The sequence below is a fragment of the Oryctolagus cuniculus genome, chromosome 8 (assembly GCF_051225735.1).
Source record: "Oryctolagus cuniculus isolate XC-2025 breed Fujian yellow rabbit chromosome 8, ASM5122573v1, whole genome shotgun sequence".
Classification (NCBI taxonomy): domain Eukaryota; kingdom Metazoa; phylum Chordata; class Mammalia; order Lagomorpha; family Leporidae; genus Oryctolagus; species Oryctolagus cuniculus.
In genome coordinates this window covers 44,365,599-44,942,314 of record NC_142874.1, presented here as the reverse complement: position 1 = coordinate 44,942,314, position 576,716 = coordinate 44,365,599, and the positions used below count along the sequence as shown (strand labels likewise).

At 37.8% G+C, this 576,716-nt stretch overlaps 1 protein-coding gene and 1 non-coding gene across 2 annotated transcripts; one reads left to right on the top strand and one right to left on the bottom strand.

The window, feature by feature from the left end:
• Positions 1–114,199: 114,199 nt before the first annotated feature.
• Positions 114,200–573,581, bottom strand: IQCM (IQ motif containing M). The gene is made up of 12 exons (XM_089301770.1): positions 573,503–573,581; positions 543,938–544,017; positions 538,893–539,154; positions 499,207–499,294; positions 486,221–486,309; positions 440,105–440,220; positions 416,213–416,271; positions 384,776–384,974; positions 359,619–359,763; positions 351,169–351,303; positions 230,622–230,783; positions 114,200–115,077 (listed from the first exon to the last, which is right to left on the bottom strand). The coding sequence occupies exons 1-12, from the start codon at positions 573,579–573,581 to the stop codon at positions 114,974–114,976; spliced, it is 1,518 nt and encodes a 505-aa protein (XP_089157896.1). The 3' UTR covers positions 114,200–114,973.
• Positions 285,794–285,930, top strand: LOC127483378 (U4 spliceosomal RNA). Its single transcript, XR_011378574.2, has one exon. It is a non-coding gene; the product is annotated as a U4 spliceosomal RNA (small nuclear RNA).
• Positions 573,582–576,716: the final 3,135 nt, after the last annotated feature.

Here is a 576,716-nt window from a genome sequence, read left to right as displayed (position 1 = left end):
TTTGCTTTTGCTCTCTTTTGTTTCCTTTACATTTATAATTTAATCATTTTGTATTTTTTTTTCTTTAGTCTCTAGAAGAAATTGATACTTCTAAGGCACTACTATATGGGCAGCATTCTAATGTAGCATGTCCATTCTGTGCAATGAAATCCTAAGATTTTAACCACATCCCTGATATATGTACTTATTAATAAAAAATAATTTTAAAAGCTTTAGTAAATCTTTATCGAACCTTGTATCAATGGCTGTGGAATAAGGTCTCCATACACTTAGGTTTAATTATAAGTGAAATATGTTTCTCATGTTAACATCCAAGCCAACTTTCCTTAAATTGATATATTCTTAGGTAAATTTGGCTAAAGAGATTAACTTTGGCCATTTTAAATGTGTATCATCTTGTTGCATTTTTCTCTAGCATTGTCTTTTATTTCTTTCTTTTTTTCTTATTTGTATGTATCTCATAAATACAGCATTAGAAATATGATAATTCTTCCCATCATACCAGCCCTCCCACCCACTCTCCCACCCCTTTTCCTCCTCTCTCTCCTGTTTAGTCCAAGAAAGAGTGCTACTTAAAGTGATTGTCCTCCTATGAATCTGCTGTATGGACTAACATTGTTTTGCTTCATTGCTAAAAGATAAGCTTCATAAGACAAGTCTTCCATCTATTCTGTTTACTAATTTCTCGTGTCTACGTGGTGCTAACTCTATTACTATGTTTACTGTTTTGGTAGCTTATATGATGGTATTAACTCAGGATTTTCTGTGGGATTCTCATGACTTTGCTTCCATGTGGCCTACAAATCTACACACACACACACACACAAACACACACACAGATATACACACATGTATATTTACATCTGTATAGAGAGATCTGTATACACATTTATATACACATACTTTAATATATACAAGGGTACTTCGAAATATTCATAGAAAAATGGAACTAAAAGTTAAATATATTTTGGCACAAGAAATTCTAAAATACTTGGAGTTTTTTTCATTATTCACACCTACCCTTTTTTTTTTCTATTAAGAACAATTGTACCTATTTCTGGGGTACCTAACTTTGTATACTGATCAAAACAGCAGAATAATTTTCCCCTTTGATTACTTTATAATTGAAGGCTTGGAGCTTCTTTCTTCTATTCGTTCATATGATCTATACTAGGTTATTGTGAACTAGTCTACTCACTATGCTTTGTTATACTAAGAACTGACTTCTTCGATCAAACTCTGATTTCATTTGGTAACTGTTATCCAAACTTCCTCTATCCAACCACTCCCATCCTTCCTAGCTTCAAGTATCACCATTCTGTGATTACTGAAGACTGAATTTGTGTGTGTTTGTTTGTTTATCTTCACCTATGAGGGAGAGCATGTGGTATCTGTCTTTATGTGTCTTACTTCAGCCAACTTGATGTCCTCTAGTTCCAACCGTTTTGCTGCAAATGGCAAGGATATCATTCTTTCCTATGACTCAATAGTAGTCCATTATGAATATATATCACAATTCTCCATCCATTCATCTGATGGTGAGCACCTTGGTTGATTCTATATCTTAGCTTTTGTGAACAATGCTACAATAAACATGGTGGAACAGTATCTCTTTGATACAAAAACTTCATGTCTTTGGGATAAATACCCAGTAGTGGGTCATATGGCAAATCTATTTCTAGCTTTTAAATAAATCTTCACTGTGTTTTTCTTTTTCTTTTTTAGATTTGTTTATTTTACTTGAAAGTCAGAATTATACACACATGGGGTGGGGGCGGAGCAGGAGAGAGAGAAAATCTTCCATATTCTTTTTCACTCCACAATTGGCCACAACAGCCAGAGCTGGGCCAGGGAGAAGCCAGAATCCAGGAGCTTCTTCCAAGTTCCCAACATGGGCAGCAGGGAGCCATCTTCTCCTGTTTTTCCCAGACCATTGGCAGGGAGCTCAATTGGAAGTGGAGCAGCCAGACTTGAGTTGGCACCTATGTGGAATACTGGCATTGTAGGCAGCAGCCTTACCTGCTATGCCACAATGCAAGCTTGTTGTGTTTTTCATAATAGCTAGACTATTTTACATTTCCACCAACAGTGTATAGGAATTCCTCTTTCTTTACATATCTCCCGGAACCCAATCACCTGAGCCGTTATTTCTGCCTCCCAGTGTCTATATTAGCAGGAAGCTGGAGTCAGGCACCAGAATCTGGAATTGAACCCAGGTACTCCAATGGGATGAGGACATCTTAACCTCTAGGTTTAGCCTCTAAACTGATCTTCCATGAACATTTTGAAGTACTCATGTATACATACACACGCACACACACACACACACATATAAACCTATACATATGTAAACCATGGTACATTGTCTTTTTTTTTTGAAAGACAGAGTTAGACAGTGAGAGAAAGAGACAGAGAGAAAAGTCTTCCGGCCGAAGCTGCGGCTCACTTGGCTAATCCTCCATCTGCGGTGCCTGCACCCCGGGTTCTAGTCCTGGTTGGGGCGCTGGATTCTGTCCCAGTTGCTCCTCTTCCAGTCCAGCTCTCTGCTGTGGCCCGGAAAGGCAGTGGAGGATGGTCCAAGTGCTTGGGCCCTGCACCCGGATAGGAGACCAGGAGGAAGCACCTGGCTCCTGGATTTGGATCAGCACAGCGTGCCGGCTGTAGTGCCCATTTGGGGGGTGAACCAATGGAAAAAGGAAGACCTTTGTGTCTGTCTCTCTCTCTCTCTCACTGTCTAACTCTGCCTGTCCAAAAAAAAAAAAAAAAGAGAGAGAGAGAGAGAGGTCTTCCTTTTGTTGGTTCACCCACCAAATGGCCACTATGGCCGGCGCGCTGTGCTGATCCAAGCCAGGAACCAGGTGCTTCCTCCTGGTCTCCCATGCAGGTGCCCAAGCACTTGGGCCATCCTCCACTGCACTCCCGGGCCACAGCAGAAAGCTGGACTGGAAGAGGAGCAAACGGGACAGAATCCGGTGCCCCAACGGGGACTAGAACCTGAGGTGCCAACGCCGCAGGCAGAGGATTAGCCTAGTGAGCTGCGGCTTCGGCCAGCACCTTATCTCTTCTCTCTCTTTTTTCTTTCTCTCTCTCTCTTTCTTTCTTTTCTTCTCTCTTTCTACTAATATGTCACTACTGTACTTATTCTAAGAAAGAATTTATCTTTTTTTAACTTTTATTTAGTAAATATAAATTTCCAAAGTACAGTTTATGGATTACAATGGCTTTTTCCCCCTCATAACTTCCCTCCCACATGCACCCCTCCCATCTCCCGCTCCCTCTCCCATTCCATTCACATCAAGATTCATTTTCAATTATCTTTATATAAAGAAGATCAATTTAGTACATATTAAGTAAATATTTCATCAGTTTGCACCCACATAGAACATAAAGTGTAAAATAATGTTTCAGCATTATTTCACATTGGACAACACATTAAGGACGGAGATCCTACATGAGGAATACATACACAGTGACTCCTGTTGTTGACTTAACAAATTGACACTCTTGTTTATGGCGTCAGTAATCTCCCTAGGCTCTTGTCATGAGTTGCCAAGGCTATGGAAGCCTTTTGAGTTCGCCAACTCCAATCTTATTTAGACAAGGCCATAGTCAAAGTGGAAGTTCTCTCCTCCCTTCAGAGAAAGGTACCTCCTTCTTTGATGGCCCATTCTTTCTACTGGGATCTCACTCACAGAGATCTTTCATTTAGTTTTATTTATTGTTTTTCTTTTTTTGTCAGAATGTCTTGAATTCCCATGACTAAAATACTCCATGGGCTCTTCAGCCAGATCTGAATGCCTTAAGGGCTGATTCTGAGGCCAGAGTGCTGTTTAGGACATCTGCCATTCTATGGGTCTGCTGTGTATCCTGCTTCCCATGTTGGATCGTTCTCTCCCTTTTTTTTCTATCAGTTAGTATTAGCAGACACTAGTCTTGTTTATGTGATCCCTTTGACTCTTAGACCTATCAGTGTGATCAATTGTGTACTGAAATTGATCACTTGGACTAGTGAGATGGCATTGGTACATGCCACCTTGATGAGATTGTACTGGAATCCCCTGGCACATTTCTAACTCCACCATTTGGGGCAAGTCCGATTGAGCATGTCCCAAATTGAACATCTCCTCCCTCTCTTATTCCCACTCTTATATTTAACAGGGATCACTTTTCAGTTAAATTTCAACACCTAAGAATAATTGTGTGTTAATTACAGAGTTCAACCAATAGTATTAACTAGAACAAATAAAATACTAAAAGGGATAAAGTATTACATTGTACATCAACAATCAGGACAAGGGCTGATCAAGTCACTGTTTCTCTTAGTGTCCCTTTCACTTCAACAGGTTCCCTCTTTTGTGCTAGGTTAGTTATCACCCATCAGGGAGAACATATGATATTTGTCCCTTTGGGACTGGCTTAACTCACTCAGCATGATGTATTCCAGATTCCTCCACTTTGTTGCAAATGACCGGATTTCATTTTTCTTGATTGTTGTATAGTATTCTATAGAGTACATGTCCCATAATTTCTTTATCCAATCTACTGTTGATGGGCATTTGGGTTGATTCCAGGTCTTAGCTCTTGTGAACTGAGCTGCAATAAACATTAAGGTGCAGACAGCTGTTTTGTTTGCCAATTTAACTTCCTTTGGGTAAATTCCAAGGAGTGGGATGGCTGAGTTGAATGGTAGGGTTATATTCAGGTTTATGAGAAATCTCCAGACTGACTTCCATAGTGGCTTTACCAGTTTGCATTCTTGATGTAGAAAGGGAGGTTATTTTTTTTTTTACATAAAATTATTTCTTCAACTTAGAAATTGGTAGTATATAACAAAGTTATTAACCTCTTAGAGACTTTTCATCTGTAATTTTATAATGACTATCTCCCAGTTTGTTGTGAGATTTAAACACAATTATATACATGAAGTGTTTAGAATTTTAGAATAGCTTCTGACACAGAGTAAATGCTCAGTAAACAGTATCACCAGGGTGGAGGTGGGCTTACTCTCTTTGAGATGTGTGGGACACGATAATTACAAGATTATGAAATCCTTTGCTGGCATATGGAGAATGCCTGGCCAGAGCTGCGGACTATAAGATCTTGTATGGATGACAAGGCCAAATCAGCTTATTTTGGCTTTAACAATAAATGCTGCACAATTGTTACCATCAAGCTATTAAAAATGAATAGTGTTGCTGTTAGTGAAAGAATATTATGCAAGCTTTGTCTTTATTGTTTAAAATGTAGTATTTTGAGTTGCTGCAAATTCTAAATTAACATTCCTTCTGCAATACCCAAAACTGAATGGTTACTTATAAATTATCTGTGTAAAGTTAGTTTAAAAATTATTTGTAAGGCACTCCCAGCATGCCAGCATTGTATATGGTGTTGTTTCATGTCCTGGAAGCTCCACTTCTAATCCAGCTCTCTGCTCATGGCCTGCAAAAGCAGAAGAAGATGGCTCAAGTCCTTGGGCCCCTGCACCCACATGGGAGACCTGGAAGACGCTCCTAGCTCCTGGTTTCCACTGGGCTCAATCTTAGCCATTGAGGCCATCTGGAGAGTGGACCAATGGGTGGGATGTCTCTCTCCCTCTTTCTCTGTGACTGATTTTCAAATAAATAAATAAATGAATAAATATTTTTTAAAAATATTCATATTGAAATAAGCATTGTATCTATGCAATATTGCCACTATATTAGCCTCATTGAATCCTAGATTTTTAAACAGTATTGAAATGCCAATTATTTTTAAATTACTTTCTCAGACATACAGGACCACATAGATACATGGAAAACAGTCTTAGAATTATCTTTGTATATTTACTTTGAATGCCCCATACAACTGATTCAGTTTCAAAAAGATGCTGATATCAAATCTAGAATCCTTGGAAAATTCAGTGAAACAAAGATTTAGAAAATTTCAGCTCCTCGCCTAATATGTTACCAAGTAGTGCCCACACCTGAACTAGGTTGTAGGGAGGTTCTACAGAGAATACTGGGATTTGGCAAATTCGAGACCACTTCTCCAGAACTGCTTCATGCTGAGCCCCCCTTCTACAATGTGGGTTATCTTCTTTGTCCAGGAGATATTAGAACTTGGCATTCTGTTTTGTTTCCAGAGAGAAGAACAAAGTTACATGACACGTAAGAGGAAAGCAATCTCTTAAAAATGAGATTCCACAGAGCTAATTCTATGAGAGAGAAGGAAAAAATCGTCACAACAAACTGGGTGACACCTTAGAGAAGCAACTGTATGGGAGAGAGAGGGTTCAGTCCACAGGGCGAGACTGAGGGTGGCTCTAGGGGAAGCTGCAGTGCTAGCAATAGCCCTGGTTCCATAGACTGTTTCCTACCATGTTACTGCTAAATAAAGCATGCCTTGATGATTTTTGAGGAAGGAATTTAGAAACTAAGGAATTCTAATATTTTATTTTCTTCCACCATTGCATATGTCTAGCCCATCATTACGTCTTATTTCTAGAATTAGCTTCTAAAATGTGACTATCAATTTTTTTATTAGTTATATTTAACACATATTTATATAGCACTTATTGCATGCTGAGCACTACTCTAAGAATTTTTAAAATGTTAAAGCAGTGGTTCTGAACCACAGGTGATGTCTGGGGATAATTTTGCATGTTACAGTTTGAGAATGGATGCTGCTGTTCCATCTAGCAGGTGGATACCAGAGATGTTGCCAATGTGTAATGGACAAGTCTGCCCACCTCGCCCTCAACAGCGGTTAACTGGCCAAAAATTCAAATCGCACAAATTTTGAGATTCTCAGCATGGATTCATTTATCTTCTTAACACAGCCCTACTAATTAGGCATGATCCTCATTGATTGGGTATGTATTATTCTCATTTTACAGACAATGAAAATAAGATATAGAAAGGTTAGCTAACCGTCTCAAATTCCCGCAGTTGATAAGTACCAAAGCTAGTATTCAAAACGGTCTTAGTTAATTTTATGTTGCTGTAGCAAAGCATCTGAGACCAGGTAATTTATAAAGAGTGGAAATTTGGCTCCTAATTCTAGAGGCAGTGGAGACTAAGAGCTTGGTGCCAGCATCTGGGGCAGGTCTTCTCCCTGCAGCATCATGTGGCAAAGGGCATGATATGGCGTGGTAGAGCTAGCCGCCTGCTGGAGTCTCTCCTCCTCTGACAAGGCCACTTACAACACCATTGGGACCCCACTCTCATAATCTCATCCCCTCCTAGCCACCCCCAAAAAGGTCCTTCAACCATCAAACATCATTGATGTGCAAATTTGAGAGTAAATTTCCAGTAGATCAACTTTTGGGGGGTCAGATCCAATCCATAGCAAAGATCAGGCAACCTGTCTACATAATTCATACCCTACCTCCACACACAGCACACTTACTGCAGAGACCACACACTTTCCCTCTGTCCCGTAGGTACCTTCAAGTTATCTTCACTGCTTTAAACAGACCATGCTTCCTCTAATCCCTTCTCCCCACCTCCAAGCTACAGTGCCCAGACAAAGCTGGCTTAGATCCGGGCTGCTCACCCCTTCCAAAGATTCCTTGTTATTCCCCGGCAGTGTCTGCCTTACACGGGAAAGTTACTCATCCCCAAACTGGGCTCAGATCGCAGTGCATCCTTCATCCTGCTCTGCAGTTATTCAATCTCTTCATCCTCTTCTTGAACATTTCTAGCCTTTTGGATATGTTTTAAGCTAATTCATTTATGCTTCAGAAGGTAGGTAATGGAATTGATAGTGAAATTCAGATGAATTGGGGCCAGCACTGTGGAGCCGCGGGTTAACACCCTGGTTTGAAGCACCGGCATCCCATATGCACATGGCTTCGAGACCCGGCTGCTCCACTTCTGATCCAGCTCTCTGCTGTGGCCTGGGAAAGCAGTGGAAGATGGCCCAAGTTCTTGGGCCCCTGCACCCGCGTGGGAGACCTGGAAGAAGCTCCTGACTCCCGGCTTCAGATAGGCGCAGCTCTGGCCATGTGGCCAATTGTAGAGTGAACCATCTGATGGAAGATATCTCTCTCTCTCTCTCTGTGCCTCTCCTCTCTCTGTGTAACTCTGAATTGCAAATAAATAAATAAATCTTTTAAAAAAAGAAATTCAGATGAATCTGTGACAAGTTAGCATCCCTGAGAAGTGTGTGAATACACAGCTTGAAAAATTATGAAAAAAGAATTAAAATTAGCCTATTATCTGAGCATTCCTTATGAAAAGACTTTGTAGGTTCTTACATATCATTTGATAACTCTAAGTATAAAAATATTATTTGACAGTTGCAAAAAGTGATGTGAAATTATACAATATATCCACTTTTACCCAGCAAAACACAGGTAGAACTGGGTATTGATGCTATCTCCCTATGGCACTGTGTGTACGTTCACTAGGAAAACACAGAATTTGCAAGCAGTATATGAATTCTGTCACATAAAAGATCTGATGGAAAATATTTGAAAGTATAAGTTGCAAAAAGTGACTCTAAAGTTAGCAAAACACTTTCTGTCCATCAAACAAAGTGTGGGTGGACAGCCTTGCTCTCAGTAAATAAGAAGCAGCAAGTAGTAATTGGGCTTCTTTTTCCTTTCCTCCACAATATGGGGTTGCATGATGCTTTAACCATAACTACCCAGATATGCAATGCCTTATTGCAGGGAGCCTGAACTCCGGAATTCCTCAAAGCGACAGCTTTGACTGAATACAGCTTCCTCCTCTTTGCAGCTCTCATTTCCATGCATGCATCCTCACTGACCACGGGACTGTGCATGGATGCTGAAAGGAGGGAACAGAGAGGACAGGAAGGGGAAGGAAGCCAATGAAGGGGAATGGACCAAGGCTTGAGTCCTCCAGCACTTAGAAATGAGAGGGGGAACTGAAAAAGAAGAAAAAGAGAAAGTAGGTTAGAAGAAAACCTAGGAGAGTGTTTTTTTTTCTGAAGGACAAGGGAAGAACTATGTCACAGTAGATAAAGTAAATAACTTCAGCAAACATTGTGTAGTAGTGCCAGGCATTTGATGCAGCAGGTGAGTCCCTGATTAAGGGTCTCATATCCTGTATCAAAGTGCCTGAGACGGAGCTCTGACTCCCCTCTCCACTCCAGTTTTCTGTCCATGAGACCCTAGGAGGGAGCAAGCACCGGCTCAAGTACTTGGATCACTGTCATCCATGTGGAAGATCCAGATTAAGTCCCAGGCTCCTGGCTCCTGGCTTTGACTTGACCTTATCCCAGCCACTGTGGGCATTTGGAGAGTAAGCAAGTGGATGGAAGTTCTCGCTCTGTCTGCCTGACTCTCAGAAAATCAAACAAGCATCGTACGATGGTTGGAGTAAAAAAAATATGATAATTGATCACTGGATTTGGCAGCATGGAAGTCATTGAAATCACTCAAGAGAGGGCCTTGTGATCATTTTGGCTGTATAGAGGAAATACTAGAACAGGGGAGTTGGGAACAGACATGGGGATTCCTGGGCAGGAAAGGCCTTGTTTGCTCACTTGCTATCCTGCCTCTTATGTCAACCTTCTGCTCCTGGCGACAGAGGTGATGACAACTTAATAAGAGCTGCTTCAGTGGAGTCTTAGGGACAAGCTCTGGGTTACAGTAATGAGAGTAGGTAATGGATGTAAACACCTCTTTCGAGGATTTTTGCTACGAAGGAGCAAATGAAGGGCACTGTAGGGGCACGTGAGGTCCTGTAGTTTGTATGTTGTGTTTTATGGTTCAGATCGGAAATAAGGCAGGTTGTTTGTACATGCATAAGATTTACATAGGGAATATGAAAGATGAGGGAGAGAGAAAGAGAGAGAGAGAGAGAGAGAGAGAGAGAGAGAGAGGTGATAAAGGCAGGGAAAAGCAGAAGCCTCAAGAAGATGAAACGGGATGAGATTCAGTGCAGCTCGGAGCAGAAGACTTAGGTACAACCAGGGACATGGAAGAGCTCACCACTGTCACCACAGGTGGGTGTGTGGGGACAGGTCCACCACACAGGCACTGCTCACGGGCTTTCAAACCTGGCTCCCAGTCACAGAGTTAGGTCTTCACATCAATTGCTTTGCTGCTGGCTACCTCAGCCAACAACTTCCCTGCTCCGTTTGGGATCCTGGAATCACTTCTCTCCTAGAAGCTGACATCAGATGCAGGAAACACAACATGGAAGAGAACTAGGCCTTTCCTGCCCTAGAGTCCCAGATTCGGGTCCTGAGATCCTCTCTCTGTGTCTACATTCTAGAAACGGTCCCCAGCCATGATGACACCAGGGTTTTCCTACTGATTTAAGCTGACAAGTCGGGAAAGTAAATTTTGCTTTTGCCTACCTTTGAGAAGTGGGACTTTGTAGCCAGACACTGTTGGTTCCTGTTCACATTTCGCTGTGGAGGAAGGAATAGAATTTTTTGGATGTGGCCCTTGCATTTCAAACATTGAAAAGTGCCACATATAGACACAATATTTCAGCTGAGTTAGACATATTAGAAATGGTAGAATCACTAATTCTATACCAACAGGGAATTTAAGACACAATTGTAATTTTCTTTTGTGTTAATGCATCTCATGCAGAGGCTCCAAGGACTTCCCTCATTTAAGTAAACAAGATGCCAGAATGCTAGGCTGTTGGTCCATCCCCTTATTGGTTAGTTGGAGAAAAATAATTAGAGTTTTATTAATTTATTTGGAAGTCAGAGTGACAGAGGGAAAAGGAGAGACTGAAAGAGAGAGAGAGAGAGAGAGAGAGAGATCTTCTATCCACTGGTTCACTTCCCAAATGGTCATAACGACCAGGGCCAGGCCATGCTAAAACTAGGAGCTTCATCTAGGTCTCCCACATGGGTTCAGGGGCCCAAGGACTTGGACTTTCTTCCAATCCCTTTCCAGACACATTATCAGAGAGCTCGGTTGGAAGTGGAACATCTGGGACTTGAACCAGTGCCCAAATGGGATGCCAGCACTGCAGACAGTGGCTTTACCTACTATGCCACAGTACTGGCCTGGCTAGAGAAAATTTGTCCTATCAAAACTTTCCTTCCAATATAGTTATGTACCTTGCATCACTTGAACCTGAATATCTCAGGCATTAAGTAGAAGCAGCATAAAAGATTCCACTGTATAACCTGCAAATACGGGGGCTGACCATTCCTGCCTCTTGGGACTGTTTTGAGGGTTAAATGTATTCATTCTTACAAATGGTTAGAACAGCTCTTGGCAAACAGCAAGTGTTGGGTATCATCGTTGGCTCTCTACTAGAAAGGGAGAATGATGAGGAATAAGATAGATGTAGTCTTTATTCCTATGGAATTTGTTGTAGAGTTGCCATAAACACAGGAAAATCCATATATTTATTTTAAGACTCAGGCAACATAATAAATAGGAGAAAAAGCTTTGTAAGTTAAGTTCTTTACAAATACAAGGCATTATTATTATTTCAATTCTCCATACCCCCAAGGAAGAAAAATGACTTTAATGATGTGCATTAAACTAAATAATGCAGAATTTAATTAGTTTAAACTGTGGGATTCTGTATGAAGGGCTTTTTAGGTGGGCGGCTGCATTGCTTTTAGGAAATAATGAGTCTGTTTTAGGATATGAAATAAGTTCCTAATGCCTTAAAGAAAGAATGTGCCCCCTGAAGAGTCCTCCCTAGGACCAGCTGGGCAGCAGGGCAGAGAGCACGCCTCAGTATCCAGCAGCCCTTGGTCCTTGCAATAAACCAATGCCTGGGCTGTGTAGGAGTGGCCTGGCATTAGACAAACTCTTTTTATTTGTTTTTAGTTTCCATTCTATATTTTAATAGGCTTAACCCTTTCAATTTTTATTCTCTTTGAAGAGTTTGAGTATTTTCTAGTACCATTACAAGAAACTGCTTTTTTTTAAATAAATTTGATTCAAACATTGGCAGAGTATATGCCAATTATTATACTGACAGTTAAACTCTCAAGTCTCTTGGCAATTTAAATATTAATGTAGACTCTCCATAGCATCTTAAGTGTTAGGTGCAATACAGTCAAGGACAATGATGCCTTCCAAATACCTGGCATCTGATCGTGTGCACTTTTCTCACATGCCCAGCACAGACATTCCCAGGGAAGAGGGCATCTGCAGTGTCCGACATAACATCTGTTCAGCCATGAGGCTTCTTCTCCACTTCTTCAAAAGGTGAGTCTACACCTGAGGAAGGTCCAATGCCTTTCTCTGTCTCTACATGTAGACAGGTTTTAGATTCATGGGTAGGGTGGAATAAACCAACAATTTTTCTTTGAAGAACAATCTCTACTACTTAAGAATCACTCACTCTCAGAGTCTAAGTTCCCTCCTGTAACTATGAAAGATAATCTTTGAAAGGGAGGTGCTAAACAGATACATAAGAAAATGCTCAGGATCACTAGCCATCAGGGAAATGCAAATTAGAACCACAATGAGGTTTCACCTCACTCCAGTTAGAATGGCTCTCATGCAGAAATCAACATATAATAAATGCTGTTGAGAATGTAGGGAAAAAGGTACCCTAATCCACTGTTGGTGGGAATGTAAACTGGTGCAGCCACTGTGGAAGACAGTATGGAGATAACTCAAAAATCTCAATTTAGACCTACCATATGACTCAGCCATCCCCCTCCTGGGAATTTACCCAAAGGAAATCAAATTAGCATATGAAGGAGTTATATGTACCTCTATGTTTATTACAGCTCAATTCATATTAAGATATTATATACAGTCAAGCCAGATGTCTCTCAACTGAAGACTGGATAAAGAAATTATAGTATATATACACTGTAGAGTACTATTCAGCTGTAAAAATTAAATGAAATCCTATCTTTCGCAACAATATGGATGCAACTGGAAACTGTTATACTTAGTCAAATAAGCCAGTCTCAAAAAAGACAAACAGCATATGTTCTCCCTAATCTGTAATAACTAGTAGGGTATCTAAAAGGCAATCTATAGAAGTAAAATTGACACACTGAGATGTGATGATTTGGAACATTCCTTGTCTCAATTGTTGAGGAATAGTTTATATATATATATATATATATATATATATACATACTATCTATTAAAATCTTTACTTAGTGTAGGGTTAATCTTAAGTGTATAAAGTTAATTGAAAATAGATGTTAGTAAAAAATAAGAACGGGGATGGCATATGGAGGCGGAAGAAGGGTGGGAGTGTGGACAGGTGGGAGGGTAGAGTGGGAAGAATCATTTTGTTCCTAAATTTGTATATACAAAATTCAAGAAGTTTGTATACCTTAAAAAAAAGGTTTCTAGGTTAAAAAGAGGCAAAACCTTTCCCTGTACCCTTAGTTAAAAAAAGAAGAAAAGAAAAGAAAGGGAGGCATTAAATAAATAATATGATTTTAATATATTTCAAATGTCCAGGTACTCTTAAAAATAAAATTTATTAGGAAACACAAACAAGTTAATTGTTCAAACTTAATAATGTCAAGCATCTGGCAACATTTTATATTCTATATTCTTTAATGAGTGATAGCTAATAAAGGAATAATTCTCAAGCATTTGCAGATATGATTACATTGACAAGATATAATATAGGAATAATTATAAAGAATACATTCAGCATAGAAGAACCAATAATTATCTAGTAATACCAAGTCTGTCATGGCTCATCTTTCTACAGAATGGTCAATTAAGAACTTGTTTCTAAAGAAAATTTTAAGAATTAATTTGCAATGTCATGCTGTGGAGTCAGTTGAAACCAAGATTGAATCCTCTTTCTCTTACTTATTAGTGTCTGATGATGGACAAATGATTTAATTAAGTTTCTATACTTTTCTCTGGAGACATTGTATAATAATATCTACCTCTCAGAGCTGAAAGGAAAGAATATGATAATGTGATTCATGAAAAGTACTTGGTTCATCATAAATACATGTAGTGTACAAAAAGTATGCAAAAAGTTCATGCAAAGTGTGCATGAAAAAACCATGCATGTATTTCCAAAAAGTATTTGTCTCAAAATAAATTTATTATTTCATTCAATTTTTTTTTCCGGGAACTGTCTGAAGTACTCTCATATATGGGTCAACATAGTTTTTTGCTCCAATGTGTACAGAAATTGATGGCTTGACTCAGGAAATTACTTCGCCACGTAGACATAGCTCTTCCATAGCAAAAATTCTCAGTTAATGTGGTCTTCATAAAAGCTAGTAGATCTGTAATTTTTTTCTGCCAATTATCAGTTTGCTTAAATTGATTGTTCCTGTACCTGGTTGAATACTACAATGAAAACAACAAAAGCAAAAGTATGCATTTGTATCCAAGTGAAATGAATCACAAGCTAGCACAGTAGAAGGAGAGGAGGTCTTCTAGATGTTAAAACTGGAAGAAAAGCAATTAACTTGGAAAGTAGGTTAATTGTAAGTACAGACACCTGTACTTTATTTATTTAGAATTGTTGAATGGGAGAGAAATGTCTGTTTCATCCACAATGTAAACTAAACCTCACACTACAGACCAGTGCATAAGCATATCCACAACTTTGACCTGTCACCACAGGCTTTATTTTCCTTTAACCCATCTTTTGTTTCAGCTTACATGTTTTGCTAGGTAGTAATAGTGATCATTAATACTGATAATTTCTGAAAACCTTCCCAGCTTTACTTAAAGTACCATTTCCTGCTAAACAGCAATAATCTGCCGGCGCCGCGGCTCACTAGGCTAATCCTCCGCCTAGCGGCACCGGCACACCGGGTTCTAGTCCCGGTCGGGGCGCCGGATTCTGTCCCGGTTGCCCTCTTCCAGGCCAGCTCTCTGCTGTGGCCAGGGAGTGCAGTGGAGGATGGCCCAAGTGCTTGGGCCCTGCACCCCATGGGAGACCAGGAAAAGCACCTGGTTCCTGCCATCGGATCAGCGCGGTGCACCGGCCGCGCAGCGCGCCAGCCGCGGCGGCCATTGGAGGGTGAACCAACGGCAAAGGAAGACCTTTCTCTCTGTCTCTCTCTCTCACTGTCCACTCTGCCTGTCAAAAATAAATAAATAAATAAAAATTCATAAACAGCAATAATCTTATAATCTATAGCAGTGCACATGAAGTTTCACCAAGAGTAATAGCTACACAACACTCTTTCGTGTAGTCAATGTGCAGGATACATATAATTATAAAACACAATGTTTTAGTTCAAGATGTTTACAATACAGTTTTGGAAAATGTCATCTAGGATTTTATTAATTTCTGAGTCCCAGAAAACTCAAAAAATAGTGACTTACACAAGTCTATTTGTTTCCTAATGCTGCTATATGAAATCATCAGAAACTTGGTGACTTTTAAATTATTAATAATTTGAGAGGTAGAGAGAGAGAGAGAGAGAGAGAGAGCTGGAAAGACCATGCAGAAAGAGAGAGATCTCTGTCCACCCCCTCAAAATCTAAGTCTCCCACAGCAGTAGCAGAAAGCCAACTACCTAAGACATCCCCACTGCCTCCTACGGACTCATTAGCAGGAAGCTAGAGTTATGAGCCAGAAGCAGATATCACACCTAAATACTTACACATAACACTTGGGCATCTTAACTGTCAGGCTAAATACTCACCTCAACTTGGCAACATAACAACAGAAATTCATCCTCCTGGATTCTGGAAGTCAAAGTCCACACTCCAGGTGCTGGCAGGGCTGTGTTCCCTCGATAGCCTCTGCTAGAGATTGCTTGCACACCTCTTCCAATTTCTGGAGGCTTCTAGCATTCCTCGGAACTGCATCTCTCCAATGTACCTCCCTGTTCACATCCCCTTCTCTTCTGTGTGTCTCTCCTCTGTGTGCATCCCGTAAGAGTATTTGTCATTACTTAAGGTCCAGCTGGAAAATCAGGATGCATCATCTTGAGATCTTTCGTTACATTCACTGAGACCTTTTTCAGGGATTAGGATGCAAACACACCTCTTTTCAGACCACAGTTCAACCCGTTACAACAAGGTAGGAGTTTATTTCTCTCTTATCCAATGTAGACAGATGCATTTTTCCACACTACATCAGCAACCTGGCCTTCTACTATTTGCTCTCTCCAGCCATCACATCTGATTTGAGCCAGCAGAAGGAGAGATAGAGTCAAAGAAGAGTAATAACTGAGGTGGGCATTTAGCCTAGACACCTGTTAAGATGTGTCCCATATCGGAGGGCCTGGGTTTGGGTACCAGCTGCAGCTCTCGACTCCAGCTTCCTGGTAATGCAGACCCTGGAACACAGTGATGGTAGCTCAAGTACTTGTGTTCTTGCCACCCATTTGGGAGACCCAGATTAAATTCACAGCTCCCAGTTTGGGCTTGGCTCAGTCTCAGATGTTGCAGGCATTTACAGATTGAGCCAGTGGATGGGATCTCTCTCTCTCCCCCTCTCTTTTCTCCTTCTCACATAAATAGTTACAAAGAAATAGAAAAGAAATATAATATTCAAAGCTTAAGTTAAAAAGTGTTGCTTTTCCTGAAGTAGTATACCTAAATTTATATCTCTTTATAAGAATAATCAAATGGCTACATTGAGCTACAAGAGAATTTGGGCAATGCTCATATGCTTGGAATTCATGTGCTTAGCTGAAATCCAAGGTTTTTATAAGACATTGCAAGTCAGTTGGCAGACTCTTGTGCAGAGAATCTGGCAGAGACTGTTGGCTCCCTGACTTTAGCCTTCCCTAGCCTCTGGTTCTTGCCCACTTGGTAATAATGACTCTAGAGCCTCATCTTGCTATCCTAGCCACCTTTGCTGCTCAGGGTATCCATATGATCCACTTTGGGCTGATAGAACTTGAAACTGTTCAGGTCTTCTGGGATAAACAAGCATTCCTGATGAAAGAGCAGACTCGGCTTCTGGCTTCTGGTTGGAGCTAATACAGCTGTCTTCTTATCATGAGAGAGTTTTGCAGACAGAGTGCAGAGCTGTAGACCCTGCAAGACTCATTATTGTATAGAAAGCTCCATATTTTCAGCATTGACAGATTAAATCAGCTAGTCTGTTATTTGCAGTAAATGTGTTCTCATGTAATACCAGGTCAGGAGATACACCCACACATTAAAGACTATTAAGCTATATCATCAGAGACAGTGAGAGTTTGGTAGAGGGGAGATCTCTGTGTTCTACATGGTTCAGAAAGAGCTAGCTACTGATCATGACAAGGCTTGGTAAGATTTGGCAATGGAAGAAAAATGGGCTTCTGCACAGCTTGAAGGTTTAAACTGACCTTTCTTGATTATAAATCTAATAACTTGGATTATTGTAATTACTTCATTACCTGCAACCCCTTAGATTGCCCCTTTGGGATTTAAGAAAAAAAAAAACACATCTTAAAGCAAAGTCTATGTTGTACCCCTAATCGCTCAGGTTTTGTGGTGCTGATGGAATTTGGCTAGGAAAGGGCAAAAAGGAACCTTGAGATTGGTCTGAGAGCAAGGCTCTCCCTGAAGAAGAAAAAATAGGTGTGGAAGGCTGGAGAAGTGAGGGGTCACAGTTATGATGGAAACAGGAAAGAATTTGGGGTGACTGCTGTGGTTGAAAAAACACTCCCACCCCATGCTGTCCTCCATTCACTGCCATTTCAAGAGAACTCAGAACAAATTTACAAAAGCATTGAGGGCTTCGGAGTAACATCTGGCTTTCTTGTTAATGCAATACAATGTAGAGAGAAAGTCTTAAGGCTCAGGCTGATTTAGGCAAGGCACATGGGGTAGTATTTGTACCTGGAAGGTTAAAACAACAGCAACAGCAAAACTCAACAAACTCTCCTAAGTACCAATGCCAGTTCTGCTCACTCAAGGTGACCTTGAGGGCACACAGCTACGTTTCCGTTTCCTCAGGGTGGAGGTGCCTGAAGAGGGGAGTTAACCACTCCCTGAAAGTAACCGGGTAACAGCAAGACCCAGAAGATACATCAATATGGCATTAGATACCGGCTGTTTGCATGCTAGTTTCAGTAAAATCCTACCTTTTTTAAAAAAATAAAAGCACAATATGCATATTGCCATCATGAGTGAGTATTTTTCCATAAATTATTTTTCCTCCTGCTGAAAGGAACCTGGGAGATTGCCTACCTGAAGAACCAGCCCTTGGTGTTTACTTGCTACACACTGCCATCTGGTGGCAGGTGCTGATAATTTCAGACACAGAGTCCCTGGGTTCCGGACTCCCAAGGCGGATATAACTGTAGGTGTCAACCCAATTTAAAATAATTAAAACCACTGATGATGAAGTTGTTTGTTAATGATGTGTAGTCAATATATTCCCAACAAAAACCAACTGTTTATTAATAAATTGGTTCTTAATGTAACAATTCTCATTTTGCATGATACTGCAGTTTTCAAAGGCCTATTCACATTCACATATGCAGAAGATAGTGCCTTCCTCACAAACAGAAACTGAGGCTCAGGTGGATTAAAGAAATCTAAGTGACTTGTGCTGAAGTGCAATTAAAGACTTTCCATCCCTGTGTTGTTTTCTTCTAGGGATCCTGTTTCCCTCTGCATAGAACAGGATGAAGCAGTTGCACCTGAAGATCGAGCGCAGTTTCACCTGTAGCTGGAGAGTCTTGTGAGCTGGAGTAAAGCAGCAGCCCCAGGCTCCCGTGTGAAGTCAGCAGCCAGACAGCCAGCCTTGGAACCAACGGTGTGCCTTCTAGAAGTTTGGTTGGTATATGAACTTTTTCTGGCTTTCTCTGCACATTTTGAGTTTCCATATACTCTAATCACCTCTTTGTCTCTGAGTTTTGCTCAACTGCCCTGCCTTGGGATTTATGCTTTACAACCTGCTTTGCATCAGAGGTACCACCTACTTTTCAAGGGACCTTCAGGTGGCCTCTCCCTCCCTCCCAGTAGATGTATTTCTTTCAGAGTTAATCACAGGATGATATTTAAGGTGGCATCTCTGATTGGGCATGTAGATGACTAATGCCATTCACAGCAATGAGACCTTTTCAACCCTAATATCTATTCTGGTGATCTATGGAGTACAGCCTTGAAACTTCATTATGGTGATGTTTCCGAGGTTGATGGACAGCTTTAAGCGCGCTGCTTTAATATCATTAGACAGTCTCAGGTTTCAGCGCGATGGAAGATTAAAGACCAGTCTGCTGCCAGTCTTACCTTCATTACCGTCTATAGGGAGAAGCTGGACTCCTCAGCCCCTGTCAGAAGGTTTCATATCTTGTAGTTGTGATATTTCACCTTGTATGGAACTGTTGCAATTAAGAGCTATTTTTAAAAGACACCAAATTAAGCCAGTGGATATTGTCCTAATGCTATAAGTATTTTGGTCATTACTACATAGTTGCTTCCATTCTTCAACTTGGGCTGTGAGTCCTGAAACCAATTCCAGGACCCATACCGGGAGTTATTCATGTCGGATTCATCTATCTAAAATAATCTTCCAGGAAAACATGGCAAATACGTATTCTATAATGTTCACTCTTTATTGGTGCATGAGAACCATTTAAAAATATGTATTTCAAACCTCATTTTGAAATACAGAACACTTTCTTTCCTGCAGTTACCAGACTGCTGCAAACCCCAAATTTCCTTTTTTTTTTCTTTATTCCGTTTATCTGCAGCAGCAATAAAGATTTTGGAATTAGAACTTGGGTAGCAATTTGGGAATGATGTATTAGCCCTTCTGCAGCAATGTGTGTTGTAGGGAGCTGATTAATATAAATGTCAGTGTATTTGTAAACAAGGAATATGTAACACAGAGAAGAACTGATACTGCCATTTCCAGTCTCCTTTCAAACCCTAAATGAACTCTGGTTGGGTAATGGCCACAGCTGATAAACACTGGGAGTAATACTGCCTAAAGTGACAGCAAATACAGTGACATCAATCTCCTTTCAAGGTTAAGAAGTTGCTTATTCTGTTTCAGGAGCTCAGCATATAAATACAGCTTACAAGGTATTTTAAACTTATCACAAAACCTGTGTATATTTGGCTGTTAAATCAAAAGGAATCCTGTGGTGTTGATCAAGCCCCATAATCACTCTTGAACATCACCGGGGAGGCAGCAGCATGATGAAAAGGATAAGGAAGGTATAAATCAACCCAAGAAATTCTGAGGCAAAGACCTTCATTTTTTAAAGGCAGAGATTAAAATCACCAAGCTAATAAGATCTGCTCAGGGACCTAGAAATGTCAGCCAAAAATGCAGAAAATGTATCCCCCAAGAGTAAGCTTTGCTCAGGTTGGCTTATAAATAACAGTTATCTGCTAAAAACAGAGTATTAAGCTTTCTACTTAGCTTAAAGATATTATTTACTTAGAATTTCTGTATCCAGATGTCTAATTCACATATTAATGTTCACATCAACTAGATAAAGGCATAAAACTTACAAACTGATTTTGTATTTTTTAAGCTTTTTCTTAGCTCTTCTGGCATTCACCTCTATGCTCCTAGCTCCCTATCACACAACTGTGCAGAACCCCTCCCACCCCCCCCACCCCCCCAGATCTAAGACCCTGAAAAGATCCTCTTGGCAATGAAGACAGCCACTCTCGCTGCTTCAATCAAGATATTGTTAAAATTTACTGATTTAGCACCTATTCCCAATAGATTTGAGCTTCCTTAAAAAGCAAAATAATGTCTTAGCCATTTCATAACTCCAGGGTCTAGCAGAGGGCAAGTGCTCCATACAACACTGCTGATCTGTAATTGTCTTACTACATCTCAACATATGGGTATCTCCAACCTAACCAGTGAGCCTACTGATGCCTCAGACACCGGAAACTCCCATCACTCTGCCTTGGATTAGCTCATCTGTTCTTCTAGGATGTTTGACTCCTCTTTCCTTCTAAAACCTTCCCTTGCTTATTAGATACAGTCTTGAAATAGTTTTCCAGAAGATTTCTATTAACTGTTTCCCCCACTTCTCCCAGCTAGCTCTTAGTCCATCCTATCTCAAGTCATTACTTATCTTTTAAATTCACAACCTAAAAACCTAAATGAGGCCAAGTGTCTTCAAGGATTTCATTACATAGCAGTTATGTGAGCTGCCGCATAACACACTCAGATGCTCCATAAATCTGTGTTTCAAGGATGCTGGTTCAATGATGGTCTAATGATAAGATAGAGGAATCAGTATGAGGTCTACTGCCTGGCAACACACATATGAACTATGGGCAGTACCATAAAAGTTCAGGTTGAAAACATGTAACGCATCGTGATTTGATGGCAGTCACTTTTAATAGTTTCTGGAATCAGTACAGTGAAAAAGTTGTGCAGAAAATCCTGCTCATTACTCAAGGTGTGGGGAAAAAATGCTTTCTCTTTGAAGATCTCCCTTTTCTATTCGTTTCCCCTCACCAACAAAATAGAGCCAATGGTATCATAAGCTAAATAACCAAAATATAGTAAGTATTTCTCAAGCACGTTTTCCTCTCAGACATACTTGAGGTACTTACCATCATCTCCTGAGAATACACTTACTCGGATATAATATTATTTGTCCTCTTCTAAGACACAGGGTATTTGTGGGAAGCGATCAAGTTGAATTTATTTTTTAACCACTCCCAACACTTAAAGCATGGTTTACCAATAGAAGGAATAATTTTTAAATAGTTCCAACACTTATGATGTACAATAGAAGGCACTCAATATACACACACACATGCATATGTGAATTAATACAGACATATCATTATTATGATACATACTTATTATTAATATAGGTGCTTTAAAGAAAAATTTTCTGTGTCTGAAGAATAAAACAAATTGCTTTTCCTACATCTCACATTTGATGTTACATGTAATATTGTTAGTATATATAATGACACATCATATTCTTCAGCTTTTCATTATTTTAGTGAAATACAGACAAGCTACTTAGGAACTAATGGGCTAATTTTGGCTGTAGTTCACAATCCAAGATCAGGTAGGTTCCATTGGTTCAGCTTCTTATGACAATGTTCTTGTTGATAGGGTCCAGATCGAAAGGCCAGCATGTATCTATCTTTTTCTCTCTTTCAAAACCCATCACCCTAACAATCTAATCAAAGCTAATCACTTCCCAAAGGCCCCACCTCTAAACACCAAAATTGGATTAAGTTTCCATTTTCTTCTAAACATTCATGCAAGACCTTGTAGGGCAAGCATTTAATACATGAGTGTCTGGGGGGCACCCACACTAATATCGCAACCATAGCCCACATCTTACAAAAAAATGGCATCTTTAATTAGAGAAACTAGAAGGTATTTGCAATATAATTGGAATATGTTTTCAAACTTTAAGGCCCAGGATCAGATGTCGCGTTTACATGAGAACTCTCTATATTTCCTGTGTTTGCCCTATGCATTTCATTATTTGAGGAAAGTAGTAAATTTTACCTATTCCTAGAACACATAGAGTTCAGAAGTAGAGGTTTCTGAAGAATATCAAGCAGCTGTCTTCAAAGGAGCTGGCCACCACCTGCTCACTGATCTTCCTGCATTTGTTTATTGTTAAGAGTGAATTCCTTGTCTCTACTATTGAGGAACAGTGCTTTTATCCTCATACTATGTGTTGAATTCTTTATTTACTGTAGGGTTCATCTTATGAGTATAAAGTAAACCGAAAAATAGATCTCTGTCAAAATTAAAGTGGGAATATTAGAGGGAGGAGGAAGAAGAGTAGAGCATAGGCTTGAAGGGGGGCATGATAAGAGCAATCAGTATGTTCCTAAGTCTGTACATATGAAGTGCATGAAATTTTTATATCTAAAATATATTTTAAAACACAGTGAATATGTTAACTTCTCATGCCTGTGTTTATTTTCACCATCATTCATGGCCATTTTAAAATAAAGTTGCAATTCCTCTCTGTCTTATTCATGCTTTCCTGAACCTTCTCATTCATGATAAAGCCTAGTTACTTTAGATATGTAAAATCTTGGGTCTATAGCTTAACAGTAGTGGCCAGTTTGCAAATTATATCCTTGGCTTTAAAAACAACATGGAAAATAAGCCTGCACCACATAGTGCACCTAGAGTTCTACTTCTAGAAACACATTCTCAGGCAGAGATGTGCTGACAGCATTATGTGGACCTGACCTTAATCACAAAGGACAGCAGGCTAAGCCACCCATTTTGTAGGGCAGGAAATACACAAAGATGAAGAATCATCTCTGATCTCCTGCCACCAACTTTAGGATCATCCATAAAATACGTAAAAGTGAACAGAAAAGAGATTGTATACTGCATTGTTTTTGGATAATGGCCAAGACGATTCCTTAAGTATACATATTCAGGAAGTCTCTGTTAAGAAAAAAAATATTATTTCTTAGGAGTATATCTATCAAAAATGCAGTTGCTTGTTTCCCCTTTTTCATTACACAGCAATATAACTGCTACATGCGTATGCACCTATATCTGGGTGGGAACGAGTAGGCAAATGATAAAACTATGTGTAAAATCAAATCGCATTTTAAAGTGTGCTCATTGCTAAGAGGCTGTCACTATCTTTGTGCATTTAAACAGTTAACTTTTTCCAGTGTGATTTTATTTTACATCCCAAAGAATCAGATTATTCCCAGAAAAAAATTCCATTTAAATGGGAAAAATAAAAAGAGGCAAGAAAAGGATTGAGAAAAAAGCAGGCTTGAATGCATAATGAATACTTTGCCACTCATTGATAGGCAACCCTTAAAACAAAGCATTGTTGTGTGAAATGTTCCAGAGAAAAGAACTCAAGAGTTTATCAAATGAGTTATTGGAAAAGAATTTTTTAAAAATCTGCCAGAAACGTAGCAGGCCATTATTGCATCTTATAAATTATTTATTATTCTTCGATATGTCATAAAGTCCAACACAAATAAAGAGAAAATGCTGACAAGACAGAAACATCATTGTGAATATAGAGATAGCTTCCTGAAGCCTTGAGACAAGTTCCAAGAATCTTTGCACTCTGCCCCCTCATTTTCACTGCTTACACATTTTACTTCTTTGTATTGAAGGTGTCAGCACTTTCCCTTTCCAACAAGACCACCCATTCCCACTTTTCTTCACAAAACAAAGCCAGCAACACAGAAGCCCTGTGTTTGTGTGTATGGGTAGGAATGGAGTAATCATAAAAAATTTGGGTAAAATATAATAGAGAAATCCAATTTTGAAAACGTCTGTTATTATCACTCTGCCTGGCTCCTATATATTCCTGCCAGATTCTGCCATTGCTGGTTGCAGCCTTAGCTATTGTGGAGCCTGACTTGATAACACAATCAAGTCTCTCTAGGCTTCTATCCTTATGCAGCAGGCTAATGAAATACCATTAAGTAGTTTCATTTTTAAACTGGGAAGACATTACATAGCTGACTATAAAATATTTTCTCCTTTATTCACTTTTAAAGGCCTTATGAGAATGAGTATGGTTTTTTTTATAGAAAAGTTTTATTTAATAAATATAAATTTCAAAAGTACAACTTTTGGGTCAGCGGCCACGGCCCACTAGGCTAATCCTCCGCCTGTGGCGCCGGCACCCCAGGTTCTAGTCCCGGTCGGGGCGCCGGATTCTGTCCTGGTTGCTCGTCTTCCAGTCCAGCTCTCTGTTGTGGCCCAGGAAGGCAGTGGAGGATGGCTCAAGTGTTTGGGCCCTGCACCTGCATGGGAGACCAGGAGGAATCACCTGGCTCCTGGTTTCGGATTGGCGCAGCACACCGGCTGTAGCAGCCATTTGAGGGGTGAACCAACGGAAGAAAGACTTCTCTCTCTCTCTCTCTCTCAATGTCTAACTCTGCCTGCCCCCCCCCAAAAAAAGTACAACTTTTGGATTATAGCGGTTCTTCCCCCCATAACCACCCTCCCACCGGCAAACCATCCCATCTCCTACTCCCTCTCCCATCCCATTCTTCATTAAGATTCATTTTTAATTATCTTTATATACACAAGGATCAACTCTATACTAAGTAAAGATTTCAACAGTTTGCACCTACACAGACAAAGTATAAAGTACTGTTTGAAGACAAGTTTTACAATTAATTCTCATAGTACAACACATTAAGGACAGAGGTCCTACATGGGGAACAAGTGCACAGTGACTCCTGTTGTACTATTGTTGATTTAACAATTGAAAGGAGAAACTACCACATTGCATATTCACATGAAGACACACTCTCATCTCTTGCTTTATTCTTTGCCCATTCTGAACACACGTTTTTCTCTTTCAGCCTTGCGAGTGAAGAGATAAACTAGACCCCAAATTCCTTAGGACAGACATTCTGCTTTGTATATTTAAGAATTCTGCACAGTATACCACCAAATGATTGGCAGGTCACACACATCTCACAAATATTCTTGGGTTTTGATTAGTACGTGTGTGGAACAAGATGGGAGAATCTTTTGCCTTTTCCTAGGGGATACTTAGAAAACCCCAGGGCACTGAATATTACACTACTTTATCTAAACTTCCTTTTTCTATCTGATATATGGAAGGTCACAGTTCTGTTCTTTCACACCTTCGAAATGATGCAATGGAACAATTCCCCCACTGAATTCTTTTTTTTTTTTTTTTTTTTGACAGGCAGAGTGGACAGTGAGAGAGAGAGACAGAGAGAAAGGTCTTCCCTTGCCGTTGGTTCACCCTCCAATGGCCGCCGCGGCTGGTGCACCGCGGCCGGCGCACTGCGGCTGGCGCACCGCGCTGATCCGATGGCAGGAGCCAGGAGCCAGGTACTTTTCCTGGTCTCCCATGGGGTGCAGGGTCCAAGCACCTGGGCCATCCTCCACTGCACTCCCTGGCCACAGCAGAGAGCTGGCCTAGAAGAGGGGCAACCGGGACAGAATCCGGCGCCCCAACCGGGACTAGAACCGGTGTGCTGGCGCCGCTAGGCAGAGGATTAGCCTATTGAGCCACGGCGCCGGCCCCCCACTGAATTCTTATTCATAAGCTCAACATACTGAAAAAGACAAACTGCCTATTGTCAACGTCTGCACAGGGCTAAATTTTCCTGCTTTCATCTTCTTGAAGTTATTTGTAAATAAATGCACTTTTGATGTGCATTTTCCCCCATAAACATTTCTATCAGTTGTGATAAACCATGAAAGAAACCTGAGACATTGTAGCATGGATTGAGATACAGTGAGGATCAATAAAGAGGGCTAAATCAGCCTGAGAAAGATGTGCAAAGTGGGCAGTTCTTTCAATTGTATGCTCTTCACTTCACCATACTCTGGATCCTGGAAAGACTTGGACACAAATCTGGATGGGAAGGCAGTGGAAAGAGCACTGGGCTGGTGGTGAGGAGGCCTCACTACTCGGAGCCTGGTGGGCTCTGGCTATTTCCCCTCTTGGATGCAGCCTCTCCTATTACAAAGGACACTGGACTGGGTAGTTTGATTTTTCATCAGCTTTGTGTTCTATGGAGTCCATCTTTGATGCCTCCTTTCTCCCAGGCCCATGTTCTCAATCATCCCACAGGGACTCCTGATTTTTCAAGACAAGGCAAACAGCAACACCAGTAACATAGACTTCTGAGTGGAACGTCTGTATAGGCAAACATGCTACGAGTATGTAAAAATGTACAGTGTGGGATTCTGTGGCCAAATACAATCTAGGAAAGGTATTTTCTCAGGACTTCATGACAGAAGTGGTGAGAGTGAAACCACATTGAGAAGGCTCCTCAGAGGCATATTGCAACTCATTTCCCTGTGAGACAATGGTGGTCTCATGAGAACCAAGTAGAAGAGATAATAGAAAAGATGGCATCTAATTTGGAGAGCAAAGCATTGGAAGTGAACATGAGCTGCAGGTCAGAAGGAGGCATTTCTGGACTGAAGATCTCTTAGGGAAACCAAGAGGACATGTCCACCATCATGGGTGTTTGCACATAGCAGAAAACTTGTGGTGCCTAGCTGTTCCTGCAAGCATCAGGCCCATTGTTGAAAAGGCAGTGAGTAAGAATTGAAGAGTCCCTCCCAGGCCACCCAAGTCCCATCAGCCACCAGAAAGATAGTGCTGGGATCGGACTCCTCTTTTGTAATTGCTTAGAAAGGAAACACAAAGTAAAAGGCCACTGGATCAGCATATAAACTTAACTCTAGCTTGCTCCAAACACTAAAATAATGGACTTCAATAACTAGGAAGTCATAATAGAACTGGCTAAAAATGTACATTGAATCCACTTTATACAAGTTCTAATAACAATTTTACACATGGCCAATATTAATTTTTGAAAAATAAAGCATGGCATAATGTGAGAACTTTGAAAACCAGACCTATAATCTTAGATTATATGAAAATAAAACCAGGATTTGAATGTGACAGTGAGATGAGGTATTGTTGTCATATTGTATCATAGGGAGCCAAGGGATACCATTTTGTTCTTGATATTGATGAATCTTTTTAAAATTAAATATTCTAAATAATAAACTATGGGTTTTAAACTATATCAAACCTGAACTTACCAAATGTATAGTGAATAATTATGATAATACTACATATTAAAATGTATGGATGGAGTGGGAATACAGCCTAGAGATTAGATGTAGAACCTGGGTTTGATTCCCAGCTCTGGCTCATTATATTTGAGCTTTCAAATATCATTATATTTGAGCATTCCATTAATGCAGACTCTAGGAGGCAGCAGGTCATGGCATAAGTAATTGGGTGCCTGAATTGAGTTTCTGGCTTCCAGCTTCCTTCTGGCCCAGCCCTGAGTGTTGTCAGCATTTGGGGAGTGAACCAGTAGATGAGAGAGCTCCATGTCCAACAGCCACAAAAAAATATTCAAGTAACCTGGCTAAAGGCTAAAGGTGAAACTTCAAGTAAATGTACACCTTTATATGAGCAGTATTTCATAGACTATGAGAGAGGACACCTATGTCACCAGTATTAACATGTAATATGAAGAGAAAGGAATGGTCTTTCAATGTAAGTATAAACTATAAAACCATAAGCACAGCATCAAAAGTTCTGAGGGGTCTGAGATTTTATCAGCTTTCATTTTTAATATATTTTTATTTATTAACATAAAAAGAGTGGATTTCATGGGGCCGGTGCCATGGCTCACTTGGTTAATCCTCTGCCTGCGGCGCCAGCATCCCATATGGGCACCTGGTTCTAGTCCTGGTTGCTCCTCTTCCAATCCAGCTCTCTGCTGTGGCCCGGGAAGGCAGTGGAAGATGACCCAAGTATTTGGGCCCTGCCCCTGCAAGGGAGACCAGGAGGAAGCACCTGGCTCCTGGCTTCTGATCGGCACAACACGCTGGCTGGAGCGGCCATTTGGGGGTGAACCAATGGAAAAAGGAAGACCTTTTTCTCTGTCTCTATCTCTCACTGTCTAACTCTGCCTGTCAAAAAAAAAAAAAGATTCACTATTGGTGACACAAAAAATGAAATTAGAAATAATAACCAAAATATAAAAGATGATCTAGGTAGGGGTAGGCATTTGACCCAGCAGTTTAGGTATCATTTGGGATTTCCTCATCCCGCATTGGAGTTCTGGGGTTGGATTCCCAGCAGTGGTTCCTGAGTCCAGCATCCAGCTAATGCAGGAAGGTGGCAGGTGTTGGCTCAACTAATTGTGATCTGGTCACTCATATGTGCAACCTAGATTGTGTTCCCAGCTCCTTGCTCAAATCCTGCCCACTGTGGGCATTTAGGGAGTGAACCAGTAGATGAGAGCTCTCTGTCTCTTTCTCTATGACTTTCTACTTTGCAAATTAGAAAAAAAAGTTACTTAATGATATGAGCTCATATTTTATATATTTATAGTGCAAAATCCCAAGCTAAACACACATACAGAAATGTCAGGTTTGTCAGTTTAACTCTTCTGTTCATTGTCTGCCATTTAACTCTGTTTTTTCCTCCCATTTTGAATAATGTTATGCTGGCCATCTTTGTATATAATTCTTTCCATTTATTGTAGACTATTTTCTTTTGCTTGTTAGAACTGGGATTATTGGTCAAAGGGTAGGAACATCTCTCAGATCCTTAATAGAAGTTGGGGGTTGCTTTCCACAAAGACTCATCCTTCTTCCGCCCTGCAAGGGGCTATTCCATCCTCTGAGGCCTCGGCGCCTCGCATTGCCTCCTTTGCTGCAGCTCAAAGGCCCGACCACTTTGGGCTATTTCCACAACCGGCCAACCATACTGAAACTCTGACGGAGCTGTGGACTTGGCTGTCTCCATTTTTGGTTTCTGTTGTACACTTTTCTACCACAGGTTTATAGACTGATGAAACTGAGAGCTTTTTTTAAAAAAATCATCTGGTAGCAGCAGGAGGAAACACAAAAGGTCCTGCTGGCTTTGGTAGCTCTTGTACTGCTGTGCAACTCCATGGGCAGGATGCTGAAAGACCGTGAAGTAAAGCAAAGTGGTTTCAGGAGAACTTCTTGCTCCATAGACTGCTCTCCCTGCTTGCCACAGTGCTAGAATCACATAGCAACTATCACACAAGTCAGGTTGAGGCTTTACTAAATTAAAATTTGATCAACAGGAGATTTAAAAACATTTGGAAAAGAATAGGAATAAAATAGCTCTCTTATTTTGCTGTCACATTCTATCAGAAAAAGACTCAGCTTCCTGCCTTATGTTCATGAGAATGGCCTCCGTGTGCAGCTAACCACGTTCATACTCTTAGACCACATCTCACGGACTCCAGAATACTCTGTTAGCCCTTTTGTTTCCCTGTCCGTGTTACTAAGAATTTCCACCCAACTGCTCAGCTCCTTGATCCAAGTCTATGACTCAGGACAGGCAGGTACACAAGACCAACAATGACACAGATGTGGTTTTTTGGTCACAAGAACATGGGCCAAGAAGCCACATTCAATACCCTTGGACTTCCTGCAGGTGGTGACCTGGCCTCATGTGACAGTGAAATCTGCAGCCAGAATTTATAGCATGAGAGGCAAACTGACTCACAGAAGAAATATCATTGGATCGTCTGTCATTTCAAATCCTAGAGAGGCAGATATGTTCTTTGGGCTTTGTCATTTGTGCCTTTTATTTTTAACTGGAAAAAAAAAAAACATTGTCCATTTTAGGGATTGACTCAGAGACTCGTTTTATGATCTTTCTGTCAGGTAATGAGATTATATTTATAGTTACCAGTTTTGAAATTCAACTACCGGCTACCAAATAACAACCAGTAGGATGTTCATCCCTTCTTTAACAACTGTGATATTGAAAATAATGATACAGATATATTTAAAAAAAATTAAATGACTCCTGATAGCAGAAACAAAATGAAACCGTCTTAGGTGTTTTTTCCACTTTGTTCCCTTGACACCTAATCAGGTCAGGTTTTCTTGGCACCTGCTGTCCCCAGGCTGTGGTGGCTGCAGCCTGGCTATGAAGTAATAGCACCGATGAGATTTCTGCACCCCCAGCTATTATGTGCTTCCATGTCTTGTCCTCAGGGCCGTGGTGTGATTCTGGTCGACCCAATTGGTTGTAGTGCAAGTTCTCTGGGCCTGAATTATGAATGACGTGCCTTGCCCATCCATCATCTGGACTCGGCAAGCCACCTACACCTGGCGGAGGTAGGCAGGTTGCTATTAATGAATGGCCGTAGAAAATAACAGAACATTCAAGAAAAGAATGGTTGCCTCTGCATAAATTCTTTTTAGTCCCCCAGTTTCAAGCCTTCCATTTGCCTTCATCTTGTCAATACAACTTTTCTGTCGATGTAGCCTTAGACGAAGTTATGTAGTTGGACATCTTATGACAGACTTCAAAGGCAATGAGTGAAAGAGTCAGAAGTCTTGAGTCTGAGTTCTACTTGAGGATGTGAGCACATTTATGCAATCTGGCCTTGCATATTCATACAATGAATTCAGTGTGGAAATTTGGCTCCCGTAGCTACTTCCTAAAAGAGGTGGAGTTGCCAACAGGATAGCAGCTGAGAGGGGAGGGACAGAAGGCTGGAGAGTGGGCGAGACTAATTGGCCTTGTCACATAACACAGATTAGATTATGTCTGCCTCAGACTAGGAGGAGGAAGGGATAATTCATCACCGTTTATACCAAAAGGATGTGAAGCAAAGTATCCTTGCAGAACCAGATGCAGGGATTGAAGCACAAGCTTCTAGATGAGAAGAAGGAAAGACTAAGGGTAGGACAATGTACAGGAGGAAGCCATGACATTGTGCTCTTCAGCTAAGAGAATTCTGAACCAGAACAACAAAGGATAATCTGCTGACTGATGATAATGTTCAATAATTCACTAAGGCTACACTCGAATTTTTACATGCTAAACTCTAAGTTGAGGGGACTATTCTAATTATAATGAAAGATCAATTTTTCAAGAAATTAGGAGGACACGTTTTAATATCATTAAGTGATGTATTGAACTGTAAATTATTATCTGCCAATTAAGGAAGTTATCAGGATCTCTAATATAAAATTACTATTATAATTCAAATTATAGCATGTCCTATTCTATAAAGCTATCTTTTTAAAGATAATATTCTATGAATCAAACTCACAGAATTCAACTTTCCCTCATTTGCCCTTAAATATTTAAGGGACTCTTGCATGTGGATAAATGAACAAAGTTTTTAAAAGAAGAAAATTGATGTATTTGTTTTCTACTCTTTTCTCTTTTTGTTCTCCAGCCTTATTCCTTTCTTTGAGTCTTTTATGTCTTTTCTTCCTTTACTGAGATAGGTAGTCCCTTCCTAGAAAGTTTTAGTTGTTTTAATAAGAAAACATAGGAAAGAAATTGAAAGTGTTTCATGTAGGTTCTATAACACAAGCTTTTCCCAGACTCTGGAATTGGAATGAATCAAGTATTTCCTGCCGGTCATTTTATCTGTTGTCTCTGGCCATGAACCATTATCAAATAAATCTCCCTGAGTTTGTATTCCACACCACATTGAATAGCCTAAACACCTTTAATTTATTAAACTCAGCTGTGAGTTGACTAATAGTACCACAATAGATATTTCTCTTCTTTTTCTCTGTTGGGAAAACATATACTAGAGTCATAGCTTCCTTAAATCACTGAGCTGTTTCTGCAGCATTAGTAAATAATCTCAAGGCTTTGTAATGGGAAATTTTTATTTAATTGCAGGACCTGGTTTGTTATAATGCATTATGTCAAAAACCTTAAGGCTCCCCCACTCCTTTTCTTAACGTTTCAGAGAGTCTTCTTTCCTCAATAAATCATTCCAATCTTTTCTTTCTTTTCTACTTTCAGCTGCTGGATAGTCATTTTCTGTGAAATTGCAATCAGTGATATTCCTAAAAAGAATAACAGTGGGCTTTATATTGCACCTTTCACACTCAAGTTCTCCCCAGATGTTTTTAGCAAGGTAAATGCTAAGGTAATATAATTACTGCAAAGGTAAAATGCATCAGCTACTGGATGTTCAGAAATGGCTCACCTATGAGTTCAAAGTAGGACATTTCTTTCTGTAAGAAAATATATTAGCCAGGAAACTCTAGCAAGGAAGATTATTAGTTTTGCTTTTAGAAATATCAGAGGATAGCTCTTGCTGCTAACTGTCCATACACAATGATCAGAGACATCTTGAAGGTGGAGATGAGAGGAAGCCTGCCTGAGGAGACAAGTGCAGAGAAAGGGAGCAGTGGGAAGGGGCAGCACATTTGAGATGATCAGACAATCATGGTGAAGTGAGACAGATGGAAGGGCCAGATAATATTGGAATCCAAATGTGAGCTTGACTTTCCTGTTCATTATAGAAAAATTCTGGGCACATCACAATGAAAAATATTTCGAGCAGACCCACTGCTCATCCCCATCCCATTCTGAGCCAATGTGATTTTATTTATTTGCTCACTTGGATAGCCGCAACTTGGATCTCACTTTCTGCAGGACGTTAACTGCATTAACTGTGTATGAATGATGCGTCTTGTGCATTGTATCGTTTTTTCCTCCATATAAATGCTCTGGTTTTGTATTTTTATATTTTACTCCAAGCACTCACTCCTGCACTGTGTTTAGGTTCACAAGCCATCTCAGGGATAAGTGGGAAGCAGCTCCAGGTTTGCACAGCAGGAAGCTTTTATTGTTTTTATCTCCATAGAAAGCAACTATTTGGAGTTCACAACCTACTGGACTGCCTCAGTTTCTAATTCCAGCTGGTTTTTTATCTTTTCTTCTTCTTCTTTTTTTTACATATTGTCCTCTTGAAACCCCCTCATCCTTGAAAATGTTTCATGGTAGACAAGGTGTTAATTGGGTAGCCCCATGACTTGATTTCCTCCTCCTGGAAGAGTGAACACTAGTCTAAGACAAGGTGGTGCAGAAAAGTTAAGCGTCAGAACCATGTGATAGACACAGAGAAGCAATTGTGGTTAGGATCACCTGATGCTAGGACACAGGTCTTTTTTACTTCACATAACAAATCCATCTGTTACCAGATCAAGCCAGACCCACTATATGCAACAGTGAGTGTGTGTGTGTGAAAAATGTGAGCTGATAAGGTTGAGTCTGGGACCAATACCCCTACATCCTTCCTGCACTGTCCATGGACAGAAACAAGAAGCAAGGACTAAAACCCTTACCCTTTCCAAATTCTTGGCTTTCAGGGAGACCCACAAGTGAGGGCCTCTGTGGTGCCCAGAGCCAGTGTCCCCTGTGACAGTAGTGATTACTAGTGTCATGGAAATGAAGGTGAAAAAGGGTTTCTGTTTCCATGCCTAGAAACCGTGGAAAACCTACTTTACTGTTGTTGAAAGGGGACAAATGGAATAGAATGCAATGAGTGGTGTGTGTCTGGTCCTGGGTTCCTTCTCCCCCAGGTGCTGCCCCCTCTAGGGATTTTATTTGTCTGGGTTTTGAATCTCTGAGTTGGTGATTGACAGGTGGCCTAGTTTGTATGAATATAATGTGTTGGTCTTTCTCCATTTTGGAGGGCGGTTATTGTTTACAAGCTTCTTTTTGTATTGAGGGAAAAACTGATAAAGCATCTGACAACAAGTTTTGCACCCAGCAAAAGAACCTGAAACACAAGTTTGGGGCCCTCTTCTTAAAGTGGGGATCTGAAACCATCTTTTCTTTTGTGCTCCCGTTCCCCTATCTTATTGTGTCTACTTAAAACTCAACTCCTGCCAAACCCTTTCTCCATTCTCCCATCCACAAAAGGAAATCTACACACCCAAACATAAATGTTTCATTCTTTCTTTGGCTGTCTCCACAACTCTAAAGCAGTCATGCAAACATCTTGAAGAAAATAGGAAACCTCCATCCCTGTTCCCAGCTTCCTGAATCAAGACCGTTCTTGATGTGATTGATGCCAAAAATATAGACATGGATGTATTTGGATGGATCACACCTACTTAATTTTTATCCCAAAGAAGAGAAGCTACTGGGGAACTTCTGTGTAGAAAGTGGGATTTGCTGAGTATCTCACTTCCCATGTTGGATCACTCTCCCCTTTATTTATTCCATCGGTTAGTGTTAGCAGGTACTAGACTTGTTTATGTGCTCCCTTTGACTCTTAGTCCTTTCATTATGATCAATTGTGAACTGAAATTGATCACTTGGAATAGTGAGATGGCATTGGTACATGCCACCTTGATGGGATTGAATTGGAATCCCCTGGTGGCAGATGTCCTAAATAGCACTCTGGCCTCAGAATCAGCCCTAAAGGCATTCGGATCTGGCTGAAAAGCCCATGAGAGTATTTCAGGCATGGAAAGCCAAGACACTCTGGCAAAAGATCTCTGCGAGTGAGATCCCAGTGGAAAGAACAGGTCTTCAAAGAAGGAGGTACCTTTCTCTGAAGGGAGGAGAGAACCTCCACTTTGACTATGACCTTGTCTAAACAAGATAAGAATCGGAGAACTCAGAGGGCTTCCATAGCCTTGGAAACTCATGACTGGAGCATAGGGAGACTACTGATGCCATAGACAGGAGTGTCAATTGGTAAAGTCAACAACAGGAGTCACTGTGCACTTACTCCTCATGTAGGATCTCTGTCCTTAATGTGCTGTGCATTGAGATTTAATGCTATAACGAGTACTCAAACAATATATTTCACTTTGTGTTTCTATGGGGGTACAAACTGTTGAAATCTTTACTTAATGTATACTAAATTGATCCTCTGTAAAAAAAAAAAAAAAGAAATTATCAACTCCCAACTTGACTCTCACTGGGATTAAACATGACAATAGGTCTGATCTGATTTCATCATCATTTTAAAAAAATCATCTATTATTTTTCACTTTATGTTTCTGTGTGGGAGCAAACTGTTGAAATCCTTACTTAATGTATACTAAGCTGATCTTCTGTATATTAAGATAATCGAAAATGAATCTTGATGTGAATGGAAGGGGAGAGGGAGTGGGAAAGGGGAGGGTTGTGGGTGGGAGGGACGGTATGTGGGGGAAGCCATTGTAATCCATAAATCGTACTTTGGAAATTTATATTCATTAAATAAAAGTTAAAAAAAAAAAAAGAAAGTGGGATTTGGCGACCAGGAAGGGGGCTATGAATGTATATCCAAGTACTTAGGAACATTTATGCTGCTGCAGGAAGCTAATGTCAGAGTGGCCACCAAGATTGATAGGAGACAGATGAATGTAATTCCATGTCTTCTAGTAGATACCAAAGCTTTGTGTGAAATGTTGAATTTATGTGGATAGAGTAAGGGAAGGAAAAAGTTTGTATTCGTTCTTCCATAGATCCTTTCCATTCATTCCTGAACTGCAAGAGACAAAGCTCCCATGGGCTTTGGAGACCCCATCACTGGGGTGTGTTTATTGGACTGGAACTAGTTTTTCCTGGCACAATGGCCAAACACTTTTTGATTTTAGAAGCCCCAGAGTTTTCTCAGAGATTTGAGTTCAAGAGACATAACCTGTGTTCCTCATGGCCTTGTCCACCGAATTAGAAAGCAATCTTTTAATCAGTTGCTTCAACAGTACCAGCTGAGTACAGCATGAACAACCCTGGTCAGTGTGTGACCTCACAGTGTCTCAATCTTGAGAACTCACCTTTGGTCACCCCAGTCATAAATCATGTGAAATGCTGGATTTCATGTTTCTCTTCTACTTTGTACCCAAAATGAAATTTTATAGTCCTTAAAACAAACAAAACAAAACAAAAGGGGCTAGATCTTTCAATATTTGCTGCTAATATGATTGACCACTTATAATTTTGATGCTTATTTATGTGTATTGTAATTTAATTTTCATAAATTCATGAAGGTAAAACATCTCTATTTTCCAGTGAGAAAACCATGCTCAAAAGTTAACAAATTCCCAGAGTCAGAAGACAACAAAGAGGCAGAACCAAGATTTGTTTCCTTATCATTTTCACTTCAAAGTCCATACAACTACTTGGACACTTTGCATTTTAATTGATTTCATGTTATTGCATTATAATTAATATAATTAGTAGAAGAGATACCAATAGGGTCATAGCATTTTGCTTTGGTACTTTCTGTTTGCTGTAGCATTTGTGTTATTTTCAGAAAAATTTTATAAGTGCTGTGAGCTCATCCATCACTGCTGTATTTTGTAATAGTAAGTTCCTGTTTTTATTTGTCTCTGAAGAGAGAATTCTAGACTTGGCAAAACTCAAGTGAGTACCTAGGAATATTTCTCAGAGTAATAAAGCAGGCCTCTAAGACACCATCATGTGATAACACTTCACTGTAGGTTTTTCAACATTGAATTTGGCTAAACTCTTGTCTTTAAAAAATGACTTATGGTAACTTACAGGAAAGATACAACAACAAGTATAATAATAGGAGTAGAGGGGAAGAAAACCAGGAAATAAGATATAAGGAAAAGGGAAGAATGTGAATAATCTAAATAGCATAACTCAATTGTACAATTAAACTTTGAAGTTTGCCTCTGAGCTTTCTGGACACCAGAACTCAAAGGAGACCTGATTCATTCTGTTGTACTCATCTCTGCATTGTGTGTTGGCTCTACTATGAGCCCTACTTTATTTTACATTTGTACTATGCCAATTCTCCCATGTTAATTTTTATAATTTGGGGGGATTATTGGAAGATTTCATGTGCTCCCCACTTTTATAATCCCATATATTTTTAGAATTTACATGACCAGTAAGGTTGCTATATACTGAATATAACTGTAAAAATACATAAGTTAGTGAATTTAAGGTATAAAGCTGCATGTTTCCAATTTGTTCCCTAGGCTCAGCAATAATGAAATAATAATAATAATAATAAAAAAGTGGCTGAAGAATATGAAATAGAGTCATTTGTAAGATGGTGCAGGTGAGCTGATGAGTAAAATTGGACAAACTGAAAAGCAGAAGCAACCTGTATTCTTTTCATGTCTCAAAATCTGGCAATGACAAGCTGTCTCTGAACACCTAAGGTTCAAATAGAATATGTAATGGTGCTGAAAATTCATGGGAAAGTCATAAGATGAAAACATTGAGGAAACTGTACAACAATTGTCTCGTCTTTAATGACCCAATTTTTGTTTCCTCTCGGAGCGACAGACTACAAAATCAAACTTCATAGCTTTAAAAAATTATTTATAGTCCTGAAAGATTTCTCCATCTAGAACCATATACCTCAGCTGCTACAACAAGCAACATGAAATGTATTTACAGGGAGCGCCTTTCAGCTGTTTCCTACAGCTCCTGTTTCATCATAATTTTAGTTGACATTGAGTTTTTTCCAATCCAGATTCCAGTTGGCATTTTTGTAACCCTTGAACTATTAAATGAATCACAGTCTCACTAAATCTAGTATCCAACACTCCACAAAAATGATTTCTAAACTAATAAAAATGCTGAAAAATGGTTTTTTAATATTTAACATTGTAAAACCTACAAAATTCACAGCAATCTTCCATTTATGTCACTCTATAATGCTTCTGAAATTAAATGTATGTTAACTCATTGCCAATTCAAATTACGGATATTTTCCACAGTGAAAATGCTATCATCTTATGATGGCAAAGGAACTTATAGACAAGAGAAGTCTGTGAAAAATCCAGAAACTGTATTCACTAGAATTCATGGTGTTAGATGAAATTAACTCAATTATTTTCTTGCCTCTTAATTTTGGAATAGATATTTTTGGTTTTATTTTATACTTATTTGAAAGGCAGAAAGAGAGATAGAGAGGGAGATATAAATAGAGAGAGAGAGTGAGAAAGAGAGAGAGACAGAGACAGACAAACTTCTGGGTTGCTGGTCCAATCCCTAAATGCCCGCAACAGCCAGGGATGGACCAGGCAGAAGAAACATGGAACTCCATCTGGGTCTCCTTTGTGTGTGGCAGGGACCCAAGTACTTAAACCACCATTTGCTGCCCCTCAGGGGGTGCATTAGGGTGAAGCAGGATTGGAAGAGGGGATGGGACTCCAACCAGGTACTCTAATACAGGATACAGGTGTCCCAAATGGTGGATTAAACCACTGTGTTGTTGTTGTTGTTGTTGCTATTATTTTATCTTGGCTGCCCTCAAAATAAACATATTTTAAATTGTTGTGCAGTTCTATCTCATGTCCACTCTTTTTAAGAATTGCTATTAGACTCATTCCCTATAAAGTAATCAAAATGCAATATTTATGTAGGAAATGGCCCTCAAATTCTAAAACAACAAGAATTTTTCATTCTTTATCACAACTAATGCTCTAGGTATGCTCTGAGAAAACATACTAATGGATAAGATGTACTTTCTGGCCAACATTTGCAGATTATGCCAAAGTGATATAGGAAGCATGCCTAAATCTGACTTGACTTGCAGTGTTAGCATCATTTATTGATCTCAAATGAAAACGGAGATATTTAGCTGAAAGAGACATGATTCTAAGGAACTATGAAAGTTTCACATCAGACATGCTCATGTAGGAAGATGTTATATTTGGGCCGGCGCCGCGGCTAACTAGGCTAATCCTCCGCCTTGCGGCGCCGGCACACCGGGTTCTAATCCCGGTCGGGGTACCAGATTCTGTCCCGGTTGCCCCTCTTCCAGGCCAGCTCTCTGCTGTGGCCAGGGAGTGCAGTGGAGGATAGCCCAAGTCCTGGGCTATCTCCCCATGGGAGACCAGGCTAAGTACCTGGTTCCTGCCATCAGATCAGCACGGTGTGCTGGCCGCAGTGCACCAGCCGCGGCGGCCATTGGAGGGTGAACCAACAGCAAAGGAAGACCTTTCTCTCTGTCTCTCTCTCACTGTCCACTCTGCCTGTCAAAAAAAAAAAAATAAAAATAAAAAAATAAGATGTTATATTTGGCTCGTGCTGCCCAAGGTCATAGAGGTAGGATCAATAAATGGCTGTTAGTGATTGCTTTCAACTATCTACAAAAAAAAAAAAAAAAAAAAAAATTAAAGCTAAACCTCCTTGGTGGCAGGAATGACCTCTGTGTTTTTTCACTGTAACTTAGGCATCCAGCTGAGTGCCTAGAGATATAATGGCCATCCTATTGGTAATAGTAAAAGCAATGGAACTGGGAATTTCAGAGGGAGGAAAATAATTCTTACTACTCCAGAGGACTTGCTCAGAAGATATGGTCCCATTCACAGTTGAGAGGTTAGACACAAGTTTAGCAGGTGACTTGTCAGGAAGCCCAAGGTTAACAGTAATGCTCTATACCTTGGAGTTTAAGTCACTTAATTCAGTAGTTGAGGCTTTCTTGAAAAGGCCAGTTAGTAAATATATTAGGCACTGAAGGCCAGTTTCTCTCAGACCTATTCACTTTTGCTGTTAAAGTACAAAAGCAGCCATGGACAATAAGTAAATGAATTGGTATGACTAGATTTGGCTCACGGCTACGTCATAGTTTGCCAACTCATGATCTGGTTCCATATTACTTTCATCTATTTCTTTCTTTCTTTTCCCATAAAATCTTAAACACAATTTTATTTAAACATTCTAATTAGATCTCAAGGGTACTCTAAGAAATCGAGGGAAGAATACAATTCTGAGTAAGGTTAGGGCAGTTCCATCTGGACCAGTGCAATGATATTGGCAATGATACAAAGAAAAGTCCACAAATGTAGTCAGAAGTCACAGGAGTACCTTGGTGCATAAGGTCTAATCAATGCATTTTCCTACTACCATTGCTAGAGAACTTCTCGGACATTTGCAGCAATTATCTTGTGTGATCACAAACAAAAAGTTCAGTAGCGTCTGGTTCCAGGTGAGATGGAGTATGAAACATTATGCCCTATCTTCTCCAATGAGTGAAGCTATAAGATATGTACAGAGCACATAATCAGGTATTTGAACTCTGAAAAGTGAACAGTGGCAGGCAGATTTGGGAAGAACATAACTATGAATGCCACTAAATCATCAGTGATTTCATCATTGCTTTCTCTGGTATTAACAGACCTTGGTTCAATGCAAGTTGAAACTCAGAAGCAGGCTTCCTTAAAATTAGAGAGCCCCAGAAGAAGCCTTGATTTTTGGCTTGCATAATAGGAAAGAGATCTTCTAAAGCTCAGAAAGTGGGACAAATCTCTCTTGATTGTATTCCCCACCCCCCTTTTTCTTTTGTTTCTGCTAACTCTCCTTCCATACTCCTATCCTCAAGTAATCCAAGGCTGTTGGTGATGGGAGTGGCAATAGCAACAACGATAACAAAGGAGCAAAAATAAGTCCAATAGAGTGAGGAAGGAGAATTTTCCTTTCAAATCAGAGGATCTTAGATGCCAAAGGGTGGAGTAAGCCCTGGTTGTTTTTCCCCTTCTTGCTGCATTAGGCTTAAAAATGATCACAGTAGCAGGAAGTGTGTGATGGAGTTGCGAAAATAAAGTCCCATTTTTCTTTCTGAACTTAAGAGAGGAGCTCAGGCAAGCAAATAAATTTGTAGGGAGATCACAGAGAGCAAGGATTTGGGAGAGCGACCCAAAAAAGAAGTTGTGAATTCCTCAGAAAAATCCAAGATGCCCATGTAGAGCTTTGGGATTCACAGCATTCTGTTAACATTCAGTACTAAACTATAAGAGGGACCTCCACCTAGAACTCAGAATGGCTACAGGATGGCACATGCACAGGACAGATCCAAATAATATTGCAAACTCACTAACAAAGAACGTGACAGTGAGACCACAACTCCCATGAGGCTTGTCAGAAACCACAACCTGAAACCAACCAGGGCAATTGCCTGCTGAAACAAAAATATCATCATTTTCCAGAAAATTTACATAAGTCCCGGAGAATCAGCATAATATTCAAAATGTCCAGGATACATTCAAAATTGCACGGCCTATGAAGGACCAGGAAAATGTCAATGGGTGTGGAAGACAGATACCAACACAGAACTTCACATGGTGGGGATTATCTGGCAAAGACCTCATGGTAAAAATCCTCCAAGAAGTAAGGTCAAACACTTTTAATGTGAATGAAAGATAGACGTCTCGTGAAAGAAATAAAAGATGTAGAAGAAATAGAGAATTTTAAAACTTAAAAACTGAGTATCACCAAATTTTGAAACTCACTAGATGGGTTTAACAGAGCAATAGAAATGATACACAGAGTTGGTGAATATAAAGATAGTTTTTTTAAAAATATGAAATCTGAAGTATTTTAAAAAATGAGACTAGAGACTCAAGGACTTGAAATACAATGCCAAAAGCTGTAACACATATATCTGTGGAGATACAACAGGAGAGGGACAAAAAGCACTTTATAGGAAAGTTTTTTGAAGAAATAACAGCTGAAAATTCCTCAAATTTACCAAAACCTGCAGAACCTACAGTTCAGCAAACCCTAAACAGAATAAACTCAAAGAAACTGCTACAAAGACATGCCGTATTCAAATTTGAAAACTAAAGTCAAAGAAAAAATATTGAAAGAAATCAGAGAAAAATACTGCCTTTCTTATACTAATGATTTCTTTTTTAAAGATTTACTTATTTATTTGAAAGTCAGAGTTACACAGAGAGAGGAGAGGCAGAGAGAGAGAAAGGTCTTCCATCCCCTGGTTCACTCCCCACTTGGCAGCAATGGCCAGAGCTGTGACGATCTGAAGCCAGGAGCCAGAAGCTTATTCTGGGTCTCCCACACAGGTGCAGAGGCCCAAGGACTTGGGTCATCTTCTACTGCCTTCCCAGGCCATAGCAGAGAGCTGGAATGGAAGTGGAGCAGCCAGGACTCAAACCGGCACCCATACGGGATGCCGGTGCTTCAGGCCAGGACGTTAATCTGCTGCACCATAATGCCGGCCCCTAGTAATGATTTCAATCACTGTATTTCTCCCAAGCAAAAGAGAGGAGGCTAGCAGGATGTAGAATAACATTTTTAAAGTGCTGGGAGGGAAAAAGAACATTCAGATTCTGCAGCAGGCAAAAACATCCCTCAGAAATTAAAGCGATGGAGTGGTGCTGTGGCATAGTAGGTTAAGCTATGCCTGTGACACTAGCATCCCGTGTGGATGCAGATCCGTGTTCTGGCCGCTCCACTTCCCATCCAGCTCTCTGTTAATGGTCTGAGAAAAACAGATAAGGATGGCTCAAGTGCTTGGGACCCTGCCACTCACATGGGAGATCTGGATGAAGCTCCTGGCTCCTGGCTTCTGCTTAGCCCAGCCCCAGCCTTTGCAGCCATCTGGGAGTGAAATAGTAATGGAAGTTCTCTCTCTTTCTCTGTGTAACTTTGGTTTTCAAATAAATACATAGATGTTATTTAAAAAAAGAAAAAATGAAAGTAAAACAGGGACATTAACAAATGAAGGAAAACTGAGAGACTTCAATGTTGATAGGCCAGAGTGGAAGGGATTGCTGATGTAAGTCAAAGAGAGGGCAGTGTTACAAGAGGGAAACTTGGATGTTAAGGATTAAAGAACAGCAACAGAATGGTGAATAATGGGGTAAATATACCAGACTCTTCTTCTCCTGAGTTCTTTTTAAATATGATTAGTATCTGAAAGCAAAAATAACACTTTCTGAGATACTTTTCAATATATGTATATGTAAAACATAGAACTGCCATATCATGGTAGGGGAAATGGGTGCCCAAATTGTGCTTAAGGTTTCTATATTCCACTTCAAGTAGAAAACTATTGCTTTTAAGTTGACTGAGAAGTTTTATATATATATATATAATATATATATACACATACACATATACATATAAATATATACACACAAATATATATAATGATCTCTACAATAACCACTAAAATCCAAAAAAAAGTAAAAAAAAAAATACACCATAGAGCAGACATACAGCTCAGCAGTTAAGGTGCCAGCATCCCACAGTGGGGTACCTTGATTAGATTTCCAGGTCTGGCTCCTGACTCCCTGACTCTAGCTTCCAGGTAAGGCTGGTCCTGGGAGGCAGCAGTGATCACTCAGATCTCTCTGCCACTTACATAGGAGACCTGGACGAAGTCCATGCTCCTGGCTGCAGCCCCAGTGCAATCCCAGTTGTTGCAGGCATTTGAAGAAGAAATCCGTGGAAATGCACTCTCTGCCTCTTTGCCTCTCTCCCTCCCTCTCTCTCTCTCTCATATCCTGACTAAAATTTTAAAAATACACTAAAGTAAAACATAATGTTAAAAATTGGTTACATGCAAGAGATGGCCTAAAGAAGAAAGAGAGGAACAAGGCCAGTGTTGTGGAGTAGTGGATAAAGCCCCAGGCTGCAATGCTGGCATCACATACGGGCACTTGTTCAAGTCCCGGGTGCTCCAATTCTGATCCAGCTCCCTACTAATGCACCTGAGAAAGCAGTGAAAGATGGCCCAAGTGCTGGGGCCCGTGCCCTCCATGTGGGAGATCGGGAAGAAGCTACTGGCTTCAACCTGGCCCATCCCCGACGATAGCAGCCATGCAGCCATTTGGGGAGTGAACCAGCAGATGGAAGACCTGGGTGTGTGTTTGTGCATGTGTGTGTGTGTCTGTCCATCCACCTCTCTCTCTGTAACTCTTTCAAATAAAATAAATAAACCTGTTTTTTTAAGAGATTGATTTTATTTATTTGAAAGTCAGAGTTACAGAGAGAGGTAGAGACACAGAGAGAGGTTTCCATCTGATGGTTCACTCTCCAGATAGCTGCAATGGCTGGAGCTGAGCTGATCTGAAGCCAGGAGCCAGGAGCCAGGAGCTTCTTTCAGGTCTCCCGCATGGGTGCAGGGGCCCAAGGACTTGGGCGATCTTTTACTGTTTTCCCAGGCCACAACAGAGAGCTGGATCAGAGGAGGAGCAGCAGGGACTTGAACCAGCGCCCATATGGGATGCCGGTGCTTCAGGCCAGGGCTTTAATCCACTGTGCCACAGTGCCAGCCCCTAACTCTGTTTTGCTTTTTTTTTTTTTTTTTAAGACAGGAATAAATAAGAGAGGGAACAAATGCAAATCATAAAGTGCCAGAACCAAGTTCAAACATATCAAGAATTACATTCAACAAAAATGGTCAAAACAAGCTAGCTCAAAGATATTTCCAGAATATTAAAAAGAAGAAAAAAGGAAGAAAAATGTCTATGTTACCTACAAAAACTTACTTCAAGTAAAATTGTATAGGTAGGTTAAATGAAAGAATTGGAAAAGCTATACTATATAGATACCAGTGTAACAAAAAAGTTAGAATATTGGTACTAGAGAAAATAAACTCTAGACAAACCAAATTACCTCCAACAAAAAGGAACAATAAATTATGATAAAAAGATAAATTTACCAAGAACATATAACAATCCTAAAATTTATGAAGCCAGCCACAGAGTGTCAAAATATAAAACAAAAACAACAAAATTGAAGAATTATACAAATTCAAAATTGTGGCTGGAGATTCCAACACTTTTATCTCAGGAATCAATAAAACTAACAGAAAATTATCAAGGATATAGAAAAAATGGAAAACATCATCAAGTAACAGGATCTATGTAACATTTTAAATATCCACAGCCTGGGTGGGCCAGCATTGTGGTGTAGTGGGTAAAGCCACCACTTGCAATGCCAGCATCCCATATGGGTACCAGTTCATGTCCCTGTTGCTTCACTTCCAATCCAGCTCCCTGCTAATGGCCTTTGAAAAGCAGTGGAAGACTGCCAAAGTGCTTCGGCCTCTGCTACCCACATAGGTGATTTGGAAGAAGTTCCTGGCTCCTGGCTTTGGCCCTGCCGAATCCTGGCCATTGTGGCAGTTGGAGAATGAACCAGCAGATGGAAGATGTCCCTCTGTATCTCTCCCTCTGTCTCTGTAACTGTTTCAAATAAATAAATAAATCTATTTTTTCAAAACTCATGGACAATAACAACACAATACACATTTGTTTTAAATGTACATGGAACATTGGCCAAGATAGACCATATGGCGATGATAAACCCTACCTTAACAGATCATAACAAATAACATAAAGTTAACAGGAAGACCTTAAAATCCTTGGGTGGTATTTAAGACACTTCTAAATAATGCATGTGTCAAAGGTGAAGTCTTAAAAGAAAATATTTTGACCATATCAAAATTTGTAAGAGGCAATTAAAATAATGCTTCCCAGTACCTTTATACTATTCAGTGCTTCCAATGGGGGGGGGCAATCAAGTGAATTATAATAAGATCCTATATTAGGACAAAAATCAAGATTAATATTTAGCAAGCAAAAAGAATGAAAAAAGTACAAATGTATAAAATGGAAAGAAAAAAGGAAAAAACAACTAGGTAATTTCTTTAAAAAAATCAATAAAGTTGATACATGTCTAGTAGGACTGAAAAGAAAGAGCAAAGACCCATGTTACCAATTAAGGAATGAGAAAGGCTGCATTATTACAGACTGCAAAGACATTAAGAGAATAGCAAAAGAATACTAAACCAAATCTATGCACATCACTTCAAGAACTTAAATAAAATTATACAATCCCTTGAAAACTGCTAACTCCCAAAACTTACTCAAGTGGAAATAAATAAACTGAATGGCTGTGTAAGTATTAAGAAGCAGAATTCATATTTTAAAGGAAATCTCCAGACCTTGATGGTTTCTATGGAGAATTCTACTAAATATTTAAAGAAAAAACAAATTTTGCATACTTCTTAATAGGAAAGAGGGTAGAACATTTTTCAATGTATTTTTTGAAGCCAGTATTTCCCTGATAAAATTAAATGAAGACAATAAAAGAAAAGAAATTGCACACCAATATTTTTCGTTAATATAGATATATAAATCCTCAAAAAAATATAGGCAAATCGGGGTCAGCACTGTGGCATAGTGGGTAAAGCCACCGCCTGCAGTGACGGCATCCCATATGGGCAACGGTTCAAGTCCCAGCTGCTCCACTTCCAATCCAGCTCTCTGCTATGGCCTAGGAAAGCAATACAAGATAGCCCAAGCCCTTGGGCCCCTGCATCCACGTAGGCGACCTGGAGGAAGCTCCCGGTTCCTGATTTTGCTTGGGCTCAGCTCTGGCCATTGCAGTCATTTGGGGAGTGAACCAGCGGATGGAAGACGTCTCTCTACCTCTCTCTGTAACTCTGTATTTCAAATAAATTAAATCTTTAAAAAAATATAGTCAAATCAAAGCAAATGACATACAAAATGAATAATGCACTAAAATCTGGTGAAATTTATCCTAGGTAAGGAAAACTGTCTCTATGTTAAAACAGCAATAGGTTATGATCCACTATATTACTCTCTTAAGAAGAAAAATATCATTAACCATTAATTGATGAAGAAAAAAGAATTTGACAAATTCCAAATTCTTTCACAACAAGAATTCTCAGTAAACTAGGAATAAAAGGTAACTTTTATAATTTGATAAAGATAATGGACAAAAAGTTGACAAGTACATCATATTTAATGGTGAAATATTGAATCTTTTCCCATGAAAGGTTGAGAACAAAGGATTCCTACTCTCAGTAGTCATGTTGAAATGTTAAACTAGAAACCTGAGTGAGTGCAATGATGTAAGAAAAAAAACTTTAAAGCCACGTAGATTTAAAAGTAAGGAATAAAACTGCCTCTACACTCTGACAACATGATTATATATAGAAAATACATTGCAGAAATTATTTGAGGGAAATCGCACTACTTGATTTTAGTTACCATAAAGGCGCAGTAATCGAGACAATGTTTTATCAGTGAAAGGACAGGCCTAATATCCACAGAACAGAATGGAAATTATTAGAAATAAACCTGCAAAATCATGACTGATGGCAAAGGCAATTCAATGAGGAAACAATAGTCTTTTCAACAATTGCATTGGAGGAATCAGGTATCAAATCAAAGACAAATGAACTTGAACCTAAATTTTATATCTTATACAAAAATTAACATTATTATGTCTACGATCCATAAACATACATGTCAATCATAAAACTAATTTTTGGAAGAAAATATAGAAGAAAAACATCTGATTTGGGGTTAACCAAGAGTTCTATTCTTTTTTTTAAAGATTTATTTATTTATTTGAAAGTCAGAGTTACATAGAGATAGAAGGAGAGGTGGGGGGGGGTGGTCTTCCATCTGCTGGTTCACTCCCCAATTGGCTGAAAGGGCCAGAGCTGTGCCAATCCAAAGCCAGGAGCCAGGAGCTTTTCTGGGTCTCTCACATGGGTGCAGGGGCCCAAGCACTTGGACCATCTTCTACTGCTTTCCCAGGCTACAGCAGAGAGGTGGATCGAAAGTGGAGCAGCTGGGACTTGAACCAGTGCCCATATGGGATGTCGGCAGTGCAGGTGGCAGCTTTACCCGCTATACCACAGCACCGGCCAACTGAGAGTTCTTAAACATGAAACCAAAAGCATGATTCATTGAAAAAAAATGAATATGACTTTACCAAAACTAAAAACTTGTATACTGTGAGAGATACTACTGAAAGGATAAAAATTAGCTACAACTGCAGAAGATATTCACAAATCATGTATTTTGAATATGACTTGCATTCATAATATGTAAAATATTTTTGGGCTTAATAGTAAACACATAGCCCATTTTAGAGTGAGCAAAATACCTAAAGCAACTCTTCACCCAAGGGATTGTACAGACAGAAAAGAAGCATTAAAATGATGTTTAACATCCTAGACATCTGCAATGAAAGCTATGTCAAGATTCCACTTCATCCTTACAACAGCTCAAATACAAAGTATTGATAATACCCACAGCTGATGGGAACACAGAGCACTGGGATTTTATAAGTTGCTGACGAGGATTCAAACGTGTATAGCCATTCTGAACAACAGCTTGGCAATTTCTTATAAGATTACCATATGACCCAGAAATCTCCATTTGGGACATTTATCATGAAGAACTGAAACTTATGTACATCCTAACACCTATGAACACATGTTTACAGCCCTTATGTTCATAACAGGCCTAAACTGGAAACATCCAAGATGTAGTTCAACAGCGAATGGGTAAACAAATAGCAGAACAGTTATACAACCGAAGACTACTCCCAATAAAGAAGAAAAAGCTTTTAATACACACACTTAAGCCTATATCAAAGGCATTAATTATGGTGTGTAGAAGTAGCCACTTTCATATTGTGTGATTCCATTTACTTGACATTCTCAAAAAGAAAAAAAAAATATGCACAACTTACAGGAGTTTGACTACGGGAGGATAGCACGGAAAATCTTTTTGTGGTAGGGGAGGGTGATGGACCTATTCTGTATCCTGACTGTTTGTGGTAGTGGTTATCTGAATCCACACAGTCATGTGTTGAATGATGACATTTCATTCAACCCCAGACCATATATAGAATGATGATCCCATAAGGGTCCATCGTTTTGTGACATCACAGCCATTTCAATTTGTGTAAGTACACTCTGTGATGATCATGCAATCATGAAATTTCATACTGATGTATTTCTCAGTACATGCCCCAATCATTAGCAATGCAGGAGTGTACTTGTTTTAAAATTTGGGGAGCTATCCACTTAGATGTATATTTTATTGTATTTTAATTTGAGCAATAAATGTTTTATACAAAATGCATTTAGCAAATTTAAAAGGGGAGGGCATTGTGCCACAATTGGTTAAGATGCCACTTGGGAAACAGGCATCCCTTAGCCAACTGCCTTGAGATTGAGTCCCAGCTCCACTTAGGATTCAGCTTCCTGTTAATATACAACCTGGGACTTAATATACTCAAGTACTTAGGTGGCAGATCCAGATTGAGTTCCTGGCTCCTGGATTCAGCCTGGCCCAACCCTGGCTATTGCAAGAATTTGGAGAGTGAACCAGCAGATGGAAAATTTTCTCCCTCCCTCCATCACCCTGCCTTCCAAATAAATGAGAACAAACTTTTGAAACTGTGAAAGGAACTTCGAGTTGAATTTTCTGCTTTCTAGATCACCTCTAACAAGTCACCTTCACCAAGTGAATTTATTTTTCAATTACTACATTTCCCAACCTACAAAATGGGTATAATAATACCTGACTCAACTTTCTCTAAAGCAATGGTTCCTAATGGTTTTGGTCTCAGTATCCATTCATGTACTTAAATGTTATTATTGATACAAAATAATTTTGCTTGTATTTGTAGTATTAGATATTAAAAATATGAAGGGGAGGGAGGCAAGTGTGGTCATCTTCTTGGAACTGAACCTATGGAATGCATAAAATCTGTTCTGTTTATGTTAAAAAAATAAAAAACTGACAAGTTAACTGTTTAACTCATTTTATATGACAATAATAAAGTTATTACAAATTAACCTTTTCAATAAATATTATGTTCAGAAAGCAACAGTAAGTACACCGGAATAATTTTAAATACTTTCCAGTCTCTTCTGTGTTTCCTTCTGGTCTCAGAGTCTGCTGAGATGTGTAGACCATCCTGTGAGCACTACTGCCATATTGAGTAGAAGAAACGGAGAGAGAAGTAACATGCAGGAAACTGCTTCTATCAATAACTCTTTACACATAAATCATGAATACTCGTGTTTCAAAATGGTATGTTATAGCTTTAAAAAAGTTAAAAGATACGCATTTCTATATGCTAAAGCACATGAAAATTTTTGTCTGCCATAGCTACAGTCCACTTCTCTAGACCCTAAACCCTGCATTCTCTCACCACACTGTGTTGCCACCCAATTGTGTTGCTGGGAACATTACAGATTCTTTTTTTTTTTTTTTTTTATCCTTTGAACTACATTGGAAGGTATGTTAAATAGTTCTGGAATTATTTAATAGTTTTATTGTCCCAAAATGCTATTCTGATTTATTTTGCTTTTTTCCCCATTTCTCTTCTTAAGTTTTTTTTTTTTCTGAATAATCTCTTCCCAAATATTATCTGAATTTTTCTGAATAACAGCAGCTGTTCATTCCCAGGTTGGCTATGACCCCAAAGTAGCCATGGCACCAAGCCAATGTTCTCTCCTTGACAGCATCAAGAAAATTAACATTTTCTGGATTCTGTTCACTGCTAGATCCTCTTCATGTCTGAACCCACAGGAGATGCTACAAAGAGTGAAGTGAAAATAGTATACCTTCTGGACTTCTGGCTTTGGCATATTTAAGAATGTTGTTGTGTTTCAAATGTCACTAATGAATAATATATCTGGGTATTAGTATAGTATAAATTTTAAAAGTTTGAAATGCCCTCAAGAGACTACTGAATTCCACATCCTTTATCCAGTAACACACTGATGCAATAATTGCATCAGACTGCTGCAAATTTGTCATAGACAAATTTGACAGAGAGATTTCACAAACTTCTCAAGTAGTTCATTGTAATATTTAGCTTTTGGTGCATAATGGGCAATCCTAAAATGTATTTAGCTAGCTTCCAGTTCTATGGGTCAGCAACTTGAACAAAGCTCACCTGGCTAGCTCTTCTGGGCTCAGCACGTTAAACCATCTACTGTCAGTTAGGATGGTTTATTTCAGAACATAAAGCCTTATTTTCCATCAGGCTAGCCCACGTGTTGGCCTCTCAGAATTCTGAAACAGAGCTGATAATCAAGAACTTGGAACTTATGAACAGCTGCTTCTACCAATGGGGCCTGAGCAAGTCAAAAGGCCATCCTAGTTTCTATGAGTAGGGATGTAGAATCCATCTTTTGATGGGAAGGCCTGCCAAGGAATGTGGTAAAAGTTTCATTTTGGTTTGGTTTTGGAAGGAGATTAATACAGCCAGTTTTTCAAGCAATCTATCACTCTCATTTTATAATGAAACACAGGAAACCACTCCAAGTCAGTATTTAGCACAAAAGAGAGGTCATAAAGATGTGAAAGTAAAAAATTGAAAAATACATAGTGTGCACAAAAATATATAAGGAGGGACACTTGTGTGAGTAGTATCAGGGAGAGGTGGAAGAACTGAGTACTAAGGAAAATAAGAGTACTTCAAACTGTTGTGTGGTTAGTTAGAGTATAAAAAAGGGTAATGGAGAGTGAAATTGAGAAAAAGAATATTTGGGCAGAATTCCATGAAAGTTCTATAAGCAAAAACTGTTCTATAAAATAATCTTGCATACAAAGCACTGTATTATGCATTGCATAAGCATTTGAAGAAAACCTGTAAAAACACACTTTTCATTCCATAAAGAAGAAACTTGCCCGATGCATTACAAGGCTGGATGGTTTATTTAATTTATTTCTTCTTACCATACTTATCTGCTGATGTCATTAATTTCCAGTGCACTGGATACTTCAAAAAAGGCCCTGAGAATTGAAACCAAATAAGTTTATCATTGTATGAACTTTGAAATTCATAGTTTCCCCAAAATGTCTGTTTCCCATGAACATACTGCAGACTCCATTTTCACCATCATTGGACTTGCTCTGATTGGATCATGCCTCGGGTTTTGTTAATGTCCCCTGTTGGCCATCGTGTTCAGACATTTATCTTTCCTACATAATACTAAGAATTGAATTCCAAAAGACTCTTTTTAAAATTATACCCTCCTTAAAAATTTAGTGTTACCTAGACTATCGTTATTAGTCAATAAACATTTATTTAGCTCCTGTAATATGCTAGGAGCTGGGTACAAATCAATTCTGTTATTTCAGACATTATCACTTGCCAACTGCAGAGCTTCTTTATAACATTTTGAAGAAATTTCTCTTTTATTATTTCATTGCGTCTCTGTGAATTGACTAAGCAGATATTGCTTTTTTCCTTTCTACATTCTACGTGTGTAGAAGTTAAGGCAGTGTGAAATGTGTAGGAAAGATTACGATCACATAGGGAGTTATTCTACTAGCCAGATCTCCAAATTTAAAAACTCGGAGACTACAAGGGTTAAGAAAGAAATGGTGTGGCTGGCATTGTGGCATAGTGGGTTAAGCTGCTGCCTGGGATAACAGCCTCATATCTGAGTGCTGGTTCAAGTCCCAGCCGCTCTACTTCTGATCCAGCTCTCTGCTAATGCACCTGGCAAATCAGTGGAAGATGGCACAAGTTCTTGGGCTCTTGCCACCCATGTGGGAGACCTGGATGGAGTTCCAGGCTCCTGGCTTCTGCACAGCATAGCTCTGGTTCTTGTGGCAAACTAGACAGTGAACCAGCAGATGGAAGCGTTCTCTCTCTCTCTCTCTCTCTCTCTCTCTCTAACTCTGCCTTTCAGATAAATAAATCTGGAAGGAAGGAAGGAAGGAAGGAAGGAAGGAAGGAAGGAAGGAAGGAAGGAAGGAAGGAGAGAGAAAAAGAAAGAGAGGGAGGGAGGGAGGGAGGAAGAGAAAGAAAGAAAGAAAGAAAGAAAGAAAGAAAGAAAGAAAGAAAGAAAGAAAGAAAGAAAGAAAGAAAGAAAGAAAGAAAGAAAGAAAGAAAGAAAGAAAGAAAGAAAGAAAGAAAGAAAGAAAAGGGTGCACCTTCCACCAGTGGAGCTGTTCATCCCAAATATTCTGATCTTTTAGATTGTCTCTCACTCACAAAGCACTTGTTCTGTGAACACATACCACCATCCCATGGGAGATGCTCTTTTTGCCAGCTCTCTCCTTGCCTCTTCAAAATGACCCTTAACATCCACCTTCTCCATGGAATTTCCTCAGAGAATCTCTGTCAATAATATATATATATATATATTCCATATTTATTGCATTTTAGTAAACCCCATCGATTCTGTTCATTGTTACATGTTTAGTAGCCATTTTTAAGATTTATTTATTTATTTGAAAGGCAAGTTATAGAGAGGCAGAGGCAGAGAGAGAGAGAGAGAGAGAGAGAGAGAGAGAGAGAAAGGTCTTCCACCAAGCCAGAGCTGGGCTGATTAGAAGCCAGGAGCCAGGAGCTTCTTCCGGTTCTCCCACATGGGTGCAGGGGCCCAAGGACCCTTACTTTCCTAGGCCATAGCAGCGAGCTAGATCAGAAGAGGAGCAGCTGGGACCCAAACCAGTGCCCATATGGGATGCCAGCCAGCACTGAACTGGTGGCTTTGTCCATTATGCCACAGTGTTGGCCTCAGTAGCCATTTTTATACTCCTTTATTAAATGATCTAAAATGACGCCAGGAGGCTAAAACGTTCGTCACGTTCACAGCTGGTAGAAGCACCAGTATCACTGCTGAAGAATCCAGGAAGTTCCTTCTTCAGTGCCTGGGAATGTTGCTGCGTTTCACTGAATATTCCTTCCACTTAAATGCCCTTTCATTGAAGTGTGTTGTCCGCATAATAAAAGCGGAATTGTGACCCCCTCTCCTAAATTCATGTATGGAGTTTCAACCCCCAATACTACAGAATGTAACTGATTTGGAGACAATGTCTTTAAAAAGGTAATTCAATGAAAATAAAAGTTGTTGCAATGGGACTGTGATTAACAGGACTGGTGCTCTGAAAAGAAGAGCAAGATACATCAAGGATGTGCGTGCCTAGAGAAAAGTTGTGTGAAGGTACAAGGAGAAGACAACCATCTGCAAGCCAGACAGATCTCTTAGGAAAGCAAACCTGAAACAACTTGATCTTAGATTTCCAACCTTAGAACTATCAGAATAAAAAAAAAAGTTCTGTTGCTTACATCACCCTTTAAATGGTGCTTTGTCATGGCAGCCCTAAAAAATTAGTACACCTTGCAATGATCCAAATGTCCCCTCCAAAGCCCACGTGAAAACTTAATCCCCAAAGCCACATGTTGATGGTATTTGGGGGCATGGCTTTCGGTTGGTCATTGAGATGAGGTAGAGTCATCAGAGTAAGGCTGCCACGATGGGACTGGAGACCTTACAAGAAGAGGAAGAGGGACTTGAGCTGACACACACTTGCTCTGTCTCACCACCTGATACCCTGCACCATGCTATGATGCAGCAAGCCAGCCCTCAGCAGATGATGGTCACAGGCTTCCTGGAGTCCAGAACCATGTATGGCTAAGTGAGTCACTACTCTGTAGAAATTCCCTGGGCCCAGGTTTCTGTCACATCAACAGAAAATGAACTAAGAGTCACCCACTTGGACCTGATGTACTCCTGCTTCCTACACCTTCAATATTATGATGTTTTTTGCGCTGTATTAAGACTTCTCTGATTTCCTTGTAGTTTATGTGTGTCAACATAACAGTGGTCACACTTTGATGGCTTTCTGGGAGCTTCAGAAATCAGAATGAAAATAATACAAGTCTTAGCCACATTATTTTTTCTTCTATGTATATCCATCAACTGATATCTATATTAAGACAACTGTTAGGGGTTTTCAGGTGAGGAAATGAGGAGGGAAACGAAAAAAAAAATGATCAGGAGTGTGTTATTTCATATCATTTTCCCTGTGGCTTAGTGTACAAATCTAAAACCAGGCAGAATATACATGGAGTCACCAAAGGTAAAATCTAAAGAGTCCTTGCAATATTTAAATACTTTCTGGGAGCTGGATAGGTATTGATGGAGAACACTACACCTGCTGTGTGATCACAATGGCACCAGGGGTGGCTGGAAAATCACTTATCCCTTCCTGTCATCCTGGAAGAACATAATTCTAGCTGCAGGTTAGTGTACAAATCTAAAACCAGGCAGGATATACATGACAAATGCTCAACAATCTTGATGAAGTTTCTTTGGTTCTCCTATTTTCTACCAGTGCCTTTATTGTTTCGTGATCACTTTGGCAGAGCAGTGCTGACATCTTTCTTCAGCCTTGGGAAAACTTGGTCATTCTCCAAGAAGAACTTTTTTTTTAATACAGGGAAAAGATGAATCATGACATAATGGTTCTTACTGTATTGGAACTCTGGCAAGAGATGTGGAGGGAAAATATCTCAAATCAATGTCACTTGCATCTGCCAGATTTTTGGTCAAGTGATATAACAAGTAGTTGAGAGAATGGTGATGAATGAACAATGGGAACATTTAGAAAACATTAAATAATGTTTATTCTGAGATCTTCTCAGCACATACACAACATGTAACTTGATGGATAAGACCCACAGTTTAGAAAATAGAGCATACATAGTCTATCATATACTAGTAGCACATTATCAGCAATACAGTGGCTAGAAGAGCAGGTATTCCTTCTAAGGAAACTGTGAGATTCTCAGCCTGGCCTGAGTTGCATTTTCAGTCTCCTGTGTTGTTCAGTTGTGAGTCTCAGCTAGTCAGGAAAACAACAGGAAAGAAAAATGTAGCTTCCCAGGGCTGATCCACTGGAGTGCTCTTTGGCACCAACTCTATGAGAACTGGCCAAAATAAATACTGTATTCTCTCCTTGCAACAAACAGACTTCTCAGGTTGCACTAGAATTAAAAAAGACTTCTAGACCCAGTAGGGGCTGGGAACAGGGATGGTCCTCTTAAGGATCCGGAACGAAATTCCAGATCTGCCCAAGGACCAAACCCTACTTTACGATTGGGAGGTAGAAGTGGGGTATGGAGGGAAAGAGTATCCTTCAACCTAGGCCAATGCAGGGGAAAACCTTTGCTCAACAAGCCTTCCTACAGGATCTATAAAAATTTCCTTTCCTATGCTAGGTTGCTGTTAAGTCTCAGAATGACTGAACCATTTGTCAGCTGAACTCACTTCATTCACCCTTCTGGTTAACATGTGGATGATAACAGATAAGAGGGCACAGCACACCCTGCTCCTGGCATCTAATATTCTTTCTGCTCTGTGGACCTCATTAATATGGAGAGGGCCACGGTGTCAGAGAGAGGATTAGGATCTGAAGGGGAAGGAAAATATGGTGCTGCCTTCACTGCCTTAAAGCTTCAAAGTACATATAAATAATTCAAAATGTAGATTATTAACTTGTTCACAAAGGTAACTTTTACTAGAAATACGCTATGCCAGTATAAATGAAAAAACTTTTTCTCAAAGAGAATCAGAGAGCATAGTGTTCTGTTTTCAGATTTATTTTTAGGAAAGAACTTTTAAATCTTTGTAGGCATTTTTATTATAAAAATAATACATGTTCTCTATATTAAAAATTGAGATATTACTGAAGGGTGTAAAATAGAACATATAATATTGCCTTCTCTCTGTCCTGAATGCATTTCTCTAGGATAAGAACCTCTAACAATCTATAGCAATAGACAAATGTCTCTGAATTTACAAATACAAATATCATAATCAATTAAATTACAATAATTATACAGTAGAGAATATCATATTTCCACTTGCTTAACAATTTCTCATGGACATTTTCCAATCTACCTCATTAATTTTAGACTACATAATGTTCTAGAATATAGATTGTAGCACTATTTTTAATCAACCCTTAAAAATTAAAATGTAAGTTTCTCTAAATTTTTTCACTTAAAAGAATATAAATACTGTAGCTACAATAACTATAATCCATATATACATCTTACACTGTTTTCTCTCATATAGTCTCTCATATAGACTCTCATAAATTCTCTCATATATTCAAAAGTAGAATTTGTAGAAGAAAGAGTAGTGGCAATTAAAATTGATGTATGTTAATAAATAATTAAATTTGACGTATGTTAATAAATAATTAAAATTGATGTGTGTTAATAAAATCGATGTATGTTAACAAAAAGACTGTATTGAGCTCATCTACAATCTATGCAGTACAATATATGAAAGGCATTTCCTTCACCCAAGATGGGTAGTACTGTTGTGTCTTTTACCAACAAAAAAGTGAAAAATCACATCCCTTGGTCATTTAGCTTTGATTTGCTTAATGAAATTGAATGTATTTTATTTGATATTGAGTATTAGCATCATCTGTTTCATGAGTTGTCTGTTCATAGCCATTATCCATTTAGAAACTTGTTCCTTTTTTATTTTTAACTTATTGTCATGTAAAATCTCCTTTTGTTTGAAAAATATTAAATTAGTTCATGTGAAATATATTGTGAATATATTTGTTGTTACATTTTGGTGGCTTCCTTGTTCACATAGAAATTTTAAATTAGTATGTTGGATTACTATGTAGTATCAACCTAGCTCTCCATAAATGGGTAAAGAGGTAAAGAGAAGAGAATGTGGTTTTCAATATATAAAAAATGGAATATCATTCAGCCCTAGGAAAGAAAATCTTGTCATCTGCAATATGGAGGGCATCATGTTAAGTGAAATGTACCAGGCACAGTGGGGCAAATGCTCCTAATCTCATTTATATGTGAAATCTTAAGAAAGTGAACTCCTAGTAGAACTCACAGAGTGGAATGCTGGTTACTAGGGGTTGGGGTGAGAAGGGTGGGAAGATGTTATTCAAAGGATACAAAAGTTCATTTTAACAGGCAGTCAATTCAAGAGCTCTAATATACCATATGGTGATGAAAATTAATAACAATGTATTAAATAGCTAAAAATCCCTGAGAGTTAAGATTTTACTCACAACCAGAAACCAATTTGGGGAGGATAATGCATATATTAACTAGCTTGATTTAGCCATATTACAATATATACACATTTTAAAACATTATATCATACATCACAAATATACTTAAAACTTTCATCAATTTAAAAATTTGATAAATTGTAAGATTGCATCATTTGCTTTCTTTATATCTAGATTTTGTTTCAGGTTTGGGAAAGTCTTCTCCAATCCAATATTTTCTTATTAGTTGCATTTTATACCAATATTTCTGACTGCCATTTAGAAAGCAAACCGTTAATTAATCTAGAATATATTCTGATGTTAAGTTTGAGGTAGGTATCCAATTCTTATTTAATTTGAAAAGGAATATGTCACTGTTCAAAAGACCATTGATTGAATAATTCTTTCTCCAATGTTTTGAAATGCCATCTTTATAACATAATGGATTCCAGTAAATGATTTATTGATTACTCTGCACCACTCAATGTCTAATCTTTTATAGGTGCCACATTATTTTAATTAGTGTAGACTTATAAAAGCAGTTTAAAAATACGATATGAATTTTCCTTTATTATTATTGACAAACAGAGTTAGACAGTGAGAGAGAGAGAAAGAGAGAAAGGTGAGACAAAGGTCTTCCTTCCATTGGTTCACCCTTCAAATGGCTGCTACGGCCGGTGCTGCACTGATCTGAAGCCAGGAGCCAGGTGCTTCCTCCTGGTCTCCCATGCGGATGCAGGGCCCAAAGACCTGGGCCATCCTCCACTGCCTTCCCGGGCCACAGAAGAGAGCTGAACTGGAAGAGGAGCAACCGGGACAGAACCAGCACCCCAACCAGGACTAGAACCCTGGGTGTCGACGCCACAGGCGGAGGATTAGCCTAATGAGCCGTGGTGCTGGCCAATATTTCCTTTATTATTATTCTTTTCCAGAATCATCATGTAAGTCTCAGATATTTATAGATCTGCATAAAATATGTGAGGATTTGTAAATGCTATGTTGTTATTTACATAGGGCTTTCATTTACTATATAGATCAATGTGAGAATTTACATCACTGTGGAATTGAGTCTTCCTATACGATGAGTTGTTTTCCCATTTTATTATTTCTCACAGTTGTGTTTTATCACCTTCTTAAAAGATATATATTTTTAGGGGTTTAAAGTTGTTTGACAAATATTCAGTCCTCTTTGCTAACTGATTATCAGCATCTGCATGGTAATTTTTAACAACTGCTCAAGTAAGTTTAAAACATGCCATGAATACTCTGTTGTGTTTCTTTTCCTCTAGGTATACAGCCATAATATAATCTGCAAATAATCCGCCCCAGGAGAACGTGAACTTCTTGAGTGCAGCAAGGTCATCTTTGCAAAGCTGTAAGTTATAAAAGCCCTTAAGATACAGCTGGTATTTAACAGGCCTTCAATCAGCGTTTATGCAGTAATGGGTGAAATAATGATATTTCCCACTTGTACCAACATTTCACACATTTCTTTATTAGATTTAAGCATTTTCAATAATTGTGGCCATCAACATTATATTTCTGACTTTAATGTTAATGTGTCAAATGTCTCATTCTTCACCATGATACTTTTATTTGGCATAATGTTTTTTCATGTGAATGAAATTTCTATCTTTATTTCACCAAGAATTTATCTTATTAAATCAGGAATGGGTAGCAAAAATTTTCAAATGTCATATCAGCATATGTTGAAGATATCATTTATTTTTTTCTTCACTTATTAATACACTGAATATTATTAATGCACTTAAAATGTTGAATTAGTTTTAGATTTCTAGACTGAATTCCACTTGGCCATGGTGGATTATTCTTTTAATGTACTGCTGGATTCTATTTGCTAATATTTTACTTGGGATATTTATCAACATTTCTTTTTTTTATTGACAGAGAGAGAGTTATAGACAGTGAGAGAGAGAGAGAGAGAGACAGAGAGAAAGGTCTATCCTTTTCCGTTGGTTCACCCCCACAAATGGCCGCCATGGCCGGCGTACTGCAGCCGGCATGCTGTTACTATTCAAAGCCAGGAGCCAGGTGATTCCTCCTGGTCTCCCACGCAGGTGCAGGGCCCAAGCACTTGGGCCATCCTCCACTGCCTTCCCGGGCCACAGTAGAGAGCTGGACTGGAAGAGGAGCAACCAGGACAGAATCCAGTGCCCTGACCAGGACTAGAACCTGGGGTGCTGGCTCCGCAGGTGGAGGATTAGCCTAGTGAGCCGCAGTGCCGGCCAAATCAACATTTCTAAATGAGATTAGTCTTTAGTTTTCTTTTTCATAACTTTCTTTGGGTTTCATTATTATGGACTTCAAGTAAAGAGGTTTACTTTCTTTCTTTGTGTGCTAGAACATTGTAAACAGCAGTCCGTCATTTCTATGGTGGCGCTCTCCTCTCTACAGTTTTGGTGGTATGAAGGAGCCTATTAGAAATCTTCCTATCCCAGGTTCAAGCTGTAACTCTGGATCTGACCTTTTCAGGTTAAGCAGGTTTTTGTATCCTCTGTGTCCTTGAACAAGAAGACTTTTAAAACTACGGTGTGTCTGTGTGTGTATCCTCTGTGTGATGTCCTTGAATATTTGAGAAACTTTTCATTTCTCATTCATAACAAATTTGAATTCCATTATGTGATTCTCCTCTCTGTGTACCACGTGTTTATTTTTATAACTCCTATTGGATAAACATATGTTGTGTATTAACGATCTTGTTCAAAAATGCTTTTGCTCTTGAAGAAGATTGTTTATCATCCAATTTCAGTGCATTTATTGTAATACTTTAAAACATTTATTGGAATGGCAGAGCCAGAGAGAGAAGAGAATGAGAGACCTTCACCTTCTGGTTCACTCCCCAAGTGGTCACAATAGACAGGGCTGTGCTGGACTGAAGACGGGAGATAGGAACTCCATCAAAGTCTCCAATATGGGTGTCGGGGACCCAAGCACTTACATGATCTGCTGCTGCCTTCCCAGATGCATTAACAGGAAGCTGGAACAAAAGCAGAGCCACTGAGTTGACTCCAAACTGCACTCTAAGAGATGCTGGCCTCACAAGTGGCAGTTTAATCTGTGTCACAAAGCCAGCCCCTGTTGTAGTACTTTTAAAACACAATTGTTGGCCAGCACCACGGCTCACTAGGCTAATCCTCTACCTGCGGCGCCGGCACCACGGGGTTCTAGTCCCAGTTGGGGCGCCAGATTCTGTCCCGGTTGCTCCTCTTCCAGTCCAGCTCTCTACTGTGGCCCAGGAGGGCAGTGGAGGATGGCCCAAGTGCTTGGGCCCTGCACCTGCATGGGAGACCAGGAGAAGCACCTGACTCCTGGCTTCGGATCAGTGCAGTGCCGCCGTAACGGCCATTTGAAGGGTGAACCAACAGAAGGAAGACCTTTCTCTCTGTCTCTCTCTCTCTCACTGTCTAACTCTGCCTGTCAAACAAACAAACAAACAAACAAACAAAACAATTGTTATTTGTAAGAGGGATGCAAAATAAATCCAGAATAGGGTACTGCAGCTGTGGTGCAGCAGGTTAAAGCCCTAGCTTGCAGTGCCTGCATCCCATATGAAAACAGGTTAAAGTCCTGGCTGTTCCACTTCTGATCCAGCTCACTGCTAATGTGCCTGGGAAAGCAGCAGAGGACCACCCATGCCCTTAGGCCCCTGCACACATGTAGGAGACCTACAGGAAGCTCCTAGCTCCTGGCTTTGGACAGGCTCGGATCTGGCATCTGCTGCCATTTGGGGAGTGAACCAGCAGATGGAAGACCTCTCCATCTCTTTATGTCTTTACCTCTCTCTGTAACTCTGTCTTTCAAATAAATAAAATAAATCTGTTTTTAAAAAAGGCATTGGGACAATGTTTCAAAAATTCTGACACTGGGCAAATAACTAGGTGAACAATAATATTTCACGCAACAGCACAGATGTGGAATTTGATTTAATTGCGAATAGTTACTTTAATTGAACACCAGATACTGGTGCATAACTTGAATGGCCTTTTTATTATTAATTTACCCTTTAGAAGGTTTCAAAAACTCCTTTAGTACACACAGAGTCAGGAAAAGTGGTTTCAGAGATGAGTTGTGTAGAGGCATAACAACTTCTAATGTTCTATTGTACATATGATAACTAACTATGGTTGACGATAATTCATTGTGTATTTAAAATAGCAAGAAATAATAAATGAATGTAGCAACGGATATTGAAATTACCCTGATCTTATAAATAAACATTGGATACATGGACAGAGACGGCACCCTGTACAATTACGATGGGTTAACTTTTTAAACACACACAAACACATAGATATAAAAAGTCTTCAAAAACTTCATGAAACAAAGCATTATGAAAGATTAGGCGTGGGTGTCATTTTTTTGCACTAAAATAAACTTATTTTTAATTCATTTTCCATTAATGTTTTGAAGTATCTGCAAAAGACCAAGCTGTTTAAATGTATGATTTGAAGTAAACCTTTTCCTGTGCAAGAACTACAGGTATGGCAATACTGAGTCTGGAGTATTCCATTACTCCAGAAAACTGAGGTATTACTAAATATCAAAGTGACATTCTTTGCAATATCATCCATTTTTATTATTTTTAAAAATCTGAAATCTGAATACTTTCTGTCTCAAAATGTCTCTAGAGAATTATAGGCTACCTTAGAATCTCAACTGGAACAAAGTGCCCTCATGCCTTAAAGCCCTCCCACTGTATCTTACCATTTTTATTTCAAGCACTTGAGCTACCAGCAAGCTTGAGCAAGTTATATTTCTAGTTTTTTTTTGTTTTGTCTCAGAGCCAGTTTGGACTTCTTCCACATTTGAAGGGTCCCAATGGGCTTTCGGTAAAATGGGAGACACCCTTGAGGGAGGACGGGGAGGCCAGGAATGCCCTGAGTGACAAGGACAGCAGAAGCACTCTTCTTTCCAGTAAGACATCTTACAAGGGCACCCCAGCCACAGGGGCACAGATCCTGCACTTCAGACACTTCCAGACCCCACCCTGTGTGTGCTCCTCCAGCAGTTCATCTATACACATAAATGTCTTCACAAGTTGTGTGTGCTGTGGTACTAAGTTATTGAAGCTGAGGCAGGTGTTACAGGAGCCCCATTTATGTCCAGTCAGCAGTACATGTGGCCCAAGACTTACAACTGGCATCTGGCATTGGGAGAATGGAGCCCTTGCACTGTGCTGTTAGTGTCAGAACTGAATTGAATTGTTGGATACCTTGTGGACCTTGGGAGTTGGAAAACTAGTGCTGTAAAGCAACGTATACTTGGTGCCAGGAGGAAAAGATATCTCTCATATACTCATTTACTATTGGCCTAAGCAACAGAAAACAAGGTGAAATTAAGTACAAAATCAATTACATGGAGGTGAGCTCTATGGTTCCTGCTATATTGAAATTCAATGATATACTCTCTATTCCAGAGTCAAATAGCATGGAATTCCAAAAGTCATAAGCAGCGTGAAACCTGATTTCTTACGTGTTTGGCACTTTTTAAGAAAATGCAATCTTCCTTTCTCTGCATCATGCACAGAGTTTGGCCTTGTTCTCAAGATTAGAATATAATTATTTTATTAAGCTTGTAAATCTCAAGATCACTCTGAGGTCAAGGTTGTTAGCATGCTTATACTGTAATGGATCGCATTTCCGGACAGTGCTGCAATCTTCTAAAATGTTACATGAGGAAAGATGTTCATGATGCACAACAAGCCTACAAGCTTCAAGTGAAATAAATGTGTCACTGAATTTTATTGCAATTAAGGTGTAGACTTCAGCTGATCAGCAAGGGTAGATACTTGAGACCTTGAACATTTTTCTGAGATAAAATTTCAAGGGAGGTGTAGCACCCTGAGAGTCAGAAAGTATGACAGTATAGAAATTGCAGTTCTTTCTCTCACAGACTTCCTCTTTGTAGACTGTATTATAGATTTCCATTGAAGGACAAACATATGCTGTAGAAGTAGGTAAGCATCTCATCTTTGTTCTTTGTCAATACAAATAGATATTCTGAAGCAAATATTATTCTCAGATACTTTATATTAGAGAATCTATGAAATATGCATAGGTTCTTCTATCTTCCTTGTATGAAAGTTTAGTCTACAATGTTGATGTGAGATAACATTTTCCTCAATAACTCTTCTATAGGGTAAGTTTGGAATAAAGAGAAAAGTTTCAAATGCAGCCTCTTCCAATTGACAATAAATTATTAAACACAACATGTAAATGCCGATGTGAACTTGAATTTAATAGGTGAACATACCAAATATTTAAAAAATTAAAATTAAAACTATTGTAGTCATATCCAATCAATGTTCTGACAAAAGGTTTTCATAAGGCAAATTAATGATTTATTTAAAGAAAGAAATCTTTAGTGTGCAGTGCTTTAAATTATCTTGAATGTTTTTATTCATGTTATTATTTAAGAACATGTACTGAATTATCTAAGCTTAGTTCAGAATTATTAAATGTGTCAGAATAAAAAAATGCTCATTAGCAGTAGTAGTTTCACTTTAAAGAAAGAGCTTAAGTGATGGTAACAACTTTTGTAATAAATTATATAATTCCTTTCCAATCCCTGTCACCTATTTCTCCTCCCTGTTCTTTACTGAATTTCAATCTGTGGCATATGCACTTTACATGAAATGCCAGGGATTTGTGAATATGTGAGCAGGTGTTCCTGTTAAAATTAGAAAAAGAAAATTAAAAAACAGAAAAGCCTTATCACATTTTAATTCATATTAGCATAAAACACAATGAAATATATATTTTTGAGGTGGGGGGTTCATATGGAAACTTGACCCATGACTGAATTGATCATATCTATAAAAACAATGGAATTGAAAACTTAAATGTCTTTAAGTGGACAATTATCAATTTCACTATGTAAAAACACTATGTACTGATATGTTGAGAGGCATGAACTTAAAAAAAAAAGAAGAGCAAAATAGCAAAAATGAAAGCACTGCTTAAAACAATAATTATATTTTATTTGCAATTTCTATTACATTATACCAAGAGGGGAATTAAACTCTGAAAATACTAAATAACAAAATTCAAGGTAACTCACAGACTATTGAATTTATGCCCAGGTGCTTTTGCAAGGCTATAGACCTTTGAATACATGAAAGAGCAATCTAATCATTGTAACAGAAAGTTCTTCAAGTTATAAAAAGTTAAAATCAAATGGAAATTTGAATCACCTTAGAGATTTCTTTAAAACATCACAACATGATATCTATTTTTGCCAGAATATTGAAACTTAAAAATTATAAATTATATATAAACTTTATATATATAAATATATAAAAAGATAGGGAGAGCTTTATTTTTATTTCTATAAAGGAGAAAGATTTCATATATTTCATATATACAGTTTTAAAGTCATAATGACACTCCCCACCCTCCCTCTTCCTTCATCTTATTTTTCTTTTAATTTTTGTGATGATGTACTTTCAATTTACTTTATAATAACAAGCTTAATCATCCACTAAATAAGGAATTCAACAAATAGTAACTAGCTAGACCACTGTTATTTAGGAATATAGACAAGGGCCACAAACAATAATCAAATCTCAAGATGTCAATTTCACTCATATACATTACATTTTTTGTACCCTCTACGTAAGTTTCCACAAGGCAGAGAAAACACATGATACTTGTCTTTTGGGACTGCATTATTTCACTAAGCATAACGATCTCCAATTGCATACTTTTTTTGCAAAATACAAGATTTCATTCTTTGTATGCCTGACTGGATTTCCATCATGTATATACGCCACATTTTCTTTATCCAGTCATCAACTGAAGGATATCCGGGTTGATCACATATTTTAGCTATTGTGAATTAATCTGCTATAAACAAAGGGATACACATAAATCTTTCATATACTGATTTCATTTTCTTTGGGTAAATTCCTGAGTAGGGTGGTTTGGCCATATAGTACATCTATTTTCACATTTCTGAGTAATCTCCATACTATCTTCCATAATGTTTGTACTAGTTAACATTCCCATCAACAGTATATTAGGGTACATTTCCTCCCACATCCTCACCAGCATTTGCTATTTTTTGATTTTTGGATGACAGCCATTCTAACAGGTGTGAGGTGAAACTTTGTGGTGGTTTGATTTGCATTTCCCTGATGGTTAGTGATCCTGGTCATCTTTTGATGTGTCTACAGGCATTTGTATTTCAGAGTTCAAAAAATGCCTGTTCATATCCTTTGCCCATTTTTAACAAGCTAGACTGTTTTTTTGTTGTTGTTGAGTTTCTTGAGATCATTAGATATTCTGTATTTTAATCCTTTCTTGCATTTATAGCTTGCAAATATTTTCTCTCATTCTGTCATTTGCTTCTACACGTTATTGAGAGTTTCTTTTGTTCTGCAGAAGCTTCGTAACTTGATGTAATCCCATTTGTCCATTTTTGTTTTTATTTCCTGTGTTTTTGGGGTCTTGCCCAAGAAGTTTTTGCCCAGGTCACTGTCTTGCAGCATTTCTCCTATGTCTTCCTCTAGTAATTTGATAGTTTCAGGTTTTAGGTTTATATATCTGATCCATCGCGAGTTGATTTTTATAAATGGGATCTTATTTTATTTATTTTGTATAAATATACATTCACATATTCATTTATATAAAAGGCAGAGCAACAGAGAGGGAGACACAAAGAGAGACATCAGCATCTGTTAGATTGCCAGGCTGAAATCAGGAGCCAGAAACTCCATCCTGGTCTCCCACATTGGTAGCCAGGACATAAGTATTTGGGCCATCTTCCACTACCTTTTCAGGTTCATTGATTGGAAGCTGGATCAGAAAGACAGAGTAGGTATTAGAAATGGCACTCAGATATAGTGATGCCAGCAGAGGATGTCAGCATCAGAAGCGGTGGCTTAACCTGCTGCATCACAAGGCCTTCTCCTGGAGAGCTTATTTAAAAATGTCTTAGAAACACTAGGGACATTGTATCCATTTCACTAGTTTTTATGAAGAAAACCAATATAGTCATTTCAACATACAGAAGATGCCATTTTGGTTTTCTCAGAGCATCTGATGCAATTGGACAAAATGTCAATGTATTGGGGATGATCCTATCTCAATGGAGGATAGCTTTTTTAAAAAAAAAAAAAACTTTAATGTACAGTACTTCAATTGATACCATATCTGGCAGCTTTACAGAAATGCATGCATGGAAAACTCAACAAGTGTGAATCAAGTTTTATGCAGATCTCCATTGAGCTTGGACCATCTCCAGATTTCAATAGGGTGCCAATGAAAGAACTGTACTGTATCTGACTGCAGATACTGTTGCTCAGTGAACCTTCTTGAATTTCTGCCTTATGCAAAATGGCAAAACATATCTTCACTGAATGCCCACATCAATAAATGACTAGTTCATGAGCACTGACTCCCTTCATCCAATTTCCAAGACTTAGGATTTCATTGACCATACTGAGATGTTTTTGTTCAGTACTATTTTAGAATTCATCCAAAGAGACGTTTGTTTTCTTCTGAAGAGAAAAATAGTGGGGTGATTATGGCATGGGAAGGACAAAACAAACTTGAATTGCCATTTTACTTTTCTCTCATTACATTTCATGAGTATTTCCATGATAAGACACTGCATAACTGATACTTTCAAAAAGTGGCATTTCCCAGTAGATAACCCCAATTTAAAACAGGATATCCTGGTCTCTCGATTGCCTGACAGGAATTCTTTTTTGGATGAGACAGACCACATGTTTTCCAGCATGAAGGCAAAGACATGAAAGATTTGGTGGGAAGTGATTAGACATTATTCACAAGGATGATGGAAAACGCAAAAACATCTTTGAGCCACACTCTGAGGAGTGTGTCATAACAGAATTAGGAAATGATGATCCAAGCCACAGAGAAATATTTAGCTAGTGGAAAAGAATATATTTTCTAACCATGAAGCTATTTAACATTTAGTTCCATGGAGTGAAAAGTGTATAGGAGAAATTCTTTGGCTTCCCTGCTAAGATAATTCCCTCAGGACGCCTCTTCAACCCTTATCTTAAAATACACCACTGAATCTTGGAATGGTAATAATTTTCATTGCTTTTAAGGGGATTTGTCAATTTTTTTTGTAAGTTTGACTATGTGAATTATTTATTTCCCCAAAATAACTAGGGAAATTTTCACAGATATTATTTAACAAGTATTCCTTCATTCTAAATTCAGTTAGAAATAATGTTTGTTTGGTGCATTATTACTACATTGCGTATGTACAGAGATGATATTAATACACTGAAAATGACTTATGTATCTTGAGCACAAATGTGACCATACCCACTATTCTCATTAGGTATTTTAATCTAGTATTGGCAATGTGAGGTGTGGTTGCTATCATTATTAATCAGATTACAAGATCTTCATTTCTCAACTCAACTAACATTTATCAAGTGCCTTTTACATACTAAACATTGCACTAGGCACTGAAGAGACTGGGTTATTTAAAGCAAAAACTCTGTACAATACAGTATATTGTAACTACTGACTTTTCTAATAAACTAAAGAAAAAAAAATTATATATAGACATATTTGCCAAGTGCCTATTGTGAGAGGTCTAAAAAACTTTATGAAAAATGCATATTATGATGAAACTAGGCAAGGATTTCAAAATTTTGGTACCAAAATAAACTTATCTTTAAATTCCCTTTTCCACAAACTTTTTGAAATTCTCTTGCATGTCCTAGAAACTATGGTTGGATGCTGAAAATTTAAAAGCAAAAAATAAACAATATGTGATTGCTGTACCCCAGATCATATACTATTATGTAACAAGAAGTTAGTGAAAAGTAATTGTAGTAAATATGATCAATTCTAGTGGGGAAATAAAAATTGCTAATAGGAAAATATAAATTGCCAATGAAACCATCATTGTAACCAAGGAATAAAGGTTTTTAGGAGAAAATGTTTAAGTGGGGACTTAAAGAATTATTGGCATTTACAACATCAAGGCAGTGGAAAGGGAGTATTACAGGCAGAGAAAGCAACATGAGTGAGGTTCTGGAAGAATCTTTAAGCATGTAAGGGACAGAAACTGAGGATAAAGAGAGAAGCACTGACCAGACCAATAAGGACCTTGAACACTACATTAATAGTATTGGCCTTTATTTTAAGATCAATCAGGGATCATGTCAGATTTTAAGTACAAGAACGATCTATCTGACTTACCCTTGAAAATATTACAGTGGCTGCCCTGTGGATAATGGAGTGAATAGAAAGCCTAGAACAGTAGGGTTTCTGTAATGGTCTACGTTAGAGCAGAGCATCTTATGAGATGCAATGGTTGTTCTGAGTACCTGATAAATGCAGAATGAGGGACTGAGGGGTAAAGACTGCAATAACCCTGGATTTCTGATTTAGGCTATTAAGTGTGTGGAGATGCAAAACATATATTCAGGGAATCTAGAAGGAAAAGCCATTTTAGAAAGAGGGGAAGAGTTGATGGGTTCAGTCTTGCATATGCTGAATTTAAAATTCTCTTGAGCTCTCTAAGTAACAACATCTTGTAGCCAAATCATCTGGGGAACACAAAAAAGACTGGAAGAATAAACTTGAAAGTCAAGAGTCTCTCAGATCAGTAAAGTGCATTATCATGTAAGCCAAAAGAGAATGATTGAATACTAGTAATTCATAAAGACCTACCTTTCTCTACCTGAGGAGTTCTTTATTTTTTTCCTGGCTATGAGCATTAGCTGGTCCTACACGCAGGGTAACTTTGAAGTGTCATAGATGTAACATCCACCAGAAATCTCCACTATCAAACATAAGACAGGAAACTAGTGGATCATTGCCTCAACTCTCGTGTGCCTTTCATGAGTATATCTGCCCTGTCTCCTAGGGTTTCCAGTGGAAATAAGCCTAAGTTGTCCACGATGATAGCATACTTGATAATTTGCCTTTTATTACTTTCTTCTCTTACTTCCTTCCCTCACTTGTTTTTTTTTCCTAAGATCACCTGCAAAAATTAACTACTTGCACTGAAATTCTTTTTTTTTAACTTTTATTTAATGAATATAAATTTCCAAAGTATGGCTTATGGATTACAATGGCTTCTCCCCCATAACATCCCTCCCACCCGCAACCCTCCCCTTTCCCACTCCCTCTCCCCTTCCATTCACATCAAGATTCATTTTCGATTCTCTTTATATAGAGATCAGTTTAGCATACATTAAGTAAAGATTTCAACAGTTTGCTCCCACACAGAAACACAAAGTGAAAAATACTGTTTGAGTACTAGTTATAGCATTAAATCTCAATGTACAGCACACTAAGGCCAAAGATCCTACATGAGGAGTAAGTGCACAGTGACTCCTGTTGTTGACTTAACAAATTGACACTCTTGTTTATGGCATCAGTAATCACCCTAGGCTCTTGTCATGAGCTGCCAATGCTATGGAAGCCCCCTGAGTTCACTGACTCTGATCATATTTAGACAAGGCCATGGTCAAAGTGGAAGTTCTCTCCTCCCTTCAGAGAAAGGTACCTCCTTCTTTGATGGCCCATTCTTTCCACTGGGATCTCACTCGCGGAGATCTTTCATTTACGTTTTTTTTTTTTCCCCAGAGTGTCTTGGCTTTCTATGCCTGAAATGCTCTCATGGGCTTTTCAGCAGGATCCGCATGCCTTAAGGGCTGATTCTGAGGCCAGAGTGCTGTTTAGGACATCTGCCATTCTATGGGTCTGCTGTGTATCTCACTTCCCATGTTGGATCATTCTCTCCCTTTTTTATTCTATCAGCTAGTATTTGCAGACACTATTAGTGATTGCTGTTAAATATAAGAGTAGGAATAAGAGAGGGAAGAGATGTGCAATTCGGGATATGCTCAAGCTGACTTACCTCAATCGGTAGAGTTAGAAACATACCAGGGGATTCCAATTAAATCCCATCAAGGTGGCATGTGCCAATGCCATATCACTAGTCCCAGTGATCAATTTCTGCACTGAAATTCTTGTCGCAGGATCTGCTTCTGAAGGAACTGAAATTAAAAGAGTTCGTACAAGGGTTTGTCTTAGGGAGCAATCTCTCAGCATAACATTCTGAAATTCAATTATATGTCATTCAGATGGAAATTAAGGGCACCATTTCTGGTTGTAATTGAAGTGATTACAACTTCTTGATGTGTTGTCACACCTTAATTACAAAGGCTCTCATGTGTAGTGAATTGGGATGGATACAGATAGAAGGGAATATCCTGACTTATGCAGTATCTCTTGCCTAAAAGGATATGAAGGGGCCAGCGCTGTGCATGGCAGGTAAAGCCGCTGCCCACAGTGCTGGCATCCTATATGGGGGCCGGCTCGAGTTCCGACTGCTCCACTTCCAATCCAGCTCTCTGCTATGGCCTGGGAAAGCAGTGGAAGATGGCTCAAGTCCTTGGGCCCCTGCACCAGCATGGGAAACCTGGATAAAGCTTGTGGCTCCAGGCTTCGGATCAGCACAACTCCAGCAGTTGCGGCCAATCGGGGAGTGAACCAGAGGATGGATGACTTCTCTCTCTCTCTCCTCTGCCTCTCTTTCTTTCTCTGTGTAACTCTGACTTTCAAATAAATAAACAAATCTTTTAAAAAAAGGATATAACGTCTATGGTATAGAAGTAGTATGAAGAAGGTTGATTGTTGCTAACTGCAATAGATTGAAACCCCAATCTCTATGAGTTTCCCCATGCTTAAAGTTAGGGTCCTAATTAAGATCTTGAAATCAGAGCATCTGGGGGAAAATGCTGGAGAAGCATCAACCTGCAACTTCTCCTGATACCATTAGGCTCGCAGAAGAGAACCTTTCCCTCTTTCCTAAAGAAGGCCAATATCCTTTTATTGGAGAGTATATAAATGTCTCACCTGATGCACATGCCTCACAACACAATTTTTCTTCTGAATATCTGATTGATCCACCTCTACCCTGAGTGCAGGTGGATCAATAACTAGATCAATAGATCTGGATCAATAACTGGAATTAAGGCTCAGCATAACCAGTTTCTTTGTGTGTGGGGGTGGTTGTTGTTTCTAACAGAAGGAAAAGATTATCACCAAAAGAGCTTTAGTATCTGGCCAAAAAATACTGAAAAGGAGCATGGGATCCTTCCTGGGAATGCATGTTGAGTGGTGGCCCAAAGGGTGCAGGGCAGAAGGCTGAATATAGGAATATCAACCGAGGTAGGGTCACAGTCTCATGACTCAAGATTTAATATCATAGAAAGCTCACCTACAAAGTCTTTTAAAAACTATTGGTTTATTCTTTCAGACACAGAAGCATATGATAATTGAGGTTAGGACACAAGAAATACCCTTTAATTAAACCATTTTGCTGTAATGTAAATTTAAAATATGCCATCTTAAAAACAAAAAGAAACAAATGGAGATGGAAGGAGGGAGGGAGGGAGAAGGGGAGGAAGAGAATATTATTATGTTTAAGAATTGTAGCCACAAATTGAATTGAATCTGTTAGAAACTAATTAAAAATTAAAGTAAGTAAGTAAATAATAAAAATAAATTCCCTTCCAGAATATTAAGAAGCAGAAAAATGGCCCAAGATTGGATGTATCATCTAAGACAGAGATGATTGTTTCTACAGGTAGGCCAAAAGAATACTCTGTGATGTTCAGCTTTAAGTATGAATGCCACAGGTCTAAAGGGAACCTGGATAACTGGTACAACATTATTTCTGGTGTATCTGTGAGGATGTTTCTGGGAGAAATTAGCACTTGACACAATAGAATAAGTAAAGTGGATCCACTCTTATCAATGCAAGTGGACATCACCCAATCCATTGAGAGCCTGAATTCAACGAAACAAAAAAAAACAAAAATAGTGGAGAAATGGTGAATTTGTGCTCCATTTGAGTTTGGAAAGTTATCTTCTCCTGCTCTCCACACTCTTCATCTCAGGCCTTGGGGCTGGGACTTCTACCATTAGCTACCTGACTCAGGCCTTCAGATGTGGACTGAATGAGACCACGGGCTAATTCTGCCAACTGGTTTCATTTCTTTATGAATCCTAATATTCTTCATTTACTAAAATGTTAAGAAATGAATTAGCAATGGTAAAATTGGTATTAATGAGAAATCCAATGACAGTTATCCTTTGTAGGCAATGTAGGTCATACTGTTAAGTGGTTACCATAATATCAGTGAGGATGAGACAATTTTCCCATAGAGGAGGCCAAGTAATATCATCTAGTTATCAGGGGCAAAGAGGATATAATTACCATAACCAGAAGGGAAAAAATCCAGAAAATAAATATGAGACATAAACCAGGAGATATGTCTAGTCATGGCAAACAGACCGTGATGCTTTGAGGTGAGATAGACCTCTAGCAAGGCTATTTCTTGACTTACATGCCTTAAAATATTTTAAAAATAGATGAATAAATATGATGTCAGCCAACAGAATGGAAAAGTATAATTATTTTACGAGTGAAGGGATATGCCTCAGTTCTCAGATCCAACATTGACCAAGGGGGAGGCTTGGTTCTTTTGAGCAAGCATGATATAATGCCAGCATAAACATATGCAGTATTCATTCTCCAATCCTCTCACAAAGGACATACCATTTACCAGAGGTACTGTACCCAGACATTTTAAGGGTGTTTTGATGGAGTATGAGCCGACACTGATAGACAGAGGACTGAAAATGCTCTCAAGACTCTGTATTTGACTATTGGGAGGCCTGGTGATGAATAGAATCCATATACTGCTCAGTGTTACTTGCCCAGTCTCTGAAGGCACAATCAGAATAGATATAATCAACAGCCTACAGAATCCTCACTGTGCTCCTCCAATTTGTAAATTAAGTCATAGAGGTATGTGGGGGAAAAGGCAAACCCCTGAAAAAGCCCCAGATCCAGTCACAATCTTAGAGCAAAAGCACATCCTCAGTGAAATACCAGAGATTTTAGAGAATACAGACAGCAATGACCCCCACCCTATTTCCATGAGATTTATCAGTCTGATACCTTGAAACCCCAGACGAATCTGGCAGACAATAGCCAATTGTTACAAACTTAATCATAACCCCAAATGTAGTTGCTGTGCAGGATGCAATACATTCACTAGAACAAATCAACATAGCCTCTGGAGATATGTGGCCATCAACCTGGTAAATGCATTTTTAAGATCTCTTTTATGAAGGAGGCTCTGAAAAAATCTGCAGTCACTTGGATGGATAGCAGTACACATTCTTGGTTTTGCCTCAGGGCTAAGCTAATTCTGCTTTCTGTCACAGAGAACAAGTTGTTGCACCATGTATTACCCACAACTAAGAAAGAGGCATAGTGCTTACTCATTTACTTTGGATTTCCAAAACAACATACATATTTGGTAATATTGCCCTGATCTATTTATAAAATAATCTGTGCCAGCACCACGGCTTAATAGGCTTATCCTCCGCCTTGCGGCGCTGGCACACCGGGTTCTAGTCCCAGTCGGGGTGCCGGATTCTGTCCCGGTTGCCCCTCTTCCAGGCCAACTCTCTGCTGTGGCCCAGGAGTGCAGTGGAGGATGGGCCCTGCACCCGCATGGGAGACCATGAGAAGCACCTGTCTCCTGGCTTCAGATCAGCGCGATGTGCCGGCCATAGCGCGCCGGCCTCGGCAGCCATTGGAGGGTGAACCAATGGCAAAAGGAAGACCTTTCTCTCTGTCTCTCTCTCTCTCTCTCTCTCACTGTCCACTCTGCCTGTCAAAAAATTAATTTGGAAGCTTGTTCTTTTATACAGTGGTGTACAGAGCAAAAGAAGATTTTGTGATAAAACAGAGTGACATCAACCCTGACATGGATGGAAGATTCTTTATTATTAGAGGGGGTATCCATGTTGGATCAGGATGCCAGTGTATTTGCTAGCAATCACTGGTAGTAAAATCACAATGCATTTTTCTAGAAGTGAGGGCACATCATCTATGTTCACAAAGTGATCTTAACATGGTAATGTGCCTCAGCGGAATGACTATGCAATGGGAGTTTCCCATCATGTGTTAAGTATCACACAATCCATCATCACAGGGATGATGGGCACAGCAGTCACCTATAACATTATGGAAATGGCATATCTGAAATGAGGCCAGGAAGGACAAGCTAAGTTTTGTGAAGAGGTGGCCCATGCCACCATATCACCTACTCTGCTTTACCTAACCCTTTCTCCATAATTGCCTACTTATGGCTTTGTTGAATTTTTCCTACCACCAGTGATAGAGAGGAAGGAATAAAGCCTAACTTGTTTCACAATTGCATTGACTTGATACATCTCTGAGAAATCCAACTGAGTGGCAAATGTTCTCTAGCAGTATAGCCTCTGACTCAGGGGTGGTCCTAAATAGTAGCTGTAAGAAACAGTACTCCAGAGTTTCAAGCAGTCTACTTGGTCCTCAATCTTGTGATGTACGGATACACCTTCACTGTAGTGAATGGCTTGGATGTTTGAAGGGTTTCAGGGACTATAAGGAGAATGGAAAATCAGTGACAATGAAGTCTAAGAAGCCTGTGATTGGACCTACGGGAATGCACCCTGACTTCGCAGTGCTATGTTTCACAACTATGCCTGCCACACATAATCCTCTAAAGAGAGAGCACTGAGTAGCCAGATGGGCAGGATAGCATTTCCTGTTAGCTAATCCCTGCTATTGGTCATTTCAGCATTTTCATAATAGTTCCATGAACAGAGTAATCCAGATATCAGAATTGGAGGCAATGAATAGGTCCACCAGCATCCATTGTCCTTAGTCAGTGCTAACCTAGCTACTGAGCAACTTAATAGCTACTGAGCAGCTGAATAGCAACTGAGGTCAATATTGAGTCCTACATGTGGTGTACAACTCAGGGAGATCAAGGAATCACTTGGTGGAGAGTTGACTGTGTAGAACCACTGCTTTCTATAAGAGTTAGGGATTTAGAGTGAATAGACTCAACACAGTTTCTGAGTATGAGTTTGTCTTTTTTACCTTAATCATTCTAGCAAGATCTACCACATGAGAGTTGGCACAGTATATGATTTATTACCAAGGAATCCCACGCAACATTACCTTGGACAAACTTTGTAGGGTGAAAGGTGTGATAGTAGGCACATGGCTGTAGGATTCTCTGTTCCTACTCTGACCACATTACCCTGAAACAAAATGAAAAAAAAAAAAGACATTAAGAGTTTTATAGGCACAGCCATGGCCCCAGCTTAAAGATGATGGCTGCAAGATTGGGAACTTTCCTTTCAGATGTCGTCTGCATTTTGAAGCAGCCAATGTACTGAGCACCCTGTCCTTGAAAGGTAGAATATATGTCTGGGATTCAAAGGGTATTAAAGAGTGACCCCAGTGATCATCACTCTGCATGACTCACTTGAAGAAATTGGGTCCAGTTCCCAGAAGGGGGATACTTCCACAGGAAACACATTAAAGGTTTTAATATATCATTTGGTGCTCCTCCTGTCAATGGACTAGCAAGTGAAGAAAGGAATTACCAGACTGTTAGTGGCATTGATTCTGATTCATGGAGAATGGGGTTGTTACTCTATAATGTCGCCAAAAGGAGTATATCTAGAAGATATATCAAGAATTTGACTGTTGCTGGCATTTGAGGACTGAACCGGTGGCTGAAATATTCTCTCTCTCTCTCTCTCTGCCTTTCGAATAGATTGAAAATGAATAAACAGGAATTAAATAAATAGGTCAGCATAAAAGTTAGCTGATGATGAGAAACAATAAGATGGATGGTAAAAGATAAAATATGAAAGACCAACTATAGCCTCAGTTAACTGCAATAGGATAAGATATAATGTATCCAATAGAAGGCTTTTTATTGGAAATTGTGACCAGTCACCACCTGGAAGAATCAATGGCAACATTGAGTGGCCTCAATTTTGGACATAAATAGATTTGAAGGATGAACATCAGATGCAGCCAATGTCCGTCTCCTATTCTGTTGGCACACATTGGTGCATACTGAAACTGTTTATTGCAAAGACCTGACCTCTGCCTGAGGACTTTCATTACAGCCAGCCATGCGAACATTCTCTGTACTGTAAATCAGAAATACTGGGGAACCATGACCTCAGAGCAGCAGACTTCAACGAAGGTGCTAGGATGGCCAGGGTGAATGCCCCTGGTGAAGATACCTCAGGGCTCTGCTTTACCTTGTCACTCCGATCTCCCCAGTGGTTTTGAGGGCCATTTCCCCTCACCAGAAGCTTACTTGAACATATATACTTTATTGGTTTTCCTCCTTTCCCTGACTCACTTTATCATTCTCATAGCAGTGTTGCTTGAAATCACTTCTGAGTAAATTACTTGCACTCAAATCCTTATCTTGGGGTTTGCTTATACTCCATGGTGTCTCAGGATCAAGGAATTATTGCATGACTCATTCTTGTGGGGGAAGTTCTTGTTCAAAAAGTCAGTAAGCAAAAAGAATCTGAAAACCAGAAGACTGCAAAGTATGGGCAGGTATGAACTTCAGAGACATTAGCTACACTGGGGCAGGTGCTGGCTAGGAAAAATCAATTGAAGTGTTCTACTGGTAACTTATATGACTTTCTTTTTAATTTTTTCCTGCTTTTATTTGAAAGGCAGCGAGATAGAGACAGAGAGAAAAAAAGAGATCTTCCACCAGCTAGTTTACTCTTCAAAGGCCCACAAAAGGTAGCGGTGGGCCAGACTAAAACCGTGAGTCCAGAACTCGATCTGGATATGCCACATGGGTGACAGGACCTGAGTACTTGAGCCATTATCTGCTGCACAAGTACATGAGCCATCATCCGCTGCCTCACCAGGTGTGCATAGTAGGACGCTGGATGAGAAGCAAAGGAGCTGGGACTTGAACCAGGCACTCTGATATGGGATGCAGGTGTCCCAAATGGTGCCCCAAGTATGACAGTTGTGAAAAAATTAACTTGCCGATGATTTACTAATGTTCATGATCAATCATAGAAATATTTTTAAGCAAGAGTACATGGAAATATACGTATGAACTCTAAGCCAGACCTTCTCTAAAGTAAATGAATATTCCTAAAGTCAGTCATCCCAGAAAGAAAGAGAGACAATTCACCAAGAAATTCTGTTAAGACTATCGATGAACAACTTGAACAGGCAAAATTCCAGCAGAGGTAAGTGGAGATTTAATGTCATCATATTTATTTGTATAAATTCAACTATTATGGAGTCACATACGTTTGAGACTAGGACCATTAAGCTTGTTTCCCCTCTTGAATCTTCATGCTGTCACCCTGTGCTTTCCACTCACCTTTTTTCTTAAATGTAAATGGGATTCTAGGGAGTTGGTTGATTGTGTGTCTCTAATTTCCTCTCTCCACCTCTTTGATGCCACCATCAGCTGCCTTTCTTGAACAGAGCCGTCTCTGTAGATCTAGCTCTTTGCTCCTGTTGGAATACGGTGGGGAGGGCTTGTCTATGATCCTCTTCTTCTAATCCAGATGAAGGCCTATAGACCAGAACTTCATGAGGCAGAGTCTCGATCTCAGAGGTCATGGACTTAGAAGAAAAGTTGCACATTCCACATGCAGGATTACCAGCTGTGTTACTGCATGGTAGGCACAGTTCTACATCATCCCTTGAATTTCTGTCAGCAAAGAAAGTAGGAGGAAGATTGTCCTCCCATGGTCTGGCAACTTGCTGTTCAATAGGTATTAGTCCAGAGAAGCCAAGATAACTTGCTTCTAGTGCTCATGAATTTATTGCTGTTCAAAGTATCCCAAAGTTTGACGTGTGCAAAGGGAGAATGAGTAGACAAAGAAAAGTGGTCCAAGGAAACCCGTAGAAAAATAGCAGTGAGAGAGTCAAAGAACACTCAGAAATGTTTGATGAAAAGCAAGTGCTGGTAGGAATGGGGGCATCTCTAATTTTGGAAAAACAAACTGAGAAAATTCAATTCATAAAAAATTCTCTACAATGTGAATAAACTATAAGAAGCTAAAAAAACAGATTTAGGAGCCCACTTTTACTAAATACTAGAGGTAATTTCACTAGTTTGAAAAGGGCTTCCACTGTATTGGTTTTAGGCAGCTTTGGGGGTGAGCAGGGGAGAGATAGGCAGATATTTCATTCAAATATTTGTGAAAATGATAAGTACTGTTTTAGTGGCTCCAGAGGAAAAAATGTTAGCCACACCCTCATTGAGTGGGAAGGGATTGTAAATGAATGTCTCAGCGAGTAATAAGCAATAGAGAACAAAATGAAGCAGAGTAGTGATAGGTCAATTTGGGACAAGGGAGAGACAAGATTCACTGTTCTGTGTGGGATATCAGAGACAGTAAGTTTGAAGGAGGTGAGGGAGCTAGCCATGTCAATATCTGGGGAGAAAGTTCTCCAAAAACAGAAGTTTAAATACCCTGAGGCAGGATCATACACTCCTGTTTGGAGGACTGATAATATAGGTGCTAGGGAGCAAGAACCCCGGAAGGTGAGACTACAGAACCAGCAGGAACAAGATTGTAGGATCTCAGAGACTAGTAAAGCGTCTGGCTTGAATGATACACATAGGGAAGTGACAACCTGAGATCTGGGAGAGTCACTGTTGAATAGATAGCGAGGATAGACGCCAGGGTTTTTAGATATTGCAATAATTGGGACAGGAAATTATGGGCTTGTTCCAGGGTGGTGGTGATGGAGGAATGACAAATTAACTAGATTCTGGAAATAACTTTGTAGATTTGGAATGTTTTGTGAAATAGAGTCAATAAAGAAAGTGTTTTCCCTGAGTAATGGAAAGGGTGGAGTTTCTGCCTCCTGTGGTGGGAAAGAGTGTAAGGATCAGGTCTGAGGATGGGGAATGGGAGCAGCAAGAGGGGATCTGTTAGTTTTAGATTGTTGAGTTTGAGATGCTTATTACACTTGAGCAGCTGATACTCAAACTTGAACTTCAGGATTAAAGAGAATCACACTTCTGTACTTTAGAGCAAGATAGCAACCAAGACTCTTTCCTAGTAAGATCATCTTGAGCATATGAAAGGATCCAAATAATAAACTCATTAGGAAACGCTTAGGTGAGGGTAAAACCCCCAAATTAAAACGACGATGAATTAGTCACAACAAAGACCTGCTTTTTATGAGAGTGCTGAGAAAGTAATCTTGTAGAAAAGACACACTATGCTATTTTCACATTAAAAACATTTATACTAGGTAGCTCAGCCAAGCCTCAAAGTGAAGACTGGTGGTGGTGAGGGGGAGTGGTAAATGAGTCAAGATATTCTAAATTCCTAATTTCCCATTCCTGGTGAAAACTGATGTTTGCTTTGTGGAAGATAAACAACATATATTCACTGAACTAATCAGAAGTTCTATGTTTTTAACAAACAGCTTTGTAAAACCCACAGAAGCACTTTGGAATAGTGTTTAAAATGTGTTGAGGTTTTGGAGATTTTTAAGTAGGTGAGGAAATTATTCCCAAGTTGTTAAATGGTGGAGATTTGAGAGTTTTGATAGGTAATATACTTATGTTTTTAGCTGCAAAAGAACAAAATAAAATATTTCCAGAATGCTCTCTCCATAGTGCAGTATTTTTCTGGAAGTAATTATTCACAGACTTTTGGTCATATGATTTCATAATATTTAACCTCATAGTTTGGCAGAGAGCAAATTTAGGGTTAGGAGAAAGGTCAGCACTGCCAGTTTCTTGTTCCACCTACTTGGGTTTTTGCTTTTACCTTTGTGCGCGGGTGCTTGTTCCACCTTGCTGTTTTGTGAAACATCTGAGCTGTTGTCACACTGTGCTTGGGAGAGGGCGTGAGGACTGCATCGTCAGGCCTTGTTCTTGCCTCTGCACCTTGTATACAGATCAAATGAAGGCATCTGAATCAATCCATACGTTTACTATTAATAAAGTTTAATTTAAATACAAAAAATGGAAAGAAAGCTTATAGAATATGAGAGTTACAATGAGAAGGGTCCAGCACTGTGGCACAGTAGGTTAATCCTCTGCCTGAGTGCCAGTATCCTACATGGGTGCTGATTCTAGTTCAAGTTGCTCGTCTTCTGATCCAGCTCTCTGCCTAAGCCTGGGAAAGCAGTTGATGATGGTCCAAGTGCTTGGGCCCCTGCATCCACGTAGGAGACCCATAAGAAGCTTCTGGCTCCTGGTTTCAGATTGGCCCAACTCCAGCTATTGCAGCCATTTGGACAGTGAACCAGTAGAGGGGAGACATTTCTCTCTGTCTCTCCCTCTCTCTGCCTATAACACTACATCTCAAATAAATAAGTTTTTTAAATGAGAAAAAATATTAAAATTTCATAGAAAAAAATTTAAAAGATTTATTTATTTTGAAAGTCGGAGTTATAGATAAAGAGGGAGAGACAGATCTTCCATCTGCTGATTCATTTCCCAGATGGCCACAACAGACAATGCCAGAACCAAGCAGAATCTAGGAGCCAGGAGCTTTATCCGAGTCTCCCATGTGGGTTACAGGGGTCCCAGCACTTGAGCCATCCTCTGCTGCCTTTCCATGCATATTAGCATGGGGTTGGATTGGAACTGGAGCAGCTGGGACACGAACTGGCACCTATATGCAGTGCCAGTATTGCAAGCAATGACTTTTCCTGCTATGCCAAAACACAGTCCCCAGAGAGTACTTCAAAATTATGTTTATTTTTTATTTCTAATGAGCACATAATAATTATATATACTTATTAGATGCTATAGGTTGACACATGCCCACAGGTAACACACACAGTCACCTTACTGTGCTGTAGAACTCAAGGACTCTTCCTTCCTAATAGGGTTTCACATCTTCACTGTGGTGCTTTTTCTAGTTATACTATGACTCTAGATTAAGTGGACTGTTTTTGATGGAGCCTTAGAGGCTTGAGATATCCCTCTATTCTTCCCCCCCCCCCCCACACACACACTTCCTTACCTCCAGCAACCACCATTTTACTTTCTACTTCTGAGAAATTGAATGTTTTTATCTTCCACAAGTGAATGAGGATATACAGCATTTGACTTTTTGTGATTGGATCATTTTAACATAATATCCTTCATTCCTATCCATGTTACCACAAATGACAGGTTTTCGTTATTTTTTATGGTTGAATAATATTCCATTGTTTACCTATAACACACCTTCTTTATCCATCTTCCACTGACAGACATCTAGGCTGAGTTCATATCTTAGCTATGGTAAATAAGGGTACAATTCGACATGAGAATAGGTAATCTGTTTGAAACACTGGTTTTATTGCATTTGAATATATATCCAGCAGTAGAATCATTGGGTCATATGGTAGTTCTATTTCTAGTTTTTCAAGAAATCTCCATAGTGATTTTCATAATAGTTGCAGTAACTTACATTCCCATCTGCAGCACTCGCTCCCTCTTTGTCAGCATTTGTTACTATTGTCTTTTTGATTATAGCCATTCTGAGGGGAGATGATATCTCATTGTGGTTTTGATTGCATTTCTCTGATGATTAGTGATTTTGAACAACTTTTTACATATTGGCCATTTATAGTTATATCTTCAAGAAATACCTATTTAGTTAATTTTTCCATTTTAAAATGTGATTTTTTAAAAGATTTATTTATTTATTTGAAAGGCAGAGTTACAGAGGGGCAGAGGCAGAGAGAGAGAGAGAAAGAGAGGTCTTCCTTCCACTGGTTCACTCCGCAGATGGCTGCAACTGCCAGAGTTGTGCCAATCGGAAGGCAGGGGTCAGAAGCTTCTTCCGGGTCTCCCACACCAGTGCAGGGGCCCAAGGGCTTGAGTCATCTTCTATTGCTTTCTCAGGCCATCGCAGGGATTAGAAGTTGAGCAGCTGGGACTCAAACTGGCACCCTTATGGGATGCTGCCACTGCAGGCAGTGGCTTTACCCACTTCACCATGGTGCCAGCCCCTAAAATGTGATTGTTTTTACTGCTGTTGGGTTCTTTGAGTTTCTTATATAGTTTGCATGTGGATTTCATATTTGATAATTTTTTCCCCTTCTGCAGTTTATCTCTTCACTCTATTGTTTCTGTTGTCATGTGAAGCTTCTTAGTTTGATATAATTTCATTTGTCTGTTTTTGTTGTTGTTACCTGTGCTTTTGGGGGTTTTATCAAAAAATCATTAACAATGCTAACAACTTGAAGTATTTTTCCTGTTTCTACTAGTTTCATAATTTGGGGTCTAAATTTATATCTTTGATCCATTTTGACTTGATTTTTTTCAAGATTGCTGTGATTAGGTAATAACACAAGAATATAACATGTTGTTAAACACTGGTTTACAAGTCATAGGTACAGATGAGTTCACTTTGATTAGGAAAATTAGAAAGTGTGAGCATGCATACAAAAACTGGAAAGTTATATAGCAAAATATCAACAGTATTTACTCCTACTCAGTGGTTAAATATCCTTCCCTTTTTTGTATGTTTTTGAGACAAGATTGCTTCTTTTCTTATTTATCTGAGAAGCAGAGTTACAGACAGAGAGAGGGAGGAAAAAGAGAGAGAGGTCCTCCATTTGCAACAGCTGTAGCTGGGCCAATCTGAAGCCAGGAGCAGGAGTTTCCTCTGGGTCTCCCATGTGAGTGCAGGGGCTAAAGCATTTAGGCCATCTTCCACTGCTTTCCCAGGCCATTAGCAGAGAACAGAATTGGAGCAGCAGCAGGGACTAGAACTGGCACTCACATGGGATGCTGGCACCGCAGGCAGAGGTGTAACCTACTATGCCACAGAGCCAGCCCCAAGATTACTTCTGAAACAAACAAACAAAAATATGACTCTGGAAAAATAAATATTAAATGCCAAGAATTAGGGATTCAAGCAGCCAAACCAGGAACCCAGCAGTCAAGGTCAGAAGCTGAGGACAGGTACAACCATGGCAATCAAAGTCAAGCCTAGAAGTGGAATACAATTTTCTTTTCCTATTGGAATTCTACTTATCAGACTGTTTCCTCTCTATTTAAGGTTTTCATTGTGCTTATATTTAGTTGGGCCCTATGATAACCGGGATTTAAGGGCTAACAACAAAAATGATGCTAGCAACTCTGGCTCTAAATTGCTTCGAATTGTAAGCAGTTTTGTAGTTATATACTACACACAGTACATGAGAAGTCAAGTGCTCCTACAGTATCATCAACGACAAACCCACGTGATGAAATCACTGATTATTGTTTAGTTTCTTTGTGCACAAAATTGTTTCTTCCATATGCATGAAAAAAAATAAAAATAGATTTTTGATGAAAACTGATATTGAGTTGATTTTTGTGTATGGTGAAAGATAAGCATCTATTTTCATTCTTCCGTGTGTGGATGTCCACTTTTTGCAGCACTGTTTATTGAAGACACTGTTCTTTATCCAGTGCGTGTTTCTGTGATGTTGTTGAAGATCAGTTGGCTGTAGACACTTGGATTCATTTCTTTCTTTTTTTTTATTTTTTTATTTTTGACAGGCAGAGTGGACAGTGAGAGAGAGAGACAGAGAGAAAGGTCTTCCTTTGCCATTGGTTCACCCTCCAGTGGCCGCCGCGGCCGGTGCACTGCGCTGATCCGATGGCAGGAGCCAGGTGCTTCTCCTGGTCTCCCATGGGGTACAGGGCCCAAGCACTTGGGCCATCCTCCACTGCACTCCCTGGCCACAGCAGAGAGCTGGCCTGGAAGAGGGGCAACTGGGACAGAATCCGGCGCTCCGACTGGGACTAGAACCCGGTGTGCTGGCGCCGCAAGGTGGAGGATTAGCCTAGTGAGCCGCGGCGCCCTCCTACTTGGATTCATTTCTGAGTTCTCTGTTCTACCCCACTGGTTTATGAGTTGGTTTTGTTCCAGTATAATTCTGTTTTGGTTACTATAGTTTTGTAGCGTATTTTAGGTATTTTGATTTTTGATTTGGTATCACAATGAGGTTAGACATTACAATACCTTCAATTTTACACTTTCTGTTCAACAAATGCTTTGGATTTGGGTGGTCTTTAGTGATTCCATATGAATTTTACGATGGTTGTTTCTATTTGTTTGAAGAATTTCACTGGGATTTTGATGGGGGAATTACATTCAGTCTGGAAAAAGGGAAGAGTAATACGGAATTTTTTATAATATTAATCCTTACAATCCACAAACATGGGATGATTTTACTTTTTTGTTTCCTCATTAATTACTTTAATCAATGTTTTATAATTTTCATTATACAGATTATTCACTCCCTTGGTTAAATTTGTTCCTAGATATTTTATTTATTATTTATTTATTTATTTATTGCAAACTAAGCTTTTGATTTTTTTCAGGAAATTTATTATTGGCATACAAAAGTGATACCGATTTTTGAATGTTGATTTTGTATCCTGCAACTTTACTGAACGGATTTATCAGTTCTAACAGTTTTTGTTTTTGTTTTTGTTTTTTTTGCAAAGTCTGAAGGTTTTTCTATATATAGAATAAAGGGATAATTTAACTTCCTCCTTTTCTATTTGCATGTCATTTTTTTAATTGTTCTGGTCAAAACTTCTAGTAATATGTTGGATAAAAGTTTTGAAGTGGATACCCTTGTCTTGTTCCAGATCTTAGAGGAAACGCTTTAGCCTTTTCCAGTTCAGCATAATGTTGGCTGTGAGTTTGCCATATGCACAACCTTTATTGTGCTGAAGTATGTTCCTTCTATATCTAATTTGCTGATAGTTTCCATCATGAAGTATGTTGAATATTATCAAATTTTGTTTCTACATCTATTGAGATGATCATATGATTTTTGCCTTTTACTTTGTGTTTCATTGTATTGATTTGTGTATGTTGAACCATCCTTGTACTCCTGGGATAAATACCACTTGATTAAATGTAAAACGATGTACATGCTGTCAGATTTGGTTTGTTAGTTTTTTTTTTTTTTTAATTGAGAATTGTTGCAGCAATGAGCATGTTTAACTGGGATACTGATTTGTGGTTTATTTATTACATGTCCTTGTCTGGTGATAGTTAGGGTAATGCGCCGTTCAATGAATTTGAATGAGTTCCCTACTTTTCAGGTTTTTGGGATACTTTGAGAATTGGTGTTAGTCTTCATTGAAAAGTCTAGAAAAATTCAGCAGTGAAACCACTTGTTTGTTGGTTTTTCTTTGTTTATACACACGAGCACACATATATATGTTTATATCAATTCTATTCAAGATAAAAACAACTCAATAATTTTTTCTACACAATTTCAATGTGATGGTGGAACTTAAAAACTGTGACTAGGGGCCAGCATTGTGTTGCAGCAGTTTAAGTTACCACCTGCAATGTTGATGTCCCATATGGGCACCAGTTCAAGTCCCTACTGCTCTACGTCTGATCCAGCTCCCTGTTAATACACCTGATAAAGCAGCGGAGGATGGCCCAGGTACTTGGGCCCCTGCCACCCACGTGGGAGATCTGGATGGAGCTCCTGGCTCCTGGCTTCAGTTCAGCTCAGCCCCAGTCACTGAGATCATTTAGGAAGTGAACCAGAGGATGGAAGATCTCTCTCTCTCTCTCTCTCTGTGTGTGTGTGTATGCAACTCTGTCTTTCAAATAAAAATAAATAAATCTTAAAAACATATTGTGGGGCCGGCACCATGGCTCAATAGGCTAATCCTCTGCCTGTGGCGCCGGCACCCGGGGTTCTAGTCCCGGTCAGGGCGCCGGATTCTTTCCCAGTTGCTCCTCTTCCAGTCCAGCTCTCTGCTGTGGCCTGGGAGTGCAGTGGAGGATGGCCCAAGTCCTTGGGCCCTGCACCCGCATGGGAGACCAGAAGAAGCACCTGGCTCCTGGCTTAGGATCAGAGTGGTGGGCCAGCCGCAGAGCGCTGGCCGCAGTGGCCATAGAGGGGTGAACTAATGGAAAAAGGAAGACCTTTCTCTCTGTCTCTCTCTCCCTCTCTCTCTCTCTCTCTCTCTCTCCCTCTCTCCACTCTGTCTGTCAAAAAATAAAAATAAGAAATAAAAATAAATTAAAAAAACACACACTGTGACTAGAATGTACTGCATTAGGTCACTGGTTAGGCTCAACAATTTTCTTTCATAGTGAGGATGACTCTAAACATCAAGACCACAAATGCCAATTTCAAACATTACAATTTTTCTAATATATGCATTAGAAAAATTATCAACATTAGAAACATCCTTCCTAAGAATCAAAGCTGGATTATTTAGTATACTACAATATGTAAGGATTTTCTACAAGTAATGGTTTAGTCAAAATAAATACAATGGCAACATGCATAGGAATCTATTTTGGGAAATAGGATGTACAAAGAGATTCTGTACATCTCACGAAGTTGAAAGAATCTGAGTTTTTTTTTTTTTTTAATTTTGTATGCTACAGGACTACAGAATGTCTACTTATGAGAAGAAAACAAAACCCCTGAAAAATAGTCGGACGCTTTGTATTAATAGAAATGGAACTGAAAGATGAATATGGTTACACAGGGAACAAGTAAGCTTGGTCTATTATCGCTATAACATAAGTATTTTTACCAGTTGTTATATGCTTTATTTCATATAGGATACTTGGAAAAAGTAATATCACATTGTTACACAGTTATATTGTAACACTAAACACTACATATTGTATGTTAAATCTAGAGGTAATAAATATTCATATTTGCCAAAGATAAGCTATGAAAACAATTTTAAATTATGCGATTTTTAGGCAATGCATCAATTTATTTTTTCAAGAAACCAGTTAATACATATTTAAAAATTCTTTTTATTAATTTGAAAGGCAGAATGACACAAGGAGAGAGACACTGAGAGGAAAAGATCTTCCATCTGTGGGTACTTCCCAGATGAGCACATTGGCTGGGACCTGGGCTGAAGTCAGGAACCTGGAGCTCCATTCTGGTCTCGTTGGATTTCAGAGGTCTCAGGTCTCAGGCCACTTCTGTTGCCTTCCCAGGCACATTAGCAGAGAGCTGTTAACAGGAACAGAGTATTCAGGACTTGAACAGGCACTCCAATATGGGATGCCACAGTTGCAAGGAGTGGCTTAACCTGATGAGCCATAATGCCGCCCCAAAATTTAATACATTCTGAGATCAACACACTTTAATCAAATTTTAATGAAGCTTTCATAATTTCAGCATGTATACAAAATCATATCTGAAATCTGAGGGTGCATAATTCTTAGGTACCTAACAAAATGAATTACATTGACATCCCACAACATATTGGAAAAAATATTAAAACTCTCATATCACTCAAAACGTTATGTTTGTATAACCCTATAATTATTGCAGCCTGAAGAGTTGGTAAAAATTAAGTAGGTGGATCTTCTTTCTGCATGAAAAAGTCTCCAGTAAGTAGCCTTGATCTTGAAACTTCCATTACTCTTTAGATTTTAATAAAAAATATAATCTCCATGCATTACCCATAGGCTATAATCAATAAATATCTGTTGTATGAATTAATTTAGATCATGCACTATGGAACATTTAATATAGCAAGAATCTTAGAGATCAATTGATCTAAAGCCAATATTTTACATGGAGAGGAAATGAGGTCTGGAGGGATAATTTCAATTACCCTAAATCACTCAGCTGGTTAACAACAGAGTTAGGATTAAAATTCAATGGACATTAAATGTTTGTTCATTTAACTCCCCACCCAACACATGTACATCCCCTGCAAAACTAATGTCATTTCATGTTTTATGATTAGTTATATTGTATTTCAAAAATCATTTCATGTGTGCACTATTTTGTTTTCACAAAAGTATAGCCTCCTGCTAAACTGTCCCTCAGTTAATGAGCTGATTAATGCTCATTAATCAGCCTGTTCAGAATCTGATGTCTTTTGACTACTCTATGCTACTACTGTAACCTTGCATCTGGTTACTACGTCTGCCCTCACATCCATATAGAACCCACAGTGATCTTCTGAACATGTAGATCAGATCATTTTGGTCTCCTGCTCCATATCCTGGAATAGCTCCCTTCCACTAGCAATAAAGTAAGGGTCCAGTTCTCGTGACTGCCCCTCCATGATTCTGCCCCTACCCCAACACACACACACGTCTGTCCCCACCACCTGTAACTTTCCCCTCCTTCATGCCACTCCAGCACTGTAGGTCTCCTTAGTGTACCCACATATGCCAGCATGCTTCAACTCTCTGCCCCATCTACACAGAATGCTGTCACCCCAGAAGTCTGCAGAAATGTCTTCATTTTTCAAGTCAGCTTCAATGCCACCTTTTAAATGAGAGCTACCTGGCTCCCAAGTGAGTATTCCCACCATAAGCTATCTTAAGGACTACACTTTAATTTTGGTCTATAGCATGTATTACTTTGTACTTTATAAATTTCACTTTAGTTGTGTTTTTCAATTGCCCGTCTCTCTTACTCGAATGTGAACTCCACAACAGTGGTGAGCATGAGCTTTTGCTCACTCAAGTGTCCCAAGTGCCCAGAACTGTGGATTGCACAGATTGGGGGCTTACTGAATACTTGTTAAATTGAAGTTTAGTGACCACACGTTCCAGTAAAACATGGTTTGCTTTAATTATATAACATAATGCTTTAAAAATCTCTCAAATAATGATACTGATATTGATTATTACAATACAGACATAGTCAGAATTTCAGACTGGTCAAAATACCTACAAAAATAGAGAACCCAGGTAGACTATATATATTATGTTTTGTGTAAGTCTAATACTTGTTTTCAGCATTTAGCTATTTTAATAGTTTGAGATGATTAATGTAATATTTAAAGCACTGAATACAAAGAGTAGCTTACAAAACAGTTAAAGAACAGCCTTAACTTATTATGATTGTACCCTACAAGTCATACAAAAAATTTTTCTTTTTTTATATCTATTTTTATTGTGCCCTGATAATATAAATATCTCATTCATAAGATTCACTTTGTCACGTAAGTTCAAGTAGAAACATATTTGACCAAATATAAATGCAAACAGAAACATAATTATGGCAATAATAACATAATTTCAGTTCACTTGTATTTTCCTTAGCCCCATTGTTAATTCTTTTTTTTTTCTTTTCTTTTTTCTACTATATTGCCTTCTGGTAATTAAGCTCTTCCCATAGGAAAATCAGATCATCAAAAAATCTTTATTGAGTAAAAATCGCTGCTTAGGACAGTCTACAAATAGCTTTGAGTTCCCCTAGCAAGAGTTTAACTCTAAGATGAAAATTTTCAAACATTTTACTTCTTATAAATATAAATTTGCTAATTGAAGCTGAGCATATTTGAGCATTTGTTATCCCCAGTAGAGAAGCTGAAAATGCATGAGTTAATACACTGTGACTGTGGAGCTTAGATACTAATAACAAGGGGAAATGAGCATGATTCTAGGCTACCAGCTATTTTTAGTACTGTATTTCTAGTTACTATTTTCCCTATTGAAAAGGTGCATTAGGAGCTGATGTGCTTGGCATGGTGTACAGAATGTTAATACTTTCTAATGTAGACTGTTTCCTGAAAATTGAATAAATGTTGAAAACAAATGTGCAACAGACCTGCACCTGCGTGTTGGCACTATTAATTCACTATTGCTGAGTAGCCAGGGGGTCACTTGAAGCTCTCTCTCCATGTGAAGACTTTATCTTGGTTTTGATTTCCTTTTCAGCATATTCCTGAATGGACTTTCTGAATTATTTTTCTCTCAAATTTCTTCAGACTCAGGTTAGAGCCCAATTGAAAGCAAAGTATTAGCATTTTAGACCCATTCTCCTGCAGTGTAGAACTCTTAATGTATATTTATAGGAGCAAAATTAGAAAGTAAAATCATGTTATATAAACCTGTGAATAGGAAAATTATTACGATAGGGAGGCATGGTGCAGAGTAGAAAAGGCAGCAGTTTTGGGGCCAGCCCAATCAATAACTCACTCACACCCTGCTCTAGGTTCTTTAAGTCAAGCCATAATCAATTCATTTTGTGGGATGCGATAATGATTATCTAACTCATGGAATTTTTTGGTGACCAGTAATGAGATACCATAAAGCTTTCAGTATAGTCTTTGCATTTGGTAAACCTTCAATAAATAGCAGTAATTATGTGAATTCTGTTAAGCTTGCTGACATTTTTATATTAGATCATCCAACAATTAATAATGTAGTAGGATAAGAACATTAAATATTACATAAAGTGAATTTATTATGGTATTGATAAGGGCCTTTTTGGTTAAATAAAAAAAGGCTAAGATTCCTATTAAAATTTTAATTCCAGATGAGGCTTTGCAGTATGTTGCAAGTACCATATGGCTGGATCAGGAAAATAATTCTGAAATCAAGGTAAAGCTGGCACTGCCAAAGGAAAAGGGAAGCAGATTGTCTAGTGAGAGCCTCCTGGGGTGACTGCTATCGCCCAGCGATTTCTCCAAGGGGCAAATGATGACCACCCAACTTCCAACTTGATTTTGGTTAACAAATTTTAAGAGTTACATTATTGATCTGTAATTATGGCAGGAAGCTTTTATTTTCTTGAAAAGTTGTTTGCACACAGTTGCAGAACAAGTAGAACTAACTCTCATGCTCAATAATTTATGTAGCTCAATTACTCGTGTCCCATTGCTAGTATAGGACAGAAATAACACTCTGGGACAGAATTACTTCAACCATTCCATGAAAGAAATTAGGATTCCCATTTGTAAATCTGCAATGAAAAAAAAAAATACAACATTCTTGCTTGTAGATGTACATGCAAGTCAAGTGCATAGTAGGTGTTTTCTTTGTAAGCAGAAATCAGAACATGAATACCACAGGAATCCATCCAATAATTGAAACTATCCTTTGGGATTCTATCTCCCTGGCTCTTTCCATCCTCCATACAAACTCCAAGTTTCTGTAACTGCTGTTGCTGGTTGCTTTCTCTCTATCCTTCCATTGTTTCTTGAATCCACTCAATTAGGTGTCCATGTTGGCAAATGCAGCGGCCAACTCTCCCTCCACAATACCTGGAACTTTCTGTGGACTTTTACACTGCTGCTGGCACCATCCTCCTGGAAACATCCCTTCTCATGTTTTCCAGGCACCTTGTTCCTGTGCACCATCCTTTAGTGTCTGAATACTTCACCGGTAACCTAGGGGTGTTTAAACTTTCACTTTCAAATAATTTTATCATTAGAGAAAGTTGCCGGGGACAGAACAAAGAATGTCCAACTACTCTTCCCTCAGAATCATCACCCCACTCTTTATCTTTTTCTTTCTCTTTCTCATTCATTTTCCCCTGGAAGCATTTGTGAGTAAATCAGAGACCTCAGGTTCCTTTGCTCTTTAATTCTCTGTGTATTTCCTCAGATCCAGGAAATTCTTCGATTTTTCAACAGAGTCACAGTACCATAATCAAAATCAGGAAATGTAATGTTGGTGCAGTACTTGACACAGTACTATTATCTATTAAAATTTTACCAATTCCAATAATATTGTCCATATTTTTTTCTGATGTGTGATCTAACCAAAGATCATGGCTGTGTTTCCTTGTTATGCCTCCTTTGATCTGGAACGGTTCCTAAGTCTGTATTTGTCTTCCATAACACTGAATTTTGGAAGAATAAAGGCATTTTTATAGTGATTTTTTTCTCATGATTGGGCTGAGTTTTGCATGTTTGGTTGGAATACACGAACAACACTGTGTTCTCTTCAAGGCAGCCTGTTGGGAGGCACATAGCATCGGCTGTTGCTTTTACGGATGGCATTACCTCTGATCATTTGGTTAAAGTAATGTCCTGTAAATTTCTCCCTGTAAGGTTACTCTTTTCCACTTTGCAATTAATAATTGATGATAATATACTTTGCAAATATGCCTGTACTCTACTTCTCATTAAACTTTCAACTTCTAGTCTTAGCATCCATGGATGATTCTTGCCATAATCAGTTATTACTACCATAGCTGCAAAATGGTGACTTTCTCACTCCAAGCACATTCGTTCATTGGCATCCTGTTTGCTGCAAGACCAAGCCTCCCCATTTCCCCGATTCTCATTAATCCTTTTTATATCAGCATAGAGTTGGAGACTCATATTTTGTTTAGTAGGATCACTCAGCGGCTTTATTCAATCCATTGTTTTCATAATTTGTTGATACCCAAATTTTTTTCTTTTGTGTGCATTTTGGCCAGATCTTCTCTTTCATTTTTGTTAATTTGCTGACTTGTGAATATTGAAATAGTCTAAGGCTGCTCCAGAGTTCTGATGCCTTTCCTGAATAACCTAGCTGGTGATTATCCATCTGACTTCCTCTTCAGCTCTACCACTTTCCAATTTGCTCAGAGTATTTCATTCACTCCTGTCTCCTGTGTTCCTCCAACCTTTCAAGCTTGCTCATGCCCCAGGACCTTTGTACATACTGTTCTGATGACACATTATACTCTTCCTAAGACATTTGGCTAATTTACTATTTCTTATCTTTTAGGTCACAACATACCCCCTTAAAGAGTATTTTGTTTATTATGTATAAAAATAGCACTCTTGCATCTATTTATATTATTTTACATCATACAGCACATTTCACCAACTGGATACATTTATTTTCCAAATTTTAGGGATTTAAACTCACAAACAGATTTATTTGTGTTGTTCAATGTTATATTTTCATGTGGATCAAAGAACATCTGATATATAGTAAGAGCTCAATAAATATTTAATGAATCAATTAATGAAATAATGATAGAATTATGCTAAGGTAACATATATGCAGCCCTTCCTAAAGACAGCTTTGGTAATAAGGCCAAAATTCCTGCTGTTGGCTAGTGTCGGAACTTCTCTCCCAGGGCTTGGTCAGCCCTACCAATATAATTCTCCTTTTGTGTTCTCCATGGCTTAAAATTCCCACCCTAGGGGCCACTCTTGTGGTGTACTGGGTAAAGCCACCATCTATGATGCCAGCATCCCTCATGGGCATTGATTTATATCCCACCTGCTCCACTTCTAATCCAGCTCCCTACGAAAGGCCTGTGCAAAGCAACAGAAGATGACTCAAATATTTGGGGCCCTGGTATTCATGTGGTAGACGGGCTCCTCGTCTGGCCTGGCCCAGTGCTGGCTACTTGCAGCCATATGAGGGAGTAAACTAGGGGATGAAAGATCTCTCTCACGTGCACACTCTAACTCTCTCTTTCTTTCTCTGTAACTCTGTCAAAATAAATAAATGTCTTTTTAAAGATTCCTACCCTATTTCCTAAAGGTGCAGCACATAATTTCTCTAGACTTGCCAGTACATTTAAGTATATTAGCACCCACTTTTGTCTTGCTGACCTGGGAGTCATTTGATCTATAAAACAAGTTTTATCATCTATGCTTTAATCCTTTATAATCTTACACTTTAACTCTCATAAGCCAAACTTGATGCTTCTTCCCAAAGTTCTTGGTGACATCCTATTATTACCTCTTGTTCTCAAAATCACACATGTCTTTTGCGAACTCTATTAGCAGGATCATTTGTCAATTTGAAGAAATTGGCCAGGTTTCCCTGTATACACAGAAGTTCTGATTCTGAATTTTGTTAGCTTTTGTTACATACCATCTGATGAGAATATCAGCCTTCATCTTTGTGGTTGTAATATTGTTGTATAATATGTTATATATTATACATATATAATATATAAGCATATATATTCTTGTATAAAAGTCGTTATACATTATATATATATTCTTGCATAGAAATCATTTGTTATAATGTAGCAGGGATATTTGATTACATATTATTTAGGTACTGCTTATGCCAATTTCTGTACTCTGTTTCAAATATACTGATGTTCACATGTAAATGAATATGAAGAGTACAAATGAACATGAAAGAGTACAATTTTCCATATTTATTTACAAAGAAATGAGAATATGGTAAGTATAAATATTTTTGCCAATATCACTAAAGGAAGACAATAAATAACAGACCAACATATGTTCAAGTGCAGGTTCATGAAACCCCAAAGCCTGTTCTTGTCTTGCTATGTCTTATTCTTTCTCCTCCCAAACTGAGTATAGAGCCCTGAAGGCTTTTTTTGTGATATGACCTCTCCAATCATCCTAGCAAATAATTTCCATGCATTTCAAGTTTACTTCCTTGTGAGGGGCTGTAGCAGGTGCAGGTTGATTCTTGCAAAAAGGTCATTGATACACACTTTACATTCTGCCAAATGGAGTGTATGATATTCACAAGTCTTGAACCTACCCATAAATCTAGGCAGATCTTTTTCCTAATTCTGTTCCTTTTTGCAGTGGGTTAACACGGGCAGTAGTTTTCAACTGAGTATGATTTTACCCTTTAGGTAATATCTGGTAATGTTTGGAGATATTTCTGGTTGTCCCAACTGTGGAAGTACTACCATTAATAGTAGCACAAATGTCTGAATATAAGATAAAGACAACAGTAAACATCCTACAATGCACAGAACAATCCTCCAACATAAAAAATTATCTGACCAAAAACATCACTAGTACTGAAATTAGAAACCTCAATTGTTCACAACAGACAGGACTTGAAGTTCAGACTGTCATTTGCTAGTTTTCCTAAATGTCAATAACATATCCACAAAATGGGGATAACAAAACACACCTCACACAGAATCTTTTGAAGATTAATTGAGTTAATGTTATATAAACAACCAAGACCACTTCCTGACTTGGAAAGCACTAAGCACATATTTGTAATTGCTATTATTATTATTATTATTACCTTACATGGATTCCAGAAAGTGAGCATATTTCCATTTTTACTTAAGGAATACAACTTTGCCTCCCCAAATGAACTGCTCCCTGAATCCAGGGAAACTGGAATTATGGCGTTTAATAAGAGTACTCTTTCTTCTTTCATACCACACCATGTCTGCTCTGAAAACTGAGCATCTGTGATCACTTTACACTTCTTCTGATCCTTTCTGGGAACTAGCAGATTGATTTTCAAGCTTATCCTGTTGACATTTTCAGTTCCTGGGAAGTAAGACATTTGTTTTGCTCTCAGCTTTGTCCCTGTGGATAACTCTACCCCAATGGCACCCATCTTTTAGGGATTTCAACAAGCCCCCAAATAAACCCAAGTCCATCTGTTAAAGGACCTAAAAAGAGTCAGAAATATGATTAAAGGAAATTAAGTCTTTTGGTCTCAACATTTCCTCTGGATTTTGTCTTTGTTAAGAATTTTTTTAAACAGTCAGAATTTACATAGGAACATACATTTTTTCCTGCGGGCCAATTCAGCAATATGAAAAGGGAGGGAGTATTGGCTAAAGGAAGAATGACCAGAGAATGCAGGAGGGTAAACTACAATGAAGGAGAAAAATATATTTCAACCTAATGGATTTTAAATATGTTTTCCACTATTAGGCTTTAATGTGTGAGGAATCACATTTTCTTCAATTCAATAGAGAAAGATAGTTGGTTCATATTTAGGAACTACTAAATTTCTCTGGTGGTTCATTCCTAGACTAACCTCAGTGTCTGAGCCTCAATTAGTTCCTGGTTCAGCCATATCATTAAAAATAATATATTCATGGGATAATTTTGAGAATTAGGACAACATACTTGCAAGGACTTAATGCATAGAAAGTACTCCACATGTGTGACTATGATTTTGCTTTTCCTCAACCTCATTTACATCTCACTATTTCTAAATCTCTCTCTGTGAAGAGGAATGTTTGCTAAGCTCTAAAACACAGTTTTCTTTAAGTTGTATTTTTAATCAAACTTTCAGTTTATAGATAATTACATATTCACTTACAGTTTTAAGAAATAACATAATGAAATCTCATTTACTCTTTAACCAGTTTCTCTCAGTGGTAACACTGTTTAGTCCAGCAGTTAAGATGCCCTCTTGCCATATCAGAGAATCTGGGTTTGATCCCCAGTCCTCGCTCCTGGCTCTAGCTTTGGCTAATGAAAGCCCTATGAGACAGCAGTGAAGGCCCAGGTAATTGTGTTCCTGCCACTCACATGGGAGACCTGAACTGAGTTCCTGGCTCACATCTTTGGCCCAGCTCAGTCCTGGCCATCGAGGGTATTTAGGGGGTGATCCAGCAGATGGGAGCTCTCAATGTGTCTGTTTATCTGTCCTGTCTCACAAATAAAAATTTAAATAGAACGATTATAGCACAATGTCACACTTAGAATGGTAACACTGCTGCCCTCAAGATAGGGAGATGTCTGTTACTGAAGGCTCTCTCACGTTGCCCTTTATGGTCACTGCTACATCTTTCCCATGCTAATCCTTAAGGAGAGGTCTGTGGACACCAAACTTTCTCTATCTCTCTTCCATCTCCATTTCACAACCTGATAAATGGAATTATGCACTGTGCATAATTTATCCAGTTGTTAAGCACATCAATATTTTGTTCTTTTTCATTGCTGGGTAGTATCCCATGATCCAGATATACTGCAGTTTTTTTAACCATTCATTGTTTATTTTTTTACAGTTGGGGCCACTACAAATACAACTACTATAAACATTCTTGAACAGGTTTGTGTGTGAACATATGTCTTCATTTCTGTGGGATAAATGCTCAGAAGTGCAATTGCTGGGTCATGGGGTAGTTGCATGTTTAGAATTATAGGAAAATGCCAACTTATTTCCCTGAGTAGATATACCATTGTACATTCCCCAGACCATGTTGAATGGCTCAGTTTTTCCAAAGCCTCAGCACTATATGGAATTGTCACAATTTCTTGCTTTACTGAGGTATAATTGACAAATAACATTTCTAATATAGACAAGGCATACAACATGATACTAGTTCTGTGTTTGTATTGTAAAATGATTACCATAATTAAGCTAATTAATATATCCAGAATGTGGCATAATTATCATCGTGTGTGTGTGTGTATGTGTGTATGTGGTGAAAATTCTTAAGATCTACTGTTTGAACAAATTTGAAGTATATTATACACTATTATTAATGAAAGTCACCACACTATAGATTTTCACAGTTTACTCATAACTAAAATTTTATTCCCTTTAACCTGCATTTCCCTATTTCCCCAGCCCTAACCTCCAATAAACATACTCTACATTCTGTCTCTATGAATTCAATATTTTACATTGTACTTGTAAGTATGTTCAAGCAGTATTTATATTTCTGTGTATATGGCTTGTTTCACATAGCATAATGTCCTCCTGATTCTTCACTGCTCTTTGAAATGATAGAATTTCTCACTTTTTATGGCTGAATAATATTCCATTTTATACACACACACAAACACATGGGGGCTTCAACAAATTCCTAGAAAATGGAATTTATAGACAATGCTCATTTTCCATGAATTTTTTGATGCCTTCATGTGTGTGTGTCTCTGTGTGTATATGATAATTTCACAATTTCTTTTTCTATCTATATATCTATTGATGACACGCAAGTTTCAAACCTTGGCTATTGTGAATAATGCTGCAATGAACATGCAATGTAGACCTCTCTTAGAGATGCTGACCTCATTTCCTTTGGGAAAATACTCAGAAATGGGATTGCTGGACAACATAGTGGTTCTATTTTTAATGTTTTCAAGAATCTCACTAGTGTTTTTCATAATGACTATATAAATATACATGCCTATCAACGGTGTACAACTGCTGTTTTCTGTGTCTTCATCAGCACTTTGTATACTTTGACATTTTTGTTAATGTTTTTTGATTAGATTGTTATGTTTTATTGAAATCTTATATGAACAAGAATTTGGAAATGCAATCACATCAAGGGGACACATTGTCACAGTTTTGATAATTGCCATCCTACCAGGTGTGAAATGAAACCATCTTTACAACACACAGAATTTATAAAAAAGTTCTAGCTTAAAATTGATTTAGTAAGTTCTTTTCTAAAACCTGCTGATTTTTCTTTTTTTCTTCATAGTTCTATGACATAAAGAAGATAAAAGAATTTCAGTTGCTACTTTTTAAGCTACTTCATCTTATATGCAAATATTTTAGAAAAAAATGTTCTAGCATATTCATTAATGCTCTACACATTAGAAAGAAATGTTATGCATGCATTAAGCATACACTGTGTGTTGGAGTCTAAATAGCTATGCATGTTCATAGTACAAAATCCTGTAATTGAAGTACATGCAAACAATATATATTTGTGAATATATATGTGCACATATATACACATATGCAATAATTTGTAAGACTGAGTGGTTCAATCTTGGCTACTCTGTTTTGTATACAGATTCCTGATTATACACAACCTGGGAAGCAGCAAGTGATGGCGAGGTACTTGGGCCTCTGATAATACACATGGTAGAACTGGATTGAGTTCTGGACTCTGCTTTGGCCTGGCCCAGCCCTGGCTGTTTCAGGTATTTGGTGAGTTAAGCAGTGGATAGAAGGAAGATCTCTCTTTCACTCTTTACCCATCCCGCTTCTTTCCCTGTCTCTCAGTCTCTCTCTGCATCTAAAATAAAATCAAAATAAATCAATAAAAAATTTATAAAGATGTTTTATATAAGCCCAATTATTTTAAAAACAGATTGGCTACAGAAGCCATTATGGAAAAAGTATGGATATTTCTTGGAAAACTGAAAATAGATCTACCATATAATCCAACTATCCCATTCTGGGGAATATATCAAAAGGAAATGAAATCAGCATATCAAAGAGATACCTGATATCCCATGTGTATAGCACCTCAATTAACAATACTGAAGACATGAAACCAACATAGATATTTATTAACTGATGACCTAATAAAAATGTGGTATGTATTCACGGTGGATTATGAATGAAATCTGACATATGAAACAAAAATGAATAGAACTGGAGATATTTATGCTAATTGGGATAAGCCAGCCCCAGAAAGTCAAATATCCCATTTTCTTTTTTGTGGAAATTAATATATAGAGAAAAACAAAATAGATTTTGATTATAACAGGAGAAAATTACAATGTATCTAGGAACAATTGTATTAAAAATATGTAAAGAGTAGATATTTTGCACATATTAAGCCACCACTTGCCTAGTCAGCATCCAGTATCTGAATGCATGGGATGGACTCCTGGCTCTTCCCCTTCCCATCCATTTTCTTGCTAATGCCACACAGATGATGGCTCAAGTACTTTGGTTCCTGTCACACATGTGGGAAACCTGGATGGAGTTTCAGGCTCTTGGCTTTGGCCTGAACCACCCCTGTTTGTGATGAACATTTAGAGAATGAACCAGAAACAGAAGCTATCTTCCTCTTTTCTGCTGCTCTGCCTTTCAAATCAGTAATTGTTTCCGTAGGGCTGCCTTAACAAAGTAGCATAAGCACTGTGGCTTAGAACAACAGAAATCTCTTGTCTCAGCAGTCTGGAGATGAGAAGCCTGAAACCAGGATGCATCAGGGACACTCCCGGTCAGATCCTCTGGAGGAGGGCTACTCTTCTTTTCTCCAGTTTCTAGTAGCTCTGGGGTTTGCTGTCTTCTAAGTGCCTCTAGTTGAATCTCTCCAGCCTCTGCCTCTTTCTTCACATAGTGTTTTACCCCTGTGTCTTCATATTCTGCTCCTAGCATCACCCATCATATTAAACTAGGGGCCCAATTAGTAGGACTAGTTACAGCTGTAATAGCCCAATTTGCATCAGATCAAGTTCTGAAGTATTGGGGTTTAGGACTTCAACCTATCTTTTGGGAGATCCAATAGAACCCTCAGAAATCCCCACATGTAAAGCATTACTTAAGGTCATAGTAGGCTCATGTCACTCTCCAAAGCCAAGGATCATTAAGAATAAATGTGCTTGAAAAAATGGTCAGGATTCTTAGCCATCAGGGAAATGCTAACCAAAACCACAGTGAAGTTTCACCTCTCTGTAGCTAGAATGGCTCTTATACAGAAATCAACAAACAACAGTTGCTGGCAAGGATGTAAAAGAAAAGGTACCCTATTCCACTGTTGGTAGGAATGTAAACTGGTGCGGCTACTGTGGAAGACAGTATGGAGATACCTCAGAAATTTGAAAATAGACCTACCATATGACCCAGCCATCCTACTCCTGGGAATTTACTCAAATGTAAAGAAATCAGCATATGAAAGAGTAATCTGTGCACCCACATTTATTGCAGCTCAATTCATAACAGCCAGGATATGGAATCAACCTAGTTGTCCATCAACTGAAGACTGGATAAAGAAATTATGGTACATACATACTATATAATACTACACAGTGGTAAAAAATGTTATTTGCAACAAAATAGATGCAACTGAAACCATTATACTTAGTGAAATAAGCTAGTCCCCTAAAGACATATACTATATATACTCTTTGATCTGTGGTAACTAATAGAATATCTAAAATGGTAATCTATAGAAGTGAAATTGATATTTTGAGATGTGATGATTTTGAATAGCCTTTTTGTCATTGTTGAGGAACAATGTTTTGTTTTGTTTTCTTCATACTATTTGTTGTTTTTTTTTTTTTTTGGTAACATTTTTGCCTTTCCCCCATTCAGTTATTCATTGAATAATTTTTATATTATTTAGACTCATAGAGTCCAGCCCTCTCTTCGTGTTATAAGTCTAACACCTTATTAGAGTTAATTCTCGCATTCCTATTTTACTTATTTGCAACTTCTCAGAGGATGAAAAACACAGTTCTCATTATCTCTAATTTATTTACTTCTTTGATCAAGCTAAATATACATGTAAAGTAGATTCAGAGTTGTTAACTCATATCCTGTTTGGAAACATTTTAATTTTGCAATAGACACTTTTTACCAATCATGAATTTAAGAAATGACATCTACATTCAATTAAAAATTAATCACTGGGTTTGCGTCTCAAAAAATTGAAAATAAATTATTCTAGTAGTTATTTTAGGACTGTACCCAAAGACAATAACCTAAAATATACAGATTCACAGATGATTTGAGTATCCCTGTGAAGTTTGACTTTCATTTAGATCAATTTACTGAAAGGATTTTTGATTATTTTCAATTCCAACTTTTCTGTTACATGTTGTCCAAGTTAAGCAATTGCAATTGATGTGTTAACTCTATTAGCAGAAAAAGACATTATACAAACTGCTATTATGTTAACATTAGATCTTATAAAGAAAAATACTATTTAATATAATGTCAATAATGCTGTGATGTTTTTCACATATTTTATAGATTAAAGTAAAGCTTTGGGGAATTTCATTCTCTCAAGCATGAAATATTTGACATTTTAATGAATGCTTTTGTAAATGTAGTTAAACAGTTTAACATTGAAAATACTTTTTTTTTTGCTTTTGCAGGGATTATATCAATACAATTTTTTGAATAAAGAGGTTATGGCAAAAACAATGAAATTTATTGCAAAATGAAGAAATCTTTAGGGTAGAAACAATTCTTGGAGTTGGTTGTAGTACACACATAGTCATAACTGCATTCAACAAGCTGCAGTGTTACACCAACTGCAGTAGATGCTACAGTTGCTAAATTTCTAACATACATGGACATATTTCTAACCAGATTTACAATAACTACACCACAAAGATGGAGGAATGAAAATGAAATTGGAAAAAAAAAATAAGCCATCTTGGCAGCGACACTTTCTCTTTGTTGCCCAACACCATTCAGATTTCATAAAGGTTTGTCTTTAAAGAAACGGCACTGCAAATCAACTTGAGAGCCCTACAATGGTTTTGAAACTGTTGTTAATCCTCTATATTTTGCATTTATTTGATTTCTATTTAAGACATATTTGTATATTTGAAAGGTAAAGTGACAGAGAAAGAGGTGAAATTGGAGAAGACCCCCCTAAAATTTACACTGAAATGTGGCCCCTTAAAGTTCCATAGAAATGCTATCCGGGTGCCACATGTACTACCAGAATTTGGGGTGCCTTACGATTTCACCACGGGCTTATTACTAGATCCCTGATATTAATAAGCCCAGTGGGTTCTTCCCAAATATTTAGAGAAGAATTCTAAATACCGGCACAGATAAATGAGGCAGCATGGTACGTTTTAAGCTTTTATTTAGTGAGAAAGATGCATAGGAGAGTGACAGCTTTATTTAAGAGAGATGTAAATAGGGGTTCATACCGAGCACCAGGAACCAGCCACATGGAAGAGCATCTAGGCCTGTATCTGGGCCAGGAAGCCTAGAGCACATGGCCTGAAGGCCATGCACCTTAGAGGCACGGGGCTACAGCAAGCCCCCTCCTGACAAGAGGCCAGGGAAGAAGAGCGGGCGGGCCACACAGTGCCCAGGCTTTTAACCAACTTCCAAATGGGAGTGGTTAATTAACCTGATTGCTGGTGGGCACCCAGGTGTGGCCAGGTAGGGGAATGAGGCCACACAGGAGCGCGGCAAAGGCATCAGGTAGGGGCATGAGGTCACACAAGGGTGTGGCAAAGGCGTGGTCTTCCAGTTCACAAATCTAACAATTTTAGCCTGTATGTCTGCCTACTTCAGAGGGAGAGACAGAGATTGATCTTCTATCTGGCGATTCAATTCCCAAATTCCCACAGTAGCAAGGGCTAGGCCAGACCAAAGCCAGGAGCCAAAAACTACACCTGAACTCCCACGTTGGTGGCAGGAACCCAAGCACTTAGGACATCATGCCCTGCATTTCAAGGCACATTAGCAGGAAGCTGGATCCAAGGCAGAGCAAGTGGGAGATAAAACCATGCTCCAACATGAGATACTGACATTGTAAAGGGGGCTTTACCTGCTGCTCCAGAACGCTGGTTCCTAGATGGGACATTTTTTGATCAGCTTGCTTATGATCTTATACAGTCTATATATTTGCCAGCATTTGCTGTACGGTCAAAAACTGAAGCTTCCTGTTCCCAATAATTTTAAGTTTTATTTATTTATTTGAAAGAAAGAGTGAGAAGAAGTTGAGAGTTTTCATCCATTAGCTCACTCCCCAGATACCCACATCAGGGGCTATGTAAGGGCCAGGCTGAAGCCAGAAGCTGGGAACCTCATTTGGGTCCCCAACATGGGTGGCAGATGCCCAAGTACAGCTTCTCAGGCACGGTAGCTGGGAACTATAACAGCAGAGGTGGAACTGGAACCCATGCCCTGTGATAAAGTGTGAAGGCTTTGCAAGCAGTGATTATCTCCCTGCAACAAAACACTTGCTCTTCTTTTCACTTAATAAAGCTCTTGCCAACTTACTCTGTTAGTTTCTAGTTTAAATATGCTCAACTCAAAGAGCATTTCAAAAAAATTTGCACTAGGTTTCAGCACTGGATCTTTGCTCTCAGGAATATATTTTTTTTCTATTGCTAGAGAGTTAAAGTTATGCACATGAAGCAAATAGTGAAGTCAATGCAAAACACATCTTCTTGAATAAAAATAAATGTTGCAGACAAATTCATAGTGGTGGATAGGAAATAAAGCATTGATTGTCAGTTAGGAAAGATTTTAAGGAATCTTTGGGAATGATTGAAGCCAGCATATTAGTCTATAGTCTGTAGACAGAAAGAAATGGGAGAGGTGTGTGGATGCCATGGATAATGAAAAAATTAGAGACATGTTAAAAAGCATTAACCAGAAGTGAAAATAACCTGGGGTATTGTAATAATTGCAACCTTGAAAATATAAGGAAAATCCAAAAATCATTTTAAATAAAGTATTGGAAAGAATCTATCTTTCTTAAGACACATGAGCAACTCCAATTTGACTTACAGCTGATTTCCTATCAGAAACCCTACAGGCTGAGGGAGAATGGAGAGACATAGTTCAAGCCATAAGAAAATAAAGTCAAACCAGAATACTATACCCTGCAAAGCTCTTATTAATGAATGAAGGTGAAGAAAAGACATTCCACAAAACAAATAAAAATTGAAAGAATTTGACATCTCTTATCCACCCTTAAAAATGATGCTTAATGATGTGTTACAACAGAAACACAAAAAGATAATCATCATTAGGAAATCATGTGAAGGCAGAAAATCTCCCAGTAGCAATCCAAAAGAAATCAAAGCAAACAATAATATTTAAGAAAAAATGGAGGGCCAATTAGTTACTTATCAATAATAACCTTGTATGTAAATGACCTAAATACTACAATTAAAATATACAAACTGGTTGAATGGATTAGAAAACAAAATGAACTATTTGTTGCCCACAATAATCACACCTCACCAACAAAGATACATATAGACTGAAAGTGAAAGGATGCAAAAGATGTTCTATGCTAATAGAAAGCAAAAATGAGCAGGTGTAGCCATCCAAATATCAGACAAAATAGATTTTAACACAAAACTGTTACAAGAGACAAAGAAGGGCATTATGTAATGGTTAAGGGATCAACTCAACAGGAAGATGTGAATATAATAAAAGTATAGGCACTCAATGCCAGGGCACCCAGCTATTTAAAACAAATGTTAATGGATATAAAGAGAAACATAAACTCCATATATAGTCATGGGGGACTTCAACACCCAAACTCTATCAATGGACAGATCAGATCATCTAGACAGAAAATCAACAACAACAACAACAACAAAAAACAGAGCTAACTGAAACTATGGACCTAATTGACATAATTGATGTCTACAGAACTTTTTCACCACACAGTTGCATAATACAAACTCTTCACTCATGCATCAGACCTTCTCAAGAATAGACTATCTGCTAGGCCATATAGCAAGTCTCAGCAAATTAAAAAAAATTGAAATCATTCTATGCATCTTCTCTGATCACAAGGGAATGAAGCTGGAAATCAACTGCTCAAGAATCTCTAGAACATATGCAAACACATGAAGACTAAACAACATGCTCCTAAATGAACAGTGGGTCATTAGAGAAATAAAAAAAAAATTCTGGAAAAAAAATGAAGATGAGAATATCAAAACTTATGGTATACAGCAAAAAGCTATGAGGGAAGTTTATAGCAATTGGTGCCTACAAGAAGAAACTGGAAAGGTACCATATAATGATCTATCAATTCATCTCAATGACCTAGGAAAACAACAATAACAAACCAAATCCAGAATTAGTAGGAGGAAATAAGTAATTAAAATTGCAGAAGAAATAAACAACATTGAAACAGAAAAAATACAAGACATCAGTGAAATGAAGAGCTCTTTTTATTGAAAAAATAAAGAACATTGACACACCAATTGCCCAACTAGCCAAAAGAGAGGAAGAAGACCCAAATCAAGAAAATCAGAGATGAAAAAGGAAATGTAACAATAGGTACGACAGAATAAAAAGAACCATCTGGAGTTACTACACTACAAAGAGCTGAATGCCAACAAATTGGGAAACAAAGAGGAAATGGATACATACAATGTTCCTGAAATTGAGTCATGAAGACACAGAAAACCTAAACAAACCAATAACCAAGACAGATATTGAGTCAGTAATAAAGTCCCTCTCAAAAAGAAAAGCCCAAGACTGTATGGCTTCATTGCTAATTCTAAAAGACATTTAAAGAAGAACTAATTCCAATTTTTATTAAGCTATTTAAAACAATTAAAAGGGAGAGAATCATCCCAAGCTCTTTCTATGAAGCCAGCTTCACCTCAATTCCTAAATCAGAAAAACACACAATAGAGAAAGAGAACTATAAATCAATATCCTTGAAGAGCATAGATGGAAAAATTCTCAACAAAATACTAGATAATCAAATCCAAAAACATATCAGAAACATCATTCACCTGGACCAAGTGGGATTTATCCCTGGTAGGCTGGGATGCTTCAGCATCATAAATCAATCCATGTGGTACATCACATTCACAAACTGTAGAAGAAAAAAAAAACATATGATTATCTCAATAGATGAAGACAAACCATTTGATAAAAACACCATCCTTTTACATAGAAAACCTTAAGCAAGTTGGGTATAGATGGAGCATCCCTCAGTAAAATCAAGGCAAGCTACCACAGCCATCATATTAATGAATGAGGAAAAGTTGGAATCATTTCCTCTAAAATCTGCAACGAGGCAAGGATAACAACTCTCACCATTGCTATTCAATATAGAACTTGAGGTTTTAGCTAAAGCTATTAGGCAAGGAAAAGAATTCAAAGGGATACAAAAGGAAGGAGGAAGTCAAACTATCCACATTTGCAGTTGACATGATCCTATGTAAAGGAATCCAAAAGACTCCATTAAGAGACTACTGCGACTCATAAAAGAGTTTGGTAAAGTGGCAGGATATAAAATTAACACCCAAATAGCAATAGCCTTTTTTATACAGAGACAATGCATGGCTAAGTAAGAACTTCTAAAATCAATTACAATCACAATAGGTACAAAAAAACTTAAACATCTTTGAATAAATTTAACCAAGGATGCTTAAGATTTCTATGATAAAAATTACAAAACATTAAAGAAAGAGATGACAGAAGACAATGAAAAATTCTTCCATGTGCATGGATTGGAAGAATATCATCAAAATTTCCATACTATCCAAAGCAATATACAGAATCAATATAATCAAAATACTGATGACATTTTTCTCAAATCTAGAAAAAACAATGCTAAAATTTATATGGAAACACAAGAGACACTGAATAGCTAAAGCAATCTTATACAACAAATCAAAGCTGGAGGCATTACAATACCAAATTTCTAGACATAATTTAGGGCAGTTATAATCAAAATAGAATGGTACTGGCACAAAAACAGATGTGTAGATAAGGGACAGAATATAAGCTCCAGATATCAGTCCACACACATAAACCCAACTTATCTTTGACAAAGGAGCTATAATCAATCCCTGGAGCAAGGACAGTCTCTTCAACAAATGGTTCTGAGAAAACTGGTCTCAACATGCAGAACCATGAAATAAGACCACTTACCTTACACCTTACTCAAAAAACCATTCATAATGGATTAATGATATAAATCAAGACCTGGGTGTCTGGTGGTGTGGCGTAGCAGGTAAATCTGCCACCTGCAGTGCTGACATCCTATATGGGCATTAGTTCGAGTACAAGCTACTTATGACTTCAACTTCCAATCCAGCTCTTTCTATGGCCTGGGAAATCAGTGGAAGATGGCCCAAGTCCTTGGGCCCCTGTACCCACTTGGGAAACATGGAAGAATATCTAAGCTCCTGGCTTCAGATCAGCCCAGCTTTTCCCATTGCAGCTATTTGGGTCTGAACTGGCAGATGGAATGTATGTCTCTCTCTCTCTCACTCTCTCTCTCTCTCTCTCTCTCTCTCCTTGCCTCTCTGCATCTCTGCCTCTCTGCCTCTGCCTCTCTCTAACTCTGCCTTTCAAATAAAATAAATAAATCATAAAAAATCAAGCCCTGATACCATCAAATTACTGGATAATATTAGGGAAACTCTGAAAGATACTGGGATAGGCAAAGACTTCATTGGAAACACCCTAGAAGCAGAGTCAGTAAAAGACAAAAATGTCAAGTATGATTATATTACACTGAGAAGCTGCTACCCTGCAAAAGAAACACTTGCAAAGTGAGGAGACAACAGACAGAATGAGAGAAAATATTTGCAAAGTATGTAAATAATAAAGGATTACTATCCAGAATCTATAAAGAGCTCAGGAAATTCAAAAACAACAACCATTGCAATTAAAAATGGGCAAAGACTTGAATAGGCATTTTTCAAAAGAAGAAATTCAAATGGCCAAGAGACTCATGAAAAAATGCTCAGGATCACTAGCCAACAGGGAAATGTAAATCAAAACCACCATGTTTCACCTCATGCCAGTTACAATGGCTCTCATACAGAACTCAACAAACAACAGTTGCTGGCAAGGATGTGAAAGAAAAGGTACCCTAATCCACTGTTGGTGGGAATGTAAACTGGTGCAGCCTCTGTGGAGGACAGTATGGAGATACCTCAGAAATCTGAATATAGACCTACCATATGACCCAGCCATGCCACTCCTGGGAATTTACTCAAATGTAAAGAAATCAGCATATGAAAGAGTAATCTGTACACCCACATTTATTGCAGCTCAATTCATAATAGCCAGGATATGGAATCAATCTAGATGTCCATCAACTGAAGACTGGAAAAAGAAATTGTGGTATATATACACTATGAGATACTACACAGTAGTAAAAAAAAAAAAAGAAATCCTGTCATTTGCAGCAAAATGGATGCATTATATTTAGTGAAATAAACCAGTCCCCAAAAGACAAATACTGTATGTGTTCTCTAACCTGTGCTAACAGAGTAACTAAAATGTAACATATAGAAGTGAAATTGACATTTTGATATTTGATGATTGTTACAGCTCTTATCTCGAGTATTGTGGAAATGTGTTTTTTTCCTTTATCCTATATGTTGAACTCTACTTAGTGTAGGTTTAATATATGAGTATAAAGTTAACTGAATATTGATCCTTGTAAAAAATAACAATGTGAATAGGAGAGAGAGAGGAGGAAGAAGGGTGGGAGTGTGTTGGGGGGGGAGGGTAATGTGGGAAGTATCACTTTTTTTCTGAATCTGTATATATGGAATATATGATATTTGTATACCTTAAATATTTTAAAAAATTCAATTAAAAATAATAAGAAAATAAAGTTACTACATAATTTATAATTTGCAATCTCTAAAATAATTAATAAATACCACAACTACTAAGAAAAAACTATTTGCTATCAGCTGGGCAATAACACTGGTTTTATAATTAATTCAAAAAAATTTTTTTTAATTTTTTGATAGGCAGAGTGGTCAGTGAGAGAGAGACAGAGAGAAAGGTCTTCCTTTTACTGTTGGTTCACCCTCCAATAGCCACTGTGGCCAGCGCGCTGCAGCAGGCGCATTGCGCTGATCCCAAGCCAGGAGCCAGGTGCTTCTCCTGGTGTCCCATGCGGGTACAGGGCCCAGGAACTTGGGCCATCCTCCACTGCCTTCCCGCCATAGCAGAGAGCTGGCCTGGAAGAGGGGCAACCGGGACAGAAACCGGCTCCCCAACAGGGACTAGAACCTGGTGTGCCGGCGCCACAAGGCGGAGGATTAGCCTATTGAGCTGCGGCATCAGCCTAATTCAAAAATTTTTAATGAGCACTACTGACTGCTAGACACTGATCCTAACCGAGATAGATATGCCTTCTCTACACATGAAATTTGGAATAAGTTCTGTAATGGTCTGCCATCATATGTATATGCTACCTTTTCTCTCCTATTCAAGAATGCTGTGTTAGAATGCAAACAAGTGAATAGTAGCAACAAAATAATCATTGTATTCTTGGAGTTGTATCTATGAACTACATGGGATTTCTTCTCTTTGTATTAATATAGAACATTTAAAAAGAATAAAAATATAAGAAAATATGAGATTTTTTAAAATGTAATGTTTTGTGATTGTTTAACTCAAGGATTTTCCATCAACTAGACTAGGATCCAAGTTTCCAACTTTAAATATGCATTTTTCTGAATAAAACTTCAAATAATACACAGTACTGATATAATCGTATAGTCACAGGATCTCTACTAGGGACCTCCCTTTATTAAAGTCATGATCAATACAACATAATCCCTAGACACGCATGCTTTCATGTTTCTGTGAAATTAACTGCTGATTCGTGTAACATAAAAATTCCAGGTGTCCCTCAACAGAGTTTCACAGTGTCGAACTAAAACTCCCAGGTTCAGTCACTGAAATGATTTGACAGGCCTTGTTACAATGTAAACAAGGCAAGATCTGAAGCCATTAGGATCTATTAGCACCTTGAAAGTAATAGACTGATTAAATTAGCCAACCTATTCTACGGCCCCAAGGAAAGGAAGATGCAAAGGGGTCTGTAGATAGATCTTTGCAGCAGCGACAGGAGATTATCAGAGAAGTCAGAAAGCTTCTGTCCAATGGGTGTGTGTGGTTTGTGACAGAGAGTCTTTGGGCCTGCATTATGTCTTTCTCCCTTATAAATGATTCGCATCCACTTACTCTGTCTTCCATGAAGGTGATAGGATAGGATAAAGAAGACTGGACCTGGGAATCAGAATATCCAGTGCCAATCACAGCCCAGGCACTAGGATTTTGCAGGTCTCATTTTTCTTTCACGGCTCAGACAAGTAAGGCTGGCTCCAGCTATTCAATTCTGTAAAAGAGTTACATTTGATTTTCCCAAGAGGTTTTGTTATTTTTGCTATTATTTTTCTTCTAATATAAGAAAGACAGTATTATAAACAAACACACTTTAATCAAGAAAATCACCTATTTGAGATTCTGAAGAACCAATATTTCAGAGATCTATGGTTTCAAACTCATACAGATTAGCCAAGGATGTTGATTTATGATGAAAATCTATTGAACCTACATATGTATAAGGTGATATCAGTTTTCCTTATTATCATATTTCACTCAAGTCCCAATATTTGTTCCATTTGTCAGTTAACTATATCAGAGATTTCACTTCTAGACTAACCATTATATTATCATTACAAGTGTATGAAATTATAGATATTGTAGTCTTTAATAAACACATTGTCAAAATGCAGAGATATTAAATCAATAAATCTCATCTATTATATCCTTTAATTTTTGCAGTCTATAAGCAACTGTCAAGTCTCTAGAATTTCACAAAAATTATCATCCTGCTATTAAAAGTAAAGTTACTTCTATAGAGAATTATTTGTAGGAATATATTTAGCATATCAAATGGGCTTTAACCAAACCAAAGCTGCAAGTTGTGTGCAGGGAAAATGTGAAACTAGGATTGTCTGGGCTTATGTGACATGCCAGGTGATATGATACTGGTAGAGCTGTTATTGATTAGCATTGCTTAGTAAACAATGAGGACAGAATAAAGTGAAGGAAGGGAGGAAAGAGGGGAGGAAGAAGAAGTGGAGGGGGATAGAGAAGTGAGGGAAGTTGCAGAAAACAGGGACATACTAGCTACACTAATGAGAAAGAGATTTATTAAGGCATAAAGATAGTGCAAAAATTGTTGGTATTTCAGAAGAAACAGATTTCCAGAAGATTTTCATGAATCACCCTTGAATCAGCAAAGCTGGTTTCCCCAAATCAGGAAACTGAATTAAAAGCTACATCACAACCACTGACCTAAGAATTACCAGGCCAGGCCACTGCCTTGAGACATCCTTTTAAAACAAAGACTCTGTACTCACCCCTTATCACTACATAACCAATTTCCAAAGAAGAGTTTTATTTTTGGGGCAAGGGAGGCTGAATAGTTTTTGACTTATTAATATTATTACTATATTAAATTGGATATCTACATTTTATAATATGGAAAAACAGCAAATAGCAAAATGTACAGACTACTCAAAAATTGGAAGAAAAACAAATAAAAGATATCCATTGTGGAATTATTTGTAACAGTTCCAAAACTTGAAAGTTCAGGGATTTATTCCAGAAAAAGATAACAGTTAAAACAGCAGACTTTAGCAAATATATTTGTTCAAAATTTTCAGCAAACCTATTTAGAATCTTGGTTGTCTGAGACTTCACTCTTTGTTTTCAATAAGTTTAAAAATGTGTGTGTCTTTTGTGTGTGAGAGAGAGAGTGAGAGAAAGACAGAGAGATATTTAATTCCACGTTGTTTCACTCACTGCAATATAATGAAGAGCTACTTCCGAGATGGTAAGTCTTGCCTTAGCACCAATATCAGACTTCCTTTTCTTGATTATTTATACTGATTTGAAAAGTTCGAAGATGGTTCAATTCGCTTTGCCCTCCATTGTTCTGTATGAAGTAGTTTCTGAGAGCCTATTTATCCACGTGGGAAATGGGTGGTCTTTTATATAAGAATGGTTATCAAACTACTACTGAATATTATTTACTTGACAAAAATGAAACACAAATAAAGACAAAACTCGCAGTTCTTCAATTATCAGAATGAAAATTACATATGTAAGAAATGAAAAAGAAAAACGAGTTTCCTTTGAATCCATGCTAGGTGTTTTTCTTTCTTTTGATGAATTTCTCAAGATAATTAGCATTAAAATAGTGTGAAACAAGAAAACCCTGGATTGTTTGGGTAATTTTTTGATAAAACTTCGAAGTTGAATGATGGCTATCCAATTGAAGCCATTTGCAATATTTCTTGTTCCTCCAAAGAATGGGGAATGCTATTTACTTCCTATGGCAGAAATTTGCACATTGTCTTCCTTACTGCAAAGGTAGATTACATTTCCTGGTGCCTGTGAGGGTAGATAGAACCAAGTTAACCAGTTCTCTCCAATAGAATGTTAATGGATAGTTATGTTCCAAGTTTAAATTGAAGTCCTTAAGAAGTTGGTATGTTTCCTCCATGCGTTTTCTTTCTAGGCCTCCCAAATGGTTGCAAAGATGGCAACAGTGGCCCCAGTGAATGGTAAAGCTATCAGGAAAGAAAAATCCTGATTTCCTGAAAGACTAAATGGAACAGAGTCCCTGATAACTCTCACTGGATTGTGAAGTGGGGAAGATGAAATTATTACCTTAAACACTATGATTTTTAGGATTGGTTTTTAACGCTGTTAGCCTACTCTGACTTACAAACTTCTGAGTGTCTAAGGAGAAAGTAGTTAACAAAAAAATTTGTTCCATCTATAGTTTATATTTGTGTGAGAATCCTAAAGCAATTTACAAATGTATTGTTGGTATTAGCAACATTAAGAAAATATTAATAGTTACACAGTGTTGCATATTGTGTTAATTGTATCTGTGCTTTGGAATGAGAGTTAAGAAAGTAATAGATAGATGAGAAAAAATTTTCTTAATTTAAAATTATCAGAGTTTCCTTAATTTAATTTTTTGAGAAGTAATTTATGTTGCTAGTTCATGTGAGTTTGGCTTTCAACTCCTCTAATAGCCACATTTATTAAGAACAATACAGATTTATAAGAAAATGTAAAACCGAAGACATAAACAATTTAAAAGATGTAACAAACTTGAATCTTGACCTTGCATTATGTCTGATTTTTCCCCTTAATGCACTTTTATTTAATTTGGCTTAGATACTTTAAAGATTGTATTAGTCTAGTCAGAAGCAGTGTTTTAGAATTCAGCTGGGTCATAAGAACTTTCTCACCACTCCATTCTAATTTGCAGTTTTGCTATAATAAAAGCCCTAAATATATTGCTACTGTCTAGACGTTTTATCTGAAACAAGTGTCCTTTGTAGTCTCAGAGGACTTTTCTATTTTATTTCCAGTAAATCAAAGTCTGTGAAGAGCTTCAGTTCCTATTAAGACATACCCTTCACAGTCCAGTGATTGCCAACTGTGGCAAGCCATTGACAGTTCATTTACATATAAGTGATGACTTCCATCAGGTAGTTGGCTCAAAAACACAATGGACATTTAGAGCATGTCCAATATTTCTTGTTCTTTGATGAGCATCAAGTGCCAATTTTTATTCAGAGACCAACTATTGAAAAGTGAAGGCTTCTTTCCATGACCTTACACTGTCTTCTACAGATCTACAGTGACATGTTACCACTGAACTTCATGTAGGATTACACCTTTAAAGGACATGAGTAGCCCTACTTCAGTTCTCTAAAAATCAAGGACACATGAGTAAAAACCAATAATATTCTAGTAAAGGAAAAAATGAAATACTTTTGTCTATTGCCTCAAATTGTCATATTAGCTTAACTTTATAAAGTAATTTTGATAATTTTCATGTTAATTTTTCCTTATATATACTTACCACTTGAAATAATAATTCTAGAATGCTAAGAAATCCTGTATTTAGGTTTTAAGTGCTTTCATTACAACTTAATGGTTTTGTTTTTGGAACTGAGGTAGATAATCTGGCCAATTTTTTATCCTAACAATGCTATTACAAGGAGCAGGCTAATGATCTGTTACAATAATGATATCCAAATCATGTGTGATTTTTTTCTTTTAATTGTGCATTCGTTTAGCTTTTTTTCATGTCCTTTAAATAATCAGGTTACTAAACTCAGAAATACTGTATTTAACTCTCACATTTTCATTTTATACTGAGCAATGTATAAAATAATAATAATAAAATATAAAAATAATGCCATGACTACACTAAAACAAGTTCAAATAATTTTTAAAAGTTTATTGTCATCTACTTCAGAACCAGAATAATATACACACACAGAGAAAGAGTGAGAGAGAGAGAGGGAGAGAGAGAGAGATCTTCCACCCACTGGTTCAAATGCCATTACAACCAGGGCTGGGTAAGATCTAAGCTAGAAGTAGGAACTCTGTATGGGCTCCACCATTTCTGGCAGGGACACAAGCACTTCAGCCATTATCTGCTGCCTCCCAGGATGCATGAACAAAAAGCTGGCCCAGAAGTGGAGATACTAGTTTTCCAACCAGCACTCCAGTATGGGAAATGGGCATCCCAAGTGGCGGCTTACCCCACTGCACCACAGCACTTGCTCCACAAAACATATTTTGTGAAAACATTTCCAAAATATTTAAGTGATGAAATATATTCTGAAAAATAAATTCCTTGACATATGATTTCAGCAAAATATCACACAATTTTCACTTCTTAAAGAAGAAAAAAGATGAAATCAACAATACTTTATACAAGAACTATGAATTTTAGAAATAAGAATTCCGATGTTTCTTAGTGGAATTTATTGATAATGGAAGAAAACAAATTTTAATTCAATGAAAGAAATACTTGACACTACATGGGTTCACATCAGTATGATAAAACAGATTTTTTTGATGATGATGATGATTCAATCAATGGTTTTGTCTTTTTTCTTGTTGATTGAGAATGAAATCGTGGCCATTGTTTTCCTGTGTCTTTGGATAGATAGGTTCAACTATTAAAGGTTAACAGCATTGTGTTACAACTTCTCATGATTTATAGTGTAGTTTCGTTTTCCTTTCTCTTATGGATGCTGCCACCAACTTCCCAACAACTCGGATGTTGGCTCTCTTGAGTACCGGATGTCCACTCACTATAATGAAAAACATATAGTTACATTAATAGTTTTTCAATTAATATGATAGAAATGTGTCATGAACTCCAGAACACTACATATAATTAATTATGGTTGTCATAAACCATGCAAAAATTTTGACTTGGACACATTTCCTTCCAATATATCACATTACTTTATATATCCAAGGGATTCAGGAGAAATCACTGTTGTACAAATACATTAGGAGAGGGGTGTGAGAAATTGGATCCTTCTGACATACAGGATGCTTGAAACAAATTAGATGTAACATATTTTGTCACAAAACAATTATATTGAAATTTTTATATTACAGTACAATCAACTCTGATATCTGAATAGATATAACCCAATATTTTATACATTTCTTGTACTTACTCTATCTTTATGTATAAAATGACTTTCCACATAGGAAATGAAAGCCATAGATTTATTGTGGCCACCATTATATACAGCAATCATTCATAGATAAGGTGGTATATCTTTGCTGTTTTGTTCCTAGAGTTGTTATTAAACAAAAATATACCAAACTAAATAAACTAAGGAAATGAGACCAATTCATATTGCTAAAAGAAAATGAGTGACTTGATGTGGTAAGAAATGGTACTGTGACTACTTTTATGCACATTAATACTGCTAATAGACACATAGTAAAGCCTCATAATAACAAAATTAAATGAAGCCATATTAAAAAAGGACCTGAATAGGCATTTCTCCAAAGAGGACATAAAAATGGCCCAAAAGGTATACTTAAAAGTGCTCAAAACCAACCGAGGGGGAGGGAGGGAAGAAGGAAAGAAGGGACTATTAATCTGTTCTTAGACTTATATCTGCAAATGGGGCCGGCACTGTCACACATAGGGTTAAAGCCCCAGCCTGCAGTGCCAGTATCCCAAATGGGTGCCGGTTCAAGTCCCCACTGCTCCATTTCTAATCCAGCTCTCTGCTATGGCCTGGGAAAGCAGTGGAAGATGGCCCAAGTTCTTTGGCCCCTGCACCCATGTGGGAAACATGGAAGAAAATCCTGGCTCCTGGCTTCTGATCAGCTAAGCTCTGGTCATTGCAGTCATTTGGGGAGTGAAACAGCAGATGGAAGACCTCTCTCTCTCTCTGGTTCTACCTCTCTCTGTAACTCTGTCTTTCAAATAAGTAAAACAAATCTTAAAAAAAAGAATTGTAGCTGCAAAGCACATTGAATTTGTAAAAAAAACTAACACAATTGATCATAATGAAAGGACTAAGAGTCAAAGGGAGCACATAAACAAGTCTAGTACCTGCTAACACTAACCGATGGAATAAATAAAGGGGAGAGTGATCCAACATGGGAAGTGAGATACTCAGCAGACTCATAGAATGGCAGATGTCCTAAATAGCACTCTGGCCTCAGAATAAGCCCTAAAGGCATTCGGATCTGGCTGAAAAGCCCATGAGAGTATTTCAGGCATGGAAAGCCAAGACACTCTGGCAAAAGATCTCTGCGAGTGAGATCCCAGTGGAAAGAACAGGTCTTCAAAGAAGGAGGTACCTTTCTCTGAAGGGAGGAGAGAACCTCCACTTTGACTATGACCTTGTCTAAACAAGATAAGAATCGGAGAACTCAGAGGGCTTCCATAGCCTTGGAAACTCATGACCGGAGCATAGGGAGACTAGTGATGCCATAGACAGGAGTGTCAATTGGTAAAGTCAACAACAGGAGTCACTGTGCACTTACTCCTCATGTAGGATCTCTGTCCTTAATGTGCTGTGTATTGAGATTTAATGCTATAACGAGTACTCAAACAATATATTTCACTTTGTGTTTTTATGGGGGTGCAAACTGTTGAAATCTTTACTTAATGCATACTAAACTGATCCTCTGTAAAAAAAAAAAAAAAAAAAAAAAAGAAATTGTCAACTCCCAACTTGACTCTCACTGGGATTAAACATGACAATAGGTCTGATCTGATTTCATCATCATTTTAAAAAAATCATCTATTATTTTTCACTTTATGTTTTTGTGTGAGAGCAAACTGTTGAAATCCTTACTTAATGTATACTAAGCTGATCTTCTGTATATTAAGATAATCGAAAATGAATCTTGATGTGAATGGAAGGGGAGAGGGAGTGGGAAAGGGGAGGGTAGTGGGTGGGAGGGACGGTATGTGGGGGAAGCCATTGTAATCCATAAATCGTACTTTGGAAATTTATATTCATTAAATAAAAGTTAAAAAAAAATTAAAAAGTGTTCAACATCATTAAACATCAATGAAATGCAAATTAAAAATGACATATCATGTCAAAACCATAAGAATGTGTAGTATCAAAATGTTTAAAGATAACAGACATTGGTGAGGGTGTAGAGAAAAGGAAATCCTTGGGCACTGCTCATGGGAATGTAGATTGATGCACTAATGGAGAAAGGTATGAAGGTTCCTAAAGGTATTAAACATAAACCTATCATAGGACCCAGCAACCCCTTTTATGGGAATCCACCCAAAGGAGTTAATATTGTCATCTTATAAAGATAACTGAATCCTATTTTCATTGCAACACTATTCATATCCAGGATATGAAAACAGCCTAAATGTCCATGATTAGATGCATGGAAAAACAAAATATGCTGTATACAATGGATATTACTGCCATTTGCCATAACATGGATGAAATTGGATGACAGTATGCTATGTAAAATAAGCCAGATACATCAGAGAAAATATTGACTTCTCTCACTTGTATGTGGAATCTAAACTTTCAAATATTCATAGATAGAGAATGAAACAGAAGTTACAGGGGCCACCTGGGAAACTGGGGTCTGTAGGTCATTGGTTAAAAAGTAGCAGCAACGTAGGATGATCTAAAACACAACATGAGGACTAAAAACATAAAATTATTCAGCATTTGTCATTCCTGCTAGATGAACAGATCTTCACTGCTCTTGACACAAAACAAACCAAAAATAGGTATTATATAAGCTGATGGATTTATTAATTTGCTTCACTAAAGTAACCATTTTACTATCAACATGTATCCCATCTTGTGCATCTAAATATACACAATAAAATTTATCATAAAATAAATAAATTAGGTGATATTAATGGTGATTAGTACTGCTAATTATCAGAAACAGATGGATAGACCAATGGAACAGAATAGAAACACCAGAAATCAATCCAAACATCTACAGCCAACTTATATTTGATCAAGGATCTAAAACCAATTCCTGGAGCAAAGACAGTCTATTCAATAAATGGTGCTGGGTAAATTGGATTTCCACATGCAGAAGCATGAAGCAAGACCCCTACCTTACACTTTACACAAAAATCCACTCACCATGGATTAAAGACCTAAATCTATGACCCGACACCATCAAGTTATTAGAGAACACTAGAGAAACCCTGCAAGATATTGGCACCAGCAAAGACGTCCTGGAAAAGACCCTAGGGGCGCAGGCAGTCAAAGCCAAAATTAACTATTGGGACTGCATCAAATTGAGAAGTTTCTGTACTGCAAAAGAAACAGTCAGGAGAGTGAAGAGGCAACCGACAGAATGGAAAAAATATTTGCAAACTATGCAACAGATAAAGGATTAATAACCAGAATCTACAAAGAAATCAAAAAACTCCACAAAAACAAAACAAACTTCCCACTTAAAAGATGGGCCAAGGACCTCAATAGATATTTTTCAAAAGAGGAAATCCAAATGGCCAACAGACACATGAAAAAATGTTCAAGATCACTAGCAATCAGGGAAATGCAAATCAAAACCACAATCAGGTTTCACCTCACCCCAGTGAAAATAGCTCACACTCAGAAATCTACCAACAACAGATGCTGGCAAGGATGTAGGGAAAAAGGGACACTAATCCACTGTTGGTGGGAATGTAAACTGGTTAAGCCACCATGGAAGTCAGTCTGGAGATTCCTCAGAAACCTGAATATAACCCTATCATTCAACCCATCCATCCCACTCCTTGGATTTTACGCAAAGGAAATTAAATTGACAAACAAAAAAGCGGTCTGCACTTTAATGTTTATTGCAGCTCAATTCACAAGAGCTAAGACCAGGAATCAACCTAAATGCCCATCAACAGTAGACTGGATAAAGAAATTATGGGATATGTACTCTACAGAATACTATACAGCAATCAAAAACAATGAAATCCGGTCATTTGCAAAAAAATGGAGGAATCTGGAAAACATTATGCTGAGTGAAATAAGCCAGTCCCACAGGGACAAATATCATATGTTCTCCCTGATTGGTGACAACTAACCGAGCAACAAAAAGGAAACCTGTTGAAGTGAAATGGACACTATGAGAAACGGTGACTTGATCAGCCCTTGCCCTAACTGTTGATGAACAACTTAATACTTTATCCCTCCTAGTATTTTTTTTTGTTTGTTATACTTTATACTATCAGTTGAATTCTGTAATTAATACAGTTATTCTTAAGTGTTGAAACTTAACTGAAAAGTGATCCCTGTTAAATATAAGAGTGGGAATAAGAGAGAGAGGAGATGTAGAGTTTGGCCCATGCTCAATCGGACTTGCCCCAAATGATAGATATAGAAACGTGCGTGGGGATTCCCATTCAATCCCATCAATGTGGCATGTACCAATGCCATCTCACTAGTCCAAGTGATCAATTTCTGTTCACAATTGATCATAAGGAAAAGACTAAGAGCCAAAGGGATCACATAAACAAGACTAGTGTCCGCTAATACTAACTGATAGAATTAAAAAGGAGAGAACGATCTAACATGGGAAGCGGAATACACAGCAGACTCATAGAATGGCAGATGTCCTAAACAGCACTCTGGCCTCAGAATCAGCCCTTAAGGCATTCGGATCTGGCTGAAAAGCCCATGAGAGTATTTCAGGCATGGAAAGACAAGACACTCTGTCAAAAAAAAATGACCTAAATGAAAGATCTCCACGAGTGAGATCCCAGTGGAAAGAACAGGCCATCAAAGAAGGAGGTACCTTTCTCTGAAGGGAGGAGAGAACTTCCACTTTGACCATGGCCTTTTCTAAATATGATCAGAGTCGGTGAACTCAGGGGGCTTCCATAGCCTTGGCAACTCATGACAAGAGCCTAGGGTGATTACTGACGCCATAAACAAGAATGTCAATTTGTTAAGTCAACAACAGGAGTCACTGTGCACTTACTCCTCATGTAGGATGTGCTGTACGTTGTGATTTAATGCTATAACTAGTACTCAAACAGTATTTTTCATTTTGTGTTTCTATGTGGGTGCAAACTGTTGAAATATTTACTTAATAGATACTAAACTGTTCTTCTGTACATAAAGAGAATTGGAAATATATCTTGATGTGAATGGAAGGGGAGAGGGAGTAGGAAAGGGGAGAGTTGCGGGTAGGAGGGAAGTTATGGGGGGGGGGGAAGCCATTGTAATCCATAAGCTGTACTTTGGAAATTTATATTCATTAAATAAAAGTTAAAAAAATAAAATAAAGACCTTCCAACAGAAAAAAAAAAAAGTATTGCTAATTATAGTTCCTGTTGTGATTATAAGTTAAAGCAATCATCCATTGGTATCCTCATACATTTATTCAAGGTAAGTATAGAGTGAGTTAAGTTTGTTCTTGAGGTGGGATCCTAGTACGAAGAACTTTCCTTATATGAATTTTTCTACAGAATGAAATACCAATTATACATTTCATCAGGCAGAAGGTAGCTGGAAAATAGGAGTACTCAAAGTGGACAAAATAGAAAGAGACTATCATGGTCCAAGTACTTGTTCATATACATTTGAGAACAAATCTAGGTTTAACACTCATTCTGAGTTTCCTTTTTTGTTTTTTTTTTTTTTTGACAGAGTGGACAGTGAGAGAGACAGAGAGAAAGGCTGTTAATTTAAAAGATTATATATCTGATACGTTTATAAGTATTCAAAATATGGTAGCAGTATTATCTACACTATATTATCATATAGGCTAACTAAATTTCACTAACAAAGTTTTAATCTCTTATTTCGTAAACATTTACATTAAATAATCATTTCATAAAATATATTAACATGCTATATTCTTAATCCTCAAAGCAGATATTCTCAACCTTCATTTTTGTCATCTTATGATGGAACAGATTCAGAGAACAATTCTTTTGATTAAAACATGACAAATCCTGAACAGAATATTAAATATATTTTGACTGCACTGCTAAGCTGGCAGAGAGAGAGAGCAAAATGTAGGGGCCAAAAACAAAGTAGAATCAGTAAACTTAGTAGGTATTTGTGAGCTGAAGCCAGCTGTATTGGTCTGAAGATTTCTGTTCAACCCTGTATATCTGAATTTCACACTCCTGAGAAGAGTAGGGACAGGACATAACAGACAGAGTCCACCCCAAATGGAGACTATAGTGTGAGGTCACCATGGAAGGCTTGGCCCTAGAAGACAGAACATCTCAGTGGGTAGAGATAAGGAAGGGAAGGAAGGAATACAGGAGGAAGAGAAATAAGAAAGAAAGGGGAGGGAGAAAGGGGAGAAGGAAGGAAGTGAGGCATGATTGAAAATAAGGAGGGGAGGGGATTGTGGAAGAGTAGAAGGAAAAGAAGGAAAGAAGGGAAAAAGGGAAGGAAGAAATACAGAAAACAAAACTTCAAAAAGGAGAGCAGTAAGGAAATATTGCTGTTTCCACGAGGCTGTGCAGATAGATAATACCAGAGCTAGCCCTTGGTTTGATGTTCCAGTTACTCTCACTTGTGTGATACAAAAATATCTCAAATGTGAAGTTTGTTGGACACAAAAACAAGTAAAAAACCATTCTGGAGGAAAGAAATTTCAATAAAGTACTTTAAAACCTGTCATAGAAGCATATTTTATTAAACCTCAATGTGTTGCAGTGTATTTTTAAGTGTAAATCAGGTTAAGAAGTAGTATCTACAGTATTATTACAATTTCTAAGTTGTACACTTAGCAAAATATATAAAGTATTAAATATCAAAATATAAATAGTTATTAGAATTATAATTTAGCCTTAGGTTTTTTATCCATATTTTCAATGGAAAATATTATTTATTTGATAATAATTGTAGAGATTTCCAAGGTTCCAATTCATAATATGTGATAGAAAGTTATTTTTATTATAGATACTTAATAATCAGCAATTAGATATTTCTACTATGAAAATTAATTTTATTGACTTTTTTAAAGAGGAGGAAAGAGAGAGAGAGCTCTCATCCACTGGTTCACTCCACAAATACTTGCAATGGTCCAGGGCTGGGCTAAGGCCATTGCCAAAGGCCAGAGCCAAGAGCTGGAAGTGCAATTCAGTTCTGTGCCAGATGGTTGTCAGGAGCCCCGTACTTAAGCCATCACTGCTGCTACCCAGAGTCTGCACTGGCAGGACGCTGGGGTCAGGAGCCGGAGCCAGGAAATGCATGCAGGTATTTTATTATGGGATGCAGGAATATTAACTGCTAGATCAAACACCCACCTCTTATTTCAATAATTGAAAGAAATGGCTTCAAATTGTGCACAATTAAAATAAAATATATTATATCAGAACACATTTTATCAATTATATTTTCAGAAATAAAACAGTATTTTTTCTCACAGGTCCAAAATATGCCTTCCCCTATATTTTGTCTTAAATTTGAGGTATATTTTATTATAAAACCATGTAAATTGAGAACCCAACATGGCTAAATAGGGAAAAGATTTGCTGATTTTGACCATGGATTGATAGCAGATGAAAAGGGAGAAGAACTGTGTCATCAGGGGGCAGTTAGAAAGAAGTCTGCAACAGAAAAACTACAGAAAGAAGAGAGGTCATGGAGCAGTGAGACAGTACAACCACCAGCAGCAAGCAGGATGATTCCAGCAACCCCCGCAGTCAGTGGCTGGTAGGAATACCATCATCTCAGAGTGAGCAGAGACAAAACTGTGGCAGCCTCTGCCACTAGTGATATTGCCTGGGGATGAACCCTGTGGTTCCTACTGACTTTAAGTCCAGCCTGAAGTACTAGCAAGAGGAATGTGAAGGCAGAACACATTTCTTTCCTTCTCTCCACCAATCAACAAGCTTGTCTGGCAACAAGCAAGAGGGAATTGCCATTTTAACAAGGTGAAGAGAGCCTGCTGCAGCCCATGTGCAAATAGGGGATTTTCTCAGAGGTTAAGCCCACAGTCACCACTCACTTTGAGTCTAGCCTGGAAGGCTGGGGGTGGAACATGGACTTAAGTCCACGAGACAACTCCCTATCCTACCAATATCAACACAGTGCACTCAACTTGCCAAGGCAGAGCAGCAACGGACCTCTTTCTTGCAGACAGCTGGCTCTGGAAATACCACTGTTCTCTCCATGAACAGGGAGGCTCGGGAGACTGAGAATGGGTACCTTCCCTGTGACTGTGGGAATGCTGTGGCTGTGGCTGTGATAGGGCACAGGATGTGGCTGGCCCATTGGGCAATCACTGAGTCTGACGTCGGAGGCTCAGAGTTCCCTGAATGCTGAGGTGGGTCATTGTGGATGGCTTCACGTTCACACTCAGGAGCACACAAATTCTTTGTGCAGTACATGTACCTGAGTGGGAGGGGAATGCAGGCACTGTAAGCTCATCTTGAACAGTTGGTTTCCCTTTGCAGAGAGGGGCTGAGGCTGTGAAAACACCAGCTGAATTGATCATATCTTCTGCCTGCTGACAACAGAGGTGATTGCCATAACCAAACTGTGTGTCACTCTGGACTATTGTGCCATGCTCAAGCAATGGCAGAGTTCCCTGGCCTCACATAGCACACACATCTGGATACCCAGTGAAGGAGAACAAAATCCACTAAGCCATAGAGGCATATATCAAAGAAAAAAGTCCCAAGAGGAAAAAATCAACAAGCGTTTCCACAGATGCCTAAAAATAAATATAAAATTCAAGAAACACGAACAAGGAAGACAACATGACTCCCCCAAAAGAAACATAACAACACTTTAATATTAGACTCTGAAAATGAAGAGATGAAATTGATGAAATGATGAACTGATGAAATGCCCAAAAAGGAATTCAAAAGAATGATCAGAAGATTACTGAAAAACACCGAGAAGCAAATACATGAGTTAAAGAAATCTTTACAAAACACGGATGAGAAATTCTGCTGGGAGATAGAGATACTGAAGAAAAATCAAGCTGAAATATTAGAAATGAAGAATTCAATATATCAAATACAAAATAGAGTGGGAAACCACCCAAACGAATTCAGTGAGGTAGAAAAAGGCTATTTGAACTAGAGAATAGATCTTTAGAAATATACCATTTAGACAAAAACGGGGAAGAATAAATCATAAAGACCAAAAGTAGTGTTTGAGATTTATGGGATACCATCACCCAATCAAACATACATGTCTTAGGAGTTCCTGAAGGCATTGAAAAAGAGAATGAATTATAACACCTATTCAGTGAAATAATACCAGAAAACTTCCCAAATTTCTAGTAAGATCTGGACATACAAGTACAAGAAGTACATAGAACTCCTAATAGGCATGATCAGAAAAGAACTTCAATGTGACATACTATACTCAAACTTCCACACTTAAAGCACAAAGAAAAGATCCTAAAATGTGCACAGGAGACATGCCAGATTACCTTCACTGCATCTACAGTTATTTGACAGTTGATTTCTCATCAGAAACCATGCATGCTAGGAGAGAATAAAGATAGTTCAAGTCCTAAAAGTAAAAACAAACAAACAAAAAACCTGTCAACCGAGAATTCTGCACCCACAAAAGTTCTCATTTAGAAATGAAGGTGACATAAAGACATTCTATAACAAACAGAAATTGAAAGAATTTGTCACCATTCATCCAACCTTACAATTGATACTTACAGAAGTGCTACACACAAAATCAGAGACAGACAGAATCATGAAAGAATGTGAAGGCAGTAAAAGTAGAAAGGAAATCCAAAACAAAATGGCAGGACCAAGCCATTACTTATTAGTAACACTTTGAATGTAAATGGCCTAAGCTCTCCAATCAAAAGATACAGACTGGCTGAGTAGATTAAAAACCAAGACGCGGCGGAGCCAAGATGGCGGAATAGTGAGGGCGCGCACCGATAGTCCGGGAAAATTTAGTTTAATAAAAGGGGAGTTACAGTAGCCGCAGAAAAAAGAACCAGGAAAAAATTGCAGGGGAAACCCTTCTGGATGGAGCAGCCGTGAATTGGAGGACCTACTGGGAGAACAAGGTCGCCCACTGCGCGGAAGCCAAGTCGCAGGACCGAGCCGCAGAAGCCCCAGGGTCTGCGTGCCAGTGCTCCAAGGGGAGTGCATGCCACACAGACAACAGCGGGGAGACTTGGGACGCTCAGGGCTCCGAGTCCACACATCGGCGCTGGAAGGGGAGGTGAGCTCAATAACCCGAGACATTGGTGGGGAAACGGGGGTCAGAATCTAGAGGGGGGCTGGAAAGTGCAGCAAACTCACTACCGGAAAGAAGGAAAAAAAAAAGCTTCGGGGTTTCTCTTCCCCCTAACCTTGCAAAGGTTACAAGGCTGCAAGGCTTGAAGAATTCCCAAGAGACAAAGAGCAGGCCTCCTCTCTGGATTTACATATCAATGGGGGAGAGCTAAGGAACTGAGTCACTACAATTCAGTAGCCTAGGCAACCCAGTGGGAGTCCAGGGGAGCCAAAGACTGGAAGCTAAATACCATCAATTCTGCACAGCCCTGCCCTGCGGTGTTACTTACCCCCTGAAAAATAAAATAAATAAATAAATAAAAAGAGAGAGATTTACCACGCATAACCTGAGGGTGTCACCTTTGCACACCCTTAACCAGGAAGAACCAGGCAGAGCTCTCAGGCCGCACCCATCTCAAGCCTCCAAGGCTCCTCCAACAGCAGGCAGTCCACTTAACACGGACACAGTATAAAAAAAAAAAAAAAGAAAAGAAAAAAAAAACGCACAGTGACGCAAGAAGAATTAACTATGCCGAGTAACAAACACAGAAATAGAGGGAGCAAGATCAACGATGACACTATGATGCCTCCAAATAAGCAAAACACCCCAAGCCAAGAGTATGAAGATGAAGAGATAGAAGAAATGCAAGATACGGATTTCAAAAAATTTATGATAAGAACATTTAGAAGTTTTCAAAAGCAAATCCTTGAACTACAGAAATCCTTAATGGACAAGATTGAAAATCTCTCTCGTGAAAATGAAATTTTAAGGAAGAGTCAAAATGAAACTCAGAAACTAGTAGAATAGGAAAGTGTAATAGTGAAGAGAAATCAAAATGAAATGAAGAGCTCAATAGATCAAATGACAAACACATTAGAAAGCCTTAAAAACAGAATGGGTGAAGCAGAAGAGAGAATATCGGACTTAGAAGATAGAGCACAGGAAAACATACAGTCAAACCAAAGAAAAGAAGAGGAAATTAGAAACCTAAAAAATATTGTTGGGAATCTACAGGATACTATTAAAAAAACCAACATTCGAGTTCTAGGAGTTCCTGAAGGCATGGAGAGAGAGAAATGATTGGAAGGCCTTTTTAGTGAGATACTAGCAGAGAACTTTCCAGGTTTGGAGAAGGACAGAGATATCCTAGTACAGGAAGCTCATAGAACCCCCAATAAACATGACCAAAAGAGATCCTCACCACGACACGTGGTAATTAAACTTACCACAGTGAAACATAAAGAAAAGATCCTAAAATGTGCAAGAGAGAAACGTCAGATTACTCTCAGAGGATCTCCAATCAGACTCACAGCTGACTTCTCATCAGAAACCCTACAAGCTAGGAGGGAATGGTGAGACATAGCACAGGTGCTAAGAGAGAAAAATTGCCAGCCCAGAATATTATATCCTGCCAAGCTCTCATTTGTGAATGAAGGTGAAATAAAGACCTTTCATAGCAAACAGAAATTGAAAGAATTTGTGGCCACTCGTCCGGCCCTGCAAAAGATACTTAAAGATGTGCTACACTCAGAAACACAGAAACACGGCCATCAATATGAAAGAAGGGAAAGGAAGAACACCTACCAGTAAAAGAGCATGGGAAGCTCAAAGCATATACTAGAAAATATTTCCGGAAAATGGCAGGGCAAAGTCACTACGTATCAATAGTCACATTGAACATTAATGGTCTGAATTCTTCAGTTAAAAGACACCATTTGGCTGACTGGCTCACAGAACACAACCCAACTATTTGTTGCCTACAAGAAACACATCTCTCTAACAAAGAGGCATGCAGACTGAAAGTGAAAGGTTGGAAAAAGATATTCCATGCCAACAGAAACCAAAAAAAAGCAGGTGTAGCCATATTAATATCAGACAAAATAAACTTTAAGACAAAAACTGTTAAGAGAGACAAAGAGGGACACTATATAATGATTAAGGGTTCAATTCAACAGGAAGATGTAACTATTATAAATGTATATGCTCCTAATTACAGGGCACCGGTCTATTTAAAAGATATGTTAAGGGACTTAAAGGGAGATTTAGATTCCAGTACAATAGTACTGGGGGACTTCAATACTCCACTCTCAGAAATAGACAGATCATCCGGACAGAAGATCAACAAGGAAACAGCAGATTTAATTGACACTATTGCCCAAATGGATCTAACAGATATCTACAGAACTTTCAACCCTACATCTACAGACTTCACATTCTTCTCAGCAGCGCATGGAACCTTCTCTAGGATTGATCACATACTAGGCCATAAAGCAAGTCTCAGCAAATTTAAAGGAATTAGAATCATACCATGCAGCTTCTCAGACCACAGCGGGATGAAGCTGGAAATTAGCAACTCAGGAAACCCCAGAAAGTATGCAAACACATGGAGACTGAACAACATGCTCCTGAATGAACACTGGGTCATTCAAGAAATCAAAAGAGAAATCAAAAACTTTCTGGAAGTAAATGAAGACAACAACACAACATATCAAAACTTATGGGATACAGCAAAAGCAGTATTGAGAGGCAAATTTATAGCAATAGGTGCCTATATCAAGAAATTGGAAAGGTACCAAATAAATGAGCTTTCAGCGCACCTCAAGGACCTAGAAAAACTGCAGCAAACCAAACCCAAATCTAGTAGGAGAAGAGAAATAATTAAAACCAGAGAAGAAATTAACAGGATTGAATCCAAAAAAACATTACAAAAAATCAGCCAAGCGAGAAGCTGGTTTTTTGAAAAAATAAACAAAATTGACACCCCATTGGCCCAACTAACTAAAAAAGAAGAGAAAAGACCCAAATCAATAAAATCAGAGATGAAAAAGGAAACGTAACAACAGACACCACAGAAATAAAAAGAATCATCAGAAATTACTACAAGGACCTGTATGCCAGCAAACAGGAAAACCTATCAGAAATGGATAGATTCCTGGACACATGCAATCTACCAAAATTGAACCATGAAGACATCGAAAACCTAAATAGACCCATAACTGAAACAGAAATTGAAACAGTAATAAAGGCCCTCCCAACAAAGAAAAGCCCAGGACCAGATGGATTCACTGCTGAATTCTACCAGACATTTAAAGAAGAACTAATCCCATTTCTTCTCAAACTATTCAGAACAATCGAAAAAGAGGGAATCCTCCCAAATTCTTTCTATGAAGCCAGCATCACCTTAATCCCTAAGCCAGAGAAAGATGCAGCACTGAAAGAAAATTACAGACCAATATCCCTGATGAACATAGATGCAAAAATCCTCAATAAAATTCTGGCCAATAGAATACAACAACACATCAGGAAAATCATCCACCCAGACCAAGTGGGATTCATCCCTGGTATGCAGGGATGGTTCAACATTCGCAAATCAATCAATGTGATTCACCACATTAACAGACTGCAGAAGAAAAACCATATGGTTATCTCAACTGATGCAGAGAAAGCATTTGATAAAATTCAACACCCTTTCATGATGAAAACTCTAAGCAAATTGGGTATAGAAGGAACATTCCTCAATATAATCAAAGCAATTTATAAAAAAACCCACAGCCAGCATCCTATTGAATGGGGAAAAGTTGGAAGCATTTCCACTGAAATCTGGCACCAGGCAGGGATGCCCACTCTCACCACTGCTATTTAACATAGTTCTGGAAGTTTTAGCCAGAGCCATCAGACAAGAAAAAGAAATCAAAGGAATACAAATCAAGAAGGAAGAAGTCAAACTATCCCTCTTTGCAGACGATATGATTCTGTACTTAGAGGATCCAAAGAACTCTACTAAGAGACTATTGGAACTCATAGAGGAGTTTGGCAAAGTGGCAGGATATAAAATCAATGCACAAAAATCAACAGCCTTTGTATACACAGGCAATGCCATGACTGAGAAAGAACTGCTAAGATCAATCCCATTCACAATAGCTACAAAAACAATCAAATACCTTGGAATAAACTTAACCAAGGATGTTAAAGATCTCTACGATGAAAATTACAAAACCTTAAAGAAAGAAATAGAAGAGGATACCAAAAAATGGAAAAATCTTCCATGCTCATGGATTGGAAGAATCAACATCATCAAAATGTCCATTCTCCCAAAAGCAATTTATAGATTCAATGCAATCCCAATCAAGATACCAAAGACATTCTTCGCAGATCTAGAAAAAATGATGCTGAAATTCATATGGAGGCACAAGAGACCTCGAATAGCTAAAGCAATCTTGTACAACAAAAACAAAGCCGGAGGCATCACAATACCAGACTTCAGGACATACTACAGGGAAGTTGTAATCAAAACAGCATGATACTGGTACAGAAACAGATGGATAGACCAATGGAACAGAATTGAAACACCAGAAATCAATCCAAACATCTACAGCCAACTTATATTTGATCAAGGATCTAAAACTAATTCCTGGAGCAAGGACAGTCTATTCAATAAATGGTGCTGGGAAAACTGGATTTCCACGTGCAGAAGCATGAAGCAAGACCCCTACCTTACACCTTACACAAAAATGCACTCAACGTGGATTAAAGACCTAAATCTACGTCCTGACACCATTAAGTTATTAGAGAACATTGGAGAAACCCTTCAAGATATTGGCACAGGCAAAGAATTTCTGGAAAAGACCCGGGAGGCACAGACAGTCAAAGCCAAAATCAACTATTGGGATTGCATCAAATTGAGAAGTTTCTGTACTGCAAAAGAAACAGTCAGGAGAGTGAAGAGGCAACCGACAGAATGGAAAAAATATTTGCAAACTATGCAACAGATAAAGGATTAATAACCAGAATCTACAAAGAAATCAAAAAACTCCACAAAAACAAAACCAACAACCCACTTAAGAGATGGGCCAAGGACTTCAATAGACATTTTTCAAAAGAGGAAATCCAAATGGCCAACAGGCACATGAAAAAATGTTCAAGGTCACTAGCAATCAGGGAAATGCAAATCAAAACCACAATGAGGTTTCACCTCACCCCGGTAAGAATGGCTAAAACAGAAATCTACCAACAACAGATGCTGGCGAGGATGTGGGGAAAAAGGGACACTAACCCACTGTTGGTGGGAATGCAAACTGGTCAAGCCACTATGGAAATCAGTCTGGAGATTCTTCAGAAACCTGAATATAACCCTACCATTCGACCCAGCCATCCCACTCCTTGGAATTTACCCAAAGGAGTTTAAATTGATAAACAAAAAAGCGGTCTGCACCCTAATGTTTATTGCAGCACAATTCACAATAGCCAAGACCTGGAACCAACCTAAATGCCCATCAATGGTAGACTGGATAAAGAAATTATGGGATATGTATTCTTTAGAATACTATACCGCAGTAAGAAACAACGAAATCCAGTCATTTGCAACAAAATGGAGGAATCTGGAACACATCATGCTGAGTGAAGTAAGCCAGTCCCAAAGGGACAAATACCATATGTTCTCCCTGATCGGTGACAACTGACTGAACACCAAAAAGGAAACCTCCTGAAGTGAAATGGACACTATGAGAAATGGTGACTTGATCAGCATAGCCCTGACTGCTAATGGACAACTTAATACATTATCCCTCATAGTATTTTTTTTTGTCTGTTCTACTTAATATGACTGGTTTAATTCTGTAATTATCACACAGTTATTCTTAAGTGTTGAAAATTAACTGAAATGTGACCCCTGTTAAACATAAGAGTGGGAATAAGAGAGGGAAGAGATGTATAATTTGGGGCATGCTCGGGCTGACTTGCCCCAATTGGTAGAGTTGGAAACATACCAGGGGATTCCAATTCAATCCCATCAAGGTGGCATGTGCCAATGCCATCTCACTATTCCAAGTGATCAATTTCAGTTCACAATTGATCATAATGAAAGGACTAAGAGTCAAAGGGAGCACATAAACAAGTCTAGTATCTGCTAACACTAACCGATAGAATAAATAAAGGGGAGAGTGATCCAACATGGGAAGTGAGATACTCAGCAGACTCATAGAATGGCGGATGTCCTAAACAGCACTCTGGCCTCAGAATCAGCCCTTAAGGCATTCGGATCTGGCTGAAAAGCCCATGAGAGTATTTCAGGCATGGAAAGACAAGACACTCTGGCAAAAAGATCTCTGTGAGTGAGATCCCAGTGTAAAGAACAGGTCTTCAAAGAGGGAGGTGCCTTTCTCTGAAGGGAGGAGAGAACCTCCACTTTGACTATGACCGTGTCTAAACAAGATAAGAATCGGAGAACTCAAGGGGCTTCCATAGCCTTGGAAACTCATGACTGGTGCATAGGGAGATTACTGATGCCATAATCAGGAGTGTCAATTTGTAAAGTCAACAACAGGAGTCACGGTGCACTTACTCCTCATGTAGGATCTCTGTCCTTAATGTGCTGTACACTGAGGCTTAATGCTATAACAAGTACTCAAACAGTATATTTCACTTTGTGTTGCTATGGGGGTGCAAACGATTGAAATCTTTACTTAATGTACACTAAACTGATCTTCTGTAAAAAAAAAAAAAAAAGAAAAAAAAAAAAGAAATTATCAATTCCCAACTTGACTCTCACTGGGATTAAACATGACAATAGGTCTGATCTGATTTCATCATCATTTAAAAAAATCATCTATTATTTTTCACTTTATGTTTCTGTGTGGGAGCAAACTGTTGAAATCCTTACTTAAGGTATACTAAGCTGATCTTCTGTTTATTAAGATAATCGAAAATGAATCTTGATGTGAATGGAAGGGGAGAGGGAGTGGGAAAGGGGAGGGTTGTGGGTGGGAGGGACGGTATGGGGGGGGAAGCCATTGTAACCCATGAGTCGTACTTTGGAAATTTATATTCATTAAATAAAAGATAAAAAAAAAAAGAATCACACACCTTCCTGAGAAAATACAGCAGATGCTTATTTCTTCCCTTGAATCACCAATTTTCAGAACACGGGTGTGACAGCCAACTACACTGGTTACAAGCCAGATTTCTTTTTTCTTTCTGAGTATCATTATGAGCTCAATTTTTACTTATCCAACATTTTTCAGTAAATTATAATAATCACATGTTAAAAATATTTTATAGCTTTGGTGTCTTATAAACTTTGGTTGATAACAACAAATAGAATACCCAAGAGCAAAGTGTTTAAAGATTTTCATCGACAAAGGAGTAAAAAAGTATAAAGAAGTGATGATATAGAAAATAAAATGAAATTATAAAAAAAAAAACAAGACGCATCTGTTTGCTACATAAAAGAGACACACGTCACCAACAGATAAACAAAGACTGAATAATATTGACCAAACTGATCTAATTGCTATGTATAGGACATTTCATCACCCAGCTGCAGGTTATACATTCTTTTCATCAGTGCATGCAGCATTCCCTAGGAGAGACCATATGCTAGACCATAAAACAACGCTTAAGAAATTTAAAAAACTGAAACTGTACCATGTATCTTTTGTGACCACAATGGAATGAAGTTGGAAAGTAACAACTTAAGAAACTCTAGAAAATATGAGAACAGATGGAGACTGAACAACATGCTCCTGAATGAACTGTGGGTCATAGATGAAATAAAAAGGGAAATAAAAAATTTCCATAAATTAATTAAAGTGACATTCCATAGCCTTGGAAGCTTATGACAAGAGCCTAGGGTGGGCCGGCGTCACGGCTCACTAGGCTAATCCGCCACCTTGCGGCGCCGGCACACCTGGTTCTAGTCCCAGTCAGGGCGCCGGATTCTGTCCCAGTTGCCCCTCTTCCAGGCCAGCTCTCTGCTATGGCCAGGGAGTGCAGTGGAGGATGGCCCAGGTACTTGGGCCCTGCACCCCATGGGAGACCAGGAGAAGCACCTGGCTCCTGCCTTTGGATCAGCGCGATGCGCCAGCCGCAGCGCACCAGCTGTGGCAGCCATTGGAGGGTGAACCAACGGCAAAAGTAAGACCTTTCCTTCTGTCTCTCTCTCTCTCACTGTCCACTCTGCCTGTCAAAAAATAAAAAATAAATAAATAAATAAATAAATAAATAAAAAAAAAAGAGCCTAGGGTGATTACTGATGCCATAAACAAGAGTGTCAATTTGTTAAGTCAACAACAGGAGTCACTGTGCACTTACTCCTCATGTAGGATCTCTGTCCTTAGTGTGCTGTACATTGAGATTTAATGCTATAACTAGTACTCAAACAGTATTTTTCACTTTATGTTTCTGTGTGGGAGCAAACTGTTGAAATCTTTCTTAATGTATGCTAAACTGATCTTCTGTATATAAAGAGAATCGAAAATGAATCTTGATGTGAATGGAAGGGGAGAGGGAGTGGGAAAGGGGAGTGCTGCAGGTGGGAGGGACGTTATAGGGGGGAAGCCATTGTAATCCATAAGCTGTACTTTGGAAATTTATATTCATTAAATAAAAGTTTAAAAAAGTGACATTATAATATATCAAAATCTTTGGGAAACAGCAAAAGCAATGTTAAATGGAAAACTTATGTAAACTGGTGCCTACATCAAGAAAAGAGAAAGTCATCAAGTAAATTAGAAATCAATGCATCTCAAGGACCTAAAAAAACAACAACAAAAAAACAAATCCCACATTAGTAGGAGGAAATAAATAATAAAAATTCTAAATGATATAAGCAAAATTGAAACAGAAAATGATACAAAAGATAAATGAAATGAAAAGCTGCTTTTCTGGAAAAAATAAACAAAATTTATGCATCATTGATCCAAATAACCAAAAAAATAGAGAATACTCAAATTATTAAAACAGAGATAAATTTACAATGGATACAACAGACATAAATAAATCATCAGGAATTACTACAAACAGCTATATGAAAACTAATTGGAAAATCTGAAAAAAAAAGAAATAGATTTCTGGACACATACATTTTATCAAAATTGAGTCATGAACACATAGAAAATATAAATAGAATAATAACCAAGATGGAGACAGAGTCAGTAATAAACATCTTCCCAACAAAGAGAAGCCCAGAACTGGATTGCCTCAGTGCTGAACTCTATCAAACTTTTAAAGAAAAACTAATACAAATTCTTCTTAAAATATTCAAAAATTCTTCTATTAGGCCAGCATTACCTTAATTGCAAAATCAGAAAAAGATAAAAGAAAGAAAGACAACTGCATTCCAAATGAACATAGATGTAAAAACCCTCAATTAAAACAATAGCTAATTGAATCCAACAACACATCAAAAAGATCATTCACTTGGACCAAGTGGGATTTATACCTGGTATGTATGGATGATTCAACATACACAAATTAATACACATGATACATCACATTAACAAACTGAAGAATATCCCAATAGATACACAGAAGGATTTGATAAAATACAACATCATTTCATGATGGAAACCTTAAGCAAGATTGATAAAGTAGGAATGAATATTACTCAGCACAACCAAGGCAATACATAACAAACCCAGAGACAGCATCATCATATTGGATAGGGTAAAGCTGGAAGCATTACCAGTAGATATGGAGCAAGACAAGGTTGCCCACTCTCACAATTGCTATTCAATATAGTTCTGTAAGTTTTATCTAAAACCATTAGACAATAAGAAGAAATGAAAGGTATCTAAATGAGAAAGGAGAAAGCCAAATTATCCCTGTTTGTGGGTGATATACCCCATACACCTGGGAACCAGAAGACACTACTAAGATATTATTGTAACTCAGAATTTGAAAAATCTCCATGATACAAAATAATCACACAAAAATCAATAGCATTGTATTTAAAGCAATGCCACTGCTGAGAAAGAACTTATAAGATCAGTCCCCTTCACAATAGCTATAAAAATAATTTAAACAAGGATAGGAAATATCTAATATCTCTATAATGAAAATTAAAAACATTAAGGAAAGAAATAGGATAAGACACAAAAACATGGAAATATCTTCCATGTTCATGAATTGCAACAATCAATATAATCAAAATATCCATAACACCAAAAGGAATTTGCAGAGTCAACATGATCAAATCAAAATACCAAGGACATTCTTTTCAGATCTAGAACAAATAATGCTAAAATTCATATGGAAACACATGTGACCCTGAATAGCTAAAGCAATCCTAAAGAATAAAAAAAGTTGGAGGCATAACAATAACAGGTTTCAAGACACATTATAGGACAGTTATAATCAAAAAATCCTAATACTGGAGCAAGAATAGAGACATATTGACCAATAAGACAGATTAGAGATCCCTGAAATTAATCCACATAATTACAACCAAAAAATCTTTGACAAATGAGCTAAAATCACTCCATTGAGAAAAGGCAGTCTCTTCAACAAATGGCATTGGGAAAATTGAATCTACATATGCAAAAACATGAAACCTCATTCCTACCTTATACCTTATACAATAATAAACTCACAGTGGATCAAGGATCTAGATCTATGAGATGATACCATCAAGTTAGTAGAGGAAAACCTAGGGGAAACACTACAACTCATTTACAGAGGCAAAGACTTTTTGGATAAGATCCCAAGAGCACATATAATAAAGGCAAAATAGACAAATGGGATTACATCAAGCAAAGAAGCTTCTTCAAAGCAAAGGAAACACTCAGCAGAATAAAGAGGAAATGACAGAATGGGAGAAAATATTTGTGAACTATACATCCAATAAAAGGTTAAAATCCAGTATAAATAAGGAGTTCAAGAAATTCAATAACAAAATAAACAATCCAGTTAATATGTGGGCTCAGGATATGAACAGGCATTTTTCAAAGTATGAAATACAAAAAACCAACAGACACAAGATAAATAAATGCTTAGGATCATTAGCCATCATGGAAATGGAAAAAAAACATAACAACCACCACAATTAGGTTTCTGCTCACCCCAGTTACAATGACTATCATAGAAAAATAAAAGTAAATACAATGCTGATGAGGATGTGCAGGGGGAATCATACCCTAATATACTGTTGGTAGGGATGTGAACTAGTACAATCATTATGGAAGACAGTATGGAGATTGCTCAGAAATCAGAAAATAGATTTATCATATGACCCAGCCATCCCATTCCTGGTAATTTACACAAATGAAATGAAACCAGTATATGAGAGAGTTATTTGTATCCAATATTTATAGAAACTCAATTCAGAATAGTTAAGATATAGAATCCACCCAGATATCAACCAACTAATGATTGGATAAAGAAATTGTGATGTATGTGAAGGAATAGTACTCAGCCATGAAAGATAATGAAATCTGTCTTTTGCAACAGAAGGGATATAACTGGAAACCATTATGTTTAGTGGAATGCACTCCCACAAAGAAAACATAAATATGATAATTTTTACCTGATTTTTGTAAATAATATATAGAGAACAAAAAATGTAGTCTATATGAGTGAAACTGACATTTTTAGATTTTGTCTTTTTTATAGCCCTTGTCTAGACCCCTGAGGAACAGCAGTTTTTCTATTTCAGGCTTGGTGAATTTTTATTTAGTGCAGGATTAAGTTTGTGATTGTAAAGTAAAATAAATGTAAGTCATTGTAAAAATTAGAAGAGTTCATGTTGTTGTGTAACAGCTTAATCCTCTACCTGTAGAGCTGGCATCCCATATGGGTGCCAGTTCAAGATCCAGCTGCTCCACTTCTGATCCCGTTCCCTACTAAGACACTTGGGAAAGCAGTGGAATATAGACAAGTCCTTAGGCCCCTGCACCCACGTGGGAGACCCAGAGCAAGGTTAGGCTCCTGGCTTTGGGCTGGCCCAGCCCTGGCCATAGTGGTCTTTTGGGGAGTGAACCAGTGGATGGGAGATCTCTCTCACTATCTTGCTTTTTCTGTCTCTCTTCCTTTCTCTCCAACTCTGCCTTTCAAGTAAATAAAAATAATCTTAAAAAGAATAAAAGAAAAATGAAGAAGGAAGGAGGGAGAGTTGCAGTAAGGGAAGGAGGGAGGGTATGGTAGGAAATATCAATATGCTCTTAGAATAGCATATATGAAATACATGAAACTTGTTCCCTTTATCGAGATTTTTTTAAATCAGTATTACAGAGCTTTAAAAATACTAACATGGAAATGTACTTCTAAAATATGTGAAAAATTAGGTTACAAACAGTATAGCCATATGATCTCATTTTTTTTTTTTTTTTTTTGAGTTCCTGTTACATGTTCCTGAAGGACTAGGTCTACAGTATCATTTATCCAAGCACCACTCTTTTAGCTTTTGGAGATAGAAGGTTCTGCATACCACAGTTTTTATCAGGGAAAGAGCCTTCCCAAAATGTGATGTAGTCAATATGCATATTTTTCCAGGATCCCTCTGACTTCAAAGGGCCTCAGTTATCAGCCCTAAGGAGATCCTTATATTTCCTGCAATTACATGACCATCTCGTCCAAAGAGTTTAACCAAGTGCTTTACTGATTTCTAGACTTCTGAGTCAAAAAATATTATACAGAAATACAAACACCAGGCAAAGACCCTAGACAGTTTGGTGACAAACAGGTTTTACATAAATAATTTAAATAAAAGCAGGTTTGACAACAATATAGATTAATGTTAGTAATCATTTACAGGAAGAGTCTTTGGAATTTGGCATTTTATTCCTTGTATATTTTGATTAATTTTCACTCCTACTTTTAAGAATTGGGCAAGTGTAGGTTGGGGAACCATTTTTTGCATTTTAAATTTTAGCTGACTTTCAAACAATCATCCCAACTTTGAACTGTTAAATAATGGAAAGCAGAATGTCCAAAGAGCCAGACTGTATAAATGTAATACATATTTTTTTTTTCATTTTCGATTCTCTTTATATACAGAAGATCAGTTTAGCATACATTAAGTAAAGATTTCAACAGTTTGCTCCCACACAGAAACATAAAGTGAAAAATAATAGATGATTTTTTAAATGATGATGAAATCAGATCAGCCTATTGTCATGTTTAATCCCAGTGAGAGTCAAGTTGGGAATTGATATTTTTTTTTACAGAAGATCAGTTTAGTATACATTAAGTAAATATTTCAACAGTTTGCACCCCCATAGAAACACAAAGTGAAATATACTGTTTGAGTACTCGTTATAGCATTAAGCATAAAAATGATCTCATTTTTATAAAAATATATAAATGCACAGAAATATTTGGAAATATAGACATCAAAATATTAATTTAAGGATGTTAGAATATGGGATCATGACTCACATTGACTTTGCCTTATCCGATTTGCTTTTCTGAATTTTTAAAATCATTTAACAATGAACAATATTTGTATAATTAAAAATAAGTATATCACACAAATTCCCTGTGCTACTTGAGGTTATATGTTATTGTATGCTAATGGTTACTTTCTGTGAACACTTCAAAATGAATCTTTATAGATCAACTTGGTTTGAAAACAAACACATGATTATATTACAAAATAAAATACATATTTTATGTCATCAACTATTTAGTGAGTCCTATTCGTTTAGATTCATGGTAAGTACTATGAGGTGATACAAATGGCACTAGTTGAGACCTTTCTGGTCCTCCACTTTCTAATCCAGAAACAAAGAAAAAAAAGCTGATATTACAATGTCACTTATATTTAATGATTTCTAGTCCAAAAAATGGCAGGCATTGTAGTACAATTGGTCAGGCCACTGCTTGGGACCCATGCATTCCATATCAGAGTACTTGGGATAAAGTCCTCCCTTTAGCTTCCTGCAATGCACCCAGAATGCAGCAGATGATGGTCCAAGTATTTGAGTTCCTGCCACTAGCATAGGAGATGCTGAGGGAGTTCCTAGATTCTGGATTCCACCTGGCTAAGTTCTGCCTTCAGCCAGTATCTTAGAAGTGAACCAGCAGATACAAGATTCACTCATTCTCATTCATTCTATCTATTTCTCTCTCCCCCATGCCACCTTTCAACCAATCTCCCCCATGCCATCTTTCAACTCAATCCTCTAAAAAAGAATGAAAGCACTAACATGGCACCATGATCCTGTCCCTTAGATGATCATAGACAGTATACAGACAAATAGAATTATAAAGGAGAAACAAAGATGTATTTAAGTAATTAACATTTGATGCTAATGTACTGCAGAGATTCAAATCTGAACTTAACTTAGGTGCACTTTAGGATTTCCAAAAGTGCTATGTTCAGAACACTGGCAGAACAAATTGTATAAGGGCCTCGTTGCAAAGAAAGACCAATCAAGCTTCTTGCAGAAAAACACTAAAAAAAAACAAAAAACAAACAAACAAAAAAAACAGAAGAGTGGAAATAGGAGAGAGGAGGGTGTTTGATTTAGTGTTAAGAATCCAGTTGGGATCGAGTATCCCATGCTGGAGTGCCTAGGTTCACATCTGGGCTCTGACTATTGACTCCAACTTCCTACCAATCCCCACTCTGAGAGGCAGTGGTAATGGTTCAGTAGTGGGTTTCCCACCACCCACAAGAAAACTTGTATGCAGTTCCCAGCTGCTGTTGCAGATAGCATTTAGGGACTGAACCAGCAGATGGGCGATATCTCCCTCTTCCACCATCTGCCCCTCCATCTCTCCCTCTCACAGTGCCAGTTGGCAAAGTGAAATGATTTTGTGTTCTTTGAGCAGAGTCTTTATATTTTGTTCCTCCTCTCCATGCTCCTATTCCATACCTTCACAACCAAATAAGGAAATAAAGAAATCTGATTTTTGGTCTTAACTTTGTAAAGGAAGGTCTCAGTGAGAAAATGGGAATAGCTGAAAAGCTCCCTCCTCCCCAAGGTCCTGGGATGCTGAGCACACAGGGTGATCCATATAACCATGGTAAAAAGGCCAGGAATGGGACCTTTCCCTTCCTCAAGTTGATTTAGACCCAAGTGACCACAGTGTGATCTAGACAGGTGCAGGTGGCATTAGCAGAAGCAAGATCTGGGCTACAGCATGACAGTAGCAGGTGTTGCTGTAAGAGGTCAGTGGAGGTGTAGGGTGTGGGATATGGAATTCTATGATGCAGTCTAAAGGGATGAATTTTTGAACACATTTGGGATATCCAAGGGAAATTCCTAGAAATGATGGCAGTTATGTGTGTGTAGTTGCCTATTGTTTCAGAAGGCTAAAACATTTTGTTTCTGAGTCCCCACTGCTTCCAGCTCCTGATATTGCCACATGCAACAGCAACACTGTGATTAGGGGAACTGAAAATAAATCACCTCATTTTGAAACAAGGAAAAACTTATCAAAAGCTAATAAGTATTCTATCCTTGAGTTTCTAAATAATTAGTTCCCATTTTTACAATGTGCAAAAAATGGAAAACATATAGCTATTTAATAACCATAGCTATTTAAAATGAGGTGAATAATTTTACAACATTCTATGTATGCATTGCCCTTGAGCATAAAAATCCAGAAACAAAGAAGACAAGTACATTTCAGGAAGCAGGTTTAAAAACACAAAGCAAATTCTTATGGGAGTTCTTCAAAAAGTAAATGGCAAGTAAAATTATAAGGTAGGTTTATTTCAGTGCAAAAAGTTTTGAAATTCATGCACATTAGTGATATTCAAAAAGTTCTGGGAAATATCAATTATGAAAAAACTATGCATGAATTTCAGGGTTTTTTTGCATCAAAATAAACTTATCCTTAATTCTGTTTTTCCAAAAGCCTTTTAAAGTACTGAAATACTTTCAAAAGTCAGGTTTCTGGGAGTGGGCATTTGGCACACTGTTTGCTTTACTACTTGGGACAATTTTATCCCAAATCAGAGAGCCTTCTTTGAGTTCTGGCCCCTTTGCCTAATACCCAGCTTACTGCTAATGTACACTCTTGAGGTAGCTGATGACGGCTCAAGTATTTGGGTCTCCGTCACCCCTAAGGAAGACCCAGACTGAGTTCCTAGCTCCAGGATTCGGCCTGGTCCAGCCCTGACACTTACAGCATTTGGTGATTGAACCAGCAGGTGAAACATTTCTGTATCTCTCCCTCTTTGCAGATAAAATGAAAATAAATCAATACACATTAACAGAACAAAAGTAAGGCTTCTACTTGGAAGAGTATAGCATTGTTCAGAATGAATGGCATTTTTGGAATCCAAGAGACCAGAATCTGAGGAACATAGCACAGGGAGCCATATGGTCAGGAAGTTCGTGTGATCATACAAGAACCCTTCCCCACTGAACGGAAGGAAGAATTGGACTAGCAGACTGGCAGAAAAACAAAAGAGACTTTTCTGCTCTCGAGAAAGGGCCAGGAACCCCATCCCCCTGTACCTTGCCTTCAGGGAATAGAAAAAGGAAAGCCACAATGATAAAACACACAGGATTTGTTGGAAAATTGGAAGCACAGAAGTTTTGTTGAAGGGGGCTGAAAACCTCCTAGAAAATGCTATGTGGTCACAACAATGCTCCAGGTTTAGTTGTGGGCAGTTGCTAGGTGATGGTTCTGCAGTCTTACAGAACAAAGCTGTGTGAGCCGGTTTTTCATTATTACAATGAAATATCTTAGGCAACCAACTTCATAAAGAGAAACTGACAGCTTTGGAGCTCAAACCCAAGATCAGATGCCTCAATGGTTTGGCCTCTGATGAGGGCAGTGATAGTAATGCCAGGGCATGTGTGGAGAAAGGATCACATGATGAGCCAGGATACAGAAGGAGCAGCGGGGCTTTTGTAATCAACATTCTCTGACCATTACCTTCCAAGGGTATGTTCCCAATGATGGAAGTCTCCCCAAGTAGGCTCCATCTCCTAGTGGGTCCACGGCCTCCCAACACCTCCATGTTAGGGACCAAGCTTTTAACACATGGGTCTTTGGGAGACACACAATCAGATATTCCAACCACAGCAAAACTATAACCCAATGTGGTGATCTATTGATATTACTGAATTTCCCAGGGGAGTGTGAGAATTCTGAGAAGTCCAGCTGATTGGAAGAGGTCTAAGATTTGAGTAAGGGGAGAATAGTGGATATGCATTCAACTACTGGGCTTATAGCAGATTTTAAAAATGGATGGCAATGAATGGCTCCCAAGGTCTAGGTGGCATAATTTACAGCACAGAGGAAGCAAGCAAGGAGAGATTATACTCAGGATGTGTTTCACTGGATGAAAGGAAAGAGAGCAGGCCTATTATAAAGGGGTACTCAAACACAGAGTAAGAATGGAGAATGACATTAGAAGGTATAAAGAAATAAGAGCAGCACAGAAACACAGGAGTTAGAAGTGTAGCCTATGTGATATTAAATGAAAGCAATCGGTCTGATTACTACCAGGGAAACATTTTACATATGATGGACTTGAGTATGAAACTCTACATACACGAAAATGTAAGTTAGTGATAGTAACACAATCATAGGATGGGGGATAAAGGAGTGGTCTAAGTAACTTGGGAAAGTGGGATTTGATTGGAAACTGGAGACCAAAGAACAGTGAATATGGCTAGATACAGAAATAATGACAGATATGTTAACAAAGATAGGTTAGTGCTAATTTATATCCCCTAAATCTGCCCTCTGAGATATCCTGGAAACAGCAACTTCCCAGTAGCAATGAGTTCATCCAATACCCAGATTTTGTTTTCGAAATATTATTTTCCATTACAAAGAACTAAGACTCCCTCAAGAAATGTCTGATTCTTAGGCTACAACAGGGATAATACAAGATGACCATGCAGAATTGTGTAGAATCATAAAGTAAAGGAATTCACAAAAGATACAAAGAGAGGGACATGTCAAAGGGACACACAGAAACTTGAAAATTTCTAGTGTATAAAGCTGGGATTTTAGTGATAACAGCAATAAAATAATGCCATACTAGATTATAACTCAAAATATAAAAGAGATAGACATGAATGTATACTCATATAGATAAATAAGTACAGGAGAATATCTTCATTACATAAGAATTCTTAGCAATTAATGAAGGTATTTCCACCTCTATAAGGATGGCTAATTTCTGGCTCCCATCCTAGTGCTTGAGTATGGGCTGGACTTAGGTGCTTTCAAAAAAGAGATCATGGAAAGGGAGCTGGTACCTTTATAGTGGACGAATCTGACAAACACTACTTGGGCTAGGTGATCAGGGTTAAAATGTACAGTGATGGTCATGCTGACAGCATATTCCTGCTGATACGATGTGACTGGAAGAGCACTTCACACCTGCGATAGTCTTTCAAAAATGCATTAGCCCTAATCTAACCAGACAAGCCCAAACTGAAGGACATTTTACAAAATACCTGAACAATAATCCTCAAAACTGTCAAGGTCATGAATAAACAAGGAAATACTGAGAAGCTGTCAAAATCAAGAAGAGTTTAAGAAGACATGAAAAATAAACCCACTGTGGTATTCAGGACTGGGCCCCAGAACAGAAAAAATTATATCGTTGGAAAAATTAGTAAAATCTATGTGAAGTCCAATTTAGTTAATTAGAATGTATCCACATTTACCCCTCAGTTTTTACAACTGTACCATGGTTATATAAATTAATAGGAGCACTGGCTGAGAGAACTGTAATATCTTTGCAACTCTTCTATAAATATAAATTGTTCCAAACTGAAAATTTGACTACAAAATTTGGGGACTAGGAGAGATGATCCAAACATTTAAGCAAAATAATAGACACATTAAAGAAAATATCATAACTCTGATGATCCAACATCAAGGCTGGATGCTACAAACCTTTTTATAGACCTGCTCATGCAAACCTGGGATATAGTTTTCAACAAGTTTTTGAAAGATAATAGTAAAATATCTTATTTACAGTTTTTAGAAGGAGCTAATCCTTCTTCCCAGCTCACTCAACCTATTCGGCCATTATCCTCCTGTTACAACTTCACTCAGGTATCTCTTTGCCTTGAATGCCTCCGTCCTGCCCTCCCCAATAGTGATTTCTTGTCCATCCTTCAATAGGAGGCTCAAGTTAATGTCGGCTTGATAAATTCTCAGGCATTGGCAATTGCTTTGTCTTCTAAATTCTCTAGTAATTTTACTCTGTGACAGTGTTACACTTCAACTTTTTTTAAATTTATTTTCATTTTACTTGAAAGACAGAGAGACCAGGGCAGGGTGGGATGGGAGACAGACAGTCAGAGACAGACCCAGAGACAGAAGGATTTTCCATTGACAGGTTTACTCCCCCAGGTTCCCTCGATAGCCAAGGCTTGGCCAAACTGAATCCAGGAGATGGGAAATCCATTGGCTTCTGCTGCAAGGGTGGCAGGAACCCAGGTATTTGAGTCATCATCTGTTGCCTTCCTACAGTGCGTAAGAGTGATCAGATGCAGAGCCAGGACTCCAGTCAGGTATCCTGATATGGGATGTAGGCATCCCAAAGAACATCTTAACTAATGTTCCAAATGCCTAACCCTTAACCTTTTTTAAAAAAAATTATTTAGTTATTTGAAAGTAGAGTTACAGAGAGAGAATTTTCCATCTGCTGGTTCACTCCCCAGATGGCCACAATGGCCAGTGCTGGGCCACTCTGAAGCCAGGATCCAGGATCCAGGACCCAGGATCCAGGAGCTTTTTCTGGGTCTTCTTCATGGGTGTAGGGACCAAGGGACTTGGGCCATCTCTGATTGATTTCCCAGGCACATTAGCAGGGGGCTGGAAGGGAAGTGGAGCAGCTGGGACTTGAACTGGTGCCCATAAGGGATGCCAGCACTGCAGATGGTGGCTTAACCCAATATGCCACGGTGCCAGCCCTCATCCCCTTACCCTTTTTACATCACATTTTCCGCAATCATTTGCAAGAGGGTAGAAAGTCTGTTTCCTGAGAAAATACATAAGAGCAAGAAAACTCAAGTAAAAGAAAGAAAGAATTTCAAGATTTAGGGGATGTAATGGCATGTCAAAAGCATTCTGAAATGTATTTTGAGAAGAAAATAGTATGATAGATGGAGAATGGAATGAATGTGTCCCTTAGGAGTTCATTCATTTTTCTGTGCGCTTTAAAATTTTCATGATAAAATGTTGGGGTAATAAAAGATATGATTTCAAAATATTTGGAATGATTGCATATTCTGTCAATTACAAAATAGGATTTAAGAAACAGTGAGTCTAACAATAACAACTGCAGTTTAATGTACTTTATTCTGTACCAGGTCTATGGTGAGTGTTGTTCTTACTTTAGTTTTTCTTTCTAACAATATTGGAGGTATCATAACTGTTACAAGAAACTAAGACCCATAAGAGTGACATGTTTCACTTTACTAGGGGCAAATTGTAATCCACACATGGATTTCAGAAACTTTCATAATGTCTCATTGAAACCATAGCACTATTTATATCACTCATTTTTAAGGTCTAATGCTGCATTATATTGTTTGCTTTTTGGGGGGGGGATCTTTTTTTTTAATTTATTTGACAGATAGATTTAGACAGTGAGAGAGAGAGAGACAGAGAGATATTGTTTGCTTTTTAAGATGTATTTCTTGTGTCTTTCAGACATAACTCATTCACTTATTTTCTTGCTACACTAATCTCTAGGAAAAGGCATTACAGTTAAGTGAGCATTCAATAAATAATTTTTATGATGCCTATTTTTGCCTTACAAAACTGACATTCATAATTTTCATTCTTCACCTCAAGAACTGATGTAAATTCAATCAAGTGAACTAGGAGAGCCCTACTTCATTATATTAAATGGGATATATTATTATGTGATATTAACGGACTATAATACTCCTCTACTAACATTTACTTTATTCACCAGTTTTTGTAACTAAAAATAATACTAATATAGACATGCTTGTTCATTTAGTAGTGCCTTTATTTCATATAATATTTCCCAAGATGGAGCAAAGAGTCAAAACTACATGCATCTCTATTTCTCTTTCTTTCCACCCCTGCCTCTCAAATACATTTTTAAAACATTAAGTCACATCCACTTGTAATTTTGACAGATATTGCCAAGTTGCTTTTTAAAACTACGAAACTCATATTTTTAACAATAATGTGTGGCAGTATTTCTTTGCTCAGATCCCAGCCAGCAAAAGCAGTAACTGAATCATTTTGCTCTGTTTTCCTTTGAGCCTTTGTAAAAGCTGCTAATTTTACACTATGTTTTTCTTATTTACTAGTGAGTTTGAGAATCTGTGCATATATTTGATAGCTGTCAACTTTATGTTTTGTGAATTATTTCTCTACATCATTTTCCTCTATTTTGGTATTAGATTGTCTCCTTGTTCTCAATTTTAAATATTTCAGGGCCAGGTATTTGGAGAAGTGATTAAGATGCCATTTGGGATGCTCGTGTCCCACACCAGAGTACTTGGGTTTGAGTCCTGCTCTGCTTCTGATTCCAAATTTTTGCTAATAGGCACCTTGGTAGGCAGCCAGTGATGGCTTAAGTATTTGTGTTCAGGCCACCCAAGTGGGAGAACTGGATTGAATTCCTGGATCTTGGCTTCAGCTTGGCCCGCCCCTGGTTGTTGCAGGCATCTAGGAAGTGAAACATTGTTGGAAGGCATCTCTCTCTCTCTCTCTCTCTCTCTCTCTCTCTTCTCCCCCTCTAACTTTCTCCCTTTCTCCCCTCTCTGACTTTCAAATAAAATAAATAAAATTTAAATATCTCAATGTGCTAACCTCTATCTTCTAAAATGCAATTCCCCAAGAAATCAATCTTTTGTAATTTATTTATGGTATTTTTCTATAGGAAAGTTTTGAAATTTTTATTAAGGCTCAATTCATTTATATTTTATTTATGTTCTTTATTTAATAGTGTCTTTCCTTGCTCCTACATTGAATATGTAATTATCTAGATTGTCTTTTTTTTTAAAAAAAAGTATTTATTTGAAAAGCAGAGTTTTGGAAAGGCAGAGGTAGGGAGAGAGAGAAGTCTTCCACCTGCTGGTTCACTCCTAGACTGTCTTTCAGGATTATTTATGTTGTATGTATTTGCCTGCTTGTTGACTTTTATCAATTGCTTGTTTCAGTATTTATTGGTCATATATGATTGTTCTTAAAAGCGTTGATGAAGGCCGGCACTGCGGCTCAATAGGCTAATCCTCCGCATGCGGCCCCGGCACACTGGGTTCTAGTCCCGGTGGGGGTGCTGGATTCTGTCCCAGTTGCTCCTCTTCCAGACCAGCTCTCTGCTGTAGCCCGGGAGTGCAGTGGAGGATGGTCCAAGTGCTTGGGCCCTGCACCCGCGTGGGAGACCAGGAGAAGCACCTGCCTTCTGGCTTCGGATCAGAGCGGTGCTGATTGGGGTGTGAACCAAAGGAAAAGGAAGACCTTTCTCTCTCTCTCTCTCTCACTGTCCACTCTGCCTGTCAAAAAAAAAAAAAAAAAGTGTTGATGTAGGGATCAGCGCTGTGGCTTAGTGGGCTAAACCTCCACCTGCAGTGCCAGTATCACATATGGTTGCTGGTTCTAATCCCGGACGCTCCTCTTCCAATTCAGATCTTTGTTATGGCCTCAGAAAGCAGTAGAAGGTGGCCCAAGTGCTTGGGCCCCTGCACTCATGTGGGAGACCCAGAAGAACTCCTGGATCCTGGTTTTAGATTAGCTCAGCTCTGGCCATTGTGGCCATTTGTGGAGTGAACCAGTGGATGGAAGACCTCTCTCTCTGTAATTCTACCTCTCAAATGAATGAATATTTTTTTAAAGTGTCAATTTAATAAACTACAAGAACAGAATTCTAAATATAGTATCATCCCTATATTCCTCGAATAGAATGTGTCTGGCTTCATTGTATGCTTTAACAGATCGTTGGACAACTTGATTTTCTTCCAAATTCTTGGTACCCATGACTATCAAGGTAAAGAATGCCCAGTCATTTCCACCTTGTTAGAAACTTTATTTCTATTCTTCAGGCCCAATTATAAGAAATCCACTTTTAGTCAAAGCTCTTCAGCCAGGTTTATACAAAAGTGGTTGAGGCAGTTTCCATTACCTGGATCTCATTCACTGCCCAGTGGCTAAGAAGTGAGCTTTGAAGAAAGGACATGATAGATGAAACTACAAGAGCTATTTTAGGGTTTTCAGTTTGAAGTTCTTTATAATATTTCTTCTTTAAAGGCTTTTAAGAGGATAATAGGAAAATACAGGTTAATAAAATCTGATGAATTTAGGGTCTAGGTAAAAGGCACCATTAAATTTCTCTGAGCTGTTGTAAATCCTAACATTCCAAACAAACTTATGAGTTTAACAAAATGAGGAAGTCCACCCAAAACACACATATCTATTTGTTATTACTGAACTGATAAATTCATTTAACTAAAATGGTCACAATGATTTATCCAATAATATTTGCTGTGTTCTGTTGAGAAAAAGGATATTTTACATATTTCACAAATAATAACTGTATAATGTATAATGTGATGTTTTGATAATGTATACATGCTTGAAAGATCAAATCCAGGTATTTGTCATAGCCAACACTTAAATAATTATTATTTCTTTACAGTTAGAACATTCAAAATCTTCTACTCTGATGATTTTAAACATTGTTGACCATTATTGTCCTACCATGCATTATGAAACCAGAACTTGTCCTCCTATCTAACAGTAACATTGCATCCATTAATCAATTTTTCCTCATTCCACCTCCTCTCTCTCCTCTCTAGCCTTTGGTAACCATTATTTAATTCTAAACTTCTAAGAGATCAACTTTTGCAGATTGAATATATGAGTGAAAATATCAGTAGGTGTCTTTCTGTGTCTTATTTCACTTAACATAATGTTCTCCAGGTTTATCAATATCATCAAAAAAACAAGATTTTATTCTTAGTGTGGGTGAACAATATACTTTCGTATCTTAACACTGCATTGTCTTTAATAATTCATCCATTGATGGACATTTAGGTTGACCCAATTCTTGGCTATTTTGAGTAGTGCTACAAAAAATATGGGTATGCAAATGTTTCTTTACAAGACTGATTTCATTTCCTTTTTATCTTTACATTACTTTTATATTTTTTACCTAGAAACCATTTATGTAGAATATAAACACTTCATGAATTTAGTATATACAAATTTAGGAACACACTCTGCCCTCTCTTCCACTCGCACTCCCACCATTCTTCCTCCTCCCTCTCCTATTCCCATTCTTATTTTTAACTAAGATCTATTTTCAATTAACTTTTTTGGAGGCATTTGGCAATGTTATTTTTCCCCCATAAACCTTTTATTCAAGGTATATAAACTTCAAGAATTTCATAAATACAAATTTATTAACATAGTGATTCTTCCCAGACCACCTCCCTCCCAACCCCACTTCCAAATTACTTCCTTCTCCCTCTGCTATTCCCATTCTTATTTGTTACTAAGATCTAGTTTTAATTAACTTTATACACATAAGATTAACCTTATGCTAAGTAAACAGTTCAATAAACAGTGTGAAAAATAAAAAGTGTCCCTCAACAGTAGAGACAAGGGCTGTTCAAAGTCATCACATGTCAAAGTGTCAATTTGACTTCAGTAGACTATCTTTTAGGTATTCTATTAGTTACCACAGATCAAGAAGAAAATATGGTTTTTGTCCTCTTGGCACTGGCTTATTTCACTAAGAAACATTTTTTCCAGTCGCATCTATTTTGTTGCAAATAACAGGATTCATTTTTTTTTACTGCTGCATAGTATTCCCAGGTACACTTATCCCATAATTTCTTTATTTAGTCTTCAATTGAAAGACATTTGGGTTGAAATACACCCTGCAAAGGAGTTGCTGTATTATATAATGATTCTATTTTTTAAAAGAAATCGTCATACTCTTTTCCATGATAGCTGTACTAGCTTGCATTCTCACCAACAGTGTGAAAGGGTTCTATTTACTCTATATCCTTATCAATACTTGTCATCTTCCATCTTTCTTTTTACAATGGCCATTCTAATTGGAGTGAGATGGTATTTCATTGCAGTTTTGATTTACATTTTACTCATTATTAGTGATTACTGAGCATTTTCCCATATTTTTGGCCATCTGTGTTTGTTCTTTTGAGATATGTCTATTTAGGTTATTTGCCCAGTTTTTAAATTATTTTGTTTGTTCTTCATCTTTTTTGTTATATAGATCTTAGCTCCTTTTCAGACACACAGTTTTTAAATAAAGTCTCCATTTTGTAGATCATCTCTTCATTTTCTTGATTGTTTCCTTTGCTGTACAAAAGATTTTTTAGGTTAATGTAGACTGGGAAAACACATTTTAAATTTCATTCTCCCAAAATATATGTAAAAATTTTTCTTACCCCAGATAATCTAAATATCTTGGTATAATTCTTGATTTTAATTGTTTTATATCTTGTCATAAAATGAAAGTTATGGTATTATGATAACCTACTAGGAAATAGTCAAACTAGCAACTGATTATTAATTTTACCTAGCTATGTTAGGACAACATCAGTGGGGAGATTCAAATTGCTGAATTACCTCTGAGAAGAAATAATCAAGAGAATTAAATAAGTGTTCTAAAATATACACACAATGGAAAACAGCAAAGAAGGTTCAAATGACTTGTGCTTATAATCTTTTGGGTTCTATTTGAAATCCTATTGATATTAATGGCATTTCGATAAAATACATAATGAAGAAACTTTTCAAAGCAGTGTGGTCACAATCTTATTAGGAAGCAATAATAATTCTTTTAATGATCTCAGCAGAGAGTGTAAGGGTATGAAGAACGTTGGAACAGAAAGCCAAAGTTTCAAAAAGGGCATTTCTACTCAGAAAGATTATCTTGCATTTCCTCATCGATAAAGTTGAAAAATAACTATGTATTACAAAGGATTAATATAGGAAAAGAAAGCAAATTAAATTTTCAATAAATTTTATCTTTATTATTCTTTCTTCTTTGTATCTCATTTTACTCAGTAGATCAATAGTAGTTTATCACCATCTTTCCTAGTGTGTATGTATTTATCTGTTGGGTTTTGTAAAAAGGGCACACTTTCTATTGAACGCAACTTCCAAACAAGCTAGCAATCCTAGTCCAATGGTCCACTGGATTGTTTCCTCAATCCTCTCCTATAAATTAATTTTGTATCTACCCTTGATGTGACTACATTCTGATGCATACACCACTGAAATATTATTTTTCCACTTTTATAGGTTTTCAACACACAACACAACCTCTTCAACTAACCCCCCTCCACAGCCCAATTTCAGTGTTTACTTTGTCAGCCAACACACAACTCAATCTTCCTGCTTTCCCATTCTTCCCGTCTGCTATGGGCATGATCATCAAATACTGTAAGGCTCGGTCTGGCTGAGTTCCTCAAATTCCTTTCTCTTGGATCTTGAAGTTAAGTGATGACAACTTCTGAATAAGCCAATTTGTTAAGGTGATGATATAATCCCTTTCCATGCAGGATCCAGCTCTGTGGAAAGACTTGGAGCAGGATAAAGTCACAGGGTAAATATGCCCACAGTTTTAAATCACCAGATGTCCCACATTGTCATACCTCAGCAAAGGTATGGCCACTTTCTACTACCAAAATGCTTTGCAGTCTAAGAACTTGTCCCATACCAGAGAAATACCTGACAGTAACGTTAACCTATGATCCAGTGCCACACTGGAAACAGAAGATATATATCAATATCTGCATTAAGGGCAAGGCTGGTTCTGAATGTCCTCTGATCACTTATGAGATGTGAGAACACACATTCATCTTCATGAATGAGCACTCCATTTAATAGTTGCCCACTTCTAAAGAACTGAATCATACTCGTAGTGTTTCTATTCTATCAGAATAACAAGCTTTCCACTGTCTATCATGCCAGCAGGCTAATGGAATTGCTTATTCCCTTAGATTGTATTGGTGTCACTAACAAGAACTCACAGAGATCTCTCATACTGGGATGAAAATGAATGTTCCCCAATACATCCTTACCATATAGAGCTCACAAAAATAATCCAATACTTGATTCTCCAAGACTCAATTTATCACTGGTACTATATCATGAAAGCTAATTTTTCAGGCTGAAAACCCAGCATTTTCCTCTGTCCCAAAGTTACATTGACATTGAACAGATATAAAGTCCAGCAACAATTTCTTATTGAATAATTCTGAGAAACATTTTTGTGGAACTGGTTCATTAAATCCCCACTTCTAAATGTTCATATTTCCTTGTTTCCAAATATGGCCATCCCTAGAGATTTAGTAGCATGCTCCAGCCATGATCACCTTTTTTTTCTTCATTTGATGCTTCTTGTGAACTTCTCAAGGTTTTCAAAAATGCTTGTGATTAGTCTGAACTACTTATAAACAACAGTAACAACAAAAAAAAAATTGAATCACTTCATTACAAGTTTTATAGTCATAGATACATTCTTACAATCTAAGAGGTCCAAGTTCATGAGACACGGATATTATCTGAACAGAAGAATTTGAAATACTTTAGACATGAGATCTCCATTGAAACTTGGTTAAAACTTAATCTCAGTTGGAAATTTAATGAAGTAGTTATTCAGATTTTCCCAATTTAGTAAAATTACATAGTGCTAAACAGATTCGATTCTCTTTCTGGAATATCCTGTGTTGAGTGGGAAATTTTGATCAAAATTTTAATTTTGACTTCAAAATTATTTGCACCCCACTTTTTTGGCACTACAATATTGTCCCAGGAATCATTAGTTCAGTTTTGTTGTTGCTTCTCTTCATTGCACCATTCTTTGACCAGAAAAAAAAAAATGGTGAATGCACTCTTGGTTTAATGACAGAATAATTTAATGAAGAGTATATCAAGTTAGATTTTAAATTCTGGGTTATATTTCCTTTCAGGTAGCACAAATATAAGTTATAAATCTATCCAATCCCATTGTTGGCATAGTATAAGCTAATTATAAGTTTACAATTTTGTACAAATTCTAAGTCATCATAAAATATTTAATTCTAACACATAGAAATGTCAAAAGTATGGCCTCTTAAAAATATTTTAATATAAGCTTTAGAAATATTTTAACAGTTAATATTTTTACATCTCCACACGATGCACGATGCTCCCTTTACAACTATGCTTCCCAACTTACTGACACTCCCCAATATTAATTCCATGAATCCTTTCTGTCACTATACCTCAAAATTAATCACTCTTGGAAGCTGCTAAAATTTATATTTTTCTTTCATGCAAACATTAATAAGTGTTCCAATCATCAGGATATTTCTCTAGTCTTTTTCCTTCTGTTCCCATGTTATTAATATGTGTGCACTCCTGAAACACTGTCCTCACCCTTCACAACCCTTGGAAAGACATTTTCCTGTCTACTTTGATTTACTTTTAGTGAGAATCAGTCTGTTACCATCTCTTTGAATTCTGAAGAACAAAAATATCCAACTTTATAACTAGTAATATTGTAGTAATTAGGCTTGAAAAACCTGGGTAACTATATCCAATTAAGTGGGAGACTAGATAAAAATGAGTGTGGGCCATACTACCCAGGTTTGAATCTTCACTGTACTGCTTAGCAACTTTGTTACTGCCAAACAACTGATCTCTCCATGATTCAGTAACTATATATGTTAAATGGGAATAATGGTCGGCTCACTATACATAGAGTTGCTGTAATGACTGAAAGAGTTAATGCTATACACATAGTAAATACTACTATTCATCATTATTCACTATACTATATTGTCTTTCAAATTCAAAATAATTTTAAAACTAAATGCAATTATATTAGTCAAAAGACATAGATGACTTGTCTCACATGTTATAAATAAGGTGATAACTTGGTATTTTTAACAAAGGAATAATTCACTGACTGGACTATACAGATTGCATACTTCATTAGCAGAATCTTCAATCATGAGTTTGAAATATGTAGAAGCTGTTTAATGATCATGACAATGATGACAGGAATATCAGCTAATAAGGAAAAGTCTTATTGTGTACCAGGTACTTATTTGATTCTTCCAACCACTTTGTGTTAAATACTTTAATCATCCCTATTCCAAATGAGGAAATTGAAGCTAATAGGTTAACTAACTTGTTCAAGATCCAGAAGCTACTAAATTATGAAACTAGGTCTCAGCCCTCTGGAGTGATTACAATGTAGATAGCTGGCCAAAGACCAAAGTTGAATATTACATAAATTTTAAGAGACATATGTTTCAATTATTTGTAAGTTTAGTTGGATTTCTTCAGTTTTTTTTATATTGAACTTATACTTTGTTTTATGCTCTAAACTTGTGCCATTTATAGGTTCACAGAATCTGCTACTAATAAAAAGCTTTATGTATAAAAATAATTGGTAAAAATATCATTAAGTGTTAAAGTGAGCATATAGACAGGATTAAGTGTCTGGTAATAATAATAGAATTAAAAAGGAGTGAATGCTCCAACATGGGAAGCAGTCTAGACAGCAGACTCAGAATGAGAACAGCTTTAAGTAGCACTCTGACCTCAGAATCAGCCCTTAAGGCATTCTGGTGTGGCTGAAAAGCCCTTGAGAGCATTTAAGGATTGAAAAGCCAAGAGACTGTGGCAAAACATGTCCTACATGAAGGACCTTGGTGGGTAAGACCCTAGTGGAAAGAAGTGGTCATCAAAGAAGGAGGTACTTTTCTCTGAAAGAGGAGAGAACTTTCACTTTGCTTATGGCCTTGTTTAAATACTGGAGAAGTTTGTGGATTCAAAAGCCTTCCATAGCTTGGAAGCTCATGTCAAGAGCATTGGGGGGATTACTGATGTCATACATAAGTGTTAATTGTACATAGGAGTCACTATGCACTAATGTCCCATACAGGACCTGTGTCCTAAAAGAGTTCTATTATAATTATGTCTAAGTGCTCCAATTATCATGAATCATTCTAAGTGTATCATTCTTGGGTGCTTCCTTTTTAAACTTTTATTTAATAAATATAAATTTCCAAAGTACAGCTTTTGGATTACAGTGGCATTCCATCCCCCATAACTTCCCTCCCACCTGCAACCATCCATCTCCCACTCTCTCTCCCATCCCATTCACATCAAGGTTCATTTTCAATTATCTTTATACATAAGATCAATTTAGTATATATTAAGATTTCAACAGTTTACACCCACACAGAAATACAAAGTGTAAGTACTGTTTGATTACTAGTTATACCATTGATTCACATAGTACAACACATTAAGGACAGAGATCCTACATGGGGAGTAAGTGCACAGTGACTACTGTTGTTGACTTAACAAACTGACACTCTTGTTTATGGCGTCAGTAATCTACCTAGGCTCTTGTCATGAGTTGCCAAGGCTATGGAAGCCTTTTGAGTTCACCAACTCTGATCATATTTAGACAAGGTCATAGTCAAAGTGGAAGTTCTCTCCTCCCTTCAGAGAAAGGTACCTCCTTCTTTGATGGCCTGTTCTTTCCACTGGGATCTCACTCGTGGAGATCTTTCATTTAGGTTTTTTTTTTTGTTTTTTCCCCAGAGTGTCTTGGCTTTCCATGCCTGAAATACTCTCATGGGCTTTTCAGCTGGATCCGAATGCCTTAAGGGCTGATTCTGAGGCCAGAGTGCTGTTTAGGACATCTGCCATTCTATGAGTCTGCTGTGTATCCTGCTTCTCAAGTTAGATCATTCTCTCCTTTTTAATTCTATCAGTTAGTATTAGCGGACACTAGTCTTGGTTATGTGATCCTTTTGACTCTTAATCCTATCATTATGATCAATTGTGAATTGAAATTGATCACTTGGACTAGTGAGATGGCATTGGTACATGCCACCTTGATGGGATTGAATGGGAATCCCCAAGCACGTTTCTATATCTATCATTTGGGGCAAGTCCGATTGAGCATGTGCCAAACTCTACATCTCCTCCCTCTCTTATTCCCACTCTTATATTTAACAGGTATCACTTTTCAGTTAAATTTAAACATCTAAGAATAATGTGTGTTAATTAAAGAGTTCAACCAATAGTACAAAGTAGAACAACAACAACAAAATACTAAATGGGATAAAATATTAAGTTGTTCCTTAACAGTCAGGACAAGGACTGATCAAGTCATTGTTTCTCATAGTGTCCATTTCACTTCAACAGGATTCCTTTGTCGGTTAGTTTTAATCGATCAGGGAGAACATATGATATTTGTCCCTTTGGGACTGGCTTATTTCACTCTGCATGATGTTTTCCAGATTCCTCCATTTTGTTGCAAATGACCAGATTTCATTGTTTTTGACTGCTGTATAGTATTCTATAGAGTACATATCCCATAATTTCTTTATCCAGTCTACTATTGATGGACTACATTGATTCCAGGTTTTAGCTCTTATGAATTGAGCTGCAATAAACATTAAGGTGCAGACGGCTCTTTTATATGCCAATTTAATTTCCTTTGGGTAAATTCCAAGGAGTGGGATGGCTGGGTCGAACGGTAGGGTTATATTCAGGTTTCTGAGGAATCTCCAGACTGACTTCCATAGTGGCTTGACCACTTTGCATTCCCACCAACAGTGGGTTAGTGTCCCTTTTTCCCCACATTCGCGCCAGCATCCGTTGTTCATAGATTTCTGTTTTAGCCATTCTAACCCGGGTGAGGTGAAACCTGATTGTGGTTTTGATTTACATTTCCCTGAGTGCTAGTGATCCTGAACATTTTTTCATGTGTCTGTTGGCCATTTGGATTTCCTCTTTTGGAAAATATCTATTGAGGTCCTTGGCCCATCTCTTAAGTGGGATGTTTGTTTTGTTGTTGTGGAGTTGCTTGATCTCTTTGTAGATTCTGGTTATGAATCCTTTATCTGTTGCATAGTTTGTGAATATTTTTTCCCATTCTGTTGGTTGCCTCTTTACTTTCCTGGTTTTTTTTTTTGTTTGTTTGTTTTTTTTTTTTTTTGTAGTACATAAACTTCTAAATTTGATGCAATCCTAATAGTTAATTTTGGCTTTGACTGCCTGTGCCTTTGGGGTTTTTTCCAAGAAGTCTTTGCCTGTGCCTATGTGTTGCAGGGTTTCTCCAATGTTCTCTAATAATTTGATGGTTTTGGGTTGTAAATTTAGATCTTTAACCGATGTTGAGTGGATTTTTGTGTAAGGTGTAAGGTAGGATCCTGATCATGCTTCTGCACATGGAAATCCAATTTACCCAGCACCATTTATTGAATAGACTGTCTTTTCTCCAGGAATTGGTTTTAGATCCTTGATTAAATATAAGTTGGCTGTACATGTTTGGATTGATTTCTGGTGTTTCAATTCTGTTCCATTGGTCTATCCATCTGTTTCTGTACCAGTACCATGCTGTTTTGATTGCAACTGCCCTGTAGTATACCCTGATGTAGTATTGTGATGCCTCTAACTTTGTTTTTGTGGTACAAGATTGCTTAACTATTCGAGGTCTCCTGTGTCTCCATATGAATTTCAGCATCATTTTTTCCAGATCTGAAAGAATGGCTGTTGATTTTTGTGCATTGATTTTATATCCTGCTACTTTGCCAAAGTCTTCTAGGAGTTCCAATAGTCTCTTAGTAGAGTTCTTTGGATCCCGTAAATAAAGAATCATATCATCTACAAATAGGGATAGTTTGACTCTTCCTTCCCCATTTGTATCCCTTTAATTTCTTTTCTTGCCTAATACCTCTGGCTAGAACTTCTGGAACTATATTGAATAGCAGTGGTGAGAGTGGGCATCCCTGTCTGCTACCAGACCTCCATGGAAATGCTTCCAACTTTTCCCCATTCAATAGGATGCTGGCCGTGGGTTTTTCATAAATTGCTTTGATTGTATTGAGGAATGTTCCTTCCATACCCAATTTTCTTAGAGTTTTCATCATGAAAGGGTGTTGTATTTTATCAAATGCTTTCTCTGCATCTATTGAGATTATCATATGGTTTTTCTTCTGCAATTTGTTAAGGTGGTGTATCACATTGATTGTTCTGCGCACATTAAACCATCCCTGCATACCAGGGATAAATCCCACTTGGTCTGGGTGGATGATCTATCTGATATGTTGTTGCATTCTATTGGCCAGAATTTTATTGAGGGTTTTTGTGCCTATGTCCATCAGAGATATTGGTCTGTAATTTTCTTTCAATACTGCATCATTTTCATGATTATGGATTAAGGTGATGCTGGCTTCATAGAAAGAATTTGGAAGATTCCCTCTTTTTCGATTGTTCTGAATAGTTTGAGAAGAATTGGATTTAGTTCTTCTTTAAATGTCTGGTAAAATTCAGCAGTGAATCTATGCAGTCCTGGACTTTTCTTGGTTAGGAGAGACTTTATTACTGATTCAATTTCTTTCTCAGTTATGGGTCTGTTTAGGTTTTCTATGTCTTCATGGTTCAATTTAGGTAGGTTGCATGTGTCCAGGAATCTATCCATTTCTGACAGATTTCCCTGTTTGCTGGCATACAACTCTTTGTAGTAATTTCTGATGATTCTTTTTATTTCTGTGCTGCCTGTTGTTACGTTACCTTTTTCATTTCTTATTTTATTGGTTTGGGTCTTTTCTTTTTTAATTAGTTGGGCCAATGGGGTGTCAATTTTGTTTACTTTTTCAAAAAGCAAGCTCTTCATTTGGCTGATCTTTTGTAATATTTTTTTGGATTCAATCCTTTGATTTCTTCTGATTTTAATTATTTCTCTTCTTCTACTAGATTTGGGTCTGGTTTGCTGCGGTTTTTCTAGATCCTTGAGATGCACTGAAACGTCATTTATTTGGTGCCTTTCCAATTTCGTGATGTAGGCACTTATTGATATAAACTTTCCTCTCAACACTGCTTTTGCTGTATCCCATAAGTTTTGGAATGTTGTGTTGTTATCTTCATTTAATTCCAGAAAGTTTTTGATTTCTCTCTTGATTTCTTCTACGACCCATTGTTCATTCAGGAGCATGTTGTTCAGTCTCCATGTGTTTGCATATGCCCTAGGGATTCCTGACTTGCTATTTTCCATCTTCATTCCACTGTGGTATGAAAAGCTGCATGGTAAGATTTCAGATATCTACAGAACTTTTCATCCTACACATAAAGAATTTACATTCTCAGCAGTACATGGAACCTACTCTAGGATTGACCACATACTAGTCCATAAAGCAAGTCTCTGCAAATTCAAAAGAATTGGGTGCTTCTTTAAAGTTAATTAAGTTTCTAAAAAAAAGTGAAATGAATTCACGATGCAATGACTTTGAAAAGCCTTTTCTCGACTGTTAAGGAAATTTATTTTTTTTCTTTGTTTTTTTTCCTCTGTGCAAGTTGTTAAACTCTACTTAGTATAGAGTTGGTCTCTGTGTATAAAGTTAATCAAAAATAGATCTTAGTGGAGAATGGGACTGGGAATTGGGGAGGGAGCAAAAGGAGGGGGATGGGAGTGTGCGTGAGAGGTATGGTGGGAAGAATCACTATATTCCTAAAATTGTACTTATGAAATGCATGAAGTTTGCATTCTTTAAATAAAAGATGTCTTTGGGAAAATACTAAAAATAACTGTTTAATATAAAATGTTTCCTGAATCTTAGAAAGAAGCAACTCAGAAAACGTGCCTGCTAAACCTACAGGCATGCAGCTATATGTAAACTTCCAGCAATCTTCCTGGGGGCTCTGTAGTAGAATATAAAACACTATAGCACAGAAAGCTTGATGACAAATTAAGGCCACCCAGACAGGAGGTGACAGAATGGGGATTTGGATATAGGTCAGTTTTTCAGATATAAACAAATTTCCACAATACTGAGAAGTTTCTAAAGTGGACATGTTTCTTAAATTCCCATCACAACTTTATTTTTTTCTCATACACAACTACTTTTAATAAAATCTGGGGGATGAACATTGTGGCACATTGGTTAAGCCAAAGCTTGGAGTGCCACCATGAAGGTGCCACATTCCATATCAGAACACCAGGTTCAAGTCTCAGCTACTCTACTTCGTATAATGGATACCCTGGGAGGCAGAAGCAGTGGTTAAAGTACTTTGGTTCCCATCACATGACATCTGTCTATTCTCTTCCTTTTATTTCCACAGTATTCAATTGTGTACACTCCTGCAATGCTCTCCTCACCCTTTATCTCTGTCTCTTGCAACTCTGTGGAAAGTCTTTTTCCTTCTACTAAGATTGATTTTTAAGTGAGAATCAGTCTACTACCACCTCTTTGAATTCTGAAGAATAAAATTCTCCATATTGGAAAACCCAGATTGAGTTGTGAGTGAGCTCCTGGCTTTGGCTTGGCCCGGCCCTGGATATTGAAGGTATTTATCTCTCTTGTGCACTTACTCCTCATATAGGATCTCTGTCCTTAATGTGCTGTACATTGAGATTTAATGCTATAACGAGTACTCAAACAGTATATTTCACTTTGTGTTTCTATGTGGGTGCAAACTGTTGAAATCTTTACTTAATGTATACTAAACTGATCTTCTGTATATATAGAAAATTGAAAATGAATCTTGATATGAATGGAAGGGGAGAGAGAGCGGGAAAGGGGAGGGTTGCGGGTGGGAGGGAAGTCACTGGGGGTGGGGGGAGCCAATGTAATCCATAAGCTGCACTTTGAAAATCTATATTCATTAAATAAAAGTTAAAAAAAAGAACAGGTGTTAACAGCTTGCACAAGAGGATATAATAAAAAGAACGATCAGGGTTTGACCCTAGTAAGTCAATGGACTGTTCTTTTGTCTATTATCTGTGTAAATATTTAATTCAGATGTATATATACACTTTATACAACATTTTACTTAAATTATGATCTTGGTCCAAAATTAAAATATAAGAGTAGTTATACAAACATTTATAAATATATTCTATTCTTGAATGTTGACTCTGTACTGGATATTGTGGAATGGCTACTTCTTTGTCCTTTCCTTCTAAATGTAGAACAATATAAAACAAAGAAATAGAAACCCAACTATGTTTCTGGGTTGCCCTTGCAAATAAGCAATTAAGATTCTCATACAAGATTTGGAAGGCAGAAGAAAGCATAGACCTTTTTTTTACCCTCACTAGTTTTTTTTTTTTTTTTTTTTTCCAGTTCTTTCTGTTAGTAGGCATGATCAAGTAAAGGTGAGTCTATTATGCTACAGGATCCCAATGATTGTTATCTGAATTCCTGGGTCTCCAGAGCATTTGCAGCAGCAGCAGCAACAACAACAATAATATTTCTTTGATTTCACAATCTGAATTCTTTTTTTTCAATTTTTATTTAATAAATATAAATTTCCAAAGTACAACTTTTGAATTATAGTGGCTTTTCGCCCCATAACCTCTCTCCCACCCACAATCATCCCATCTCCCACAACTCCCATCCCACTTTTTATCTGATCAGCTGCTAGGGTATATTCTAGAATTCACAGCCCTAAACGCAGGCATTGGTGGTGCCCTTGGTGGGTCAGCCTTTCATTCTTAGAAGACCATACCAGAAAAGAAAATCACCCCGTTAGCCCTCCAACAATATTTTTATTATTTATTTATTTATTTGAAAGGCAGTGTTACAGAGAGGCAGGAGGCAGAGACAGAGAGAGAGAGAGAGAGAGAGAGAGAGATCTTTCAGCCACTGGTTCACTCTCCAGATGGCCACAATGGCCAGAGCTGAGCTGATCTGAAGACAGGATCCAGGAGCTTCCTCCAAATCTCCCACACAGGCGCAGGGGCCCAAGCTCTTAGCCCATTCCCCGCTGCTTTCCCAGGCCATAGCAGAGAGTTGGATCGGAAGTGGAGCAGCCAGGTCTCCAACCAGCGCTTTTTGCTAAGCCACAGCACCGGCCCCCAACAATATTTTTAAAGCACATATTGTATCATACCCATCTCTTCTTAACATTCCTACTTAGACTTCATTTTCTCAGCTGAGCCTTGACTGCTGGTAAAAGTTTCAACTCCATTTATTGCTGACTGACAGAAGTTCTTGCAGTTGCTGTTTTTCAGGGACTGTGATGCTACTGAATTTCATAGTCTAGCCTCTTCCTGCACTCGTTTTCCTTCTTCACTCTATGCCCTATCCTTCACCCACCCTCCTTTCTTTAGGAACTAAACTTACTCATTCACTACTCCTTTTCAAAACCATTCTCACAACCACACAACCAAACCTAGACTGCCCTTTGTTTTCTGTTTAGGAATGGTAATATGGTTTTGAAAGAATAAGGAAATTCCTGAAATAGAATATTCAGCTTTTGATTTCAGACATTTAAAGCAATGTTATTTGAAATGAAAACTGCTTCTTTTTCTGGTTGTGTGTGTGTGCGAGTGTGTGTGTGTTTGGTGTACTTAAACTGCAGCTGTGTCCTGATACAAAGCCTCCAATTCATGCCAGTCTTCCACTTTCCTTTCATTTCTTACCTTTGGTGGGACACTCGGTGATGCCATCGCTGCTGCTGCTGCTGCTGATGATGATGATTGACTTTGGCCTCAAACACTTCGTTTCACAAAGAAGTGAAGGTACTATTGCTTGATATTTGACTTTTGTCACAATATACAAATGTATTTCAAAATATGTATAAAATCCAAAGGTCGATATGTTAAGAACCTTATCTCTGCCATAATTTCTCATATAGCCTTAGTATTGAGAACCTCGTCTTTTTTCATTTTTTTAAATGTTATATTTATTTATTTGAGAGGTAGAGTTACAGACAGTGAGAGGCAGAGAGAGAGAGAGAGAGAGAGGTCTTCCATCCACTGGTTCACTACTCAGATGGCTGCAACAGCCAGAGCTGCACTCAGGAGCCAGGTGCCTCCTCCCAGTCTCCCACGTGGGTGCAGGGGCCCAAGCACTTGGGCCATCCTCCACTGCTTTCCCAGGCCACAGCAGAGAGCTGGACCAGAAGAAGGGCAACCGGGACCAGCATTGGCGCCCGTACGGGATGCCAGTGCTGCAGGCGGAGGACCAACCCACTGTGCCAAGGTGTCGGCCCCATTTTTCCTCTTTCTTTCCTTCCCTCCAGTCTTTCTTTCATATTCTTTATTAGCAAAATTTAGCCTAGGAGTAGCCACTGAGATAGTTCCAAACCCATTTGGCTAAAAAGCTTCGTATCAAAGAATAAATACTGGTTCTAGAGTACCTTGCTTAATTTGTACTCAGCTGCACACTAAAATAAATACCATACATATTTATACATGATGGTTGTTGGGAAGAATATTGGAAGGATAAACAACATTTGGGAAAACCAAAAGCCATTTGTTTCTTTGTACCTGACCAAAAATACATTCAGCTGGTATTTGTGCTACTACAGAGATGGGCGCCTACAGGCCATCTGACACTTCTGCTCTCAGCCTGCAGAAGCAAAGAAAGAGGCAGAGAGACCCAAACTATCAGGTCCAAGTCTCCAAACATCATGGCCAAACCAAAGGAGCATAATAACGAATATCTAGCAACACCAGGAGCTGGGGCCACCCCTACCTTTGGGTTTCTAGATGGCAACTTGGAGAGGTTTTGCAATCAATCAATCAATAAGTATGAGGGGGTCTTCAAAACATACGTAGAAGTGCATATTATGAAAAAAATTATCCAGGAATTTCAAAAATTTTGCACCATAATAAACTTACTGTTTAATTTTACTTTCCATGAATTTTCTGAAGTTCTCTCAAGAAAGTAAATGCTTTCCATTCTCCAATCATTTTAGACAGGGTTAGGGATAGCGCCGTGGCATAACAGGTAAAGCTGCTGCCTGAGATGCCAGTATCCAGTATGGGTGCCAGTTTTACTCCCAATGCTCTACTTCTGATCTAGTTTCCTGCAGATGACCTGGGAAAAGCAGTGGAAGAAGGTCCAACTAGAGACCCAGCCTGGCTCCTTGCTTCTTCGTGGCCAAATCTAGGCCCTTGCGGCCAAATGGGGAGTGAACCAGTGGATTGAAGATCTTCCTCCCTTTCTCTCCCTCTCTCTTTCTCCCTCTCCCTCTATAACATCTGGCTTTCAAATAGAGAAATAAATCTTTAAAAAAAAATTTTGTAAACAGAATTTGAAAGTTAATAAAGTTAATGCACTTCAAGTTAATGCACAGAAAAAGAATAGGCACTTCCTGCACTCCCCATCCCCACCAGAACATTTAGAAAAATGTCATTAAATTCCTATTGCTATTTTTGCTATCCCATTGTGGTTTTCCTAAAAAGTATAACTTCAGTGATTCTTACAGTTAACATTTCTTCAAAGTCAGATTGGAACATAAAATTTCACGTACAATTTGATGCTGCTAAACCATTTTGATGTAAGTTCATAAATAATCATTTGATGACACAAAGTCTGCCCCATTTTCACTGTGGAAATAGCCGGGGAATATTTGAGTATTTCATCTCCAATGGTTTATTAGGAAAAATTTCAAACAATTTTAAAATGTTGAAATAATTAGACAATAAAAACTACCTAGATTCTATAATTAACATTTCGCTGTATTTAGCATGTTTCCCTTCATTTATTTGTCCTGCTTGGCGACTTTGTAATCACTTTGTAAGATGAGTCACCAGAAAAACATTAGAAAGGGTGTGACTCCAATGTTAAAGATATTACCGTACATTTTTGGCTTTGTTTTTTCCTATGTAAAAATTACCATAAAAATCTGGAAAGTGTTTGATGTGGGATTATGACTCACATTTCAATACTTTTTCCAAACTTTCTCATGTTTTTCAATAAAGTAAGGTTTGTTGAGTAGCAGGGCAGAAAGGGTTATCAATGAGTATCAGACTAATATATAAAGCTTCTTACATGCCATCACTCTGCCCTCAATTTTTAAATAATGGGATTTTATAAAAAGACTGAATAAAGGATTCAAAAGCGATAAACTACAGAGAGATACAAGATGCTATTGCCAAAAAACAGATAGCATTCAATTAGTTTTAAAAGGAATTCTTATCACATCTCCTCCTAATATTAGCTTTCTCAATAAACAATAGCTGCTGCAATATTGCCAGGGCTGCCCAGCTGACATGACAATGTGCACTGACAGATGATTGGATTGTCCAAAACTGTGATGTGACTTAAAAATGGCACTCACTAGCCCTTCAGTTAAGATTTTTCTATGACTCTAACATGTAATCAGATTAATAGTTATGGGGTAAAAGAGATAAGAAATGCATTCGTCTGTAATAAAGAACAAATTTTTCTGGGTTCATTTTCTGTTGCTATTATCTAATAGAGTTAGAGTTTATGAAAAGCAACAAACACAAATCACTCTGATTTTAAAAGGGCTTTAAATCCTTTATGTCTGTTCAGGAACTCAATTTAGGCTTTCAGATTGTATTTGCTTTAAATGAAGGGAAAACAGGTAGGAAAAAGCATCTCTACAATTTAATTTAATAATGCCACACTTCATAGCAGGTTATGTCAGTCTCTGTTTTTCAAACATATTCATTATTTGGTCATAATAAACTACTGGGTCAAATTAATATCTATAATAGTATCTTATAACATTTTCTTTTTCTTATTACAGAACATTTTCAATTTAAAAATAAATAATTATTTTACTTCAATAACCCAAAAATACTTTTTAGCATATTTTGTAATTAATCTGATAAAATTGAATCAATGAATCAATTAATATTCTAAAAAAATTTATTGGATCCTAAAACTAAACATACTGAAATATTTGTATCATAATAATATTTACGACTCAAGTTGTAAATTAAGTACTAGCTAATGATAAACAGAAAAATTCCTGAAAACTACCTTTGAGGCCCTGCAACATCTGGCCCTTTCCTTTCTTTCCGATCTCATCTGGAATCATGTTTTCAGAGTTCCCAACCAGGCTGATTCTCCAGCCACTTCCTGTGATCTGCTGCTGCTTGGTTTGTTTGTTTGTTTTTAAGAATCCTCCCTTCTCTCTGACCTGTGATCCTATTATGAGCCTTAAACTCTTCTCTGTCTTCATCGCCCCACCTTGCTGTCTTCATCCAATCTGTCTTTAAATATCACACATTTGTTACTATCTATCAAATATATATTTCCAGTCACAATATTCCCCTAAGCTTCAGGTTTGTAGAGAAAGCAGACTTTGTGAGTAATGTGCTATATGGAGAGAGCAGATTTTATGTGTCTCTTCCCCATTTGTCACTCAGAGATAGTAGTTAGTTGCTTGAAACTGGCCATATTTGGTGTGTTCAGTCCATGAAAATCAGCAAATGCTACACATTTCCTCCTATCCCTACAAAGTCAGTTTAAGAATGCACAACTGCCTATAACATCCTGAAGAGGTCCAAGAAAACCAGGGCTGAGATCCTGGGTAATTCAAGTACTCTTCTTTGCATATATTGGAAAATGATTGCTTTAGTTATTCCTTTAAGGTAATTTTTAAAATCCATTGCTTCAGTTCATTTCAGCTAATTCTATAGACACAAAATTTTAAATCCCAATCAACACACAGATTTTGTGGCCTTGAGATATTTAACTTAGACATTCAGACAGAAATACAAAGTTATGGTAGTATGAAAAGATACAGGAAACAAATATAATTATTTTAAGGAAAATTTGCAAATAATCATTACCTAGATTAAAGATCCTCAGATCCTGATGTCTCTAACCCTTCTTTAATCCATACACTTAGCTTAGGGAAGAGGCTTAACACAAACTGATCAATCAGATTCTCTGTTTTGGAAGAAGAGGTCCATCAGCTGGTGGTAACCAAGAAACCATGTTTACACAGTCTGTCTGACACTGCTGCTATAAAGGGCCACGTGCTGTAGGACAGAGAAATCAGGTGGCTGCAAAAAGCAAAAGAGCTAAGACACCATATAGTCTGGGGAAGAGAGGGAGAGAGACCCAAATACCATTCCCTTACCCATGATTCTGTGTATGATGGCTGCACTTCCAGCACTTTCATTCCTCATGTATCTATTGTGCTCTTGAATATATTTTACTTAGAAGTTGTTATTTATTAATAATGCAATTTAATATTTAGTTAAGAAAATGTTTATTAATATCCAGACTTGTGATCTAATTGACTTCTTGCAGTATCCACTTAGATGTGTAATAGTTATTTCAAGGTTCACATGTCTGAAACTGAACTCCCAAACTGCCTGCAAAGCGCATCCCCTCTCAGGCCAACTTATTCATCTCAATAAATCTCTCCATCTTTTAATTAGGCTGATAGTCTTCGATCTTTTTTTTTACTGACACATAAAATTGTACATATTTATGAGATATTGTGTCAGATATTGTGTCATTTAAACCTGTAACTCCATTCAGCTATTGCAAACGGCAAAATTACATACTTTTTATGGCTAACTAGTATTCCACTGATCAAATATATAGACTGATTCTTTTTCTCACATATATGCAATACCAAATCATGTCCTGCTGCTCTGTTCTTTCTTCTGAACAATTCATATTATTTTCATGGTCACCACCTTCGGAGCTATTATTGTCTCCTACCTGGATTATTCAATAGCTTGTAATAGTTCCTGTTTCTACCTTCTCCTCTACACTCCGTCTATTTTCTACACATCAGCCAGAGGAAATTGCATCACTCTTCTGATGAACACACTATTAAACTTCCTATTTTCCCAGGCTACAAGCCAAAATCCTTGTACAGACTCCTACTGTTCAGCTGTCTGACCTCTCTCCTTCAATTATTTATGTTCTTATTTCTTCCTCTCAGAATATTTGGCTAGCCTACTGTTCCAGAACTACCCCACACAATCTTGCCTTAGACCCTGGCCTTTGTTATTCACCCTACCTGTCCAAATTCTCCCTTGTTATTCACTCCACTCAACCCCTCACCTCTTTCTGGTCTTTGTTCAAATGTCACCTTCTGAGTGTAATTGTGAACTCCTCCATACCACAGCATTTAGAAGCAAATAAGGTAGCGTGCATTTTATTTGTCTGTCTATTTTTTTCCTCTCCACTAAAATATAAACTATTTGCTGGCAGGGAGTTTTGGCTATTTATTTCACAGCTATTCCCATATTTCTAGAATAGATCCTGGCATGTTGTAGTTGCTCAACAAACCCCTGAATAAATGAATGAGTGAATTATTATAATAAAAATACTTGTGAAGATGCAGTTGGGGAAATGGATGAATTACATACACTATTTGTCTCCACTGTCCTAATTCAGTGGAATATTGCCAACGCTTTACTCTGCTTTGTTCTATTGAGATTCTGCATCTGTGTAGATTTCTCTTCCAAAATGTGGGGATGTATAGTAATTTAGTCAGCAAAAGAGCTGTTTCCATGGTTGCCTGGTAAACTGATTATAATGAAATTGGCACTTGGTCTTAGTTTCAATATGACACCATGGCATACTATAATTCTAATTTTCACCGCAAAGTTCTCCTGCTTTCCTAGGTCATTTTTTTCCTACAGCACTTAGATAAAAAGCTCATGCTGTATTTGGCATCCAATCACTCACAGCAATCTTCTCAGATAAAAACACAATGTCAATGGAAAGAAAGGAAAAACCTCCTGCAGAATAGTAGAAAATAATCCCTTGCAAAACTGTAGCTGGATGCTAATGAACCAACAATAAAGGCTCCATTATGTGATTGTTTTGAGTGATATTGTTCAGATTAAGTTTTAGGGAGACAAAAGGCAAAATCGCCCTGAGGCTTTGATGCATCAGTTAGAATAATGACACAGATTTAAGCTCATCAATTTTGTTAATGGTTGGCATATATAGTTTAGATCAGCAATATAGAAATGGAAACTTAGGTTTTATTCTTATTCTTATTTTGACATTTTATCATATTCTTTAACAGAAAAAAGAAAGAAAAATTATATTGACACATCAATACCTTGAAACACACCAAACAACCTGAAGACACAGCATTAACAGTAACAGTAGTACTGTTTATCTTGAATTCCCTATGTCCTCATATTTATTTATTTATTTGGGAGGCCGAGTTACAGACAGTGAGAGGGAGAGACAGAGAGAAAGAGGTCTTCCTTCCACTGGTTCACTCCCCAAATGGCCCTAAAAGCTGGAGCTACAGCCATCTGAAGCCAGGAGCCAAGAGCTTTCTCTGGGTCTCCCCCATGGGTGCAGGGGCCCAAGGACTTGGGCCATCTTCCTCTTCTTTCCCAGGCCATAGCAGAGAGCTGGATTGGAAGAGGTGCAGCTGGGACCAGAACCAGCGCCCATATGGATGCTGGCACCACAGGCAGAAGATTAACCTACTGCACCACAGTTCCAGCCCCTCTCATATTCTAGGAATCTGAAATCTGTTTAGATTGGTAACTGCTTACATTGCCATATGATGAAATTTTAAATAATGATGTTGATGGTGCAAACTCTTACAAACGCATAGTCAATATGTTTTGACTTGTTCATAAATCTAAGAAACTTTTGGAATTTCTAGCATTAAATAAGGTTTGAAATAATATATGAATAACATATACCTCAATGGCTTTCTAGGATAATACAGATTCCTGTAGGCACTAGACCTTCATACCACATAAATGTGACCAGATGGACAACATTTGGCATATTCAATAAATAAACCATGTTTCACACAATTCTGTTTTTCAATGTATAACTAAAATTCTATCACAAACTGAGTAGCCAGTTTCAGAAATGTTTATATCTTCATTACAAAATTGGAATATTAAGTTTGAAATGACATGTGTTTCTGTAAGCTATCTACTGAAGAGAGACAGTCTAATTTCCTTAATAATTCATCCTCACACTCTCTTTAGAAAATTGAAAAAAAAAGAAAGAAGGAAGGAGGGAGAGAAATTGAGGGAGGGAGACTGGGAGGGAAGAAAATATGGTTAACTTCTCAAAATGGTACCTATGAAATACATGTAATCTGGTTCTTTTTATATTAATAAAAACCTTAAAAAGAAAATTCTTAAGTCCTGTATTGGAAATTCTTATAAAATTATAATATCTGTGAATTGTGAAAATTATTGCAGGACAAATGATGAAAGGTATGTCTTCTAATGCAATTTGAGACCTGAAAAGAATACTGCATAATGTCTTAGTCCAATTTTTTCATTTTACAGACAAGAAATTAAGATTCAGTAAAGCCAAGTGCTGTGGATCCATATTAATTGCTATAATTGCATTACGTGATTACATACGCTACCTCAAAATGTATCACTTTGGCAAAAGACTTATTTTGAGCTGAAAGCAACTGAGAAGCAGCAGATACTGGAGCAATTCTCTGCTCTTCTTTGTGCCTAAAAGTGAGCATCAGTTTCCTTTTAGGAAGGTATCCTCCTTTCCTTTGCCACATCAGAAAGCTCCTGTCACTGGAAGCCATACAGATTTAAGTCTGCATGACAAACTGAATAAACAATCCTTATCTTTCCATTCTTCTCCCTACATATTGACCTTGCTACAATTTACTACCCCAGAAGCCCAAACCCCTTTTCCATTGTCTAATCACTTTTCCAAATTTTTTTTTAAAAGATTTTATTTATTTTATTTGAGAGAGTTACAGACAGTGAGATGGAGAGACAGAGAGAAAGGTCTTCCATCCATTGCTTCACTCCCCAAATGGCCACAATGGCTGGAGCTGCACCAATCCTAAGCCAGGAGCCAGGTGCTTTTTTCTGGTCTCCCAAGCAGGTACAGGGGCCCAAGCACTCGGGTCATCTTCTACTGCTTTCCTAGGCCATAGCAGAGAGCTGGACTGGAAGAAGGGCAGCCGGCACTAGAACTGGCGCCCATTTGGGATGCTGGTGCCACAGGCAGAGGATTAACCTACTATGCCATGGCGCCAGCCCTGTTATCTCTTTTTTTTTTAACATGACTTATAAGCTCCTGAATCCAATTGTTTCTTCAAGGCATTTTCTGTTAATTCCTCCTCTATCATGTCTGTAAAAATACTAAAATCAATAAAACATGTATGCCTTTTCTCCTGCCAATGTGTCCTGTCAGTTCAATTCACAGGCCCCAGCTAAAGAACCTCAGAGGGAAATTTTTTTTTCCTTCTGTATGTCACACACTTGATTATTTGTCACTTGGAAAAACAGCAAAAACTAATAATTCCCTTCACACTGCAGTGTATGTTTGTGATCCAGTTATTGGAGATATAACTTCATCACTTGAAAAATATATACGTTCTTAAAATTTTCTATATCATCCCATTCAGATATCAATTTAATGTATGTGTAGAGTAGTGGGGTGGGAAGAGATTAGTCTTTAGCCTGCTGATGCCATTCACCCTAAAATATACTCACACGAGCCTATTTTTTAGTGGTGTAGCACCAGTCATATTCCAGAGTTTAATTATTAAATAGTGGCCGGCGCCGCGGCTCACTAGGCTAATCCTCTGCCTTGCGGCGCCGGCACACCAGGTTCTAGTCCTGGTTGGGGCGCCGGATTCTGTCCCGGTTGCCCCTCTTCCAGGCCAGCTCTCTGCTATGGCCAGGGAGTGCAGTGGAGGATGGCCCAAGTGCTTGGGCCCTGCACCCCATGGGAGACCAGGAGAAGTACCTGGCTCCTGCCATCGGATCAGCGCGGTGTGCCGGCCACAGCACGCTGGCCACGGCGGCCATTGGAGGGTGAACCAATGGCAAAGGAAGACCTTTCTCTCTGTCTCTCTCTCTCACTGTCCACTCTGCCTGTCAAAAAAAAAATAAATAAATAAAAAATAAATAAAAATAAATAAATATTAAATAGTCTTTATCTTTCTTCTGATCTACACATTTAAGTGTCTGCAAAGTGTCAAAAGACAAGTCATGATACCTATCTTCCAAGACCTTACAATCAAATATGAGGAAGCAGCTGAGAAATAAGCAAGTATAATGAGAAGATTATGGGAACCATGGTAGCAGCTGGTATCAGAATAACTAGGGGCAAAGGCAGGAATAGACAATTATAATCCAAGATGATGTGATAAAAATTAATAGAGAAGGGGGCCTTTGAGCTAATGTAAAGTTACTTGTTATAAAGAAACAGATAAGATGTGTTGTTTTTATATTGCTAGATGAATCAAAAATTTATCTGCAAGACTCAAAGTAAACAAGACTTCTCCCCCTAAGATACAGATTCATATATCCATCTCACTGACTTGACAACTCAAACAAGCTTAACAGGTTCAATGTACAATTTACAATCTCTCCTTATAAACCTGATACTCACTGTAGATATTCCACTGTGTGTCTCAAATCAGAAATACAAGTCAAACTTGACTCCTTCATTACTAAACCATTGCCAAGTTCTTTTGTGTTAATTTTACCCTCAAAATGTCTTTTGAATACATCCAATTCTTTCAATTTTCTCCATGAATACTATAATTCACATTATGTAGTATTACATTATTCAGCCCTTAGAAGCATGCTTAGCACACACTGAATGTTCAACAGATGTTTTAATGAATAAATTACTGAACTAGATTCCTAGGATCCCCTTTGCTTACCTTCTAATTCAATTTTCAGGGGGCAATCAGAGTGATCTTTACAGATTCTAATATGATAATACCACTCTCCTAATGCAATCTCTCCATTGTTTTCCATAATTAGTAAGAATTGGAAGGTCCCACATGAATGAATCGGTTGATATCATATCTTGTACAAAACAAGATGAGAAATGTGAGTCAATGGATTTGTAATTCATTATTACTGTGATTGACCTCTGTATTAAATAATTGGGAACTCAGAATATGCCATACATCAGTGAACACTAGAGGAGAAAGAAGAGTTGGAGAAAGGTGGTGAACCCAAAAGGCACATTTTTAAATAAATTTTTATTGTAAATATTTACAAACAAAAAACAGTTTATATAAAAACTCCACGTACTTATCACATAGATTTAACAATGATCAATATGTGTGTTTTATTTTCTTTTAGTGGAAGTACATTAGGGGCAACCTTAAACCTCCTGTCAACTATTTTCAGCACATTTTAATGTGCCTTTTCAATATATTTTAGATTCCCTTAAAAATACAATTATTATCATACCTAATAAAATATTAATAATTCCTTGGCTATATATCATAACAAAGCCATAATAAATTTTTTTCAATTGTCTTAAAAATATCTTTTTTACATATAGGTTTTTAGAATCAGGATCCAAATAAGATTCATACATTGGTATGGTTATGTCTTCTAATTCTTTTAATCTGAAGCAGTGCTTCTCCCCATCTTATAAAATTTCCATTTCATTGATTTGAAGAAAGTAGGAGAGTTGTCCTGTAAGATACTGCTATAGTATAGATTTTTTTTATTCCATTGTGGTCTCATTTAACTTGATTCACCAGCAGCATAAATAAATTGGCAGCCGAAAATATTTGAATAGATTTATGTTTAATGTCTTTTTGTATCTCTTCTAACCAAGAACTTCACAAGTGAAACTGTATATTTCATATAACCCTACAAAGAAGTGATATATTATCTGGTTGTCTACTTACTGTTGATGCTAAAAGAGACACGGGATCAGGATTTTAGTCCATGAAGAACGCTATACCAAGGGGTCAGCATTGTAGCGTAGCAGGTAAAGCCACACTATGAAACTGGCATCCCATATGTGTACCTATTCCTGTCCTGGCTGCTCCACTTCTGAGCCAGATCCCTACTAAAATGGCCTGGAAAAAGCAGTGGAAGATGGCCCAAAGGTTTAGGTCCCTACCACTCACATGGGAGACCGAGATTAAACTGGCTCCTGGCTTTGCCCTGGCCCAGCGCTGGCCCTGTGGCCATCTGGGGAGTGAACCTGTTGATGGAAAATCTCTGTCTCTCTGTCTCTCCCTTTCTCTATATAACTCTGAATTTCAAAATAAATCTTAAATAATGCTATAACAAAATATGTTAATCTGGATGGCTTACAAACACCACAATTTACATCTCACAATTCTGGAGATTGGAAAGTCTAAGAGCAAAGTACTAGTAGGCTCAATGTCTTCTGCTGAGAATATGGTCTCTGGTTCATCGAATACAGCTTTCAGCTGCATTCTGATATGGTGGAAGAGGCAAACAGGTTCCAATGTCACTAACTCTATTCCCAGGGTGGCAGGGGCGGGGGCAGTGATGGTGGTTACACTTATGAACTACTCACCTCCCACAGGCCTCTGCATCTGAATATCGGTGTCTTATGGTTAGGATGTTGTGAAATGGATTTTGAGGGAACACAAACACTCAGAGTACAGAAGTGATGACAGATGGATCTCCCACTGTAAGTTACCTATCAGTCTTTCACCCAGTAGTTTCATCCACTGATTCTCTTTGTCTGGATTCATGTCTTAAGGGTCACAGAATGGTATTTTTTTGTTATTTCTACCAATTCTCCATATTTTTGGCTGAAATTTCTAAGAAAAATTTTCCTTAATCATCAAAGACTTTGTTTAACTTAAAATATCATCCATAGGGCTGGCACTGTGACTTAGTGGGTAAAGCTACCACCTGCAATGCCGGCATCCCATATGGGTGCTGGTTCGAGACCCGGCTGCTCCACTTCCAATTCAGTTCTCTGCTATGGCCTGGGAAAGCAGTGGAGGATGGCCCAAGTTCTTGGGCCCCTGCACTCACATGGGAGACCTGAAAGAAGCTACTGGCTCCTGGCTTCGGATCAGCGCAACTCCAGCTGTTGCGGCCATCTGGGGAGTGAACCAGCAGATGGAAAAACTCTTTCTTTCTCTTTCCCTCTCTCTCTCTCTCTCTCTCTCTCTCTCTCTCTCTGCCTCTGCCTCTCTGTAACTCTGCCTTTCAAATAAATAAATAAATCTTTAAAAATACAATTCCCATAGAAAACTGAATGTGTAAGCATTTTTCCTCTAATTGATAATAGGATACGGTCTAAAGTTAATTTCTTTTTCTTTTTTTCTTCTTTTTTTATGTTCTTTCCTCTTAACCTTTGGATATTCTAATATTTCAGTTGTACCTTTTAGTTTATTTGCCAAATTTCCTTATATTTTGTTTCCATTTCTCATTTGTTCTATATTTGTTACATACTTCATCCTTTTCTTTTGAATAGAGTTCTCTATTTCACAAAAGAATATTTTTATTTTTCATGCTTATTGCATCATTGATTTCATTTTTTTTATTTTTTTATTTTTCACAGCCAGAGTGGACAGTGAGAGAGAGAGAGAGAGAGAGAGAGAAAGGTCTTCCTTTGCCGTTGGTTCACCCTCCAATGGCCGCCGCAGCTGGCGCATTGCGGCCAGCGCACCGCGCTGATCCGATGGCAGGAGCCAGGTGCTTCTCCTGGTCTCCCATGGGGTGCAGGGCCCAAGCACTTGTATCATCCTCCACTGTACTCCCGGGCCACCACAGAGAGCTGGCCTGGAAGAGGGGCAACCGGGACAGAATCTGGCGCCCCGACTGGGACTAGAACCCGGGGTGCCAGTGCCAAAGGCGGAGGATTAGCCTAGTGAGCCGCAGCGCCGGCCTGCATCATTGATTTCTAAGATTTCTAAGCAATGTTTTGGTTCTTTGTGGAACTGGACCTAACTTATTAGCTCTTAACGTTTTCTCAGTCAGATGGGCCTCTAAGATTTTGATTTTGACTTTTTATTCCATAGAGAGTCTTGACAGGTTACCTCACTTTCCCTTCTAGCACAACAGGATACTCTGATTTCACTTGGGGTAGTTGCCAGTCTCTATGGCCTCCAAAGTAGCTGCCAGTGTGCCAGTCTCTACAAGTAGATGCCCATGACCCACTTAACCAAATTTTATCTCACTACTTGAAAACTGACATGAAAGTGGTAGGATCTGATTTCCACAGCAGAAATACATTACACATTCCAAAAAGTTAATCTGAAAGATTTTCTATAAATGATTCTGTACATATAATCACATCATGACAAAGGATTAATTTGAATCTTTTTATGTCAGAGAAAAATGTTTTTAGAAAATTTGTTTAATTATACAATGCATTGCCTTAGGTCCAAATCACTAATTCCAGACCAGTTTATTTTGCTTTTATTGACACAGAAAATATCTTAGAAGGAAATCCCAGTAACAAAATCTATCTAATGGAATAGGAAGGGTACAATTCATAAATAGGTATCCAAAGCCGCTCTACTGATATCTAAGAATTTAAAAGAGGCCAATTCAAATGGGAAAGATGTCACAAAGTAAAACATATAAACACATCTATAGCTAACATTTGTTTTGATCGCACATTCCTCTAGGAAACACATGGCAACCAGAAAGAAAATTATATTTTCATTGCCAGCAGTAAAAGGGCTAACCTGCCTTGGAATCCAAAGTATTAGGGGTGTTGTGTGTGTTTTAAAACTGAGCAAGTGCCACTTTACACAAATGGTAGAGATTCACTTTTGCAGTAGTGATAACTGTTTCTATTACAGAAATATCATTTGCTAAATATGGCTTTCAGGCAAAAAACTAGTAAGTGAATTAATAAACTTCAGGTCTAATTAACTGCTGCTCTTTTGAGAATGGTTTATATATGGGTGCCATGGATTTAATGCTTTATTTAAAGCACAGTTTGTTTTCTATAACAAAGAATGGATAATATAAAAGCATAAATGGGATGGGATCCCAGGGAGTTATACTTCTGCTAAACCACTGGAGAATTGTACAACCCACCTGTCAGGAGGTTGTCTGTTTTCACCAAAGAAAGAGAGTGAATCTTAAATTATTCTAAGTAGCTATCAGAAGACAGAAAAGTATTTTGGGAACAATAAAGTGCTATGCAAATGCCAGTTGTTATAATTAGTATTAAGACCTGTTCTCCATTCCCAGAAGGGGAAAATGACTAGACATTTTGCATGTTATAAAAATCCTTGTAACTCAGAAAACACTTCTTCAGCTTTCTCTGAAATGAAACTCAAATTTCTCTGGAAATGAAACTCAAATTTTACTTTTTCCTAATTAGCTTTACTTCTCAGTCTTATTTTATTCTCTTAGCTGGACAATTGCCAAATTTACTATGACATTAATTCTTTCTTTTTTTTAACTTTTATTTAATGAATATAAATTTCCAAAGTACAGCTTATGGATTACAATGGCTTCCCCCTCCCCCACATAACTTCCCTCCCACCTGCAACCCTCCCCTTTCCCTCTCCCTCCCCCCTTCCATTCACATCAAGATTCATTTTCAATTCTCTTTATATACAGAAGATCAGTTTAGCATATATTAAGTAAAGATTTCAACAGTTTGCACCCACATAGAAACACAAAGTGAAAAATACTGTTTGAGTACTAGTTATAGCATTAAATCACAATGTACAGCACATTAAGGACAGAGATCCCCATGAGGAGTAAGTGCACAGTGACTCCTGTTGTTGACTTAACAAATTGACACTCTTGTTTATGGCATCAGTAATCACCCTAGGCTCTTGTCATGAGCTGCCAAGGCTATGGAAGCCTTTTGAGTTCACCAACTCTGATCATATTTAGACAGGGTCGTAGTCAAAGTGGAAGTTCTCTCCTCCCTTCAAAGAAAGGTACCTCCTTCTTTGATGGCCTGTTCTTTTCACTGGGATCTCCCTCACGGAGATTTATTTATTTTTATTTATTTATTTATTTATTTTTTGCCAGAGTGTTTTGGCTTTCCATGCCTGTAATACTCTCATGGGCTTTTCAGCGGATTCTGGCCAAGATGGCAGAATAGTAAGGGCGCGCACCGATAGTCCGGGAAAAGATAGTTTAATAAAAGTGGAATTACGGTAGCCTCAGGAAAAGAATCAGGGAAAAATTGCGGAGGAAACTCTTCTGGATCTAGTGACTGTGACTCGGAGGACCTACAGGGACAGCAAGGTCACCCACTGCGTGGAAGCCGAGCCGCGGGAGCCACGGGAGCTGCATCGTCTGCGCGCCAGCGCTGGAAGGGGAGGTGAGACAAAAAACCTCTTGGTAACCCGAGACATTGGCGGGGAAAGGCAGAAAGAGCCTGCAGAGAACGAGGCCTGAAACCCCACTGGGGAAAGTTCACCAGGCTGGCTGGAGGAGAGAAAAACATCAAATAAATAAGGGGAACCGGCATGGACATTTAGCCTCTCTCTCCACTCACCTTACAAAGCCGAGCAAGACAAAGGGCAGGCGCCATTTTCCGTAAGTAAAGTGGTGCCCGCCATTTTGCATATGTAAAGCGGGTGCCCCTCATTAGCCAAGCAGAAAAACCTGACTCTGGTAAGCAAACGAATACCCACAGGGGCCAGATTTCATACATCAACTACTCTCAATTCCACTCAGCTGTGTGGAATTACTTCCCAACTGAGTCAAAATAAAAAAAAATAAAAAAGAGAGAGAGAGAGAGAGAGAGCGCGAGAGAGCAAGAGAACAATCAGGAATCAGGGTGAATCACCTTTGGCACACCCTTAACCCTGTAGAAGCAGAGCTCTCTGGCCACACCCATAACAAGCCTCTAAGGATCCATCTAAAGCAGACAGTCCTCTTAATCTAGAGACACAGTATAACGAGAAAAAACCAAAGAATATCTCCAATATGCCAAACACAAAAGCCGAGGTAACAAGAACAAGGAAGACACTATGATGCCCCCAAATGAAATAGACACCCCAATTCAAGACATTAATTCTAAAAAGTAAGCAAATAACAAAATATTGAGTGATTTTTGTTAAATTTTTAACACAGATTAACATCTCATTGAAGTCAATGATGCCTAATATTTACATTTTAATTTTTATAACTTTTAATTATGAATATGTTAACATAGAAAATTGAAATAATACTACAAGGAATACCTGCATCAATTTGATTCAATAATTACTAGCTTAATGGAATTACTATAGTTGTTTCCCAAATGTCTTAAAAATCCATAGTTGCTTATTTTAATAAATTTCTAGTTTTCTTCTCATTTTTAATTAAATAAGTACAAACGTAAGAGTCATCGAAAAGTTCATGCATATTATGAAAATATTATGCATGTATTTCATTTTTAGCACCAACTTAAACTCATAGCAACTTGGTGTTATATGTCTGGGCAGGATGTAGTTTGAGGCATTAAGGGTGAAACATTGGTATGAAAAGAACCCTATCAGACCAACACGAATTCTACTAAAACTGATTCAAGAACAAATATCAAATTGCTAGTGAAGCTTAGTTGGAAGAATGCTGAAATAATCTGTGTTTCAACCAAAGTTTATGGGGCCAACGCCCTAAAGATATAAACACTTCATAAATGAACAACTAGCTTTAAGAAGGGGTGACATGATGCTGAGGATGAAGCCTGTTGCAGCAGAGCATCCATGTCAATTTGAGAGGAAAAATTAATTTTGGTTATATCCTAATTGAAGAGGTTGCCAATTAACAGTAGAAATGACCAACACCACAGAAACCTCAATGGGCTCAGTTCACACAATTCTGATTAGAAAATTAAAGTGGAGAAAACTTTCTGTTCAAGGGTGCCAAAACTGTTGCTCCCAATCAGGGGTAGATAAGACTGCACTTTCAGTGGAAATTCTGGGCAAGTGCGATCAAGATCCTAAACATTCTTCTAAAGAATTCTAACAGCAGACAAAACATGGCTTTACTAGTACCATCCTGAATTAAAAAAAAAAAAAAAAAAAAAAAAGCCAAGCAATGGCTACCAAGAAGCGGAAGTGGTACAGTCAAACTAAAAGTGGGCTGGTCAGATGGTCAACAGCACAGGTAATGGTAGCAGGTGTTGGGGATGCTCAATTCCTTTTGCTTGTTGACTGTCTGCTTATTCACAGTGATGTGTGAGAGCTAGTGAAAGTAACAGGGAAAATCTCAGGAAAGCTTCACTGGAGAGGCCTTCGCCACAACAGGGCTCCTACTCATTCGTCTCAGTAAACAAGGGCAACTTTGTGGAAATTCCAGTGGGAAGTCACTAGGCATTTACCTTACAGTCCTGACTTGGATATTTATTACTTCTTTCTGTTTCCTCATCTTAAAACGTCTTTAAAAGGCATCGATTTTTCTTCAGCTAATAATGTAAATAAGACTGCATTGACGGGATAAATTCTCAAAACCCTCAGTTCTTTAGGCATGGACTCAACATCACTTAGGAAAGTGTCTTAGTCTTTATAGAACCTATGATCAGAAATAAATGTGTATTTTTTTATTTTTTAGCCTCATCTCATATGAACTTTTTGACATCCCTTCATATGTTGGGTGTTTATTTCTGAGCAATCTGTTCTGTACATTGGTCTATGCATATGCCTTTTTAACCTTAACACAGTTTTAAACACTATTCCTGTGTAACTATTTTGATATCAAAGATGTCTAGAGCTTTGTTTTCTTTCTCAAGGCTTATTGAAAATTTGTTGTCTTTTGTAATTGCACATGAATTTTAGAATCACTTTTTCTATTCCTGTAAAAAAGGTCATTGGAATTTTGATAGGGATTGCATTGTTGTTTAGATTGCTTTAGGTAGTGTGGACATGTTAACTAAATGTTGTCATCCAATATCTGAACACAGGATACTCTTCCATTTTTTTCTATCTTGTTTAATGCCTTTCATCAGTCTTTTGTAATTTTCAGTATATAAGTCTTACACTTCTTTGCTTACGTTCTTTATAGGTATTTTACTATTTTTGCTTCTGTTATTAATGAGATTATTCTCATAATTTCCTTTTTAAAGATATGTATTTATTCATTTATTTGAAAGGCAGAGAGATATAGAGAGAAAGAAACAGAGAGAGAGAGAGAGAGATGGTTCACTCCCTAAATGGCCACAACAGCGGGAGTTGGGCCAGGCTGAAGCCAGGAGTCTAGGACTCCATCTTGGTTTCCCACATTGGTACAGAGGCCAAGTCAGCCCTCAGGCCATCTTCTGCTGCCTTCCAAGGCATATTAGCAGGGAACTGGATGAGAAGTGGTGCAGCAAGGATTCAAACCAGTACTCGCGTAGGATGCCAGCATCATAGGTAGTGGTTTAACCCCTTGTGTCAGAACGCTGGCCCCTCTAATATCCTTTTTACAATAACTCATTGTTAGATATCTTATTTTTGGCACAAATTACTCTATTATGTACATGTACTATGTTTTGTTCTTTATGGACATTTGATTTGTTTTTAATATTTTGATGTTAGAAAAAAAGATAATGGCAAAGTAAATTATCTTGTGTACATGCTGTTTCATGTTGAGGAATCTATAACATTCATAACAGTTTCTATACTCTCTCTGCTCTGAGATAGTCACCTAGTACTTTCTTCCATCTCCTTACCTCAAAAGTCTTCTTTGTAGGGCCTTCCTGAACCACTCTATTTAGAACAACCACCTCCCAGAATTTTTACTCCCCATTAGAATTAACAACCATGAAAGATTTAAATAATATTTTCATAAATATGTACAAATTAGAAAGAGAGAAGAAAGAGGAGCAGGGAGAAGTAGATACACAGGATGGGAAGGATAGAGGGTAGAAAAAAGAGATGAAAGTAAATGATGAAAAAAAGAGATGAAAGTGAAGGAATATTAACGTCAACAACATTTGAAAAATATAATAGAATCACATGAGCAATAAGGCATAACCTAATGATGGTGAAGAAAAGAAGTAATTTTTCAAAAGTCATCACTTTGAAAAAAATGAGGTTTGTCCACAAATCTCATTTAAACCTGTATATCATCATTCTTATAACATATTGCCTCCAGAGAGAAACCAGTATGGCCTCTTCTGTGTTTTTGTTGCATTCTTTGCTCTAGCAAATCCATGTTAATTTCAGGGTGTTGACTGAAACCAAGCCATAAAAGGGGCCCCACAGTACAATATGCATATCTCTTTAGGTGTTTGGAGTGTGATAAATTTATATGAAAATATAAGCCTGCTCTCACAAACCTTAAAATCAATAGAGGGAATATCATAATTTAATATTCCAAAAATAATATAAATAAATAAATATTATAGATGATTTCAGGTATGCAAACAAGGTATTCTTTGAATTCACGGTATTCATGTGAAATCAAGGAAGGCAGAAAGAAACATTTATGTTTTTGTCAAATAAGTAATTTAAACTCACGTATGTCATTAAGAATAACTTTTTGTCTTAGTGGGAGGCACACCTTGAAAATTCAATCCCTATGAATTCTCACATATCCATAGTCAAAGTTAAACACACAGTTTATGGAGATTGAAGCTTCCTCTGAAGCTTGGCCATGAACACTTAGGTAAGGGCCAGATATGTGACCCCTATATTTATAGCCATGCTTTTATCAATATTTTTGGTAAACAATTTATCTATTTCCATAGATAGACTAATATCCTGTCAAAACATATTCGTATTTTGCTAATATATCTATCTATAATAATGCTGTTACACAGTACTATGAGTTACAATTAACATGTTTTAGAATGCAGGCATCAAACATTACATTCCAATAGTTAGGTAAGAGATTTTGCTTTCAAAACAGGTTAATAAAGTATGATAGTTTTAGGGGAAGGAAACTGTTTTTAAAGGATTACTTTTTTGCCACTGCCAATGAAAATAACAGCTGTTCTCAAAAAAACTTCATAAGAACTTACCACACTATGAAGGTTACTTTTACAAAAGTTGATAGTTTCCAAGATATTGGGAGCATTTTCTTCATGAAACTTTGGATGAATGTTAATTATATGATAATGCAAAACTACAATTGTTTGGGTGTTATGGAAATGGACTTATCAAAATATTCTTGTAAGGAAGATATTAATGCATTGACATAAGTTATGATTATTCATAACTTAATGGAAAATTTGGACTGAAGGATGATCTGTTGTTGTTACTGCTGTTGACAGAGATACATATCCAGGTAAAGAAAAAAAGTGAATATGTTTGTATTCTTAAAATACACTCTCTTGATGAATGTGATTAAGTCATAAACCAAAATTAAGGTATGGAGTTCTTCTTTCTCCAACAATTTTCATTTTCCCCTACCCCTTGTAATAGTAAAAAAGTTCCTGTTGTGAAGTTTGGTAAAAACAGTTATGCCTTATGATTTTCTACCCATACCTTGGTAGAAATTCAAGCCAGAACAAGCAGTAAAGATTAACTAAGATCACAAAATATGTGAGAGAATTTGTGTGCAAGTTTGTTCAGACAAATAAAAAAGCAAATATTAAAATTTGTATTTGCAAGTAAAAAATAATTTTGGTGGACAGATATTAGTCCTGAATATGGTTTGTTTTTTTCAAATATATGTCTAGTATTAATTGTAAGCCACCAGCAATTCCTTCAGTTCATGACAGTGAAGGGAGAGAGGGGCATGGCTTACAGAAGGACTCACAAGACAGGATGGGAACCACAGATTCAGTAACATTTATTGAAGGTCAGTAAGTAATATTCTTTTTAATGAACTAATCATATGAGGATCAGTACACCACGAGCCAAAGTTAGAAATCATTGACAATTTTTTACTCAACATATGGAAGTTTGTAGTTGTAATACTGATTGCTTCTTTATGATCTGATAACTCTACTATTGAGTTTGCACATGATGCCTCAAACTCAAAATGTCTTATATTTTCCATACTTTTCCTGAAAGCTCCCCTGTTCTTAAGCTTTAACAATAAGTTTGATCACATTTTTTTTATGCCCTGCTTTTTAAAGACGTGGTTGGACATGTGGTAGAAGGGACTCAACCCAGAAGTGCAAACTGCATGTGCAGAAGGAAAATCTTACTGGGGGTACCAAAGAAACTAGAGTATCCCCAAATCTTTTATGTAAGAGGTCCGTTGAACAAGTAAATCTGGAATTATAAAATCATAAATTGATTTTACCATGCTGGCCTGTTTCTAAGACCCTCCAAACAGAATCTACACACAGCATTTCTCTATACCTAAAACCTATACCAGCTTTCTCCTACCTAACTAAACCTTACAACTTTTCCCATAGCTCCACAGTAGATATGGGTCTCAGTCACATTGTGCTTCCTACTGGCCAGTAAAAAAGATAATCCCTTCTCAAAAGGCTGGCATAACAGATTGTTTGGGGTGAAATGCGTTGCACAACTACCTCATCAGATAACAATAACATATTTCTCAGATACTTAATTAGGAAATTTTCTATTTGAAGAGATAATCCTAGGCCACATAATTATTTTCAATAAAATATGGCTTTAATTGTACGATGTGTCTCAATTTACAAAGCATTTTCATGAAAGTGTTTTTACTTAAGCCTCATAAATTTAAGTTCACTCCAGTTTAAAAATGAGGAAACCTTGGATTTTCACTGACATGTGCCTTGTAAATGGTCAAGCCAGGAAGGTAATCAAAGCCTTTTAACTATCTCAAGTTATTTCCAGTTTAACACAATACTTGCATTTCACGACACTAAAAACATACTGGTTTTTATATTGCTCACTTATGAAATAATTTATCATAATCCTCAGACGTGATACTTGTTTGAAAACTCATCAAAAATATATCCAGTATAAGCATTTTTAAGTGAATAAAATATTTTGATTGCCTTAAGCATTTTATTTCTTGAGACTGAGTTTAGTTGGTGTTTAATTCTCCTTAAGAGAGATATTTATAGATTAAAACTACCTTTCCAGACTGCTGGTCTCTTTCCAAACAAAATTTCTTTTTACTTCCCCCCCCCCCCCACTCTGGCACAAGTTTCTGCCTGTAACAGCAGGAATACAAATTATGTCCAAAGCACTTACGTCGTTGGCAGAAGTATTTTCTCTTTTGCTATAAATTTATCAAACACTTTTCAAAACAGTAAATCCCTGAAAACAAGGGCTGAATTCCAAATTGGATCATCATAGTTATGCCATTTACAATGCTTCAGTTACAAGAATCTTCAATTATCCATTGTAAAGATCCTAAGTTTGAGAGCAAGAACAATTTTCTATGGGTCTGAACTGGCAGACTAATTTTCAGCCTCAGCAACTCTATTTTTTCCTTTAAATTTTAGGTTGATTTTTCACTATGGGAATTACACTGTTAATTAGTGATCAGTTCCTCCATGAGTCTTTTCACTCAACATAGGAATCTGCATTACAATTGCTAGTAGTGGCATCATCAAATCAGGAGCAGATGAAAGAGAAAGGAACAGCCTTGAAGAGCAAGAAGACAGAATTGAGTGCATAAGACATCATTTATAATATCCTTATGTGTGCAAATTCAATTAGAGGTAAAATATTGATTAGGTAGTTGATGTCACAGATAATATATTCTGGAAAAGCAATTAAACATTTCCAATTTTTCATTTTTTAAATATTCACAACCCTAGAGAAGAATTAAAGATGAGTTAGTTAGGAAGTAAATGGTGCTGATGAAGGAGAAAAATGAGTCAAGCATGGAAAAACAGCCACAAGGGTATTTGTTTAAATTATCAAGTACTTATCAAGCATTTATTAAGTTCTACATATTTGCTAAGCACTCTGTCAAGCAACATGGGTTCAAAGATGGACACAGAAAATGAGACATAATTCCTTCCTTTACAGAATCCATTCCCTTACACCTCTGACAACTGTGAACAGAAGCTTGTTCTTATAAACACCTTACACCACAGCTCTCAAGTTCACACAGGCATCTATTTGGAGTTATGGGAATATAACTGAACACAAGGATGTCACTTATCTATATGACCCAATCAACAAATAGAACTTAAGAACATAGTAGCACAAATGGCCACCAACAAAGCAGGGATTTCCTGAGAATTCCCGTCTCTGAATATTTGACCCCTGACTTCAATATCTAAACTGTATTAAGAAATATTAACCAGATGAAAACTCAGAGAAAGACTTCTGGGCATCTGACTGTTCATCAAATAGGAAGATACCCAGAGAATTCAAACATAACTTTGAATAATTTTAATAAAAAAATTGAAATACACAGGAGGAAGAGATGTTATGGAAAGTTCCAATGCATTAATATATAAGTAGAAGGGACTATAAGCAATGCACATAGGTATGACAGTATTTATTTCTTGGAGTACAAAATAAAGAAGTCTAGCAGCTGGAGACAGCTCAAGGAAAGAATTAAGTCAGATTTGGAACAAAAAGTAGTATATAGTTAGCAACCAAAGATAAAAGGTGTCTGGATTATATAAGAGAATAACTCTAAGTGTAAAGAAAATAGAAAATATGTGTACAAATATAGGTCTTTTCATAGCAAGCTTTTTAAAAAACACATGAATTAATCAGCTAATAACAAAATGTTCTTCTTTGGGAGAGAGTAGAAACATATTTAAAAGAGGGATACAGACATCAGCATATATTGTTATGTATAACAAGTTATTCAAGAATAGCTTGGATAATCTAACAAACTGAAATTATTTGCTCAAGTTTCTCATGATGAAGAAGCAAGAACTCAGGAAATATACAGTAGTGTTCCACCTTGAAACAGAAAGTGTATTTTGGAATAAAATATCATTCATTGAGGGGGGTCTTCCGTCCCGCAAATCTGCACATTCAGAAGAGAAAGGAAATTATGTCACAGAAGAAAAAAAAAGGCCTTTCGAATGCCAAAAGAAATTTCCTAAAGTCATAGTACAGGCAACACACCGTTCCTGGTACAGTGCCTCATGCACCTGTTGCTTACTGAGTTAGTCAAGAAGGAAATTCCCAGGACTCCCTTCTGTGGGCATTTAGCCTTTACTTTAAATACCCGCCTGTCTTGGCCATGTGCTTTTTTTGGTTCACTAAAGATTAGAGAGGGCGAAAAATCCTATGAGAAGAAATGGGAATAGCTGTTTTAAAGACTGAAGGAAGGGCAAGAAAATAAAATTTGAAGAAGCCTAAAGAAAACTCAACATCTTTTAATGTTGGAATCTGCCCTTGAAATGACTCTGCAGAAAATGGTCTGCAGGACAGAAAGAAGTCACAACCTTGTTCAGTCGTCCATTCTCTCCAAGCACATCTATGGATTCTTCTCTTCAAACTTTCTTAGTCCTGTTTTGCTTTCATTTCCTCAGTAACTTCTAATATTATATATTCTATGCATTTTCTGTGCTGTGGCTCCTTAGAGAGTCTCAAATCATTGTTAATAGCTTAGATTTCTCTACCCTCTCAGGAACCAAGTTGTTTTCACCTTGAAGGGACTATCATACTCACTGAAAATGCATACTTTCTCCTAAGCCCAGCATCTTCCCAGCTTTTGAGGTATTTAATGGTAAGAAAAACAAAATATATGCCTCATGGAACTCACTGCCTAGAGAGAGAGAGAATTAATATAGACTTTTACAGTAACAAATGCAAGGGTATAATACTGATATACAGTATATAATACAGATAGAATCACCAGGGAGGCTAGGGAAAGGCTTCCTTGAGAAAGCGACAGGTGAAGAAAAGATCTGCAGGATAAATAGGATTATGTAGTAAAAAGGGAAAGAAGAGAACCCAATGTACAAAGACCATAATTTCCAAAAGTCCTGTGGCAAGAAGGAACATGGTAAGACCCAGACACTTTTGAAGACCTGTATAGATAGTGCAACAAGAATAACAGTGACGTTGATGTGCAGTCAGAGTAGAGAAGGAGACAAAGGGTCATATTAAGGAGTTTTCTCTGTATTTTAAGACAAAGATGAAAAATTAAATGGCTTTAAGCAGAAGTAGAGTCTGTAACATGATCAGGATAACAATAATCACACACACAGAAATTCTGTTTAAACTTCTATTTATGAATGCCTATAATTATGACAGTTGTAAAATTTTCAGTGTTTTTCATTACAATGGTTATTTGAAAACAACAATGCTTTTGGAACAGATTTTAGTTATCTGGAAAATCAAATTGTAACAATTCTCAACAATGCAAGGAAAAGTGGGTGTTTTTCTACATCAAATTTAAATTAACTTATTTTAACATTTAATAATAAAGAAAATGAATAATGAATATATTTGATGATGACTATAACTGGAATATGACAAGAAAACTGGTTATACAATAACTGATGAAGAAGAAATGCTGAGAAACGGCATAAGAAAACCATCCTGAAAGCTCCGAGAGCTTCTCCTGAAGTGACGCACTTTCCTATCCACACTTACGGAGCAACAGGACTACCGTGTTATGTACTTCTTTTACTCTGAATCTCGTCTTTCCCCTATCACACAAGAATTCCCATTATAACCCAGGCAGTTGTAAGAAATGACTCTAGCAGTTGTTCAATTCCTACTGCTTGGTATTATAACAACAGGAGGTGCACTTTAAAGAACTCAGGAATTTGTTTAAATTTAAGGTTCCATTAAGTTCCAAACGTGTTTCAAATTAGTATTCTTGGTATGCTTGCTTGTGCATGCGTGTGAGTGTGTGCACATAGCATTAACTATTAGGCTATAAAACATAAAAACAAATATAAAAGGAAGCATCCTGTGAGGCTTTTATTTAGTTTTACTTATGCAGATAACACCATTGTACAGAAGCACAGCCGTTGTACTTCATGCACACACTGTTTCTTCATTCATGCTCCCAGGCTATCCAGGCAGAATATAACATAAAAGAAAAGGCATGAGGTCTAGAAGTCTGTTTTTATACCATTCAAGAAAAACCTCACTTTTCCAACTTAGCTGTTCAACACTGCGCATACACAACACACCTTTGACAAAATTATTTCCTGCAGTTACTTTTATTTTCCAAATGAGGTACAGTTACAGAAAAATATCAACAACTTTCCATAACCCTCCTGAAGATGGCAAAAATACTGCTCTATGTCATTCTGGAAAACAAAGATGAGCATCTGTACCCACAGAGGCCCAGAACCAACTCCAGCATCTTTGGAAACTATCCAGTGGGTGTGTTGCCAGATCTGAAAACATTTACTAATAAGATTCACAAAAGGTCAGCCAAAATGGGGCCTTAGAGGACGTTACTAGTGACTCTACGATGGGTCCAAGGAAACCCATGAGAACTGAAGGGCTGAAAGCCTGGCAGGGGTCAGACTGTGGTCCGTGCCAATCATCCCTGAGCCCAGGAATCCATGGCCCCTTCCAGAATGGTCTCCACTCAGACATTCTGGCACTCTCTCCGGCTACACACTGAGTCATAGGATGTGGCAAATAGTCCAGCAATTATCATCCTGGCATTTCACAGAGTGGAAATCATGAGGTTGCTTTTGTTCTATTTTATGAGTGCCAAACTGGCAAGGAACAGGGCAAAAGATGACAGGAAACTTTTTATATGTTTATTCACTAACGCCCTTTTTGAAGTCAATTAGAAATTTGTGTGGTGGCATAGAATGCAACTGTTTTCATAAATAAAAGAAAAAGGGTAGTGTGGAAGGGCCTGGGCACAGCTGAGTCCTGGAATGATCTGAGATGCTGAAGACGTCCCTGTGCTTCTCAGAGTTTCTTTCTTCTCTAACAGAAGTACACTCCACAAGTAGTGCAGTGATAACACAGCGAAGGGAAGTAGGCAGCAGCAATAGACTATTTCTGCCCTATACCTGCCTGTCACCTGGTGGGATTCACACTGCATGCTGTAGCATTCCAGGTACTACGCCAAAAGAACCAGTTTTCAGAACTACACCAAACTGCTCCCATTTGTACCACAGAACTCCTGTAAATCATAATTTTAACTATTATAGCTTATAGCATCTATTTATATAGCAAAAAAAAGGAGCTTAAATGGTTAAAGCTTTCCCTTTTGAGTGAGGTTGTTCTAAAAAAACATATATATATATATGGATGTATACACACATGTACTCATTATTTATAATAATATGATATGTATAATAATACATGTAAGTAAAATTAACTCAAGCAATATTTCCATTTTCTCAGCTAAAAACCACTGGTTTATCATGTAACTCAAGACCAAGAGATTAATAGTAGCAGCAGACTTTTTTTTTTTTTTTTTTTTGACAGGCAGAGTGGACAGTGAGAGAGAGAGACAGAGAGAAAGGTCTTCCTTTGCCGTTGGTTCACCCTCCAATGGCCGCCACGGCTGGCGCACCGCGCCAATCCGAAAGCAGGAGCCAGGTGCTTATCCTGGTCTCCCATGCGGGTGCAGGGCCCAAGGACCTGGGCCATCCTCCACTGCACTCCCTGGCCACAGCAGAGAGCTGGCCTGGAAGAGGGGCAACCGGGACAGAATCCGGCGCCCTGATCGGGACTAGAACCCGGTGTGCTGGCGCCGCAAGGCGGAGGATTAGCCTAGTGAGCCGCGGCGCTGGCCCAGCAGCAGACTTTTTGATAAGCAGGCAAATTTCTCGTATATCTTCACCTTAAGAGGAACTATTTTCAATGCCATTTAGGCTAAAATTAGCAAAGTGTCAGGCTTCTATATCAAACTAATAACATCTGAGAAAGACAAAAATATATATATTTATTTTTAAGATTTATTTATCCATTTGAAAGTCAGAGTTACACAGAGAGAGGAGAGGCACAGAAAGAGAGAGGTCTTCCATTTGATGGGTCACTCCCCAGTTGACTGCAAAGGGGGAGCTGAGCCGATCCAAAGCCAGGAACCATGAGACTCCTCCGGGTCTCCCATGCGGGTGCAGGGGCCCAAGGACTTGGGCCATCTTCTACTGCTATCCCAGGTCATACCAGAGAGCTGGATCAGAAGTAGAGCAGCCAAGTCTTGAACCTGCACCCATATGGGATGCTGGCACTTCAGGCCAGGGCATTAACCCACTGTGCCACAGCGCCGGCCCCATTAAATATATTTAATATATGTGAAGGAGTTTTGCATCTAGGGCAAGAGCAGGACTCTTCTGTAAGAGGGAATCTGTGCTATGGCCTGGGAAGCAGTGGAAGATGGCTCAAGTGCTTGGGCCCCTGTACTTGTGTGGGAGACCAGGAAGAAGCACCTGGCTCCTGGTTTCAGATTGGCACAGCTCCTGCCATTGCAGCCATCTGGGGAGTGAAGCAACGGAAGGAAGATCTTTGTCTCTCCCTCTCACTGTCTGTAACTATGTCTCAAATAAAATAAAAATACAGTCTTTCTTTTTTTTTTTTTAAAAAAAAAAGGGACCATCTCAATTAGAAGTGAAGCAAATGAATTCAATGAGGAAACCAGTTGTCAGAGAGATAGGGTGTCCAGTCTATACGGAGGAATCTGGGTTAAATCTGCAGCAGAGAGCAGAGGCTGTAGCTGATGAGAGGGCAGGAGATGGGGGAGCAGGGTGGATGCCAGGGTCACTCTGAGGTTCTATCTATCTGCCATGCCTCTAATGAGCCATACACACACAGTTCCTCAGGGACCTCTTTTATATGCTCTGTATCAAGTTCTTGTGAAGGGAAGATAAATAAATGAAACAGAGAAAAATAAATTTAAAATTAAAGTAGGGGCTGGTACTGTGGTATAGTAGGCTAAGCCTCTGTCTGTGGTGCCAGCATCCCATATGGGTGCCAGTTTATTTCCCACTGCTCCTTTTCTGATTCAGCTCTCTGTGGATGGCCTGGGAAGGTAGTGGAAGATTGCCCAAGTGCTTGGGCCCCTGCACCATATGGGAGACTGGAAGAAGCTCCTGGCTCCTGGCTTCTGCTTGGCGCAGCCCCAGCCATTGCGACCTTTTGGGGAGTGAACCAGCAGATGGAAGACCTTTCTCTCTGTCTCTCCCTCTCTTTATAACTCTACCTCCCAAATGAATACACAAAATCTTTAAAAAATAAATAAAAGCATATAAATAAAATTTTAAGTTTTATTGTTCATAATGAATAGGTGTTTGATATATTAGTATCTATATTTCTTTTTTGGAAATATTTAACAATAAAAGTATAGATTATTACTGGCATGCTTATATTTTTAAAATTAATGTTATTAACTAATGGAAAATTCTGATACTCATGATTATTAAACCTTAGATTCTCCTTTGAGAAATGAAATCATTTTGATAAATTCAGGGAAATGTTGACATGTGAGAATTTCTTATGTTCAAATGACTAAACATTTCATACATCTGCAGATAGGTGCAAAATTGCTATCAAGTCCCCTTTTCTGTTAAAAAATTAATGAGTGTTCAGTGAAGCCATAACAAAGAATTTTCCTCTAGGCATGTTATAAAAACACTTCTAGCTCTGGTATGAATGCAAAGTCTTGCTTGAGAGCCAGGGAATTAAAATATGCACATCTTTGAAGAGGATGAATGCTACACAAAAGAATTCTTTTGATTTTCTTCACATTTACAAGCCTGCCCGACCTTATGAGCTACGATTTTATAATGAAATGTCTTCCTAAGGGAGGATTCAGGAATAATTAATGATTAAAATCAGAGCATTCTCCTCATCTCCTCTGAATCCTTAAGCATAAGGAGCTCCAATACTTTCTGAACATCACCCAACTATGCCATCAATCCTACGGTATCCCTCATAAAGGATGATTTTTGTCCCCAGCTGATACTTCACATTTCCTCAGGAGTAAGGGATCTGCTAGCACTCTGCCAGCTTTTCTATTACAGAATAATGCTAGGGTCTGAATCTGCATCTGTGATTCACGGCACATTCATTTCAGCCTCATTACAAGGGAAAATCAGTTTTGGAAATGTGAGATGTGAGCCTGTTGAAAGAGCATATTCATAAGTCTGTAAAATAAATAATCACTAACACACCCAGAATTTGTCCTTTATGCTTATGATAAAAATGTCACACTTTCATTTTATCTTTTCCTCTTCTCCACTTAAGAACCCCCTTGGGAATTTTATAGATACTTTTCAATTACATAATATTTATGCCATTAATGACTATAAATAAAATAAAAATCCCAAAATATTAAAAAAATCTGAAGACCTCTCCTTGTACACCAACACTTCTTTTTAAGAATTTTATTCCCACAATTTCAGATTACAAGTACAATTTTCAAATGTAAAATTCAATCAATTAAAAGTGCTAATTGATTATTACATAACAATAAGAAACCTAGGAAAATATTTCAAATACAAGAATTATTGAAACAAGAAAAAACTGTGGAACAGGCTTGTGGACTAGTGGGTTAGGGAACAACTTGGGATGCACACATTCCATATCAGAGTTCCTAGTTCAAGTCCTGGCTCCTTTGTTTCCTATACAGTTTCCCATGAATGTGCCTGGGAAGGGAATGAATGATGACCCCTGTAATCTAGTCCCTGACACCCATGTGGAAAGCTGAGATGGCATTCCTAGCTCCAGGCTTCAGCCTGACCTAGCCCTAGATATTGTGAGCATTTGAGAACTGAACCAGTGGATAAAAGCCTTCTGCCTTTCAAATAAGTGAATCTTTTAAAAAAGAAAAAAAAAAAAAAACTCTGCTTTACAGATTTATGGAGGGAAATCATTTTCATCAAATCTAAAATATCTAATATGTATTATAACATAAACTCAATTATATGTATGTTTCTTTTTATAAGCCTTATTACTTTTATTTTCCCAGGTATTTGCATCTACTTGAAAATAAACTTCCTTTAAATGACTTTTAAAGTGTCAATTATTCTGGGAAAGAAATGGACACTTCAATTAAAATGCCACTGTGTCACAGTTTCATCCTACTTAAAAATGCATGCAGATGAGGACATCCTTGAACAGCTGAAGTTTTGAGGTTACCTAGAAAAATTATATTGCAGTCGCTGGCTTGTGAAGAAAGCTCAATCACCATTTCTTTATCATCATTCTTCATAATTGATTACAGAGAGTCTACCATAAACTGACTGTGGGATCTTGGGCAATAAAAAATTTTTTAAAGCTCAGTTTTCTACATTGTAAAATGAAATTATAAAAAATTATCAATGCACCTACCTATTAGTCAAACCTGTCTATCACCTATCTCAATATTATTGAAAAAATTCAGTGGTCAGTATTTTTTTTAATTCTTTGTGTGAATCACATAGGCAGGGTACTTTCTAAATTTTCCAAACTAACAATAATGTTCACTGTTACAATAAATTTTTAGAAACGTTGGTGCCCAGTCTCTATGAATTAAAGGTCTTCATTCATTTGTTTAAAAGAACAGTTACTGGGCACCTTCTACACTCCAGGCATTTTCATCTTACTTCATTAAGCAATGATTCTCAGTCTTTAGTATACAAAACACCCCCTGGGAAGTCTGAATGAAGATTCCATGCCAGGATTCTATCCCAGATCACAGTAGTCAGTACTGTCCATGTGATTCTTACATGCAGCCAGGGCAAAGAACCACTTCACTAGAGGCGGAAGATAGAGCTGTGAGCACCAGACAAGATTCCAGCTACCTGGAGCCATTGTTCTTCAGGTGCAAGTTAGTACACGACTAGAGAAATAGCATAATTTTAGATAGTGAACAAAGCCGTAATGGAAATTAAGCATTTTGTAGCAACAGAGAGAATGGGGAGAATGGGGTAGAACACTTTTGCTGGTGGTCAAGAAGACTTCATAGAAAAGATGACATCTGAACAAAGACCTATTCAAATATCAGGAAGACCCGCACCTGGAAAGATCTGGCTGAGTGTCATAGGAGGACACAGATAGTATAAAGGCCTTGAGCTGATATTATCTTCATGAAGTTGAACAAAAGAAAGGGGGCCAATCAACCACATGCTTAACCTTGTGAGAGGAAAAGAGAAAGCCCATGGCAGATCAGAAAGGCCTCATAGGCCATGGTAAATGTCCCAAAAGTGGGTGTTAGACAGAGGGGTGTAAAGATTTGACTTACATAGTTATAAACTGTTCTAATTGGTTTGGAAGACAAGATGAAGAGGAAGATTATTAGGAGAATTTAAGCAGCACAAATTAGAGATAATGTGACTTGAACAAGAATGGAAGTGGGGAGAGGAAGTCATGGTTTGAACACTGGAAAATTCTGATAAATGTTGAAGCGAGGTGATGAGGTTCATGATGCTGAGACAACTGAGGAATAGCTATCGGCTTTTGAGAGAAAGATTTCGACCCAAGAAATTCATATGCTCTCTAGTTTTATAAAGGCAACAGTGAGACCGTCAAAGTGATGTGAAGACTTAATATTTGGGCTAGTGCCGCGGCTCAATAGGCTAATCCTCCGCCTTGTGGTGCCGGCACAAGGGGTTCTAGTACCGGTCAGGGCGCTGGATTCTGTCCCAGTTGCCCCTCTTCCAGGCCAGCTCTCTGCTGTGGCCAGGGAGTGCAGTGGAGGATGGCCCAAGTGCTTGGGCCCTGCACCCCATGGGAGACCAGGATAAGTACCTGGCTCCTGCCATTGGATCAGCGTGGTGCGCCAGCTGCAGCGCACCAGCCGCGGCGGCCATTGGAGGGTGAACCAACGGCAAAGGAACACCTTTCTCTCTCTCTCTCTCTCTCACTGTCCACTCTGCCTGTCAAAAAAAAAAAAAAGATAATATTTTTTAAATTTTAGACATATGTTAGCATATAGAATAGAAAATAAAGAATAGAAAGGCTGCACACCCTAGGTTTTTTTCTTTCTTTTCTAACTCAGTTCAGAGCCTAAAATCAAGGAACCCATTGGATTATATTGTCAGAAGATTTCATTTAGGCAGTTTGATTTGATATTGTTCTGTATTCTTTCCTTTAGCAATGTTTTGCTTTTGCTCTTTTCCTAGTATCAGGAAGTATGTTTCTCAGACAACATTTTAACTCACAATTTAGATGGAATTTCCTGACAGTGTGATGATTGCTAAGATCTTTTATGATTCTTACAAATACCAGTTCCAGTTTCATTGGAACAAATCCTACTTTAATATATTCCTGGGTGGTACTCCAATCTGTTAACTTAATTCCACTTGAATTTAATAGAGCAATCTTCTCTTGTGCCAAAATTAGAAACACAATTATACATTAGAGTGGACACATTTCATGGATGTGTCACATTGGTACATAAAGCATGACAATCTCAAAGTATACAATCTTGATTTGCTGGCTTAAAGTAAAATACCTCACCAACAAAGATACATGCAGACTGAAAATGAAATGATGGAAAAATATAGTCCGCGTTAAAGGAAAGCAAAAACTATCAGGTGTAGCCATCCTAAAATGAGACAAAATAGACTTTAACACTAAAACTGCTAAAAGAGACAGAGAAGGGCATTATGTAATGAATAAGGGATCAATTGAACAGGAAGACATGACGATAGTAAACGTAAATGCATCCAGGCCGGTGCTGTGGCTCACTTGGCTAATCCTCCGCCTGCAGCACTGGCACCCCGGGTTCTAGTCCCAGTTGGGGTGCCTGGTACTAGTTCCGGTTGCTCCTCTTCCAGTCCAGCTCTCTGTTGTGGCCCAGGAGGGCAGTGGAGGATGGCCCAAGTGCTTGGGTCCCTGCACCCGCATGGGAGACCAGGAGGAAGCACCCAGCTCCTGGCTTCAGATCAGCGCAGTGCCGGCTGTAGTGGTCATTAGGGGAGTGAAGACCTTTCTCTCTGTCTCTCTCTCACTATCTATAACTCTCTCTCTAGTCTCTGTTTCTCTCTCTCACTGTCTAACTCTGCAAAAAAAAAAAAAAAGTATATGCATCCAATTCCAGGGTATCTGTCTGTATAATACAAATTTTAATGGATTTAAGTAGAGGCATAAATATATTAGAACATAAATATATTAGAACATTAGAAATGGGGGACTTCACCCTACTTTCATCAGTGGGCAGATCAACTATACAGAAAAACAGCAAAGAAACACAAAACTAATCTACACTATGGAACAAATGGACATAACTGATATTACAGAACATTTCATCTGACAGTTAAGAATACATTCTTTTCATCTGTGCATGGAACTTTCTCTAGGATAGAACATATCCTAGGCCATAGAGCAACTCCAGCAAATTCTAAAAAATGGAAATAATATCATGATTCTTTTCTGACCACAATGAAATGAGCTATAAATCAACAATTTAAACATCTCTACAAAATATGAAAACACATGGGTGCCTGACACACATGCTCCTGAATGAACACTGCACCCTAGAAAAAATCAAATTGGAATCAAAACATTCCTGGAATGAATTAAGATGACAATATAACACATTAAAAGTTATGTGATAAAGAAAAAACAGTATTAGGAGTGAAGTTTATAGTAATTTGTGCCTATATCAAGAAATTGGGAAGCATCAAATAAAGGAGCTATAATACATCTCAAGAACCTAGAAGAACACAACAAACCAAACCCCAAATTAGTAAGAAGAATTAATTAAAATTGGAGAGTAAGTAAACAGAATTGAAACCAAAAAGTAGAAAAGATCATTCAAAGAAGAGCTGTTTTTTTTTTCTTTGAAAAAAAAATGAAACTGGCATATAATTGGCCCAACTAACCGAGAGAGAGAGAGAGAGAGAGAGAGAGAAATAGAGAGAGAGGACCCAAATTAATAAAATCAGAAATGAAAACGGATGGAAACCACAGAAATTAAAAGAATCATCAAGAATTACTACAGCTATATGTCAATAAATCAGAAATCCAAGAAGATATGGAGAAATTCCTGGACACATACAATCTACCAAAATTGAGTCATGAAGACACAGAAAACCTAAACAGACCAATAAACAAGATGGAGATTGAATCAGTAATAAAGATCTCAAAAAAGAAAAGCCCAGGTCCAGATGGCTTATTACTGAATTCTACCAGACATTTAAAGAAGAACTAATTCTAATTCTTCTGAATCTATTCAAAACAATTGAAAGGGACAGAATCCTCCAAAACACTTTTTATGAGGCCAGCATCATCTTAATTCCTAACCAGAAAAAGATGTAATAGAGAAAGAGAATTGTAGACCAGTATCCACGATGAACACAGATGTAAAAATCCTCATCAAAATACTACCTCACTGAATCCCAAAACATATCCGAAAGATCATTCACCGGGATCAAGTGGGATTTATCCCAGGTATACAGGTATGCATCAACATCACAAATCAATAAATGTGAAATATCACATAAATGAATTGAAGCTCAAAAACCATATGATTATCTCAGTTGATGCAGAGGAAGCATTTGATAAAATACAACATCCTTCATGATGGAAACTTTAAGCAAATTGGGCATAGAAGAAATATTCTTCACCACAGTCAAGGTAATTTATGACAAATCTTCAGGCAGCATTTTGATCAATGAGGAAAGTTGGAAGTATTCCCAGTAATATCCAGAAACAGACAAGGATGGCTGCTTTCACCACTATTATTAAATATAGACCTGTAAGATTCACCCAGTGCCATTAGACAAGAAAAAAAGTCAAAGGAATATAAAAAGAAAATAAGGAAGTAAAAATATCCTTAATTGCAGATGACAGGATTCTATATAGAGGATCCAAAAGACCCTGCTGAGAGACTATTGGAACTCATAAAAGAGTTTGTAAAGTGGCAGCAATTAAAACTAATACACACAATTCAATAGCCTTTGTATACACAGACAATATCATGGCTGAAAAAGAATTTTTAAGAAGAATCCCACTCACAATAACTAAAAAAAGTCAATGCCTTAGAATAAATTTTCCAAGGATGTCAAAGATCACCATGACGAAAATTACACTGAAGAAAGAAATAGAAGAAGACACAAAAATAGAAAAATCTTCAATGTTCTTGGATTGGAAGAATCAATATCATCAAAATGTTGATACTATCAAAAGCAATTTATAGATACAAAATGATCCCAATCAAAATATCAAGCAGATTCTTCTCAGATCTAGGAAAATGATGCTAAAATTCAAATGGAAACATAAGACCCCTAATAGCTAAAGCAATCTTACACAGTAAAACAAAGCAGAGACATCACAATAGCAGATTTCACCATATACTGCCATTCTGTTATAATCAAAACAGCCTTGTACAAGCTCAAAAATAGATGTATATACCAATGGAACAGAATAGAAACTCAGGAATTAATTCACACATCTACAATAATCCTATTTTTGATAAAGGGGCTAAAATTAATCTCTGGAGCAAGGACAGTCTCTTCAAAGAATGGTGCTGGGAAAACTGAATCTCCATGTGCAGAGTATGTAACTAGACCCCCTACTTTACACCTTACACAAAAATCCACTGGAAATGGATCAAAGACCATATCTAAGACTATCAAATTACTTGAGAACATTGGGGAAACTCTGCAAGATATGGCATATGCAAAGACTTCTTGGAACAGACTCCAGAAGCACAGGCAGTAAAAACTGAAAAATGTTATTTCATCATGTTGAGAAGCTTCTGCACTGTAAAGGAAATACTCAGCAAGTGAAGAGGCAACAGTAATAATGGGGTAAATATTTGCTCCTATGCAACTGATAAATGATCAATATCCAGAATGTATAAAGAGCTCAAGAAACTCAACAACAACAAAACAAACAATGCAGTTAAGAAATGGGCAAAGGATCCAACAGGCATTTTTCAAAAAAGAAAATTCAAATGGCCAACAGACACACAAGAAAATGCTCAGGATCACTGGCCATCATGGGAATGGAAATTAAAACCACAATGAGGTTTCACTTCATTCCAGTTAGAATGGCTCTCATACAGAAATCAACAAACAACACATGCTGGCGAGGATGTGAGGAAAAAGGTAGCCTAATCCACTGTTGGTGGGAATGTAAACTGGTACAGCTATTGTGGAATACAGTAGAAGGATACCTCATAAATTTGAATATAGACCTACAATAACCCAGCCATCACACTCCTGGTAATTTACCCAAACTAAAATAAATCAGCATATGAAATAGTTATCTGTACCCCCATGTTCACTATGGGTCAATTCAAAACAGTTAAGATATGGAATTAACCCAGATGTCCACCAACTGATGACAGAAATATTTTATATATAAATAAATTATGGTCTGTATATATACACTATGGAGTACTACTCAGTTATATAAAAATTGAATTGTGTCTTTTACAACAAAACAGATGCAATTGGAAACAATTATACTTAGTGAAAAAAGCCAGTCCCCAAAAGGCAGTTATTTTATGTTCTCCGTGATCTGGGGTAACTAATAGATTACCTAAAATGTAATGTTTTGGAGTGAAATGAACATTTTGAGATTCAATGATTGTTAACAGTTCTTGGCTCTTTTGTTTCAGGAACAGTACTCTGTTTTGTTTTTCTTCATACTATTTGTTGAAATCTTTACTTAGTGTAGGGTTAAACTTATGAGTAATAAGTAAAGTGAAAACAGATCTTTGTAAAAATTTAGGAGGGACGATAGGGTGGGAAGTACCCCTATGTTCCTAAGTCTATGTGTGTGTGTGTGTATAATTGAAACTTGTTTAACTTAAATAAAACTTAAAAAAGTGTAGAGTCTTCTACATTTAACTTGGCATGCAAACACCTGTGAACTGGGGTTATTTAATAAACCCATTGATAGATGCTTCTAGAAAACACTTAAAATTTTATTTTAAAAATTATGCCTGTATCATGTTGTAAATAAAAGAGGTCCTCCAATAACTTTAACCATATTTCCTTTATTTATGGGTGGGAATGACTCAACATATGTAAGTATGGGGAGTCCTCAGAAATTTGAAAAAAGATCTACCATATGACCCAGCCACACAATTCCTAGGAATTTAACCAAAAGCAATGAAATCTGCATATTGAAGAGTTATTTGTTACCTCCATGTTCATTGTAGCTCAATACACAATGGCTAAGATATGAAATCAACCTAGATGCTTATGAACTCATATTTGGATAAAGAAAATGTAGTATACAGGCACTATGAAATACTATTCAGGTATAAAAAAGAACAAAACCATGTATTTCACAACAAATGGGATGTAACTAGAAGGCATTATAATTAGTGGAATAACCAGTAACAATAAGACAAATATCACATTTTCCCTTATCTGTGGTAACTAACAGAGTACAAAAAATGTAATGTGTATGAGCAACATTGATATTTTGAGATCTTATTATTGTTTATAGCCCTTGTCTTTACTGTTGAGGAACAGTGTCTGTTTCCTTTTACTATTTGTTGAGTTCTTTACTTAATGGAGGGTTAAGCTTATGACAATAAAATAAAATCAAAGTATATCTTTGTAAAAATTAAAGGAAAGAAAAAGAAAGGAAAGAGGAGGGAGGTTAGGTAGGGAAGTGTCTCCTTGCTCCTAAATCTGTATACATAAAATACATAAAATTAGGTCATCTTATGTAAATAAAAAATTGAAAATAAAATATAAAATTAAATAAATTTTAAAAGTATACAATCACATATTTAAAGCTGTACAGTCTAGTCATCCCCTCTCTGCTACACAGAGAAAAATATATTTTAGTGCCTCCTTTCTAGGGATCTGGCTTTATGACACACAGTTCCAAGTTAGTACACTTATGGTCAAATGTCAAATGCTAAGTAAGCATTCCCTACTTCCTTTTTTCTACTTCATTTGTCATGGAAGCAACTTGAAGATTGTAGGAATTTTTCAGTAGCAATTTTCATTTGTGGGATGAGCAAGCACCTTACTTATACACAGTCAATCCTTGGAAATGCAGTGATTGGTTAGATTGTCTTCCGCAACTTCTTTAAAAGACTACACTATTTATATAGTTAGATATTCTGCTGGAAGTACTAACAAAATTCTTCTCCTTGAATAAAAGGAGAGAAGCACAGAGAAACAGATTGGCCATTGTCCTTACTGACGTTATTCTACATCAGTTAGATTCTTGTCGAAAGACCCAAATCACTCACCTTCTCACAGCTAACAGTATCTGTACACTGTTTTAATTATCATCTCCTTCCAGACATATGAATATCCCTGGATCATGATAAAAATCATTAAAATAGATGTGTCTAAATTTACTAGTTAACAGTTAGTAAAATGCCTGGTAATCATATAACTGATGAAATATACATCAAAATATATAGATTATTTTTGGTAAATTGATATTCTCAGTTATTTTTTAGAAAATAAATTTTTATCTTAAGTTTGCATTTTCTAAATCTTCCATAATCAACATGTATTATTTTTATTATCAAAATATTATTAAAAAGTTGAAAATATGCAAAGGAATAATTTTTATATTCACTATCATTACAATTTTGTTTTTTCAAAATAAAAATAGAAGATAATACAACAAAAACCAATGGCAGGGGCTGGCATCGTGGCATAGCAGGTTAACACCCTCTCCTGAAGTGCCAGCATCCCATATAGACACCAGTTCAAGTCCCAGCTGCTCCTCTTCCGATCCAGCTCTCTGCTATGGCCTGGGAAAGCAGTAGAAGATGGTCCAAGTCCTTGGGCCCCTGCACCCGCGTGGGAGACCTGGAAGAAACTCCTGGCTTCGGATCGATGCAGCTCTGGCTGTTGTGGCCATCTAGGGAGTAAACCAGCGGATGGAAGACCTCTCTGTGTCTCCACCTCTCTCTGTAACTGTCTTTCAAATAACTAAAATAAATCTTTAAAAATACAATGTCAGTTATCTCTTTGTGGCATATTTTGTAGGTATGTTGATTACTTGAAAACTTATTGAGTAAATTAACATATTTTCTTCTTTATACTTTTTAACTTTAAATGACTTTTGGTAACGAGTAAATGTATTCTTCATAAGAAAATAAAATTGATAAAATGGCAACATTGGGTGCTGACATTGGCCCATAAGAACTACTTTCTTTCCACAGAATCACCAATAAAAATATTACCAGAGTACTCTGGTTTTCATGTCACGATTTTCCATGTCATAACTGCACCTCTTGCCAGCAATGCATTTTCTAGTACCTGAACCATTGTGCTTCTATGATATTTAAGTAAAAATACTTAAATTAATTAAGGTAATCATATATCATGGTGCTTTTTATTAGGAAGCATTGGATACATGTGAATTGAAATAACAATAATAGTAATAATGGTTTCCCAATAATATAGTGTCTGGAGCATAGTTCTATCACTAAACAAATGTTGATTTGTTTTGACTTTAAATTAGCATTAAAAAATGGCAATTAGCCTCAAACCTAAACCTGGAAACTGAAGCCATATATACCAGGCTATTCTTAAATAATGAGTGAAAACCACACTTGAGTATGTTCTACAGAGTATGGAAAACTGTGAGAGAACTGTTTTACCACTAATATAAATAAGTAGTACATTACACAGCCATTGTTTTTAGAAGACAATCAGCTTTGCCTATACCTATCAAAGCATGTAGTTTTCTTTTTGCCTTTAAAGTCTACTTTTAAAATATTTAGGAGGTTCCCATCAGATTTTCAGAGAGAGGTTAATATTCAAAATTTTGAGCAGAAACACGTTTGATGGTGCCAAAATGTTATTATGTTTAGCAGATTTCTACTTTAGGTGCCCTGGGAGACTACCAGCACACCGATAGAAAGAAATCCATGCAATGCCCTGTTGCTTTAAGGTTCCTTTACATCTCTACATTACTACAGGCCCCTGATATACCATAACATAGAATTCACTTCAGAATATTCATTGGTTGAATGAATATAAAAATGAAGGAAGTTTTGAATCTTTCTTCAAATAAATTGAGAAGGAAGAGTTGATTTTGCACAGACATCTCTCAAACTCCTAAAAAAAAAAAAAAAAAAAAAAGCAGGACGTGCCACCAAAATATGAATGTATTAGGACAGTTAAGTTGTGGTCATGGTCACTGAGCCACTCCCATCCATACATAACAGAAATACAGTTAAAATTATTGGAGGACCTCTACTATTTACAATATGATACAGACATATTTTTTAAATAATTGTAAGTGTTTTATGGAAGCATCTGTCAATGGATTTATTAAATAACCCCGGCTCGCAGGTGTTTGCATGCCAAGTTAAATGTAAAAGACTCTACATTTTTAAAAAAATTCATCACTCACCATTTTCCCACAATATGCAGCTAGTAAAAGCCATATAAATCATATTCATTAGTTGATTTTAAGTCTAAAATGCATTTATTCATATAGAAGTATTTAAGTTCCAAAATTTAAAGACTTTAAGAAGGAAAGATGACTATGGTTTTAGTACAAAATTTACATACTTCTTTAAACTAATATTAACTTTAAAGACATTTAAAATGTTCTAGGCCCTCCAGGTAAGCTTATTTAACAGGTTAATTTATTCTAATATTATATAATCAAAACAGGATTTGGGCAAACTATATTTGAACTGAGATTAACATAATGACATACCTTTAATAGAAAGTCTTATCAGCTCCCTACAATTATCAAATGCACTAATTTAACTGACAGTCAAACAATACAGAGGACAATTATAAGAATTCTTAAGTATTGTGAAAACAGTTTTACTTCATTATACTGCAGTATTGGGGTGGAGGGAACTCATCAGTCACCCTTGGGGATATTAAATGATTTTCACCTTAGATTAAGTTTACATCTAATTAGGATCAGAATTTTTTATGTGAGATTTCAAAATGAAGTGCTATTTCTTACTATATAATATGTATAGTTGGAAAATGAAAGAAATTGATCTTAAAATAGGCATGCAAAGCAAGAGCTGAGGAGACAAAAATGCATGATCAGAGCTTTCTAAAGAGGTTGGAATTTAACCTCCCACATGCAATAATACATTTTCCAAGGCTAGGATGCACTAGCCCAAGGTCATTTCCTCACTACCATTCTCAAGACAGCAATAGGGGGAGCAGGTAGTATTTCTTTCAGCGTTTGCTTAGAAAATATTCAAAGGATAAAATCAGCCAATTTTTAAGATTGAAGAAAACAGAATAATAAAAACTAGTACATAAGCAAATGGATGCTCACTTTGTCCAGATAAATTACTTCCCATAAAGCAGCCAAAGGAGTATGGGTACATGGAGGCAAGTGGTACTAAAGGGTGGGTATTGGGCTAAGAAGATCCTGAACTTAAATCCCTACCACAGTTATAATTAAGGATCTAATTCTCAAGCAAACCACTAAGCTTCTGCACTGTCAGATCCTCAATGTAAGTCATACTTCTCACAGGCATTCAGCTTAGTGGTTAAGATACCAGTTAGGATTAGCAAGTCCTACACTGGAGAAACTGGCTCTGCTTCTGATTCCAGCTAAGACGCACCCTGGGAGGCAGCAGCGATTGGATCCATTTCCCTTTAAGGAAGACTTGGATTGAGTTCCAGTGCCTGGCTTTAGCCTTGATCCAGCCAAGCTGACTATTTGGGAGAGTATCTCCAACTATCTCTTTCTCTCCGTCTTTGTCTCTATTTGTCTCTCTAATGAATTAATCTTAAAAATTAGGGCAAATTGGTATATAATATCCTTTCCAAAGCTTAAATATTGTATAGATACATACAGTTTTATAAAATGCTGGAAGAAACAATGCCAAAATAATAATAAAAATCAATGTTATTCCAGAAAGTAACATGTAGGTTTTATTTTCCTTTTTGCAATTTTATACATTTTCTATAATCTATCTTTATATTAAATTCATATAAGAAACATCAATGTATGTTACACTACTATTGATCATTGTATAATGAAGCAATATTTACTCAGGAAAAAACTGCACTATTTTTAGTTATTATTGTTTGACAGAGACTGGTTACACCTACTCCGAATGTCAAAATGGAAAGCACTCTTTCCCTGTAAGCATGGGATAATGTTCAAGGGGCCATCATGACTTGCATAGCTTGATCAGTTCATGCTCCTCTAAATGTGGAAAATTGAAGTATACCACACAAATTATCAAAGAATATGTTTAATCAGAAATCCTAGATAGTAAAAATGATAAAATATGTAAAGAAAAGAGATCTTCACTCCAAAGATGTCTGAAGCCACAGCACTGGTGGGGCTTCTGCTCTTCTCTCATGCAAACTTTTTTAAAGAAACCTTTTATTTAATAAATGTAAATTTCATAAGTACAACTTTAGGAATTTAGTGGTTTTTCATCCCATGACCGCCCTCTCATCCCCACTCCCAACCCATCTGCTCCTCCCTCTCTCATCCCATTCTTCATTAAGATTTGTTTTTAATTAACTTTACATACAGAAGACCAACTCTATATTAAGTAAAGATTTCAGCAATTTGGTTTTTTTTTTTTATTTTTATTTTCACAGGCAGAGTGGACAGTGAGGGAGAGAGACAGAGAGAAAGGTCTTCTTTTTCTGTTGGTTCACCCCCCAAATGGCCGCTGCAGCCGGCGCACCATGCTGATCCGAAGCCAGGAGCCAGGTGCTTCTCCTGGTCTCCCATGTGGGTGCAGGGCCCAAGAACTTGGGCCATCCTCCACTGCACTCCCAGGCCACAGCAGAGAGCTGGACTGGAAGAGGGGCAACCGGGACAGAATCCGGTGCCCCGACCAGGACTAGAACCCGGTGTGCAGGTGCCTCAGGCGGAGGATTAGCCTATTGAGCCACGGTGCTGGCCAATTTCAGCAATTTGTACTCACACGCACACACACACACAAAGTATAAAGAACTGGTTGAGAACAAGCTTTACAATTAATTCTTAGTAGAACTCATTAAGGACAGAGGTCCTATATGGGGAGCAAGTGAACAGCAACTCCTGTTGTTGATTTAACAATTGACACTCTTATGTATGACATCAGCGATCACCCTAGGCACTTGATATGAGCTGGCAAAGCTATAGAAGCCTTTTGAGTCCACGATCTCCGTTCTCTGTTTAGACAGGGCCATAAGAAAAGTGGACATTCTCTTCTCCCTTCAGAGAAAAGTACCTCCTTTGATGGCCCTGGGATCTCACTAACAGAGATCCTTCATGTAGAACATTTTTTGCCACAGTGTCTTGGCTTTCCATGCCTGAAGTGCTGTCATGGGCTTTTCAGACAGATTGAATGCCTTGAGGGCTGATTCTAAGGTCACAGTGCTGTTTAGGGTGTTTGTCATTCTATGAATCTGTCATGTGTCCTGCTTCCCATGTTGGAACATTCTCTCCTTTTAATTCTACCTATTGTTAATACCAGACACTTGATCTTCGTTACATGATCCCTTTGACACTTAATCCTATGTATATGATCAGTTAAACACATAATATGATCACTTTAACATGTAAGATGGCATTATTACCACAGAGCTTAATGGGATTTGGAGTCCCCTGGCAAGTTTTAGCTTTACCCTTAGAAGTTAAGTCTGTTGGAATGTATGCAGAACTATACAGCTCCTCCCTCTCTTATTCCCACTCTTATTTTTTACTGGGACCTATTGTCTACTAACTTTATAAACATATGATTAATTCTATGTTAATTAAGAGTTCAACAAATGGTATTAAGTAGGAAAAAATAAAAATAATAAAAATAAAAGTAAAATAAAAAAAAATGTTCCTCGACAGAGAAGACAAGGGCTGTTCAAGTCATTGCTTCTCATAGTGTCAGTTTCACTTCTACAAGTTTCCTTTTAGGTGCTCAGTTAGTTATCACAAATCAGGGAGAACATATGGTATTTGTCCCTTTGGGACTGGCTTATTGCACTAAGTACTCTTTGCTCTCCTTCTCAAAGCTGCTTAGCCAAGCAACAGAGGGCTCAGTGCATGCCTGTTTCTTACCACTCCCCACTTTACATCTTTGATTGTAGTTAATTATGTATATGTATCATTCCCCAGCCCAAACCATAAATACATGAGAGGGAAGATTTTTATTTACCTCTGGCTCTATCTCATGTCTATCATATAGGATTGAACACAAAGCACTCAATAAATAATTGTGGAATGACTGAATAATGATCCTATCTCCACTTGGATTTTTTCCTCCATTCTGGTTAACTTATATTGTATTTACTAAATAAAACTTTTAAATGTTAAAGAATTGTGCCATCTATAGTACAGCCATATGATGTTACAGTAATTTTGAAGGAATTCAGAGAAAGCAAATGTTTTAATGGACTAATGATAAAAATCTACTTACATTTAATATGAAAATTGCTTGCTTGCTATAAAATTCCATTTATCTATTAATATAATAAATAGTTAATGTACAAATACCTACTATGAGCTAAGGAGTATAGAAGGGAAGAAGGAAGCAGGATAATTAAGTTTAATTTTTTAAAATGCCTTTAGAGGTATTAGAAAAATATTCCTAATAGATATATTTTCAAAACTGAAATGTAGTTTTTAAAAATTTTACTAGTTTTTGTTTAAACGAGAGTCAGAAAACTACAGAGAGGTAGTCAGAGAGATCTTCCATCCACAGTTCATTCTCTAATCTCAATCTGAGTCTCCTACATGGTAGGTAAAACCCAATTATTGATTCATCAACCACTGCCTCTCATGGGGCACATTAGCAAGAAGCTGGAATCAAGAGTGGAGCCAGAATCAAATGCGGGCACTCTGAAATGGGTTGTGGGTATTCCAACAAATGTTCTAACTGCGAAGTCAATTGCCTGCCCCTGAAATGTTTTCAAATGCATAGCAATATTTTGAAAAATAAAATGATAAAATGGCTCTATTCAGTTCTTTTTAGGTGTTATATTTTATTTTCACATGACAAAACTCTTCACTATACAACAAAGCCTAAATAAATAAGAAATAAGCTTATGAACAAAATTCAATGTAAAGATATATAATATTTTGATTTTTAAATTCAAGAATAGGACATACATATGGAGGTTCAGAATGATACTTCTCAAATCCCTAAATTTTGTTATTATGAAACAAGATATGTACACCAAAATGTGTAATAAATGCAAAAAGTTAGAAAATTCAGCTACACTAAATATAAAGTGTACTGAATTCACATATCCTAGATATTAAAATTAATTTAACCTTGCATTCATTTTACATAAGTATATGTTTATATTAGGTTTGTAATGCTAGTTTGTAATCTTTCTAAAATAAACATTTAGTTTTCTTAGTTCCAAATAAGTAAATATTTGGAAACATGTTTAATGGTAACACAGAATTCTTAAATATGAATCATAATTTATTTAATCATTCATCTATTACTGGGCATTTGGACTGTTTTGAAATTCACTATAATATACTACATGGTATATTTACTAAATTGTAAAAAATTTACAATACTGTAATTGATATCCTTGTAAACAAATCTATACGTACTATGTTAAGAAAAAGTATGCACAATTCACTAAATTATAAGTGAAAAAATTAATCACAATTTAGTGTTTTACTGAATGACTCAAGACCACATTCTTCGAAATAAAAATACTTATTGTGGTGTAGAGTTCAGTGCTTGCTCTAGAGTCAGAACAGCTGATGTGAACCTTGTTGTACCACCCAACAGCTGCATGACCTTCGAAAATAACTGAAGCTTTAAGGGACATGATATCACCCTGTGTAAAACCATTTTGATAATAGCATCTATCATATAGATTATGAAGATGAAATAAAAAATACCCATAAAATGCTTGTAACACCTCTGTATCTCAAAATATTAAAAACTGAATAAATATAAGCTTTGAAGTAACTACACCATTTTATCACAACATAGTATCAGGGTTCTCCAGAGGAACAGAAACCAGTAGGTCATATCCATAAATGCAAAGAGATACAACAGCAGACTGTCTCATGCCACTGTGGAGACCAAGACATCTCACAATCTGCCATCTCCAAGCTGAAGGCCCAGAAAAGCAAGCTGTGAAGACCAAACCTGAAATCCTGAGAACAAGGGGCCAAATGGTGCAAGATTCAGTCTAAGTCAGAAAGGTCAAGAACTTGGGGCCTGGCAGCATAAATCCAGGTCTGATCCTGAACACCCAAGAACCAGGGACATGGACGTCTGAGGTAGGAGAAGATGGATTCCGCAGCTCAAGCAGGAAGGGAATTTGTCCTTCCTCCACTTGTTTGTTCTCGTCGGGCCTCCCACAGATTGGATGGTGGCCCCAGAATTGGTGAGGAAGATCTGTGCTTAGACTAGCAATTCAAATGGTAAACTCTTCCAGAAACACCATCACAAACACATTTAGAAATAATGGTTTGCCAGCTATCTGGGTATCTTTCAGCCCCACTGAGTTAACACAGGAAATTAACCAACACATAATCATAGTAGATACCAGAATTGCTGAGCTTGTCAACTATGTCTACCCTGAGCTTTTCAACTATGTCTATTTATTTGTTCAACAAATTCAGTTATAATTGAGCATCATAACTCATAATTTAGTTTCAAAATACAATATCTATGTTTATTTTACAACCATTAAATGTGATTTCAAAAGATTATTTATATATTTACTATTATTTATTTATCATTTAATCTATGTATTTATTTTTGGCATAGAGAATTCTCTGAGATAAGATTTAAGGGAGAAGTCTAAAACTTTGAGTGTTGATTGTTATAAGGATTAGGGTGAAATCAAATAACTTTTATTAGAAAGGAGTTTAGAATACAGTATGTCTTTCAACTAAAGGAGCAAACCTGTGCAGCAAAAAAAGTAAAAAATATTCCATGGGCTGTGGCGTAGCGGGTAAAGCCATCGCCTGCAGTGCCAGCATCCCATATGGGCGCCAGAAAAGGCTGTTCCACTTCTGATCCAGCTCTCTGCTGTGGCCTGGGAAAGCAGTAGAAGATGACCCAAGTCCTTGGGACCCTGAACCCACGTGAGAGACCTGGAGGAAGGTCCTGGCTCCTGGCTTTGGATGGGCACAGCTCGGGCCCTTGCGGCCATCTGGGGAGTTAACCAGTGGGAGGAAGACCTCTCTCTCTCTCTGCCTCTCCTTCTCTATGTAACTCTGCCTTTCAAAAAAATAAATAAATTTTTTAAAAAAAATTCCAGATCCTAAGAAAATTTCAAATACGCTACTAAGCTGCCATGTGAAAAAAACCCTGTTTCTACTAAAATACAACATAATTTACATACATATACATATGTATAAGCACACATTTTACATATATATACTATACGTATTTACATATATATGCATATGTATACATATTTATATTTATATATATACATACTATATGTATAGAAGCACAAGTAAAACCTGAGACTATATTCTGTCTTATTGAGATCTTTGTCAAGAATTATTCATAACTTTGAAAATTATAATACTTTTCAAAATGTTTGAGCTAATAATAGAGAATACCTTTATCAATCTATATTTTATGATATGTCAGTATATTCCTGCAGCAATGAGTATTTCATTAAGTCATCTAGTATAGTCTTATCTAAGCATCTACATATTAAAATATATTTTATATGCCACTTTACTTTCATCTATATTATCTAATAATAATTACAAACACTTATAATATCACATGTATGAAGTACGTGAAATGTATACACTATATTTAATCAATTATAAATAATGTGTGTTCATATATAAATATATATATTTTCACAGATTTTTAAAAATTTTTTTATTATTATTTTTATTTGACAGAGTTATAGACAGTGAGAGAGAGGCAGAGAGAAAGGTCTTCCTTCCGTTGATTCACTCCCCTAATGGCCTCTATGGCCGGTGCTGCGCCAATCCGAAGCCAGGAGCCAGGTGCTTCTCCTGATCTCCCATGTGGGTGCAGGACCCAAGCAGTTGGGCCATCTTCCACTGCCTACCCGGGCCACAGCAGAGAGATGGACTGGAAGAGGAGCAACTGAGACTATTACTCGGCACCCCGACCAGGACTAGAACCCGGGGTGCCGGCGCCACAGGTGCAGGATTAGCCAAGGGAGCCATGGCACCAGCCTTTCACAGATTTCTATATACATATATTTTCATATGTGTGTAGGTAACATTATTGCATTATCAACATATTTCACATCAAGAAAGCAAAAGGTAAATTACAATATAGTTGTAACATATAGACACTGGGTGTCACAAAATTAAGAATCATTATTCCAATAGAAATTATAAGAAGAATGTGCTCTTGCTAGTACTTAAAGTAAGAGTAAATGAGCATTAAGTGAGATTCTCTCAAAGGAGCTTCACTACAGCCCTTTTTGTATGTCAATTTTGACTTCTCATGGAAGTTTGACTTTCATGCAAACTTCCATGAGAGTACAGGGTGTTGAAAGTTTTAATCAAGTGAACCATATAAAAAGAAAACTTTTTTTGTGTCAGCAATTACACACATTCACATCATTTGCCATTAGTAAAGGAAATCAAAGGGATGTCAAAGAACATGAGAGGGCAGACATTATATAGCTACTTACAACAAAAGGAGATTCTTGGGTATATACACAAATAATTTTTCAAAAGTATATTTTTTTTAACTTTTATTTAATGCATATAATTTTCCAAAGTACGACTTATGGATTACAATGGCTTCTCCCCCATACCGTCCCTCCCACCCACAACCCTCCCCTTTCCCACTCCCTCTCCCCTTCCATTCACATCATGATTCATTTTCGATTATCTTAATATACAGAAGATCAGCTTAGTATACATTAAGTATGGATTTCAACAGTTTGCTCCCACACAGAAACATAAAGTGAAAAATAATAGATGATTTTTTTAAATGATGATGAAATCAGAGCAGACCTATTGTCATGTTTAATCCCAGTGAGAGTCAAGTTGGGAATTGATAATTTCTTTTTTTTTTTTCTTTTTTTTTTCTTTTTTTTTTTTTTTTTTTTTTTACAGAGGATCAGTTTAGTATGCATTAAGTAAGGATTTCAACAGTTTGCACCCCCATAGAAACACAAAGTGAAATATATTGTTTGAGTACTCGTTATAGCATTAAATCTCAATGTACAGCACATTAAGGATAGAGATCCTACATGAGGAGTAAGTGCACAGTGACTCCTGTTGTTGACTTTACCAATTGACACTCCCGTCTATGGCATCAGTAATCTCCCTATGCTCCAGTCATGAGTTTCCAAGGCTATGGAAGCCCTCTGAGTTCTCCGACTCTTATCTTGTTTAGACAAGGTCATAGTCAAAGTAGAGGTTCTCTCCTCCCTTCAGAGAAAGGTACCTCCTTCTTTGATGACCTGTTCTTTCCACTGGGATCTCACTCGCAGAGATCTTTTGCCAGAGTGTCTTGGCTTTCCATGCCTGAAATACTCTCATGAGCTTTTCAGCCAGCTCCGAATGCCTTTAGGGCTGATTCTGAGGCCAGAGTGCTATTTAGGACATCTGCCATTCTATGAGTCTGCTGAGTATCTCACTTCCCATGTTGGATCACTCTCCCCTTTATTTACTCCATCGGTTAGCGTTAGCAGGTACTAGACTTGTCTATGTGTTCCCTTTGACTCCCAGTCCCTTCACCATGACCAACTGTGAACTGAAACTGATCACCTGGAACAGTGAGATGGCATTGGTACATGCCACCTCGATGGGATTGAATTGGAATCCCCTGGTATGCTTCCAACTCCACCACTTAGGGCAAGTCAGCCTGAGCATGTCCCAAATTATACATCTCTTCCCTCTCCCATTCCCACCACCATGTTCAACAGGGATCACATTTCAGTTAATTTTCAACACTTAAGAATAACTGTGCATCAATTACAGATCTAAATCAGTCATATTAAGTAGAACAGATAAAAAAAAACTACTAAGAGGGATAATGTATTAAGTTGTTCATTAACAGTCAGGGCTATGCTGATCAAGCCACCATTTCCCATAGTGTCCACCTCACTCCAACAGGTTTCCCTCTTGGTGTTCAGTCAGTCGTCACCGATCAGGGAGAACATATGGTATTTGTCCCTTTGGGACTGGCTTATTTCACTCAGCATGATGTGTTCCAGATTCCTCCATTTTGTTGCAAATGACTGGATTTCGTTGTTTCTTACTGCGGTATAGTATTCTAAAGAGTACATATCCCATAATTTCTTTATCCAGTCTATCGTTGATGGGCATTTAGGTTGGTTCCAGGTCTTAGCTATTGTGAATTGAGCTGCAATAAACATTAGGGTGCAGACCGCTTTTTTGTTTGCCAATTTAAATTCCTTTGGGTAAATTCCAAGGAGTGGGATGGCTGGGTTATCTTCAGGTTTCTGAGGAATCTCCAGACTGACTTCCATAGTGGCTTGACCAGCTTGCATTCCCACCAACAGTGGGTTAGTGTCCCTTTTTCCCCACATCCTCGCCAGCATCTGTTGTTGGTAGATTTCTGTTTTAGCCATTCTTACCGGGGTGAGGTGAAACCTCATTGTGGTTTTGATTTGCATTTCCCTGATTGCTAGTGACCTTGAACATTTTTTCATGTGCCTGTTGGCCATTTGGATTTCCTCTTTTGAAAAATGTCTATTGAAGTCCTTGGCCCATCTCTTAAGTGGGTTGTTGGTTTTGTTTTTGTGGAGTTTCTTGATCTCTTTGTAGATTCTGGTTATTAACCCTTTATCTGTTGCATAGTTTGCAAATATTTTTTCCCATTCTGTCGGTTGTCTCTTCACTCTCCTGACTGTTTCTTTTGCAGTACAGAAACTTCTCAATTTGATGCAATCCCAATAGTTGATTTTGGCTTTGACTGCCTGTGCCTCCCGGGTCTTTTCCAGAAATTCTTTGCCTGTGCCAATATCTTGAAGGGTTTCTCCAATGTTCTCTAGTAACTTGATGGTGTCAGGTCGTAGATTTAGGTCTTTAATCCATGTGGAGTGGATTTTTGTGTAAGGTGTAAGGTAGGGGTCTTGCTTCATGCTTCTGCACGTGGAAATCCAATTTTCCCAGCACCATTTATTGAATAGACTGTCCTTGCTCCAGGAATTAGTTTTAGATCCTTGATCAAATATAAGTTGGCTGTAGATGTTTGGATTGATTTCTGGTGTTTCAATTCTGTTCCATTGGTCTATCCATCTGTTTCTGTACCAGTACCATGCTGTTTTAATTACAACTTCCCTGTAGTATGTCCTGAAATCTGGTATTGTGATGCCTCCGGCTTTGTTTTTGTTGTACAAGATTGCTTTAGCTATTCGAGGTCTCTTGTGCCTCCATATAAATTTCAGCACCATTTTTTCCAGATCTGAGAAGAAGGTCTTCGGTATCTTGATTGGTATTGCATTGAATCTGTAAATTGCTTTTGGGAGAATGGACATTTTGATGATGTTGATTCTTCCAATCCATGAGCATGGAAGATTTTTCCATTTCTTGGTATCCTCTTCTATTTCTTTCTTTAAGGTTTTGTAATTTTCATCGTAGAGATCTTTAATGTCTTTGGTTAAGTTTATTCCAAGGTATTTGATTGTTTTTGTAGCTATTGTGAATGGGATTGATCTTAGAAGTTCTTCCTCAGCCATGGCATTGTCTGTGTATACAAAGGCTGTTGATTTTTGTGCATTGATTTTATACCCTGCTACTTTGCCAAACTCTTCTATGAGTTCCAATAGTCTCTTAGTAGAGTTCTTTGGGTCCCCTAAATACAGAATCATGTCATCTGCAAAGAGGGATAGTTTGAGTTCTTCCTTCCCAATTTGTATCCCTTTAATTACTTTTTCTTGCCTAATAGCTCTGGCTAGAACTTCCAGAACTATATTGAATAGCAGTGGTGAGAGTGGGCATCCCTGTCTGGTTCCAGATTTCAGTGGAAATGCTTCCAACTTTTCCCCATTCAATAGGATGTTGGCCGTGGGTTTTTCATAGATTGCTTTGATTGTATTGAGGAATGTTCCTTCCAAACCCAGTTTGCTTAGAGTTTTCATCATGAACGGGTGTTGTATTTTATCAAATGCTTTCTCGGCATCTATTGAGATAATCATATGGTTTTTCTTCTGCAGTCTGTTAATGTGGTGTATCACATTGATTGTCTTGCGCACATTAAACCATCCCTGCATACCAGGGATAAATCCCACTTGGTCTGGGTGGATGATCTTTCTGATGTGTTGTTGCATTCTATTGGCGAGAATTTTATTGAGGATTTTTGCATCTATGTTCATCAGGGATATTGGTCTGTAATTCTCTTTCAGTGCTGCATCTTTCTCTGGCTTAGGAATTAAGGTGATGCTGGCTTCATAGAAAGAATTTGGGAGGACTCCCTCTTCTTCAATTGTTCTGAATAGTTTGAGAAGAATTGGAGTTAGTTCTTCTTTAAACGTCTGGTAGAATTCAGCAGTGAATCCATCTGGTCCTGGGCTTTTCTTTGTTGGGAGGGCCTTTATTACTGTTTCAATTTCTGTCTCAGTTATGGGTCTGTTTAGCTTTTCGATGTCTTCCTGGTTCAATTTAGGCAGGTTGCATGTGTCCAGGAATCTATCCATTTCTGATAGGTTTCCCTGTTTGCTGGCATACAAGTCCTTGTAGTAATTTCTGATGATTCTTTTTATTTCTGTGGTGTCTGTTGTTACATTTCCTTTTTCATCTCTGATTTTATTGATTTGGGTCTTTTCTCTTCTTTTTTTAGTTAGTTGGGCCAATGGGGTGTCAATTTTGTTTATTTTTTCAAAAAACCAGCTCTTCGTTTGGCTGATTTTTTGTAATGTTTTTCTTGATTCAATCCTGTTCATTTCTTCTCTGATTTTAATTATTTCTCTTCTCCTACTAGATTTGGGTCTGATTTGCTGTAGGTTTTCTAGATCCTTGAGGTGAATTGAAAGCTCATCTATTTGGTGTCTTTCCAATTTCTTGATGTAGGCACCTATTGATATAAACTTTCCTCTTAACACTGCTTTTGCTGTGTCCCATAAGTTTTGGTATGTTGTGCTGTTATCCTCATTTACTTCCAGAAAGTTTTTGATTTCTCTTTTGATTTCTTCTATGACCCATTGTTCATTCAGGAGCATGTTGTTCAATCTCCATGTGTTTGCGTATGCTCTAGGGATTCCTGAGTTACTAATTTCCAACTTCATTCCTTTATGGTCTGAGAAGCTGCATGGTATGATTCTAATTCTTTTGAATTTGCTCAGACTTGCTTTATGGCCTAGTATGTGGTCAATCCTAGAGAAGCTTCCATGTACTGCTGAGAAGAATGTAAAATCTTTAGCTGTAGGATTGAAAGTTCTGTATATATCTGTTAGATCCATTTGGGCTATGGTGTCGTTTAAATCTACTGTATCCTTGTTGATCTTCTGACCGGATGATCTGTCTATTTCTGAGAGTGGAGTATTGAAGTCCCCCAGTACTACTGTATTGGGGTCTAAGTCTCCCTTTAAGTCGGTTAATAAATCTTTTAGATAAACTGGTGCCCTGTAGTTAGGTGCATATACATTGATAATTGTTATATCTTCCTGTTGAATTGATCCCTTAATCATGATGTAGTGTCCCTCTTTGTCTCTCTTAACAGTTTTTGTGGTAAAGTTTATGTTGTCCGATATTAAGATGGCTACGCCTGCTCTTTTTTCATTTCTGTTGGCATGGTATATCTTTTTCCAGCCTTTCACTTTCAGTCTGTATGGATCTTTGTTGGAAAGATGTGTTTCTTGTAAGCAGCATATAGATGGGTTTTGTTCCTTAACCCAATCAGCCAATTGGTGTCTTTTAACTGGACAGTTCAGGCCATTCACGTTCAAAGTGACTAATGATAAGTGGTAACTTTGCCCTGCCATTTGCCAAAGATAAGTTCTAATATATGCTTTGAATTCCCTGTGATCTTTTGCTGTGAGGTTTCCTTCCTTGGTTTCCTTCCTTTACCTTCTTTCATATTGATGACCGTGTTTCTGTGTTTCTGTGTGTAACACATCTTTAAGCATCTTTTGCAGGGCTGGACGAGTGGCAACAAATTCTTTCAATTTCTGTTTGCAATGAAAAGTCTTTATTTCACCTTCATTCACAAATGATAGCTTTGCAGGATATAATATTCTGGGCTGGCAGTTGTTCTCTCTTAGTACCTGGGCTATATCTCGCCATTCCCTCCTAGCTTTTAGAGTTTCTGATGAGAAGTCAGCTGTGAGTCTGATTGGAGATCCTCTGAGAGTAATCTGACGTTTCTCTCTTGCGCATTTTAGGATCTTTTCTTTCTGTTTCACTGTGGAGAGTTTAATTACAACGTGTCGTGGTGAGGATCTCTTTTGGTCGTGTTTATTAGGGGTTCTGTGGGCTTCCTGTACTAGGATTTCTCTGTCCTTCTCCAAACCTGGGAAATTTTCTGCTAATATCTCACTAAAAAGGCCTTCTAATCCTTTCTCCCTCTCCATGCCTTCAGGAACTCCTAGAACCCGAATGTTGGGTTTTTTAATAGTATCCTGAAGATTCCCGACAATATGTTTCAGATTTCTAATTTCCTCTTCTTTTCTTTGGTCTGACTGTATCCTTTCCTGTTCTCTGTCTTCTAAGTCCGATATTCTCTCTTCTGCTTCACCCATTCTGTTTGTAAGGCTCTCTATTGTGTTTTTCATTTGATCTATTGAATTCTTCACTTCAGTCACTATCACAGTTTCCTGTTGTACTAGTTGTTTCGTTTCATTTTGATTCCTCCTTAATATTTCATTTTCACGAGAGAGATTTTCTATCTTGTCCATTAAGGATTTGTGTAGTTCCAGAATTTGTTTTTGAGAACTTCTTAATGTTCTTATCAATTTTTTGAGATCTGCTTCTTGCATTTCTTCTATGTCATCATCTTCATAATCTTGAATTGGGGTGTCTTTTTCATTTGAGGGCGTCATGGTGACTTCCTTGTTTTTATTACCTCGGTTTTTGCGTTTGTTATTTGGCATATTGGAGATATTTGGTTTCTTCACTGTGGTGCTTTTTCTTGTTATACTATGACTCTAGATTAAGTGGACTATCTGTTTTTGATGGAGCCTTAGGGCTTGAGATGGGTGTGGCCTGAGAGCTCTGTTTGGTGTGCCAAAGGTGACACTCCCAGGTTAGGCGTGGTAAATCTCTCTCTTTCTTTTTTCTTTTTTTTTTTTTTTTGATTCAAAAGGGAAGTAATTCCGCACAGCTGAATGAAGTTGGAGGTAGTTAGCAGGCAAATGATATACCCACAGGAGCCAGAGATCGGAAGCTCTTTCCCAAGATCCCCACAGGGAATCTGTTCGGCCCTCAGAGTGGGCTCAAATTCTCCTTCAGCCTCCCACTGGGTTGCCAAAGTTACGGAATTGTAGCGTCTCTGGAGAGTGCTCACGTGAATTCCGTGAGTTCTCTCCCCCACCGTCTCTTTTTTCACAGTCTCAGTTCAGTAGCACCACAAATTTACTAGCTCCTAATCTCCTGTTAATTCGCCCCGCCCAGAGTCAGGTTTTTCTGCTAGGCTCAGGGCCGGTGCAGACCTGAGGTCGCTCTGCTTATGACGTATGTCCAAGATGGCGCCTGCTCTTTGTCTTGCTCGCCCTTGAGAGGTGAGCGGAGAGAGAGAAACCCGTGTCCGTACTAGTCACCCTTTCTCTCTCTCTCTCTCTCTCTCTCTCTCTTCCAGTTAGCCTTGTGAACTCCCCCCCCCCTGGGGGGTCGTTCCCTCTAGTCTCCTCTCTCCGCTTGCCTGCCGGTGTCTCGGGCTATTGAGGTTCGGCTCACCTCGCGTTCCAGCGCTGGTGTGTTGAGTCTGCCGCTGATGTCCCAAACTGTGGGCTCCCACGCTGTCCACGCAGGTCCGCTGTGAGTCACGCGTTCCGGAAGAGTTTCTTCTGCTGTTTCCTCCCCTACTCTTCCTTGAACCTACAGTATCTCCACTTTTATTAAACTATCTCTCCCCAGACTATCAGTGTGCTCCCTTCCTATTCCGCCATCTTGCCGGGACCTACACACATACTTTTTTAGAATTTTTATTAATATAAAGATAACCGATTTCATTTAGTTCACAGATACAATTTTAGGAAGATAACCACACTTTCCTATTCTCCCTTCCCAATCCCTCTGCTTCTTCTCTGTTTTTTTTTCTTTTAATTTTTGCAATAACATAATTTATAATTTATAATTTATAATCACAGGCTTAATGCACTACTAGCCATAAGTTCAACAAGTAAAAAGTAGAAAGACCACTGTTCCACAGTGGTATAGACAGGGGCTTAAAGCAATAATCAATTTTTAGTGACTACAGTATTCTCCATAAGCAAACAGACACTTTGTAGACAAAATATGATATTGAACTAACTCTGGTACATTTGAACTTACCTAAGCTATAATAAATCATCTCTTATACTGAAAAAATATAAATGAAATAAAAATATACACCTCCTTTCAAATCAGAATTTGATTTTGTAAAATTTACAGAATACAACAAAGAATGGGAATACAGCTTAGTTTTGACAAGAGTAATACATGTCCATGTTCTAAGTAGTGAAGAAAATCTTAGACAAGTGAGGGTAGTAAATTTAAGAAGGCAAAATAATTTATATACATATAAAATATTTATAAAAAATTACAAAAATTGCATTAACACTATGGGTAGAAACCAAAGTAAAAAACAGGATATATATTTTTTTATTTTTTATTTAGTAAATATAAATTTTCAAAGTACAGTTAATGGATTACAATGGCATCCCCCCATAATTTCCCTCCCACTCACATCCCTCCCATCTCCCGCTCCCTCTCCCATTCCATTCACATCAAGATTCATTTTCAATTATCTTTACATAGAGAAGATCAATTCAGTATATATTAAGTAAAAATTTCATCAGTTTGCACCCACACAGAAACACAAAGTGTAAAATACTGTTTCAGTACTAGTTATAGCATTACTTCACATGGGACAACATATTAAGGACAGATCCCACATGAGAAGTAAGTACACAGTGACTCCTGTTGTTGACTTAACAATTTGACACTCTTGTTTATGGCATCAATAATCTCCCTAGGCTCTAGTCATGAGTTGCCATGGCTATGGAAGCCTTTTGAGTTTGCCGACTTCGCTCTTATTCCGACAGGGTCATACTCAAAGTGGAAGTTCTCTCCTCCCTTCAGAGAAAGGTACCTCCTTCTTTGATGGACCAGATGGATTCACTGCTGAATCCTACCAGACATTTAAAGAAGAACTAACTCCAATTCTTCTCAAACTATTCAGAACAATCGAAGAAGAGGGAATCCTCCCAAATTCTTTCTATGAAGCCAGCATCACCTTAATCCCTAAGCCGGAAAAAGATGCAGCACTGAAAGAGAATTACAGACCAATATCCCTGATGAATATAGATGCAAAAATCCTCAATAAAATTCTCGCCAATAGAATGCAACAACACATCAGAAAGATCATCCACCCAGACCAAGTGAGATTTATCCCTGGTATGCAGGGATGGTTCAATGTGCGCAAAACAATCAACATGAAACACTACATTAACAGACTGCAGAAGAAAAACCATATGATCATCTCAATAGATGCAGAGAAAGCATTTGATAAAATACAACACCCTTTCATTATGAAAACTCTAAGAAAACTGGGTATGGAAGGAACATTCCTCAATACAATCAAAGCAATTTATGAAAAACCCATGGCCAAAATCCTATTGAATGGGGAAAAGTTGGAAGCATTTCCATGGAGGTCTGGTAGCAGAGAGGGATGCCCACTCTCACCACTGCTATTCAATATAGTTCCAGAAGTTCTAGCCAGAGGTATTAGGCAAGCAAAAAAAAAAAATTAAAGGGATACAAATTGGGAAGGAAGAACTCAAACTATCCCTCTTTGCAGATGATATGATTCTTTACTTAGGGGACCCAAAGAACTCTACTAAGAGACTATTGGAACTCATAGAGGAGTTTGGCAAAGTAGCAGGATATAAAATCAATGTACAAAAATCAACAGCCTTTGTATACATAGGCAATGCCACGGCTGCTGAAGGACTTCTAAGATCAATCCCATTCACAATAGCTACAAAAACAATCAAATACCTTGGAATAAACTTAACCAAGGACGTAAGGACGTTAAGGATCTCTACGATGAGAATTACAAAATCTTAAAGAAAGAAATAGAAGAGGATACCAGAAAATGGAAAAATCTTCCATGCTCATGGATTGGAAGAATCAATATCATCAAAATGTCCATTCTCCCAAAAGCAATTTACAGATTCATTGCAATACCAATCAAAATACCAAAGACATTCTTCTCACACCTGGAAAAAATGATGCTGAAATTTATATGGAGACATAGAATACCTCGAATAGCTGAAGCAATCTTGTACAACAAAAACAAAGCCGGAGGCATCACAATACCAGATTTCAGGACATACTACAGGGCAGTTGTAATCAAAACAGCATGGTACTGGTACAGAAACAGATGGATAGACCAATGGAACAGAATAGAAATACCAGAAATCAATCCAAACATCTACAGCCAACTTATATTTGATCAAGGATCCAAAATCAATCCCTGGAGTAAGGACAGTCTCTTCAATAAATGGTGCTGGGAAAACTGGATTTCCACGTGCAGGATATATTTTTTTAAGTCTGAGCAGCAGATCCTCCTGCTCTCACCTCTGCCTATTCATTTCTGGTTATGGTACAGATATCAGTCACTGGCTGATATTGAGAAAAGGACAATTAGAGGTGCCAGTCTCCAGCCCAGCGACCACTACTTGAATATCTCTATAATAAGCTCATTTGTGGGGCTGGCTCCAACTACAGTAGCCAACGTGTCAACCTTGCAATTCCTGAAAGTTGGTCAAAATTTAGTTGAAGTTCACTTCACATATAGGCATCAGAAGTCTAGGCATCCAGAAAGTAGTCTCAGACAAAGCCAGCAGAGCCTGAGTTTCCACAGGAAGCTTGTGCTGAACCTGTCCCAACAGTTATTTGTCCGAGTACTGCCAATCATTTTGCCATTCTTTCTTAGCTTTATTCTCCTCTGTTCACAGCCATACTTTGAACCAAAGCTATGGCTCGAAGCTCACTTCATTCTGCTCCCTTGTCATGTACAGCATCATAGTTTACAAAATAAGAACACAGACTCGTTGTCAGCAGAACTGATTTCTGTTTTTTTATGCTTCTACTGACTAATCTCAGGATCTTAACTACTCTGTGTCTTAATATTTCCATCTGCAAAATGGGGATAGTGTTAATTGTTCTAGCAACCTCACAGGGTTGTAGTGAGGATAAGCTGCGATGAATGGAAAGTACTTTGACAACTGCTATGCAAATTGTTCTAAATGGAAACAATCATATTCAAGGCAACAGAATGAATAGTAGCAGAAAGTTTAATGAGATCACCCAGACCCTTTACTGTGTGGCTTAAACCTGTCACCATTACTTCATACATGTTCACTTAGCAGAGATTTATAACCATGCATATATTAAAGAACAGATTTACCAAAAAAGATACTTTTCAATAAGCAGTTAGACATGTAATGAAATATCATGTCTTATTCTGAGCTCCGTCACTTAAAAAAGATGACAAAATCTGAAAAATGTCTTTACCAAAAGAAATCAATGTTTGAAGGAGGGCTTATGAGGAAGACTTTATTTATTTATTTATTTATTTTGACAGGCAGAGTGGACAGTGAGAGCAAGAGACAGAGAGAAAGGTCTTCCTTTTGCTGTTGGTTCACCCTCCAATGTCCGCCACGGCCGGCGCGCTGCGGCTGGTGCACGGCGCTGATCTGAAAGCAGGAGCCAGGTGCTTCTCCTGGTCTCCCATGGGGTGCAGGGCCCAAGCACTTGGGCCATCCTCCACTGCACTCCCTGGCCACAGCAGAGAGCTGGCCTGGAAGAGGGGCAACCGGGACAGAATCCGGCGCCCCAACCGGGACTAGAACCCAGTGTGCCGGCGCCGTAAGGCGGAGGATTAGCCTAGTGAGCCACGGCGCCGGCCTATGAGGAAGACTTTAAATAGTCTATTATAGAAAAGAGAGAGCTGGAGGACATTGTGGTGAAACGGACCAAGTCACAGCTTCTGAAATCTGCATCTCATATGGGAGGGCCAGTTTGAGTCCCAGCCCTTCTGCTTCCAATCCAGCTCCTTGCTAATGTGTCTGGGAAAACAGTGAACAAGGGCCCAAGCAGCTGGTCAACTACCAGTTATGTGAGAAACCCTGATGGACACCTGGCACATCCCTGGATGTTGAGCTCATCTGGGGAGTGAATCAGCAGATGGAAGATGTTTCATTCTCTTGTCACTCTGCCTTCCAAATAAATAAATCAAATAAATCTTTAAAACAAGAGAAAAGAGAATCTCTATGCACAATCGTGTGTGTGTGTATGTGTGTGTGTGTGTGTGAATAGTGTAAAAGTCAGAACTGCACTAGAGAGTGTATAAGAAAATGCTATGTGGTTAAGTAGTAAACTCTGAGAGAAGATGATAAAAAATTAGACTTGATAGTCAAGGACAACTGTCTAATTGCTGAAATGTTTAAAGATGGAATAGATTCTCATTTGGTTAAATTACATAAAGTTTCACCTAGGGGCAGTGGAACAAATGAATGGCAAGAAGAGCTATCTTGTACTTCTCTAATAGGTAACAAAATAGCAATTAGTCTAGGTAATCAGGCTTCAGGATTAATTATGCAATTTAAATAACCATATGTTATTAGGGTAAGTAAAATTTATTAAATGAGTGCTGGAAATTATATATGCAAAAGAAGTAGTAGAACTATAGGTCTTTGCTCATTATGCATAATCTGAACTAATTAGAAACCTTACAGTAACACAATAATATGATTTCAATTAAAACGGATCATTGGTTTGAGAAAGTAATTTAATCATTCATTGGTATTCCTAACTGATTTTGTTGAAAGATAATGGCTAACCTATCTCTTTGTGTTATCTCCTTTAGAATTCCAAGAGTTATAGGGCTAAGTAGTTCCTTAATATAATCAACAATTTCCAGGTTAAAAATTATTCAAGGTCACAAAAGCTCAATGAAGGAGAGGAACAAGTTCAGCACATTTGTTACAGGCCAGAGGGTCAGGGGAACTAGAGGACAGAGATCTCATAAGGAAAGATAACAGAAGATCTGTTAAAAGTCTAACTTTCCAAAGTGGCCTTTCTGGAAATGAGTTTGACAATATATTTGAATATATTCTTGGAAAAAATTAAGAGTTGTTTTTAACTTGATAGGATTGTAAAATCATGATTTAGAAGAAATTCCTTATGGATTTTAAGCAAGTAAGTTACGACTTATACAACATTCCAATTACGTTTTAGCCACTGCTTTAGGAATTATGGGATGTAAGAATAGAATATATATAAAGAGAATTTGTAGAGTGCATGGTCTTAATACTCAATAATTTGTTAGCAACTCATGTTGTTTATAAAGAACTTGTAACTCTATTAACTATTACTTGGTTCTTGGTAATGATACCTCTCTGAATCTACACAGTGAAATCAATAAATAGGAGTGCTTATATTGTGGAGTGTTAATACTAGAACACATAATAAATTCCCAGAGCAATCGTCCCTAAAAATGTCTACAGTTAAGGAGTTACTCAGTTTCAGAAAGCACTTCTGTAATAGACTAATCTTCTTCAAGGCAAATGCTGCAACTCTCTTGTCAGTCAATTTAATAACAACTATAATTCAAAAAGATGCAAAGCTCTGGTCATTTTCCCAAAGAAATAGGGAAAAGATCAGAATAAAAGCTTGGCAGATATAGTCTTCCAGTTATAACATCATGTTACTTGCATATTTCATGTTGGTTTGTTTGTATTTTAACAAATTCCTTGCAAGTGAACTCTAAACAACAAACATAAACCTTTAATAGAGGCAATATTTTAGTAATTTTTGGTGAAAAATGACAAAGAGAATATAAACAGCAACCCCATGGTTTTGATTCATCTTTTTTTTTTTTTTTTTTTTTGACAGAGTGGACAGTGAGAGAGAGAGACAGAGAGAAAGGTCTTCCTTTGCCATTGGTTCACCCTCCAATGGCCGCCGCAGCCGGCACACCGCGCCTATCCAAAGGCAGGAGCCAGGTGCTTATCCTGGTCTCCCATGGGGTACAGGGCCCAAGCACTTGGGCCATCCTCCACTGCACTCCCTGGCCACAGCAGAGAGCTGGCATGGAAGAGGGGCAACTGGGACAGAATCCGGCGCTCCGACTGGGACTAGAACCTGGTGTGCTGGCGCTGCTAGGTGGAGGATTAGCCTATTGAGCCACAGTGCCGGCCGGGTTTTGATTCATCTTATAGAACCCACAGCCTTTAACTTAAGATACTCTTTTTCATATTAATTCTCTTTTTTTCCCCATTCTTCTTCCTTTAGGTCATCTACCTCAGAATGAGCCCTTAAATATATTAATATGGATCAGCCTAATGAGATTACACTGAATTTGTGACTGTCTTTAGATTCAAAAGTGCAAGGCTTACGGGGTGAATGCTGTGTTACAGCATGTTAAGCTGATACGTGGGATGCCCACACCAAGTTGTAGTGCCTGGTTCAAATCTCTGCTACTTTGCTGGCAATACAACTTCCTGCTAATGCACCTGGGAAGGCAGAAGATGGTGGCTCCAAGTACTTGAGTCCCTACTTCCCACTTGGGAGAACCAGGTGGAGTTCTGGGTTCCTGGCTTTAGCCATGCCCAGCCCCTGCATGTATGGGCATTTCAGGAATAAGCCAATGGACTGAAGATAGATTCTCTCTCTCTCTCTCTCTCTCTCTCTCTCTCTCATCTGCCTTTCAAATAGCTGTCGCTCACCCGCTTCGCGGAGGAACGACACTAAACCCTGCGTTGTTCTTTTGTCTGCTCGGCCCTCCCCGGGTTTACTGCTGGTTCTTCCCGGGTTGGCTACCAATCCTTCCACCTCCGTGGAAGGGTGGATCCCCCTGCCACTTTCCCCACTTCCGCGGGGGAGCGGCACACCGCCGGCCGGCTCTTCTCGGGGGCTGCTCAGATGTTCCTCAGGTGTTCCCTTTAGATGTTCCTGGTGCATGTTGTCTCTCTCCTCCTTTATAGTCCTCTTCCACCAATCCCAACTCTGCTACCCACAGGTCGAGTACGCTGCTCTCCTGCAATCAGGAGCAGGTCCTGCTGTTTATTGGTTGAACTGGAGGCAGCTGCATAGAAGCTGTTTACTCCTCTCCCAGCGCCATATTGTGGGAGAGCAGATGCATAGAATAAGTCTGAATTCAAGTAACTTAGTCTAGTCCGAGTTGCTCCCCACAATAGCTAAATAAATCTTTTTAAAACATTCACGATTTAAACCTTAAAGAGAAAACATCTTTCAAAAATATTACCAAAATAAAATTTCACTGTCTGGGTTCTTTAATATTTATGTTTTCAACCTTCTTTTTATAGCTTTACTGAGGTATAAATGACAATGAACTGCACATAATGCAAGTGTAAAATTTGATGAATTTTGACATGTCTATGTCCATGAAACAATCACCACAACCAGGTGATAAATGTTTCTATTGACTGACATTTTTTGGATTCATCTCCTTTCATTCCCACTCTTAATGTTCCTCCCCAAGTAACCACAGATGTGCTACTGTTAGTCTGCATTTTCCAGAATCTTATATATAAATGGTATCACATAATACTCAGAATACTCTCATTTGTCTGGCTTCTTTTACTCAGTACAGTTATTTTGTAATTCATCCACATGAATACATATCAATAGTTCCAAGGTACTTACTTTTACATTGCTTAGTATGGTATATGGATATATTGCTACATATTTATCCATTCATCCTGGAAGGGCTTTTAAATTGTTTCTAGTTTGGGTATTATATAAAAAGGGTTCTGTGAACATTCACATATAAGTTTTTATACTTTCTTCTCTCAGGCAGATATACAGTGGTCCAGGGCTAGACTGTAAGCTAGGTACATATTTACCTTTTTAAGAAAATGCCAAAAATATTTTAACAGGTCAGTAGTAGTATCTTACTATGGTTTTCATTTGCATTTCCTTATTAATTAATAATGTAAATCCTTTAATGTGCTTATCTGCCATATATGCACATTAATGTATATTTGATGTTGACAAAAGTATAAAGTTAATTTATAGAAAGGATAGTTTTTTCATCAAATATTGGTGAAAACTAAGTATGTATGTAAAAAGAGAAAGTCCATCTATGCTGTTAGAATTGATAAACTAATTCAATAAAGTTGCAGGATACATAAAAACATAAGCTTTTTTGTATGCTAATGAAGAACTCATAGAAAAATAACTTATGAAAGGATTCCATTCACAATAGCTACCAAAAAAGATCACATATTTTGGAACAAGTTTAAAGAAAGAAGTGAAAGATCATTACAGTGAAAAGTATCAAATATTGATAACATCCAGGATATACACCATGCTCAAGGAAAAAGAAGCAATATCATTAAAATGTCTGTCTATACTACCTAAAGCAATCTATAGATTCAATGCAATCCCTATCAAAACACCAAGGACATTCTTTACAGAACTAGAAAAAGCAATCCTGGGGGCTGGTGCCGTGGTGCAGTTTAGTCCTCTGCCTGTGCACCAGCATCCCGTATGGGCGCCGGTTCTAGTCCTGGCTGCTCCTCTTCTGATCAAGCTCTCTTCTATGGCCTAGGAAAGCAGTAGAAGATGGCCCAAGTCCTTGGGCCCCTGCACCCATGTGGGAGACCTGGAAGAAACTCCTGGCTCCTGCTTTGGGTCGGTGCAGCTCCAGCTGTTGTGGCCATTTGGGGAATGAACCAATGGAAGGAAGACATCTCTCTCACTGTCTGTAATTCTACCTCTTAAATAAATAAATAAATAAAATCTTTAAAAAGGAAAAGAAAAGAAAAAGCAATCCTAAAATTCATATGTAGCACAAAAGACCTGAAATAGCCAAAGTGATCCTGAACAAGAAAAATCAAACTACAAGAATCACAATACCTAACTTCAAAGCATACTACAAAGCTACAGTTATTAAAATATAAAGCATGGTACTGAAATAAAAGCCAATACATAGATAAACAGAACAGTATACAGAGTCTAGAAATTAATCCACACACATACAGCCAAATTACTTTTGACAAAAGTGCTCAAACTATACAGTGGAGTAAGGATAGTCTCTTCAACAAATAGTGCTAACAAAGCTGGATGTTTATATGAAGAAGAATGAAATTAGATTTATACCTCTTATCATATATAAAAAACAACTCAAAATGGATCGATGCCCTAAATTTAAGACCACAGACTAAGAAGTTGATGGGAGAAAACTTAGGGGCAATACTCCAAGACATTGGTATAAGATGTAACTTCTTTATAAGACCTGCAAAGCACAGGCAACAAAAGCAAAACTAAACAAATGGGACCATATTAAACTCAGAAGCTTTTGCATAGCAAAGGAAACACTCAATAGAGTGGAGAGACACCCAGTAGAATGGGAAAAATAAATATTTGTAAAAAACATATCTGACAAAGGATTAATAACCCGAGTATATCAGCAACTTCAATATCTCAACAACAAAAAAGCAACCAATCCAATTGAGAAACGGGCAAAGTATTTTAATAGACAAATCTCCAAAGAAGAAATTCAAATGGCCAACAAGTATATGAATAAAAATGCTCAATGTCACATTTCCTCAGGGAAATGCAAATCCCCTTTGGAATGGCTAAAATCCTGAACACAGGAAGTAACAAATGCTGGTGAGGATTTGGAAAAGGGGAACACTATACAATGCTGGCAGGAATGTAAATTAGTGCAGGCACTGGGGAAGACAGTGTGGAGATTTCTTAAAAACTTGCCATATGATCCAGCAATTCCAATATTTGATATAAATCAAAAGGCTTGAACAAAATGTATCCAAGAGATACCTGCACCACCATGTTTACAGCAGCGCTATTCACAACAGCCAAAATTTGGAATCAATCAAGGTGTCCATCATCAGATGAATGGATAAGGAAAACATGGTGTATATACACAATGGGATTTGATTCAGCTATAAAAAAGAATGAAATTCTACAATTTGCAGAAAACTGATGCAGCTTGAAGACATCATGTTAGAGAAATAAGTTAGACCCACAAAGACAAACACAACATCTTCTCCTTTATCTGTAGGAGCTAAAATTTAAAGAACAAAAAGAAGAATTGTCTATATGTAGCAGCATTGCTGCAAATAAAGTTTTGTAAAATGTCATTTTATACCTTTGTCAAACAATTGATTAGCAATGTTATACTACTATAGTTTTAATGTTCTGGGGTTACTTTAAAATTTGCTGTTTATGGATGAAATGGTCGTTTTTCTATTCAATTAATTATGGCTGTTATCTATATGTCCATTAAACTATGGTCTTTTTGCTTTTTTTATTTTTAAACTTCTTATTTGGTGAAATGTTAAGCTTTTTCACTGCTTTGTAAAGTTAAAGTATGTTATCTCAAAAACTAAAAAAAAAAAAAGGAGAAGGAAGGAAAGATCGTAGGAAGGAGAGAGGATTTGAAGGGAGGAAAGGAATATTCTAATGTACTTAGAACTGTATCTACAAAGCACACTGAATCTGTTAAAAACTATTTTAAAATGGTTTTAAAAATTAAATCAATAATATATGGAAATATAAAAACTTTAAACTGTAAAATTTCTATAAGACAGCCTTTGCAACTACAAGCTAAACAATATTTCTTAGATAAGAAAGCAAAAACATGAATCATAAAGGAATACAATGGTGAACTAGATTTCATCAAAATTAAAAATCTCTGCCTTTCAAAAGACAGCATTAGAAGAAAAGAAAAACCACAAAGTGAGAAAAATATTTGTAAAGCATTTTTATGTTAAAGGACTTAAGCATTATATATCTGAAGGACTTTCAAAATTTAATAATAATAATAATATAAAAATGGACAAAACTTTTGAACAATTCAGTGAAGATGTATACCTGAAAAGTACTTGAAATATGAAAAAAATCAGAATTTTCTATAGAAAATGTAAATAGAAACCACAGTGGGATATCAATACACACATAGACTGGCTAAAATTAGGAAACTGATTCTATCAAGTGTTGATACAGCTGTGGGACAAATGTAACTTTCTTACATCTGCCAGTGGACAGTATGAAATGATACGATCACTTTAGAAACAGTTGGCCAAGAGAAATGCAATCAGGTGCCTACATATACTTCAGTAGCTGAATATTTCAGGCAGTTTCTCTTGTAGTAACCCAAAAGTGAAAACATCTCAAATGTCCATCTATTGGTGAATGGATAAGCACAATGTTTTTCCATTTTTCTAGAGAAAGCATCAAGGCATAAAATAACCCCTTTTAAATTTGCAGGCACAATACCTAGGAAATAAAGGGAATATTCTGTAGAACTTATGTATCATTTAAGTTATGAAAAATAATTATACAGCATAAAGCATAAATTATTCTTTATCACAAAAAATGCCCCCCCATCTTACCTATATATTTGTACCCTTCTTCTCCATTTACTATGGGTCTCAGCCAAGTGGACCTGAGTCTCACGTTATTCGAAATCTGGACTCCTTTAGGTGGATAGAGTGTAAATAACATTTCAATTGCATTGAACTTTTTGATCACTCTAGAATATTTTTCTTGGTTACCTGTAAAATAAGAGAGAGTATTTAAAAAGTTTAAAGTTTCAGACACTTTACAGAATGCCTCATGCATTTAAAGATGCAAATTAAAAACTAATAATTTGTTTAAGGTACAAACATGGGTATTCTTTAATTAAAGTTACTTCATGAAAAGTATGACTGTTCAGGTAATTCTCAGCAAAAGTTAAAGAACAAGGGCTTTATTACTATCATCCTCCAATGCTATCAGTGTGAAGCAGTGTTGTAAAGGCTGTGTGAGAAAATGAAGATAACCAATGAATAGCATTTAATTTATACATTGTATAACATACCCATGTGTTTTTTTTTATTTTTACCTGCCATCAAACAATCTGACTAGACAATTCTCCCAAAGATATTGAGTAAACACAAAGGTCCATAAACTGAAAACTTCTGAAAGAATTAATATTCCTAGGCTATGGTCTCTAAGAAAACAAAAATTCAAAACTATGACCAATTTCTTCTACCTAATGTATGCAAGTAATTGTTCCAAGTTCCTTAAAATATTAACATTTTTAATTGTCATAGCACACCTCATGGAGAATTTATCATTATGTCCTTTTATGTAAAGAAACTGAGGTCCCCAGAAGCTGAATGACCCACCCCGATTGCCAGCCCTGTAATGCAATGTTATCTCTTTACTTATCAGTATAAAATGACAATCTTCCAGAATGCATCTTTGTATCATCTGGGACCTGGAACAAGGAGACACCATGGTGACCACATGGATAATAAGCTCCACAGGAAGTGCCATAAAAGTCCCAGATCACTTTCTGTATGGTAACAACTCACCCCATTTGTTTATTCAATTAAGGCACCACTCCCTACCTCAAAGAAGCTAGGAAGGGTGGCAGAGAGTTTTCTTCTGGTCCCTGACCACTGCTGAGGGCACTATTCAGGGCTTAGACCCTACTACCTTCCCTCCCCTCCCCTGCTCCTCTTTCTTTAAGGAACTCTGGTCTACTTATGATGAATATTGTGGGGAGCAACCCGGACTAGACTGAGTTACTGGAATTAAGACTTATTCTATGCATCTGCTCTCCCACAATATGGCGCTGGGAGAGAAGTAAACAGCTTCCGCACAGCTGCCTCCAGTTCAACCAATTAACTGTAGGACTTGCTCCTGATTGGAGAGCAGCGTACTTGGCGTGTGGGCAGCCGAGTTAGGATTGGCGGAGGAGGACTATAAAGGAGGAGAGAGACGGCACGCACCAGGAACATCTAAGGGGAATATCTAGCTGAAGGAACACCTGTGCAGCCCCCGAGAAGAGCCGGCCGGCGGTGTGCCGCTCCCCTGCGGAAGTGGGGAAAGCGGCCAGGGGGAACCGCCCTTCCACGGAGGTGGAAGGGATAGTAGCCAACCCGGGAAGAACCAGCAGCAAACCCGGGGAGGGCCGAGCAGACGAAAGAACAGCGCAGGGTCCTGTGTCGTTCCTCCACGAAGAGGGGGAGCAACATAATGGTGCCGTGACTCGGATATGAAGCCTAGGCAGGGCTTAGTGTCGTTCCTCCACGAAGAGGGGGAGCGACAAATATTTTCTCTGTGTGGGACAGTCAGTCCACAGTCACGCATGAATGTATGTTCATTCTTTCACCATTTAAATAAATCCTGTTCTTACTTGTGTACATTACTATGTGTTTGCTTAGAATTCTTATTTCTGTGTGAAAGCAAAAATCTGGACTGAAAATTAAGGTCCCAGGCCCACATCAATTTTGCTCAGGATGAGAATGACTGTAAAATCCCACAGTGAGACTTCCTTAGGCAGCTGTACTTTTCCCGTCTCCCAGGTAAGAGAGGCTCATTATAAATGTCCAAGGTAGATGGTTAGTTTACAGAAAACTCAAAGGTGCCTCTCCCTTCCTCTGCCAAACAAAGTGCTATTTACTGAGAGCGGATTGCTTCCCTTCCACAGAGTCCAAGTTTGAATATTTAAGGCAGTGGCTCCAATCATGGACCTTAGGATCACAGATATTTCAGAAATAAAGAAATAAATAAAGCCAGGGAATTGGCATAAAGTTGTCTGGTTTATATTTTATTAAGTGAAGATGATAAATGAAAGATCGCCAGTTAACACAAGTGATCTTTCTTTTACAGTATCATTTTAACACTATAAATGCATAAGCAAAAAATCAAGAACAATTTACACTGAATGATGAGAATTTTTAACTTCTAGGATTTTTTAAATTGTCACCTTTCTGTCTTTCCACACAAATCTGAGGACAGATAAAATACTTAACAAGAACATGTGTGTAAATATTAAGGTCAGCATTAATTCTAAACTTAACCGGGAAAGGCAGGTGGCTAAAGAGGATCCACTAGTAGCTGGTATCAATGGTTTATTAAGCCAGTCAATACTTAAAAATTATTTACAGTTATGGATAGAAATAGTCAAATTGGTTATCTTTATCCACTATCTAGACTATTAGGTAACTATTTTATTAGGTAACTATTTATCTCCAAGGTGAAAAAAGTATACTTGAGAGCCTTCATAGTAACAAACATCACAGTCTAAAACAAGTAGCCACAGGTAACAGAGGTTTTCTTCTACCAGGAATTATAGTGCATTCATTAAAGTGCCAATTTTTCTCTTCTGGGCCACTTTTAGTTTCAAGGTTTTCAGTATGGGACTATCATACAGGAGTTTGAACTGCTGGACAAATAATCCATAACCAACTGTAAATGACCAAATTTTAAATGCAGTACTTTTAATAGCTTATTAGTGTTCAGTTAAAACACCTCATGTTACATTCATTTTCTTTGATTTGAAATAAGTGAATGTCATATTTTTTGTCATGCCACTTTTATCTAAGCTTTTTTCCCTTCATTAGTAAGTTTAAAAAGGAGGATACCAATTTATCAATATGAAAAATTATGTGTGTCTTGAACAAGGAAAGTGAAGCTAAAGCATCTCAATTCTTAAATTAATGAAACTTTCTCACATATAATTTCTTTTAAGCTGAACTATAAGGTCTTAAAGATCATTAATGGAGGAAAACATTAAGATTCAAAACCAAGAGATAAAATGGTTAAGAAGGCAGTTAAAGAATATGCTACTCAAAGAAACAAAATAAATTCAAGGATTGCTGATCTCATATAGCAATAAATTAACTAATTAAAGGGTCATTCTCATATAACAATTAAATACTTATATTACTTAATTTAAAGTAGGGAAAACGTCATTAACACTTGACTAAGACTAAATAACACAAAATAAGGACATGCGTTAATAAAAAATGTTAGAGTAGCAAATATTTCTAGTTTTAAATCCCTCCAGATAGATACATTTCAAAGGTTAAATGTGTGAAATTTATGACCTTGATAAATGCCTTTATAAATCTAAACTCTATTATAAAAGAGTTTAGGAAAAAATTAGGAAACAAGAAGTATTTGATTGTTCAATAATCAAAGTACCTTTATTTTAAATGGTCTGGTTCTTTGGTAGAATATATAGTTCACAAAGAATCTTATTATAATTTTATTTACATCTTTGAGTTAACTTTTTAGACTCATGAGCAAATTAAAGACCTTTTTAAATTGCTGGATATAGAAAACTAAAAAGCTTTTCCCTTTTTTCTGTTTCCACACAATTTAGAAATAAATGTTGTAGAATCTTCCCAAAATTAGTTGGAGGAATTCTTACAGAACCCCCAAAACTGGGTCTATTTGTTCCACCCTCAGCAAGTCAATGATTGACACCTAGACTGGTGAAAGACTCTGGGATTTTATTAACACTGCACAGAGCAAGGAGTCAGGCAGCTACTGCTCAGTTCCTGAACTCTCACAGGGATGAGCAGCAGTGAATCACATAGATTTCTGGTTGAGCACTGAGTGATCAGCTTCCAGTCTGTGATTGGTCACTGTGTTTCTTTTGTAATTATTAAAATGGTTTGTGATCTGTTTGGGTCAAAAGGTAGATTGAGTATTACTTTGATCAAGACCTGTGAGTTCCTGCAAAATTCTCAGAATAGAGTTTAGCCTGGAAATATTAACCATTGAATTCTGAGCTTCTGGGGGTTTGAGTACCAGCCTGACCCTGTGTCACTCTGTCAATTTAATGAGTTAATATTTAGCAAAGAAGTGACTTGCAATCATCGATGAAAAGATCGAGGAACTGCGAGCTGAGGAGTCCTACCAGGTCTGATAATGTCTATATCAAGGTATTAGGTGTAGGGGCTGCTAGCAGGTTGCTTTTAGAAACACATCTTATTCCTACACATAAAGCAATCATATAGAGGCCTATATATTAAAATAACCTTGGTGAATAATTCTAAGAGAATAGAAACATTCTTTAGGAGGGGAATTTACTTCTAAAGTCTCTCTCTCTCTCTCTCTCTCTCTCTCTGTGTGTGTGTGTGTGTGTGTGTGTATGTGTGAGTGAGAGAGAGAGAGACAGAGACAGAGACAGAGAGAGGCAGAGTGGAGCAGTGGGTTACGCCCTCGCTGGCAACACAGACATCCCATATCAGAGTGCGGGTTGAGTCACAGTTGTTCCCTTTCTGATCCATCTTTCTGCTAATGTGCTTGGGAAGGTACCGCAAGCTGCCTTAAGTGCTTCAGGCCTGTCACTCATGGAAAGATTTCCTGTCTCCTGGCTTTGCCATTGTGTCTGCTTGGGGAATTAACCGGTGAATGGAAGATCTCTCTCTCTCTCTCTCTCCTTCCCTCTGTCTGTCTCTGTTTCTGTCCATCTGTCCTTCAAATAAATAAATATATATATAAATTTTTAAAGAAATTCAAAAAATCAAAGCATGTGTGTATGGCTGTTGCTGTGTTTTGGAAATCATACAAATATTGTCACATAAATGGTTGGAGTACTATGATTAATTTGAAGTATTCCAGTTTTAAAATATGCCCTTTATTTTCCTTTGATCTGAGTCTCAGGAGGACCAGATTAAATCCATTAATATGATTTTACTCCCAATAGAGAGAAGACAACTATTGCTCCCTCCATAGTTACAAGGTTCTCATTTGTAACAGTAAAATAACACAAAATTTTCTTCAACTTGGAGGGCAACTTTTATTTGACTTACCAGACATAATTCACCAGAAAGTATTCCTTTTTAATTTTATTTGGAAGAGTATTTTAATAAAGAAATGTATTTCCTGAATTGGAAATATACAAATTCCAATTAAGCATAGCTTCTCTTGATAAACTAAATTTGAATTACCTAATTTTCTTGTTTCTCTTACCTCAAATCACTATACTTTCAGTCATTTTCCTGTATGCATAGGTATATATGTTTATATATATAATATAATAAATATTTATATGATATATATAATAAATATATATATATATTGCCATCCTTAAGGGGCAAAGAGATGTAATGACTCTTTAAGTTATTCATCACTATTATCCATTTTAAAAGGTAAATTGGGGAACAGGTTTATTATACAGTTCAGTATTTTAAGTAGTACTTCCATCTACTATTTCAATACCTTAGTAAAAACGTGCAATAATTGGTACTCAACTGTAGCAGGCTTAGCTCTATACCTTCACTCAACAATTACGTGAGCCTAACCAGCAAAAAAAAAAAAATACTGTATGTATTTTTAAAGATTTATACTCCTTCTCACGTATGCTAGGATTCCTTGTAGATTCCAGAGACAAATATAATACCATGCTAATTCATAGAACAGAAAATGAACGGCAAATAAATGGGAATCTTTCTTTTGAATTTTCCAACTGAATACCAATTATACATATTTTTTATTTCAGATATTTTTAAAAGACAATAAATGCTAGTATAGGCATTTGGAATAGTGGTTAAGACTGGTTATGATACCCACATGTTACATCAGAGTTCCTGGGTATAATATCCAGCTCTGACTCCTGACTCTAGCATTCTGCTAATGCAGATCCTAGGAGGTAGCTGTGATCACTGAAATAACTGAATCCCTGAGAAGCATTTAGCAGACCTGGACTAAGTTCCAGGTTCCAAGTTCCTGGCCTTTGCCTCTTGCCTGCCCTGGGGCCATTGTGGACATTTGGGGAGTGAATCTGCAGATGGGAGCGCTCATTCTCTCTCTCTCTCTCTTTCTTTCTCTCTCTCTCTCTCATTTAAATGAGTTTAAAAGATACTCTATTTCAGCACTGAACTCAAACTCTTTATTAGATGTCTGAATACCATAGATGTCTATAATTTGAGGCCTGTTTTTGATTAGAAAAGTTAAGAATACTCTAAATTGTTTCTTAAATACAGTTGAGTAAAAGCCAATTATAGCCTGGCATAATTTACTTAGAAATTGTTTAATTTCCTAACTCTACTTTATTTGCAGATATCAAAACATAATAATATTTTTAGTTAGAGGTGACAGTAAAAGCAATTTTTTCTCATTTTCCCTCTCATATAAAAATCCAATTAAATCTACTGAAAATATAATTGTACCTTTAGTGAAACAGAAAAATTCCTACAACCTACAACAACTTTGAAAAATGTATTATAGGATCAATGAAATATAACCTAAATGAGAGAGAATAACTAGAGTCAACCCATATAAATTTCGTATTGGTGAAGTCTTGGGTAATATTCATCTTAAGGCACAATCTCACTCCATCTATGCGCCTGTGGAAATTGTGAAATTTAAGAATAACCTGGGGCTGGAGCTGTGGTATGGCAGATAAATCCGCTCCCTGCAGTGCCAACATCCCATATGGGCGCTGGTTCACGTCCCAGGTGCTCCAGGACTCTGCTACGACCTGGGCAAGCAGTAGAAGATGGCCCAAGTCCTTGGGCCCCTGTACCTGCATGGGAGACCCGGAGGAAGCTCTTGGACCCTGGCTTTGGAAGGCTGCAACTCTGACAGTTGCGGCCAGTTGGGGAGTGAACCAGCTGATGGAAGACCTCCCTCCCTCTCTCTCTCTCTCTCTCTCTCTCTGCCTCTTCTCTATCTGTGTAACTCTGACTTTCAAATAGATACATAAATCTTTACACAAAAAACAAGAATTAACTTATTTGCTTCCAAAATATGATGATGGGACAGGCAGAAGACAGTAATTATGGACATTCCACTAAAAAAGTAAGAAAATGGGATGAAAAAGAGAATTACTGGTTCCAAGTTATTTCAAAACCCATGTAGGCAAACTCCCTTAAATTTCAAGTCTTGGGAATAATTCCCTGTGATTTCAGCTCTGCCCTTTACATCATCCTTTTTTCATGAAATGTGGCACAAAGAGTCAGCTGAGTAATTTCAATCATCCGTTTCTTTCCTGTATATTATGTGAGTCCAGTAGCTTTCTTTCATTGCTTAGTATCTCTGTCCCTTTTGGTACAAGACAGCAGCATTCTATTGGTATAAAAATATTGTGGTTTCAAAACATACATCATAGGGATGCATTCCAGTAAATAAGAAACTTTGACAAATCTCTCCAGATTAATCCCATTACATTTCTTGCTTCTGCTTAGGTGATTAAGTCACACTCTCAGCTTTCCTTCCATAGTGTGCTTTTTCTGATAGTGCATATCTTCACTTTGACATCTTTCACAATCTGAATGGCTTGGACATTTCTCAAATCATCTAGTCCTGGTGGTCCCTTTTTTGTTTAGCAGTTATCTTAAAGCAATTCTTCCTTTGCATTTTACTATAATCAGCAAAAAAGAAACCTAGGAGCATTTTCCTGCAATCTCCTCCACTGAATGTTAAATGTCACAGATTACATATTTTCCTCAGTTGAATGTTCAAAGTCACAGCTTACACATTTCACACCCTACAAAACAGCAAGACACAATTCCACTTAACTAAGCTTTCTGCCACTGTATAACAAGGATCTCCTCACCTCCAGTAAGGAGCACAAATGATAGAAAACTTTAAAAAACATTTTAATCCTTTTGAAATAAAGAGATGTTGGGGGAGCAGTGTTGTGGCACCACCTATGATGCAGCATCCCATATGAGCACTAGTTCAAGTCCTAGCTACTCCACTTCTGATCCAGCTCATACCTGAGGAAGCAGTGGAAGATGACCCAAGTACTGGGGCACCTGCCACTCACATGGAAGATCACAATGGAGCTCCTCTCTCTCTCTCTTTCTCTCTCCTTTTCTCTTTCTCTCTTTCTTTCTCTCCTCTCCTCTTCCTTATTCTTTACCTCTGTGATGCTTTCAAATTAATTAATTAATTAATCTTTAAAAGATGATAGATGTTTGGAATGAGTCATGAAGTAAAAAGGTGGCAATTTTCTCATTTTATTGTAAGATGTTGATAGAGGATTTTGATATATTAGGAAAAATTTAAATTTTAAAGGTACTCTTTAGAAGGACAAAGGACAACATGGAATAATCCCTGTGAAAGCCACACTCCCAATTGGTACCAGTACTTTAGCTTGAAATATTGCTGCCTCCAACAGTTCAGGGTTTGGTGATCAATAAAAAGGGGAAAGGCTACACCATGTATTAACTTATATTATCTTCTTCCATTCTTCAGATGGATTAAAGACATTAGAGGGAGTTATTTATTTATTTAATTGTCCAACATATTTTTTCTATCAACACATAAACAGGATAACTTTTTCTATAGTAAATAGGTAATAAACAGCTTTATAGATGTATGCGAACATTCATCACTTAATAATTTGCATTTGAGATCATTGTGGTACAATGATACTAAAAAAATTCCAATTCCAATATTTTGTGCCTGCTATTTCTTTAAAATATAAGGCAAGTTGAATTATTTCTCCCTTGGACTTTTTTTCCAAAACAGCAAAATTAATGCTAGAATAACGATAGGACATATGATTTATAAACATGTATGTATGTGGTCCACTGTGCTCCATTTAATTGCTTTTACAGGATAACAAGCTTAAAGGATAAAGAAAATTAAAGACTTGCTATCTCTCTATATTAATGGAGCTTTAAAGAAGATTGTGTAAAAAATTATATGGGAACTACAGATTAATGAGTACTTTTTTTTTTAACTTTTATTTAATGAATATAAATTTCCAAAGTACGATTTATGGATTACAATGGCTTCCCCCCAATACCGTCCCTCCCACCCACAACCCTCCCCTTTCCCACTCCCTCTCCCCTTCCATTCACATCAAGATTCATTTTTGATTATCTTAATATACAGAAGATCAGCTTAGTATACATTAAGTAAGGATTTCAACAGTTTGCTCCCACACAGAAACATAAAGTGAAAAATAATAGATGATTTTTTTTAAATGATGATGAAATCAGATCAGACCTATTTCATGTTTAATCCCAGTGAGAGACAAGTTGGGAGTTGAGAATTTCTTTCTTTCTTTTTTTTTTTTTTTTTTTTTTTTTTTTTTTTTTTTTTTTTACAGAGGATCAGTTTAGTATACATTAAGTAAAGATTTCAACAGTTTGCGCCCCCATAGAAACACAAAGTGAAATATATTGTTTGAGTACTCGTTATAGCATTAAATCTCAATACACAGCACATTAAGGACAGAGATCCTACATGAGGAGTAAGTGCACAGTGACTCCTGTTGTTGACTTTACCAATTGACACTCCTGTCTATGGCATCAGTAGTCTCCCTATGGAATGAGTACTAAGATAATATGAATTTGGTGAAATAATAAGTAGATTGTTTCTTTTGTTCCATAGCAAATTAATAGGAGATACTAGTTAAACTGATCACAAAAATGAGTCTAACCCATTGTCTTGAGACAATGAGGAAAAAGTTTATATAGTGTAGTTCAGAAAGTACCTTGAGGTCATATTCAGAACTAGTACAAAGAAGATGGATGAATTTGGCTACATTGAAATAAAGAACTACTATTTTTAAAAAATTCTCTTTCCTTTCTGGAACTGGCATTTGTAAGTACCTCCTCTAAAATAATATACTGTCATGATTTGATCATAGTTAGAATGGTTGTTGTTTTCCTTTAACCCTCAAGCAGTCAAGAGATGCTGATTGATAACCAGCTTTTAACAGAGAACGATGTTCCAGAGTAAATATTTTCTGCATACCCAAGTGATATTCTTGGTTAAAAACTTAATATTAACTAACTGAAAGCAGCAGACAGAGCAGTAGCTAAATGGTCAAAAGTGGCCAAAAGGCTGTAAAGGTTGAGTAAATCTGAATTGCTGCAAAGACTCATGTTTGTCATGTCTGTGTTCACATATGAACCTATTTGAGTTTTACACATAGAACATGTATATAGTATTCTGAATATAAATTATGAATTTTAGCTTATACACATCGGATACTCTAGGTATCTAATTTAAAAATTAATATTTAAACCAATGTAACAAACCAGCCACTTGATTAACAATGTGATGCTGTAAAAGAAAACAGTAAAATAAAATATACAGACTAAATTTCTGGTCAAAATGATAAGTGACACCCAGTTTAATAGATCTGTGAAAGAATGTCTGTGCTCAGGATGATTGTTCTTCACTAGTTGGTCACACACAAGTTTCCTCAGTCCAGTATTTTTATCAGTATTATTACTCTCTCCATTCCTTTCATAACAGGATAATAGCTATCTCTGATGATTTAAACTAAAATCTTAGATCTTAAACCAGGTTTTTAAAAGGAATTTTCTGCTTCTCAGCATCAGCATGTTTTACTTAGGGCTGCAGTTGGAAGTAAAAATGGAACATCTTTTCTCTGCCACTGGAAAACACAGCTGCCCCTGCATTTGTGTTGTCATATGATAGGTAAAAGATGCTTATCTCCTTTATTTATTCCATGAGAACTAGATAAGCACTGAAAACATAAGAATGCCCTCTATTTATTCCTCAATAGTATTAATATGTATGCATTTTTTTCTGATATTATTTTAGAAAAGTCACCAAGGACTAAACAAAAACATTAGAATGACTATATTTTACATGTAATGTTTTAGATAACATTATGATGTTACTGGTTTAAAATACTAAAAATACTTAATGCTATTTCTTTTTAGCTATGAAAAATGTATGAGAAAGCATTCACTCTTTCATTTGGTAACACTTATCAACAATGATAAAAGAAACCTATCTTTTAAAAAGACTCATTCTCCTTCAATTAAACAGAGCAGACTCTTTGTGGCGAGCTAACTGGCCCATGAAATCATTGGATTCGTGAAAGCAGGTCTTTCTAGTATGTACCATTCAAAAGAGCTATCTGATACAAATATTAATAATACTTAAGCTTTTGAATAGTAATAGAAATCCAAATCAATGACACAATTACTTTTCTTTTAAAGATGCAGAGTATCACCTTACTGGACAGTGAATTGCACAGACATGAAGGAAAATCTGATAAATTATCATAGCCAACTGAGACTCAGAATTGTTTACATGGCAGGAAGACCTTAATTTTAATCATCTCCAGAAATGGCTGAAAGAAACAATGAATATCACATTTATTTATTACATATCAATTTCATGTTATAATTAAAACAAGAGTCATTCTTCTAAATTTGAACATATATAAATATTTCCATGAAACATTCATTTTAGTAATAATGTCATGAAGAAACTCAGGGTAAACATATATTGTTTTAAATTCCTTTAAAGCAATGTCAATGTAATCAGCAATAATATTATAAAAATAAGAAAATATGAGGGGCTGGTGTTGGACCATAATGGGTAAAGCCACTGCCTACGACACTAGCGTACCATATGGCTGCTGGACTTCTGATCCAGCTCCCTGCTGATGGCATGGGAAAAGTAATGAAAGTAGCACAAACATGGAAGACCTGGGTGAGCTCCTGGCTCCTGGCTTCTGACTGGCCCAGCCCTGGCCAATGGAGCCATGTGGGGAATGAACCAGTAGATGAAAGACCCCACCCCCTACTCTAACTCTGACTTTCAAATAAATAAATATTTTTTTAAAAATCAGAATTATGAACCCTTATGATAACTTATATTTCACATGAAATTCAAAGTTGCCAAGAGCATTAAGTCTCATAAAGACAATGTTAACCCATGATATTAAAATAGAAGACACCTAAAATCATTCATTTATTGGGGAGTTACAATGTGCTAGGCATCGTGTTAGGTAACAGGGATAACAAGAGAACTAAGTGGCCATTTTTTCATGGAGCTGATGGTATACTGGGATATCAGATAGAAAACAGAGAGGTAAAAACATATATATACAAATTATTATTCATAAAACAAAGAAAAATAACCTAAATGTGGGAGAAAAATGATTTGTGGGAAGAGAATGAACCATTATAGCTAAATGTGTTAGAAATTGCTTTTATAGCGATTGCAAGTGTAAGGATATTTATAAAGATAAACATATGAAATACCAATAAGGCAAAATTCACAATGTTTGGTATCTGATAAAAATTACCAGTCATGCAAGAAACATGAAAATATACCCCATATAGGGAGAAAACTCAATGAATTTAAATCTGCAAATGATAGAGATAATAGAAGAAATTACATTAAAATGAGTATTATATCTATATTCCATCTGTTCAAGATGTTAGAGGAAAGATTAAACATGTTAAGTACAGGCATACATGAAACAATAAAGACAAAAATCAAAAACCTAGAAAAATCCAAATGTCTAAAATGAAACATATACTTGATATGATTAATGCTGGGTTATACAATGTATAAGAAAGATGAGTGAAACTGAGGACACAGAAATAAAAATTATACAAACTTAACAGGTAAGGAAAACTGAAAAAAATATATAAACAGATCATCAGTGAGCTGTGGAGCCAACACCAAGCAGCCTAATATATCTGTTGACTCAAGTCCCTTAAAGAAGAGTGCAGGGCTAGTGCTATGCTGCAGTGAGTTAAGGCCCCGACCTGCAGCGCAGGCATCCCCTATGGGCACAATTTTGAGACCTAGCTGCTCCACTTCTGAACCAGCTCCCTGCTAATGTGCCTGGGAAAGCAGCAGAGGATGGCCCAAGTCCTTGGGCCCCTGAACCCATGTGGGAGACCCAGAAAAAGATCCTGACTCCTAGCTTCAGGTTGGCTCAGCTCTGGCCTTTGCAGTCATTTGGGTAGTAAACCAGCAGATGGAAGACCCTGTAACTCTGTCTTTCAAATAAATAAAATAAATCTTTTAAAAAAAGAAGAGTGAAGTAGGACAGAAAAAAGTACTTGAAAAATAATTGTAAAATTTTCAAATGTAAGAAAATTATAAATTCATAAGTTCATTAAGCTTAACACCCTAGCATAGGAAACACAAGAAACTACATCAAGAAACATCATAAGCAAACAAAATAAAACTGGTGATAAATAATCAATTTTTAAAGCATCTAAAAAAGAGAGATACATTGTATATGGAGTAATAAAAATAATCAGAAATGGTGAGATTTTTTACATACTCCCCAAAATAGTTGATAGGAAAACTAGACAGAAAACCTATAAGAACATACAAGTGATTAATAACACTATCCACAACTTACCTATATTGATATTGATATTTCAACTAATAGCATCATAACATACATTCTTTTCAAATGAGCACAGAACATTTTCCACAATTGATTAAATTTTGACCCAAAAAAGTATCAATAAATTCCAAAAAATTAAAGTAACATACAATATGGTCAGGAGTAACTAAAATGGAATTTAGTGAAAAATTAAAAACAGGTTACTGGAAAATCACCAATGTTTAGAAACTATGTAACATGGCTCCAAATAATTCTTGGGTCAGATGAAAATATCTGAACTGAATGAAAACTGAACATAAAATATTTACATTTTTGGGATGTCACTAAAGTAGTACTTCAAAATCTATGATATCAAATATATATATTAGAATTATTTCTCAAATCAAAGAGCAAAAATAAGAGCTAGAAAAAGAAAATGTAACCCCAAAACACAGAAAAATACAGTGAAATATAAAATAGAAAAATAATAGAGAAAATAAATTTATTAAGTTGACTTGATAAAATTTTAGCAAAAAAATAGAAAACACAAAAAGCTCCAATATCACCAATGAGAAAGATGACATCATTATAGCAGTTTTAGATATTAAATGTTGATGGGGAACATTATAAATAACTTGTGGCAAAAAATTTAATAGCTTTTATAAAATGAAAATTCTTTGAAAGATTCAAATTAGCAAGGATCATTGGAGAAGAAATACACAGGCTGTATCTAAGAAGAAAGCTGAATTTGTGGCTAACCAGCTTTCCACAAAACTACTGTAGGCCCAGAGGGCTTCAGTAATGAATTCTAGATACTTAAGGGAGAAATGACAGCAACTCTAAGGAATACCTTCCAGCTGTTTGAATGGAAGAAATGCTTCTCAACTAATTATGTGTGTTAGACTTATTCCAATATAAAATCAAGGCAAAAACATTACAAGAAAACTACAATAAGGTATCCTTTGAGAACAAAGATGCAAAAATTCTGAATAATTTAGCAAAGTGAATGCAAGAATATACCAAAAGAATAATACATCATGAGTAAGTACGTTTATTCCAGATATTCTGGTTTAGTTTAACAATTAGCCTGAAGACCCTAGAAGAGAAAAGCATTTGATTGAAAATCGATCAGTTAAATTCACCAAGCCAGTTAGATGACTGACTCAAAATACCAACTGTTCTCCCTTCTATACCCCAAAACCCCAAATAACAAATAAATATCTACCTTTGTCCAAAATAGCAAAAGGAGAGAAAAGGAGTGGAAAAAAAAAAAAGGCAGAAATCTTGTAGAGAACAGAAACCTGTTACAGCCACACAGAAAAGGGAGCAAACCCCCACCTCCCTAGCCAGGGCAGGTGGAACATGAGAGCCCTAGAAGACTTCATCACTATTACAGACACCTACAGTCTTGTCACTAGAGACTCAAAACAGTCCTAATAGACTAAGCTGGGCTGAGGAAGTGACACAGGGTCAACACACTGGGCTTTTCCCAGAAAAGGAGCCAAGGCTGTGCCCCACATCCATACCCTCTACTCCCAAGGCCTGTGGTGCTACTGCTCTGTACTATCTTAGCATCAGTGTCACTGCTAGAATGCACTCTGCTCCAGGAAAGCGTAGCCATTATCTCTCTCCACCCCTGAGGTTCAGTCACCATCATACCATGCCCACACACGTAGTGAGGCATCCCCAAGAATTACTGCTATGCCCTAAGCCTTAAGAACAAGCTACTGGAAAGCCACTCTTTCCCTCTGATCCTCCCATCCCAGTCACTGGTGCAGCCACTACTTAAGGCTGAGCTAAAATGGCACCCTACCTTTGGGCACGTCTCAAATTATTGGCGTAGTCATGCCCTCAACACAGCTGAGGTAGCACCCCAATGCCCGGGACCTCAGGCCTCTTGTTCATCAAAGCAGTTGTACCTCACAGTTCCATGTCTGACTTGCTGTCACTTCCCCAGGGACCCAGAGGCTCTGCAGACCTATGTAGCTGTGTTTTCTGAGGCCAACCTGACTTAATGTCTTAAGTCTCAAGGAATCAGACACTTGGATAAGCTGTGCTGCACACACTTTAGGCCAGGAAGCCACAGAACCCCACTGACCTGGAATTGAACCAGCCTATTGCAGTCTGAGCAGGTAAGGAACCCTGCCTCTCTGAGGGGGAGAGTCTTCCATTTACTCCTCCCCACCCCAAAAACCCGACACAGCACAATTTTTGCCATTCCTAAGTTTTTGCTGCTGACTTGACTCACAGGGTCTGGGCTACTGCTGTGTCCCAACATCCCAGGATCAAGAGTCACCACTACATAGTGCCCCATCCCCTGGAGCCTGAGCTGCTCTTTTCCAAGTTGATTTCAGATCCTGAACTGTAGCTGTTCTCTGCTATCTGCAGTCTGAGCTTCCGAAACATCTCACCTCCCTGAAACCATCCTAGTGCGTTATACTCTGCCCGCCATGGTCAGAATCATAGCTACTTCCCAAACCCCAAAGCCTTAGGTGTGGGAGTGTGCCTCAGAGCCACAGACCTTGACTTAATGGGAGATATACAGTCGTTCATGTCTTGGAGAATGATCCCACGCCTCAAGTTCCAGCTGCTATAGCGGTTTTGCAAGACCCTGAGTGCAAGAACTTGGTACTTCAGCTGCTTCAGGCACCTGCTTCCTGGATACATTGCTGGTGTAGCTTCCTGTGAGTCATGCCACACCTGATATCAAGAGATACCCCTCAGCTAAAACTCTCCACTGTGAGGAAGACAGAAACAAGAAGACTGCTAAAACTAATCATCTACACAGCTAGCTTTACTGCCAGAAATGACTCCAGCCCTGACACTGAGGCACATGGAGTCATGCTGACACAATTGAAGAAGTCGCATTCAGACTATATTACTGAGGCCACAAAGGACCAGAGCCAACATACCCTGCCAAACCCTGAGGCCCATCTGCTGGCCAAAGTCTTCTCCTATAAAAAACCACTTTCTAAAGTTTGGAAGTAGTAACTGTAATACCAGATGTGCAGGCACCAGTGTAGGGACACTGGAAACGTGATAAAACAAGGAAACATTACAGCACCTAAGGAACACAATAATTCTCCAGTGACTGACCACAAAGAAATGGAAATTATAAAGTGTCAATAAAGGAATGCAAAATAATAATGTCGAAGAAACTCAGTGAGTTATAAGAGCACACAGACAAGTCAATGAAATCAGAACAATTAATGATCTGAATGAGAAATTCAACCAAGAGACAGATATAAAGAATAACCAAACTAGGCCAGCGCTGTGGCTCAATAGGCTAATCCTCCACCTTGTGGCGATGGCACACCGGGTTCTAGTCCCGGTCGGGGCCCCAGATTCTGTCCCGGTTGCCCCTCTTCCAGGCCAGCTCTCTGCTGTGGCCAGGGAGTGCAGTGGAGGATGGCCCAAGTGCTTGGGCCCTGTACCCCATGGGAGACCAGGAGAAGCACCTGGCTCCTGCCTTCGGATCAGCGTGATGCACCGGCTGCAGCGTGCCGGCCACGGCGGCCATTGGAGGGTGAACCAACGGCAAAGGAAGACCTTTCTCTCTGTCTCTCTCTCACTGTCCACTCTGCCTGTCAAAAAATAAAATAAATAAATAAATAAATAAATAAATGAATGAATAACCAAACTAAAGCTACATCTCAATAGATGTAGGAAAAGTATTTGGGAAAATATAATGGCTTTTCCTAGTAAAAATTATCACAAAGTGGAAATAAAAGGGAAGCACTCACCTTGATAAAGGGCATCTACAAAAACTGGCATTTAATATCATATTTAATGCTAAAAGAAATTAAATCTTCCCATAATACTAGGAAGAAAGCAGGATATATAACCTAACAACTTCTTTTCATCACACTTGTAATTCTAATTAGTGCCATAAGGGCAGATAAAGGAACTAAAATGATACTTTTTTCCTTGGGAAGCAACTAATAAATCAAAAACTACATATTTGTTTATGTAGAAAACCCTATGGAAGCTATAAAAGCTATTAGATTTAATAAGTGAGTTTATTTAGCATGCAGGTTACAAGATAAATATAAACGACTTTTACATGTATACAGCAAAAATTAGAAATTAGTATTTAAAAATTTTATCATGATATATTAAAGGCATAAAGATAAATCTGACAAAAGATATGCAAGACTTGAACACTGAAAGGTACAAGGATAACTGGGAGAAATTAAGAAAAATCTGAATAAATGCAGATTAACCATATTTATGTATAAAAAGACTTAATATTGCTAAAACATCAACGCTCCATAAACTGGACTTAAACTAACCATAAAAATTCTGAGAAAGAATAAAACTGTAGAATTTACAATATCTAATTTAAGGCTTATAACAATTAACAGCTGAAGTAATCAATATAGTAAGAGATTTACAGAAAAATATACACATAGATTCACAGAATAGAGTCCAGAAATAACTCAGATATAAAGGGTCAACCTAATATTCGACAAAATTTCAAAGGCAATCAGTATAAGAAATGACAGTGTAGACATTATTTTCAACAAATATCAAAGCTTACCAAATTGTATGCACACGTTTTCTTGAGCAAAGATTTGACGTATAAGAAGCTTTAGATGCTTAGTACGTACATCTGAGGATGAGTTTACACCATGAAACATTGCCATCACCAAGGTCATAAGCATACTCACCATCTCTCAAAGTTTCCTCCCACACTTCTAATTGACATTATTGTTTTGTTTTGATTTCAAATTGCACACTTTAGATATGCTTAGTTTATTATTGTCAGTAAAGCATTAAACAATTTAAACCAGATTATTCCCAGGAACAGTTAATTTCAAAAACACATTAGAATCTGTCGCTCCCCCATTCGCGGAGGAACAACACAGGACCCTGCACTGTTCTTTTGTCTGCTCGGCCCTTCCCGGGTTTGCTGCTGGTCCTTCCCGGGTTGGCTGCCGACCCCTCCACCTCCGTGGAGGGGCGGCTCCCCCTGCCACTTTACCCACTTCCGCGGAGAAGTGGCACATCACCAGCCGGCTCTCTCGGGGGCTGCTCAGATGTTATCCGGATGTTCCTGGTGCATGTTGTCTCTCTCCTCCTTTATAGTCCTCTTCCACCAATCCCAACTCTGCTACCCACACGCCGAGTATGCTGCTCTCCTCCAATCAGGAGCAAGATCAGCTCCTGCAGTTTATCAGTCAAGTTGGCGAGAGGCAGCTGTGTAGAAGCTGTTTACTCCTCTCCCAGCGCCATATTGTGGGAAAGCAGATGCATAGAATAAGTCTTAATTCCAGTAACTTAGTCTAGTCCGAGTTGCTCCCCACAGAATCTACATTTTAAAATATAAAGGTATACAGAAAGCTTTAAAAAAAAGTTAAAAGGGTTCTAAGAATTGGACATAAAAGATCCATGTGGCCAGATAATCCTGATAATGGGAAGGGATTAATGATGCTATTGGAAAGATAGAAAAGGTGTAGACAACATCTAGCCTTGTAGAACACAGTCCCTATGTATTACAGTGTAATGGGAGGTGGTAGCAGGATTATATCTGGGCAGTTTTATGGCAAATTTACATATTTAATAGGCCCTTTAGCTTCTGTGCACTGAAGAGCAATACTGGAAGGAGGTGGACTAACAGGCTATTTCCAATAGTCCAGGCAGGAAACTGGGTGCTCTGTAAGCAGAATATAGAGAATGATAACCCGAAAAATGACATTACAGAAGTAATTACAGTTACAATGACATAGAAAAGAAGAAAGCAACTAGAAATAAAGTTAGCAAAAGAAGTTTAATATTTGTACACTAAAAACTGCAAAAGAAGTAATATGAATTCCTACTTCGTACACACACAAAACTAATTCAAAATGGACCACAGACTTAAATATGAGAGCCAAAACTATCAAACTTTTAGAAGGAAATATGAGTAAAATTTCATAACCATGGATTAGGTTATTATTTCTTAAATATAACACCAAAAGCACATTGACAAAAGATAAATGGCTTCCAAGGACACTAGCACCAAGAAAATGAAAAGGCAATTTAGAAACATGGAGAAAATGCCTAAAAATCTTTTTTTTTTTTTGTGATGATGGACCTGGACATAGACTGTGGAGAGAACACTCCGAATTCAGCAATAAAAAAGCTCAATTTAAAAATGAGTAAATATTTGGATGCATCACTCTCCAAGGAAGATACACACATGGCAAATAGCACAGGGACAGACACTAATCAGTAGTTGTCAGAGGAATATAAATCAAAACAATTAGATACCAACGTATATGTAATAAAATAATGGGAATAATAAAAAAAAGACAGTAACATTTTCAATAAAGATTATGGAAAGTGAGAAATCTCATCCATTGTTGCTAAGAGTGTAACATGGTGTACGTACTTTTAAAAAGAGATTAGCAGTCCCTCAAAATGCTCGAGACAGAATTATCTTATGGCCTAGCAATTCTACTACTGAGTAGCTACCTAAGAAAAATGAAAATGTATGTCCATGGGGTAGCAAAGTGTCAGAGGAGTAAAGACATTAGTTGGGAGCCCCACATGCCATATCAGAGTGCCTGAGTTCAAGACTAAGCTCTGCTTTCAATTCCAGCTCCTGACAATGTACACTGCTGGAGACAGCAAATAATGGCTCAAGTAGGTGGATCCCTGCTACCCACATGAAAGACAAAGATGAAATCCCTGGGCTGGTGCCATGGTTCACTAGGCTAATCCTCCACCTGTGGTGCCAGCACCCGGGGCTCTAGTCCTGATCAGGGCGCCAGATTCTGTCCTGGTTGCTCCTCTTCCTGTCCAGCTCTCTGCTGTGGCCCGCGAGTGCAGTGGAGGATGGCCCAGGTCCTTTGGGCCCTGCACCTGCATGGGAGACCAGGAGGAAGCACCTGGCTCCTGGCTTCGGATTGGTAAAGAATGCCAGCAGCAATGCACCGGCTGTAGCGGCCACTTGGGGGGTGAACCAACAGAAGACCTCTCTCTCTCTCTCTCTCTCTCTCTCTATCTAACTCTGCCTGTCAAAAAAAAAAAAAAAAAAAAAAAAAAAAAGCTGAAATCCCTGACTCCTGGCTTCAGCTTGGTCCAGTCTGGGCTGCTGCACACATTTGAGGAATAGGCAAGTGAATGAGAAAATTCAATCTCAATCTCTCTCTCTCTCTCTCTCTCTCTCTCTTTCAAATAAATAAATATTTTAGAAAGAGGAATAATTTAGGAAATATATGTTCATACAAAACATGTACACATTCTTGAACATTATTTTGCATAATTGATAAAACAGTTGAAAATGGAAACAAGACAACTGTCCACCAATCAATTAATGGGTAAGAAAAACACAGCCTATCTATATATTAGGATGTTATTTGGGAAAATACAAGAATTAAATGCTAACATGTTGCAACATGGATAAACCTCAAAAATATTTGCCAAGTGAAGGAAATCAATTAGAAAAGACAACATGACAGGACAGGACTTCAAAAAGCTCATTTAACATGAAATTAAAAGATGAAAAGAATAAATATAAATTCTCAACAGACCAAGATGCTTTTGTAAATGATGAAGTCAGCCATTCCATCTGTGTCTAAAGGCCTGAGGGTCTTGGGAAGTTAATCATATCAAGGAAGTTTTATGTTTTTAATAACTGAAGAGAAATATGTACCTTTTAGAGTCTTTTTTAATAAAACAAACAAAAAGAAGAAAGAAGGAACTAAATCAGGACAGTAAGTTGGGTTCCCAGTAATTTGCCATCAGAATTCTGAAAAAAAAATGCTGTTGTTTGATGAAAGGAGTGAACAGGAGCACTGTGGTGGTGGAGAAGGACTCTCTGCTGAAGATTTTCTGGGCACTTTTCTGCTACAGCTTTGGCTTTCTCTAAATATTCTCCTATCAAGTAGATATTACTTTTTTGTCCTCTAGAAATTGAACCATAAAAGGCCTTGAGCATCACAAAAACTTTTACTATGACTTTTGCTCTTGACCAATCTGCTTTTGTAAAAACAATATTTATTTTCATATGATTTGAAAGAGGAGACAGACAGACACTAAATAATCTGCTGTTCATTCCCAGATTTCTGCAGCCTGTTATAGCTATGGTTCACCTGCCGTTCTGATTCTTCAAACAAATGAAGAAAGGCTTCAGGATCTTGGCAGCATTGAGAAGGAAGTTTATTTCACTTTTTCTGTCCGAGTTGTGTGAGCTGGACTGTTGTCTATTTTATTCCTTGTCAGTCTTCTTCAATCAATTAGGGCAGAAGCAACATTAATTCTTTCCTTGCAGATTGCTGTGGATGGTCTGCGCTGTGGGATTCATCTTCAACATCATACTGTCCCTTCTTAAAGTGAATTACTCATTATTAAACTAATGATTTATTGGGGACATTATCCACCATAAACTTTTGGTAAAGCATTGATGATTTCACCATCCTTCTACCCAAGCTTCGCCATACATTTAATATTTCTTCTTGTATCCTGATTAGCAGAATTCATATTGATCTAGTAGGGGCTAATTTCAAACTCTTGTCTTATTCCTAGTGTTTCAAATTAGATTCTGTTCAGATATGTTATAAGACATTAGTATGAATGTATTTGGCAAAAAAAAAAAAGCTTTAAATGCATGTATAGTTTTTTTAACAATATACATTTTCCGTGAGCTTTTTGAATACATGGAAGATCCCATAGATGATTCCATTTATGTGAAATTTCCAAAATAGGCAAAACCATAGAGGCAGAATATCAATTAATTGAGAGTTGGCAGTGGAAAGTAGCAAGGTAGGGAATGAGGGAATGACTACTAATGGGGATAAGCTTTCTTTTAGGCATGATGCAAATGTTCCAGGATGAGATTAGATGACAGTTATACATCTTCAAAAACATCCTAATATCGAATTATTTACTTCAATGAACTTCATAGCATGTAAACTATATCTCAGAGCTTGTAATGAAAATCTTGGTGGAGAGGCAGATGTTGCGGCATAAGTGAGGTAAGCTGCTGCTTCTACACCCCATATCAGAGTGCCTACTTCGAGCCCTCACTATTCTGCTCCTGCCATTCTAGTCTCCTCCTAATAATCCTTGGAGGCAGCAGATGATGTGACCTAAGAACCTGGGTCCCACAAACCACATGGAAGATCTATACAGTGTTCCTGGGTCCAAGCTTTGGCCTGGTACAACCAAAGCTTTACTGGGCATTTGGGGAGTGGACAAGTAGACTTAAGATCTGTTTCTCTGTCTCTCCCTTTCTCTCTATCATTCTGCCTTTCAAATAAAAGAAATTTTAAAGTGGAGTGAAACAAAGGAATGATCATTTCAGACACAATATATATATTAAAGGTAAAGACAGAAATTGATAATGGGTTCTCTATGCAGGTTGAGAGAGAGACAGTAATTAATTGTAATTCCTAGAGAGATTAATTCACTAAGTAAAATTGTCAAGTAGTAAATTGAATATAATCAGAAATTGACAGGTGAGGTTTAGGCATGTGCACTGTTTATACATACATATAGATATGTCAATCATTCATGAAAGCAATCATCTTTTTAGAATGAGGTACATGAGATACATGGCGAATCCTCTTTACTACTACCTTTTTGCTCTACTTTGTATTTTTTAATGATAAATTCAATCCAGGCAATTAATAAATAAAAGTTGACTATCCTAATGGACAAATTATGACAGTTTTACTAAAGCTGTAGGGGAGAAATGATATCTTCTCTCACCCATTATTAAGTTTTTGTCTGAGATCCCTATGATAAAAGACCACTAAAAAGAGAAAAGCAAGAAAATTTATATAAGACCCACAGAAACAGGAAAATCTACATTTATGTGCCTTGTTCAAGTGCAATGTGGACAGCTCTACAGAAGTTTGATTGGACAAAGGGAGCAAAAATTACTGGTAATCAACCACAAGGCATACTTAGCAAGGCCTGTTCAGATTCTTGTGTGTGCCTGTGTCTTATTGCTAGGGACATTCCTTTCATCTGGGAAACAGAAGGGTTTCTCGCCCATGAGGGTCTTATGTCCTACGGTACAGGAAGGTCAGAGGATATTTTTGGCCTGTTGGGGGGAAGTGTGGGAGGGACTTTCCTCCTGCTGATTTCTTAAATCTCAAAGTATTATATGTTGGGGATACTATTTCCTGATTCGTTTAAAGCTATGAGTAAAGAAAAGGAGTGAGTTAACATTTAAAGCTTCCTGAGTTCAGTGGTGTTGAGGCATGGACACACATGAGATCTCATCAATCATAAAAGCTTCAGGCTTTTGTTGTTATTCTCATTTAAAGGTTTTTTTAAAGGCTCAGAAAGATTAAATTTGCTAAATGTCCCACAATGCAATGAAGCTATGATTCTACAAATGTGCTGGATTTTAATTTTTTCCCTATGTCGTGCTCAAAGAATTATATATCACATTGTTTATCTTAATATTGAAATAGTGCTTCCCTATCTCCTTTGTTTAAAACTAGAGTTACTACGGAATCAGCCTTTAAGGCATTTGGATCCGGTTAAAGAGCCCATGAGAGTATTTTAGGCATGGAAAGCCAAGACACTCTGGCAAAAAAAAAAAAAAAAAAAAAAAAAAAAAAACCTAAATGAAAGATCTCTGCGAGTGAGATCCCAGTGGAAAGAATGGGGCCATCAAAGGAGGAGGTACCTTTCTCTGAAGGGAGGAGAGAACTTCCACTTTGACTATGACCCTGTCGGAATAAGAGCGAAGTCGGCGAACTCAAAAGGCTTCCATAGCCTTGGCAACTCATGACAAGAGCCTAGGGAGATTACTGATGCCATAAACAAGAGTGTCAAATTGTTAAGTCAGCAACAGGAGTCACTGGGTACTTATTCCTCATGTGGGATCTGTCCTTAATGTGTTGTCCAATGTGAAGTAATGCTATAACTAGTACTGAAACAGTATTTTACATTTTGTGTGTCTGTGTGGGTGCAAACTGACGAAATATTTACTTAATATATACTAAATTGATCTTCTGTATATAAAGATAATTGAAAATGAATCTTTTTAAAAAAATTTTTTTGACAGGCAGAATGGGCAGTGAGAGAGAGAGAGAGACAGAGAGAAAGGTCTTCCTTTGCCGTTGGTTCACCCTCCAATGGCCGCTGTGGCCAGCGCGCTGCGGCCGGCGCACCACGCTGATCCAATAGCAGGAGCAAGGTACTTATCCTGGTCTCCCTGATGCGAATGGAATGGGAGAGGGAGCAGGAGATGGGAGGGGTGCAAGTGGGAGGGAAGTTATGGGGGAGGAAAGCCATTGTAATCCATAAACTGTACTTTGGAAATTTATATTTAATAAATAAAAATAAAAAAAACTAGAGTTACTAGAAAATATTGAGAAATGTTCTCTACTCCTGAGTGACATTATAATTAGGGCAAGCCAGAAAACAATATCCTGTCTGTCCACAAGTAGGTATCCACTGGCACTAGAAATCTGTGTCCAATTTATCCACCTAATGCTTTCTCTGGTCAGTAGAATAAGTGTGGGGACATGTATGCAAATCTTCCCTGAAATAGAAAAATAGGTTGAACTGTGTGCTCACTTCTAACGCACATTTCCAGAACAGGTTGGCAAACAGTCATTGACTTTTGTCATAATTTTTAACATTTATAATAAATCTGAAGAAATCCATAAAAAGGCGTAAAAATATCATATTTCTCCTATCAGCCTAACAAAGGGGTAAAGGTTGGTGAGCTGAAAGAAAGAAGATACAAAAGTGCCCTCAACGGTGTATGAAGATAATTTATTGGGAAAAAAAAATGATGGAAAATATTGCATCACAATACCAATGTTATGTTTCAGAGAGAAGGTTTAGTAATAAACTTAACATTTTTTTGTAACTTTAACATTTTCTATAGCAACCATGCTTCTATTTTGGCAATGAAGAAACATGTTTGCATATGACTTAAGAGAGAGAATGAAAAATGAGAAATCCACTTTGACTTGCTAGTTCCTTTTTTCCCTACCGTTATAAGCTATAGTTGATTTAGGAACCACATATGCATTGTTATATGCACATCTGCCCAAGCAATCCTGGAGAGAAGAGAAGGAGACTATCATGATAAACACACCATGAAGCAAGAAAAAACAAGAGTAGGGAGAGAGTTCACACAAACAACACACAAGTCAAATTTTATATGTATCACATGAGAGTTTCAAAATATCTTTAGAAAAGAAAAAAAAACTTTGAAAATGTTTAGTTTTGTACTTGAAAGTGCTTAATAACTCAGGCACGGTGCTAATTATCCTATCCATCTAAAAAATAGTGTGATTTTATTACATTAAAATAAGACCAATAAAGAATGTAATGAAATTTCCCTAAAGCAGTAAACAGTGTATTAAGTTTAGCAAATAACTTTGACTATATGAACACAATATATTCAGGACAAAAGAGATAATGAAGTATCTAAAGATTTATTTTAACATATGTACACAGAAGTAAATTTTAGAGCTAAGACTAATAAAATTCAATAAGAAATGAGTAAAATATTGACAGTAGTTAAGCTCTAATATGAAAGATTATTCTCTAATCCTCTTAGTACTTCTTGATTTTTCTTCAATGTCAATCTTTTAAAATTAAGAAACCCTGCTGTGTCGTAGTTTTTAATTTGTTCATAGCTAGTTTGCAAAACAGAAAAACAACTTAGGAGCTAATATTTCTATGGAGGGGGAAAGATTTTAAAAGCAAAATTCAAATGATTTTATCCAATGATCCTCTTATAGACAAATTAATTTGGTACCTTAAACAACTTGAAAGCTAATTCAGAATTTAATATTATACTAGCAAAATATTTCCTCTAACTGATGAGGCACATAGACATTTAATAATTGATTTATAGGTTGCAAATGGAAAATCCAAACTATAAAAACTATTTAGTTTCCATTATCCTCTATAAAATACTAGGTTTCAGGATTATGCTTTACCACACATTAAAGAGTTTATCTTCTGGGTGCCCTAGGCAGCCATTCAGTCTAGTAAATGGCTAACATAAGTCATAACAATAAAACTAGATGGAGGGTTTCTGTTGTTGTTATTTTACTTTCAGCACCACTAGATTATAGTGCAGTGGGAGTGTGAATCCCTGCCTAATGCCTTCAAAATGTTCCCATATGTTTTGCAGAGCAGCTTTGACTATGATGAAACAGAAAAGATCTAAATAGCTAAAGAAACATTATACTCCCTATTACAAAAGGCTACAGTATGATAACATTTCAAAATGAATATAAAATAATTGTTGTTTTGCTTCTTTCGGTGGTGGGAAACATACACAGATTGAAAACAAAAAAATGTTGTTTGTTGAAATTCTGATCCCACAGCTTTCCCTGACGGTCAAATGTATAATTCTTGGCCATTGACCTGTCTTGACAGAGCTTAGCACTTAGCTGGTGCTCACTAAATGCTGGCTGTCGTATTAACTGAGATGAGAATCAAAAAGAGGTAACTGCAAACACAAAACCAAAAAATACCCCCTCCCCCAATTTTTCTTCCAGCTTTTTTATTGTGGTAAAATACACTAAAATTTACCTTCCTAACCATTATTTAAGTGTTGAATTCAGTAGTATTAAACATATCGCCAATGCTGTAGAATCACCATCACTATCCATCTCAGAATTCTTCATCTAATACAAGTAAAACTGAGACTTTATACTCATTATACAATAACTGCTCACCCCTCCTTACCTCCCCAGACTTTGGAAGGTACCATAACTTCCTCCGTCTACTGTTCTGACTCCTCTAAGTACTTTACTTAAGTAATCAGACAACATTTGTCTTTCTGTAACTTTCTTATTTCACTAAGCATAATGTCCAAGTTTCATTTATACTGTAGCATGTCAAAATTTCCTTCCATTTTAGAGCTGAAAACCATTCCATTGTAAGTATGTACTACATTTTGCTTATGTATTCATTCATCAACTGACCCTTGGATTACTTCAGTATATAAGCTATTGTGAATATGACTATGTGTTGTATGAATATGCATCTCTTCAAGATCTAGCTTTCAATTCTTCTGAGTACGTTCCCAAAAGTGGAACTGCTGGATGATATGGCATAATTCTACTTTTAAATTTTAGGAACTCTCATACTGTTTTACACAGTAGCTATGCCATGCTACATTTCTACCAATACTATACAGCATTCTAATTTTTACACAGTAACACTTTTTGTCTTCTGTATTTTTTGGGGGAGGGTGGGGGATGGTTGCCATACTAATTGATATGAAGGTATTATGTATTTTTAAATTGTGCTTATTAGTTATTAGTAGATCTTCTTTAGAGATACATCAAATCTAATCCTTGTCCCTCTTAAAATTGGGTATTTTGCTTTTGTGTTGTTGAGTTTTAGGAATTCTTTGTTTTGTGAATATGAATCCCTTATAGCATACATGATTTGCACATCTTTGTCCCCTTTCTGTGGATTGCCTTTTTACTCTGTTGATAGCATCTCCAATTTTTTTCCCCCCAACCTAATTTTAACCTGATTTCAAGCTTTCAGAAATGGATGGAGACATACACATCACACTTTTAAAGGGATATATAATGTCCACTGTACAAATAATTATTTGGATTACCCCAAGTAACAAAGTTATATTGCTTCATATTGAAAAGATCTCTAGAATCAAAGAGATCAGGTAGAATGTCACATAAGAGGATTAATAATGCTATGTTGAAAGAAGGAAGAAGCAGAGAGGGAATGAAGAAAGAAAGGAAGGAAGGCTGGAAGGAAGGATCAAATGGTTCAAAATATAAAATTTATATAAATTAACAAGTGGACATAGAAAGATATAATGATTTTTAATAGCAATATTATCCATGTAGACATAAATGTATTGATGAGCATTGGAAAATATTTATTTCTAATGATATATTTTAAAATCAGATATTTTCTTTTTTAAAAAAAATTACTTATTTACTTTAAAGGCAGAGTTTGAGAGAGAGAGTGAGAGGTTGAGCACACTTCGATCTGCTGGGCCAGGCCAAATCCAGGAGCCAGGAGTCAAGAGCTTCATCTAGGTCTTCCACAAGGGTGAATGGACCTAAGCACCTGGTCATCTTTAACTTCTTCCCAGGCACATTAGCAGGGAGCTGGATTGGAAGTGGAGCAACTGAGACTCAAACTGGCACCCATATGGGATGCTGGTGATGCAGACAGTGGCTTAACATGCTGCACCACAGTGCTGGCCCCCAGATATTGGCTTTCAAAAATCCTGCTGGATCCTTCAACATACCAGTTTTACAGACCTAGAAAATTGCTTTTCTCTTTTTTAAAAATTGCAAAAATATATCATTATGGTATTGTTTCACCCTAAATACGTATAGGGTCACATTCTAGAATGCTACTATTGATGATAACGTAATAGTTAATGATCGCTTTTCCCATTTTATAATGTTGAGAATTGTTTTCCCTTGATAGGAAGTAATTCCTGTTATAAAATTAAGAATTATTTTCCCTTAAGAGCAATAAAAATAGTCATTATGCTTATGAACACCTGTCTTTGTTTATATCACCCTAGGTTAGCAAATGTCAAAGAATAGAAGTATGAAAATACATTACCTTTGATTTTTTTTCAATATTAAAGTTGGAAAAAGAAAGTTTCTAGCATGGCAAGTTTCTTATTGATAGTAAGAGGAAGCCAATAAAATGAAGGGATAGTGCTAATATCCATCCTGAAACTATCAGTGGCAGTAAAGGATCATGTTCAAGAGATGAAATCTCCTTCAGAAATCACCAAGTTTCATCAAAACTCAGGATACTCTCAACAGAAATATACTGTCTCCCATGATCCTATGAGATCGCTTATTACACAATCAAGGGAAAGACATGATGCGAAGCTGAAGGTGAAAGAGATTCAGAAGAAACCATATGTGACATAAATGATCAAAATAGTTTGTGGCAGAGACAGAAGATAGATAACAGTACATCAAAAAGTTTATGGAAATGGAATTAAGTATTTTGGTACGAATCTTTTTTTGAAATCCGTGAATAGTTTTTCCATAATATGCATTTCCCATGAACTTCTTTAAGAATCCTCATAGGCATGGATTTCAAAAAAATTTTGCACCAAAATAAACTTATATTTCAACTCTCTTTTCCCATTAACTTTTGAAGTATTCTTATATAGGTGTTCCCTTAGGACTACGTGAAAGCAAACAAACAAACACCTGACATGGAAAGTATGGGAGCCTAAGAACAGTTAAGAAGCAAACTGCTATTCTTTAAGAGCCTTGATTTATAATAAAGCACAACAAAATTTGCAAGCAGTGATCTTACCCTATAAAAATCAAGTGCTTTTATAGGTTTTGTCTATTAAAAATATGAGAAGTTTCAAAGAGCATGTGGAAAATGGAATTAAAGACAATGCCCACTTCCATGAACTTATCTTTAGATAAACTGTGCCTGAAAGTATTTTACATGTAGTATCTATTAAGCAATCTATGAGTTATTGGGGATTTTCTTAATGTTAATGTTCTAGATCTGTGCTGACCAAATACAGGGCATGATTTGGCAGGTCTTGTGTGCTGACTGAGATTCTGCATTTCTACTATGAGCCTAAGTGATGTCAGTACACACTGAGTGGAAAGGTTCTCACACAGGCTGGTTGGTCACTGCATGGGGAGGGCCTTTTTCAGGGTCAGACTACAAGCAGAATAACAACACTGCCATAAAAAGGAAATCACTCTGTCATAATAATGATAAATAACAGTATAGAGTGCCAGGCCAGTCCCATGTCTTACTGGCCATATTTTCCTTGACCATCTAAAGATATGTGTGGGAGACAGTGGAGTGTTAAAAGAATAGATGGGAAGGAAAAGCTACTTACTTTTTCCTATCTCTTTAATGGCACTTGCCACCTAGCTACAGTAGGCAGAAGCTAATTTTCAATAAAGCAAGAAGAATGTTTCCTACTGTTTGAATTTCTGTTTTTACTGTTTATCTTGTATGTGTCTTTTTTCTCCTTTTTCACTTGGAGCCCATTAGTTATCATGGAAACAATGACTCTTGTGAGAATGAGGAATAGAGACATAACTATTTTCAACTGAGGCAAAGTGCCACAAATTACATTCAATTCTCAGAGCTGGGTTTACACCACAGTTGGAGAGCAGAAAAATTAAATCAGAAATTAGACTGTTGAATTATTCTGGATTCAACTCTAGAAGCCAGGCTGCTGGTCTCTGCAGGAGAACATATGAATCCGAGCTGCAGAGAATGATTAGGCAATGAACAACCCGCTGGGAGAAAATGGATTTGTAGGAGGAATGGATAAATACAATTCTCCATCCCTTTCCTACAAATTTCAACTATTCTTTGGTGAGAGATTTTGGAATTACTGCATTGACAAAAACTGTTAGTAAGAACTTAGGAAAATAGCACGTTTCTACCATTTAGGGAACAGACTCTGGTTAGGAAAATTTTTTTTAAAAAAGGCATCCACATTATGTAAGAATCCCATTTATATGAGTACATGCAGGCAGAGTGAAGACTACTAAAGTGGAGATGTCCAATAAAAATCTGAAACAGATTCATTAGTCATGAAGACAAATGATGATCAAACAGAGCACTTTAAAATGAACTGCCAAAAACAACGAGAGTACAGCGCAATGCTGCTATTAGCCATAATTGGGTTTTGGAAGGAAACAGAGCTGAATGTAATATAGGTAATTAAAGAACAAGCTTTTGTTAACACTGGCAATCAAGGAGTTGTGATTTTACAGGCTTGGAAGGTATTATGGTGCCTTGAACTAGTCTATTTTGAAATAGGTAGTGTATTTCTCTTTCCTACAACACTAAAGCATACTCTTAGTTAACAGACACATCGTTTTCTATTCAAACTTTTTGCTAACCATTTAGGGCAAAGATGAGCATTTTCAAAACCAAGAATTACCATGGAAACTAGTCTTAATCCCTGAGGACCGGTGAACAATCAGTTATGAAATCATGATCACTAAATTACAAGTTCCTAAATAGTGAATTACTGTAACTACTATGTCAACATGAAACATGTAGGTTTTTATTTTGTTTCCCTTTAAAATAAACGTACTTCTATTTTCAAAGATTTTATTTATTTAATTGAGAGGTAGAGTTTTACACAGAGAAAGGGTGGAGACAGAGAGAAAGTTCTTCAATCTGTTGGTTCATTCCCCAAATGGTTGCAATGGCTGGGGCTGAGCCAATTTTAAGCCAGGAGCCAGAAGCTTCTTCTGGATTTCCCACATGGGTGCAGGGGTCCAAGGACTTGAGCCATCTTCCACTGCTTTCCCAGGCCATAGCAGAGAGCTGGATCTGAAGAGGAGCAACCGGGACTAGAACCGGCACCCATAAGGGATGCCAGCACCACAGGTGGAGGCTTAGCCCACTACACCACAGTGAAAGCCCCCATATTGTTCTTTATAAGATGCCTATAATATTTTAGTCAGGTAACTTAAAGCGAATATGGTTTTCAAAATATTATAAAAAATCAAAATTAAAATCATAATGAACATAAAATAATGACCACTGTCACATCAGACATCCAGGATTTCTAGAGATACAATACACTTAGCTTTAAACATAAACTATTCAGGTGGGCAGGTGGCAGTGAGAGACTTTGGTGGACATGGCTCCCAACACATCAGTAGCTGAACCTAAGTATCCTAAAGGCATCCGGGCCATGCTGCCAGGCTCTAGCTCTCTAGCTCCCTACGCATCTAAATTGACCAAAAACTTGTCTTCCATTTGGCCTCCAGGGACATACCGAGGGCCATGGTGGCTTCTGACTCAGAGTTGGGAAAGCATGCTGAATGCAACTGGGATGCTCAGAGAGTGGTATGCAATGAGACGGCTGTGGACCTCATTGAGAAGAAACTAGAGTCTTTTACGTGCATAAATGGCTTTCTTCTCGATGCCTCTATACGGGTGATACAGCAGAGAGAAACGCTTAGTGACATGAATTCTGCAATTTCAGACTCTTGCTTTGCAGAACCACAGAAAGGCTGGTTCCTTCCATGAGAGGTCATGGAGCCCATGAGAGGTGACAACACTGGGAATCCTTGATCCATCCATCAAATGATAATGAGAGGCCCTTAAAAGTCAGCAAAGAGGCCTATCATACTCAAGACCACACCTCTTGTGAAATGGAAATGTGAGATCTATTCTCCCAGCAGTGCATCCCAGACCCCTGATGTGTTTGCCTGAATCATAGCAGCCTTCTCCAGAGCCACATTCTAGAAACAAAAAAACAGCATAGTACATCCGCTCATTAGCTGTGATCTTGGCTCTTAGGTGCTGGGTAGAGGGCATGAGTGCTCAAGGTAAGAATGAAGAGGGAGGGTTGGTGAGGGGCTGGAGGAATATTGGGAAGAGTAGCAGTTTTCTCATAGTGAGGTAGTTTCTTTTCCATACAGCTTTAAATATTATGATCACAGGGTATGTACGTACACACAGAGAGATCCAGTCTTATTTCTAAGAATTAAGCATTGCATTTACTCTGGACTGGTGACTTCTTCCTCACTGACAGTCCACCTGTGTTCACAGCTCAGATCTTGGTAGCCACGCAGCATGCACTACAATGCTTGGCTCCTCCATCTTTCATCCACAGTGTGCCAAGGACCTTTTCAAATAAGTGAGCAAATATCTTGAGCTATATCATTCAAAGACTGCCCTCCAGCCTCAAATCCTGCGACTGGGAATACTCCACAGCACTCTGATCCATTACTCTCAATGAGGCGCCTTCCTTAACTGACCACATGTTGCCTTATTTGACTCCTACATCAATGAAATATGTTAAAATTTGTTGAAGAAAATGTTCAAGGCCGGCACCGTGGCTCACTAGGCTAATCCTCTACCTGCGGTGCCGGTACTCCAGGTTCAAGTCCCAGTCAGGGCGCCGGATTCTGTCCCGGTTGCTCCTCTTCCAGTCCAGCTCTCTGCTGTGGCCCGGGAGGGCAGTGGAGGATGGCCCAAGTGCTTGGGCCCTGCACCCACATGGGAGACCAGGAGGAAGCACCTTGCCCCTGGCTTCGGATCGGCACAGCGCGCTGGCCGTAGCAGTCATTTGGGGGGTGAACCAACAGAAAAGGAAGACCTTTCTCTCTGTCTCTCTCTCTCATTGTCTAACTCTGCCTGTCAAAAAAAAAAAAAAAAAAAAAAAGAAAGAAAGAAAATGTTCAAAAATAAAACATAAAATCACACCAGAAGACCAAATTTGTAGGACCTCCATAGAGAATAGCTAGTCATGTTTCATTCCCATGTTTTAGCACTCCCCTGCCCCTGCCACACACCCAAATATCCAAACATGCTACTTGGAAAGGAAACTTGAATCTCCATGGAGCAGTTTTCAGATAAGAAATTAAGCTGCATATGTTTTCTAAGTTGGGCACAAAGGCAGCATTAGAAAGCTTTATGGTATTCATTGACCCTTTCCTGCTTTCCTGTATGTGTAAAGCTGCTACTCTGCAAATTGAAATGAACTAATGAGCTCAGAGGATCCACACCCACCTGGGGGTTGCACTCGCCTCACATTCAGTCAGGGAAGTTAAACTGCTCTCAGCCCCAGCCTTATTCTGAGGTACAATCTAACTCAACTCTCTGGTTTCCAGGCTAGATCCTCATAAGCAAACCTCAATCTCCATCTTAAATTCCCTCCAAATCCAGGACCCAGATCCTTCCTGTCACCACACTGAATTTCTGGCAGAAGACCCTCTGCATTTCTATCTCCTTCTAGGATGAGAACCTACCCTGCTTATGATCTCGTCAAAACTCTCTGGACGAGGCTCTCAAATTCTGAAACCGCTACCCAGATTTGTCTAACTTTGCTGGCCTGACACAGAATGAGGTCATTAATGGGAAAAAAAATGCTGTGCGGGGGAATGAGTGCTTATGAACAAATGGCACACGCCTCTCAAGTAAGCTTGTTCAGACCTAGGGACAACCCGGCACGTCACTACACCTTCAAATGTGTGACCTTGGGAGAATTTCTTAGTTGCATGTGTGTGTGTGCTAATCTGCGACATAAAGAAAATGGTAAGAAGACTTATTTCTTCTTGTTGAGGGGCAATCAGACAAACACCTTTAAGTTACTTAGAACTGAGCCAAGTGATCCTATTCATGAGGGTGTATAAGAGGCTTTCTAGAGAGTTGCAAGAAAATACTGATAGGTAGGAAACTTTTCAGTCAATCAACTCAGGTTATAATGAAAGGAAATTGGGGTATTATCATTAAGGTGATTTCATTTGTACCTACAGGTTTAAAAAGAATGAGAACATTCAGGTAACATAAACTTGCTATTTTTCCTAATAAAATATTCCTAAATATGTCTATATGAAATACATGAAACTTGTATAACCTAAATGATTTTTTGGAAAATATTTATGAGCATAATAAGTTTAATTCATATTTAATCATTTAATGTCAATGACTGGCCACGTAGAACCCATTAGTGTCACGTATGAGACAGAAATTTGACAAGATGAACTGTGTGTTTTCACAAGTGTTCTTCCCACATGGTAGACAGAAGGAAAACACTGCTCTATGGGTAGATGAGAGTAACCCTAATTCTGTAACATGGCCTAAGTTGTGATACTTTTGGCATGTCTCCTAACTTAGAGATAACAATTATAAACCTGTTAACATTTGGGAGTACTTGTTATATACCAGTTATTCTTCTGAGGGCTTGGTTCATTTGATCTTCCTAGCAATCCTAAGAGATAGGTACACTTATTATTTCTATTTAAGAAAGAGGGCCCTGGGAAACTGGTAGAGGAACATTCACAAGGTCACACTAATTCTAACTGGCAGAAGAAAGTTAAGATTTGAGTGGGTGCCCTCTTCTTTTTTTTTCTTCCTTTTATGAACTAGTCCGTTCCAAGCCAGTAGGTGAAGTGAGCAGGGTAGATCTTCGCACGAGGCAGGAAGAGCCTCTGCACTCCAGTCTAGCACAGGGGTATGGAGTTCAGAACCTGAGAGGATGAGAACGGGACCCCACAGAGGAATAAGGCAGGTGGCCATGCACGGGGAGCCCAACATAGGGGCACAAGAGATTGTACCAACGTTTGCTATCAAATTGTGTCCTGCATGCATAGATCTGTTGTAGAAATGACTGCCACAGTGAGAACAAGAGATGCCCAGCAAATAAGAATGAATAACAAGTAGGTAAATCCATAAAATAGAAAATGTAACACATCTGCAATTAAAAGTCACTGCCAGGTATTAAAGGTTAATCTTTATATGACTACTGACAGGTAAAACCTCTTTTCTCCAAACATCATAAGCACTGGTAATAGACCATTGGTAGATCCATCTTTAATCACTGGAATTTAATTATTGTGTTCTTTTAAAAGATATTTAGCTAATATGCTTGAAAATATTTTATCATGATATTTGATTCTTTAATATATAAAGCTCTTTATAAGACTTGTAGACAATGCTATGCTGTTAATATTTCATTGTCTGCACTGATGTGAAAAATATGTGGTTACCAGGCAATATTTATTTACTATAAGGAAAAGCATTCAGAAATAAATATATTAGCTTGTCTTACAAATATTTACCAATGAATCTAAAGCAGTAAGGGATATCCTGATTGTAAAACAAGCATTTAAAAACCCAGTTACGCTAAGATGAGCAAACTAATTTCAAGGTGATAATTTTTTTTCTCTGAAGATACTGTTCATTCCCCCCACCATAATGCATATACATACATACATATACATATATACACCATACATACATACATATATACACCATACATATATATATATACATGCATACACCATACATACATATACATATATATATATATATGAGCTAGAATTTGAAACAGCCAAATTTTTAACTTCTAAGTTTATTTTTACATAAATTTCATTTCTGGTCAATACAAATATATTAGGAAAATTTGTTAATCCTATCTTTCCAAATATAACATTGCCATAATGACAAAAAATTCATGCTGGTTTTTGAGGTTGTGTCCATAGATTCCAGACAGCATTAAACAGTTTAAAGCTCACAACTTTCTCCTGAGGGAATGAAAGGAGGTATGTGTGACACAAAAGGACTCTAATCAGCACTTTAATTTGGATTGTTTTGTGAACAAAGTAAATTTTAGGAAAAACTACAAGAGGCATAAAAGACTAAGATCATTTCCAATAAGAGATAAGGCAATAAGAGAAACTTTATCTCAAAAGGTAACATCAAGCCTGCGCTGCGGCTCACTAGGCTAATCCTCTGCCTTGCGGCGCCGGCACACCGGGTTCTAGTCCCGGTTGGGGTGCCGGATTCTGTCCCGGTTGCCCCTCTTCCAGGCCAGCTCTCTGCTGTGGCCAGGGAGTGCAGTGGAGGATGGCCCAGGTGCTTGGGCCCTGCACCCCATGGGAGACCAGGATAAGTACCTGGCTCCTGCCATTGGATCAGCGCAGTGCGCTGACCACAGCGTGCCGGCCGTGGCGGCCATTGGAGGGTGAACCAATGGCAAAGGAAGACCTTTCTCTCTGTCTCTCTCTCTCACTGTCCACTCTGCCTGTCAAAAAAAAAAAAAAAAAAAAAAAAAGCAACATCAGCTGATCATATATGTGAAAACTTGAACATATGAGTAGCCTCTTACATAAGACAGTGAGGGGGAAAGGCCTTTTGATGAGATGAATAGCAAAGTAAAAACAGAGAATATAAAATATTCTTGCTAAAACTACATACCAACAAATTCTAGTGATTTAGAATGAATGGCCCAAGATCCCATCGATCTAAAACACTTCTATGATCAAGCCCTCTTCAAGCACATTTGGAATAGAGATCTAATTGAAGGTTCTATTTAGAGGTTGTGCTATTGAAAAAGCCTTTTATCAACATAAAATGGGCATAGTAATATAATTCAACAAGCAGCAAGTAATGGAATGGGATTAAACAAAGAAAAACATACACCCACAAAGGTGAACTTGGCGTTGGAGGGCTTCAGTTGCATTTTTTAAAAAAAATTCTGAATAAACACAAAATGTCCAGCATAGTCTTCCCAGCAAGAACATTATTTATTGGAAGCCAGAATGCTACTTCAATGCATTCTGATTCCTTATTTTGTTACATAATAATGTGCTTAAAAAGCAACACATTGTGAGCTTGGGAGCTGTTAGGCATTTATTTACCATGGTGGGTTAATCTCATTCAGTGAGGTATAGAAACTCAATAATGAGTGCTACAGTATATAAGCTAATTGCTAGGATAAAACCAAATGAATAATTACTTAACTCCAGAATGAGGCCTGTGGGAATTTTTCTTTAATAAAGGTTTAATTCACCAGTGATAATGAATGCAATCTCACATACTACTGAATAACACCATTAGCATAATGGCTGTGATACAAAAACTATAATTAGAACTAAACAGAAACGTTAATTACAACCACTGAGGTACTGAATGAAATACTGTTGTTTAAGAAATTGACCTGTTTTGCTGTCATGTTTTATGGGCTCTAAGTTATTTCTGTGTGTGTATATATACATATAAATCTGCATATATTTAAACATATATTAGAATAGAGTTTTTATCATTCTACTGAAATCATTTTAAGGATAATAAACATATTAACAAGGAATTGTCTAGAGTTTAAAGTACAGGCTAAACATAAAAATGATTAAAGCTTTTATCTCAGTTAAATATAAACATCAATATTTGTGTTTTAAAAATCTAGTATAAAAAAGAGTCCTCAATTTAGCCATTTTACTGATGCTAGCTCTATGACACTAGAAGTGGTTTCTGAAAATGTAAAGTATGATATATTTCTATAATAACTTGGAAATACATTGTATAATCAAAAAAAAATTAAGAAAACTAACGGGTCTAACCACACAGTTCCTAAAAGACTCAGCTATTACTCTTAAAGTTCTTTGAATTTCACTTACCAGATATACAAATATTTACACATAAGTATTTAGCTATATACATAATAGATTTATGCATGCTGATAAATATTTGCTGATAAGAATTTCCAAACCAAGTGTCACACTCTATTAAACATAATAAACAATAATATTCTATTATATATACAATTTTAATGGAATATGTTTAAACCTAATCTAATAAAGATAATGGACATTTATTTCAAATGTGGTTTGTTAATAACTTTAATGGTATTGCTTTGATAATAAAAGAATATTATTAAGATGGAATTTCTTCACAAGAGAATAAAAATACTCTCTGTGCCATACAAGTTAAAACTAGAAAAATGATCTAGAATCATATTCATAATTTATTTCACTGCTGATTTTGATCCTTTTCCTCCATTGCTTACTTTTAACTAAATACATTTCACATTGTTTTCTATCAATCTCTTCCTTCCATTACATTGCAGTTTTCTAATAGTGTAACATAATTGTTGAGGACTGATATTGGAACGTCTCCCATATACACTTGGAAAGTGCCCCTCTTCCTACTATCAATGATCTCATGAAAACTATTTTTAGTGAAATATTACCTCTAATGATGCATATGAGAGTTTTAGTTATACTTCATAGTAGCTATTACAATTTTATGTGATCTGTATGACTACTCACACCAGAGCATCCACCCTGACCATAGACCATGAGGAAACAGAAGAGACAGACCCTAGGAAAATAATTAGCTTAGAAGTGTCATTTTCTGTACTGATCTCATAATCTCTTATACTAACAAAGTGTTTGAGTAGAACTGATGTTTGTTTCCAAGTTTCTCTTTTGTTATCCACTATCTTGTGGAATTAAGCCTGAAAGAATTCCTAGACTTAATTACCAGCTTTGACTTTTGACCTGCAACCTCATGTTGGAGATTCCAATAGGTAACTGAAAATCCTATTTTTATTTTAAAGATAGAGTGACATATACACATATACATACACAGAGAGAGAGAGAGAAAGAGAGAGGGAGAGAGAGATCTTCCATATGTTGGTTCACTCCTCAGACACCTGAAATAATCAAGGCTAAGCGAGGCTTAAACCAGGATTCAGGAGCTCTATCTGGGTTCCCCACCTGTGTGGAAGAAACACAAGTACTTGGGCCACCATCTTCTGCCTCTCAGGACGCATTAGGAAGAGGCTGAGGTGCAGAGGCACCAGGACTGCAACAAAATCTGAGTGTCCCAAGTGGCAGTTTAAACTGTTGTACCACAGTGACAGCCCCTGAAACTTATTTTTTAGTTAATAAAAATTATATATTTAGTTTGTGTGACATGTTTTCAGTTATGAATACATTGTAGAATGCCAAAATTAAGCTAATTAAACTATGCATTACATAAAACACTCATCTAGTTTGTGTAGGGGTGGTGAGAACACTTAAAATCTACTCTTTCAGCAATTTTCAAGAATACAATAATTTTAAGCATAGTCACCTTGTTATACAATAGATGTCTTCCTATTTAACTTTAACTTTGTATCCTTTGAACAACCTCTCCCCAACAAACCTGGCCCCACACTACAACAACCTGGCCCCAACAACTACAATCACCAGTCTACTCTATGCTTCTATGCAATCAACATTGGCAGATCATTCATGTAAGGGAGATCAGGAAGGATGTGTCTTTTTATGTCTGGCTTCTTTCAGTTTTCATAATGTCCTCCAGTTTAAAGGTCAGAATCTCCTTAGGTTTTAAGGCTGAATAGCATTCCATTGCAAATTACATGTGTGAAATAAATTCTGGCACCAGTGGAACAGAACATGACCCTCATCACTTGGACATACGGCTAATATTGGGCATTACCAACAAAATTATCTACAAACTAACTACTGTTTAGTCCTGGTCTCCACAAATCTTCAACAATGGTCTTCAGTGGACACAAAAGCCTCTGCACAGGTGCTCATCTGATGCTTTGCTGTATGTGGCTGGGTTCACTGGCCTGCTGCTGTCCATCTTGTGAGAGACTGCCAGAATGAAGTCATCCCTGGGGAAGCTGTCCACCAGGGCCACCTGAGAGCTACAACTGCAACAACCGCCCAAGCAGGAAATCCAGAATGCTATTTTTTTTTAAATATGTTTTTCTTGTCATTCTCAAATGCCTTATTTCCCCCTAATTGAGAAGGAAGGGCTTGTAGAGGAAAAAATAATTTTATTATCACAAACTCTTGAATGATCTTTAGTTTACCTTGAGTTAAAAGAACTATTTTTAGAACAATTAAAAACTCAAGATTTTAAAAATAATATTTTAATTTGGACAGCATATTCTTACCATCCTTGGCAAATATGTTAGCAACTATCATAAATGCTATTTAAATATTATTAGTAGATCCATGTGGGTCTAAAAATGCTTGTTACATAATAACTCCCCAAATGCATGTGTTGAAATTGCTTCTAACTAGCTGGTTGAAAGAGATCACATGTTTCCTTAATGAAACGACCCTGGGACTTGCCTGTCTTTATAAAGGAAGAGGAGGAGGGGAATCATAATGGCTCCCAGCAATCAGTACGTTTACCCTTGGCTGATCTCTGCATTTTGAGAATTACATGCATAGTATGAGAAAGATTCACCTTGCTATGGACCTTGAACCATTCTGCAAACACACAGAAAAATAAATTAAGTTAGTTCAAGAGCTGTTGCTGCTGCTAACACTGTCCTTCACTCAGGAGAAAAATAGGTGGGCGCACTAAATATAGTGGGGAGGACTACAGGGAAGCACGGCACACAATCTATACTCAGCCTGGAGACTATAAGCATATAAATTTCTAAAAAGGAGAATGATAATCAAGCATAAACCTTCCATTTTGTGGTTTAAAAAATAGCAATCATGGTTCATGGTTCAATCACGTGGCTCTATGTCTTTTTTTTTTTTTTTTGCACTTTCCACTTCACAATATATAAAAACTCTTGTCCAAACACAGCCTGATACTACACCCACAATAAGATTCAGCCTCCTCTGTATTTTTAATTAACTCATGCCCAGCAGTCGTTTTTAACAGCTAACATTTTGTGTGAGTTACAGTATGCACACTGCTGAGACATAAATGCAAAGTAATCACTCTAATAAGTAGATATAAACATTCACAACAATTGCAACAAGCCTCTGCAACAAATAAGGAAATATAAAGAAAATAACCAGCAGCAAGCCAGAAAATAAATCTCAATACAACTGAAAGGGTAGGAATGTCATTCAAAGCCCTGATCTTTTGTTGCCTTGGGTAATTTCAACACCCTAAAGTCACTAATGAGCTTTTTCTTTCAATGCCAAAAAATGAGAACACTGATTAGGAAATAAAAACAAAAACCAAGACTTCAATTTTCATGTTTGTGCCAAAGACACCAGCAGAGAACTCAAGGCACTTGGGTGACTGTATAATTTCCATAATAGGAAGGAATTATAAAACCTTAGTCCAGAACCAAACAGGGCAAGCCTTCAACACATCAGCAGCAAAGAATAGGCCTTAGCCTTGGAGAATGATTGACAGGTGTGAAGAGTAAAGAGCATGCCAGATTGACATCAAGTGAGACAGGAATGAGTAGAGCAAGGTCAGGACTGGGTAACAGGAAATAAGCAGAATAGATATTATTTGAGTGTACAAAACATCAGGAGAGAAGGTTAAGCAAGATGGCGTCATGGCCCAACTTCTGTGTCTCAAAGGTTACCTTGTCTGCTGGCTAGAAAATGGATTGTTATGGGACCAGAATGAAAACAAGGAGCTCACACATGATTTATTATAGTAGAAGGTGTATTTGTAGATGGTGGCAGAAAGGACTGGAAGATCAAGGACAGGTGTTAGAGGAGAAAGTAGGGAAAAGCAAGAGATAAAGAGTCCGTCGTTGAGACTCAACTCATACACAGGCAATATCGGGAAGGGTAAAGCAGGTGGGAGGGAAGTTATGGGGGGAAAAACATTGTAATCCATAAACTGTACTTTGGAAATTATATTTACTAATAAAAGTTAAAAAAAAAGAGGCAAAGTAAAGAACAAAAAAATTAGCTAGAAGAAAAAAAAAGAAAGGAGCTAAAAAAAAACAATAAATGTTTAGACAGATCTCAAGGCAGTAAACTTTTTAAAGATTTATTTATTTATTTATTTTAGAGGCGGAGTTACAGAGATGCAGAGGCAGCAGGGGGAGAGGGGTTTTCCATATACTAATTCACTCCCTAAATGGCTGCAACAGCCACAGCTGAACCAATCCGAAGGCAGGAGTCTGGAGATTTTTCCAGGTCTCCCATATGTGTGCAGGGGCACAAGGACTTGGGACATCTTCTTTTGCTTTCCCAGTCACACTAGCAGGAAGCTGGATCAGAAGCAAAGCAGACAGGACTTGAACTGGAGCCCACAAGGGATGACTGCACTGCAGGTGGTGGCTTTACCTGCTACACCACAGCGCTGGCCCCTCAAGTTAATACTTTCTACAGTTCTGATCTATATCAAGAGCAGTCTACTATATGCCATGGGCATTATCATTGCCTTTTAGCAGTTTACAATCTCCTGTGGCACAGAGACATAGTACATATGCAATTATTGGAAAAGAATAGTTAATATTTTAAATATTCATATATTAGTATTAACTATGCACTAGTCTGAGAGTCAAACTCATTGAACTTCACACAAACTCCTGCTTCAAAGGAGAAAATTTGGGTCCAGAAAAGTAAGGTGAAAAGCCAAAGAGCACCCAGCTGATAAATGTTAGAGGCAGGGTTTACAATGACAGTTTGGCTCCAAAATCTATGTATGGCTTTAACTATTTAACAAGAGGGAGGGGGAGGGGAGGAGGCGGAGGAAGGGAGGCAGAGAGAGAGAGGTGGGGAGGGGGAGAGGGAGAGGGAGAGGGAGAGGGAGAGGGAGAGAGAGAGGGAGAGGGAGCTAGTTCCTGATGGTAAAGGTGCCATAAAGATGGATTCCAGGGGCCAGCGATGTGGCACAGCAGGTTAACGCCCTGGCCTGAAGCACTGACATCCCATATGGGTGCCAGTTCGATACCTGGCTGCTCCACTTCAGATCCAGCGCTCTACTATGGCCTGGGAAAACAGTAGAAGATGGCCCAAGCCCTTGGGCCCCTGCACCCACATGGGAGATCCAGAAGCAGCTCCTGGCTCCTGGCTTCAGATCGGCATAGCTCTGGCCAATGCCACCACCAATTGGGGAGTGAACCAGCGGATGGAAGAACTCCCCCCTCCCCTGTGTGTAACTCTGACTTTCAAATAAATAAATAAATCTTAAAAAAAAGATTGATTCCAATATGACCATCTGGGAATATGGAAAATTCTCTCTGAGGAGGGCAAAACAGAATCAAACTTTATGACTTGGTAAGTGTAGTGTAACACACTGAAAAGGAGAGCAGAGTGGGGTTGCCAAAGTGGTTTGAAAAGTAAAAAATAAATAGAGAAGCTACCTAGGGTAAAGAACCCATGGAAAGTTTAGGAAATTATTTCTTAGATGCAATTATGTCCAAGTCATGATTTGCCAAAAACAATCAATCAACACCAAAAATACCTATTTTAAGTTGGTAGAGTGGCTAACTTGCTGCATTTCAATAATGGTAAGAATGATAGCCCATTACCTATGTGATCCCTGAGTGTCGAGCACCTGTCCTTTTCATCTCAGAGGAAGAACAGACATTTAGCTGCGTGAAATTAAACACATAGAGCTGGTTCATGATACCCTGAGACTGGGTAATTAGCATCATAAACCTTTGTAAGGGAAGTGACTATATTATTGAGAAACAGCCTAAATGTCTTCTCTACAGGAGATTCAGACTATGGCATGTGTAACACTTGGGGAGTGGGATGGGATGAGAGGAGAGAACTGGCAAATTCCAGGCCCAGGAATAACAATAACTAGTCCAAATCGAAATGGTTTTTACTTACGTAGTATAGGAGTTATAAGAATGCAGAAGGTTATAAGAACCCTCTCTGAGAGGCAGAATAATGGGACTGCAAAGATACCTACATCTTTTCGCAGAAACCTGTGAATATGTCACCTTACATGCAAAAGACACTTCATACCTCAAAGGATTTTGAGACTGGAAGATAATCCTGGATTATCTAGTTGGGCTCAGTGTAATCAGAAGGGTCTTTATAAGAGGGGGTGAGGGAAGTCAGAGTTGGGGAAGAGAATTAAAGATAAGAGCAGATCAAGGAGTAAGAGATTTGAAGCTAGCTTCGAAGAAGGAAGGGGCCACCAGCCAAGCAGTGTAGGCCCTGGAAAAGGCGAGAAAGCAGATTCTTTCTGTAGTCTCTACAAAGAATTCAACCTTGGTTTAGAATTTTTGGTCTCTATACAATACTCCTGGGTTGTTTTAAGCCACTTTGATTTTGGTCATTTGATAAAACAAGAAACTGATAAAAGCTATATATTTTCTAACTCTTCATCTTATTATTTCTATTTTTCTTTTTATTCAATATTCATTCACTCCTTTATTCTTCAAGTATTTATCAAGCCTCAAGGCTTGCCAAGGCTTTCTTTGATGTCTAAAACACATTGGTAAATAAGTCAAGGCGCTTTCTCATAAATTATCCCCGTCCAATAGGGGGTAAAAAATCAAAAAAGTGGAAGAAAATCTTTTCAGTGATAGAGTGAGGAGGCTAGAAAGACAGAAAAAAAAAGGTCAGCTCTGGGGAAGGTGTTCAAAAAAGCTTTATAGATTTTTTTTTCTTTCTCTTCTGTTTGCTTTATTTTGCAAGAAAAAAATATGAGATTTTGAGTTTGAAAGAAACTCTGGTGAGTTGCAAAAATAAGGAAAAAGAAAGCTTATGTGATTCCCCAGTCTTTCAGAGAGTGCAACATCAAGCAATAACACCATGGGTGGGGCCTGCGCTGTGGCACAGCGTGTTAAAGCCCTGGCCTGAAGGGCTGGCATCCCATGTAGGCTCCGGTTCAAGTCCTGGCTGCTCCTCTTCCAATCCAGCTCTCTGCTGCAGCCTGGGAAAGCAGAAGATGGCTCAAGTCCTTGGGCCCCTGCACCCACATGGGAGACCCCGAGGGGGCTCCTGGCTCCTGGCTCCTTGCTCCTGGCTTCAGATCGGCACAGCTCCAGCCATTGAGGCCAACTAGAGAGTAAACCATCGGATGGAAGACCTCTCTCTCTCTCTCTTTCTCTCTCACTCTGTGTGTGTGTGTGTGTGTAACTCTGACTTTCAGATAAATAAATAAATAAATCTTTAAAAAAAAAACACACCATGGGTGACAACAGCTCCTCCCTTGTCAGCTGGATCTGGAGATTCCTGGGAGTAGGTGGAACTCCACAGAGGGCCTGCCTGAGAAGCCTTCCCTGGCTGAACAACAGATGTTATAGGGCTTTCAAGTACAGATATGCTCTGTAAAGTAATCCTTCATTTCCTCCCCAAGGTCATATACATTAGGGAGGAAATACCACATTTTCTTCAAAGTTTACCAAAGCAAAAAATAATGTTGACATTTTACTTTACCCTTAAAACGAAAGAAACTGGGACACGCTCCACAGTTTCCACAGCTGGAGGCTGGAGGAGACACCAGGTTCTGAGAGCGAGGTGCAGGCAGATTGTGGCAGCCAGCCCCACTGTTAATACTACCTAGGGAAAACATTGTGGACCTCACTGACTTTGAATCCAGCCTAGTGTCCTAGTTGGGGGGGATAGGCTACCCCCTGAACCCATCAAAGGAAAAGAACATTTCTTTCTTCCCATCCTCCTCACAAGGATGGCAGGCAACCAGAGGGGAGAAGGAGCCATCTTGAAACAAGTAGACACTATCGTGACTCTCATTTATGGATCAGGAGATTTTAGCAGAGGGAAAAAAGCCTGTTTCCCACTGTCTTTGAGTTGTCTGGTTGGGAGGGTTGACAGAGGATCAGGCACCCACTTAGGATTATGAGTTACCCTCAACCTCTCAATCTATCATCTGGGGCTCAAAATGCCAAGGCAGAGCACCCACAGGCAGCTAGCTCTAGAAATGACTCTGCTCTCTCAATGGATGGGACTGGCTCACGGGGCAGAGACATGATCATCTGCACCCCATGACTGTGGGAGATTTGTGTGCTCTGACTGTGGGAACACTATGACTGTATGATACAGTATGGGGTGTAGCTGGGACCCTGACCAATCGCTGTTTCTGGCATCAGCATCTCAGATCTTCATGACTGCATGGATGGATCACTACAACAGGATCCGTGCTCATACTGAGGACTGCAAAGATCCTTTGTGTAGTTCTTGTGCCAGCTTAGGTAAGGGCTGTACCCACTGTGAACTAAGCCCAGGCATTGATCACCTTGGAAGAGAGGAAATGAGGGTGTGATCAAACAGAGGTGAGCATACACTATCACCTGCTGACAACAGAGGAGATCTATCACACCCAATTTGGGTGTAACCCTGGATTTTCAACCCATCCTTGAAATCTGACCAGAGTTTCCTAGCTACAGCCAGGGCATGCCTTTGGGTATTTGCTGAAAGAGCAGACACTCTACTAGGCCACAAAGACAAATACAAAACACAGCAGTGGAGAAAATCAACAAGGGTTCCCATAAATGCTTAAAAATAAATGAAGAATTAAGAAAAAGAGACAAAATGACTCGTCCAAAGAAAAACAACAGCACTTAAATATTAGAATGTGAACTTAAAGAGATTGATGAAATGCCTGAAAAGGAATTCAAAGGAATGATCATAAGATCACACAGAGGCAAGAAGAAGCAAATTCATGAGTTTAAGAAATCCATATATGACATGGAAGAAAATTTCTAAAGTAGATTGGATTTTGAAGAGGAATCAAACTGAAATATCAGAAATGAAGAATTCAATGGGTCTATGAAAAAACACAGAGGGAAGCCTTAACAGCACACTTGCAGGGGCAGAAGAAAGAATATCTGAGCTAGAAGAAATATTTAAGCCAAAAAAAGAAGAAATTAGAAAAATTAAAAACAGTGTTGGAGATTTATAGGATACTACCAAATGACCCAACATAAAGAATTACAAGTTCCTGAAGGTGTGGAGAGAATGAATTAGAAGACCTATTAAGTGCAATGATAACAGAAATTTTCTCTAATTTGGAGAAAGAAAGAGACAACCAAGTACAGGAAACACATAGAATTCCCAATATAAATGACCAGAAAAGATCTTTACCACAACACATTGTAGTCAAACTTAACAACAATAAAATATAAAGAAAAGATTCTAAAACGCACATGAGAGTAATGCAGAATTTCCTTCAGAGGTTCTCCAATTATAATCACAGCTGAATTCTCATCATAAATCCTATAGGCTAGGAGAGAATGAGCAACATAGTCCAAATCTTAAAAGAAAAAAGAAGTAAATATCAACCCAGAATACTGTACCCTGAAAACCTCTCATTAATGAATCAAAGTGAAATGAAGATTTCCCACAACAAATACAAATTGAAAAAAAAAATGTCATCACTTGTCTAGCCTTAAAAATAACTATGAAGGATGGGATACACACAGAAACACAGAAAATAGTCACCATCATGAAAGAACATGAATGCAGAAAATTTCCTAGTAAACATACAAAGGAAATCCAAAGCAATCAATAGGAATATTTCTGGAAAATTGGCAGGGCCAAGTCATTACTTATCAATAGTAACTTTAAATGCAAATGCCCTCAATTTTCAAGTTAATAGATACAGATTGGATGAATGGATTAAAAACCCATCTATTTGCTGCCTACAAGAAAACACACCTCATGATCAAAGATACACACAGACTGAAAGTGAAAGGATAGAAAAAGTCCATTGAAATGAAAAGCAAAAATGAGGTGTAGCCATCCTAATGTCAGACAAAATAGACTTTAATACAAAATCTGTGAAAAGAGACAAAGAAGGACATTATGTAATGATTAAGGAATCAATTCAACAGGAAGACATGACTATAACAATTGTATATGTACCCAATGCCAGGGGCACTTGGCTATTTACAAATGTAAATAGATCTAAAGGGAGAGATAGACTCCAATACATTAGTATTGGGGGAGCTCAACACACCACTTTCATCAATGGACAGATCAACTAGATAGAAAATCAACAAAGAAACAACAGAGATAATCTACACTAAGGACCAAATGGACCTGATACCTACAGAACCATTCATCACACAGTTGCAGAATACACATTCTTTTCATCAGTGCATTGAACATTCTCTAGTATAGACCATATCTTGGGCCACAATGCTAGTCTAAGAAAATTCAAAAAAACTAATATTGTACCATGTGTCTTTACTGACCACAGTGGAAAGAAGCTTGAAATTAAGAACTCAAGAATCTCTAGAAAATATGTGAACACAGAGACTGAAATAAACATTAATGAATGAATGATGGGTCACAGAAGAAAAGGAAATAAAAAAAATCCTTGAAATGAAAGAAAATGACAACACAACATATCAAAATTTATGGGATGGGGCCTGCGCTGTGGCTCACTTGGTTAATCCTCTGCCTGAGGTGCTGGCATCCCATATGGGCACCGGATTATAGTCCTGGTTGCTCCTCTTCCAGTCCAGCTCTCTACTGTGGCCCGGGAGGGCAGTGGAGGATGGCCCAAGTGCTTGGGCCCCTGCACCCACACGGGAGACCTGGAAGAAGCACCTGGCTCCTGGCTTCAGATCGGCAGAGTGCCAGCCATAGCGGCCATTTGGGAAGTGAACCAATGGAAGCAAGACCTTTCTGTCTGTCTCTCTCACTCACTGTCTATAACTCTTTCTGTCAAATAAATAAAAAAAAACTTATGGGATATATCAAAAGCACTGTTAAAAGGAAAGTTTATAGCAAATAGTGTCCATCAAGAAATTGGAAAGGCATCCAAAAATTAGCTATCCATGCATCTCAGGACCTAGAAAAATAACAACAAACCAAGCTCAAAAGAAGTAGGACAAAAGGAATAACTAAAATTAGAAAATAAACAAAGTTGAAACCAAAAATAATAAAATAACAAGACCAGTGAAATAAACAGATTTTTTTAAAAATAAATAAAAATGATACACCATTGACACAAATAACTGAAAAAAGTGCGAGAAGATCCAAATCAATAAACTCAGGGAGGATAAAGGGGTTGTAACAACGCGTACCACAGAAATAAAAGGAATAATCAGGAATTGCTACAAACAGCTACATACCAACAAATTAAAAAATCTAGAAGAAATGGATGGATTCCTGAACACATATAATTACCAAAATTTAGTCATGAAGACAAAGAAAACTGAAACAGATCAATAATCAAGATGGAGATGTATTCAGTAAAAAAGACTCTCCCAACAGACAAAAGTACAGAACCAGAGGGTTTCAATGCAGAGTTCTAGCATATTTTAAAGAAGAAATAATTCCAATTCTTCTCAAGCTACTGAAAAACAACTGAAAGGGAGAGTATCCCTCTCAAACTCTTTCAAAAAGGCCTGCACCTTAATTTCAAAACAAGAAAACGAACAAAGAAAGAGAACTATGCACCAATATTATTGATGAACATTGATATAAAATCTTCAACAAAACATTAGCTAATAAAATCCAACAACACATCAGAAAGATCATTCACCTGGACAAAGTGGGATTTATTTCTCATATGCAGGGATGGCTCAATGTATGCAAATCAACAAATGTGATGCATCACAATAACAAATTAAATAATAAAACCATATGATTTTCTCAATAGTTGCAGAGAAAGCATTTAGTAAAATACAACATCCTTTCATGATAAAACTTTAAGCAAATTGGGTGTAGAAGGAATATTCCTCAATACAATCATGGAACAGCCAGCATCATATTAAATGGAGAAAAATTGGAAGCATTTCCACTAAGATGCAGAACTAGACATAGACACCCACTTTCACCATTGCTAATCAATATAGTCCCGGAAGCTTAGCCAGATTCATTAGTCAAGATAAAAAACCAAATGGATACAAATTGGAAATAAGGAAGTCAAATTATCCCTATTTACAGATGACATGCTTCTATACATAGAAGAACCAAAAGACTCCACTAAGAGACTACTGAAATTTATAAGAGTTTGGTAAAGTGGCAGGATATAAAATAAACACAAACAATCTACAGCCTTTGTTTACACAGAAAATGCCATGGCTCAGAAGGAACTTCTAAGATTAGTCCTAGGCACAATAGCTACAAAAAAGTAAATACCTTGGAATAAATTTAATCAATGAAATGAAAGATCTCTATGATGGAAATTATAAAACATTAAAGAAAGAAATAGAAGAAGACACAAAAATGGAAAAATTCAATACAATCCCAATCAAAATACCATTGCCATTCTTCACAGATCTAGAAAAAAAATTCCTAAAATACAGGTGGAAACCCAAGAGACCCCGAATATCTAAAGCATTCTTATATAACAAAAACGAAGCCAAAGGCATCACAATATCAGGTCTCAAAACATATCCTAGGGCATTTATAAACAAAACAGCCCAGTATTGGTAAAAAAAAGTAGACACACAAACCAATGAACAGAACAGAAAACCCAGAAATCAATTTACAATCAATTGATCTTTGACAAAGGAGCTAAATTCAATCCCTGGAGAAAGGAATTATCTTCAAATAATGGTGCTGGGAAAACTGGAGCTATGTCTGCAGAAGTATGAAACAAGACCCCTATCTTACAACTTATACAAAAAATCATCTCAAAATGTATCAAGGATCCAAATCTTTTACCTGATGCTGTCAAATTACTAGAGAAGAACTTTAGGGAAACTCTACAAGACAGTGGCACAGGCAAAGGCTACTTGTAAAATATCCCAGAAGCATAGGTATCAAAGCCAAGATAGAGAAATGTGCTTACAACAAGCTGAGAATCTTCTATACAGCAAAAAAAAAAAAAAAATCACTCAGCAAAGTGAAGAAGCAACCAACAGAATGGGAGAAAATATCTGCTAACTCTACAACACATAAAGCATTAAAATTCAGAATTTATAAAGATCTCAAGAAATTCAACAACAATCCAGTTATGAAATGTGCAAAGGACTTGAACAGGCATTTTTCAAAAGTTGAAATTCAAATGGCCAACATGTGCATGAAAAAAATGCTTAAAATCACTAGCCATTAGAGAAATGCAAATCAAAACTAAAAGGAGGTGGCTTTGCTTCAGCCTAGCTATAAGCGCTCTCAGACGGAAATCAGCAAACAATAAATGCTGCTGAGGATGTGGGGGGGAATATTTCCCTAACCCCACTGTTGGTGGGAATGCAAGCTGCTACAACCACTGTGGAAGACATTATGGAGCTTCCTCAGAAAGCTGAAAACCAATCTACTTGGTTAGTCATCCCACTCTGAGGAATTTATTCAACTGAAAAAAAATCAACATATGAAGATTTATCTGTACCCCCAATTTTACTGCAGTTTAATAATAGCTAAGATATTGCATCAACCCAGCTGCCCATCAACTGATGACTGGATTAAGAAAATGTGGTGTACGTATATCCTGGAATATTACTCAACCATGAAAAAATAAAGTCCTTTCACACAAATGGATACACCTGGAAACCATTGTACTTAATGAAATAAGCCAGTTCCAAATAACCAATTATCATGGTTTCCCTGATTTGTGGTATAATAGAGTACAAAAATGTAATGTGCAATTATTTTCATTGCATAAAGTGTTGAGAAGTAATGGCTTAAAGTCTAAATGAACCTATTTATTGTCTTATAACTACACAGGAAATATGTAGATGCTGCATTGGCATTTGTTGTATTTCATTGAAAGAAATTATGAATGACTAATTGACCTAAAAATTGTATATTGGTGAAACGGGCATTTATATATTCAATTATTGCTTATAGCCACTGATTATATTCTCATCAACTATGGTCTTTTTGCTTTCTACTTGTTGAACTTCTTATTCAGTGAATTATTAAGCATTTTACCATAATGTAAATTTAAATTATAAAAAGAATGCCACTACAAAGGAAAATAATGTATTTCCATTAATTTTAAGTTTATTTACTTTCAGATTTTTCTTTTTTTAAGTCACAAATCTGTATGTTCTTCTCACAAGACACTGAATGATTTATGTTTTGCTATCACCAAACTGTGACCAGTGACCCAAAGCTGAATGACAGTTGGAATAAACAATTACATTCTAAAGACAATTCCAGACATATACTTGGAAAAGTTCCTGAGAGAAGTTAGAACTGGAACTGCCCTCATTATGCCTCCCCTGACAGGTGTAACCTGTTTAAGTAGAATACAAAGAATGTGACACAGACTGTCTAGAGCAGTGAGTGAGTGATCCGTGAGGAAGGCAATTTGTTCTTTCCTCCTCTCTTCCCAAGATAAGGATGAAGTTTGACCAACTCCTGCCAAAACCAAGTGATATCCCCTAAGAATTGGGTGAGGTTGCAAGATAGAGAGACCAACATTAAGTTTATGAGCAGAATTGCTTTGTGACCACTAGAATCAAACAAATGGAATAGGTGATAGGAGAGGAGGTAGGAGTCGATGGTGGAACCCATCACCTCTTCCACTACAGTGCAGCATGGAATTCATGCTCCTGGCAGATCAAAATTAGTAGGAAAGTAGTCAGGCATGAGCTGCCTTGCAGGTATTTCAACCAAGAAGACTGTCTTGTGGGAAAGCAGATTTCAGTGTCCTTAGGACAGCAGGCTCTGAGCTGTAGCCTGGGACAGGGCAGAAACCAAGAGAAGGCCATGCTGGGATCCTCTCTGCTGTCAAACAACAACAGAGTTCTTCTCAGGGTACCCTGAAGAACACAAACAGCTCACAGAGAGCACGTGACTGAATGACATCCTGAAGAAACCTGTGCATGGCTTTTCTCCAGTCCTCCCTCAGTTCTCCCTACTCCAACTGAGGGTGCAGCGGAGGAAGACACGGCTGGAAGGAGGGCACAGGCCACACTTGCTACCCACCTCTGATCACATGATTGCAGCTAAGGCTAGCCTGGCTGACTCAGAAAGGGACTGGCATTATGTGCTGGGATAAATGATAACTGCTTGCTTTTCAGTATGCACAGGGACAATAAAACTAAGAATCTACCTGAGATATTCATAAGAGACAGAAATTAGGCCTATGTTAAGGTGATGAAAGAAGAAACAAACATAAGTAATGTTTAATAACTGGTATTTACAAACAAAATTGGGGTATTTTAAGAACAATTTTGCAGCGGCCGGTGTTGTGGCACATCAGTTTAGGCTTCTTGTGATGCAACCTTCCTGCTAACATGCCTAGGAAAGCAGCTGAAGATGATGGGTCAAATTCTTGGGCCCCTGCCACTAATGTGCCAGACCTGGATGTAGTTCCATGCTCCTGGCTTCTGCCTGGCACAGCCTCAGGCCATTTGGGGATTGAGCCATCAGATAAAAGATCTCTCTCTCTCTCTCTCTCTCTCTCATCACTTTGACTTTCAAACTACATAAAACAAATCTTTAAAAAGGGGCGGGGTGGGGGCAGTGTTACAGCTCAGTGGGTTAATCCTCTACCTGCGATGATGTCAGCATTCCATACCAAGGCAGGTTGAAATCCCAGCTGCTTCACTTTCTACCAAGGTCCCCTGCTAATATGCCTGGGAAAGCAGCAGAAAATGGTCCAAATACTTGGGCCTCTGCACCCACAGGAAAGACTGCGATACAATTCCAGGCTCTTGGTTTTGGCCTGTCCCAGCTCCAGCAGACCCAGCTGTGACGGACATTTGGGGAGTGAATGAGAAGATGGAAGATTATCTCTCTCTGTATCTCATTCTCTCTCTCTCTCTCTCTGAGACTCTGCCTTTCAAATAAATAAATAAATCTTTTTTAAAAAAGAAAAACTATAAGTCATATCTAGCTACAAATACTCATGAGGTCTGAGGCTGTAATTTACCCCTTAAAATAGAGAAAGCCCGTATTCAATATTTCCAAAGTCTCTGAAACACAAAAACAGTTTCTGGTTCCTAGGAAATGTTAGTTACAAATGCTTGTCTGAATATCATATATAACTGTAAGTTGAATATATACACAAATATGCAATATACCTGCTACTTTTTCTAGAAACAAAGAAAAAATACAATCACCACAGTTTTACTTAGCTCTTTATTTTATCAAATAAACAATATTTTTTCATCAAAATATTGGGAAAAATACTTTGTCTTAATAAAGGAGAATGTAAACACAGTAACTCTAATTTGGAAATAGTCTGAACCTATATTTATTGGCTAATCAAATATATTGTAAAACCAGAGAGACACAGCAATATTTAAAATCAAGCTGATTACCCTTTGGAGGCAGATGATGAACAGCTTACTTCAGCAAAGCAGAAATTGCTACCAGAGGTATATATATATACACACAACAGTTCTTATTTATTATCAAAGATAACAGCTGTACACCTCCTCCAAAGGCAGGAAATGAAAACTCTTAAAGACATGATTTTAAAATATCCAAACCTAACAAAATGTGATGCCAATTAAGAGCGTGGCTTGGAAATAAATTCAAGATGACGACTCTTCATAATCCACAGCAATGAAGGAAGGAAAGGTACGTTGGCTAAAATGGTGCACAGAATCAGTTCGCTGTATTTACTTCAGGAGGGAATTTGTTATTCCAATATTTGAGTGAAGGATGTAAAGAAAGCCTCAGAAATTTCCTCAAGACCATGCAAGTTCGTCTCTCTGACCCTTCCTAACTCAACAACTTCCTCTGGCTCCATCCTGAGAATCAGCAACTGCTTTTCCCAACTGACCCAAGGCAATCAACTAGATTTGGAAGAACTTCCAGCCCTTGCGGGGTGGGGGTGGAGGGTCGGGGGTGGTGGTAATTAGTTTAAATGGATGACCAATTAAAAATTCCTAATTTGCCCAAGTGCAATTTGGTTGAGACATTTTGTCTCAATAATCTTTTTTTCTGTATTTGAAAGGTAAAGAGCTTTGCGCAGTGGCAGTATCATAGCCAATGAGGTTTATCCGAGGCACGATTATTGCTGATTGAAAACTTTTCCCCATACCCTGCCATGATGACTTGACAGGTAAAGAATATGATAAAACAATAATGAATTAATTGAGAAAAGTCTCAGCTAATTAATAAAGGGGCAATGTCCCCACGAAGTGCATGTTTTACACTTTACATTTTAAGAAGTTGAGATGTTTTGATTTAAGACAGCAAAGGGTATAATGACGTGTAGACTTAACGTTTCTTTTTTAAGCATTTTATTTCACAATGGTTTTAAACTTACAAAGCAAAAATTGTGAAGTAGTAAAACACAAGAGTTCCCACACACCCTGGACCACATTTCTCTGATTATTAACATCTCATATTAGTATCTTTGCCATAAGTTCTTTTTATGTCATGTATTCATCTAGGAAGCAATAAAAATAATCATCTGCCAGATGGAGTGAATTAAAGATCAAGATAACTGAGAAAAATTAAAAGAACACTTAAGTATATGAAAGGATTTAAATATTCAGACTTGGGTGACTGAATCAGAGAAGGCTGAATCTACCACCCTGAAACATAGTTCATCTTTATCTGCAGTTTCATTTTCTAAGGTTTCATTTACTTTTAGTCAACATGATCTGAAAATGCTGAATGGACAATTCCAGACATGAAGAATTCCCAAGTTTGAAATTGCACACTGTTGTCAGGGGCATGATGAAATCTGAAACCATCCCATGCTTTCCTCCAGTATGAATCACTGCCTTTGTCCAGTGTATCCACACTGTATACCCTGTATTCCCATTAGTCACTTTGTAACACCGACTTATCAAATCTGCTATCCCCAGATCATGGTGCTTCTGTTCAATTAACCTTTATTTAATTTAATCATCACTCCAAGAGTACAATAATGGTGATGCTGGCAATTCAGATACACTGAAGAGAAGCCATGAAGTTTTACTTTAAGGTGATAGTTCTCTACTCAGTAAGAAAAAAAGATCACATCCGGAGATTGCAAAGACCTGTGGTAAGAATGAGGTTCAAATCTATGAAATTGTGAAGAAGGAAAGGTAAATTCATACTAGTCTTGTTCTTGTACCCCAAGCTGCAAAAGTTACAGCTATAGTGAGTGTTAAGTTCTAAGATGGAGTAAGTCATTAAATTTGTGGGTGGAAAACATGAACAGAAAACATGTTCTTACTGATGGCAATGTGTTACATCAGAAACCATCAGGCCTATAGAAAATTTAAGCAACAAACCCTGAAATGAGTGACACAAAGCCATTTACAGCAAGTAAGGGATAATTGCATAGATTCAGGAATAGAGTTGGCCTGAAAAATATACAAATTACTTAGAGAGCTATATATACTGATGAAGAAGTTGATGCCAAAATTCCAGTACAGTTGAAGAAGTTGATTTAGGAGAAAGGATACCACCCACAGCAAGCATTCGACTGCCATGAAACCTGGCTCCTCTAGAAGATGATGCTGAATAGGACCTACATTAATAAAAGTGCAAAGGAGACATTAAGGCACAAACACAAAAGGGCAGATTAACTCTGGTGCTATGTGGCAATGCTGCCGGACATATAATCAATCCAGGCACTGTGTACAGAGGGAAGAGCCCACATTCTCTTTAAAAAAAATTATCAACCTGTACTCTGGCAACATAATAAAAAAAAAATCATAGATGACAGCCATCTTGTTTATTTTTTTTTATCTTTTATTTAATGAATATAAATTTCCAAAGTACGACTCATGGGTTACAATGGCTTCCCCCCCAATACCGTCCCTCCCACCAACAACCCTCCCCTTTCCCACTCCCTCTCCCCTTCCATTCACATCAAGATTCATTTTCGATTATCTTAATATACAGAAGATCAGCTTAGTATACCTTAAGTAAGTATTTCAACAGTTTGCTCCCACACAGAAACATAAAGTGAAAAATAATAGATGATTTTTTTTTAATGATGATGAAATCAGATCAGACCTATTGTCATGTTTAATCCCAGTGAGAGTCAAGTTGGGAATTGATAATTTCTTTCTTTCTTTTTTTTTTTTTTTTTTTTACAGATCAGTTTAGTGTACATTAAGTAAAGATTTCAGTCGTTTGCACCCCCATAGAAACACAAAGTGAAATATACTGTTTGAGTACTCATTATAGCATTAAGCCTCAGTGTACAGCACGTTAAGGACCGAGATCCTACATGAGGAGTAAGTGCACAGTGACTCCTGTTGTTGACTTTACCTATTGACACTCCTGTTTATGGCATCAGTAATCTCCCTATGCACCAGTTATGAGTTTCCAAGGCTATGGAAGCCCCTTGAGTTCTCCGACTCTTATCTTGTTTAGACACGGTCATAGTCAAAGTGGAGGTTCTCTCCTCCCTTCAGAGAAAGGCACCTCCCTCTTTGAAGACCTGTTCTTTCCACTGGGATCTCACTCACAGAGATCTTTTTGCCAGAGTGTCTTGGCTTTCCATGCCTGAAATACTCTCATGGGCTTTTCAGCCAGATCCGAGTGCCTTTAGGGCTGATTCTGAGGCCAGAGTGCTATTTAGGACATCCGCCATTCTATGAGTCTGCTGAGTATCTCACTTCCCATGTTGGATCACTCTCCCCTTTATTTATTCTATCGGTTGGTGTTAGCAGATACTAGACTTGTTTATGTGCTCCCTTTGACTCTTAGTCCTTTCATTATGATCAATTGTGAACTGAAATTGATCACTTGGAGTAGTGAGATGGCATTGGCACATGCCACCTTGATGGGATTGAATTGGAATCCCCTGGTATGTTTCTAACTCTACCAATTGGGGCAAGTCAGCCCGAGCATGTCCCAAATTATACATCTCTTCCCTCTCTTATTCCCACTCTTATGTTTAACAGGGATCACATTTCAGTTAATTTTCAACACTTAAGAATAACTGTGTGATAATTACAGAATTAAACCAGTCATATTAAGTAGAACAGACAAAAAAAAATACTATGAGGGATAATGTATTAAGTTGTCCATTAGCAGTCAGAGCTATGCTGATCAAGTCACCATTTCTCATAGTGTCCATTTCACTTCAGGAGGTTTCCTTTTTGGTGTTGAGTCAGTTGTCACCGATCAGGGAGAACATATGGTATTTGTCCCTTTGGGACTGGCTTACTTCACTCAGCATGATGTGTTCCAGATTCCTCCATTTTGTTGCAAATGACTGGATTTCGTTGTTTCTTACTGCGGTATAGTACTCTAAAGAATACATATCCCATAATTTCTTTATCCAGTCTACCGTTGATGGGCATTTAGGTTGGTTCCAGGTCTTGGCTATTGTGAATTGTGCTGCAATAAACATTAGGGTGCAGACCGCTTTTTTGTTTATCAATTTAAGCTCCTTTGGGTAAATTCCAAGGAGTGGGATGGCTGGGTCGAATGGTAGGGTTATATTCAGGTTTCTGAGGAATCTCCAGACTGATTTCCATAGTGGCTTGACCAGTTTGCATTCCCACCAACAGTGGGTTAGTGTCCCTTTTTCCCCACATCCTCGCCAGCATCTGTTGTTGGTAGATTTCTGTATGTGAGCCATTCTAACCGGGGTGAGGTGAAACCTCATTGTGGTTTTGATTTGCATTTCCCTGATTGCTAGTGACCTTGAACATTTTTTCATGTGCCTGTTGGCCATTTGGATTTCCTCTTTTGAAAAATGTCTATTGAAGTCCTTGGCCCATCTCTTAAGTGGGTTGTTGGTTTTGTTTTTGTGGAGTTTCTTGATCTCTTTGTAGATTCTGGTTATTAACCCTTTATCTGTTGCACAGTTTGCAAATATTTTTTCCCATTCTGTCGGTTGTCTCTTCACTCTCCTGACTGTTTCTTTTGCAGTACAGAAACTTCTCAATTTGATGCAATCCCAATAGTTGATTTTGGCTTTGACTGTCTGTGCCTCCCGGGTCTTTTCCAGAAATTCTTTGCCTGTGCCAATATCTTGAAGGGTTTCTCCAATGTTCTCTAATAACTTAATGGTGTCAGGACGAAGATTTAGGTCTTTAATCCACGTTGAGTGGATTTTTGTGTAAGGTGTAAGGTAGGGGTCTTGCTTCATGATTCTGCACGTGGAAATCCAGTTTTCCCAGCACCATTTATTGAATAGACTGTCCTTGCTCCAGGAATTAGTTTTAGATCCTTGATCAAATATAAGTTGGCTGTAGATGTTTGGGTTGATTTCTGGTGTTTCAATTCTGTTCCATTGGTCTATCCATCTGTTTCTGTACCAGTACCATGCTGTTTTGATTACAACTGCCCTGTAGTATGTCCTGAAGTCTGGTATTGTGATGCCTCCGGCTTTGTTTTTGTCGTACAAGATTGCTTTAGCTATTCGAGGTCTCTTGTGCCTCCATATGAATTTCAGCATCATTTTTTGGAACTGTTCTAACAATGGTTTACTCTAGAAATGAAAAAAAATATTGGCAGGCATATTGGAATTTAAAGTACTTTAAACTTTTAAAGACATATTTATTTATTTGAAAGAATTACAGAGAGATAGACACATGTGTACATACACACACACACACACATGCACACACATGTGGTGGGGGGGGAAGAGGGAAAGAGAGAGAGAGCAAGAGAGAAACCGTCCATCTGTTGGTTCATCCTGAGATGGCCATAACTACCAGAGCTGTGCCAGGAGCCAGGAGCCAGGAGCTTCATCTGGGCCTCCCACACGGCTGACAGGGGTCAAAACACTTGGGCTATCTTCTGTGGCTTTTCCCATGCCATTAGCATGGAGCTGGATTGGAAGTGAAACAGACAAGACTCAAACCAGTGCCCATATGGGATGTTGACACCATATGCGGTGGCTTTACCCACTACACCACAACTCTGGCTTCTAAGAATTTTTAATAGGCAATGCACTAGGTCACACTAAATCTACTTCCTATGATAGTGAAAATTTGCAAGATTGTATTTTTAAAAATTTATCTATTTATTTGACAAGCAGAGACAAAAAGGAAATAACCTCTCATCTACTGGTTAACTACTCAAATGCCTAGAATAGCAAGGAAGCCAAAGCTGGGAGCCCAGAATTCAATCCAGGTATCCCACATGGATGGCAAAAACCCAAATACTGCCACAAAGGGTCTGCATTAGCAGGAACCTGGAGTCAGGAGCCAGAACCATAAATCCAACCCAGGTACTCCAATGTGAGACAAGGCATCTTAACCAGTAGACCTAACACCTCTTCCCACAAGGTTGTCTTTTTATCTTTAAATACAAATTCATCGCTTCAGTATCTTGCTTAGGGCATTATTTGGTTTGCCAAGGCCACGTGTACCCTGCTATTTTATTACATGTGTTTAGCAATTGATGCAGACCCCAATTTAGATATAATCAGCATGGAAATCATTCACTATGGCTGAAAAACTTCGTCAAAACTGCAACACATTAATCAAAACCAGAAACCATGAATGCCTTCTGGAAAAACTTATGGAGTACACCAGAATGATTTTAAAGTCCTTGCAGGGATCAACAGAGAAGTTAGGAAATCATTCCTGCAGTAAGACAAGTCGGTGGAAAAGGATTTGTTGGCAAGCTTGATGAAGAAGGAAAACATACTGAAAGCAATTAAGAAGTATTAACAAATGAGGAATTGGAAGAATTTGTTGACTCATCTTCAGAGGAAGAAGAAGAAGAAAGAACTGAAGCAGAACCAGCAATGTGGACACTACTAAACTTGCTGAAGTGAGTCACACTGTAGAGACACTGAAGGACAAAGTTATGGGATACAATCCTCAGAGGTAATGCAGAATTAGAGCCACCAGTATAATCACCCAAGGAGTAAACCTCTGTAGCCACACTTGGATGAATTAAAAAGGCAGAGAACAACAACATCCAATTACAATGTTCTTCAAACGTCTTCAGCAAAAACAAACCTTCAACTGTTAAGGATCCCTAATCATCATCATCATCTGTTCCATATAAATAACCACTGCCATCATCAGGATTTGATGACCCAGGGTCACCTGATACACACGGATCCACGTTCTGACACATCAGAAGGTCAGTAACAGTACAGTGCTACATCAAAACACATGCATCATTCATCTCACTTCATCTCATCAAGTAGGCATTGTGCTATCTCATATCAACAAGAAGAAATATGAGGATGTACATAAGACATTTTGAAAGAAAATCCACATTCATATAACTGGTACTAGAATCAATTTCTTAGGGGTATTTATTGCAGGCTCCCCTCCTCACTGCATGAATACCAAAACCTGTGGGTGTTCAAGTCCCTTGTATAAATAAGAAGCTCCTGGCTCCTGGCTCCTGGCTTCAGATTGGCTCACCTCTGGCTGGTTCAGCCATCTGAGAAGTGAACAATTGGGTGGAAGGCCTCTCTACCCCTACCCCTACCCTCTACCCCTACCCCTACCCCTACCCCCTACCTCTACCTCTACATGCAACTCATTCAAATAAATAAATCTTTAAAAAATACTACAATACGGAATCCAATGTAAATGCTATGTAAACAGGTATTATACTATATTAAGGAATAACAACAAAAAGAAAAAGTCTTTATATGTCCAGTATAGACACAATTTTATTTTTAAAATAGTTTTGATCCTCACTTCATTAAATCTACAGATGTACAACCTGTAGGTACAGGAAAAGTTCTACATATGTATATGACAAAGCATAGTGTATATGGAATTTTCTCCTATCTGCAGATTCAACCATTCTTGGGGTCTGGGAACAATTACTCTCTGGATAAGGGGAGAGGAGAACTCCTGAAACTTAGAAGGCAAATAAAATTGAAAAGGTATCAAAAGACTTAGACAGACAAGAGGTACATCATTCCTTTTGTTTTGAGTTCTAGAAACCATAGAAACGTTGACATCAATCTCAAAAGAGAATTCTGAGACAGGTTTTTAAGCAGATGGCTGGTATATATTTAGGGAGAAAGGGTGGAAATCAAAGAAGTCCAACTAAGGTCACAAAGAAAATTCAAATCAAATAAATATTAGCTTCTTTTTTGTTACTATTTCTCTGTTAAAAGAGTAGACAAATATCCAAACATACAAGATCCCGAGTTCATTAAAGTATTTCACAAAATTACAATATTATAGGATATAGAAAATACAGAACAATGAAATTATATAAATCTAGAGTGCTATGCTATCTTATGCTGCTAAGTTCTCTTTTGTAATACTTTTCTCAGTGACTTTTGAAAGAAGACATGGACATCATGATTATTCACTTCCAAAAGATGAAAATCTATTTTGATTTCTTCATCATGAAATACTTAGCTTTCACTTTCATATTTTGGCTTTTGTACACGCTGTTTCTTCTCTCACCAATGTCTTTCCCCTGTCCTGATTTGTCCTGTATAAAGTTCCAATGTTCTCATTACATCTCAGTTTGATTTATATTACATCCTTTCATATGTCCTCTCTAAGGGGTTGGGGAATATTCTCCTACTGAATGACTGAACTAATGCCAACATGTTGCAAACTTCTTGTGTATTTGTTGTTTAGCCATCTAGACTATGACCATCCTTGTCGCTCCCCCATTAGCGGAGGAACAACACCAGACCTTACGCTGTTCCTTTTGCCCGACTCTTTCCTGGGTTAGCTGCCGGTCCCTCACTCGCGGAGGAACGACGCCGTCCCAGGTTAGCTGCCGGCCCCTCCACCTCCGTGAAGGGGCGGCACACCCCCCCCCAGCCGCCGCTTTCCCCGCTTCTGTGGAGGAGCGGCACACCTCCAGCTGGCTCTCTCGGGGGCTGCTCAGATGTTCCTCAGGAGTTCCTTCAGATGTTCCCGGTCCATGTTGTCTCTCTCCTCCTTTATAGTCCTCTTCCACCAATCCCAACTCTGTTCCCCACACACCGAGCACACTGCTCTCCTCCAATCAGGAGCAGGATCAGCTCCTGCAGCTTATCAGTCAAATTGGAGAGAGGCAGCTGCGTAAAAGTTGTTTGGTCTCTCAGCGCCATATTGTGGGAGAACAGATGCATAGAATAAGTCTTAATTCCAGTAACTTAGTCTAGTCTCAGTTGCTCCCCACAATCCTAAAGAAAGCATTTTTTAAAAATTCAATTTGATGGGCTGGCACTGTGGTGCAATGTTAAAGTCCCTGCTTGCAGCACTAGCGTCCCATATGGGCACCCATTCAAGTCCTGGCTGCTCTACTTCCGATCCTGCTCCTCGCTAATGCACCTGGGAAATGGTCCAAGTCCTTGGGCCCCTCCATGCATGTGGGAGACTCAGAAGAAGCTCCAGGCTCCTGCCTACAGATAGGCTCAGCTCCAGCTATTGCAGTCAATTGGAGAGTGAACCAACGGATGGAAGATTCTCTCTTTCTCTCTCTCTCTCTCTCTCTCTCTCTCTCTCTCTCTCACTGTGTGTGTGTGTGTGTGTGTGTGTGTGTCTACCTCCACCTGTAACTCTTCCAAATGAATAAAACAGATCTTTAAAAAATTCAATTTGATATTCTAAATTCTGAAGTGTAACATATTCAGGTTTTGATGAATAAAACCAACTTGCATAATTCTGAAGAGGTTAATAAAGATAGTGAGAAAACCCTATCAAAAACTGTAGAAGAAAAATGAACTATCTGTAGAATAGAAAAGTTCTGCTATTATGAAAGGCCTATTTCTTCAATTGTCTATTAGAATGACTCTCAGAATGTAAAAACATAAAAATAAGGTGAAATTCAATCAACAAGAAAGATGACTGATATGACAATATTTTTCAGTAAATTATACAAAAATATTACAAATGATATTAAGGCAGGAAATGTGGGAGGATCCTTAAATTCCAATGTTGAAAAACTTCAGAATCACCAACAAGGAGGAAACAGCAGACAGAAACTCACTCACATTACCTAACTCTGGAGAATAAGCAAGGGAGGGAAAAGCATTTGCTGCTGTGATTAAGATTCTCCTTGGATTGCCTCTATACCATAGCAGATTGCTTGGCTACAGTCCTAGCTCCTTCACCTCTAAATCCTGCTAATGCACTTGGGAGGCAGTACACAATGGGTCAAATACTTGGGTCACTGCCACAAATGTGGGAGACCCAGATGGATTACTGATCTCTTGGGTTTGGCATGACCCAGACCTGGCTGTTGTGGACATTTAGGGGAGTAAACCAGTGGATAGAGGATCTCTGTATAGGTATGTTTCTGTTTCTGTCTCTTTTTGATAAAATGAAAATTATTAAAATCTTTAAAAAAACACTGGAGTCATGAATAGCTCATAGCCAATAATGGAGCATCCCATTAAGACTCTAATTTCCACTGGGAGAGTGATGGCTATGGGAGACTACATGTGGGCTATAGTCATCGGCAGATGAATGGTACAGCAGCAATACCAGAAAGAGGTCCACAGTCTAAAGCTGAGAGCCAAAAGAAGATATACTATCTAAAAGCCAGTCTCCAACATTTTAGTTTAATTAATAAAGAAAATTCTCTATAAGGGAGTTCTCCTACTTGGAATTCCTACAAATTTACCTCCTACCCAGAACACCTAAGGCTGCTAGACCACTCACACAAATTCATCTACCAGTCACAAATACAGTAAAGGATTTTTATGGCAAAAATTTAGATAATGAAAATTCATTAAACCACTTATAAGTAATTATTAGCTCAGAATATATGTCTCCAAAATAATATACTTCTCCAATAAATAAATTTTCAATAATTATTTATTTATTTTGAAAGAGTTACAGAGAGAGGAGTAGAGCCAGACAGACAGCGGTTTTCCATCCAGTGGTTCACTCTCCAGATGGCTGTAAATCAGAGCTGTGCCTGGCTGAAGACAGGAGCCAGGAGCTTTACCCAGGTCTCCCATGTGGGTTGCAGTGGCCAAAGAACTTGGGCCATCGTCCGCTTCTTTTTCCAAGCCATTAGCAGGGGCTTGATTGGAAGTAGAGCAGGCAGGACACGAACTAGCACCCATATGGGGTGCCAGTATCACAAGCAGTGGCTTTACCTGCTATACCACAATGCTGACTATCAATAAATATTTTTTGAAATTATTTATATATAATACATATTTATGCAGACAAGGAAACTTCAAGAAGTTCATGGAAATGAAATTAAAATATAATGTATTTTGGTGCAATTTTTTTTGAAATGCATAGTGTTTTCATAATATGCATTTTCTGTGAAATTTTAAGACCTTTCATATATATAACTAAAGATGTACTTTCATCATTGAAAACAAAAATAAAAATTGTAAGTGTATCAACCTAATGCTTACAATAAAACTCAAAGAAATAATGGATTTTGAAATCAGAGGCAAAAGTGAAAACTACAAAGTGACAGACTGACTTAAAGAAAAAACACATAGAAGAATGCAATTGAAGTAATGCATTTGCCTGATTGAAAGACAGTGAGCATCAAAAGCAACAAATAATAAAATCAGCATTATAGAACCTTGGATTCATTATGCAGAGGACAAATGAGAGAAAGGCCAAATGAACAGAGAGCTAGAAAATTGGCAGCCAAATAAATTGCATATGCTATTCCTAAAGAAGATATCAGAAAAAATATTAAAAATAAAATGACCAAAAGTATCTTTGCTTTTTTTTAAAGATTTTATTTATTTATTTGAGAAGTAGAGTTACAGACAGAGAAAGGGAGTAACAGAAAGGTCTTCCACTCACCCACTGGTTCACTCCCCAAATGGCTGCAACGGGTGGAGCTGCGCTTATTTGAAGTCAGGGACCATGAGTTTCTTCTGGGTCTAACACATGGGTGAAGGGGCCCAAACATTTGGACCATCTTCTGGTGCCTTCCCAGGCGCATTAGCAGGGAGATGGATAAGAAGAGGAGCAACCGGAACATAAACCGGGTCGATATGGGATGCCAGTGCCACAGGCTGAGGCTTAACCTACTTTCCTGGCCTACAGAAATAGCTGAATCTGCCTATCTAAAAGGCTTATAAAAAATCAAGAAAATTAATGTTTTAAAAAATAAGCACACTTACATGACAATGACATTTTTAAACTTCAAAGAGTCTCCCATTATTCCAAGTTAAAACAGATTAAGGATGAGGAGAATAACGATCAAGGTGGGTTCAGAATTTTTCTACTAATTATAAAATGCTAAAATGAAATTAAATATTGTCTACGAAGGTTTTGGAGAAAATAACTCTTATCCATGATTTTGATGTGCAGCCAACTTATAGGTCATATGTAAATACAAAAGAATAACATTCTCTGACTGCTAAGGCTTAGAATGTAGAATATTAGGGTTTTTTTTTTCTATAAATATTATTTGAAAATAGAAACTGGCCAGTCAAGAGGTAATCTACAAGGAAAAAAGTGGAAAACCTAAATGACCAATATAATAACAAATAATAAAAAAAAAAAAAAAGAATCTGTATCAGGACAGATATGTTGAAGACTTGCAAAGTAACATGTAGCCTGCTGCGAGTTGAGGCACATGCTCATATCAAAATAGCAACATATAAAAGTCACCTAAATTAAAAAATAAACATCCAGTTGAGAAAAAAAATGCATGTTGAATTTTGACAGAAAAAGAGCTATTATTTGCAGTATAAAAATAACACTTCCAATTGTTAAGAAAGAGAGAAACATGCTAATTAAACAACTTAGCAAATGACCCAAGTGGACCATTAACAAAAGAATCTCAGGTAGAATTCAAGTTTGGGAAAAGATTCATTCTTAGTAGCAATCAGATAATACAATTTAAAACAATATTGTTGGGGCCAGGGCTATGGTGTAGTGAGTAAAGCCGCTGCCTGCAATGCCGGCATCCCATTTGGACGCTGGTTCTAGTCCTGGCTGCTCCACTTCCGATCCAGCTCTCCACTGTGGCCTGGGAAAGCAGTAGAAGATGGCCCAAGTGCCTGGGCCCCTGCACCCACATTGGAGACCCAGAAGAAGCTCCTGGCTTCAGATCAGCACAGCTCAGGCCATTGCGGCCATCTGGGGAGTGAACCAGTGGATGGAAGACCTCTCTCTCTCTTTCTCTTTCTCTCTTTCTCTCTGCCTTTCAAATAAATGAATACATCTTTAAAAAATAACAGAATAAAACAATATTGTGAGTTATTTTTTACCTCTAAGATTAGAAATAACGAAAAAGCTTGAGATACCCCAAGGTGGCTAAGGTGAGAACAAATGAACACCCACACACAATTGGAATCAATGTATTATTTGATACTCTTCTAAAGAGACATAGAATAATGTAAATCGGAAACTTTAAAATTATTTTTAGTGACTCAGCAATTACACATTAAGATTTTTGAACATCCATGCACAACAGAATGCCAGAATAGTATGGGAAAATCATCCATATTCACTCAACATTTATCAATTATAAGCCAAGTACCATTCTAAAGAATACTGTGGATGGAATATATCTGTGTCTCCCCAGAATTCATATTTCCAATCTCAACCTACAGAGTGATAGCATTAAGGGAAGGGTACTCCTTGGTAAGTGACTAGTGCTCTGCTACAAGAGCCAAGAAAGAGCTCTTTTATTGCTTCAGCCACATGAGGATACAGCAAGAAGACTGCAGGCTATCTACCAGGAGGCAGACCCTTACTAGAAACTGAACCTGCCAGAACCTTGAACTTGGACTTCACAGCTTTCAGAATTATGATAAATTAATTTATTTATAATCCACTCAGCCTATGTTGTTCTGTTACAGCACTCCCAAAGGACTAAACAGGAATCTATCTGATCAACATGACAGCTCAGATACCAAACCTCATTTACATTGTAATGTGGAAAAGGAGACACCATATAATTGAGATTTCTGAATACATTACCTGAAAGGCACATAGGAATGAAAATAGAAATTCTTGAAGTCATAGAACACGACTTAGATATAATGTAAAAATAGTCTTTGTCTTATCTATTTAGTAGTATTTCTTAAAGGAAAGTTCCATGCTTACAGTGTATTGACAAATACTCTTAGAGAATTCCAATCTATGTTACCAAATTAAAGACTGAAAATTTCTGAAAGACATTGGTTTCCTTTTCTTTAAGGTTCTCTAAACTTGTCTTATTTTGTAAAATTCAGCTCTGTAGTTCTTTCTCATCATATAAAAATGTATTTGAAATACTTTCATAAAGAATAGTATAAAGGAGCAATTACAAATTGTCTCAATTCCCCCATCCTGAGACAACCACTGTAAAAAGTTCACCACCTACCCTCCTTTCTACCACCTGTTCATGTCTACAGACACACAATCAAAGTATACATTTAGAGATCATGCTAGAATACTGTAATTATGGTGAGTACATTTCATTTTTATGATTTATTTATTTATTTTAAAGTCAGAGATACAGAGAGAGTGGGAGAGACAGATCTTCCATCCACTGATTTTACGCTTGAGATGCCCTCAATGGCCAGAGCTAGGCCAGGCTGAAGCCAGGAGTGAGAGTTTCTTTCAAGTCTCCCATGTGGGTAGCAGGGCCCAAGCATTTGGGACATCTTTCATTTCTTTACTCAAACCATTAGCAAGGAGCTGGATCAGAAGTGGAGCATCCAGGACATGAGCCAGAGCCCATATGGGGTGCTGGCATCACAGGGGGCAGCTTTACCCACTACAACACAATGCTAACTTTCTTTTCTCTTATACCCATCCATACCCTATCCAGAAAGTCAACACATAAATCTGACTGCTACTTTTACCATATTCATATAATCATGTACACAATTTTGCATAGCAGTATGTTAAATGTGATTATCCTTGTAGTCTGAAAGTGGGCTAAGGCCTTAAGTAGAAGATGACGAGTGAAAATTCCAAAAACGTTCTAAAGATTTTAAAGAGAGGTCCTAGACACATATTCATACAACTTTCTAAGAGGGGAACATAACTGTGCCTGTGAACCTTACTCAGCTCCTACATCTGTCCTATACTACATAAAGACTGTTGACCCAACAACATTGTATCAGCATTTTCTCTTCCTAATATGGAAGAGGGGGCTACTCTCTCACATACCTGGCCAAGTTCAGAGGTGGGAAGTGGGAAGTGGAGCAGGCAATCCAAGTTTGGGGAAGGATGCTTGCCTAAGGAGATCTCTCCATGTTATTTTCTGGTTGGATGCTATTGACTTCAGGAACTCATCAGCACAACACATACTTCATCCTCTCCTATCACAAAACAATTCTTGACTTCTATGCTACACCCCTCTAAGATTTTGGAGGGGGACCGGTGCCGTGGCTCACTTGGTTAATCGTCTGCCTGTGTGCTGGCAGCCCACATGGGCACCGGGTTCTAGTCTCAGTTGCTCCTCTTCCAGGCCAGCTCTCTGTTATGGCCTGGGAAGGCAGTGGAGGATGGCCCAAGTGCTTGGGCCCTGCACCTGCATGGGAGACCAGGAGGAAGCACTTGGCTCCTGGCTTCGGATCGGCGTAGCTCCGGCCATGGTGGCCATTTGGGGGGTGAACCAACGGAAGGAAGACCTTTCTCTCCATCTCTCTCTCTTACTTTCTAACTCTATCTGTCAAATAGGAAAAAAGATTTTGGAGGAACATACAATTTTTAAAAGCTCCTGGAATTTCTCTGAGAACAGAGTAAGGAAAGAAGATTGCCTTTCCAGGAGGCAAGGGTATAAGTTTTTCATAAGAAATGAATTAAGAGAAAATTATTAAAAGTGTATCACTCAATTTAGGGTGTTGAATATTGAGTATATGAGCATAATTGAAAAATCCACAAATACAGTGCCAAAAGAAAGTGGCAGAAAGTTACATATCTGTCATGACAGACAGCACACAGGGGCCAAGAAAGAACCTCAAAGTTTGATGTTAGATTAGACTGTATTTCTTTTTATCTGAAAAAAAAGACTGAAGCCAAGAGTTCTGAGATGAAGATATAATGCATATGCAGAACAGAGATCTGACAAAGCTTGATCATCAGTGAAGAAAAGTAACAATTATTTCCTTATTGCATCTCCTTGAGACTATCACATTTAACAAACATCTGTGTAGAAATATAGTTATCATTACTAAATCTTCTAGATGTAATCGTATTATATTTGTTTATTTACATCTTCCTTCACTTATTTAGTAATATAATCTTGAAAGCTTCCCAAATCTTAGTTGTAATATATTCATGTTGACTTATTTTGATTTCTTGGTATAGACATACTTAAGTTTTTCTTCATTTTTAAAGACTTTTAGTCTAACACTTTGGCTTCATTTCAATAATTTTTTGCTAAAAATACCTACTGTAATAGCCATCCATATTTTTATGCAAACTTTTAAAAATTAGATTATTTCCCAAGAGTCTGCTTTCTAGGAAAACTTGTGCATATTATATCTTAATATATTGCCAAAATGACTTCCACAAAGAATGCAACAAAATTTTCATTAGCAATGTATGAGAATGCCATATTCTTAGAATTCCCACTAGTACTAGATATTACTATTATTTTAATTTTAAACAAGTAAAAATAGATATCCTGTTATCTTCATTTGCATTTCATTGACTACTGGTAATTTTGAGCATGTGTATTGGTTATTTGAATTTGCTCTTTTGGGAAATTCCTTATAATGCCATTTATCTATTTTTCTACTCAGTTAATTGTTCTTTTCTTATTGATAAACAGGACTCCTTGAAAACTACAGAATTTAAATATTTATGTCCCAAATGTTATAAGCATTGTTAGCCAATCTATCCTTAGAGTGGGAATAAGAGAGGGAGGAGATGTACAATTTGGGACATGCTCAATTGGACTTGCCCCAAATGGTGGAGTTAGAAACGTGCCAGGGGATTCCAATACAATCCCATCAAGGTGGCATGTACCAATGCCATCTCACCAGTCCAAGTGATCAATTTCAGTTCACAATTGATCACACTGATAGGTCAAAGGGATCACACAAACAAGACTAGTGTCTACTAACTTATAGAATCAAAAAGGGAGAGAACAATCCATCATGGGAAGCGGGATACACAGCAGACTCATAGAATGGCAGATGTCCTAAATAGCACTCTGGCCTCAGAACCAGCCCTTAAGGCATTCAGATATGGCTGAAGAGCCCATGAGAGTATTTTAGTCATGGAAAGCCAAGACACTCTGAAAAAAAAAAAAAAAAAAGACCTAAATGAAAGATCTCTGTGAGTGAGATCCCAGTGGAAAGAACGGGGCCATCAAAGGAGGAGGTACCTTTCTCTGAAGGGAGGAGAGAACTTCCACTTTGACTATGACCCTATCGTAATAAGATTGAAGTCGGCAAACTCAAAAGGCTTCCATAGCCTTGGCAACTCATGATTAGAGCCTAGGGAGATTACTGATGCCATAAACAAGAGTGTCAATTTGTTAAGTCAACAATAGGAGTCACTGTGCACTTACTCCTCATGTAGGATCTCTGTCCTTAATGTGCTGTACATTGTGATTTAATGCTATAACTAGTACTCAAACAGTATTTTTCACTTTGTGTTTCTGTGTGGGTGCAAACTGTTGAAATCTTTACTTAATATATGCTAAATTGATCTTCTGTATATAAAGATAATTGAAAATGAATCTTGATGTGAATGGAATGGGAGAGGGAGTGGGAGATGTGAGGGGTGTTGAGTGGGAGGGAAATTATGGGGGGGAGCCATTGTAACCCATAAACTGTACTTTGGAAATTTATATTTACTAAATAAAATAAAATAAAATAAAATAAAATAAACTCTTTTTGCACAAGTGATTGGTGCAACTGTTGAGACATAATATGGAATGCTCACATCCTATACTGGCATGTTTGGTTCAAATCTCAGGCCTGCTTTGAATTCTAAATCTCCACTAATGTACAGCCTAGAAATCAGGGGTTATGGCTCACGTATTTGGTTCTACCTTCCATGTGGGAAACCTGGACTGATTTTTTGATATCTGGCATGAATCTGGCCTAGCCTCAGCTGTTGCAGGTATTTGAGGGGGTAAACCAGTGGATGGAAGATATGTCTGTCTGTCTGTCTCTCTTCAAGTAAAATTAAAATAAAATCAATTTCTCATTTTGGAATAATTTTAGATTTATAGAAAATATATAAGAAGAAAGTAGATTGAAACTGAATACCTTTAACCTGCTTTCAGGTTTTCCTGATGCTATTAATATGGCACATTTGTCAAATACAAGAAATCAATATTCCCAATATTAAAACCAAGATTACCAACATCGGTATACTACCAATAACTAAATTTCAGAATTCATTCAAATTTTTCCAAGCATACCATTGATTTTTCTTTCTGTTCTAGGATTAATACAGGATTCTACAGGTCATTTATTTGATATATCTTCCTGTTTCTCTTAGTTTGTAATAGTTCCTCAATGTTTTGTTGATTTTCATGACCTTCAAAGCTATGAGGAATACTTGTCAAGTATTTTATAGAATATCCCTCAATTTGTATTTGTCTGTTTTGCTCATGCTCAACTGAGATTATATATTTTTAGATAGTGACAAAAGGTGCCCTTTTCATAACATTTTTTCAGGTAATATCTGCCTCCATCAACTGAGTATAAGAGTATTATTACTCAACAGAAAAATTTGGCAACATTTAAATTTTTCCAGGCTTTGCCACAGTAAAGTTACTATTTTTCCCTCTGAATAATCTATTATTTGAAATGAAATTACAAAAACCATACATTTTTAAAATAAACTAATATAAAATTTCACTGAAACTATTGGGTTTCCTACTTAAAATATTGTTTTATAACTTCTGGAAGAAAGCCCAGCCTCCTTAATAGGACTCCTAAGTCCTAATAGGAAGGACCCTTGCTAGCTTCCTCAGCTTCATTCAGACATGTGTATCATATTCCTTGGTGTCCTCTAACCTCTGGCTTCACGTAGTTAAATCCCATTCTTTCTTCAGATATTAACTTATACATACATACACCTTTTTATTTTTCCAAAAATACATTGCATGAAATCTCCAGTTTGGATCTGCTTACATTCCATTCTGTTCCCAAGACAAGGTGTGCTCCTACTGTAGACCTTACACTATCGTGTGTTGGAATCCTTTCTATGCTGCACTAGATCATACATTACAATGGAGCATGATATCACCTGTTCTCTTCCCTTCATGTCTTCAGAGGCGAGCTATCATGTTTGCCTGTTACCTAGTGTGTACTCAGGCCAGCTCAGTAATGGAAGTCAACAGGATGCCTTCCCTAAGGAGGTTCACACCTCCCTTAGGATGTACCCCATGTGAAGAGATAGATAGGTCTGGGCCTCATAACTGACAAATCCTTAAAGCTCACCTGATTATTATCAAGTCCCTTCTGTCAGTTTCTATTTGCCTCTCAATCAGAAAACTTATTCATGTTTAGACAGCAGCTTTCTTAGGTCCTCTAATAATGACTGTCCTTTGTTCTGGACCCTGTCTAGCCCCCTTGGGGCCTCATTCCTTTGTAATCATAGCCTCTTCTCTAACATCAGTGGCTCTACTCCCGACCTGCATGTATTGGTGGTCCTCTCCTCCACTTAATGTTGTATGATTGTTCAGAATTTCTCTACAGACAAAGCCCTCTACCCACAAAAGATGAGTGGCTTTTCTCCCAGTCTTAGTTGGGATCAGCTTTAAATCATGTCCATCAAACAGTCTTCAAAAGGGTCCAGAGACCTCCAGCATTTCCCTTCTATGAAATCCTCTCATTTTTTGGTTAATGACACTCTTGGGATCATTGGTTGCTATTCTCACACGACCTTTTATACTACTGTGTCTAAGTGTTTACAGGAGGTGATAATAGAACCAACCAAGGCCTTCAGCAGCCAGACAGTCCACCAAATGCTGCTACAAGGATATACTCGGCTGCCCACGCAGGAGAAAGCAGCTTGAGACATCGCCCCATGTCAGCAGAGAATATCTCATTGTCCCATGTCAGCAGGAAGTAGTTCTAAAGACCAATCATTGTCCCTCTACCTCTCCTGGACTTTCAGAACTAATGTAATCCCATACAACTCTTGCTTTATAAAAAACAAAAGAGAGGAATGTTAGTAAAATGGTGCAGTCTTATCTATGGTACGATCTACACCCCAGACACCATCCCAGGCTATAGCCCTCACCACCATTGCTGAAAGCTAGGTGGCCACATGGCCCAACCACAGGTGTCAGCTCCACCCCAATCCTAAGTGGATTCGCTGCTCCTACTTCCCTGCCCTCTCCCCAGCAAAGTTTTAAAAGTACCTGTTCCTGAACACGTGGCTCTCTTTCTCTACATCTCCTGAATTCTCTCCCTCTCTCTTTCTCTCTCTCAATCTCTCTCTGTCTCTGTTTCTCTCTCTTACACTCTCCTTCTCCCTCTTTTCCTTCTTTTCCTCTTCCCTCCAGTCTGTTGGGTTTCTCCTGATAAACACTTTCCCTTTAAAAAAATGCTGTTTAAAAACATCATGGTTTTGACTATAGTAGCTCCTGAAAAACATTTATTGCCTTTATTTTTCATCATTTATTCATTTATTCAATCAATATTTATTACATATTTTCCTTATGCCGGATAAATATTAGATCCTCCCACTTATCCACTAGGAATCCAGTGGATAAGATAGACACAGCACCTACTCCATACACGCATGTGGTTCATGAAGTCATAAAACTTTTAAAGGCTAATGCCATTCTAAAAGTCATGGACCACATATTATGTCTATCAACACTGACTGATCAACCCTGCAGTTTCCAGTGCATTATAAATTCTACCTAATGCAGAATATAAATCAAGATCTCGTCTTTCAGTGATCAAGTTCCCTTAACATAATTAAGCAGTATATGAAGGTTAGGGATGCAATGTGGGATTGGGATAACATGAATAGTGAATGAAGGAAAATGATGCTTCAGGAGTTGTGGAACTTTTCTCTGCAAAGGGCCATTTGGATATTTATAACATCATTCCTGTACCATACAAACTTATCAACTTAAAAATTACCCTCATATAGATTTAATGAATTTCAAGTTCCATCTGCAATTGCCTTAGCAGGTCTAGGTCAAACAATTTCAAGGGGCTGGTATGGTCTGTAGGCTACGTGTTCCCCACCCATGGTTACAACATGGAGATTTTATCAATATGGCGAAAGCAGGCCAAAACCTAGTCCAGCACATTTTATTTTAAATGCTAAGTCAAGAAATTTGGCTACAGAAATAGCAATGTTTTTTTTATTACAGATATTTATTTAAGTGAGCTTGAGAAAATTGACAAATATAAATTTTAATGAAGATATTTTGATCTTTCATATTAATTTTTTAAGTTGTTTATTTTCATTTAGATCTGTGTTGTCAGTTGAACTATTCTAAATTGGTGGTAAAATTTATAATTACGAAATCCAGGGATACTTGTGACTCATGACCCAACTATCTCATATGACTGCTGACTAGGTGAACCTCAGACCTCCTAAAATATTAATAATGTAATTTCCACTGAGTTCCTTGCAATTTCTCATACATAAATGTTTCCCAAAAATAGAAGTCACTACAGTCATCTAATATTTTAAAAAAACTTTTATCTCATAAAGCTGAACTGAATTTTTTTTTAATAAAGATACCTTCAAATTCCTATAGTATGATTACCAGGATTATGATGTGAATATAAAGAAGAGGAATTTAACCCAAGTTTGAAATATCTTGTTTGGGTTTCTATTTGCTAGCCTATAAACACCTCCCATTTTTCTGTTACATAAATTACACTGCCATACTCTATATGCCACAACAGACCACGGAAATATCACAGACTAAAACCAGGTGCTTCCCTGACTCACTAGAGCTCACCAGTGAATTGCAAAGTCTAAATTTATTAGAGAAAGTAAAAATAATCTCTTCATTCTAAAAGCAATCTTTGAAAGATTTAGCATTTCCCATGGTCCATCTTGCTTCTAAAGAATATGGAATAATTTAAAACTTGGACAACATACTCAGTGAGGAGAAGGAATAGGATATATTTTAGAATAGTGAGGCAATTCCTAAAGGTGAATAAAACTTCTCCAGTTAGTGTACTCATCCATCACCCTTATGTTCTTCTTGTCAATACAACTTTAAGAACTATTGTTCATTCCCTGTAAAAAAAATACAAATGCACAAATATCCCCTCCTAAAGGGTGAGAAATAAAAAGAAAAAGAGGGGAAAATTTATCTATTTAGTTGTAATAAATAACGTTAGCTTTCCAAATGTAAGTACTGGAATAAATAAGCTAAATTTCCAAAATTATTCTAGTGCATTCAATTATGGATTTAATTATTTTAAAGAAGCAACTCATAGTGTTAATGAAAGAGACAGAAGTAAAAATCATAGTGGAGTTAGCTTTCATGTTTCTGCATTCTATAAGCTTTATTAGACAATGTTAATCAAATATTTGATGAATACTAAGAGTCTTTTGGGATTTTAAAATGAATATTACCATCATGAAATGAGAGCTAGGTGGACATATAATCACAGTAAGTTAAGTAAGTGGATTTCACTGCCAAAGGGAATATTGGTTGTTAAAAGGGGGAAGGATACTGTAGAGATTTATTTGGTATTAAGTAGAAATAATATTAAAAGAAAAATTTAAAGTATGCCTAGTTTACGACATAAACTCCCAGAAGCCAAAGTTACTAGGGTAATGTTCTTTGATTTTCAATTCATAATGGACTAAAAGAGCAGGGTAAAATTGATCCCTTATTTAATTTTCTATATTTATACTTATTCAAGTTACCCAAATACATATAAAATATACTTTTTTCTCTACTGAATAATAAATAGGAAACAGAGAAAAGAATGTAATAAAACAACAAAATTAAATGTTCTTGGTTTACCTGCATAATTATCTGGGAATGATAGTTTAAAAACACAAATTTCTGCTACTCAGCTCAAATCAAATGATGAAAATTACTAGGAGTAGAACTAGGGATTTGCTTTTCAGTTGAGCTGCCCAAGTTATTCTTAATCACATTAAAGTATATATCTACTGAATCAGATTGTTAAATAAAAGTGTATGTTGAATATCTAATTATTAGGATTCTTCCCTTTTTCTCTAATACTATCATGCTACTCTTTACAAAGAATAAAAATTAATTTTACCTTGTTAATATAACATACTTAAATATTTTATTTGAAATAAATATAGTCTTACAAACACATATCACACAGCTATTGCTATGAAACAAGGAATATCACAGGTATATAATGCTAAGCACTGATTTTGCTCTTATAAGGCCTTTATTACTGTTAATGATAAGCATTTAATTAGCTCATGTGAGTCAGCTGACCAAGGCTGGGCTTATTAAGGCAGCTACAAGCCACAAGAGGTTTAGTCAGCCTCGTGTCTCTTATTCTCCTTAGAACAGAGGGTTACTTGGTGTATTTTGTTCTCTACTATGACACAAGCACAAGAAAACTAATCCAAACACACAAGCACATCTCAAATATCTGCTGCTGTCCCACCCACCAATATCCCATTGTCCAAGTCAAGCAGAATGGGTAAGTACAAAGCCAGAGGGTAAAGAAGCACATTCTACCAACCATGAGATTAAAACTGGTTACATGGCCAACTCCCATAACAAAAACATGGGGAAATATACACTTACCATGAGAGGAGGAGAGAGAAAATGACTATTTCATGTGCCTAAGACTCGTAATTTACCTTAATAAAGTTAAGCAGATCTCTGCTTTCTTAGTGCTAATTGGATAAATGATGGAGACCTGGAAATTATCGTCCATTTACTGTTATCTGCTTAAAATGTCACTACTTAAGTCTATGTATTTTAATTGGTTCCTGTGCTATGTACAAACTCTTTAGTAACTCAAGATTCCCTGAAAGAAAACAATATTAAGGCTCAACAAAGTAGTCAATTGTCATATTTTTTCCAAATCAAAGAATATTTGGTGGGATCCCTCAGCAGCATATTCATAAATTATATGGGTCAGATAAAAAGTAGCAGCCAAGAAAACGAAAGGAAGTCAGAGGTTCCATGAAAGTAGAATCAAGAAAATTTTAATTAGATGTTACAAATCAACTGGAAAGAATCCTGTAGATTTTTGGATTTCAGTTGATATCAAGAAAGAAGACCCACAGAACAGAGTGTAAAAAGAGGGCTCAGGCAAAGAGACAGACTTGTGTTGGGGGAGAGGGTAGAGCGAGAAAAGTGGAAATCTCATAAGTAACAATGAAAGTTGAGAAACGTGATGAGATCGGCTAAAGAAAGCACTGAGGGAAAGTACACAAGGCAACTTAAGAGACTCCTGAGGAATTCCAATATTTAGGGAAGAGACAGAAAGTAAACACAGACAAAGAACATATGAATTAACTTCCTTTTCCAGGACAAATCAACCATACAACAGATGGACAATAACAAAAAAAATACCATCATTTTGTATAGAGATGATATCAGAAGGATGACCATACTTCCCTAATCCCTGTGGTGCGATTTCTTGCCAAACAATGCAAGAGATCATTTTCCAGGTATTACAGCTCTTTTCCTAGATGAAACCCACCTTCTTGAATCCAGGGAAATAAGTATACAAATAAACAGGAGAAGTTCGATGCTATCCACAACAGAGAAAATATTATGCAAACTTGTGATTAGTTTTCTACTGACATCTGATAGCTGACATTTATCATTTGAAAAATTGGAAAATCATACTAATTGTTTTGTTTTCAAAGAGAATGACAATTGTTTTTCTTTGAATAAAATGTGTCCTAGAAATTTGCTTTCTTAAAACTGTGCCAGTTAATATACGTACTATGCTTTTAAAACAGTCATGTTTCATACCTATTAAACTAAGTAGTAGGAGTGGTAGGAGTGGTTAAGACATGTCCAACAAATGGTAATGTTATGGTAATAATCCTTAGCATTTTAAAAACAGCTATCTATCTGCCAAGCACAGTTGAAAGGGCTTTCTCTATATCAATTTGCTTATGCCATACAGCAACCTTAACTTTTTTTTGCAATAAAGAAAACCAGGGCAAAGGGAGTTTAACTAATATACCAAGGATCTCATAAATGGCAGATAAAAACTTAAACCTACTTGGTGTGATTCCAGAACACAACTTAAACACATCTTACTTTACCTGGTAGGTTCAAAGTTTTGCCTACTGTCCCTATGTGTAACTATTAGCGGCATGCCCTTTAAATCCTAAAGTGTCTCATTTGAGATGCTAAATTACATGGTTAGCTTGCTCAGAGCCTAAATCTTTATCAACAGGACAACGCTATTTCACTGGCAGAAAGCTAGCAGTGCTGATGGTACAAAAATGACAGGGAGAGGGGATGAAACTACTGCAAAGGGCACTGGACAGATAAAAGTCAAAGAGGCTAGAGAATGCATCAGGTGTTCTTTTCCTTAAATAGAAAACAAAGAGGAAACCGAATGGTCCAGATGTCACCAATCTGCCATCACAAATGCAAACTAATTAGCTATAATGCACAAATTCTGGTTGCTCTTAATCCCATCTGAATGATTCCAAGACAACATGCTTTCCTTGAAGTCTTTCCCAGTTATATTAGAAGCTACAGAACACATATCATTTACTCTAGGAAAAAAAATGCGTTCGTGTTTTCTACTTTGCCTCTTCAATGGAAGTATGATGTCCACTGGCTACTCAGCAGGGACATCACTCCCATCCCATATGTCCCACAAGAACAGCACTCAGGAGTCCCATCCTCTCTTATTGCTCTACTGGCATAGCAATTCTTTGCTGGGGCTACTACGCCGGCTCCCCAGCTGTCCTGGGACAGAGTGATTCATCAACCCATTCTGGGCTGTGAGGTCTCGGCAGCCATAGGAATGAGTCTTTAACCAAAATCACTCTAAGGTATTCATAAAAAAGTACATTCTGGCCGGCGCAGTGGCTCACTAGGCTAATCCTCTGCCTAGCGGCGCCGGCACACCAGATTCTAGTCCTGTTCAGGGCGCCGGATTCTGTCCCGGTTGCCCCTCTTCCAGGCCAGCTCTCTGCTGTGGCCAGGGAGTGCAGCGGAGGATGGCCCAAGTGCTTGGGCCCTGCACCCCATGGGAGACCAGGAAAAGCACCTGGCTCCTGGCTCCTGCCATCGGATCAGCGCGGTGCGCTGGCCGCAGCGTGCCGGCCGCGGTGGCCATTGGAGAGTGAACCAACGGCAAAGGAAGACCTTTCTCTCTGTCTCTCTCTCTCACTGTCCACTCTGCCTGTAAAAAAAAAAAAAAAAAAAAAAAAAAAGTACGTCCTGTTGATGATCATAATCCCTCTTTCCAAGGGCCTTAAATCAACTCAGAAAACAAGAGGTAACAGAATAGTGGTCGCCTCAGCGTCCTTCTTTGCAGTCTCTCAAGCACTTATGCCCTAATAAAGGAAGAGGAGGAGAAGGATTAAGAGATAAAGGTTGGGGAGGAGAGAGATAAAAGAAAAAATAATTAAAAAAAAAAAAAACTCTCCTCTCATTTTTCTACTATGCTAATAATTACCTGCTATCAATTTTAAAATAAGAATAACTCAATTTCGGTCTCTCCAAGACAGAAAAGAAAATTATTCTCCTTGCTGTAATTAATTCAGTTCATATATTTGAATCTTTCAGGCTCCCTTGGGGAAGGTCAGAGGGTTGAGGTTCAAGCATATTCAGCTGTCACTGAGTTGCAAAGTCTAAAAGTCAGCACATCCTTCAGTGACTTGACTAAGCTTTCTCCAAAGAATGTTTTTATTTAAAAATTTGTAACAAAAACATAAAAAGCTTCAGTGGACTAACTAGGTGTGACTGAGGCAGACAACACATGTCACAGTGCCTCCTTTTCCATTTTGGGGAAACGAGAATAATAGTTCCTGAACCAGTCAGGTGCTTTGGCCTTTTAGACTCACACCTGGCACCCTCCTCTGCTACTTCAGGGCAGCAGATTCAAACACTTTTGACCCCAGACATGAGGGTCCTGAAGATTCCGAGCCAGGATGGGCTCTGACAGGGATCATTAGAGTGGAACCCCTCTTGGCTGTAAAACACACTGGGGGCTAGGGTGGAGAGTCCTGTGGCAAGGCTCAGAATACCATTCCTTATTCTTAAAGAGCTATCTATCCCTTTCTTCTAGGTTTCCCAACTTGCTGGCATGTACCAGTTTGTAGTAATTCCTAACGCTTCTTTTTATTTCTGCGGTATTCTTACATTTCCTTTTTCATCTCTGCTTTTATTGATTTGGGTCTTCTCTCTCTCTCTCTCTCTCTCTTTTTTTTTTTTGTTAGTTGGGCCAGTGGTATATTAAATTTGTTTATTTTTTAAAACAACCAGTTCTTCATTTCAGTGATCTTTCATAGTTTTGTTTGTTTGTTTGTTTCAATTTTATGTCTTCTCTAATTTTAATTACTTCTTTTCTCCTCTTAATTTGGGGTTTTGTTTGCTGTTTTTCTAGATCCATTAGATGCATTGATAGATCATTTGATACCTTTCTAATTTCTTCATGTGGGCACCAATTTCCTTTTTTATATCAAATATATTTTACTGAATGAAAAACTAAAATTTTTTGAGCATTGTCAACACTTAATTGATAATCTCTCAAGTAAAAGTTCTGGTCACATTTTGGACTCACACACAGATGTTTTTATCTTCTCATAATTTTTGTCTCAGAGCTTCTATATTCTACAAATGGAATTAATTTGTAAACCCATTTCATAGGGCACATCTTCAAACTTCTAAGTCCCTTGCCCTTGTTCTTTTTAGAAACATTTTATTTAATGAATATAAATTTCATGAGTGCATCTTTAGGAACACAGTGATTCTTCCCACCATACCTGCCCTCCCACTTCCACCCCTCCCCTCTTCCTCCTCCTTCTCCCATTCCCAATCTCATTATCCATTAAGATACATTTTTAATTAACTTTATACGCAAAAGGCCAACTCTATGCTAAGTAAATATTTCAACTATTTGCACAGACACACACACATACATTTATAAAAACTGAGAATAAGTTTTACAGTTGAATCTCATAGTGTGACTCATTTAGGACAGAGGTCCTACATGGAGAATAAGTGCACTGTTACTTACTCTGGCTGTTAATTTAACAACACTCTTTTTTCTTAAAGATCTATTTTATTTATCTGAAAGACAGAGTTACAGATAAAGGTAAAGGCAGAGAAAGAGAGAGAGAGAGAGAGAGAGGTCTTCCATCTGCTGGTTCACTCCCCAATTGGCCAAAAGGCCAGAGCTGAGCTGATCGAACCCCGGAACTCCTTCAGGGTCTCCCACGTGGGTGCAGGGGCCCAAGGACTTGGGCCATCCTCTACTGCTTTCCCAGGTCATAGTATAGAGGTGTATCGGAAGTGGAGCAGCCAGGATTTGAACTGGCACCCATATGGGATGCTGGTGCTGCAGGCTGGGGCTTTAACCCACTTTGCCAAAGTGCCAGCGCCAACAATTAACACTCATGTATGACATCAGTGATCACCCAAGGCTCTTGCCATGAGTTGACTGGGCTATGGAAGCCTTTTGAGATAACAGTCTCCATCAGTAGGCCAAAGGCAAAGTGGACATTCTCTCCTCCCTTCAGAGAAAAGTACCTCCTTCTTTGATGGCCCCTTCTTTCTCACTCATGGAGATCCTTCATGTAAGTTGTTGTTGTTGTTGGTGGTGGTGGTGGTGGTGGTGGTTGTTTGTTGTTATTTTTCTTTTGTTTTGTTTTTGTTTTTGTTTTTGTTTTTGTTTTGCCACAGTGTCTTGGCTTTCCATACCTGAAATGCTCTCATGGGCTTTTCAGCCAGAACAGAATGCCTTAAGTGCTGATTCAGAGATCAGATTGCTATTTAGTGCATTTGTCATTTTATGAGTCTGCTGTGTGGACTGCGCTCCATGTTGGCGCATTCTCTCCTTTTTATGTCTATCTATTCTTATTACTCGACACTAGATCATATTTATATAATCCCTTTAATACTTAGTTCTATCTAGTTGCTCACTTTAAAATTGGAGATGGCATTTTTACCACTCAGGTTAATGGGATTTGAGGTCCTATGGGAAGTTTTTTTTAAATGTACACTTAGAAGTAAGTCCAGGGGTCGGAGCCATGGCGCACCAGGTTAATCCTCTGGCTGCAGCGCCGGCATTCCATATGGGCACTGGTTCTAGTCCCGGTTGCTCCTCTTCCAGTCCAGCTCTCTGCTGTGGCCTGGGAAAGCAGTGGAGGATGTCCCAAGTCCTTGGGCCCCTGCACCTTCATGGGAGACCAGGAAGAAGGCATGGCTCCTGGCTTCAGATCGGCGTAGCTTCAGCCGTGGCAGCCATTTGGTGGGTGAACCAATGGAAGAAAGACCTTTCTCTCTGTCTCTCTCCCTCACTGTCTGTAACTCTACCTATCAAATAAATAAATAATATATTTTTAAAAATGAGAAGTACAGAGGCATGTATGCAGAACTATAGAGTTTTATAATTACAAAATTCCTCCTCCCTCTCTTATTCCCATTCTTATTTTGTCCCGAGATCTATATTTCAACTGACTTTATACACATCTGAATAATTCTACGTCAGGGAAAGATTTGAAACAATGGTATTCAAAAAGAAAAAAGAAAAGAAAAATAGAACTGTCCTCAACAGTCATGTCAAGGGCTGTTCAGGTAATCAATTGCTTTTCGAAGTGTTCAAAGTGTCAGTTTCACTTTTTCAGGTTTCCTTTTAGGTGTTCTGTTAGTTCTCACTGATCAGGGAGAACATATGGTATTTGGTCCTTTGGGACTGGCTTATTTCACTAAGTATGTTTTTTTCTAGAATCATTCATTTTGCTGCAAATTACTAGATTTCATTTTTTACAGCTGTGCAGTATTCCATAGAGTACCTATCCCAAAATTTCTTTATCCAGTCTTCAGTTGATGGGCATTTAGGGTGCATCCATGTCTTAACTATTGTGAATTCAGCTGCGATAAACATGAGGGTGCAAATAACTCTTTTTATTTGATTTTATTTCCCTTGGGTAAATTCCGAGGATGGAATGGATGGGCCATATGGTAGGACTATTCAGATTTCTGAGGTATCTTCAAAATGTCTTCCATATTGGTTTTACCTGTCTACATCCCCACAAACAATGGATTAGGGTGCCTTTTTCCCCACATCATCACCAGCACTTGTGATTGTTGATTTCTGTATGTAAGGCATTCTAGTTGGGGTGAGGTGAAACCTCATTGTGGTTTTGATTTGCATTTTCAGGACAGCTAGTGATCCTGAGCATTTTTTAATGTGTCTACTGGCAATCTGGATTTCCTCTTTTGAAAAACGTCTATTAACTCCCTTGCCAATTTAATAACTGAGTAGTTTGTTTTGCTATTGCTGAGTTTCTTAATCTCTTTATATATTCTGGTTATTAATCCTTTATCTGTGGCATAGTTTGCAAATAATTTTCTTCCATTCTTTCTGTTGCCTCTTAACTATCCTGACTGTTTATTTTAGAGTACAGAATCTTCTCAACTTGATGCAATCTCATTTGTGAACTTTGGTTTGATTGCTTATGCCTTTTGGGTATTTTCCAAGAAGTCTTTGCCTATGCAAAGGTTGACTTCTAGTGTTTCTATTTTGTTCCATTGGTCTATCCACCTGTTTTTTTTTTTTTTACCTATACCAGGCTGTTTTGATTATAACTGCCTTGTAATATATATCTTAATATCTGGTACTGTAATGCCTCCAGCTTTCTTTTTGTGGTGTAAGATTCTTTTAACTATTCAAGTTCTCCTGGGTTTCCAAATGAATTTCAGCATCATTTTTTCTAGATCTGAGAATAATGCCTTTGGTATTTTAATTGGCATTTAATTGAATCTGTAAATTGCTCTCAGAAGGATAGGCATTTTGATGATATTGATTCTTCCAATCCATCAACATTAAAGTTTTTTCCATTTATTTGCATCTTCTTCTATTTCTTTCTTTAGTGTTTTGTAATTTGAATCATAGAGACCTTTGACTTCTTTTGTTAAGTTTATTCCTAGGTATTTTTTTGTAGCTATTGTGAATGGGATTTATCTTAGAAGTTCTTTCTCAGCTGTAGCATTGCAGTGTATACAAAGGCTGTAGTTTTTTGTGTATTGATTTTATACCCTGCTACTTTACCAAACTTCTATGAGTTCCAATAGTCTCTTTTTTATTTATTTATTTTTTTTGACAGGCAGAGTTAGACAGACAGAGAGAGAGACAGAGAGAAGGGTCTTCCTTTCTCCGTTGGTTCATCCCCCAAGTGGCCGCTAAGGTTGGCGTGTTGTTGCTGGTGTGCTGCGCCGATCTGAAGCCAGGAGCCAGGTGTCTCCTCCTGATCTCCCATGCGGGTGCAGGGCCCAAGAACCTGGACCATCCTCCACTGCACTCCCAGGCCACAGCAGACAGCTAGACTGGAAGAGGAGCAACAAGGACAGAATCCAATGCCCCGACCGGGACTAGAACCCAGGGTGCCGGTGCCACAGGCGGAGTATTAGACTAGTGAGCCATGGCACTGGCCTCCAATAGTCTCTTGGTGGAGTCCTTTGGATCCCCTATTTATAGGATCATGCCATCTGCAAATAAGAATAGTCTAACTTTCTCTTTCCTGATTTGAATCCCTTTGATTCATTTTTCTTGTCTAATGGCGCTGGCTAAAACTTTCAGGACAATATTGAATAGCAATATTCAGAGTGGGCATCCTTGTCTGGTTCTGGGTCTCAGTGGGAATTTTTCTATTTTTCCCCATTCAATATGACAACAGCCATGGATTTGTTATAAATTGCCTTGATTGTGGTGAGGAATGTTCCTTCTATACCCAATTTGCTTAGAATTTTAATCATGAAAGGCTGTTGTAATTTATCAAATGCTTTCTCTGTATCCACTGAAATAATCATATGGTTTTTGTTCTTCAGTTTGTTATGTGATGTATCACATTGATTGATTTGTGAATGTTGCAACATCCCTGCATACCAAAGATAAATCCCACTTGTTCCAGGTGGATAATCATTCTGATGGACTGTATTGGCCAGAATTTTGTTGAGGAGTTTTGCATCTATGTTCATCAGGGAAATTGGTCTATAGTTCTACTTCTCTGTTGCATATTTTACAGGTTTAGGAATTAAGGTGATGGTGGCTTCACAGAAAGAATTTGGGAGGATTCCTTCTCTTTCAATAGTTTTGAATAACTTGAGAAGTGGAGTAAGTTCTTCTTTTAATGTCTGGTAGAATTCAGCAGTGAAGGCATCTGGTCCTGGTCATTTTTTTGATGGGAGGGTTTTTATTACTGATTCTATTTATGTCTGGTATTGATTTATGTCTGGTATTGGCTCTGTTTATGCTTTCTATGTCTTCATAGTTCAATTTAGGTAAGTTATATGTGTCCAGGAATTGATGCATTTCTACCAGATTTCTCAGTTTGTTGGAATACAGCTCTTTACAGTAATTTATGATATATTTTTTTTTATTTCTGTGGTGTCTGCTGTTACGTTTCCTTTTTAATCATTTATTAATTTGGGTCTTCTCTCTCTTTTTTTGGTTAGTTGGGCCAATAGTGTGTCAATTTTGTTTATTTTTTCAAAAACCAGCTCTGTTTTCCTGATCTTTTGTAATTTTTTTTGTTTCAATATGTTGATTTCTCCCCTAATTTTTTCTTTTCCCCTGCTAGTTTTGTGTTTGGATTGTTGTTGTTATTCTAGGTCCTTGAGGTACACTGATAACTCATTTACTTGGTTCCTTTCCAATTTCTTGATGTAGACACCAATTGTTATAAACTTTACTCTTAATGCTGCTCTTGCTGTATCCCATAAGTTTTGATATGTTGTATTGTCACCTTCATTTGTTTCCAGAATTTTTTTTATTTCTTCTATGACCCACTGTTTATTCAGGAGCATGTTGTTTACTCTCCGTGTGTTTGCATATGTTCTAAAGGTTCCTGAGTTCCTGATTTCCAGTTTCATTGCATTGTGGTCTGAGAAGATGCATAGTACGATCTCCATTTTCTTGAATTTGCTGATACTTGTTTTATGGCCTAGCATGTGGTCGATCCTAGCGAAAGCTCTGTGTACTAGGGAAAAAATGTGTATTCCATGGATATTGGATGGAAGGCTCTGTAGATATTCACTAGGTCTATTTGGTCTGCAGTGTCAAATAACTCTGTTGATTCCTTGTTGATCTTCTGTCTAGTTCATTCATCTATTACTGACAGTGGGGTACTGAAGTCCCCCATTACTATTGTATTTGAGTCTATCTCTCCCTGTGAATCAATTAACATTTCTTTTAGATAGCCAGGTGCCCTGTAATTGGGTGTATATACATTTGTAACAGTCACATATTCCTGTTAAATTGCTCCTTTAATTACTAAATAGGGCCCTTCTTCGTCTCTTTTAATAGTTTTTGTATTAAAGTTTATTGTGTCTGATATTGAAATGGCTATACAGCTCTTTTTTGGTTTCTGTTGGCATGGATTATCTTTTTCCATTGTCTCACTTTCAGACTTCTTTCATCTTTGTTGTAAGATGTGTTTCTTGAACCAGCAGATAGATGGGTTTTCTTTTTCTATCCAGTCAGACAGTCTGTGTCTTTTAACTGTGGAGCTGAGACGATTTGCATTCAGGGTGACTACTGATAAGTACCGACTTTGCACTGCCATGTTTCCTTGGATAGTCATAATTTCATTTTTTTGTGTTTTTGTGTTTCTTTTGTGATTTTACTGGGTCATTTTGTGCATTCATTTCATTCATTTTCTTTCATGGTGATGGTCCTGTTTCTGTGTTTCTATGTCTAGCACATCCTTGAGCATCTTTTGTAGGGCTGGGTGAGTAGTTATGAATTCTTTAAGTTTCTGTTACTCGTGAAAGATCTTTATTTCTCCTTCATTGATAAATGAGAGCTTCACAAGGTACAGTATTCTGGGTTTACATTTTTTTCTTAAAACTTTGAATATATCTTGCCATTCTCTCCTTCCCTGTAGGATTTCTGAAGAGAAGTCCAGAGTGAGTCTAATTGGATTCCCCCGAAATGTGGTTTGGCATTTCTCTTGTTTGCATTTTAAGATCTTCTCTTTATGTTTTACTGTGGAAAGTTTTACCACAATGTGTCGTAGTGAAGATCTTTTCTGGTTGTATCTATTGGGAGTTCTGTGTATCTCCTGCACTTGTATGTCTCTTTCTTTCTCCAGATTTGGAAAGTTTTCTGTTATTATTTCATTAAGAAGGCCTTCCAATCCTTTCTCTTTTTCCACACTTTCTGGAACTCCTGGAATCTGTATGCTGAGTCACTTGATAGTATTTTGTAAATCTCCAACTGTTTTTTTAAGTTTCCTGATTTCTTCATTTTTATAGTCTGATTGTAATATTTCCAGAAAATTGTCTTCTAGTTAAGATATCCTTTCTTCTGTCCCACTTATTCTGCTGTTGAGGCTTTCCACTGTTTTTTATTTATTTATTTTATCTGTTATGAGCTGCTACATGTTAGTGCATTTCAAGTGGAAGCACAAAGCATCATCTACTGGAACCCTATTCACCTGTCAATCATGGTGGGGGCTGGTATGAGCTTTGGTGCACTTAGCCCCACCTACTGAGACCTGGCCCACTTCTCAATTATTGAGGGAATGGGCTCAATTGTTGCACGGCTTGTGTGGTGAAGAAGATGTTCCTCTGAGATGTTGGGGACCTCGTTCCTGGGTAGGGGTTGTGATGTGGTGGCTCCTGCACTTGATGGGTGTGTGTAAATATTCAAGATGGCTTCTTTCAGCCAGCTCCAGGTCCGGAAGGGGAGGAAGAAGGAGGGAGACAGACCAGAGAGTGCCTCACCTCTCTGTTTGCTTTTCTATACCTTCTCTTTTTTTCCCATGTGGAACTTCAAAAGCAATTCACCTATGTCTCCCTCCTGCTGCCACTCACAGCTCCATGGACCCCCAGTTCCCATTTAACCTGGTCTGCGCTGGGGGTAGACACCCACCAGCCCAGCAATCCTAGCCTCCTGCATCTCCTCTGTTTCTCCTCCTTATTTGCTCATTCAGCGTGGCTCTTTCCAGTCTGTGTTGGCCTCCTGGTTTCCCATCATAATTTACCCTTAGCTCTATCTCTGGCGTGTAACTTCTCTCCCTTTTAAATATTTTGCCCCATGTGACTTGGATCATCCTGTTGCTAAGCCTCCATCTTGGCACCAGTTTCTATAAACTTCCCTCCCTATACTGCTGCTGCTATATCCCATAAGTTTAAACAAGATGTATTGTCTTGATTTGTTTCCAGAAATTTATTGATTTCTCTTTCGATTTCTTCTGTGACCCACTGTTCATTTACTAGTGTGTTGTTGAGTCTCTACACGTTTACATATGTTCTAGAGATTCTTGAGTTGTTGATTCCCAGCTTCAATTCACTGTGATCAGAGAGAATGCATGGTATGATTTAAATTTTTCTGAATTTGCTGAGAATTGCTTTATGGCCTAGCATATGGTCTATCCTAGAGAATGTTCAATACACTGATGAGAAGAATGTGCATTCCTCAACTGAGGGACGAAAGGTTTCATAGATATCAGTTAGGCCCATTGGTCCATAGTGTCAATTAGTTCTGTTGTTCCCTTGTTGGTTTTCTGTCTAGTTGATCTATCCATTGATGAAAGTGGGGTGTTGAGGTTCCCTTTTACTGTTTTATTGGAGTCTATGTCTCCCTTTAGGTGCATTAATAATTCTTTTACATAGCCAGGTACCCTGGCATTGGATGCATACACATTTATTATAGTCACATCTTCCTATTTAATTGATATCTTAATAATTACAAAGTGCCCTTCTTTATCTCTTTTCACAGTTTTTGTGTTAAAGTCTATTTTGTCTGATTATGATGGTTACATATGCCCTTTTTAATTTTCTGTTAGCATGGAATATCTTTTTCCATCCTTTTACTTTCAGTTTGTATATATCTTTGTTGGTGAGGTGTGTTTATTTTTTTTTTAAAGATGCATTTATTTATTTGAAACGCAGAGTTACAGAGAGTCAGGGTAGAGAGGGGTTGGGGGGAGACAGAGAGTTCTAGGACTCAAAACAGCACCCAAATGGGATGCTGGCAATGCAAGCAGCAGCTTTTACCTGCTATGCATCAATGCTGGCCTCAAGATGTGTTTCTTGTAGGCAGCAAATAGATTGGTCTTATTTTTAAATCCATCCAGTCTGTATCTTTTAACTAAAGAGTTTAGGCCATTTATATTCATGGTTACTATTGATAAATAATGACTTGGCCCTGCCACTTTTCCATAAACATTCTTTTTGTTTACATTGGATTTCCTTTGTACTTTCCTGGGAGATTTTCTGCCTTCACATTCTTTCAAAATGATGACTATATTTCTGTGTTTTTACATACTTAAGCATCTTTTTTGTAAGGCTGGATGAATAGTGACAAATTCTTTCAAATTCTGTTTGTTATGGGAGTTCTTTATTATACCTTCATTCACAAATGAGAGTTTTGTAGGTTGCAGTATTCTGGGTTGATAGTTTTTTTCCCCCTCTAAAGAATAGGACGATGTTTCTCCATTCTCTCGTAACTTGTAGAGTTTCTGATAGAAGTCAGCAATAAGTATAATTGGAGATCCTCTGAAAGTTATCTGGCATTTCTCTCATGTAAATTTCATAATCTTTTCATTTTCTTGTCAAAAGTACGCTTACATGTGTCATGGCAAAGATTTTTTTCTGGTCATGTCTGTTAGGAGTACTATGTTCTTCCTGTACTTGGATGTCATTTTCTTTCTTCAAACTGGGGAAGTTTCCTGTAATTATGTCAGTAAATTGGCCTTCTAATTCATTCTCTCCTTTCACTCCTTCAGGAATTCCTAAATCCCACATATTGTTTGATAATATTCATAAATCTCCAATTTTGTTTTTTAATTGCTTTGTTTTGGTATGACTGAAAAATTTCAAAAGATTTGTCTTCTAGCTCAGATATCCTTTCATGTGACATGACAAGTCTATTCTTAAAGCTTCCATCACATTTTTTATTTGATCTATGAATCTGCATTTCTATTATTTCATTTGGATTTCTGTTTAAAATCTCAATATCATGGGAAAATTTTTAATTCATGTCATCTATAGATTAACTTGTGGATTTGCTTCCCATTGCTTCTGAGTAATTCTATGATTAATCTTCTGAATTCCATTTTAGGCATTTCATCAATCTCTTCATCTTCACTTTCTAATATTGAAGTGTTTTTGTGTCCTTTTGGGGGCATCCTATTCTTTTCTTTATTGTTGTTTCTTGGGTTTCTGTGCTTATTTTTAGGCATCTATGAAGATATTTGTTGGCTTTTTTCCTCTGATGGCTTTTATCTATGGATATTTCTCTGTGACTTGCAGAATGTTTGCATGTTCAGTGAATATCCAGAGGTGTGTGCTGGGGTGTGGCCAGGAAGCTCTGTTAACTGCTGCAAGAGGGAACAAGTATCCAGTGGCCAACCACAGTGGACATGGTAGATCATCTCTTGTTAACAGAAGGAAGGGTATGGTCATCACTTTTGGTGTAGACACACCCTCAATTCCTCTCTTCCAAGGGGATCAATGCCTTAGTATTAGTCTTCAGTGGGTGCAATACTGATCTGTAGTGCTGTATGAACCACAGAAAGGATCTCTGCAGTCCTCACAGTGAGCATGCATGCCACTGCAATGACCCACTCCAGGCAATCAGGAGCTTTGAGCATTTGGAGTTCCACACTGTGATTGCCCAGAGACCCAGCTACATACTGCACCCTTTCTTGCAGTCACAGAATCCTACAGTCTCAGCATACAAGGTTCCCACAGTCATGGGGTACTGAGGAGCTGCTCTGTCATGCTAGCCTGTCCATTCCACAGAGGGGTAGACGTTCCCACAGTCTGCTGCTTATGGGTGCTTCACCTAAGTGGGTTCAGTCTCGGAGCCAGTGACATGTTGGGAAAGCAGTCCTACTCGGTGCCCAGACCCCTGACAATCATCTCAGCTAGACTCAAAATCAGGGGGGAATGCAGATTTTTTTCCTCTGGCAGAATCTCTAGATCACAGGTATACACAAGAACCTCTAGCCAAATGATGACTTCTCCTTTTGAACCAACACTCTGCTATGGTATGTCACAATATCCATCCTGTTTGATAAAATTAACAGTTATGTATTCCTTCGTTATTAAGGGATAAGAATTATAAATAATGGAACTTAATACTCATCTTCAAATACTTTATAAAAATACCAAAATAAGTAAAAATATTATCTGTAATGATAAGTGCTTGAATTAATGAAAAGCAAAACAAGAAAATAAAGGTATAAATTCAAACTTTTGTGGTTTGAAATAACTAATAGGATAGAAAAAGTTTACAAGTACTTAAAGGAAAAGGAGACCCAATATATGACAATAAGAATGAGAAAGGAGATAGAACATTTTGTAGAGAAAATATTAAAAAAAGTTATCTGAGAATATAAAAGAATTTGATTGCAATGCCTTTATAAACCTAAAGAAAAAAATAATGTTCTAAAATTAATATGAATTATCACTATCAAGCCAAAAATGGAAGATCTGAATAAAGCAAATACTTCAAAGTCAACTGAAATATGATCATTGATCTTACTTTTCAAACGGCATCAAGACCAAATGTTCACAAGATTTACCTAAACTTTAAAGAATAAATAATTTAAATATTTTAATTAAATTTCCTGAACCGTAGAAAAGGCTTTATTTTATAAAACCAACCTGATCTTAACTGCAAAACTTGCTAAAATATTTCAAAATATTCAGATTTGTCTTACTTATGAAAATAGAGAAACATTTTAAATAAAATATTACCAAATAGAATCCAGAAGGATTCTTAAAATGTTTGTCAAGTACATTTATTCTAGCAAAGTTGTTAAAATGACAATCTATTAATAAATTATATGGAAACAAAATATTAAAATCAGACATATGATCAATATATTTAAATGGGCATTAGATTTTATAAGACGACCATTTCTAACAAAAAATTCCATACAATAGATACACTGAACAATACAACAGAAAAAAGGATCCCTAAGTAGATCTAGGCAAATATAGAGTAAACATTTTTTATGGAAGTAGGAGTATATCCAATACATATGTGTATGTGCATGTGTGTGTGTGTGTGTGAGTGTGTGTATGGGAGGTAGACAGAGAATTAGAGAACTTCATTTGCTGGTTCACTCCCCATATTCTCAGGAGCAAAGAACTCAATCCAGGTTTCCCCTTTACGTAGCAAGAGCCCAAGTCCTGGAGCCTCCCAGGAGGTAAATTAGTAGAAAGCTAGAATCAAATATGGAACACAGGCACTTTGATTTGGAATGGGGATGTACCAAGGGGTGTCTTAACAACTGTGTCAAATGCCCAATCCAGACTGCAGTGTAAGATAGCAATAAAAAGTATACTAGACACAGAGGCCTGCACTGGGGCATAGTGGGGAAGGTCACCGCCTCCAGTGCCAGCATCCCTTATGGGTGCCAGTTCGAGTCCCCACTGCTCCACTTCTGATCCAGCTCTCTTCCATGGCCTGGAAAAGCAGTGGAAGATGGCCCAAGTCCTTGGGCCCCTGTACACACATGGGAGGCTCCTGGCTCCTGGCTTCGGATAGGTGCAGTTTCGGCCATTGTGGCCAACTGGGGAGTGAGCCAGCGGATAGAAGACCTCTCTCTCTCTTTCTGCCTTTCCTTTCTCTGTGTAACTCTGATTTTCAAATAAATAAATAAATCTTTTTTTTAAAAAAAGTGTGTTAGACACATAAACCAGTAACATACCAGCTTATGGTAATTATCAACTATTATGTACTGTACATAATTGTGTGTATACGTTTTTACAATTGGCAGTAGCATTGTTTGCTTCCATTAGCATCATCTTGGACACTTGAGTAATGTGTAGTGTTATGGCATTTCCACAGTTAGGCTGTCACCAGGAAATAGGATTTGTTCAGCTTTCTTATAATCTTATGAGCCATCATCATACATTCTGTGGTCATCAGGGACCAAAACTTTGTTACACAGTATATGGCTGTGTATAGAAAAGTATTTTCACCTAGTGGTCAAAAGGTAGTAAGTGGGGCCAGCATCATGACACAGCAGGTTAAGCCACCACCTGTGATGCAGTCATCCCACACTAGAGCACCAGTTTGAGTCCTAGCTGCTGTGTTTCTGGTCCAGTTCCCTGCTTATGTGCCAGGAAAATCAGAGGAAGATGGGAGACCTAATTTGAGTTCCATGATTCTAGCTTTCAGCTGGCCCAGCCCTGGCCATTACAGTCATTTGGGGAGTGAAGCATTGGATGGAAGCACACATGCATTCTCTCTCTCTCTCTCTCTCTCTCTCTCTTTCTATTTCTCTCTCTCTCTCACTTTTTCTCTCACTCTCACTGTCTATCACTCTGCCTTTCAAATAAAATAAATCCTTCAAAATAAAACCAAAGGACAGTTAGGTGATGTTGATTCAAGTGGATTCATCTAAAATAAAATAAAATTTTACTCCTACTCATTTCATATCTATATACAAATTCCAGATGTATTAAAGATACATAAAATATAAGAATTTCAGATGAAAAGTCTAGGTTTTATATGTAACTTAGAGGTTTTTTTAACCAAAAAATGTAAACCAAAAGTATAAAAGTATATATTAGTAACATGGAAATATAAAGATTTTGTATTACAAAAGATAACATTTTAAGCTCACAATTCAGTAAATTGTAAAATATGCCAAGTGAAATACTAATGTATATAATAAAAAATTCCTTAAAACCAGTAACATAAAGACAACAAAGAAGAACAAATATCATTTATAAAATGGCCAGATAAATATGAACAGCAACTAAATGTCACTGACAGGGAAATGTGAATTAAGTTGAAATTATTCCACACTCATCCAGTAGCAAGAATACCTGTGACTGGGAATTTGTAAAAAAGTATACTCAAACTTAGTGGAATCTAACCTATTATATGATTCTCTTTCAATACAGACATATTTTTTCTCAAATACTTTCAATCTGTGGTTGGTAGATTCCATGGAAGTATAACCCATATATACACAGAACTAGCAATATTTATATTGCCTAAAAAGCTTTTTCACACTGTGAAAAATTTCAAAGAGCTATGCATATGTAAAAAAAATGGCTCCTCCTCAGATAGTCTGTAGTCTACTTGAAGTACACAAAATGAAACCTTAATGTATACAAAAGGAAAGCTACTTCCTTGTGTGATCATCATGAGACTAATCCATGCTTAAGTTATAAATAATTAAATAGTATTATAATGATGAAATCCTCAGAATAGAACTGAAATAAGTTGGTATTGTTTTTTATGGAAGACCATATATGTAAATATTGGAAATAGGAAATTCCATGAAAAATATTTTATGGCAACATTTTAAAGATGTAAACTGTGAATGTAAAAGATTAATATCTAGAACAAAAAATAATCAGCATGCTTTCTATTTCATTTATTTTTGATTTCTACATATTTTGCTTATTGCTGAATGTTATATTTCATTTTAAGAAAATCACTTCTACGCAAAAATCATTTCTATTATTACATCTATACAATCTCAGAATGAATTATACATAAGTTAGTTTGTAGGATATTTAAAGATAAGTACAGAAGGGGAATTCAATCTGACACCTGGATTTAAGATCTCAGCAAGAACCAAATAAGTTAGTAACAGCAAACTTAGAGAGGAATGACCAGATCAACTTACTTAAAAAAGATTGTAATTATCATTCTCAAGGAAGAAGTACCAAACTAAGCATGAAGTTGGCCATACCTACCAAAGCAGGGTTCAGTTTTTTTTTTAATTCAAAAAAACAGGGAGGCAGAGATGGAGGGAGAGAGGTAGAGAAACAGAGACAGAGATCTCCTATCTGGGACTCAGCCAGGTTAAAGTTGAGAGCCAAGAACTCAATCCATATCTTCCATGTGAGTGGAAAGAAACCAACCACTTGAGCTGCCAGCCACCTGCCTCCACTCAGAGTCTGCACTGGAAATGAGCTGGAATCAGGAACCCGGAATCTATCCCAGCCACTCTGACATGTAACACAGGCATTTAATTGGCATTTTAACCACTAGGCCAAACACCTGACCCTCCTCCCCCTAAAAAACAGGTTTAATAGTTGAGTCCTTTCTCCAGAATAGGAAGGAGAAAGAAAATAAAGGACAAATACTTATATACCTCATTATGTGCTGCTTTTTATACTCAAAGGTACATCATTAAAATTTTTATGCAAAATGAAATTAAAAGATAAATATATTTGACTTGGGTAAAATAATGTTTGATATCTATGCATGTTTTTTTCATAATATGTATATTCCATGAACTGTTTGAAGATCCTTCATATGCATGGATTTCAAAAATCCTTACACCTAAAACTTACCATTTAACTCTATTTATCCATGTACTTTTTAAGTTCCCTTGCATGTATTCTCCTATTATTATGATCTAGGTGTTTTTGCAATCTCCACCAAATGTAATGGTATCAGGAGGTAGGGTCTTTGGGAAGTAATTAGGTTTAAGTTAGGTTATGAGGGTGGTGCTTCCATAATGGGACTGATGTCCTTACAAGACAAGGCTAAGACTACATCAATATCTCTCCCCCACTGCCAACACACAAACACATGAGGATACAGCAAGAAGGCAGTCACCTGCATGCCAGAAGGAACGCCCTCACCATATGTTGAATCATCTAGCCTCCTTATCTTGAACTTCCAACATTCTAGTCTACTGTAAGAAATAAACGTGGGCCAGCGCTCTGGTGTAGTGGGCAAAACTTGCACCTGTGGCACCAGCATCCCATATGGACTCTGGTTTAAGTCTCGGCTACTCCTCTTCCAACCCAGCTCTCTGCTATGGCTTGGGAAGGCATGAAGGATGGCCCAGGTTTTTGGGCCTATGCACCCGCATGGGAGACCCAAATGAAGCTCCTGGCTCTTGGCTTTGGATTGGCCCAGCTCCGGCCATTGCTGCCATTTGGGGAGTGAGCCAGCAGATGGAAGACCTCTCTCTCTGTCTCTCTGTAACTCTATCTTACAAATAAATAAATAATTTTTTAAAAAAGGAAGTAAACATTTATTCAGATTCCATTTATGGTATTTTGTTAAAGCAGCCTAAGCTAAGACACCTATCAATTTCAGTAGGTATCATTCCAATCTTGGTAAAGTGATAAGTATAAATACACAACCGATCAAAAAGATAGGGCATGTGTCGATGAGATTTCACAAATAAGACCAGTGTAAGCAACTAATGAAGGATAGAATTAAAAGGGAGAGAATGATCCTGCAGGGGAAACAGGACACACAGCAGACTCATAGAATGGCAGCACTCCTGCCTCAGAATCACCCCTTGGGACATTTGGATCTGGCTAAAAGGTCCATGAGAGTCTCACAGGCATGGAAAGCCATGACACGGTGGCAAAAACAATATAAATGAAAGATCCTGGTGAACAAGACCCCAGCAGAAGGAACAGGCCATGAAGGAGAGAGGCACCTTTCTCTGAAGGGAGGAAGGAACCTCCACTGTGAAATGGCCTTGACTAAACAAGTTCAGAGTCGGTGAACTCAAGGGGCTTCCATAGCCTAGACAGCTCATATGAGCAAGACAGCTCATAGCAAGAGTCTATGGTGATTGCTGACGTCATAAATACGAGTGCCAATTGTTAAATCAACAACGGGAGTCACTGGGTACATGCTCCCCACATAGGATCTCTGTCCTTAATGTGTTGTACTATGAAACTTAAAAACAACACTACTAGTGGAACAATACCCTATACCTTGTGCGGTTGTGTGAGTGCAGCCTGTTGAAATCCTTGCTTAGTATATACTAAGTTGATCTTCAGTATATGAAGGTAACTGAAAATGAAACTCGATGAAGGGCGGGATGGGAGAGCAAGTGGAAGAAGGGAGGGACATGGGAGGGAGGGAGGTTGGGGGGGAGCCACAACAATACAAAAGTTGCACTTTGTAAATTCACATTTATTAAATAAAAAAATAACTATATAACAAAAAAAAAAGAAAAAGAAAAAAAAGAACGTAATACTTTACCCTTTTAGTATTTTTTGTTCTACTTAAAACTATTGGTTGAACTCTGTAATTAACACACAATTACTCTTAGGTGTTTAATTAATGCTGTAACTAGTACTCAAATAGTATTTTACACTTTGTGTTTCTGTGTGGGTGCAAACTGTTGAAATCTTTACTTAATATATGCTAAATTGATCTTCTGTATATAAAGAGAATTGAAAATTAATCTTGATGTGAATGGAAGGGGAGAGGGAGTGGGAGAGGGGAGTGTTGTGGGTGGGAGGGAAGTTATGGGGCGGGGAAGCTATTGTAATCCATAAGCTGTACTTTGGAAATTTATGTTCATTAACTAAAATAAAAAAAAAGACTCAAAAAGAGAGCTTGTCCAAGGTTCCACAGCTACTTAGTGGTGGAACCAGTTTTATTCAGTCAAGGCTCTTTGTGCCTCCCATGCTATGTAGTATGAATATTAATAAAGCCATGCAATTCTCTGAACAAAACTTAGTGGTTTTTCTAACGAGAATGTCCAAACATAGTCTTGCTGCGACTGTCAATTGGTTCTTGCTGAGACTGTCAATCCACCCAGCAACAGTATTTATTCCTAGTCACCCTGCATGTTGTAGATACATAGTTATTTGCCTAGGTATTTTCATGAGGACTCTTGATATTCAGTGAAATACTCTCAGGCTTTTCAGCTGAAGAACTGTGTAGAATCCAAAAGTTCCCCTTGATTGACATTTGATCAATCATAAATTATCCTTTGAGTTAAGGGATGAAAGTGTTTTGTAAAGTTATGCACTTTCTGTGTAGCAAGAATAATTTTATGCACCCATCACTATCTCATTAGGTATTCTCTTGTAAGGGCTTATTCATTTTTATTTGAAAGGAAGAATTACAAAGAGGAGAAGAACAAGGAAGAAGAGGAGGAAGGGAGGAAGGGAGGAAGGAAGGGAGGGAGGGTAGAAGGGGAATGAGAGAGGGAGGGAGGGGGAGAGAAAATGAATTTCTTCCATCTGCTTGATTACTCCCAAAATGGTCGCAATGGCCAGTGCTGTGACAGACTGAAGCCAGGAGCCTGAAACTCCATCCAAGTCTCCCACTTGGGTGTAGGAGTTCCAGCACTGGGCTATCTTCTGATAATTCCCAGGTGCATTAGCAGGGATATGGATCAGAAGTGGAGTAGATGGGACTTGTACCATCACTCCTATAGGCGGCATTGCAGGTGGCAGCTTAACCCACTGCAACACAACGCTGGCCCAACAATATCCTTAAATAATGTAAGTTACCTCAAGTGTAGAGGTGGTAATCTAAGAGAATCAGCCAATTGTCTCAGAAATCCTTGAAGAAGAAGGTTATAATGATTGAAGCAGGTGAGTAAATTAGGAAAGAATCATAAGGAATGGAGATAACAAAAAACGGACAATTCTGGGCATAGGAAATAAGTGTAAGACTGTTAAAGCTGAGGAGGAGTTCTCAGAACAAATTTCTCACATCCCGCAGTATTGTTGCAGGCTGGTTTTGTCCTCATTTAGTGCTTCCAACTATCAGTAACTTGAGAGGCAGTTTGTACTGTCCTATGGGAAGCTCTCTGAAGTGAGAACAGCATTATGTGTGAGTCTTACAAGAACATGAAGAATACTTTTTATGTATTAGAGGTATATATTCTTATTATGCTGAAATTAGATAGTCTCAATAGATAATATACTCCTTTAAAAATGCAAAACATAGCAACAAAGCAAAAGTAAAGATACATTGAGCAGAGTCATAATATGTAATGATTTATTATTAAAATCAGATATTATTTTTATAAGATTTTATTCATCCCAATACCCTAGTTTTGAGTTTTTATATTTTATTCACATTATTTGAGTTGATTTTTTTTTCACAAAACCATAAGGATCTTAATCCATCCCAGATTTTCACTGGCATTGTCCAGTGGTTTTCTTACAGGTCATCCCATACCTATACAGATTTTGCTTAAACTATTACCCCAGCTCCCACAGAGCAAGTCTCTGACACAAGTCAGTTTTAGTTGCAAAGATTCCAAAAGGTCATGAAATGCTCTACTTGACAGGGTCCTGAATCCAACCAATCTCGTAAGCCCTGATTATATGCCCACTTGTCTGGCCTTTCATTCTCTCTCATCTTGACCTCACTGTAATTGCCTTCTAGTAATATCCTCGGTTCCACTTAGATCCTACAGTCTGATCACATAATAATAATTGTTTTGCAACATACACCACATGAATTTTCACTATTGTATTTATAAGTCCAAAGTCAGAAACACATTATCCAAGGTCTCTACTATGTAGTCCTTGGTGATTGCTTTGTTCTCATTTCTCTTTACTCTCTCCCTACATCTGCTCCAGCCACACTGGCTTCCTTGAGGTCTCTCACCATTATCCTGTCTTAAAAAAACTTGTTCCTTCCCATAGTAATCTTTATGAGTTTCTCCTTTCTTCTTTGTGAGACCAGTTCAATTGCCAACTGATAGGAAATGATTTTCCTAATCACCTTTAGACAGAAGTCCTCAACTTACACTCTTAACTTGCTTGAGTTTTCTTCATAGCACTTACTACTGATTTAATGTCCTCTTCTACTACAATATAAGCTTCTAGAAGGCAGGAAATTTGCTTTATTCATACTATACCAATGGAACATAGATTAGTACCCAGTAGATGAGATGCTCAATAGATAAGTGTTGAAATAATGAATGATATATAAAACTATAGTTATTAATAGGAACAATAGGAAGGATACTGAATAGACAGATGGGCTTGATAAACTGTTGGAACAACAAAAGTACTTATAAATATATTAGTCATCAGATAGTTTCATTATAAAAAGACTGGAAATTTAGACCAAATTCCAAACTAAATCCATATAATTTCTCTTGGTATTATGCTTTTACCACTGATATTTGCTATCCGGAGCTTAACTCGGATAGGGCAACTGAAGAATTTTATTTACAGGAAGAAAGAACAAACAACTTCTATCATTTGTAGTAAGTGAGGTAAAATCATTGTCTATTGTAAACTATGAAAGATCAAGCACAGAAAGAGAAGAGGCAAAGATTCCTAAAATGTAAAATCTAGTTTGTTTTATGATCTATATGTAATAATCACATTTATTTTGCTAGGGATGGTGGGTTGGAAACATTTGGAACTCATTTGCAGGAGTATTTCAGAACCATGTATTAGAAAAACTTCCTCACTTCACGTCTATATTGAATATAATTCGAAAATAGTATTACTCATGCAAGAAAGCTGTACTCAGGTACAGCAATCACATAACAAGCTATAATCTTGTATCAACATGATACATTTATTGCATTTATTGTATAATGTTTTATGAAGAAGTATTTGGTTCTATCTCTTTGTATACAATAGTATGAGTAAAGTCATCTCTCTTCTTTGAAAGATTTATTTATTTGAATGTCAGAGTTACAGAGACAGAGAAGATAGATGTGATAGAGATAGAGAGGGAGAGGGAGAGGGAGAGGGAGAGGGAGAGGGAGAGGGAGAGGGAGAGGGAGAGGGAGAGAGAGAAATCTTCTATCCACTTGTTCACTCCCCAAATGGACCCAACAGCCAGGACTGGGTCAAACCAAAGCTGGAAGATTCATCAGAGTGTCCCACATAGGTGGCAGGGGCCCAGGTGCTTGGGCCTCATCTGCTGCTTTTTCCAGGCCACAAGCAGGGAGCTGGTTAGGAAGTGGAATAGCCAAGACATGAACTGATGCCAATATTGGATGCCTGTGTTAGAGACAGTGCTTTACCTGCTATGCTACAACACCAGCCTCAAGTCAGAAGTTTTACCTTTAAGGATCTGCGTGTAAAGTTCACACTAACTCATTTCAAGTGATAAGAAAAATGGTAACAGGCATTTGAGAAGATGTTTTCTTGATTTTATATTATAAACTCTGTATGCTTCAACCTAGAACATTGAAAAATACTGTAATCCTTACTCATTGTGTTTCCTTCCTTAAAACCTACATCTTTTTCTTTGTTCCTCCCTCTTTCTTTAACCCCACTTCCTGTTCTTCTCCTCTTCCTTTTCCCCTTCAACAATAATTATAAACCTTCAAATAATCTAATCCTGAGGATACAAAAAGGCAAAAGATAATGATCCAATCATCCTAGTTTTTAAAAGCTATGAGAAAGTGCCAAAACATGTAGTAAACATATTGGTAAAATAAACCTGTATTTTTAATTTCAGTAAATTCACTTCTAACCATAAATTTTTTAAAAGATTTATTTATTTTATTTGAAAGGCAGAGTTACAGAGAGGCAGAGGCAGAGAGAGAGAGACAGAGGTCTATCATCTGCTGCTTCACTCCCCAGATGACTGCAACAGCCAGAGCTGCGCTTATCCAAAGCCAGGAGCGAGGAGCCAGGAGCTTTTTCTATGGCTCCCATGTAGGTGCAGGGGCGCAAGGACTTGGGCCATCCTCCAGTGCTTTTCCAAGCCATAGCAGAGAGCTGGATTGGAAGTGCAGCAGCTAGGACTCAAACCGGCGCCCATATGAGATGCCAGTACTGCAGGTGGCGGCTTTACCCTCTATGCCACAGCACCAGCCCCACATAAAAATTTATAATTAACGATTTCTTGATTGTAAGTTGGAAACCAACAGTTTTTGAAATTCATTATATGTAGCACAAAAGGAGCTTGGCCCCATTTAGGATATAAAATACTGGTCACCATTCTACTTTATTTTTAACAATCAGAATAATGTCTCTCTTTAATATTTAAACATTCTGAATAAATAGTCAATTTCTGCTGATTCAAAGCAGACATTGACCAGGTACTGATTATTAACTTTCCTATGAACACACTGGTTACAGCAGGAGTCTGAATAACAAAACTGGTCATTGAAGACTCATTGTTGACCACATGAGCCCACTAAAGACAGGAGCTTTGCCTGCAGCATGGCCAGGTTCTCTATTACCTCATTCATTTGAATTATAATCTGATTTAATCCCTTCTCAACTCTCCCTTTTGTCCGCTAACTCAGACTTGACTGACTCTAAACATTTCCTAGACTTACCAGATAACTGCAAGAAACTATTTGAATATGCTTGTGTAGTTACAGCCTTGGAATATACGAAAGCTAAAAGTGCCTTAAAACATATAAAAACAACTTGCAAACTCAATAAACACAATCACAACCATCCTTTAGGAGCCTAGTAAACAAAGGTGATGCTGGTGTAATACCAGAGTCCACCAGGCATCCTCACTGCCTACAGAGTGAGACACAAATCTACAAGATATGCTCCAGGTTTGTAATCATAAGCCTTAACAAATCAGATAGGAAATTCATGGATAAAAAATCATTACTGGGTCTAGTAATGTGGTGTTGCTGTTAAACCTGCTATTCACGACACCGGCATCCCATATGGGCAACAGTTTGTGTCCTGTCTGTTCCTCTTCTGATCCAATTCCCTGATGGTGTCCTGGAAAAATCAGCAGAAGATGGCCATGTGTTTGGGCCCTTGCCACCCAGGTGGATGACCCAGATGAAGCTGCTGGCTTCATCCTGGCCCAGTGCTGACCATTGCAGCCATCAGGGGAGGGGAACAGGTTCTCCATAGGATTTCCTGACAGTGTTCTCTAAAATTCTTAGGAGTAAGCTCTCTAGGGAAACTAATTTTATTTCTTTGTCTCATGGAAATTAAAAAAGGAGACTGAAATGGCTTACCCTTTATTATTGCTAGAACAATATGATTGTAAGCTACCTTTTTTACAATTTTCCCTATTCTATTGATTTCAGAGTGTGGGGAGCAACTCAGACTAGACTGTTACTCGAATTAAGACTTATTCTATGCATCTGCTCTCCCACAATATGGCGCTGGGAGAGGAGGAAACAGCTTCTACACAGCTGCCTCCAGTTCAACCAAGAAACAACAGGACCTGCTCCTGATTGGAGGAGAGCAGCGTACTCGGCGTGTGGGTAGCAGAGTTGGGATTGGTGGAAGAGGACTATAAAGGAGGAGAGAGACAACATGCACCAGGAACATCTATCTGAAGGAACACCTGTGCAGCCCCCGAGAGAGCCGGCCGGTGGTGTGCCGCTCCCCCGCAGAAGTGGGGAAAGTGGCAGGGGGAACCGCCCTTCCATGGAGGTGGAAGGGTCGGTAGCCAACCCGGGAAGAACCAGCAGCAAACCCGGGGAGGGTTGAGCAGACAAAAGAACAGCGCAGGGTCCTGTGTTGTTCCTCCACGAAGAGGGGGAGCGACATAATGGTGCCGTGACTCTGATAGGAAGCCTAGGAGACATAATGGTGCCATGACTCGGATAGGAAACCTAGGCAGGGTCTAGTGTCGCTCCTCCACAAAGAGGGGGAGTGACACAGAGGAAGGTAGAGAAGATTTTACTCTTTTATTTTTTATATTTGAAAAATAGAGTTAGACAGTGAGAGAGAGAGAGAGAGAGAGAGAGAGACAGAGAGAAAGGTTTTCCCTCAGTTGGTTCACCCCCCAAATGGCTGCTACTGCTGGCACACTATGCCGATCCGAAGCCAGGAGCCAGGTGCTTCCTCCTGGTCTCCCACGTGGGTGCAGGGCCCAAGCACTTGGGCCATCCTCCACTGCCCTCCTGGGCCACAGCAGAGAGCTGGAATGGAAGAGGAGCAACTGGGACTAGAACTTGGGGCCCACATGGGATGCCAGCACCGCAGGCAGAGGATTAACCAAGTGAGCCACAGCACCAGCCCTGAAGATTTTACTTTCATGCCACTTCCCTTAGAATGAGTATGTTTCAGATTCTAAGAAGGCTGAATAGGGGAAAGAAAGAAAGGCTGCTTTTTTTTTTTTTTTTTTTAACAGGCAGAGTGGACAGTGAGAGAAAGAGACAGAAGAAAGGCTGCTTTTAACTAGGGGATAATAGCAGAAGAATTGAGGAGGAATTGCACTCCTAGAGGAGAGTTGAAGAAAAGTCTGCAGTGGAAACTCTACAGAATGAAGAGGGACACCACATAGCAGTGTAGAAGGTGTGGACACACCAAAATGAGTGGGGACACCATACATGACCCCTGCACACAGGAGCTGAAAGAGATGCCAGCTTTGGAGAGCAAGGTGAGAATAGCCTGTAGTAACTTGTGCCACTGATGGTATTAGCTGAAGAAGAGCATTGTGGACCACAATGTCTTCGAGTCCGGCCTGGAGCCCTAGCTGGGGTTGAGGTGGGGAGGGTGATGGGGGGAGTGCTCCTGCCAAATCCAACAAAAGAAAAGCATGTTGCTTTTTCGTCATCAACCCACAAGGGCACATGGCAACTGGCAGAAAGAAGGCACCATTTTGATACCATTAAAGGCTGCAGCATCCTTTACAAAGGAGCTGAAATCAATGTCTGAAGAAAGGAGGGTCTCCTCAAAAAATTGTGCTGGAAAAATTTGATCTCACTGTGCAGAAGTATGAAACAAGGTACCAACAACTCAAAATGGATCAAGGATCTAAATCTACAACCTTATACCATCAAATTACTAGAGGAGAACATCAGGGAAACTCTTCAAGATATTGGCATAGGCAAAGATTTCTTGGAAAAGAATCCAGAAGCACAGGCATTCAAATCAAAAATTGACAAATGGGATTACATCAGCCTGAGAAGCTTCTGCACTGCAAAAGAAACACTCAACAAAGTGAAGAGTCAACTGACAGAATGTGAGAAAATATTTGCAATATATGCAACTGATAAAAGCTTAATAACCAGAATCTATAAAGAGCTCAACTCAATAGCAACAAAACAAATTATCCAGTTAAGAAATGTTCAAAGGACTGGAACAGGCATTTTTCAAGAAAGGAAATTCAAATGACCAACAGAAATATAAAAAAGTGTTCAAGATCACTAGCCATCAGGGAATTTTAAATCAAAACTACAATGAGGTTTCACCTCACCCCAGTTAGAATGACTGTCACACAGAAATGAACAAACAACAATACTGGTGAGGATGTGGTGAAAAAAATGCCTTATCCCACTGTTGGTGGGAATGTAAACTAATACAGACATTGTGGAAGACAGTATGGAGATACGTAGCTCCAAAAGCTGAAAACAGATATATAATATAACTCAGTCATCCCACTCCAGGGAATTTACCCATAGGTAATGAAATCGTATTCCCATGTTTATTGCAGCTCACTTCACAATGGCTAAGATAGGAAATCAGCCCAGATTCATCAACTGATGACTGGATAAAGAAATTGTGGTATAGATAGTTAGATGGTATGGGATAGATAGTTAGATGGTAGGGATAATGACGTCCTGTCTTTTGCAAAAAAAGTGGCTGCTACTATAAACTGTTATACTTAAGGAAATAAGCAAGTCCCAAGCAGACAAACACCATATGTTTTCTCTGATGTGGTAACTAATAGAGTACAAGAATGTAATGCATATGAGCAAAACTGACATTTTGAGCTTTGCCTTTTGTTTACAGCCCTTGTCTCTACTCTTGAGAAATAGTGAGGGTTTTTTTCTTATTACTCTTTGTTGAATTATTTACTTAGTGGACCATATGATTATGAAATCAACTGAAAGTATGTCATTGTCAAAATTAAAAGAAAGAATAAGAAAGGAAGGAGAGGGATAGTGGGAACATGAGTCATAGGGAAGGTAGGTTGGGAAGTATCACTATGCTCCTAAATCTGTATATATGAAATACATGTACTTTGTTCTCTTTATATAAATAAAAATATATTTAAAATAAAGTTTTCAAAGAAATGAAAAGGGGAATAAGCCTTTTGCATTAACAACTGGCTTCTATGCCAATTGGCAGCTTCCAACAAGAAGCTTGGTTTTACAGATCTGAATCATAATGTTTCATTTCAATAACAATAATAATTTATATGATGTATGATAGGCTTCACAGCATGGGAGCATCAGGTTGCCTTATTGAGGAAAGTACAATTTATTTTAAAAGCTTGATTGAGAAAAGCTAGAAAATGTTGATTAGTAAAGGTGACATGATGTGGACTGTGTGGAACTGTAAAACCCATTATGACTACAAAGCACTGAAAAACCTAAGTCATTGGAAGTTTCCACTTCACTGTGAGAATTAATAGGATACTGGATCAAGAAGAATGTCAGGAGAAAGAGTTCTTAATTCTATGATTATGATGTCAGGATGATTATACTATATCAAAATTTTGCATTTCATAAGACTTGGTGATAAAATATTTTATATTAATATTTCTTTCATTTATCAGAGACTTGCATAGCAAAGTTGTTCTCACAAGGGAGTTCATATTCCTGATATTATAGTAATTTAATCAAATAAAACAAAGACTTGCTAGTGGAGCTCTGCATGATGGGAGTACTGGGTGTATAATCTTAATAAACAGTGATCTGACAAAAGAAGCCTAAAGCCTTGCTCTCTAACTGACTTATGAATGTAATTATACCTTTATTGAAGTTACACCATTCTCAACCCCCTGCTGTTCCTGCTGTTTCTTAAAGATGGTTATTTTCTACTAAAGAAAACAGACAGACTTTAGAAGAATAACTGGTGCTAAGTAATATTACAAAATTCAGTCAGACACTCTGTAGAGCTTATATAACACTGGAATACATATTTCAACCCAAATAATAAAAGAGTCAAAGACTTTAAAATATGCAGAATGGCTAATTAGGGTAGCTTACTAATTGGAGCAACAATTCAGCTGACTGGTAAAGAGGAAAGAGAGTGAAAAATCATCCACTGGTCATGATCATTCCCAGGGGCTTTAGCAAGCTTTGCTAGGGTGAAAGAAAGCATTAACATAGTTAAATAATGTAGAACGAGATGGCATGTCAAGAATCATCTTTTAAAAGTGTTAGAGGAGACAGCATGAAGAATTACAGAGCAACTGCTTGGATTAGGTAGCTAAAGCAAGGTGATGACAGATCTTTCAGGGTTGCTCGTCTTCCCAAGGGTTTGGTCTCTATTTTGTCTGGGGATATTCAGCTCTGGGGGAAAAGTGCTTAAATACCACCATACTGATTTATATCCTAAATCTAATTTGCATTGTACCTTTGGAAACTGATTTCCAATCGGCAGATGACAGGCGAATAAGGCACTCAAAACAAAAAGAAGCCTACAGGGAAAAGCAACCACAACCAACTGGATCTCTGAGAATGACCAGGCATCTTTTAATAAGCAGTTTGGGTAACACTGAGGCCTCTCAGTTACTCACCCAACAGAAACCTACTGTCCCCTTTTTAGCTTTTATCACTTGCTCTGGAAATCCTAATTGCCTTGCATATACTCTCTTCTACCTGTCGAACCTTTGTGCTTCTCATCTAGTAAATTCTATCATGATGTGATTAAATCAAGACTTAACTGTCTCTGTGACCTTCCCTGACCTGTCAACTGAAGGCATAATTAACATCTGCATCATTTTAGCACTGGCAACTTGTGTGAATGTGCGAACACTTGCGACAGACATTTATCTAGTTATACATGTTGTTACTACTCTGAGACCTTTGAACCACAGTACATTTCACAGCACCTACTCACATCAAATGCTCAAAAGTTGTTTGTTGAGTATATTTACTGATTACAATTTCATCAAAAAAAAGTTTCTGTATTACATCCACCAATAACAGTAGCCATCTATTATGTTCTTAGCACTTTCACTTATCCTTGAAATGATCAACCAGAAAAGAGAGCATGGTTTTACTTCTCATGTGACTGAAAACATTAGAAAAAAGCTACTAAATACCAGAGAAGAGGAATATGGTATTGGTTCAGGTCTTCATACTGCTATCATCATTCAGTTTAGTAGCACTTAGGGACAGAAAGCTCTATCTTTGTTCACTAGGAAAGAATAGAATAGAATTCACAAAGGCTGTAGACACTGCCAGCATTTATAGATCTTTGGAGTAAAAGTAGTCTGTAAACTCATGGGATCCTGGCATTAGACCCTTCAGACATGCTGAATAAACATCAAATACTTCTCAAGTGATCTAATGTTGCATAAAACAAATACCCCAAATCCTGCTGAAGAACTTCCTGGCAGGACAATTCAGGAGGGCTCATTCTATTGCTGAAATGGAGGTGACAACAATGAAGAAATATTCTGATTGCTTAGTCATTAGGATAGGTGCCAGAATCTCCTAACACTAACCACAGGTCTAAATCATCTTAATGCCTAATTTCTGATAATTGATTTTATGCTAAGAATTCTCATTTTTCTCTGTGTGGAGATACTTTCAGCATTCTGTTCTCTAGTGAGCAAAGATAGAGCTGCAGGCTCTAGATGATATTAATCTGAATCATAACAACAATATGAAAAATCTGAACCAATATAAATATGCATAAAATCTGTATTATTATTTTCTCACAATCAATCAGCCATCATATGAAGCTAAATTGATTCAAAGAGGGGAAGAAAATCTCAGTCATTCCCATTGACAGTACATATGTAACAAGTTTGGTAAGAAATAAAGGGGGAAGCTGCAGCTCAGCATCTATGAGATGTAATCTGACTGGGACCAATGCGGAGTGTCCAGAGGCCTGCCATAAACTGAATAGGAATAGGGAATGGGCATATAGCCTAGCAGTTAAGATGCCTGCCTTCCATATCAGAGTGCCCAGGTTTAATATTTGGCTCAGAGTCCTGACTCCAGCTAATACAAAACTCTGGGAGGCAACAATGATGGTTCAAGTAATTGGGCTCATCCCACTTGGTAGAACTGGATTGAGTCCTCAGCTCCTAAGCCTGTCCCAGCATTTGGGAAGTGAAGCAGCAAACGAGTACACTCTCTGTGTTTGTCTCTCTCTTGCTCTCTCTGCCTCTCAAATAAAGTACAACTACATAAATTTTATTAAGTTTTTAACAAAAATAATTCTTAAAATTAAAAAAAGCCATTGAAAAGTGTAACAACCTCTACTCACATCCCAAGCTCACTGGAAAACCATAATAATAAGGAAAAGCACAAAAGCATGAGGTGAAACAAAAATAAATGACTTCAGGGGTGGGTTAAGCACCATTTGCCATGCCTTCATCCTACATCAGAGTGCCAGTATGAATTCTAGCTACTGCACTTCTGATCCAGCTTCCTGGCAACGTGCCTGGGAAGGTAGCAGATGATGACCCAAGGGCTTGGGTACCCACTATCCACTTGGGAGATTCAGATGGAGAACCAGCCTTCTAGCTTCAGCCTGACTAGTCCCAGTTGTCACGGGCTTGGAGGAAGTGAATTAGTGGATGAGGTCTCTCTCTCCCTCTCTCTTTCTCTCTCTCTCTCTCTCTCAGTGTGTGTGTGTGTGTGTGTGTGTGTTTGTGACCTTCCTTTCAAATAAACAAATAAACCTTTTAAAAAATGGCTACACTAAATGTGCTCTCCCCATACATACAGATCCATAGGTGCAGGGCAGAAACTTAAGAGCTCTGGATATTTTAGTAAATTCTCCACTCACTCACTGGCTGACCACTATTATATAGATACTAAGATAAACATTAGAGAGAAAAGTCATTCTAAAACATAATATTTTAAACAACAATTTAGTAGATAAAGGAATAGCTGAACAATAGGGCAGACAGAGCAGATCCCACATATTAAGTCAAGGCAAGTTAATATATAAATGGTTTCTCTCTCTCTCTCTTTCTCTCTCACACACACACACACACACACATTGTCTCTCCACCCCCTTCTTCTCTTTATCACTCTGCCTTTCAAATAAATAAATACATAGAAACTCATGGGAACTTGAGGTGACAGAACAACATATATTTGTAACAATATGGTATTTAAAATGCCCAATATTCAGTGACAACAAAAACATAAGACATGGAAGGGATCAGAAATCATGATACATTCTCAGGAAACAAAGTAGTCAACAGAAACTGAAGTATACTCTGAGAACTGCCTTCCAAGACCCAACTATAAATATGTTCAAATAAACTATATATAAGGAATTCATGAAAATTACTAAAAAAAGAGATTGTCAAGAGAAATAGAATCTACATGTATTCTAGATATGAAAGTACAATGAAAAAGTCACAAAATGTATGTGGACATAGATTTGTGAATACAGAAGGAATAAATATTGAATTTAAAAATAGATCAAAAGGTGGCCGGCGCCGCGGCTCACTAGGCTAATCCTCCGCCTAGCGGCGCCGGCACACCGGGTTCTAGTCCCGGTCGGGGCGCCGGATTCTTTCCCGGTTGCCCCTCTTCCAGGCCAGCTCTCTGCTGTGGCCAGGGAGTGCAGTGGAGGATGGCCCAGGTGCTTGGGCCCTGCACCCCATGGGAGACCAGGTAAAGCACCTGGCTCCTGGCTCCTGCCATCGGATCAGCGCGGTGCGCTGGCCGCAGCGCGCTGGCCGCGGCGGCCATTGGAGGGTGAACCAATGGCAAAGGAAGACCTTTCTCTCTGTCTCTCTCTCTCACTGTCCACTCTGCCTGTCAAAAAAAAAAAATAGATCAAAAGGTATTATCCAATTTGATAACAAAATAAAGATAAAAAATTAACAAACAGCCTCAGAGAACTGTATAACAATTTTCTGCATACCAATATAAGTGTAATACAAGTTACAACGACAGGGAAGGCAGAAAAAGATGTGGGAAAATACTTGGTTGAAAAATTGACAAATTGATGAAAAACATTAATCTATATATCCATGAAGTTCAATAAACCCCATTATGATGTACAACCACAAAGCGTTGCACAGCCAAACATGCTGTAGCCAACATGCTTAGAGACAAAGAGGTGATCTCTAAAGCAGAAAGAAAAAAAAAAAAAAGGGCCTCCTTATACACAGATGAACAAAGATAAGATTAATGGCTGACATTTCAACAGAATCAAAAGCAGTCAGAAGAAAATAGAAGGATATATTCAAAGTACTGACTGAAATATAAGATTACCAACCAATAATTCTATATCCAGCAAAGCTAATTTTAAAGGCAGCTCCAGACTTAAATAGGAGAAAATAATTCAATGTTAGAAGAACTGATGATAGAAAAACATCAGATGGTAATTCATATCCAGAGAAATAATGAACAGTAAAGGAAATGGTAACATGTTCATATCTCTATAAAATAAATTTTCTACATGTCGTCTCTTAATTCATTTTTAAATGTATGATTATGTAAGAATATTATTATAAACTATACTGCTGACTTAATATGTTTTATTTATGCAATACCTAAGATAATAATTATACAAAGGAGGAGGGATAATATGGAGCTATATTGAAACTAAGTTGCTATGTTTAACTAGAACTGGTTTTGTTAGCATTAATATGAACAATATTATGACAAATTAAGATGCATATTGCAATCCCTATAACAACCATGGAAAATAATTTGTTAAATATACTTCAAAATCACACTGTAATTATAATAGCACACTAAAAATATTTGTTCAAAATGCAAAAGAAGGAAGTAATGGAGGAACAGAGACAAAGGAGATTTGAATCAAATAGAAAACAAATAGCAAAATGACAGACATAACTCCAATGATATCAATTATTGTTCCACATATGATGAACTAGAGATACCAATAAAATAACAGGGTTTGTCAGGCTGTATTTTAGAAGCAAGATCAAACTCTTTGCTGGCTTAGAAAAATAACACTTTATATGTAAACATGCATATATGATAAAAGAAAATGGACCACAGACTAAAAAAAAAATCACAAAACCAGAAAGCTTAGGAAAAAAATGAGGAAAACTTTTGTTATATTGTGATATGCAAAAATTTTAGATATTTCACCAAATACCTACTTCAATAAAGAAAAAATGGATGAGTTTGACAACGTAAAAATTAAAGACTTTTGATATTGAAACATACAATTAATAAATATAAAAGGTATTCCATGAACTGGGGAAACTTTTAGCAATTGTAGTAGAGTACTTCAAAATAATTGTGAAAAATAGAATTAAAAGATAAGGTTATTTTGGTACAGAAAATTTTGAAATACATAGTTTTTCATAATACATGCTCTCTTTGGACTTTTTGAATATGCCTTTGTCTTATCTGATAAACAATTTGTACTCAGAATATAATAAACTCTAATAATTCAATAATAAGACAGCAAAGCCCCCAATTAAAACAACATGCAAAATCTCTGAATTCATTTCTCTATAGAAGATATACAAGGATCTACTTAGCACATGGGAAGATGTTAAACATCAATCCTTATAAGTATACAAAGATTGAAACTATAATAGGATGGTCATAACATCATTATTCATACTAATAAGAAAAGCATAAACAAATTAATATCCATCACCTGGTGAATCAACAAAATGTGGCTCATCCATTCAATAGAGTATATTTAGCACAAGGAGAAATGAAGTAGTGACACATGCTACAACATGGATGAACCTCACAAACATCAGTAAGTGAAAGAAGGTAGTTGAAACAGGCTACACATTATGCAATTGTATGTCCTGAACTGGCAAATCTATAGAGATAGCATATCAGTAGTTGTATGGGGTTCAGAGTAACAGTCATGATTGATCACTTTCCATCCTTCATTACCAACAACCTCAAAAAAAATTGAGTGAAATGCCAAACTGTGGGAATGGTGTTGGGAGTGGTGAGTTACGGCACCTCTTGAGACACCTGCATTTCATATCTGAGTACCAAAAGAAATCCTGGCTAATCCAATCCTGGTTCATCCCACTGCTAATGTGTCTGAGAACGCAATGAATGTGATCCAAGTACCTGGGCCCCTGCTACCCAACTGGCATCAAGGGTGGAGTTTCAGGTTACTGATATTGCCCTGGTCTTGCCCTGGTCATTGCAATAATTTAGGGAGTACACCAACAGATGGCCAATATTCACAATATTTTCCCTTCCTTCCTTCCCTCTCTCCTTTCTTCTCTTCCTTCCTCCCTCCTATCTTTCCTCCCTCCCTCCCTTCCTTCCTACATTATTCTGCCTTCCAAATAAAGAATAAATATTTTTAAAAACCCAAATTGCCTGGAATTAAATCTCTGGTAGATATGAGCCAAAAATAAAAAATATGTCCTTACAGAAAAACAGTGAATCCATGGACTGAGATTTATGGCAGCAACATATGTGTAGTGTGAACAAATTATTACATGAGCAAAGAATATAAAAAAGAAGAAAAATTGCCAGACACATTCTGCAAAATGTTAATGGCGGCTCTGGGAAATCTTCTGAGAACTGGCTCCTTAAAATCCATTTGGGCCCTTTTCAACAGCCTGAGTTCATTCTGGAACATACATTGCCTGTATCTTTCATTTCACCATTTTGTATTTTCAAAGTGTTTTATAAGAATATGTTCAATTTACAAGTTTTTTAAAATAATGCTTTTACAACATGTTACCTCTGATACTTTTACATTCTTTTGCCATCAGAATTGGCTAAGCTCTTAATATCCTGGAATCCTTTGCTACTTGTATAGTCCTTTTAAATCCCTTTTCTACATAATTAAGATTTTGTTAGAGTATTTCTTCATGTGAAAAATTATTCACCATTTAATTTCACAAATCCATACTTCATAAAACAGCAGAAATGCATGTTGTCTGCCTGAAGTATATAAAGCTGTGCTCTGAGGAACAGGAGGCCTAGGATGTAGTTATAGTTTTTATCCAAATAGTTAGAAAAGTTCTAATAATTCCCATTATATCCTATCCTATCCTATAATAATTCATTTCATATCATATGATAGGATATTTCAGATTTAATAACATTTAAGTAGCTTCCACGTTTTTAAGATTTGTATCTGTGGTTCCACACTAACAATGGACTTGCATTCACTGTTGAGTTTTCTGATCAATTTAATTACAGAAAATGAACTATAAATTCTAATTATATGTTGGAAAATACTAGAAAAATTTCAAAGCTCAAACTTATAATGATATTAATATGTATGAATAAATAATGTAGAACAACAATGATTATTTTCCCTACATTCAGATATGTTATTCTATTATTGTTATTTTCAATTAATGTGATTTAAATGAATAACACATAAAGGTTTTTCATGTGTGCATATTTTGTAGCTTTTAACATCAGTCTACCTATACAGCCCAAAGTTGCTTTATTCTCCCAGAGGATAATTTTCAGAAAAAAACCATGTCCTCAGCCACAAATTTTTTGTTACCATAGTGATAAGAATAAAGATTGAAAAAAAGGAAGCTAAAAATAAATGAAGACACTCAGTTTTAAAAATTTGACCTACCTGGTATCACACACTGAAGTTAATCAATTGAATTAACTACATATGCATTAGGTGAAATATCCTACTGGATGAAAAAATGCGTAGGTTGCACATCTGGAGCTATTATCCACAATCAAAGAAGCCAGTGTGAATGAAGATTACTGACAATTTAAAATGCATAAAATCAGATTCTCTTAAAAATAGAATAATATACCAGAAGCAAATAGAAACTCAGTTTGTTCCTTTTCCCTTGAATTTTCTACTTTCTTTCCATGATTTTAGAGTATCTCTCCCATTTTAAAAGAAAGTTTCCTATGTAACAAAAGATTTTTTAGCTGGATGGAGCAGTTTCACTTAATGATATAGATATAGCATTAAAACCGTATTGGAGGGGCTCTTTCTGTAAAGGAAAGCATCCAGATCATACGTACTACAATGAAAACAGAATTTAGTTAAACTAGGTATACTTTTGAAAATTCTTGTTTTAAACATAATTTTGACAGATATAAACATTTATAGAAAACCTACTGTATTTCAAGACTATAAGATAAACTGTGAATGATACATAAAAGGCAGTCCTTGTTGTCAATCATATTTTAATCATGCATTTAATTATGTTTTCCTAACACCAATTTTTGAAACCTTCCTAATAAAATGAAAAGAGTATTGACCTTGGCTTGAAACGACCAGGGTTAAACTACCAGAACTATCAATGAACTCTGACGAGTCTCTTTCTAAGACTCTGTTCTCTCATCAGTAAAATAAGTATATCACTTCCCTGAGCACACAAGAGATGTAATGTGTGAAAATGCCAATGGATGACATTTAATGACAAATGACATTTAATGACAAAATCTCTATACAAATGAGTCATTACACAATCAGGCTTAATATTTAAACATTTTCAATATAAAAGTACATTAGAATTATTTATGAATAATAGTGAAAAACATTTGTTGAATATTTATAATGGGTCTCATTTTACATGAGTGAAACCTCACAACAGTCCAGCGACTTAAAAATTATTCATTTTATAGCTGAGGAAAATGCATAGGAAAGGTAAGTAGCTTTTCCTAAGATGGGCAACTAGTAAGAGGTAGAGCTTTCAATTACTCCCAGGCAAGGTGATGCCAGACCTATGCCTATATCTAAGTAACTATTATGCCATACTCCAAAATAATAAGAAGGCGTCCTTATGAAGCTGTTAACTTGAAAAAGTAAAAGCATTTTAAATTACTAAAGGTAATCTAGAATTTTCTAAAATATTTGATTATATTCTGCTGCATGTAAATTACAAAATTTTATTATTTATCATAAAGAAAAATGGAAACAAATTCACAGTAGTAAATACACTATAAAACATCCACAGGGCATTAATACTCAGTCAAAAATAAAAGCGATTTAGAGCTTGAAAACTTATTAATATTATGAAGCAAAACAGTAATGTTCAAACAAATGTAGAAAATACTAATTTTCATAGAAAATAATGTCATATGCAAGAAAAAAAACTAGAAAACAGGTATCAGATTTAACAATCTGTATTTCTTAGAAATCGTATTTTCCAAATTCTCTATAAATAAACATCAATATATTTGGCATTATAAAAAGTCAAGTAAACAACCTATGATCAGTGCAATGCTAAGTGATTTATATGCTTCTGCCAGTAGATGAACAAACATTTACCAAAGTCTAGAAAATTGGCCCAAATGCTATGGATATATAAGTGACAAAACAAAGTCTACAGCTAAAAAACTGTATAAATTTGCACTAATAATGAAAGAAGATAACTTCAAACATGCAACAAAGATCTAATCTTAATGTTTTGAATTTACTCACACTTTCCTATTAGTAAGAAAGCCCTTTTCCTATCTCAAAAAAGGTCCTGAAATATATTATCTTTTCCTCCTGATTAACATGTCAGAAAGCCATAAAATTTGTATAGACAAAGAAAACAAAATATACAACAATCAGTTGTGTTTTTACATTACCACCAAATATATTAAAAAGAAATTAAGAACACAATTCCATTTACCACGACTTTAAAATACTGAAATACTTAGGAATAAACTTAATTAAGGAGATAAAACATCTCAACACTTAACACTCTAAGACACTGATGAGATACTGAAGACACAAATAAATGAAAAGACATCCCCGTCTGCATAGTTTAAAGGAATTAATATTACTAAAATGATAATAATATCCAAAGTGGCCTACAGAGTCGATGCAATCCCTTGCAAAATTCTAAAGGAATTTAGTAAAAATAACCCTAAAATTCATAGGGGACCACAAAAGATCCTAACTAGCCAAACTAATTCTGAGAAAGAACAACAAAGCTGGAAGCATCACACTTCCTGTTTCAAACTATACTACAAAGCTACAATATCCAAAGCCATATAACTATAACCATAAAAAACAGATAGATGTAATAGAATAAAAATCTCATAAATAAAACTCTGTGTATCTAGGCAAGTAATCTATGACAAAGGTGCCAAGAATACACAATGCAGAATGTATAGTCTCTTCAGTAAATGGTTATCCACACACAAAGAATGCATTTAGAACCTTTGCTTTATATATTATAAAAATAAATACCTAACTGTAAAGTTTTAAATGTAAAAATACTAGTAGAAAACACATGGGAAATCTCCTTGATATTGGTCTTAGAAATAATTTTTTTAAAATATGATCCCAAAAGTCATCAACAAGACCAAAACAAAGTGTGATTATATCAAACTGCAAAGCTGCACAGAAAATCGATCAACAGAATTGGAGAAAATATTTGCAAACCATATATCTGGCAATGGGTTAATATCCATAAAACATAAGGAAATAAATATGACTAATAGCAAAAAAAAAAGTAATTTTAAAATGGCCAAAGAATCTTCACAGATAGATTTCCAAAGAAGACATGAAAATAGGCAACTGTTTGATGGAAAAAATGCTATCATCAACCATCAGGAAAATCAAAATCAAAACCACAATAAGATGTCATCTTAAATCTTTTTCAGATCATTATTACAAAAAAATACAAGAGATACTTATTGGCAAGAATGTAGAGCAAAGGGGATCCTTATATGATGGAGGTAAAAATTCTTCACCCATTATGGAAAACAGTATGGGAGTTCCTCAAAAATTTAAAAATAGGGGCAGGAGTAGAACCCAACAGTTAAGTCTCTGGTTAAGATGCTCACATCCCACATTTGAGGCTCAAGGTTCAATTACTGACTCTGGCTTCTAACTCCAACTTCCTGCTAATGCACAGTCTAAGAGCAGCAGTGATGGCTCACGTAGTTATGCTGAAGCTGTTCAATGGAAGACCTGGATTGAGGTCCCAGGCTCCTGGTTTGGGGTGACACAGTCCCAGTCATTGTGGACATTGAGGCTGGAAGTTGTAGATAGGAGCTCTGTCCTGTTGCTTCTCAAATAAATACTTTTAAAAAAATTGAAAAGAATTACGCTAAGATCTAGCAAATCTATCAAGAAAAGAAAGATGGAAGAGGAGAGGAGAATAGAGGTGAGGGGAGGGGAGGGAAGAGAAAAGGAAGGGAAAGGAAAAGAAAGAATCAGTGTATCAAAGAGATACCTGCCTGCCTACAATATCCACTGCAGGATTCTTCACAATAACCAAACTAAGAATCTATCAACAAATGAACAGATAAACAAATGTTATATTTATATACAAAGAAACATCGTTCAGCCTAAAGAAAGAAGGAATCCTTCCAGTTGTGGAAACATGGAAGAATCTAGAGGACCTTACGCTAAGTGAAATAAGCCAAAGTCAGAAAGACAAATGATCTCATATGTGGCATTTAAGAGAACTGAACTCAAAATAACAGAATAGAATGATTGTTTTAAAAAGGTAGGGTGTCAGGTGAAATGGGGAGATGTTGATAAAGGCATACAGACTTTCAGTTAAGTAGAATAAGCTCTGGGCATTGTGACCATAGTTAATAATACTTTATTGTTTACTTGAAATTTGCTGTTATTATCACACACACACACACACACACACACACACACACAAGTTTAACTACAGATAGGGTAGGTATGCTGATTAATTTCAGCATGGTAACAGTCACACAATGTGTGAGTACACAGAGGTTAAAATTTTTGCACCAAATAAAACTGTCTTCCAATTCCATTCCCCATAAACATTTAAAATTACCTGCATATACATATATAAAAACATCATATTACACAGCTTGAATATAAACAATCTTTTTGTTAACCACATTTCCATGAATCTTAGAAATTAAATAATGAGGGGCCGGCGCTGTGGTGTAGCGCCTGCAGTGCTGGCATCCTATATGGGAGCTGGTTCGAGTCCCGGCTGCTCCAATTCTGATCAAGCTCTCTGCTATGGCCTGGGAGGGCAGTGGAAGATGGCCCAGGTGTTTGGGCCAGTGCACCCATGTGGGAGACCCAGAGGAAGCTCCTGGCTACTGGCTTCAGATCAGCACAGCTCCGACCGATGAGGCCATCTGGGGAGTGAACCAGCAGATGGAAGATCTCTCTCTCTCTCTCTTCCTGCCTGCCTCTCCTTCTCTTTTTAACTCTGACTTTCAAGTAAATTAATAAATCTTTAAAAAAAAAAAAGAAATTAAATAATGAAAACTTAGCAGTATCTTAAGGATTTAAGGAAAATTGATTGAGATTCCCTTAGTGATATTTCCATCCTCTTACTTATCTTCAGAAAAGAGAAAAATGTCCATTTATATTATACATATTCTCAGACAATACTACCTTTTCATTTACTTGCTTTTCTTAAAGAAATTGATTTTCTAACTGTAAAACTGTTGTATTAAGATAGATTACAATGTTTATACATTCAATTTTAATTACGTTTTCAGTACCCAATATAACCCAGGAGACAGTTATTTAGCATATTTAAAATATTTAATTCCTTAAAAATATACTCAGTTATACAAAAATTTTATTGTCTTAACTTTTTTTTTTTTTTTGACAGGCAGAGTGGACAGTGAGAGAGAGAAACAGAGAGAAAGGTCTTCCTTTGCCGTTGGTTCACCTTCCAATGGCCACCACGGCCAGCACCACATGCTGATCCAAAGGCAGGAGCCAGGTGGGGTGCAGGGCCCAAGGACTTAGGCCATCCTCCACTGCACTCCCGGGCCGCAGCAGAGAGCTGGACTGGAAGAGGGGCAACCGGAACAGAACCCAGCGCCCCGACCGGGACTAGAACCCGGTATGCTGGCACTGCAGGCGGAGGATTAGCCTACTGAACCACGGCGCCTTAACTTCTTTTAACTCACCTTTTAAATATCTTTCTTGATATATATTAAGACCAAATACCAAGAAATTTGAAGAAAATGACTTACATAACATATTTAACCTAATTAAGTGAAGGAAGGAAGAAAGTAGAAAGGGAAGAAAGATAGAACTATAAAGGAATGGAGGGAAAAAAAATGAGAAAATACTCACTTCTGTGGACCAGGTCCCAAGTATCATCAATTTGTGCCTGGGTTGGGAAATGACCACAGTCATTGAAGTACTTAAGGAGTTCATTTCGATCTAGTCCTTGCCAATCTTCTCTCTTAGCAAACATTGTTTCATAGTCTAAAAGTAAAATAAAACACATTTTATTTATAAATGATGTATTAAGTATACTTCACCTAAAGGTTCACTGGATTTGAACAAACTCTTACTCCAGGTTGTTATTTCTACCAATATGTTTCCATGAGGCTACGCCCATGAATGCTCCCTTAGCATCATGGCAACCAGAAGGTAAAAGTCAGAAAGAAGTGCTTCCCCTCCCCCCATACTTCCTATTCCACCATAAGGAAATTTGGATTTTACTCCCTTAGGCGAACCCTGGGTTCCTCTATTTTGCTTTCATGATAATTCTCCACAGACTCTACATACATCAATGCTGAAAGCATGTCCCAAGACATGGTTTTAATATCAGGATTTCTGGTGGCCTGACTCCTGCTGACTCCTTTAAGTATTTATTTCTTATCAGCTACTCATTTTCATTCATTTATTTCTGGACTCTACTCACATACAACTTTTTGGATTGATGATTGCATTTTGGACCGCTTGTTCTACTTCCCATTCATCCCCTAATGTAGAGCAATGTCTACTCCTCTCATTGATTTTATGGATTTCTATTTCCTAATTTAAGGTACTTTGCCACTCCTCTCTCAAGACTACCACAGGCCGGCGCTGCGGCTCACTTGGCTAATCCTCCCTCTGTGGCGCAGGCACCCCGGGTTCTAGTCCCGGTTGGGGCACCAGATTCTGTCCCAGTTGCCCCTCTTCCAGTCCAGCTCTCTGCTGTGGCCCGGGAGGCAAGTGTTTGGGCCCTGCACCCGCATGGGAGACCTGCAGGAAGCACATGGCTCCTGGTTTCACTCTGTAGCGGCCACTTACGGGGTGAACCAAAGGAAAAGGAAGACCTTTCTCTCTCTCTCTCTCTCTCTCTCTAACTCTGCCTGTCAAAAAAAAAAAAAAAAAAAAAAAGACTACTGTGGGGAGCAACTGGGAGCGACTCGGACTAGACTAAGTTACTGGAATTAAGACTTATTCTATGCATCTGCTCTCCCACAATATGGCGCTGGGAGAGGAGGAAACAGCTTCTACACAGCTGCCTCCAGTTCAACCAATAAACTGTAGGACCTGCTCCTGATTGGAGGAGAGCAGCGTACTTGGCGTGTGGGTAGCAGAGTTGGGATTGGTGGAAGAGGACTATAAAGGAGGAGAGAGACAACATGCACCAGGAACATCTGAGGGAACACCTGAGCAGCCCCCGAGAGAGCTGGCCGGCGGTGTGCCGCTCCCCTGCGGAAGTGGGGAAAGTGGCAGGGGGAACCACCCTTCCACGAAGGTGGAAGGGTCAGTAGCCAACCCGGGAAGAACCAGCAGCAAACCCGGGGAGGGCTGAGCAGACAAAAGAACAGCGCAGGGTCCTGTGTCGTTCCTCCACGAAGAGGGGGAGTGACATAATGGTGCCGTGACTCGGATATGAAGCCTAGGCAGGGTTTAGTGTCGTTCCTCCATGAAGAGGGGGAGCGACATAATGGTGCCGTGACTCGGATATGAAGCCTAGGCAGGGTTTAGTGTCGTTCCTCCACGAAGAAGGGGGAGCGACAGACTACCACAGGAAATCACTCACTGGAGCCAACTGTCTCCTGTCATCTGTCTAATGTTACTTTATGTTAGACAGAAGTTGAAGAATGACCAAAGGAATCAACACATATTTTGTAAATCTAATTCTCTATGATCATGTTGCATTTTCTTCCCTCAAGGGTAATACTGAGTCTCCACTCTACAGTATGTTGGATTAGTAAAAGTCAGTATTTACAAGATGACAGGGACTGCTTAAGTACACATGTAGTTGTTCAATATGAGGTCCCAATCACAAAGAAACCATGGTGGTTTCTAAAAGAAGTTGTATCAACCACATAGATTTCAATTTTCTAATCATTCATGCACTTTTTTGAAGGAGATGGTAATGCCAAATCAACAAATACAAGTGGTAACATAAATATGAGTACCTATTCCAGATCCTGAAACACAGCTATAAAATAAATTCATAGCACATATTAAGTATATCTATGAATTTTTTTCTCTTGTCAAATCAGCAAACTAGAGCAGTTACTTTTCCTATCCCATTCATATCTACTTGTTCCTTAAATTTCTGTGCCTGCTGATATAATTTTCTATGGCCAGCATCTGTATTTCATTGCCTAAGAGCTCCATCTGCTGCAGAACTTCACTCTGCCCACCTGTGTAGCAAGCAAGAGGTCTCAGGGAATTAATACTTCCATTGCAGTAGCCTCAACCAATGACTGGGGAGAGTTTGTACATAAAAACCAGCACTTGAGGGAAGTTGGCTATACTGTTTTTTTGAGTTCTCTAGAGGAATTAAGATCCAGTTGTTGACACCACAACTTGTTTCATAATGCACTCTTTTTTTTTTTCAACTTCCATCCCTTCCTTGTCTCATGTTTCCATTCCACTAACATTACTTCCTGTGAACAATTCCCAAATATATTAGTGGATGTTAAAATCCTGTGTCATGCTCCTAGTGTGGAAAAACCCATCCTAAGAATAAAGAATGTCACTTTTGACTTTTATGTTGAAATAAATATATTTCTCCTTGAAAAAAAAAAAAAGATACAACTGATCTTTGAACAATATGAGTTTGAGCGACATGAGTCTACTTATTAGCAGTGCTTTTTTTTGAGATTTTCAATAATTTTAAAATACTTACAGATGAACTAGATAGCCTCTGACCACAATGGAATGAAGCTGGAAATCAACAACTCAAGAATCTCTAGAACATATGTAAGCACATGGAGACTGAACAACATACTCCTGAATGAACAGTGGGCGACTGAAGAAATAAAATATTTCTGGAAGGAAATGAAGATGATAATACCACATATCAAAACTTATGGAATACAGTAAAAACTGTTAAGATGAAAGTTTATAGCAATTGGTGGCTATATCAAGAAATTGGAAAGGCACCAAATAGATGAGTTATCAATGCATCTCAAAGATCTAGAAAACAGCAGTAAATCACGCCCAAAACTAGTAGGAAAAAAGGAGATAATTGAAATTAGAGAATAAGGCCGGCTCTGTGGCTCAATAGGCTAATCCTCCACCTTGTGGCGCCAGCACACCAGGTTCTAGTCCCGTTCGTGGTGCCAGATTCTGCCCTGGTTGCCCCTCTTCCAGGCCAGCTCTCTGCTGTGGCCCAGGAGTGCAGTGGAGGATGGCTCAGGTCCTTGGGCCCTGCACCCGCATGGGAGACCAGGAGAAGCACCTGGCTCCTGGCTTCGGATCAGCACGGTGTGCCAGCCACAGCACGCCAACCGCGGCGGCCATTGGAGGGTGAACCAATGGCAAATGGAAGACCTTTCTCTCTGTCTCTATCTCTCTCACTGTCCACTCTGCCTGTCAAAAGAAAAAAAAAAGAAAAGAAAAGAAAAGAAATTAGAGAAGAAATCACAAAACTGAAACAACAATACAACAAAAAATACAAAAAATTAGCAAAACAAAGAGCTGGTTTTAAAAAAATAAAGATAATTGGCACAACATTAGCCCAACATACCAGAAAAGGATTGAGAAAACCCAAGTCAATAAAATTAGAGATGAAGAAGGAAATGGAACACAGACATCAGGGAAGCAAAAAGAATAATCAGAAATTACTATAAAGAGCTGTACACAGATAGATTGGGAAACCTAGAAAAAACGGATAGACTCTTGGACACATGCAACCTACCTAAATTGAGCAATGAAGACATAGAAAATATAAACAAACCCTAATCCACTGTTGGTGGGAATGTATATATATTCTGTTTATATAGAAAATATAAACAAACCCTAATCCACTGTTGGTGGGAATGTAAACTGTGGAAGACTGTAAGAGATACCTCAGAAATCTGAATATAGACCTACAATATGGCCCAGCCATCCCACACCTGGGAATTTACACAGAGAAAATGAAATCAGCACATGAAGGAGTTATCTGCACCCCCATGTCTATTACTGCTCAATTCACAATAGCTAATATATGGAATCAAGCCAAATCCCTGTCAACTGAAGACTGGATAAAGAAATTATGGGATATAAACACCATGGAATGCTACACAGCAATAAAAAATATGAAATCCGGTAGTTTGCAACAAAATGGATAAAACTAGAAAACATCATATTTAGTGAAATAAGCCAGTCCCAAAAGGACAAATACCACATGTTCTCCTTGATCTGTGATAACTAATAGAACATCTAAAAGGTAATCTATGGACGTGAAATTAACACTTTGAGATGCACTGTCTTTGAACAGACTTTGTCTTCACTGTTGAAGAATAGATTTTTTTTATTTCATACAATTTGTTTAACTCGTTACTTAGTACAGAGTTAACTGTATGTTTAAAGTTAATTGAAAATAGGTCTTAGTAAAAACTAAAAAAGAGAATAGAAGACGGAAGCGGAAGATGGGTGGGAGGGTAGGTAGGGTGGGAAGGAATTATGAAAAGCATGAAGTTTATATTCCTTAAATAAAATGTTTCTCTGGGAAAAATTTTTAAAAAACCTAAGTTATTGAAAAATTCTAACATTTTGCTTTATTATTTTCTAGCACATAAAAAATTTCCATATAAAAATAAACTATATCTCATGTATTATTTGTTTACCCAAGAGAACTCCTCACACAGGAAAGTAATAAATACTTGATGTTTCAAAAAACATGTATAATGCTTCTTATCTCCTCTGAACAGTTCATCTCTTCAGTAAATTGGGTACCACAGGAAAAAATGATCTCTCCATTTTTAAGCATTTTCTCCATATATAATAAATAAAACATATGAAATATGTTTATCAGCTGTTAATGTTATCTGTAAGGCTTCTGGTCCACAGTAGGCTATTGGTACTTAAAATTAGGTGCATTAAATTGTATACAAAGATTTTCAACATGGGTCAGTGCCTATAAATCCTGGTATTTCAAGTGTCAACTATACACACTTTATTATGTTTTCCTTCTGCCAATCAATTTTAAATCAGATTTTATGGACTTATTAACATTACAACATTGCAACAATATTAATAGATATCAATGCCCTTAATATGTATATCATGCCCTACCAAGCAAACCTTCAGCAACATACTAGCATAATCAATATTCTGTTGATCATTAAAGTTAACGTAAACATTAACCATAAATATTAATGAGATTTTCAGATCATTGAGAAATGCTTTAAAAAGTACATAGATATCTGCCAAATATCACTCAATCAGCACATGGGAAGGATGGAAATTTTTCTTTTTTAAAATGTTTAATATAAAGAAAATTGATTCAGATATTTCACAGATACAATTCTAAGAGTATAACCATACTCCCCTCAGTTCCTCCCTCCCTTCTTCAATCTCCCTTCTTTTTTTTCCATTTAATTATTGCAATAACATCTAAGGAACATGAGGACAAATAAGAACTTGCAAATTCTATGGACCCTAGAGTTACTTTAACTTATAGTATAAATTGATTCACTGATAGGCAATTCTTTTAAATTTCAATTGACTAAATATATTCTATGGTTCAAATCCTACACTGGACCCAGAACTATCTGTCCTAACTGAACGCTTTTAGTCTATCTTGCCTCATGTCAGTCTAATCACAACAAAAGTACCAGTGTAATGTCCTCAACCTATACTGCAACGTTATCCTTTTTCACAGTCACCCGATGGCTTTCCGCCTTTCACAAGGTAGAATACAATGTTCTGCGAAGCCTGATATATCTTGCACTCCGCATTTCTCTCCAATCTCACTTTGTTCTGTTCTCACTCACAAACTCCATTCCAGCAATACTAGTCATGCCACTTCCTCCAATTTAAGGCCTCTGTGATGGCTGCTGTCTCCGCCTAGATCATTCTTCCCCCCTATATCCACCAGGCGGTCTCTCACTGTTTTTAAGACTTCTACTCAAGTTTCTTCCCAGCTAAACACCACCAGGTGTTGGTTGGAAAAGAAACCACATCGGATTTCTGTTTTTTTTTTTTTTCTATACTGAGAGGTTATTTTAAGATGCAAAAAAATACTAACATATGCAGTTACAAAGTAAAGATGTTAAATCACAGAAAGAAAGTAAAACTAGGGAAAATAAGATTCTATAAGGTTAAAAATGAATTTAGTGACAGAGTATTTAACTGAACAAAATAGCAGGGGCATGTTGGAAAGCATATAGTATAGAGGCCAGCACCACGGCTCAATAGGCTAATCCTCCACCTGTGGCACCGGCACACCGGGTTCTAGTCCGGGTCGGGGCGCCGGATTCTGTCCCGGTTGCCCCTCTTCCAGGCCAGCTCTCTGCTGTGGCCAGGGAGTGCAGTGGAGGATGGCCCAAGTGCTTGGACCCTGCACCCGCATGGGAGACCAGGAGAAGCATCTGGTTCCTGGCTTCGGATCAGCACAGTGCGCTGGCAACGGCAGCCATTGGAGGGTGAACCAACGGCAAAGGAAGACCTTTCTCTCTGTCTCTCTCTCTCACTCTGCCTGTCAAAAAAAAAAATATATATATATATGGTATTTGAAAAATCCTTAGCTAAAAAATAAAGTAAGAGGAAAAGAAAAGGTGCTCAAAGTGATAACTGTATGATCCTACTACACATTTTAATAAATAATATTGTAAATTCTTATTCATATCAGGTTATGAAATATAAAACTAATGCAACAGTATTAAAAATATGCTACTGAATTTTGTTGTAGGGGTTACAGAGTTTATGAGCAAAAGTTAAAATTTGCATATGGAAGTGATTTCTCTAGCATGTACTCGATCTTTTTCTTAAATTTTTCTAAATAAAAAGGAGTCCCTGCAGCTTCTAAACAGAAGGGTCTTTACTTTCACTGCAAAGGTCTCTTACTTGATTTTTCTCTATTGTTCTACCTGTTTTTCCATCTCTCCAACACTTTATCCCTGATTTTTTCTTCTGGAAACCAGGCCATTGGGCTAGCTGAACTGATCTAGCTTAGCCCTCCAATCTATTTAGAATCATCCCTGTCTTTCTCTTTCTCTGTCTCTCTCTTTCTGATTTATTCCTCCCTCAATTTCTAGTTACAGAAAAGGATAATTCTAACTCAAAGAGCACTAGTTATCTATAAATATCTTTTTACATATAAAATTATCATAACTAATGAACTTACCAAAAACTATTCTATAATGAAATATTGGCAGTCCTTCTGATAAACCAGGCACTTACTAAATAGTGGATATTCGATCATGTCCATACCCCTGTCTTCATGGAACTTTGCCATAAGTGTGAAATAAACATTTTAGAGCTGGCTGAACTACCCAAAATGTAGTACTTTAAACTTATAAAGCAATAGGATGATAATGCCAATTGACTATAATTTACTTACATCATTTTTGTTACTGAGGAAACTAGTATCCTATCTATCCTAATCTATCTATCCTAATCCGAAGAAATAATTAATTCATTAATTATAAAAAGAAATCAGAAACCCTGAAAGTTGAGAACTTGTTCTAGGGATAAAATCCCAAAACTCATAAGCAACATGATATTTTCTCTGCTCAGTGTCCACTAAGTGGTCTTCTGGTATCAATATTTAATTTTCCTATGGGGAGCTGTGCCTGTGCAATGGAAAGCCTCTGTTTAACTCTCAAACAAGGTTTCTATCTCCCATTTAAACGGGTGTCACTGCACACTTACTCCCCATGTAGGATCTCTGTCCTTAATGTGTTGTACTATGCGAACTAACAGTAAAACTAGTACTCAAACAGTACTGCTTAGTATACACTAAGTTGATCTTCTGTATGTAAAGATAATTAAAAATGAATCTTGATGAAGAATGGGATGCGAGAGGGAGTAGGAGATGGGATGGTTTGTGGGTGGGAGGGTAGTTATGCGGGTAAAAAACGCTATAATCTAAAAGTTGTACTTTCAAAATTTATACTTATTAAATGAAAGTTTAAAAAAAAAGTGTCAGCCAGGTGACTCAAGCTAAACCAATCAGTTGCTGTCCTCTGAAAATTAAGTTAAAGCAAAGGAACAAAAGCTTTTACCAGATATGGGCTTCTCTACCCTCACAGGCTACAAAAGATTGAGCTTATTTCCCACTCCTCAGTTGTCAGGAGCAGCACTGATTTACATTCTGTCTAAAAGCTGATTCTTCAACTATCTGCCCAATATTCTCCATATAAATTTCCTTTTTACTTTGACAGAATGAGTATTCTGTTGCTTATAGGCAGAGGCTCCTAATACAAAATCCAAATATACAAATGCCATTTAAAGCATAGTTTACAGCAATAGAAAACATGGTCTACCTTTGGTTTCTAGGCATAGTTATACATAAAATTTCAATGTTAAATTCATTCCAAACCTAAAACCAAAACAGAAACAACTACATCACTTACATTTTTTTCTGTCCATCCATTCTTCTAGCTCTGCAAGGTTTATAACCTGCCGTGTTCTCCAAAGCCCAAGTCGATATCTAACTCGGTGGATCATTGCACGATACATGTTTATAACTGCTCTCAAATTGGATCCATGAAACAAAGCCTATAAAATGGTAATACAAACAGTGAAGCTTGTTATATTTAATTTGATTTTGCCTCTTTCATCTATTTCACCCAATTTCTTGGATTATGGCTGTAATTTATCAATGTTGACTTTCTTGGTTAAATATATACTTTGTTCAGTGACATAATCTCAATTTCAGAGAGCATCATTATTAGTTATAATCAGCTATTCATAATTCCTATATAAGATATTCTGATGATGGCTATCTGCACAAATGCTTCCTAAGTTGGTGTTCAGATTTCTACAATATATAGTTCAATCATCCAGAACACAATCAAAATTTTAGTAAGACAGGAGTCTGTAATGGATAACTGTTGGGTAAACAGGCCATGCTGGGTCAAATCCTTGTTCTTTCTTTCCTTTGAAAGTTGTACATTATTCTACTTTACCTAATTTACATCATGCTATTTCAGGCTTCCTGGTTAGTTTCTAAAACTTCTTTGGATCTTAAAGAAAAGAAACTCCTTCAACACAACAGCATCTGTTGTCTTAGTAGTTTACTTGCATTTTCTGCATTCCACCATGATGATCTTCAAAAAGTCAGAGTTCTAAAATTTCATCTATTTCAGGTCTTTCCCCTCTTATCTAAACAATTTTATTTAGTAATTCAATTATTTTTACACATTTACTGATTTATTAATTTTTCTATATTTATTAATTCTTTATTGTTAATTATAGGTTTATTTTCCTGTTCTTGACTTTTAAAATTAAAAACATAATTAATCTATTTTCATTTTTTAAGTAATACAGTTAACTTCATGAATTTTCCTCTGACTCAACTCTCCAATGGTGTGCTTTGCATGATTTTTATAAGCAAAAAAATTGAAGAAAAAAACTTGGAAATAATTTTGCCAAGGCCCCATAGTTAGTACATTGCAGAATTGGTTTTGAAATCAGAATACAGACTCTCCAGAACCAAAATTTTTAATTATATTCTAAATTTATCTTAATTTAATTTAATTTAATGTTTACCCATTTTATCTGTTTTTTGCTTCTTTCCTAATATATTTATTATATTTATGATTGTTCTTGTACCTGTCATGTTAGCTTCTCTTTTGTGTGATACTTTAAAGAATGTATTATCATTTAGTGATACTTCCCAAATTTTTAAATGCTATCCTTATTAAATATACATTTCTAACTTATCAATATTAATGAAATATTTTAATTTTCCTTCATGGAATAATAAATAAATAAAATTCCACTACTTTCCTCTTCTCCTCTTTCCATGTAATGGCAAATTTTAAATGTTGGTTAATATATTTAAATATTTAGTAATATTCTCCTGTGTGTATTTTAAGCAGTCTTTTGTTCAGTAGACTTTTGTCCCTTTTTAAAAAAATAATGAATTGGTTGCAGTTTTGAAGCATTTCTCCACAAATGTGTCTCGGTAGGAAGTAGAACCCACTTCCCACAATTTGAAGCCAAAAGTCAGATGCTCATGACATACTCTCTTCTGTAGCTGGGTTGCAGACATGTGACAAAACTCCACCCACTATCTGCACCAACCCCAAACACTAATGAATAAAAACTAATGATGCTTTCAAAAGCAGAACAGTGGAAAATCTATTTTTATTATAGAGTAACTGTGACAGCAATAACCATTTTTCGAGGGCAGCATTCATGGAAGCAGGGGTACCCCGGATTCAAGAACTGCATCAGATTCTTTCTGAGTAACACTTGACTGGAGTCCTGGGACCTACCCAAAATTCATTATGCTTTCATATATCTGAGCTTAGTTACCCAAACCTCAACCCAATACTCTGAGCATCTTTCTGCTAAAATCTGCCACTAGGCTACTTTTACCTATAATCAAAGGCCACACTAGGTTTTCATTGTATCCTGAGAAGATGAGCAGAGAAGTCCATACTGGAGTGTATTTCTTGGAAATTTACTAAGAGAACAATGGTATTGGACACTGTATATTTGTCAGAAAAATATACCAATATTTATAACAAAATATTGAAATATAAGGAATTACTGTGAACTAATGATTATAATTTTCTAATTCCTTAATTTAATGAGCAAATATATCATACCTATCACACACTAACATTTAATAAATTTTTCCAGGATACATTTTCAGTCTGTCTTTTGCGTTTGTTCGTTTGTTTGAAAGGCAAAGTGACAATCACAGGGAGAGACCGAGAAGAGACAGATCTACATTCTGCTGGTTCACATCTCAGATCCCCACAACAGCTAGGTCAAAGTCTGGAGCCAGGAACTCTATCCAGGTCTCTCATGTGAGTGGCAAAAACTCAAACACCTGGGCCATAATCTGGTGTCTCCCCAGTACATTGGCAGGGAGCTGGATTGGAAGCAGTATATTTGGTACTCTGATATGGGATTTGCACATCCTAAGTGGTGGTTTATCCCAGTGTGCCACACGCCCACTTTTTTTATTCTTTAAAAAATGAACTGTGTGCTTATTTGGAGGATTCCACTACCCACTAGTAGGACTTAATTTCTTTGATTACTAGTATGACTAGCCTCTTCACATTTACTAGCCATTGGTGTTTTTTCCAACTGTGAAGTACTAGTTCATGTCTTCTATCTACTTTTTATGTTATCATTATAATATGTTCCTAAAATGTTTGTAAGGGATCTGTATATATTGAAGACTTTAGCTTGTGTCAAGTTTCAGCAATTATTTTTCTAATTTATTTAATTTTCCAAAAATGCTATGCTACACTTATAAACATAATGTCACCAAATCTATTGTTCTAACCTTGTCTAAACACTTATATGTGACAGTATCCAAAAAATCTTTATTCAAATACCTTATAAAAACAAAAAAGGAAAACTGTTAAAAATGACTAAAACCATACACAATGAATAACAATGAAGTTTTCTAAGTATAATAACTGTGCATACACACACGCGGGCACACACATACAAATATGCAAGGCACAAATACAGTAACATTAAGCAAATTTTTTGATTCATTTCCACACCAACTAATGAATTACTGACACCCCAGTCAAGCACAACTAAAGGATGTATCTCCCTGTGTATGGTTCCTCTTGTTCTTTTTCAGGCCTCTTTTCTGGGTCTCCTGCTATTGCCCCCACATTCTGATCAGGTCGGAATGATTAATTTTATTACTACATGTACTCAATGATTCTGTCTTTAATTGTTGCGTATAGAGACTTTAAGTGCACATTCTTGGCCAACTTCACCATATATAAACATAGTGATATTCCTACCCTAACCTCCCTCCCGCCCATGCACTCAACTTCTAACATCCTTCCTTTCTTATTCTTTCTTTTAATTTTTACAATGATCTACTTTGAGTTTATTTGATACTCGTAAGTTTACTGAGAAAAGAATTCAACAAATAGCCGGTGCCTCGGCTCAATAGGCTAATCCTCCGCCTGCGGCGCCAGCACCCCGGGATCTAGTCCCGGTCAGGGCGCCAGATTCTGTCCCGGCTGCCCCTCTTCCAGGCCAGCTCTCTGCTATGGCCCGGGAGTGCAGTGGAGGATGGCCCAAGTGCTTGGGCCCTGCACCCCGTGGGAGACCAGGAGAAGCACCTGGCTCCTGCCTTCGGATCAGCGCGATGCGCTGGCCACAGTGCGCCCGCTGCGGCGGCCATTGGAGGGTGAACCAATGGTAAAGGAAGACCTGTCTCTCTGTCTCTCTCTCTCTATCACTGTCCACTCTGCCTGTCAAAAAAAAAAATTAAAATTAAAAAAAGAGTTCAACAAATAGAAAGGGAAAAAAACACTCTTCCTCAACAGTAGAGACAGGGCTATAAACAGTCATCGAATCTCAAAATGTCAGTTTCACTAATATCCATTGCATTTTTTGATACTCTGTTAGTACCACAGATCAGTGGGATCATATGGTATATTTCTTTTTGAGACTGGCTTATTTCCCTATGTATAATTGTTTCCAGTTGCCTCCATTTTGATGCAAAAATAAGATTTCATTCTTTTTTACAGCTGAGTAGTACTCCATAATAGAGAGATAGATAGATATAAATATACATATATAGATAGATGTGTATGCGTGTATCTACATCTCTATCTCTATCTTTATCTCTATCTATACCTATCTATGTATATAGTCAATGTGGTGATGATCAGCAAATTGTATGATGTAAAAGATCCAGGAAGTCACCTGGGAAGAAAGCTTTCTTAGAGACAGGATGAGAATCCTTGCCAAATTGAGCAAATTTTATGGGTGGGAGAATTTCAGATTTTTCCTCAGGTGTGTTAAAGTAGAAAGGAATTTAGTGATCACTGACAAATCCCCACAATTTTTTTTAAATTTTTAAAATTTTTTTTATTTTTGACAGGCAGAGTGGACAGTGAGAGAGACAGAAAGGTCTTCTTTTGCCATTGGTTCACCCTCCAATGGCCGCCGCGGCCGGCGCACTGCACTGATCCAATGGCAGGAGTCAGGTGCTTCTCCTGGTCTCCCATGGGGTGCAGGGCCCAAGCCCTTGGGCCATCCTCCACTGCATTCCCTGGCCACAGCAGAGAGCTGACCTGGAAGAGGGGCAACCAGGACAGAATCTGGCACCCTGACCAGGACTAAAACCCGGTGGGCCGGCACCGTAAGGCGGAGGTTTAGCCTGTTGAGCCACAGCGCCGGCCCCCACATTTTTCTCCATGGCCCAATCTTCCTTCTGAATTCTGAACCCATACACCAAATTGCCTCCAAGACATTTCAAAGATTTCTCATAGGCACTTCAAGCACAAAGTGTTTAAAAATGTCTCAACCCACTTTCCTTGCCTCCTCACTATTCCAGCTGAAGACACTTTAAATTCCGTATTTCTCAACCAAGGCCAATTTGCCCAGGGCAAAGACCTAGAAATCTTTCCTGACTTCTCCCATATCCTTATCACTGAATCTGATCAAAGACAAAATATTATCTGCTTTCATTTCCTCCATCCCTACCTCATCATCATGGTCATCAGCCACCATGCACTAGGTTATGGAAAAAGCATACTAATTGTTCTCCCTTCATTTTGTCATCCTCTCCCCACGCCACAAGATTCAGAGTTAGGTCAGTAATTTTTCTAACATACATATCAATTCATGTCAATGATCCAATGGATATAAAGTTACCCATCCCTATTAAATGAAGTATATAGTATAAACTCCTCAGCATGGTCTTTAAGAACATTCTTAATTGGAAATCTATCATCAGCTTCATTTATTGCTACTGTTCTCCTAACTATTCCCTAATGCCCTACATTTTCTATATAACTGAGACCATTATATTGTCCTTCCCTGTATCTCAAAGCCTCCCAGTCTACTTGACAAAATACAACTGTTCTTTACTATCCAGTACTCACTTTACTGGCACTATTCAACCCCAAACCCTAGACACAACACTTTGAGTTAAATGGCCTTGATCTATGTTCACACAGTACCTAAAACATATTAATTATTTGCATTTCTCACTGTCTATGTGCTCTGAGATCACATCCCAAGAAGGAGACTGGGCCCAGTATATAGTAACTACTAACAAATTAAAGAACACAATGCTGAATAAATGAAAAACAATTACTATATGAATGTATATGTTGGATCTAACACATTCATATAATAAAACTGTTTTGTAAAGGTCACCTATGTTATGGGGTCCATGAATAGGCTTTATGCCTTTCCTGTTAGATTATAGGAAGAAACTCATTTTTTATTCGATTCTAAAAGGTTTACTAAAACTTCAAAATATTAAAGACCATTGACCTATGCTTCAGATACTACTAAGGTAACTTTAAAACTCAGATTTTCTAAGATTATTCCAATTTATTTATTCAGCAATATTATTCAAATAATTTCTTTCCAAATGTAAAGGACATTTTGAATGGTATAAATTATACTGATAATTAAATAGAGCAATCTCTGTAGTCTTCTGATATGTAACTGGTAAAATAATTCGATGCAGCTTGAGTATTTCCAAAAAAATCTAAACTAAGAGCATCTCATATGAAACAATGAATCACCTTAGAGTGACATGGTAGCAGACACTGTCCACAGCAATAATATCTGAAGTGGCAGCCAAGCAATGTTATTATGAAAGTCTCCCAGTGGAGGGACTGCCATAGTGCTGACAATTATCCAGTGATTTGCTGTGCTGTTTCCAGAGCAAAAAGTCTATCAAGAATCCCCTCAACAGCAGCCCTTCACATAGGAAGTCCCGGAAGCACTATTTATGCATTAAAGGCCTGTCCCACTAGGATTTTGAAAGTAGGCAAAAACAATTATAACCATATCAACAAAGCAGCTATCTAGCACATTTAGCAAACAAAACATCGTGCCAATGATGGAATAAAAAAGGTTATGATAATAACAAATTTTATAACCAAGTAAAAGTTGATAGCCTGGTTTATATTCTCTCGGACTCAAACCACCTAGGTATATCACTCGCAGGCAACTGGCTATGGAGACATAACATCTCTGCCTCTCTGGGGATGTGACAGACAACAGGGGAGAGCAGATGCTCTGCACCCTATAATTGCAGGAGCTTTGTGTGCTGAAACTGAGGGAACTCTGAATACATGAGAAGATCCAGGGAGGATCTGTGTAATCCTCAGTGTGAGCACAGATCCCATTGCAGTGACCCTTCTCAGGTTATCAATGAGCTCTGAGGTTGTGGAGCTACTCACATGTATTGCCCAAGGCCCAGCTACAACCTGGACCCAGGGAGCCTTGGGAGCCAAGTCTGAGAAAACAGTGACTCCATAAGAGGAAGCAGAGCATAGCTAGGTTCTGGGCAACCAAAGACTGCTTCTTCGTACTCTCAGAGCTCCTTGGTTGCCAATAGCGGCTCATAGCAGAGGGAACCACGCTCACAGGAAAGATTCCACAGATAAAATGTGCTGTTCATAAAAAGGTACAGATGAGTGCTGAGCACTCTAGGGACTAAACCTTGGGCATTCCTCAGCTAGGAAGAGAAGAGCTGGTTGTACCAACAGAGGTGCCCATTACTTCAATCCAGTTAACCAGAGGAGAGATGCCATGCTCAACTGGGGTCTTACCACACCTAATCATTCCACCCTGGAACACTGAACAGAGCATCCTGCCCACCCCCAGAACACAGCTCCTGGAATTCACTGAAACTATAGACATCCCAATAAGCCACAGATACACAGATCAAAACAATTAGATAAAAAAATTCTGAAAATGCTGAAATAAAGGCAAAAATTCAAAATACAAGTAGAAGGAAGACACTATGAGCCACCCAAAGAGTACTACAATATTTCAACATTAGAATGTGAAGATGAAGAGACTGAGGAAATGCAGAATTGCAATTAAAAAAATAATAATTGGATTACTCAGAAGCAATCAGAAGTAAATTCATGAACTAAAGAAAAACATATATGATATGAATGAAAATTCGTTTCTATGGGATTGAGATCTTACAGAGAAATCAAAATGAAATACTAGAAATGAAGATTTAAATAGATCAAATGAAAATGCAGTGGAAAGTCTTAACAACAGAGTTGGTGAGGCAGAAGAAAGAATATCCGAACTAGAAGACAAATCTCTGGAAATTTTACAGTCAGACCAAAACCAAGAAGAGACTGGAAAACAAAAACACTGATGGAGATCTACAAGATACTATCAAATGACCCAACATACAGATCTTAGGAGTTCCTAATGTCATGGAAAGAGAGAAAGGATTAGATGACCTATTTAGTGATATGATAACAGAAAACACCCCTAATTTGGAGAAAGAAAGAGATATCTAAGTACAGAAAGCACACAGAAATTGCAATAGAAATGACCAGAAAAGATCTAACCCATGACACACTGTAGTCAAACTCTCCATAGTAAAATATAAATAAAAGATTCTAAAATGTGCAAGAGAGAAAAGCCAGATTACTGTCAGAGGATCTCCAAACAATTTCAAAGCTGACTTCTCATCATAAACCCTACACCCTAGCAGAGTCTGAAGTCTGAAGAATAAAAACTGTCAGCCAAGAATACTGAACCCTCCAAAGTTCTCATCTAGAAGTGAAGGTGAAATAAAGACCTTCAATAACAGACAGAAATTGAAAGTATTTGTCAGCCGGTGCCATGGCTCACTAGGCTAATCCTCCACCTGCGGCGCTAACACCCTGGGTTCTAGTCCCGGTCGGGGCGCTGGATTCTGTCCCGAGTGCTCTTCTTCCAGTCCAGCTCTCTGCTGTGGTCGGGGAGTGCAATGGAGGATGGCCCAGGTCCTTGGGCCCTGCACCTGCATGGGAGACCAGGAAGAAGCACCTGGCACCTGGCTTCGGATCAGCACGGTGCAATGCGCCAGCTGTAGCAGCCACCCGGGGCGGGGGTGAACCAATGGAAAAAGGAAGACCTTTCTCTCTGTCTCTCTCTCACTGTCTAACTCTGCCTGTCAAAAAAAAAAAAAAAAGTATTTGTCACCACCCAGCCAACCCTGCAAAAGAGGCTTAATGATGTGCTGTACACAAAACACAGAAACATGGTCATCATGAGGAAAAAGGTAAAGGCCCAAAACCTCCAAGTAAAATCCAAAATTTAAAAAAGCAATATTTATGGAAAATCTCTGAGGAAATCCAAAATTTAAAAAAATAGCAATATTTATGGAAAAATGGCAGGGCAAAGTCATTAGTGATCAATAGTCACCTTGAATGTAAATGGCCTCAACTCTCCAGTTAAAAAACACAGACAGGCTGGATGGACTGAAAAACAAAACCCATCTATTTGCTGCCTACAAGAAACATATCTCACCAAGAAAGATACTCCCAGATTGAAAGTGAAAGGATGGAAAAGATATTCATGCTAACAGAAACCAAAAATGTGCTGATGTAGCCATCTTAATATCATTAACATAAAAACAATTAAAAGACACAAAGAAAGGAACTATCTAATGATTAAGGGATCAACTTAATAGGAAGAATTGACTATTTTAACCATATATGTACTTAATTACAGGGCACAAGGCTATTTAAAATAAATGATAATGGATCTATGTGGAGACATAGACTCAAATACAATACCAATGGGGAACTTTAATGCCCCACTTTTAACAATGAACAGAACAACCAGACAGAAAATGAGCAAGGAAATAACAGAAGTAATTGATACTATAGACCAAATGGACCTAACAAATATCTAAGGAACACTGCATGCTATAGAAGTAGAATATTCATTATTTTCACCAGTGCATGGAACTTTCTCCAGGAATGACCACATGCTAGGCCATAAAGCAAATCTCAGCAAATTCAAAATATTAGAAACCATACCATGCATCTTCTTTGACCAAAATGGAATGAAGCTCGAAATCAACAACTCAGGAATCTCTAGAACATATGTAAGCATTTGGAGACTGAACAAACAAAATGGTCATGAATGAACAGTGCATCACTGAAGAAATCAAAAGAGAAATAAAAAATTTTCTGGAAACAAATGAAGATGATAATACAACATATTAAAACTTATGGGACACAGCAAAAGCAGTGTTAAGTTTATAGCAATTAGTGCCTATGTCAAGAAATTTGAAAGGCACCAAATAAATGTGCTATCAATGTTTCTCCAGGACCTAGAGAAACAACCTCAAGCCAAGCCCAACAATAGTAGAATACATAAAAGAAATAGTTGAAATTAGAGTAGAAATAAACAAAATCAAAACAAAAATCAATACAAAAGATCAGCAAAACGAAGAGCTGGTTTTTGAAAAAATAAACAAAATTGACACACTATTGTCCCAACACACCAAAAAAGGAGGAAGAAAACCCAAATCAATAAAGTTAGAGATGAAAACAGAAATGCAACAACAGACATCACAGAAATAAGAATCATCAGAAATTACTACAAAGAGCTGTTTGCCAACAAACCAGCAAACCTAAAAGAAATGGATAGATACCTGTACACATACAATGTACATAAATCGAGCCATGAATCCACAGAAAACCTAAATAGACCCATAGCAAAGAAAGAAAGTGAATCAGTAATAACGTAATAAAGATCCCCTTCCAACAAAGAAAAGCCGAGGACAAGATGGCTTCATGACTGAATTATAACAGACATTTAAAGAACCGACTCCAGTTCTTTTCAAGCTATTCAAAACAATTGAAAGGGAGGGAGTAGCCAAGAGTCCTTCTATGAATCCAGCATCCCCCTAATTCCTAAACCTGAAAGGGAGACAATGGAGAAAGAAAACTACAGACCAATTTCTCTGATGAACATAGATTCAAAAAATCTTTAACAAACTACTAGCCAATCAAATCCATCAACACATCAGAAAGATCATTCACCTGGATCAAGTGGTATTTACCCATAGTATGCAGGGATGTTTCAACATTCACAAATAAATCAATGTAATAACATCACATTAACAAAATGAAGAACACCACCATATGACTATCTCACTAGACACAGAGAAAGCATTTGCTAAAATACAATCTTACATGGTGAAAACTCTAAACAAATTGGGTATAGAAGGAACATTCCTCAACACATTCAAGACAATTTATGACAAACCCACTGCCTGTCTCCTGCTGAATGGGAAAAAGTTAGAAGAATTCCCACTGAGATCCGGGACCAAACAAGGATGTCCACTCTCACCATTACTATTCAATATAGTCCTGGAAGTTTTAGCCAGAGGCATTAGGCAAGAAAAAGAAATCAAAGGGATACATATCAGAAGGAGGAATTCAACTATCCCTATTTGCAGATGACAGGATTCTATAAATAGGGGATCCAAAAGATTCCACCAAGACTATTGGAACTCATAGAAAAGTTTGGTAAATTAGAAGGATACAAAATTAACACACAAAAATCAAAAGCCTTTGTATACACAGACAATGTCACAGCTGAGAAAGAACTTCTAAGATCAAACCCATTCACAATAGCTACCAAAAAAATCAAATACGTAGGGATAAATTTAACCAATTATGTCAAAGATCTCTATGATGAGAATTACAAAACATTAAAAAAAGAAGGCCGGCGCCGCGGCTCAATAGGCTAATCCTCCGCCTAGCGGCGCCGGCACACCGGGTTCTAGTCCCGGTCGGGGCGCCGGATTCTGTCCCGGTTGCCCCTCTTCCAGGCCGGCTCTCTGCTGTGGCCAGGGAGTGCAGTGGAGGATGGCCCAGGTGCTTGGGCCCTGCACCCCATGGGAGACCAGGAAAAGCACCTGGCTCCTGGCTCCTGCCATCGGATCAGCGCGGTGCGCCGGCCACAGCGCGCCGGCCGCGGCGGCCATTGGAGGGTGAACCAACGGCAAAGGAAGACCTTTCTCTCTGTCTCTCTCTCTCACTGTCCACTCTGCCTGTCAAAAATAAAAAAATAAAAAATAAATAAAAAAAAAAAGAAATAGAAGAAGGTAACAAAAAAATGGAAATATCTTCCATGTTCATGAGTTGGAAGATTCAATACCATCAAAATAACCACTACTGAAAGCAATTTATAGATTCATTGCAATATCAATGAAAATACCAGGAATATTCTGACCAGATATAGAAAAAAGATGCAGAAAATCATTTTGAAGCACAAGAGACTCCAATAGATAAGCCAATCTTATACAACAAAAAGAAAGCCAGAAGCATTGTAATACCAGATTTCAAGACATAGTATGAAGACAGTTATAATCAAAAAAGTCTGGTACTGGTACAAAAACAGATGGATAGACTAACAGAACAGAACAGAAATGCCAGATTTCAATACAAGCATCTACAGCCAACTGATATTTGACAAAGGAGCTAAAACCAATCCCTGGAGCAAGGTCAGTCTCTTCAACAAATAGTGCTGGGCAAAGTAGATCTCCATATGCAGAAGTAGGAAGTAAGACCCTTACCTTACACCTTACATGAAAATACATTCAAAATGGATTAAATACATATATCTATGACTTAATACCATCAAATTATTAGAGAATATTGGGAAAACAGTGCAAGATATTGGCATAGGCCAAGACTCCAGAAACAGGGAATCAAAGCCAAAATTGATAAATGAGATAACATCAAATTGAGACACTTATGCACTGCAAAAGAAACACTCAACAAAGTGAAGAGGAAACCAACAGAATGGGAGAAATTATTTTAAAATTATGATAAAGTATTAATAACCAGAATATATAAAGAGATAAATAAACTCAACAAAACAAAACTACTTGGTTACTAAATGGGAAAAGAATTTAGACATTTTTTCAAAAGAGGAAATACAAATGGCCAACAGACACATGAATAATGCTCAAGATCACTAGCTGTTAGGGAAATGCAAAACAAAACCACAATGAGGTTTCACCTCACCCCATTTAGATTGGCCTTAATACAGAAATCAACAAACAACAAATGCTGGCAAGGACGTGGGGAAAATCGTACCCTCATCCACTGCTAGGGGGAATGTAAACTGGCAAAGCCACAATGGAAGACATTATGGAGATACCTCAGAAATCTGAATATAAACCTAACATATGACCCAGCCATTCCACTCCTGGGAATTTAACCAAAGAAAATGAAATCAGCATACAAAAGAATTATCTGCACACCCATGTTTATTGAAGCTCAGTTCATAATAGCTAACATATGAAATCGAACAAAAATCCCATCAAGTGAAAAGTGGATAAAGAAATTATGGGATATGTACACCCTGGAATACTATATAACATAAGAAAAAAAATCTGGTCATTTGCAACAAAATGAAATAATCCAGTCCCAAATGTAAAAATATCATATGTTCTCCCTGACCTGTAATAACTAATAGAGCACCTAAAAGGCAATCTGTAGAAGTGAAAACTCACACTTTTAGAAGAAATGACTTTGAACAGCCTTTGTCTTGACTGTCAAGGAATTTTTTTTCTTCATACTAAGTGTTTGGTAATAAAAACAGATACAATTAAAAAGCAATGAATGCTCCAACATAGAAGCAGTCCATACAGCAGACTCAAAGAATGACAATAGCTTTATTAGCACTCTGACCTCAGAATCGGCCCTTAAGGTATTCTGGTCTGGTTGAAAAGCCCATGAGAGCATTTCAAGCTTGGAAAGCCAAGACACTGTGGCAAAAAGTGTCCTACATGAAGGATCTTTGTTGGTGAGATCCAAGTGGAATGAAGTAGTCACCAAAGAAGGATGTAATTTACTCTGAAGTGAGGAGAGAATTTCTATTGGCTTATGGCCTTCTCTAAATAATGACAAGAGTTTGTGGATTCAAAAGGCTTCCATAGCCAAGGCAGCTCATGCCAAGAGCCTTGTATGTGATCATAGATGACATACATAAGAGTGTTAATTGTTAAATTAACAACAGGTGTCACCTTGCACTAGCTTCCCATGCAAGACTTCTGTCCTCATAGAGATAGTTAAAAGTAAAACATGTTCTCAAAGATTTACTTCATTTTATTTTATTAAGTGGAGGATATTCTTATGTCTCCTAAGTCATAGTTATGTCTAAGTGCTCACAAAAGTGCCAGGATAAAAAATTAACAAACAAAATCAATAGACTTTGTATACCCAGAAAATCCCAAGGCTCAGAAAGAACTTCTAAGATCAATCCCATCCATAACAGCTACAAAAAGAATTAAATACCTGGGAATAAACTGAACCAATGATGTCAAATATTTCTATGATGAAAATGACAAAACATTAAAGAAAGAAATAGAAGAAGACACAAGAAATGGAAAAATCTTCCAGGCTCATGGATTGGAAGAATCAATATCAGCAACATGTCTATACTGCCAAAAGAAATTTACAGATTCAGTTTGATCCCAATAAAAATGCCAAGGACAGTCTTGTCAGATCCAGAAGAAACAATCCTGAAATTCATATGGAAACACAAGATATATTAACCATCTAAATCAATCCTATATTACAAACAAAGCCAGAGGCACCAGATTTCAAGACATACTACATTATTATCATCACACCAGCCTGGTACTGGCAGAAAAACAGACATGTGGTCCAATGGAACATAATAGAAACTCCAGAAATCAATCTATGCATCTACAACCAACTTATCTTTGACAAAGGAGCTAAAAATCAATCCATGGAGCCAGTACCATCCTTTCATCGAATTGTGCTGGGAAAACTGTTATCTCGACATGTGAAAATATGAAACAAGACCCCTTCCTTACACCTTATACAAAAATCCATTCAAAATGGAGCAAAGACCTAAATTTACAATAGGATACTATCAAATTACTAGAGAACATTGGGCACACCCTCTAAGACACTGGCATAGGCAAAGACTTCTTGAGAAAGACTCCAGAAGCACAGGAAATCAAAGCCAAAATTGACAAATGGTATTACATCAAATTGAGAAGCTTCTGCACTGCAAAAGAAACACTAAGCAAAGTTAAAAGGTAACTGACAGCATGGGAGAAAATATTTGCAAACTGATAAATGACTAATATCCAAAATGTATAGCGAGCTCATTAAACTCAATAAGAAGAAAACAAACAATCCCATTAATAAATGGGAAAAGGACTTGATCAGGTATTTTCAAAACAGTAAATTCAAATGGCCAACAAACATGGAAAATGCTCTGCATCACTAGCAGAAAAACGCAAAACCAAAATGCAAATGAGGCTTCACTTCACCCTAGTTAGAATGTTAGCATCAACAAACAATGAATGCTGGTGAAAACATTAAAGGTACCCTAATTCCACTGCTGGTGGGAATACAAACTAATGTAGCCAATATGAAGACAGTAGGAAATACCTCAGAAATCTGAATATAGACCTACCATATGACCCAGCTATCCCACTCCTGGGAAATTACCCAAGACAAAAGAAGTTAGCATATGAAAGAGTGACAGGTACCCCCATGATTTTGTAGCTCAGTTCTTAATGGCTAAGATATGTATTCAACCCAAATGTCCATCAACTGATGACTGGATAAAGAAAATATGGTAGATATACACTATGGAATACTAAACAATGGTAAAAACAAATGAAATCCTGCCATTTGGAACAAAATCTATACAACTAGAAACAATTATACTTAATGAAATACACCAGTCCCCAAAAACAAATGCCATAGATTCTCCTTGAATTTTGGTAATTAATAGAGAACCTAAACAGTAATCTATAGATGTGAAACTGACACTTTGAGATGCTATGATTTTTGAACAGCCCTTTTCTTGACTGTTGAGAAACAGTGTTTTTTTTTTTCTTCATACTATTTGTGAACTCTATACTTAATGTAGGATTAATCTCATGATTACAAAGTTAACTAAAATATATTTTTGTAAATAACAGGAATAGGAGATGGATAAGGAAGACAGGTGGGAGTGGGGGTAGCAGGGAGGGTAGGGAAGAATCAGTATGTTCCTAAATTTTTATATATGAAGTGAATGAAGTTTGTATACCTTAAATAAAATTTTTAAAAAAGAATATATATCATTAGAGTACTATAATGAATTTTTTTACAATTATATTTTATTGATTTAATTCATTCATTTACTAGTTCTTTTTCAAAAAAAGATTTTATTTATTTACTTAAAAAGGAGCATTACAGAGAAGGAGAGAAAGAGATAAATTTTCCATCTGCTGAATCACTCTCTGAACCATTTTTTGACAGGCAGAGTTAGACTGTGAGAGATAGAGAAACAGAGAGAAAGGTCTTCCTTCCATTGGTTCACCCCCCAAGTGGCTGCTACGGCCAGTGCATTGTGGCCGGCACGCTGTGCTGATCCGAAGCCAGGAGCCAGGTGCCTCCTTCTGGTCTCCCATGAGGGTGCAGGGCCCAAGGACCTGGGCCATCCTCCATTGCACTCCCGGACCACAGCAGAGAGCTGGATTGGAAGAGGAGCAACCGGGACAGAATCTGGCACCCTGATCGGGACTAGAACCCGGGGTGCTAGCGCCACAGGCGGAGGATTAGCCTAGTAAGCCATGATGCCAGCCCTGCTGATTCACTCTCCAAATGGCCACAATGACCAGGGCTTGAACAGGCCAAGGCCAGGAACCAGAAGTTTCCTCCAGGTCTCCCACATAAGTGCAGGGACCCAAGGACTTGGGCCATCCTCTACTGCTTTCCCCAGGTTCGTAAGCAGGGAGCTGGATCAGAAGTGAACAGCCAGTATTTGAAATAGAATCCTTGTGGGATGCTAGCACTAATTGGATGCTAGCTTAACCTACTACACCACAGTACTGACCCAACAGATATTTCTTTACAGCCTACCATAAGCTAAGTACTGTTTTAAGCATTTGGAAACACTGCAATTCATACCATACAAAACACATTCTTAACCTCACAGAGTTTACAATCTATTTAGTCAAAATAAAAAAAATGCAAACAATCATATAAACAAGAAAAATAACAGAAGTGCATATAGTTAGAATACTAGAGACTGTATATTATATATCAAGATGCTATGCAGTGATAGTATTTAAAAATTATTATACACTCACACAAAGGTCATATAAATTATACTATCCAGGATAAACATGTAGACAGAAGATCGTAATGTAAAGAATATGTATAATAATGACTAGAAGAATAGCAATATTCACTCTAACTGATGGACAAGGGAGGATGTCTCAGTGCATTAGAACAATCTTGAGAGATGAGTTGGAATTTATCAGAAGATAAGGCATATGGGTATATGGGTCTGGAGCTAAAGAGATGGATCTAGAGCATGGCTTTAGATTAGATTAGGGAGTAACAACCCTGGTCTTTGGAGTCAGTGAGACATGAGTTTGCATTCTGGGTCTGTCACCTACCAACTGTTTGCCTTTGAGTGAATGACTAAATTGAGACATGGATTTGCATTCTGGGTCTGTCACCTACCAACTGTTTGCCTTTGAGTGAATGACTTAATCGGTCTAACCTTCAATTATATAGATCTTCATCTATATAATAAATATAGCAGGTGCCTCACAGAATTACTGAATGATTAAGTATATGGATTGTTGTGGCAAGCATTGTGGGACAGTGGATTAACCTGCTGCTTGTGATATCAGCATTCCATATCATAGTGTCAATTTAACTTCTAGCTGCTCTACCTCTGATCCAATTCCCTGCTAATGCACCTGGGAAAGCAATGGAAGATGGCCCAAGTGTTTGGGCCCCTGCCACCCATGTAAGAAAATTGGATGGCGTTCTGGACTCCTGACTTCAGCTTGGATTAACCTGGTTGTTGTAGCCATTTGGGGAGTGAACAAGCAGGTAAAAAAAATTTTCTCTGTCTCTCACTCTACAAAAAAGTATATTGACTGTTTGTGACAGAGTTTTATGTTCTTTCACACATTTAATCAGAACTAAGTATGTGTATTGTGCATACATATGCTGAATATGACCGGTTTAATTCTGTAATTAATACACAGTTATTCTTAAGTGTTGAAATTTAACTGAAATGTGATCCCTGTTAAACATAAGAGTGGGAAAAGAGAGGGAAGAGATGTACAATTTGGGACATGCTCAGGCTGACTTGCCGCAAATGGTAGAGTTAGAAACATACCAGGGGACTCCAATTCAATCCCATCAAGGTGGCATGTACCAATGCCATCTCACTAGTCCAAGTGATCAATTTCAGTTCACAATTGATCATAATGAAAGGACTAAGAACCAAAGGGATCACATAAACAAGTCTAGTACCTGCTAATACTAACCGATAGAATAAATAAAGGGGAGAGTGATCCAACATGGGAAGCGAGATACTCAGCAGACTCATAGAATGGCGGATGTCCTAAACAGCACTCTGGCCTCAGAATCAGCCCTAAAGGCATTTCGATCTGGCTGAAAAGCCCATGAGAGTATTTCAGGCATGGAAAGCCAAAACACTCAGGCAAAAAAAAAAAAAAAAAAAAACAACTAAATGAAAGATCTCTGTGAGTGAGATCCCAGTGGAAAGAACAGGTCTTCAAAGAAGGAGGTACCTTTCTCTGAAGGGAGGAGAGAACCTCCACTTTGACTATGAACTTGTCTAAACAAGATAAGAGTTGGAGAACTCAAGGGGCTTCCATAGCCTTGGAAACTCATGACTGGAGCATGGGGAGATTACTGAGCAATAAACAGGAGTGTCAATTGGTAAAGTCAACAACAGGAGTCACTGTGCACTTACTCCTCATGTAGGATCTCTGTCCTTAGCGTGCTGTACATTGAGATTTAATGCTATAACGAGTACTCAAACAGTATATTTCACTCTGTATTTCTATGGGGGTGCAAACTGTTGAAAGCTTTACTTAATGTATACTAAACTGATCTTCTGTAAAAAAAAAAAATAAAGAAGAAGAAATTATCAATTCCCAACTTGACTCTCACTGGGATTAAACATGACAATAGGTCTGATCTGATTTCATCATCATTTAAAAAATCATCTATTATTTTTCACTTTATGTTTCTGTGTGGGAGCAAACTGTTGAAATCTTTACTTAATGTATGCTAAACTGATCTTCTGTAGATAAAGAGAATTGAAAATGAATCTTGATGTGAATGGAAGGGGAGAGGGAGTGGGAGAGGGGAGGGTTGTGGGTGGGAGGGACGTTATGGAGGGGAAGCCATTGTAACCCATAAGCTGTACTTTGGAAATTTATATTCATTAAATAAAAGTTAAAAAAAAAATGTATAAATTTATACTGAGAGATAAACAGATTATCTCTAAGAGGATCAACATGATCTCAGACTGCAATTACATTCTTCAGGACTCCTCCCAAAAAAACAAGGACCTGAACTGGGTACTTCTGATCTACTCTTCCCTTTATGACTCACTTTCTAAGCTTTAAGTCTCAAGGACAAGACGTTTTAGATTCTCTCAAATGTTTTCCAAGACCTGTCCACTCACATTTTTCTGTATTTGCCCATTCAAAATGGGTCATCCTAATTTACTTTGAAAATCAGGACTGCTGTTTATAAAAGTTATCCCTGGGGGCAGGAGGGGAATTCCACACAGCAATTATGATGCATTACATAACTGAGTGCCTGGGTTTGAATCTGTGCTGTATTTCCAGTTTCAGCCTCTTGCTAATGGGTACCCTGAAAAGCAACAGACGATGCCTCAAATACTTGGATCCTTGCCAACCACATGGGAGACCTACATGGAGTTCCAGGCTACTGGCTCAGTCCAGAATGTTGTGGGCATTTGGAATGTGAACCAGTAGATGGGAGACTTTTGTCTCTGACTTTTCAAATACAACTTTTTTCCGAGTTTCAACTATATTAGGTTTTAAGTTTTTAACTTTTATTTAATGAATATAAATTTCCAAAGTACAGATTATGGATTACAATGGCATTCCCCCTCCATAACATCCCTCCCACCCACATCCCTCACATCTGCCGATCCCTCTCCCATTCCATTCACATCAAGATTCATTTTGAATTATCTTTGTATGCAGAAGTTCAATTTGGCATATAATAAGTAAAGCTTTCAACAGTTTGCTCCACACAGAAATACAAAGTGTAAAATACTGTTTGAGTACTAGTTATAGCATTAAATCACAATGTACAGCACATTTAGGACAGAGATCCTACATGAGGAATAAGTGCACAGTGACTCCTGTTGCTGACTTAACAATTTGACACTCTTGTTTATGGCATCAATAATCACCCTAGGCTCTTGTCATGAGCTGCCAAGGCTATGGAGGCCTTTTCGGTTCACCGACTCTGATCATATTTAGACAAGGTCATAGTCAAAGTGGAAGTTCTTTCCTCCCTTCAGAGAAAAGTACCTCCTTCTTAGATGACCCGTTCTTTCCACTGGGATCTCACTCGCAGAGATCTTTCATTTAGTCCTTTTTTTGCCACAGTGTCTTGGCTTTGCATGCCTGAAATATTCTCATGGGCTTTTCAGCCAGATCCGCATGCCTTAAGGGCTGATTCTGAGGCCAGAGTGCTGTTTAGGACATCTGCCATTCTATGGGTCTGCTGTGTATCCCACTTCCCATGTTGGATCGTTCTCTCCCTTTTTTATTCTATCAGTTAGTATTCGCAGACACTATTCTTGTTTATGTGATCCCTTTGACTCTTAGTCCTACCATTATGATCAATTGTGAACTGAAATTGATCACTTGGACTAGTGAGATGGCATTGGTATATGCCACCTTGATGGGATTGTATTGGAATTCCCCTGGCACATTTCTAATTCTACCATTTGGGGCAAGTCCAATTGAGCATGTCCCAAATTGTATATATACTCCCTTATTCTCACTCTTATATTTAACAGACATCACTTTTCAGTTAAATTTCAACACCTAAGAATAATTGCGTATTAATTACAGAGTTCAACCAATATTATTAAGTAAAAAAAATACTAAAAGGGATAAAGTATTAAGTTGTTCATCAACAGTCAGGGCAAGGGCTGATCAAGTCACTGTTTTTTACAGTGTCCATTTCACTTCACCAGGTTTCCTTTTAGGTGCTCGGTTAGTTGTCACTGATCAGGGAGAACATATGATATTTATCCCTTTGAGACTGGCTTATTTCACTCAGCGTGATGCTTTCCAGATTCCTCCATTTTGTTGCAAACGACTGGATTTCATTGTTTTTGACTGCTGTATTGTATTCTACAGAGTACATGTCCCATAAGTTCTTTATCCAGTCTATTGTTGATGGGCATTTGGGTTGGTTCCAGGTCTTAGCTATTGTGAATTGAGCTGCAATAAACATTAAGGTGCAGACAGCTTTTTTGCTTTCCAATTTCAGTTCCTTTGGGTAAATTCCAAGGAGTGGGATGGATGGGTTGAATGGTAGGGTTATATTAAGGTTTCTGAGGAATCTCCAGACTGACTTCCATAGTGGCTTAACCAGTTTGCATTCCCACCAACTGTGGGTGAGTGTCCCTTTTTCCCCACTGTGGGGAGCAACTGGGAGCAACTCGGACTAGACTAAGTTACTGGAATTAAGACTTATTCTATGCATCTGCTCTCCCACAATATGGCGCTGGGAGAGGAGGAAACAGCTTCTACACAGCTGCCTCCAGTTCAACCAATAAACTGTAGGACCTGCTCCTGATTGGAGGAGAGCAACGTACTTGGCGTGTGGGTAGCAGAGTTGGGATTGGTGGAAGAGGACTATAAAGGAGGAGAGAGACAACATGCACCAGGAACATCTATCTGAAGGAACACCTGTGCAGCCCCCGAGAGAGCCGGCCGGCGGTGTGCCGCTCCCCTATGGAAGTGGGGTAAGTGGCAGGGGGCCCGCCCCTCCACGGAGGTGGAGGGACGGTAGCCAACCCAGGAAGAACCAGCAGCAAACCCGGGGAGGGCTGAGCAGACAAAAGAACAATGCAGGGTCCTGTGTCGTTCCTCCACGAAGATGGGGAGCGACATAATGGTGCCGTGACTCGGATAGGAAACCTAGGTGGGAAGAAGTGGGAAAATACCAGAGAGAGAGACTAGCAAAGAGCCTAGGGAAAGCCAGACGGAAAAGGTGCCGGAAGAAGCTATTGAAAGCCTAGGCATAGACTCGGATACGGACTGTGGGAAAGAAGTTAGGATTGGACTTTAGGATTGAAAGCGAAAGTGAAAGCTGGAAGAAACTTAGACTCGGATACGGAATGTGGGGAGAAGCCAGGAGAAATGAGAGGGGAATATTGTTGGAAGAAAAGTTAGGAAACATACTGGGTAGAGAAAAATATGTTAGGGAGGATGAAGCCGCGGGGGCAGGCTGAGGCGGAGACGTAAGCTAGCTTGGGATTCTTCAAGTCAGCCCAGGGAACAAAAGGCGAAAAGCTAAAACTAGAGGCGGACACATAAGCCAGGTTGGAATCCGTCAGATTAGCCCGGGGAGCAAAAGATGGGAAGCCAAACCGAAAGGCGCAGACGTGAGCTAGGTTGAATTCGCCAGGTTAGCCCAGGGAACTTAGACTGAATACCAGTGGTGGAAACGTGAGCTAGGCTGTGTGATTCGGGGAAGCTGCCGCGTGCAGAGAGAGCGCGCGGGGCACAAACGGGGAGAGCGCACGGGGCGCTAATAGAGAGAATGCGGGGCTGGCGTGAAGGCCGTGGTGCGGGTGCAAAGGGCGTGGAGACCACGGAGAGCGTGCGAAGCCGGGAAGTGGCTCAGAGCCGGGAAGCCGCCGCGGGGCGAGGCGCCGAGAAGCAGCCTCGGGGCGGGCACCGGGTTGCCGCAGGGATAAGAGAAACAAGTTTAGAAGTAAAATGAGAGAAATAGGAATGGTGGCAGATAGAAGTAAAATAGGAGAAATAGGAATGCCCAGAGGTAGAGAAATAGAGAAAAATAAGGCCTCCCCACAACTTGGCAATGAGAGAGCTTGAATTCAGTCTGCCTGATTAGTAAGATGATACGCACCTGTGGGCGGCTGCAGGTCACCGAAGACAGGCACATTATCAACACCAATAAGTCTCCCCACTAGACGGCAATGAGAGGGCTTGGATTCGGTTTGCCTGATTGCTAGGGCTTGTAAGCACCTGCAGGCAGTTCTAGCAGAGCAGAGCATGCGCTGCAGGGCACCGAACACAGGCACTCATCAGCGCCTAAAAACCTCCTCACAACATGGTGAAGAGAGGACCCGGATAAGGTTTGCCTGATCGATAGGGCTTGTAAGCACCTGTGGGCAACTCTAGCAAGCAGAGCAGAGTGTGTGCCGCGGGGCACCGAAGACAGGCGCGTATCAACGCCAAAAATAAAAAGAAAGGGGGATCTGTGGGTAGCAACTGGGAGCAACTCGGACTAAACTGTTACTGGAATTAAGACTTATTCTATGCATCTGCTCTCCCACAATATGGCGCTGGGAGAGGAGGAAACAGCTTCTACACAGCTGCCTCCAGTTCAACCAATAAACTGTAGGACCTGCTCCTGATTGGAGGAGAGCAGCATACTTGGCGTGTGGGTAGCAGAGTTGGGATTGGTGGAAGAGGACTATAAAGGAGGAGAGAGACAACATGCACCAGGAACATCTATCTGAAGGAACACCTGAGCAGCCCCCGAGAGAGCCGGCCAGCGGTGTGCCGCTCCCCTGCGGAAGTGGGGTAAGTGGCAGGGGGCCCGCCCCTCCACGGAGGTGGAGGGACGGTAGCCAACCCGGGAAGAACCAGCAGCAAACCCGGGGAGGGCTGAGCAGACAAAAGAACAACACAGGGTCCTGTGTCGTTCCTCCACGAAGAGGGGGAGCGACACCCACATCCTCGCCAGCATCTGTTGTTGGTAGATTTCTGTATGTGAGCCATTCTAACTGGGGTGAGGTGAAACCTGATTGTGGTTTTGATTTGCATTTCCCTGATTGATAGAAATCCTGAACATTTTTTTCATGTGTCTGTTGGCCATTTGGATTTCCTCTTTTGAAAAATGTCTATTGAGGTCCAACACCCTTTCATAATGAAAACTCTAAGCAAATTGGGTATAGAAGGACCATTCCTCAATACAATCAAAGCAATTTATGAAAAACCCACGGCCAGCATCCTATTGAATGGGGAAAAGTTGGAAGCATTTCCACTGAGATTTGGTACCAGACAGGGATGCCCACTCTCACCACTGCTATTCAATATAGTTCTGTAAGTTTTAGCCAGAGCCATCAGGCAAGAAAAAGAAATTAAAGGGATACAAATTGGGAAGGAAGAAGTAAAACTATCCCTCTTTGCAGACGATATGATTCTAAATTTTGGGGATCCAAAGAACTCTACTAAGAGACTATTGGAAGTCCTAGAAGAGTTTGGCAAAGTAGCAGGATATAAAATCAATGCACAAAAATCAACAGCCTATGTATACTCAGGCAGTGCCATGGCTGAGGAAGAACTTCTAAGATCAATCCCATTCATAGTAGCTACAAAAACAATCAAATACCTTGGAATAACCTTACCCAAGGACGTTAAAGGTCTCTAGGATGAAAATTACAAAACCTTAAAGAAAGAAATAGAAGAGGATACCAAAAAATGGAAAAATATTCTATGCTCATGGTTTGGAAGAATCAGTATCATCAAAATGTCCATTCTCCCAAAAGCAATTTATAGATTCAACGTGATACCAATCAAAATACCAAAGACATTCTTCTCAGATCTAGAAAAAAATGATGCTGAAATTCATATGGAGACACAGGAGACCTCGAATAGCTAAAGCAATTTTGTACAACAAAAACAAAGCCGGGGGCATCACAATACTACATCAAGACATACTACAGGGCAGTTATAATCAAAAGAGCACGGTATTAATACAGAAACCGATGGATAGACCAATGAAACAGAACAGAAACACCAGAAATCAACCCAAACATCTACAGTCAACTTATATTTGATCAAGTATCTAAAACCAATTCCTAGAGGAAGGACAGTATATTCAATAAATGGTGCTGGCAAAACTGGATTTCCATGTGCAGAAGCATGAAGCAAGACCATTACTTTACACCTTACACAAAAATCCACTCAACATGGATTAAAGACCTAAACCTACGACTCGACACCATCAAATTATTAGAGAACATTGGAGAAACCCTGCAAGATATTGGCACCAGCAAAGACTTCTTGGAAAAAACCCCAGAGGCACATGCAGTCAAAGCCAAAATTAACTCTTGGGATTGCATCAAATTGAGAAGTTTCTGTACTGCAAAAGAAACAGTCAGGAAAGTGAAGAGGCAACTGACAAAATGGGAAAAAAATATTTGCAAACAATGCAACAGATAAAGGATTAATAACCAGAATCTACAAAGAAATCAAGAAACTCCACAACAACAAAACAAACAATCCACTTAAGAGTTGGGCCAAGGACTTCAAATAAAATTTTAAGAAGTGATTTTTAAAAGTTTTCTAGGTAGATATTTATGTTTATGCACATCTGCACGTGTGTGTGTGTGTGTGTGTGTATTCTAGGAGTATTGGAAGTGGAAGAAAGTTGTCCTACATAGAGAACAGATAGCAATGAGGGAACAATTTAAGTGGAAACATACTTCATCCTGATTTAAGAGCAAGTGGCACCAAAACTGTTGAGGGAGGGATAAACCAGGCCTTTTTCCAGAGCTTCCAAATGGGACAATCTTAAACTCTCTGCATAGCAATGTATTCATCGCATATCCTCATTCAAAAGTATGTGTACAGACTTTACTTACCAAAATCTTAAGACATACCAACCAGGTGACTATTCAAAATGCTACTTAATTGAATCTATGCAATATCTAATGAGTACCTTACCTTGGTCATTATTCTTTGAAATCTTCTGCGTTCAAGCCACCCCCTGACATGTGCCTGCATTGTGGTAATCATTTTAACCATTTTCTTGCTCATTAAAAATTTGTTTTTTTCTCGGAAAACTTGGAAGATCTCTATATGTGGTCCAATTCTTTTAACTTTACTGTCAACTTTATCAATTTTATCTGGAATACTTTTTAACCTAAAAATAAAATATAGAAATTTCTTTTAGATAATAAGGAAAATAAATGTTCCTGAATTCTTAAATTCTTTCAGTGATGACTGTATTGGATTAGGCAACACATATATAATTTATAAGTAGAATTCAATGTATAACATCACTTGAACAAGTTAATAAGGTTTTCCAAAGGAGACTGAATATGCTAGAGCACTAGAATCAATATTATGTACAAAATTAACCTTCCAAAGAAAGGCAATCCAACAGAAAATGAATTTGGCCAAATTATTCACTATTCAAAAGAGAGTATTTTTCTTTGGACAGGGTAAGTTAGTTCCATGGACATTCCTGTCTCCTATTTTGACCTGAAGACTATTCTTAAGTTATTTAATTATTCGTTCTCTGATATTCTGTTAACCAAAAAAAAAAAATCTGAAACATAATTATGATCTGAATACTCTCAATGTAATGTGATAGTAGTGCCATAGAGTACAGGCTCAGCAGAAGGCAAGGAAGATCCTAGAAACGGTGATGAGCCCTACACTACAGATAGGTATGACCCTTGCAATGAGGACAAACATGTGACAAAATTGAAGCTTTTCTACTATGAACAGACCATGCATAGCTTGGTAATTTTGTTTCTACTCTCCATTTATATGACTTTTGTATTTTTTATACAGTAGCCAGATTTTTACAAAGTCATCCAACATACAAAGTCTAGTTTTCTTGTGATTCTCAGCATGTATAAAAATTACTTTCTTAACATTTTTGTTTCTGCCTCTGTCTTTCCAGCTGGAATTGCGCTGAGATGTCCATGTCAATGCACCCATCAGGACCAGGAAGTGGACAGACCTTTGAATTAAAGGCCCAATTTTCTTGAATGTCAAAGTCAATCCAATGTGGACTGGCTTTTTTCTTACTTTTTTTTTTTTAGCCTGTATTGATTTCTGCATCTTAAACAAGTTTCTTTCTGTTTATATGGTTATGATTTTTTCTTCCCTTAGTAACTGAAATGCTGTGAGGCTACTTTTCATTATTTGACCTGCCAGGGTTGCAGGCGGAGCATTAGCCAAGGGAGCCATGGCGCTAGCACCATCTGTAGTTTGTCTTGAAACTTGTGGTATCTTCCGATACATCCTATTTTTTTAAAAAACTTTTATTTAATGAATATAAATTTCCAAAGTACGACTTATGGATTACAATGGCTTCCCCCCCATACTGTCCCTCCCACCCACAACCCTCCCCTTTCCCAATCCCTCTCCTCTTACATTCACATCAAGATTCATTTTCGATTATCTTAATATACAGAAGCTCAGCTTAGTATACATTAAGTAAGGATTTCAACAGTTTGCTCCCACACAGAAACATAAAGTGAAAAATAATAGATGATTTTTTTAAATGATGATGAAATCAGAGCAGACCTATTGTCATGTTTAATCCCAGTGAGAGTCAAGTTGGGAATTGATAATTTCTTTTTTTTTTTTTTTTTTTTTTTTTTTTACAGAGGATCAGTTTAGTATGCATTAAGTAAGGATTTCAACAGTTTGGAGTATCTTACAAAAAATGGTATTTTGGGGCCAGTATTTGGTACAGTTGTTAAAACACTGCTTGGGGACAGTGCCGCAGCTCACTTGGCTAATCCTCTGCCTGTGGCATTGGCACACTGGGTTCTAGTCCTGGTTGGGGTGCCAGATTCTGTCCCAGTTGCTCCTCTTCCAGTCCAGCTCTCTGCTGTGGCCCGGGAGTGCAGTGGAGGATGGCCCAAGTGCTTGGGCGCCTGCACCTGCATGGGAGACCAGGAGGAAGCACATGGCTACTGGCTTTGGATCGGCGCAGTGCGCCAGCCATAGCAGCCATTTGGGGGTTGAACCAACAGAAGGAAGACTTTTCCCTCTGTCTCTCTCTCTCTCACACTAACTCTGCTTGTCAAAAAAAAAAAAAAAAAAAAAAAAAAAAAGACATTGCTTGTGATGTCTGCAACCCATTTCAAATGGCTGAGTTCAGGTCCCAGGTCCATTTCTGATCCAGCTTCCTGATAGGCGCACCCAAGAAAGAAACTGATGATGGCTCGAGTAGAGGAGACCCTGCCACCCATGTGGAGACACGGATTGAGCTCCAGGCCCCTGGCTTCAGCCTGCCCCATCCATGGCTGTTGCAGGCATTCGGGGACTGTTTTAGTGCATGGATGTTCTTGCCCTGGTGTTCACTTTCTCCATCTCTGTCTCTGCCTTTCAAATTTAAAAAAAAGAAAGAAAAAAGAAAATTTTTAAAAAGTGCAACTTTGACTTCTTTTTTTTTTTTTTTTTTTTTTGACAGGCAGAGTGGACAGTGAGAGAGAGAGACAGAGAGAAAGGTCTTCCTTTTGCCGTTGGTTCACCCTCCAATGGCCGCCGCGGCCGGCGCGCTGCGGCCGGCGCACCGCGCTGATCCGATGGCAGGAGCCAGGAGCCAGGTGCTTTTCCTGGTCTCCCATGGGGTGCAGGGCCCAAGCACCTGGGCCATCCTCCACTGCACTCCCTGGCCACAGCAGAGGGCTGGCCTGGAAGAGGGGCAACCGGGACAGGATCCGGCGCCCCGACCGGGACTAGAACCCGGTGTGCCGGCGCCGCTAGGCGGAGGATTAGCCTAGTGAGCCGCGGCGCCGGCCGCAACTTTGACTTCTAAAAGGAGTCTTGCTTGGTTAATAATTTTTGTAAATGGGTCTTGATGTACGAGAAATAGCAAGAATGCAGATGAAATGGAAATGATTGTTTCCAGAGAGTCCGGAACTTCACAGTGTATTGTGAAATCCAATGGATTCTGAATTGATCACTTTTCCTCCTTTGTCTTAGAAGAAATAAGGGAATTTGTTATAGAAATACCCAAATTAGGGGGCAGGGCCAAGATGGCAAAATAGTGAGGGCGCGCACTGATAGTCCAGGAAAAAATAGTTTAATAAAAGTGGAGTTACGGTAGCCTCAGGAAAAGGATCAGGGAAAAATAGCAGAGGAAACTCTTCCGGATCTAGTGAATGTGACACGGTGGACCTATGGGGAGAGCAAGGTCGCCCATGGCGTGGAAGTCGAGCTGCAGAGTCTGCACGCCAGCACTGGAAGGGGAGGTGAGAAAAAGACCTCGGTAACCCAAGACATTGGCGGGGAAAGGCAGAAAGAGCCTAGAGGGAACGAGGCCTAAAGCCCCACTGGGGAGAGTTCACCAGGCTGACTGGAGGAGAGAAAAAATCAAATAAATAAGGGGAACCGGCACGGACATTAGCCTCTCTCTCCACTCACCTTACAAAGCTGAGCAAGACAAAGGGCAGGCGCCATTTTGCATATGTAAAGTGGCGCCCCTCATTAGCCAAGCAGAAAAACCTGACTCTGGTGGGGAGAAATAACAGGAGGTTAACACCTAATGAAAGTGGGGAGCTAACTAACTGAGACTGTGAAAATCTGAGGGGGAGCGAGAGAACTCACCAAGTACACAAACTCGGTAACCCGGGCAACCTGGTGAGAGAATGGGGAGAAATTTGAGACCACACTGAGGGCTGCATAAACTCTTTGTGTGGTCCCAGCAGTAAGCAGACAAATACCCACAGGGGCCAGATTTCATACATCAACTACTCTCAATTCTACTCAGTTGTGTGGAATTACTTCCCAAATGAGTCAAAGAGAGAGAGAGAGAACCATCTGGTGAATCACCTTTGGCACACCCTTAACCCTGAAGAACCAAACAGAGCTCTCTGGCCACACCCATCACAGCCTCTAAGGATCCATCAAAAGCAGACAGTCCACTTAGTCTAGAGTCACAGAAAAACGAGAAAAAACACCACACCGAAGAAACCAAAGAATATCTCCAATATGCCAAACAACAAATGCAAAAACCTAGGTAACATGAACAAGGAAGACACTATGAACCCCCCCCCAAATGAAACAGCCACCCCAATTCAAGATTATGAAGATGATGAGATAGAAGAAATGCAAGAAGCGGATCTCAAAAAATTGATAAGAACATTAAGAAGTTCTCAAAAACAAATTCTCAAACTACAGAAATCCTTAATTGACAAGATAGAAAATCTCTCTTGTGAAAATGAATCAGCTCTCACCCTGACTGTTGATGAGCAACTTAATATGTTATCCCTCTTAGTATTTTTTTTGTTTGTTCTACTTAATACTTTTGGTTGAATACTATAATCAATACACAATTCTTCTTAAGTGCTGAAACTTAACTGAAAAGTGATCGCTGTTAAATATAAGAGTGGGAATAAGAGAGGGAAGAGATGTGCAATTCAGGACATGCTCAAGCTGACTTACCTCAAACAGTAGAGTTAGAAACATACCAGGGGATTCCAATTCAATCCCATCAAGGTGGCATGTACCAATGCCATCTCACTAGTCCAAGTGATCAAATTCTGTTCACAATTGATCGTAATGATAGGACTAAGAACCAAAGGGATCACATAAACAAGAATAGTGTCTGCAAATACCAGCTGATAGAATCAAAAAGGGAGAGAATGATCCAACATGGGAAGTGAGATACACAGCAGACCCATAGAATGGCAGATGTCCTAAACAGCACTCTGGCCTCAGAATCAGCCCCTAAGGCATGCAGATCCGGCTGAAATGCCCATGAGAGTATTTCAGGCATGGAAAGCCAAGACACTCTGGGTGGGGGGAACCTAAATGAAAGATCTCCACGAGTGAGATCCCAGTGGAAAGAACGGGTCATCAAAGAAGGAGGTACCTTTCTCTGAAGGGAGGTGAGAACCTCCACTTTGACTATTACTGATGCCATAAACAAGAGTGTCAATTTGTTAAGTCAACAACAGGAGTCACTGTGCATTTACTCCTCATGTAAGATCTCTGTCCTTAATGTGCTGTACATTTTGATTTAATGCTATAACTAGTACTCAAACAGTATTTTTCACTTTGTGTTTCTGTGTGGGTGCAAACTGTTGAAATCTTTACTTAATATATGCTGAACTGATCTTCTTTATATTAAGAGAATTGAAAATGAATCTTGATGTGAATGGAAGGGGATAGGGAGTGGGAAAGGGGAGGGTGTGGGTGGGAGGGAAGTTATGGGGGGGGGAGCCATTGTAATCCATAAGCTGTACTTGGAAATTTATATTCATTAAATAAAAGTTAAAAAAAAAATACCCAAATTAGTTAAAACTAGTTCTGAGGGAAGTTATCACTTTTTTGGCTATAATTAGGAATTCTTTGTAGAATTATTTTTAGATTTTAATATATTCAGTAGAGTTCACAGATACAATTCAAAGAATATAATGATATGAAAACTTCACCTTCTAACAACAGGGTGTAACAAATCTGAGAGACATGTGTTAGCAGCATGACGTGTGTAATGTATAAAGCTGAAGCATAAGCTCTAGGTCACAAGTATTCTGCTGGTCTCCTAAGTTTCCTTAAAGATCATATAATTTTTAATCACTTATTAAAAAGTGTGTCAGTTTCTGTATGTGTGTGTGTTGTGTGTTTGTGAGAGAGAGGGAATGACATTAGTCCTTTTTGTTATAAGCTATAGTTAATATAAGTGATGGAAACTATATTAAATAAAAGAATTATGAAAAATGCAAGTGTTTACAAAATGATTGCGTTTTGTCTGTTTTTCAACAATTGTAAAAGAAAAGTACTTTACAGGAGTAAAGGAGTGTCCTTTCCCCCTCCCCTCTGGGTAGTACCTACTACTGCCACATTGTGGTGCTGTCTTTTCCTGGATCAGTCCCAAGATCCTTGAACTCACCACAATGGTCCATGTTTTTATCTAACTCAGCACTATATTGATCACATCCTATTGGTCAAGTACAAAATACACAGAGGTAACTTAAGAAAACTTCTACCTCCCTAAGTAAATATATCACAACTAAACTCATTAAAACAATGAGCATGCTAAGGTAAAATGATCACCCTGATGTCATATTAATGGTTCCTTATATCCACATATATCTTTGCAATGTGACATTGCACCACCAAGAGGTGGAGCTCCACCCATCAAGTGGTGGAGTTCTATCACCCACTCTATAAATTGGACTAGACGTGTGAATTGTTGTGGCCAACAGAACCTAATGGTAGTTACAATGTGCCAGTTACAAGTATATGCTCCATTCTCTTAGAACTCTATGTCTACATGAGAACAGTCTTGCAGTGGTGGGGAACATTTTTTCTGCCAAGGTCATTTGGATATTAGCCTGCTATAAATTTATTGAATTTTGAGTTCCATTTGTGGTTGTCTGGCACAGCCAGACCAAATGATTCCACTGTGGTTGGCAGGCTAGACCTTCCCCACATCTGCAAGATGCCATGTGGAGAAAAGGCATTTGAGCCTAGGTGATACTTAGCTGTGTGGACGAGATCATCATAATTGTCTCATGAGAAACAATAGTTGCTTACAAAGCAAATGGCTTTTGTGATATTCTATAAGAAAGGCTTATTTAATACCAGTTAAAATGAAATTTTTAAAGATTCTATCTAAGAGGTAAGTTATCTCTATTGAGTCACGACACTCATGATGAACATTTTATGGGATAAATTTTTTAAAATACTGATGTTTATCTATATCCTCACAGTCAATATTAAACTCTTTTAAGGTGATCAATGAGTACATCATTATGTAAAGACTATTTGTATCCTCAGTAGAAGATCCCATTCCCATCTCCTCTGATATTGTTGGTTATTGCAGAAACCTAATGCTAAATACTTATCATGTTGCTCAGTCATATTACCAACAATGGTTTCTGCCTTTCCCTCACACTTGCCTAAGTCACAGGCCATGAGTAGCTTTCTGAAAGAAACACCAAAAGAATTACAGCTTTGTGAAGAGTTTAGTTTCCTAATTTATAACAGAAGGAAGAGACTTCAGGGTATAGTCTTCTTGGTTTAAAGTGCTACCATAATCACGAATCTGCTTTATTAGGGAAAATAATTAATTGTGGATTTCAGGAAACTTTTTCATCCAGAAAGCGTTTTATGCAGTAGTCTAAGATCTGAATATGAATTATCTGGAATGACTACATTAAGATTAATTTTTTAATAAAAAATGGGAATACTCCCTTGTTTTGAATCTATTTATAAATTTCAATATATTTGCCTTTATTTGTACAAACTACTGTGAAACATTCTCTAAATGTTATATAAATGATTCCATGTAGCCCATCAAAACACAAGGAAATAAAAGACTGTTTCCAGAGATCTCATGGGAATTTCTGATGAAGTGAAAAACAACAATGAAGACAAGAGGGACAAGAGGAGCAAGACAGAGATACCACTGTCACAAGTCACCCAGCACAGCTACCAGCCATCTGTGAGTCACCATCTTACATCGTAGTAGGAAGTAATCTCAGTGTATTCTGCAGTACGCAGTTTTAGCTGAGAAAGAATTCCACAGTCACCATTAACTTCTACTTCAGCCTGGAGAGCTGTCTGGGGTCTGAGAGACCACTGAACTTAGAACAGGTGAGCCATCTTGCTTCTTTCCCCTCCCCCTCTACTGCAGAGTACCACATTCTGCAGTGAAAAGTCATGCAACACACCTCTGTTCTCCTACCAGCATCACAGTCAGAATCTGGGCAATGTGTGCAGCAAATGACAGATCCCTTTCATCCTGTAACTGTGGGAATTTGGGTCATTAGCACCAGAGCTCTATTAATGCACTGTACTTGAACACCTGGGATTCACCTTAGCTTCTGGTGACTAACACCAGAAGCAGCCTATAAAAAAATCCACTCCCACTCTGGAAAATCTGAGTAATGACCCCACTACACTCTGCAAAAACAGGATGGCAGCAATTCATTCTAAATTTCTGGGTGCCACTGGAATCTACCAGGTGGATATAGGGGAGAACCTACCTGCATTCCACCTTTGGGTGACTCATACTCTCCAGAGTGAAATCTGTAGCCCTTGTAGTCACCCTGTAGGACTGGAACAGTATCCAGTTCAAACCTTTAGTCCTAGTAGGAGTAAGGCTGTTGGTATTATAAGCCACAGCAGTTGGACCCTCCTAGCAGGACCTGGGAAGGGTCCATCCATATCACACAATCCTAGAGCCACAGCTATTATTGTCACAAGCCCCAGCATCAATCAGACTTGCCAGTAAGACAAGGGGGCAGCCACCACAGTCTTCTTCAGCACCACGAACAAGGTCTTGAATACCACATTCACCAGACAGACTGACACGAACATCCTGTGGACCAAAGATACACAGCCAAGAAAGCCCTTATTCATCTCGAAGCCACACTTCTATCCATATGAACTGCATCTGACTAGCCCACTATGTCATTCATACACATAGCTGGCACTGATTAAGACAAATGAAATCACTCAGACTATAATCTTGAGCTCATCTAGAACCAAAGCCAAAGCAATAAGCCAAGTGATACTCTGCATACCAGCTACACCATAAAATCTTACAATAAAACCTACTGCACAAAGAAGAAGAGACAAACACACTTAATGGGCAGACATCAATGCAAGGACAAAGGAGACATGAAGAAGCAAGGTAGCATGAAGCCTCCAAAAACACGATGCTCCTCCAGAATTAGACCCTGTACTGGAAGAAATCTTTGAAATGACAGATATAGAATTCAAAATAATGATTGTATGGAAACTCAATGAGACGCAAGAGAACACAGGCAGATAGATTAAAGAAGTGAGGAAATCAGTGTGTGACATGAATGAAAATAATACTAAGGAGATATATCTCATTAATAAGAACCAAATAGAAATAGAAATTTTTGAGATAAAATCTTCAATCAGTGAAATAAAGAATATGATTGAGAGCTTTAACAGGAGAATAAACTAAGTAGAGAAAAGAATTTCTTTCTTTTTTTTTTTTTTGACAGGCAGAGTGGACAGTGAGAGAGAGAGACAGAGAGAAAGGTCTTCCTTTTTGCCGTTGGTTCACCCTCCAATGGCCGCCACGGCTGGCGCGTTGTGGCCAGCGCACCGCGCTGATCCGATGGCAGGAGCCAGGTACTTCTCCTGGTCTCCCATGGGGTGCAGGGCCCAAGCACTTGGGCCATCCTCCACTGCACTCCCTGGCCACAGCAGAGAGCTGGCCCGGAAGAGGGGCAACCGGGACAGAATCTGGCACCCCAACCGGGACTAGAACCCGGTGTGCTGGCACCGCATGCAGAGGACTAGCCTAGTGAGCCGCGGCGCCGGCCCGAGAAAAGAATTTCTAACATCAATTTCTAACATCAAAATAATTGGAATTATTTTAAATAATTCAATCAAACAAAAATAAAGAGGAAATAATTAGAAAGAACGAAGTCAGTCTACACGAAATAGGGGATACCAATAAATTACCAAATATTTATAGTATAGGTATTCTGAAGCAGACAAAACAGAAAAAAGCTCTGAGAACCTGCTAAATGAAATAATCTTTGAAATTTCCCAGGTCTTGAATGAGACATTGACATCCAGATACAAGAAGCTCAAAGAGGCTGGTGCTGTGGCTCACTTGGTTAATCCTCCGCCTGCAGCACCAGCATCCCATATGGATACCGGGTTCTAGTCCCGGTTGCTCCTCTTCCAGTCCAGCTCTCTGTTATGGCTCAGGTAGGCAGTGGAGAATGGCCCAAGTGCTTGGGCCCTGCACCCACATGGGAGACCAGGAGGAAGCACTTGGCTCTGGCTTCGGATCAGCGTAGTTCCAGTCGTAACAGCCATTGGGGAGTGAACAAATGGAAGGAAGACCTTTCTCTCTTTCTCTCTCACTAACTCTATCTGTCAAATAACTAAAAAAGAAGAAGAAGCAGCTCTAAGAACCCCAAGCATACTCAAACAAACAAGGTCTTCTCCAAGGCATACTGCTGTCAAACTGTCACAAGTTAAAGATAAGGAGAGAATCCTAAAGACAGTAAGAGAAAAGCATCAAGTTACATATAATGAAAACCGGTTAGATTAATAACATCAGAATTCTCAGTGGAGACCCTACAGGCCAGAAGAGATATAATCAATGTCTTTAAAAAAAAAAAAAAAAAAAAAAAACTTCCAGCCAGGAATATTATATCCAATGTAACTATCCTTTAAAAGTAAAAGAGAAATAAGATAAGCAAAAGCCAAGATAGTTCACCACCATCAGACCAGCCTTAAGAGAAATTTTGAACAGGGTCCTACATTAGAAGTAAGCTTCAAGAAAACACAGGACACCATCAAATTCACTAACAGAGCAGGTAAAATAATTATCCAAGCAACAAATGACAGGTCCTATTCTTATCTATCAATACCAACCTTGAATGTAAATAGATAAAATTCAGCAAGCAAAATACTTAGGTTGGCTGAATGGATAAAAAACCACAACCCCATTATGTACTGCCTACAAGAAACTCACTTCACAAAGATACACACAGACTACAAGCAAAGAGTTTGAAAAGGATGTACCAGGCAAATGGAAACCAAAAGCAAGCTAGCATAGCTATCCTGATATCAGATAAAACAGACTTTAAATCAAAAACAATGGAAAGAAATAAAGAAGGACATTATATTTTGAAAAAAGTTTCAATTCAACATTAAGACATAACAGTCATAAATATATATGTACAAAAACAAAACTATATATACACATATACACATATCCATATATATATATATTCATATATATATACAGGAAATAAATACTATTGGAACTATAGGAAGAGATAGACTCCAAATACAATAATATTAGGTGACTTCAACACCTCACTCTCATCAATGTACAGATCATCAAGATAAAAAGTCAATAAAGATAGATGAGAGTTTAAACATGCTATTGAGCCAATGGATCTAACAGACATTTACAGAACATTTTACCCAACAGCTACAGAATACACATTCTTCTCATCAGTACATGGATCATTTTCTAGGACAGACCGCAGATTGGGCCACAAATCAAGCCTCAGCAAATTTAAAAAGATTTAAATCTATTACATATCTCCTCAGACCTTAAATGAATAAAACTAGAAATCAACAAGAAGAACAATAGAACCCTAATAAATACTTGGAAATTAAACAGCATACTACTGAATGATCAATGAAACACTAAAGAGATTTAAAAGGAAATCAAAAACTTTCTGGAAATAAATGAAAATGAAAACACAGCATACCAAAAACTGTGTGATACAGCAAAGTCAGTATTAAGAGGGAAGTGTATATAATTGTTTATATTTAAAAAAGAGAAATGTCTCAAATTGAAGATCTAATGATATATCTTGAAGATGTAGAAAATATACAAACCAAACCCAAAATCAGCAAGAGAAAAGAAATAATAAAAATCAGAACAGATATAAATGAAATTGAATAAAAAGATCAACAAAATGAAAAGTTGTTCTTAGAGAAGATAAACAAAATATATAAATCTCTACTCAGAATAACAAAGAACTCAAATAAATAAAATTAGATATGAAAAAGGAGACATTACAACTGACATCATTGAAATACAAAGGATCTTAAGAAATTATTATAATTATATGCTAATTACTAGAAAACCTTGAAGAAATGGATAAATTCATATACTTATATAACATACCAAGATTAAATAAAGAAAATATAAAAAATATAAACAGACCCATAAGAAAGCAATGTGATTGAAGCAATAATCAAAATGTTCCATAAAAGAAAAATCCTGGATCTGATGACTTCCCTACTGAATTTTACAAACCATTCCAAGAGGAAGTAACTCCAATACTCTTCAAACTATTCCAAAATATTGTACAGGATGGAGCTCTGCCAAATTTTTGAATAAGGCCAGCATTACTTTGATGCCAAAACCAAAGATACAACATGAAAAGCAAACTACACAACCATATCCTTGGTGAAAACAGGCACAAATATTTGCAATAAAATACTAGCAAACTGAATCCAAAACCATATCATGAAGATCATATATCATGATCAAGTGGGATTTGTCCTAGAAATGCAACAGTGGTTCAACATTTACAAATCAATAAACATCATAAATCATATCAACAGAATGAGGAACAAAAGCCATATGGTCATCTCAATAGATGTATAGAAAGCATCTGATCAGATTCAACACCCCTTCATGATACAAACTCTCTGCAAATTAGGTTTAGAAGGAATTATAAAGGTAATATGTCACAAAACAATAACCAATATTATACTGAGTGGGGAAAAACTAAAAGCATTTCTCCTCAGATCTGGAACAAAACAAGGATGTCCACTTTTAACTCTCTCATTCAATATATTACTGGAAATTTAGCAAGAACAATTAGGGAGAAAAACAAATACGGACATCAAAATTGGAAAACAGGAAGTCAAACTGTCTATGTTTGTAGAGGACATGATGTTATACATTGAAAAACCTAAACATTCCACCAAAAAGCCATTAAAATTGATAAGCCAATTCAGTAAAGCTGCAGGTTACAAAATAAGCATATGTCTTAGCTACTGTCTTTTGTATGCTGAAGATGAATTCACAGAAAGAGAGATCAAGAAAGAAATCCATTCAAAATAGCCACCAAAGAAACCCCAAATGTTTAGGAATAAATTTAACCAAAGGAGTAAAAGATCACTACAATGAAAATTTAAAAAGACTGATGAAAAATCATTTAGGACACAAAAGTGGGAAAGATATTCCTTTCTCATGGATTGGAAGAATCTATATCATTAAAATGTATGTACTACCTAAAGTAAACTACAGATTCAGTGCAATCCCTATCAAAATACCAATGGCATTCTTAACAGAATTAGGAAAAGCAATCATAAAATTCATGTGGAATCACAAAAGACCCAGAATAGTGAAAGAAATCCTGAACAAAAATAATCAAACTGGAGGTATCACAATACCAGACTTCAAAGTATACTACAAAGCTATAGCAATCAAAACAGCATGGTAACTGCCATAAAAACTAATACATAGAACCATGGGACTGAATAGAAAGTCCAGAAATCAATCTATATACACATAGCCAGTTAATTTTTGACAAAATTGCTCAGAACTTACAGTAGAGTAAGGATAGTCTCTTCAACAAATGGTGTTGGCAGAACTGGATTTATACATGTAGAGGAATGAAATTAGATCCATATCTCTCACCATGTATAAAAATCAACTCAAGATGGATTAAATGGTTAAATTTAAGATCTGAGACTATGAAGTTGCTAGAAGAAAATGTAGGGGAAACACTCCAAGACTTTGCTGTATGGGATGAGTACTTGGATATGACCCACAAAGCAAGGCAACAAAAGCAAAACTAAACAAATAAGACCACAACAAACTCAGAAGATTTTACACAGCAAAGGAAACGATCAATACAGTGAAGAAATATTCAACAGAATGGGAAAAAATATTTGCAAACCACGTATCCAACAAAGGATTAATATCTAGAATATATCAACAACTTGAAAAATCAACAACAAAACACAACCAATCCAGGTGAGAAATGGGCAAAAGATTTCAATAGGCAGTTCTCAAAAGAAAAAATACAAATGGCTAACAAATATAAGAGAATACTCAACAGCACAAGCCATCACAGAGGTGCACATCAAATCCACAAGGAGGTATCACCACACCCCTCCCTGTCAGAATGGCCAAAATCCAAAACACAGAAATTATCAAACGCTGGTGAGGATGTGGACAAAGGGGAACACTTACACACTGTTGGTGTGAATCTAAATTAGTGCAGGCACTGGGTAAAACAGTGTGCAGATTTCTTTGAAAACTAGAAATAGATTTTCCATATGATCCAGAAATTCCACTACTGGGTATATATCCAAAAGACTTGAACAAAATGAATCAAAGAGATACCTGCACAACCATGTTTATAGCAGCACTGATCACAACAGCCAAAATTTGGGATCAACTAAGCTATTCATCATCAGATGAATGGATAAAGAAAATGTTCTCTCTCTCTCTCTCTCTCTCTCTCTATATATATATATATATATATAGTATTATGGAATATATATATTCCATATGTGTGTATATATACACACATACACACACACACAAAATGGAATTTTATTCATCTATAAAAAAGAGAGAAATACTACCATTTGCAGCAAAATGGACACAACTGAAGGACATCACGTTGAGTGAAATAATAAGCTAGACCCAGAAAAACAAATACTACATATTTGTTCTTATATATGGGAGCTAAATTAAAAAAAAAAGCAAACAAAAACAGAAGGAAAGAAAGAAATGCCTATTTGTATTAGCAATGATGCAAATATAGTTTTGCAAAAGTTGTTTTTCACACCTTTGCAAACCAACAGTTAAAATGTTATACTAATATAGTTTAATGATCTTTGATTACTTAAACATTTACTGTTTATGGGTAAAATGGTCATTTTTCCACTGAATTTGTAGAGTCAAAATAAAAGTGCAGTGAGTGTGGCTAAAAGCTAATTTCAGATCTCTTGCTTCTGTACATATTAGCTTTGCTTGCTTAAAGCTAAGGGTGTATCTTGTGAAACTATGTGGGCCCAAAATTCTCAGCAACTAGGTTGACCGAAATGTGACCTTCACTGTTATCTTACAGCCATAACTTGGATCTCTTATTGGGTTTGTTTTTGTTAACTGATATCTTACAACCATATTCTGGTTTTCTTTTTATTGTTCACTGCATACCAGGGGTTCGGTTCAAAATTGTGAGCCCTAGTGGACAGAATACTATAAAAAGCTGTGTAACTCACTGTTGGGGGCCGCACTCTGGTAAGGAGTGTCAGTCCCAGTTGGTGGCCGGTCCAGATCGGTTGCATCACCTCTCATTTGTCTCTCATTTGCCTCTCATTTTCAATACAATTCATGTGTGACTTTCACTGGTTTTTGTAATATTTCATTTTAGCTGATGAATAGATGCAACAAATTATTGTTTATAGCCATTGTTTACATTCCCACTAAATTAGGGTCCTTGTGCCCTTTACTAGTTAAACTTCTTATTTGGTGAACTAGTAAGAATTTTTACTATAATTTAATGTTAAAATAAGTTATTTCAAAATCTAAAAAAAAAGGAGATAAAAGGAGAATGAAGGAGAGTGAGAGGGAGAAAGGGGTACAGAGGAAGGAAAGGAGGAGGGGAATACCATTATGTTCTTAGAATTGTATCTACAAACCACAATGAATCCATTACAAACTAATTAAAATTAAAATTAAAAAATTAAAAAACCTGAACAGACCAATAGTGAGTATTGGGATTCAATCAGTACTAAAAAGCATTCCAACAAAGAGAATCCTGGGAGTAGATGGCATTACTAATGAATTTTGCCAAATCTATAAAGAATAATACCTACTAAAACAACTCCAAAGAGATGGAAGGATGGAAACCCTCATAAGCTCATTCTATGAGACCTGCATTACCCCCACTACCAAAACCAGACAAGGAAACAACAAATAAAGAAAACCATGGGCAAATATTCCTGATAAACACAGATGTAAAAACTTGCACCAAAATATTAGTAAGATGAATCCAAAACTATATCAAAAAGATCATAAAGATCGAAAAGATCATTAATGTCAAGTGGGATTCATCCGAGGGATGCATGGATAATTCAACATATGCAAGTCAGTAAGCATTATATATCACATCCACAGAATAAAGGGCAAGAAAAGCCTGAAAATGGTTCTACTAAGATCTAGAACAAAACAACAATGTCCTTTCACCAAACTTATTCAACATAGCATTAGAAGTCCTAAGCAGCAAAATTAGGCAAGACAAAGAAATAAAAGTCAAATTGGACAGAAGAGAGTTAAATTATCTGTTTGCATAAGATATGATTTTATAGTTATAAAACCAAAAAACACTTTTTAAAAATATTTATTTTACTCACTTGAAAGGCAGAGTTAGATAGAAACAGACTGAAAAGTCTTCTATCCGCTAGCCTACTCCCCAGATGGCCATAATGGTTGGAGTTGGGCCAAACTGAAGTCAGCAGCCAGGAGCTTCCTCCAGGTCTCCCAGGTGAGTGCAGTAGCCCAAGCACCTGTGCCATCCTCTGCTGCTTCCATGGGCGCATTAGCAGGGGCCTGGATTGGAAGTGGAGCAGCTGGGAACTCAAACTGGAATTCATACTGGCATCTCAAGTGGTGTTTTAACCTGCTAAACCACAACACCAATCCCACACCAAAACACTTTTAAAACTAACAAATTAAATCAATAAGATTTCAGGATACAAAATGAAAATACAAGAAACAGTAGCCTTCTTATGACTAATGAACTTTCACAAAAGAAATACAGACAGTAACTATTCACAATAGTTACCAAAACAAACAAACAAAAACAGAAAACCATAGGGATATATTATTACCCTCTAAATTAATATTATAAAACATTGATGAAATTGAAGAGGAAACATCTCACACACACACACACACCCCCATACACACACATGAAGAAAGGTGTCCCCCTGTTCACAGATTACAAGAATCAATATTATTAAAATGCCCATAATACTAAGCATTCTATCAAGTGAATGCAACCCTTATCAAAATATCAATGGAATTTACCTAAGTCTAGAAATAGAATTACTATATGATCTAAAAATTCTATTTGGTGACATATTCAAAGGGAATGAAATCATATTTTAAAGAGACACTTGTACTCACAAGTATCCCTTTGCAGCACTTTTTACTATAACCAATATGCAGAATCAACCTAAGAGTTCATTGGTAGGTGAATGTATAACAAAAATGTGGCATATATACACAACAGAATACTATTCAACCATAAAAAAGAAAGAAATTCTGTCACTTGTGGCAACATGGGTGGAATTGGAAAAGGATAAATATAATAGGCACAGAAAGTCATATGCCACATGTTCTCAATTATACTAGTATTTGAAAGCAAAGAAAATCCAATCTCTTAGAAATAAAGAAAATAGTTGTTACTGGAGGCTAGGATTGTGGAGAGAAGGGTATGGAGAGAAGATGGTTAACAGGTCCAGAGGTGCCAGTTGATAGGAGGCATACTTTCTTATGTTCTATAGCGCAATAGGGTAACTATGGTTGACAACAATTACGTTTTTCAAAATAGCTAATAGAGAAGGAATCTAAATGTTCCCAATAGAAAGAAATGAAAAACATTTGAGGTGATAAGTATGTCAGTTGCCCTGATCAGATCATAACGCATGGTCTACATGTGCTGAAACATTACCACTTGCCTGGGTCTTCACTCCAGCTTCACTCACAGTTCCAGCTCTCTGCTAAGGTACACCCTAAGAGACAGTGATGGCTCAAGTAGCTGGCTTCCTGTCACCCACATGGGAGACCTGGATTGAGTTCCTAGCTCCCAGCTTTTGCTTGCCTAAGCCCCAGCTATTGTGAGCATTTGGGGAGTGCACCAGTAAATAGGAGCACTCTCTCCCTCTGCCATCCCTGCCTCTGCCTCTCACAGTCTCTCAAATAGATTTAAAATGTTTTTAAAAGTCACATGCTATTCTATTCTATAAACATGTATAATTATTATATGTCAATTAAAACTTTTAGTTTTTAAAATATGAATACAAGAAAATGTTGCAGCAATAGTCTTAAATTAAAACAGAAATCAACAGACACCATTTTTGGCTTCCAAAACTCTACAAAACTATGCAATTCCAGGAAATGTTTGGTTACAGCTGCAAATACTTCCTACATTGCTCTGGACTGTATAATCTATTTGGAAAAATAACTTGGCAATATGAAGCAAAAGCATACATCTAGTAGTTTTATTCCATGGAATTTACCCAAGTATGAAAAGCCACATATGTGAAGATATCCATTATATTTTCATTTATTTTAGAGAAATTAAGAAACCAATACTAAATTGTATTATATCTAGTCAATAGATTAATATGTGGTCATAAAAATGATATTTATGAAGATTATGAAATAACTTGAGAATTGCTTATAATTTCCAAAATTTCTATTAAGCAAAGTAAGACACTAAATTATATGATTAGAATGTTATTTTTATAAAAATATACATATAATTAAGGCTAGAAGCTAATATACCAAAATGTTATTAGTGATAGTATTAACACAATGTCTTTAAACCAAGCCTGAATTACAATCATGTGATAATGACTTTCAAGAAACTCTGACAGAGGGCATACTTTCATAGAATCTGATTTTTTGGCTCTTCCAGTAAAAATGAAGCAAAACCCTGATGAAAAAACTAGGTTGCAAACAATGATGATACGTTTCTTGTTTTCTAATTTTGTCCTCATTTTCAGAATTAAACCAGTATTCATTGTATAATATAAAAGTGTCATAGTTAAACCCATCAATAGCATTAGTAACAGTAGCAGCCTTTTATCTTTTTCTTTTTTTTTTTTTTTTTTTTTTTTTTTTTTTTTTTTTGACAAGCAGAGTTAGACAGTGAGACAGAGACAGAGAGAAAGGTCTTCCTTTTTCCATTGGGTCATCCCTCAAATGGCTGCTATGGCCGGCGCGCTGTGCCAATCCGAAGCCAGGAACCAGGTGCTTCCTCCTAGTCTCGCATGTGGGTGCAAGCCCAAGCACTTGGGCCATCCTCCACTGCCTTCCCGGGCCACAGCAGAGAGCCAGACTGGAAGAGGAGCAACTGGGACAGAATCCAGCACCTCAACTGGGACTAGAACCCGGGATGCCGGCGCTGCAGGTGGAGGATTAGCTAAGTGAGTCGGCGCCGGCCAAAAGCAACCTTTTATCAAGCACTTAGCTCAGATACACTCTTTCCTTTAATTCTCAAAGTAGATTTATTGGATAAGGGTTGCTAATCTGATTTTATAATCAAGGAGACTGATACTAAAGAAATTAAGGGACTTCCCATGAAGTTGTAATTAGCACAGTCACAATTCGAAGCTCTGCAGATTTTATTTGATAAAATAAGAGGACAGAAGTATGGCATGACACCCGGAAGGATGACATTGGCAATGCGCAATCCTCAGTGGTTTCGATGACTTCAGTAGCTGGATTAAGGTTTGTATTCACTTGTTTGTTTTAGTCATACTGAAAATATACAGCCGCATCACATTTACAGAATCTGACACAGAAATGTGAAACTTTGTGTAGAATCCAAGAATGCTTAGTAGATGAGATATGAGAAATGCATTTCAATTTTCAGATATATGGCTCTCAACTGACCTCCTCTGAATTAGAGAATCAGCACAAACTACCATCTCCTTGCCCTCCAAATGCATTTTTAGTTTTATTTTTCTTTATCATAATACAATTCTGATATGGACAGAATAGTCATTTGTACCGAGATTCTTAGACACCAAAGAGTCTATAAAACTCCTTTATAAAATTTTTGTGAAGAATGTGAGTTATGAGAGGAAATATTTAAAAAACAAATAAACCAGTTTTCACCTTAGAAGAGATCACTCAATTTGTCCTCATGCCATCCCTTTCTAAAGTCACCATTAGAAAGTTGAAACAAAAACTTAGGCTCAATAGTTGCACTTCATTTTTCACTTAAAGTTTGAGCAATCCATGATCAAGGAAGGACACAAATCACTTTTCAGAAAGAAGAAATCATTAAGCAAAATTACATGTGAGAAAAGATATAATAGTTAATTAGTAAGTTAATCATGTCTGAGCATTAGACCCTGTGTTTGGCAAACATTTCAACAGGGAATTTCCTTTCAACTGTTAATTCTTACAGGATAATATATATTAAACGCTAAATCAGTTTTAGAGTTTGGTTCAGATATTGCTACTAATTAGTTTTGGCTGATATTGAAGTATTTTGTATGCTCCATTTATAAAAGCACTGTTTGCCCATCTGTTCATAGGTTGAAAGTGATTAAAGGATACTTATTTTGGCTGTTGTAAAAGCCAAATACTTTTTAAGCTGCAAATATGTGACAAAACCAGTTCAGGTTGCCAAGTTCAGAAATATATTAAAAGAGATTTGTGATGCCTCCCTCTCCCAATTCCTCTTCCAACCTGCATTATCGGAAAGTAAATATCACCGCTTTCCTGATTAGACTAGCATGCCTGCTTTGTCCAAATGCCTTGCAATTTAGTTATAATGTACACAATTTACTCTGATTTGGATCTTCTGCTACCAAGCTGTGTCGAGGGCTTTCGTTTCCTGTACACACAGCCTTGAAGTGGAAACATGTGATGCCCTCGTGCTTTGAATGCGGGATTTGAAAGCAACTTGGGTAATGAGTGAAACAAGTTTGTGGCCTGGTTTAATCCCCTAAATGAGGTCTATTCAGTTTGAAAACAATGCATTAAATTCATCATGAGTTTTACAGATTTTTTAAGAAAACCCACGTAACATATTTCCATGAGATTCAACTTTTGTCTCAATATCATCTCACTACTCCATTTCCAAATCTTCCCAAGGGTTTAGCACTTCACTCTAGTAAAACCTGTTCACTTTGAAAATCAAAGCAGGGTTCCTGGAACTTTCTAAAATAAGATGCAGTCCTCCTGAAGTGGAAGATAATGTCATGTTAATTCACTACAATTTTCAAATAGTTTAACTATCTGAACAAGATGTGTTTGCTGCTTTTACTCTCTTTATACTCCATCATTCCTCACCATGCTATCCTGCCCAAACACATCCCTGTCAACACAAACAAGTGCCCTCCTATCTGTGGCTGCTCTTAGGTGCACAGCAATCTGTTTTATTAGATCATATGTAAGCAGGTAGACTGCTACACTACATAAGTCTCCAAGAGTATTTCTGGATAGGTTATTCTTCACTTAAATAGAGAGAACATTTCAGGAAGTAAAATGTTTAAGGCAGTCAATATGAGAGAAGAAAATCAGGTCAGTAAAGGCAGCTGCAGAAATTTTCCTAGCCCATTATACTTTCCTAAGAAGAGATGGCTTCATTGTTATATCTGCTGTTGCAACTGCTGCTTGGTTTCAAATTTCCAACAGTTTTGTCTCAAAACAAAATAGCAATTTTTAAATTCCAAATTATTTCAAAAAATACAAAGATGTATTCCCTCTTAGCACAGTTAAACATTCTGTGAGAGCACTACTTATTATGAATTAAATTGAAATTATTATTTCACATAATAGAAAAAGTAAAGCCAGAAAGGAAACATTGGTTTTACTCGAACTGAATTGATTCTGACTTGGTGATCAAGATAATCTATGATGTACTTTCATGGAAATTTCATTATCCAAACATTTGAAACTCCTTTTTATTGTTCCTACACTGAAGACAACTGCCCTTAAAGACAAATGAAATGATTGGGGGTGTTTCTAACAACAGTGTAATGGGAGTTGGTGCTTCCATGGCACAGTGGCCATTTTTCACAGGCCTATCTATGGGATGAATAACACACTGAATTGTTCTCCTCTTCCTCCCAATATAGTAATTTATTCCACTTGAATAGACCTCTGTTCCCAATCCAAACTTAAGTCAGTCATCGAAGACATTTCTGTCATATCTATTCAAAATGGGTGGAATTAATGACAATTTGGTCCCTGACCACAGATTCTGTGTCCTTAAAACAGCGTCTTTAGATAATAGGGTTTCAGGTAATGAAATGAATTCCCACAAAAATTATAGTGTTTCTGGAACAATTGCTGATACTATACTCAATATTTTATTACCTATTTCATGGATGTTTTAGACTCTCATTTCCAGAAGATTAGGAGACCATCAAGCAGGAGCACACAAAGTGATGAGCAGACAACTGTAGGCCAAAGCCCATTAGAAAAGCGGGATATGCGAACAGTCTCATAGCAAGAGAAAGGATTCTCTTGATCCCCTTTCCCCATGCTTCTGCCTCCTGGATATTTGTCTTTATGAGTTTCTCCATGAAAAAGTAATTGCAAATTTGATTTTCCCTGCTTAAGACTTCATCTTCATTGTACTATTGGGCAGGATTACTATGCTTTCAAGATGAGAACTTTTGTTTGTTTTTATGGCCTTACCCTACTCGGGCATCTCCTTGGAGATCTTATTTCTTCTATGCATGAACCCTACCCACACAGGGCCTTCTCCTTGAACTAAGCCCAGTTACTGATTTCATGTGGCTAGTTGATTCCTTACTCTGCTAATGTAGCTTCGGCAGACTCTAGTGAAACCCTATCTAACCCATGCATGAATGAGGAAGTAGACTTAAAAGTTGAAATCTTTACTTAGTATAGAGTTGATCTTCTGTATATAAAGATAATTAAAAATGAATCTTAGTGAAGAATGGGATGGGAGAAGGAGTAGGAGGTGGGATGGTTTGGGAGTGTGGTAGGGCGGGTATTGGGGAAGAACTGCTATAATCCAAAAGTTGTACTTAGGAAATTTATATTTATTAAATAAAAGCTTTCTGAAAAAAAATTTTAGGAGTTAGGTCCTCTCTATTCCAGGGAAGAAAGCAGGTCTCAGTTTACTCTGAACCCTAAGTCACCATATGATAACTGGGTTTACCAGAGAGCACAGCTATCAGTCAATAACTGGTTGTTGTCTCACCTATCACTACAATAAACCCCCCAATCTAATCAGGTTAGACTGGGGAGACAAAGGGTGGAGACATGGTATCTCTGGGGGCTTTTCCCAGTGCTGAACTCTGACCACATTCAGAGCTCTAGGTTACTGACAGTCTACTGCTTGTGTATGCGGTCTTGAGCAGAGTCCTTGAGTGAGAGAATGAGTAGTGGAAGCAAAAACAAAATCCACAATTGATAACTAAAACAAAATTTAAAATTCTAGTCATAGTAATTGATTAGTAGTGGCTGAAAGTGGGGAAAAAAAGGCATCTTGAAGGCCAAGGAAATGCAAATAACCCAGGAAAGCTTGAAAATGGAGGATCAGGACAGGACACACTAACACCATAAAGTGATATCTGGGAAATAAATTGATAATTGAGGCAAATATTTTCCCTAAACTTTGGTAACTATCACTAAGAATCAATTCTGAGGAAGGCAAGCCTAGAAAATAAACATACAGCGATGTAGCAACACTTGATTTGGAGATCATTGTGGAGTTTAAAAATGGTAACATTTATAGTGGATGCAGATTTCTGGAGCTATTTTATAAGACTTCTTATCACAAGATCATAGGACTTGGATAGCATCAAGGTGTTTTACCATAGTTTTCTCTATTATTAACTAGACAACCATAGCAAGAAACAGCTGAGTCATCCGAAGAATTGATAGAGCCAGGGGAATAAATATCAAATATACTCAAATACATCCACCAGCTTGCTGCGCAAAATGTGGTCTGTAGACCAGCAGGTCATCATCACCTGGGATTTTTCAGAAATTGAATATTAACAAGCTGTACTGATTCTTCCATGCTCAAAAAGAATGACTATCAGACTAAAAGGATAGAACAAATAATGACAGGAGACAACTAAAGCTCAGGCCAAGGGAGTATCCCATAAACAAAATTGAAGCTACTCTCAGTTAGGTCAGTAAGTTTTAACTAACAGCATCTATCAGTTACTTGGCTTGTGGGTGAGGACTCGCTATGATTGTAGTTTCCTTATTATTCTATCATTATATCCAGTTCTGTCTGTCTGATCTCTCTGTCTCTGTATGTGTGTGTGTGTGTATTTATACACATATATAATACAAATACACACACTGAAAGCAACTTATTTTTCTTTGTATAAAAAAATTAAGGGAGCCTTTCTCTCTGTCTCTCTCTCTCTCTCTCATTTCTAACTTTACCTGTCAAATAAAACAAAGTTTAAAAAAGGGGGGGGTGGGGTAGCACCATGGCTCACTAGGTTAATCCTCCGCCTGTGGCACCGGCATCCCATATGGATGCCAGGTTCTATTCCCAGTTGTTCCACTTCCAGTCCAGCTCTCTGCTATGGTCCAGGAGGGCAGTGGAGGATGGCCAAGTGCTTGGGCGCCTGCACCCAGATGGGAGACCAGGAGGAAGCGCCTGGCTCCTGGCTTCGGATCGGCGCAGCACCAGCTGTAGCGGCCATCAGGAGTGAACCAATGGAAGGATGACCTTTCTCTCTCTCACTGTCTAACTCTATCTGTCAAATAAAATAAAATAAAGTTAAAAAAATTTAAGGGAGAAGGGAGGAAGAAAAGGAGAATAGAATGAGAACATGTTAACATATCAGAAACAGTTTCAGGGTTTGTCTTCTTTTTTTCTTCAGAGTTCAAATCAATACAAAGTATTGTCCTTGGGAAGCTGAATCCCAAAGCCAGGCTTCATGAGTTAATCTATAGGATCTGAAGTTGGTTCCCACTTTACATTAAATGTAAATACTGGTTTTTCTCCTAAACATTATTCTTTAATGGACATTTTTTTTTTTTTACTGTGCTGTGCACCTGTTCCTTTCCTCTATCTAGTACTCCCCATTCCTTTGCAGAACTATGCTTCTCCCACTCACGAGTCAAATGACTCTTCCATGATTTTAAAGAGCTGATAATGTATTCCACACTGGGGAGTCAGTCAGAATATTTGTTTTTTTTTTTTTTTTTGTTTTGTTTTGTTTTGTTTTTTGTTTTTTTGGAAGGGGTGGAATTTGTGAACTTGAGTGAAGAATGGGCAGATTGTCCTTATTTTTGTTTTTCTATATATGTAAATATACCACCACATTTTTGGTTAGAGCAGGGCATAACTGAATTAAAGACACTTAGAAGTCAGCCATTTTCCTTATCACATAAAGAAGAATGTTGAAAGAGGTATTTAAGCAAAGAGAAGACTGCAGAGATCTAAAATGAAAGTAAGGAGAACACCCTCTGGAGATAGGCCTTGAAGCATTGAATCACTAGTGCTTTCAGTGCTAAACAGGTCCAGAGAAGAGATGCCCATCATATTCTGTGGCCTGGAATCCCTACTTAAGTAATTCAAGCTTTATTTTTGCTTATGATGGTTTGAACTCCCATCTCAATGATGATACTGTGGCCACCTTAAATGTATAATTAGTGAAAAGCAGTTGAGAGACTTAATCTGTAAAGAGAAATTTGGTAACACAAGGTGGCTTCAAGAAGACCAATATGTACTAGATCAAAGGACACAGATATTGAGCTTCATACAGATAAATGTCTGAAAACCTGGAGTTTTCTAATACGCTCTATGGTGGGACCATGTGGTAGAAGATCTACCTTTTGAATAGAAAGAGAATCTCTGAGTTTTCTTAAACACTCAGAGTCTAAAATTCCCCAAAGACAGAACACACAAAACTGAAGTGTCAGTAGAGAAATGTTGTTCATGATAAATTTATTTTCAAATAATAAGAATGCCTAGGCCGGGTACTGATCCAGAATAATCAGCTGAAAGAATTTAGCTAATTTTCCATTAATAAGTACAAGCTAATTTTCCATTAATTATTAATTAATATTAATTAAAGGAGAGGGAGAGGGATTAATTAATATTAAGTAATAATTACAAGCTAATTTTCCATTAATAAGTAAGAAAATTTCATAAAAGAACAAAAGAAAGTTATTAGCGAGAAAACTTTAAAATTATTTTGAGATAAGAGAATTTGGTCCTTTTCAGGAAAAAGTGATGATAAACAGATAAAATGAAATTCATTTATATATAAAAAAAAAAATTCAAGAACCTGTCTACAACATCAGACTCTTCAGTGTGAATTTCATATTTGGATACGCAGTAGGTACTATATTCCATTATGTTATTTGATTATATTATATAAAATATAAATTAATATTTCAATTTTGCCATTAAAATTTATATTAATATCATATCTTATAACTCTTTTAGTTCCTGTCTGCTTTAAAATATAAAAAAGAAAGTAATGATTATTTTTCATCTATATATTTACATGGCTTATATGAATGCTTAGAAGCCCAAATATTTGTTTTAAAAATAAGGGAAACGGCCGGCACCGTGGCTCACTAGGCTAATCCTCCGCCTTGCGGCGCCGGCACACCAGGTTCTAGTCCTGGTCGGGGCGCCGGATTCTGTCCCGGTTGCCCCTCTTCCAGGCCAGCTCTCTGCTGTGGCCAGGGAGTGCAGTGGAGGATGGCCCAAGTCCTTGAGTCCTTGGGCCCTGCACCCCATGGGAGACCAGGATAAGCACCTGGCTCCTGCCATCGGATCAGTGCAGTGCGCCGGCCACAGCACACCAGCCGCGGCAGCCATTGGAGGGTGAACCAACGGCAAAAGGAAGACCTTTCTCTCTGTCTCTCTCTCTCACTGTCCACTCTGCCTGTCAAAAAAAAAAAGGGGGGGGGGGACTTAAGGGTCCCAAAATGGTACATTTTAGTTCACAGATGGTATACTTAAATGTTAATACTTCCAACTTACAGAATTGAGGCAAATTAAATACTAAAAGGGTAAAAGGTTAATGACAAGCATCTGAATTTATAACTACAAATTTAATATTACGAATCAACAGAATATTTTGGAACTAAAGATCTAATATTATATGAATTAAAGATCTATCATTTTTCTACTCTATTTGGAAATCAATTAGATTTTTTAAAATAATTACATGTTTCATAAGTTCAACAAAAGAAAATTTTATCAATGGCATATTAATCTGCAAAGGATTTTCAGTTCATTGCAAAAAGACATCAAAAGAGAGTAGTATTATATTCATGGAATGCAATAGGTTATCTGAATAAAACAGAGATGTCTGAAATATACTTAGAGGTACTAAACAAATCTAAGTGGCCCTCAAGGAAAATTGTTTATATATAAAGTGAATCCTGTTCATAGAAAATAAAATGAAAATGTCATTTCAATAGCACAATAGATCACAATCTATATAGCTCCCAGCTCACAATTTAGCTTAGATATTGTGAATGAACCCTGTGTGTGCAAACGAATTGTTATCCTTAGTAATATAAACTGACTTTGATACTTTAAAGATACCATTTAAAAATTGGAGAAAAATAGATTAAGCATAAAAAAAGTTAACAGAGATTAAAAAGATGATGCTATGAAAAGAAGAGATGTCACAGTTAAATCTTAACTCTGCCGAGGTAAAAGAAAAGTGCATATTACAATTCATGTATAAGTTTCATTTTTAAAAAATTAAGAATGACACATCTTTGACTCTCTAGCTTAGAAATGTTATACTAAATATTTCACTTTATAAAAGAAATGAAAGTCAGAAAAATGTTCTTTGGCAATTCCATTTAAAATGAGATTGACTGGTTTTCTTTGAAATGTTTTAACATAAACTTCTTTTTCCTTAAAACTGATTTTTGGCTTTCTCAACCTTATTTTAAACTTACAGATTTCCACCAATCTTCTCAAACTTATTTAATTCTAATAATTTCAATATTCATCATTTAAATTATTTATTAAAGAAAAAAGAACCTTCATTTAGATACAAACTATGTTTTAATTTTCACCTATGAAAATTATTATCTATAAATTTGGACACCAGTGTATATGAAATCAATATTTATATAGTATATTTATAAAACCAAGGCAAAAAATATCATTTTTCCCTGGTAAAAATACAGAAACACATATTTTAGTATCCACAAATAAAAATAAATATTCACAAATATGAGGTTTGTTTTTTGTTTGTTTGTTTGCAGCAATCGTAAGCAAGGTAGCAAGGTTTATTGTAACCTAGTTAATTCATCCTAAATTTGTGAGACTCCAGAATTATAGCTATTTAATACTGCTGTTAACAAAAAGTCTTATGTATACCAGATGTTCACTTCTATAAACAAACGCATAAACAGGACAGCAACTTTGTTTCTTCCCTTTCTGAATACTGAAATCTTTGTAGTTGAAATAACAGGAAGACAAACAAAACCATAGGGAAAATTTACTTTTTAGTTTTGTGATCCTGGAAGATTGCGACAGAAATAAAGAGGACTGACCATTTATCCATATAAGGCAACAGCTTCCATTTCCTACCAAGAATACAATTGGGTGCTCACATTAGCAGTAATTCCAAATCCAGTGCAGCAGCAGCAGTTTTCCTTTGCTCAACTTCCCCACTCCCACCTTTTAAAGCCAAGTGACTGCCTCCTTAAAAAATCCTGCTGAGTGGGTGCATAAAGCAGTCCTATTTGCCAACTGTGGAGGGTTCCCGCAAAGCTTGTGGGTATGTGTAAATTAATTCCGTCATCTTCCCCCCCCCCCCCATAACTAAAAAGAGAACCAGGAAAACAGACTCTCTTGTGTTTACTGCAGCCTGGCAATGGTAATATATGTGTGACATATTTTTACCCTTGAAATGCAAAAGTACTTAGATATTGGCCAGTACATTATCGAAGTTGACTGATGACTGATGGAAGTTTATAATATACTCTGCCTCATGCAGGCTCTAAGGAAAGCTAGAGCTGAAAATATATGGGAATTTCTTCTGTAACAAGAAAAATCCTCTAGCCCAAGCTGTAAAATGGTCCCAACATGTGGACTCTAAAGTTGCACAGAATTTTTATGATGTGAATGAAGATGGATTGCAAATAAAGAAGAGAATACTGATTCACTTAAGTATTTCCAACGAAATATATCTACATGTGTATTGTACACAATGGTACTTCATAAAGTACATGGAAATGTGTATTATGAAAAATGGCATGGATTTAAAAATATTGCTTTATGTTAATCACAATTTTACTTCAGTTCTACACTGCTTCCTTCTTTTTTAAATGATTTATTTATTTGGAAGGCAGACTGTCAGAAAGAGAGAGAAAGAAGGAGAGAGAATGAAAATATTTTATCTGTTGGTTCACTCCCCAAATATCTGAAACAGCCCCAAGGGGTAGGCCAGGCAGAAGCCTTGAGCCAGTAATTCCATTCAGGACTCCTACTAGGTGGCAGTGGTTCGAGCACCTGGGTGCCATCTGCTGCCTTCCCACCTGCATTAGCAAGAAGCTGGGTTGAAAACAGAGCCACTGAAACTTTAACCAGTACTCAGATATGGGATGCCTGCATCCCAGCCAAAACACTGCCCCTCACCTCATTTCTTTCTCTTCTCCTCCTATGTCTCATGTATCTCTTCTTTCTTCTCCTCTTCCTCCATGATTCTACTCTACTAACACTTTTTAAATCACTAGAGCCACTATTAGCCATGCTTACTAATTCATTAAAGTCTAATCCAAGTGGCCCTCAAGAAAAATTGTTTATATATAAAGTAAATTCTTTTCATAGAAAATAAAACAAAAATGACATCTCACTAGCACAACAGATCACAATTTATAGAGCTCCCAGTTCACAATTTTGCTTAGATATTGTGAATGAATTCTGTGTGTACAAATACATTATTTTCCTTAATAATATAAATTGCTTCTGATACCTTAAAGATACCATTTAAAAATAACTTAAGTCATCAGAAAGACTTAAAATTCAATATGTAAATGGTATAAAGGCAGCATGACTAAGAATATCACTAAGAGTTGAGCATCAAATACCTGTCATGATTCTTTTACTTTTGTGGTTCTTGAAGAAGTTCCTAAGCTTTCTGAACCTCAAATAACTACAAAAACACTCATAGTTGAGACTGTACAATTGTTTTGCATTGAAAAGCTAGACTAATTTTAATTCAGTAACACCTATAATGAAAAAAAAATTCCTAATCAAACCAACCAGATAAAGGATATTTGCAGGGAAAAAAAAGGAAATACTGCTTTTAACACCATCAAATATTTTAGAAATAGTTTAAGTATGACAGTTAATACCTTTTTCTCTACAGTAGGTCTATTTTTAGGAAGGTTTTTAATAAAAAAATTCAGTTTCTTTAAAAGACATGGGTTACTTAGATTTTCTAATGATATTTGTGTCAATTTTTCAAAAACATATTACTTCCATTTGAAAATAAATGACATGAAGTTATTCAAATATTTCTTATTATCATTTTATTATCTATAGGATTTATAGTGATGCTGGCTTTTTCATTAATGAGATTAGTGATTTGTGTTTTCTCTCATCTTCTTTTTAAAAAGTTAATTTGAGAGAGAAATGGAGACAGAGAGACACAGAGACAGTCAGGGAAGAGTTCCATCTGCTGGTTCACCCCTCGAATGCCTTCAACAACCAGTGTGGAAGCCAAGAGCCCATCCAAGTCTCCCATCTGGATGACAAGGACACAGTCACTTGAACCATCACCACTGCTTCCCCGGGTCTGCATTGTCAGGAAGTGGGGCCAGGAGCTGGGGCAGAAATTGAATCCAGGCACTCTGGTATGGTTTGGTGACATCTTAACCAAAGTCTTAACCACTATGCCAAATGCTGACCCTTCTTTTTTCACTTTTTCTTGCTAATCAGTCTCCTATGGAGCTTACAATTTTCATTAATCTTATCAAAAAAGTAACTTTGCCTTATTAACCTGCTACAATAATTCTGTATTTTCTATTGCATTGTTTTCTGTTCCCATATTTATAAAGCATGTTACTTACATGTACAGTTAGATAGAATGTATAATTACAGTTATTGGATATAGCCATCCATAAAAGTCAACTGTGTCTGTTTGTTTAAATCTTCTATATCTAGAATTCTGACTTTATTCTTTTTACAATATTTTTATTTCTGCACTGAGGTAATCTGTCATTATGTACACCTTAGTTTATTTTATAAAAGCTGCTTTAAAGCCTTTGTCTGTGAATTATAGTATCTAAGATTTTTTTCTTTTGATATAACTAGAACCAACTAAAAACTATGCACGTTGTTGCATTAGGTTGGACTCCTTGGAGTCTCTTCCACACATACCCAGTTCAGGAGTCAGCCAAGTATTCAAGAAGAGATTATATGCAAACTCAGGCCTCCTCCCTCCCAGGCTTTATCCTTTTGGGGATTGCCTGATCAGTTTCCAGTCATTCAGGCAGTCCCAAATTCTGTCTTCTTACACCTCACCCCAGTATCACTGATGTTTTCTATGCTCTAGCAACCTCACCTGCATGACTTATGAAAAACTAAATGAATTACCCATTGCAATTCCTTTCTTTCAAGATTCAAATCCCCCCTGGTTTCCATCTGTGTGCCAGCACACTCCAGTGCCTTCAATATTTCTTATATATTTCTCCACAAAATTAATTAATGAATGTATTCTCAGTGAATAAGAAAATACAAGTGTGAAATCGGCCTTCTTAAATTTAGAAACTTCATTTTTTCAATAATACCTTCTTTCCATTACATCCAAAAATCTAGCTCACAAAAGAGTGATTTCTCAAAAAAATTTTCAACAAATTTCATGCATAATAGCATCACAGTTATCGAAAAATTCCTAGCAGTGCCACTGAAAGGCATGCTGGGTAGTGAACTATAGTGCTGTGTGCACTGCTGTCTCCTGGACACCGCAAAGTATAACAGCTGGGACTGCTGACTGATAACTAAGGCAATTGAAGCAAACATATTCTTATCCTTGCCTGAGTCAAATCAGAACACTGAAAAAGATATATTAACAATTTCAGCTTTTGACAATCTATATTTTTTAAACTTAGACACTGATAACAGAGATATCAAGTACATTAATTTATACTTTTCTGCTATTGTATAAAAGATATACCTGAGTTCTGACTTTGGTTCTGGCTTGATAAGTTTTTGCTTTCTTTTCATAAACTGTTTCTAACAAAAAAAAGAGAGAGAAAGAAGAGTTAACATATTAGAAAAAGTTAAGGATTACATCATTGCCTGTAAATTTTTAATTCCAATGAATTTCTGTCATATTGTCAAAGAAAGAAACATTCCATTATAATCTGTATTATAAACCTAAATTTCATATGCATTCATGAATATACTCATAGAAATATGATTGTTGATCTTCTCCACCATTTTAGTCCACAGAAATACGATTCCTGGTAAACATTTCACTGAGCAAATATCCTTACAAATCCATCATAGATGAGAATTTAACTTATTTATTTGTTCTCTGTCTTAAAAATGTTTAATATCTTTCAAAAATATTGTATCTAAGAAAATAAAAATCAATAAGAAAATCAGGCTAAGTAAGAAATATTGGAAAAATAATGCCAGATATTTTCTGAAATTACTTGATATGTGACATAAATTTGGCTTTCAAATTCCTATCTAACAAAGTGTTATACACTGAATTGGCAACCCTACCCCACTCATTAAAACTATAAGTTAAATCTCTGATGCAAATATATTTATAGATGAGTCTTCAGTAAAGTAATTATGATTAAGTGATATGGTAAGGGGAGAGTCACAATCCAATAGGACTGATATCTTTATAAGAGAAGGAACACTAGGGAAAAAAGCTATGTGAGGACACAATGAGAAGATATCCTTTAAGCCAGGGAGAGAGGCCTCAAGAGAATCAAACTTCCTGTCCCCTTGATCTTGGAGTTCTAACTTCCAGAACTATGAGAAAATAAATTTCCATTGTTTGAGCCACCCACATTGTGGTATTTTGTTATACTAGCCCTAGCAGAATAATACACCAAGTAACAAAGAGAACATAGAAGTTCTAACATTCACAATGTCTATAGGAGAATCCAACTTATTTTCAGTGAAAAAATTTTCCCATATGTCCTTCAAAAGATGGGTAAAATGTATTAGCTTCAACAGCACCACTCCCAAGAAACATGCATGACTGTTTAGTTTGTGGTTTTTCTTGGATATTCCTACAATACTGGTCAATGGCAGAAAGAAAAATTCAGGAAAATGATTCTACAGGACCTCAGAACAATTGAGTCATTGCCACCACTCTGATCTTTCGGGATGACCCAAAGGGCAAATTGATACATTAGAAAGCACTGGTAGGTTGTATATACACTTCATAATGTCTTGTGACAATTATTTTACATGAAATATGTTTCAAAAACAGATGGAAGGAATTTGAAGTAATCTTGATACGTAAGTAAAACGTTGGAGACTTAGGGTTGTTGGTTATCATTTCCCTCAACAGCTCAAAGAAGTCAGTAACAGGAAGTCCCTTGGCTATTTAATAATATGGATTGCTCGTGATATCTCAAGTAAAATATGTTTTAATTTTTACATTTTAAGTTTCAAATGTGTTTTTGACAACATCTCTTGCAGAAACTCTCATGAAATCTAAAGGTTCGGCATAAAGATGAAATGTGGAATAAAATTGTGTTTGTACTTCAAAAGTACTCATATTGGCCGGCGCCGTGGCTCACTAGACTAATCCTCCACCTGCGGCACCGGCACACCGGATTCTAGTCCGGGTTGGGGCACCAGATTCTGTCCCGGTTGCTCCTCTTCCAGGCCAGCTCTCTGCTGTGGCCCGGGAGTGCAGTGGAGGATGGCCCAAGTCCTTGGGCCCCTGCACCTGCATGGGAGGCCTGGAAGAAGCTCCTGGCTCCTGGCTTTGGATTTGCACAGCTCCAGCCATTGCAGCCATCTGGGAAGTAAACCAGCAGATAGAAGACCTCTCTCTCTCCCTCTATCTCTCCCTCCCTCTCTCTCTCTCTCTCTCTGCTTTTCCTTCTCTCTGTGTGCAACTCTGACTTTCAAGTAAATAAATAAATCTTAAAAAAATCACAAATCTCTTTCCTATAAAGTGGAGCTTATAGGAGCCCGCTTAGATGCAGTCTAGTTACATATGTAAATTTTATTTCATAGCATCATTTTTTTAATTTTGCAGACTAACCTTTCTTCTATAGTTGTATCAGAACATAGCAATAAGCTTGAAAATTAGACTACAGCATCTCAATACTGGCTACTTTTGGAAATCTCTGATCATGAATTCTCTTTCGAAATAAATAATCATCTTCAAGAATAACAGTTCTTTTTACAATTTATGTGAAAAAATTAAGTGAAAATAGAACATGGAGCTGAGCCTAATTTTAAATCTTGCCCTCAATATGTTCCATAATACATATTCATTATCACAAAAATATTAATGGTATATAAAATTAATTTTTAATCTTTATATGCCCCACCTTTGCATAAAACAATGTTCTTGGCTTAGGACACATTGTCCTTATGTGACATTACTATTTACACTTGCCAACTTAATATTTTTTCAACTGCTTCCTTCTCGGCCAGACTAACTGAACTGACAAATTCTCCATAATGATGGGTCACAGATGTGAGGGATGCTAAGTAAAACAATCTCAGACAAGCATTCTTGAGGACTTCTCTTCAAAGATGATATCTGTGATTTCTCCACTTAGTGTCTTCCAACTTTACTGCCTTCACAACCTCCATTTATGTTTCTCTATATGTAATAGAAGCTAATTATTTTGGTCTACTTTTTACAAAATAAGTATCAGTCCTTTAAGGGGCCTGGTTTTCAAGTCTCCAGTCCATTCTGCTTATGTTTCCACTTCTTCCTCTTGTAAATCTTTCCTCTTTCCACAATTACCACCTGTTTCTTTCAACTCTTTCAAACTTCTATTCTATCTGCAGATTTATGTTGGGAGTTAAACCTGTAAGCCCATATTAAATAATCCTGGCAAATTTTCAAATTTTTGCCAATAACTCAGAGAGGCTTACCTCAAATCACTTTTCAGACACTTTTCTCCCACATGAGTATTTTCTCAAACTCCATAATTTAACTGGTACCAACCTTATATATGATAAATCTAGAAAAGCATCTGCATGATCCCTCAATTCCCCTTTTCTTTCAGTATCTTATCTGGATTCTTTTTTTCCTTCTTACAATCCTCTCACATTCTAATGATTAAGTTACTGCATAGTCTCTGTGTCTCCCTCCTTCACTTTCAAATAAATAGAAATTTAAAAAACAATTCTTGCATTGATTAAGCATAAATCATTTTTTACCCTTTCATTCTGCATCTTTATGTTAGACATATTTCTCTTTTATTTCTATTAGTGTGAAATTCTGGAATATGTTTGCTATAAAAAGGCCACTTAAAATCAGTATATTATACCCCAATTACCCACAAATGCGTTTAAAGGGTATTTTCTAAGTAACAAGAAATATTCATAGTTTCAAACAGACTTGTGAACCTTCTAGGAGAAAATATACACATCATTCTTGGTAAAATGAAAGGTTTGTTTAAAAATAGGTAACTGGGCCGGCGCCGCGGCTCAATAGGCTAATCCTCTGCCTAGCAGCGCCGGCACACCGAGTTCTAGTTCTGGTCGGGGCGCCGGATTCTGTCCCGGTTGCCCCTCTTCCAGGCCAGCTCTCTGCTGTGGTCAGGGAGTGCAGTGGAGGATGGCCCAAGTCCCTGAGCCCTGCACCCCATGGGAGACCAGGATAAGCACCTGGCTCCTGCCATCAGATCAGCATGGTGCGCCAGCTGCGGCGGCCATTGGAGGGTGAACCAACGGCAAAGGAAGACCTTTCTCTCTGTTTCTCTCTCTCACTGTCCACTCTGCCTGTAAAAAAAAAAAAAAATAGGTAACTGTGAAAAAAAAATCATTAATAGCATATACATAGAAAATTATAAATGACACATTAAAACATGTAATGTAAGCTGAAAAGATTTTTCTGCCAGGCTGGACAATAGGAGTTGCCCTGCAGAAGTCGGGCCTGTCACTAGCACCTTCTGTGAAACAGCAGGGTGGCTCATTCCTTATATTCTGCTTCTAGTGTGAAACGCTTTCCACAGAAAAGCATCAACTCCTTGGGCATACACAGAACCAAAAGGCACCAAACATCTCTGCTTCACAGTCAGTATCTTTGCATTATTGAATTTGAGCACTTCCAAGATGCACACAAATCAAAGGAGGATTCTGAAGCCATATAATCACTCCCCAGAAGTAGCGATGGTTACAAGTAGTCCCTAAATTCCCAAAATAATCTTATGGAGCCACAGCAGCCCCCACCTTTGAAGGTACATTAAAGTGCAGTACTTTCACAACCCTTTTTACAGGAACAAGTATTCCAAAGATAATAGTCAGCCTCAAAAAGCCATTCAACTTTCAAATCAGAGCGAGACGACCTTGCAAAATGCAGGCTGTTCATTTACCTCCCACTAGAAAAAATTTTTAGTCTCCATAAAAAGTCAAAACTAAAGGAGTTACTCTTTTATATGTAGGTATTTATTTTTTTAAAGATTTATTTATTTGAAAGGCAGAGTTAAAGAGAGAGAGAGAAAGACAGGTCTTCTATCAGATGGTTCACTTCCCAATTGGCCACAATGGCCACAGCTGTGCTGATCCAAAGCCAGGAGCCAGGAGCTTCTTCCAGGTCTCCTACATGGGTTCAGGGGCCCAAGAACTTGGGCCATCTTCTACTGCTTTCCCAAGCCATAGCAGAGAGCTAGATCAGAAGTGGAGCAGCCGGGTCTCAAACCGGTGCCCATATGGGATGACGACACTTTGGGCCAGGGAGTTAACCCAGTGTGCCACAGCACCCGCCCTTATGTGTAGGTATTTAAATGAGGTTTAGTGTTTAAAAGGCAATGCAAAGGCTGAACAGGAGGGCAATAAATGGGAAGTTTGAATCCTAAAAGAAGTCCCTGTGAAATCTGCTTGTAAAAATACATGAAGAAATTGCTCTGTCCAGGAATATGATTAGAATTAGAAAATAACAACACAATAAAATGATGTTATAAAAAATATTTTTAATGTATGGCTGAGCTGATGGGAATGTAATCGAGTTCCACTCTAGTCAAAAACAACAGAAATGTTGAATTTCCTATTTTATAAATTCTGGAGCTTGTCTTTGCCTTAGGGATTATATAGCAATTCCTGACAGCCTAAGGCCTGGATTTTAATGAGCTGCACAAGACTTGCAATTGTGAGCAAGAAAGGTGTTTCCAAAAGCACTCCTTATAAAATGTAGGTTCTGCAACAGCAATCTTGTTGGAGTATACACTAGGATTTAAAAATTGCCCTGGGGGTAGGTATTTGGCACAGTTTAGTTAAGACACCCACCACTTGGGAAGCCCGGATCCTGTAACAGAGTCCCAGCTCTGCCTCGCCTCCAGTTTCATACCCACATGTATCCTGGGAGGCAACAAGTGTTAGGTTCCTGCCACCCACATGGGAAAACTAGACTGAATTTCCAGTTCCTGGCTTTGGTCTGGCCCAGCCAAAGTTGTTCAGGCACTTGAGAAATGAACAGAGAGATGAAAGATCTCCTATCTCTCTGCCTTTCAATTATAAAATAAATAAGAAATTTTAAAATAAAATATATAAAAATTGCCCTGAAAATAAAGAGAAAAAGAGAAGGATATGAGTGAAAGCACATGCTATTCATGGCCTTGGCTCTTGGCCAGTAACCTAAAATTTCTGTATGGGACAGGAAGAGAGTAAAGATGCCTTAAGTTACTGTGTATATTAAAACATATACATTAACAATTTATTAAAAGAATATTAGTGCCAAACTAGCAAAATAAATAAAAGGAAAAAATATGCTAACCAACTTTTAAAAAAAAACACCAGATGGAAGATCTCTCTCTCTCCCTACCCCTCTGCCTCTCTGTAACTCTCCTTTTCAAACAAATAAACGAATCATTAAAAAAAACTGTAAGGAAATCAAGAAAACAAAATTAATGAAATCAGTTAGGATATGAAGGGAAAGAAAAGATATACAGGGTTGTATTTCTTATGCAATGAGGGTTTTCTTTTCAGAATTGTTCTTTTATACATGAATGTATATATGTACACATATTTGCATAAATACCCTTTTATATGATTAATACATGACATGATAGAACATTTTGTAAGAATATGGTAAAACATTCCTTAAGATCTGCAATACACATTGCATTCCTCCCTTTTCCTAAGGAAACTGAGAAGTTTAATATCTTAACTAAACTTGATCAGATAAGTTGGGTGAAATCTGGGATGCAAACTCAATACATTATTCTATTCAGAAGATGAAATTGGAGACTCAGGTGGTAAGGTTTAATCTATGAAGACAATACAGCAATAAAAGACAGTAACAGAGATTAAATTATCTCAGATTGTACACTGTCTTGAAAGCTGTGATTTTTTTGTTTTCCACTTCTACTTCATTTAGAAAATGAAGTGATTTTGTAGGGAGTCACTGGGACTTAACTGTAATGAAATTTAAAACTGCCAAATACAGTGGGGTCAGAATCTGTTAACCACAAATTGCCCCAGCCTCCTAATCACAATTTCACTATCATTCCTTATTTGGAGAACTCTGATGGGAAAATTATAGAAAACAATGATTCTCAAATGTAAATGTTTTTAAAAATTATACCTAGATATTCAGGCTTGTACTTGAATGGACATACCAGTTTATTAAAATTGTTCAGATTAATCCATTTGGGTGAAAGTTCTATTAACAAAATACCTGGCAAATTCTCCTAGACCAGTGTTGACAAGCATTGTTGTTCTATTTCATTGTCTGAGAATGTGTTTCTGCTACCTTTAATTGGTTATAATATTTCTCCTCAATATTCAAAAGAAAACACATTCCTATCCTACCACATGATAAATTCATCATAGAATATCTGCACTTCCAGGTACAAGAAAAAGAAAATTACCTTGTCTGCATTATCACTACTTATCAAAAGCTCATTTAGAAGGAACAATATCCTGGGGAATTATCTAGAACAGTGCTTCTTAACTTTAATGTGCTTATAAATCACTGTAGATCTTGGGACCCAATAAATCTGGTGTGGGGACTGCGATTCTACATTTCTAACAAATTCCAAAATGTTGTTAACTCATGGACACACACGGAGAAGAAAGGTCCAATGAGATATCCTCCCACTCCTTCACATACCCTAAGATCTATCTCTGATTTAAGTTAAGCCAGAAGAAGACTGACACTGGGATGATACCATTTCCACACCACCTCCACAACAACAAGCCTCACATCCACACTCTCCCACCACGTCAAAGTGCTTTTACCAAACTGTGGTTTGGCTTTATGGTTAAAATGAGTGTTAATAGTTAGTACATTACTATATTTTATGAAAGATATTTTGAGTACATTATTGACCACATTTATGTCACAGTACTGTCTTCATAATCACCTACATGGTAGAATTTTTCTGGTTTGCTTTTATTTTACGGAAACAGTCTAAATTAAGTGAATACTCATTATTTTTTATTAGCTGCTAAAATGTGTACAACTACATTTGTGGTCTATGTATTACAATCATGTAGTACACCAGATTATGAATCTATATACTCACCTAAACCTTAACTTCATTTTTTTCTACTCTTTCCACAACTTCTGATGTCTTTATTTATATATTTCATATTGTACATCTTGTATAAGATATCAAATTCTTCATGAAAGGATATTAATGAATCCTTAACAATTTCTTAATGTTCAGAATAGCTGTAATTAATTAAGCCCCTACTACAACTTAGTCATACAACACAAAGCCCTTTCATATGATTATCTATTTTAGTTGGGTAATGCTTTATTTATTGTTTCTGTGTATGTGCTTTTGTTTTGGGATAGAAAAAGCAGTGAAAATTTATGCCAAAGATCCAAAACCAGGATGGATGTTTGGTGCAGTGGTTAAATCACTGCTTGGAATACCTGCATCCCATATCAGAATGTCTGTTTCAAGTCAGAGCTACTCTACTTCTGATCACATTTCATGTGATGCACTTTCTGAAAGGCAGTGAATAATGCTTAAGTGAGATACATTGATTTCTTTCTTTTTTTTTTTTTTTTTTTTTTTTTTTTTTTGTTTTGACAGGCAGAGTGGATAGTGAGAGTGAGAGAGAGACAGAGAGAAAGGTCTTCCTTTACCGTTGGTTCACTCTCCAATGTCCTCCATGGCCGGCGCGGTGCTGATCCGAAGCCAGGAGCCAGGTGCCTCCTCCTGGTCTCCCATGGGGTGCAGGGCCCAAGGACTTAGGCCATCCTCCACTGCACTCCCGGGCCACAGTGAGGGCTGGACTGGAAGAGGGGCAACCAGGACAGAATCCGGCACCCCAACCAGGACTAGATCCCTCTGTGCTAGCGCCACAGGCGGAGGATTAGCCTATTGAGCCGTGGTGCCGGCCACACTGATTTCTGAGAACTTGTCTTTGGCCTGGTCCAGCCCTGGCTATTGAGGCTTTTGGGGAGTGAACCAGCAGGTTGAACATCTTTCTCTCTGGCTCTCTGCAATTCAAATAAAATGAATATAAATAAATAAAAAATTTTAAAACTCCAAAACCAACATTTCTTTAGAGAGCAATTTAACAATATACAATAAAAGACAAAGTAGAAAAAGGGGAGAGGAGTACACCAACAATTCTACTGCCAGGAATCTATCCTAAGGAAATTAGGAATATTCACAAAAACTTAACTACAAATACAGTGTACTACATCCTATTAAAACATTGTTCCATTGCCAAAATAACCAAAAATGAATTATAACCTCAAATGGAATGTTACTGCTATGTACAGTAAGAAAACAAATTAATCAATACAAAAAGATGTTTAGAAGTATTTGTAAAAAAATGAGGTTTTAAAGTATTGTTATAATAATTAAGGTTGATTGTCTCCTCATTTATGGCTCAGCTGATTTTCTATATATCTCACAGGCATAATCTATAAAATTTTTAACAATATACAGTGCAAATTTCAAAATCCTTTATGCAATGATCATAAATATATGGTAACATGTATCTGTATCAAAAGAACACATAACGAAGAATGCAAAGGCCTCAAATAATTTGAAATTAACTGTTATCCTGTGTGTTTAGTTCAAGAATAAAATAGGAATCAGAATGGAAATGAATAAAGGAGGACTGGAGTTCTACCCTAAAGCAAGCTCTCCTCGCTGACACACCCTCTATTGTCTGACATTCTCCTAACAAAACAAAGGCATGTTGCCTCCAGATTCCCACCCCCAACTCTCCTCACCTGTGAACTATTCCTGATTAGAGGGAGCTCTTCAGACTCAAAGTTTGGGGCTGTGTCCCTGGGATAGATTTGGTTCTTCTGGCTGATAATTGCAACTCCCCTTCCCTACAATCCAAAAGGTTTCCTAGTGAGTCCTGGAGGCTGTTAGAAAAAAGCAGAAACCAAGAGGAATGCCTGACAAAAAAAAGAAGGGTCACTGATGCCAACAAAAGGAATGGAAAGGAATTCTGTTTCTGAATGAAAAGATTGAGGTTTCTATAAATTATTTGGTCAATGTAGAAAATACAAATTACAACAAGATCCATACAACACATTTACATTAGCATGTGTCCTCTTTTCCTCTTCCGAAGAATATCATGTGGTGCCTGTGCTTTCCAAAGCTTCTGAACTGTGTGTATGTGTGGATATGTGTCCTTATTTCCTTTGCATCTTCATCCTCCTTTATAACTACTACTGCCGATCCAAGTCTACAATTCATTTTTTTTTTTTTTTGATAGGCAGAGTTAGACAGTGAGAGAGAGTGAGAGAGAGAGAGAGAGAGAGAGAGAGAAAGGTCTTCCTTTTCTGTCGGTTCACCCCCCAAATGGCCACTACGGCCAGCGCGCTGCGCCAATCCGAAGCCAGGAGCCAGGTGCTTCCTCCTGGTCTCCCATGCAGGTGCAGGGCCCAAGCACTTGGGCCATCCTTCACTGCACTCCCTGGCCACAGCAGAGAGCTGGACTGGAAGAGGAGCAACCAGGACAGAATCCGGCGCCCCAACCAGGACTAGAACACGGGGTCCTGGCGCTGCAGGCAGAGGATTAGCCAAGTGAGATGCGGCACTAGCCCAAGTCTACAATTTTTTATCAGAGACTCTGAATGAAAATAGCACTGTAAAACAACACATTTTTCACTTGATCTTAGCCAAAAGGCCAAGAAGTGATGAAACAACACGTTTTTCATAACACATATGACAAAACTCAACTCACCTGACTTTTGGTGGCAAGACCTAACCTGAAACAACCAACACAAGGTCTAAAGTGGCCTCAGTCTCTCACTTAGTGAGAATATTCCCATGCTTTACTGTATGATAAAACCTACTTATCTTCTTAGACTTCTAAACTTCAAAATCTTATTTCCTAAATATTTCTGCATCCAATAGCTTCAAATAAAGCTTCTGGATCTGGACAACCACTAAAAGCTGTAACTACTACTACTACTGCAACTGCTTATACTGCACAACTTTGAGTAATTCTGTTTTTCTTTTACACATCATCCTAATATCTCATTAGTCTAAACGTGTGTAAATGAAGAAAAAGCCTTTCATCTAATCCATCCATTATTTGATAAACAGATGGCTCTCTTAACATATTTTCTGATTATTTAAAAAAGCAAATTATAGCAAGTCTAAATCAATACATTATTAAAAACCACAATAATATCCAAAGCCTGTGGCCATAACCTGGCTACCAGTACTTTCAATGTCTACTTATTATTACTATTGAACTTATCATTCATATTCAACATCCATGACTGGTGCATTTTGTTTGATGAAAACAAGTTAATTAGTACTAAACCTTCCCTAGTTCATAAATTTATTCCTAAGAACATTAAAAGGAAGTCAAGTGAGACATGTTCAGTAACAGATGTTGCCTTTTTTTGGCTGCCTTTTTACAGTTTGTTCTCTTTCATTACTTTTTAAGAAATTTAGTTAATGTTCCCTTTTACTAGAGAACAAGTGTACCTAGCTTCGCAGAAGGTGGTATGGGGGAGGGGGAATTCCCCAAGGCAGGCACAGTCTGTTCATTCCTTAACCTAATATCTGCTCAAAGGCTCTCTATACTCAACTTCTCATTCTTCCACCCAGAGTTTGGTAACAACCACACTCTAGTTTATCACAAAAGAAGAATGTTTATAAATATATGTTTACTGGCAACTGTAGAGCTAGAACTGTTGTCAATAGTTACTATTGTGTAAATACTTTGTACTCCTTACATGACTTTCTCATGGAAGGATAATTCAGATCAAAGGGTCAATCAGGACTAAGATAAGCCAGGTTAATATATTGGCTACTACAGTAAATAAAGATTATGAAGTGGCTTTCAAAAATAAATATCCAATAGTCTTTTAAAACAAAAGACATATAAAGCATATATTAAGGATTTTACCTATAAATTATTCTAAAGATATAAATTCAAAATTATTTGATCATTTAACTAAACCTCTGCATTAGAAAATCATTTAGTGTCAGTGAGATTGTTTTGCATTTTAGGTGGTGGTAAATCTAAGAAACATTACAATGTGGATCTTGCTTTCTTTTAAAGTTTTGGGAAAATAATTTAATATGTCTTGACTTATTCACTGCTACAGGAATTTTGCATGGAGTCTTTTTTAATTTTTCCTAAAAGTGTTTTCATAAGTAGGACAAAAATAGATAATTTTACCTAGAAGTAGGAAATAAATTTTTTGAAAAAAATTAGAAAGAAAATATAAAACATTTCAGGACCAGTTAATACTGCTACAAAGCAATATAACTATTGAAATGTTGACTTTTAACTATGTGACTTAAATATGTGTTTTTTACAAAGTAAATATCTACCTTGCCCTGTCTTAATTATTCAAAATTTTAGTATTTCAAAGGAAAATAAATACACATTTCAAAATTAAAATTTGAAGTTAGAAGATATGTGCATTAGACATCACTACTTCTTCTAATAAGGCCAAAACAAATAAACAAATAAAATAAGAAAGTACACCATTATAAATTGCTGAAATGCTATTCAAAATGCACCCAATACTTGGACATCTTGCTCTTTAAAACAAATGTTAATGGGCATTAACATCTCCCTTTAGGAAGACTTAAATTTCAATACAATAATAATGGGGGACTTTGACACCCCACTTTCATCAATGGACAGGTCAGACAGACAAAAAATAAAGAAACAACAGAGTTAATCAACACTATTGACCAAATGCATCTAATTGATATCTGCAGGCCATTTCATCCCATAGCAGTAGAATACACATTCTTTTCATCAGTGCATGTTACATTCTCTAGGATATACCATATGCTGGGCCATAAAACTTATCTCAACAGTTTAATAAAATGGAAATCATATCATATATCTTGTTCTGACCACAATGGTGTGTAGCTGGAAATTAACAACTTAAAAAAAAACTAGAAAATATCCAACAAATGAAGAATGAACAAAAGTCAAAACAAATTTAAAAATTCCTAGACACAAATGAAAATGACAATACAACATAAAATTCATGGAGATACAGCAAAAGCAGTAGTAAAAGGGCAGTTTATATTAGTGACCATATCAAAAAATTAGAAAGACATCAAATAAAAGAATCATCAATGTATCTCACAGGTATAGAAAATCAACAACAAGCCAAATATCAAATTATTAGAAGAAAAGAATTAATAAAAAGCAGAGAAGAAATAAAACAAACAAAAAGAAACAAATGATCAGTGAAATGAAGAAGTTTTTTTCAGAGAAAATAAAATTGATAAAACACTAGCTCAACTACTCAAAAAAGAGGGTGCAGACTCAAATCATTATTTCAGAGAAGAAAAAGGAGACGTAACAAAGGAAAGCACAGAAATAAAAAGAATCAATAGGAATTACTACTAACAGCCATATGCCAACAAATTGGAAAATCTGGAAGAAATGGATAGATTACTAGACATAGACAATCTACTAAAAGTGGGTCATGAAAATATAGAAACCTAAACAGAACAATAACCAAGATGGAGATTGAATCAGTAATAAAGACTTTCACAACAAAGAGATGTCCAGGACCAGATGGCTTCACTGCTGAATTCCACCAAACATTTGAAGAAGAGCTAATTCCAATTCTCTCAAATTATCCAAAACAATTGAAATGGAAGGAACCCTTCCAAACTACTATGAGGCCAGCTTCACCTCAATTCCTAATTAAGATACATCAGAAAGAACTACAGAACAATATTGCTGATGAACATAGATGCAAAAGTCCTCAACAAAGTACTAGCTAATAGAATCTAAGAACATGTAAGAAAGGTCATTCACCAGAACCAAGCAGGATTTATCCCTGATATGCAGGCATGGTTTAACATATGCAAATCAATTAATATGATACATCACATTAGCAAATTGAAGAATAAAAACTATATGATTATCTCAACAGATGCAGAGAAAGCATTCAATAAAATACAGTTTCTTTTCATGAAAAAAAAAAAATCTAACACAAATGGAGTAGATGTTCCTTAAGGAACATCCCTTAAGGCAATCAAGGCAATTTATGCCAAAACCACAGTTAGTATTATGTTGAATGAGGAAAAGTTGGAAGCATTTCCCCTAAGATTTAGAACTAGAAAAGGATGCCGACTTTCACCATTGCTGTTCAATGTACTCCAGTAATTTTTAGCCAGAGCCATTACACCAGAAAAAAGAAATCAAAGAGGTATAAATTAGAAAGGAGTAAATTAAATTATTCCTGTTTTCAGATGACAGGATTCTATATATAGGGAAACCAAAAGACTCTGCCAAGAGACTACTGGAACTCATAAGAGTTTGGTAAAGTTGCAGGATATAAAATTTACAAACAAAAATCAATACCCTTTGTATAAACAGACAATTGCTTGGCTGAGAAAGAACTTCAAACATCAATTCCATTCACGATACCTACAGAAAAATTTTAAGACACTGAAATAAATTTAACCAAGAAGGGGAAAGATTTCTACAATGAAAATTACAAAACATTAAAGAAAGAGAAGACATAAAAAATGGAAAAATCTTCCTTGTTTATAGATTGATGAAACAATATCATTACCCAAAACAACTTACAGAATCAATGCAATCCCAACAAAATACCAATGACATTCTACTTAGACCTACAAAAAATGAAGTTAAAAGTCATATAGAAACACAAAAGACGCTGAATGGCTAAAGCAATGTTAAACAAGAAAAAAGAAAGCCAGAGGCATCAGAATACCAGATTTCAAAATATACTACAGGGTGGTTACAATCAAAACAGCCTGGTACTGGCACAAAACTAGACATGTAGACTAGTGAAACAGAATAGAAACTCCAGAAATCCATTCATACATCTACAACCAAATAATCTTTGACAAAGGAGCTAAAATCAACAGACAGTCTCTTCAACAAATGCTGTTGGGAAAACTGGATCTCTTCAAGAAGAAGGAAGAAACAAAACCCTAACTTATAACTTATACTAAAATGGAAAAAGCATCTAAATCTATGACCTAATACCAGCAAATTACTAAAGAATACTGGGGGAATTCTGCAAGCTATTGGCTTAGGCAAAGATTTCTTGAAAAAGAAATGCTCAGGATTACTAACCACCAGGGAAATGCAAATCAAAAACACAATGAGGTTTCATCTCAGCCCAGTTAACATGGCTCTCAGAAATCAACAAACAATAAATGCTGGCCAGGATGTGAAGTAAAAGGTACCCTGATCCAATGTTGGTGGGAAAGTAAACTAGTACAGCCATTGTGGAAGAACATATGGAGATACCTCAGAAAGCAAACAGATTTACAATATGACCCATCCATCACACTCCTGAGAATTTACCCAGAAGAAATAAAATTGTCGTATGAATGAGTTATCTGCACCTCCATATTTATTGTAGGTCCATACATAATAGCTAAGATATGGAATCAACCCAGATGTCTATCGACTGATGAGTGCATAACGAAATTGCAGTGTGTATAACACATATGGTGTGTGTGTGTGTGTGTGTGTGTGTATGGAATACTACTCAGTCATGTAAAGAATATGAAATCCAGTCTTTGGAGAAAAAAATGGGTGCGACAAAAAGCATGGTATTAGTGAAATAAGCCAGTCTCAAAAAGACAAAAATACATATATTTTCCCTCATCTGTGGTAACTAATAGAGTACAAATAAATGTAAAATATGTGACTCAAATTGATATTTTGAGTTTCAATGATTGTTTACAGCCCATGTCTCTACTATTGGGGAACAGAGCTTTTCTCTTCTTAGTGATTGTTGAATCATTTACTTAGTGTAGGGTTAATCTTATGAGCACAGAATAAACTGAAAGATTATTATAAATTAAAAGAAAGAAAAATTAAAAGAAAGAATAAGATAAGAAGAAGAAGGGAGAGTGGGAGCATGAACAGGAGGGAGGGTAGGGTAGGAAGTATCACTATGCATAATTGAAATACATGACATTTGTTCACTGTAAAAGAAAAATAGCTTTAAAATTAATAAATATATATTCATCAGTACATAAAACTTTCTCTAGGTTAGACCATATGCTAGACCATAAAACTTTTCTCAAAAAATTTTAAAAAATTGAAATAGTAACATGCATCTTTTCTGACTACATTGTATGAAGCTGGAAACTGGAAACTTAAGAAACTTTAGGACATACGTAAATATACAGAGAATGAACAACATGCTCCTGAATGAAAAGTGGGTCATAGAAGAAATCAAAGGGGAAATTAAAAAAATCCTGGAAACAAAAGAAGATAATAGTTACAGAGTTACAGCAAAAGCAATATTAAGAAGAAAGTTTATAGCAATTACTGCTTATATCAAGAAATTCGAAATGCATCAAAAAACGATATAACAATGCATCACAAGGACACAGCAAACAAAACCCAAAATTAGTAGGAGAAAAGAAATAATTAAAATTAGAGAAGAAATAAACAAAATTGAAATTTAAAAACAAAACCACACAAAAGGTCAGTGAAATAAAGAACTGATTTTTTAAAAAATAAACAAAATTGGAAGACTCAAATTAATTAAATTGATATTAAAAGGGAGATGTTACAATGGATAATACAGAAATCAAGAGAATCATTAGAAATTACTACAAATAGCTATATGCTAACGAATTGGAAAATCTACAAGGAATGATATGTTTCTGGACACTAAAATTTACCAAAATTGTTGTACAAATAAAATAGCAAACCTAAATAGACCAATAATCAAGACACAGATTAAATCAGTAATAAAGACCCTCCTAATAAAGAAAAGCCCAGAATCAGAAGGCTTCACTGCTGAATTCTACCAAATATTTAAAGAAGAACTTATCCTTATTCTTCTTAAACTATTTAAAATAATTAAAAGGAAGTGAGTTAGTCCATACTATTTTTATGAGGTCTGTATCACCTTAATTCTAAAACCAGAATGACACAACAAAGAAAGAAATCTATAGATCAATATCCCTGATGAAAATAGATGCGAAAATCTAAACACACACACACACACACACACACACACACAAATTAATAGTTAACAATACATCAAAAAGAGCATCCACCCAGACCAAGTGAGATTTATACCTGAGATGCAGGCAGGGTTCAACAAACACAAATCAATAAACAACAAACATCCTGTTAACAATTTGAAGAGTAAAAACCATATGATTATTTCAATAGCTGCAGAAAAAGTATCTGATAAAATAAAACATCTTTCCATGATGTAAGCAATTTGGGTATAAAAGGAACATACCTAAATACAATCAAGGCAATATGTGTCAAACCCACAGTCACCATCATATTGAGTTGGGAAAAGCTGTAAGCATTACCACTAAGATTCAGAGCCAGAGAAAGATGTGTATTTCACCATTACTATTCAATATAGTTCTGAAAGTTTTAGCCAGAGCCATTAGGCAAGAAAAAGAAATAAAAGAAATTAAAGGGATACAGTAGAGAAAGGAGGAAGTCAAAGTATCACTATTTGCATATGACATGATCCTATACATAGGGGAACCAAAAGACTCCACCAAGAGACTATTGAAACTCATAAGAGAGTTTGGTTAAGTGGCAGGATATAAAACAACACACAAAAGTCAATAGCATTTGTACAAACTGCTAGGGCTGAGAAAAACTTGTATGACCAGTCTAATTAACAAGAGCTATAAAAATTTAAATAACATAAGAGAAGTTTAATCATGGATGTAAAAGATCTCTATGATGAAAATTACAAAATGTTAAGGAAAGAAATAGAAAAAGTCACAAAAAATAGAACATTTTACATATTCATGAACCAAAAGAATTAATATCAAAATGTCTATACTACCAAAAGCAATTTTCAGATTCAATGCAATCTGAATCAAAATAACAATGATATTCTTCCTACATCTAGAAAAAAATGTTAAGATTCATATGAAAACACAAGTGACCCTGACACAAACATAGCCAGAGGCATCAAAATACCAGATTTAGAGACATATTACAGGACAGTTAAAATCAAAACATCCTGGTACTGGTACAGAAATAAACATATGGACCAATTGAACAGATTAGAAAACCCAGAAAATAATCCACTCATCTACAACCAACTAATCTTTGACAAATGAGCTAAAATCACTGCCTGGAGAATGACATTGCTTCAATAAACAGTGTTGGGAAAATTGGATCTTCTCATGCAGAAGTATGAGAAAAGAACCCTGTCTTACACCCCACAGTAAAATCAATTCAAAATGGATCAAGGATCTAAATCTAAGACATGAAACCATCAAATTACTAGAGGAAAACTTTGTAAGACATTGGCATAGACAAGGACTTCTCAGATGAGACAATGGAAGCACAGACAACAAAGCAAATATAGACAAATGGGATTATCTCAAGCTAAGAATCATCTGAACTGTGAAAGAAACACTCAACAAAGTGAATAGAGAGCTGACAGAATGGGAGAAAATATTTGCAAAGTACACATCTGATAAAGGACTACTATCCACAATATTTAAGAAGCTCAAGAAAGTCAGCAACAACAAAACAATCCAGTTAAGAAATGGTCTAAGATTATGAACAGGCATTTTTCAAAGGATAAAATATAAATGCTAAGGATGCTAAGGATCACTAACCATCAGGAAAATGCAAAGAAAAACCACAATAAGGTTTCACTTCACCCCAGTTGAATGGCTATCAACAAAAAGCAAAAAATAATAAATATTGGCAAGGAAGTAGAGAAAAAGGCACTCTAATACATTGTTGGTGGGGATGTAAATTAGTATAATCAATTGAAGACAGTATAAAGATTCCTCAGATATCTGAAAACTGATTTACCATATGACCCAGCTATTCCACTCCTGAGAGTTTACTCAGTTGATAAGGAATCAGCATATGGAAGAGTTATCTGCACCACAATATTTACAGTTCAATTCACAATACCTAGATGTTGAATCAACCCAGATGTCCATCAACTGATGACTAAAGAAAAAATATCACACACATAAATACACAGAGAGAGAGAGAGAGAGACAGAAGGAGAGAGAGAGAGAGGGAGAAGAAAAGGGAAAGAGAGAGAGGTGGAATACACATAACACACACATACACACATCCTGGAACACAATTCAGTCATAAAAACAGAATAAATTCCTGTCTTTTGCAACAAATTGATGCAACTGGAGACCATTATGATTAATGAAATAAGGCAGTCTCAAAAATACTATGTTTTCTCTGAATTGTGGAAATGAATATATAGAGTATGAAAAAAGTAACATATATAATTGAAATTGACATGTTGAGATTTGATTATTGGTTATTTCCCTTGAATATACTCTGATGACCAGTGGTCTTTCTACTTTCTGTTCATTGAATTCTTTGTTTAGTAGAGGTTAAGCTTGTGATTTTTAAGAAAAATGAAAATATGTTATCACGAAAAATTAAAAGATAAGAAAGGAAGAAGGAAGAGGGGGATAGAAGGAAAGATAGTGGGAAATATTACCATATTCTTAAAATACAAAATTCTTAATACACAAAATCTGTACTCTTTATACAAATAAATCTTTAAAAAATCAGTCATATCACTCTTAACTCAGCATCTGAGTTAGCCCCAAGTCTACTAAAGAATTTTCAAAAATGACAAAAATCAAAAATGATTTTAATAAATAAGAGTTTTTATTATTTTTATATTTCACAGAAGTGCCAGAAAAATCTAATCAGATGATAGAATCCTTCAAACAAATGTTGAGACTTCTGACAGTACATTTGTACAAATCATAAAAAGGTACTGAAATTTCCAAGTTAAAGGAAGAAATTATGGATTTTTACAAAATTCATTTATTCCAAACCAGCTGAATAACATTTCCCAAAGAAAAACAATAAGAAATCCCATGTATTAAAATCCAATCAAATCATTCTATGTTCAAAATGAACTGATATAAAGATCTTAATTTATATTTTGAAATTCTTTTTAATTTCTAAAAAAAGATTCTATAAAACAAATGTTTTTCATTTTTATGAGATGAAGCAACATGTATGCTTAAAAAATGTGTGACCAGTAGCTATTTTCTTCTCACTCATATTGGGCTGTATTTATGTTGGGTAGTTCAGAGTGGGGGCTAGGAAGTCATAAATTTCAACAGTTCACATGTGTTCTTTGAAGCAGAGAACAAATACAGTGCAATAATTTATGAGATCAAATTCTAATTTCTTGTAATCCTTTACTTTTAAGCCTTAAGGTTAGGCACACTGTTTTCACCAAGGGTTAAGAAGATAAAGTGACTGGATGGCTTCTTCCTTTCCCAAGACAAACACTGATGAAGAAGGAGGTCTATGTGGCACTTGGTGATGATGGGTCCCTGAATATCTCCTCTCTCGTTTACTTCCATTTTTCTTTAGTAGGCTGAACTTTGCCACAGTTTGGGCAGCCACGAGTATTCTTTCTGCTATTGGAATACTTTCCCCTGCACTTTGCTGCCCCTCTCACAACAAGAATACATAAGCATGACACAGGCTAGGGTATTCCCTTGATATCCTCACTTTGCAGTATCACTGGATGGCAGATTTCCTTTCAGGAAAGCCTCTGTGACCCATAGGGCCACAGCAACTCAGGAAACTAACCACTTACAGAGGGCAGTCTTGCCTTACTGACAAGTAATAAATACAAGTTGTTTCATTCTCTTCTACGTTCCCAGATATATATATTTTTAATCACAGCTACATCCCTCCAGGTTTTGTTCGCAGATTGCTTCACAAGTTATCATAAAGTTAGCAAAACTTTTAGAGCAGAGTTATGATGAGAAATTACAGCAACAAAGTTGGAAATAGTGGTTGTTCCCCTCTGACTGCAATGTAATACTAGATCTTTATGTTATTTGAGGGATTTTGTCCACAGGTTTCACCTTAGACAAATATTAACTTTCAAAACAATGAAGGCTATAAAGATTTCAGTACTTCACAGCCACAAAAAGTAACTTTAGTAACAGTGTCTTCAGGATGCAGTATTTCTGGTTTTTTTTTAATTACATATAAAGAAGTTTTAGGACCCCTGCACCACGGCTTAAAATAACTGGAATTTCTAATACAATAAACATGTGGTAACAGAAATTATCTTTTCAGTATCAAGACATATAGAGAATTATTAAATTACAATTTAATAATAACAAAAAAACAGGGTAAAAATGTATTTAAAACATATCCAGTTTAAAAGGATTTTTTCTAACCTAAAGAAAGTATATTCATAATGAGTTTATTATTTGATCAAATTAAGGTTTGGTAAGAGTAACCCAGTTATGAAGTGTACTTTGAAGCAGAATGTGTTACATTTCTCTCTCCTCCAATGTAATTTAAAATACAGGTTTCCTACACCCTTGTCTCCACTCCTCATCCAACAAAACAGGCCTCCTCTATTCTCAGTTTTCAAGTTACTTTTTCTTCTGAACCGATTAAACATATTCAGATCAAGAGAACTTATTTTACACCTATCAGGATGTAGACATCAGAAAATACAAGTGTCTGGGAGGGTGTGGAGAATTTGGGAACCTTCTGCATTGCGGGGGGAAGTAAAACGATATAGCTACTGTGGAAAACAGTGCACTGATTCCTAAAACAAACGAACAGAAATATAATATTAAACAGTAACTCCACTTCTGGGTATATACCCAAAAGAAGTAAAAGCAGGGATTCAAACAATATCTGCACACCCATGCTTATGGCAGCTTTATTCAAATATCCAAAAGGTGAAACAACCCATATGACCACTGATGTATGATGGATAAACAAAATGTAGAAGATGTATGCAACTGAATATTTTCAACCTTAATTAAGAAAGCAGATTCTAACAGATAATACAACATGGATGAGCATTTAAGACACTATACTAAATGAGATGAGCCACTCACAAAAGAACGAATACTCTACAATTCTACTTATAAGAGGGACCTGGGGGTGTCAAATTCAGAGACACAGGAAATAGAATACTGGTTGCCAGGAAATTGGGAAAGGGTAAATACAAAATTAGTGTTTAATAGGTATGGTGTTTCTGTTATAAAAGACAAAAAAGTTCTAGAGGTGAATATAATCACTATTCAGAATATGAATGCACTTACTGTTGCTGAACTGTGTACACTTCAAAATGGTTCTAGTGGGCTCTGATGTTGTGGTGCTACCAACAGTTCGAGTCCCAGCTGATCTGATTCCGATCCAGCTTGCTGCTAATGTACCTGACAGTATCAAATGATAGCCCAACTTCCTGGGCCCCTGACACCAAAGTGGGACACACAAATGGAGTTCCTGGCTCAGTTCTGGTTGTTGTGGGCATTTGAGCAGTGAACCATAATATACAAAATCACTCTACCTCTTTCTTTCAAATAAAATGAAAATAAATGATGTTTTTGCCGGCGCTGCAGCTCACTAGGCTAATCCTCCGCCTTGCAGCACCGGCACACCGGGTTCTAGTCCCGGTCGGGGCACCGGATTCTGTCCCGGTTGCCCCTCTTCCAGGCCAGCTCTCTGCTGTGGCCTGGGAGTGCAGTGGAGGATGGCCCAAGTCCCTGGGCCCTGCACCCCATGGGAGACCAGGATAAGCACCTGGCTCCTGCCATCGGATCAGCATGGTGCGCCGCCTGCGGCGGCCATTGGAGAGTGAACCAACGGCAAAGGAAGACCTTTCTCTCTGTCTCTCTCTCACTGTCCACTCTGCCTGTCAAAAAAAAAAAAAAAAAGAAAGAAAGAAAAGAAATGATGTTTTTAAAATAGTAAATTTACAAAAAAGTTACATAAATTTCAAAATTTTAATTTTTTTTCTTTAAAATACTAGTTGGGATTTTGTGCTTGATCCTTTCTAACTGTGTCAGTGTTTTAAAGGAAAAATAAATAGGAACTCCCTACTAAAAGAAGCTATTTAGACCTCCAGTGGTGAAAATTCAAAATGCCATGAGTAATGAATCCAATTTAGGTTGAGTCTCTCTCCCTCTTCTTTATTCTTACATACAAACACACCCATACATACACACACATACACACTCATATAGTTTGTTTACAGGTAGGATGCAAGCTTTATTTACTTCTAACTAGACTGATCACGAGGTCTATTACTGTTCACCTTGTCTTCACTCCAATTCACTCCACACTCTTTCAACAGGTACACCATCCAAAGCATCTATTATTTCAAAGCCACAATCCATTCCCTGTCGTGCTCCTTACTTTTCACTCAGCAATGAATAAACACTCTCAGTCCCCCATTTGGAGCTCTCCATATTCAAGTATATCCTTGGCCAGATTCATTCCTCAGGGAAACATATTTCAGTGTACTTTTTCACACAACTACCAGCAGTGTCTACATTGTCAGGGTAAAATAGGGCAGAGCTAGGAAGCCTAGAAGGTGCTTTGAGGCTTAGAAGATGAATTCTCTCACCTTTCCTGGAAGATAATGAAAACAGCCTTCAATGGACATCTTTATTAAGTATATGTATGCATTAGAAATACGTATCTCAATAGCTGGAGACAACAGTATAGACATACACTATGATTAATAAATATTTTATGAAACGGTGAGTTACAAAGACTGCTAACATTTCAGGAAACACAACGTTCACATAATTTCCTTGTCTACATTCAAAAAATTTCCATAATAACACACACATAATTTCCCTATGTAAAACAGAGTTACAGTAATTTACTTTTTGTAAATTTGACTCACAATGAATTTAGCAACTAAATCTAAATATGACATAAATTGAAAGTTTTGGTTTACAGGAAAAATTTTAAAACCTTAATATGATTTTAAATGATAGATTAAAACTTTTCAACAGATGGGGAGAGTTTTAAACATATTTTAGTTGTCTAATGATGTTATGACCTGAACACTGTCTCCCACAAATTACTATGTGGAAGTTCTAATTAATCCCTAACACGAATTCATCATTTATGGCATTTAAGAAAACAATGAACATTAAATGAGGAAGTTAAGAGTGAGGCCCTAATCTGAAAAGACTGATGTCCTAAGAAGAAGTAATTGAGACACCAAGGATGCATGCACGCAGAGGAAAGACCATGTGGGGACAAGTCCCTGTTACACTTCCAGGTCACAGATTCCCATGCCCTAGTTTACAGGGTCCTCAATCAAAACACTATCAATATGTGGTCATGAAATTGTCCTTGAACTTTTTAATTCTTCAATTATGCTTCAAAGAAACTTCTTCATTTTCCTTCAGCCATATTATATTTTGTTGATAGTCTACCAAGCATTAACCTAAAAAGTTGTTCTACTATCACATTTGAGGCAAACCATGTGTTGGTCACTTTTACATTTTGGAGCTAAGATTATCCAGCAAGATGTATACAATTCAGTAACAGAACTAAAGCAATGAACAGAAAAAAGCAAATATTTCACTAGAGAATTGTCTTAGGAATATAATAGATCCACAGCAAAATCTCACGTTTTCATCAAATTCAACCCAATAATTTTCTGGAAAAATGGTAATTCAACTCCATGTCCAGCTTTACAAATACTTACCATATGATAACCTTGAAACGTTTCTAATGGTCCAGGGAAGTTAACCCGACTGGAGTCCGGAGCCAAATAGACAGACCTTATCGACACAATTCCTCTCCAATCATAGAATGCTTTGTCTGTTGAAAGTATTGATATAGGTTAAAACAATATTTACCCAGGGAAATGCACACACAGATCATATTCTTAATGTTACAAAGAGGAAAGCACATCATGTTTATGGGTTCACTATTCTGTATTAAAATCACATCTGTCAACTAATCCAAGAGAGATGAAGAAGTGGTAACAGTGCATAGAGACACTGACCACTTTGTACAGTAGAGCTTCCATATTTTTATTGCATACAGCATGCCCATCAGAAAACTAAGAGGTTCATTCTCTTCAACCTCTTCTCTTTAAGAACACTGAGCTTTTTTATAGCATACTTAAAGTAAAATCCCATTTGCAAATAGCACTTAGAAAAATAAAAAGAAACCTCCTCTGTTATATCAGTACTTTAAAAGAAAATTTGGAATTATTATGAAGGCACAAGTTTTGAAATTGCCAAGTAAATTAAATTACCAAAAGTGTTTAAGGGGAACAGGTTGAAAGAGCTAAAGGTTAGCCAGCATACATGCACATATTTCTTCTGTCTCATGGCAGTTGTCACATGGGATTTTTGCAATAACCTTTTCCTTTTTAAATAATGGGGAGATTCAAGATTTATTTGTCCATTTATTTCTCAGAAAAATTAATTATTTTTAAAAGAGAAAAAGTTCAATCCTGCCAACCAAATGAATCAAACTATTTTCACATTTCCAATTTCCTTTCTAATAGTTATTCACACACATATATTTTTTCCTGAAGCTATTCATGATGCTTTTCCTGAAGCATCACCAATGGACCAGTTAATGTCATATATATTTAAAGAAAATGCAAAAGTAATAAATTCTCTCATTTAATTGTTTCTGTTTATTTATAGAAACATAAGTTGAGTGTCCTAGAGGGAGGCAAGGGAGTAACATAAAATAATAAAAAGACCAATGCTATCTCACAGACTTCTGAATAAGTATACACACAGCCTAACCCATATTAACTTCACATGTAATTTCTTTTATTTCAAACAAAATAGTCACTGATATCTATCAAAAAGGCAAAATCTCCAGAAGAAACAATATAATAAATCATATATTTCATTCATGATTCAGTGTGAATAAATGAAATCAAATGGAAGCAAATGCCAGTAACAGGGGTCTTACTATCAGTGTCCAAGAAAATAGCAAGGGAAAGCCCATATGATTTCAACTGGGGACCTTTATAAGCCCAGCAACTTATAAACAGATAACACAGGAATTATTAGAGATACGTTAGCCTTCACATTTCTTGTGAAGCTGTCTTGACTAGCTAAAAACATGTTCTGACTCACTGGGGCTCTTCCTGACCTACCCACTTCCCTTAACACAGGAAGGGTTCTCACATATTTTAGGTCATTTTGCTAGTCTTTCCAATCTTCTTGTTATATTTATAAACTCTTCCAGGGTAGGAACAGTATCTTACTTGGACCTGCTGTATGTTCCTGGCTCATTAACCATACAAATACTGATGAATAAGTCTCATGAGGTTAAATCTGAGAGTCAAGAGGGAATCACCCTGACCACTGAAGAGTTCAATCCAATATGAAACCAAAAGTGAAGCATCTTGTTTTTCTGATCATTTTCAAATATCTTATTGTTGACTCAAGGAAAACAACATTGTTTTATCCAGTATACAGGCATCACACTTAAAATGAAGAGGTAACTTTCCTATGTTAAAAAGCAGTAAAGCCTCCACACACTGATGTATGCTAATAACTCCTCCTCAGAAGCCAGGCACAGAATGTGACATGCAACAAATTCCAGTTTATTCCACAAAGTCAGTTCAAAGTTAGAAGCTGATGGTCTAAAAAAGACTAGAGTCACATGTCAGACTAAATCTTTACAAATCCTTGCTGGAGTCAGTATTCTTCCCAGATAATGCCACAGAGAAATGAAGATTCAGAATGCCACTTGTCTGTATTTGTGCCTGTGTGCACATGCATGAAGGCTGTATATGGATAGGTGGGGAACAAAAGAATTCTCATCAGTAATCCCAGTTCAGCTAGCAGGACAGAATAAAATATTCGGAGATTAAATAAATCTTGGGCAAAAACAATATCATTAACTTGGAATCCAGCCAAAATGATCACATCAACTTAACAAGGAGTTATAAGTTAAATAGTAACTATCTTTGAATATCAAAACTTCTGTTAAATAGCTACTCATACTAATGTCTTCCTGACTTTGCATTGCTGAATACTTATTTTTGACTTTCTTTTTAAGAAATAGTATTGCAGCTGGTGCCGCGGCTCAATAGGCTAATCCTCTGCCTTGCGGCGCCAGCACACCGGGTTCTAGTCCCAGTCAGGGCGCCGGATTCTGTCCTGGTTGCCCCTCTTCCAAGCCAGCTCTCTGCTGTGGCCCAGGAAGGCAGTGGAGGATGGCCCAAGTGCTTGGGCCCTGCACCCCATGGGAGACCAGGAGAAGCACCTGGCTCCTGGCTTCGGATCAGCGTGGTGCACTGGCCGCAGCACGCCAGCCGTGGCGGCCATTGGAGGCTGAACCAATGGCAAAAGGAAGACCTTTCTCTATTGTCTCTCTCTCCCACTATCCACTCTGCCTGTCAAAAAAAAAAAAAAAAAAAAAAGAAAGAAAGAAAAAAGAAATAGTATTGCACAACAAGTTTACGTCCTTTTCTGTCTTCTTCATACCTTATTTGCATATTTAGACTTAAAAGTCCTTCAATTGCTTTGTATCCTCCACAAAACTGAATACAATGGTGCACTTCGAGCATGCACGTGTGCATGTGTGGGTGTGCACCGGTGTGTGCACGTGCACACGCAGACGTCTATGTGCAGGCATAGGTGTGCATGCTCCTGTATCTGGGAAGTGATTTGGAATCGTTTGAAGACCAAAGACCTGAAGTGTAGATTGAAAGGCTCTATATAATGCAACCAACAAAAACACCTTCAGGGTAGAATATTAGCTTTTAAATTTCTACTGTTCTTCAGGACCAAATATTTTTCACCAGACCCCCATCTTCCTTCACTTTCTAGCATAATCAGAACTTTTACAATAGTAACAATTTAGAAATACCTTTCACTGGAGATGGTTTTTTAATTTTATTTCCCATCTTAATTCAAATTTATGTTCTGAACAATGAGCCAATCATTTACACAGGTAGGCAATATTTCTAAAGCCCAATAAGCATAGTAATTTTAGAAAATTAAATTATACAAATGACTCACAGAAAGATTGTGTATCTAAGGTAAGATTGCCAGGGAAAGAAAGTAAAGAGGAAGGAAGCAAAAAAAATTTGTCAGCTAGAATTTAAAAACATTCACCACTTCTCTAATTTTTGCAGTGACACACACTTCAAATGAACACATTCGTTCAATGCACTTGGACATCAACAATAGACTCAATGACAATAGTAGTTTGTATTTCAAATGCACTGTTTCAGAAAACTACGAAACTGAAAGCTCTAAAAAAAACACAACTGCTTCCAACAGAGCTGAAGAAGTCCCAGGGAAAATGGGATGTATCTTTATTAGTTTATGAAAAAACCAAAGACACCACTGGGTTCAGCGGTCCCCTGTCCCAAGAGTTTCTTTTATGCCAAGCTCATTCTGTTTCCCTTTTATCAATTCCCTTGTATCAATTAATTCTTCAAGTTAATTGCACATGCAGTTTTAATCTGTAGGTAATTACAAACAATTAATGGTTAGGAGACAGAATTAGCAGTTTTTAGTTTGATTATCTATATAATTAAGAGGGATGGTAAACTAGGGTTGACAAATAGCATCTTAATCATTTGAATAATCAAATCCCACAAGCTTGCTTGAGTGGCTAAATTCCATCTGTAAATATTAGTTTAAATTTTAGAAAAATGACTGAAATATCCATTTAACTCTGTTCATGTGTTAAATGTATAGTACAAAAATTTACAAGGTATATATTCTAAAATGACTTAACACACCTTCTTTGTTTAAAATGAGCAGACTCTAAAAGGATTCAATAAAAATAAAAATTTAGGCAGGTGTTTGGCTCAAAACTTAAGTCACTTACATCCCACATTAAACTGCCAGATTTGATTCCCAGGCCCTCTGCTTCTAATTCAGCTTCCCATTTATCAATACCCTGGGAGGCAGCACACAATGGTTCAATAATTTGGGTCACTGCCACCCACGTGAAAGACCCAGAGAAAGTCCCGCTTCCTGACTTCCATCTGGCCCAGCTCTGGCTGATGCAGGCAATGCATGGTGTGAACCAGCAGATGGAAGATATGTGTCTGCCTCTATCTCTCCCTGTTTCCCTTGCTTAAAATAGAACGAAAATAAATAAATAACTTTCAAAAATTAAAAAAATGTAGGGAATCAAAAGTTTTCTCATTACCTCCTTCGTGGCTGACACACCTAGAAATTAATAAGAGAAAAGCATAACAAATGTATTTATCAAATTTTCATTTGACCCAGAAGTGAAGACCCAAAGACACAGAGAACTCTGTATTTTGATGGCTAGGTCTGATGAAGAATGGACAGTCATATCAAAGTATGAGTGGATAAAAAGGTGGTATGACCTAATAATAATTAACTGAGGGGCCTGTTTCTTCAGATGGTTCTTGGCTTCTGGGTGTGGGGCAGTTCATCTGTGACTTAAGGGTCTTCAGAGGAGAAGAGTGGAGGTCAGAGGATCGGTGATTCTGCTAGGTTTTATGGCCTGCTTTCTATTTCCATTATGTTTCTAGGGAAAACAAGAAACATGAAAGGTCAAAGAGAATTTCTGGTTTCTGAAACCCTCTCGATATCCTTCAACTCAAAATACTCAGCATGCCAAGGCACCGTGCTTTTGAGGTACTGTAATCTGAGTCCAGACAGCTTCAACAGACAATTTGTGAATAAGTTCATATCCATAGCTCCGATTTCTATTTTATAAAGCATCTAAGAAATATGGAAAAATATTGTGCAGCTCTGCTTAACAATCTAAGTTCATACTGCAAGACAACAAATAAGACACACCTTCAATGCTCCTTTGGCTGCCTGATGGGGTCAGTGGTTTATAGACTGAGAACAAGAACTAAGAATATGGATGCGCTTAAATTGAGTTAGAAAAATGCATGGAAACTTCATACTGATTAGAAAAGAACATAATACAGAAGAGTAGCATCACTGTTGCACAATATCTTTCTGAATTGTCGGGTATTTAAACAAGTTTGACAGATACATTCAATCACTGCATGAAACTGTTTGGAGACAAGGGTCAGCGCTGTGGCACAGTGGGTTAAAGACCCGGCCTGCAGAACTGGCAACCCATATTGGCATGGCTTTGAGTCCTGGCTGCTCTACCTCCAATCCAGCTCCCTGCTAATGTGCCTAGGAAAGCAGTATAGACTGGCCCAAGTTCTTGGGCCCCTCTACCCACGTGAGACCTGGAGAAGCTCCTGGCTCCTGCCTTCAGATCTACTCAGCTTTGGCCATTGTGGCCATTTGGGGAGTGAATCAGTGGATGGAAGACTTCTCTCTGTCTCTACCTCTCTCTGTATCTCTGCATTGAAATAAATAAAATAAATCTTTTTAAAAAATGTTCAGAGACCATTATGCTTAGTGAAATAAGCCATTCCCAAAAGGACAAATATCATACATTTTCCTTGATTGATGATAACTAATATGCACAGTATGAAAAATGTAATTGTCCATAAGCTAAATTGACATTTTGAGAGTTATTTTTTGTAGCCTTTGTCTATACTATTGAGGAACAGCGGTTTTTCCACTTATTACTTGTTGAATTATTTATTTAGTGGAGAGTGAACAGTGTGATTATAAAGTAAATTGAAAGTATGCCATTTAAAACTCAAAAGAAAAATAAGAGGGAGGAGGGAGTTTGGTAATGAGGGAGTGAGAAAAGGATGGAAAGTGTCATTATGCATTTAAAATTACATAAACTATATGAAATTTGTTTATTATATAAACTATATGAAATTTGTTGCCTCTATATAAATTTTAAAAGTCAAAAAAAGCAATGACATCTTCTAGGTCTAAGTTTTCCAAAGACAGAGTTTTATTATAAATATTAGCGCTCATTAATTGCCAGATATTTTCATAAAACAAAAATAATACTATGCAAAGATTTTAAAATGTTCAAAAAGAATAATGAATTTATGGTTCATTGTGGCTTGTTAACCTTTAGCTGTGAAACAATCCTCTAGAATCTCATTAAAATACTATAATGATAAAGAAAAAATGAAAATCCTAAGTTCACAAAAATTTAAGTCTAATCATTCATCAAATTATAGATAAAGACAAAATTTAAGTATAACAATGAGAGTGAGGAAGTAATCAGTGATTCTTACCTAATAATTTAATCCTACTCCCCAACGACAATGATAGAAAGAGACTTAATATTGTCCAGGTAAAAAATACAGAAAATTGGGGCCAGCGCTGTAGTGTAGCAAGAAAAGCCACTTCCTGTAGTGCCGGCATCCCATATGGACACTAGTTCTAGTCCCGGCTGCTCCACTTCCAATCCAGTTTTCTGCTACTGCCTGGGAAAGCAGTAGAAGATGGCCCAAGTCCTTGGGCCCCTGCACCTATGTGGGAGACCCAGAAGAAGTTCCTGGCTCCTGGCTTCAGATCGGCACAGTTCGCGGCCATTGCAGCCAGCTGGGGAGTGGATCAATCTCTCTCTCTCTCTCTCTCTCTCTCTCTCTCTCCCTCTCTCTCTCTCTCTCCCCTCTCTCTGTGTAACTCTGACTTTCAAATAAATAAAATATAGAAAAAGAACAAGACGAGTATTTTTTTTTTTTTTTTTTTTTTTTTTTTTAGAATGTGGATTCTGTCTCCCTCTACCTACACTCACTTATAACAATCTACGTGGAAACCACAAGACAAAAACTCGGAAAGGAAGTTCTTCTGGCTCTACTGGCAGGTTTCGTATAGTCCTATTGTAAGGAAAAGGTAGAGGTTGGCACTGGCAGATCTTGATAACAGTGCATCTTGGGGACTGTAATTTTTGAAGTTAAATAGCTAAATAAGGAAGAATTTTTGAAGTTAAATAGTTACAATAAGGAAGAATGATGTGGTTTAGGAAAGGTCCCACCTGAGCAGAACTAAACTTCTCCAGATGGATGTGTGTAGGTTACTGGGAATTAGGTAGAGACATGGGCATTGACATCTGCTAATCAAGCATGTAAGTACAAACATTTAAATAACATTTTTTATGTAAATATGGAGCAGAGCTTGGAGTAATCCACATGTTCCTTCTTTCTGTAATCATTCATTTTGCATAGATCTAGTTCTCCTTGTTTAGGGTGGACATTATTCATGGTACTGTTGGTTAGCATATATTGAAGGCTCAGACTGGTAAACATTTTGCACATATTATCTGATCAAATCTGCACAATCATCCTATAAGGTAGATACTGCTACTGCCCCCATTTTACAAATGGGAAGCATAGATTTTGGGAACTTGGATCTAACTGAATTTGAAATCTACTCCATTATAACACAAGGAAAAAGTCCTTGTGGTAGGGTGAACAGTGGTCCCTGGAATGTTTACTAACCTCTGGATCCTGTAAATGTTGCCTTATTTGGCAAGAGACTTTGCAGATTTGATTGAGTTAAAGAATCTGACATACAAAGATCTTTGGGCATCATGCTGGGCCCTATATGTAACTACAAGTGTACTTACAAGGGGAGATTTGAAAGCAGAAAAGGAGGAGAGGTGATGATGGAGGCAGGAGATTGAAGTGATAGCAGGGATACACAAGGCTTCCAGAAGCTGGAAAAAACCAATGGATTCTTTCTTCCCTAAGTCTCAAAACTGAATTCGTTCCACAAACACCTTCACTGAGTACAGTGAAACTGACCTCAGACTTTTGGCGTTTAGACATACATGAGAAAATATCTGGGTTGCTTTAAGCTGTGAAGTTTGTGGTAATTTATTAGAACAACCACAGAAAACTCATACAGTCTGAAATTCTGAAAAGCCAGTAAAAGAGTTAGAGTTGAGAAATATTCTGCTAGACCAACAGTAAAATCCTAGAAAAGGGTTTGGTATTGTCACTATAATATTACAAGCTTTAAAAAGGAGGAATAAACATTAAGGAGAAAATAAGCTCAGAGTTTAAAAATAGTAACTGTAAGGGAAATACTTATTTTTAAATGTAAGATATACAAAGAAACAAAAAAAATGCACTGGCAAAATTAAAACGCATTTCCACATTAGTAGGGGTTATAAGTGACAGTGGATAATATCCAGTGACTATGTTTGGCAAGCACTCTTAGAATGTAGAAGAAAAGCACACAAAGACAAAAATTATGAAATGAAAGATTACAAAAAGAACAAAAAATAACTATCTAGTAAAAGAATCATACATATCACTGAAAATAAATCCAGCACAATTAGAAATGAATGAAACACACTAAGTTAAAATTTTCTGAGATGAAAAAAAAAAATCTGAACCTGCTGGATACTGGAGTTCATTGACATTTGGAAAAAATAGAAAAATAATCAAAAGAGACTTGTATGGAAGTAAATTCTATAAAATCACAGGAACAAAGGAAACAAACAGTAAAAATGAAAATTTTTACACATTCAAAAAGTTTTACTTAAAGTTTAAAATTCATGTGTTCTCTCATTTGTTCTATGAAACAGCAAAAGAACCAATAAATAATAGATCAACAACAGAATTGCCAGGAGAAAGAAAAGCTGTAAAAGAGAAATTTTATAGCCAAAGAGTTCAATGTGCAAAAGCAAGGAAAGAAATCATTCTTAAATATAACACTCTAAAAATCTGCTCAGAAAATTATGTGTTTTATTCAAATGAACATTTACCTGAGGACTAAAACATGAATCAAATGAGCTTAGAAATCATGCTATAGGGCTGCCATTTCTTCCCATAACCACTGTCCTCAGTTCCTCTAAGAAATTGTATAGTCACACTAGCTCTATGGTTTGCATTTGAAGTTGGTCCTACCAGGCTTTACTTCACAGTTTCTTTTCTGCATATTCTGTTTTCCCAGGAATCAACCCATTTGTTTCTAAGGGTATAAACTTGAACTCACTCACAGTCCAGATGAAATGAGCTTTCCAATGGGATCTTGTTCCACGACTATCAAAAAACTAGTAACAGTTTGTTCTCTAAATTACTCACAATGGCTGATCATTTTATATGGTTTGGAACACGTACCCAGAGACCCAATAAACAAAGGAAAAATAAAAAAGAACAATATAGTAGCTATTTTAATTTTCATGGAACTTAATAATGACTTACCTTTTCTTGAACAACTCAAATTGAAATATCTGACCCACAAGATGAGCCCATCACAAAGTTCCTCTAATTGTTCCTGTGGTTTAACTAAGGAAAACACTTTATTTTGAAAATAGGTTATGTAAGGGCCGGCGCTGTAGCGCAGTGGGTTAAAGCACTGGCCTGAAGCGCCGGCATCCCATAAGGGCACTGGTTCTAGTCCAGGCTGCTCCTCTTCCAATCCAGCTCTCTGCTATGGCCTGGGAGAATAGCAGAAGATGGTCCAAGTCCTTGGGCCCCTGCACCCACGTGGGAGACCCAGAAGAAGCTCCTGGCTCCTGGCTTCAGAATGGTGCGGCTCCGGCCATTGCAGCCATCTGGGGAGTGAACCAGAGGATGGAAGACCTCTCTCTCTGTCTCTACCTCTCTCTGAAACTCTGTCTTTCAAATAAATAAAATAAATCTTTATAAAAAAAAAAGAAAAAGAAAATAGGTTATATACGAAAATTTGACAGTGATTATCCTGGTTTAGTAAAATATTAAATGATTGTCATTTTTGTGCTGTGTTCTGAATTTCCTAATTTATACTAATTACTCATAATTATTTGTTATTTTAGAGGAAATAGGTGTAATATATATCCATAACTTTAGATAAATAGTCAAAAATTATGAAAGAAAAGTCTAGAGAAAGAAGTACAAAATTTTAGGAATGTTTGCCATCTAGGCAGGCATTAGACTGAGAAAAAAAATTTCTTCTTTTTTTCTAAATATGACATTTTATACTCATAAAGGAAAATACAATTTGCTTAAATTTCCTTTAATAAATATACACACAAAAATAAATATTCACTTTAAATGTTCCCTCAATAAAAACCTTTACTGGGGAAAGAAGGGAGGGCCACAACATCTTTAAAGAGATGGAACTCATAGTCCCTCCCAGGGAAGGAGAGAGACAGCCTCCTTTGTCATGCCAGCTTTGGGCAACTTGGGCTTATAGAGTAAAGCCTCCTGAATAAGGAAAGCAGGAAACTTGATTCCAGGTCCATGGCAGATTATACTGAGTGACTGTTCACTTGTCATCTTTGCTAGGTAGCACTCTGACAAATGCAGCTCATGTTGGCTGCAGATGGCAAACTCTAGAACAGAGACTGTGTCCAGTGCACCATTTTATCCCCTGCACAACCACAATGGCTGAAACAGAATACATGCTGTATTTTTTCAACAAATGAATGCTACCATGAACTAAATGATGCAAGTTTTACAGATGACAGTGAAGTCATAAGTTTCTAGGCAAGAAAGGCTGGGCCAGCACCGCTGCTCAATAGGCGAATTCTCCGCCTGCGGCGCCGGCACCCCGGGTTCTAGTCCCAGTCAGGGTGCCAGATTCTGTCTCCGTTGCTCCTCTTCCAGTCCAGTTCTCTGCTGTGGCCCGGGAGTGCAGTGGAGGAATGGCCCAAGTGCTTGGGCCCTGCACCGCATAGGGAGACCAGGATAAGTACCTGGCTCCTGGCTTCGGATCTGCTTGGTGCGCCAGCCGCAGTGCGCCGCCGGAGTGGCCATTGGGGGGTGAACCAACAGAAAAGGAAGACCTTTCTCTCTGTCTCTCTCTCTCTCACTGTCTAACTCTGCCTGTCAAAAAAAAATAAAGAAAATAAAGAAAAAGAAAGGCTGACATCCTGGGTCAAGCAGACATTGGGTGGTGATTTAATGCAAGTGTTTTTAGTGAGTGGCCCCCTTCCATCACCCAACCAGGCTTTTGTTTGTCTCATACAATACTGGATTTTCAAAATTTAATTATTTCAGGTTTATTATATATTGATGCTTGGACTAGATGGACCTTATCTATTTTACTCAAGGTTTTCATAACCAAACTCATCCACGCCTGATGAAGATGAAAGTTTCTATAGACTTTCAGGAAAGTGTTTTGCCATTCATAAAAAAAAAAAAAAAAAAAAAAAAAAAAAAAAAAAAAACAACAACTCTTAAATGCTCACATTTTTATTGTGATACAAGTTGCCAGGAATTTTCCCTAATGAAATAATCTGAAATGTGACTAAAGATTAACAATGGTATTTATTATAACATTATTTAACAATTATCCATGGGGCTGGCGCTGTGGGACAGTGGGTTAAAGCCTCGACCTGCAGCTCCAGCATCCCATATGGGCACTGGTTTGAGTCCTGGCTGCTCCACTTCCAAAAATACAGCTCCCTGCTAATGTGCCTGGGAAAGTAGCGGAGGATGGCCCAACTCCTTGGGCCCCTGCATCCATGTGGGAGACCCAGAAGAAGTTCTTGCTCCTGGCTTCAGATCAATTCAGTTCTGGCCATTGGCGGCCATCTGGGGAGTGAGCCAGCAGATGAAAGATTTCTCTCTGTGCCTACCACTTTCTCTAATTTTGTCTTTCAAATAAATAAAATAAATCTTAAAAAAAATGTGTAGAAAAGAGTTCACGTACTGAAGAGTTAAAATTGTATATGTGCAGGTGTAAAAAGTTAAGCTTAAGCTTACAGGTTTAAACCTTCCTGGTGCAGCTGTGAAAATAAGACAGAGTAAAGTAGCACCTTGACAGTAGGGACTCCATTTTGAGCACTTGAGACTGCATTCTGGGAAAGCAACCCCCCCCCACCCCCACCGTGAGACTCTGGTCTGAAACTATGATCTCAAATAGTCGGACAATAGCAGTGCACTACATCACCCTTGGCAACGCACAAAAACCCCCTAGCATGATTGCTCAAGCTTAAAAGTAGAAAGGTTGCACCTGGGTTACCTGGGCTAATAATGAAGATGTGATTTGTCTATGTCTTAAAATCATAATTGCTGATTGTAAGATATTAGCAACTACTTAGCAACTGTGTATTCTCTCCCCCCTCCCGATTTTGCGGTTTTTGCCTTTATAAACCCTAACCTTTGGTTATTCGGGGCTGCTCTGCTCATGATGATCAGACAGCCCCAGCATGCTGGATAATCAATAAAACTTCCCCGTGCTGTTTGCATAAGAGACGTGTCTCTTGGTGACGTTTTTCGGGCGGTCGACTCTAACAGTACCTAGCCTGAGACTGTGATTCTTATACAGACCTGCAGGCAAGGTTGACCTTTGTCAGGCATCTTGGAACTTGGCAGGTAAAAGGTCCCCTATGCTGATATAAAGTGTTTGCCAAATAAGGTCTCAAGACATCTAAACTTCTTATGCAAGCAATATGGTTTATGTTGAACACCTGCTTTCCTCCATGAAGCTGGAATGTTGGTACATGTCAGGCAGAAGGTGCCTCTGTGACCAGACCCTAACCGCAGTTTGGATGCTGTTTCTAAGAGCTTCCCAGGAAGGCAGTACTTTACCCATGTTGTCCTGATCACTGCTAGAGGAATTAGGTGCATTCTGGGTGACTGTAGTAGGTGAGGATTATTAGAACCTTCCTCCTGCTCTCTCTGGACTTCCTCCCTTGAGCCTTTCCAAACTTCATTTTGTATTCTTCCTCTGTAATAAATCTGAACCATAACAATTATATCTTGAGGGCTGTGAGTTCTGCAGGCAAATCCTCAAATCCAGTGGTGTTCTTTGTGACTCGAACACAAAAGTAAAATCAGAAATGATTGTCCTATAATGGGAGATTGGCTAAGCCAAATTTCAGTACATGATGCAATGGATTATTTTTGAACAACAAAAGTTCATATGAATGATTCCTCACTTTAACTAATATAAAAATTAAAATCATATATCTAAATTCCCTGATTATATACATCAAAAATCCATAAATAAAATTGTGTCAAAATGTTAAAAGTGATACCTTCTGGTTTGATCACACATTTTTCTGTCTTCTAATCTCCCCTTTTGTTCTGAATGGACTGCAAGAGTCCATGAGGCCTTAAATACCTGCCATACATAGCCACCTTCTGAGGAGAGTTATCATTATTTTCCCCATACCAGTTACCACAGGACTGAACCTATGGTTTACTTGCAAAACTAGATTTGCTATCTATACTTTAAAGAATTATATTAGGCAGCAGTATAATGAGCAGGTGAGACTAAAGCAAAAATACATGAATTGGATATCAAAGATTAGACACATGGGATATGTCTTATAAAAATTCTGCTCAGTTTGGTCTCTATCCCACATAAAAACAATTTGATTCAATCAAATCTTATACCTTAAAGGCGTAAATGTTAAGTGAACTAACAGATGCAGGTCATTTTAGCTAAGATGGTAATTTTGTACAGTTTCCACTGAAGCTGGCTGATTATCCCTGTTAGGAAAAGAGTTGCAGATTGGTGCCTCCTCACACGGGGCACTAAAATGTTAGGAAAAGAGGCACAGAATAGAGAGGAGGCAGTGTACGAATTTACAGCCAGACCGAAATTATTCAGAGAAAATAAATCTGTAGAGGTGGGTGACCATCTGCCTATGTGAACATTCATTGACCAGGAGGCAGAAGGCCCCGACCCCCAAGAGCCAGGCCTTTTAATATTTTAGGAGGCCTGGGAATGGGGGTGGGGGTGGTGGGCAGCAGGCAGAGGGGAATTTCTGGAACTGGTCTTTCAGGTCTTCAGAGCAACTAGTCTTTCAGGTGACTGGGAGGTATGGGGTATGAAGACTATAGGGTGTGAGACCCAATTGAGATTCAAGGGCAAGGAATACATTCCAAAGTTTATCTCCTTTGGGCAATGAGGGAGAATGGCTGAGGCTTATGTCCTTATTCCATCAACCCCAGCACTGGGAAATCTGGAACTGAAATGACTGTGAAAGTGAAAGGAATGATTTTACATAGTGCCTTCCATATATTCTCTTTCAATAAGAGAAATGGGAACATTTGACTTTCCAGTTCTTTTTTTAAGCAGAGGTACAGAGAGGAGAGAGACAGAGAGATCTTCCATTGGCTGGTTCACTACCCAGATGGCCAGCTGGGCCACCTGGGCCAGGCTGAAGCCAGAGGCCATAAGCTTCATCTAGTTCTCCCATGTGGGTAGAAGGGGCCCAAGAACTTGGGCCATGGTCCACTGCTTTTCCCTGGCCATTAGAGAGGGAGCTGGATTGGAAGTGAAGCAGCTAGCACATACACCGGCACCCATATTGGATGGCAGCACAGCAGGCAGCACCTTTACTTGCTAAGCCACAAAACTGGCCCCTGATTTTCCAGTTCTGCAATGAAGATGTGTTTGTTTTATAATGTGTAAGGATGGTTAAGCTTTACAAAACCAAAACTATCGATAAAATGTATAGTCACAAATCCTTGGCACCTTATTCAAAGGTTATACATGAGCTAGAATTATTGTGTGAATTCTAGAATGAACTGGTCTTTTTAGAAAACAACAATAAGAATCGAATCCCATAAGCAAGATTTTTAATTTCCTTCCATCTGTCTTTGATGATTGGTTTATCAGAAGACTAAAGTCCATTAATTATCATTATCTTTGCTAAAAGCTTATTAAAGTAATACATTCAAGAAAGGAACAAAGACTTTGGTGACAAAAACAAAAGGATAATTACAGAACAGAATTCCAGCCCTGCCTATGTCTGTATACTCACTGCAATCGTTTACCCCCTATTCTTCTCCACTCTCAGTCATATCAAGGAAAGAATGAGCTCACCACCTTACCAAGTATGGGCTGCACAGTACTGGTGGGTGCTAAACTAAATTGCAGGCATAGGATTGTGGAGAATTAAATAAAAAAAATGCAAGGAAGGACTAAGAAGCTTACAAGTTCCAAGTCTACAAAGCTATAGTAAATATCACATATAAATATAACAAACAAGATTAAGGAAAAGAGCTAAGGTAAAAACTTGCATCACTGTTATCAGCATTTGTAATTATTGAGTTTAAGGATTAGCTAATTTCTACCTTTCCTTTTCAGTCTCTTTATCTAAAAGAAAGCAAAGATGAAGCATACATGGGTAGTTACACTTATTATAAGGACAAAATTAAGGCCTGAACATATGATTAAAATTATGGATATTAATGTGTTAGATGTTATCTATGAAACTCAGATAGCCATGTGGATTCTGTTTCCATTATTACTAATAAATGAAAATTGACTGTACTAATAAAATAAGTCACAGATGCTCTATCTTCTCCCTCCTACACACCAACAGATCAAATTCAACAAAATGTGGTTCTTTTGAGAAACATAGCATGTATTATTTTAGTAGGAATTTTAAGAATAGTCGAGGACAAAATTAAGTTTATTTCTCAATCTACCTTACTAGTTTTACCAACTAACACATCTACAAATGCGCCTTTCCTCCAGTAACTGCTCCACTTGCCTTAATCTGAAACAATGAGGCCCATATCCACACATTTCCCTGTGCCTTGGGACTCCCATAAAACTCCTAACCAAAGCAGAGCCACTTTTAAGATCAAGCTAAAATACCATCATCTTTTTCCTCTCTGCTCATAAAAGTATATTGGAATCAAAGGAGCATAAGTGCATGATCGCAAAGATAACTCCGAATGCACTCTAATTAATAAAAAGCTGAGTAATTCTCAAAATTTATTTTTTCTTTTCAGTATTAAAAGCCATCTGCCTTGCAATCACCTCACTGATCATGACACAGCAATGTGGAAGGTCATGGAGTCAGGGAACTACTAGACCTTACCAATGGGATGGAACACATATCACTGCCTTGCTCACCTGTCTTTCTGGTCTACCTCAACCACACTATTACAGGTTTTTATGTCATAGCTGGTGTCTAAATACTTTGTATTCCTATATATTTAGGAATATATATATATATAAGTATATATATATAAGTGTGTGTATATATATACACTTATATACTAAGTGGTTATTTTTTTTAAATTAACAATAAAAATATTTAATATTTTTGTATTCAAAATTTATGAAGCAATTATAAACCTAATAGCAAAGCCAGACAAGGTTACCACAAGAAAAGAAAATCACAGATCTATGTCATGATAAACATACTCTTAAAAACGTACTAGCAAATAAAACACATCAACATATTAAAAGCATAGTATCATGATCAATTGGGTGTAGGCCAAGAATGCAAGGTTGGTTCTACATATGAAAATTAACCTGGGTAATTCACCACAGTGACATGCACCCAGAAAAAAATCAAGTAATCATTTAAATAGATGCATTACAATGTTTCATAGAGTCAATACCCATTTGTGATTTTAAAAAGCTTTTACATAAAACTGGGAATATAAGAAAACATCCTTATCCTACAAAGAGAAGCTATAAAATGTCAATAACTAATATTATAAATGGTAATAAAATGTTGAATTTGTTACTTAAAGATTTAAAACAAGATGCCTATAACCACTACTTCTATTCAGCATTTGTGCTAGGCTTCCTAACTGATTGACTAAAACAAGAAACAGATAAAAGACTTAAAATCTGGAAAGAAAAAAGGTAAAATTGCTTTATTCACAGATGATATGACTATATATGCAGAAAATCCTAATGAATCAAAAAACTAATAGAAAAGTAAGTGGATTTAGTAACATTACAATGTACAAAGTCCATTACAACTCACTTATATTCTATATAGTAGCATGAATGATCAGAAAAAGGGATTAAAATCGGTATCAACTATAATCATTTTTAAAATTCTAAGTTTTAGAGGTAAATTTAACAAATACCATGAAAGAACTTTATGATCAAAATCTAAAACACTGCTAAGACAATAAAGACCTAAATAAATGAAAAAATACTTTATGTTCACAAATTAGACTTAATTTTAAGAATGCTATTCTATGTTGTTCAATTGACATATAGAGTCAAGGCAATCCAAATTAAAATCACAGCAGGTTTTTTTTCTGGAACATGACATTGTAAATTAGAAATGTACCTGAAAGTGCAAATGCAAAAAGAATACTTAAAACAATCTAAGAAAGAAAGAAAACCAAGAGTGCATACCAGACATGGCCTCAAAAATATATAATAAAACTACAGTACTATGATAATATGGTATTAACAAAAAGATAAACAAAAGATCAATGGAACAGAGGAGGCTGTTCTGAAAAAGACCAGCACATAAAATATCAAAGACAAAGGTATCAAAGCAATTCAATAGAGAAAGAAAAACCTCTTCCACAAAAGATGTTATCTTAAATCATACACAAAAATCAGTTTGAGATGGGTCATAGGTCAAAATATAGAAGCTTAAAAAAAAGGTATCAGGAAAAAACAAAGGAAATCCTCAAAATCTGGCACAGGCAAAGATTTTTAGAGAAGACTCAAAAAGCACAAGTCATAAAATAAAAACATCAAAAATTGGATTTCATCAAAAAATAAAAGCTTTCACCCATAAGAAAAGAGAAGAAAGAAGGAGACAAGTTACAGATGGTGTGTAAGCAATCACAACACTTAACAAAAGACGTAGAATATACGGACTCCCACAACTCAATAACAAAAAGACAAACCACTGACTTGTAAAGATGGCCAAATAACACAGTTTAAAAAGATAAATAAATGGAAAATATGCATGTGAGAAAGTCTCCAGTATCAATAATCCCTGATCATCAGGCAGGGAAATGTAAATTGAAATCTCAGTAAGATACTGCCTCAGAAATGACTAAAATGAAGGAGACGGACAACAGAAAATTCTGGGGAAGATGAGACGCAACTCAAATGCTCATATATTGCTGATGGGCATGTCAATATCTCCATTTTGGAAAACCTTTTATCTCTTAATTAAGCATATATATAATCCAGCAATTCCACATCCACATTTAATCAAATATTAAAAAAAAAAACATGCTGACACAAATGCTTGCACAAAAATGTTACTAGGAGTTTATTTGTGATAGTTAAAAACTAGAAGTAATCCACAAGTCCATCAACAGGACACTAGATTTACACACTGCAATACATTCAAACCTTCTAATCCTTAACCCAGGTAGACTTGCAAAGGGTTATATAACATAGTTATAACTTGCAGATTTCATGAATCATTAATTCAACGTTTTAAAACTTATGCCAGGGAAACTACCTTATTATAAAAAAGGACTGTAAATCCTTTCAGGAAATTGCCTTTTAAGAAAGAAATTAAAGAATAAGATCATGGCTATTTATACTGCAACAATTAGTTCATAGTCACTGTAAATAAATTAATCAACATTACTTCTGTATCTGTCTGTAGACTAAATTAAATAAATACTCAAAAAGCAGGATTCCAGATTGTGAGTAGAGAAGGGAAAAAATTCAAAAACTGTTTTGATGGATATTTGCTTTATAGGACTGAGGGTACAATTAGTGTGACATTTACTAAATGGCACTTTGAAGTACTGCTAAGTCCCAGTAAACCTTCTAGCCAAACCCACTTTGGATTTTATTTTTTTTTCTTTTAAGCAATAGAATTTTATTATATTTTGCCAGCCTAGTTTCACTATCTCATGTTTAAAAGATTCATATGTATGAAATGCTTGAATGAAACATTGCTTATATACATCCACTGTATTTCCCAGTGGACATATCTTAGCACAAACGGATAAAAATGAGGAGTCATAAAATAGGAAATCCATTTTCATACCCATTGGTGTGTAATTGAATAGATTCTCTGAATAGTTGCTATAAATTAATTTTAACTTAAAAGCAATGAAATATTTTACCTCTTGCAAAGCAGTCAGGAATGACGAAAAGCATTTTCCCCCTTCAGCAGAGAAGGGATACTCTATGATCTCACCAGATATTGCCTTCATCTATCTCAACTATAAACTCATCTCATGTGCTGCACAGGAAAATTTGGAGCTCCTTCAAAGCTCAACCATCCAAAGACAACAGAGATTCTCATTGGCTTAAAGTACATTTTAGAACACTGGAATATTGTTCCAGGATATTAAATTCCAAGAATGACTGACTTTGGTTTCCCTGTGAGTTAGGATACAACAATGAATAGGTCTCCTCAGATTTAGGATATCTTCAAAAATATATTTAGGGACACAAATATGTTCATTGGTCCACAAAGTTAATGTCTTTTGCCAAATGTATTGAAGAAAACATATAGGCTCTTTAAAAAAAATCAAAATCAGTGTGGTGGTTACTTGGCAGAACTCATATACAATATAGAATTTTCCCTAAAGGGGTTTATGTTTTCAGATACTTACATTCCATAAGAATCACTAGCCTTTAAATCAGTGCTGATACTTTCTTTCTTTACTTTTTTTTGGTTGTGCTTTTTAAAAATTTAAATGTTACTTACCATAGCTATGCTCAATCAAACAATACTTAATAGAAATAGGAATAATAATGTAGCATGATTTTTTTCAGGCCAAACTACTTTAACACACTAGTTTTTCATTCTACTCATGGATTCATTATCTAGAATTCCAGCAGGTATTAATTTTCTACTTATCTGGTGCAGCTAAACACTGCATGTGTAAAGTGTTGAAAACACAAGATGGACAAGACACAGCCCAGGCTTTGAGAACTTTCCAGTTTAACTGGGAAATGTCAATGAAGGGAAATCCCGACTACTCTGTAGGGACTCTATTCTGCCACAAACAAATCCTACCAAACTGTTCACAGATAACATATCTATTACTTTATTATTTATAGAATTTCTGCTGGTTCTATTTAAAATTTATCAAGTAGGTAATTGGCATGGCAGTTGTCAGATGCTGTTTGGGATGGCTGCATCTCACACTGGAGTGACTGGGTTCAAGAAATGGCTCTGCTCCTGATTCAAGCTTCCTATTAATATAGAACCAGGGGAGGCAGCTGTGATGGCTCAAGTCACTGGGTCTCTGCCACCCAAGTGTAAGACCAGATTGAGTTCTCAGCTCCTGGCTTTGGCCCAGTTCAACCCTACCTGTTACAGGTATGTGAGGAGTTATGAAACAGATGGAAGCTTGCTCTCTCTTGCTCACTCACTTGCTTTCTATCTCTCTCTCTCTCTCTACACGTCTGTGTTTCAAATAAATAAATTATTTTTAAAAACAAAATTCATGTTGGGGCCAGTATTGTGGTATAGTCAGTAAAGCCACCGTCTGCAGCGCCAGTATCCCACATGGGCACCGGTTTGAGTCCTAGCTGCTCCTCAGCTCTCTGCTATGGCCTGGGACAGCAGCAGAAGATGGCCCAAGTCCTTGGGCCCCTGCACCCACGTGGGAGACCCAGAAGAATCTCCTGGCTCCTGGCTTTGGAGCTCCAGCCTTTGTGGCCATTTGGGGAGTGAAAAAAAATTCATGTCATGTTTCCAAATTTCCTATTCTCTACAGAAGTATTTTTAACTTCTGATTTACTTTTTCTAGCATATTAAGTGTGATGATTTAAGTATCTGAATCTGATAACTCCAATATCTGAGTCTGAATGAGGATGGTATACTATTTTCTAGTTAGTTCTTGTATCTTTTGGATTCTTTCCTTATATGCTTGGCTATTATGGACCCTCAAGTGTCACTGTCCTTAAAAATATGATTTAAGGTCCTGTTATTCAATAGACTTTACAGTTCCTTCCACTAAAAGCCTGGGGCATTTCCCTTTAGAGATCAACTCAAACTAATTTGAGATTCCCTGGCCAAACCTGGCTACACATACGTAAGACATAAATCATGAAAGATTCTGTATGTGGCCACAACTTATGGGTTATCTTTCTCATTTTTCTTTTCTGTTCAGCAAAAAAAGGCATTTTTTATCATTTTGTAATTCACTAAAAAAAGCAGATGGATTCCATTGTAGTTTTCTCTTACCTTGGCTTAACGTGGAGAGGGTCTTCTATAAAAACAAAAATCTCCAACATGGATAGGCCTTAAGCCTTGACTCTGTTTTCCTTACACACAGGCTTGCTTTTCCCAAAGGGGCAGTATCTATAATGCTTTCATGATAGAAATGGGTTTTGCACTCCAATATTCTGTGACCACTCTACATAGGTGGCCAACAAAAATCAACCTGAAAGTTTCTCCACTCTCTTTCTAGCTTTTCAGTAATTTTTAAAAATAGCATTAAAATTGTTTATCCCAATTTTTCATTATTTCAAAAGGGATAATTTATTCAAGAACATTCCCCCCCATTAACTGAAATAAACATCTCAGTATAATTGTCTAATTATTGAAGTTGGTGCTTAATAGATTTAACTCCCACAAACTAAAACAAAGCCATTTCCTTAGCTACATGGTAATATGTTATACATAACTATGTAAGTATTTATTTGGCCATAAACTAAGAAATGTCAGACTATATTTTAACTTATTGATACAATGATTAATGGCAGGTCTCTAAAATTTCTCATCCAACTTAAGAAAGAAACCAAATTAAACAGAGTATTAAAACAAGGAGATCAAGATACTTCATGAGTTGATATAATTGCCATAAAAAGCACAATGTTGGGGTAGGTGTTAAAGGATGGAGAGTTAAGCCAATGATTTGGGTGCCACATCCCATACTTGAGTGCATTTTGAGTCACATCTACTCAAATTCCTATCCACCTTTCTGTCAATGCATCCTGGGAGGCCCTTGCCATTCACTTGAGAGACCCAGTTGGAGTTCCAAGCTCTCGGCTTCCACCTGGTCCATCCCAACTGTTGAGGACATTCAGAGAGTGAACCAGAGTATGAAAGCTCACTCTTTCTGTTTCTCCTTGCACCTGAATGTGTGTATGCTCATGTGTGTGTGTGAGACTCTATATTTCAAGTGAAAATATATGTTTATTTCATAAAAATATGAAAATAAAAATCAGTGTTTAAAAATCAGTGTTTCAGTTTTTAAAGAGTTGTGTCATAAGCTTCACTTACGTACTAAAAAATAAACTGAGTTAAAACAATCGACTAACCCATTCTGTACCAAAAGATGATAGGCCCTAAGTTAAGGGTAGGATTACGCCCCCCACAAAGACATGTTGAAGATCTAATTTTTAATATCGAATAATATGACCTTGTGAGAGCCTTAGAAGGTCATTGCAAGATGTAATTAGTTAAATTAAGATGAGTTCATACTGTAATAGAATGAGTTCCTAGTCCAATATGATGATGTTCTTATAACAAGAGGATGCACACACAAGAAGGTGGTATTGTGAATACCAGTGACACAGATTGGAATTGTGCTGCCAAAAACCAAAGAACACCTAGAAACCTCTGAGAAGCTTAAAAACACAAAGAGGCTGTGGAGGGAGGAAGGCCCTGCCAACGCCTTGGTTCCAGATGCCTGCCCTCCAGAAATGTGACAATAAATTTCTGTTATTTTATGCCAGTTTGTGGTGATTTATTATGGCAGTCCTATGAAACTAATGCACCCTATTTAAACGCTATTTTTAATTTTGCATCTTATATATGACTTTGGGGAAAGTTAAAAGACTATCATTTAATATAAAAGTACAGATAGGTAATAATATGTTTTGGGTAAACATCCATGTATAGACTGGAATTCTTTCAGGAAGACTTGTTTCTTGGTATTTACTCTAGTTTCTCAAAATGTGATCATACCTTCTAGTTAACTGTGGAGAAAAAATGCAGTGTTTTCCCCCTTTAGCATCTTGAAAACAATCCAAAATCAATAATAAAAATGAAAGATCAGAAATTTACATTCCTTACATGCAAGCAGAAGACATCCATAACCCTCAGGCATATTTATGACAAAAAGCTTCCTAATACAAATAAAAGTTAAATTGGGAGTGGAGGAAGAGAAAATTAAAGAAGCCTGTATGTACAGACCTAAGACAAAGCAGAAAACAGATCTTTAAAATAAAGCTGCATCCTGAAGAACAAATCCATTTGGGAAAATGGGAATAAAGTGCTTATTCTGCAACAAAAGCTCCCTGTCCCACATTTTCACAAGGTTCAACAAGTTGGGAAGGTGTGACTGAATGAGGAAAACTCGCAGGTGATTCATATTTTTAGTACTCAACCTCCAGCTGAGGTAAGGGTGAGGAGAGAATCTCAACAATAAGAGCTCCTCTTCAATGAAGATATAAAAGGCTACAGGAACTCATGCACTTATGCCACTGTGTGTCATTAAAGGTGTTTCTCATTAACCTGGATATTGCTCAGGGTACTCTCAGACATACCACTCATCTGGGAAGAAATAACCAAACTCAAAGTTAGTAGTAATTTTTAAAAGATGAATATACACATACACACACACACACACACACACAAATACTGTGAAATCAAGTAACATGGTAAAGGCATGAAAAAAATACATGACATAGTTGGGGCAACTGGTCTAGCAGCTGAGACCTCCACATACCATATCTGAATATTAGGTTCCAATCCCTGCTCTAGCCCCTGACTCCAGCTTCCTACTCATACAGATCCTGGGAAGCAGCAGGTAATGGCTCAAGCTACCTGCCACCCTCAAAGTAACCTATTGAATTCCCAGCTCATGGCCCAGCCCTGGCCACTGCAACTATTTCTACTTTGTGAGTGAACCAACAGATAGGAACTACTTCATATTCATTCATTCCTCTCTCTCTCTTTCTCTCTCTCTCTCTCTCTCTCTCTCTCTCTCCGTTCCCTCCCTCCCTCCCTCCCTCCCTCCTTGTTTCCCTCTCCCCTAACTCCCCACCTCCCTAACTCTCTCCTGTCCTCTCTTCCTTTCTTGTCCCAAGTTAAACAAAAAAATGAATTCCAAACATGTTGCTAGGAATGAAAAACAAGCTGTGACGTGTTGCCACAACATAAACATTTTTCTCAAATATATTGCCTAAAATATTCTTTGAGCAAATTAAAGGTAATCACCTGTGGTAAAAGAAGTCCCCACAAGCTAAAAGCTGAGGAAAGATATGGTGAGGCAACAGAATAACTATATAAGCAGATAGTTCAAGAAAGAAGTATAAAGGAAATATTAAAATAAAATCATTTGCAGAAATGAAGATAGAGATGGAACAATGAAAACAGGATTGATAGATGCAGACAACATGAAATACAATAAAGAGTTTAAAAGGATTACAAGAAAAATGATCAACATAATAAACAGGAAAAAGAAAGATAAAATAAAACAAAAACATATTAAAGGCATAGTTTAAGAAATAATTACTGAAATCAAATAAAGTTAGAATCTTCAACTTGAAGGGCATACCTTATCTCAGGGGGAAAAATGTCCCAGTACAATCTTTACCAAAACATATCTCAGAAATATTCTTAGAATTTAGAATTAAAGAATCCTTTGAATAGCCAGGCAAAAAGGAAAATTTGCCTACAAAAAGCAAAGCTTCAGGCTAAAAGGCAGTGGAGAAATGTCAGCAAAGTAAGAAAAATGACTGTGACATAAGACTTTTATTTAGCTCAGGAAAGAAAAAATAACAAATAGCAAATGAAAAAAAATTAATGCTTATTTATTTTTGGCTACTTGAAAGTCAGAAAGAGGGAGAGGGAGACTGACTCCATCCAATGGCTCACACTTCAAATGCCATCAATAGCCAGGGCTGGGCCTGGCTGAAACTAGGAGCCCAAAACTCCTTCTGGGTCTCCTCCGTGGGTGGCAAAATTCCAGTTATAAGCCCATAATACTCTACCACCCAAATGTATTATCAATAAGCTGGATTAGAAGTAAAACAGCTGGGACACAACCTGGCACTCTGACATGGGATGCTGAAGTCTCAAGTGGCAGCTTAACCCACTGTACCATAACACCCACCCATATGAACCAAAATTGTGGAAGGGGAAAAAAGTTGGGAAATGGTGCAGGTGGTTGATTTTGGTCCCTAATACCTAAGGAACAAAGGTAACATTAGAAATTAGTGAGCTACATGATCAATAATAGGCATTTTAAAGTATGAAGGCATGAACAAACAATGTATCTAATAAAATTGGTGGTGGATAAGCAGAATATAAAGAATAAGCAGAAAGACAAATTCTGTTATTACACTTGGGACAGGGTCATAGGTCATGCCTACATACATACATAAATATAAGAAAATATGTCTCCTGTTCATAAAATATTAACTGCTACAGATATTGGCATCCTATCACAAACAGCTACAAAACTGAACAAAAGTCAATCATAAACATATGGTGATAGGGAGTGTTGTAAACTCTTCTAAGGCTAGATAAGCAGATCAATGGGGCAGAACAAATCTAAAAAACAAATTTCCATGTGGAACAGAATTTAATAGATGTCAGAGGCAGACATGAAGAATAGTGAGTAAAAGATTTTTCAGTCAATATTCCTGGGACAATTACTGGGTGTCTCTACAGGGTGGCATAGGAGGGGAGAATAGGAAAGAAATAAAACTGAACCATTCTCTTACACTTGCACAAAAAAATCAACTCCAGGGTGCCAGCATCCCAGTGAAACCAGTAAAAGCCACTGCCTGAGATGCTGACATCTCATATGGGTGCCACATCATGCCCCCACTGCTCTACTTCTGACCCAGCTCGTGGCTAATGGTATAGGAAAAGCAATGGAAGATGGCCCAGGTATTTGGAACATTGCCACCCATGTGAGAGACCCAGATGAAGCTCCTCCTGCCTGGCTGCAGCTTGACCCAGCGCTGGCCATTGTGTCCATCTGGGGAGTAAACCAGCAGATGGAAGATTGCTCCCTCCGTGTTTCTCATTTTCTATCTTTAAAAAAAAAAGATTTATTTTATTTATTTGAAAGACAGAGTTACAGATAGAGGTAGAGCCATAGAGAGAGGAGAGGAAGTCTTCCATCTGCTGGTTCACTCCCCAAATAACAACAATGGCCAGAGCTGAGCTGATCCAAAGCCAGGAACCTGGAGCTTCTTCTGGGTCTCCCAGGGGGTCTAAGGGTGCAAAGACTTGGGCCATTTTCTACTGCTTTCCCAGGCCATAGCAGAGAGCTGGATGGGAAGTGGAGCAGCCAGGACTAGAACCGGTGCCCATATGGTATGTTGGAGTTTCAGGCCAGGGCTTTAACCCACTGCGCCACAGTGCCGGCCTCTCTCACTCTATCTTAACTCTGACTTTTCTAATTAAATAAATGAATCTTTAAAAAAATTAACAAATTTAAATTTTCAATTAAAAACCCATAAGAACTATACTTATTTAAAATACAGTAATTGACATTCATTCAATGACCTGGAGATAAGGACAAATTTCTTGATTTATAAATAAGGTACAGTAAGAAACAGCTATAAAGGAAACATTTAAAATATAATTTTTGTTGTTCAAACAACACCATAAGAGTATATGAAGACAAGGATGGCAGCCTCAGGGTTAAGGCACAGGTTACAACACCTAAGTCTCACATCAGAGTACAACTCCCAGATCCAGTTACTAACTCCAGCTTCTGACTAATTCAGACCCTGGGAGGAAGGGGTGATGGCTCAAATACTTGGTGGTTCATCCCACGCAAGTAGGAGACCTGGATTGAGTTCACAGCTCCCAGCTTCTGCTGACCTGGCAGTTGACTAATATTCGTAGTGACTCCGTGGATTGGGAGTGTTTTCTTGCTCTCTGCATCTCAGATTAATAAATAAATAATTTTTAAAAAGACAAGGAAAAGCTAAAGAATTGCTTCACCTTAACAAAGATTCTTTTTATAATATGTTACTTAGAATTTTTAGAACTCAATAAGGAAGATAATCCAAAAGGAAAAAAAAATGGAAAAAAGCAATTGAACAGAATTTTACTAATGAGGTAATCCAAATGGCCAAAAAGTATACAAAAAAGGTGTCCAACCTCATTGACAACCTGGGAAATCTAAATTTAAACACATTTTAAAGAAATACCTGTAGTCCAACCAATTGGCATTAAACAAATCTAAGAACTAATGAAAATGGGAAATGTGAACGCAAAAGCTCATTCTCTTGGAGTGGTAGTATGAATTATTCCCTATTTTGGAATACAGTTTATAGTATCAAAAAGTTGAAGATATTTGTAACCCCAGTATCAGAAAGGCATCTCTTAGATATATGCTTTAAGGAAATCCTTACACATGCAGAACAGGATACATGTATTGTTCATAACAACTCTTAAGTGAAAGCAACTCAAATGTCCAGCAAGAACAGACTAAATACTTTGTGATATAAAATGGAATGTGAATTCTGCACAGTAGTGAAAATTAAAAAGCTACAGCAGTGTAGCAATGTGATGGATTTTAAAAGCAATGTTAAGCAAAATAGGTAAGGCACAACAAATAATACATGTGATAACAACTGATACAATTTCTTTTTTTTTAACTTTTATTTAATGAATATAAATTTCCAAAGTACGATTTATGGATTACAATGGCTTCCCCCACATACCGTCCCTCCCACCCACTACCCTCCCCTTTCCCACTCCCTCTCCCCTTCCATTCACATCAAGATTCATTTTCGATTATCTTAATATACAGAAGATCAGCTTAGTATACATTAAGTAAGGATTTCAACAGTTTGCTCTCACACAGAAACATAAAGTGAAAAATAATAGATGATTTTTTTTAAATGATGAGTAGGCAAAAATAATTTACTATCATTGTTGGTGTTACACCAGAAAGAAAAGTGCAGAAATTATTATCACAAAACTAGAGCTACTGGTAAACTCTGAGGGGTAGAAAAGTGTTTACACTGGGTATCAGTAAGGTGTTCAGATGGAATGGCTGCTGCATCATGACAAGATTCTATTTTATGACTTACGTAGTGAGTACATATTATTTACTTTGTAATCATTCAACAAATCATTCCTGGGCTAGCTACATACTGATGAGGCCCAGTACAAAATGAAAATGGAGAGGAAGGCCATTTGTTTAAAAAAAAGAGAGACAGAGAGAAAATGTTTTCAAATTGAACAGTCTTTCTCAACCTGTCATGGTGGTATTTATTTGCTACTTAATGTTGTGTTCCCTGTGTATGGGAATTCTTGCCAGGTGACTGTAGAACACCATCAATATCCAGACTTTCCTTGCCTTTGCTCCCAGACCTGTACTGAGGAGAGATTGAAGTCAATCAGCAGGTGGTCAAGAACCTAACCCTGGGAGGTGGCAAAGGTGGCAACAGGTGGGGTCAAAGTTCCAAGACTCTAGTCCGTGTTCCATTATGCCATCAGTCCCACAAAACAAAAATTCAAAGATGAGTTATTACAAATTTCAAGAGGATACCCACATAGTGTTAAGCCCCTTCCAAGTGTGAAGTCTTATTTGACTGAAGGGACACATGACCGTGAAGCCAGCTTCCATTATTTTAACACACACACTCATATATATTCTGTAGAGTTACATACTTGTTATATTGTGTGTATATATATATGTTTATATACATAATATATAAACTTATATATTATATTATAAATATATATTATATATAATATATATGTGATATATAATATATATAAGCCTATATATTATATATATAAAGTTATATATATATATAAACTTTAAGTGTATATGTGTAAATGTAGGAAAAAAAGAACAGATTATACTACTACTTCTGCAATTCCCTGAACCATGGGTCAGTCCTGAGCAGAAGGGATGTGAAAAGATTCCAAGGGACGCTGACATCAGTTTTAAATTGGATATCAGTCTGACACTTATTTACCAAAATGTTCAAATATCTAAATATGGACCTGCATGTTTAGAGGCTGTTTTATAAGTTAAGTATTTATAATTAAGATCACGGGCAATTAATTCCACAGCTTGCTAAGCAATTTAACATAATTGTCCTTGGCTCTAATCTTGATGCCAAGAACCTCCTACTCTCTAATTCTAGTTTCTTCCTTTCTACTCAATTTTAACTGAAAAAAATACACTGTGTTTGGTGGGACAGTTTATAAAAAAGTGACAAATGGAATCATCTAATCTGTGATTTAATTCAGATTACAGAAAGGAAGGGAATAGAAGGGAACTAATTGGGTGCTTTAGCTTTGTAGAACCATATAATTCTTATGCAATAATTTTGAAAATTAAATACAAGTGTATCCATTCCTACAAAGCCTACAGGTTCAGGAGGATAAGTAACCTGTAGAGCTAGTGAGTGGACATATACTTCTATCTCAGTACAAAGTTCTTCTGTTACCTTTCTTTACCCTCCTTTTTTTCCCATTCTGTCCTAAATATTTACTGTAAGTTGACCATGTGTAAAGCATTATAAAAGGTAACAAATATAGAAATAAATGACCATAGCCCTAGGAACATGAAATGCAAGGTTATTCCGTAAGTATGGTAACTGACAGGTATGTCTACAAGCACTTGAAATGTACCTAACAGTAACTTATATGTGCCATAGGCTAAATTATATACCAGTTTTCAAAGAGTTAGTAAGAAAAAAAAGAATATGTACCATATGTTAATGATAATTTTGCATATTGATTACATATATCATAAATATATATTTGATACACTTAAATAAAATGTACATCTAATATTTTCTCTTTACTTTTTTAAAGTGGTCACTAGAAAATTTAAGTTATAAATGTGTCTGCTATTTTATTTCTTTTCTTCATCACTAATCTAAAGATTCCCTCTCGGAGTCCTCCAAGATGGCAGAATTGGGAGGGAGTGCACTGATAGTCCGGGAAAAGATAGTTTAATAAAATATCCCTGTAGTTTCAGGGAAGAGTTTGGGAAAAACCTGCAGAGGAAACTCTTCCAGAACTAGTGGGACACGGTGGACCTACGTGGAGGGCATGGGAGCCCATGGCTCGGGCCCCAGCCACTGAGTCTGCACGCCAGCGCTGGAAAGGGAGGTGAGGTGAAACCTCAGTAGCCCGAGACACTGGCGGGAAAGCGGCAGGAAAAGCCTAGAGAGAACGAGACTTGAAGCTCCAGCAGGCTAACTAGAGGAGAGAAAATAAATAAATAAATAAATAAATGGCACCTGTACAGACATGATTCTCTCTCTCTACTCACCTTACAAAGGCGAGCAAGACAAAGAACAGGTACCATTTTGGACATACGTAAAAGCTGCACCACCTCAGGGCTGCACCCACCCTCAGCCAAAAAGAAAAAACTGACTCTGGTTGGGAGAAATAACAGGAGGTTAAGACCTAGTGAATGTGTGGAGCTTATGTACTGCGACCGTGAAAAAAAAAAAAAAAAAAAAAACAACCTGAGGGTGTGTGAGAGAACTCACAGAGTGCCTGAGAAGTGAGAAGGGAGATGCCACAAACTTGGTAACCTTGGCAACCCAGTGGGAGATTGCAGGAGAATCTGACCTTACACTGAGGACTGCACAGATCCTTTGTGTGGTCCTTGGGACAGAGCAGATGAATATTATACCCACAGGGGCCAGCAGTCAGACACTGACTGCCTTCAATGAGAATAGCTCAGCTGTGCAGAATTACTTCCCCTCTGAATAAAAAAAAAAAAGAGAGAGAGAGAGAGAGAGTGAAGATTTACCATGCCAAACCAGGGTGTGTCACATTTGGCAAACCCTTAACCCCGAAGAGCTGAACAGAGCTCTCTGGCCACACCCATCACAAGCCTCTAAAGATCCACCAAAAGCAGACAGTCCACTTAATCTAGAATCATAGTATAACTACAAAAGCCACCAAAAGAAGAAAAAAAAAAAAGAGGAAGAAGAAACCAAAGAGTATCTCCACAATGCCAAGCAACAAACGCAGAAACAGAGGAAACAAGACATTATGATGCCCCAAATGAACATGACACCCCAATTCAAGATTATGAAGATGAAGAGACAGAAGAAATGAAAGATACGAATTTCAAAAAATTTATGATAAGAACATTCAGAAGTTCTCAAAAACAAATTCTTGAACTACAGAAATCCTTACTGGAAGTACAGGAAATCTCTCTCGTGAAAATGAAATCTAAAGGAGGAATCAAAATGAAATGAAGAAAGTAATAGAATATGAAATTGTGATAGTGAAGAGAAATCAAAATGAAATGAAGAATTCAATAGATCAAATGGCGAACACATTAGAGAGCCTTAAAAAACAGAATGGGTGAAGCAGAAGAGAGAATATCAGACTTAGAAGACAGAGCACAGGAAAGTATACAGTCAAACCAAAGAAAAAAAGAGGAAATTAGAAATCTAAAAAATATTGTTGGGAATCTGCAAGATACTATTAAAAAACCCAACATTCGGGTTCTAGGAGTTCCTAAAGGCATGGAGAGAGAGAAAGGATTAGAAGGCCTTTTTAGTGAGATACTAACAGAGAAATTCCCAGATTTGGAGAAGGACAGAGACATCCAAATACAGGAAGCTCATAGAACCCCTAGTAAACATGACCAAAAGAGATCCTCACCACGACACGTTGTAATCAAACTCATCACAGTGAAACATAAAGAAAAGATTCTAAAATGTGCAAGAGAGAAACATCATATTACTCTTAGAGGATCCCCAATTAGACTCACAGCAGACTTCTCATCAGAAACCCTAGAGGCTAGAAGGGAATGGTGAGATATAGCACAGGTACTAAGAGAGAAAAACTGCCAGCCCAGAATATTATATCCTGCAAAGCTCTCATCTGTGAATGAAAGTAAAATAAAGACCTTCCATAGCAAATAGAAACTGAAAGAATTTGTCACCACTCAACTAGCCCTGCAAAAGATGCTTAAAGATGTGTTATACACAGAAACACAGAAACACAGCCATCAATATGAAAGAAGGTAAAGGAAGAAAACCTCCTAATAAAAGATCACAGGAAGTTCAAAGCATGTATTAAAATATCTTTGGGAAAATGGCAGGGCAAAGTTACTCCTTATCAATAGTCACATTGAATGTTAATGGCCTCAACTCTCCAGTTAAAAGACACAGAAGAGCTGAATGGATTAAGAAACAAAACTCATCTACTTACAAGAAACACATCTTTCCAACAAAGATGCATGCAGACTGAAAGTGAAAGGTTGGAAAAAGATATTCCATGCCAACAGAAACCAAAAAAGAGCTGGCATAGGCATTTTAATATCAAACAAAATAAACTTTAACACAAAAACTGTTAAGAGAGACAAAGAGGGGCACTATATAATGATTAAGGGATCAATTCAACAGGAAGATGTAACTATCAGAAATGTATATGCACCAAATTACAGGGCACCGGTTTATTTAAAAGAACTCTACTAAGAGACTATTGAAACTCAGAAGAGTTTGGCAAAGTAGCAGGATATATAATCAATGCACAAAAATCAACAGCCTTTGTATACACAGGCAATGCCACAATTGGGAAAGAACTTCTAAGTTCAACCCAATTCACAGAAGCAACAAAAAAATGCCTTGGCATAAACTTAACCAAGGATGTTAAAGTTCTCAACGATGATAATTACAAAATCTTAAAGAAAGAAATAGAAGCAAATACCAAAAAATGGAAAAACCTTCCATGCTCATGGATTGGAACAATCAACATCATCAAAATGTCCATTTTCCTAAAAGCAATTTACAGATTCTACACAATACCAATCAAAATACCAAAGACATTCTTCTCAGATCTGGAAAAAAAATGATGCTGAAATTCATATGGAGTCACAGGAGACCTCGAATAGCTAAAGCAATCTTGTACAACAAAAACAAAGCTGGAGGCATCACAATACCAGATTTCAGGACATACTACAGGGCAGTTGTAATCAAAACAGCATGGTACTGGTACAGAAACAGATGGATAGACCAATGGAACAGAATTGAAACACCAGAAATCAATCCAAACATCTACAGCCAACTCATATTTGATCAAGGATCTAAAACCAATCCCTGGAGTAAGGACAGTCTCTTCAATAAATGGTGCTGGGAAAACTGGATTTCCACGTGCAGAAGCATGAAGCAAGACCCCTACCTTTCACCTTACACAAAAATTCACTCAACATGGATTAAAGACCTAAATCTATGACCTGACACCAGCAAATTATTAGAGAACGTTGGAGAAACCCTGCAAGATATTGACACCGGCAACGACTTCTTGGAAAAGACCCCAGAGGCACAGGCAGTCAAAGCCAAAATTAACAATTGGGATTGCATCAAATTGAGAAGTTTCTGTACTGCAAAAGAAACAGTCAGGAGAGTGAAGAGACAACCAACAGAATGGGAAAAAATATTTGCAAACTATGCAACAGATAAAGGATTAATAACCAGAATCTACAAAGAGATCAAGAAACTCCACAACATCAAAACCAACAACCCACTTAAGAGATGGGCCAAAGACCTCAATAGACATTTTTCAAAAGAGGAAATCCAAATGGCCAACAGGCACATGAAAAAATGTTCAGGATCACTAGCAATCAGGGAAATGTTAATCAAAACCACAATGAGGTTTCACATCACCCCTGTTAGAATGGCTCACATACAGAAATAAACAACAACAGATGGTGGTGAGGATGCGGGGAAAAAGGGACACTAACCCACTGTTGGTGGGAATGCAAACTGGTCAAGCCACTATGGAAGTCAGTTTGGAGATTTCTCAGAAATCTGAATATAACCATACCATACAACCCAGCCATCCCACTCCTTGGAATTTACCCAAAGGAAATTAAATTGGCAAACAAAAAAGCGGTCTGCACCCTAATGTTTATTGCAGCTCAATTCACAATAGCTAAGACCTGGAATCAACCTAAATGCCCATCAACAGTAGACTGGATAAAGAAATTATGGGATATGTACCTATAGAATAATATACAGCAGTAAAAAAAATGAAATCTTGTCATTTGCAACAAGATGGAGGAATTTGGAAAACATCATGCTGAGTGAAATAAGCCAGTCCCAAAGGGACAAATACAATATGTTCTCCCTTATCAGTGACAAATAACCGTGTACCAAAAAGGAAATCAGTTGAAGTGAAATGGACACTATGAGAAATAGTGACTTGATCAGCCCATGTACTGACTGTTGATGAACAACTTATTACTTTATCCCATTTAGTATTTTTTTTGTTCTACTTAATACTATTGGTTGAACTCTTTAATTCACACACAATTATTCTTAGGTGTTCAAATTTAACTGAAAAGTGATACCTGTTAAGTATAAGAGTGGGAATAAGAGAGGGAGGAGATATACAGTTTGGGAAATGCTCAATCAGAGTTGCCCCAAATGGTAGAGTTAGAAATGTACCAGGGGATTCCAATTCAATCCCATTAAGTTGGCATGTACCAATGCCATCTCACTAGTCCAAATGATCAGTTTCAGTTCACAATGGATCGTAATGAAAGGATTAAGAGTCAAAGGGGGCCGGTGCTGCAGCTCACTAGGTTAATCCTTCGCCTGCGGTGCCAATACCCCAGGTTCTAGTCCCAGTTTGGGTGCCGGATTCTGTCCCGGTTGCTCCACTTCCAGTCCAGCTCTCTGCTGTGGCCTGGGAGTGCAATGAAGGATGGTCCAAGTGCTTGGGCCCTGCACCTGCATGGGAGACCAGGAGAAGCACCTGGCTCCTTGCTTCGGATCGGCGCAGTAGCAGCCATTTGGGGGATGAACCAATGAAAAAGGAAGACCTTTGTCTCATCTCTCTCTCTCTCTCTGTAACTCTGCCTGTCACACACACAAAAAAACAGTTAATACCATCAGACTTAAAAAAAAGTTTCAAAGGGATCACATAAACAAGACTAGTGTCTGCTAATACTAACTGAAAGAATTAAAAAGGAGAGAATGATCCAACATGGGAAGCAGGATACACAGCAGACTCACAGAATTGCAGATGTCCTGGCCGGTGCTGCAGCTCACTAGGCTAATCCTCTGCCTGCAGCGCCGGCACCCTGGGTTCTAGTCCAGGTCAGGTTTTCAGATTCTGTCCCGGTTGCTCCTCTTCCAGTCCAGCTCTCTGCTGTGGCCTGGGAAGGCAGTGGAAGATGGCCCAGGACCTTGGGCCTTGAACCCACATGGGACCAGGAGGAAGCACCTTGCTCCTGCTTCGGATCGGTGCAACACACCGGCTTCACAGGCCACTTGGGGGTTGAACCAATGGAAAAAGGAAGACCTTTTTCTCTGTCTTTCTCTCTCTCTCTCTCACTGTCTAACTCTACTTGTCAAAAACAAAATGGCCTATGTCCTAAACAGCACTCTGGCCTCAGAATCAGCCCGTAAGGCTTTCAAATCTGGCTGAAGAGCCCAACAGAGTATTTTAGGCATGGAAAGCCAAGAACACTGGCAAAGAAAAAAAAAAAAAACACTAAATGAAAGATCTCTGTGAGTGAGATCCCAGTGGAATGAACAGGCCATCAAAGAAGGAGGTGCCTTTCTCTGAAGGGAGGAGAGAACTTCCACTTTGACTATGACCTTGTCTAAATAAGATCAGAGTCAGCGAACTCAGGCAATTCATGACAAGTGCCTAGGGTAATTACTGATGCCATAAACAAGATTGTCAATTGTTAAGTGAACAACAGGAGTAACTGTGCATTTACTCCCCATGTAGGATCTCTGTCCTTAATGTGTTGTACAATGTGAATTAATGCTATAACTAGTACTTAAACAGTAATGTTACACTGGGTGTAATCTGTTTAAATATTTACTTACTTTATACTAAATTGATCTTCTGTATATATAGATAATTGAAAATGAAAATTGATGTGAATGTAATGGGAGAGGGAGCAGGAGATGGGGGGGTTGCAGGTGGGAAGGAAGTTACGGGGGGGAGAGCCACTGTAATACAAAACTGTACTTTGGAAATTGATATTTATTATAAAAATTAAAAGAAAAAAAGATTCCCCCCAATCTTGCTTTAACATCTAAAAATCAATTTTCCACTTATAATTTTAAAATGAGATATGTCAAGACTGTTTTAAATAAGAAAATATCTTTATAATCCATTTATTGACACAATAAATATTTATGGACTACATATTCAATCTCTCTTTAAAAGTCAGAAATTGGCTTTAGTGAAATCAGCCAAACTCTGTTGCTTTTCCTTTTCTTGACACACGCACAATGAGGAAAGAACTGCCTTAATCAACACACATGAATTCTTGTAATAGATTGAAAACTGCTGTACTTATACCCCACAAGTCTCTCACAGATTGTCTTTTAATATCACATCACAGTATTCATTTCCCCCAGCATGAAAAATTTTGATTGTTTAAAATTTAGCACACTAAAATATTTTCTACAATTCCCTAAAGAAGATGAGGCACTATGTGCTTTCAGATAATAAAACACTTGTGTTTTTATTAAATATCTATTAATGTGAGCTGTGGGGAATCATACAAGAAAGGTAGCTTTCTTATTATATTGTTTCACATTGAAAGCACAATGTAAGCTAATTTATAATTTAATATAAAAGCCTACACTCCAAAATTGTGTATGATGAAGTAACCATTTTTATAAACTCGTAAGATTAACGGAATATGTAATTCTAAAATGTATATATAGTAAGCCGGTGCCGCGGCTCACTAGGCTAATCCTCCGCCTTGCGGCGCCGGCACTCCGGGTTCTAGTCCCGGTCGGGGCGCGGATTCTGTCCTGGTTGCCCCTCTTCCAGGCCAGCTCTCTGCTGTGGCCAGGGAGTGCAGTGGAGGATGGCCCAAGTGCTTGGGCCCTGCACCCCATGGGAGACCAGGATAAGCACCTGGCTCCTGCCATTGGATCAGCACAGTGCACCAGCCACAGCGCGCCGGCTGCGGTGGACATTGGAGGGTGAACCAATGGCAAAGGAAGATCTTTTTCTCTGTCTCTCTCTCTCTCTCTCACTGTCTACTCTGCCTGTCAAAAAAAAATTAATTAATTAAAAAATTTAAAAATGTATATATAGTAGTAAAAAAACACATTTAGAGTGTGTGGACCAAAATTGGCAAAAAATCAGGCAGATTTATACTATTCTTTGGTTCATAATATAGTATATACCACAAAATACTCACTTTACAAAAAGCTCGTCCTACAATGAATCACTTTGTTTTGTTTTAACATTCCAATTTCATAACCAGAAAACAAGGTCATCATAAATACATATAATAAGACCATCTGAATATCTCTAAAGCAATCGGGTGTAATGAAACAAGAAATGGGAATCAGAAGCCTCCTACTTGTGAGGCTTGAGTTAGTGACAAACTTTCTGATATTTAATTTTTGCACTTGAAAAATGGGAATTAGGAACATATATTTAAGAACCTTGTTATTAGTAAGGAGTGATACAAATTATGCTATCACATTAAAATAAATCTGTTCTATTATATGATTATAAACATCTACCCTTTCATTAATACTTTGAGTAGCCATTATAGCAAAATGTAATAAAAATTAAATATATTAAATTTCAGCTTTTCAAATTCTTTTGGAATCTTGTATAAATGAATAATTAAAATTACACCAATAAATTAAAATATTTATGAGAATATAAATGGTGACTACAGTAGAATGTGGGGAAATAGGTGGCCACAGGATTAAAAGAATATGCAGTGACTACCTGAATGCACATGTGTAAGCTACCACTCACTCTCCACCTGCTGTGACATAATAGATTCCTGCATAAAACAATTCATTTTGAATACTGAAACTTGTTATTTTAGAAAATATATTTCTACTCCGAAAATGGATTGAGAGTAACTCCCACCCCTCTTTCTCCCTTGTGTTGCCTTCAAACACTGTCAGAAGGCAGGAATAAAGAGCATGCTTTTCCTCCTCTGCTGCGGAGCCATCCAAGTGGGGCAGCAAGGCAGGTTAGCTAGAGTGTTTCCTGCACAGGGACTTAGGAGAATTCGCTCACAATCATGGGGGAAAAAGAAAAGAACACTTTATGTCAAACAAATGAAATTAAACCACCATATTCATTTTTTCTAGAATACTCTCTTTTTAATTTTTAATATTTACTTGAAGGCTGGAGGATGGGAGGAGGGTAGAAGGAGAGATTCATTCCCCGAATTGCCTACAACCATCCAGAGCTCTACCAGGCCACAGCTCAGACCCAGGAACTCAATCTGAATCTCCTTCATAAGTGGCAGAGACCCAAGTACTTCAGCCATTATGTTTCTTCCCAGCGTGCACATCAACAGGAAGCTAGAATCAGAAGTGGAATTGGGGGCCAGCCCTGTGGCACAGTGGGTTAAAGCCCTGGCTTGTACCATTCCAAGTCCTGGTTACTCCACTTCCAATCCAGCTCTTTGCTATGGTCTGGGAAGGCAGTAGACCATGGCCCAAGTCTTTGGGCCTGGGCCCCTGCACCAGTGTGTAAAACCCAGAAGAAACTCCTGGCCCCTGGTTCAGATCAGCTCAGATCTGGTCATTGCGGTCATTTGGAGAGTGAACCAGTGGATGGAAGACCCCCCGCCATGATCTACCACTTTCTGTATCTCTTTCAAATAAATAAAATAAATCTAAAAAAATAAAAAGCAGAGTTAGGACTCAAATCCATGCACTCTGATATGATATGTAGTTCCCCAAGTGGTGTCTTAACCACTGCACCAAATGCCCACACCATATTCCTTGTAACTAGAAGACATATTCAAATTTGCATAGCCATAGGTTTTAAAAATATGCAATGGGGACCAAAAAAAAAAAAAAAGAAGGAAATAATAACCAAGTTGTTAATCATGGCTATAAGAAGGTGATATTCTCCAAATGTTCTTTAATAATGGTTGTTTGTAATTTTAATAATGGAAAAATAAAGCCTAAAAATGTGCTATTGATCTTAATATAATCTGAATCTAATGAAAAGGGTTTGGTTTGTTTATTAAAACTATCTTCACAGAAAAACAAATGCATTTATAAGATTTCTTTTTTTATTTCACATCTATCACTCTATGGAATATATTTTTAATAACTTTTTTCACTCTTAAAATTTTCTTTTAAAAATTAATTTTCTGGTAAGGCAGACAGACAGACAGCAAGGGTCTCCCATCTAAAGCATCATTTCCCCAAATGCACTCACACACCTGGGGCTGTACCAGGCTTAAGCCACGATCTAGGAATTTCATCCAGGTCTCCCAAATGGGTGGCTAGGAACCAAGTACTTGAGCCCTCACTCACTGCCTCCCAGGGTATGCAATATCAGGAAGCTGAATCAGGAGCTGAACAGGACTCACATCCAGGCACTCAGATATGGGAAGCAGGCATCCCACACAGCATCTTAACCACTGTGCCAAACGCACACATTTCTATGGGCTACGTATTAAAGGTAACTGCAGTCCTAACAGAAGTGGCACCTACTGAGACAAGACTAATTCACATTAATTAGAAAATAATTCTATATATAAGGAGGTCTCAAAAAGTTCATGGATGTTTTCCACTATCTTTGAATACCACTTTCCATGAATTTTTGAAGTCCCCTCATAAACTCATAGTTGAAAAGCATTCATTATTATGAAATTTACTGAATTACAATCAAATAATATTACAATGTTAAAGAAAGTGCTCAAAGGTGACCAATATGGAGAGGGAATAACAGAACTTCATGAATTGGAAAATAATGTGTATAGCGAAAATTGGCAAAGCGAAATGTAAAAAAAAAATAGTTTATAAACTTTAAGAAAAACTGACCAAACAGAAAGAGCAGGAAAGGAAGAAGAGAATAAAGCAGGCAAGGAGGGAACAATTAATACTGAGAATGAAAAAAGAGACAGCCAGCACTGTGGCATAGTAGCTAAGCTTACCTGTGGCATTGGCATCCCATATGGATGCCAGTTTGTGTACCGAATGCTCCTCTTCTGATCCAGCTTTCCACTAATGGCCTGCAAAAGCAGTGAAAGATGGCCCAAGTGCTTTGGCACCTGCACCCAGATGGGAGACCCGGAAGAAGCTCCTGGCTCCTGGTTTCAGATCAGCCGAGCTCCAGCCATTGTAGCCATTTCGGAAGTGAACCAGCAGATGGAAGACCTTTCTTTCTGTCTCTCCTCTCTCTGACTGTAACTCGGTCTCTCAAGTAAATAAATAAAAACTTAAAAAAACGGACATCAGTACAGATGTTCTATGGACAATTATGGCAACACTTTTGACAATTTGGGCATATCCTTATAAATACAACTTACAAAACAGAAGATAAAAACAGTCTCATTAGTTCTAATTTCATTGAAGATTTAATCTGTAATTTCAAAATTCCATATAAAAAATCTCCATGGGGGTGATTTCATTAGTAATTATCTCCCAACACTTAAGGAAAGACATAGTGTTATCTTACACAAATTCTCCTTGGCAACAGCAAAAGAGGGACTATGTTCCAGCTTACTGTAAAATCTCATCATCTTAATATGAAATTCTGACAGGAACAATATACACAAGGAAAATCAAAGGCCATTTTATCTCAACACAATGAAAAAAAGTCTCAACAGGAGCCAGCATTGTAGTATACAAAATAAAGCCACCATCTGAAATGGTAGCATCCCATTATGGGTATCAGTTAATGTCTGGCTCCTCTATTTTAAAATAGCATCAAAGACATCAAATGCATAGAAATAACACTTTCAAAAGTATAGGAACCCTATAAATTGTTTTTGAAACAACTTCCAAAAAAAGGAATGTATATTACTCAAATACTTTCTAAATTTTTCTCAATTTTTAATTCATTTGGAGGCAGGTAACTGTAACAAAACATTCAATATTTTTATAAAATAATGATAAAGGGGCCAGCATTGTGGCATAGAAGGTAAAGCCACGGCCTGCAGTGCAGGCATCCCATATGGATGCTGGATCAAGTCCCGGCTACTCCACTTGTGATCCAGCTCCCTGCAAATGTACCTAAGAAAGGAAGGGAAATTGCCCAAGTGCTTGGGCAGCTGCAGCCACTTGGGAGACTCAGAGAGTGAATCAGTAGATGGAAGACCTCTCTCTCTGTCTCTTGCTCTCTCCAACTCTACCTTTCAAATAAATGAAATGAGACTTTTAAAAAGTAATAATGAGGGCTGACGCCATGGCAAAATATGCTAATCCTTCGCCTGCGGCGCCAGCACCCGGGGTTCTAGTCCTGGTCGGGGCACCGGATTCTGTCCCAGTTGCTCCTCTTCCAGGCCAGCTCTCTGCTGTAGCCCGGGAGTGCAGTGAAGGATGGCCCAGGTGCTTGGGCCCTGCACCCGCATGGGAGACCAGGAAGAAGCACCTGGTTCTTGATTTCAAATCAGTGTGATGCGCAGGCCGCAGCGCACCGGCCATAGTGGCCATTTGGGGGGTGAACCAATGGAAAAAGGAAGACCTTTCTCTCTGTCTCTCTCTCTCTCACTGTCTACTCTGCATGTCAAAAAAATAAAAAAATAAAAAAAATTAAAAAAAAAGTAATAATGAGGGGTTCCAAGATGGCATAATAGTGACAGGATGGCCTGATTTAAGCTAGGTGAAATTAATATTTAATAAAGGCAGAAAGTACACTCTCGGGGTAAAGCTGCAGGGGAACTGCAGTGGGAGATCCTGTGAAAGTAGCAGAAACGGTCTGGAACGCTGCTGTAAGTCAGCAGACACCCAGCAAAAGACCCACCAGCTTGGATCCAGGGAGCAAGGTGACCACGCCAGCCAACTAGGTGAGAGTGCACCCACAGCACTGCTCATACAACGGGAGGGACAGCTTAGTGAATTGTACCTCGTGGAGTCCCACCTGGATCCCCCAAGACAGCAGGGTGATCACTCACCCAGAGACGAGGGCAAAAAAAAAAAGCTGTGTGTCTCTCTCCCTACCCTCATCCCTGCTACAACAGAGACCTGAGCCAGTGGTGGGAAGGCTGGTCCCATTTCTGGAAACAGGCAGGTAGCAGCCTCCCCAACACCTGTGTGTGCACCCAGCAATTACTGGCAGCACCCTCTACCCAGTCGACAGAGGCAATCACTACAGTTCAGGAGAAACTGAGTGAAAAGGCCTCCACCATGCCAGTTGCACTCACCCCAAAGCAGGTGGGGAGGGGGATTTATCCCTAAGGAAGGGAGGTGCTGCCTGTGGGCCACTCCTACACACCTAGCACAATTGAGAAGTGAGCCGAGGAGCCAAGGCAGGCAGGTACTTTGCACTCCTGTGAACCACAGACCTAACCAAAGAGAAAAACCTGTGTTCCCCACTGACATCAAATCTCATTGTGAGGACTGAACTTGATCCAGCAGGCTGGAAAACACACAGACAGTGGCTCTATGAACACCTCAGTTTCCTTGCAGACAGAACGGGCTAGCGAGGCAGTGACACCAGCAGCTCTCTCCTCAACCCTGAGAGCCCTGGGAGTGAGACTGAGAAAGCACTGTGGCTGCATGAAAGGAGGCAGAGTGCGGCTATGTTCTGGGCAACCAGAGTGCTTCTCCACACTCTCAGAGCTCCTTGATTGCCTACAGCAGCTCATAGCAGAGGGAACTGTGCTTAAAGGAAAGACTCTACAGGGGGCCAGCGCTGTAGCACAGCGGGTTAAAGCCCTGGGCTGAAGCACCAGCTTTCTGTATGGGCACCGGTTCTAGTCTCAGCTGCTCTTCTTCCAATCCAGCGCTCTGCTATGGCCTGGGATAGCAGTAGAAGATGGCCCAACTGGGAGACCCAGAAGAAGCTCCTGGCTCCTGGCTTTTGATTGGCACAGCTCCAGGAGTTGCAGCCATCTGGGGAGTGAACCAGCAGATAGAAAATCTCTCTCTCATGCCGGCGCCGTGGCTCAATAGGCTAATCCTCCACCTTGCGGCGCCGGCACACCGGGTTCTAGTCCCGGTCGGGGCGCCGGATTCTGTCCCGGTTGCCCCTCTTCCAGGCCAGCTCTCTGCTATGGCCAGGGAGTGCAGTGGAGGATGGCCCAGGTGCTTGGGCCCTGCACCCCATGGGAGACCAGGAAAAGCACCTGGATCCTGGCTCCTGCCATCGGATCAGCACGGTGCGCCGGCTGCAGCGGCGGCCATTGGAGGGTGAACCAACGGCAAAGGAAGACCTTTCTCTCTCTGTCTCTCTCTCTCACTGTCCACTCTGCCTGTCAAAAATAAAAAAAATAAAAAAAAAAAGAAAATCTCTCTCTCTCTGTCTCTACCTCTCTCTGTCTTTCAAATAAATAAAATAAATCTTTAAAAAAAAGACTCCATAGATCATATGAGTGGTTCATATAGTGGTGTGGATGAGTATTGAGCACGCTGGGGACTAACATATGGGCATTCCTCAGCTGGGAGGAGAAGTGGAGTTCACACCAGCAGAGGTGACCATTCGTCTCCATCCAGTGAACCAGAGGAGAGCTACCACACCCAAATTGGGTATTACCCTAGATACTCGCACCATCCTAAAGCACTGAACAGAGATCTCTGGCCACACAGCACACATACATCTTGGTATTCACTGAAAGTATACACGTCCCACTAAGCCACAGAGACACAGATTGAAGATGAAAGCCACCAGACAAAACAAAAATTACAAATGCCTAAAAATAATGGCAAAATTTCAAGAAACATGAAGAGGGAAGACATGATGAGTCCTTCAAAGGAACATTACAACATTTCTACATTAGAATGTGAAGAGATTGAGGAAATGCCAGAAATTGAATTAAAAAAATCAATCATCCAATTACTCAAAGGCAATCAGAAGCAAATCCACTAAAGAAACTAAAGAAAAATAAATATAATATGAATGAAAATTTTTCACATAAAATTAAGATCGAAAAGAGAAATCAATAAAATACTAGAAATGAATATTCAACAGATCAAAAAAAATGCAGTGGAAAGTCTTAACAACAGAGGTGGTGAGGCAGAAGAAAGAATATCCAAGCTATATCAGTTACATTCCGTTATTAAATAGATTTTAGTAACTATTTCAAATGTTTATGGAAACTATATTGTACTGTATACAATAATCAGGTAAAGTCTCTGTTGTCCAGTTTTTCAAGACAACAGCCTCAAAAAATAAAAAATGCATTAAAATATTCACTATTTCTCATCTAAGACAGAAAGTGAGAGCCACATCTAGATTATTCTGCAAATAACATTTACAAATAACTTATACACAGTAAGTTGCTGGTCTTCACACATTTCTAGCCTGGTTTATGAAAATAACTAATATAAATTTTAATAGATTTGTTAAAAATAAAACAAAAACATTACATCTAACAAAGTGGTGATGAAATCTCTAATTTTAATAAAAATATATGTCATTTTAAAGGAAAAAACAATAACTTCCATATAGCATTTGGAAACAATGATTTGTTACAATTTTTTACACTTTAATCATATTTATCTTTCCAGCACTACTTTAAGTTATATGAATATTGAGAGGCCACTGATCACATAAAAGTAATAATCTACCAAACAAATTTGGCTTTAAAGCATAACATTTTACTTATTTGATGGTACTATATCTCTGCAGATGACACATAATCAATGTAAAAAAAGAATTGCAAAAAATTAGCATCCAGGCACAGAGGGTGGAGCATAGGTTAAAACACCTCTTGCAATGACCACATTTCATACTGGAATCCCTGAGTTCAAGTTTCAGCTCTATCTCCAATCCAGTCCCTGCTAATGCACAGCCTGGGAGGCAGCAGGTAATGGCTGAAGTATTTGGGTCCCTGCCACTCGCGGACTTGCAACACACCAGGCAGAAACAGATATACACATGCTTATCAAAGTATACTCCCTTCGGGTGGCTTCTTTTAATTTAACTCATTCATTCATTAAACAAATGTTTAATGCCTATTGTTTGCCAGGCACGTTGATAGCTACGAGGTGTCTTTTAGCTTCCATAAATTTATGGTTCCATTGAAAAATATCTGAGATATTTCAGCAGAACATTTTTCCCTAAATAGAATGGTTAGCAAATCTCACAATTTATTACACAGATGACTGCCAATTCTGCTCCTTCCACTCACAATTTCACAATAATTTATAGCTATTAATGCAGTTTCTCTCAACAAACATTTTAGAAAGTATACTATCTTTTGTTTAGCACTAAATAAACAAATGTCAAGCTCCTATTTAATAAGCTCCACATACAAGCATAAGGGAAAAGATGACAAATGAATTTCAACATTTAAATGAAAACCATGAGAACCGCTGACCCCTTCAATGAGCAAAGAAGCTTTGCTACAAGATGAATCCTCATTTATCTAAAGTGGATGGTAACTGAGATGGAAGCTTTCCTCAACTCTTTTAGGTCAGTTGAATAAACTCTAAATGTGACAGAATTAGCAGAATTGTAATCTATGGTAGTTAAAAGATGTAGCCCTCAGCTTTCAGACTTATCAGATTTCAAAATTATCTATGAAAACTATTCAGCACCCACACCCTGTGGGAGTCTTTGCCAGCATTTACTTCTGTACACATATATTCAACTCTAGATTCACCTGAGACCCACAGATAGTTCCATTACCCCGGTGTCTCAAATTATCTGATCAAGCCTTAAAAGAATTTAAGCTACAGGTCAATATGACAGTCAAAACTTTAAAACAGATCTATTGTACATCATCAAGATTCTGACATTATATTCACATTTTTAAACATTTTGAAGATTCTGACATTGTACTCCCATATTTTAAACATTTTGGGAAATATTGATTGCATTCATGAAAATGGATTTCATAAAAATAAAATTTGGAGGTCAGCCTCCACTTGATGAATGAATTCCTCCTATAATACTCCAAACAAATAAAAGCTGATAAAAATCTCACAGTGAGATAAAGAACATTTCATGCAAGAGTGCCTTGAGAACCAAAGGAGGACTTTATTCCACACAATGTTCTTTCAAAATCAAAGTATCACTCTACAAGAAATTTTCTTTTAATGACAGCAGAATCCAAAGAACAAGAATAACAAGTTAAAAAGGGGGAAAACTACAAAATTGTTGATTTCAATCAATAGGCGTCTTAGGTCTTAAAGTAGTTCACTGAGTTCCAGAGAGTTTCTCCATCAACCTCAAGGAAATTCAAAGAATCAAATGTCTTCTGAGGAATTTCATGTATTTTTAAAACAGCAATAATTCAACTAAAGAGAATTTTTTTATTTATAAGAATTTATCTTTAAAATATCCTACAACTTTCAATATTCAAACACATTTTTTTTTAAATCCCATCTCTCAAATTCAAATAAGGAGTGAAAATTAGTTAGCAGTTGTCTCCAAAATCTCTTTATCTTTTGAAACAGCATTTGAAATTAAATATAAAGGGAATAACTGTTCAACATCAGCTTTTTGATCTTGCATTTTAAGTGAATGCAAAGTAATGAAATTCACTGGGTTATACTAACATTCATACAGTGAGACTCACCACGTTCTTTCAGAAGTCCCATTGAAGAGGTCCCAGGTGGTAGGGGCAGGCCAAAATAGGCAGGAAGGTCATATAATGATGCCAAAAATCTGTTTCCAAAACATAAAGTTGGATCTCTGAGTGATTCATAGTCTCTGTTTTATAATACAAGGCCTCTAGATGAATGTTAAAGGATTAAGTAGTAATCCCAGAAAGAAAACCACATGCCTGAGGTCAACAAGTACCATATCTGCTCTAATCTCGGAGCCCTGAGGATTAAATATTTCTTATTGGAGGTAAGCAAAATCGCCCCAAATTTTTCTGGTACTAAGTATGGATAACAAATATGAAAATTTACTTGCTGATGGAGTCACATTTGACAAAAATCGGGAAAATGGGGGCCAGCTGTTGTGGCACAGCAGATTAAGCCACCGTCTGTAAACCTAGCATCTCATCTGAGTGCTTATTCAAGTCCGGCTGCTCCACTTCCTATCCAGCTCTCTGCTGATGTGTCTGTGAAAGCAGTGGAAGATGGCCCAAATGCATGGCCCACTGCCACCCTCATAGGAGAGCCAGATAGAATTCCAGACTGCTGGCTTTGGCCTGGTCCAGCCCTGGTGGTTATGGCCATAAAACTGGAGTGAACCAACAGATGGAAGATTTCTCTCCCTGTCTCTCCCTTTCTCTCTGTCACACTGCCATTCAAATAGATAAATATTTTTTAAAAAAATCAGGAAAATAGGGTCCAGCACCATGGCGCACTAGGTTATCTTCCACCTGCGGTGCCAGCACCCCATATGGGCGCCAGTTCTAGTCCCAGCTGCTCCACTTCCAATCCAGCTCTCTGCTATGGCCTGGGAAAACAGTAGAAGATTGCCCTTGTGGAAGACCAGGAAGAAGCACCTGGCTCCTGGCTTCAGATCAGTGCAGCTCTGGCCACTGCAGCCATTTGGGGAGTGACCCAACGAAGGGAAGACCTTTCTCTCTGTCTCTCCCTCTCACTGTCTATAAATCTTTTTAAAAAATCAGGAAAATTAACAAGCGTAGTATCTATTTCTTACCTATTTTACTACAAATGATTTTCATCTTTTCCTAACATGTACTTGGAGAGTTTCAACCATGTCAGCTCAATAAAGAGTCAGGTACAACACAGAAACTTTACAAAGTATAAATAAACATAGGGTCTGGCGTTGTGGTGTGATAGGTTAAGCAGTCCCCTGCAATGCCAGGATCCCATATGGGCAGTGGTTGAGTCCTGGCTGTTGCAATCCAATCCAGCTCCCTGCTAATGCTTCCAGTGAAAGCAATGGAAGATGGCCTAAGTCTTTGGACCCCCTCTACCAACGTAGGAGACCTGCAGTAAGCTTCTGAGTCTGCTTCAACCTGGCCCAGCCCTGACCACTGCAGCCATTTGGGGAATGAACCAGTGGATGGAAGATCTCTCTCTCTCTCTCTCTCTCTCTCTATATATATATATATATATATATGTATATATCTGTCTATTTCTCCCTCTAACTCTGCCTTTCAAGTAAAAACAAAATAAATCTTAAACAAAAGAAAAGGAAATTAAAAAACCACTGCTAATCTCATCACCCAGTGACCAATGCAAACTCTTGCTTCCTCTAGGTAAGGTACTAGTCTAAGTCATTTATGTATCTTGTATGATTTAAGCATGTAAAATACATAAATAAATACCTGATTAATAAATAAAAAACCCAATAAACATCTAGATTCTATATCTAATACCCCTCTACTCATCTTACAAATGAAGAAACTAAGACACTGAGGAGTTTACTAGTACATAGTTCAGATTATCCTAGCTAGAAAACAGTAGAGCCAGAATTTTAATTCAAGCAATAGGGCTTCAGAAACTATATTACTATTATTGTGGGAGCAAAGGGAAATTTCCCCTCTGCCCTTTGTATGTTTACCAAAATGAAGTGCCAACCTAGAAATTAAATAGGAGAAAAGAGCATGGATTTTTTTAATGTGCAAAAGGCAAAGAATCACAGCATGATGGGATATCAGAGGAGTGTAATTACTCACTAACCCAACATGATTCAGAAATTTATATATCCCTTTTCTATTGGAGAAAGGGAAAATAGGTGACATAGCAATTTTTAGTAGAGTAGTAAATGACTTTTAAGGGAAATTAGTGGACTTGAGGAGTACACAACAATCTGAGACAAAGTCTTTGGGACCACAAAATAGACAATGGATTATAAATTATTCTCTATGGGAACCAATAGAGGACAATGGTGTGACAAAAATGTGTTCAGGTGTGCTGATCAGTTTCAGTCTTTCTTCCTTTGATGTGAATTTGCTTTATCAAAGCAAGGTGAAGGGATCAGAGGTAATTGCTTTAGTAGGTCCAAACTATAAGGGAATTTTGCAGATGGCTTTTCCTTGCACATTGAAGGAAGAAGCAAGACAAGGTTGAAGACCCTTAATTCTAAGCCTGCTTTTAAGACTTTTTAGTTTCCCTTAGTTAAGCCTGCCAAAAACTGTCATATTTGGGGAATATCATTCTCTGAACCCAAACAATATTTTATACTAACTCTGTTCATCAAATTACCATGCATAATATACTCTATTCCTTTTCCATGTTCATGCATATATAAGTGATTACAAACTTTCTAACTTCTTATACTTAACGTTATCATGATATCTTTCTTTGTAAATGTATGAAATGCACATTGTTATTTTGGCCTACTATATAGCAACTCATTGTATGGATTTAACATAGAGATGGTTAATTCACCAATTTCTTTTGCTCGATATTTGGCTTCCATTCCACTTTCTTGTTACATTTTAATTTGTTTTCTTTTTATTTAACACATTTGTACCTATCTATGCAGTAAGTAATATAATTAAATATATGTATGTCATATGTAATGATCAAATCAGGGTAATTAGTACTTCTATCCCTTCAAACATATATTTCTATACATTGGGGACCTTTAGACTCTTCTAGTTATTTTAAAAATAGATAAGAAATTGTTGTAGAATATAGTTACCCTAATGTGCTATAGACACCTAGAACTAATTCCTGTCTAACCATCTTATGATCTCTATTATTTGACCTCTCTCTTTCCCTCTGACATTTTACTCTTCTTAGCCTCCAGTGACCACCAACATACCCTCTTCTCTGAGAGCAATATTTTGGCTTCCATAAATGGTTAAAGAACATGTGGTATTTGTCTTTTCATGCCTGGTCACTTCACTTAGCATGAAGTCCTCCAGTGTCATCTAAGTTACACAAATGAGAGGAACCCCCACCTCCCTCCCTTCCCCCCTCCCTCCCTCCTTTCCTCCTTCTCTTTCTTCCTTCCTTTTAGGGGTATAGACTAGAGATAGAAGGGGGAAGGAGACAGGTAGTGGTGTGTGGAGAGAGCTTCCATCTGCTTGTTCAATTCTCAAATACTGGCAACAGCCAAAGCTAGAAGCAGGAGTTCAATCCAAGTCTCCCACATGGGTAGCAGAAACCCAATTATGCCCACTACTTCTGCCTCCCAAAGTCTCTACTGGCAGGAAGCTGGAGTCAGGAAGAGAAGTAGAGGATCAAACTGAGGCACTGTGATGTGACACACAGGCATCTTCACTGTCGGGATAATGCTCACACTCATTCTGGCTGAATGATATTCCATCATACATATATATCACATTTTCTTCAGCCATTCTATCCATTGATGATACTTTGGTTGATTACATACCTAGGTTATTGTGAATACTGCTGATATAAACATAGGAATGCAGGTATTTCATTGATATAATGATTTCATTTTCTACAATATACACTAGTGAGACTGCTAGATCATACAGTAGTTCTATTTCCAGTTTCTGGGTGAATGTCCATACCATTTTTCCATAATGGTTGTACTAATTTCCATTTTTATCAAAAGTGTATAAAAGTTCACTTTCTCTATATCCTCAACAGCATCATGAATTAAAATCTTGGAACATTCATATTTGCATACTTACTTTCTTTTCCTAGTATAAATGCCTAGAAATAGAATTACTGGTTAAAATGTTCTATAAATGTTATGGGGCTGGCATTGCAGACTAGTGGATAAAGCCACCTCCTGTGACAACAGCATCTCATATAGGCATTGGTTTGTGTTCCAGCAGTTCCACTTCTGATCTAGCTCCCTGTTAATGCCTTGAGAAAAGCAGAGGAAGATGGCCCAAGATGGCCCCTGCCACCCAAGTGGGAGACCTGAATGAAGCTCCAGGATCCAAGATAGATTCTGCCTGGTCCGGTCCTGGCCATGGAAGCCATCTGGGGAGTGAACCAGCAGATGTAAGACCTCTGTCTCTAACTCTTTCAAATAAAATAAATCTTTAAAATAAAAATAAAAGTAAAAAATAGTTATATAAATATTACTGTAGCTTTTAGTATTTTAAAGCATTTTTCCTGACAAAAAGAAGAAAGAAACAGGTGGATGAGGGAGGAGATTGTGACTGTCCTATTGAGAGACTTGCATTTGGACTTGACACATAGTATGCACTGAGTAAACAGTAAGTAAATGACTAGCTTGTAAGATTCATTAATTTACCTGTCACTAATGTAGCCAGGCCTATGGGTCTGGACAGAGGACTGAGACATCCTGAAAACAGGATCAAGGTAAATATGAGAGTTTTGAATATGCAGGTAGTTTTGCAAAAAACTACATATGGAATTCTAGAATTAACTAGTTAATTCATATGCCACCACAAATGGGGCCAAGATACACTGACGAAATGTAGTTTAATTTACTTTCTAATATTTGGCCCATAGTTAAGTATTATTTAAATTGAAACTTAGAACTAATGGCAATTTTTCAAAGATTTCCTACGAATTGAAGATTCTGACAGAAGTAGACATTCATGTACTTAAGCAAAACTTTTTAAACAGTAAGGTGAGAATGGCAGAGTTGCTTCAATACAAATGCAAAAGGTCGTGAGAGCTTCTATAATTATTTTATAATATTATAATTCTGTTAATTTGATCAGTGCCACCTAAACAGACATAGTCATGGAACAAAACAGAAACTCTTCACTGACCACGAAACTAGGGAAGGAGGATCAAGCTCACAGGTCTGAATCACAGAAATGCAGTTGTCATATTTTCAAATGCACCAAGTATTATCAACTAAAAATTAGCTCTAGTAAATTAGAGAACCATAAACAACATCTGTTGATGAAAAATTAACATATAGCATGCACCCATACCTATAATTATTTTTATAAAAGGAATAAATGATGATCTTTGAACATAAAATTTAGAAGTACACTGAAGAAGTACACTTTTGTAAACTTAAATTTCACTTTCATTTTCTTACTGCAGTTCAAAAAGAGAAATTTGCAAAGCGGAAGAAATCATACATTTTTCAAACTCACATTTTCATATTTTGCCCTGTGTAATTATTTATTAGACCATAACCTTATGATCTACCTAAAAATAAGGGGCCACCCTAAAAATTAGTGGTTTCCAGGGGTAGTGTTGTGGTTCAGTGGGTTAGATGGCTGCCTGAGACACCAGCATCCCATATGGATGCTGGTTCAAGTCCCGGCCTCCCCATTTCCCATCCAGCTCCCTGCCAATGTGCCTGGGAAAGCAGAAGAAAATGGCCCAAGTACTTGGATCACTGCCATCCACATAGGAGACCTGGGATGGAGTTCCAGACTCCTGGATTCAGCCTGACCCTTCCCCAGCTATTGCAGCCATTTGGGGAATGAACCACCAGATCAAAACTCTCTCTCTCTCTCCCTGTCTCTCTCTCTCTCTCTTTCACTCTCATTCCTCCCTCCCTTTCTCTCTCTCCCTCTCCCCATGTAACTCTGCCTTTCAAATAAATAAATAAATAAATCTATTTAAAAAAAAAAAACTAGTACTTTGCAAAGCATCTTTAGGGTAATTGCAAGTAGTTTATACACAACTTGTCTGTCTGATTTGAACAGAAACTTTTATAGGATCTCACAATGCTAATCAGTTCTAGAGCCTATTCCTGCATTGTTAACAAATATCCTAACCGATTCCATTTTCCTCTCTGCTGCTTATGTACTCATTCCTAAGTTTATTGTTATCTGTATTACATGGAGAACTAGATTTAAAAAAAAAAATTGGTGTGTGATGACTTTTTTAAAATATATTTAAGCACGGGCTTTCAAACACCCTGAGTTACCACATGCCCAAGCACTTACTTGTCTTTCCCCCTGCATTCCCATCACACTTCCAACATTAATGAAATGAAGCTAACTGCTAAGATAGGAAACAAGGAACCACAAAAGCAGCTATAAATAAAGACAGGGCAGCCCCTGTGGATTGAGGTTCAGGCTCTATGTGCCCCAGGCTGTCATTGGAAGTACATGCACTTGCACTTAATTTCAAAGGGCGTTGATCTTCCTCATTAAGCAGAACATGTTTTCATTAAAAATGGGAAGTTTAGGTGTCAAGAGACCTTTACCTTCCACCACTTATAGAAGAAACAATGCTTTGAGAAATACTCAACCCTCCTGAGAAAGACACTATAGAAAAAGATAATATACCTGATCAAATGTATTATTAATGAGTGTGCCACTTGTCTCAAAATCATTATTATTCTTCCTTGGATTACTGACTTCATTTAAATATACTGAAAATGATTTTCAAATGAGTTAATTTTTCTAGTTATAAAAAACTTACTTAAAAGTCTACATTATTCATTTAAATTGGTAAATTAACCACTTTTTTAACAGCTACTACCCTGATAGACAAGCCTGGGCATCAGGATAAACTAGGTAAAGACAGAAATTTTTTTAAAACTCATCAACTTCCAACACAGTAGCTTATTTTATTTTATAATGAATACATTCTATTATCATAGAAAAAACCAAACCTACAAAATTAAAGCTATACATAGGGGTCAGCACTGTGGCATAGAGGGTTAAGCCTCTGTTTGTTGTGCCAGAATCCCATATGGGCACCAGTTCATGTCCCAGCTGCTCCACTTCCAATCTAGCTCCCTGTTAATGTGCCTGGGAAAGAAGCAGAAGATGGTCCAAGTACTTGGCTCCCTGCACCCACATGGGAAACCCAGAAGAAGCTCCTGGCTCCTGGCTTTGGCCTGGCTCAGCCCTGACCATTGAGGTCACTGGGGAGCTAACCAGTGGATGGAAGTTTCTCTCTCTCTCTCTCTCTCTCTCTCTCTCTCTCACCCTTCCTGTTTCCCTCCTTTCCTCCCTGCTTCTCTCTGTGTATCTCTGCCTCTCAAATAAATAAATAAATCTTAAAAGAATAAAAATAAAAAATAAAGCTATATATATATACATCACTCTACCAAATTCAACTGTCATAGTACACTTCAGCCAAGAAAATGATTATCCTGCACGTGAACCTTCCAGTGTTAAGCACAGTTTGCGGCATAAATGCTGGAAGACCTACAATATGCTTTATAGCATGGCAGCATTTTCTCAAACTTCTCATAATAGCTGTGCAGTCACCCAAAAGTTATCATATTAAGAATTAATGTTAACAAGGGAGATCCAGAGGAAGCTCTGGACTCTTGACTTTGCCCTGGCCCAGTCCCAGCCATTGTGGCCATCTGGGGAGTCAACCAGCGAATAGGAGCACTCTCTCACTCACTTGCTCACTTGCTCTCTCCCTTTATTTGTCTCTCCTTATCTCTCCGTAATTCTTTTCAAATAAATAAAAAATAAATCTTTAAAAAATAAACAAGCCACTAAAATTTTTTCAGAGTTTAAGACAGCTGAAAAAGGGGATTCTGAATGTTCCCAACACAAAGAAATTATGTTTGAAGTAACAGACATGATAATATGATCCTTATCCATGTATTGAAATATCAAACAAGAGATTCCAAGATGGCTGAACAGGGAAGATAACAGAACAACAGCAGAGTAAGTGCAATTCCAGGGGAGATCTGGAGAAAAATTTGCAATGGAAAGTCCACAGAAAGAAGAGACGCTGTAGAGCAGTGTAAATAGCACAAACACCCTGCAGTGAGCAGGGGCAACACTAGTGACTTCTGCAGCTAAGGACTGGAGTTGTCAGCTTCTGAGAGCAAGATGAGAGCAGTCCCTGTCACTGGTGATACTGTCTAAGGAAGAACCTCGCAGACAACATTGAAACTGAGTCCAGCCTGGAGCCCAGCAAGGGCTCTATGAAACTAAAACGTGTTTCTTTCTCCCCATATCCCACAAGGGGCCTGGCAACCAGCTGGGAGAAAGCGCCACCTTAATGACCAACAGAGGCTGCAGCTGCTCTCACACACGCATTTAAGGGATTTTATCACGTGGATATATCAGCGTTCCCCACTGACTTTGAATCTGGACTGAAGGGGTTTGATGGGGGCTGGGAACCCACTTAGGACTTTGAGGTGCTCTCATCTCCCCATGCAATCACAGACTCCCAGGATCAAATTGCCAATGCAGAGAACCCCGAGAGAACTAGCTCTGGAAAGGCCTCTGTTCTCTGCATGGATGGGGCAGGCATCTGGGGCTGAGAGTGGATCCACTGTTCCCTGTGACTGTAGGAGCCTTACCCACTGCGACTGTGGGAATTCTGTGACTACATGATAGGCCACAGGACATAGCTGGGTCTCTGGGCAATCACTGTGTATGGACTCAGAAGCTCAGTGTTCTCGGATTTCTTGTGGTGGGTCACTGAATAGGGTTCTGTGCTCACAATAAAGACCACTTAGATCCTCTGTGCAGCTCATGCGCCTGCATAAGGAGGGACTGTACCCGCTGTGGGATGACCTTGGGCAATGATCACCTTGATTGCAAGGAGAAAGGCTGTAATTAATTCTAGGAAATGTGATCATACCATTCTCCCTGCCGACAATACAGGAGATCTACCACACTCAACTTGGTGCCACCCTGGTTGCTCATGCCACCCTTGATCATTGGCCAGAGTTCCATGGCTCCACCTAGCACATGTAGGTGGATATCCATTGAGAGCAGTCACCACTAATCCACAGAGGCATAGTTCAATAATAAAAGGTATCAGAAGAGAAAAGGAACAAGTGTTTCCACAAAAGCCTAAAAATAAAGGCAAAAATACAAGAAACAAGAACAAAGAAGACAAAGTGACTTCCACAAAAGAACACAGCAAAATTTCAATATTAGAATATGAAAAATGAAGAGATTTACGGAATGTCTGAATATGAATTCAAAAGAATGATAAGATTACTCAGGGACACAGAAAAATAAATTCATGAGATAATGGTATCCATACATGATATGGATGACAACACTTGCAGAAAGATAAAGACACTGAAGACAAATGAAGCTGAAATATTAGAAATGAAGAATTCAGTATGGCAAATAGAAAAACAGTGGAAAGCCACAACCACAGACTTGGTGGGACAGAAGAAAGAATATCCAAGCTATAACACAAATCCTTGGAAATATCATAGACCAAAAAAAAAAAAAAAAAAAAAAAGAAGAAAATTAGATGGAAAATGGCATTTGATATTTATGGGATACAATCAAATGAACAAACATATGTGTCTTAGGAGTTCCTGAAGTATGGAAAGAAAGAAAGAAAGGATTAGAAGGCCTATTTAGCAAAATAACAGCAGAAATTTCCCTAATTTGTGGGAAGAAAGTGGCACCAAGTAGAGGAAGCACATTGAACTCCTATAATAAACATGAACAGAAAAGAACTTAACCATGACACATTGCAGTCAAACTTTCAAAAGTAAAAGATAAAGAAAAGACTCTAAAATGTGCACAAGAGAAATGCCAGATTACCTTCAGAAGATCCCCAATTAAACTAATGGTTGATTTTTTCATCAAAGACCTCTACAATGAAAATTATAAAATATTGAAATAGAAGAAGACACAAAAAGTGGAAAAACTTTCCATGTTCATGGATTGCAAGAATTAATATTGTCAAAATGTCCACACTACTGAAAGCTTTTTACAGATTACATAGGATCCCAATCAAAATACCAAGACATTCTTCTCAGATCTAGATAAAAACTATGCTAAAATTCATATGGAAACAGAAGAGTCCCCAAATATAAAGCAATTTTAAATGACAACAACAACAACAACAATAAAACTGGAGGTATCACAATACTAGACTTCACGACATACTACAGGGGCAGGCGCTGTGGCGTAGTGGGTAAGGCCTCCACCTGTGGTGCTGGCATCCCATATGGGTGCCGGTTCGGGTCCTGGCTGCTCCACTTCCTATCCAGCTCTCTGCTGTGGGGCCTAGGAAAGTATTAGAAGATGGTCCAAGTCTTTAGGCCCCTGAACCCATGCGGGAAACCCAGAGGAAGCTCCTGGCTCCTGGCTTCAGATTTGTGCAGCTTTGTGGCCATCTGGGGAGTGAAACAGCAGATGGAAGACCTCTCTCTCTCTCAGCAGATGGAGGACCTCTCTCTATCTCTGTAGCTCTACCTTTCAAATAAATTGAATGAGTCTTAAAAAAAAAAAAAGTATGGTACTGGCACCAAAAATAGACATGTAGACCACTGGAAAAGAACAGAAACCCCAGAAATCAATCTATACTGCTACAACCAACTAATCTTTGACAAACAGGCTGAGATCAATCCCTGGATAAAAGAGAGTCTCTTGAACAAAACGTGATGAGAAAATTCGATCTACACGTGTTGAAGTATGCAACAAGACTCCTACCTACACCTTATACAAAAATCAACTCAAAATGGATCAAGGATGTATATCCATGACCTGATACCATCAAATTACTAGAGGAAAACATCAGGGAAACTCTGCAAGACATTGGAATAGACAAAGACTTGGAAAAGACTCAAGGAACATAGGCAATAAAGATAAGAAAAGACAAATGGAATTACATCAAGCTAAGAAGTTTCTGTACTGCAAAGGAAATACTCAGCAAAGAGAACAGGCAACCATCAGAATGGGAGAATGCATTTGCACACTATGCAACTGATAAAGGATTAATATCAGAATCTATACTAAGGTCAAGAAACTCAATACAACAAAACAAACTACCCATGAAAATTGGTAAAGGATACGGACAGGGAATTTTCAAAGGATGAAATAAAAATGGTCACCCTGACACATGAAAAAATGCTCAGGATCACTAGCCATCAGAGAAATGCACATCAAAACCACAGTTGGTATCACCTTACCTGAATTTTAACAGCTACTAACCAAAAATCAAAAATAAATAAATAAATAAATGCCTACTTTGGAGCAGAGCAAAAGGTACACTAATCTACTGTTGGTGGTAATGTAAACTAGCATATTCTTTATGGAAGATAGTATGGAGATTTGTGAGAGATCTGGAAATAGATATACCATATTACCCAGCCATCCCACTCCTGAGAATTTACCCAAGTGACATTAAATTAGCATATGAAAGTTATTTGTACCCCCATGTTTATTGCAGCTCAATCCACAATAACTAAGACCTGGAATCAACCCAGATGTCCATCAAATGATGAATTGGTACAGAAAATCTGGTATGTATTCACAATGGATACTAATCAGCCATAAAAAACAATGAAGTCCTGTACTTTACAACAAAATAGATTAAATTGGAAATTATTTTGCTTAGTGAAATAAACCAGTCTCAAAATGGCAAATACCATATTCTCTAATATGTGGCAGCTAATACAGAACACAAAAAATGTATAGGACTGAAATGATTATCTTGGTATATGATTGTCATTTTTAGCCCTTGTTTATACTTCTGTGGAACTATGGTCTTCCTACTTTTTATTCATTGAATACTATGATGAGTGGTCAATTAACTCTGTGAACATATGGTGGATTAAAATTATGACTTTGCAAATTCTGATGAGAGGAATGGGAGGGAGTAGTATCAGGTAGGGGAGTGTGGTTGTCTTCTTGGAATTGTACCTATGGAAAGAATAAAATCTGTCCTGTTTATATTAATTAAAATAGTATCATACTATATACCATAAATAAGTATATAATTTGGATCAAGAATAAAAATACATATATTAAAATAGCAACAGAGCAGTGTTTACATTCTACAGGTGTAAATGTTCCTATACAATATGTGCCGAAAGGCTGTTAGAAGTGCTATATGTAGCTTTAGGGCCAACATGGGTGTGCATAAATTAAAAATTATCTTGAAGGGATCAGCACTGTAGCATCACAGGTTAAGCCACCACCTGTGATGTGGGCATACCATATGGGCATCAGTTCATGAACAAGCTGCTCCACTTCTGATCCAAGCTCCCTGCTAATATACCTGGGAAAGCAGCAGAGGATGGTTCAATTCCTTGGGCCCCTGCACCCACGTTGGAGACCTGGAAGAAGCTCCAGGCTCCTGGTTGCGGCTTGGTCCAGCCCCAGTCATAGAAACCATTTGAGGAGTGAACCAATGAATGGAAGAGCTAGTGCACACACATGTGCACACACACTCTCTTGTGCTCTCTCTTTCACACTCTCTCTCCTTCTCCTCCTCCTCTCTCTGTAACTCTGCCTTTCAAATAAACAAGAAATAATTCTTTAAAAATATCTTAAAGACGGTGATGCTATTTCATTAACTAATTTATAAAAGTAACTGACCCATCTCTAGACAAAAATGGGAAGCAAAAAATATGCTCAAATTCTTGTATTCAACTATGTTCTGTAGAACCAGCCTCACCTTCTGTTAGAAAGAGACTAACCTTTAATTATTAGATTCTAAAAGGAAAATTATAACTTACTCTGCTCCAAAATTACTGCAGATGAGTTATTAAAATTCCAGACTTATGTAATATTATCATAAAATATGGCATTTTTCTCAAGAAAGACACAAATTGGGTTTCAGCTTATGCACTATAAAACCCAGATGGTTTGCTTAACTACTCAGACATCCTCCAGTTCAAAAGTTAATTGAACTGAAAACTAAAATTTTGATAATTGATATGCTTAGAGGGACTCAAGCAGAAGGTAAAATTAGCCTCATGCATCGGGTTTTAATAGACAGACTTGAGAAATCATAACAGTTTTTCAAAGATTATCAGTGTAGTAAAAGAAAAAATGTATCTCTTATAGGTTAACTAATTACACATTACCTGGACTTCTCAAGGTTTTGTTTTTCTTTCTCCATTTTTTTGCTCACTGAGTCAATATCTGTCACAATTTTACCCAGTTTAACTTGTTCTGGAATTTAAAAAGAAAAAGCATTAATTGCATGCTACTAAAAGTTTTCATTTTTTAAACACATTTTTTCCAATGAAATTTCAAATCCCAGATTTTTTTTTTACAATAACAGAATATTCTTTAAGAAACAAAAGTACTAATAGAGCTACTCAAAGCAAATTTTAGTGGTTCTTTTTCACCCTATGTCACTTGGATGTTTTGCAGTTACTAAAATTTAAGAGTGAAAAATATCAAGTAAATGAACTACATATATCAGAAAGAAGATAGCTCCTAGAGAAATGCCATCACATACCAATGAATGCAAAGAGACTCTTCTGCACATACATCAGCATTTCTTACTGTCATCATTATCCTCATAAAGCTTAGTTTTTTTAGATGGGCCTACAATTTTATAATAACTTAGCAAATCATTACTTAATGTAAATAGGAACATTGAATGTTCCATAAATATCATCATTTAATAGAGAATAGAACTAAAATCCAAAAAGACAAAGGGCCAGCTTTGAAAACAATAACAAACAAAACAACTGAAATCTAGTTCAACTGCACAGTAGGCAACATAGGGTAGCTGCAGATAATGATAATGAAGTGTACTTGGATATAACAAAAAAATTAAAAGAGGCCAGCGCTGCAGCTCACTAGGCTAATCCTCTACCTGCGGCGCCAGCACCCAGGGTTCTAGTCCTGGTTGGGGGGCCGGATTCTGTCCCGGTTGCTCCTCTTCCAGTCCAGCTCTCTGCTGTGGCCCGGGAGAGCAGTGGAGGATGGACCAGCTCCTTGGGCCCTGCACCTGCATAGGAGACCAGGAGGAAGCACCTGGCACCTGGCTCCTGGCTTTGGATTGGCACAGCGCACTGGCCGTAGTGGCCATTTGGGGGTGAATCAACAGAAGGAAGACCTTTCTCTCTGTCTCTCTCTCTCTCACTGTCTAGCTCTGACTCTCAAAAAAAAAAAAAAAGTTTTTAATTAAGTTCTTAGAATCTAAAAAATTTATATAAATGGGTTTTAAATACCTACTATTCTATATTATACAGATAATGGGACTATTATATAGTTTTATATATTATAACAAAAATACTAAGTATTTCTTGAGTACTATCTACTAATTCAGGTATTTTAAAAGATATAGAGAACATATGAAACAAGCCTTTTATTTTAGAAAAATGTATAAACTAGTTTGGAGTTTCAGTATTAGAACATATTATCCTATACAAGAACATAGTAGACTACCTTATATAATTTATATTTAAAATATATAGATATATATATTAAAATATATAGATAGGGGCATTGAATAAAGGAGAGTTCTAGAAACGCAATTAAAACATGAAAATCCAATGCTGGTCCTAATTAGATCAAATACAACTTTAGATATGGAACCAGAACCTGAGCAGATTACAACTTCTCCAAGTTTATAACAATTCCCTTTTTGAAAATCTAATCTCCAAATTTCACCAAACACTAGAACTTCAGTTCTAGAACAGTCAACATAAACTACTTCTAATTAATTAGTAAAAGAGACCAGAAGAATGGAAATAAAAAATGCCTATGAGAGAACAGCACATACCAATGAATGGAAAGATTCTCTTCTATTCATATATGCAGGTAAAATGATGAATACTCCCATTCAGGAGTTTTGTAATAAAACGAAGCAAAAGGAACATAAAGCATTAAAACTGCCAACCAGAGACAGGCCCTATGACACAGAGGTTAAGTCACAAGTTGGGATGCCTACAACATATATTAGAATGCCTGCTTTGAGTCCCAGCCATTCTGTGTCCTATTCAGCCTCCTGCTAATGTATCTGGGAGGCAGCAGATTATAGCCCAAGTACTTGGGTTCCTGTCGCTCACATGAGAGACTCACATGAGAGACTTGGAGGGAGTTCTTGACTCCTGGCTTTGGCCTGGTCTAGCATTGCTTGTTGTGGGCATCTGAGGAGTGAACCAGCAGATAGAAGATCTCATTTTTCCTCATCTCTCTTCTGCCCTCTCCTCTCCTCTCTCTGCCTTTCAAATGAATAAATTAAAAATTTAGGAGAAGAGAACAACCTCCAGTCCTTAATACTACTTGTCATGCTCGCCTCAGAGCCCAGCTGGAATCAATCATTCATTCATTCACCTGCAATCAATCATCCTTTCAAGTCCCTTCTCTCATGACTATTCACTTATCTCCTACCTGAGGTCTTTTTGCTTGGACCATCTCCAGCTATTTTGTACACCATGCACCTCTATTCTTTCTTTAGCTAACTTCTAATACTTACTTGAATGATTTGGTCCACTACTATGGCTATATTTATCATTTAAATGTGCATGGATCACAAATCCATATGGTCTCTCTCAGACCATTTATCAGTTCCATATTTGAACAGTCAACTAAATCTCCCAATTAATGATGTTATTGTCTGTCTAGAAACCTGGAAGCTGTCTTCACTATTCATACTCCCCTTTAACTCTTTCATACAATCAATCATTAAGCCATCATTTCCCATTCAAGCAAAGCCTTTATCGTCTCTCATCTAGAACACTAATAGATTCCTCAATTAGACACCTGACTCCAACCATAACACCTTCCAATCTCTCTGCCACACTTTGCTTAAATAATATTTTATGTATAAATTTTGAATTTTAAAAACAATTTTGTTATAACTTAATCTCACCTTAATCACAGAAAATGTTCCATATAATTGCAATTTTAAGAAACATGTTGACTTCTGCTTTATAGATCTATTCAGTTTTCATAATGATCTATATATGTCTGAAAATAACATATATTCTCTGTTTTTAAAAAGCACTGTCCTGGGACCAGTATTGTGGCAAAATGGGTAATAGCAACACCTACAACACTGGCTTCTCATATGGGCACCAGTTCGTATCCCAGCTGCTCCACTTCTGATCCAGCTCTCTAATAATGGCCTGGGAAAAGCAGCAGAAAATGGCCTAAATGTCTGAGCTGCTACAACCCATGTGGAAGACCAGGAAGAAGCTCCTGGACCCTGGCTTCAGCCTGGCCCAGTCCTGGACATTGCAGCCTTCTGGGGAGGGAACCAGTGGATGAAAGATATCTCTCTCTCTCTCTTTCTCTCTGACCCTCCATCCCTCTCTGTAATTGACTTTCAAATAAATAAATATTATTTTAAAAAGCAGCATTGTCCTATATTTATCAAATGAATCAAGCTTACTAATTTAACTATTCAAATACTAACTTTACTGATATATAATTACTTCATCATGTAGTCCTTGAAAATACATCTCATCCAAACTCACAATAACTACCCAAAAAGCACTGTTGCAATCATACTAATATATAATACATAATCTCCTAATTGTACCCAAAACATCCCTTCTATATGTTTCCTTTTTTCTTATTTTGCAATCTAACCAACACTCACACGGTCTCTTAGGCCAATTTTAACCTAGAGCTTCTCCATCCAATATGGTATCCAACAGGATATAACTACTAAGTACGGTTACCCTGAATCAAGACATGTTGTAAGTATAATATGCACTGTGGACTTCTAAGATATAATAATTATATAGTAATCATAATTATACAGTAACTACATTTAAATACACATTTGCATTATCTTTCAACTGAAAACTGACGAACATTCTCATCATCCTTGTTCAGCTTTTTTGTCATAGCTATCCTTGAAAGAGACCTAGCTTCTCTTTTTCTTTTTATTTATTTGAAAGACAGAGGAACAGAGAAAGGGAGACAAATAGGCAAATATCTCCCATTCACTGATTTACTCCTCAGATGCCCTCAATGCTCAGGGCTATGCCAGGCCAAAGCTAGGATTTGGGAATTCAATATGGGCCTCCCACGTGGGTGGCAGGGACCCAAATACTTGAGCCATCACCTGCTGCTTCAAAGGCCTGCTCCTCTAATTGTTTTATGATTAGACTGAAGTGAAACAAGAATACTATGTCAAAGCATACAAGGCAAAGTATCCTCCCCATTACAACACAACAAAAGATGCACTAAATTTGATCACTTGGTTAAGGTGGTAAGACAAATCTCTCCATCATGAAGGAACTTATTTTTTACTGTTTTGATTGATACATGACAATCTTTGGCTGATACTTGGAATCCATATAAGTATCTTTCTCCTTAACCATCTTTTATAAGAAAAAAAAAAGGTTTCAGTACCCAATAAAAACTCTTAGCTAACTTAGTTACTACCCTGTATATGCAAAATATTATCTTCCTTTGGTCTATCATTCCTCCTACATCATAAGTTCACATTCATCCAGAGTTTTCCTTTTTTATTAATATGGACACATTAACTGATTCTTTTTTTTTTTTTTTGGACAGGCACAGTTATGACACAGAGAGAGAGACAGAGAGAAAGGTTTTCCTTTTCCATTGGTTCACCCCCGAAATGGCCACTACAGCCAGCGCACTGCGCAGATCCAAAGCCAAGAGCCAGGTGCTTCCTCCTGGTTTCCCACGCAGGTGCAGGGCCCAAGCACTTGGCTATCCTCCACTGCCCTCTCAGGCCACAGCAGAAAGCTGGACTGGAAGAGGAACAACCAGGACAGAATCCAGCGGCCCAACCAGGACTAGAACCCGGGGTGCCGGCGCTGCAGGCAGAGGATTAGCCTAGTGAGCCGCAGCACTGGCCAATTGATTCTTAGTAAGTGTGTTTAATACCATCTTTATGCCTTCTGTTCACCATGCCAAAATCAGACAGTCAGAGCCAAATGGATCCTATATCAATGTCCTATCACCATTAGTCTTTGTGTATTCTGCCACAATAAGAGCTGTGTCACCTTCTTCTTTCCTTGTCTGTGTCCTGGAATTTAGGTCTCCAAAAAGCAGGGGCCATTGTCTTCTCTAAAATTACCTTTCAGGGGCAGGTGTTGTGGTGTGGTGGTTTAGCCCTATACTGGAGCTGTTCCACTTCATATCAGCCTCCCTGATGGTGCACATGGGAACGTAGTGGGAGATGGACAAATGAATGGGCCCCTTCCATCCATGAGCAGACGTCAATGGAGTTCTTGGCTCCTTGATTGAGCCTGGTCCAGTGCAGATAGTTTCAGTAATGTGAGTAGTGAACCAGTGGATGGAAGATCTCTTTCTCTGTCTCTCCCTCTTTATCACTCTTTCAAATAAACAAATTTTTAAAAAAAGTAAAATAAAATTATCATTTTTCCTTTCACTAGTGTCACCTAATTAGAAAAACCTGGTAAAATTTATGGTAAAATTTTCAATAACTCTCCCAGACTTTTTAACATTTCATGTTTTCTGTTTGTGTTTCATGTAATAAATTTACAATACATTTTAATTACAATAATGCATTGTATACATCATTACCTAGAAAGAGGTTTTTAAATGTTCTTGCAACAAATGATAATTATTTTAGTGATGCGTAAGTAATTATACTGATTTGATCATGGTACAATGTATACATGTATTGAAACCTCACAGTATACCCCATAAAAATGTACACTGTGTTACAATAAAATTTTTAGAAAGTACACTTTCTAATTTACTAATTTTATCTTCAGGAATACCCTATTATATTTATTTCTAGAAGTTTCTTTGGTTCTCAATGCAATCTTCCTGAACATTTTTATACTCTCTAGTTTATGGCAATGTTAATATTTTCATTTTTAAATATATTAAGTATATTTTATCCTATATCAGATAATTATAATATCTATAGTATTTGTGAATCTAAATACACTTGGGGGATAGCAGTTTATTTCTCATACATTTTGATATCTTTAAATTGCTAATTCACATTATGTAGAATTGAGAATTATCAGTAATCCATATTCTATGGGAAAGGGAATTATTCAAGTTAAATGCAACCTGGGATCTTTTAAAATCTATTCCTCAAGAAATAATTTGCTTGCTTCTCCAGGCATTTGTGAGCATCTTCAACTCATGATAACTGGGAACTAATTTCTCACTTTAGGGATTTCTGAGATACCAGTAATGTGAATTCTGACTCAATCCCAAGTGAGCACATTTGTGTTTATAAATCATAAGAAAACTTTTCTTGTTTATTTCTTCTCTTAGAGCAGTCTGAGACACTGCCTTTCCTTCTACAAACAAGGCTGGTCTGTTTGTCTTTCTGTTTATCTTCCTGGTATAGTCTTTCATTGCTGGCATCATCTTTGGGGAAAGGGGGGTCTGGATTTCAGGAAGGGTTTCACATGATATTTCATCTTGAACATGACATGGGTACTTTCACTGTGCCTTGATCAGGCAATTTCCACTAAAATGGAAAACTAAAGACCACCAAAAACAGATACCCTAGGAGCAGAAGCTGAGCTGTACCCTAAGATACCTTTTGGATTTGTTCTTCTGTCTTTTCCACTTTGGATTCCATAAAAATTCTCCACCAAAATGAGTGAAATAAGGAATGTCTGAAATCATTTTCCTCATTTTGCTAGTCATTTGTATTTCAAGACTCAGCACAAGGGATGTTATTTTATCTATCTTTGATATCTAGGCAACTGCAACACTCATTGCTTCTTTGGCTCACCTCTACCTTATCATTCCGTAGACCCTTTGATGATATGGATTGGAGATTACTCCCCTTGAAACCTCAGTACCTCATTGTAACACACAGCACATTCTCCAAACATCCATTCTAAGACTGAATGAGTTTTTAATCATTTTAAAAATATATTTAAATAATTTTAATATTATTATTTTATGTTTGCCAAAGACAGAAAAAAATCTTTATTTCTTTCTTTAACATCATAGATACTATACACATACTTCCTTCAACTAATTATCATTTCTCTCTCACACACACACACACACGCATACACACACATACATACACACACTGCAGGAACCCTAATTTAGGTTGTAAAACCAGTTTATCTTAAAAGTTAAACAGAAGGGGCCAGCGCTATGGCTTTGCAGGTAAAACTCCGCCTGCAGTGCCAGCATTCCATTTGGGCGCTGGTTCAAGTCCCAGTTGCTCCACTTCCAATCCAGCTCTCTGCTGTGGCCTGGGAAAGCAGTGGAAGATGGCCCAAGTCCTTGGGCCCCTACACCCGTGTAGGAGACCCAAAGGAAGCTCCTGGCTCCTGGCTTTGGATCGGCCCAGCTCCAGCTGTTGCAGCCACTTGGGGAGTGAACCAGTGGAGGGAAGACCTCTCTCTCTCTCTCTCTCTCTACCTCTCAGTAACTCTACCCTTCAAATTAAATAAAAATTTAAACAGAACCAATGTGCAACTGATAATTAATCTTATAGAATTTAGTGTATTAATCATTTAGAATTTGGATGCCAAAAAAGGGAAAGTGTTCCTTATCACAGGTGTCTCCTGTGATAAGGTAAAGATTAAACAAGAACTCTTTGAAGAATATTACAGAGGGGATTTGATGTGGTGAAAATAGTTGGACTAGAGCAGCTTTAAGGTCTCTTCGCCACAGAGACTTACTGATATTATGAAAACACTTCACGTTGGTTAAATCTAAATCTTTTTCATTCAAAAAATTAACTTCATATTTTGTATATTGAGTGATTATAAAATGGTTCTCTCACCTTCCTCTTTTTAAGGCCCAGTTATCTAAACTAGATTCAATTTCATATGAAGCAATTATAATACGATTTAAAACTTAAAAGTATTTCAAATTTATAGACAGATTCATTAGTCAAGAATGACAGATTGCAGTTTACTGACATTTCACATTCTAGTGTGTGGGCTGGGTGGATGTCACATGATTTTCTACTGTTGGAATTTCCAGAACATGTGTGTGATACAGAATGCCAATTCCTCACTAGACTATGAACTCTCTGGTGATTTCTTGAAGATGGGGATGGTATTTTTATGTATCTACTCATTTATTTAATCATTCATCCAACAAATAGTCATTGAATGCCTACAATGTTATGGGCAGCATGCTAGGCACCAGGAATACAAGAAATAACCTGAGGGTTAAGATATCTATAGTCTGAGGAATAAAATCAACTTCAAATCAACTGAAGTGCTATGCAACTTTATTTTCATTATCTCATGAATTTAAGACAAGAAATGAAATAGGCTACTTAGCTTTATAATTGGAATACTTACTATCCCCTAGTGAGATACCTGAATCTTTATCAAGTAAATATCACAGTCAGTGGCTTAACAAAATTATGCAGAAGAAATGTGCTTAGATTGATCTTTAATGGGCAACCTTTCCAATGACAAAAAGTACATGGCCACAGTTCCACAACCCTCCCCCCTCCGAGCCTTTCTTCAGGTTAACTGTGCTCCAGTTCACCTGATGGATAAACACTGGTGTAGATGCCTCCTCCACCTACCCTGATCTTTCCCTTATACAAAATTGAAATGGGTGTCGAGAGACTATTTCACATATATTTCAATGTATCTGTACAGTCAGAACTTTCAGAGAGCAAGGAATTCTGGCACCTGAGTTGATTAACCTTGGAATGAAAAACAAATGTGGAAGTTAAAGACAGAGACCTCAAGGGAGCTTTAGAGTCACTCGTCCTGGAGTCATTTGTTTATATTTCAAAGTGTAATAGACCTATGGTCCCCTTCTCTAGATTGGACATGTTTACATTTAGAGAACACTTGCTTCTATCACCTGTCTCCATGTGCCTTCTTTAGTCCAGCAGTTAATCTGACCCACACAACTGCTCTCCAGACATCATCAAGTTCTTGCTCTGTTCTACAGAAAACACCTGGTTTCTTATGTTCATTCCTTTTGTAACAGCCCCTCAAAGCTGACTCTGTTGGCGTAACTGTCCCTCTGCTACCTCAACATCATGGAAGAAAGACTGTCCTCTATACCTTTAAACATACTTTCTTCAACTAATTATCATTTCTCTCATTTACAACTTCAGTTAAATACTTCAGTACTATTTTGTTTTAGCTAGCACCTGAGCATCTACTGAACCCTCTAGTACTAACTACCTTGCTGCAAATGTTGCCCACAACAAGAGTTTTTTGTAAACTCATTAAAATCATTCATTCCTTCAGGAAGTACATCAAACCATTGAGTGTGGCACACCGCAGGTGAGGTGCATGGGCCCTTGAGTCCACAGACTGAGTTTGCTGTTTTGCTGCTAGCTTTAGATAAGGTACTTCACCTAAGAGTCAATTTCCTCATTATTTTTTTACAGGCAGAGTTAGACAGTGAGAAAGAGAGAGACAGAGAGAAAGGTCTTCCTTTTGCCGTTGGTTCACCCTTCACCCCCCAAGTGGACGCTACGGCCAGCACACTGCGCCAATCTGAAGCCAGGAGCCAGGTGCTTCCTCCTGACTTCCCATGCGGGTGCAGGGCCCAAGCACTTGGGCCATCCTCCACTGCACTCCCAGGCCACAGCAGAGAGCTGGACTGGAAGAGGAGCAACCAGGACAGAATCCAGTGCCTCAACCGGGACTAGAACCCGGGGTGCCGGCGCTGCAGGTGGAGGATTAACCAACTGAGCCACAGTGCCAGCCAATTTCCTCATTCTTGACATCAACGGATGACACATCCAAGCATTAAATTAGATTGTGATGCAAATAAGTTATAAATGAAATGCATATAAAGCACTGAGTATTTAAGGGTACTTCAAAAGTTTGTGGGAAAACTGAATTAAAAGGTAAGTTTATCAAAACCACAATGAGGTTTCACCTCACTCAAATTAGAATGGCTTTCACACAGAAATCAACAAACAACAAATACTGGCAAGATTTGGGGAAAAGAGTACCCTAATCTGCTGTTGGTGGGAATGCAAACTGGTATGGCCACGGTGGAAGACAATATGAAGATACCTCAGAAATCTAAATATAAATCTACCATATGACCCAGCCATCCCACTCCCGGGAATTTAACCAAAGGAAATGAAATAAGAATATGAAAGGAAATGAAAGAGTGATCTGAACCCCCATGTTTAATGCAGCTCAATTCACAATAGCTAAGATAAGGAATCAGCCCAGATGTTCAACTAAAGACTAGATAAAGAAACTATCATACATGCACACTATGGTGTACTACACAGCAGTAAAAAATGAAATCCTGACATTTGCAACAAAATTGATGCAACTGGAAACCATTATACTTAGTGAAATAAGCCAGTTCCAAAAACACAAATACCATATGTTCTCTCTGGTCAGTGGTAACTAATAAGAAAGTGTACCTAAAACGTACTTCATTATTCCTACTATAGGGGTGAAATTGACACTTTGTAATGTGATTATTTTGAACAGCCCTTGTCTTGACTGTTGAGGAACAATATTTTTTGTTTGTTTTTGTTTTTTTTTTTTCTTCATACTATTTGTTGAACTCTTTACTTAGTGTAGGGTTAATCTGATGAGTATAAAGTTAACTCAAAATAGATTGCTGTAAAAAATAAAAACGGAATGGGAGAGGGAGGAGGAAGGGTGAGAGTACACCAGGATGGAGGTAGGGTGGGAAGAATCACTATGTTCCTAAATTTGTATAAATGAAATGAATGAAGTTTCTATTCTTTAAAAAAAAATTAAAATGGTAAGTTTATTTTAGCACAAAAAATTGAAATCCATCACTTTTTCATAATATGTACTTCTCATGAACATTTGGAAGACCTTTCATGTGCACATGTGCACCAAAATAAATTTTTTTGGTTTCATTTTCTCCAAATTTTTAAAAACTACCCTTAGTATACACATTCAGGAAATACAACCATTTCAGCTCCCATTAACATTTTTTATTGTCCTTCTTTGATTTTAACTGACCCCCCCCAAAAAAAAATCAGCAGCACTTGTTTTGACTGGCAGAATTCCTGTATCTGCTAAGGATACACTAGAGCAATTCACCATTCCTCCCCTTCACTATGTCCTCACAGTGGTTCAGTTTGAGGAAATGGGGTTCAGTTAAAATCCTAAATCCTCCATAGCTTGGTTCTCAAATATGAGGCATACATTTCCACAAACTGAGTCTCAGAAGTAGATAAATGCATAGGAACACTGACATAAGACCCAGATGTGAAGAACTCAAAGAAACTTATCAACCCCAGTTGGCATACTATCTGAAGAAAATTGTGAAGGAAGAAACCATCAACAGTGGGTAACATATGACTAAAAATCAATGTAGGCCGGCGCCGCGGCTCAATAGGCTAATCCTCCACATGCGGCTACAGCACACCGGGTTCTAGTCCCGGTCGGGGCGCCAGAATCTGTCCCGGTTGCCCCTCTTCCAGGCCAGCTCTCTGCTGTGGCCCAGGAAGGCAGTGGAGGATGGCCCAAGTGCTTGGGTCCTGCACCCGCATGGGAGACCAAGAGAAGCACCTGGCTCCTGCCATCGGATCAGCATGGTGCACCGGCCGCAGCGTGCCAGCCACGGCGGCCATTGGAGGGTGAACCAATGGCAAAGGAAGACCTTTCACTCTGTCTCTCTCTCACTGTCCACTCTGCCTGTCCAAAAAAAAAAAAAAAATCAATGTAATGACTAAAACGAATTATATTTATGTGGTGGTAGTGGGAGGTGGAAACACAAGAATTCATAGAGAAGTCAAACATCCATAGCCCTTTATCATGGCCATTTCATAACCTTGACATAGCAAGAATGAGATTCATTTATGTTACTCCTCACATATTTATGGGATGAAAAGGGTGCCTTACTAAGGGAGGACTGCCAAACATAGCAAGTGGCAACTTTCATGCATTAGGGAGTGCTTGCAAATTAGGGTTGGTTCTACTTAATTTTTTGCAGCATTAACCATGTTGCTTCTTTGAATGGTGTTGTCATTTATCTCGCATGTACACACTGAGTTACTGAGCAGTGCTATGCAATGTGTCTCACACGCTCTGGCACTTCCATTTCATACTTCACAGTTTTAGTGTCACTTTGAGGTTTGAAATGTTTCACAGTTATTTTCTATATGTGGGTGCCAAAAAATGAGCCTATATTACTAAAAAGATACTGCAAGAATAGAAAGTGGGTATAGTCATATGGGAATTTTTGTCCTATTAATATTCAGAACATTATCAAGAATCAATTTACTTTTGATCAAAATCTGATTTATGTTTTACAGATGCATGGATGTGTACAATTGCTTTTCTCACCACATACAGTTCTTATAAAGTTAAATATAAACTTTTATTGATGTAGATAAGATTCAATAATTAGAAGGAAATTGGAAATACCATGCATCTTTTCTGGCCTTACAACTTTCTCATATATTTTAGCATAACAGATACAAAAACCTCAATCTATTTAAACAAAAACAGGATGACTTAGGTCTACCACAAATATAAATGTATCAGGATTTGTATTATAAATGCAAATACTTATAGTGCCCAACAAATACAAATAATGATAGGCATCTTTACTATCAATTTTTTGTAAATAATACCACAGCTCAAAACTTCCTGCTCTCGCCCTATGTATCTTACTGAAAAACTGCCACTTTATAAACATACACACATATACAGAGAGAAAGAGAAAGAGAACTTTAGCATTTGACCACCTGAATACTACCTGCATGTTTTATTAGCATATTATGTCCAGAAATCAACCAAAAACTTAAATAAACAAGTAAATAATGATAAACTTGTTAGGATCCATAAAAGCAAGCTTTTAAAAATACTTACTTTGGGCTGGCGCCGCGGCTCACTAGGCTAGTCTTCCGCCTACGGCGCCGGCACCCTGGGTTCTGGTCCTGGTCGGGGCGCCGGATGCTGTCCCGGTTGCCCCTCTTCCAGGCCAGCTCTCTGCTGTGGCCCGGGAGTGCAGTGGAGGATGGCCCAAGTGCTTGGGCCCTGCACCCCATGGGAGACCAGGAGAAGCACCTGGCTCCTGCAAAAAAGAAAAAAAAAATACTTACTTTGGCCGGCACCATGGCTCAATAGGCTAATCCTCAGCCTTGCGGCGCCAGCACCCCAGGTTCTAGTCCCGGTCGGGGTACCGGATTCTGTCCCAGTTGCCCCTCTTCCAGGCCAGCTCTCTGCTGTGGCCCGGGAGTGCAGTGGAGGATGGCCCAAGTACTTGGGCCCTGCACCCGCATGGGAGACCAGGAGAGGCACCTGGCTCCTGGCTTCGGATCAGCGCAGTGCGCTGACCACGGTGGCCATTGGAAGGTGAACCAATGGTAAAGGAAGACCTTTCTCTCTGTCTCTCTTTCTCACTGTCTCACTCTGCCTGTCAAAAAAAAAAAAATACTTATTTTATTTGAAAGTCAGAATTACAGTGAGAGCAGGAGAGACAGAGGAGAGAATTCACTACCCAATGACCCCAACAACGAGGGTTTTGTCAGGCTGAAGCCAGGGGGCCAGGAATTTCATCCAGGTATCCTACATGGGTACAGGGGCCCAAACACTTGGGCCATCTACTGCTGCTTTCCCAGGCTATTAACAGGGAGCTGAATCAGAAGTGGAACAGCTGGGACTCAACTTGCACCCATATGGGTGGCTGCTGCTGCAGGCTAGAGCTTTAACCCACTGTGCGACAGCGCCAGCCCCAAGAAAGATTTTCACACAGGCAAAATGTCTAGAACAAGCATCTGGCCCAAATCAGTTACTTAGAAAAGATTCATCTCTTTCCTCTCCTTGTCTTTCCATATTCACATGATGCCTCCTCAAGTCCAAATGCCTGGTTTGTTTCAAATAGAAACAGAGTTATTGTTAAGCATGAGGACAAAAAGCAAAAAGAATAAGCAGATACAGATGGAAACTCACAGCGACATTCTTCAGCATGCTCTGAATAAGACTATAATTTAATATAACAATTTAATATCTGAAATTATTTTCATTTTACAGTTTAAAAGATTTTCCCCCCTCAAGAAAAGCGAATTTATGCTTAAAGTATTGGAGAGTAAGAGAGTAACCTTCCCATCTGAGGGATATAGCTCTCAACAAAGGAAAAATGATTAATTATGCTAACATGTTGATAGCACCAGTAAAGTTTCAAAGGGCCTGCTCTAGTTTCAGATTCCAACAGAAATTTAGGATTACCCCCAGTTGTGTGTGTGGAGACAGGGCCAACGTGACATAAAACGGATATAAGAAAAACTGATCTAGACAAATACATGCATAGCTTTATGTTCTCAACTTAATCTAATTTCTAACTGGACAAAACGAACTCTTTTGTATTTTTGCCATTTTCTCTTTAAATTCATGCACAATGAATGTTTAACAGCAACAGAGAAATCATGTAACATCTATCTTGTTAAGGAAAAAAGAACATTCCTATTAAACCATCATGTTATACTACTAAAAACTGTTTAATTAAATTTGGCTACCTGTACTGGACATTCTGACTCTGGACTTATGGTAGCCTCAAAGTACTGACATTGTATCAAATCATTTCATGAAATTAAATCGTTTTAAAAATATGTTCATGTAAAAGTTAAAAGTAGCCATTCCCAGTAGGGTATTAAGGAATAAATGGGAGAGTGGAGGTGGAAAGTATTAATCACAAAATACATGGGAAGCTCCACAACAATCCTAACACCACAAAAGAAAGTCTGGAAGTATACGCCAAATCCTCTAACTGGGGTCTCTAAAGAGACAGGCCTTCAGTCAACTGTACTTTTATTAAGTTATAAACACTCTTTTAATTGTGTATCAAACTTTGTATCAGATTCTGCAGAGTTAACAAGAGCTGTGAAAAATATATAATATGTGGCCTGAGTCATCAATCTGTGAATATCTTATACTAGATAAGAAATTTATTTAAATAACACTTAGAAAGCAATAATTCTGAATATTCACAGGAATGTCAAATAGAAAATGATTACTGTTAGGGGGAAAATTGAACTAAGGGACAACTCTTGAATAGCTGAGACAGTTTTTGGGAAAAATATTAGACTGAAAGAGATTTCACAAGGTCTTAACATTCTCTAGAACTCTCTCTCTCTCAACAGCTCAATACTTACTCACTCCACCCTATACTAAGAATGCCTTTTTCTTTTGTTAAATATTTATTTATTTGAAAGGCATAATGAGAGGTTATTTTTGGGGGGAGGTCTTCCATTTGCTGGTTCTCTCTTCAAATGCCAGCACCAGCCAGGAATCAGAACTCTATCTGGGTCCTCCAGGCAAATGGAAGAGATCTAAGTACTTGGGCCATCACTGCTGCTTCCCAGAGTGTGCAGTAGCAGGAAGCTGGATTGGAAGCAGGGGCAGGATTTGATTCAGGTACTCTATTATGAGATGCACGTGTCTCAAGCAGTGGCTCAACACACTGCATCACAATGCCTAATCCAGAAAGTGTTCCTCTTGTGTAACAACAGGAAAGGTATATTAGGAGGATTAAAAAAGATCATGGAGGGCCGGCGCCGCGGCTCAATAGGCTAATCCTCCGCCTAGCGGCGCCAGCACACCGGGTTCTAGTCCCGGTTGGGGCGCCGGATTCTGTCCCGGTTGCCCCTCTTCCAGGCCAGCTCTCTGCTGTGGCCAGGGAGTGCAGTGAAGGACGGCCCAGGTGCTTGGGCCCTGCACCCCATGGGAGACCAGGAAAAGCACCTGGCTCCTGGCTCCTGCCATCGGATCAGCGCGGTGCGCTGGCCGCAGCAAGCCAGCCGCGGCGGCCATTGGAGGGTGAACCAACGGCAAAGGAAGACCTTTCTCTCTGTCTCTCTCTCTCACTGTCCACTCTGCCTGTCAAAAAAAATAAAAATAAAATAAAAATAAATAAATAAAATAAAATAAAAAAAAAGATCATGGAACAATAGAATTATTAGATATGCACTTGCAATTAACTTTTTGAAGTCTTCTTGTATTTTCTTATGCATGGTCTTTGTGGAAAATGTGAAGAGAGCTAGAGCAGGAATCTCCAATTTTCTAATTTTTTTGCATACTATTTATACAGAAAAATTCTGAGCAGGTACCTCAATATACATAATTTGTGTATAAATTATATTCATATTATACTGTAGTAATATATCATGTATATTATAAAATAAAAATATGTTAAAATCAGTAGACAAACAAAAATATAAATAGAAACATTTTCTTACACAATCAGGTATCATTTGCTCTACCCTTGGAATAAACATTTCTTATTATGATAAGAGTGGATTAGATCAAGGACAGTCAGAGTCCAATCTAGCCCATCACTATTTTTTAAAGTTTTATTGATACAGAACCACAGCCACTTGTTCAACTCTCCCTGAGACAGCTTCCTCATTACCAAGGCACAGATGGGTAACTAAGAAAACATATGGCCCACAAAGTTAAAAATATTTATTATCTGACACCTGACCAAAAATTCTGCTGACCCTTACATTAGGACTGGTTTGGAGATAGCTGGAAGACTTCTACAGACACAGAAATAAGATTGAGCATAGGAAATCGAAAGAAAGAAAAAAGCAGACGTGATAAACTTACAAGGCATACCAAATTTTATGCTTTAACCTAACTCACTTAAGGGAGGTCCAGAATGCTGCAAAACAATACTTCTGGGTATATCTAGGAGAGTGTTTCCAGAACAGATTAGAATTTGAATCAGTAAAGAATATCTACCCTCTGGGGCTGATGCCCTGGTATATGGGATAAAGCCACCACCTGCAGTGCTGGCATTCCTTATAGGTGCTGTTCAAGACTGTGCTGCTCTATTTCAAATCCAGCTCTCTGCTTGGCCTGGGAAAGCAATGGAGGATGGTCCAAGTGCTTGGGCCTGTGCACACATATGGGTGACCCAGAAGAAGCTCCTGGCTCCTGACTTCAGATCAACCCAGCTCCAGCCATTGCAGCTATTTAGGGAATGAACCAGCAAATGTCTCTGCCTGTCTGTAACTCTTCCTTTCAAGTAAATTAATTAATTTTTTAAAAATCCTCACCAATTTGGGTGGACTTCATCCAATCCACTGACAGCCAAATAAACCAGCAGAATCAAAATACAGCAATAGTTGGGAACTCAAACAGTACAAAAAGGCAAAAGAGCAAATTCATTCATTCATTCATAATCATTCTTTCTCTTCTCATCTCTCTCTCCCTCTCTCTCTCCTGGAAAAGGAACACACACCTACCTTTGAATATCAGAGCTCCTGCTTGTCCAGTCTTTTAATCCTGACTCTATAACTTACATGAGCACAGCCCATGCTCTCCACAATCCCAGAATCCTCAGTCTTTTGGATAGAGACTGATAGTCATACCAGTAACTCTCCTGTTCTCAGTCCTTCAGACTTGGACTTATCACCAGTTTTTCTGGTTCTCTAGCTATCCAGTGAATATGATGATACTTCTCAGCCTCCATAATTATATGAAACAGTTCCTGGTTCTCTCTCTCTGTAGACCCCTGACTAATACAGTAGGTATAGGAAAGAAATTTCCAATCTGGATTAAACTATTAGCATAAGGCTAACAATAGCATCATCAGGTATGGAAAATTTTAATACTAATACAAAGAAACTATAAATCAAAAGGTCTAGGGATCTATGGTTGAGGTATTTTTTTAAAAACTGATGTTTTTTTATAATACCCCTATCAGAGGCCAGACCTCCCTCTCTTCCAGCACAGTTTAGTTGGCAAATCTTTTATATCTATTTCAGACACTTAACATAAACTACAAAATAGGTGCCAAGGAGACTTTTAAGGTATCAACAAATAAGAATTATGATTTAACAGGAAAAATTAATAACAGAATCCAATTCAGTATCTCATCATCATGAATACATATATACACACATTCTAGGATTTGATCCTTCACTAAATATAATATCCTACTTGACATGACAAAGGATACAAAGATAATTGTTGTAAGTTAAGGCTTTCAAGTCACCAACAATTTTTTGCTCAAGTTTTATTTTACTTAAAGTCAATGTCAAAGATTCTAGGATTTACTCTTTTGTATTAGTTTTTACTTTCCCAACTAAAAGAATGTAAACAAACAAAAGTGTGTTTCATATTTTTGCGTAATTCATGTTACTTGTTAATAATTAGATTGGTTCATAAGAAGTTATATACAAAATATATTGTTGCATGTCAAATCTGATTTTTCCATTGTTCTTCATTGTAAAATAGAATATTCTTCAAAAACAATTTCAAGAGGAAGTTGAAATAACAAAGAAATAGGATTATGCAAGTTTGGTTCTAGTCCCAGTTGATGTGACAAGCTGGTTTTGTGGACTCCTTTATTTCCCTGTGAGCACAGTGGCTGGTTTGGGCAGCTAATACCAATATTCCATTTGTCTCAAAAAGTCTATGCGACAAAACCACATTCACAGACTTAGCAAATCTTCTACAACTACATTGTTCAGGTTAGATGTTGCAAAATGGTATCAGGAAGGCCAAACTCAGAGGCAGACATGGATCTACCAATTGTCTCAAATATTTATGTCATCTGCTGATCCTGGAAAAGTATTTGAGTTTGTAACTATGATTAGAGGAATGATAATTGTTATCAATTTGATAGCTAGATAGCTATTCTGTATGAGAAAAACAGACATCTACTGTTACTAAATAGAAATTAAAACCACATAATGTGAAGATGGTAAGCTTCTATCAGTACTCTTGGATTCTTCTCTCTCAGAACACATTGTAGTGTGGTAACAAGAACACTAGATTTTAAACAGGAAAAAAAACAGAGCTGTGGACATGGTTTTACACTTAAATGACCTGTGACCTTGAGTGGTTATTCTCACTGGCTTTCTGGTCTTCTGCTTTCTTACTTACAAAATGGAAAGTGAGGTGATTAGACTAAATTATGTTTAATGTATTTTTTATCTCTACAACTCTTGAATTTCATTGTTTTGACCCTATTTCCTAGACCTCTGTTAAAGCTATAGACTGTGAGATATAAACAGGATTTCTCTAATCCAAAAGGAGAAAAAAAGTGTAGGAACACAGTAAATTGACAGAATTAGAATGCAGCAAGAGATGGGCAAAAGAAGTGCTCATTTCCTGAAATATAGACAGCAATAAATAAAATAATAGAAAAGCCTGCACTAAAACACAGAGCCTACAATGGCCTGAAAATTTTTTCACAGTAATGGAAGATTTTCTAATGGTCATAGTGTTAGGCTATAAATTAAGAACGCTCTGTTTTGGTACCTGTTGTGATCTTAATCTTTTTTTAAAGATTTATTTATTTATTTGAAAGGTATAACTATAGAGAGGAAGAGGCAGACATTAGCTGGTTTACTTACCAGATGGCTGCAAGGTGAGTACCAGGCCAGGCCAAGGCCAAGAGCCAGGAGATTCATCCAGCTCTCCCAGATGGGTGGAAGAGGCACCTGGGCCATCTTCTGCTGCTTTTCCGAGGCCATTGGCAGGGAACTGGACCAGAAGTGAAGTATCCCTGACTCGATCAGCACCCACATGGGATGCTAGCATTTCAGGCAGCACATTTACCTGCTATGCCACAATGCTGCCCCCAAACCAAGCTTCTTTAAAACTGCACTGAGCCTCTATTCCTTATTTGAAAGAGGTAATAATATTACTTTGAGACCACAGATACATGCACATCGAATTTACTCATGTTACGAAAGACACAAAATTTTGATAAGATAATTTTCTTAAGTTCCTTAATGTTGGCAGAAGCTACCTACCATGGTCCCTGAGCATCCCTGACAATCCTACTGAGTATGCCAAGAATGTAAGCCTCTGGCTGGTTTGCTCTTTATACAGGTCTTCTTTCAGTGTTGTGTTTGCAGCAAGCAACCCTGAGGAAGGGGCCAACATCTCTCCCTGGGATAAAGGGCAAGTTTATTACAAAAGCAATAGCTTCCCCTTGCTCATGTCTCTTGGCTGTAACACAAATACACTGTGTGTGCAGCATCCACCTAAGCACCTCCACATTCCTCTCAAGGGACTTGACACAAATGTGAACTTTAGTCTGCATGTTACAGTGAAAGTAATAAAGTCCTGACAAGCTCTGATTCTCTGTCTTCTGCCTGCATCTGTGAAACTGTGACTGTGCTTATAAATGAGGGGAAATCACAGACTCTGTCAAGATACTTAGTTAATAGAGACAAGCATTTGGAACAGTGGTTAAGACACCAGATCTGATGCCTACATCTCATATCTGCATACTTGGATTTGAGTCCTGCCTCTGCTCCAGATTCCAGCTTCCTGCTATTGTGCACACTGGGCTTCAGCAGGTGATGGCTCAAGTACTTGAGTACCCACCACACACATGGGAGATTTTTTAACTTTTATTTAATAAATATAAATTTCAAAAGTACAAGTTTTGTATTATAGTGGTTTTTCCCACTATCCTCCATCCCACTCATAAACCATTCCATCTCCAACTCCCTCTCCCATCCCATTCTTCATTAAGATTCATTTTTAATTAGCTTTATATACTGAAGATCAACTTAGCTTATACTAAGTAAGGATTTCAACAGATTGCACTCACACAGACACAAAAATTATGCCAATAAGATATTTAACACAGAGCCAGACATAGTGGTCCTACCCCTATCACAATTAGAACTGTCAACATTGATGCAAAATAGCACACTCTTTCAAACGTTAATGATAAATTTCCCAGGACAGGCTGACAATCACCTGCCAGAGGACAGACAACTCCAGACGTTACAAATCTTAGAAATAGACTATCCAAAACATGCTTTCCATGCTAATCAACCTATTCCCATGGCGCCGTGTGGGTTTACGGATGCCAACAAGTCACTGTTTGTAATAGTGATCAAATCCTCAACAGAAAAAGATAAGATCTTTGTAGAACCCCATGGGGGATCAGTACAGTTGGGAGAAGTAAGGGCAATAGTAAAGGTTCTACTCCTTAGCCAGGATGAGCCAGTAAATATATTTTCAGATAGCAAATACTCAGTAGAGGTAGCAAAGACGATCCCTTTTGCAGTCTTTAACCCGACCAACAAACCAATTGACCGGATGTTCACAACACTTATATTAAGATAATCGAAAATGAATCTTGATGTGAATGGAAGGGGAGAGGGAGTGGGAAAGGGGAGGGTTGTTGGTGGGAGGGACGGTATGGCGGGGGAAGCCATTGTAACCCATGAGTCGTACTTTGGAAATTTATATTCATTAAATAAAAGATTAAAAAAAAAAAAAAAAAAAAAAGAGCTAACTGAGAACAGAAAACACCCATGGTATATCTCACACGTAAGGTCACATACTGGATTACCTGGCTTTATTAACCAAGGCAACAAAAAGGTTGATCGTCTTATCTCCTGCAACACAGTTTCCATTGGACACCTAGAACAAGCCCGTATTCTACACCAAAAATTTCATATGTCAGCAAACAAATTGCTTTTCCTGGAGCTAACAATGAGCCAATGCAAACACCTAGTGCACTCTTGCAAGAATTGTGCACCCCTCGACCCTTTAGGCCCACTGCAACAAGCATGAGTGAACCCACGAGGCCTTGCTCCTAATAAGCTCTGGCAAGTAGACGTCACTCACATTAATTCCTTTGGTAAACATAAATTTGTCCATGTGGTAGTAGATACTTATTAAAAGGTTGTATTTGCAACAGCCCAATCCAGAGAAAAGGCTAGTAATGTGATATAGGCAGTTAAATCAGCCATGCTGGTCCTTGGTGTCTCCTGGACCATAAAGACAGATAAAGGGCCAGCACATACAACACAGGAATTTAATTCCTTCCTGAAATCCTGGAACATACAGTCTACCACAGGTATCCCATACAACCCACAGGGACAGGCAATCATTGAAAGAACTCACAGGACAATTGAAGATCTCTTACAAAGACATAAAAACAATCATATGCCCCCAGACCCACAGCTTGCTTTGACTGAGGTCTTTTTCACTATCAATTTTAGATTCCCAAGGGATTAGCCCAGATTATAAACACTGGGGATCCTTTCCATCCCAGACCCCAGACCCTATGGTTAGGTGGAAAGACCCCCTGACAGGAGAATGGAAGGCACCACACCCTCTGCTAACCAAGGGTCGAGGATATGCTTGTGTCTTTCCAGAGAATGCAGGACAGCCCATTTGGGTACCAGCCAGAAACATCAAGCCTGCAACTGACAGCCAACCAGAACCAGTTGAAAAAGACTGAGAGTCCGTCTTGTTAGTGGACACACGGGCCTTATCATACTACCCTGAGAAACTGCCCATAGCCACATCCATTACTGTTTTATACCCCACTAGCTCTGGTCAGCCACTCGAATGGCCCACAGCCTGTGTGCAGTCATGCCATTCCTGATTAACATTGTTCCTCATTCCTACCTCTATCTGAGCAAGCACTCCTGTGATCTCCCATTTTGAGCACTGGTTAGTCAATGACGGGTAAGATCCCCTGGGGGACAACCTAAGACAGGCACAGCCACGTAGGGAGACAACATGGAAATGGGGTCAACAATGGTATGGCAGCTGCATCACAGCTCACTAGGCTAACCCTCCGCCTGTGGCACTGGCACCCCGGGTTCTAGTCCCAGTTGGGGTGCTGGATTCTGTCCAGGTTGCTCCTCTTTCAGTCCAGCTCTCTGCTGTGGCCCAGGAAGGCAGTGGAGGATGGCCCAAGTGCTTGGGCCCTACACCCAAATGGGAGACCAGGAGAAGCACCTAGCTCCTGGCTTTGGATCGGCACAGCGTACCAACCATAGCGGCCATTAGGGGAGTGAACCAATGAAAGGAAGACCTTTCTCTCTGTCTCTCTCTTTCTCACTGTTTAACTCTGCCTGTCAAAAAAAAAAAAAAAAAAAAAAAAAAGCAATGGTATGGCCAAGAATCAGGCCTCCCATTGCTCAAAAATAAACGAAAAGGGGAAAATGTGGTGGAATGAGAAGGCCATGCCAAGATGGCCGCTGGCAACAGAAACTGCCTTGCAACAGGCTGTGATTTGATGGTTTCAGAAACCACATGACAGCAGAGTCTGCCTGGCAACAGGCTGTGATTGGATGGCTTCAGAAACTTCCTGGCAACAGGGTGTGACTGGTTAGGGCATAGACCGCCCCTTGTCTGGATTGGCTGCCTTGGCTATATAAACTGCTGTAGCAACTGAAATACACGAGTCTGTAGGTTGCTTGCCTAAGGTCTGCTTTCACCCAACTCTCGGGGCCTGTGTGGTGACTCCACACCTCTTGCCCCCACCATTCTCCTCCTCCCAGAAACGAATCCACAGCAACAATAAAGTACCATTTGAATACCAGTTTTACTGTTAATTAGCATAGTACAGCACATTAAGGACAGAGACCCTACATGGGAATAAGTGCACAGTGACTCCTGTTGTTGATTTAACAATTGACACTCTTATTTATGACGTCAGTAATCACTTGAGGTTCTTGTCATGAGCTGCCAAGGCTATGGAGACCTCTTGAGTCACAAACTCTGATATTAGTTAGACAAAGCCATAATCAAAATGGAGGTTCTCTCCTCCCTTCAGAGAAAGGAACCTCCTTCTTTGATGGCCTGTTCTTTCCACTGGGATCTCACTCACAGAGATCTTTCATTTAGGTCATTTTTTGCAACAGTGTGTTGGCTTTCCATGCCTAAAATACTCTCATGGTCTCTTTAGCCAGATCCAAATGCATTAAGGGCTGATTCTGAGTCCAGAGTGCTATTTAGGGCATTTGCCATTCTATGAGTCTGCTGTGTATCCCACTTCCCATATTGGGTTGTTCTCTCCTTTTTAATTCTATCAATTATTATTAGCAGACACTGGTTTTATTTATGTGATTCCTTTGACAATACCATCATTATGATTAACTATGTACTTAAACTGATCACTTTAACTAGTAATATGGCATTAAGTTGGCAGGCACATGGGAGATTTTGAATGATTTTACAGCTCCTAGCTTTAGTCTTATCCACATCTAGTTGGGTTGTGATGGGCATTTGAGGAATAGACCAGTAAATGGAAGATTTCTCTCTCTTCTACCCTCTCTCTCCTCCCTTCCTTCATTCCTTCCTTTCTTAAATAATATAAAAGATATTTAATCAATGTATTTTTGATAGATAAATGCAAATTGGGGTATTTTATATTATTTCATTAGCTGTCTTGGTAGTATAAATCACAGTCCTGTATTTTAATCTAGAGCCAGAAAGATAATTTGTGTGATGTTTGTAGTCTTCCCTCTTTCTGGGCCTTACAAATTGTCAACTGTTAAATTATTCACTGTACTATCATTAATTTTCCATCCTGCCAACCACACAAAATTACTGATGATATTACCTTATCCCTTTCTCTTTTTTAAGATTTATTTATTTATTTGAAAGGTGGAAATAGAGTAGGGGAAGGAGAAGCAGAGAAAGAGATGTCTTCCATCCACTGGTTCACTCCCCAAATGGCCACAATGGCCAGGGTTGGGCCAGACCAAAGTCGGGAGCTTCATCTGGATGTCCCATGTGGGTACAGGGCTCCAAGAACTTGGGCCATCTTCTGCTGCTTTCCCAGGAGCATTAGCAGGAGGCTGGATTGGAAGTGGAGGAGCCAATACTCAAACCAGAACTCATAATGGATGTGAGCACTGCAGTCACCAGCTTGACACGCTGAGCCACAGCACCAGCCCCATCCCCTTTCTTCTTTACTCTCACAAAGTCAAAATTTTTCCCATATTGAAAGCCAAAATCTTACTGCCTCATGGCTAAGTTTCTTCTAAACGTGAGCTAAGCCCACATCTGCCACACTAATTATAATGCAAGTTATTCTATTGCTATTGAGCACCAAAATCTAAAACATATTTTCTTTGTGAAAGCTTTTGAAGTTATTTTTCTATGTCTAAATTGCACTTGAAGATTTTACAGAAAACAGGTAGAGCTGAAAAGACCATAAAATTGTTTAGAATCCTAGACAGGAACGTAGGAGATTTAAGTGCCACCCTTATTATATTTTATTAGAATGTAAACATAATGGCAGGTGCTTTGAAAAAAAGACAAGTATACCAATAAAAATCTTACATGCTGAACACCAGGAAAGCAATAACACTTCTATTATACACTATTTTATGAGATAATTGCCATCTGAGAAATAGGGATAGGGATATTATCACTAACAGAAAGGACTCAAGGAAATGCAAATTCCTGATTAGGATCATTTTCAAGGGAGATAAACAGCTATTGGTACAGGATTATTTCTTTGATTTCTCACCAACGCTTAGCTTCCCTCACATTTCATACCATTATTTGTTTTAGGTAAACTATATCAAACACTTTGATACACTTTCTCATCTTGCATTAGGAGTCATATTTTTCCCATGCTTAAACCAAGTCTACATGGAAGGACAAAAAATGCTTGCCAAATCATGGTATGTTGTTTGTCCTCAAATGGATTTGGCATTCCTTTTGTTATTTATCTACACAGACTTGCCAATGGCATTAACAACCAGAAAGAACAAGAATCTGACTCATCTGCAGCCAATCACAAAACTGCAGGCTGTAAAGCTGACCTATTTTGTGACTTGTCATAGAATCCAAAACCAAGGTGAAACAGAACATGGAGCCTGGCTTCATTCTTAGTTAATATATTGCTGCTGAAAAATCCTATTTCCCAGTATATTCCATGCCAACAAAACTTGTCGCAGTTGTTCCCTAGCAGGGTATTAAATAGTTACGCTTTTATTAACTCCTTAAAGCCACAAGAAACACTAAACTCTAAAACTACATTACATACCTGAGCACCAACGTAGCTTATACATGGTGAAATAAAAGTGGAATATTATCTTTCAGACACACATAAGGTAAATTTATTATACTTAGCTTTAGATTCTGTACTAATTATAACATTTATATAAAATCTGTTGGCTGAAGGGGAGTAGAGGAAGATAATACATGGAACCCATTTAAGTTTCCAAGAAAACTGTCTTTTTACAGAAGCACTAAGTATCTGCTTTACACAGATACAGGGCTATCAGCATTCCTGTATCAGCTTATAAGCTCTCATTAATCCTTCAACATCATCAACAAAGTGTCTAGTATTTTATAATTTGCATTGCGCTTCCACACACCTCACAGCAATTATTTTTTATCATCACCATTTGACAAAATAGGAACCAGAGGATCTAATATATAAAATAACTTGGCCTAAATCATGGAGCAAGAAAGCCAGATCTTGATATTTGATCTTTAGTTGCTAAATTTCAGGTTCTTTCCAAGCAAAAAGAAAAACCTCTAGATGTATTAAGTGCAGCACATTTAATCAAATTTCCCTTATCACCCATGAACAGACAATCAACCTGGACCATATTCACCATGTGGATGGACAACTGAAAAGTCATCTTCTTAATCATCCTCTAACCACAGCCACAGAAGATATTCCTTTAAGCATTGCAAGCATTTTCTTCTGGAAGGAATATTTACTTCAGGGTTATAAATACAGGGATAAGAAAAATGTGAAATTCACTCCAGATTCAAGATAATAAAACTTGGTGGCCAAGAAGAAAAAAAGAAGACAACCTCTCATAATTGAAAATCAGCACTTTCAGGGTAACACTTCTTTTTCAAGGGAAAGAATGATCTAAATATAATGATATGGATGATTAAAATCCCTGGAAGAAATAAATGACTAGCAAAATTATATACACATTTCATTTTACTATTGATGTCATAAAATTCTAAATGTAATTATGCCTATAAGTAAATAAAATCAGTTAAAGAGGCATAACTGAACTAATTGGAGTTCCAATTAGTTACAGTAATTTTAATTTTTTTCTTAAACAAGGCAAAACCACTGTGTACAAATTAAAATGATGCCTCACTTAAAAGCCAGGCAAAGAAAAGTCCTGGACAGGATAAATTCAAGGCCTTGCACTGGGTCCTAGAGTTCTAAACTTATAATATCTTCACTGAATTCTAGATACTTACAAAGAAATGTTATCCAATAACATTGGAACACCAAAACCCATTTTATGACCACTTTGGGCAATTCATTATCTTTGGTCCAGCAAACTATCATGCTCTCACTTCTTTGATAGAAATAGTCAATCTCCATATTCTTACTGCTCCTCTGACACAAGGAAACCATCTGTGCTCCCTTTAATAAATGAGGTATTGTGAAAAGGGACTCTCCAGGGAGATGTATGAAAAGTCACCATTTTCACAATAAAAAAAAAGCTCATTCCAAAGCTAGTGTTCTAACCCTGGAAATATCTGAATAACATTAGATGTATTTTCATTCTTACTAGTGAAACTGTATTCATTTCCTGGGATTTCTCAACTCTCCAATCCATAACACAGTATCTCCCTCAGATGTCAATTCTTTTCTGCTGAATTTTCTGAAACATATCAGTTCTTTGTGGCTATAATCAGACAGGAAAGAAGAAGCTGTAGCAGTAGTCAAATATTTCATTACTGACCATACTAGCAATCAGAACTGAATTACCAAACCGTAACCATTCCCTAGCCTTCTTTCTCTTCATCCACAGAATGCCCCTGTGAGGATTCAATGAAAATAACCATGCCATGTGGAAACATCTTTGGAAGAATCAGGATATAACACATTCAATAGCTATGGCATATAACTTACCACAGAGTTGTTTTCATTATCATATAAGAAAGATGTTGGGCATTTGAATTGCCATCATTCTTTTAAAAGCTCATTAATTCTTTATAAAAATAAAATAGCTTCCAAGGCAGCAAGTATTATACCAGTTTTATGAGGCAAACAGATGCAGAGAAGAAAAGCAACTTGCTTGAGGTTAAAGAATAATTTAGGAAACTATTAAGTGTCCCTTTCAAATTCTCAAAGCAGTTGGGAGACTGTCATTGCTCCAACTACCCTGAATTACCCTTGATCCTGGTGAGAAAGAGGATGCAGCGCTCTGCACAAGTCGAAAGAAAGGAAGCTTTCGATTCAGAAAAACCTTACTGGTGCCATTTCCCAGCAGTGACAGCTTGGGCATGTCTCCCTCTGAGCCTGAGTTTTCTCATCTGGAAGAGGCAAATAATAATATCTTCCATGAAGGGGATAATGTATGGCTCAATATGGTGCCTAATATGTAGTAGATGACCAGTATATGCTAACTACATATTAACTGCTCTGTCCTGTTCAGCATTAATTGGCTTCTAGCAAACTAATGGAGGCATTTCAAAGCCAAAAATCAGCTTGTAGAGACAACAATATATTTTTACTCAGTCACAAGTTAAAATTTAAAAGTGAAGGTTATTAATTTATAGATAGTAGTAGATAGTAATGTTTATTTTTAAATAGAGCTTCCAGACCACACTGAGTGGTGGAAGATACTCAGAAACCAAAAACTCTGATAGAAACTACTGTTGATTCAATCACACAAAAATATACAAGCCCATTAAACATGTGATAACATGTTGTGGGTCTTTACGGTGTCTCCACAATGACTACATGAAATGCTTTTTGGACCGATCTTCATTTAGAGTACACACCAGGCTTCTGGAACAATTTTCGAAAGTAACAAAATAATGTTAGGGCCAGCATTGTGGTGTAGTGGGTAAAGCCACCACCTGTGAAGCCAGCACCCGGCATGGGTACCGGTTTGTGTCCTAGTTGTTCCATTTCTAAACCAGCTCTCTGTTCGTCCCTGTGGAAAGCAGTGGAAGATGGCAAGTGTTTGGGCCCCTGCAACCCACGTGGGAGACTCGGATGAAGCTCCTGGCTTCAGTCTTGTCCACTTCTGGTCATTGCAGCCATCTGGGAAATGAACCAGAAGTTGAAGATAGATAAATTGATCTGTGTGTATGTGTGTGTGTGTGTGTGTGTGTTTGTAACTCTGACTTTCAAATAAATAAATAAATCTTTAAAGAAAAACAAACTCTCTCTAAAATAATGTTGTGATTCCTAAGTGCAATGGGATCCAAACCAGAAGGATTGGGCAGTGGGTTTGTCCTGATTCACAGGCTGCTGCAGGGTAGTGCCAACACAAAAAATGATGATTAATGTCTCCTATTCCACACTTAAGGCACTAAAAGACCCTAGCCTCCAAGCTTCCCAGTGTTGGTAGGGAATGCCAGGACATACATGCTATGATAGAATCATTTTGGAAGCATCCATGCAGGCCAGAGGAACGAATACTACCTTTGGCACTGTATAGCTCAGGTGGAAGCTGTTTTACACTGGGCAGTGATTAAGATAGATCTCTTTTATTCTGTCATACTGTCTGTGTTCATTGCACGTGCGCACACACACACACATTAGGTAATCAGGAATCAGTACACTATAACAGAAGTATATCCTCAATGGAACATGGAACAGTTTGAAAACCCACCTTCCCTACTTAAATCTGTTTAGCAATGCACATAAATGCTCATATTCCCTTCATTCCATTATTCAACAATAATTTGTAGAAGTCTGGGTTCTCAGTGGACCCACCAGTCTACTATTTAGCCACCGGCAATCTAAAGTTGGTAGGTGGTTGGGGAAGAAAAGGTCCTAGGGAATTAGCCCTCAACCTGTGAGATCTAATGCTACCTAGACGGTAGTGTCAGAGTTGAAACAGTGGACACCCAGCTGGTGTCTACCAGCAAATTCCTAAGTGAGGAGAAATAATCCTCTATTTTCATGACCATTGGTCACAGAAATATTCTATCTTGGAGACAGTAGAAAATAGCAGAAATAGACTTTGATTTTTCCCCTGTATCTCAGAACACTGCTTCAAAATTAATAAAAAGAAAAGTCAGTGAATTTAGTTTCTGTTTCTTTTATGTAAACATATATCAATCTCAGCACATTATCCCAGAAAGACAACTAATACCTTAAAAAGTTCAGTTTCAAATGTTTAAAATTAACTTTGGCTGATTTACTAATTAGCAGTAAATGATCAGATTTGTGCTGCAAAATGTTAAAGTAACAGGAATGTTAATGGGTGGGGCTGACCAACTTCCACACTGTAGGGAATAAATAATTATAGGTCTGTTGATTATGTATAAATCACTTAGAGGAAGGAACTGCTCTGTGGTGAACACTTTTTAATGTCCAAAAGTGCCTAACATTGCTAGGAGGAAATTTATGTGTCATTCGATAAAAGATTTAATTACCTTAATAACAGGTTTACAGCTGTTCCTTTCCCAAACCTTCCAAAAGGTATGTAAACCGCAGACTATAGGCAAATCCTCAGGGCTTTCACGTAGTTAGTAGCACAGTTGCCTCTAACTACAAGAATTTATATGGCTGGGGAGAACATCTGTATTTACACACCTTCTCTTATTTCATAGACACAGAGAGAAAGAGGCTATGGCTAGGCAGGAAAGTTCGTGGCTTTGGTTAGTGAAAGCAACAGACCTTCCTACTTAACAATGGGAGGGTGTGTGCAGTTCTAGGAGATGAGTGACAAGCCATGAAGCCAATTATCCAGAGTCATACTCTATCATCCGCTTTCTCCTTAATAAATCAAACTTTCCAATATGCTTGCTCAGTTTCTGTGTCTGCCTTCTCAAATCAACTGGTTAGAAACCCAGAAGGGAAAAGATAATGTTACTGATTATAACCCTGATCCCTACCCCTTCCCCAAACTCCTGAAATATTGATATTTTTTCAACAAAAGAAGAAAAATAATTTCTGTTAAACTGGAAAGTTGCACAAGGGTCAGAATCCATGGTAGATGAAATATAATTCAAATAGAAATCTCATGAACTGCTAAATAAATACACAAAATATGAAATGAAAGTTGAAACAATTAGCCTGTTGATGATACTTCTGCACACATTCTGATGAGAAACAATATTTTAGAAAAGTTTTTTTCTAGCATTTAAAATTATTTTTGGAAGTTTACTATAATATTTCAATGCCTATTATATCAAATTATCAGAAACTTGATCATTCAAACTAATAGAGGCTTATTAGCTCATAGTTCCAGAGAGCAGAAAGATAAAATTAAGGTACTGGAAACACTGCCCTGCTTCAGAGGCTCTATGGGGGAAATCCAGTCCTTGCCTCTCCAGCTGCTGGTGGCTGCCAGAAATCCTTATCTATAGCCACGTCACACCAATCTTCCCCCACGTCAATCATTTGCATTTTCCTCTTCCACCTGTCAGTAATCCTCTTTTGCTTCTTTTTATTAGGACATTTGTGATGATAATTTGGGCCAATTTGTATAATCCAGGATAATATATCCACTCCAACACTCTTGATCTAATGGCATCTGCAAAGACTTTCTTTTTTCCAAAGAAAGTAATATTTTCAAGTCCTAGGAGTCAAATTCTGATATCTATGGGTGGCCATTATTCAGCCTAATACAGATATCTTAAACAACATTTTTCCTAAAATGACTCAATGAAAAAAGGTGTTTCGGGGCCGGTGCCATGTCTCACTTGGTTAATCCTCTGCCTGCGGCGCCAGCATCCCATATGGGCACTGGGTTCTAGTCCCAGTTGCTCCTCTTCCAGTCCAGCTCTCTGCTGTGGCCCAGGAGGGCAGTGGAGGATGGCCCAAGTGCTTGGGCCCCTGCACCCACATGGAAGACTTGTAGGAAGCACCTGGCTCCTGGCTTCGGATCGGCGCAGCGCTGGCCATGGCGGCCATTTGGGGAGTGAACCAATGGAAGGAAGACCTTTCTCTCCGTCTCTCTCTCACTGTCTATAACTCTACCTGTCAAATAAAAAAAAATAAAAAAAGAAAGGCGTTTCTATCAGAACTCCAGTGACAACAGAAAACCTAATTAGCTCAAACTGAAGGATCCAGGAAGTCATAAATCTGAGATTCAGGCAGGAGTTGCACTCCATATTCTGAACCACTGCCTTTCTCGAAAGGCAGGATCTTCACTGGTTCTCATGAACAAGAAAGTTCAGGCAAAGTTTATCTTCAAAGGCTTAAACTATGTCATCAGGATTCGATGACTTGCTTTTTCTCCCTCATTCAGCTCCTTCTTCCATGTTTACTTTATCATAGGATTCCACATTGTGTCCTCTGGGACCCCCATGCTCACTTCATCCTTACTGGTTCAAAGCAAATCACTGTAGCCAAGAAAATAAACTAATCTCATTAGTCATGCTTGAATCATAAGCCTGGAGTTACAAGGTGGGGTAACAGCCCTACTAAAACTGCATGGACTCAGAATGGAGTAGTGTTTCCCCAAACTCAGATTAAAACATACAGAGAAACCAAAAACAACACATGCTCATTGAAGATTTTCACTATAAGCAAGAAAACACTGGTAAGGTGCTAGTGTTCTCACTTTACATCCTCAGAAGAGTTGGTATTATTTGCTCATATCTAAAGCTCATGGGAGGACCCTGGCTCACTCTGAAACATTTGACTGCACCTCTTGACTCTCTGCCTGCATTCTTCACCAAGGGCAAAACATGCAACAACGAACTTCATGTGAAAACCTCTGCAAGCTACCACTCTGTCCAAATATTTCTATTATTCACTAAGTTATCCTCTGGGCTAACAAGATCAGAGTCAGCATAAGGAAGGTGGTAAAAAGAATACCTCTCAATTGTTTGTAAATTTCATAATTAAAATAAAAAGGTTGATGATCTTTGTGGTTACTTCAATGTCAGAAAGCATGCAACTGTGAAGCAATGACCCTCCTGTCTTACTTGAAGTCTCTACCCTCTATCTTTCTATTTCATAGCTTACAAAAAGAGAAAAAATATAATGAAGCACTGTATTCAAAACACTGAACTTGATTAAAGTTTGTGAGATTAGAAAGAAACACATGTCCTTTGTGTGCAGTATATATACTCTCCAGTCAGGCTGCACTGGTGAATTTGATTGTATTTTCTTCCGCTCAGATATGTAATTCATTTGTTAATTTTCAGAATTTTGTTTAGGTTGTTTCTATAAGAGCATGGACAAGCAAAAGAAAATTCCTGACTGGAACTGATAAGAAACATAACAATCTAAACCAGAAAGAAAATAAGAAAAGTAGAAGCAGTTGCAAAATTCTCCGCATGATGTTCTATCAAGAGTTCATCCCAAATGTATTCCCTTATTTGGAAATTCTTCAATAAGAGTCTGCTTTTATGTGTGGAGAGAGATTAGGATATTTCAAGTTCCAAAACTTCAAAATCCAATTATTTTGTGATACCCAATACAATATACTTCCCTATTTCATGGAAAAAAAATCTAGTTTCTATTTTTCTTACATAATTTGTTATGGAGCCTAGACTTAAATTCTTCTAAATAATTTTGTAGGAATGAGTAAGAAAGAGTTTTAACATGTTTGTTACTTTCATAGGTATACTTAAAATTATTAAAATATAGAATATTTTATAAACATTGGTGATAAAAATTTGTTAGTAGGCTGTCACCACTGTGGGCAAAGAAATAAACGTAGCAAAAGGGCATTTTTCCTGATAGTTTTTTGCAGTGTTTTTTAGCTAAACTAGACATTATTAAAAATTACTAAAATTCATTATGCCTTCATTTTATAAATAAGGAGAAATGTTTGTGATATGAAGACCAAAGAACACATACTTTCAACTCAAACACACATTCATACACATCCAGGCATTCTCTGCAGTCACATATCCACACACATTTTTATATACTCACACTCATACATACTTAAAGTCATTCACATGCACATATACACACTCAAAACAATCACATACAGTCACATATCAATATACACACACAGTCATAAATATTCACACATACACACTCAAGTACACATACTTGTACACATTTTCAGTCTGATAAAGAATTCAATATCAACCTTAAAAATATATGCTGGATGGATATAATGAAAGCTCATAGAGTTTAATTGAATCCTATTTTAAAACTTAAATATCTCAAAATCAAACCTAAATATCCTTTATACCATATTATATGGTATATTATATGGTAACTATAAGTTAATGTTTAATGCTTATTACATAAACTGATTTTTATATAATTTCAATAATTTTAATAACCTATTAATTCAAATTACTAATAATTTTAATAATACAGATGCATAGATGGTTGGCTGAATAGTAACAGAAGGTGATTAAGCAGGTACTGTAGAAAGTCCATACAAAGAGGATAGAATTTCTTATTTTTCCTCATTTCTCTTTATTAACTCTGGGCATGTTATATTAGCAAGCACAAAGAATAAAACTACTAAAGATATTTGATATTGTAATTGTTACAGTATGCTTTTAAAACTGATATGCTTGGATATCAAGCAATGTTTGCCCTGTTCTCACGTAAGATACTCAGTTTATGGAAGAAAATACAGCTGAATTCATCAGTGCAGCCTGCCTGGAGAGTACACATACTACACACAAAGGACAGACGATTCTTCTAATCTCACAAACTTTAATCAAGTTCTTGAATTAAGGCCACTGATATCTTAGATCATGCTTCTATTCACCCTGAAGTGGATATTGGGAATATGTTTAAAAAATAGTCACAAGTACAGACTTAATATATGCGTTCTGCGATAAGAACTTTGAGAAATGAATTGCAATTTTAATTCAAATACAAACTCTATGATCAGTACTTCACAGCTGTCTGATGGGGCACAGGCAAAAGTTCCTAGTAAACTACCTCTGAGCCCCACAGAGCCTACCATGGGATTTTTCAGAAGGATTGCTGGTCCCTAGCTCTCCTGATAAAATATTAAGTCCCTTTTACATCACCACCTCCAACATCGTCAGCCTCATGATTAGAAACCGCTTAAGGGCCGGCGCCACTGCTCAATAGGCAAATCCTCCACCTAGCGGCGCCAGCACACTGGGTTCTAGTCCCGGTCGGGGCACCAGAATCTGTCCCGGTTGCCCCTCTTGCAGGCCAGCTCTCTGCTGTGGCCAGGGAGTGCAGTGGAGGATGGCCCAAGTGCTTGGGTCCTGCACCCCATGGGAGACCAGGATAAGCACCTGGCTCCTGCCTTCAGATCAGCGCGGTGTGCCGGCCACAACGCGCCCGCCGCGGCGGCCATTGGAGGGTGAACCAATGGCAAAAGGAAGACCTTTCTCTCTGTCTCTCTCTCTCACTATCCACTCTGCCTGTCAAAAAAAAAAAAAAAAATAGAAACTGCTGAAGAGAACAACTCCTCAAGAGACCCTCACTAAACAGATGGCCCATCTTCTCTATGAACCAGTCATACAACTCTTCTTCCCCTTTAGCTCGGTCTCCAAAGATCTGCACTTTCATCCTCCCTTGACCTACACCCCAAACTCATCACCATGCCTAAGAAACCAAGGTTTTACAGCAGCCAAATTGATCATCTCACTACCTTCTCAATGGGTTCCTCTTGTCTTCTTGTTCTAACCGCTATTTTACTAAGCAAACAGCTTTTTCAGTAAATCACTCAAGGGGAAACTATTCTTTTCTTCCCCCCTTCACAGACTCTAGGGATTTAGGCAAAGTCAGTTTCTTCCTTGATCCCCATTCACACTTCCCATTTGTCTTAGTTCTGAAAAAAAAAAAAAAAAAGGATTTCACGTTTCACAGGAATCCATATTTTCAGATCACATTCTCTTAGATTATGATTATTTCACCTTGTTCCTTGCTGCTCAAAACTCCAATACTTCCAGTCCTATTCCACCCTCAAATGAGGATCTTACTTCTTTTTTTTATGTTTTATTTTTTATATTTTATTTTGTTAACAGGCAGAGTTAGACAGTGAGAGAGAGAGAGACAGAGAGAAAGATCTTCTTTTCTGTTGGTTCACCCCCCAAGTAGCCACTAAGTCCGGCGTGTTGTGGCAGGCGCGCTAGGCCGATCTGAAGCCAGGAACCAGGTGCTTCCCTCTAGTCTCCCATGCGGGTGCAGGGCCCAAGGACCTGGGCCATCCTCCACTGCACTCCTGGGCCACAGCAGAGAGCTGGACTGGAAAAGGGGCAACCGGGACAGAATCTGGCGCCCCAATCAGGACTAGAACCCAGGGTGCTGGTACCACAGGCAGAGGATTAGCTTAGTGAGCCGTGGCGCCAGCCAGATCTCACTTCTAATACCATCAAAAAAATAAAAGCAATCCCATTACTTAAATCTACCAATCCCCCTGCATCTATCTCATGGCCCTGCCTTCCGCCTAACTCAACAAATGAGCTGTCCTTGCTCCTGTATAAAGCACTGTTCCATTTTGATTGAAATAGGAGCCACATAAACTCCAACCCTCTCATTTCCCTCCTTGTTGTTCATTCTCTACTTTCTTTGCTGGGTACTCCTTATCGTGTCCTCTAAATGTTGGGATCAGTCCTTGCATTTTTTTCCACCTAAATTTACTAGGTGATCGTATCTAAGTCAATGATTTTAAGTAATATCTAAACTTTGCTGTCCAACACAGAAGTCACTCACTAAAGGTAGCTATTGAAACCTTGACACATGGGCAGTCCAAATTGAATACTTGATGTCTTAGTTCATTTTGACATGAAAAAAGATTTTACAAGAGGCATGAGAATTGTGTTTTCCTTTTATTCTTGTTCCCTGATAGAATATACTCTTGCTCTTTCCAAAAGAAACAACCTGACAGTCCACTCAGCACTGCATACAGCTCCACTTACCAGATCTCTGGTTGGTTTATAGACTTCATAAAGTTCAGATATGGTTCCCTTTGATCCAGTAAAATGAGAACCAAATATTATCTCTAACCTTCTCCCCAAGGCACATAAGAACACACAGTAGCAGGACAAGGTATAAGGCAACCTCAACAAAAACTCCATTAGTCAAAGGGAATAAAAGAGAATATAACCAGCCACTAGTTTAAAATTTTTCAGATTTCTTCTGGGGAATCACTTTAATGGATCCCTAACCTAGAGGTGAGGAAGTTCTTTAAATAGACAATGATTCTGTTTTGGTAGGCATACCTCTTCATGGTTTTGGGTTTGGTTGAATGGCTGGTCAGTTGGTTGGCTGGTTTTGGCTTTCTTTTGTTTTTAGCGACCCTAGATCCATGCTCTGGAAAACTGTTTATTTACTTCTCAGCCTCATCTTCCTCTTATCTTTCTGGAGGCTTATATAACTTACGTAGTATGCTTCCTGATAAAGTCAGATTATTTTACTTTTGGAACATTCAGTTGAGTCAAGGTTCACGATTTCTCTAGCAGGAGAATTGTCTTAACAAAATGGAAGGATTTTTTCAGTCTATTGGCTTCCCATCAATTTTTTTTTTTTTTTTTTTTTTTTTGGCCAGGCAGTGTTAGACAGTGAGAGAGAGAGACAGAGAGAAAAGTCTTCCTTCCACTGGTTCACCCCCTCAAATGGCCACTACGGCTGGCGCTGCACCGATCCGAAGCCAGGAGCCGGGTAGTTCCTCCCGGTCTCCCATGCGAGTGCAGGAACCCAAGCACTTGGGCCATCCTCCACTGCCTTCCCGGGCCACAGCAGAGAGCTGGACTAGAAGAGGAGCAACCAGGACTAGTACCCAGCGTCCCAACCGGGACTAGAACCCGCAGGCGGAGGATTAGCCTAGTGAGCCATGGCGAGCCATGGCGTCGGCCCCCCATCAACTCTTTGTTCTAATAACCACCAAGTATTTTTTTTATATACAGCTTCAAACTCTCCCTTTTTTGCTTTGTTCCCCTACCCTTTGTCTTACTTTACCAATGATGACAGCCTTGACATTTTCTGAAATAGTGAGCTAGGTTGTGAAAGACATATCTTTAATATATTTTTTGCTGCAATGTTATGTTAGTGGTTATTTGTATATAAAGATAATTGAAAATGCTTGATGTGAATGGAATGGGAGAGGGAATGGGAGATGGGAGGGTTGCTGATTGGAGGGAAGTTATAGTGGTGAAAAAGCCACAGTAATCCAAAAGCTGTACTTTGGAAATTTATATTTATTAAATAAAAATTTAAAAAATCTGTTAATTCATCATAAGATAACCTCTACGTCTGAATTTAATCAATAATATTTAAAGGAACACTAGTTTCACTATGTGACATAAGATTTTTTAAAATGGGGAGTGTTTCATCAAATGAACTGGAGATAGTTAGGTTAAAAACAGTATATGTTACTTTTATTCATTATTTCTCAGAACTTTTTTTTTGCAACTAAGGTATAAATTTGATGCAAAAAATTTTAAAACCCATGCATAGTTTTTTCATACAACTTTTTTCCCAAATAAACCTTTTATTTAAGGAGTACAAATTTCATAAGTGCAACTTTAGGAATATAGTGATTCTTCCCAGATACCCACCCTCCCACTTCATCTCCTCCTCCCTCTCCCATTCCCTTTCTCCATTAAGATTCAGTTTCAATTAACTTTATACACAGAAGGCCAACTCTTTACTACATAAAGATTTCAACAATTGGCACACACAAAAAAAGCTGTTTGAGAATAATTTTTACAGTAAACTCTCATAATCTAACTCATTGGGGACAAGAGGTCCAGCATGGGAAGTAAAAGCACAGTGACTCCTATTGTTAATTTAACAAGTAACACTCATATATATGATGTCAGTGATTACCCTAGGCTCTTGAAATGAGTTGCCTAGGCTATGGAAGCCTTTTGAAACCTCAAACCTCAAACAAAGTGGAAGTTCTCTCCTCCCTTCAGAGAAAAGTACATTCTTCTTTGATGGCCACCTTCTTTCCATTAGGGTCTCACTCACAGAGATCCTTCCTGTAGGACATTTTTTGACTCAGTGTCTTGGCTTTCCATGCCTGAAATGCTCTCATGGGTTTTTCAGCCAGACAAGAATGTCTTAAGGGTTGATTCTGAGATCAGAGTGCTATTTAAAGTATTCGTCATTATATGAGTCTGCTCTGTGACTGTTTACAGGTTGGAACATTCTATCCTTTTCATTTCTATCTATTATTATTGCCAGACACTTGATCTTACTTATATGATCCCTTTAACACTTAATCCTATCTATATGATCACTTTAACACTTAAGATAGTATTTTTACCATCCAGGTTAATGGGATTTGGGGCCCTATGGCAAGTTTTTAAACTGTACCCTTAGAAGTAAGTCCGTAGGAATGTATGCAGAACTATATAGCTTTATAGTTACAAACTTAATGATCAATATGAATCATCAAGAAAGGAATATGTATTTTTTTCATATTGACCTGACTAGTAAATTCTTCATTAAGGTGAATTGCTCAGGACTGGACTTCCAAAGATGACACAAGGAGAAATACTGATATATTGACCCTCTTCCACACTTCATGCTTCGCTGCTGCCCTCATTAATAGCCCTTCCATCACTTCCCTGGACCATCTCTTTCCTGTACAACCTCCTCAGTAACTTCTCTGTAACCATACTCTCCACAGTCTCCACTGCCAGTTTTATTCTTTCTGACAGGAAAATGGCCTTTCCTATTCTCACTATTCTCTCCTTATCTCTAAGCAAACTTCTCCTAAAAAGCCATTTGTTATGAGATCTCTTTGATAAATTTTCATTCTGGCCCATGACTAGTTACTCTTCAATGTTTGCAGAATGCCTTGCATATACTCTGCTACAGCAAAGTTACACACATGGTTAAGATTATGTCTGTTCCTGTATTTATAGATGAGTATATGCATACATACATACATAGTTCAAAGGGGAGAAACTCTATAGCTCCCAAAAATATTTTTAGAGTTTTGTTAGAACATACTTAAAAATAGATTGCCTGTCTCACCTACCTTGCTCAACAAGACAACTCGGGGTATAAAATCAGAATTGCTTTAGCAATAGTGCAATCATTTTTCAGAGGATTTTTATTAGAAGGACTATCACAGCTGGAAAGCTGTAGACATGGCCGGCCAGTTCTTTTTTTCCTAAATTTTTCTTTCTAAGTAGGATGTTCTCTTCTCAACTCCTGGTGGCCCCCAGACAATTAGCAATTCTGTTACTCATGCCTTCTTACCCTTCATGGCTAAGATATAAAGTTTCAGCCATGATCTGAACAAGGAAATCCATGACAAGCACATGAGAAGCAATCACTTTTGAGCCTGCTGGCTTGCTGTACTTCTTTATCAACCCCCCCCAAAACTTACCTTCTGTACTATGAGCTGTGGACTCAAGCTTTTCTTTTATACTAAGAAGTTGAGGCTTCTTAAAGCAAGTTCGCTGTGAGGTCTCTTCAACATGTTCACTTTTGGGAAGTTCCTTGGGACAAATATTTCTGAGTGCTTTTTGATGTTCATGAACCACATCAAGTACTTCCTTTTTTTTAACATCCAAAGGTATGTATTTGATAGATTTTGGTTTTTGGTGTTTATTTTTAAAAACATTTATAGAAGTACCTTGAACTTTATTCTATAAATAAAATTAAAATAAATTTAATAAAATTTTATTACTGAATATATAATAAATTAATAATAAATTATATCTCTACTGAATACATCTTACAAAGCACCTTACTGTGTAAGAGATTTACTATAAGGGACAGGAGAGTAATCAGCTAAATCAGATATTATTTCATGTAGTCATCCAAAAGCCCTTCACAAAGATTAGGGTTTATACTCCAGTTGAAAAGAAATGTAAAATTTGAAGTAGCAACTTTCAGCTCAAGTATTCTACATTTAAATGCAGGTCTAAAGTCCATTTAAAAGCTGGAGTTTCAGGACCAGGGCTGTGACTCAGTAGGTTAATCCTCTGCTGGGGTGCTGGAATCTAGTCCCAGCTGCTCCTCTTCAAATCCAGCTCTCTGCTAGGGCCTAGGAAAGCAATATAAGACGGCCCAAGTGCTTGTGCCCCTGCACCTGCATGGGATACATGGAAGAAACTCCTAGCACCTGGCTTCAGATTGGCACAGCTCCGGCAGTTGCAGCCATTTGGGGAGTGTAATCAGTGGGTGGAAGGCCTTTCTCTCTCTTTCTCTCTTCCACTCACAGTCTGTAACTCTATCTCTCAAATAAATAAATAAATAAATAAAATCTTTAAAAAAAAATCTGGAGTTTCAAACATATAAGAATGTACTTAAGTGGCCAGTGTTTGGATCCAATAAGTTAAGCTAATACCTGCAAAGCTAGAATCATATGTCAGGGTAACAGTTCAAGTCTAGGCTGCACCACTTCCTCTCCACCTCCCTAATAAGGTGTCTGGGAAAGCAGTGGAAGTGCTTGGGTCCCTAGCATCCATGTGGGATGTGGGAGACCAAGGTGGAGTTTCAGGTTCTAGGCTTTAACTTGGCCAATCCCTCTCTGTTTTGGTAAATTTTGGATTGAACCAGGGGGATAGAAAATCAATTCTCTCTCTCTCTCTCTCTCTCTCTCTCTCTCTCTCTCTCTCCTCTCTCTCCCTCTCTCTCTTTCCTCTCTCTTTCTCTCTCTCACTTTCTCCTCTCTCTCTCTCTCTGTCAATCTTCCTTCAAATAAATAAAATAATACACCATTTTTAAAGAGAAAGAAATTATTTTCCATCATCATTTCATAACTTTAAGATGTCCACAAAATGCTAATATCCCCAAACTTTTTTCTTATTGAACTAGAAATCACTGTCATACATGGAGATGAGCTTTCAAAAAAACTATATTGATAATAGGATAAATATTTGTCATTTTAATCACTTAATTGCTTCATAATTGTGTCTACAACAAGCAATAGAAAAATATACATCTTTTATGTTTTTATTGGCAATTATCTAAGTAATGATATTTGTTCTTTAAATAGAGTTATAGCTCCTTTTCACCAAAAATGATTTAGAACAATTTAAACTGTTGCCAATTCATGATAGCAGCAATAAAGAATATTAGGGTGTTGTTAAGTTGGCAAGTACCAATGCCATCTTACTAGTTAAAGTGATCAGTTTAAGCTCATAATTGATTACAACGATAAGATTAAGTGTCAAAGGGATCACATAAATAAGACCAATGTCTGCTAATAATAATTGATAGAATTAAAAAAGAGGAATGATCCAACATGGGAAGCAGGATGCACAGCAGACTCCTAGAGTGGCAAATGCCCTAAATAGCATTCTGCCCTCACAATCAGCCCTTAAGGCATTCAGATCTGGCTAAAGAGCCCATAAGAGTTTCTCAGGCATGGAAAGCCAAGATAATTAAATATCTCTGTGAATGAGATCCCCGTGGAAAGAACAGGCCATCAAAGGAGGTACCTTTCTCTGAAGGAAGGAGAGAACTTCCACTTTGATTATGACCTTGTCTGTGAACTCAAGAGGCTTCCACAGCCTTGGCAGCTCATGACAAGAGCTTCGGGTGATTACTGACGTCATAAATAAGAGTGTCAATTGTTAAATCAACAACAGGAGTCACTGTGCACTTATTCCCATGTAGGATCTCTGCCCTTAATGTGCTGTACTATGAGAATTAAGGGTAAAACTAGACTGCAAACAGTATTTTATACTTTGTGTCTGTGTGGGTGCAAACTGTTGAAATCTTTACTTAGTATATGCTAAGTTGATCTTCTTGATCTTCTGTATATTAAGATAATTAAAAATGAATCTTAATGAAGAATGGGATGGGAGAGGGAGTAGGAGATGGGATGGCTTATGGGTGGGAGGGAGGTTATGGGGGGAAAAACTGCTATAATCCAAATGTGGTACTTTTGGAATTTATATTTATTAAATAAAAGTTTTCTTAAAAATTATTAATAAAGGTTAAGATTCTAAGACATATCCCTCATAACTGCAAACACTGTTAGTCTTCCATTCCATATGCCTAGCAGTAAAATCAACATATTTGAAAATTATTTTAAATTTATTAAAAGAAACTAGTTTCTGCTAATACGAAACTGATATAATTAAAAAGGAGAGAATGATTCAACATGGGAAGTGGGATACACAGCAGACTCATAGAATGGCAGATGTCAAAAACAGCACTCTGGCCTCAGAATCAGCCCTTAAGGCATTCGGATCCAGCAACAAAGCCCAAGAGAGTATTTTAGGCATGGAAAGCCAAGACACTCTGCCAAAAAAAAATGACCTAAATGAAAATGGGATCTCTGTGAGTGAGATCCCAGTGGAAAGAACGGGCCATCAAAGAAGGAAGTACCTTTCTCTGAAGGGAGGAGAGAACTTCCACTTTGACTATGACCTTGTCTAAATAAGATCGGAGTTGGCGAACTCAAGAGGCTTCCATAGCCTTGGCAACTCATGACAAGAGCCTTGGGTGATTACTGACACCATAAATAAGAGTGTCAATTGTTACATCATCAACAGGAGTCACTGTGCACTTATTTCCCATGTAGGATCTCTGTCCTTAATGTGTTGTACTATGAGAATTAACAGTATAAGTATTACTCAAACAGTACTCTATACTTTGTGTGTCTGTGTGTGCAAACTGTTGAGATCTTTACTTAGTATATACTAAATTGATCTGTGTATAAAGATAATTGAAAATGAATCTTGATGTGAATGGGATGGGAGAGGGAGTGGGTTATGGAATGGTTGTGGGTGGGAGGGAGGTATGGGGGGAAAAAGCAGCTATAATCCAAAAGTTGTACTTTGGAAATTTATATTTATTAAATAAAAGTTAAATAAAAAAAGATAGATGGAATTAATATGATCATAGGGGAGTTTGAAAAAAAATTCTAGGAAAGGTTTATAACAAAGTCTTTAAAACTTTGTGTGTTTTAGGTCACTGCTGTATATAGTACTTGCTTTGTTTAAAAATTTCCAAATTTCTTTTCACTTTAGCTTGTATTATAATTACCTCTAAATATTCCTAAATATTATCTTTTTCTCATATATATTTTTTCATTACATTTTCTGAGTTGTAGGATTTTTTTTGAGGATAAAAATTTGTCTTTTATTCCAAGAGGCTTTAAAATGTTTAGAAATATTTAGAAATAATTGCTTTGTTTTAAATTGTCCATTCCTTCCCAAAACATATTATAAGTACTCATTGTTTCTCTCATTAATAAATATGAAGACAAAGAAAGTAAAAAAATTATTAAAAGAAAACCTTAGTTAAGCAATGTTAACAAAGCTGATTACAGATTAAACCCACCAGTGCCAGTCTCAGCATAGAGAGTTATTCAAAAGTAACATAAAGAAAAATTACAGTCCTCTGCCCACCCAAGCAGCACTAGAAAATATTTTAAATATTTATATGAAATTCTACAATGAAAATTTTCTATGTGTTTGAAAAGGGGACAGGATCGTGTGACTCACAATAAACCATGCTAATGTACCCTTCCTTTACCTGTCTGCCTAAAAGCCCATTTGTCAAATAGCTATCCCTCCACCAAATTTCTGATATCTCTAGATGCCCTTCTTCAAATTCCCCTCGTGCTGACCCTCCCCTGTCTCTTCCCTGTCCGTTTCCTTCTCACCCCTTATTCTCACCTTCCAATTCCATGACATTCAGCAAATACTTATTGAGCCAAGAACAATGCTTGTTACTAGAGATGGAAATTCAAAAACGACAGTCTGCCCTGGAGGAGCTGTCAGACTGACAGACAGACAGTGCTAATACAAAGTGATATGGGAGAAGATAGAAGCAAGCATGTCATGCTAAGGGCATAGAAGAAAAGCATCTCTCAGTATATTTTCTAGTTTATCTTTGTCTAAAATAATCCCTTTGTTTAAAAGGATAGTCTTTTGAGATAATAAATCCAAATATTTCTGTTATATTTCATCAAAACATTAAAAACGTACTAAAGGTGAAAATTATACAAATATAACTAATTAATATAACTGAAAAATCTTTTAACCTTTTTTTTAATTTTAAATGCCCCCAACAGCCAGAGCTGGACCAATCCAAAGCCAGGAGCAATGAGATTCTTCCAGTTTTCCTATGTAAGTGCAGAGGCCCAAGCACCCAGGCTATCTTCCACTGCCCTCCCAGGCCATAAGCAGAGAACTGGATAGAAAGAGAAACAGCCAGGACACAAACCAGTGCTCACATGGGAAGCCAGAGCCACAGGTGGAAGCTTAGCCTTGTATGCCACAGCCACAGCCCCTAAAAAATTTCTAAATGCCATTTGAAATAAATTAATTTTTAAAGCTAGAAAGATTTCATTTTCTCATCTACACAGAATTTATACCAAATTAGGGCTCATGTAAAGCTTTGGAATAATCATTCTAGTGTACAAAATGGTTAATTTCTAAAAATAATAGGTAAATACAAAGCATTAACCTCCTTTATGTTCTCATGTTCAGCAATGAGATTTTTTGCCTCTTGAAAAAAATCTTGCTTCATTACATCTAATGTAGACCCTTAAATAGAAACAGAGAAACATTGCTAAGTAATTAATGTAATTTCTCATTTAACATGCTGAAACTATGAAATTAAAATTTTAGAAGCCATAATAAATCTCACAGAGCATTATAAAAAGTGAATTATATAAACAGACATTATGAGTAGATGTAAAATTAATAAAATATCCCTTAAATATATACTCTTTATTTTTAAAAAATCACCTTGGAATAATTGGAGTGATATTTTAAGTTATCCTAAATTATTAATACCAGGGAAACCAACAGAAACAAAATTTATATATATTTATATATATATATATATAGGTGTGTTAGTGTTCTTTTTTTAAAATTATTTACTAGGTATTTATTACAGTATTTTTTTATTTTTAAGCATTCTTTTTTGAGAAACAATTAACTATGAAGAATAACCAAGAATGATACATCTTTTGCAAGCACTTACATATACTGTAGCTTACGAACATAAGAATATCCTCCATTTAATACATTAAAATGAAGTAAATCTTTGAGGACAAATTTTACTATTAACCGTCATATCCAACTCTGAGTAGAGAGATCCTGCCTGGGAAGTTAGTGTACAGTGACTCCTGTTGTTAATTTAACAATTAACACTCTTATGTATGACATCACTGATCACCCAAGGCTCTTGACATGAACCGCCAAAGCTATGGAAAACTTTTGAATCCACAAATTCCTTCAGGATTTAGACAAGGCCATAAGCAAAGTGGAAGTTCTTTCCTCCCTTCAGAGAAAAGTACATCCTTCTTTGATGACCACTTCTTTCCACTAGTGTCTCTCCCACATAGGTCCATCATGTAAGACAATTTTCGTAACAATGTCTTGGCTTTTCATGCCTAAAATGCTCTCATGGGCTTTTCAACTAGACCAGAATGCCTATAGGGCTGATTCGGAGGTCACAGTGCTACTTAAAGCTATTGCCATTCTATGAGTCTGCTGTATGGACTGCTTCCTATGTTGCAGCATTCATTCTTTTTTAACTCTATTATTATTACCAAATACTTAAACATTTATAGGATCACTTTAACAAGTAATCCTATCTGTATGATCACTTTAACACTTACACCTTCCACATGATCACTTTAACACTTAAATACCATTTTTACCATCCAGCTTAAGGGAATTTGGGACCCCACAGCAAATTTTTACACTGTACCCTTAGAAGTAAGTCCATAGGAATGTATGCAGAACTATACAGTTTTACAACTATAAACTTCATATATTTCACAATTACAGTTTTAGAAACATGGTGATTTTTCCCACCATGCCCACACCCTCTCCACCACACTCCCACACTTCCTCCTAATTCTCACTCATATTTTTCACTAAGATCTATTTTCAATTAACATTATACACATATGATTATCTATATGATAGTAAAGAGTTCAACAAATAGTATGAAAAAAGGGCTGTTCACATATTGCATTTTAGGTGCTCTATTAGTTATCACAGGAGAGGGAGAATATATGGTATTTGTCCCTTTGGTATTGGCTTATTTCACTAAGTATGATGTATTCCAGTTTCATGTTTTTTTGCAAATGACTGGATTTTTTTAACCACTGTGGAGCATTCCATGATTTCTTTATTTTCTTTATAACTTCTTTATCCAGTGTTCAGTTGTTGGGCATTTGGGTTGATTCCATGTCTTAGCTATTGAGAATTGAGCTGCAATACACATGGGGGTACAGATCACTCTTTCATATGATGATTTCATTCCTTTAGTTAAATTCCAGGAGTGGAATGGCTGGGTCATATGGTAGGTCTACATTCAGATTTCTCAGATGACTCCATACTGTCTAATACAGTGGCTTTACCAGTTTACATTCCCACCAACAGTGGGTTAGGGTATCGTTTCCCCCACATCCTCACCAGCATTTATTGTTTGTTGATTTCTGTATGAAAGCCATTCTCATTGGGGTTTCAATTTGCATTTCCAGGAGAGCAAGTGATCTTGAGCATTTTTTCATGTGTCTGTTGGCAATCTGGATTTCCTCTTTTGAAAAATGTCTGTTTAAGTCCCTTGCCCATTTAATAACTGAGTAGTTTGGTTTTTTTGTTGCTGAGTTTCTTCACCTCTTTATATATTCTGGTTATTAATCCTTTATCAGTCGTATAGTCTGTAAATAATTTCTCCCATTCTGTCAGTTGCTTCTTCACTTTGCTGAGTGTTTCTTTTGCAGTACAGAAGCATCTCAATTTGATGTAATCCCAATTGTTAACTTTGACTTTGATTGCCTGCTTCTAGGACCTTTGCCAAGAATTCTTTGCCCATGCCCCTGTCTTGCAGGGTTTCCCCAATGTTCTCTAATAATTTGATGGTATCAGGTCATAGATTTAGTTATTAAATCCATTTTGAGTGGATTTTTGTGTAAGGTGTAAGGTAGGGGTCTTGAGTCATACTTCTCTAAGTAGAGATCCAGTTTTCCCGGCACCATTTGTTGAAGGGACTGTCCTTGATCGAGGAATTGGTTTTAGCTCCTTAGTCAAAGATAATTTGGTTGTAGATGTTTAGGTTTCTGGAATTTCTATTCTGTTCCATTGTTCTATTCATATGTTTTTGTACCATTACCAGGCTGTTTTAACTTCCCTGTAGTGTGCCATGGAATCTGGTGTAGTGTTTCCTCCGGCCTTATTTTTGTTGTATAAGATTGCTTTAGCTATTTGGGGTCTCCTGTGTTTCTATATGAATTTCAGCATGATTTTTTCTAGATATGAGAAGAATGTCCTTGGTATTTTGATTGAGATCACAATGAATCTGTAAACTGCTTTCAGTAATATGGACATCTTGATGATATGATTCTTCCAATCCGTGAACTTTTTTTTGTATCTTCTTCTATTTCTATTTATTTAATGTTGTGTGAGTCTCTCATAGAGCTCTTTGACATTTTTGGTTACATTTATTCCAAAATATTTTATTTTTGTTAGATATTGTAAATGAGATTGATATTAGAAGTTCTTTCTTAGCCGTGGCATTGTCTGTGTATACAAAATCTGTTGATTTTGTGTCTTGATTTTATAACCTGCTACTTTACCAAACTCCTCTATGAGTTCCAATAGTCTCTTGGTTGAGTCTTTTGGATCCCATATATATAGAATCATGTTATCTGTAAATAGGGACAGTTTGACTTCTTCCTTCCTAATTTGTATCCCTTTGATTTCTTTTCTTGCCTAGTGGCTCTGGCTAAATCTTCCAGGAGTATATTGAATATCAATGGTGAGAGTGGGTATCTTTGACTGGTTCTGGATCTTAGTGGGAATACTTCCAACTTTTCTCCATTCAGTAAGATGCTGGCTGTGGGTTTGTCATAAATTGCCTTGAATGTGTTGAGGAATGCTCATTCTATGCCCAAGATGCTTAGAGTTTTCATCATGAAAGGGTGTTGTATTTTATCAAATGCTTTCTCTACATCTATTGAGATAATCATATGGTTTCTGTTCAGCAGTTTGTTAATGCATCACATTAATTGAATTGCAAATGTTGAACCATCGCTGAATACAAAGATAAATCCCCCTTGATCTGGGTGTATAATCTTTCTGATGTGTTGTTAGATTTGATTGGCTAGAATTTTGTTGAGGATTTTTTTATCTATGGTCATCAGGGAAATTAGTCTGTAGTTCTCTTTCTCTATTGTATCCTTTTCAGGTTTAGGTATTAAGGTAATGCTGGCTTCATAAAAAGAATTTGGGAGGATTCCCTCCATTTCAGTTGTTTTGAATAGCTTGAGAACAATTAGACTTAGTTTGTCTTTAAACGTCTGGCGAAATTTAGCATTGAAAGTATCCAGTCCTATGCTTTTTTTTTTTCCTGGAAGGGTCTTTAGTACTGATTCAATTTCTGTCTTGGTTAAGGTCTCTTTAGGTTTTCTATGTCTTCATTGCTCAATTATGTAGGTTGCATGTGTTCAGGAATCTATCCAATTCTTCTAGGTGTCCCGGTTTGTTGACATACAGCTCTTTGTGGTAATTTCTGGTAATTCTTCTTATTTCTGTGATGTCTGCTGTTATATTTCCTTTTTCATCTCTTATTTTATTTATTTGGGTCTGCTTCCTCCTTTTCTGGTTAGTTGGGCCAATTATATGTCAATTTTTTTTTTTATTTTTTCAAAGAACCAGCTCTTCATTTTGAACTTTTACATTTTTTTGTTTAGTCTTTATTTCTTCTCTAATTTTAATTTTTTCTTTACTCCTACTAGTTTTGGATTTGGTTTGCTTTTGTAGTTTTTCTAGATCCTTGAGATGCATTGATAGCTCATTTACTTGGTGCCTTTCAAATTTTTGATGTAGGCACCAACTGCTACCAACTTTCCTCTTAACACTGCTTTTGCTGTATCCTATAAGTTTTGATATGTGGTATTGTCATCCTCAGTTGTTTCAAGGAATTTATTTATTTCTTTTGATTTTTTCAGTGACCCACTTTTCATTCAGGAGCATATTGTTCAGTCTCCATGTGTTTGCATATGTTCTAAAGATTCCTAGTTGCTGATTTCCAACTTTATTCCATTGTGGTAAAAGAATATACATGGTATGATTTCAATCTTTTGGAATTTAAAGAGAATTGCTCTATGGCCTAGCATGCCAATCCTAGAGAAAGTTCCATATACTGGTGAGAAGAATGTGTATTAAGCAGCTGTAGGATGAAAAGTTCTGTAGATATCTGTTAGGTTCATTTGGTCTACAGAATTGGTTAACTCTTTTGTTTCCTTGCTGCCTTTGTCTGGTTGATGAGTCTAAGTCTCCCTTTATATCCAGTAACATTTCTTTTAAATAGCCTGGTGCCCTGTAACTAGGTGCATACACATTTATAATAGTTACTTCTTCCAGTTGAATTGATCCTTCAATCATTAAATAGTGCCCTTGTTTGTCTGTTTTAACAGTTTTTGTGTTAAAGTCTATTTTGTTTGATATTAGGATGGCTACACCAGCTCTTTTTTGCTTTCTGTTGGCATAGAGTATCATTTTCTATCCTTTAACTTTTCATTCTCCAGGTATCTTTCTTTGTGAGATATGTTTCTTGTAGGCAGAAAATAGATGGGTTTTATTTTTTAATCCATTCAGCCAGTCAGTGTCTTTTAACTAGAGAGTTGAGGCCATTCATATTCAAGGTGACTATTGATAAGTAACAACTTTGCCCTGCCATTTTTTCCAAAAATATTCCTATTTTTTATATTAGATTTCCTTTGTACTTCTACTGAGAGATTTTCTGCCTTCACTTTCTTTCCTAGTGATGACCATGTTTCTGTGTTCCTGTGTGTAATACATCCTTAAGTATCTTCTGCAGGGATGGATGAGTGGTGACAAATTTTTTCAATTTTTGTTTGTTATGGAAGGTCTTTATTTCACCTTCATCCATAAATGAGAGCTTTGCAGGGTACAATACTCTGGATTGAAAGTTTTTCTCTTTTAAGCCTTAGAATATACCTCACCATTCTCTCCTAGCCTGTAGGGTTTCTGATGAGAAGTCCACTGTGAGTCTAATTGGAGATCCTCTGGAAGTAATCTGGTGTTTCCTCTCTTTATGTTTTACTGTGGGTAGTTTTGGCCTCACTTACTCTGTTGTTAAGACTTTCCACTGCATATTTTATTTGATCTATTGAATCTTCATTTCTAGTATTTCATTTTGATTTCTCTTTAAGATCTCAATTTCATGGGAAAAATTTTCATTCAACCATCCCTTCTCCTCCCAGTCAAGAAACACCCAGGATCTTAGTCCCCAGTGTGTTAAGCAATCATCCACACTGCTTTATGAACATTTGATCTGTGGAGTCTTTTCCTGTGAGTATGGTTCTCTCTGCTATGAGCTGCTATAGGAAACTTAGGAGCTCAGAGAGCATAGAAAAGTGTTCTGTGGTTGCCCAGAACCTGTTCTGCCTCCTCCTAAGAAGTCTCTATTTTCTCAGGCTCAAATCCCAGGGCTCTCTGGGTCATGTGATGCCTGTGAGGCCTCTCCACCATGCCAGCAAGTCTTGTCTATAAGGAAACTAAGGTGTTCCCAGAGCTGTTATCTATGTGTAGTCCTCCCAACAGATTTGGTGTCAGTGTGCATGGTGGGCTTTTCTCTCTGGTTAGATCGTTGTTCACAGACAGGTAAAGTACCAACCTGATGCAGCCCCAGTAGTTTCTCAATTGTGCTAGGTGGGCAGGAGAGTCTCACAGGTGGCACTTCCCTCCCCTTCCATTGCTGGACAACCAGTGCAGTGCAACTGGCAGGGTAGAGACCTTCCTCCTCAACTTCCTCCAAATTACTGTGGCCCTCAACAACAGGGTAGAGGATGACCCTAGATATTTCTGGGAGCATGTATGGTAGATCAGCAGTGGCTACCTGCCTGTGTCCAAAAATGGCATCAGCTCTCTTCTCACTGGCTGAAGTTCTCTGCTGTAGGAGGAAATGGGGAGGGCGAGAGACAGGCCACATTTTTTTCCTTCCTCTGAGTGATCGATCACCTGCTGTCATGGGAGATCAATGTGGAACTCCAAAAGCAGTTCACCAAGTTCTCCCTCACATTTATCAGCAGCACCGTGGGCCCATGGAGTACCCTCTCTCCTGGCTTGCCAGGGCAGATGTCCTCTTCCCTGTATCCAAGTCAGTGGGCCTTCTGTTGTGTATTTGCTCACTCAATATGGGTCCAGACTGCCTCCACTGCTCTTGCAGGGTCTCCCACTGCGGCTCTCTTTGCAGCTTTATCTTGAGAGTGTACTCTCTCTCCTTTTTTAAATATCACCCCACGTAAATCAGACCATCCTGTAACTATTCTGCCATCTTAAAAGATCTTAAAGTTTTTTTAAATGTTATTACGCACAAAAAACTCAACACCATGTTTTAAGCAAAAAGGTTATTATCAAGTCTACCTGTGTTTTGTATACCTGATGACTAATGCCTATGGCTGAACATTTCTTCAAGATAAAAATATTAGAATTGCAAAATAAAATATTTCAGCTGCTTTATTAAAGAGAAATACCAATAAATTAAAATATACACACTACAGGTAGCAACCATTATAACTCATCTGTTTTTCTATGCTTCCTAATTTCTTTTGACCAGAATTCTGTATCATTTCTAAAGTATTTCTTTTAACCAGAATTCTACAGCATTCTCATTTAGTATTAGCTAAGATTTTCTCCTTATATATTCCCTTAATTATTAGCTGATTCTGACATTGAAAAATGTTTTTCAATTTCCTTCTCTTAACTTGGACTCCGTAAATTTATATATATTACCTATTCAAATGAGCTTTTAAATCTAGCTAGTAAGTTCCCCATTTCTATAACAACATCCATTTGTACTCAGGATTCAGACTTTCTATCGCTTCTTTTCACCTATTCAATTTTTAAGAAATTAAAACATCATTTTTAAGCAAATAAAAGCCATATGAGATACCACTGCACATCAACCAGAATAGCTAAAATTTGGAGATTTGTAACATGAAATAGTGGTGGGGCTATAGGGCTACTGGAACTCTCACATGTTGCTGACAGAAACATAAAATAGGATGATCAGTTTGGAAAAGGTATGGCAATTTCTTATAAAACTAAATATATAACTGACCTGTGACTCAATAATTCCACTCCTAGGCATTTACCAGAGAAAATGGCAACAAGTTTACAATAAACTTGTACAAGAATGTTCACAGCAGATTCACTCACAGTTTCACATTGTAAAAGCCCAGGTGTTTATCAATAAGTAAATGGATAAGCAGTAGTATAGTCATACAATGAAATACTAGTTAGAAATAAAATAGAACCAAACTACTGACAGACACAACAAAGAAAAATTTCAGGGGCTGGCCTTGTGGTGCAGCGGGTTAACACCATGGCTTGAAGCACCGGCATCCCATATGGGTACTGGTTCTAGACCCGTCTGCTCCACTTCTGATCCGGCTCTCTGCTATGGCCTGAGAAAGCAGTGGAGGACGGCCCAAGTCCTTGGGCCCCTACACCCACATGGGAAACCCAGAAGGGGCTCCTGGCTCCTGGCTTCAGATCAGAGCAGCTCCAGCCATTGCAGCCAACTAGGGAGTGAACCATCTGAAGGAGGACCTCTCTCTCTCTCTCCCTCTCTCTCTCTCTCTCTGCCTCTCTTCTCTCTGTGTAACTATGACTTTCAAATAAATAAACAAATCTTTAAAAAGAGAAAAATTTCAAACACATTCTGTCAAGTTAAAGCAGTCTTACACCTAAAAAGTACATATTGTTTGCTTCCACTAAGAAGTTCTAGAACAGTTATAACTAATCTATGGCAGTGATATGGAAGAACTAGGCAAGGAGTTAAGCAAGAATAAATGAGCTGCATGATTTTCCCACAATTTCTGTCTCTTGCAACCTTGCATTTTAACACTACTCCCTTGCATGTCAACCCAGTAGGCCCACTTTCCCACAATGCACCTGCATCTCTTCTGGAACTATGAGAGGAAAGAAGCCATGATGAATATGTGGAAGCTAAACTCCCTGTGAAGACAAAACAAAATTCCAAGGAAACCTCACACAAATAAAGCACAGCCAAACTCCACCCTGTTTGTATATTCAATCAGGGAACTACCCTCCCCATTAAGGGGACTTTTGGATATGGGAGCAGCTTTTTTGAGGCCTTCCTTTTGGACTTTCCCTTTCCCTTTCCCAACCACTCTCGTAGGCTTCTCCAAGCCTCTCATGTGCAGGTTTTCTCCTCCAGGTGTTACCTACACTCATACTTGAATGTATACACATTCTCTCACTTTAAATAAATCCTGCTTTATGCACCTCACTTATGCCTCTGCTTTGAATTCTTATCTCACTCAGGGGCAAGAACTTGGGAAAAAAACTGGGAAACATATTTCTATAATGAAGAAACAAGCAGAATAGTGATTCTTCTGTTCAGGTTGTCATAGATTGAGGACACAAAGAAAATTTCTGGGAGGATGGTAATGTTCTATAGCATGATAGGAATATGGATTTACAGACATGTGATTATCATAACTCAATGAATGCATGATCAATATTTCTACATTTTACTGTATTTATGTTTTACATTAAAATTTCATACAGTTACATGTTTAAAATGTTAGAATGTAATGTTATAACAAATTCTAACAATGATATGCATGTTGACTGATGGACGGTCATGTAGTAAATCAAGTACAGTAAAATATTAATGATAACAGCGGGATGGTATATATGAGTATTGATTTAAAATTATTTCATGCTTGCTGTATGTTTAAAATTTTTATAATGCAATATTGGGGCAAAACCCTTTTAAATCTTGTACAAAAATCACTCCTCTCTTTTCCCCACAGATAGCTGTACAAGGCAGTCTTGAACAATGAAGTTTGGGGGAAATTAAGTACCTACTGAATGAAGCTTGGGGGAAACCCTAGCATTAAAGGAGAGACATGACTAGACTCTAGTCCACTTGAAAAGCACTAGGTTAGGAAAGATACCATTTACCAAGAAGTGCCCCTTTAGGAAAAACAGTATTGGAATTGCCCCTCTGCAATTATTTGGGAAAAGAACAACTTGCTCTCTCTAGCTTCTGCCTTCTCTCCACTGTTACCCATGAAAATACTTTAAGTTTTTAGCAAACGCAAATATCCCTGTCCTCCCACACACGTCACTGCATTTCCCGACATTAAAGGTTGTCTATATATTTCCAAGAACACTGATTTGTGGCATTCCTTTCTTTATAAAAAAAATAGCTGTCAAGACTTGAAGCACATATTTCTAGAGAAATACATATATTCTTTGTTTAGATTGAAGCATAGTCACATGTGACCACAAAATGGTTCCACTAATTTTTCCATTCAAAGCCACTTTCACTCATAGGGAAGAGAGAGTAGTTCATAAATTAAAGCTGTTTCATTCATTTCAACTAAAATATTATTCAACATTGAGAAGGTCTCCAGCCAGATCGTACACTTCCTGAAGGAAAGGCAGTGAGGTATTCCCAGATGTGACTCCATGACTTGTCCTCTTTTTTCCTCCTCTTATGATGATCCTTTCTTCCTTTAATTCCCTTTTTCTGACTAATCAAATCTCCCTTACAATTATTTTAATTACAATTGCTTATAACAACAACATTGTCATGTGTTTTTAATGCAAGCATGGCTTTGTAAAAATCCTCATGTCTTCCTTTAAGACAAGGCCTTAGAGATGAGCTCATCTTCATTCACAGGTAAAAGCTCTGAGACCCAGAGGCTGGTGTGTTTCTAAAGACGCAGTCACGCCATGAGCATTCACACACAGTGATCTCTGGAGTTGCTTGCTGTTTTTTACTATACAACTGCAAGTTTTCCTGATGCCATGTATCACTGTGAATTCCTCTGAGATGTGGCTGGTCATCCTGGAATATGACACTTTTCCTTTTAAACACTCCTGCACCCTTGTTGTAATTTATTGTGTTGGTGTAGCTGTTCTGATGTTGCCTTTTGTAACTAAAAGTTAACCTTTGCAAAGGAGTTGAATTACCAAGTTAGCATGTTCTTCCCAGCTAGGTTCTTTGTTGATGAGTGTGCCTGACTTTCCCACGTGCCTGTGAACTCTGAAGCTCTTGTGCACTGTGACAACTCCAACAACCACCTTGCAGCCAGCAGATTCTGACTCATCCAGAGCCTGCATGGCATACCCTGACAGGTCATGAGATTCTTGAACAGAACAAGGCCTCGGAGTATTCATAAAGGAGCAGAGACAGGCAGGCATGACCAGAAAGCAGCAATTTCACATGGATCTTGAAATATTTCCACCAAAGGAATGTAGACCCATTGACTGCAAGGTGGCAGGTCTGAGCCCTTGCTGTCATACAAGGTACTGAGCCAGCTCTGATTTTCTACCATAACTAAAAACTAGCCTTCAGACAAAATAGATAAATGCTCAAGTAGCAAAGATAACTCATTTCAATGCCTTAGAAAAAGCAATGCTAAAGTCATTTATTTTTATAATTTGCAAAGATATGTATATATTCAATAAGTGAGTCAATATTACAAGAAATCAAGTGACTGACATTAAAAATTCATTCAGTAAATTATATTTGAGGCTTCTTTTTGTTCACAGCAGGACAAGTATATGGGCAAAGCATGTAGCTTCTATCCATTCAAGTAACTTAAATTATTAAGAAAAAGTTACCAAGGCTAGTTCCTTCTCTATTAAGAAACCTGTACTTAAGGCTTTATCTGCATATACATATTCATTTCATGTTGAATGATTTTTAAGAACTCTCATTTCTAAGTCATGCTGTTTGTGTTTGAATTCTTATTTGCTCTTGAACCTTATTTTACTGTCTTAAGCCTTAGTGTTCTCATTGGTAAAATGAGGATGATAACAAAAACATCCATCACAGAGAGTTGTTAAGCATATTTAGTTAGTTATCATTTCAAAGTATTTAGCACAGTACCTGGCACATAATGAGCTTTCAAAAATGTGGATGATGATGATGATGATGGTTGTTGTTGTTATTGAATTACTATCACTCAGCTAAACCTAACTATATAATCAGTTTCATCAGGCAATCCTCGTATCTTCAACAGCACAAAGATAACACCATGTTCTAATTTAGTTTGTATTAATCTTACTGTTCTTTTTACCCTACACTAATTAAATATGTTCACAGATAATAAAATCTTTTCATACTTGGCATTCTTGAAGTTACTAAATCCCCCTAAAGCAATAATAAATCATTATAAGCAATAACAATTTTCCCATAATAAAGTTCACGAAGAGGTTGAAACGGTCATATTAAAGTTACATAAAACATGAGTGCAAATATTAACATCTCCATGGGGAAAGAGACCGTTGAACACTTCTAAATCCAAAGGATTTCACAAACTTAGAATAACTTCTTAAATGTTTTTTATCCTTCAAAAAGCACCCCATTTTTCATATATCATCAGTTTAATGCTCATAGAGGATGGCTCCTAAAACTGCAGAATTCTCTTACTGTTTCAGAGGTTCTGTCTAGTTTCTCTAGTAAGCCTCTGAAGTGAATATAGCACAAGAAAATCGGGCTTTGGAAACTCTGACAGAGAATGAGCCATCTCCTGATTATAATCACGGAGCGAGGGGCTTACAAACATGTGTTTTTCATAACCACAACGAACATAAACAGCAAGACTCAAGAGGATTTCCATCATTCTCAATAAGCGGCTACATTCTTCTGAGAACCGTCACAAAGACTTACTGAGAAGATAATCCTAAACAAACAAGTATGGCCACGTGGCTGAGTCATCCTTGCATATATAATCAGAGTAAATGCCCAACTGCCTGTGTGTTGGATTTCACAGGCATTAGTAAAGCCCCACCTCAGATACAATGGAACTCAATTCAGCATGCATTCATTAAGTACCTACTGAATGATAATACTGGTTTGGTGCTAAATGTACTAAAATAAGTATCACACTAGCCATTCCTATCTTCCAAGTATTTAAAAGTCTAGTGTCAGAAAAACTTGTAAATAAACGCCATGTCGTTGAATAAGATATGCTGTGACAGAGGTCAACACAAACCCCCAATATCTCCTATTGCCAGCTCATTAATATATGTGTCCCTTTAAAGAGAAAAAGCTTTACATTGCATTATGAGAGACAAGGTTAAAAACACAAATACCCCAAGAGAAATAAAATTGTGAATCAAATCCAGGTGAAGGCAGTGGCTTGAAATTTGTGCTTCATTAATTTTATGAACCTTGGGGGCTCTTCCTTCTTTCCATCAGAGCCGTTCAGACCTTATCTGTTGTACATATTTGAGCTCTTCCCACATTTTATTTTGCAGGAAAGAATTCCTTGGCTAAAAATAACAAACACATACTCAACAAGTAAAGAAAGAAAATGTTTGAATATCAGTGCACGTGCAGAGCGAATAGAGAGGGAGAGTTGGAAGTGAAAAGGAGTGGATAGAAGCAGAGAGCAGAGAAGCATAAGTAAGGTCACTGGTTTTAGGGTAAAGAGTGTGGAAGCTAGAAACTACATACAAGCGCTTTAAAAACTTAAATAATTTTTATTCAATGTCATTATACATAAATGAAGAAAATATAAATTATTTCTAATTTCTTCTCCAAAAGAGTCAAAGAACCAAGTAAAACCCCAGTATCAACTGGCATATGGTTATCTTTTACTAAAATACATATTCAGCAATATTTCCAACACATTCCACATTAAGACTCAACTTGTCAATTCCAGACTAAAGGCATTCAGTTGTCTTTTACTGATGATACACTTTTATTCACTCCCCTCCTCACTTAATTCCTGGTCTTCTCTAGCATAAATATCTTCTTTGTAACAACAAAAATGATTAATAGGTTTTCTATATATCTCAGATATATTTTACACTGTTCACCACCCCTCAAATCAGTGTTAATATTTTTCAGTGGGACTAAGCTAATAAGGAGACATAAGGGAATTCCAAGTTCACAAAATTAAGACTTCAAATGTAATTTAAGTAATCATGGGTATAACCTAAAACAAAATGAAACTGGAAAACACTGCCTCTGTACTCCTTGGTTCTCCCTCCATCTTTATAAAATGTGTGTGTATCATCCAAATAAAAAGAGAGTTACAGTGATCTTCACAGCATCTGAGGTAGTTCTGGATAGATGCCAGCAGGTTTACTTAGATCATACAGGGGTACTTCAAAAAATTCATGGGCAATGGAATTACAAGATAGGGTTATTGTGCTGCAGAAAATTTTTGCAATCTATGCATAGAAAGGGTCTTCAAAAAGTTCATGGGAGACACAATGTATGAAAAAAAAAAAACCCTATGATCAGTGGATACCACATTGGACAGCACACCAAGTTAAATGTATAGATATCCCAAAAGTTGGTCATATTAAATAAAAGTAATAAGAGTGAATCCTTCAAGAAGTGACAATAAGTACAGTACTCTGGGGGATATTAATTAACAAAAAAGATTCATTAAATAGTGGTTATGCACTGCATTGTGCAGCTAATTATTAGGCAAGCATGTATACTCACATTTTTCTTTCTCAGGCATTGTCTCCATGGTAGTCATGATGGACAGTTAAAGTGATCTTCTTTTTTGAAGATTTAATTCCTAGTCTTTAAACACAGTACATTAAGTAATTCAATACTGATACACATTAATGTTTCACTATTTCTTTCATTATAAGCAAATAAGATGAACCATTAATACGTTTTATAATTCACTCTTCTGCTCTAAAACCTTCAAAGCCTTCCCCTCTGACAGGCAGTAACAATGGAGATGATTGGGCATGGCTCTGTAGTTTACTGAGTGCTGATAAACACATTACTTACTAATTCCAAACAATGTGACAGGAACTCCTGTCCCACATTTGGCTGATATTAGAACTAGAGTTCAGTGAAGTGAAATACTTTGTCAATGTAAACAGCTATATATAAAATGTACAGGACCCAAATCCAGATAGATGAGCCTAAGATCCTATGCAGGACTATCTGATTCTCACTACCTTCCAGTTAATATCCAGCTGACATCTGGCACACACCTTACACACTCATGCCTTTCAGCTAAGGTTTATGCTAGTCTATTAGAATGCTCTGTCTTCTCATCTTTGTTTATGTATATACTACTCATCCTTAAAGCCTAGATTCAAATCTACCCCCCATGACTAACCTGGTCTCTAGGAATCTGTTACTCCCTTCAGTAAGGTAGTTACATTGACCATGCCTTTCCCTTGATGTTTACATGCTGTCTGTGTAAGGAGCTAAAATGATGCAATAATAGCTACATATAGAAGTCCCATATTCCCACATATATCCCAAATGCATTGAAAACAAATTATACTTCATATTTGTTGTCTTCAACTCTGGATGATACCAAATTCACCTGGGGAGTTTTTAAAAATATATCAAAGTCTAGATAGGGCCTAGGCATCTGCATTTTTAAGTTTCCTAGCTGTAAATGTTCAGTTGGAGGAGTGAGTTCAACTCCTGCCCAGTGCTTCGGTATTCCTGATTACTAGCTCAGTGCACCATATCGTACAGTTGCTCAACTAAAGGAGTAAACAATGGGTTGAGTGAGCTAAGCTCTTCCTCCCCCATTTGACCTCATCATTACTTACAAAACAATATCCAAAATAAATTAAATGCTCCCCCTACTACAAGAGAGTCAGTTATACCAGTGCACACCATGATGTGTTCAAACAGCTTTATCATTAGACACAGGACTATTAAATGCTTTACAGAGCACCACAGGGCTTCTTGTTCTTAAATGCTAACTGTTCAGTTGACTGACTCAACCAACAAACCATGAGTGAAATATTCAAGACTATTAAATAATCTGAAGGCTATTTTAATAAAACTGTAAGCCAATTTGCCCTATGAAAACCATGACTCTAGGCACATGCTCTTAGATAAAAAGCCACATGTTTTCCTCAGTTTCCAGTCAGAGTGATGAAAAACACTGCAGTAACATTTTAAAATGATAAATCAGGAACATCCAAAAATGATTAATTCTCAAATTGTCAGCATTATCCATGGGCAAGAGCACAGAACATGTACCTTGTCTGCCTAGTTCCACAAATGAACCAGGACAAATTAAAACACTGCACCTCCCTCGGCAATTAACAATCAGAACTCATCTTCGCATTGGGCTTAATTACTGTCTTCTTTATATTTAAATATAAGAAGAAATAAAAGTTCTGTGTGCTCTGTCACTTTCTTGTTCTAATCTTCATAGAAACGGACTCTTCTCTGGGGCTGTTAGCTCCTCCACCTTAATTCAGTGTGCCAGGAATGTCAGACTATATTAAATTGGCTGGCAAGCAAGACATCCCACTGTCCCTTTAATACAAAGAACTAACCAAGCATCCTAAGGGGTACTGGCATGGTAATGCCCCGGTGAACCTGAGGTGACAAAAACGACTCTGAGACAGGAGATGGGGGTGAATCAAGGCCATATAGGATGGGATTGCTTAGAGATGGGCACAGTGAACAAAATATCAGCAAACAGGGTTAGTCGCACTGTGTGAGTATCCAGCAGCTATGAGATGCTGAGTTCATCTGGATGCATTGATCAATAAATACATGGCCAGTACATGAGCTGTACAGGGGATTTGCAAAAAAAAAAAGTCAATATTTTAAGTAAAGATGAAAACAACTATATGCCAATATCATAAGAAAGTCAATGAGCTTTATGAAATAAATGGTGTAAACCTATGAGAACCATGACTTCAAATGAAAGTAACACCGAAGGGCTGAGAAACACACACACACGCACACACACACACACACACACACACAGGAGATGCAAAGACTGAGCTATTCCTGGAAGGGTAGGCACAATGGTAATGAACTGGCATCGATGAATCAGAATCAGATGCTAGCCCATTCAGGTTGACTTTTTAAAAATTATTTGAAAAACAAATAAAATAAAAATTATTTGAGAGGTAGAGTTACAGAGAGAGGGAGACACAGACAGATAGGTTTTCCATCTGCTGGTTCACTCTCCAAATGGCAACAACAGCCAGAGCTGCGCCAATCCAAAGCCAAGAGCCAGGAGCTTCTTCTAGGTCTCCAACATGGGTGCAGGGGTCCAAGCACTTGGGCCATCTTCCACTGCCTTCTCAGGCCATATTAGAGAGCTGGAATAGGAAGAGGAGCAGCCAGGACACAAACCATTGCCCATATGGGATTCTGGCACCTCAGGTGGCAGATTAGCCCACTATGCCACAGCAGGCTCCTCAGGTTAACTTAAAAAAAAAAAAAAAACTTTCCACATATGGGAGAGAACATTCATCTGTTCTTTTGTGCCTGGCTTATTTCACTTAACATAATGATATCCAGTTCCATGCATTTGCTACAAAGGTCAGGATTCCATTCTTTTATATGCCTGTGTAATATTCTATTGCATATATAAACTACAGTGTATCTTCACCTATTAATGGACATGCAGGTTGATTCCATACCTTAACTACTGTGACTAGTGTTGAAATGAACATGAGAGAGTGAGTATCTCCCAATTTCATTTCATTTGGATATATACTCAGAAGTGGTACAGCTGGGTCAATAGATGTATATGTAGTTTTCCAGGGAACCTCCATAATGTTTTTCATAATGGCTTACTAATTTGCATTTTCACCAACAGCATATTAGAGTTCCTTTTCTCTACATCCTCACCAGCATTTTTGTTTTTTGATAACAGCCATTCTAATAGGAGTGAAATGATACCACGTTGTAGTTTTGATCTAATTCCATTTCTACATGGATATAAGGCAATCAGAAGTGGAAGCTATCTCCCTATCTCATCTCCTTAGCTTGACCTTCCAAAAGTAGATAACTGATAAGTCTTTAACATAGTATCCTTTATAAATAAATATCCTCGTGGCAAAGAACTGCCTTATGTATTCAGTAGGGTTCAGGGAAACAGACCATACCAAAAGGACCTGGACATGCAGCTTCAACCACTGATATGAAGTCAAATGAGAGCAAATCTTCATATTTAGTCTCAAACTTCCTTCCCACCATCCCTCTACTCTAACCCTCCCAACTTTAAATCACATTTTCACCCCTTCTCATGTCTCTTAGACACTATACTTATATCTTCCCAATTGTTCATACCATAAAACTTTTATTCTTCCTGTATTTTTGTTTCCTACTCTAATCCATCAAATCTTCTATTTTTAAGGTTTTTATTTATGTATTTACTTACTTACTTATCTGAAAGAAAGGAAAAGAGGGAGTGAGCACAAGAGAGATATCTTCCATTTGCTAGTTTATGTTCCAAGATGCTACAACAGTTAGGACTGGGACAGGCTGAAGCCAGGAGCCAGAAACTTCACCTGGGTCTCCCCCACATGAATGGCAGCAACCCAAATAATTGAGCCAGTATGTACTGCCTCCTATTAGCAGACAGAAGTAGGATCCAGTCCCAAGACTCCAATATGGAATGCAGGTGTCCCAAGCAGTGGCCTAACCCACTAAGTCACAGAACCTATCAATACTCTTCTATATTTTAACTTCAAAATTCATCAGCCTTGGCCAGTGCCGCAGCTCACAAGGCTACTCCTCTGCCTGCGGCACCAGCACCCCGGGTTCTAGTCCCAGTCAGGGCAACGGATTCTTTCCCGGTTACTCCTTTTCCAGTCCAGCTCTCTGCACGGCATGGGAGACCAGGAGGAAGCACCTGGCTCCTGGCTTCGGATCGGCACAGCGCACCGGCCTTGGTGGCCATTTGGGGGGTGAACCAACGGAAGGAAGACCTTTCTCTCTGTCTCTCTCTCTCTCTCTCTCACTAACTGTGCCTGCGGGGGAAAAAAAAAAAAAGAAGAAGAAGAAGAAATTCATCAGCCTCACCATCTTCCCTCTCCCAGGCACAATCATTTCCTTTCTGGACTGCTGACATAGTCTCCTAACTGCTTTCTCAATTTCTATGCTTAGGCTAATCTAATTCATTCTCCACATAGCAGAAGGAGTTGTCATCTTAATCGTGTATCATATCATTTGCTTTCTTGTTTCTGACTGCATTTTGAATACAATCTAGCCTCGTGCCCTGGGCTCTTTCGTGCAACTGCATAAACAAAGATGAAAAGCATAGAGATGACATTCCACAGCTCCACTCAGCACTGGGTCAAAGGCTTGGTTTGACTTTTCCTGGCCTTACTTCCTCGTTCATTTAAAAAAAAGTTTACAAGAAGACCTTTAGGATCCCATCAGTTTCTGAAACTCTATTATTCTGTTGCTTTTGTACATTAGGCAGGCACAATAATTGGTCCCTACACAGTCAAGGGTTCCTGTTTCTCTCCTGTCCCTCTCCATTTCCTCTGTTCTCTAGAGCCATGGAGAACACAGAGGAAAGTACTCTAGGCCAGAATGCCTCTGGTCACAGCCCTAGTTGCATCCCTCACCATGTGCCTCTCAAGCTAAGTATGAGCCTCATCCACCTTTTCTCTCCCAAGTCAACAAGGATCTTTAGGTAGTCATTTCATGAATTTGCTTCCTGATTGATAACTCTCTGCTAAGCCTCTCAGTATGTCTGACCAGACCGTTACATCGGGTGGCCTCAAGAAGAGAATAAAAAAAGAAAAAGGAGGGTAAGTAAAGAGAACAAAATAGCACAAGTTACAAGTAGGGCTAATATGACACGGCTGATATTAGGCATACAAAGTGGGTAAAGGTACACTATATGATAAGAAAATAAAAGATTTATGATCACATAATTAAAATTATGTACCAAATTAGAGGGCTATTAAATGTACTAGAAAGAAAATTCTATATGGGGCCAGCACTGTGGCATAGTGGGTAAAGCCGCAGCATTCAGTGCCGGCATCCCATGTGGATGTGGGTGCTGGTTTGAGTCCCACTGCTCCGCTTCTGAACCAGCTCTCTGCTATGGCCTGGGATGGCCCAAGTCCTTGGGCCCCTGCACCTATGTGGGAGACCCGGAAGGGGGCTCCTGACTCCTGGCTGCAGATTGGCGTAGCTCCAGCTGTTACGGCCAATTGGGGAGTGAACCAGCGAATGGAAGACCTCTCTCTCTCCGCTTTTCCTTCACTCTGTGTGTAACTTTGACGTTCAAATAAATAAATATATATTGAAAGAGAGAGAGAGGAAGGAAGGAAGGAAGGAAGGAAGGAAGGAAGGAAGGAAATTCTATGTGAATGCATTATCATTAATATCAGGGAAGTTAGATGCTCAGGGGCCACATCCAATATGGCAAATGAGTGGAGTAACTCTCCTTTCCTGATACAGCCACCTTCCTCCAATTTGCCAATTAAGTTGGATTAGAATATTACTCAGGGCCAGGAAATGGGAAGGAAAAGAACATTATTGAATGATGAGTATGTGCTCTAGCCAGCACACAAAATATCAGAGTCCAAGGAGCACTGTAGTGAAAGAAAACTTGGATTTCATCCTGATTCTGCCTTTGCCAAAGTGTGGACCAAAACTATTTTTATCCTCACTAAGTTGCACCTTCTCATTCAGTAGGAAGGATTTAAAATAGACACACGGTTTTTCAAACAGCATCTTCAGCTTATGTCTAAACAGAATTCAAGGATGACAACACATGAAAACCCGGCTGTATAGGGCCTGCACTGTGGTATAGTGGGCTCAAGTCTCCGCTGTGGTACCAGTATCCATACGGGTGCTGGTTCAAGTCCAGCTGCTCCTGCTCAGGTATAGCTCTCTGCTATGGACTGGGAAATCAGTAGAGGATGGCCTAAGTGCTTGGGCCCCTGCACCCACATTAGAGACATGGAAGAAGCTCCTGGCTCCTGGCTTCAGATCAGCCCAGCTCTGGCTGTTGCAGTCATTTGGGAAGTGAGCCAGTCGATTGAAGACCTGTCTCTCTGTCCTTTCTCTCTGTCTGTAACTCTATCTCTCAAATAAACAAACAAAATCTTTAAAAGAAAATAAAAGAAAACCTGGCTGTTTAGACTTAATGGAGTCTCAGAAACTCTTCCTCAACTGCCCATCATTCCTACTTACCCCCAACCCCAACACTCCAAGGATCCCATGAGCATAGTCAATGATTTCACAAGTGCTAAGATTTGACTGCTTCATAAATTAGATATGATGTTCTATTCCTTTGTGGGCAAGCATGGACACTGACATTAATTAAGAGATCCCAAATATTCTCAGTTTTACATAAAATATTTAAATCACCAAAGAAAATGGTTAATTTTATTTCAGTTCTCAACTCATTTAAAAGGAGATGCTAAACTGAGAACACTCTCCCATTATACTTTAAAATTCTTTGAAATATTCTCTTTAGCTAAAATGTACTCATTCTTCACCTTTATCTTTCTCAATGGATAAAACAAAACAAACTTTTCTGAGCCACATTCAGTATGCTATGGACTTTTTCTGTGATTTTATTTTATAGTTTTGACAGAGATACATAAAATAGAATTTAATAATATATGGCATTTACATTAAGGTCACTGAGAATCAAAGATTATCAACAGGAGATGATGGAATGGGACCAGTGAGATAATACTGTCATCCCAGTGGTTAAGTGTACTAAGTATATAGGGGGGCTTGGTTTCAGAACGAGTTTTTTTTTTAATTTCTTTTATTTCTTCCTTAAAACTGACTGCATGACTAGCCAAGTAATTAATACTAAATACAAATCTATTGATTTGAATTCCTGTAAGTCCTGAAGTTGTACAAAGTTTTTTAGTTTTCTAGGAGTTTAAAATATTTATTTACAAATCTTAACAGCATTAAAATTTCTCTGTAGTCTATAATAAAGCTAATAATAAAGCTAATGGGCTTTACCTGTTTAATTTTATTCATCCAGTTACCTTAATAGGAAGAGTATAGCTATGTAAATGAGAAAAATAAGCCAAGAACTTTGGTCCAAAGTGAGTGATAAACACACACACACATACAGACACTACCCCTAAAACTGATTTTAGAAAAGCCCACATTATTCCACAGCTTTCTCATTTCAAAAATTCCCAATCTTAGAATTTAACCTTTAAATACCGAGAGAAAACTGAAGGAATGGAAGGAGTCAGACTTTTCTTAAATGAAATGTTAAAATGTTAGACACATTGTCTTTTCATAAATTATATTTCTGTATAATTTTACTGAGAAACATATCAACTGGAACACATACATCCAAGAAAAAAAAACAAGGTGTTAGTGCTTTATTTCCTACACACTCTATTACCAGAAACGTTTTCTTTTTTTTTAAACTTTTATTTAATGAATATAAATTTCCAAAGTACATAATATGCATTACAATGGCTTCCCCCCATAATGTCCCTCCCACCCGCAACCCTCCCCTTTCCACTCCCTCTCCCCTTCCATTCACATCAAGATTCATTTTCAATTCTCTTTATATACAGAAGATCAGTTTAGCATACATTAAGTAAAGATTTCAACACTTTGCTCCCACACAGAAACACAAAGTGAAAAATACTGTTTGAGTACTAGTTATAGCATTAAATCTCAATGTACAGCACACTAAGAACAAAGATCCTACATGAGGAGTAAGTGCACAGTGACTCCTGTTGTTGACTTAACAAATTGACACTCTTGTTTATGGCATCAGTAATCACCCTAGGCTCTTGTCATGAGCTGCCAAGGCTATGGAAGCCCCCTGAGTTCACTGACTCTCATCATATTTAGACAAGGCCATGGTCAAAGTGGAAGTTCTCTCCTCCCTTCAGAGAAAGGTACCTCCTTCTTTGATGACCCATTCTTTCCACTGGGATCTCACTCACAGAGATCTTTCATTTAGTTCCCCCCCCCCCAGAGTGTCTTGGCTTTCCATGCCTGAAATAGTCTCATGGGCATTTCAGCCGATCAGCATGCCTTAAGGGCTGATTATGAGGCCAGAGTGCTGTTAGGACATTTGCCATTCTATGGGTCTGCTGTGTATCTCACTTCCCATGTTGGATCATTCTCTCCCTTTTTGATTCTATCAGCTAGTATTTGCAGACACTATTCTTGTTTATGTGATCCCTTTGGTTCTTAGTCCTATCATTACGATCAATTGTGAACAGAAATTGATCACTGGGACTAGTGAGATGGCACTGGTACATGCCACCTCGATGGGATTGAATTCGAATCCCCTGGTATGTTTCTAACTCTACCATTTGGGGCAAGTCAGCTTGAGCATGTCCCGAATTGCACATCTCTTCCCTCTCTTATTCCCACTCTTATATTTAACAGCTATCACTTTTCAGTTAAGTTTCAGCACTTAAGAAGAATTGTGTATTGATTACAGTATTCAACCAAAAGTATTAAGTAGAACAAACAAAAAAAAATACTAAGAGGGATAACATATTAAGCTGCTCATCAACAGTCAGGGTGAGGGCTGATCAAGTCACCGTTTCTCATAGTGTTCATTTCACTTTAACAGGATTCCTTTTTGGTGCTCAGTTAGTTGTCACCGATCAGGGAGAACATATGGTATTTGTCCCTTTGGGATTGGCTTATTTCACTCAACATAATGTTTTTCAAATTCCTAACAGGTTGGGTATAAAATCAATGCACAAAAATCAACAGCCTTTGTATACACAGACAATGCCATGGCTGAGAAAGAACTTCTAAGATCAATCCCATTCACAATAGCTACAAAAACAATCAAATACCTTGGAATAAACTTAACCAAGGACGTTAAGGATCTCTACGATGAAAATTACAAAACCTTAAAGAAAGAAATAGAAGAGGATACCAAGAAATGGAAAAATCTTCCATGCTCATGGATTGCAAGAATCAATATCATCAAAATGTCCATTCTCCCAAAAGCAATTTATAGATTCAATGCAATACCAATCAAGATACCGAAGACCTTCTTCTCAGATCTGGAAAAAATGGTGCTGAAATTTATATGGAGACACAGGAGACCTCGAATAGCTAAAGCAATCTTGTACAACAAAACAAAGCTGGAGGCATCACAATACCAGATTTCAGGACATACTGCAGGGCAGTTGTAATCAAAACAGCATGGTACTGGTACAGAAACAGATGGATAGACCAATGGAACAGAATTGAAACACCAGAAATCAATTCAAACATCTACAGCCAACTCATATTTGATCAAGGATCCAAAACCAATCCCTGGAGTAAGGACAGTCTATTCAATAAATGGTGCTGGGAAAATTGGATTTCCACATGCAGAATCATGAAGCAAGACCCCTACCTTTCACCTTACACAAAAATCCACTCAACATGGATTAAAGACTTAAATCTACGACCTGATACCATCAAATTATTAGAGAGCATTGGAAAAACCCTGCAAGATATAGGTACCGGCAATGACTTCTTGGAAAACACACCAGAAGCACAGGCAGTCAAAGCCAAAATCAACTATTGGGATTGCATCAAATTGAGAAGTTTCTGTACTGCAAAAGAAGCAGTCAGGAAAGTGAAGAGACAACCAACAGAATGGGAAAATATATTTGCAAACTATGCAACTGATAAAGGGTTGATAACCAGAATCTACAAAGAAATCAAGAAACTCCACAACATCAAAACAAACAACCCACTTAAGAGATGGGCCAAGGACCTCAATAGACATTTTTCAAAAGAGAAAATCCAAATGGCCAACAGACACATGAAAAAATGTTCAAGATCACTAGCAATCAGGGAAATGCAAATCAAAACCACAATCAGGTTTCACCTCACCCCAGTTAGAATGGCTCACATTCAGTAATCTACCAACAATAGATGCTGGAGAGGATGTGGGGGAAAAGGGACACTAACCCACTGTTGGTGGGAATGCAAACTGGTCAAGCCACTATGGAAGTCAGTCTGGAGATTCCTCAGAAACCTGAATATAACCCTACCATTCAACCCAGCCATCCCACTCCTTGGAATTCACCCAAAGGAATTTAAATTGGCAAACAAAAAAGCAGTCTGCACCCTAATGTTTATTGCACCTCAATTCACAATAGCTAAGACCTGGAACCAACCCAAATGCCCATCAACAGTAGACTGGATAAAGAAATTATGGGACATGTACTCCATAGAATACTATACAGCAGTCAAAAACAACGAAACCCAGTCATTTGCAACAAGATGGAGGAATTTGGAAAACATCATGCTGAGTGAATTACGCCAGTCCCAAAGGGACAAATATCATATGTTCTCCCTGATTCGCGACAACTAACTGAGCACCAAAGGGGAAACTTGTTGAAGTGAAATGGACACTATGAGAAACAGTTACTTGATCAGCTCTTGTCCTGACAGTTGATGTACAATGTAATACTTTATCCATTTTAGTATTTTTTTTGTTCTAGTACCATTGGTTGAACTCTGTAATTAACACACAATTATTCTTAGGTGTTTAAATTTTAACTAAACAGAAACGTTTTCAAAATACCTTATGAAGACTCCCATATCAATATGTACAGTTATGCCTTCAGTGATAATTGTGGCATGTTGTGACTGTTTTTCTTTTGATTTTTACAGACTAAAACAGTGCAGTTTCAAAAGTACATTCTCTGAGCTAATAATCACACATGCCTTAAATAGAAGCTATTAACATTTTATAAGTAACAATAAAGAGTGAAAATTGATTTATAAAGCAGTTCCTGCTGAGATGTTTGGGACACTATGTAAACAATTAAAGACAACAATAAAAACACCATAAAGTTAATTACAACAAATTAAATAAAATAAATTAAAGGCCAAACTGCTAAACTGTTGCAATAGAACTAGAAATTTAAGCCAATCAGGAAATTCTGGTTTCTATTTTCACTTTTCTTTTTCTTGACAACCTTGCAAAAATCAGCTAATATTTATGGGCTCTGAAATGGTTCTGGAGAGTTTATATTTAAGGGACAGTTTCAAGCAATACTACAAAAGAATCTGAAGAGTTGTCTTAATTGTCCATCATTTTACTGGTGACAAAGAGAGGCACAGGGATGTTAGGTGATTTCAAAGTAACACTGGGTTTGTGAATGAACTGGCACCAGAGTTCACGTCTCTTGACTCCTAAAAAAGCACAATTCTCCCTTAAAAAATTCCTTCCAGGAAACAGCACTTCCACTCCATCGATTCATACATTTACCTTCTACCTACTCTTTGAATCAACCCTTGGTTCTAATGGAGACAAAATTACATCATTGTGAAAGCAGACTCCATGATCAGAGGAGCTTGGGTTCAAGTCCACAGTTTTCACTTCATAGTCACTAACCTTCTTGGGCTTTGGGTGACCAACTTGTCCCAGTTTACCTGGGATGTTCCTGCAGAGTCACCTGATTCTAGACAGCTACTTACCTAACAATTTTAAGTTCTTTTATTTGTAAAATAAGGATCATTGTAAAGTTCTTATAACTCACAGTGCTATTGTGAGGCCAAAAGAGTGCATATCTGAAAATGAAGATTTAGCATAGTGCCTAGGCTCCAGGAAGGGTTCACTTCCATATTTGTTAGTTCTTCATATGTCTCTTGACATTCTGCAGGTGTAAATTTGAGAACTGTTTAAAGCAGAGATGATATGTAAAGCCAACAGTTAAAGTTATTGGAGAAATAGGACAAGGCACAGACTTGAAGCGGGGGGTGGGGTGGGGCTGGAAAATCGTATAGACAAAACAGAGACCACAAAGAAGAAAGAAGAATGCCTGAATACTGGTCATCAAAACAAAATATGAAACGAAAGGGTATTCGGGGCCTGGCATGCACTGGGAGGACATAGTAGTACATTCAAGTCTAAACATATACATGGATTCTATAAAGCAAGGGTGGGAATTTCATAAGGACTGAGAAATCATTTGGTCTGGCCCTGCCAAAGAAACTACACAGGACTCAAAATTCAATAAATCTGCAGCAGGCTATATTGTTTTAATTTGAGAATTCTGCAAGGCTCACAAATGATGTTATAAGTATCCAAATAACCCTTGGCAGAAAAACGGTTCTCCACCCCTGCTATAAAGGATTGAAACTAAAGAAAGGGGAGGTGAGGGTGTAGGGCAAACAGGCATCATGTCATACCTACTCAAGGGCTGACTTTAGAAACATGAAGGGCCCTTGAGTCTAAACATGTCCATAATTCTCCCATCATTGATACACACAGTACCATATCTAGCATATTTATCTTTATAGAAGAAAAATCCTAGAGAGAAATAATATCTCACCATAAATACCAAAGCACTTATCTTTCTTAGCAATACTGGGTTTAAAATGGTTTCCTTAAGGGATGAGACAGGGTTAAATAAGGTAGGGATGTGTTTTTGGTCATGTTCAAGGACAAAAAATAGAAAGTAAGCACAAGGCAGTGACAGGACTGAAGCTGTGAATGCTGTCCCATGTCCCAGAAACAGAGAGCACCCAGGTCCAGTGGGATGCTCAAACCCTGGCAGATAAGCTCTGCTACAAAACCACTGACTGAGACAAAGCAGAAAGGCAATTTCCAACTTATGCTTGAGGCAAATCCACATCATAAACTATATATTTAGTGGGACAGAGGAAACAGACATTTCACCACTAGGACCCAGCCACACCAACCACTGGTTTACAAACAAGATCTGAAAGATCCTCAATACCACGAGGAAGAACCTCAAACTGGTTCTGAACTGGGAAAACCAGTAGTATATATAATACTGTGAATCAGGAATTGGTGAGAGTAGAAGTAAATAAAATGTAAAAATATAATAAACTTCTTATACACATAAGCCTGAAAATTATTATAAAATAATTTTAAAATTATAAAACACATGTCCAAAGCTAACACTAGGAAAGACATCCAATAACATCAACTATTGGAATAGTAATTCATTCCATAGGAAATGAAAACAATAAAAGAAAATGAAAGAGAATTTAAAGTAAGTAGGTTAAGACTCCACCAAGAGACAGAGGAGGAAATAATCATCTGAAAAAAAGAATATGAAAATATGAAATAAAGCAGCTAGAAATAAAATAGGGATATGAAAAAGAAGAAATCAAAACCCTGAAACAAAAACACATTCTTTGAAAAAAATTTATAAGCTCAATATACAGAATAAAATCTTGATTGGACACAGTATAAAAGAATAGGTAAATCAGAAAATAACACTGAGGAATTTTCCAGATGCTGGCTAAGGGAGACAGAGAAAGGGAAAAGAAGATGAAATAATAATTAAAAGGTATAAAGAAAAGATGGGGAAATTCCGACATGTGTATAAAGAATGGTGTAGGAAAAAAGGAAATGGAAGAAAAGCAAGGGCTGAAGCATCAGTATTTAAAAATGATCTGAATCTTGCAATTGAAAGTACACTCCAGATGCCAAGCAAGGAGAATAAAAATGAATCCACAACCAAACTCTCCCTAATGAGCAACAGCAATGAAGAAAAACGCCTATGCTCCTTGTCTGATTTTTGTCTTCCCGTTCTCCTTTGATCCCACTCTCAATAGGTTTTTGCCCTTGCCATTCCATCTCACCTGCTCCTAGTAGAACTATGAAGCATCATCCAAGCTCCCAAAAGAACTTATTCTGCAGCTTCTGCAAAAGAACACAGCCCTCAGCTATGATCCCTTCTCAGAACTGTGTAGGCCGAGGAGTCACCATGTCCAAAATCATGTCCCTTTCCAGGGCACTATACCTTCAGAGACTAGTCAACAAGGGGTTTGTGCAGGCCCTGATAACTTCTCCCGACTCAGAACTACTGTGAAAGATCACCTGAACATCAGAGCCGCCCACAGATCCGCTGAAGACGTTATTAGACTGTATGAGAGACCAATTTCTCAAACAACTTCTTTTTCCTTCCCTGCCTTTCCCTAAGACGGTGATTCCAAGAGCACTTGCTAATAAATCTCTTGATCCTGTCCATCTTAAAGTCTGCTACCTAGGAATACAATCAGCCATTCTTTTCAAGGTCATTCACAGCCTTCATGCTATTAAACTCAACTGTCCATTCCAAGGCTCCATTTTAGTTGACCTAGTAACAGCATTTTACATATCTTATCATTATCTCCTTACTGAAATATTTTCTTCATTTGGCTTCCAGGAAGTTCCTCTCTATCCTAGCTTTTGTCTTACTTCCTCTTATCCTCTTCTCAGTCTCTTTTTCTGGTTCCTTCTCACCTCACCAACCTGAACATAGAATATTCCAAGGCTCAAAACTTAAAATCTTTCTTTTCCATGACATGCACTTAACCTTGAAATTTCATCCAGCCTCCTGGCTTTAATTACCATCTATTTGTTAAGAACTGGCAAATGCATATTTTCAGGCTGCCCTCTCCCCTTAGATACTTTACATTTCCATTTGGAAATCACAGTTATCTCAAATTCCACGCATCAAAACTGTTCTTGATCCTCCTCCAATCATATGCACAACTTCAAAAAATAACATTTCCATTCTTCCAATTATTGAAGCCAAACAATCATTCTTGATTATTCTAGTCTTTACATATCCTACACCCTATTCATTAGCAAATCCTGTCAGTTCTAACTTCAAAACAGATTCAGATTATAATCGGGTCACACCACCTTGACTATTAACACTCACCCTAAAAGTACAGCCTCCTGCCGGGTCTAATTCTCCTCCTTTCCCAAAATCCACACTTCTGTTCTCAACCTAGCAACCAAAGTTACCCTAATAATGCATACATTGGATCATACCCTCCATTCAAAGCACACTAATGGCTTCCAATATCATTCAGCGTAAAAATGGAACTTGTACAATGTTCCACATAGGCCTACTTAATCTGTGATGTTGTTAACCTCATTTTCCTCCAAGCCCTTGCCCCCTCTCTCCTTGGAGCCACATCACTTTTCTTGCTTCTCTGATCAGGTTGGGTTTGCCCCATCTCAAGAAATGTACATTTTCTATGGTTGCAATGTTTTTCCTTTATAGTTTCACCAGATACCAATCCCTTACTTCTTCCAGGTTTATACTCACACTCATACACATTTTCTCAGTGAGAACTTTACCAGCCACCCATCTAAAACTACAATCCTCCTGATTCATCTTACTCTTAAAACCAATAGTATATAACATAATTTGCTTTGCTTTATTCTCTTCTGCTCCAGGGCAAAGATTACTATATGCTCCTCAACCAAGTTTCTTTTTTTTCCTGCACCCACAACCAGACTACTTCCCCAGGTAACCTTAAATTAAATGCAGAAAATTGACTGACTTCTGGCCACCAGAAAGTGGGCCAAAATGACAAATGCCACTTGCACCTCATCTATAAATCCCTTCCGTGCAGTCTCCATGGTTTTATTCCTATCTGACTGCTGGAAAGAGGTAATCCAAAAATGGCATTGACATAGAATGTTAAAAATGGCAGAACCACAAAGCAGAAGAAGCCTGTGTCTTTTCATAAGTGTTTGCAGGAGACATGCCTAACTGGGGCAGTTTGATCAATAAAAAATATAAAACTGTGAGGCATCAAAGCACTGATAATTAGAGGTTTAATTTATTATGGCACTAACTTTATCTTAGCTTTTATACTCATTTCCTACACTGTCCTGGGATTTTTACTACTTTCTTCACTGATATATCCCCAGTGCCCAGAACACTAACTGGAAATCAATAAACATTTGAATGATAATGGATAAATAAATATACTCAAATCCTCATAAAGAGAAGTGATAGGCTACATATAAAGGAAGGACAATACTGATAAAAAGAACTTTTGTCAGCAATGCTAGCTGATAAAAGAAAAATACTTGAAAACATGTGAGGGAAACTAAAAGTAAGATAAAATTCTAAGTTAATTTAAACTATTGTGCAAAAGTGAGAAGAAAATAAAGAATACTAGGTCTAAGAAACCTACACACATACCCAATCACAGCTAGATCCCCAAAAGAACTGGTAAAGGATAAACTTCACAGTACGGAGAAAGAAAGAGAGCCCACAGGGAAAAAAGTAGTAAGCACAGAAATTGATAAAGTATGTTAATAATTTAAATAAATATTACCTACAAAAATAAAGGAGCAATTGATATGAAATTTTCATGTTAAATAATCAGGAAAAAGTAAGGCACAGACCAGATTACTTAATAGATTAAGGGGTTAAAGTCCTTGTCTTGCTTTTAAAAGGGAAAAATATACTAGGTAATATTTAAAGCAAAATTTGGAGCAAAGCAGAGCAAGATGGTGGCTGAATAAGATCCTCCACCAATGGTCTCCCCAAAGAGACATAAATGTGAATAGATACTCAGACACCAAAGGACTTTAGTAAGAGCGGGGGAAGTCAGAGGAGAGAACATAGTACCTGGTTTAGTATAATAATAAGAAAAGATGCATTAAAGAAAGCAGGTAGCTAAAAGTTGCCCATGTTACCTGTCTCCTAACTCCAAGCAGCACAGGATGGGGAGAGATGCCTCCCATTTTGTAGAGTAGGAAGAAGCCAAGTCACATCTTGGTACCAGCTCCCAGGAGTAACACAGACCCAGCAAGACAGCTAATAGACCCTATCCACATTTCCATGTTCTAAGAAGAACCTGGGCAGCACACCCCAATAGCTCAGCCTAGAGAGGCCCCAAAAAACAGTCAGGTGGTTCTGCCCATATTCCAGTGGCCCCAGAATAGCAAAGTAGTCCCACCCATTATAATTCAGCCATGGGAAGCAACTGGACAACCCCAGAGCCACTAGAACCACAGAGACTCACAGAAATAGGTGAGGGACACATCCGCCTACCCAGCAACCCAGGAAACAATTAAGCAGCCTTTCCTGAGGGATTTGAAGGAAGCAAATGAGGCAGCCCTACTCATCTTCCTTTGGCCCCAAGAGGCAGCTGAGAAGACTGTTCTCAGAAGCTCGGCCCACGTCGACCCTGAAATGCAAGCATCTTGTCTTTTCCACACACGCTCAGCCCCAGGAAACTGCATTCCTCCGTTGACAGGTCAATGCCAGAGGCCCTGAGAAATTACCTGTGCAGCCCTCAGATACAAGCATACTACTGTGGCTAAGCCCCTGTGCAGTGCCCCAGGCAGTGATGGGCACTCTATCCTGCTACTGCTCACACACTGTGCACACACTGCGACACAGAGGTCGCCTCACACTCATGAGTCACAGAAAACTGAGAGAAGCACCACAACCACTGTCAGGCACACTACACACAGAGATCAAAGTGAACTTGCCTCATCTAAGGAAGCTGCATCTCAACTGGGCTGGCAGTATAATCTCCACAACCCCTGTATCATAGGCCACTGAGACACCTGCAGACATTTCCAATGTTAATTAAAGATAAAGCTATGCCAGGGCCAGCGGCCTGGAGCAGTAGGTTAATCCTCCACCTGCAGTGCCAGCATCCCATATGGGCGCTGGTTCTAGACCCGGCTGTTCCTCTTCCAATGCAACTCTCTGCTATGGCCTGGGAAAGCAGTGGAAGATGGCCCAAGTGCTTGGGCCCCTGCACCTGCATAGGAGACCTGGAAGAAGCTCCTAACTTTTGATCAGCACAGCTCCAGCCATTGCAGCCATTTGGGGAGTGAACCAACTGAAGGAAGACCTTTTTCTCTATATCTCCCTCTCACTGCCTGTAACTATAGCTCTCAAATAAATAAATAAAATCTTTTTTTTAAAAAAAGATAGAGCTATGCCAACATTACACTAAGAATCTGCCTGGAACCAAAACCAATAGACTTCATCCAACTAATATCCTAGGACAAACTGCCTACACAAAGTTTCTTACTACAAAAGCCACTTGTATAACTGGTAGAAGCAATTGACCCACCACAGACATAAAAACCAAAGTAGGGAGAACAAGAAGTAAGGCATTATGTCTCCAAAGGAACACAATAAATCTCAAGCAACAGTCCCCTCTCCCCCGCCCAAAAAAATGGAAATCAACAACCTGATTGGCAAAGAATTCAAAAGAATAATTTTTAGGAAATTTAATGAGGTACAAGAGAACACAGACTGGGAAGTCAACAACATTTTAAAGATCATTCATGAAATGAATGAGAAATTCAGTAAAGAGAGATCATAAGAAAGAACCAATCAAAAGTCTTCAAGCTAAAGAACTAAAAAAAAATGAAATTGTATTCAAGAGCTTCAACAGCAGGAATGAACATGCAGAAAAAAAGATTTCTGAGCTTAAAGATGAGTCTTTTAAAATAACCCAGACAATAGAAAAAATAGAAATAAAGAATGGCTTTGAGAATGACAGGACAATATTAAGCAAACATTTGCATTATGTGTATTCCAGAAAGAGAAAGGAAATGACACACACATCATTTAGAGAAAGAAATAACTGCTAAAATCTTTCTAAATCTTGGGAAGGATACTACCAACCTGATACAGCCAGCCCAAAGGAGCCTGAATATATTAGGGCAAAAAATATCCTCTCCAAAGTGTATGACAATTAAACTGTCCAAAGGGAAAAAAGAAGACATAGAAGA

Bases quoted from the DNA above. Each gene is read 5' to 3' on its own strand.
- IQCM (XM_089301770.1), bottom strand. From the start codon at position 573,581: ATGGAGACTGCACGGAAGGGATTTATAGATGAGGTGCAAGTGGCATTT. The intron at 486,310-499,206 runs GTAATGTGTAAT...TTTTGGAAACAG, and splicing joins CAAAACCTTGAGAAGTCCAG to ATTTTTGGCATCATTATATG. The intron at 351,304-359,618 runs GTAAGTGATGTA...TTTTACTTTTAG, and splicing joins ATGGATGGACAGAAAAAAAT to ACTATGAAACAATGTTTGCT.